The sequence below is a fragment of the Delphinus delphis genome, chromosome 21 (genome assembly GCF_949987515.2).
Source record: "Delphinus delphis chromosome 21, mDelDel1.2, whole genome shotgun sequence".
Lineage (NCBI taxonomy): Eukaryota > Metazoa > Chordata > Mammalia > Artiodactyla > Delphinidae > Delphinus > Delphinus delphis.
In genome coordinates this window covers 5,257,448-5,834,163 of record NC_082703.1, presented here as the reverse complement: position 1 = coordinate 5,834,163, position 576,716 = coordinate 5,257,448, and the positions used below count along the sequence as shown (strand labels likewise).

Below are 576,716 nucleotides of genomic sequence, written 5' to 3'. Positions count from 1 at the left end.
GGGATTGCGGATCATGTGGTAACTCTATTTTTAGTTTTTAAAGGAACCTCCATACTGCTCTCCATAGTGGCTGCACCAATTTACGTTCCCACCAACGGTGTAGGAGGGTTCCCTTCTCCACTAGATATTGCACTCTTGAAACAGCAGGACGCACTACACAAGGGACGTCCTGAAAACGGGACACCTTCGAAATTTAACAGAAGATAAAAAATTTAACAGAAGAGTTGGAAGCAGCAATGAAGAAGTCACCTAGAATGCAGGACAAAAAGACAAAGAATTAGAAAATAGTAGAGAAAAATATAAGAAATTTGGAGGGCAAATCCTTGGGGTTCAATATTCGAACAAGACAAGGTCCAAAATGAGAGAACAGAGTAAACGGAAGGAGGAAATTATTAATGAAAAAATTCAATTTCTCAGACTCTAGGGCTTGTGTTTCTTGATTGAAAGGGCTCTCTGAGTACCTGGCACAGTGGATGACAATAGAGCTGCCCCAAGTACATCCTCATGGAATTTCAGAACTTTAGGATCAAGGAGAAGATCCAACAAGTTTTCAGAGAGAGAGAGAGAGAGAGGAAGTTTCATATAAATGATCAAGAATCAAGATGGCACTGGATTTCTCAATAGCAACCCAGAAAGGTAGAAGCCAACAGAGCAATGCCTTAGAAATTCTGAGGCAAAATTATTTCCAGCCTAAAATTCTATCTCCAGGCAAACTCCATGAGAGAATAGTGAATTTTCAGACAGTCAAGATCTCAAAACCTTTACTCCCATGTACTCTCTCCCCAGAAGCTCCCAGAGGATAAAATCCACAAAAGAAGGAAAAAAACAAAAAAGAAGACAAGGGATCCAACACGAGAAAGGGTGACATCCCCGGGCTGATGGTGGGAGGGTCACTCTGCAGCAGCCCGAAGAGGGGCCGGTCCAGATGGGAGGTCCCCGGGCAGTGAGAGAGATTTCCTCAAGAGATTTCAACCGAGTGCGAGGAGAGCACTTTGGGAAGAGCTGGGGGTTGAATTAATGATGAGTACAGAGAAAACTCAGGAAACAGAGAAGAGAGACATAATCTGAATATCGATGTAACCAAATGATAACGGTATTGGGATGATGTGAGGGCCGGGCCGTGTGACTTTTGGAGGTGTAGGTGGTGGTGGTGGAGGAGAACTGAATCATATTTTCCGTGGTGGGAAGTCAATAGATGATTAAAGCCAAAAAAATCAAGAAGTAGCAATATAATCATGGAATTTAGAAATATGAGGGTAACGACAATATGAATCAGCTCAGATAGTTGAATTTGTTGTTTCTGGAGGATGGAAAATAAGTGGGGACAGGAAAGGCTTGGGGATATTGCTGTTTGGTTTGGTCTGGTTTTAAATATGTCTTGTAAGATTATCTCCCTCAAATCTATGTTGATGGCTGACATCCAGGCTGCATCACTTGGGGCTCTTCAGAATCCCCAGGACCTGGGCCATACCTCCAATAGCGTTTTACTTAGCTGGCCTGGAGTGAAGTCTAGGCTTCAGGATTTTAAAACATTTTCCCAGAGGAGTCTGAATTTCAGCCATGTCTGAGAACCACTGAAAAAAAAGGTGCATGTATAACTTTGATAGAAATTAAAACTAACTTTAAAAGAGATTAATATATAAATAAAGCACATAGGAGAGTTCTGGGCACTCTACCCTTCGATATATTAATACTCCCAATGGGGGTCATGGAAAGTTCCAGAAAAGGGTGGCCTGAGATGCTCAAGGCAGGTGTCACTCAAAACTTCCAGAATTTGGTTCTTACCAGTCCCCCAAAAAGACACTCATCTCAACCTGAAATTCCTTTAACAGAGGAGAGCTTTTCAGATGGGGTTATGGCTAAGACAGAATACTGGGGAAATGCCAGAGGATTAACTTTACACAGAGGTGTGAATGGCATGCATCTGATCCTTCCTTGGAAGGGTCAAAGGGCAGAGGTCATGAGAGTAATGAGAGCCTGAGATGGAGATGAAGGGGAGGGGGAGAAAAGGGAGGCTGAAACAAAGAAGTCAACTCCAACTACTTTTTATCTAATTCCAGACGAATAGCCTCTCCCTCTGCTCTCTGAAGAGACTCTCTAAGAAGCCAATTTGAGTCTGCACGTTAATTAATGGCCCGGGCTGGTGGCTTTTGGAAGGGAGAGTCTCTGTCCCCTATTCTCTTTTCTGGTCCCTGGGTCAAGGAGAGCTGTGTTCCAGCTCCTGAAGGAGGGCGGCTGCCGGCCGCTTTGGGTCACTTTGGAAGAAAGGCGTTATTATGCCGGGCCGTCATCACTATCTTCCCCGACACATCTACAGGTGTACCCTTTCTTACTGTGCCTCTCACAGGTTTCTTTTTCCCTCTGCTGTTGGCCTCTTAGGGATATAAGAGCCTGCCTGTTATTCACCACGCGGTGTATTGTTACCCCCTTTGATTTGCTGCTGTTTGAACCAGATGCTGTCTGTCTTGTAGCATTTAATCCCTTGAAAGGTTGAAGGATGCAATTTATATGAATGATGGCTCTTTCTAAGAAGGCAAAGTCATATTGCACTTCATGCTTATCTTGAGCAGATTTCCCGGTCTCCACTCCCACCCTAACTAAGAGATTAATGAATCGAGAAGCACATTTTGGTGGCTTGAAACTGACTGCCTCTTGGGAAATGCCGGCACGTTCCAGTGATCACTAGGCATCTAGAAGTTTCCGTTACTGCTTTCTCCTTTCTGCATGGAGCCACCTCAGCTCTGTCCTGAATCATAAATCGAGAGGAGGGGCTTCCCTGGTGGTGCAGTGGTTGAGAGTCCGCCTGCCGATGCAGGGGACATGGGTTCGTACCCCAGTCCGGGAAGATCCCACATGCCGCGGAGCAGCTGGGCCCGTGAGCCATGGCCGCTGAGCCTGCGCGTCCGGAGCCTGTGCTCCGCAACGGGAGAGGCCACAACAGTGAGAGGCCCAAGTACAGCAAAAAATAAAAAATAAAAAAAAATAAATCGAGGGGAGCGTGAAGCCTCTGTCTAGAGAAATGGTCCTCCTCCTTGCGGCATCTCAAATGTCTGGACAGGAACAGACAGTCAGGAGAGCTGCTTTTAAAATAAATGTCTGTATGTTGAATCATTTGTATATTTTGAATCATTTTTTTCCCCCATTGACTTTTATTCAAATTTTTAGACATACTGTGGATGGAATTGATGTAATAAATAAAATCACCCTTCAAATTATTCAACTAGCATCTTTTTAAGCCTACAAGAAAAAGAAAACAAGGAAAAAATGTCCCGCTGGGATGAATGAATCAGAGATGCTCAGCATAGAAGTGGAACCCTCAGATCAATGGGAGACAATGGCCTTTATTGATTCTTGTAGATGCTACAGTTAAAAGTTAAGTTGCTCCCTCTGAAACCTAAGACATTACACTATACAGACATGAGGTCACCCTAATTACCAACATTAGAGAAAACCATATTTTATACAAATAAGCTTAACAGGAAAAAAGCACTTAAAACGGTGCCTGGCACATAGGAGACACAATAAACATTTGCACTCATATGCTATTTTAGCTCAGGACCACCATGTAAAAATGGCCACAGTCCTTTGTCCAGGAAAGTGTTGGATTAGGGCTCCACCCTCAGCCTCCACTGTGTGGGCCCAGACCCCATGCAGGCTCTAAAGATTCATGGCTCCCGATTCACTAGGGAGAGAAGGCATAGCCCCAAAAGAAGGAGCAATTCTTTCCTGGGGGGTGTTGGAAGAGGCTGGGATGTTTCCTGAAGGAAGGAACCTTCCTTCAAACTTTGTCCTGAAAACTGAGTAAGTGTTCACAGATGGGCCCAAAGGGAGGGCTTTTCCAGGCAAAGGGAGCCGAGTTTGCCTGAGCACGAAGGTGTGAAAGTAGCTGGAAAATCGTGGTGAGGAGGAAGGGTAGGTTTCAGAGAAGGAAATGAAACTGGAAGGCAAGCAGTAGATACTGGAGAGTCTTAAGTGCTACTTGAAGGAGTCTGGACTTGACGCTCTAGAAGGGTTTTCAGTAGAATGTGTGTTTGTCTGTGTATCTGGTGTGTGTGGACTGCCTTAAATCACCACAGACATTAAGGCTTTCTAGAGATTAAGGGACAGTTCAGGAAAGGACGAGAGGTTAGATGAGCAGGTTGAAAATTAGGATCATGATCAAGAGGAAGCCGATAATCTAGGGACAAGGTAGATAGCAACGATAAAGAAGGAAGGAATTAAGGAAAGGGGAAACCCTCCAGGAAGGGCGGGATCTGGGTGTGATGGGGGTAGAACCTTGGAAACAACGGATGCTACTTCCTCAGTGGGGGAGACTGAGAGAGCTCCCCTTACACAATATTGATCAAAGTGCAGTTGGTCCCCCAGATCCCCTGGGTGGGTGGAGGGGAGGGAGAGGAGGAGAGCAAGCCTTGTGAAAATGCAGACTCCTGGGCCCTGCCCCAGGTCTGAGAATCGGCACGTACAATTCGTTCTACAGAGGATTCTTGGGCATCCTGAGGTTTGAGGACAAGAGTACTACTCATTTACATCTGGGGTAGAAAAAGGAAGAGGGGCATGGGCAGAGAACACACATCGCATGCGAGGCAGGGGTGGCCCCACATGAGAAGCAGCCTGGAATCTGAAGCCTGCCCACCGTCTAACCTGGACAAAGGTGGGCTCCTGGCATCTGCTCCTGTGGCCTCCATGTGGTCTGCCTCCTGGTCTGCTCTCATTCCAGTAGCGCATAGGTCTGCACTCTTCTGGGAGCCCAGGAGGAGGAAAGAGAGCCCAGAGCTGGGTTCCAGCCACTGAACATCCCTTACTGGCTGTGTGGCCAGGAGCTAATCGCTTGACCTCTCTGAGCTTCAAGTTTTAAAAAGGAGGCATAGGAATCTGCTGCAGCTGCCTTACCCCGCTGTGGGGCAAGAAGCTCCAAATGAGAAGAGAGCTTGATCACATGACTTCCTGTGATGACTTCAAATGTTCAATAGCAGGATGGGCGCCAGAAGAGTTCCTGGGGCCTTGGAGAAGGTCTATGTGCTTGATTTGGGTGGCGGTTAAATGGAGACTATTTTGATCAATATATGTGTGCATTTTACTGTATGTCAATTATACCTCCAATTAAAAAAAAAAAAAAAACAAGAAGAAGATAAAACATCCTAGTGGAGAGTGACTGGCCCTGTTTTCACCTGTGGTGCGGCAGCCAGCAGGGCCACCAGGAGAAGTCTCTGGGCAGAGCCCAGCCTGGGCCCAGGGAGTCCTGGGCTGCAGCTCCCATGTCCCCAGACATGCAGAACCCGCCGTCTCAACACATTTGGGGGAAAGCGTTTGACTCTTAGAGACCAACAGGGTGGCCTGAGCTGAAGCGGGTGGAGACTCAGAACCAGGGCTGAAGTAATGATGGAAATCGCAGCCACAAGTAAACACAAACGGGACTTCCCTGGTGGTGCAGTGGTTAAGAATCCGCCTGCCAATGCAGGGCACACGGGTTCGAGCCCTGGTCTGGGAAGATCCCGCATGCCGCGGAGTAACTAAGCCCGTGCGCCACAACTACTGAGCCTGTGCTCTAGAGCCCGGGCGCCACAACTACTGAAGCCCACACACCTAGAGCCCGTGCTCGGCAGCAAGAGAAGCCACCGCAGTGAGAAGCCCATGCACCGCAAAGAAGAGTAGCCCCCGCTCGCCGCAGCTAGAAAAAGCCCACGCACTGCAACGAAGACCCAACGCAGCCAAAAATAATTAATTTTTTAAAAAACAATAAGTGAACACAAGGAGAACCAAAGCCCTGGAACACTCTGGTCTAGGGGCCTGAGAATTCCAGACAGTCTTTCTTCGCCAGTCGGGTATCCGTTCACGGACTGTGCCTTTTGAAAAGGGGCGTTTCTGCAGGGAAGTTTTGGAAAAGGGCACGTGTCACAGGCCCAGTGCCCAGAGCTTTTGCGGCCCAGTGGTTTGCACTTGACCGGGAGTGTCATTTCCCCTTGGCTTCCTGAACAGTGGCCTCTGTTCAGAGCGGGGTTTCTGTCGGCGTGGCCGCCTGGCCGTGGCTCAATGTCCTCAGATACCCACAAGAAAAACACATCTTTTCCCTCTAAGCCACGTGACCTCCCCTGGTGGAAGAGAACAGTTACCTAAGAGTTTACAGGACAAACATTACAAACCATCTCCCTGAGGGGGTGTCAGAGGCATCCCTGGTCCAGGCAGGAAGCGTGGAATCTGAACAGGCTCTCTCTCTGCAGAGAAGCTGGGAGCAGAGGCCCCAGGCCCACGCTGTCTCTGGAGGCCAGAACCCTGTGGAGAGAGAGAGAAAGAGGTGGGGGAAACCCAGGTCCCTCCAGGAGACAGGAACACAGGAAGAGGGGCCCACCGCTGCTTCTCCTGGGAGCGGCTGCAGGGGTGATTTCAAATTCCCCTTTAGGGCTGCTCTAATTAAGACAAGAACTCAAAAGTCATAGCAAGGCAGCCAACATGAGAATTCAAGGACCTTAGCCATCCCAATGTTCGCTGTACCTTCCCACATGTTCTGAAAGAGGGGACTTTTTAAATAAAGCAGCAGAGGAGATACTGGATGTGAATGAAAAGCAGGGATGTGGGTGATGGAGCTAGACAGTGGCGGAGAGCCAGCTAGCCACGCCCCCCCACCGCCCCCGCACCGAAGCATCCATTGAGCATTCCAACCTTTTTCCTCCAAGCTTTCCATCAAATACAGCAAACGCTCTCCTTTAAATTAGCCCAGAACCGCTACCTCCCTCTCCGTTCTTCTGGGACCTCTGAGGGTCCAGAGGTTTCTTCTGGGTCATCAGGGGCTCCCACCTTTCTCTGACCAGTTAGAGGGCTGAGCTCTTCTTTTATTACTGGAATGTGAATCCCGTAATCACTTTGCTCCCGCTGTGGAGTTGGCCGACCCCTGTGAAATGATGGTTTTCATCAGAGACATACCGTGAGCTGCAATGGTATTCAGAAGAATGTGATTTCAAACCGAGGGCAAAAAAATAGTTCAGAGACAGTTTACTGATATAAAACCGTCTGGGCCTTCTGGGAACGACGGACAAGTTCCTGGTTCCCCACCCAGAGATGGCCGGTAGTACAGGCTGCAGGCATGTCGCGGGATGGTGCATGTGATTCTCCCCGCTTCCTTCCTCCCCTTGCAGCCTCCACTGGCTCCATTTCTGGACCTCAAACAACACTTTCAGCTTCTTCGCACACATGCCCACACAGACACACACAGAGACACAGACACAGACCGACACGCACACACACATGCCTTCCATCCCTGGAAGCCGTGGGGTTGCACTTAACCATCATGAAGTGGCGGCAAGTGGATTTTACAAAGATTAGCGCCAAACTGACAGTGTGATGCCTGGAAACGTTACCTACTATGTGTTCCTGCAACATTTTCAGTTCACCCTATTATGGTGATTATAGATGAATGTGTCTTACCGCAATGTCCTGCTTTCCTTCCTGCGTTGGTAACAGTCTAAGGGCTGGTTTTAAGACCTTTGGGATAGGATTGATGCCAAAGTACCCAGTTTTTCCATTCATCCAAGGAGGTGGCTGCCTGCAAAACATGTCTAAAATTATCCCTAATTCCAAGTCCTCTCTAAACAATCAACCTCTCCAATATAATAATTCCAAAACCTTTCTTGATTCCTGCTTTTAATAAAGTACATTTACAGAGGATATGAATTCCAGATTTGATTTCAGACTCTGGGGATATATATTCCTCTTCTGGAACTTGTATATCCGGTCCTGGGATTAAAAAAGAAAAAAAGGAAAGACAGAAAGAAAAAGAGAGGGGGAGAGAGTCCAGAGCGTTACAAGCATTCTTTGTATTTCTTCTGTCTTTTGCCCACTGAGCATGGAGGGGAGAGACAGGCATAGCATCTGGTTAAAGTCAGGTAAGTAACACTGGGGGAAAAGCCTGAAGTCAGTTGCCAACCTCTTTCTCTTTCTAATGTGTTTCTGCAGATGGATGAAAACTGCAGCCAATATAGAGGTTTCAATTTTAGGCGATCCTTGGGAGAAAAGAGAGAAAAAGAAACATTTTGTTCCATCACTGTCCTATCAGCTCTGTGCGGTTCCAAACATTTGGCATCATGAACAGACGTAGAATCATGCCACTGCCACGCCACCACCAGGTGCAAATATGCCAAAGGTACATCTTCAGCCGTAACATTCCCCCGAATGAAGACTGAAGATATGACTGGGGCCCAAAAGGGAAACCTAAGGCTGCTTCTGAGCATAAAGACTTTTCACCATTGTTCCCCGGGCTGGAGTAGGTGGGCATCTCCTGCCCGGTCACGAGAAGGGCTCTCAGCCCTGTGGGAGGAGCATGGAGCTGGGATCAGAAGGTCTAACTCCTGCTGTGGTTTTGCACCCAGTGCCTCTTGACCATGGACGAGACATTTCATCTCTGGACCTTGGCTTCTGCACATGTAAAATGAAGATGGTAACACCTGCTTCACCTGCTCCCACAGTCACTATAACATGAAGGAGAACGTCACGCTGGGGAGCAACGTCACCAAAGCACCCAGACTTGTGGAAATGCTGAGTTTTTCGGTGAGTCCCCATCCCACTGTGGTGTGGGAAACTAGGTTTCCTCCAGCCTCTAATCTCAGTCCAATCTCCTGCTCGGGAGCAGTTTTCTTTAGATAATTCAGTCTTTGCCTGGGTGTGTGAGGGGGGCTGACGGTCTTCTCAGGGGTGGAGGGGGGCAGGCTCACGTCCACATGGTATTTTCTGGATCCTCCCCGTGTCTGCTGTAGGGTGGTTGGTCTGGGCTGCTCTCTGGACTGTTGACCACTAATGTTCAGCTTGTCCCGTTCCTTGACTTCAGGCTGGTGTTTGTTGCTGCGTTGGGTAGCTTGTGGTTCATTTTCTGTCGTGGTTGAGTTGGAGCCCAGCTTCTTTTTTCCCTAGTTTGGCCGCCCCTGGGTCCCCCTTGGTGCTGGGCCTCTGGCTCTCCCTTGGCACCGTGGGCCCCTGGGTCCGCCTTGTTGTTGAGCCCCTGGGTCTGGTTGTGAGGTCAGGGTCCAGGAGGTTCATTTTGTAACCCTTGCCCACAGCGCCATCTTGTTCCCACTATGGTTATTCCTCTCTGGTATGTTCTCTAGCCAGATTCCAACAGGCATCTGTGCCTCACCCACTTCAGGGACACACAGGAGATTCTGAGTTCCTTCCACACCACACAGGAACTGAGGGTGGCTTGGGAAAGCTAAATGCTAGCCCTTCCGTTGTCTAATCACGCCGTACTGCTGACTTTACTCTGATGTGGCCACCCCCACATGGGTGTGGGGAGCCCGTGTTCCATGCAGTCTCAGATGAAGGGGAGGCGTTGCTTGTGTTGATTTTAACATCTAACACACCTCCCCCTCTGGGCCTCCCAGAGACAGAAAATCAAGCTGAATATCTCTCCAGCCTCTGTCTCTCTTCTCCTTCTCATGGTCTTTTGGGTCCAGAAATGGGCAGGTTGCCTGCCTCTACAATTCAAGCCTCCTGGCCCAGTTGTCATAGACAGAACCAGACCTTGCACACATGGAAGCAGTTCTATGATCCGAGTCCTACCTACAAGCTTGGCTGTTTAGCAAGTTATGCTAAATGGGAGCTAAATAAGTTCAGGAAATCCTATTTCTCTCCCACCAAAGCCTAGTTTTTACAGCTATTATGCCTACAAAATTCCCATTTTGGGTTGCGAGAACCTGCACATTAGATTATTTTTTTTTTTGCATTCATGCTGTAGAGATCTAAAGGTGGACATATGTCTGAGAAAATGGGAAAGTGAAGGGGTAGGTCGACCCATGAAATACAAAAGTGAAAAGTATGTTAATAGTATTCCAGACATGTTATACCTCTATCAACCATATAAACTTCAGAACTCCTTCCAACTCAAAAGGATTTAACTCCTAAGATGGTGCTTGAGAACACAATTTGGAAAGTATGACACGCTTTTCAAATGTGTCCATATATACTAACTCGATTACTTCTGCTATTAGATTTCCAAAGTGCTAGTCTCTCTGAAATCTGCCTGGGGCAACTTGAACAGTCTGATTCTGAAAAAGGCTTCGCAGGGTCCAACAACTTCTCTTGTGGTAAAAAACTGTTTCATGAATTATTCCGAAACATCTGCCCTGAGCTACTTTCCATTCTCTAATGTATTACTTTGGAGATTATAAATCAGTTTCTACTTGCGGTGGTCTTTCACTTGGACGACTCAGTTTACCCCCTCTCACCCCGCCCCATTATCATACCTCCTTAGAGAACAGCCACTGCGACCTGGGAAAGGAATCAGAAAAGATGGGTTCCTCAGATGCTTAAGAGGTAGGGAAAAGACAACTCTACTACAGAAAATAAATTGTCTGGTTTGTAATATCCTGACCTTCATTCGAATTTGTTGTTGGCATCAAGTATTAGAGAAGTAACCCTTGTGGAACAAGGTCACTGGATTGCTCATCAGAGCTACTGAATCAGCCAATGCTCATTTGCCTTCTGGTCTGATGCCAAGTCCCTCCACCAAGTGAAATCAGTCCACCAAACAAGCGCCTCCTCTGAGTCCAATACTCCATTATGCCCAGTGACGATCACGAAAAAAAATATGAGAGGGTCCTTGACCTAGGAAACTTACAGTCCAGCGGAGGAGATGAATAGTGAGACAATTAGAAAACAAAATTAAACACTCTAAACTCTGTGGCGCTTTCTGTAGGAACAATAGGAATCCAAGAAGGAAGAATATGAGAAGATTTCACAGACTGGAGGGATGTCTAGATTGAGATAAGCATGAAGGAAGAGAAATAACAGGACGGAGAAAATAACAATGAAGGCACGAGGTGAGGCGATGGGCTCATGGACATGTGCCGGGGACTGTGAGACCTACTTGACAAGAGAAGAAGGAAGGGGGACTTCCCTGGCGGTCCAGTGGTTAAGACTCTGCGCTTCCGCTGCAAAGGGCGCAGGTTTGATCCCCGGTCAGGGAACAGGATCCTGGATGCCACGTGGTGCAGCCAAAAAGAAAAAAGAAAGGAGAAGCCAGAGACAATGGATTGGTAGGAAAATGGGCAGAAAACGGAAGAGCTAGGCAATGGAAGATGTAAACCACAGGGCTTGCGGCAGACAATGGGGTGCCACATGCAGGAGCGTAGCATGGGAAGAGGTGAGGACAGCTGTGTTTTTAGGATGCTTGGGGACAGCATTGACTACACTGTGGGAAGTGTCTGAAGCTGGAGAAGCTATTGTCTAGTTATTCAACTGGACTGTGGTCATGGCAGAAGGGGAGAAGAGGAAGAAGCAGGTTCTAGAGACGCACACAACCACGAAATAGGAATTCCTGATAGCTGACTGGATATGGGACCTGAGGGAGAAGGCACTTAGTGGTTTTTGGTATCAGAAATAGGAGTAATACTGGTGCCACTGTGGAGAAAAAACTGATTGGGAAGGAAGGCTATCGCGGGGTGGGAGAGTAGCAGGTGGAGGAACCCCATTCGCAACAGAGTGTCTGGTTTCCTTTGGTTATTTGGTTTACTTCTATTGCTTATTTCTTTTGATTCCAGCTTGGCCTCCTAGCTGGAACAATCAACAAGGGCCCAAACGATCCCAAACATTTTGGCAATGTCGACAGTTCTGCCTACCAGCAACTGGACCTATGGTTCTTCGATTATCAATTCGAGAAGTTGCAAACCTGCCTACCTCAGCAGACGGATGAGGCTGGGAGGCTCTGGAGTCATGCCGACTGTTTTCAAATCCTTGCTACTTACCTGCTGTGTGGTTTGGGCAAATTGCAAAAGCCTCTCTGTGCTCGGTTTCCTCATCTATAACAACAGGGATAATAACACCCACCCCATAAATGAGGAAGTTCACGTTGAGCACTTGATACTCTGTACGATGACTCGACTTAGTCATGACTCAACAAGTGTTAGCTGTATTTCATTTCCATCAAACAAAATTATAAGCACTTAAACAATTTATAAAATTCAAAGCTTTCCAGAGAAGGAAAGATTTCTTTGTAGAGACAGTGGGATGGCTTGGAAAAAGTATTGGACTTGGAGTCTGTCCTAATCCTACCACCAACGCCAATCATTTCTGTTACTCAAGGCAACCCTATTAACCTCCAGGAAGTCTCAGTTTCTTTATTCACTTAATGTCAATAATAATGCACGTCCTGCCTACGATATGGTTCTGAAAATAAAAGAGATGAGTCATGTGAAGATATTTGGTGGAAACTCTAAATGCTTTACAAAGGAAAGGCATTAATTAGTTGTTGTCAGTGTTAGTATGTTAAAGAACTATCCTTCATTTATGTACGATGATCACATCCCATCAATACATGTCGCTCTAGATGTATATGGAAGAGAAACAGCACACAATAAAGCAAATAGAGTAAAAAAAAAAAAATCTTACTTACACAGGTTCTGTGATTTAACTGTCACCTAGGATGTGCAGTAGCCCCTTGAAGAGAATTGAAATCTTGGGTTACTCTACATCGGCCTGGGCTTTAGAAATGGGTGGCAGTGACTCTGAATAGGCTGACTGTTGAGCTTTACACATTTATGATTTATTTTGGTTAGAGCAACCGTCAGGGTGGGGCGGGATTTGGTGGGGTGGTGGGGTAGGAGGGCCTGGTCAGTGGTTAAACTGGGAATTTCCAGCTTTCATTGATCCTTATAGGAAAAGCCCCAGCCCTCCACATAGCTAATGAATTTACAGCCTGAATGAGTCTCCTTGAAGGTGTCCACCCCCGGCTCTCCCAGGCCCAGCAATGCTGAGTCGTTAGTATGGATGGTTCATATAAAAACAAAGCTTTGAAAGGCAGGACAGAAACAAATTCTGACTTGACCTCAAGCTGCTCCTGAAGCCCAGTGTTCATGTTCCCAGTCTACACATCAATCTCAGCTGCCCGGGCTGGCAAGTTGGGAGCAGAGTTCACAGCGCCCTTCAATCAGGGATGGTGCTTCAGGCGTCAAGGATGAGCCGTTCATTATGTGAGCTAGTTAGGAGTCTGTTTCTTTAGTCTCTTTGTGTTCCTTTACAGAACTTAGTTTTATGATGGCCTTGGAAAGATTGAGGCAAAGATTCTGAGTCGACATCACCTTCATCTTGCATTTTAGAAAGATATCCCTTGCATTCAAACCACCTTTCTCCTTTCCTTCCACTGTTTATTTGTGCAGTTTCAATGTTTTAGAGATTACATTCATTTACTTAGAGGCTCAAATTAGGTGATGAAAATTCTAATTGTTGCTGGTGAAGAGGGCATAAACCTCCTAACTTTTGCTCTGAATATCCATTTGGTGTAGCCATAGTGCTACACCTCAGCCGTAAGACCAACCTGAAGTCAGGGGGATGCTTTCTATCCACAAGGTGCAACTTACAGCTCCACAAACCAAGTCCCACCCTTGGTCTCCTTCCCTGTGGCTTGTGGCTTCAATAGTGGATACATCTGACTCCAGTTTGGTTCAGGCCTTGGGGCTCTTAGCGCAGGGCTCTACCTGCCACTCTGGCTCCGAGGAATCCTTATATCAGCAACCTTTGGGAATAAAGCACTCTTAGAGCACCTGAAAAATACTAAGTAACTATGGTACATATCAGAATGTAGGGTTTTCTCTTTTACTTCACAGAGTATCAAGGTGAGATTTGGAAATCATAATTAAAGTACACTTTTTGTGCTGTCAATATGGATTAAAAGATAGGAACCACTAAGTAGGTTCTTGCCACTGTTTTTCAATTGACACTATTCGCTCTCAGCAAATCTTTTATTTAATCAGGGCTGTGGAGAGGTGGTTCAGAAATCTGCCTTCTATTCTAAAAGCATAGGCATTTTCTTCGTAAGTGTGTTACATTCAAAATAAAAATATATTTGCATTTGGAATTTATCTCTATTTAAATGGATTCATCACATTAACATTTGGTGTGATTACTGTCATTCTGTATACCTGGGAATGAAGCTGTGGTTTTCCCTTTACCAGCAGAGTGGATTTAGACAGAGGAAGCAGAGTGATCTGAGTAATGTATAACAAGATCTCATTTCTCTTGCATCAGGAGGTTTTCAGTAAGGGAACCTGCACCTTTTTGACTCTGAAAATAATTACCTTGTAAAAACTAAAAACCCTGAGAGACTTTAGCATTACAGCTCTGCTAAGTAGCAAAGTGGCAAAAACCAATTTGGTCCCAATGAACCCTTTCATCTCAATGCAGCCAGACCCCTGGCTCTGCATTCCCAGTGAATTCAGAAAAGTTGATTTCTGCAAAGACAATTTTATACAGAAATATCAGCTCTTCAGCAATTCCAGCCCAGGGAATCATGAGAGGACTAACCCATCATCCTTTCTTCTTTCTTCCAGTTCTAATAAGAAGGCAGTCTTGGGACTTCCCTGGTGGCACACTGGTTAAGAATCTGCCTGCCAAAGCAAGGGACACGGGTTCAATCTGTGGTCTGGGAAGATCCCACATGCCACGGAGCAACTAAGCCTGTGTGCCACAACTATTGAACCTGTGCTCTAGAGCCCACGAGCTACAACTACTGAGCCCATGCACTGCAACTACTGAAGCCTGCACGCCTAAAGCCCATGTTCCGCAACAAGAGAAGCCCCCGCAGTGAGAGGTCCATGCACCACAACGAAGAGTAGCCCGGCTCGCCACAACTAGAGAAAGCCCGCACACAGCAGCAAAGACCCAACCCAGCCAAAAATAAATAAATATATTTATTTTTTAAAAAAAGGCAGTTTGGCACCATGAAGAATGTGGTTATGTGCATCCTTCTGCTGCTGTCAGCTGAATACAACCTCATTCCAGGCTGGCCAAGCAGAAGATGGATGGTAACAATGACTTTCAGACACTATTAAACCATGTCATCAGTGATGACAAGAGGAAAGCTTCAGGAGATTGGTTCAAGATGGCAGAGTAGAAGGATATGTGTTCACTTCTTCTTGTGAGAGCACTGGAATCACAACTAACTGCTGAACAATCATCGACAGGAAGGGACTGGAACTCACCAGGAAAGATACCCCACATCCAAAGACAAAGGAGAAGCTTCAATGAGATGGTAGGAGGGGAGCAACCACAATAAAATCAAATCCCATAACCACTGGGTGGGTGACTCACAGACTGGAGAACACTTATACCACAGAAGTCCACCCACTGGAGAGAAGGTTCTGAGCCCCACGTCAGGCTTCCCAACCTGATGTCTAGCAATGGGAGGAGGAATTCCTAGAGAATCAGACATTGAAGGCTAGTGGGATTTGATTGCAGGACTTCAACAGGACTGGGGGAAACAGAGACTCCACTCTTGGAGGACACACACAAAGTAGTGTGTGCATCAGGACCTAGGGGAAGGAGCAGTGATCCCATAGGAGACTGAACCAGACCTACTTGCTAGTGTTGGAGGGTCTCCTGCAGAGGTGGGGGTTGCCTGTGTCTCACCGTGAGGACAAGGACATGGGCAGCAGAAGTTCTGGGAAGTACTCCTTGGCTTGAGCCCTCCCAGAGTCTGCCATTAGCCCCACCAAAGAGCCGGGGTAGGCCCCAGTGTTGGATTGCGTCAGGCCAAACAACCAACAGGGAGGGAACCCAGCCCCATCCATCAGCAGACAAGCGGATTAAAGTTTTACTGAGCTCTGCCCACCAGAGCAACAGCCAGCTCTACCCACCACCAGTCCCTCCCATCCGGAAGCTTGCACAAGCCTCTTAGATAGCCTCATCCACCAGAGGGCAGACAGCAGAAGCAAGAAGAACTACAATCCTGCAGCCTGTGGAACAAAAACCACATTCACAGAAAGATAGGCAAGATGAAAAGGCAGACGGCTATGTACCAGATGAAGGAACAAGATAAAACCCCAGAAAAGCAACTAAATGAAGTGGAGATAGGCAACCTTCCAGAAAAAGAATTCGGAATAATGATAGTGAAGATGATCCAGGACCTCAGAAAAAGAATGGAGGCAAAGATTGAGAAGATGCAAGAAATGTTTAACAAAGACCTAGAAGAATTAAAGAACAAACAAACAGAGATGAAGAATACAATAACTGAAATGAAAAATACAGTAGAAGGAATCAATAACAGAATAACTGAGGCAGAAGAATGGATAAGTGACCTGGAAGACAGAAAGGTGGAATTCACTGCCATGGAACAGAATAAAGAAAAAAGAATGAAAAGAAATGAAGACAGCCTAAGACACGTTTGAGACACATTAAATGCAACAACATTAACATTAAAGGGATCCCAGAAGGAGAAGAGAGAGAGAAAGGACCCGAGAAAATATTTGAAGAGATTATAGTCAAAAACTTCCCTAACATGGGAAAGGAATTAGACACCCAAGTCCAGGAAGTGCAGAGAGTCCCAGGCAGGATAAACCCAAGGAGAAATACGCCGAGACACATAGTAATCAAACTGAAAAAATTAAAGACAAAGAAAAATTAGTGAAAGCAACAAGGGAAAAAAGCCAAATAACATACAAGAGAACTCCCATAAGGTTAACAGCTGATTTCTCAGCAGAAACTCTACAAGCCAGAAGGGAGTGGCATGATATATTTAAAGTGATGAAAAGGAAGAACCTACAACCAAGATTACTTTACCCGGCAAGGATCTCATTCAGATTTGACAAATTAAAACCTTTACAGACAAGCAAAAGCTAAGAGAATTCAGCACCACCAAACCAGCTCTACAACAAATGCTAAAGGAACTTCTCTAAGTGGGAAACACAAGAGAAGAAAAGGACCTACAAAAACAAACCCATTACAATTAAGAAAATTGTAACAGGAACATACATATCAATAATTACCTTAAACATGAATGGATTAAATGCTCCAACCAAAAGAAACAGGCTCACTGAATGGATACATAAACAAGACCCATATATACGCTGTCTACAAGAGACCCACTTCAGACCTAGGGACACATACAGACTGAAAGTGAGGGGATGGAAAAAGATATTCCATACAAATGAAAGTCAAAAGAAAGCTGGAGTAGCAATACTCATATCAGAAAAAATAGACTTTAAAATAAAGAATGTTACAAGAGACAAGGAAGGACACTACATAATGATCAAGGGATCAATCCAAGAAGAAGATATAACAATTATAAATATACATGCACCCAACATAGGAGCATCTCAATACATAAGGCAACTGCTAACAGCTATAAAAGAGGAAATCGACAGTAACACAATAATAGTGGGGGACTTTAACACCTCACTTACACCAATGGACAGATCATCCAAACAGAAAATTAATAAGGAAACACAAACTTTAAGTGACACAATATATCAGGTAGATTTAATTGATATTTATAGGACATTCCATCCAAAAACAACAGATTACACTTTCTTCTCAAGGGCACACGGAACATTCTCCAGGAGAGATCACATCTTGGGTCACAAATCAAGCCTCAGTAAATTTAAGAAAATTGAAATCATATCAAGCAACTTTTCTGACCACAACATTATGAGATTAGAAATCAATTACAGGGAAAAAAATGTAAAAAACACAAACACATGGAGGGTAAACAATACGTTACTAAATAACCAAGAGATCCCCGAAGAAATAAAAAAATACCTAGAGACAAATTACAACGAAAACACGACGATCCCAAACCTATGGGATGCAGCAAAAGCAGTTCTAAGAGGGAAGTTTATAGCAATACAAGCCTACCTCAAGAAACAAGAAAAATCTCAAATAAACAATCTAAAGGAGCTAGAGAAAGAAGAACATACAAAATCCAAAGTTAGTAGAAGGAAAGAAGTCATAAAGATCAGAGCAGAAATAAATGAATTAGAAACAAAGAAAACAATAGCAAAGATCAATAAAACTAAGAGCTGGTTCTTTGAGAAGATAAACAAAATTGATAAACCATTACCCAGATTCATCAAGCAAAAGAGGGAGAGGACTCAAATCAATAAAATTAGAAATGAAAAAGGAGAAGTTACAACAGACACTGCAGAAATACAAAGCATCCTAAGAGACTACTACAAGCAACTCTATGCCATTGAAATGGACAACCTGGAAGAAATGGGCAAATTCTTAGAAAGGTATAACCTTCCAAGACTGAACCAGGAAGAAATAGAAAGTATGAACAGACCAATCACAAGTAATGAAATTGAAACTGTGATTAAAAATCTTCCAACAAACAAAAGTCCAGGACCAGATGACTTCACGGGTGAATTCTATCAAACATTTAGAGAAGAGCTAACATCCGTCTTTCTCAAACTCTTCCAAAAGATTGCGGAGGAAGGAACACTCCCAAACTCATTCTATGAGGCCACCATCACCCTGATATCAAAACCAGACAAAGACACTACAAAAACAGAAAATTACAGACCAATATCACTGATGAATATAGAAGCAAAAATCTTCAACAAAATACTAGCAAACAGAATCCAACAACACATTAAAAGGATCATACACCGTGATCAAGTGGGATTTATCCCAGAATGTAAGGATTCTTCAATATATGCAAATCAGTCAATGTGATACACCATATTAACAAACTGAAGAATAAAAACCATATGATCATCTCAATAGATATAGAAAAAGCTTTTGACAAAATTCAATACCCATTTATGATAAAAGCTCTCCAGAAAGTGGGCATAGAGGGAACCTACCTCAACATAATAAAGGCCATATATGAAAAACCCACAGCAAACATCGTTCTCAATGGTGAAAAACTGAAAGCATTTCCTCTGAGATCTGGAACAAGACAAGGATGTCCACTCTCACCACTATTATTCAACATAGTTTTGGAAGTCCTAGCCATGGCCATCAGAGAAGAAAAAGAAATAAAAGGAATACAAATTGGAAAGAAAAGTAAAACGGTCACTGTTTTCAGATGACATGATACTATACATAGAGAATCCTAAAGATGTCACCAGAAAACTACTAGAACTAATCAACGAATTTGGTAAAGTTGCAGGATACAAAATCAATGCACAGAAATCTCTTGCATTCCTATACACTAATGATGAAAAATCTGAAAGAGAAATTAAGGAAACACTCCCATTTACCATTGCAACAAAAAGAATAAAATACCTAAGAATAAACCTACCTAGGGAGACAAAAGACCTGTATGCAGAAAACTATAAGACACTGATGAAAGAAATTAAAGATGATACAAACAGACGGAGAGATATACCATGTTCTTGGATTGGAAGAATCAATATTGTGGAAATGACTATACTACCCAAAGCAATCTACAGATTCAATGCAATCCCTATCAAATTACCAATGGCATTTTTTACAGAACTAGGACAAAAAATCTTAAAATTTGTATGGAGACACAGAAGACCCCGAATAGCCAAAGCAGTCTTGAGGGGACAAAATGGAGATGGAGGAATCAGACTCCCTGACTTCAGACTATACTACAAAGCTACAGTAATCAAGATAATATGATACTGGCACAAAAACAGAAATATAGATCAATGGAATAGGATAGAAAGCCCAGAGATAAACCCACACACCTATGGTCAACTAATTTATGACAAAGGAGGCAAGGATATACAACGGAGAAAAGACAGCCTCTTCAATAAGTGGTGCTGGGAAAACTGGACAGCTACATGTAAAAGAATGAAATTAGAACACTCCCTAACACCATACACAAAAATAAACTCAAAATGGATTAGAGACCTAAATGTAAGATAGGACACTATAAAACTCTTAGAGGAAAACATAGGAAGAACATTGTTTGACATAAATCACAGCAAGATCCTTTTTGACCCACCTCCTAGAGAAAGGGAAATAAAAACAAAAATAAACAAATGGGACCTAATGAAACTTCAAAGCTTTTGCAAAGCAAGGAAACTACAAACAAGACGAAAAGACAACCCTCAGAATGGGAGAAAATATTTACAAACGAATCAACGGACAAAGGATTAATCTCCAATGTATATAAACAGCTCATGCAGCTCAATATTAAAAAAACAAACAACCCAATCCAAAAACGGGCAGAAGATCTAAATAGACATTTCTCCAAAGAAGACATACAGATGGCCAAGAAGCACATGAAAAGCTGCTCAACATCACTAATTACTAGAGAAATGCAAATCAAAACTACAATGAGGTATCACCTCACACCAGTTAGAATGGGCATCATCAGAAAATCTACAAACAACAAATGCTGGAGAGGGTGTGGAGAAAAGGGAATCCTCTTGCACTGTTGATGGGAATGTAAATTGATACAGCCCTATGGAGAACAGGATGGAGGTTCCTTAAAAAACTAAAACTAGAATTACGACCCAGCAACCCCACTACTGGGCATATACCCAGAGAAAACCGTAATTCAAAAAGACACATGCACCCCAATGTTCATTGCAGCACTATTTACAATAGCCAGGTCATGGAAGCAACCTAAATGCCCATCGACAGATGAATGGATAAAGAAGATGTGGTACATATATACAATGGAATATTGCTCAGCCATAAAAAGGAACGAAATTGGGCCATGTTTAGAGACATGGATGGATCTAGAGACTGTCATACAGAGTAAAGTAAGTCAGAAAGAGAACAACAAACATCGTATATTAACGCATATATGTGGAACCTAGAAAAATGGTACAGAAGAACCAGTTTGCAGGGCAGAAATAGAGACACAGATGTAAAGAACAAACGTATGGACACCAAGCGGGGAAAGTGGCAGGGAGGGTGGTGGTGTGCATAAATTGGGAGATTGAGATTGACATAAATACACTAATATGTATAAAATGGATAACTAATAAGAACCTGCTTTATAAAAAAATAAATAAAATAAAATTCAAAAATTAAAAAAAAAAACAAAAAAACATTTTTCCACCAGTGTCTCTGTTAAAAAAAAAAAAGTGTGTAGGGGGGGAAGCTTCCCCTCATTCACTTCCCAGGTCCCTCTCCATCCAGGTTACTGAAAAGTTCCTGACTTTCGATATGGCAGTTGGGTAATTTCAGGTTTAGAAATGGAAAGAGCAGCCACAGCCTCCTTTCACTGGGATTGTTAATCATTCACGTTGCATTTCCAAGAACCTCAGATGGGGTCTGTGCGAGTATGTCTTAACTCCCACTTGGATGGTTGGCCCTCAGGGGCCTATGCAAAGAAAACCAATACAGACCAGTAAATAAAATCTCATCACAGTCGAACATCTTGTGCATCTAAAGTGACCTATGAATGTTTTTTCACTTTCTGGGACCCTAAAGGCAGCCCGCCAACTAACACAGCTTCTGAACCAAGGAGGGCAGGGTAAGCAGTCTACTGGGAATGCTTCCTCTCTTTGGGGTTGGGATGCTCTGCTTGGCTGACCTTGGCCTGGAGTCTGGCCTGCCTAGGATGAGCACCTCCAGAGACTGAGTGTCACCTTTGCCTTCCTCCAGTCCTCCCAATATAGACTGCAGGTCCCCTGAACTTCATCATCTGGACTACTGCTCATCCTTGAAGGTGTTCCTTTAGTCCTCTACCTTTCACCATAGACAGCCTTGGCCAACTCCCAATGACAGGTCCAACAGGTGACCTGTATACCATTTTCTATGTTACTAATGTTTATGGGATAATTGTATTAGTTAGAATAGGCTACATTGTTCTGTGATAACAAATTAGCCCCCAGATCCAATGTTGAACACAAAAAGATTTATTTCTTGCATATGATACATGTCGGACGCCAAGTCAAGGGTGGTGGGTATGTGTATTGGGAAAATTCCACTCTATCAGTCACTCAAGAATCCAGGCTGATGGAGGCTCTACCATCTGTAGCTATAACATGTAGAACATGTGACTCCTTTGGTCTCCAGGGAAGAGAGAGGTTGGACGTCTCATCCGCTCTTCAATGCAGAGGAGTGACAGGTGTCACCTCAGCTCACACCCTGTTGGCCTAAACTGGTCACACTGCCCCACCAAACCCCAGAGGGCTGGGCAGTCTTGTCTTCCACGTGCCTGGAAGGTGAAGAGACCCAGATGGTGTGAGCGTGTCATGTCTAACAAGACCTGCGCTTTTGTTTCAAGCACGACTTATTTATTTACTTACTATAATGAATAAACACCAGGCATTTCAGGGCAGACCTCATCCAGAGCAGTGAAAAGTTTCGTGAAGCCCAGTAAGCTTGTCTCTGTAGCCTCAAGCAGGAACATGCAGGGTTCAGAGGGGTTTCTTTCTCCCAGCCAAGAGGTCAAAAACCAAAAATGCTTTGAGGAGCACGGTCTTAGATAGCCAAGCTACACAGCAGCAAGTAGGAAACCTTGAAGAGTGGGGCCTGCACTAAAACAGCCTCCAGATAATTAACCCCATGGCCTTTGTGGTCCCATCCACCCACAGGCATGCAGATTCAGCCTGAGTCTGCGTTCAGAATTCATCTGTAGCCGGGCAGGCTGCGCCAGTTCTGAGATGCCAGAGTTTAACTTACTGGAACAGAGACCACATCAAAAAGCCTGTCACATGACAGCACCAAGGGAGTCAAACCCCACATCAGAACGCTTTGGCTAGTGTAGAAGTCCTGAAATGTAATGTGTATTCTTCACTGGGAATTAAAACCATGTGGGCCCATCCTAAGTATAGCTTACTCTGAAAGTGTTTTTAATTAGGAGTTGAGACACTTGAGCATTAGTGGCCAGAAGTGACCTGGCTACAAGATGAAGGTCATAGGGATGGGGTCTAACATCTGAGAACTTAAATAACTTGCACATAGTAGGTGCTTCGTGATGATGATCTATTGCATGACTTATATGGTAGAGATAAAACTTGGTTGAATTTCTTCTGCTTGTTCATTAGACGATGATGCCACAAGGCCACGTGCTGCCTTAACTTCTTGGCAGTGAGTAGAAAGGCTGATCATTTGCAAGATTTGAGAACCATCAGCAAAGTTTACTTACCAAAAACAATAATAATTTGTACGATTTATCATATGCCTACTCAGTTCAAAGGCACCGTTTGAAGAACTTTACACGGATTATTTTATTTAATCCTCACAACTACCTATGAGTAGTTGTTATACGAATGAGGGAACTGAGGCTTTAAAAGTTCAAGGAACTTATCTAGAATCACAAATTCCAGAAGTAGTGGAGCTGGGGTCTAATATAAGCCTGTCAGATTGCAAAGCCCACGTGTGTTTCAAAATAACTTCCTCTACACAGCCCAACTCATAGAAAAATTTTAAAATACAAAAATGAAGAGGGAATGAAATAAATATCATTTGTAATCCACTATCCAGAGATAGTAACTGTCATAATTTGGTGCATGTATATATCTCAGACTTTTCCTATTCTGATGTTACTCACAAGTGACTTGAAATTCCTTAGGTTATTCTTGTTCTTGGTCTGGATCTGCCTTCAGTGCATGTCAACATCACCCCAAATTTTCCCCAAAGAATACAATCCAACACCCAAAAGAATTTCTATAGGTAATATAGACATTTTAATAATGTTCATTCTTCCAGTCCATGAGCACAGAATGTCTTTCCATTTATTTATGTCTTCAATTTCTTGAAGAACAATGTCCTACAGTTTTTGGTGTACAAGTCTTTGTACATAATGTCCTATAGTTTTTGGTGTACAAGTCTTTCACCTCCTTGGTTAAATTTATTCCTAGGTGTTTCATTCTTTTTGTTGCGATTGTAAATGGAATTGTTTTCTTAATTTCTCTTTCTGCTAGCTCATTTTTAGCATGCAGAAATGCAACAGAGTTTTATATATTGATTTTGTATCCTGCAACTTTTCTATATTTGTTTATTGTTCCGAATAGGGGTTTTTTTTGGTGGAGTCTTTGGGATTTTCTATTTATAAAATCATGTCATCTGCAAATAGTGACAGTTTTACTTCTTCCTTTCCAATTTGGATGCCTTTTATTTCTTTTTCTTTCATAATTGCTCCGTCAAGGACTTCTAATACTACATTGAATAAGAGTGGCAGGAATGGGCATCCTTGTTTTGTTCTTGATCTTAGAGGGATAGCTTTCAGTTTTTCACCATTGAGTATGATATTATTTGTGGGTTTGTCATATATGGCCTTTATTATCTTGAAGTACATTTATTCTATACCCACTTTATTGAGTTTTTTTATTGTAAATGGGTGTTGAATCTTGCCAAATGCTTTTTCTGCATATATTGAGATGATCTTATGGTTTTTATCCTTAATTTTGTTCATGTGGTGTATCATGTTGATTGATTTGTAGATGTTGAACCATCCTTAACCCATGGAATAAAATCCCACTTGATCATGATGTATGATCCTTTTAATGTATTGCTGTATTCAGTTTGCTAATATTTTGTTGAGAATTTTTGCATCTATGTTCATCAGAGATATTGGCCTGTAATTTTCTTTTTTTGTGTTGTCTTTGGTTTTGGCATCAGAGTGATGTTTGCCTCCTAATATGAGTTAAGAAGCATTCCCTCCTCTTCAATTTTTTGGAAAAGTTTTAGAAGGATAGGTATTAGATCTTCTTTAAGTGTTTCATAAAATTTACCTGTAAAGCCATCTGATCCTGGACTTTTGTTTTTCAGGAGCTTTTTGATTACTGTTTCAGTCTATGTACTAAAATGGGCAAAGAGGGCTTCCTTGGTGGCACAGTGGTTAAGAATCTGCCTGCCAATGCAGGGGACACGTGTTCAAGCCCTGGTCTGGGAAGATCCCACATGCCGCAGAGCAACTAAGCGTATGTGCCACAACTACTGTGCCTGTGCTCTAGAGTCCGTGAGCCATAACTACTGAGCCATGCGGCACACTACTGAAGCCCACATGCCTAGAGCCCATACTCTGCAACAAGAGAAGCCACTGCAATGAGAAGCCCATGCACTGCAATGAAGAGTAGCCCCCACTCACCGCAACTAGAGAAGGACCACGTGCAACAATGAAGACCCAACAGAGCCAAAAATAAATAAATAAAATAACTAAATTTGAAAGAAAAGAAATGGAAAATTTAAAAAAAAAGTGGGCAAAGAAGCTGAATAGATATTTTTCCAAAGAAGACATACAGGTGGCCAACAGGCACGTGAAAAGTTGTTCAACATCACTAACCATCAGGGAAATGCAAATCAAAATCACAATGAGATATCACTTCTTTCCTGTTAGATTGGCTATTATCAAAAAGACAAAAAAATAACAAGAGTTGCCAAGGATGTGGAGCAAAAGGAATCCTCATACACTGTTGGTGGGAATGTAAATTGGTGTAGCCACTATGGAGAGTCCTCAAAAAATTAAGAATAGAACAACCATATGATCCAACTTTCCCACTTCTGGCTATTTATCCAAAGAGTATTAAAACACTAATTCAAAAAGATATATGCACCTCTATGTTCATTGAAGCATTATTTACAATAGCTAAGATAAGGAAACAACCTAAGTGCCCATCAGTGGATGAATGGATAAAGAAGATGTGAGATACACACACACACACACACACACACACACACACACAGAAATATTACTCAGCCATTAAAAAATATGAAATCTTCCATTTGCAGCAACATGGTTGGACCTTGAGGGTATTATGCTAAGTGAAATAAGTCAGACAGAGAAAGACAAATACTGTATGATCTCATTCGTATATGAAATAGAAAAAAATGAATAAACAAACTAAAAATAACCAAACCAAACCAAACAAAAAGAAACACATAAATACAGAGGACAAAATAGTGGTTACCAAAGGGGAAGGGTGAAGGAGAGGGTGAAATGGGTGAAGGGGATCAACTTGTATGGTGACAGATAGAAACTAAATTTATGATGGTGAGCACACTGTACTGTATACAGAAGTCAAAATAGAATGTTGTACACATGAAGCTTATATGATATGGTAAATCAGTGTTACCTCAATAAAAATAAATTTTCAAAAAAGAGTTGCCAAATAACACAGGTTTTTCTGAAGGTTTTGTGGTGACCTGGAGGAGATTCCCTGCAGCCCACATAGGAAAATTATCCTCCACCCACAGCTTTGAACAAGTCATCCTCTCTGCTTTTGCCTCCTTCCAACATCTCTTCCTTTTCTCATGGGAAAAAAAAAAAAAAAAGCCTTCTTATTATCTCACTTTTACTAATTTGTACCCTCCCACATCACCCTGCTCAGAAAAGCAACAGATTCTTCTCAGGATCCGCTCTTCTTAGCGCCAGAATTTAGGATCATAAATAATGAAAAAAAATTTTATTCTTGACTCTCTCACACACATTTTCTTACGAAATGGGTTTATTCTGTTTAGTAAGCCACTTTATCTTCCTCAAGAGTATGTTATGTTATTTAGGGGAAATCTTAAAGTTCTATTTGCAATTGTTTTACTTGATTAATGAGAAAGGAAACCAGGTGTTAGCCTGTGCACTGGGGAATTTCTGGTAGAACACTGTTACAATTATAGCCCTTCAAGTCATAACGTCATTCTGACTATATTTAGCTTAATAGTCAATATAATTTGGTTTAAAGTATACTATTTTAAAAGAGAAATTTTTTACAAGTCACCAACACCTGACCAGATAACTGATGTATTTCTACTGTTAGTCAAACTCTTTCACTAAGCAAGATAAAGCAGTAGTGCCAATAAGAGTTGGTTCTATTTTTCCTTACATTATCCTGCATATATTCTTCTGACTATGCCTTTGGAGTAAATAAGCCATTCAGAGAAAAGCCTAATGAAACAGCTTTGGGGAGGTGCATCAGTAGGAACAGACCAGCTTCTGATGGCCAGGAATTTCTTATACAAGAGAGCTAAGCCCCAGTCTGGGGATAGAGCTGCTGGTACATACTCTATTTACATAAATTAGTGGTTTTCAGCCATTTGTGATTGCACACCATGTAATGGATTAAAGATGGGCACAAATGCTTTGCCAGATCACTCACTGAGAGATGGAGTCTGTACCTCCACCCCTTGAATCTTGGATGGACTCTTGGACTCCTTTGACCAATAGAATATAATGGATGTGACATGATGGTATTTTCTTGCTTCAGGCCTTAAAAGACAGACAACTTCTACTTCCTGTCTCTTGGAACATTCCCTCTCGGAATCCAGCCTCCATTTCATGAGGAAACCCAAGGAGCCCAACGGGAAAGCCATATGGCAAAGAACGGAGACATTCCCCTCCCCTACAGCCAACAGCCCTGGCTGAGCTCCCAACTTGCCAACCAAGTGAATAAACCATCATGGAAGTGGATCTTCTAGATCAAGTTGAGCTGCTCCAACGGGTGCTGTTTGGGGGAGGGATAAATTGCTCAGGTTGAGTCCTTCACAAATTTCTGATCTACAAGATTGTGAACAAAATTAAATTGTGTTTTAAGCCACTAACTTTCCGGTGTATTTGTTACACAGCAATAGATAACCAGAACACATCCTTATCATCAAAAATATTTTAACAATCTTTGTTTTCTTATTTGTTATGTACTATCCAGTTATATTATATACATTATAAAACATATCAGAAATAGAAAATAAAAAGGGATTAGCTATAAATAGAAATTCTAAATGTTTCTTCTTATAGCCCAGTGGTTTGTTTTGAGCATATATATATTTTGGCCATCATTGGTCTAGAATAGGTGATGCTTGAGACCCAACTCACTGACAATGAATAATCTCCCAATACTAGTCAAGTGTCTGAAAAATGGAGAGTGTGTAGATAGTACGTGGTCCAAGAGGGGATAATTAACCACACATCTCTGGAAAGCCGAATTTGACTCAAGCAAGAACACCCAAACTCTGAGAATAGAAGGACAATTTTTGCCATTTCTATATTTCTCCCTTTTTAATTACCCCAACCAATAAACAGGCTTTTGTTTGTTTGTTTGACTTTAAAACATAGGGTTAAGGGTGAACAATTATTTGAAACTTGCTGTGGCCTAGGGGGAATGTAGATGTGCTAGTCCAAAGTCACCCTATAATATATGAATATTATTCCAGGTCAGTAAATAAAAGTCCACATCATTATTCTAGCAAATACATGATATTCCAAGGGATGGACATAGTTTTCTTTTTTGACCCATAACTTATCACTGGATATTCAGGCTGTTTTCCAATTTTGGATGATAGTAACAATAATTCTTATAGCTAAATATTTGCATGCATTCTTTTTTATTTAATTATTTCCTTCTGATGCATTCTGATTATTGGTTATGGACAAGCACTGGATATGAATAAGCACTGTCAAATTTCTCTCCAGAAAGTTCGCACCAGTTTATCATTTTTCTATCATTAGTGTCCACTTCCCAGCACCCTCAACAATACTTGGTATTATAATTTTAAAAATAATTTTGTCAACTTCCTATAAAGATTGTGCTATACATACACATATGACATGTATTTTATGTATTAAACTTTCCCTTTTACTTATTTTGTCTAATCGCCTATTTTTCGTATTTATTTTTATAAACTGCTTCAGAATTTTTTTTGTGTGTGGGAAGGAATAAAGCATACTACAAATAAACAGTTTTAAAGAGGTAATTTCCTAATTCTGGGAAAGACAGAATCGACAGTTTTATTAGTCAATAACTCCTTTCATTTGCAAGTGTCATAAACACAACTCCAACTGGCTTAAGCAAAAAAGGAATTTATTGGCTCACTGAAGAGTTTCAGGCACAGTTGATGAATGGGTTAAATAATAACATAGGACTCTCTCCATCAGCTCTGGTTCCCTCTGCTTGCCTTCATTCCTAGTCAGACCCTTGCTTCATATCAGCAGGGATCCAGAGAAAGAGAGTACATCTTTCCCAAATGCTTTAACAAAAGACCCAGAGAAGACTGTGATTGGCCAGCTTAGGACATGTGCTCATACCTGAGCCAATCATAGTGGCTGGGGTAATAGAATACTCTGATTGGTCAGGCTTTAGCTCCATCTCTTCAGTGAGGGACATGGTGGGTTCTACCGCAGCCAAACCAAATGAACTGAGGGCGGGGTGATTCCCAAAGGAGGGGAAGCTGATACAGGAGAAATAGGATCTAGGAGTCAGGAAAACTGGAATTCATCCTACCTTTTCACCACTACCTGTGGGAGCTCTCTGAATTTCAGCTATCTCACTCAACCCAGGGAAAGATTGATCCCCACCATACCTACCTCAAATGACTCTGGTCGAATGAGATCATGAACATGAAAGTGCTTGCCGACAATAAAGTATCCTGCAAATAGACCCCGCCCACAACTAAAACAAAACCAGGAAATGCTGTGTGCTCCCAGTTGCAGTTCTGCATGAGCTCCCCCTTGAGAAATCGATGAAAAAATCAGTGCCTTGTGGCTCTAAGGCCCACCTCCGCTCCCACCCTTAATACTGGCTCTGTCTAAAACAGTTCATTCTAATTGTGCTGAAAATCAGGTTGAACTGTTGTCCTCAGGAAGCAGGAAAGCGTAGCGGCCATAATCACCGCTGAAAGTTGGAAATAGTACTGACGTCACACCATGCTGGTGTCTCTCTAGGAAAATTTGTATCCTGTCTGTCTTTGCTTTCCGTCTAATTAACAAGCCTGTGACCTGCCCTAGCATGGAATGCCCCACAGTCCAGCGTGAAGCAGCAGGAAGCACCAAAGTGCATCTGGGCAGCCATGGAATTGCGATCTCGCTGAATCCCAGTTCAGGGCAGGGCCAGAGACAGAAGCCAGACACGGGGCTGTCTGAGAAGCTGAGGTGTTCTGGCTGGGAAATATGTTTGGAAATAGCCACATGCAGGCAGGGAATTATACATGGGGCCTGTTTTTCCCCCAGTTACCCAGGGAAATCTGTACTAATTGCTCTCGGCCACCAATGTAGGCTCGGCCATGCTCTGTGCTGTACAGGAAAACAAGACTTTCACAGCTATTCCTGCTCACACCTGCCAGGATGTGGAAGGAGATGAGAGGTCCAGCCAAAGGAAGCTACAGCCAGCCTCAAGCCAGAACGGCCACGTGCAGGCGGCGAATGTCTGTGGAGTGGAGATTTGAGAAACGTATCAACTCTTAAAATGCAGCCCCTCTCTTCACCCCACCCGCCCAAGCCCGCCAGGTTACTGCCTAAAATTCCCACAATTCAGACAACTGTTTTAGAGGTATTTGTTGTTGTTGTTTTATTTGTTTTGGGTTTTTTTGGGCTGTGCCACAAAACATGTGGGATCTTATTTCCTGGACCAGGGATGGAACCTGTGCCCCCTGCAGTGGAAGCTCAGTGTCCTAGCTACTAGATCACCAGGGAATTCCCCTAGAGGTATTATTATCTCCAAAAAGACTTGTTAAAAGGCAAATATGGGGAAAAGGTAGGGTGGTTGAGGAAAAACACTAACAAATCCATTAAATCATTATCCTCCAAGAACTGTGATCTTGGGGGGCAGAGAGGGGAAGAGGGGGCCAGAGCAAGGATGTTAGGTACGTAAGTGGAATGAAGGGTCTTGAAGATACAGTCTGCCTGCCTCTGAGGCTGGTGTCTATGGGTTAAAAATTACTAAAAATGCATCAGCAGACTATCACATCTCCACACACTGGGTCACGTCTGACCTCATCTCTTGATTTAAATACAGAGAAGAAGACAACAGCCTGCGTCTGTCATTTTGACTGCGGATTTTGCTAAATGATTGTTTATAGCTGAGTGCCCTGTTGGAGCCTTCTGAGATTTGAGATTCCCTAGCTGGAACTGGTTTTCAGTTCAAATCTGTAAAAACAAAACCTGAGTTTTGTTGATTTCCAGATGGTATCTGTTCACATGAAGACTGCTGCTTCAGGAACACTTTCAAGCCTATTTTCTCTTCCTAAACAAAGTGAAGTTCTGGGCTCGAGGGCAGCCGTCCCTCCATTTTGTGCTGCTTCGATGCCTAACTCGCCTGTTCTTTTGCTCTTTCTTGGCAATTCTTCTTCTGCCTCTGATTAGTGATTAGAACTGTATTTGATGACTGTCAAGTCACTGCGTTCATTGGCAGCGACGCCCCCATTCAGAGGATCCGTATTACCTCATGACATATGCACACTTTGAAAGCTAAGAACTGGAAAGTTTCTCTTTTGCCAACGTTTCCCCCAGTCGCCCAGGCAATTTCCACATGCAACACTTTCCATCCTCATTGAGAGCAGAGTTGAGAGGGCTTGAAATAAAAGACCTCGCAGGTTTTCAGGATGGGCCAACAAAGCCATCTCCACCAGATGCCAGGACAACTGGTCAGTTCAAACGCTTTGGTCTGAAGCCTCAGTCAATGCAGAGGAATTTGGGGCCTCATTTCTCATTATTAAGGGTAGCCTTAAGAGAGGATTGTTTTCCCCAGGCTGACATTTAGCCCAGTTATAAAATCAAGCAATGAGACAGTCAGCTTTTGTAATGGCAGGGCTACTGAAAAGAAATTGCTGGGAGAGAGTCAAGAATTATCACCGGGAAGGGTGACTCTGTAGCCAGGGCTGCAGAGTGGAATCTGGGCACTGGGACCTAATAGCAGTCACAGACAGTCCTCTGAGGGATACACAGCAACAGGAGAGCCGGGTCAATTTTGGGATCAATGTGGGTCAGATTTGGAAGTGCTTTGAGCTCTGGTCAAGTCGAGAGAGGTCAGGTTGCATATTAAATAGTCTTTGATTCACCTGAGAAGGCCAGGAGGGCACGTAGCAACCAGGAAGACACAGGAAAGCTCACTGGACCTCCAAGGATGCTGAGGGCCTCCCTCGTGTAAGCCACACGTAGCTCTTCCTTTGCATCCCAGAGGCTACCTTCAGGTGAGAAGGAGGAGGAAGGATGTTTTTACCCCTGAAACACTGAACTCTACCCAAAGGGACTGTTTAAGTTACTGAAGCTTTAAATGATGTTGGACAGTTAGCTACTTTCCCTCTTCTAAGCAGTGGGTGAAGAGGGCTCAGGGGGAAGACCAGCAAAGTTATAAACAAAATAAATGAATTGCATCTTCTCTGCACAGCTCTGCTGCAGTGTGGCTTAGCTCTGCCATCTTGCTACAGGAAAAGTAGGACCTGCCCCCTTGCTCCTTGGCCCACATGGTTTCTTCACTGTCACCTACAAACAGAACCCTCTGAGCTTTTGGTCTTGCCCAGATCCTCTTGGTTGATGACAAGCTGTGATGTCCCTCAGTCCAGCCCCAAAGGCTTGGGCTCCTGGGTTCCTCTATCCCTTGCATTTGCTGCAAGTTGCTCACACATTGGGCACTTGGTTATTTCCCCTCTTCATGTTCTCTTCCCAAATCTCATCCCTTGGGGAGCTGTCCTTTGTTCTCTTCCACAGTTCCAAGGGGAAGGACCAGACCTAAGACTCAGACTGACCTCAAGGCTATGAACGAGTTGCAGAAAGAGATCCTTGAGAAGGGTCTCAAATCTACATGCAAACTGACAAAGTGCAGACTCCTTAGGATAGGACATCTTATATAGAAACAGTATATCTAGAATTAAGTCAACGATAGATCTAGAAAAAAGAAAAATAGCCTAGTATGTTTCTAAAGATTCCCTGGTAAGGATGTCACCCCCTCCTTAACCTCATCCCCTCCCTCTCCCCCTCCCCGGCCTTCTTTTCTTCCCTTTTGTTTGCATATCTTTTTTCCTAAGGGCTCATGATTAATAAAAATAATAACAATAGCCAACACTTATTGAGCACTTACTATGTGCCCGCTCTGTGTTAAGTGCTCATTATAGGAAGCCACATCTGTCCTCTGCGGTTGAAAAAATACTTGGGATTGAAAAATAAGCGGAGGAAACTGTGGCAGGGGATGTGGAGAGGTGGCCGGAAGATGCTGGGTTGGAATATGGACAAGACGCAAATTCACAAAATCATGCTGGATGCAACTCTGTTCTAGCTGATTTCCAGACTTTCCTGTTCATTTTGCTGCCAAAATCCTCCACACTGTGGCCACACTCACTGTCTCCATCTTCTCTGCCCTTAACCGCTGACTCCCCTGCCCTCAATTCTATGGAAATGTCTCATCAAGACCACTGTGACTTTCTTCTGGCCAAACACGATCTGGTATTTTTTTTTTTTTTTCCCTAGTCCTTGTCCTTTCTGACCTCAGGCAATACTTGACAATGTTAATTACCTGCCTCCCGGGCACGTCCCCTCATCTTCTCTCCCTGCCCACTTGCTTATTTGCTAGGTTCCTCGGGCGCCCCTGAGTGTGGGGATTTTGTGGGGGTCCCCTCCCACGCCCCACCCCCGTCTGCTGGTTGTAACCATCGGGTCTCTCTAGGGCTCCCAAACTTACCTCTTCATGCTCCTGCATGCTGTATGGCAGGGGTCCCCAACCCCCGGGCCATGGACCAGTCTGTGGAAAAATTGTCTTCCAAGAAACCAGTCCCTCGTGACAAAAATGTTGGGGACCGCTGCTCTACAGGTATGCCACACCCTCCGCGTCCAAAATTAAATGTGTCCTCTTCCCTCAAATTAGTTTCTCCTCCAAATATGCCCATTTCCAAAGGGCGTCTAAGGCAAAAGCAACCCCAAAGCCTTGGAGTCATCTGCTCCTGCGCCCCTTGGACTCTACAAACCCAGACTCTCAACGCTTCCCACTGCTGACAACCTCTCCACCCCACTGCTCTGCATGGGTCAGACCCTTCCCACTTCACCCCTCCTCCTTACACTGGTCTTCTAGCTAATCTTGGAGCCTCGACCTCTCCATGCCTCAGTATTTTCCTAAAACATTTCATTTGAAAGCAACTTTTGTGAATTAACACTTTTAAAATCATCTTTGATCTGGAGATTCTATGTACAGAAATCTAACCTAAGGAAATAATCGAATATGTGTGAAAACAAAGATTCATGAACGAGAATATTAAGCGATAACCAGTTCAATGGACAAAAGGGGGGGTTAGTAAATACACAGCAGTGAGTCCACTACAAGGGAACACGGTGCAGCTAATTAAAACTGTGCTTCAAAAGGATGTTCAGTGATACGGAGAAATGTTTATCCTATGTTGTTAAATGAAAAAAGCAGGCTACAACCCAGAACATACATGACCCCTGTCTCAACCCACTCTCTTGCTCATTACATTCCAGTAACATTCCTCTTCTTTCAGTTCTGCTAAGGTCTTTCCTTCCCCAGGGCATTTGCACATGTCAGCAAAAACTGCAAAATGCTTTGAAATGGTGTGCCTGTGTGAAGGGAGGGGGGGATTCATGGGTGTCCTGACTAGTTTACCATCCTGGTTATCTACATCTTTCCTTTTCTCTGAGCTAGTTTACAAGTCTATAAGTTGTAGATAACAGAAAAATGCAAATGATTACTTTCCATACACCAGTGAATTCTGTCCAAGGGAGAGACAGCGAATTTTCTTGCACCCAGTTTGACGTCTATTTGTATTTCATTTCAATATTCCTGATTGATAAGTGTGGTACTTTGAATTCTCCTTTGAACAAATTGTAACATCTTACTGGTTCCCTCATTACTTTATGAGTTAAATAAAACCTTTGGTACATGTTCATTTTATACTTCTATAGAGTCATAATTTACCTTTTAAAAAATATATATCCTTTAACCCTGACTGTTTCTCCCTCTCTTTCTCTCCTCACCTGTCTAAACCCTGCTCACCCTCAGGTCTCAGCTTAAATGTCACATCCTCAGAGAGACCTCCTCTATTCTAGATCAGGTCCTCCGTTATTTATTCCCTTATTTATCTGTTCCTTCATAGCACTCGTTACGGTTTATAATTATATATTCTGCCTGTGAATGTTGGGGAGTCAAATTACCTGTGATTTGCATTTTATTCTTTATTTTTTTATTACAAATTTTCTAGGATGGATATGTACACTTTTATACATTTCTTAATGTTATCTTTAATCACTACTCTTGAAAGGAAAAAAGAGAACCATAGCATGTCAGTTGCCTCCTGCATCTCCCGTGAAATCTCCCTCCAGCTGCCCCAGGCCACCCAGATTGCTCCCTTACACAAACTCCCTTTGCAATTATATTCTGTTCCACACGATTATACTTACTGGAGCATTCAGGACCAGCATAATGAGCACCTAATGTGTGTACATCACCGTGTGTGTGTGTGTGTGTGTGTGTGTGTGTGTGTGTGTGTGTGTGTGTGTGTGTGTGTGTGTGTGTGTGTGTGTGTGTGTGTGTGTGTGTGTGTGTGTGTGTGTGTGTGTGTGTGTGTGTGTGTGTGTGTGTGTGTGTGTGTGTGTGTGTGTGTGTGTGTGTGTGTGTGTGTGTGTGTGTGTGTGTGTGTGTGTGTGATGAGACCCTAAGAAGAGTAAGTTGTGCTTTCTACCCGGGAGGAGTTTATAACCTAATAGGACAGACTAAATAACAATGTGAGGTATTATTTAACAAAGTACCAAAGCTCTACGACACAAACGTTCGGGCCGGAGCTGACTGAGGGCCAGAACGATCAAGTGGCCTTATGTGGTCTCAGCCTTGCCGTTTGTTAGCTCTGTGAGTCGAACTAGGATGTAACCTCACGGAAGCCCGGACGGTGTTTTGGTTTCTTTGATATCCACAGTATTGAACACAGTCCAGACACATGGCAGAGGCTCTCATCCATTGATTCACTAATTAATTGTCCATGATGATTGGCTGGGTCAAGTCTTAACCCTTAGCTTATCTGGGAAATGGGAGTTTTGCTAAGAGGCCCTCCTCACTCCAGTAGAGTCTGTATCCGTGTTTACCCTACAGACATTCAAGTTACTGCAAAGTTATATATTCGTGATTGCCCGACTCCTGCTGGGACTGATTACAGGGAAGGCTGAGAATCATGCAGAGGCTAATAAAACCTCCCCCTTGGGGTCCCTCTGTGGGCAGTGTCGGAGGAGGGCAGCAATGGCTGCTTCCTGCAAGTGGTTCTGTCACAGCAGCCTAGGGCCCAGACAGCAAGAGTGTTTCCAGGAAGACGGGAAGCTTTGCTTAAGCAGAAGCTGGAGGCCAACCACCTTCCCATGCCCGGCAGGATCTCTACAATTCCATCTAGTCACAAAGGTGTCAACTCTTGGACAGCAACTCGCTTCAGACTCTAGCTCAGGAGGCCTGAGGTCAGACTCTGCCACCATCCTGTTGTCTGACATCCTGGGTGATATGAGTCTTCTCAGGGGCTTCCTTGAAAACTGGCCCCGCTCTCCGCAGTTCCACCTTTGCACGGTAACACAGCCTGGGCTACTTCCATGTTTGTATTTGCAGAAAAATCTGTGATAAAATAAACGGATCAAAGGAATTTTGACTGGAGAGGGAGTTACTTTATAATCACACTGTTCTACACGTTACATACCGTGCCTTCTCCAGGTAGCCTTAGAAACTGGTCTCAGAATATGGTTCTTACCCTTCCGACCACCTCCCATATCCTTTTTTTTAGAAAACTCCCTGTCTGCACAAGCTGGTGTCTCATTTCACAAGGAACTGTGTATCTCTCCGTCTCTCTTTTTCTTTCTCACTTTTGGGAGGCATCCTTTCCCTTTAGGAGTGACAGCAAAGCAGTCACTATATCATCCCCCAAATTCTGTAATGCTATTTTCAGGAAAGACTCCCGGGCCGGATGAACCAGGGTGTAAAGCAGCGTGGCAGTGATTCCCGTCCTAGAGTGGCACCGTGGGGTCAGGATACCGGGCACAGAAGCCGGGAGGGGCAGCCAGGGTCCCAAGAAATAGACTCCGGGGCACAGCTGGAATCCCAGTGCCCGCCCGTCTCGAGAACATTGTGGGTTGTCTCCTTCTGAATGTGAAATTCTAGCAGCCAGATGTGGAGCGGGAATGCCAGGGCGACTGTACCCTCCACTCACAGCGTGGCCTTTCATCTGCGTCCAGGGAAGGATAAAGAATGGTCATGTTAAAGTCTGCATCCTGGCTGTGATGACCTCCACACAGGCATGTGGGCGGCATTGTTCTGCCTCTCCTGGAAGATCTTGGGCGCTCGCGGCACTGGCGGGCTCCCAGCAGGTCTCCCTGCAGCTCTGCTCAGGGCCTGGATGGCTTGGCCTGATTATCGCAGCCCAGCTTTCCCCAAAGATGCCTGGGGGGATGTAAGTCGTTCTAGCAGCCTAATTGACGATCACTTTTATTTCTCCTTTGCTGTTGACTTCCTGTTTACCGCTCCTTCACCAAGCCGTTTGCGGCCACACGATGTTTTAAGATTCTTTTCATTCAGCGAGAGCCAAGAGACAAAACTGCAGTCTGCCTGAGAAAACAAAAGAAACAAGGGCTCTGAGGAACCATCTGATTCCCCTTTGCGTGGGTGGCTGCCTACCGCTTTGCCCTGCGATGTGATGATTGCAGTCATTAAGCCTGTCTGGTGAGGGGGAGGCCAAGTGAAGAAAAACAACAACGAAAGAGAGAGAAATGAGTCCCAGGGACGAAGAACTGTGCAGGCAAAAAAAAAAAAAAAAACCCAAAAAACAACCTTGCACTTCTTTTAGAGTTCACAGCCAGGAGGATAAACACCACTTAATTTGCAAAAGATTGCCATTTGGAGATGATAAAAAAAAAAAATTAAATGTCGCTGGAAGAAACACTTACATGAAAATCGCGAGATCCTGTGCTGAGAGCGTGTGTGAATTTCTCCTCAGCGGTCTCTGTTGGCAACTAGATTCCAGGACATCTATTCCAAGGGCAGTTTGGTTTTTGGTTCTTTACCAACCTGAAGCAGTGGTTCTCAGACCAGGGTGAGAGGGTGATTCCGCCTCTCCCTTCCTGGGGTCATTTGGCATGTCTGTAGACACTTTGGATTGTCACAACTGTGTGTGCGTGTGGAGCAGGGACTGAGTCGTGGGCACTACTGGCAACAAGTGTGGAGAGGCCAGGGACGCTGCTGAGAATCCTGCAATGCACAGAACAGGCCCTGCACAACAAAAAGTGTTCCAGCCCCAAATGTCAGTAGTACGGAGACTCAGAAATAAGGCATCCAAAAGCAGAAAGAAGCAGAGACCGATTGGCTTAAATTCGAACTTTCTACTTGGAAAAAGATGGGGTAAAGGCAAGGGGTCCATCTAGGAAGTTCCTGACTTTCTGGAAACATAGAGCTAATGAGATCTATGGAACTGGTATTATAGTCCAGATCTGGTGCGATCAGCATATCTGGAGGGTCTTCTAAAGTCTAGGCGAAGATGTGGCCACCCATCACTACCCTCTAGTGGACCAAATCCGTGAGATGTCTATGTGTGTGCAGTCACTGCCCTCTAGGGGAAGAAATGCATGGAGCTGCCCGTCGTGTGTACATTTCAAGGCAATGGGATAAACCTTGGAAGAAAGACCCTTCTTCACTTTAGTGGCATCCAAGAAAGAAGCCTAATTTTATGGTTAGGAGACTGGTTTCAAGCCCCAGCTCTATCACTGGCTCACACTGACAAACCTCTTAAGTAGCCTCTCTTAGCCCCAGTTACGCCCTTTTACTTGATGGGTCCTGGGCATCTCACCAGAGCCTGGATGAGCAGGCACTGCGGAGGCATGAATGCATCACGCAAATAAATGTACATGGTTATGGTAACTCTAGGATTATAAGGTCGGAGATGCTCAACTATTAACAAATAGTTATTCAGGACCTACCACGTACCACACTCTCTTGTAAGGGCCGAGAATGTAAAGTAGACGTGACAGAGTCCACAGGTGGGGGAGAAAGATAATAAGCTACTAACAAATGAGGTAGAATTGTATTATCAGGTGGTGTCCATGGCTATGAAGAAAAGCATCTAGGACAATGGGATAGAGTAAGACTTGGGTGGGGAGGGGACACCACTTCAGTTAATCCAGGTGCTCAGGAAAGGCCTTTCTATGTCTGGGACATAGAAGAAAGTGACCTTATGAGCAAAACTGCCCTTGGACCAAGGCACTTGGCACTTCCCTGGGCCCTGTGCAACCTCCCTCCCTAACACTGTCTGGACTCCAGGGAAATGCTTCTCCACTCTGCTGCTGGAACGCAAGGTAGCATGGAGAGGACTAGTATGGCGGGGGCACTTAGGGAAGAGGAAGGACAATTGACGAATGAGTTAATTGGTTAAACTCTTCTTCTCAGATTGCATCAGTGCAAAGAATATTGCATAGGAATTGTTTCCCAGAATTCCTAGCATCCATTTTTGTTGTTCTTAGTGTTCTGGAGACGCCCATGGATTAGAGGGGTATTGGCCACATTTGCACGTGGTGTGTGTGAGGAACATTTTGCAATGTTAAATAATTCATGTTTCTCTTGAAGTTGTATGTAGTTTGGTCTAGACGCAAGATGCCTGATGCATACCAATTATTTGCCTTGACAACGACATGGACATTCAAAGCTCATAATGAGAATTGTTTTTGTAATAAGAATATTTACTACAATTTAGATAAATTTCCATCCAAAGTTCTTCAGCTTTATTTAAATAATTCTAAGTTAAAATGATCATACCTACTAAGTTTAACATGCATTTATGTAATTTAAAATACTTTTGAATGTTTGAGAAAAATAACTTCTTTGAAAGCATATGTGAAAACATTTTAGTTGTTTATACTTACTTTCAGTTACATTTTTCATGATAATATATTCAAATTTTGTACATCTGAGGACAATAACATTTAAAAAAATCTTTTATGTCATTCATCTCAATAGAACACAAATTACTCGACAATGATTTTATTAGTGATTTCACTTAAATGAAAGCAAAAAATGAATTTTTGTGAAATAAACACATCAGTTGTGAATACCGTATGTCTGTTTTGTTGATCATTCAAATGCCACCCGCCAACCCGCAGAACCCTCAAATATGTGCAATAATAATTAAATTCCATTTTGTTTTGTATTTTACTAACATACAGTCATAAAAAACATACGTTTACACATATTTTTCAATTTTGCCATTATGAAGGCATTTGTCATGGTAAGAGGACAGAACATACCTTATGTAACAGTTTTTAGTGGTATGTGGGCCTCCATTTGTACCCTTGTCCTGGGCCCCTCTAACATTAGGGGTGAGCCTGTGGGGTGTTGGAGGGACAGAAAGCTGGTGTGGCTGCAGCCTGGTAGATGAGATCAGAGGGGCGGGCAGGGCCTCATGCCATGTTGAGGGGTTCGGATCTTCCTATACTGGCAGTGGGAAGCCGGGTGAGGGCTTTAAGCGTGAGAAGATGGGTCTGGCTGCTGTACAGAGAGTGATGTCTGGGGGAACGAGAGTAGAGGCAGGGCGATGATTGGCAGGCTGCTGCATTAGTCCTAGCAAATGAGAGTGCCTTTGACTTGGGTGTCAGCAGTGGAGTTGGTGAGAGTGGTCAGATTGGGGATACATTTGAAGGAATTCAAATATAGAATTTACTGATGGATCGAGTATTGGGGTGGAGAAAAGAGGGAATGATTTCTAGGGCTTTGGTTTGAGCAACTGGTGTGTGGTGGAGGGAAGCCTAGAAGGTAGGGGCAATTTTACTACTGTACCTTCTTTTTTTTTTTTGGCCACACCATGCAGCATATGAGATATTAGTTTCCCGACCAGGGATCGAACCTGTGCCCCCTGCATTGGGAGCACAGAGTCTTAGCCATTGGACCACCAGGGAAGTCCCACTACTGTTCCTTCTTACATTCCTATCAACAGCTTGCAGGTCTCACTGGGGCTTGTGACTGAGGTGCCAGTCAGAACCTGTCCCATCAACCTGTCCCAGGTTTTGATGGGATAACTGAGCCATTATCCACTAAACTCCTTTCCAACCTCGAAATTCTATGATTTTAAGGTGACTATGTAGGACCCCAAAGTATTCGAATTTTAAAAGGAGACTTTTCGAAGACAGAAGAAGAATCAATCTGTAAAGGTAGAGGTGTTTGCGGGGCAGACTTCCAACTGGCCACCACTCACACTAGCATCCTCACCCGCAAATCCTTGTCTCTGTACACCAAGGGGTTGCACATTCACCCAGACGTGCTATTTTTTTGAATTAACAAATCTGGTTAGATGTCACCACGTGTTTATGAACCCACGGTGCTACACACTCAAAATACAGCCATACACCATGAGTACAAGAAGGAACCTTTAGGGAGCAGCGGCTCTGACTCTGAGTCGCCCGCATAAGGGAAGCGGAGGGTAAGCTGCTATGTGATGGTCCATGACACGATCACACAGCTGGCTGGTGATGGATGTGGACCTCGAGCCCAGGCTCCGGGACTTCCGGCCCAGGGTGCTTCCCACAAGTAGGGTCTCTGCCCCTGGGATGAAGCAAGGGGTCATGCAGGGCGAGGACCTGACATCAAAATAGGTCTCAGATTTCTTTTTGCAGTGACTGCAGACTCACGCCATTGTCTGCTCTGTATGACCTTATCATACCTCCCAAGAGCTCAAAGCTCTTTTCATAAATACAGTAGCATCGATCTCCACTGCCATTCATTCAATCGACCAACATTCCAGCGGCCAGCTCAGCGGGTACCAAGGATACAAAGAAGAACGGGGGCGTGTCTTCATATGGTTGATTTACTTTGTTGTACAACAGAAACTGACACAGTATTGTGAAGCAATTAAACTCTAATAAAGATCTATTAAAAAATTAAAAAAATAAAGGTGCTGCCAGCATCTGTGTGTGGTAGGTGGCATGGGGGTGGAGGACATGCTGACATTGACAATTCCAATGCAGCGCGTTCGGTTAGGAGCTGTGATGACAGTGTGCCCAGGGTCCCGTGGGATGGCCCAACACTGACAGCAAAGAAGGGTAGGTATTGAGCCCTGGGCTGCACGGAGGAAGTAACAGGAGTTAAACAGGAGAGAAGGGAAGAGTGCTGAAGGTGGTTTCAGGAAAAGGGAACAGCGTGTGCAAAGGCCAAGAAGGAAGGCAGAACTTGGCATATTCGAAAAATTGCCAGTACTTGATACCGTGGAGCCCGGTGTCAGAGCGTGGAGGCAGAAGTGTGGACGGGATGGAGAAGTGGGCGGGGCCAGGGACTGTCACTCCACGATACTGGCGCTTGAATCTGAAGCGGAGTGAGATGCCCAGGTCTTCACGCTATTTGCTCCAGGGCCAAGAAATGTCTCCTCCTCCAGGGCGGAAGCTTAACCAGGAGAAGTCTTCGGAGTGAACAGCAAGGATAGTATTAAAAGTTTAGGGACTGGTGGAAAAGGCAGCCCCAGAGCGGGCTGAGTCGCGGAACAGGGTCTTCCTCTTCTCTCTTGGGAGCACCTGGGCCTCCACCTCCTTCTGTATCTTACCTTTGCCTCCCCCAGTGACTCTCTTTCCCACCAGCCTGAGTCATGCGTGGAGTCCAACCAAGACAACCCCTGTGGAAGGCATAGGCTCAGCAGAAGACCTTAAGCCCATTAATCACAAGGTATCTGGCACCTAGTAGGTGTTTAATTTCGTGTGTGTGTGTGTGTGTGTGTGTGTGTGTGTGTGTGTGTGTCATATGAGTGAATGAACGAATGCGTCAGTGGGATTCTTTGCTTTGTGCCTCTTCCCCTTCCTCTCACGTGCCAGACTCCAACTCTGATTGGCTGGGGTTGGAGAGAGAAGAGCCCTAGCGGGGTTTGTGTGCCAGATGCTCCAGACGAGTCACCAACCTTTATCCTCACCCTTGCGGTCAGTACTGCCAATCCACAATCTTTTACCCAAAAGCCAGGAGTGCTTCAGGATTCTGATTTTTTTTTCCTAAGATTTTGGAAAGGTACTACGACATAATATACGTTTTATGATAGCAAGCCCTCAGTGGGTGGGAGGGGCACCTTAGAATCAAACACATAAACCGTTTCTGCCGTGTCATATGAGAAAATTCACATTAAGTAGTAAAACACATAACCTCAGGTCAGCTTAGGTCAGGTCCTGCTGCCGAGTGAGTTGCAAAACGCTTCTGGTTTTCAGAATGTGGGAGTTTGGAAATGTGGACAAGAGAGTGTGGACCTGTGAAATCCTCACTTTTTGGATGAGGCAACTGAGATTCCCAGAGTCACTCTAAGCAGAAAGGGGAGTCGGGATTAGGGACACGACTGTGTCCAGCTCCAAAACCCACGTTCTTTCTATGCCACCTTCTGGGCTCCTTGCCTCCTCTGCCGCCCAATGCAAAAAGGAGTAAAGGGCAGACCCTGCGGATCCCCAGCAATTCGGAGACCAAGTTTGGAGAAAAGAGTTTTCTTTCTGGAACAGCAATGCCTCCATCTACTGGACGTATCTGAGAATGACATCTGACTCACCCAGAGAACGACGTTTACTGGGCTGGTGGTGGCCTCTATAAAGGGCAGTGGAATTGGCTTTCCCTCTGTAACCACGCATGCCATATTTCAGGGAGCAGAAAGCTGCTACTAAGTTACCTCTGTGTAATCCCTCTTTCAAAACAGAACAAAACAACCGCCACAGTAATAATAATGAAACCCGTTTCACCCAATTGCCAGAAATTCTGGACCGCTTTCACCGTTCTCAGTGTTTGCAGTACCTCTTCTAAAACAGGACATCCTCTTTCTTCAGACTTTTCGGTGGTCCCCATCAATTACAGAAGCGACTCCATAGGCCTCCTTTTAACCACACCTGCCTCTCCAGCCATTCCCCACGCCGTACACTCTCTGCTTTCGCTGGGCCCTTATCCTACTGTATCTTCTATTATAGCACCTGGAACTGCCCGCTACGTTGCTTTGTTTGCTTGTTTCCTCAGCCAGACTCACAGCTCCTGTACATTTCAGGCTCCCTGCAATATAGTAGGAGTTTGATCATTTTTGAGAGATGAAAAATGAGAGTGAATTTATTTCATTGACTTAAAACACCCCCAAATTTGTTCATCAATTAAATGCACATACAGGAATTGTTGTCAGGCTCCTAAATCTCAGGTAATTCTACTTTCAAAATTCTTTCTTGAATATGAAGTTTGGTAGAGGGCAGGATGGAGAGAGTTTGGGGATATTTATTTCCCTAAAGAAGGAAGATTATCAAAGAATATTCAGAATAAAGTGTTCCTCTAAGAAATGATTCCTTCCTTGAACTTCCCACAGCATCTTTTCTCAATGTCTTGAATTTCTCAAAATGAAACCTGAGAATGAGTTACCCAAGGAAACCAGAAACTGTACATAGACTGTGGCACTTTAGAAGTTGGGGTAGGTCACAAAACAAACAGAAATAGTTATCTTTTCAGGTACGTGTATTATTATTATTTTATTTTATTTTATTTTTTTGCGGTACGCGGGCCTCTCACTGTTGTGGCCTCTCGCGTTGCGGAGCACAGGCTCCGGACGCGCAGGCTCAGCGGCCATGGCTCACGGGCCCAGCCGCTCCGCGGCATGTGGGATCCTCCCGGACCGGGGCACGAACCCGTGTCCCCTGCATCGGCAGGTGGACTCTCAACCATGGCGCCACCAGGGAAGCCCACGTGTATTATTTTTGCAGCAGCTTTATTTATATATAATTTACATACCATAAAGTCACCTACTTAGAGTGTACAATTCAGTAAGTTTTAGTATATTTACAAAGTTGTGCAATCCTTGCCACAATCAATTTTAGAACATTTTCATCATCCCCCAAAGAAGCCCTGTACCCTGTAACTAACAACCTCCCATGCCCTGCTCCACCGTCACCCTTGGCAACCACTAATCTACTTCCTGTCTTTTAGGAGTTGCCCATTCTGGACCTTTAGGACAAATGGAATCATATAATACGTGGTGTATTGTGACCAGCTTCTTTCACTTAGCATGATGTATTCAAAGTTCATCCATGCTGTAGTATGCGTCGGTACTTCATTTCTCTTCATGGCTGAGTAACATTCTATTGTATGGTTTTATCACATTTTGTTTATACACTCATCAGTTAATGGGCCTTTGGTTGTTTTCACCAGCAGCTATAGTGCAGAGCGCTACTACAAACATTCCGGGTACAGGTTTTTGTAAGGACGTAGTTTTCAGTTCTCTTGCGTATATACCTAGGAGGGGAATTGCTGCATCAAATGATACGGGTATGTTTATTTCCATCCCCTACTAAATACAAACACCCCCAGGGCAGAGTTTGAGGCATTCGTCTCCTGGCCCAGTACTTTGTACATAAATGTTCAGTAAACGTTTATTGACTGGAATGAAGGAACGGATGATATTTGCAGTTCTAACATGGAACATAGTAGGGAGTTGGAGGAATAGACAGGCAGCATCAGGAAAATGAATCTTTCGAAAAAACTCAAATCATGAACAATCTTGACACTGCCGAGTAAAATTGCAAAACGTAGTTCTGAGAAACCAGCTCCCCTTCTGTACAATGAAAGTAACAACACCTTTCAGAGTTGTGTCAAATTGCTTTCTATCTGGGGAGGCTTCAGACAGGCCTGAGACACACCCTAGGCACTCAACTAACGCTGTGCCGCTACTTAAATTCAGGATGGACCCTCAACCACAAACCGTCTAAGCTTTGACCTTCTGTGAAATATTCACTAGATTTAACCTTGAAAAGACTGGGTTTTCATCTCACTTCAGCTCTGTCTTTTGCTGCCCAATGTGAGGTCATTATACCTGTATCTACATTCGTGATATCAATTTATTTTTAAAATTTTATTCTTTTAATTGAAGTATAATTGATTTACAATCTTATGCCCATCTCTGCTGTACAGCAAAGTGACTCAGTTATACACACATAGACATTCTTTTTTTTATATATTCTTTTCTGTTATGGTTCATCACAGGATATCGCATATAGTTCCCTGTGCTACGCAGTGGGACCCTGCTGTTTATCCATCCTATATATAATAGTTTACATCTGCTAATCCCAAACTCCCACTCCATCCCTGGCCCCCCTTGGCAACCACAAGTCTGTTCTCTGTGTCTGTGAGTCTGTTTCTGTTTTGTAGATAAGTTCATTTGTGCCATATTTTAGATTCCACACATAAGTGATATCATATGGTATTTGTCTTTCTCTTTCTGACTTACTTCACTTAGTATGATCATCTCTAGTTGCATCCATGTTGCTGCAAATGGCATGATTTCATTCTTTTTTATGGCTGAGTAGTATTCCATTGTATATATGTGCCACGCCTTCTTTATCCATTCCTCTGTAGGTGGACATTTAAGTTGTTTCCATGTTTTGGCTATTGTGGATAGTGCAAAGCAGCTAGTTGAAAAGCACGTGACTAATCTAGTGACTTTTGCTCTCAGGAAGAGCATCAGAAGTGCCATTCCCTCAGTCTTGCCTGGCAGCATCCGTACATCCCCATGGTGAGCTGTGCCTATCCGGCTTCACACTCTGCAAGTCCATGGAATTAGACTGTTGCCCTCAATTGGGGGCAGGATCGATCTTTCCAAAACACACTTTGTTTATTATTTAGATATGAAATAGACTCAATCTGTTGACCTTTTTTCAGAGTGTCATTCTTGAGATCGTTTGGGGATAAAAAACCAAGTGAAGGAGTTCTGTTTTTGTGATACTATGGTGCTTAAATATGTCTAAAAATAGAATAGGCATCTAATTAAATACTTTTAATGATGGGTTAGATTTTGTTATGATTATCTCCGCAGTAAAACATGTTTAAAGTGATACTCTCTAAATTTCAGGATATAAATGCATGTCAATTACTTTCAAGTTCAGGTACCAGCCTCAAGCTAGAACACAAAAATGTCACCTAGCTCAGTTTTGCTTCACTAACTAGATAAAAATAGTATGTAATCAGTACATCAACTCAATGATCTAAAAATTGGTAGCCTCAGCCTATTATGTGTATAGACCGTATAATTTCTGTAAACTGAAGGAGACTTCCAAAACATTTGAAACTTTCTAACCTAGTGAATCGGCCCAAAGTTTTTTTGTTATAATCTTGCTTACACTATTCGTTTGTTTCTTACCTATCCTCTTTCAATAAATAGAACAAAGGAGACGTTCTCATTTCCTGTTTGTGGAACAATGCCCCAATTAGTTCTTGTGAGAACCACCAAGTTTTATTGCAGGGGTCAACGAGGACCCCAAAGCTTCCCAATTTGTGGTGGCATTTGACAGTTCACAGACATGCTGCCCTCCAGGGGACCGCCAACAACTGAATCTCAGGATGCCTTCTCACCCCCATGCATTCCCTACCCAGCGCCTCCAAGAATCACAGCTGGGAATCTTCTCGCTTCATCCCTGGGGGGCTGAGGAGGCAGAGTTTGTAGTTGGAACCGGACCCCATTTGGGAAAGAGAACCCATTCCTGTGCTTCCGTCATAGAAGTACCTAGAACAAAGAGAGGGCCTGGAAGACGATCTCTACCCCTCTCTGCCACACAGCACACACATTGTCCTGTGGGCAGAGGTGTGCGCCCGGGGAAGGCTGACCCAGGCAGGACCCCATGAGCCCACAACCTAAGGACATTTTCTCTGCCATCTTTCACCAATTATTATTGTTACTTTTCAATTAGAAGGGGAGGGAAAAAAAGTCAAGGGGACTTCCCTGGTGGTCTAGTGGTTAAGATTCCACGCTCCCAATGCAGGGGGCCCAGGTTTGATCCCTGGACAGGGAACTAGATCCCACATGAATGCCGCAACTAAGGAACCCACGTGCTTCAACGAAGACCTGGCGCAACCAAAAAAAAAAAAAAAAATTAACCAAAAAAAGGTCAAGAGGGATGTGGGTGTGTATATTTCTTGGAATCCAGAGGTTCAGAGGAAAAACATCCATCAAAAATGTCCCTAGTACAAAAGTTGGCAAAACAAAGAGGACTCTCTGTCTCTCTTTTTTTCTTAAAGCTGAACTGTGTAACAGGAGAAATTCTCTCACAAGGGGAGAGTGTTCCTGAGCCAAGTTTAGGCCGAGGAAAACTTTTCCAGCATGTCAGGAATGAAGCCGACGTTCCATTAAGGAAAGAAAAAAAAAGTGCCGGAGGAAAGAGTAAGCGGGAAAAGGATTCAGACGGAGCTTTAAATTCCAGACGGGGCCGCAGTTGAGAGCCCTCGGGAAGCTCCCTCTGAAGGGAGACAGCAGCCAATTTCTCCCTGGGGCTCCCAGCCCTAGTGGACATTTCCTGTTCTGCCCCTGGACATTCAAGCCAGAACTTACAAAACATCCTTTTCCCTCGAACCAAGCGTTTGGTTCGGAGACCCACCCTTCCCCACGTCGGTGATCTCAGCCCGCCCTCCCCTTCCTTCCACGGAACCCCTCCCAGACCAGAGGCGCTCGGCTTCCTAAGCAAAGATGATGGATCCGCTGTAGCAGGTGACGCCGAAGGGAGAGAGGAGACCGGGGGACCACCACCGACGAGGTAGGAACGGGGGCTGGGTGTTCTGGGGTCATTTAGCATTTATTGAGCAAAGCGGGGCCCTTGAGCTTTAAGCCTTGGGCTGGGGACGTTTTCTGGTTGATGGGGGGTGTGTGGAGGGTGAGTGAACTCCAGGGAAGTTGGGCATTTCTTTTCCCGCTCCCTTTCCAAATTTTACTTTAATTCTTGGGTCTCTGGAAGCACGTGTTGTTTGTCTGGTGTGGAAAGTGTTAGGGCAGAATTCTGGGAATTCCCTGATTTCTTTTTTCTTTTGCTTTCTTTTCTTGGAAAGAGAGGTCGTGGGGAGGGAGTCTTGCAATGTCAAGGAGGAGCATTCATAAATACATTCCTCTCTGAATAGATTCAGAGAGGAATGACCCACGTGCCTGTGCAAGGAAAAGGTATTTTCACCTTGATGAGCTGGGGTCCCCCTGTTTCCCAGGACCTGGGTGGTGTGTCCTCCTGGTTCGCCATGCTTCCCCCTTCTCCCCCTCCCACTGTCAGGGGGACACACAACTTGAGCTGTTTCTCAGGTCGGGGGATGTGGCACATGGCCCCAGTGCTGTGCGTTTATGGGCAGAGCCCAGGTGTCCCTGGACACTTAGATGTCTGTGGCAGAGCTAACTGGTCTACCTGGAAGGCTGCATGTGGCTTGTTAGGGAATTGCCCCAGCAGCTGGTCACTGAGAAGTTAGCCTTGGCAACACGTGCTGACATTGGACTGACCCAGAGAACTCAGCATGGCTTCTGCACAAGGAGTGCTCAAAATTTTATGAAGCAGTCATAAATGAAGAATTTCAAATGCCCTTCCTCTGAATGCCTATGGTTTTTTACTTCTCTGTAGCACTCATTTTGCTCCTTATCCACATACTGCCTTGCACTGTTCTCTAACAAGATAAATAAATGAGAGAGTGAATTGGACAAATGAGTCATAACCTATTACTTGGTGATCCCAAGACAGTTACTAACTCCAGCTGAGCACTGGCTGTGTGCCAAGCACCATTGTAAAGGTGGCAGGTGTCATCATCATCATCATCCCCATTTTACAGATGAGGAAACTGAGGCTGGAGACACAACTAGTGAGTGCAGAGGAGGGATCTATACTGAGTCCAGGATGCGATGTTCTGAAACCAAGATTGGGGTTTGACCCTTGGTTCCCTCATTGCCTAGCTGGGTGATTTTGGACAAGTTAAATGTCCTCAGCCTCAGTTTCCTCATCTGCAAAGTGAGACAAGAATAACCACACCTCACAGAGGTGTTGTGAGAGATAGATTAATTCTAAAGATTATTTTACTGAAGCAGGTCAAAATGTAGGCATGCTCTTCCCAGACCCTACTGTGTGCGTTATAAATGTGGAGGGGTCTCTTGCAACTGAAAAGCCTCGGGGTTCTGTAGGAGGTAGCAATAGTGCCTTGTTAGGATTGTACCTTAACGATGGACATTGGGGTTCACTTGCCGGCCAGTACAAGCCTGTAGCCGCCAGTTCACTAGACTCTAAGCTCGCTAAGGGCAGGGTTCGTGTCGTATACACGTTCTGGATTCTGGATTCAACCAACCTCGAAACAAACACCCGCCCCCCCAAAAAAAATTCCAGAAAGTTCCCCAAAGCAAAACTTGAATTTGCACTGCAATTATTATTATTATCTTTTTTTGCGGTACGCGGCCTCTCACTGTTGTGGCCTCTCCCGTTAATGGAGCACAGGCTCTGTACGCACAGGCTCAGCGGCCATGGCTCACGGGCCCAGCCGCTCCGCGGCATGTGGGATCTTCCCGGACCGGGGCACAAGCCCGTGTCCCCTGCATCGGCAGGCGGACTCTCAACCACTGCGCCACCAGGGAAGCCCCTGCACTGCAATTATTTCCGTAGTATTTACATTGTATTTACAACTACTTGCATGGCACTTCCGTTGTATTAGGTTTTATAAGTAATTTAGAGATGATTTAAAGTATAAGGGAGGATGTGTGTAGCTTATATGCAAGTACTACGCCACTTTATAGAAGGGACTTGAGCATCAGTGGATTTTGGTGTCCGCAGGCATCCTGGAACCAATCCCGGGGGGAACCAAGGGACAACTATGTATTTGTCTCTCTTAGAAAATGTTTCTCAACCTGTGATTGAGGGACCTCATTGCCCTTCAGAAGGGTCGCAGGGTCCCCGCAGGGCAGGAGTTCAACAAAGCAGCTGTGGATGCCCCAGGAGCCTCCTCTTTCCACTCCTGACAGAGCAGCCCCATCTTTACCTGATTACGTGTTGGGGTGCCCATTTGAAAGAAAGTTTTGAAAACAATGTTCAGAACTGCTTACGTGGGACAGGTAATGTTGTGTCTAGGGAGAAACTGACTGCTTACGGAACGGAGTTGATTTATGGAGGGATTTCCAACTGGGCCCTGTCTGGGCTCTCACTTGGCCCTCCCCATCACCTTCTACTTAGTGACCATCTCCCACTCCGGGGAACCCACAGGAGGTGTGTGCCAAGCGGGCTCGGGAGGTGAGCCCTTCCGTCCCAGGCAGCCGGTCCTCAGGTGCAGGGACAGACAAGGGGCAGGGCCCCAGAGAGCTTATATTATTACAACCTGGCCTCTCTCTAAGTCTTCTCGGAATGTGTCCTTCTCAATTCTGCTCACAGTGATGGACTGCCTGATCCATACTCATAATAGCTATGATTCATCTACCTTAACAATGACAGCTTACTTTCTGAGCCTGGCGCTGTGCTGAGCACATTACGCAGATACGCTCAGGTAATCCCCACGAAAGCCCTGGAAGGCAGTTTCAGCCTGTTCCCCACTCTGCTGATGAGCAGCGTGAAGGTAAAGGCGTTACATCACTTGACCAAGGGCACCCAGCCAGTTAGTGATGAAGGTGAGATTGGAGCCCCTCCCCCAAGCCTGATCCACCCCACCTTGAATAGTTTTGCAGCCCCATTTGACAGAGGTAAGAGGGATGTTGTTGTGTGTTTCTTTCATATTTTTGGCAAAGGATGGTCCCTGAGCATAGGCTGGGAGGAACGGGGCCAGGACAGGACGTTCCATGGCGGAAGAGTGCTGCTGTGAAAAAGTAGAGTCGGAATTCTTGTCCAAGCTGTGGCCCTGGGAGCGTCACCTGTCCTATGAGAGGTGACATGGGTTTAGTGGGAAAGAGCCAGCTCTATTGCCAGACTCCCCGGGCTCAAATCCTTGCTCTGCCCCATATTAGCTAGATCATCTTCGGCGAATTTCCAAAATAAAGATATTCCGTGTAGAGGGATGATAATAACCGCACCTATATCATAACGATATTATGATGAAATAACTCAGTCCACATAAGGCATTTGGGGCTGTGTCTGGCACATAGTAAGCACTCAATAAATATGTTATTATGTGTAAAAGAGGTTGGGTGGCAGGCTGGAAATAAGAAGTAACTAGTGTTTGAGATTGAAAAATGGACACCAGCAATGTCACCTGTGAGCCAGGGATGGGACGGTTGTGCCTGGACCCCAGCCAGGAAGGATCCAGAGTCCCTGAGAGACAGCTTAAGACCTACGAGAAAAAGCTTAGATGTTCTCTTAGAAGTTTAATAAAACTGAAACAACTAGTCTTCAGGATTGGACTTGCCAAACTGGACCCTTGGATTAAATGAAGTTTAACTTATTTATCTTTGTAGTTATGGAAATCAGTCCCACTTCTGACCTATTGTTATTTCCAAAACAAAAAACAAACAAAAAAAGCTTGCTTGTAAATGCCATTGGCTGAACCACTTGTACTTTTGGAAGGATGACTTTAAGATTTCAAGCTGAGATATTAAATTTAAGAGCTAAATATAGCTGATAAAAAAAAAACAGGAAGGGCTCATGACTTATAAAAGAATTTTGTGGCTTTTTCAGAGAACAAATCCGTGAGCACCGCCTAAGTCTAGACTAAATTTGCAATGATTTTGAGAGGAGCATGCATCCATTTGCCGACTGTTACTGGAAGCAAAAGTATGCAAGAAATAAATGAGAGGTGGTTGTTTATTGAGCACTTACTATGAGTCAGGCATTGTGCTAAGTGCTTCATATGTACTATCTCACTTGTTTAACCCCCATGTCTGCCTATCAGGTGAGTACAGTTGATCCTTGAATAACATGGGTTTGAGCTGCATGTGTCTACTTATAAGAGGAATTTTTTTCAATAAATACCTACAGTATTTAAGTATCTATTGAAAAAACTACCCAACCTGGGGTTGGTTGAATCCACGGATGCGGAATCTCGGATACGGAGGGCTGACTTTGTGGAGGGTGGTGATCCCTAACCCCCTGTGTTGTTCCAGGGGCAACAGTACTACTATTATCCCCAGTTTGCAAATAAGGATAACAAGCCTTAGAGAAGGAAATAATATGCAAAAAAGCACACAGTTGCTAAGTGCCAGGGTAGGGAGTCTACCTCAGTATGTCTGGCTTGGGTATGGGCGCTTAACTCTTACCTTACGGTAAGTCTAATCCTCCCTGATTTAAGCCCTTTCTCTCTGTCTGAGGAGGGCTGGATTTGGAAGGGGGTGGAGTAACTCACAGCCCTCTTAGGCATTTAGAGAGCAGGGGTCAGAAGATGTAAAGGGCACCTGACAGCGGAGGCCCAGTGCGGCTGCGTCCAACCCAGCAGACTGGGTCAGGCGGCCAGGCGCGGGTTACCTCGTGAAGCAGGCTGTCTTCTTAACCTTCTCCGTGCACTCCGAGAGGCCCACTGTCTCCAGGGATGTGTCCCTCCTTTTCTGCAGGGATCTCAGCACCCAATCCCCTCTGTAGCCCATATTTAAAATGGATCCTCTTATTGGCTGTCCATCCAATGCTCCTTTGACCGGTGCTTGACTTTCAGCAGACCATTGAAAAGTGACTAATAAGAGAATTGATACACAGGTGCATCTCCAGTGGGAGACTTCACTGTCACTGTGGCAGCACATAGGTGAGCATTTTGGAGGAGGGACACTCCCCAAGTACCCGCTAGCCAGCTCCCCAGTTGTTTCCTGCTCCAGTCTGGAAAGACAAGCTCCTTTGTGAGTGTCTGGGGTCCAGATCACAAGGTTTTCATGTGTTACTGGATACAGAAGCTGCCTATCTGAATTCTCCAAATCTTTATAGCACCGACTCAACCGGGACAGCTCCAGGCAGCGGCATGAAGCATGATGTCTTTCCTTGGTGCCCAGAGCACTCTCTCTCTGTCTCTCTCTGTGTCTCTCTTTCATAGAGGCCCTTCTTCCACCCACGTTCTCAGCCTCTGACATCCAGACCCCTTCCTTCCCCATCTCTGGCAAGGCTTTCAGGCCCTTAATTCACTGAACAACCTTGAAGTACACATTGCCCACGTGTGGGTGTGTTTACAACAAGAATAATTTTTTTTTTTTTTTGCTGGAGACAAGATGACAATGGAATTTAGGAATCAATGAGCAGTTTGGGGAGGGTTTTTAAGGATATTGGAATATAGGTCCTTCATACACGATAAACTAGGACTCACGTGGGGCCTATCTGTAGTTATGGAGGGACGTAGTTTAATGGCTAAGGGTAGGGTTAGGGGAAAAGGAGGAATCCGTTGTATCTCCCAGGCCACCCAAGATACATGAGAATGGGGAGATTACACCTTCTGCACTTTCAGCCCTGGAGGGGCTCCTAGCTTCACCTCTATTTTCAAAAGGAGGTTCCATGGGACAGAAGCAGACAGAAGTCCCTAAAAAAGCAGACACAGTACCGAACAAAATGTCCCAAGGCTGCAGGGGAAGGCTCGGTGTATGTTCACTAGTCCATGTGGGGCTCTCCTGGACCCTTGGAACTTTCCATGGTTTGACTTTCTGGCTAATCATTAGCAGCTGCGTGGTGGCTGGCAGCCACCTCTGCGTTGGGCCTGCCAGCCCGAGTTCTGGGCCAGCCTGAGGGCTGCTCTAGCTGCCGTGGGGGGCTGGGGTCCCTGGAGTTTTCTTCAGGAACTAGCAGGCGTGCCCCGGGCTGCTGACCCCCCCGCTGGCTGAGGGACAGCTTCTCTGCTGCCTCATAGCCTCTCGCTGCTGGTGGTCCAGAGCCCCGTCTGGTTTTCCTGCCTCAGGTTTCCTTCTCCAGCATCCCTGAGCGAGCACGGGCCTGGCTCCTTTCCTGGGAGTGTCTCAGTGGCCCTCGCTGCCCATCCCTGCAGAGATGCTGGGTGGGCATCCAGAAAAGAGACGTTAGTAAACAAAGAGCTATTGGGGCTCCAGGCAGGGATCAGCCTTAGCCTGAAGGCATTCAGTCTGCTTCTGGAATAATGAGCGTAAGGCTTGAAAGGGATCTCAGAGGCTTTCCGGTCTAAACCCTTCATTTGACAGATGAGGGGACCGATACCTAGGGGAGTGGTGACTTGGCCAAGGTCATAAATCTTGGGTCCACAAAACCAGTCTGCTATGTGGGTGGCCTGGTAGGGGTAGTTACAATTTCTCGGGTGCTGGCTATGTCCATTGGCCCCTCAATCCCCTCCCCACCCTTCTCCACTCTCCTCTGTGTCCAGTAGGCTGACCTGAATAGTTACCTTGCATTTGGCTCCTATATAGTTTAGGTTCAGCCAATGGAGGCCTCAGGAAGGAGGTCAGAGGGAGGGGAGAGGGACACAAAGGTACTCATTCCCCTTGGTCCTTTCGTGCTGCATTGCCTGGGCTGGTGTCTCCCCTGACTGAAGGCCACACTCCTGTCAGACGGCCCTTCTGTCCCTCTGACCCTCAGGCCTAGGGCAGCAACAGTGTCTCCCTGACCGTACAGCTCTGGAGAACTGCACTTTCTCTTGTCCCCAACTCTACTCAGGCCTTTGTAAACCATCCCTTTATTAAACTCTCGAATTGGAGAGCGTTACGTGCCAGGGTCCTGACAGATACAAGAGGGTTTGTTTATTAGAGAGAGGAAAGTCTATATGACAGGAGGATGAAATTTAGCAAGAAAGTGTATTTGTTTCCTGAGGCTATTGTGAGAAATGACCATGAACTTGGAGGCCTAAAACAATAGGCATTTATTCTCTAACAGTTCTGGAGGCCGCCTGTCCTACCTCAGCATCACTGGGCAGAAATGAAGGTGTCGCCAGGGCCGTGCTCCCTCCAGCGCCTCTCAGAGAGGATGGCTGTGGTGGGCTGGAGTTGAGTCTTTCCCTTTCCAGGTCAGTTAGGCTTTGATGGTACCCCAGCAGGTTAGACTCTGGGTAACTAGTTTCCCCTGCAGACTCACAGACTTAGAAAACAAACTATGGTTAACAAAAGGGGAAGGTGGGGGAGGGATAAATTGGGAGTTTGGGATTAACATATACACACTGCTGTACTTAAGCCATTAAATATAGCAGTGTGTATACGTTAATCCCAAATATAGGACCAACAGTAGGACCAACAAGGACCTACTGTACAGCACAGGGAACTCTGCTCAATATTCTGTAACAACCTAAGTGGGAAGAGAATTTGAAAAAGAATAGATACATGTATACGTGTGACTGAATCACTTTGCTGTACACCTGAAACTAACACAACACTGTTAATCAACTAGACTCCAGTATGAAATAAAAATTTTAAAAAGAAGAAAAATGGAACGCTCTGGCATGTTTCAAATGGTTTCTTTCCCTCTCCCCTTGCCGAAAGCCCAAGGGGATTTTTCTCTGTGGGAATCTGGTCTAGCTCCTGGGGGTAAATCTCAAAATTCTGGGTCTCCCTGGAGTTTGAAACCTTCAGAGCCGTCCACACTGAGCCCCCAGCAATTCATCAATTGCAGTTTACCCCAGCATGGTTTCCACCTGGTTCTGGTTGTGAGTCTGCTCCGCTAAGCAGTGACTTCCTGCATTCGCCTGTATGCCGCTCCAATCTGGCGGCAGTGGTTTGCCCTCTTTCCTCCCCTCTCTTACGAATCCCAGAGGAGTTGTTGATTTTTCAGTCCGTTTATCTTTTTACTTGTTGGTAGGACAGAGCGGCAACCTCCAATCTCTCTCCACACAGAACTGGAAAACTCTACCCATTTATTGACATTCCCGTGCTTGACAGAAGCATTGCCCAGTCTTTGAGGGACATGTATTGCTGAAGATGCCTTTCAGCCCCCCAGACTCTCTAATTCTCTTATCCTTGGGCCTGGCAGCTGGCGGTCACTGTGGCATTCCCATTCTGAAGCCAACAGATTAGTCACCAGGCAAAACACTGTGGGAGACAAAATGGCAGCAGGGGTGATGGGGACACCAAAGTTGTGGAAGGGCCCAGCCTACCGACATTATGTATGTGGAGGTTTCTTGACTCAAGAGTTGAATCCTACAATTGGGAGTTTGGGATTAGCAGATGTAAACTGTTATATATAGGATGGATAAACAACAAGGTCCTACTGTATAGCACAGGGAACTATATTCAGTATCTTGTGATGAACCCTAATGGAAAAGAATATAAAAAAGAATGTGTATATATGTATAGCTGAATCACTTTGCTGTACAGCAGAAAGTAACACAACATTGTAAATCAATTATACTTCAATAAGAAGTATACCTGAGTATACACACACATTTATAAATATTTCTATATGTGACCACGTGAATCTATATTCAGCAGAACATGAATTCACACTGATGTCTCCAACTCCAAACCATGACCACATGGCTCTTTCTAGACCTCCCTTTGCTCACCTATTACTTCCCACTCCGACAGTGAGAAACCTGGCTCCCACCATCTGCCATCCACTTACTTCATTGTTCAATTGAGACATACGTGTATCGCGGTATTAGACGTGTTAACACGCACACCCATGGGAACAACTTTATCAGCTAGAGAACAGTCCTTGTGCACAATTTCCTTTGCCTTCAGCTTTACAGACTCCATTCATTTCCAAAGTTAGTTAGGTCAGCATCTTTCCCCCCACATCCCCTCCAGTGGACTTGTTTCATACATTTGCAATACAGTTAGGTCGTTTTGTCACAGTCTGCATTCCATCCTGGGATTCCCTGATCTCCTAAATATTTTTTCTTTAATTTGCACACATTAAATTTCACTTTTTTGTGCCGTAAAGTTCTATAGGTTTTGACAAATGTGTGGTGTCATGTCCCCACCATTACAGTATCATATGGAATAGTTTTATACCCTAAAAAAATCCCCTGCACTTCACGTATTAAGGCTGATTGAGGAGTAACACCTGGGAAAGGAAAAGAAGAGAAAGCAAGATTGGACACTACAGCCTTCAGACTGTGATACAGGTCAGATTAAGTCTGCCAGGCCAACGTGAAGCTCCAAAGCAAAAATTGCCTGAGAGAGGAGTCCCACATTGGGCAGCAATGGACAGGACGTTGTACCACCGCCTTGCTCAGCCATTGGCTGGGGGCTGCCAGAGGGGACTGATCTCAGCTCAAAAGCCCAGGCAGACTCTGAAGACACTAACAGCTTCGGGTTAGCAGCTAACCACATTCCTTGATGCTGGGTTGCTAAATCCGTCCTTGACAGGGGTCTGAGTGCCGCAACTCTGTGTCTGCCGGAAAGATCTTTGAAGTTTCCAAGCAGAGGCTGGCTAACCACTGATCAGGAATCTTGAGCGGAGGATCCCTGCATCAGGTGGGATTTCAAATCAGGGGATCCCAATGGCCTCTGTCAGCTGCTGGGCCCCATGACAGGCCTTCAGCCTGCTCTGATCCAGATGACCCAGCTATTCCATCTCTCACATTCATTCCACCTTGCTCAAGCCCCTGCTTCTCTTCTTACCCTGGCTAACGTATGCCCTGCTCTGTCCTAGAGGTAGGATCAGGGACCAAGATTATTCGTGCAGGTGCCAGGGAGCCAAAAGAGGGAAGCTCTGGTTCCCACTTATGCCCACACCTTCTTAGACCCCAGATGCTCAACAAAATGGTTACAGTATCAATAGCAACGTGGACCACAGATTAGAGCGTAGATAAAAAGCTTGTGAGTGCAAGCAAGGAAGTTGAAAAATTCAAAGCTAAGACTACGCAGACCAAATCCTGTTTGGAAATGTCCCCTCCCTTGAACACGGGAAAAACAAATCAACAGCACTCCCTACCGATCTGTGTATATACCATACCTGGCAAGGTACGACACTTTTATTTTCTTCAATCCTAACTCCTATGGGCGCCCCTGGGTTTTTATCTGCAGATGTGCAATTCTGCTCTTTCTCTGCAGGAAGGTGGAAAACTTCCAGAAGAAGGAGTGGCTCTGATGCTTTGTTCTACCTGTGCTTACTTTTGCTTTTATTTAACCTGTTGAAGGTTAAAAGCCTGTTTTATTCTTGTAACTTGGCAGCTCTGCCTGGCTCACAGATGTCCTAAGATAAACACGCGAGGTCTGTATATAACCTCTCAGGACAGTCATAGCTTCCAAGCCAAAAGAACTTTGAATATTTACTTTGACTCTCTTTGGAGACTTCCTCTGAATGTTTGCTTCTGCTTTGAAGCATTTTCAGACTCCATAGACCCTGCTTGTTTTGCCCAGCCAGAGAACAGTGGCATTTTTTTTTCTTATATTCACACTCCTATTTTTGTACAATGAGCCGTGCATACTGATTTTAATTCCAAAGGCTCACAAATTAAAGCGCTTCCTGGAACCCAGACCTCCAGTACTTTTGCCAGCCTTCTCATTCTCTTGTCCACTTTGCCGTTTCGTGGTGGAGTAATTAAAGTCAGAACCTGCTGGCTCAGAGTAGAAATAAACTATTGGTGGATAAACTCTCCTGACCCTCCCACCCCCAGGACCAGACAATGGGGTTGGAATCCATGTTTAGATACCCAATGGTTGCTCCAGGTCACTACCCCAAAGTTGTACGAGACCCACAAAAGTACTAAGAGTTACTATTCCAAGGAGACACTTGGCGGTTTCTGAATCCAGGACTTTTGAATTACAGGCAGGTTCTGTCTCTGAACATAAAGCCGGAGCACACATCAATAGCCTGCTTAAAAAAAAAAAAAAATCAATAAAAAGTCCACAAAGCGTGTACTGTCCCGGAAGCATTATGTAGGAATAGAAGTGACAAGTAAATGAAATAAAAAAACAAAAGGTTTTTTTTAAGTGCTTTCATTCCTCTCCCTGAGAATACAGACTGAAATTGTGAACCTGGCAGCTGTTTCCACAGGAGGAGACGAGGGTCACAGGTCTGAAGCGCGAGCTGTCTTCTAGAAACTGCCCTCTTACGATAGGTGACAGTTGCATCACCTTGAAATAGGAGAACACTTTTTTGTTTTTCTTTTCCCTCCAGAATTCAACTTTACTAGCACAGTGTGTTAAAGAGCAATCAGAGTGGCTGTTGGATTATAGAGGAATTTCTGAGAATTAGCCTTAGGCAAAAGGCATTTGGCTGGAAACTTGCACTGAAAACTTACCTTGCAAGTCAGCATGTGACTTCCACCTGACTTAATTTTCTTCGGTCCCAAGGGTTCCAAGGCCAAAGAAAAGGTTCTGGTCTGGGTTGCTGGCGTGTTTGCTCTTCAGAGTCAACTGGGAATAAATTCAAAGACAAATCAACAAAGGTAACTTCTCCCTTTGACACTGAGTATAACTGGGAGGGTTTCTTAAGTAAAATTTTTTGTTTTCTCATCAAAATAACAGATATGCAATCTTTGTATTTGGTTTAAGTGTGAATGAAAGAGATAAGGATTGAGGAAAACACAAAGGACCGGGCAGGGGTGGGGAAATCTGAGTCGTGGTTTTAGCTTCTGTCTCTTGACCTGGGACATGTTGCTGGGCTATCAGGGCCTTGGTTAACTTATATTAAAAGAAGAAGGTGGAATTAGATGGCCTCTAAAAGCCTTTCCAGGTCTGTTCTAGGAATCAGTCTCTTAGTTTTTATTTTTTGTTATCTTTAGGCCAAAACAATGATGCAAGGTAGAATTAGGGTATAGATTTGCAAGAGGGTCATCTTTTTTTTAAAATTTTCTTTTAATTAATTTTTATTGGAGTATAGTTGATTTACAATGTTGTGTTAGTTTCTGCTGTACAGCAAAGTGAATCAGTTACACATATACATATATCCACTCTTTTTTAGATTCTTTCCCCATATAGGTCATTACAGAGCACTGAGTAGAGTTCCCTGTGCTATACAGTAGGTCCTTATTAGTTATCTATTTTATATATAGTAGTATGTATATGTCACTTCCAATCTCCCAATTTATCCCTCCCCCTTCCCCCTTGGTAACCATAAGTTTGTTTTCTACATCTGTGACTCTATTTCTGTTTTGTAAATAAGTTCATTTGTACCATTTTTTTAAGATTCCACATATAAGCAATATCATATGATATTTGTCTTTCTTGCAAGAGGGTCATCTTGAGGCTGGTAGCAGGCTTCAGATGACTCTCACCTCATCCAATGTTTGCAAAGATGAACTGAGATCAAGATGGGCATCAGGGTAGGCGTTTATATATATCTGTCAAATGAATGAGTGAATCAATCAATCAGTCAGGATAGTATTGAGGGAGAAGGGAATGAAGTCATTCCACTGGTGGAAGTTTATTTGGGGTAGGGCATAGATTTGCTTAGCAGTGATGGCTGGGGAGAGGTTTTATGGACAGATTCAGCCAGAGCTGAACTTCAGGACTGGGAAATGTTAGGGTTAAGACTAGTTTACATAGCACTCTTTATAGAGTGATTGCTGGCAGGCTGCTAAGTACTACAGTTTTTCCAACTACAGGTGGTTTAACTACAAGATAATGGGACTCTTCTTCTCCCCAGTTTAATAACCAGAATATTGATTCGTATTTGCTTTGGCTGAGTCTTACAGAAATCCAAACTTATAGTGGCTAAACAACATGTACGTTTATTTTTCTTTCACATAAATGAAATCTGTAGGTAGGCAATTCAGGGCAGGCTTAGAGGTTCCAAGGTGTTATGGGTTAGCATCCTTCAACCTCAAGTTGAAGTATGGCTGCGTGAACTCAGCTATCCCATCAGCATTCCAGCCAGCAGGCAAAAGAAAGAGCCAATAAAGGGCTCACCTCCTGTCTTAGTCCGTTTGGGCTGCTATTACAAACTATCACAGACTGGGTCATTTATAGACAACAGAAATTTATTTCTCATAATTTTGGAGGCTGGAAGTCTGAGATCAGGGCGCCAGCATGGCTGCATTTCAGTGAGGGCCCTCTTCCTGGTCCATAGCTGGTGCCTTCTAGCTGTGTCCTCACGTGGTGGAAGGGGCAAGGGGTCTCTCTGGGGCCTCTTTTATAAGGGCACTGATCCCATTCATGAGGGCTCTACCTCCATGATTTAAGCATCTCCCAAAGTCTCCACCTCCTAATACCATCACCTTTGGGGGTTCGGGTTTTAACATATGAATTTTAGGGGGATACAAACATTCAGACCACAGTACCTCCCCACTTGCCATGAATGATACCCCTTGGAAGTTGAACTTGGCACTTCTGTTGTCATCCCATTGACCAAAACTTAATTACATGGCCACACCTAAGTGCAATGGAGACCGGGAAACATAACTTTTATTTATAATACGTAAAAATCAGCTTTTTTTGGTTTGTTTTAAGAGAGAGGGGGAGAACAGATATTAGGGAATATTAGTCTGTCACCCTTAGAGATTACACACTTATTCCAGTTATGCAGTGAAGCTCCTTTTGTTCAACTCCTTTGGTCCTTATCCCTTAAAACCATCTTCAGGGCCCATAGCAAATTATTTTCAGTATGCTAAATCTTTACCCTGTGGAGGTGAATCTGATTTTTGAAAGCAGGCCAGGGTCACTCAGGACAATGTAATGAGTAAGGTGGGTGATGAAGCTGAGAATGACCATTTCATAAGAATGAGATATGGGCTTGTATAGCTGGATATTATAGGCTATACTGGCCATTAGGATCATTCCTACAGAAAACAACTCTAGAACCCGAACATAATACATAAAGATTACCTGAAGGTACTGAAGAGGAAACAGAAGTAGGTAGATTCTGGTGTTGCACGTAGCTTGGAGAAGAGGAGATAAAGAGTCATACAAGTAGTCCCTCTGCCTCGGCTTTTAGTGCGGGGCTAAGTGTAGTCCACACAGTGGCTTGTGTAATGGAGACATACATGAAAAACTCCCGAGCCCTGCTGTTCTGGGGCATGAGAGAAGTGAAGCCAGGAGATGATGAATGCTGAAAAAGTGGGGGAACCCAGAAAGGAAAGAGCCAAAGAGGGGGTCCCTACACCAAATCATTGGCCAAGCCCTAAACCACACGTGCACAGAAAACACTCAAAGCAGCTCGGCTACACAGAAGGTCTGCACTCAGACTGGAGCTGCCACCCCAAGAAACAGGGTTTGGAGTTCAAGCCCAACAAGAAAATTCTCTGCTAAAACAAAGGAAAAACAACTCTCACCAGAGAAAAATAATGCAATCTGAAATCTCCACAGCTTAGTATTCATGATGTCCAAGATGCAGTCCAAAATTATCCGACCAATGGATACTAATAAACTAATATTAGTCTCTAACATCTGAAAAATCAACATAATTCAAAAAATTAATAGAATATAGGGGAAAACCAGTATGATTATTTTAATAAGTGCAGAAATAGCATTTGTCAAAATTCAACACCCATTTATCTTAAAAAATGTCTTAGTAAATTATGAATTAAAAAAAAAAAAACTTTCGGGACTTCCCTCGTAGTCCAGTGGCTAAGACTCCGTGCTCCCAATGCAGGGGGCCTGGGTTTGATCCCTGGTCAGGGAACTAGATCCCACATGCTGCAACTAAGAGTTCGCATGCTGCAATTAAGACCCAGCACAGTCAAATAAATACATAAATAAATTAAAACAAAAGAAAAACTTTCTCAACTGCATCTACAAAATCAGACAGCTAATGTACTACAATGTGAAGGATTTTATGCTTTCTATGTAGGATCAGGAACAAGGCGAGGATGTTGACTAACTAGTTTTATTTAACATTGTATAGAAGTGCCTAGTCAGTGCAGCAAGGCAAGGGGAAAAAAGTATACAGATTATAAAGGAAGAAGTAAAATTGTCTTTATTTGCAAGTGATATCATATAGAAAACCCTAAGGAATGCACAAAAAAAGCTGTTAGAAGTAATAAGTGAATTTAGCAAGGTTGCAGGATACAATATACAAAAGTCAATTGTATTTCTATATACTAGCAACTAACATTTAGAAAGTAAAATTATAAAACAACTCCATTTACAATACCATAAAAACACTTAGGAATAAATTTGGCAAAAGATATGTAAGACCTGTAGGCTAAAGGCTACAAAACATTATGGGAAATTCAAGAACATCTACATAAATAGAGAGCTGCACCATGTCCATGGATCAGAAGTCTCAAAATTGTTACACTGGCAATCCTCCTTGTGTTAGTCAATAGAATCAATATAATCCCTTTGGAAATCCAATCACTGGGATTTTAAATTTTTTTAATTTAATTAAATTTTTAAAAAGAAATTTATGTTTATTTTGAAATTTATACAGTAACACAAAGGACCTAGAATAGTCAAAACTATTTTGAAAATTGAGAACAATGTTGGAGCACTTACACTACCTGATTTCAAGAACCGTATGTGGCTCTTAAGTAGTAAATCCAGTTTTTTCGCGGTACGCGGGCCTCTCCCTGCTGTGGCCTCTCCCGTTGCGGAGCACAGGCTCTGGACGCGCAGGCTCAGCGGCCATGGCTCACGGGCCCAGCCGCTCCGCGGCACGTGGGATCCTCCCGGACCGGGGCACGAACCCGCGTCCCCTGCATCGGCAGGCGGACTCCCAACCACTGCGCCACCAGGGAAGCCCAGTAAATCCAGTTTTAATCTTTGGTTTATAAATTGGCATTTAAATAATTTCCAAAAAAAGGGAAGATGGTGCAGCTCTGAGATAAGCATGTAGCTTCCCAAGTTGGCTACTTTGAAGAGTAGTATTTATTTGGCATGATTGCTGGGGAAAAAAAAATCCACTTTGAGCATAAGCTTTGTAATAAAGACAGAACTGGGTTTAAATACTGAATATACCACTTTCCTTTCTACATCTCAGTTTCTTCATCTTAAAGTGGAGTGCACAGTGTAAAAATTAAGGAAATACAGCATAGAAACTAAGCTTTATGTTACAGCTCTGGAACGAGCCTACGTGGGTCAGAACCTGGCTCTGCTGTTTTCTAGCTGTGTGGCCTCAGGTGTGTTTAATCTTTCCATGCTTCGTTTTACTCTCTGGAAGTTGAGTATACTAAAAGTACCTACCTAAAATGTTGTGATGAACTAATGAGTTAATATATCTAAAGCATTTAGAACGGAGTTTGGCACATTAAAAAGTGCCCAACAAGTATTACCTACTATTATCCTTTCCCAGTGTTATGAGGACTGAATGTGGTTACTTCTGTCAACCACCAAGCAGGGTCCCTGGTATCCAATACATATTAGCTCCCATCCCTCCTTAGAGCATAAGTAGCATTCTGAGGGTAGGATTTGACACTGAAGGGTGTATTTTGCCATCTTGGGGACCATCTTGAATTTCAGTCTCTTAAATTTTCTTTCTTTACTCTTTTTTCAATGTTTAAAAATGCCTTACTGACAGAAGCACAATGCACAAAGGGAAACCTTAACACTGGATATCAAATACTACCCCCTTGGGACCCCATCAGGCATTTTCCTGGAAAAGCCTTCGTAAGTTTACTTCCCAAAGACAAGAATTCCCTTCACTGTCTTCACTCCTCTGGTTACCCCTGTCTCTGTACCAGAAGGGGCAGCAAAAGCAATAAACACAAGCATCTTAGTAGAGATGCCCTTTGGGCCCCCGTAGACCATCTTTCACATTGTTGTACAGACTCCTTTTCCCCCTCATTGTCTCAGTGTCTGTGCACCACAGAGAGCTTCACTCTCTTCCTCTTCTTTTAAACCATTTTAGTGATGCTATCCTGTGCCTTTACGCACAAATATTGGATTGGACAAAAAGTTCGTTCAGGTTTTTCTGAAAATCTTACGGAAAAACCCGAAGGAACTTTTTGGCCAACCCGGTAGTAATAAAACTCCTCCCACAACCCGTCTTGTCTACCCGGGAAAAAGAAAACTTTCCCATCCTCATTTCCCTCTCCCACTGCTTCCCCTCCCATTTTTCCCTTGGAATGACCCACCTTTCTCCCTAGGAAGGGCTGAATGTTCCTCTGGAGGGGACCACAGCTCTTGACAGGGTCGTGTTTGCATTCTCAATGACACTTCAATCACATTGCCAAAGTATTCCAGGTAGAATGTGGGGAGAATTTGAAATTTGAAATTATCTGCCAAGAGTCAACTTTTCTTCAGCTATTTGAAATCCTTCCCACAAAACCTCAATGCTCAGTCTCACTATACTGTTACTAATTAATGTTTATTTTCCCACCCTCAAATATTCTGCTTGTATATGTCTACAATGCAGCAGCATCCTGAATCCTGGGAACCTTCTGGCTATAGTAGAGTGAAGATAATGTATAAACAGGAAGTCAAAATTTGACCTAAAAAAGATCTGTTGTAAATATGTCTGTATTAGGGGTTTCCCGTCCTTTCTGGAAACATTAAAATGTAGCCATATACATCTTTACTGCCTGTAGCTTCCACTCAAGGGGGACGTTAACATTCCACGCCATTCTGTGTGCCTAACCACTGGCTCGTTCATTCATTCGGCAAATATTTATTACATATAAGCCAGGATACAGGCACTGCGCCAGGCACTAAGCCTGGATACAGAGATAAGGAAGCTTTCTTGCCCTTAAAAAGAACTCATATCCTAGTGGAAAGACAAGTAGGTGAAGAGATCATTACAAAATAAGATTGGTAAGTGCTATGTTAGAGGAATTAACACGTGCTATGGGAGCAGTGGGAAGGAAGGTGATAACGTGTGTACGATGAATGCACTTATCAACAATTATGAGTATGTACTAGGTATGTGCTAGGTATGTTGGGGGAACTGTGAAAATGAAACAATGAAATAAATTCCCTGTTTTCACGGAGTTTACATTCTAGTGAAGGAAACAGGCAATAACAAAAAAGTTGTAAGACCAGGATGCAGGACAGTGTTATGGAAGGGAGTATGAGTTGTGTCTGGAAGGATAAATGGGTATTAGGAGAAGAGATTGTTCTTCTTCCCACAAAAAAACGAAACGCCGAGGTGAAGGAGAGATGGCTGGAGGGGAGGGAAGTGGGAGGCGCGAGTGGATGAGAAACAGCATGAAGTATTCTGAAAAAGGAGTATGAGTAGGTGGATCACAGGTGTATGAATAGGTGGATCACAGGTGTAATGGGAGGGACAAGGTGCGTTCCCCCCCTCCCCCAAGACAGAGCTCGGAAGAGAATTCATTCATTGGTTGTCAGAACCGGAAGGGACATTTAAGAGGTAAAGAATGATCACACTCCCTTATTTTACAAATGAACAAAGCAAGACTCGGGTAGGGAGCAGTAACTTGTCCCAAGTCACCCGGCTAGTCGGGGACACGACCAGGATTCCCCCAGTTTTCTGCACAACTCCGCGGAGGCCTCTGTGCGGGACTAGCGGCCGGGGGAGGCCGCGCCGCGGGAAGGCAGCCCGGGTCAGGGATGCCTACACACACCGCCCCCTCCCGGGGCTTCTCCGCACGGCCGCCCGGCGGGCCTCCTCCCAGCCGCGCCCCTTCCAGCCTCGCGCCGGGGCGCGCCGGGCGGACAGGGAGGGCGACGGCCGCCGGGCCCCCAGCCCACTCCACCTGTCGCCCTCCGCCGCCCAGGGTCTCCCTGGCGCAGTGACCCGCGCGCTCAGCCTCTCCCGCGGGGTCCCCAGGAGGGGGTCACGAGCCGCCGCGCCGGCCGAGCCCTGCGATTGGCGGAGAAGTAGTAGCGTCTCCAGCAACGCCCTTTAGCCGGCTCTCCCGGCGTCCGGGACCCTGAGGCCGGGCTCCCCGGCACCTCCGCCCACCCGCGGCCCCACCCTTCCTCCTCCGCCCGCCGCCTCCTCCTGCCGGGGTCCCGGTCGGGCCGGCGCGCGGCAGAGCACGAGCGGGCGCAGCCGGGGCGCCGCGCTCCGAGCTATGGGAGGCGCCCACTCTCAGAGCCCGAGGGGCCGGGAGCCGGCCGCGGAGAGGCCCCCGAGACCCCGAGAGATCGCGTGAGTCCCAGAGCCCCCCGCCTCCCGCCCCCAGATCCCCGGGCCGCCGTTCGGGGCTTTGCATGCCGGCCGGGGATGGGAGCGCACGGCTCCCGTCCCACCAGGGCTGGGAAGGTGGGGCTCCCGCTGGCGCCCGCGGGGCGCAAGGGCACAGGGGTGGGCCTGGTGGGACATCCCGCCCCGAGCCTCGCCCTGCAGTGCCCCGGGGGCGCTGGGCCAGGACCCACAGCGACAGAATCGCGCCCAGGCGGGGCTGCTGTCCCGCGCCCCTTCGCGCTGCGCGGGTGGGACATGGGGACCCCGAGGTTTTCCAGACTCGTCCAAGCAGGAAGACGCACGTGTCCCTAAAGGGCTCAGAAACACTCCAGAGACAGATCTAGTTGCAGGGAGGAGTAGATATTAGAAGGGTTCTCGAGTCTCCAAGATAACGCGGCTCGTGTTGGCCTTCAGGGTCCAGGAATTTGATGCAGTGCTCGCTGTTCGCAAAAACTCCCTCTCTTGTTTGCTCCGAGGGCTTCACGATGATCTCAGAGAAAGGGCTGTATTGTAGCAGTAGCAATTAGGCTTTTGTTCTGGGACAGCAACAATTGGGGACACCAAGTACTGAAATGCTCCGAAGGGACATTTTTAGAGAACGTGATTTCGAGCAAGTTGCACGGTTTGGAAGATGGCCTTGCTTCTTACCACAGAGAGGATGCGTCGATAACTATTTATTTGAGAACCCAAACGATCTTTAAGCGTATAATTAAACATGTTTAAAGGGTGTGCGTGTCTTGGAAGTGAGGTAATGTCAAGGAATCCACACTCTATTTGAATTCAGCCAATGCCAAAGCTATTTAGTTTGAGAAAGGTACATTTAGCCATCCCATATAGGCAGCCTGGGCCATGGGAGGGCTTTTTTTGGATTATCTTTTCAAGGCAAAGTATCTTCTGGAATACCCGGATGCTAGACGTGTTAGTTGTTCCTTCTTATGTTTACATATGATCAGTAATCTAAACTTAGTTCAGGCATCTTATTAATCCTAAGAATAGCTGAGAATTATTGAGCACGTAAAATGTGCCAAACGCTGTTGTAAGCACTCTGTGTGTTATTTAATCCCCAAGAACACTGAGTTAGTTTCTATTATTGCCCTCATTTTATTGGTGAGGAAACTGAAGTAAAAGAGATGTGACTCGCCCAAGGTCACAGAGCTAAAACGTGGTGGACCCTGCTTTGTCTGACTCCAGAAATCCTGGTGCAGCCACTTCCCACAGGAGAGTTGGGACTGACTTAGGAAACAAACTGTTATCTCAGCTGGCAGAACACACCCCCACTTTCCCCTTTAATTCCTCCCGAATAAGGGAGGAATCTGAATTAGCAATGCTTATGCCTAATGAGCAAAAACTGCCAAAGTTGATTTAACTTATTAAAAAGTTAAGAGGCAGTGTAACACTGAGATGAAGTTTCAAGTTTTGGAGGCAGATTGCCCTGGGTTGAATTCTAGGCTCTGCTCCTTAACAGCTGGAGCTCTTTTATCTCTTCCTTAACCTCTCTGGGTCTGTTTCCTTGTATGTAAAATGGGAATGAAGACAGTGTCCACTTCACAGGCTGTTGTAAGGATGACATAAGATCATGTATATATGAATAACAAGTTATAGTTTTATCTCTGAGCAGTAAGTTGTTTTAGCCAGGGATGACAGCTGACTATTTAATCTTTGTGCGCACGTGGCTGGTGTAGCTCAAAAGTAAACACTTAAATCATTCTCTGAAAGGATGCTGAAGCAATGAACTCAGGGCTTTCTGTGTAGGATTCAGTTGTCAGGGTGAGGAACCGATTCTTAATTGTCAAATTATCCCGTGCTTTGGCACTAGGTAGAGGATCTCTCTCTCTCTCCAATGAGGTTCTGCATGTGCCTTATATATTTAGCTAAACTTGCCTAAAGATAAACATAAAAGCCATCCTTGGTCTAAACCTGGGAATACCGCCCAGGGATGCCCTATCCTACTGGAGTGAGTACATTTAGAAGGACGTAAACGCACGTAGGCAGTGTTGGGAGTTTTGGCCGCATCAGAGTGTGCAGGCTTAATGAGTCAGCCCTACAAGCCACTTGGTGCAGACCAGCTGAAAGACGAGAAATATGAGCTTCGATGCCTGTGATGTATATACGTGAAGAGCAGAAAGCCTGCTTTTAATCCAAATCCTGGCTCATTCGGATGTACAGCCACAAGGGTCTCCACGGTCATTGTTAATGTCACCCGGCTGCAGATTTCCTGCCGGACACATGGCTGCCATGGATAACCCTGACCTCAAGGAAGTTCCCCTAACTCAGGCCACTGCATTTTCAAAATCTATTGTTCCTTTTTTAAAAAATAAAAATAAATACATGAAAACCTCACAAACATTGCATGAATACTGGCATTTGTCTTTTGAGGGAGAAAATAATGTTTCAGAGTGTTCACAATTTATATTTCAGAATAACTTAATCAAGCATGAAAATTAACCAGACAAATCTGTCTTAACAGAACTCTACTGCGAAATATAAACAGGTATGGATGTGCATGAAGAGAAAGGTCTGATTTTAAGATAAAACACATTATTATTGAAAATTGTAGCAGTCTACCTTCCCCAAACCAGAGGAAACAAATGAGCCAGCCTTCATTTATACAAAGAGGCTGCTCACGTGGTGATTAAGAGCAGAAGCTGTGGAGTCAGGCTGACCTGGGCTGGAATTCCAGCAAGATCTCTCACTAGCTTAGGTCAGGAAGCTTTGGAAAATAATCACTTAGCTCTTCAGTTGGGCAGATATCTGCATCTTTAAAATGGCAATAATTATCGTATCTACCTTATGAAATGGTGTGTATTATTAGTGCAGGGCCTGGTACCTAAGATGTGCTTAATACCTGAGTTACCGGAATTCCCCTACATACAAACGAGTTCCATTCTGAGAGTGCGTTTGTAAATCCAATTTGTTCGTAAGTCCAACAAAGTTAGCCTAGGTACCCAACTAACACAATTGGCTATGTAGTACTGTACTGGAACAGGTTTATAATAGTTTTCACACAAATAATACATAAAAAGCAAACAAAAAATAAAGACAACATTTTTAATCTTACAGTATGGTACCTTGAAAATTACAGTAGTACAGTACAACAGCTGGCATATAGGGGCACGTTCACATCTTTGAAAGTTCGCAACTTGAAGGTTCGTATGTAGGGGACTTACTGTATTATTAGTACATTCACATGTGTACGTACCTATATATCAGGTGCTACGCTAGATTCTGTGGGATGTATATTTTTGAGTAAGGCTGGATCTCTTCTGAAGGGAGGGTTGACTTGTGTGCTGATTCAGCAAGGCCTCTTGGAGAAGCAAGACAATGGCTTTTTAGAGTTAACTTTTTCCGCAATTAATTTCCCTTTTCCAGAAAGAAGCACTATCCCGAGAATGGACCTGTGTTTGGGGATATGGTAGTTTGGTGAAATGTTTGTAAACGATGACTCCTTAGTTGATCATTTTCGGCAATGGGGTCAAAGTGGGTTTCCTAAGAGCAGTAAATAATTTGCAGAGAGGTTTGAAGAATGACATAAAGGAGAACCTATTTTTCAGTAGGGACTATGGCATGTAACTAATTCATCTAGAGCTTGTTGAGTTTGTCCACCTGGGATGAACGATAATGCACTTGTTGTCAATTCTTTCAGTTAAATTTCTAGGCCAGTCTTTGTTTGCATTTGGAATGTATCCTAATGGAATAGGTCGGTGGTGAAGTCCGGAGGAGTTTCTGAGGTCTCGAGTGTTTTTGCCATGAGGTTTTCTGATCATATGAATTACATGTAGGTTCTACCATGTTCTGGAGAACTGCAGGGTCAGCTGGGAACAGTTGAGCCTCTTGATGGACAGACATCCTGACATGAAGAGGGAGGTGCTGGCTTTGAAGTTTTAGACACAGGAAAACAGGACTCAAAACAAGTAAACTTAGGAAGCAGCGTTCTTGAAACCCACTGCTTTCAAATTCATATTGTTCACCACCTCCTCACCACACAATTTTTATTGTCATTAAAAACATTTAGGTCCCCAATTGCTGTAAAAAATTTTCAAACATCCATCTAAAATGTTTTGGTGTACAGTTAAGAGAAAGACTTACAGAAAGTTTGTGGAAAAGACCCAGAAAAACCAGCTAAATGAAGAAATGTTAAAAGAAGTATAGTATTTAGCTTGAAGGAGGGACTGGAGAGATGGTGGAAATATATAATTTTTAGGGGATGTTGGTGGCCTGTATCTCTGATGAAGCCAACCCAACAGGAAATGGTTTGAACTGCAGGACAAGGGAATTATTTGTGTGTGTATGTTGAGTTTAGATAGCACAACTTCTAGACTGTGAGGGTAGTTGATATACCAAAAAGAGTTAATAAGGGAAGAAAAATCCCTTTCTGCAAATTATTAAAAGGTAAGAGAGATAATCTAACAAGGATTGAGACTCCAAGGGGGTTTGGGTCTAGTTTTGCTCCACAATTTCTGCTCTCTTTTAGCTTCAGTGGCGCCCCACCCCTACCTCTACCCTACGGCTTCTCCTGGCTGGTACAAGTTTCCGTGTTAAAAATCAAGAAGAGAAAGGGTGGGGGGCACAGCAGCTGGTGTCCTGAGCTAGCGAAGTGGGTTATTTAATATCTGAGTTGGCTGGTAGCCAGAGTGGGCTGCAGGGTGTGTGAATTTGTTAACCCAAGGTCAGGAGATGAACTGGTAGCACCCTGAATGGCCATGGAACGTGGAGGTCCATCTTCTGAAGAAGCTCACTCTGGCTCCTATGGGGTGCTTTTGTTTTTGCAATTTTTTTTTATTGTCGTAAAATATACGTAAGATAAAATTCACCATTTAAATCATTTTTAAGTGTCCAGTTAAGTCCATTTACAATGTGGTATAACCGTCACAACTATCCATTTACACTTTTTCATCATCCCAAAGAGAAACTCTGCATCCATTAAAAAATCACTCCCCATACTTCCCTCCACCAGCCCCTGCTACCTCTATTCTACTTTCTGTCTCTATCTGCCTATTCCCCACATACGTGGAATCATATAATATTTGTCCTTTTGTGTCTGGCTTACTTAACTTAGAATCATGTCCTTAGGGTTCATTCATGTTGTAGCATGTGTCAGAGTTTCATTCCTTTTTATTGCTGAATAATATTCCCTTGTATGTATAGACCACATTCTGTTTATCCATTCCTCTGTTGATAGACACTTGGGTTGCCTCCACCTTTTGGCAACTGTGTATGATGCTGGTATGAACATTGGTGTACAAGTATCCGATTGAGTCCCTGCTTTTAATTCTTTGGGGGTATTTGCCTAGGAATAGAATTGCTGGGTCATGTGGTAACTCTATGGTTAACTTTTTGAGGAACCAGCAAACTGTGTTCCACAGGACTTTATTCCATTGACCTATAGCTCTATCTTTATGCCAGTACCACACTGTTTTGATTACTGTAGCTTTGTAATAGGTTTTATTTTTTAAAATAAATTTATTTATTTGTTTTTATTTTTGGCTGTGTTGGGTCTTCGTTGCTGTGTGCGGGCTTTCTCTAGTTGCAGCGAGCGGGGGCTACTCTTCGTTGCAGTGCATGGGCTTCTCATTGTGGTGGCTTCTCTTGTTGCGGAGCATGGGCTCCAGGCATGTGGGCTTCAGTAGTTGTGGCATGCAGGCTCAGTAGTTGTGGCACATGGGCTTAGTTGCTCCGCGGCATGTGGGATCTTCCCGGACCAGGGCTCGAACCTGTGTCCTTTGCATTGGCAGGCGGATTCTTAATCACTGCGCTACCAGGGAAGCCCCTATAGTAGATTTTAAAATTAGGAAGTTTTAGTCCTTCAGCTTTGTTCTTTTTCAAAATTATTTTAGCTCTTTGGGGTTTCTTGAGGTTTGTTTTTGGTTTTGTGTTTTAATCTCTCTCTCTCTCTCTCTCTCTCTCTCTCTCTTTTTCTCTCTGTCTCTGTCTCTCTGGATTTTTCTTCTTGGCTGGTGGCAGTCAGCAGCCTTCATGAGAGAATGCTGGACCACCTTCAGCTTGTGTGTGCTGCCCCAGAAATTCTCTTTCCCTGCCCTCCCCTCTACCCCCTCTCCAGCCAGACTTTTCACCCCAAGACATGAACCTGCTTGTGAGTCAGACACTCGGGGCACTGAGTATCCAAAGAGGACCCAGATGTGGGGAGGAGCCTGGGAGGGATGGGCAGGAGACTGGAGTCACTGTGCAGGTCAGAGGTACCAAGAGTTGAGCATCAGGGAACCCCCTGTTCCCAGGGGAGAAGCTGACCCTGGAAGGAGTCTTGAAGGATGAGTGAGTGGCCAGGGAAGGGGGGTCAGGGGAGGGCAGGCCAGGTGAGGAAAGCATGGCAGATCGTGGCCCGATGTGTCAGGATCCATCCTGTCTGGGCAGTGGGGAGGGTTTGGGGTAGGGTGGGTGTGGAATGGACGGGGGATTGGGAAACAGTGAGTCTGGAGAGGTGAAGAAGAGCTGCGTGCTGGGGGCTTTGTGGCTGGCTGGGAGTTTGGACTTAATTCCAGGAGCCATAGATGAGGGTTTGCCAAGCCCTGGACTGAACTGGGGAGAAATATTCTCACCGAGAGACTCAACCACATGTGGGGGTACCTGTGATTCTCCTCAGCACCTCATCACCCACCCAGGCATCACATCCAGGGCGCTAGATTTTCCTTTTTCAACCTCTTACTTCATCTTCATTTTTGTATATTAGCAATTCAGTAACACATATAAACGTTTTCTTCTTTTCATTTTTCTTGTTTTCCAAATTTTCTACAACAAACACATTTTCCTCTGATAGTCATAATGTACTTTAAAAAAAAAAAAAGCCTGAAAATTTAGAAAACCCAGAAAACTGAAGAAAATAAACCACTCATAATCTCATCACCCAGAGATGACTGTTAATATGTTGGTACATTTTATTAGTCTCTTTTTTTCCCAGTAAATATAATTTTCAACAGTAGGGTTATACTATATGTGTTTTGCATTCTGATTTTTTCACTTAACATTATAAACATTTCTCTGTATCATTATACTGAATTTTAAAATGTCATTTTATTGCTTGCTGAATGGTACACTATGTGCATATATTATAATTAATTTAATTTTCCCCAAATGGTTGACATTTAGGTTGGTTGCCGTTTTTGATCATGTAAGTAATACAGTTAATAAATATTCTTATAATTCTTTGTGCATCTCTGATTAATAATTAGGACACATTCCGTTAAGTTTAATTATAGGGTCAAAAACGCAAGTATTCGAAAAGTTATATTTTGTTATATATTACTATATATTGTCAGATTATTCCCTCCAAAGTCATCCCAAATTATACTCCCCCCCTTAGCAGTATAGCGTACTTTCCATATGCTCATAGCATCCTTCCCAAGCTAGGCACTATCATTTTCAATCTTTGCCAGTTTGGTAAGAGAAAAATGTGTAATCTTGGTTTGATTTCTTAAATTCTTCGTCAGTGAGAGTGAACTTTTTCCCCTATGTTTAGTAGCCATTTGTAATTTCTCATGTATTTCTCTTTGCCAGTTTTGTACTAAGGTACTAATTTTTCTATACTTATTTGTGAGAATTCTTTATATGATGAAGCCAGCTACTTATTGAGCACTTACTACATGCTAGGCACATGTTAGTCTCTCACATGCATTAACTCATATAATTCTCAAAATAACTCTATAAGCTAGGTGCAGTTTTACATTTCCACTTTACACATGATGAAACAGATATAGAGAGGTTAATTAACTTGTCCCAGGTATCACAGCTGGAGTGACAAAATTGAAATTTAAGTGGCCTCAATCCAGAGACCTACATGCCTAGCCATTTGTCTTATACAAATCTGCTAACCCTTGTCCTCCATTTTTGTTTTGTTTTGTTTTGAAGGGGAGGTATTTTAAAAAATTAACCTCTTAATTTAGAACAGTTTCAGATTTACAGAAAATTTCAGCAGATGTACAGAGAGTCCTCATAGATTCCACAAGCAGTTTCTCTTATTATTAGCATCTTATATTAATATGGTACTTCTGCTACAGTTAATGAAACCATCATTGATATATTATTATTAACTAAGGTCCATACTTTTTATATTTTATTTTTATTTTTTATTTTTTTTAACATCTTTATTATTATTTTTAACATCTTTAACATCTTTATTGGAGTATAATTGTGTAGTTTCTGCTTTATAGCAAAGTGAATCAGTTATACATATACATATGTTCCGGTACTTTGTTTAGATTTCCTTAGTTTTTACCTGATATCCTTTTTTCTGTTCCAGAATATATTACATTTAGTAGTCATGTTACTTTTTAATATAAATCAACCTATCACGTTTTCCTTTGGGGTTTCTTCCTCGGCCTTTCCTTGTCCCCAAATGAGATAACTCTTTTCTTCTATTTGTTTCATGATGTCCTTTTCTTTATAAGAAACCATTTACTCGATCTGAAATTTCTAGAATCACTAGTGTAAGATAAGACGCTAACAATTTTTTATAAGGCTCTAGCCTTTTTTTTTCGAAATAGCTAACCAGTTACTCCAGTACTGGTATTATTAAATAATCCTTTTTCTTCCCACCAATTTGTAATACCTTTTTTTTTTTGGCCGTGACATGTGGCTTTTGGGATCTTAGTTCCCTGACCAGGGGTTGAACCCGGGCCCACGGCACTGAAAGCACCGAGTCCTAACTACTGAACCTCCAGAGAATTCCCTGTAATACCATTTTTTAAAATTCAGTGCTATAACCTGTCTTTCCTTCTGTTTAACCCTCGATGGTTTTTCTCTTTCTGTTCTCATTCAGCAAATACGAATTGACTGTTTTCTTATGTTCAGGCACTGTGAATATCCTTTATTATTTATTTATATATATATATATATATATATTTTTTTTTTTTTTGCGGTACGCGGGCTTTTCACTGCTGTGGCCTCTCCCGTTGCGGAGCACAGGCTCCGGACGCGCAGGCTCAGCGGCCATGGCTCATGGGCCCAGCCGCTCCATGGCATGTGGGATCTTCCCGGACCGGGGCACGAACCCGTGTCCCCTGCATCGGCAGGTGGACTCTCAACCACTGCGTCACCAGGGAACCCCATCCTTTATTATTTATGTGGGAATTTACAGGGACAGAGGAAAGCATTTCTAAATGTATAAAATCTGAATATTCATTGATAGTGTTGGGGGCAGGACATTCGCCAGAGAGTTGGATGAGGGGGGGTGACCTGTAAAAGGAGCTTGGGAAAAAAAAGGACATTCATAATTGAGCTTTCCTCATAGGTTTTACACCACCCTAGGCCACTTTGCCATCCATGTGAAGGTTTCATTTTAAACAATGTAGCTTCCTGTGCAGAAACAGCTGTGCCTTCAGATGTCCTCAGGTCATCTGCATGCTTTGGCAGACTCACATTTTTCATGTACAGTCTAGACTTTATTTTTCGCAGTAACATGATATAAAGTCCTACAGATTTATATAAGGAATGAAGGATTTATATAAGGATAAACCACCTCTGCTTCTGATCTTCCACCTCTTGTGCCTGTGGAGACGTGGGAACCTTGGAAAGTGCAAGAATCCCTCACTTTGACATTCCTTCATTCTCAGGATTCTTACTGTGCAGGACACTTTGGATATCGTTTTTTGTGGGGGTTTTTTGCCTGTACCTAGTACAAGTTCGCCTTAGCCAATCTTATGGTATGTCTGCTGTGAACGTTATGAATAACAGTTGTAGGCAAAAGAAATTATATTTGGCTTACTTACATTTAGGGGTATTCTGTAGCAACTTTAGAGTCATATCTATATTTTGGAGGCAGGATAGTTCTGTTTTTAATATAACCCATACATCTGTCTCACACTGCATGTCCCCATAAAAGCCTGACAGCATAAGATATCATTGGTCAGGATGAGAGCTCCCAGGAATCTGGCAAAGACCCTTCACTTTAGAGCAATAGCTCTGAAAACTTTATTGGGTCAGAGATCCTGTGATAACATAAAACTTTTATAGACTTTTTCCAAATGAAAATACACATATACACAGTACAGAAAAGTTACAAGAGTCAGAGATCCTGAGACATAGGCATTAGCTCGTTTAATCCTTTCATGGCCCCTATAAAGTAGATGTTAATAGCTCCATTTTACAGATGAGTAAACTGAGGCCTGGAAAAGTTGAGAAACTAAGGCTGCAGAGCTAGTAAATGGTCGAGCAGGGATTCAAGTGAACCTGGCTGAGGGAAAACAATTACTGGTCATTTCCAGAGTGGGTCAGCCACCGAACAACTTATTAACCAGCAGAGGCTTCTGTTTATCTGCTAGAAGATAAGGTTTTATGGCTCCCTCCCTACTGGACAGGGACAGTAAACGCCCATTCTGTAGACAAATACCCGTACACTGTGTTGCCTTTACACAGAGCAGATAGAATGCCTCTCCCGGGTTTCTTTGCTGAATTATTTTTGTCTGTGAGTCTTGTTTTCCTAACAACTGCAAAATGTTATGTTTCCATGGCTACCTCAAAAGTGTTCTTAAATAGGGGTTTGAGAAAACAAAACTAGGAAGGCTTGGGCAAGACATAATGGTAGGAAGATGACATGTTTTACCTGCCAGGCATCACCTTCTCAGCATTTCTGTGAGTCCAATGGTGTCTTGTCTCTGTCCCTTCCCCAATTGCCTCCTTTGCCTTTTAAGACCTGTGATCCACTGGTTCCACCACGTGTGAAGCCATGGTTCCTGTGACGTCTCCAGTGGCCTGGAATGATGGCATCTGGGAAGACAACTCAAGTTCTGAATAACATGGGCCACCTTTACAGTTGATACCCGAAGTGCGGGTTGGCAGGTTCCACTGAGGACAAGAGTAGAACTGAGAGATGTGCCCACGTTTCAGGAGCGGCTGTTGCCGGCGGCGAGGAGGAGACAGAGGTGTCTGCAGTGGACCTCACCTGTCGTCCACCTCCGTCCCGCTTCTGGCCGGGTAGAGGGTGCTGTTCTCCAGTCGTCCCACCAGGGGGCGCCAGCCACCATCTGCTTAGTTTCTGGCCTTGGTTGGCCTGGGGTGACCAGGACGGACGGTCTTCAGCCCGCTCCTTTGCTGGGTGGGAGAAAACAAGAGAGTCTTCGGATGCTAACTTACAGTGCATGTAGGAGGAAAGGAAACAGATTAGGGAGCGAGGGAGGATGAGGCCGAGGGTTTTGGTATTTCCATTTCCTTCTGCTGGCTGGGATCCTGCGTCCCCCGGGTGTCTTGTTTCTCTTCACTCCTCCGAATCTGTGGTTCAGGGCATATTTTTTGTGGCTTCTGAGGAGTTGGAACTCTTCCGCGCGCCTTTGCGTTGTTCACTGGTGTTCGCTGGTTGAACTGCAGTATAAACACCCAGGACTGGACGCAGATGGGGCTCACTGTGACCTTCTGATTGATAGAAATGCAAAGCTGGAAGAAAGTCTCTTCAAAAACATTTGGGGGTTGAAGGTGTGACAGAAGTTTGTGGTGCCCCCTGGTGGCCGCTGTTCAGTACTTCATCCACAGAGAGAAAGGAGGAGCCCCGCATCCCCGCCCCCGCCGGCCGCTGGGTCTCCCGTGACACGGCCGGGGTATCGCCGCTCCGAGGAGTCTTCTGCAGACACCAAGACCAGACAGCTCTAGTGCTTGACCGGCTCCTCCGACATCCCTTTTTCTCAGTTTCTGTTGCCCTAGGCCCACACTTTTAAATTCCTCTTGTGTTTCTCATTCGGCAGTCTTTTCCCAGTTCAAGGCCTTTTTCTTTTAAGTAAAAGTTGTTTTTATGTCCCTGATAATAGACTGTTTTGTTTGGTTGATTCCATACCCCTGTTTGAATGGTCAGTGGGTCTGGGGAGGGTCTTGTGTTTGGGACTGAAAATGCTTGAAGGGCGTGTGTGTGTGTGTGTGTGTGTGTGTGTGTGTGTGTGTGTGAGGTGTGTGAGGTGTGACTGTGTGGAAGGTGTGTGTATGTATATGTGGGTGTGCAACGGTGTATGTGGTGTATGTGTGATTATGTGTGGGAGGTGTGTGTATGTGTACGTGTGTGTGTGACTGTGTATGCGTGTGTATGTGGGAGGTATGAGTGTGTATATGTGGTGTGTACATGTGACTGTGAGGTTTGTGTGAGACTGTGGGTGTGTATGTATATGTGGTGTGTGTGTGTGACTGTATGTATATGTGGTGTGGGTGTGTATGTATATGTGTGTGGGGGTGTGTGTGACTGTGTGTGGGTGTGTCTGTATATGTGGTGTGTGTGTGTGGTGTGTGAGTGTGAAGGAACCCCGGTGCTGCCAGCCCCAACTTGCCCACAAGTCCTTCGTCACAAAGCAGGGACATTTCGCACATAGAGACGTCAGGAGACTGGTTTCCCCGCTTGGCTGAAGAGCTGTCTCGTGTCTGGTGCAGGGTGTGAATACTCTACTGAGAGCATCAAATCCCAGGTTCTCCGCCCTCTTTACAAAGCACAGAGGGTTTTTGACGTTTCCTTGTTTATCAGCGTGAAACTACCTCCAAGGGAGCAGTGGCGTCCTGGCCTTCTGGGTCATCTGGAAGGGAGCGGGGCCTCGGGCTCCCGTTTCTCTTTGCATCAGTGCCGTTGCCACCCTCGGGTCGCCCCTCCTCTCTCCCTCTCCCCACACGTCTTCCCTTGCACGTTTGAAAACCCTCTATGGAAGCTGAATCATGTCGCTTCCTTTTTTGGTCATCCTGGAGCTTTCCTCCACTTGCATCACTCGGATGTGTGAAACAAATCAGTTCCTCACGTTCTGTGTTGTATGTTCAGAGTTCAGAGAGAATAAGCAGTGCCCTGGGCGTAGGGTGCCCCACTGAACCACTCCGTAGATGTTCTTGAACAAGTCAGTTTAATTAAAGGGTGGGTGCTGAGATAAAACCACTCCGAATATCTTATTTGAGAACAAAAATAAAATCAACAGCTAAAGGGAGAAGAGAAAGAAAGATCCCAGCACAAGGACATGTTAATATCTCTGAGTTGGGGAATTTCTGTGCGTTTGGTCCTTGATGGTGTTGTCAGGGGAGAGAGTTCTGGGAACATCTGAGGCTGCGTTTTCCCCGACAGATGTACCAGGAGCCCTGGAATGAGGCTGAGGAATGTTGCCACATAATCTGCACGTATCCATCCCGGCATCTGCCAGCCTGGGAAATGTGTCTGCCAGCTGTCACTGCTGGAGGCTTACCGGGTGTCTCAAATAGAGGGATTAGGGAACCAAAAGGCCAGTGACTAATGGAAATGCCCATCCTGGTGGCTGATCCCGGTGCAGGGTCACATTTCTGCATGTCCTGTCCCCTGATACGGCTGAAGTGGGCTCATCCTGTCCCCAGGGACGCCTCCTGGTCGTACCTCCTACAGGTGGCCCCTCTGGGCAGCGTTCGGCATGCCTCCCTCCCTTTGGAATGCTGCCAAAGGGCACCAGATTTGCTGCAGGAAGTAGGAGGGGTAGTGATGGAAGAGTTGAGAGAGGTTGTCGGGAGACATGAATCATCGACGGCCTCGGGTCCCGCAACCTTGCCTGAGCCGAGCTGTGCGGAGCTCGCGCGCAGGGCTCGCGGTGTGTGCTGGGTATGGTGTGGGTCATGCTGAGTCAGACCTGAGTCACTTTCCCACCCCTGCGCCAGGAGCCGGGGGGTCCAAGCCACAGGCCTTGAGAGTGAGGGGGGCAATATGGATTGTGGCTCAAAGAAGGGGACCGATGTTGGTCGGACGAGAATCGGGAGTCCCCTGTGCAGCGGTAATTCGGCTGTTCTGAGTTAGGTGAGTTTTGTTACGGTAATTCAGAATCTTTTCTTAAAAAATTTTTTATTAGAGTAGAGTTGATTTTCAATGTTGTGTTAGTTTCTGCTGTACAGCAACGTGAATCAGTTATACGTATAGCATATCCACTCTTTTTTAGATTCTTTTCCCAGATAGGCCATTACACAGTATTGAGAAGAGTTCCCTGTGCTATACAGTAGATTCTTATTAGTAGCTACAGAATCTTTTGGAGGAAAGGAAATGGTAAATGGTATTCAGTCCACAAATGCGGTTTTGAGGAGGAAATATTGAACCTGCTATTGATCAAAAAGCTTTTCGTCTCCAGTTTAGAGGTTAGAGACATGTTTTCTGTATAGAAAGTGAGAATCTACGGTGTGACCGAAATCCCAATGATTTAAGGCATTTCAGCATCTGTGCAGAGTGGCCATCACCTGGACAGCCCACGCCCAGAGTTTCTGATTCGATAAGTCCAGGCTGGGGATAGGGAATTTGCATGTCTAATTCTCAGGGGATGCTGATACTGCTGGGCCAGGGACCCTACATTTACTGATTTAAGGCAAAGGACTGAAACATTCCATTTACCAAAAAAGAAAGAAAGAAGGAAAGAAAGGGAGAATGGAGGGGAGGGCGGGAAGGAAGGAAGTCCGCCAGTGTTTCAGTAAATACATTACAAGATATTCAGACTTCAGTAGTAATCCGATGTGTTAGGTAAAACCAACAGTGGCATAGCATTCCTACCCACTTGCCAAAGTTTTTGAAGATTGCCTGACTCGGTGTTGGTTCGGATTTAGGGAAGAGGCTGTCTCCTGTGCTGCCGTTTAAAACGGAATTAGTACAACCTTTCTGGAGGGCAGTCTGGCTATGCGTCTCCAGACACAAAATGTGCTCCAGAGTTTTAACTCTAGGAAATAATCCTGTACGTGTGAGAAGATGCTTGTATAGGGTTATTCATCCCGGTTTCGTTTATAATGAGGAACAATGCGCCCCCTAAATATCCCTCCACGGGGGGCAAATTATGTAAACCATGGAGACACACAAAGGCTTGTTATGCAGCTGAGAGGAGCTGGGAACAGGGGCTCTGCAGGGGTCAGGAAGGGTCTTGACTCCACAGCCTGGTTTCCACTCCCTCCCCTGGGGAGCAGAGCTTATGATGAAAACAAGAGAAGTTGGGAATAAGCCCTGGCCTCTAAATGAGGACAATATGCATATTTAAATCTCATTTGTTTGAAAATATCTATCTGTCCATCTGTTTATCTGTCTGTCTGTCTGTCTATCCGTGCTCATAAGTACGTGCTGTGTGTATGTAACAGGGCGATTTGGGAGGTTTTTGTCTATTCATTCAAGTCACCAAATATTATGGAGCAGACAGAACAAGACAGACAAGATGCTTTGTGTTCACAGAGCACACTTCTAGTCAGGAAAGACAGATACTAAGTGGAAAAGTAGAAATAATTTCATTCCAGGTGTAAAAAGTGCTTTGAAAAAAGATAAAAACAGAGTGTGTTGCTCACCAACATTTTAACAGTTGGCTGTTTAGCAAAAACACGACTCTGGGTAAGTTTTCCTTTCTTCTTTGTACTTTTCTGTGCCATCCGAAATTCACCGTTTCAAAGACCGTGATCCTTGACGTTCGAGGATTCTTCCCCTCACTCGCTTGGCTTAAGTCACACTTGCTGCCAGGCTGCCGTCTGCACAGCTCGCAGGCTCCTCCCTCAAGCCTCAGCTACTCACTTCCTCAGAGCAGCCTCCCCGGCGGCCTGATTCATCATTTGCACTTGTCCTCCCCACCCCACCCTCCCTGGCCTTCCTAGGAGCCCCTGCACTTTTCTTATACGTCATTCATGACGGCTCGTAAGTTCCATATTTTCCTTGCTTACTGAACTCACCAGTATGCAAGCTCCGTGAGGGCAAGAACGGGGTCTGTCTTGTCATCTGTGAAAGGTGTGGGGTGATTGAATGAAAGAATTCTTACCGAACCCAGGTTCGGCTGCTTGCCGCTCAAAAGCCAATAGTTCAAGAGGCACGTGTCAATAGAAAGGAAAGGTGCTTTAAGTCAGAAGAGCCAGCAATCTGGGGAGAAGGTGGACTTGTGTCCTGAGACCAGCTCCAACGAGTCTGCTCAGCCATGACAGGTTTTTTTTTTTTTTTTGCGGTACGCGGGCCTCTCACTGTTGTGGCCTCCCCGTTGCGGAGCACAGGCTCCGGACGCGCAGGCTCAAAGGCCATGGCTCACGGGCCCACCCGCTCCGCGGCATGTGGGATCTTCCCGGACCGGGGCACGAACCCGTGTCCCCTGCATCGGCAGGCGGTCTCTCAACCACTGCGCCACCCGGGGAAGCCCCATGACAGTTTTGAAAGGGGAAAAAAGCGGAAGGATCTCAGTGAATCATCGAGGCAGGAGGTTGGATTCTGCAACATTCTCTGTTGTGTCGCAGACTGGCTGACTCTTTCTTCGGATGTTCTCTTGCCCAAGTGATCTGCGTGCAGGATCGCTAAGGGGGCTGTTGCGGAGCAGAGAGCTAGTCATTTTAACTGCTTAAGTCTTCATTTTTACTGCTTTTTATCTAGGAAAAGAATCAACAGGTTAGACAAGGCATGGTGTGCTTTCAGAAGAGCATAAGTCAGGAGTTACGTTAAATTGCCTAGTGATCTCATTCCTACAATTAGGTTCTTTTAAAGTTAGAGGGGAGGGCTTCCCTGGTGGCGCAGTGGTTGAGAGTCCGCCTGCCGATGCAGGAGAAACGGGTTCGTGCCCTGGTCTGGGAAGATCCCACATGCCGCGGAGCGGCTGGGCCCCGTGAGCCATGGCCGCTGAGCCTGCGCGTCCGGAGCCTGTGCTCCGCAGCGTACCGCAAAAAAAAAGTTAGATGGGAACAGAAATAGGCAAACAGGAAAGGGGCAAAGGAGCTGCTTTCAGAATGAGCATGTGTATTATTTTGCCTTAAACAATAAAGGTATTTATTTAAAATACCTATAAAAACAAAGCACAATATTATTTGTATATGAAAGAATCCTTTTCTTGATTAAACAGTTCACGTTGCCTTCTAAAATGAGGTGAATTTGGGGAGGGATGTTGTATCTCTGTTACACATACCAACTGTGCATATTGTTGGGGAGGAATACATTTCCCTCTACCCTTCTAGATTCTTCTGGCTGGTCTAGGAATTAAATGGACATAAGACAGATTAACAAGAGAAAATCAAACAAAAGTTGAATAACATGTGTACATGGGAGAGACCCAGGATAACTGAGTAACTCCTCCAATGGCGGAAACCCTCACCTTATATACCATCTTCAGCTGAAGACGAAAGAGGATGCTGGGGGGAGTGGCTGGGACTTCGAAGGGATGGAAGCAAATTCACATGAAGATGGAAAAGCAAATGTTTGGTACACAGCTGTTTGCTGGGCTCTGCAGAGACGATGGGACCCAGTGTGGACTCTGGTCACTAGGTCCTGTGCCCGCTGCACTGAGCCCATACTCTCTGCAGATGTCTCCGGGGACAGCTCTATCCCGGGAACAGGCCCTCTAGCTGAATTTTTTTAGTCAGTTGGGAGAAGGTCAGAATTTCTTCCTGAGTTTTGGTGCCTTGATTGTTTTCACCTTGATATAATCCACATGCCAAAGAGACGTTTGGAGGTGGCGAAGTTTGCTCCCCTATAATATCCTTCACAGTTGAGGAGAAAGCCTAGAATTCAGACGTCCCACCCGAGAGGACTGAGTCCTAGTCATGCAAACTTTGGTGTCTGGTACTCCTCAGGAAATCCTTAATGCAGAGACTCATCTGCTTGTCTGGAAGCAGGATACTGGGCCCAGGGATCTTTGACAAAGGGCCTTCCAGGTAAAAATTCCTGTGTTTCTGTGAGATCTGGGGTGGAGGCTTAGGCTTGGAGTCAATGACTTCTTAGTTCAGAAAAGAATTGAGAACAAATACATTCTACTCAGTAGCTAGCTGTGCCTTGGCCGAAGGAAATAGAAAATACATATGATCTTCCTATATCATGTGTGGTAAGGTGCCGAAAAGAGCAGTAAGGATAACCTTGCTTATGCTAGTTCTGTAAGATAATAATCACACAGAATATCTTGGGAATTCCCTGGCAGTCCAGTGGTTAGGACTCCGAGCTTTCACTGCCGAGGGCCTGGGTTCAGTCCCTGGTCGGGGAACTAATATCCCACAAGCCGCGTGGTGTGGCCTATATATATGTAAATGTGTGTGTGTGTGTGTGTGTGTGTGTGTATGTATGTATGTGTATATATATATATATATATATATATATATATATATATCTTGACTAATTATGAGTCCATAAGAAAACAGTTTCCAAGAAAATACTTTTTGGGTGAGTGCTGGAAATCGTCACTAACACCAGTTAGTGTTACAGCCAAAGGACAACAATGGTTAAGTCATTTATAGAGTGTTGGTCAGTTATTATTTTAGCCTTTGAATTGGAAAAAGACTCATTTATTATATAGTTTTTGTGGATTTATAAAATCCTATTATTTTCAAGGAAATCTCCCCAAAGAAGGTAATATCCTCGTCCAATATCCAGCCTTCCTTTCCTTCAATGTATCAATATTTTCACTTACCCGATTGAATTTACCCTGAAGCTAATGAAGCTTAAACTTCAGGACCTCTCACTGTGCAGCCCTTCCTAGGTCTCCAGAGGGGCTCTGGCATTGTGTTCACAAGGTTCATTTGTAATTTTCTTAAAGAGAGCTCCCCAAATTCTTAAGCTTCCTGCTCCACAGAATTGGGCCTGGCAGCCTCCTCCATGCCTCGTTCCTCCACTGAGCCCCACCACGGTTCCTGCTTTTTCCCAGGTGGGAAGAAAGGCTCCCGGTAGTGCCATCTGCGTCATCAACATGGTGTCCTGGAAGAAACCACCCTAAAGGGAATGTTAGAAAACAATTCAACCCAGTAAACTGAAAAGTCAAATTGGCTTTATTCTGTGATCCAAGAATCAAACAGCATCCCATGGAGCCAATAGGAGGGAGCTCCCCAGAGCTGCACAAAGTGAAAGGCTTTTATGGACAGAAGGGGCAGGGAAAGGGCAACTAGCAAAGAGTGCATTGTTTCAGGCAAGGTCACCTCCCTTTGGGAGCCAGCAGTGGGCTATGAGGTGTTTACCTCCCTAGGGCTGCCCAGGGAATTCCAGACTGTCTGGTCAAGATCACATTCCTAGGAGGCGCTGACTCTGCAGTCAGGTTAGGTATTAAGTCTCGGTTTGGTGCCGTGGGCTTAGCACAAGTGACTCCATTTGGGGCCTGTTGTCTCTTTTTGAACAATTCCCCCCTTTTGATCAGACTCAAGCTTAACTGAGAAATATGATCCAAATTAAGGCGTTGGCACCACTCCCAGCTACGGCTCTGAAGCTCTCAGTGTTTGTTGATCCTCTGTGTGGTGTTCACAGGTTGTGACATCAGGTTCACAATTTTTCAGCTGGCCATTTTCTTCATTCCTCTTCTGGCCTTCCAGTCTTAGGGAGATCATGTGCTTGGCGGTTAGCGGCTGCAGACACGCATTTAAACCTTTTTAGAAAATGCAGGGACTTCCCTGGCGGTCCAGTGGTTAAGACTCCACACTTCCACTGCAGTGGTCGTGGGTTCAATCCCTGGTCAGGGAACTAGGATCCCTTATGCCACGTGGCATGGCCAAGAAATTAAAAAAAAAAAAAAAGAAAGAAAATACAGTGTGCCAGGATTATAATGATTGTTACAACAAGCTAATTCCCAGTGTTTGGAGTGCACTTTGGAGCCATGGTCCCCAAGATCCAAACCAGTCAAAACCAAGTAAGTCAAAGAAGGACCCAAATGAAGGAGTCACCGTCTTAAGCCACGTGGCTTGTTTGGTCATCTTCTGTAACGGAGTTTCAACTTCCCCAGAAGAGTTAATTCGGGTGCAGCAGGTGGTGTTGACCACAGGACAGACCCTTCCTTGCTCCGCTAGAGGATAATCAGGGACTTTCCTGTTACCAAGAACAACTTCGGCCAGAAAGTCTGAGGATTTTGGTTCGGCAGCTGTCACCTTAGCAGTGGATTCTGCAGTGTTTTCAGGAGTTGAGGAGAGGTTCCTGGTCATAGCTTCATGTACATTTACTCCAAACCAGGGAAGTAGGGCACTGCCAAGGGAAGTGAATCCTAAATCATGAGAGACTCCTGTTAAGGCTTTTCTAACTGGACAAGGCAAATTCAGGGGAGTTGACCAATGATGTGTCTTTGTTTGTTGGTGAACAGTTCGGGGCACAGTTAGAGAACCTAAGAGGCACCGCCTGGCCGTGCACCAGCCGTCTAGGCATCCATAGGCCCAAGGAGAATGATAACCACCACAGACGAAGGTAAATCCTGCCAGAGCGCCAACCACTTTCACTAAGGTGGTTAATGAGCTCATTCTCAGGAATTGTTGCATTTGCCCATTCAAGCTAGGGGTTCGTCAGGTTTTGTAGTGCATTCAGGAAGTACATCTCCTACCCTGAAATTAAAAGTTACTCTAAATTCCAGAGGTCACCTGTCTTAACAGTGGCCTGGGAGATATGGACGATGGCATTATCTTTCCAGGCCAATGTCACCATAAAGGAAGGAAAACGAGAAGAAAGGGTTGCATGTTTAGTTGAAGTGTGAAGTCTTGATCCTGTGTCTTGGGAGGACGCAAGTCCTCAATGTTGGCTAAGTCTCTTCCTAGTCAATTTGATTTTGAGGTCTCTGGCCTGTGTAGAGGACCAGGTATCAGTGGAGACTTCTTCAGCTGTGAGATATATACCTTTGGTTCAAGTCATCTGGGTAGTGAAGAGGACCTGGTATAGTCCCTTCCAGGGAGATTCAAGGGCAATCTTTGTTCTTAGTGATTCCAAATCAGAAGGGTGGGAGGAAATTGGACAACTTAGTTAGGAGAGTCGTAGCCAGCTATTGGAGGAAACTAGAAGAATTCAGGGCACAGTCCATAACAAAACCTCAAAAACAATTAGCCGAACTAGCATCTAATATCTAGGAAGGTGCAAATATAATTTTTCTCTCTTCAATTACCCCATTTCTTTTAACCAAAGATAATCACAGTAAAACTAACTTGCTTCCATTAATCTTGGCCTTATTATTTACGTAAGTGCAGCAAGAATAGTGATTGACCATATAAGCTCTTTTAAAGACTGCTTTGCTGGAACTTTTCATAAGGAATCTCAGATTGACCTTTTAAAAGCTTCTGAGGCCAGGAAGCCAAGCCACGGACTTACCATTAGAGTTTACCTGCAATACCTATAGTTTGGGTGAATTCCTCTCTTCTCAAGGTCCCCCCCAAATATCCTGAGGTTCCTGAGCCATCAGGCAGTGACCTTTCTTACTCACCTAGAAGTAAGTCCTCCAGGAACCTTATAAGCAAGGTACCAGGCTGATTTTTCCAAGCAGTTTTTAAAGCTATACAATTTGATATGTGTGTGTGTGTGTGTGTGTGTGTGTGTGTGTGTGTGTGTGTATACATCCTCAGAGCTATGTGTGAATTTATACACATCTCTCTCAGATATAAGACTTGGTAATATAGTCAACGTTTCCAGTTGTGTCCTCTTACAAGGAGAAAATATTCTTATTGAACTTATGCAAATAATGAATTACATTGCCATGAAAAGAATACCCAAGATTTTGCAAATTCTGGAAGGATCAGGTAAGGAGAAAAAGTAAACGTTTCACCTTTGTTTACAAAGATATACTTTACAAAATTGCTGTAAGTCATAGAGAGCTTAAGAGGAAAGATTTCCTCAAATCTGGAAAAACTAAACATTAAGGAACCAGCAGTGCTTCAAACAAAAATATTATTAAGAATTATGATCATCCTCAGTTCATTCAGTGCCATGTAATTATACTCGTTCTGCTTGAATTCTGTTCAGTTTTATGATCTTAGAGTTATTAGAAACCTGTACTTGTCAAAGTCCTTTCCCTGAATCTCCTTGAAGATGAAGTACTATTGTAGGAACACTTTTGCAAAAACATCTAAGACAAAACTCGGTAAATGACAAAGACTTTTAAAATACCCATTGTTAAAGATCTGATAAGAGTTCATTTGATAAGGAAATGTAGTTATCTCTGTGATATACAACAGTTTAAGAGAATAACTAGACTTATGACTGATAACATTATACTCCTTGAAGTACTCCTTGAAGATGAAGTACTATTGTAGGAACACTTTTGCAAAAACATCTAAGACAAAACTCTGTAAATGACAAAGACTTTTAAAATACCCATTGTTAAAGATCTGATAAGAGTTCATTTGATAAGGAAATGTAGTTATCTCTGTGATATACAACAGTTTAAGAGAATAACTAGACTTATGACTGATAACATTATACCACAACATATCAGATTTCCAGGAATTGCACAGTTTCTAGAACACTTACAAAATATACCTATACAAATACAACATCAAGAGGGCTTAGTATTACTTTCTTATTTGACAATGCCCATGTAATTTAACATATCAAATAAGCCTAATTAGTTTAACTTCTCCTTTTTTATAAGGAGAGAGAGAACAGATCTTTTGAGATGTTCCAGGGGCCCTCTGGAAAATTTCGAAGTTGGTTCAAGATCAAAAAAACTTTATTATAATTTAATTTTTTGGCATTTGCCAAAAACATCAAAGGTTTCAAAACACTTGGTCAAATAGGATCATAGGTAACTGTGAAACAATACTTAGTTATTCATTTAACCAAACTGACAATTGAAGACTTTGCAGGCAAATATAGAAAGTTAAGTAGTTGTCACAGACAATTATTTTGGCAAAACACAGAATCTTCACTTTCTAGGCAGATTACTTAAAATGTAAAGAAACTTTCACGACTGTTCTCAAAGCAGACCAAAATCTAAAAAAAAAAAAAAAATTAGTCTTTTTAACAGAGAAAAAACCAGTTTTCATTTTGCACCAAAATTCATTTCATTTTTTTAAACTTAAATAAATTAATTCCAATATTAGCCATCTTGATCACACATAAAATTCCTTTACCAAGATTCCTTTTCCACAATCCGTCTACAGTTTTGTCCTATGTTTTTCCTCTTTCCCGTTCTGAAATAACCAGTCTCACTGTAGGACAAACTTTCTTTTCCTTAACAAAAATGCATCTCCATTCCTCATACCTTCTTTCATCAAAAACACACATCCGGGGCTTCCCTGGTGGCGCAGTGGTTGAGAGTCCGCCTGCCGATGCAGGGGACACAGGTTTGTGCCCCAGTCCGGGAAGATCCCACATGCTGCGGAGTGGCTGGGTCCGTGAGCCATGGCCGCTGAGCCTGCGCGTCCGGAGCCTGTGCTCTGCAATGGGAGAGGCCACAACAGTGAGAGGCACGCATACCGCAAAAAAAAACCCTCCAAAACAAAAAACAACAAAAAACACACATCCTGCTCTCCTTTCACACAGAGATGTTTCTTTTATTATTTCTAGTAGCTCTAATTTTACTATATATATTAGAATTTTTAACTCTAAAAAAACCTTAATTTTTAGTGAAAATAAAGAGGTAAACAACTGTGAACTATCTTTTATATTAGCATTCTGTGGCTTGACAACTTTGTAAATACTTTTTATAATCTGTAGAAACAATTGCTTTCTCATAGTAAATTTTTCAGTGTAGCACAAAACATATTTACTAATAAACCCAAGTATCTTTAGTTCCTCTGTAAAAGGAAGCCCCAAATGGACAAACCTGTGTTCAGTAATTATTTAATCTTATCTGGAAATGATCTAGATATTTAATAACTATCTGTCATCTAATTTAACTTAGTGAAACTTTAAGGTTTCAGGTTACCGAAAAGATTTGGGGAAACAATTTCAAAAGTTCACATAAAAACTTTTATTCCACTGTATCTATTTAATTCACTTGTTCTTGATAATTATGTTTAGACTAACCACAAAAACTTCATAAGACATTAAACAAAGTCAACCGTCATCCCAAGCTATTTTTCTTGTTGACATATTTCTTTTATTTTTATTTTTTTTTGCGGTACGCGGGCCTCTCACTGTTGTGGCCTCTCCCGTTGTGGGGCACAGGCTCCGGACGCGCAGGCTCAGCGGCCATGGCTCACGGGCCCAGCCGCTCTGCGGCACGTGGGATCTTCCCGGACCGGGGCACGAACCTGTGTCCCCTGCATCGGCAGGCGGACTCTCAACCACTGCGCCACTGGGGAAGCCCCTATTGCTGACATATTTCATGACAGAGATAACATGAACTTCTTTGACCAATAAACCCAAGTTGTATGTCGGCATTATTTTAATACTGATCATTCTAAAGACATACCTATTTTAATTAATCCAAAAAACTTAAACTACCTTTTATTTGCCAAAGATTATCTCAGATCACGTGAACTTGCAAAACATTTGGGTTAGCTTCTATTATATTTCTGAGAGTTTTAAGAATCCTTTATACATACAAGTGCTTAATTCTCTTCAAGCCAGTTAAATAGGGCTCTTTTACAAATTAATTTAGTAATACCATCTGAAGGTGGAAAAAGCATGTCTCTACAACACATGTACAGAGACATACATACACACGCAGACAGATGCAAACAGAGACCTTATAGCTTCTGTTTAAAAATGTAGCCATGAATCAGGTAGTTATAAAAGAGAATGGATCCAAATTACATTTCTAGCAGAAGGAATAATCTAAGGTTGCCTGCTCAGATGGCTAAAGCTTTTTATTAATATTTGTGGAGAAGACGTTTAGGATTTTTCAGTTGCCTAAGTTTCAAGTTTTCAGTTGCCTTTACCCCTTTTGTTTTCCTTCTGATAAGAAGTACCTCCCTTAAGTTGGTATTTTAAAGAGGTGACCTAAATAAGCGTTCCTGGAGCCAGAGTTCTGATTTTGCAAAGATATGTGAGATAAAGACACTTGCTTTTAATTCCTCAAGGAATTGGGCTGCAACTTAAATGACATCATAGGCTGGTCCACCCATAAATCCTTTTACAGGGGCTTTAGAAGGTTTTTCTTTCCCTCTGGATACATAGTTTTATTTTAGCTTAGGGAAGAAGGCCTAAAAAAAATTTGTACCAGGCTCTGCAGTTTTCTGACCACAGAGCTACTTTGTAGCTGTCAGGCGGGACAAACAGTAAATATTTCTGGCAGTATTGAACAACCACTTGGACTCAAGAGGCATCTCCAAAGAGGGTACTGAAACCGAGCAGGACCCTGTGAGGCTCTTGGGCAAGGAAGCCTTTCTGTGTCCCCTATTTCTTGTTTGTAGGGAATAGACTCCAGCCCCCATAACCTTCCCTGAGTTCCAAAGGGCAGGTTCGAATAGTTCTTAATCAGGGAAGGGAGGGGATGCAGAGAAAGGGGAGGAGAGCACCTAAGGCCAGACTGAAGGAGTGCAGGCCCTGCACACACCCTGCTCCTTATCAGCAACGCTGTCCTTGAAACATTGCCATAAAACTCCTCACCAGATCCTCTCGGGTTGGGACACACAGTGTCTGAGGCATGAGCCCCCTGTGTCCCCCTTTGCCTGGCAAAGCAGTAAAGCTGTTCTTTTCTACTTCACCCAAAACTTTGTCTCCAAGATTCAGTTGAGCACCAGTGCACCGAGGCTGAGTTTTCGGCATCAGTACAAAAGATATTTTATTTTCCTCTCTCTACCGGGTACTAGAGACAGCTCTGGAAGAGCTGTCTCTGATAAGAATTCTCACCCTTAGGTGGTTTCTGCCACTTTCTCCAGGATCCCATCTATAGGTTCCACGTGGAGTTTACATAGAGAGTGTAGCACCCGTATCTACCAGAATTTGGCCAGGTTTCTCATTCATTTCAATTTTAGTTTTCCTTGGCTGTTTAAGTGGTTTACCAGAAAATTCTTCAGAGACTCATCAACTCTGGGAAGGGCCCATAAGAGGGTCCTCCTTTGAGAGCAGTAGATATGGGGGTGTCTGCACGGCCACTAAATTGGTGGACTTTTGTTTACGGTGTTGTGGTCTCTTCAGAATGGAAAGACTTTCAGACAGAGGATTACTAGAAGAAAGTGAGGGCTGCAAAGAGAATAGAGGGGAGCAGTACGAGTGATGTTGGTCTCACACTTCTGTTTCAGGTACGTCTTGTGTTTAGCTTTCCATTATCTGTTTTGCAATGAATCTTTCCGTGGAGCTATTTTGGAATTGTGAAGCCTTTCGGAGGCTTCTGCATGCTAATGGACATAGGTATCCCATTCTGTTTTTGATTTGGGAGCCTTTGCTTTTAAGTGCACTTTTTTTTTTTAAGTGCACTTCTTAAATGATCTTATCTACATGGACCTTTTGTCATAGTGGTCATTGTAATTCTAGGTTGTCTTTAGTAAGATTTTGCCATTTTTGTAGACGTTTATAGCTTCCAAAGCCATAGTTCTTAGACATAAGATAAGCAGCTGTGCTGAAAGGTAGCACGCTGGACTCTTTGGAGCGTAAAGATCCCATTCCTTTTTTCTGTTTGTTTCTTCCTTCTGCTAAGCCTTTGGGTCTCTTGGAGCCACACTCATAACTAAAAGGGTTGCGCTGCTGGGTTGGGGACTGTGCAGTGCCTTACAGTGTACCTCACTGCCTGGAAACTTTCTTGAGCTTGGTAGGTGACCTAGTGTCAGGACCTAACCTGTCCTGTGACCACCTTATCCTAACACAGAGTCTTTGAGTTAGGTGGCGGGTGCCCTAATGGCCTGTAAGTGTTTGATCCATGCCCACCAATTCTGGCAGCTTTTCTGGCTTCTGAGATTCCCACTAGCAGTAGCCTTTATATACCCAAAATGAGACAAATGCGCACCTTAACAAACCAGCCGTAACCAAGAGACGTTACTGCGGACTGGCCACACCACCAGCAATTCCCAACCCGGAACTGGGGACTGGGGAGGGCACTGAACCACAAGTGAGGACGGCGGACTGGAAGGGGTTTCCAGAAGGGGGAATCGCAGACGGGAATGCCAACTAGTTGGGAGCTCAATGCAAAGAGAGCCGAGCTCAGAACCGAGAAGCATTTACACGCAGCCTTTGGAAATGGTGGGAAAGACTGGGAACTCAGAGGGCTCTCCAGGCAGCAGGCCTGTGTTTCTCATTGTCCCCGAAACTGTCAGAAGTTCACTTGGGATCCCATCACTGACACCAAATCTGTTAAAAAACAAAATTCAGTTGAGTACACTGAAAGGTCAAATTGGCTCCTTTCCATGATCCATGAATCGGGCAGCACCCCATGGAGCCAATAGGAGGGAGCTCCCCAGAGCTGCACAAAGTGAAAGGCTTTTATGGACAGAAGGGGCAGGAAAGGGCAACTAGCAAAGAGTGGATTGTTTCAGGCAAGGTCACCTCCCTTTGGGAGGCAGCAGGGGGCTATGAGGTGTTTACCTCTCTAGGGCTGCCCAGGGAATTCCAGACTGTCTGATTAAGATCACATTCCTGGGAGGGACTGACTCTGCCGTCAGGTTAGGTATTAAGTCTCGGTTTGGTGCCATGAGCTTAGCACATGTGACTCCATCTGGGGCTTATTGTCTCTTTTTTTAACCGGAAGTACACCAAAAAGAGAGAGCATCCCCAAAAGAAAAATGTTACAATTATTCTTTTGCCTCCCCCTCATGAAGTGCACCTTTTACATCCTGGCCCAAGTCTGTATGTCTCTGAGGAGGCTCCTGTGTATCAGTAGGGATCCCTGGGAAAATCTCCCTTTTTTACGGCATCTTTGCTGCTGGTACGAGGATGTCACACTTTGGTCACCAGTCACTTACATTAGACCCACGGGCTGCCCACTGGGTCTTCCTCTCCTCTCCTTTCCACCTGTGGCGTGTCATCCAAGCTCATTGCTTCTTGTATTAATCTCTGGGAGGTCTGGATTCTCTGAGTATGGGCCTCCTGGGTTAAAACTTCCTTGTAACTGATGGGGGAAGAGAATCTTTTATTGGTACCTCTTTCAGGTTTGAAAATTCATCTGTAATCAGCCTAAAGCATTGTTCCCGGAGTGGAGCTTGACTGTACCTGGGGAAGAGGAGGGGGAGAGATGGGTGCAAACGCACAGGGATAATTTCTCATGTAACTTCAAGGAAGTCATGATCTTCTCAAGTCCTTCCTTACTAAGCCCAGATCAAGAGCCCCTGCTCTAGAGGTTGAAAATGTAGCCAACTTGTCCTGCTTTTTTTTTTAAGCCGGAATAATACCTTCCTCATGAGATTGTGGGGCAAGGGGGCGGGGACTAAGATGAGATAGTGCTTGCAAAGCGCTCATGATGGTGTCGACACATAGGATGCAGTTATAACTGCTCACGTCTCTGCTGGGTTTGGATGATCTTACTGGTTTCCACGAGTTCCTTAGGTAATAACAGTGTGAGCTTTGGGTTGCCACTATTTTCCTCAGCCTGTCTGTTCGCCTTTTAATTTGAAGGCAGACGTTCAGGAGCTTTCGTCTTCCTATGGTGGATTGTTTCAGGCAAGGTCACCTCCCTTTGGGAGGCAGCAGGGGGCTATGAGGTGTTTACCTCCCTAGGGCTGCCCTGGGAATTCCAGACTGTCTGGTTCAAAATCTGCGATCTTTATTTGGTGTGTGATTTCGTGAATTGCTCCAAAGTTTGGACAGTCATCCTTCTGACAGAGCTTTGACAGATTCTGTTGCTTCTAGATTGTTTTCTCCCCATGGTTTGACTTGTATTATTTAGCCATCTAATCCATCTGGAATTTATGTTGGTATATGCTCTGAGGTAAGTGTTGAATTTGGGCTTTTTCCCATTGCCAACCAATTATTCTTCAACCATTAAGTAATCTTCCCTTCCCCACTGTATCGTAACCTCTTCTCTATCATATAACAACTTCCTATATCTTACAGGGTTTTTTTCTGGGCTTTCTGTTCTGTTTCACAGAACAAAGATATGCCTATTTTTGCATAAACGTGTCTTAATATCTTGCATAACTAATCCCCTTCTTGACATTTTTTAAAAGAATCTAAAGTATGCTTACCAGTTTATTTTTCCAGATAAATTTTTGAAAACTATTGAGAAATCCTCAGAAAAATCCCCTAAGAATTTTGATGGACATCGCATTACACCTATAAATTAATTGAGTAGGACTGCCCTCTCTACGATATTTAATTTGACCAACTTGGAACATTGTTATGTCTTCCTATCCAGCTAGTCATTTAGCTTATATTTATTAGCAGTGTGTTAATATTTGACACTTTTACAAATTTTAACACCCACAAAAAGGACAGGTTTCCCCTCTCCCTGCTTTGTACTATAACAGAGATGTAAAAGAATGTATTTTCCTTAAATTTTCACACACATGTAGTTTCAGAACCAAATTATGGCAGTTAAACTTTTAGCATAAAAAGATAAAAGCTGGAAGTAACAGTAGGCTGCATATCATGTCATGGAATTTGCTTCTTAGTTTCTGATCTTTTTCTTTTCTTTTTATTTTTTTTTGCTGTACGCGGGCTCTCACTCTTGTGGCCTCTCCCGTTGCGGAGCACAGGCACCGGACGCACAAGCTCAGCGGCCATGGCTCACGGGCCCAGCCGCTCCGCGGCATGTGGGATCTTCCCGGACCGGGGCACGAACCTGTGTCGCCTGCATCGGCAGGCGGACTCTCAACCACTGCGCCACCAGGGAAGCCCTGATCTTTTTCTTTTAGAAACACAAGAAGATTTTTGGTCACAAACACACAAGGTCCTGTGATGAAATTTCCCCCACGTGCCCAGAGTGAGGATTTCAGTGGAGTGGGTTTCCCAGTTACTTTGGAAATCTTCTTGCGGTTTTATTCTTTCTTCTGAGAGGATACCTCTCTCCACATCCTCCTACCAGTGACTCTCTGCTGCCCTTTCCAAGTGCCCTCCCAATCTGTACCTTCTAACTACTTGGTGACAGTGTTTTGTAAATGAAAATGGGGACAAGTCTTTATGTGGCCACTGGGTAGAATATTTGATATCAGGACGATCTCAGAAAATCTGGGCCATGTGATCAGTGTTCTTCCCATCCAGCAGATGGGGAGGTTGATTGGGGGGGATTTATTTTATTTTGGACCAGCACCGGTCCACGGCCCAGGGGTTGGGGACCCCGACCTAGGTGGAATGACATACTTTCTGAGGAAGTCAAACTTTGTTTTTGTGATACAGAAAAAAATAGATGAGAGAGAGGATCTGACGAGAGCTGTTCACCAGAGCAAAATCTGGAGCAGGTCTCCTAGGTGGGGAGCTTGGCCAACTCTTTAATGGATGCAATCTGAATCCCTTTTAATCTTCTTGGAGCTCTGAAAGAGTTTAGCTATGGACATAAATCCAACTTTTCTGTTTTAAAAAAATGAGAAAGGAGGTTCTCTTCAGGATGTAATTTTCAGTGTAAACGCATTCTACAAATTCCCTGATTTGGGCGTGTTTGGGTGGTGGAGGGAAGATTGTGATTCTCTAGGTGATGATAGCCTCCAGGTAAAGGATAACATCGGATCTTGCAAGGTTAAGACTGTAACCTGAACTTACTTGAATACCTCAGATGCCGTTGTTGGCAGAGGCAGCTCTTCACTGGTGGAGTGAGGTATTCCTAGTTGTGACTTTGCAGCCCGTGCAAGGTAAGCAGGAAGTCAGGACTGCAGCAGCAGCAAGAAATTGAGAGGGCCGTCCAGCTGATGGAACCACAAGCTACCAAGGGGCTCCAAGGGCTTTCTGCTTTCTTCCGATTTGATACAAAGCAAAGGAAAGGGTACTGAAAGGTAGGGGACTAGGGTTCAGTTCTGTGGCGCAGTTTCAGGCAGGTGGCTGCCCTTTCTGCTTCAGTTACCTCATCGGCAAACTGAGAATGAGAAAACCTGCCCCACTACCAGAGAATGATTGTAGAGATCGGATGAAACTTTATTATGTAAGATACTCCTATCATTGCATCTTAGAGATCTTCATCACTTAAATATTCGAGTAGAAAAAGGTTAAGGATTGAGGGTGTTTAGCTCAGTGATCGGGCTGATGGAGTGAGCACACGCCCAGAGTGCCCCACCGCGTCTTGGAAGCTCAGTCCGTGGACAGGGTGGCTCTCGAAAAGCAGGGTGGGGAGGGGACATGGTCTGTCGAGGTTCCGCTGAGGCACCTAAACCTAGTTGCCATTGGCCGTTTCAAGTCGCTATGGGCCCATGCTTTTTCTCAGGCCTTCAGAGATGCCCTGCCCCTTTGGTGACATCATCAATCTGACATTTCATGTTAATTGAATTAGGTGTATCTTATGCTCAACGAATTCGTCAATTGTTAGGAAATACAGATGAGTTGATCATCAACAGATGAGTTGATGGGTCTGCCTGCCTGACCTTTAAAGTCACCAGCGGTGACTTTATCTCTGTGATTCCCTAGTGCCACCCTGGTCCCACCCTCATCCTCTCCGGAACATCATCTGGTACACACGGGCGGTCAGAAATTCACCGACTGTCTCATTTCACTGGCTGTCGGAAATGGTTTTCTTCACAATAGCAGTTTTCTCTTCCTTCTGTTGTAAATTGTGCTTGGATTGCTCACAGCTCCAATTCTTCTTCTTTATTCATTTATTTATTTAAATAAAAAAAAATTTTTTTGGCCGCACTACGCAGCTTGTGGGATTTTAGTTCCCGGACCAGGGACGGAGTGAAAGATAAGGATGCTAATTCCAGTTCTGCTTCTTTACCCTCTGGAGGAGAAGCCGTCTGCCTTCTTCAGGCGGCTTGGGGCAGGGAAAACAGCACTTTCAGGCGTCTCCCAGTCTTCACTCCTTCCATCCCAGCCCGCAGGTTGTTACCAGAATGATCTTTCTAAATGGAAGTGTTTTTTACTGGCTCCAAAGCGTGATGACTGCCCTCGGCCCATCCGGGGTCCGTGGGCCACGCAGGCGCACAAAGTGGCTTTTGTTTGTCCTGCGCCGCAATGGCCTCCACAAGGTTTAAAACAATTGAAATTAGTAAGAACACGAACGCTTAGGGACTTCCCCGGCGGTCCAGTGGTTAGGACTCTGCGCTTCCACCGCAGGGGACACGGATTCGATTCCTGGTCGGGGAACTAAGATTCCTCATGCCACACGGCCAAACAAACAAACATGGAAGCTTGGAAGATGTCTTATAAAAGCCAGGATTTGGGTTTCTCTTGGGAGATTGTTAGATGGGCACCAGGAACTGGGTCGGGCCGCCCCTTAGCCTCCTCAGGGTTCTCCAGCTGCCACCCAGGCCTCGTCGCTCCCTCACACTATCTAGGTAGGGACTTGTGTTTGCTCCCCCTACTGCAAGATCCAGTTCAATCTGAGTTAGGATCTACTCCTGAACAGTAGAAGGATCCTTCCCGGTCAGGCCCCACCCTGCCTCCGCCCTCCCCTCCTGCCACATTCCCCCAGACATTCGCACAGTAGCTGCGCCACTGAAGGGATAGCTGTTTGCCTGTGTGAATTTGCTTACTCATATATTTTATCTTATTTTATTTTATTTTACTTTTTACCAAAGAGACCCATTTCACAGACCCCTCTGGAGCATCCCTTAGCGGCGAGGTATGTGCCTGGCCGGGCCACCTGTGTGGAGTGTTTCAGGGAGTTTCATTTTAGATTTTCATGGTGTATTGATCCAAAGCTTCTGTGAAGGCCAAGGAGCAGAGGAAGGAAGAGAACGGACGGGCCGTTCCTGTGCTTACGGTCACTTCCAAAACAAAGACATTCCATTTGCAGACGTTCTGCTCCTTGAAGCTAAGGGCTTAGCAGCAAAATGATGGTTTTCCTTGGTTGTCAAACATTGCCCAATCTTTACCAGAGTTACCAGAAAATTGACATATCAGCCTCATTATTTGTTCTAGACAATAAAAATAATTCAGGCTATAGAGTAATTACTTTATTGCTGTTCACGTTAAGTCCAGGAGTTTGCAGAGATTTTCAGAAATCTGGGCATTTACCTCTTTAATTTCAAGAAATTGCTGTGTAGCCGGGGCTTTGTCTTGCTGGGGCCATCACTCGTCTGGCTTCTGTGCTACGCTGGTTCAAAACCTTGATTCCCCGGAAGTCAGGCTTTAGGAGTTTAGGTCACCCTGGCCAAGCTTAGAAGGTCCGCTGTAAACTGGAATATTCATTTTCTGCACATTTACACAACACCCTACCGGGTGTGTGGCCCTGTCCTGATTTCTGGGGAAACAAAAATAAATCATGAATATGACGTGGTCCCTGCCGTTTAAAAGCTTATGGTCCAGAAGTGGGAGAGACATGTAAACAAATATGTTATATGTAGTGCACTAAGTGTAGGGTGACCTTGTGTCCTGGGACGTCCTGGTTTATGCCTGTTGTCCTGGTGTAGCTATTAATGGTACCCTATTTCAAAACTACCTAGGGGCCACAGTCGAAGTCCCTCTGAATGTTCGGGGTGTAGAGATGGTAGAAAGCAGGGAGAAATCAGTCTGTTTTCCCAGGGTAGACACCTGCGCTGGGTGAGGAAGGAAGTTTGGGCAGTCAAGGCCTGGGGGCTTGACATGGGGATGGAGGCCAGGGCGGGGGGTGGGGGGGTTGGGGAAGAGGGTGCAAAACTGCAGGCAAAAGGGAGATTGTTGCTGATGCAGCAGTTAGTTGGCTCAAGCTGGTCATTGTTTCCCAAATTTATCCTGTGGAAGAAATTCCCCAGGACACTTGGTCAAAATACAGATTTCCAGAATCTGCTGGCAATTTGGATTTGGACTTTTAAAGAGGGGCCCCAGATGATTCTTGGACATATTAAAGTTCAGAACCAATTCTGTAGAGATTATGGCTACCACTACAAAGGGTCGGAGGAGAGCGGAGCAGGAATAGCGAGACTAGAGCGCAAGTCACAGATCAGCCAGGCAAGGGTGACCCCAGCCGAGACGACCCTCAGAGGTAGAACCAATTGGACACATTTACAGTAGATCTATGAAAACTAGGGAGTGTGGGAATTATGTCAGTCACAGTGGGGATGCAGAGGAGGGAAAAGTTTCGAGAACCGCTCAGGAGGAAGAACGAACAGGACCTACTATACGCCAGCTACAGATTTACATGGGCAACAAAACACGTGTCAGATCCAGGAACTTGGGGGGAACCTTACAATCTGAAGGTTTGTGTGGTGAGCCATAAACCAAAAAATATGACCAGTTGGATAGTATTGTGGCGTATTTCATGCAGACCCGAAAAAAAAACGACTCCTGCTTATTTCTCATCTTTGTAGTCTCCAGTACGGTCAAGACAGTTGTATTTATCTCTGGGAAGGAGCTGGATGAATTCTAAAGCATCCAGACACCCCAGCCCTCTAGTCTAGAGTGCAGGCGAACCCCCATCCGTCTGTTATGGTGAGACTACCTGCCACGCCTGATCTTGCGTTATTTTTGCTTTTGTTTTTGTTATCAAATGTGTAAGACAGTCATGATTCATCAACAGTTTGCTGTGCCAACCCCTTTCAGTGGAGACGTCTGTGTGGCAGTTTCAGCCTGACTTTGTTCTAAATTCTGGAGCTGCTGTCTCTGTGGGAACGTGCAACTCTGGAAATTACAGTAGTACAAGAAACGCCTTATCCAGGCAAGGAGATCATGAAGCCTGGTTGTTTGAGGCAGGTTCGCTTGGTGCCTTGGTGATTCTGAGAGGCGCAATCCCTAAGTAGAATCCCTTGATAGAAAATGAAGAAAATCGGAGGAGAGCTCTGCTACTTCCCTGCCTCTCCCTTCAAACACAGAGGGTTTTTATTTTGAAGGTTGAAATCATTAGGCCTGTTGGCAGACTTCGGAAGCAGCAAACGGAGTCAGAGACCAAACACTTAGAAGTCATGCCTCAAAAAGGAGAATGGGAAACGGATCAAGCTCTAATTTCACAGGGTAATTTAGCACCCTTTACCCAAGACCTCGCCACGGCAGTTCCACCAGTGAGGACTGAGGAGCCACAAAGCATCTAAAATCCCAGCCCTTGGCTACTCTTGCAGCGTTGCTGAGGGATCTGAAGGTTGAAGGTGAACAGGCTGAAATCTTCCACGCCGTCCTATTAGGGAGGGGAAAACACAGTCAACAGCGGCCTCAGAGTTTTTTATAATAAGGGGCTGAACTTCTCTGCGATCCAGTACCACTAACGCCATTAAGTCGCAGTAGCAAGATGAGAAAATAAAAATAAAAAGGGAAGGAGGCACAGTCCAGCGTGCACGTACACGGAAAACGGATCTTCCCGGCGCCCGGGTGCTCGGCCAGCGGCCAGGGTCTTAGCAGAGAAGCCCCTTCCCGCAGGGAGGGCGCGACCACTGTGGCGCGAAGCCGGGGGGATCCGGCGGGCGCGCGCGCTTCAAAGTGCCGCCGCCGCGGGCGCCCCCGTCCGCGGGCGAGAGTAGTACGGTCCGAGGGGGCGGCTCCTGGGGCGCGGCTCCGCCGCAGCTGATGCGCGCCCAGCCGGCCGAGAGGCGGGAGCCGGGAGACGGGAGCCGGGAGACGGGAGCCGGGCCGCAGGGACCGGGAGCAGCTGAGCCGCCGTGCAGCCAAGGCCGAGCCGCCGGGGGTCGTGGGCCCGGGCCCCGAGGAGGCCCCAGGAGAGGCATCTCCCCCGCGGGAGTCGCCGGGCGCGGGGGCGCCGTGGCCGCACGTTCAGGAAAGAGGACGCGGAGGAAGCGGCGCTGCCAGCCGGAGGAGAGGAAGCGCTCCACCCGGGCCCCCGACGGCGCTCGTTTAACCACATCCGCGCCTCTGCTGGAAACGTGTCCGGGCGCCTGTCACCGGTTCCCTCCATTTTGAAAGGGAAAAAGGGCTCTCCCCTTTCCCATCCTCCTAGGAGCCGGAGCCGGAGGAGCCGCGCTCATGGCGTTCAGCCCCTGGCAGATCCTGTCCCCAGTGCAGTGGGCGAAATGGACGTGGTCCGCGGTGCGCGGCGGGGTCGCCGGAGAGGACGAGGCCGGAGGGCCCGAGGGCGACCCCGAGGAGGAGGACTCGCAAGCCGAGACCAAATCCTTGAGTTTCAGGCAAGTACACGCGTTCCTGCCAAAATGCAAACGCGCTGCTATCCATCCATCCATCTGCGGCTCAGTCTGTGTGCGTGTGTGTGGTCGCCACCCGCGTAACCGTGTTCATGGCAATGCTGCGTCCCTGTCTGTAACCAGGTCCCCGCTGTGCCTTCGAAGGTTCAGGATGTTCTGTCCTCCCGGGTATTTTTCTTCCCCCCGTTTCAGTATGATCTTTCTGAACCTAACCCAGAATCTGCAGTGTCTCTGCATCCCCGTCTGCCTCGGTCACTTTCTCTAAGCTTCGAGCCCCCAGCCCCCCGCCCCTACACACACACACACACACACACACACACACACACACACAGTCGTGGGTCACACCCGGTGGAACTTGGGGCCTTCCCTGTGGGGAAGAAGTCGCTCCCAGGCCCTCCTGGGGGTTCCCCTGTGTCCCAAAAATGCAGCCTTAGTAAAGAAGGTCGCGTGATGACAGGCTCCTGGCAGCTGGTGAGAAATGGTGGTGTCTGCTGAGCTGTCACCCGTGTGATTGCGGAAGGCAGGTGACAGCATCCTCGGCCTCTGGCCGGGTGAGTTCCAGACAGGTAGAGGCCTACCAAAGAAAAAGGCATCATGGCGAATATTGGCTTAATTTTTTTAGAACGAGGGGGCAATTTAATTTTTCAACCTCCAGGAAAGGGCTCTTGTGAGAAAAGGAGTCTGTTGAAGGGGCTTTTTTGGGGTATCAGAGGGAAGGATGACCTCAAAAAAAATGGTGCTGGAAAAAGTCTCCTGAGGATGGAGGAGATTTCAGGGAGACAGGAGGCCAGACAGAAGCCCGAGGAGGGCGCGGCAGCAGCTCCCACAGGCCAGCCCATGCTGAGGACGCGCAGGTTGTAAAATTAGGCAAAAATACTGGACTTTGCGGATATGTAGACTATAAAGGGTGTCGGAAATACCGTTGAAAGTGGTAATTCCTCATTTTTCCCCCTTGGCAGCTCGGATTCTGAAGGTAATTTTGAGACACCTGAAGCCGAAACGCCCATCAGATCACCTTGCAAGGAATCCTGTGATTCACACCTAGGACTGGCAGGCCCTGGGGCCAAAACCCAAGGTAAAGAAAGACTTTCCTTTTTGGCCTTATTTTGTTTAAAGGTTTGAAAATGTTAATGAGGGAAGGAAAAGTGTTAATTTAGGGCCATTTGCAAAGGTTGGGATTATCTCCTTACTAAGCCGGAGCTGTTTGAAAGCTCTTGGCTCATTTGAAACGGTTTTCTTGTTTATTTGTTTATTTTTTTTTTACGAATGTGGTGGTCAGAGGCTTTCTTCCCGAAGTAGGCTGTACATTTGCAGTATGAGATGATCATTATCAGAACATTCCTGCTGGGCCCTTCCCCTCGGCCCCTAAACAACAAAACTGTGTGTGGTGATGCCCTGGTGGAGGCATGTTTAGCGTTGGCTTCACACGTTTCTCAGGCCAACTCACTTTCTACAGGGTGTGGCTGGAGACAAGAATTATAGGTAAGAGTTGACTTTTTTAGATGAGGAGGACGCTTAAGAGGCTGTTTCAAAGTTGTTTACTGCTCCCTCTTCCATCAGGGGTGGTAGTGAGACCCTGAGTCCACCCGAGATGGGAGATTCTCCCCCGGCCCCTCAGAGCCCAGCCTGGAGCCTGCCCTTCATCTGCAGAAGCTATTGCTGTTCCGCTTCATTAGTAGAAACCCTTTTTGTCACACAGCCAGTTTTGAGTAAAATTTCACCTGTCCTGATCGAATGCATTTAGCTATCCAGTAAACAGAGTGGGCTGGGCTTCAGCAGTGAAACAGTCCCGATCTCCGCAAGCCAGTGTTACAGAGGGAGACGGGCCTCTTAGAGGTTAAGCAAAATGTATATGTCAGCTTGTCCTAAGGATTTTGGAGAAAAATAAAGCAGAGGAAGGGGGAACAGAGCGGGGGTGGATAGGAGGCTCCCGATGGGGGAGCCCAAATGATCAGGGGACTTGAGCAGAGCCCTGAAGGAGGATTGAGGGGAACAGCTGTGCAGGTTCCCGAGAAATCTTCCAGCAGAGGGTGGCACCTGCGAAGGTCTGAGACAGCAGCAGCCTGCGCGTGGGCCGGCGCGTGGTGGCAGGGTGGCAGCATGTTCGAGGACCAGGGAAGAGGCCAGGGTGGCTGCAGCGACCTGCTGGGCAGGGAGCTCTGGGAGCCACAGTCAGCCGGGTCGGGGGAGGCCTGGGTCACCTCGTAACGAGGCACTGATTTTCCTCCTGAGTGAGACAGGAAGGGGCTGCCTTTCAAAAGTGCCACAAACAAACGGGGTGGCTTGAAGCAACAGAAATTGATTCTCTCACAGCTCTGGAGGCCAGAAGTCCGAAATCAAGGTGTTGGCAGGGCCACGCTCCCTCCAAAGGCTCTAGGCAAGGATTCTTCCTTGTTTCTTCTAGCTTCTGGTGGTTGCCAGCAGTTCTCGGTGTTCCTTGGCCTGTGGCAGCAAAACTTCCCTCTCTGCCTCCTTCATTCCATGGCCAGCTCCTCCCTGTGTGTCTCTGTGTCTTCCATGTGGCTTACTTATAAGGACACCAGTCATTGGGTTTAGGGGCCACCCTAATCCAGGTTGACCTCCTCTTAACTGGATTACTGCAAAGATACCACAGTGGAGCCCTGAGCCACGTGGGTTTGAGCTGTGCGGGTCCACTCACACAGGTTTTTTTCAGTAAGTATGTTCTAGAGTACTACACGATCCACGGTTGGTTGAATCTGAGGGTGCAGCACCGCTGATGTGGAGGGTTTTCAGCGGTGCTGGGTGGTCGGGGGTCGGAACCCCTAACCGCCACGTTGTTCAAGGCTCAGCTGTACTTCCGGATGAGGCCACATTCCAAGGTGTGGGGAGTTAGGGCTTGAGCTTGTCTTTTGGAGGAGCACAGTCCAGCCCACAGCAGAGGGCTCTGAGCAGAGGGATGATGCCTTGACTCCTTTGTCAAAGGCTGGCGGGCTGCTGCCTGGAGACGGGCGTCTAGGAGGGATGTCCTTTTCACATGCTTTTTCTATTCCAGTGTCTGTCACTGCCACCTGCAGTGACAAAGTAGAGCCAGCTTTCAGTTATCCAGTTACCTAGTTTTTGATCTGATCATGAATTTATTCTCCCAACAGTGATTCTGTTTTCTTGCTTATTAGCAGCTTCCTCATGGGTCGCCACGGGAGGTCAGGTTCCCTGTGCTGGACTTCGTGACGGAGCTGGAATTACTGGGGAAGTGATATCAGCTTTTTGTGATGTGGTTTTGCTTTAATGGTGAGCTCCATACCGTGCTGCCCTGCTGAGAACTCCCCCGACTGTCCCCGGGCTGCTTTGTACCATGGATTCAGGCAGAGACCGTGTGGGAACAGGCAGGTTTGCGTGTGGGAGGACTTGTGTGTGGCACTTTGCTGTGTAGCCATCTCAGTGACAGAGATGCCGCTTCATAGCTTCCCTTTTTCTTCTCTCAGGATTGGCAGATCAGAATGGAGATTTGAAAGCCTGAGAGAACTATTCTGTGACCTTCCCCTCAAATTCAAATAAAGCTCACAAGACACGTTAAGTAGCTGTTTGAAAGCCTCTTTGAATTGCTCAGCCTGGGCCGCCCCCTTCCTCACCATCCTGTCAGCTGGTAGTCTGATTCATCCTGACAGATTCTTTGCTAATTGAATGGAGGCCAGTATGGCGCAGGCCCCCAGAACCACACAGACCCAATTGTTTGGTCCTTCCTGTGCCACTGACTCATTTTTACAAGTTTTAGTAACTTGTAGCTCATACTCTCTTTTTCACTCTTTCTAGAAGTTTTCCTTTTGTGTCTTTTGTTTGTTTGTTTCTGGCCACACCGTGCGGCTTGCAGGATCTTAGTTCCCCAACCAGGGATTGAACCCGTGACCCCTGCAGTGGAAGCGCAGAGTCCTAACTACTGGAGCCCCAGGGAATTCCTGAAGTTTTCCTTTTAGAGAGTTTATGAACCAAGAAAGCTCAGTGGAGGAGATCATGATTGCGGACCATGAATATGGCAGGGGTACATCCTAGGAAACAGCCACTACATATTATGAAATCTTTCAATTTAGGGTCTTTAGATAATAGCATGATTCCTCATCAGCCTGGCAGTATCCTGCCTTCTAGGGTTTCTTCTCCCGAACACCCAGTCCTTGTCCAGAGCCCTGTTGATGGCCTTGTCATGCATACACAGTACGTGTAAAAATACAGCCAAAGCACAAGGCTGACCAGGAAAGAGATCAGTGGACAAAAGTTTCTGGAGTCTAATGTTTAAGTCTAATTTCTGGGCCTGGATGGTTCTCTTTCTCCAAAAATTGTGGATTATTTGGCTCCTGATAAGGTTAGTCTTTCATGTTTCTGTGGTTCAGGACATGGGGCAACAGCAGGTATAGATCATGTAAGACTCTGTCTTCTCTGGGGATGATCTATGAGTTGTTAGCTGGTCAGGGTTGGAATTAACATATGTAGGAGATCCTGGCTTCCTGGTGTGGAAGGGCCCTCAAATGTGTGGCTGCATCCCATGTACTGTACCCACGGGCTGCATCCCAACCTCCATCTAATTCTTTGAACTTGGGGAAACATCTACATCTACTTTGAACTAATTTTCTTTTTATTGGAAGCTTTTTAGGGACCTAAAGTGTCTGAACTCTATACAGACGTATCTCATGGTACTACACTTCCCAGATACAACATTTTTTACAGGTCAAAGGTTTGTGGCAACCCCTGCATTGTCAGATGATGTTTAGCATTTTTTAGTAATAAAGTGCTTTTTACTTAAAGTATATATATTGTCTTTTTAGACATAATGCTATTGCATACTTAATTACAGTATAGTGTAAACATAACTTTTTTTATGCACTGGGAAAACAACAACAGAATGCATGTGCCTCACTTTATATGCAATACTTGCTTTATTTCAGTGGTCTGGAACCAAACCCGCAGTATCACTGAGATGGGCCTGTAATAACTCTTCTTAAGGCAGGATTGTCTGCCATACTAGGAATTAGACAGTGGATGAGGTTGTACGGTTTTTTTTAAGCCACAGATAGAAGCCGGTTTCAGACTAACTGTTAAAATAAAACTGTAGGCCGAGAAGTTTCTTGAATGTACCAGAATGTGGCTATAGTGCTTGGGCTGATAGCTCTGTGTTTGCTGTCTGTCTGCCTTCCTCCGCAAAGGGTGTTTAAATTGCTGGTGTTAACTCTTTCTCTTTGCTGGGAGATGTATCAGTAAGGAGACATCACCTAGGAAAGGACTTTTGAAAGGCACAATCTCAAGTTCATCTGTTTTTTGTTGTTTGGGTTTTTTTGGTGCTATGGACTGTGGTTTTGTCCAGTGTTTCGGGTCATAAAAGCGAAAGCTGCAGTGGCTGTCCTCTGTTAATTGACACCTCCCCTCAACACACACACACACATCCCTTTATTTACAGGTTGTTACCTTTCTTTGAGAGAGGGAATTTTAATTCACGCTGAAGCTCTCTATGCCCTTGGAACAAAACTACCCTGTTTGATGTGTTGATTAGATGGCTAGATATTCCAGACACACACTGTGGTCCTCCAGAACAGAAGGAGAGAGATAAACAGGGTCAGTGCATAGGCATCTACTGCTGGAGGCCTGTGGGGACTGCAGACTTGTTTGTCGACACAGTTTGGGTTAGTCTAAATCAGGCATCAGCCAATGGTGGCTCATAGGCCAAATCTGGCCTGCTGTTGCCTTTTGCTGTTCTGCCTGAGAGCTGAGAATGGTTTCTGCATTTTTAAATGGTGGAGAAACATATTTTGTTTGAAAAATATATGGAAGTTCAGATTTCAGGGCCCATAAATGAGGTTTCGTCGGCACGCAGCCACACTTGTGCATTTCGCTGTTGTCTGGCTGCTTTTGCACTAAGATAGCAGGTTGAGTACTCGGAATAGAGACTGAAAGAAAGATGGGCAAAAGGCTCAAATATTTACTGTTTGGCTCTTTACAGAAGAGTTTGCCGACTGAGATCCACACTTACGACAATTTTGGTAAAATTATAAAGTTTAAGTAATTAAACTTCATTTAAAAAAAGCTACAAGGCTGTAGCTGATTAACAGATGAACTGTGGGCGCTGGGTGCCCTTCCTGTAGGCCTGAATGGTCAGGTAAGGCGTCACGGAGAGACTAGTTTGGGCTGGCTGTTGGTCTCCCTTGCAAAACAATGTTTTGGTCTGTCAATATACCTAATTTTCAATTGACTAAAAGATCTGAGAAAAAAGGAAATTAGGGAAGAATGGGGAGAATTTTGGAATCATTTAAGTACAAGTACAATCATAGAGGCTTTTCACTTTTGCCCATTAAGTGTATTTAATGTAACTTTGGGTGTTTGTGCGTTTGTAATTTGACTGTTGCTGTGGTGTATTGTTGGTATAGGTTGTGTGGTTGATATGATGTCTTTATTGGATTGTTTTAGACTATCTATATAAGACCTAGAAGGGAGATCTTATTAAAATCTGAGCCTTAGATTTTTGATTCTAAGGCTTTGGGCTACATGTATAAGCAAACATTATGCAAACATTTTTCATGAGGTACTTCTTGAAATGTTCTAGTCGAAACTATGAGTGTGGTTCTCCTAGGGATTTAGTTTGACGTCCTTTCCCTGCTCCTACCGCAGGGATTGCTTTATTAGAATGTCCTAGAAGTAATGGGACTAATAAGGACCCTTAATGTTACCTAGTCCGACAGTTCAACCCATGTGGCTCCTTTGACAGCATTCCAGGTTAATGCTCTTTTTATTTTTATTTTCAGTTTTTTTATGTGATAGGCTTTTTCACAATTTAAATTTTTATATTGCACTATTTTAGATTATTGTAAGAGAAAACATCTCAACGATAGGCTTGAAAACCTCAGCTACATGATACAATTCCTTCCCCGCCCCCCCCCCCGGTTTAATGTTTGTAGCTATCAGCTTGGAGGTTCTCACTAGTTAGTAAATGGGATCAGGCCATGTTTCTCTGTTGCTTTATTTATAACAATGTAAAGGAGCCATGTAGGGAGCATCTCTACCTCTATATGGTGCTCGACCCAGGGACAATGTACTCTTGGGGGAAAAGTATCATTTTTCCAGCAGAGACTCAGAGAGTGTTGAATAAAACACTTGGGGGCAGGGGCAGAGTGTGCCTGCCGGAAGTGAAGATTTTAGTAACTGTCAAAGCAGTATTATTCTTTTAAGGTGAATAGCAAATTCAAGACCTTCTTAAATATTGTAATGATTGAACTCACCTCAGACTTGCATTTCCCGATTTGGGGCTTACCTGAGCATCAAATAAAGCAGTATAACTTTCTTTGATAGCTTCTGGTGGTGGAAGCATTTTCTCTGGTGTATGGGCAGGGGGTGTCAGCAGCCCTGCTAAAATTACGTTGCTACCACTTAATGTTCCACATAAAAAATGGATGTGGTCTAAAGCCATTTAAACATTTAAAGAGCAGTCATAGTACCTTTTCCAAGTGATCAATAATACTGTTCATAGGAAGCCCTAGCAGTATATGCCATTTCGTCACGGTCTTCTAAACTCAGATTAGTGACTTAGTGATGGGAGATCATGGTTGATCCACCCAAAACAGCTGTCTCTGTGGGGATTTGATAACTGTTAACCTTGGGCCTAGGAGGGGATTGCCGTTTCTGAGTTCAAGGTCTCACCCTCACCTTGGGGTGGACATGAACCTAATTTTATGGCCTCTCAACAAACATGATTAGATCCCCAGAGCCTAGATTGATGATGGCCAAACTCACAAGAGGATAGTAGCCAAACGGAGTATTTCATTAATTCACAAATGGAAAATGTATTCTGGCAGTTCTGCTTGGCAGACGCAGACATTGTCCTAGCCAGTCCCTCTGCCCTATGTCATTGCTGGAAATACGACAGCAAATTCTTGATCTCCAGCTTTCCCACTGCAAGATTCTGACCTAACAGACCCCCAACTTTCTGTTTCAGCTGTATTTATCGTATGTATTGAAAGCAATTTTTTTTTCCAGCATCTTATTTGATTTTATAACAGTGATGCTGTGAGATAGGACACATGTGATTTCCGGTCTAAAAACTGGGAAATCGAGGCCACAGCTTTTACAGCAGTGGGGTCGTAAGTTCAGCTTTGAAGATCACACATACAGCTCACAGGGAAGGTATGAATCTCCCTCTCTTCGCTGACTTAAGAGAAGACCTATCAGAGGAAATAAAAGTTCTTAAAACGTTGCCAGGACAGAGTGTGTGATGGGGGAAAGCATCTTCTTTAGTATCTTATTAAATGATAGTAATTTTTAAAAAAATCATCAGGGGATTACATCTTTTTTTTTGTTTTTTTTCTTTGTTGTTTTTTTGCGGTACGCGGGCCTCTCACTGTTATGGCCTCTCCTGTTGCGGAGCACAGGCTCCGGACGCGCAGGCTCAGCGGTCATGGCTCACGGGCCCAGCCGCTCCGCGGCATGTGGGATCCTCCCGGACCGGGGCACGAACCCGTGTCCCCTGCATCGGCAGGCGGACTCTCAACCGCTGCGCCACCAGGGAAGCCCAGATTACATCTTCCACATGTGTTAACTTAGCATATATAACATATGAAGTATAAAATGTATTTTAAGAGTTTTGAACATCAGAAGTTTACACACAAGTTAGACATCGAGTCAGAAGGGAAAAAAGAAAAAGCATCATAGGGTAAGCAGTGCTGTTGGATTGAAAACGTTTTGCTTCCTTAATGCTCAGCTTCTGCTCATCCATGAGAAATAAGCAGGGAATGGACACACTCGTCATAGCTCTTGCTTCCCTCTCCACCTGTGAGTCATGTGTGGGTGAGGAAAGGCAGGTGCGTGGAGACGTGTGCAGTCTCCTGGGACTCTGCCCCTATTTTGGTGTAGAAAGAAGAATTTCCCAGAGTCTGGTATTGTTTATGTATTGCTGCATAACATAACTCCAAAGCTGATTAGCAGCTTAAACCACTGGACGTTTATCATCTCACGTTGTTTTCATAGGTCTGGAACTTGGGAGCAGCCTAGCGGGGTGATCTGGCTTGGGGTTGCTTGTGAGAATGCATTCCTAGCTTTGGCTGGGACTGTAGTCATCTGGAGGCTTGACTGGGGCTGGAGCCCCTCGTCGGGCAGCTCACTCACGGCTGGCACCTCGGCCTGGCTGTTGGTGGGAGGCCTCAGTTCTTTACCCCTCGGGTGGACCTCTCTCCGTGAGGTTGCTTTAGTGTTCTTGCAGCACGGCAGCTGCAGCATCTCTTATGACAGCCTCAGAAGTCACACTCTGTTATTTCCACAGTATCCTTCTGGTTACACGGGTCCAAGGGCGTGAACACCAGGAGGTGGGGGCTCACTGGGGGCTGCCTTGGAGGCTGCCTGCCACGAAGCCCATTACGCCTTCCTTTGGGGCCTCTTCCCTGCATCCCCACCTCTCCTTCTGCCCCTCTTCTTAGGGTGCAGGAGCAGAGGAGGCGGGAGCCGTGGCGTGGGCTTCAGCCAGGGTCCCCGTCCTACTGCGGAGGCATCTGCCTGCTCTGGAGGCTCCCCTCTCCCTCTTGCCCAACATTCTCCCTCTTTTTCTTTATCCTGCATCTGCTTCCCAGCTGTGTGGGTGGTTGCTGCTTCGTGAGAGAGGCAGTTGGTGTTTTGAATGCTCTAGTAATGATTTCTAAAGAGATGCGTATTATGGTGGTTTGGCAGCAGTAGAGTGAAGTTCAGGTCTCTGCTAGCTCTGTTAGCATGCGCCCTTTCTCCTCTGCTCCTGCTGCCTGCTGGGGCTGGAGCAGAAGGCTCTGGGGAGGGCTTCTGTCTGTGCAAGGGGTCTCTGCTCTACTGGAAATGTAGCCTCAGACGAATCCAGGTGGTTCCAAACCCAGGGGCACCTCCTGAGTGAGAAGAGAAGACGCATCTGTCATTGGCTCAGCTTCTGGGCAAGGCTGGGGCTCCTGGGGGTGGACTCCTCTGGATGAGTGAGCCCCACCCTCTTACCTTACGGTCACCTTGGCCTTCAGAGGGTAGGGTTTGGGTCTCTTTTTAAATAAAATAGCATGGGACGCTGGTTTGGAAATTTGAAGTACTTTCGTCATCCTTAGTACAAACTTTTCCAGTTTATCGAGTGGCTTTCCAGATTATTCTTTACCTGCGGAGTCTTGAATATTAGAGTGAGCCTCTCTCAGGAGTTAGAAGCTTCCAGCACCTGGCCCCATCTCTTAACAAAAAGCAAATAAATTACCACCTCCCAAGCTCCTGGGTAATGTTTTTGTTTTTGTTTTTGTTTTTGTTTTTTAGACGGTGGGGAAGAGGAGGTTTAGACCATCAGTTTGTTGTCTGGGCTCAGGCAAGTGTGTGCGCGTGTGTGTTGGTGCTGTTTTTCCGCTGTAAGTGGGGACATCTTAACATTGCAGCATACTTAAAAGGCTGTTGTGCTTTTCCCCACCTTGACTCACCCACTTGGAACCCCCTCGTCACTCCCAGGCTCTGCGTGATGTGGGGCCCCAGCGGTTGTCAGGGGAACGTGAGTCCTGCGGCCACCACCCTTAGGGTCTACCCAGCAGTCCTGGAAAAGGCCTCCTTGTCCCGTTATCCTGTTGTCCTGCCCCTGGACAGTGCACTTCTCCATTTTAAGGCTGATGTCCTTGGCTGAGTGGCTGAGAACGTACGTATATGAAGTATGTCTCAACTTGGGGGCAATTAGAGGGACTGGGAACTCAGAGATGTGAAACTCTAAAAAATGTTCACATTTTGGACACTTCCCTAAATGCTAATACGTACCTTTTTAACAGTCTTCTCAGGTCAGACCCGTTGTGTTTCCCTCCTGAAGCCCTCCATTGGTTCAGACTTGAGAGCAAAGGTGGGAGGGAAGACACAGAAAGGAGGGGGGTCTTCGAAGGGACAGGGTCAAGTGAAGAGCAAGCGTTGCTCCTGCGGATAGAGCTGAACGGCTTTATCACTGCTGTTCTGTGTACTTTTGTTCTGTACGAAAGATGATCAGGTGGGAAGGGGGTCCTGTATGTATCAGACATCAGCTCAGCAGTGACCGTGAGCATCAGCTCTGTCTTGAGTGCTCAGTTTCTGCTTTGGGGACACAAAAGGGACCAGGGTATAAGGCCCTGCAGAGCTCAGAGTCTGGAAGGAGCTGGCCGCCTCCTGTTCCCCAGGCCCCTTGGTCTCCTTGGCTTCCCCAGACGTTTAGCAGCAGACAGGTAGTTTTAGCAAGGGAATGTGTGAGGGAGGTCTCGGAAGAGGTCCAATGTTAAAAATAAATACATAAAAGACTTTTAAAAAGCACACAACTCCCCCTACCCCCAAAACAAAAACAAAAGCCTTTTGAGCATGCCAATTGTCATGTCTCTAAGATGGTTCATATACTTGGCTACATCTGTTGTAGAAGAGAAGAGTGATGTCATTTTTTCTCCTCTTTCTGTAAATAGAACTTCTCTAGCATGTTGTGGGCTTCCTTAAGAAAAATTTAAAATCCCAGATTGATGTGATGGTGAGACCTACCACCTCTCTCAAGTATGTGTTCCTACAGGTGACACATAAAGAGACTATTTAAAGCATTTTCTGAAATGTAAGTCTGTGATATAGTAGAACATTTTGTAGGAATTGCAGGACATGCTTCTGCTCTGTTACCCTCTGAGTCTCTTTGTTCTCTCTCCTTTTTTAAAAACAGTTTTATTGAGATATAATTCACACACACACAGTTCAGCCATTTAAAGGGTATATACAATTCAATGGTTTTTAATATATGAACAGAGTTGTGCAGCTGTCACCTCAGTCTAATTTTAAGAACATTTTATCACCTCCCCCCAAAGAAATCCTGTACCCATTAGCACTCATCCCCCATTTTTCTCTCACCCCCAGTCCTAGGCAACTGATAATCTACTCTGTGTCTCACTAGCTTTGCTTATTCTGGACATTTCATATAGATGGAATTAATACAATATGTAGTCTTTTCTGACTGGTTCTGTTCACTTACCATAATGTTTTCAAGGTTCATCCATGTTGTAGCATCTGTCAGTACTTCATTCTTTTTTTATTGTTGATTAATATTCCACTCTATGGATAAACCGTATTTTATGTATCCATTCATCAGTTGATGGACATTCGGGTTATTTTCACGTTTGGGCCATTACGAATAGTGCTGCTATGAACACTCATGTTCAGCTTTTTGTGTGGGTGTATGTTTTCATTTCTCTTGGGTGTATACCTAAAAGTGGAATTCCTAGGTCATAGGGTAACTGTTTCTAATTTTGAGGAGCTGTCAAACTGTTTTCCAAAGTGGCTGCACCATTTTACATTCCTACCAGCAGTATATGGGGGTTTTCAGTTTCTCTGCATCCTAGCCAACACTTGTTAATCTGTTTGATTGTAGCCATCTTTATAGGTGTGAAGGGGTATCTCATGGTGGTTTTGATTTGTATTTCCCTAATGACTAACGATGTTGAGCATTTTTCCATGTACTCTTTGGCTGCTTGTATATCTTCTTTAGCAAAATGTTTATTCAGATTCTTTGCCTATTTTTAAATTAGGTTACTTATCTTAGAGTTGTAAGAATACTTTATGTAGTCTAGATACAAGTCCCTTATCAGATATCCGATTGTAAATATTTTCTTCCATTCTGTGGGATGTCTTTTCACTCTTTTGGTTATATCGTTTGAAGTGTAAGAGTTTTTACTTTTCATGAAGTTCAGTTTATGTATTTTTTTCTTTTGTCCCTCGTGCTTTTGGTGTCATATCTAAGAAGGCTTTGCCTAACCCATGGTCACAGAGATTTACTACTGTGCTTTCTTCTAAGAGTTTTATAGTTTGAGCTCTTACATTTAGGTCTTTGATCAATTTTGAGTTAATTTTTGTACATGTTGTGAGGAAGTGGTGCAGCTTCAGTATTTTGCATGTGGATATCCAGTGCCCCAGCACCATTTGTTGAAAAGACTGTTTTTTTCCCTTTTTAATTAACTTTGCACCTTTGTCAAAAATCAGTTGACCAGAGGTGTAAGGGTTGAGCTTTTGATTTTGTTTCATTGAGCTATATGTCTCTCCTTATGCACACTGTCTTGATTACGGTAGCTTTGTGGTGAGTTTAGAAATCAGGAAGTGTGAGTCTTCCAACTTTGTTCTTTTTTCTCAAGGTTGTTATAGCTATTCTAGGTCCATTACATTTCCATATGAATTTTAGGATCAGCTTGTTAATTTTGCAAAGAAGCCAGCTAGAATTTTGATAGAGATTGTGTTCAATCTATAGATAAATTTGAGGAGGATTGTCATCTTAACAATATTAAATCTTCCAATCCATGAACATAGGATGCCTTTCCATTTATTTAGATCTCTTTAATTTCTTCAAATACTGCTTTGTAGTTTTTAGAGTACACATCTTGCACTTCTTTTGTTAAATTTACTTCTAAGTATTTTATTCTTTTTGATACTACTATAAATGGACTTGTTCTCATAATTTTGTTTTTGGACTTTTCATTGCAAGTGTATAGAAATACAATTGACATTTGCATATTGATCTTGTACCCTGCAACCTTGCTGAATTCACTTATTAGTTATAATAATTTTTGGTGGATTCCTCAGAACTTTCTGTACAAAAAATTGGGTCATCTGCAAATACAGATAGTTTTACTTTTCCTTTTCAATCTGGATGCATTTTTGTTCTTTCTCTTGCCTAATTGACCTGGCTAGAATTTCTAGTACAATTTTGAATAGAAGTGGTGAGAGCTGACATTCCTGTCTTTTTCTTGATCTTAGGGTAAAAACATTCAGTCTTTTACCATTAAATATGACATTAGCTCTGGATTTTTCAGAGATGTATTTTGTCAAGTTGAGGAAGTTCCTTTTTATTCCCAGTTTGTTGAGTTTTGTTTTTTTTTTAAATCATGAAAGGATGTTGGATTTTGTCAGTTTTTTTCCTGTGTATATTGAGATGATCATGTGGGTTTTGTCTTCCATTCTATTGCTGTGGTATATTACACTAAATGATTTTCAGATGTTCAACCAACCTTGCATTTCTGGGGTAAATCACGCCTTTTTATATGTTGGTGGACTTGGTTTGCTAGTATTTTGAGGATTTTCGCATTGATTTTCAAAAAGAAATATTGGTCTGTAGTTTTTCGGTTTGGTATTTTTGGTGATATCTTTGTTTGGTTTTGGCATCAGGGTCATATTGACCTTATAGAATGAATTGGGAAGTGTTTCCTCCTTCTATAGCTTTTTGAAGTTTGGGAACAATTGATGTTAATTCTTCTTTAAATGCTTGGTGGAATTCACCAGTCTGGTCCCGGTCTTTTTGTGTGTGTGTGGGTGGGGGGAGTTTTTAATTTACCAGTTCAATCTCTTTACTTGTCCTAGATCTATTCAGATTTTCTATTTCCTCTTTTTTTTTTTTTTTGCGGTACGCGGGCCTCTCACTGCTGTGGCCCCTCCCGCTGCGGAGCACAGGCTCCGGACGCGCAGGCTCAGCGGCCATGGCTCACGGGCCCAGCCGCTCCGCGGCATGTGGGATCTTCCCAGACCCAGGCACGATCCCGTGTCCCCTGCATCGGCAGGTGGACGCCCAACCACTGCGCCACCAGGGAAGCCCTCTATTTCCTCTTGAGTCAGTTTCAGTCGCTTGTGTCTTTTTAGGAATTTGTGTATTTTATCTAAGTTATCAAATTTGTTACCATACAGTTATTCATAGTATCATTTTCTTGATTTTAAATGGAATTAATAAGCCCTGCTATGCCTTTTTCACAGGGTTGATTTGAAGATCAAGTTAGGTAATATGTATGGAAGTGCTTTGAAGATCATATGACTGCAAAGTATCTTATTTGTTCTAAATTCTTAGTTCTAGGAAAACATACCCAGGGTACCACTGTCTGCAGTTTAACGTTTGTACTACATTTCCCCTTTGTGAGTTGCATTTCAAGGGAGAGATTGTGTCCCTTGTTACCAAAGGAATATGAGCTAAGATGGGTTGGAGGGGGAAGTGGTTTGGGGGCCTGTCTACCTGTTTCTTGAGGGGTAGCAGAACATAGGTCGTACACTTTCAGGGTCAGAGGGCATCAGTGCCGCATTAGGACATCAGCGTCAGGCTCCTGCCTAGACCCGAGAGCAGCTGTTTCCTTTCCTCTGTGAGGAAGAATGCTGAGTCTGGTCTAGTCACTGATGTCTTCACCTCTCCTGTAGCCCATACCTTAGATGCACTACATTCATTCTTCTTACCTCCTCCCAACTTGCTTTTTTTTTTTTTAATTAATTAATTTTTTAAATTAACTTTTGTTGGAGTATAGTTGATTTACAATGTTGTGTTAGTTTCAGGTGTACAGCAAAGTGAATCAGTTATACATATACATATATCCATTCTCTTTTAGATTCTTTTCCCATATAGGTCATTACAGAGTATTGAGTAGATTTCCCTGTGCTATACAGCAGGTCCTTGTTAGTTATCTGTTTTGTACATAGTAGTATGTATATGTCGATCCCAGTCTCCCAATATATCACCCCTTTGACCCCATTGGTAAGCATAAGTTTGTTTTCTACATCTGTGACTCTATTTCTGTTTTGTAAATAGGTTCATTTGTGCCATTTTTTTTTTAGATTCCGTGTATAAGCGATATCATATGATATTTGTCTTTCTCTGTCTGACTGACTTCACTCAGTATGACAATCTATAGGTCCCTCCTTGTCGCTGCCCAGCTTGCTTCTAAGTCAACAATAAAGGTCCTTTTAAAATACAACTGGGACTTCCCTGGTGGTGCAGTGGTTAAGACTCCGCACTCCCAATGCAGGGGGCCTGGGTTCGATCCCTGGTCGGAGAACTAAATCCTACGTGCCCCGACTTAAGATCCCACATGCCGCAGCTAAAGATCTCGCATGCTGCAACTAAGACCCGGTGCAGCCAAATAACTAAATAAATATTTTTTTAAAAATACAACCTACCTGGCTTTCAAAAATAAAGAATTACTTTAGTGCTTTTAGAAAGTTCTCTTGCTAAATATGGAGGCACATTCAAAGAGGAAGTAACCCATTTAGAAAGGGAAGAGAAGTTGGTGATGCAGGAAGACCAGAGGTCAAGCAGTGGTGGTTTTCTCTGTAAGAACACGTGAGGTGGCTGTCACGTGAGAAGGTGGTAGTAACTTCCTCACGATTCAACCCTTGAGTGTCTCCGTAGGGTCTTGGAATGTGGCTCTCCTCTCCTTCACTGGATTATAAGCCCCATGTGCTGATTTTGTGGCCCCTTCATGTCCAGCACAGCGTATGCTGCAGGTCATAGGGCCTGTGGTTGGTCGGTTAGATGATTATCTTAGACATAACTTTTTATGATTGGACTTTTGGGCTTCAAGTCCTGATGAAGCTGAGGGTTTAAACTGATTAGGGAGTGCGGACATGGAGTGTCAGGTTTGGGTCTGCACGTAGGATTTCTTAGTACTGTGGCTGGCAGTCAGCTTGGCTCACAGCAGTACATTTGTAAAACTTTGGTCATCGCTGGACCCTCCGCGTTTGTGGCTCACTGTGAGATCAGGCGCCCCCACCATGAGGACAGAAGGGAGCAGTGCGGGAGGTACGGTCCCATCGGTTTGTTTTGTCTTTTGGCTGCGCCACGTGGCTTAGTTCCCGAACCAGGGATCGAACCCGGGCCCTCGACAGTGAGAGCACCGGAGTCCTAACCACTGGACCGCCAGGGAACTCCCTAGTCCCACCTGTTTGGATGTCTAGCCCAGCTTGGTCATGTGGGTTCTGTACCTCACCTGTCAGCTCTCAGAAGCATGGCACGGGTGGTTTGTTCCTAGACACGGACTGTCCCCTGCTTCCATCCTGACTCAGATGCCCACCCCTCCATGGATGTAGCAATGTAGAGCGATATACTTGATTGTGTCCTACCATAGCATTGAACCTCCAGCCCAGAACCCCTCTTCCTGGGCTTGTGACCCCATTTGGGTTTTCTCAGGGTCATCCCAGGAGCGAAGAGAAATGAGGTGAATGCAGGTGGCTCTAGAATTAACTGGGGGACTGTGTAGCATGGTTGAGCCATGACCTTCCTGTGCCCCAGACCAGACTCCACGCCCCCTCCTCCCTCCTGCTCCCTCGCTCCATCTGTTCTAACCTCTCTGGGCCATGGTTCCTTCATCTGTAACATGGGCTTAAGGAACACCTTAAAGTGATATATCTGGAGCACCAAGCACAGTTACAACAGTAGTGTAATTGCGAAGAATTTTTCAGGAGGGAGGCCCTTTAAAAACAGCCCTTAACAAAAAATAAATTCCACCCTTGTGTCTTGGGAAGAGAAGGAGAGGTGGGGCTGGGTGGGCTTGGAGCCGCCGTCCTGTGTTGAAATGGAGACAGAGGAGAAATGGGTAAGAGGGAATTAGGTTTGGGTAAGAAGAGATCTTTATGCTTAGTAAGAAGGATTCTGGGCCTCGAGATGGGAGAATTGGCTTAATATTAGTCATTTGTTTATATATCTGTAACACTGGGGGATAATGTAATGCTTGTCTAAGGTTTATTGCACGAAAATCATTGCACAATAAACAGTCTCTGGGTAAGTTATTCTGGAAGTGAGGTCAAGGCTCTGGGTCCCAGTGTTTTCTAGAAATTGGTTTCTCTAATAATATATAGCCAACATCTTTCAATGTCACTAACTACTTCAAACACAATTTTTAACATGGTACCACAATATGTTGTTTTTATTTTAATCATTGAACTGGAGTCAGACAGCTAGTAACCAGGAAGTTAAACAGTACCATGGGGAAACTTTTTCTCTGTTTTCTTTTCTGGAGGATGCGGGCCTGGGTACCCCTGCTGGACATCTTGCAGCATCTGGTTTTGTGCGAATTTGCCCCGTTTCCCTTGTGAAGGTCATCAGCCTTGGGTAATTGTGAATCTAGCTGCTTCTTCCATCACACGGAGGCAGAACCTTTATCTTGCTATTAGATAAGACTGTATTTATCTACTGTCCGTGGTCAACCTGTAGCTTATTAGGATACATGAAAACGTGACAATGTAAATAGCACTTGTCGTTGAGAGGGTTTGGGGGTTTTTTGGACACCAAATATGTGGTGTCTCTTCAAATACCAGTTCTGTGTGTGGTTGATACAACAACTGAGTGTCCTACTGTTCAATCTTAGTCTGGCAGTAACTACCCAGAGTTAGCGTCAGACTCCAGAGATTTAAGGGCTCAGTCCCTCCAGGCTGCCCTCACCTGAGGCAACAGGTGCATCCCAGGTCCCACACTTCTGTCCAGCTTGGCTACAGATTTGGGGGATCCTACGACCCCTCTCAGCTTCTCTACTACAGTGACTCACAGAACTCAGGAAAATACGTTTACTGCTTTATTGTAAAGGATGCAACTCAGGAACAGCCGAATGGAAGAGATGCAGGGGACCGGGTACGTCTCGTCCAGGCCTGTCACCCCTGCAGCACCTCTGTGGGTCCACCAACCTGGGAGCCCCGTGAATCTCACTGTTCAAGATTTTTTATAACCCGACTGATCTCCAGCCCCTGAACGTTGCCACCCTCTAACCACGAGTTGGGTCTTTCTGGTGACCAGCCCCATCTGGACGCTATCTGGGACCCGCACCCTGAGACACCTCATTAAACGCAGGTGTGATCAAAGGGGCTTATTGTCAATAACAGGACACTCGTGTCACCCAGGAAAATTCTGGGGCTTTTAGGAGCTCTGTGCCAGGGACCTTGGACAAAGGCCATTTTTATTGTGTCACATCTTGTAGTATGAAGATACGTACACGAAAATCTTCACCCAGCAATAATTATAATGACAAAGAAATTTGAAAACCCTCAAAAATTACGTGACATGTAGCGTGACTTCAGTGCTTCTGTCATTAGTTTAACCAGTGAATGGATCTTTTAGGCTGGAAGGTGGGGGAGGGGTGCTGCTAAGTGTGAAGGAGAAACACGAAGGAGGAGAGGTGAGTGCAGGTGCCCACGCGCATGCTCCGAGCTGTCCCAGGTTTGCTGTTTGCATTCGCTTCATTTTTGAAGTTGCTGTTCTCAGGACACCAGAAGGCTTAACGACACTGAGACTTCTCTCCAGGGGGAAACGGTTAAGTGTGTACGGCTGTGGAGTTGTGTGATTCAGGTGTTTCATGGCATCCCCTAGAAACCTGCTTTGTCCAGTAAGGTAGCCTGTCGCCACCCGTGCCTGTTGAACCAAAATCGAATGAAATTGAACGTTCAGTTCCTCCGTCACGCTGTCACATTGCAAGTTCTCAGTGGCCGCAAAGAACTGGTGGCTGTCCTATCACACAGCTCAGATAATAGGATGTTCTCATCCTGATAGAAAGTTCCGTTGGACAGCACTGCCCTCAGTCCCACTCTGCATGTTAGAATCATCTTTTTTTTTTTTTTTTTTTTTTGCGGTATGCGGGCCTCTCACTGCTGTGGCCTCTCCTGCTGTGGAGCACAGGCTCCGGACGCGCAGGCTCAGCGGCCATGACTCACGGGCCCAGCTGCTCCGTGGCATGTGGGATCTTCCCGGACCGGGGCACGAACCCGTGTCCCCTGCATCGGCAGGTGGACTCCCAACCACTGCGCCACCAGGGAAGCCCTAGAATCATCTTTGTAAAAGTGCCTGGGCCCCTCACTGGACCAACTAAATGAGGGGGCTCTGGGCTAACACCCAAGGATCTGTTTGTTTCAGAGCTCCCTGAGTGATTTGATTCAGGGGCATTTTCAAATCACTGCACTGGATGCATCCGTTTCCACCACGGGAATATCTGCCCTTCCATCTTTCTGTCAGGCACTCGTGCATCCTCCACCACTGCACAGCCAGCATACCTCATGCTCTTTTCCTACAGCCTGTGTTGTTCCATTTCTGTCTTAAACCGTCTGCCGTTTGCTAGCCAATTTTACACTTGCTGATGCAGCCAGACTTTGCTTACGCTTTCTGCTTCGCTTCTTGGAGAAACGTTTCGTCTGGTTGCGTCGTGCACCGGCATTGTGTTAAGTTACCTCTTACCCTTCTGTGACAGGCTGTGTCCGTAGGTCATTTTCTGAAACCAAGTTTGGAAAGTGGTCAAGTGCCTCAAGGTACTGGCTTTGGTGGAATCAAAGGGGATCGGGGCTTCTGTTCCTCTGCATTGTGCTTGGGGGCGGGAGGCCAAGGGTGCCTGGGAAGAAAGGGAACTTGTCTTGAACTCCCTAAAATAGGTATCGTTGTACGTAGCTTTGGAAAATCATCGAAATAATATTCATTGTAGATGGAAAGTAGAAAATCTAGATAAGCAAATAAGAGAAGAAGAAAACAGACATAGTCCCAGTTCAAGGGATGAGGTGTTAAAAAAATTCATGTACATCATTCCAGAGTTTTTTCTAGATATTGTTTTTTTATTCTTATGAAAAGTCTAGGCATACAGTAATAGAAGAGTGTAATGACTCTGCATATGCATGTCACCCAGTTATAGCAGTCAACATTTTGGCATGTTTGCTTCTTGTTTTTGAAGTATTTATGAGACGTGTTCCCTAAATATTTAAGTGTGCATCTCTAAAACATAAGGACATTTTTCCTGTTAACCATAAGACCAACATCATAACTAATAAAATTAACCTAATTAATGTTATCTAACCCGGGCCGTGTTTAATCAGGCTTCCCCAGTTCTCCTCAGAACGTCTTTAACATTGGATCCAAGCAGAATCACGTACTGCATTTGGTAGAACAGTCTTTTTGGTCTGTTTTAGTGTATTCATCGATTCCCTCCATTCCCACACCACTTTTTTTTCCTACCGCATTCTGTTTGACAAGAGGGCCATTTTCTGTATGCTTGTCCCATCTTTTGGATTTATCTATTCCCTCATTTCCTGCAAACCGGACATTAGGTCTAAAAACCTGATTCAGGTTATGTATTTATTCTTTTTGAAAAAAAGTTTAAAGAGAATGAAGAGGGCCCATCCTTCCACTGTATGTGTGCCCACCACCCTCCTTTCCCCTTTTCTTTGTTAGAAAATTCTAACGGCACAGAAAGCTTCTTTCCACTTTCCCCCAAGGCAGTCGGTCAGCGGTAATTTCCCCTTCCATCTGTAAGGTTTTTGTCTTTATATGTCTAAACTGAAGAGGGTCTCATACCTTGTGCACCCTTCTTCCCCTTGCTCTTTCCACCTGACGTGTCTTGGAAACCCTCCCATTTCGGCACATACAAGTCTGCGTGTTTTTTGATACCCAGATATCAGTAGTATTCCCGTGTCAGTGTCGCACATTAAATGATCTGTCAGTCCCCTCCGGTGCTCTATAATAGCCCCCAGAGTGGGTGGGAACATCCTCACCCTTGTACATATGTGTGCTTGGCCCTCTTTGTGAGCATAATTAAAATAAACGCCTAGCCGAGGAAATCATGGGATGAGCACTTCCTGAAGGATCCCCCGTACGCTTTCCCACACGTGTGAGACGGCCGACTAGCCCGCTTGCCTGGCCGCTGTTAACTGAGCACCATCAGTATTTTAATTTTTACAAATCTGATGGGTTAAAAACGGTATCCGGTTTATTAACTGTGTGAAAGCGAGTCTGTTTCAAATGTGTTTTCGCCATTTTCTTTTTTTCTTTTTTTTTTTTTTTTTTTGCGGTACGCGGGCCTCTCACTGTTGTGGCCGCTCCCGTTGCGGAGCACAGGCTCCGGACGCGCAGGCTCAGCGGCCATGGCTCACGGGCCCAGCCGCTCCGCGGCACGTGGGATCTTCCCGGACCGGGGCACGAACCCGCATCCCCTGCATCGGCAGGCGGACTCTCAACCACTGCGCCACCAGGGAAGCCCCATTTTCTTTTTCAAATTAATTTATTTATTTTTGGCTGCGTTGGGTGTTCGTTGCTGTGCGCGGGCTTTCTCCAGTTGCCGTGAGTGGGGACTATTCATTGCAGTGGCTTCTCTTGTTGTGGAGCACGGGCTCTAGGCACGTGGGCTTCAGTAGTTGTGGCACGTGAGCTCAGTAGTTGTGGCTCACGGGCTCTAGAGCACAGGCTCAGTAGTTGTGGCGCAGGGACTTAGTTGCTCTGCAGCATGTGGGATCTTCCCAGACAAGGGCTCGAACCCTTGTCCCCTGCGTTGGCAGGTGGATTCTTAACCACTGCGCCAGCAGGGAAGCCCCTTGGCCATTTTTAAAAATTGCTTGCTTTTTATGAATGAACTGTAGAATTCATTCCTGACTTCAGTTGTTCAGTGACAGGCACCAGGGACGGTGTTGTTTTAAGTGGGAAACAGGGAGGAGGTTCATGGTCTGGTGGAGGCTCCACCACCTCTGATTCGTGAAGCCCCGGAGACGTGAGGTTCTCTGTGTACGTTTTCCTTAATTCTCCTTTGATTACATGGGTTTTGTTACACGCTCCCTCCGAGGGAAGGTCGTTCCAGCATCTGGCCGTTACCAGAGGCCAGGGACCCCTTTAAGCAGAGCTCCATGTGGAGCAGAGCGTGGAGAAGGGTCTGCGGGCTCAGGCCAGGTGTTGGCTGCCTCTTCACCTTATGCTGCCCTCTGCCCAGCAGAGCCCAGGCCACCCTCCAGAGAAGGAAAGCATCCTCCCAGGTCTGATTTCCCACGGGGTGGTCTGTCCAAGCGTCCCTCCCTTCCACACCAGTGCCCCGCCGGGACCACGCCACCAGCTTTCACTGGACGTTTGGGGCCCCTTAGGGCCTGGCCATCCACCACCCTTCAGTCCCATCTCAGTGTCAACGGATACGGAGCCCGTGACTGAATCCTGTTTAAACAGACGATTTAAATTTGTGTTTTGGTGCGTGTTCCCTGTCAGACGTTCAGTCCACACTTAAAATTGCTTAAAACAGCACTTGCAGCATTCCCTTGGAATGTTCTCGGAGGTGGTGAGCTTCATTTTTTGATGTTAGGATTTTTTTCCCGCAGTAGCGTAAGAGTTTTTAAACCGCGGTGTGGTGATTGAGGGGAATTGAAGTTGTAACTATCAAGTGATGAGAGGAGCCCTTTGAGGACCCTAAACGTGGTCCCAAAATACAGTCTTCCGCCCGGTGGTTTCTTTTCCTTTCTTTTTTTTTTTAAACAGCTATTTTTTAAAAATGTATTTTAAAAATGTATTTATTTATTTTTGGTTGCGTTGTGGTGGCTCCTCTTGTTGTGGAGCACGGGCTCCAGGCGTGCGGGCTTCGGTAGCTGTGGCACGCAGGCTCTTGAGTGCGGGCTCAGTAGTTGTGGCATGTGGGCCCCGTTGCTCTGTGGAACGTGGGATCTTCCCAGACCGGGGCTCGAACCCGTGTCTCCTGCATTGGCAGGCGGACTCTCAACCACTGAGCCACCAGGGAAGTCCCTGCCCGGTGGTTTCTAAGGCCAGACTTTGGAGAAGGCCATGGATTTTCTCCCCTGGAGAAGGCTCTAATGTAATTTTTCATTGAGTTTCTGGGGCTTCATGGACCCTCTGAAATTTTACCTTAGAACCCTTCTTCCTGAATTATTGCAAAGACATTCATTTTCATGTATTGGTTCAGAGATTTTTGTTTTAGCCTCAGAGTCAGGCCTTGCATCTCAGACTTGGTTGTGAGATATATTGTTCAGATTTTGAGGTTAGAAGGAGGCCGGGGTTTGTGTGTGTGTGAGAGAGAGATACAGGAGGCCTGTTCAAATATTGGCAGCTTTGTCACTTTACAGGTCCAGTGTTTATTTGTGTGGTTTTTTGTTTTTTGTTGTTTTGTTTTTTTTTGTTGTTTGGCTGCACCGCAAGGCATGCAGGATCTTAGTTCCCTGACCAGGGATCGAACCCGCACCCCCTGCAGTGGAAGCACAGAGTCTTGACCACTGGACCACCAGGGAAGTCCCACATGTCCAGTATTTTAAAACCCATAAAAGAGGCCTCTTGTAGCTGAAGGAGAGAAAGTGATGGGCAGGTCTAAAAGGAGCTTGCAGACAACGTTTCGCCAAAAAGTTAAAATCTGAGGGGGGGAAATGTCAAGCATATTTGAGAAAAATGCCAAATCTGCAGTGTTAATATACAATGTTTCCAAGTGGTTGCTGCTTTATCTCCTCTCCAATGAGGTTATCCATGTGGAAACAGCCAGCTGAGCAGGTTCTCAGTATATGTGAGCTGAATACATTTCTGAGTTTCAGAAATATTTTGTGTTCATGGCATTTCCCTTCTGCTAAGGTTTTTTATACACTTGTATTTTAACCCAGTATATTTTCAACATACCAGAGTACAAAGCAGAAGGTCAAGCTGTTACCTCAGTCTTCAGAATTTTGGTGTTCTGTGCCTTTTCTTTTACAAATATTATAAAGAAGGAGGGAAAAATCTCTTTTTACAGGAGAATAGTCTAAAAAAAGCATATAAGGTATCTGTGTTAGAGCACCCATGCGTGCGTCACACAGCGTTTTAGATCTAGCAGAGGCTGCTCGTTGAAAGGCAGAGTTTCATTAACAGCAACAGACGTGGCAGAAGTGGAAATGTTGGTCTGTTTTTGGATTTCCTCTGTGTTTGCTTTGAATTCATCTGCTGATCACCTCTCTGTCTGTGTTCACCAAGCCGCCTGGCAGTGCTGTGCTTGTCAGAATCATCCAAACTCAATAGACTCAATCCAGGGAGCGAGCCTGTCAGCGCGCCGGAGGAAGGTTCTGATGGAATGCAGGATTTGTGTCAAAGTGGAAGGATGGCTTAGAGGGAGGTTAGTTACATAACAGCGCTCTCAGACGGGGACCGAGGTTAGAGCTCTTAACCAGAGCTTGCAGACGTTCTGGGTGTTTTACTTCTTCCTGCAAGTTACCTGTAGTGCCATGCTTGCCTTTAGCGTCTGTTGTAGGGCAGCCCTGGGTATGTGGGGTCGCCTGGTATTGGCACACTTGCTGACGGAGGGTGTAAATGCAAATAAAATCTTACTCTGAGGTACCTTTTCCAGTTAGGTGAGGAGTTTGGTTTTTTCCTTGTTTTACATTTTCACAAACTCCCCAGACTGGTTTATTTTTATTTTTTTTGTTTTTTGTTTTTTTTGGCCACGCCACGCGGCTTGCGGGATCTTAGTTCCCTGACCAGGGATCGAACCCAGGCCACAGCAGTGAAAGCGCCAAGCCCTAACCACTGGACCGCCAGGGAATTCCCCCAAACTGGTTTAAGTCAATGAGAAGCCCTCCCCACACTCCTACCCGTCAGTGCTTTCTCCTGGTGACTGAAGATGCTAGACCAGGGTAGGGCCTGCAGGGAGTGGGCGTAGGACTGGGCAGGTTTACTGACCTGGTACCTGGCCAGAGCTGGCCAAGAAATGCCTGGGCAGGGGTCTTCTGCTCAGGCTGGGGGGCCGAATTCAGGTGAAGGGTGCTCGTTTTCCTTCCCCCTCCCACTTGCTGGGTGGCATGCTTTAGGGTACAGCAGAGCTGCAGGTGTCCCCAGGTTGCCGGGCGGCCTCCTTTTCCATCCCTTGCTCCTCTGCAGCCAGTAGAGATGGGGAAGGAGGAGGGTCTAGAGGAATGGGTGGAGGTGGAGGAAGGTGGGAAGGCCCTGCCCTTTTCTAATGGAGGCGATGAGGGCAGAAATTGAAAGCTAGGGAGAGAGTAAGCGAAGGGCGACTCCATAGGTCTCCCCTCGGTCTCTGGGAGGTGTGGGATTGTTGGTGAAGGAATCAGGAAAGGGAGACAAAAGTCCCAAGAGGGAAAGGGCCGCTGGGCTGGACACACTGTCCTCGCCTCACCCTTTCCCCTTAACTTATCACAAGCCTCTGGGGGAAGAACACAGAGGACTCGGGTATCAGTGCCCAGGGCTCCCACGTGGGAGACTGGCAGTAAATGTTTAGAAGTCAATGGCAAGGAGGGGTTGGGAGAGCAATTATGTAACAAAAGACAGTTTTTCTTTGATTGTCATCAGCTTCCGATGTCCTGCGGTAGAACCTGTGTGTGCCCACTGCCCAGGTTAAATCATTGCCCCCATTTGCCCAGGTTTGTCCCCACTATGAACTTCTTTTTCTTTTGTTTTGCTGCTTTTCTTTTTTTTTTTTTTTTTTGCGGTACGCGGGGCCTCTCACTGTTGTGGCCTCTCCTGTTGCGGAGCACAGGCTCCGGACGCGCAGGCTCAGCGGCCATGGCTCAGGGGCCCAGCCGCTCCGCGGCACGTGGGATCTTCCCGGACCGGGGCACGAACCCGTGTCCCCTGCATCGGCAGGCGGACTCTCAACCACTGCGCCACCAGGGAAGCCCAATAATACTCTTTTAATTTACAAAGATGGTTAAACTTCAACTTTCATTTTAAATTAATCCTTTTTAGGTAACTTCTTTTTAGAAAGAAAGATAATCAACCTCTCTTTAAAATTTTAGAATAAAATATGCTAAGGCTCAAAGATGCAATGTAGGAGGGAGATACCTTACAGTTAAGTAGTATCCAGTGTGACTTCGAAGGTAGTCAGTCTCACGTACATCGTGGCTTCAGTTAGGTCAAGTACTAGTTGCAGCCCAGATCTGTCTGCGCTACTTACTTCCTACTCAGCATCTCTGCTTCAGAGTTCCAGACAGCTCTCGGTGTCCAGGGCCAACCTCCCCGCCCCAGCCCGACAGCCCCGAGCTCTTCGGCTGGTACCCCTGAATCTCGTTGAACAGTAAAACCATCCTCTCATTCCATGAGCTGAAAACGTACGAGTCATCTTTGATGCCTCCTTCTCCTTCAGTCCTACATCCAGCCTATCACCAAGCCTTATCAAATTTCACCTCATTTTCTCAGTTACTGTGCACTTCTCTTCCTGTCCATTAGCACCACCCTAGTCGAAGCCCCAGAATAACATGCTAGCGGTTCTGTTTGTTCCATTTTGACCTCCTTCCACATTTCAACTGGAGAGAGCTGTTGAGAATGTAAATCTGATTTCGATCCAGCCCTGCTTCAGCGCTCTCTGTGGCTCATAAGCGGTAACTGTCTGTACTTTGGTATAATCAAGATTAGATTGTATTCAACCAGCTGATGCTAGGGTGTGAGCAGGTGTGCCCAGACCCAGCCTGGCTTCTAACTGAGCCTGTTGCATGTAGATTTTTGCAGCCCTGGGGTTTTGATGCTGTGCTTTCACTGTTGCTTGTCTACCTTCCCGCCCGCCATCAGCACAGAGAAACAGTCAGTAACACCTGCATCACAGCTCAAATATATGGAGAGAGAATAGAGAGTCTGTACACACACAAGTGAATCTGTCAGTAGACTTTAAAACGTTCTCGTTAAAATTCTGTGTGAAATGCAGTTGTTTTAAATTTTTTTATTTTGAAAGGTTTCAAGAGTATATGATAGAGAAAATAGTACAATGGAAACTCCTATATACCCATCCCTGGATTCAACAGTTATCAAGATTTTGCCACATTTGCTTTCTCTTTTTAAAAAAATATCCTTTTGAAGTAGGTTAAATCCCAGGTATCATGTGTTGAGAGCTTTTTAAAAAATTACAGTATTAGGGCTTCCCTGGTGGTGCAGTGGTTGGGAGTCCGCCTGCCGGTGCAGGGGACACGGGTTCGTGCCCTGGTCCGGGAGGATCCCACATGCCGCGGAGCGGCTGGGCCCGTGAGCCATGGCTGCTGAGCCTGCGCGTCCGGAGCCTGTGCTCCGCAACGGGAGAGGCCACAACAGTGAGAGGCCTGCATACCAAAAAAAAAAAAAAAAAATTACAGTATTAGTAATAGTTAAATATATCTTTAAGAGCAAGACATATTGGACATTGGTTAGAATATCTGAAGCATCTGTGCAGAATAGTTTGTAAACCGCTGCTCAATTCCAGCCAATAAAGGAATCGTGTAAAAAGATGTGTGAGTGCTTTAAAAAAACTCTCCCAGTGATGCTTAGTTCTTTGATCCTGGATTAGGATTACGGTCAGGAAGTAGGATTAGATGGTCATCTCTGAGTTTCCCTTAAATCATGAGATACTATGAAAATAACCACCTTACTCAGTTTTTGCTGCTACTCTATTATCGTTTCAGATATATGTCAGGAAAGCACTATCTTAGTTTGTGCTTTAAAGAAATACCTTCATTTACACCTTCCTGATTGCAGAGTTTCTCCTTATAAAACCCCAATTAAAAAGAATCTTTCATTTTCACAAATGATTTGAGAAGATTCCGGGCCAGCTTAGAGACGAAACTTCTAAAGAAGAAGTAACTTTATTGTTTTATGATTTGTGTTTTAGTAAAATAAGGGCTGTTTGTTCATAAAGCCACTTTGCTACCTCTGCTTTTTCTAATTAGTTTTTTTATTTGGCTCTTTCCGTTTTTAAGTGTACAGAGAAGTTATTCTGAGAAGGCCGTGATGACTTTTTCATTTAATTTTAAACCAGTTCAGTTATTTAAACTCTATTCTGGGGAAGAGGGAGTACTTCACATCCAGAGATTAAAACCCGCTTACTGCATAAAATCCGGACCCTGAAACTCTCAGGCAGTGCCTGAGAACCGTGTCCATGCCAGGTGAGATCCCTGTTACCTGAGTTGTCTGCATCCAAAGTTTCTTCCAGACCAGTTGTTTTAACCTGCGGAATTTTAACATCATATTAATATGCTTTGCAGAGGGCCCACGATCTATTTAGCCATTTCCTGAATAGCTCTGTTTGGTATAATTGTTATTTGTGTGACTTGGATAGCACACACACAGCGTTTGGGCCGGGAAGACTCGCTTTAGAGTGTAGTACCAGCCGTCCGCCGTCAGGCCACGCCGCCGTCGTTGCGGAACCTTAGGGATGCTTCGTACAAGCAAAGAGGGCAGAGCTTGCCGTTTGTGCGGCTTCAGCTGGTGGAGAATAGTCACCGATGCTGAAAAGGTAATTTGTTAACAGACGGCTTTTGTGTTTTGTTTTAGACTCACAAGAAGTGGACGAACAGCTGGTAGCAGAAGTGGTTGAAAAATGGTCGCCCGAGGCTGGTTCTAGACCCTCAGAAAACGAGGCAGCTCAGCACACTACTGAGTCTTACTCAGTCAAGGGTTTCAGAGAAGAACCTGAACACGATGTGAGCAAAATCTCTGTCGTGAGGCCATTTTCCGTAGAAACCAAGAATTCCACGGCGACCCGGGGGCCGCCTGGCCCAGCAGCGGCTCATGGCTGCGTGGCCGCGGCCCTAGGCCAGGCCGGGCCCTGCCCCCGCGCGCCGGGCGCCGCCCAGGACCAGGCAATGACCGAGGGCGCCATGGGGTCCACGCTGGAGGCCTCGGCGGAAGCCGACCCGGAGGCGGGAAGCCCGTGTCCGGAGCCCGGGGCCAGCAGAAGCAGGCTGCGGAAGCCCAGGCCCGTCCCCCCGAGGAAGAAGGCGGCAGGCGGCGGGGTCTCCGAAGCCCACCCCGCCCCGGAGGGCGCGCGTCTTCCCCGGGTGGACCGCCAGTCCGGTTCCGACGGAGAGGCTGGGAACGCCGCCACCCCTGCCCTGCTAGGAGGTGACAGGAGCCAGAAGTGTCCCCCCGACGTGAGGGAGACACCGTGTGCCCCCGGCGGAGACACCCGCGACTCAGGGGCTGAGCTGCCGGAGGCCGTGAGGGGCTCCCCTCTGAAACTGGAGTTTGACTTCACGGAAGACGTGGAGACTGTGGAGTCCAGGAAAGCCCTCCCGAGGAAACCCGGCCGGAAACCGGGCAGCAGGGTGACACCCAAGGTTCAGAAAGACGGCACCGGGGAGCCAGCAGGCGCCCCAGGGGCAGGGGCGTCCTCAGAGCCGGGTCCCCGCCCCTGTCCCGGGGAGAGCCCCGACTTCGGGCCCTTTGGGGGCCACTCCCCGCTGCAGCGCTCGCCCCTGCTCTCAGCTCAGGGCTCCTACCGCTTTGACCCAGATCACTTTGACGAATCCATGGATCCCTTTAAACCCGCTATGACTTTAACGAGCAGTGACTTTGGTTCTCCCGCCGGTAGTCATATTAGTGAAATCTTAGAATCACCCAAGAAGGCAAAGTCGCGTTTGATAACGTGAGTGAGACGGGCGTGGGCCTTGTGTTCTGGGTCCTCTTTGTGGGTTTGGCGGCCACTGCTTTTGGTTTGGGTGAAGGTGCCCCGGGGCAGACGCAAAGCTCGTAACCTCGGACTGCAGTCTTCACTGTTTTGCCTAACTCTGGTGTGGAATCAGAGATACCTGAGGTTTCCTTTTTAGATGTCTGCTTTGCTTCTGAATCCTCAGTTTATTCAGCTGAGTTCTTTTTCCCCCCACCTTGGGTACTTTTTTCCTATTAAAAAAAAAAAAAAAAGAATGTCATGGGCTAGGCAGGTAGAGATTTGATGGTTTTCAGAAATCCTATCTGAGCTGTCGGGAATCGTTTTATATACAGAATTCAGGTGTCAGTGCTAGCCACCTTCTTCAGCTTCTCTGTGGATGAAACAAGAATTCCAGGGCTGCAGGTAAACTGTGTAGTATCAGTAACACGTGGGAAGGGGTCTTACAGAAGTCTTTTCACTTGAACAGAAAGCTGTGATTTTTGTTGGAAACAAACCTACCACTAAAAGTTAGAATTCTTATGTCTCCTGGTAAAGCTTCTGGCTCTTTCAGAAAGGAGGTGAGTTTCCAAAAAGAATCAAGACTATTTTAAACAATTGCGTAAATCTGACTAAATTAGGCTGTTAGTCTTCGTCGTGTGAGATCCCTCTCCCCACCAACCCCCCTCCTCCTGGGAAATCTGGAGCCACTTTTGCAAGGTCCTCGGAGTTCTCTCGGAGTGGTCACCCCCAGGCCATAATTCCACGTCACATTTCAGGTTAAACTTGTCACAGGGTGATCTTATCACAAAACTTGAGTCAATGACAATCTATTGGTATCTTCACGACCCTGTGACATTTTACTAAGAATTAGATATAAAGAAGGGCCAGTGGGGAATTCCCTGGCGGTCCAGTGGTTAGGACTTGGCGCTTTCACACTTTCACTGCCGTGGCCCAGGTTTGATCCCTGGTCAGGGAACTGAGATCCCACAAGACGTGTGGTGTGGCCAAATTAAATAAATAAAGTATTTTTTTTAAAAAAAGGGCCAGTGACATGGTGGTTGAAATATGAAAAGGGAGGGTGAGAAGAAGTACCATGTTTCTCATTGTCACCACAGTTGTATTGGCGAAATGCTTTTCAGCGTTAATGTGATGTAAAGAAAAATACTAGATGGTGTGGTGATTGACACCAGAGAAAAAGGGTTAAAGAGCAGAAAGTATGAGGACCAAGAAGCTTGAGCACTGCAGGAATGGATTCTTCAGCATCCCCAGAATATTCCCCAGGACGTCTAAAGGGAATAAAATGTCATCAATAGTTCTTGATCTGTTCTTTGATTATAGACACACAGTTAAATGGTTGCTGAAAAATATTATTGATCAGGTGACCTCAAGGTGCTTTTCTGTGGTTCAGGTTAGTTACCTGTGTCTAGACGATGCCCGGGGGACACGACGGCCAGGTCTTTGCCTGGGTTCTTCCTAACCTGGGGTCCCCTAATTGTGGGCAGCCCTGCCTATCAGGGTTGATAAGGGGTCATTGGGAGCCTCCCTTTCAGTTGCTATTGAAGGTGTGTAGCCAGTGCATTCATGTTACATGAGACTAAAGTGACTAAAGTGGGGCCAAAGGGAGGGAAGTTTATCCTACATCTTGTTTTCAGTAGTAAGAAGCACCCTCTCCCAGTCCTACCACCCTTACCTGCTAGCATTTTCCTCCTGTTCTGTTTTTTTGTTTTTTTTTTTTGTTTTTTTTTTCCGGTACGCGGGCCTCTCACTGTTGTGGCCTCTCCCGTTGCGGAGCACAGGCTCCAGACGCGCAGACTCAGCGGCCATGGCCCACGGGCCCAACCGCTCCGCGGCATGTGGGATCTTCCCAGACCCGGGGCACGAACCCGTGTCCCCTGCATCGGCAGGCGGACTCTCAACCACTGCACCACCAGGGAAGCCCTTGTGTGACTTCTTAAAAGATGACGTAATTGGCATCTCAGATCCTTCTTCTGTAAACTAGAGACATCATCCTATGATTGGGATTTTTGTGGGTCAAATAAGATAAATTATGTAAAATCGCTTGGAGTTTCTCAGTAATATACACCTACCGGAGATATAAGCAGATACATTTTCGATTATATTTTCATTCATGCATTGATTGCCTTTAATCTAGATGACTAGACATTTAAGAGTAAACATACTCGGCAGTAATGCCGTTTTTTTACATTTATAAATATTTGAAAATTTACTTTTCATCCATAAATTTGACCGTGTGACATTTCCGAGTGTTTCTATCACTCTCTTACTTCTGAGAATCGTTCACTCACCAGTGATAGCATTCATGAGTATGACATTTTTAATTCACATCTCACCTCATAGAAAGAACTTTGCAACCTTTATGTCTGCCAGACTAGAGATAAATATTCCAGGCTTTACATGATTTTTTTCTCCATCTGTCTGTCTCTTTCCCGTCTCTAATTTTGTTGGTGCATCAGGACTACTGAACAAGTGAAATTTCTCTGTTTTCTGTTGTAAGTACTCCTGTTTCTGGCTCTCCCTGGGGCCCTTGGCAGTTCCTCCCCTACCCTCCCTGGACCATCTCTCCATAGCATGTTGGCTTCCCTTTCTGAGTTGGATCTTCTGATGATTTTTTTGCATTTCATTTGCCACTTCCTGAGCCAGCTTATTAGCCTTGCCGTCTGTACCCAAAGGCTTGGAGATGGGGCCCTCCCGCCTCAGGTGCGAGAGCTTGCGTCCCCGGCTTGACACACGCCTCGTGCGGCGCTGTGATGCTGCGTGCTGGCTTGGCCCTACTCTCATCCCCGCAGCGGCTTGAGGAACTGCTCTGCTGTTTCATGTCAGGAACGACTGACTTTTTTGATAAGATGAGGCTGCCGCCTTGGAGCAGGGAATACATTTTACCGAGTCAGCTCAACCTGAGTTTGGTGGCAGGGGTGACACTCAGGCGTTAGGGAAGACAAGCAGACACTACCGAGGTGGTGGTCCCTCTTCTGGTAGCCATGCTGGTCTTTGTTTTTGCCCCGCAAAACGAGAAGAACTTGCAGTTTTGGTTGGGGGTTGGGTGTGGTCAGAGCGGCGGTGCTGTAAATTCTAAGTTCATTACAACAGAACAGAATCTGGATAGTCTTCAGATCACAAATTACGTGCTAGTTTAAACAAAGCGGGCGGTTTGAGCTTCCCCAGTTCCGGCCGTGACGTTCGTTTTCCATCTCGCTACTTAAGAGGAATGGTAACAGTTTGCTCAGACATTTTTATTTTCATCCTTTCTGTTGCCCACAGTCCTCCTCTGTGAGCACGCAGGTCTGGAGCTGTCTTCCCAGACTTCTGTGGCTTTTAGCGCAATAAAGAATTTTTAAAGAATGTGGTCCGGCGTGGTAATTTTTCTGGTGACTTATCAAAGCCAAGTGAGCGCGGATCAGATGACCCGACCGTCTCCAGGTACTGGGGCTGCTCTCGGAAGAGCTGTTGGTGGCTGCTGGCGCAGAGTTACAAACCGTAGGGGCCCGAGTGCTGGTGTTTAGCTACCTGCAGAAGCAAGTGAGGAGGTCACTGAGTTACAGTTCTTTGCTTGCCCTGCCTCTCGGGAGAGGATTCAGAGGCGGGAAGGTGTTTGTTCCCATCTCTGATGCGTGGACGTGTGACTCGCGTGGGGCTGTGCGCTTTGGCTTGTGTCTGCACACACCGCTGTCTGCACCATCTCACAGCTTGGAGGTTGTCAGTGTGATTCCAAACCGGCCCGGTGTTCTGTTTGTTTTTTTCCCAGGAGTGGCTGTAAGGTGAAGAAATACGAAGCCCAGTCTCTTGCTTTGGATGGGTGTTCTCAGGTAAGTCTGTGTTCCTCATCAGAGTGGTGATGAATGAAGATTTTCCAGTGGGGATCTGAGGACTCAGCTTTAAGGAAACCAGTTCCCAAATCCTTGCCTTGCTAAGCTGATCTGAGAAAGGGCTCTGAAGATAAGGGAACCGTTCCTTCACAGGTACCCTTTTCGCACTTTTTTGTGATAAAGTTCCCTCTCACCCGTTCTCAAACTTACTAGGGTGCATCACCACTGGGTGTGAAACCTCTGGGCACCAAAGAGGGGATTTGAAATACTGGTGTAAGTTATAAGAAGGTGATTGACTCCAGTGACTGGATAATATATTTTTAAAGTCAGATGGTTTTCCAGTTCATTGCTTTTAGCAAGTTAGGAGAACCTGAATTGTCAGCTGATTATTAAAAATAATTTTTGACACCGTGATATGTCAGTTATATCTCAATTAAAAAGATAATTATTTGGACTTCCCCGGTGGTCCAGTGGTTAGGACTCCACGCTTCCACTGCAGGGGGCTCGGGCTTGATCCCTGGTTGGGGAATTAAGGTCCCCCATGCAGCACGACATGGCCCAAGAGGAAAAAAAAAAGATAATTATTGATGATAGAATTTTTTGGAACATAATTTGGAAAGGAGTTCAAAGAACTGAGACATTTCTATTACAAACTTCGTTCTGTTTCACCTATTTATTTGTATTAGTAAGGCTTCTGGCTTCTTGATTATAATTATAAAAATGGAAAACAGGAATCAAATTGATGCTGACCTTTGTTTCATTCCAGCAATAAATATTTGTCCATGACTATATAATTAATTGGGAAACAAACACACACACACACAAGCAAACAAAAGAAAACCCGGACCCATTTGATTGCAATGAAGTCCTTTTTTTTCTTCCTTTTTAAAACTTTATTCCAGCCTAACCATGATTACAGAAATACAGTCATTGCATTTTAAGTTTAACTTATCTTACGCGATTTGGACCAAAAACTTGGTACGTGGTTTAAGATTTAAAAAAAAAAAAAGATTTGTAATTTGATTTATTCTTCATCTGTTACAAATGTATGAAGTTTCCACCTTCAAATGCTGCTAAAGCAGAGGCAGCAAGAACTATGAAAAATTTACGTTTGATTTTTGCTCCAGAAAAATAACACGTATTACCTTGTAAAAGCTTTTTAAAATTGGTGCAACAAAATATTGTCATCGATTTCCATTTTTTAAAAATTTTACTTCTGTGTTTGATTGTACTTACCAAACATTGTAAAACTTTTAGAGTAAATAGTGCCTTTGTAATTGTAGTGATAACCCCCCAGAAGAAAAAATGTTAACACTTAGAGACTTATGGTTGTAAAAAAAGATTAAAAAAATTTTTTTAAACAAATGTAATAGGAGAACTTTAAAAAACTTGAAACCAAATGCATTTCTTTGGGATAATTTCTTGATGGAAGTAGCAAGGAAATACAAATTCAGAGAGGAAAAGGAATGATGTAAATTTCTGACTATTAAAGGGCTTATTCATGTTCGATTTTAAACAGATGGTAAAGTATCAAATCACTAGAGTAACTAAATTGAATTAATAAGCCAAGTCAGTATTTAAAATATAATAAAATTTTTTTCTTTTCTTTTGTATCTGTGTGAGAGGATGGATGGTCTCCAAACTTACTGTGATAATTTCATGATGTACGTAAGTCATATCATTATGCTGTACCTCTTAAAGTTACACAGCGCTGTTACGTCAATTATATCTCAGTAAAACTGGAAGGAGAGATAAGTAAACAAGCAAACAAATAAATAATATGTAGCAGATATTATAGCATTTGTGACTACTTAAGCTCGTAGTGAAAGGTTTTTAGATATCACCTGAAAATACAGTGGGGTGCATAAATTTTCCAGAAAAGTCTAGGATCTATCTATATGAGCAAAATGTATGAAAACTCTTTTCTTCAGCCACTTCAACTTGTTGCTTATAAATTTAGGCTAGAAAAGCTTAATTTTTTAAACCTCAGGTGTGAATTACAGAAGGTAGGCCCTAGAAAATACAACCTTCCATGGTTGAGGGGCTGCAGCTTCTTCTTGGTTGGTACCCAGATTCGTGGAGAACATCCGTATGGAATGGCGGCTGCTTTGCTCTTCCTGAGATGTCGCTTTCCCCACTGCTTGCCCTCCTAAACGGTAGCATCTCATCTGTTGCCTTTCCCAGGATGAAGGAGCAGTGATCTCCCAGATTTCAGACATTTCTAACAGGGATGGCCATGCTACCGACGAGGAGAAGCTGGCGTCCACGTCATCTGGTCAGAAACCCATTGGGGCCGAGGGGAAAGGTGAGCCAGAGGACGACCTGGAGTACTTTGAATGTTCCAATGTTCCCGTGTCTGCCATAAATCATGCGTTTTCATCCTCAGAAGCAGGTATGGAAGCAAATCTTCATCTCTTTTACGTACATAAGCATAGAAATGCCTGGAAGCCCAGGGCAGGAGACACTTTAAAGAGATTAGAGAGCGGGTCCCTTGATGGATAGGTTTAGGCTGCTGGTCTGTGCTTTGCTTCTTTGCCTGGAGAAGAGACACAAAAGGGTGTCAGTGGAGCGCCAGGGACGTATGGATCTGAGTGGCAGGATGTACGGAGACACTGATGTATCAGACTGCTTGAATTCTTTCCTCATTATTTCAGTCTGGCCACATCTTCACGTGTAGCGACCTGGAACCATGTTGGGATTATTGGGCTCCTGGTTTCCCTTCTAGAAATAATAACGACTAACAGGTATAGTTGCTTCCACATGCAGGCACTGTTTTAAGTGTTTTACGTGTAGTAACTCATGTCTCCTCACTAGGTAGCGTTTGTTTTTTTGGTTTTTTTTTTTGTTTCTTTTTAAATTGAAGTACAGTTGATTTACAATGTTGTCTTAGTTTCAGGTGTACAGCAAACTGATTGAGTTACATATGTTTTTTCAGATTCTTTTCCATTATAGGTTATTACAAGATATTGAACATAGCTCCCTGTGCCATACAGTAGCTCCTTGTTTTTTATCTATTTCATATTAGGCAGCATTCTTTTCCCCATTATCAGAGGGGGAAAGTGAGACAGAAGTTAAGGATCTCGGCCACGGTCTCCTGTCTAGTAAGTGGTGGACTAGGGTCCGAGTTCCCAGCAGTCTTGGCTTCACGGTCTTTTAACCACAAGGCTAACGTGTGAAGAAATGGTTTTCATTACCTTCAACTATTGTAAGTTTTCCTGCGTGCAGACATGGTGGATTGAAAAAGACTGATGCTTCTTCATGTTCTCACAAGGGCCTAGACCAACCTGTGCTGAAGCTTAGTGCTGGTTTCCTCTTTAGAATATTCTAAATCTGAGGCCCTTTTCCAGGTCCCAGGTTGTATCTGCGGCCTTAACCTTCATTGTGAAGCACTTGGCACCGTGTTCCCAACTCCATTAAACATTATTAGAAACTCAGGTCTTTGGCAACATAGTTCGGTGTGGAGCTTTTATACTTAGAATTTCAAAAATAATGATCTATCCTCAAACCAGAGAAGCAGGTGGAAATCTGGACTTTGTGAGTTATCTCCCCACCTACCCAGGTCTGTTTCCCGTCTGTAAAATAAACATTCCAGGCACTGTTCCACATTTCCTCCCAGGCCTCTTTTCTGCTCTGATGTTTTCTCCGAAGACCCCGTCTGCCATTTCCTTTTGTGCCCCTTTACCCATTGCACAGGCTTACCCTTAGGACTCTCATACCTACACTTACTTCTTGTATATGAAATGCCTTTCTTCACCATTGTCCTGTAGAGATTCTGCCCATCCTTGGCGGTCTGTCTCAAAAAGGACACTTGGCTCCCACAGCATTTCTTCGTACGTTCCATGTATTAGTTATGGAAGGTTATATTTGATGGAAGGTTATCTTTGATAAACTTCTTGAGGTTAAGGACTATGAGTGATTCATCTTCGATTTTCCTCTAGTGCAGGTGCGTGGTCCATGTTTGTTGAATTATATCCTTCCTCACTAGGAGGAAATTCCTTTGGCAGAAACTTCATGAGCTGGGGTTCTGCTAACAGAACAGCTCCCGTTAACACTGTTTGTAACTGATTAGCCACATCGTGGGAGCGAGCAGGGGCCCTGGTCATGTGGGGTGGGTGAACTGTGTCCTGGGATATCACCTTCAGCCTGGGTCTTGATAGATAAATACGAAGATGCACCCCAAGGGGTCTCTCACAGGGATGGGAAGGAACCTGCCACACAGGTAAAATGCCCAGTAGCCGTCCGTGAGTACAGGGCACGTGGGAACCCGGGGTTGTCCTGAGGACTTGGGGCTTTATCAATATAGAGGAGCCACTGAAGGTTTTTAAGCGAAGTAGTGATGGTCACATTTGTGTTCTCAATAATTCACTCTCGACAGTGCACTAAAGGAGTCATTTGCGATTGCAGGTGGAGGATTGTAGCTTTAGCATTTTATGTGTTTTTACATATTTAAAAATTTTCTTCAACGAGTGCATGTTCCTTTAATCAGAAAAAGCATCGTGGTGGTTTTTTGTACGCGTTGACTCTGGTGGTAGAGCGGAGCCGAGAAAACCAGCTTGAAGGGTGTGGGGAGGATAATGAATTTAGTGTTCAGGCATTGAAATTTAGGTTTTTGTTTTATCTGCTACATTAATTCCACTGACGTACCCTTCAGGGCTGGAATTCAGATTCACTCCAACTTGGTAATAAAATAGCTTTCAGCGTTAACAGTTTCTCCTCTTTCTGAAATGACCCTGTGGTTAGTCCAACTCACTTGCAAAACTTTTCATGGACACAAGGGGGCAGCCTTGCCGTTCTCTCCACCTGAGGACGTGCTTCCGTCTGAGGCCGACGGACCGTAAGCTCCTCTGTCCTCTGGATGTTTTGGACCCTGAACACAGACAGCGCAGTGGTCAGCAGAATGTAGCGCGTCTTCCGAGATCTTGAGATGCTGTTCAGGGGCCCTTAGATGTCCTTACGGGCCTGCGCTGGGGTCTCCCAGAGTCTCTTGGTGGGAAGGAAAGGCACAACCTCTTGGGATGACTCTAAAAATGACTCTCTGTGTTTTAGGCACTGAGAAGGAGACGTGCCAACAGATGGAGAAGGATGGACCCGCCGTGCCCGTGAGTCCCCAGGCTCGTGGGGGAGGGGTGTGAGCACGGGGGGTTCAGTGTTTGTTTTGAAGCCCATGTTAACTCTAATTAAATTCTAGTCTGTGTCTGGTGACGGGCATAAGACAAAAATAAAGCACAGCTCCTTCACTTGAGGCGTCTCGGAGGGTGACCACTAGTACTTGGACCTGTAGCTGGACGTCCTGAGATGTCCTCCAAGTGTAAAGTGCAACCAGCATTTGACGACTTAGCGCCGAAAAGAAGGGAAAATAAAATGTCTCTAACTTTTTATACTGATAACATGTTGATGTTTTGGATCTATTGAGTTAACGAAACTATATTATTAAAATTAATTTCACCTGTTTTTTTTCACCCTTTAAATGTGGCTACTGAGAATTTTTAAATTACATATGGCTTACATTGTATTTCTTTCGAGCAGCCCCGGTTGTAGATTACAAAATGGAAACCAGGGTTACCCTGTGGTGAATGTTACACCAGGATGTGTCCCCAGGACTGGGCTGACCCACCGCGCGGCATGTGCCAGGAAGGCTGGATTTGAGCTAATTAAAAACAATTTTTTTTCTTTTTAACTTTCAGGCTTACAAAAATAGTACAAAGAATTCCTATAACTCTTGCACCCATGCTCCTGAAACTTTAACCTCTCCTGTAATCAGAATCAGTACACGCTGGTACGGTATTATTGTCTGCTCTGTAAACCGTATCCAGGTCTTACCAGCTACCCCACTAGTGTCCTTTCTCTGGCACAGGATCCAGGGCAGGACACCACAAGGCATTCAGTGCCCATGTTCTCAATCTCCTTTAATCTGTGACAGTTCCTCAGTCTGTCTGTGTCCTTCCGGACCTTGGCTCTTTTCAAGAGCGCTGGTTAGTTGTTTTGTAGAATACCTTCCAATTTGGTCTCGTCGAGTGTTTCCTCATGATTAAATTCAGTTTACACATTTTGGGCACGAATGCATCAGAAGGGACCTCATGGGTATCAGTGCATCCCATTATTGGTGGAATTAACTGATCACGTGGTTAAGGTGGGGTCTTCTGGGTTCCTCACTTGAACTAAGTTTTAAAGGAAGAATGGGGTTTGCCAGGTAGATAAGGCAATGACGGGTGTTCTGGGCAGGAGAGTTGTACTGTGCAAAGACAGGGAGTGAGAAGAAGCGTGGGCTTTATAAGGAGTTGTAGGGACGAATAATCTCACGTGATCGGAGGATACTGTGCGTGTGGTAGGTGAGAGCCAGGCCACTGGGGCCCTAGACATCGTGCCGGGAGCCTTGGAATTCATGGAAACGCAGCAGAGGACTCTCCTGGGGGTTGAAGTAGGGAGCATCATGATCGGTAGTCAATCAGAGGATGGGACAGAGGCTGGGACTTAGCAGGTAGAACCGTCACTACTTGGTGGCTTCCGGGGTGTACGTGGTGGCTGAGGTGGAGGTTGCAGAAAGTCGCTGAAGGCCATCGAGGTTTCCGCCTTGAACATCTGAGTGGTCGGCGTTGCTGATGACCAAGCCCAGAGGGGCCTCGTCTCGACAGGTGGCACCGCTGTCCACCTCGTCGTCTAAGCCACAACCCCGGGGTCCTCTTGGACTCCCCCGTCCTCTGTATTCCCACACGTAGGGTCTGTGGTTTCCACGTCCAGAAAGCAGATGTTGTAAATCTGTCACTTTTGTCCAGCCCGTGGCCACCACCGGTCTTTTTAAGCATGGTGGCAGTTTCCTAATGAATCTCCCTGTTCCCGAGGCTATTCTGTCCTCCTCTTCCATCAGCCAGAGTTGTTCCTCTTTGCTTAAACCCTTCCGTTGGCTTCCCTTGTCTGTAGGCTGAGCTCAGACTCTGCTGTGGCCTCCGCGGCTTTCTACGCCGCCCCTGCCTCCTTCCCACGCCAGACCCTTGCCCAGCCAAACGGGCTTTGGTTCACTGCTGTGGGCCCGCCCCTTGGAGGTACTTTCTCTTCTCCCCGCCTGCCCCACGGGTTGGAACCGTGACTGTGTGCTGGCCCCTGTACCCCAGCACCGACCACAGTGAACACGGCTGGAGCCAGTACATCAGGAGTACAGAGGAGGTGCAGAATCGTAGAAGTTCAGTTTTAGACGTGTGGCTTTGAGACATCTGTGAGACCAGCTTCTCGGTTCACATTTCCCGTAGGCAGTGAGAAGCACACAGCGTGAGCTCAGGAAAGGTCAAGGTTGGCTTCAGTAGATCTGAGCGCCCTTAGGACACAGAGCATAGTTGAAGCTGAAGGATTAGGTGAAGTTGTGACAGAAACGTTCTGAACCTGGAGCCACAGTAAGAATACACTTTGCATCCTGGCTCGTAGGTACGTGTGGCACATCTCAACACACGCGTTTGTATTGTTACCAAACAAATTGCACAGAACAGTATCTGCCTCTCTTCCTGTGGCTCACTCTGATTTCTTCTATTCTATTCCATTTATTTTAATGCACGTTGCTTGTCCGAGTAACCGTTCTCGTGACTCACCGTTGGACTGCGACCCACGGTGTCTCCCTGGAGGACACAGAGTAAGGGACGTAAGGGTGGGCGAGGGAGCCGTGGGCGCCGGGCAGAAGGAGGACATGCACCCAGGGGTCAGGGACTTGGAGCGTGGTCCCCTGTCAGGAGCATTACACAGCAGTGACGGTGGTCTCTGGGAGCCGGGTCTTGTAGTCATTCCCAGCACAGCCACCGTGGCTGATGACACAGTCACTTTGAGGAGCCATTGAGGCCACCATTCTGCAAGTAGTGAAGTGTCCCCCACATCTGTGGGAGGGGGTCCTCCCCACAAAAGGATGAGACTCCACCCTCCGCTCCCCAAACTGCCTGGTCATGCCCTTAGGGAAACCAATTTCCTGTGACGTTTTCCAGGTACTGTGGGAGCGTCGTCTAGTCTTTTCTGTGTGTAAAAATGGCAAAGGGATGGTCGAAGTCTGTGTTGAGGGGCCCAGGCACTGGTCTGCAGATTGGGGAGGTTTACCCACATTCTTGAAACGCCCCGGTTACGCTTGCACATTCCCCAGTTATTCATCCACAGAGTTAGCCCCACCTCCCTGCCTCGGCAGGGGGGTTGTGAAGATGCGGGGAAGGGGTAATGTGCAAGGCGGAGCCAGAAAGCCCTGAGCTGCTGTGTGGTGGCGTGACGTTGGCGGGAAAGCTGGGGGAGAGCGGGAGAGAGAAGATGGGGGAAGCCTTGTCTCCAGAGCCCCCTGCAAAGACCACGTCCTGGGTTGTCATCTTTGAACGGTAACTCCAGTTGAACTTGCAGAAGTAAATTAATTTCTACTTCCTACTTCCTTAGAACGCTGAATCAGCATTGCATAAAGAACTTGCAATATTCAAAACACTGACTAAGAAGTCTGTTTAGGGCTTCCCTGGTGGCGCAGTGGTTGAGAGTCCGCCTGCCGATTCAGGGGACACGGATTTGTGTCCTGGTCCAGGAAGATCCCGCATGCTGTGGGGCGGCTGGGCCTGTGAGCCATGGCCGCTGAGCCTGCGTGTCCAGAGCCTGTGCTCTGCAGCGGGAGGGGCCCCAACAGTGAGGGGCCCGCGAACCGCAAAAAAAAAAGAAGTCTGTTTAGTCTAGCCTCTGCCTCTGTATGCCTCTGGGTGTTGCTCTGAAGGGCATTCCTGTTGCAGTCTCTGCCCAGCACCAGGGGGCGGCCAGGGCCAAGTAACTAAGAGCGGAGGGTGGTCATCTCTCCTTTCAGCTGCTGGTCTACAGCATCTAGCAGGAGTCAATCTGCTATTTTTTCAAAGAAATCTTAAACTTCTTAAAAGTTGAGTTCACTTGGCTTTTCCAGTGTGTCTCCGTTAGAAGTGGCAGGGGGGACGCTGCTCTAACAGGTTCAAGGACAAATGGGATGAGCCTGACAGATTAGGGATCCTGATTTCTCTCATCGCAAGGACGTGAGCAGAGAATTACTTTGTGCCATCTGCGCTCACTGTGAACTTACAGCCAAGACTCCCCTGGGTCCCACTGTCTGTAGACAGGTCTTTGTGGGTCCTCAAGGGTGAATGCTTTGTGGGACAGGGAGAAAGACCAGGGGATGTGAAGCAGGACCCTTTTGGAAGGATGTGATTGATCTGATTGGTTTAGCATCTTTATTAAACACGTACTAGATTGCCCAGCCCAGGAAGAGATGGTCAGGCCAGTTGTTGGTGATGGTAGATTCTGTAGGCTTTCTGTGCTGTTTGATAAACAGTATAAAGGACTGCGGAATGTAAAAAGCTAAATAAATCCTAGAGGACTGGAAAAGGCAGCTAAAATAGGCCACAGCTATAAATTCCTCGTAAGAGCTGTTGCATTTTGAGCCATGGGGCTTGTGGCGTCCGGCCAGGCAGAGGGAGTGGCCGGGAGAGCTGCCGGCTGCAGAGCCACTCGTCCAGGTGTATTTGTCCCCATCTAAGGCCTGATCTTCCAGCTCGGAACGCTGCTGCTTCCAGGCACCTCATTTGTTAGAGCGAAGTTGTTAAACAAGTGGGCAGACTGAATTCATTTATCCCCTCGAGGATGAGTGAGATGCAGACCTCCAGAACAGACAATATTTCCCTTACTAAGAAAACTTGGCTTATTTCCCAAACTCTTGCTAACGTGAGGGTCACGGAAGGCACAGGGGACCAGCTTCCCAGAGTTGACTTGTCTTAGGGATTCTGATTTAGAATAATAAAAACAAAAGACTGATTTAAAATGTAATAATTTAGAATCGGAAATGTGATGAGATGAAGCAAATGTGTGGGCTGGACCTAGTAGGCAGGTTACACAGGAAGCGGGGTGGTTGGGAGGAGTCTTGATGGGCATTGTGGCAGGGAAGGTGGGGGGATGAGTCAGATGTCCAGTGTGTCAGCGACCGACAGCAAACGATCACGATCTCATCCTTTCTGGGTTGGGAGTCCTGGGGCAGCTTCAGTGAGTGCCTCTGACTCGGGGTCTCTCCCCAGCCGCTCTCAGGGTACTGACCAGGGCTGGAGTCACCTCCAGGCTCAACTTGGGTGGATCTGTTTCCAAGCTGTCTCACTTGGCCGTTGGCAGAGACGGCCGTTCCTTGCCACGTGGCCTCTCCACAGAGCTTCTCACAGCCGGCGCCTCTTTGTCAACGAGTGACACCGCATGACTTTACCACTTTCTGTGCTTTAGACGAGGGTCACTGGGTCCAGCCTAACTCAAGGGGAGGAGGCTACCCAAAAGGACTCGTACAGGGGGTGGGGTCATTGGGGGCCATGTTAGGGCTGCCGGCCCCTAGTAGCTTCTGGCTCTGGTGATGGAGCTCCCCCAGGATAGAAGGTGTTTCTGGGGGGCCTCGGGCTTCTGTCAGCATGGTGGGCTGGCCTCCCCCAGATGGTGCTGGAACGGGCACTGCCGGCTCGTGGCTTTTGCGTTTTCCCTTTCCTGTGGCCTCAGCCAGGGGTTGGTCTATTGGACCCTTGGCTGCGGGCAATGAAGATCGAGGTGAAATTTATGTGCGTGTTCTTGAGCATTTTCTAGAGAGAGGGTGAGTCCATAATGACCCTGCAAAGTTTAAAAACCACTGGTCTACATTGACCTTGGACTTCCTGTTCAAGCTCGATTCAAACAAGTTACCAGAGCCCAATTGATTGCAGTCAGTAACTAATCAGTTATGCTGACATTGAAGATTATTAAGATTATTCCCTAATCCTAACCCTAACTCTAATAATTTTTTTAAAAAAAGATTCCCAGGTCACCTTGGCGGGCATTTTGGGTGTTATTAGATCAGCTTTTTCCCCCATTTATACAGAAAGTTAACATAGGTGGGAAGGAAATAACCCCCAAAAATGCTTTTTAGGGAAAAAAATGGTACAAAGCCCACGTTCTTGTGAAAAACAAAATCGCAACTGAATGTGGCTCCCGGGAACCCAGGTTTATGGCAAAAATCAATCTGGCACCTCAGAAGGTGACATGTTGACGGAAGGGAACTGAAAACTCAGTGTCGGGAAGACCCAGGACATGGAAATGCAGCCCAGACCCTGGCGTCTGTGCACGTGACAACATCTCCACGTGCCAGCCCTCGGGGCCACTGAAATTCCCTGTGATCCTGAACCATCCCGGGGTGGGGTCAGAGTTCACATATATTTGCCATTTCTACCTGCTTAGGCCTGAAAGTCATTTTAGAAACATTTCCATCCAAAGTGGCCAAATAATAGTACACACAAAGCATCTATATGTGAAAAGGTTGACACTTTTCTGGGAATTTATTTACATGGAACTCATCATCCCCAGAGATCCACAGGTTCACGAGACATTAACCACAGATGGTTTTCTCTTTTATGCACATGACTCTCTGGTGACTGACCTCTATAATTACACTGTCTCCTTTTTGGATGAGAAGAAAACTTCTCTAGGCCGTCCGTTAAAACAGAAGCTAAGGCCTCCCTGATATTCATTAGAACGGGTTTTCCTTCAGATCGTGCTGTAACTAGGTGCTTTCTTTTTAAGCCTCCCCTGCTGTTTTTTCCCCTTGAAACGTGTTTTTTAAAGGGTGTGATCGGTTTCTTCAGGAGGAAGTTATCAGAGGATATTTGGGGTTAAGAAGCTGAAGAGCGGACGTCTTACGTGTGCCCTCTCCCCCAACAGGCACTGCTGGAGTCCCTGGGGGAGAAGGGCCCTGTGTCCGTGGCCTGTGGAGGGGAGAGCCCGCTGGACGGCATCTGCCTCAGTGAATCAGACAAGACTGCCGTGCTCACCCTGATACGAGAAGAGGTAAAGGCTTCCTCGCTGCGTCCACTTCTGGCTCCGTTTCTTTGTAAAGCCCGTGTGCCAGTGGGTAGCTTCCATCTCTGCTGGCTTGAGTTCTTTCTCCCCGGCTGGAAGTCCCTGTTTCCTCCACCTGTAGCTCGTATCAAGGGCTACCTGTAAAATGCCTCACTGGAGCTGGATTCCTGGCCTCCTGGTATCCAGAGGGCAAAGCTGACGCTTGGAAACATCCTTGAGAACTTTTGTGCACTTCTTTATCTTTTAGCCCTGAAGTTGTACATACCGCATTTTGCCAACTTTACCCACGTATGTAACTAAATCAGCACCTTCATTTCACAGAGGATATATGCTCCTGCCTAAAAGTTTCTTAAATTCTAGACTTGCAGGAATGTAACATTGTTTCCTACCTTCATCCATTCTTTTTTTTCTTGTTTTTTTTCCTTTCAGAGTTATTTTATTCAGAAACAAGCAATTATAAATACACGTGTCTTTTCTTCCCTCTTTTAGACAAATGGTAGAATACTGCATATACCATTCTGTACCTTGCTTTTCTCACTTAAAAATACATCATGGTGATCATTCCATATTAGTATTTAATGCATGCCTACTTCTTTGTCTTTTTATAAATTTATTTATTTATTATTATTTTTTTTATTTATTTATTTTATCGATTTAGTTTTTTGGCTGCATTGGGTCTTCGTTGCTGCGTGCGGGCTTTCTCTAGTTACGGCGAGCGGGGGCTACTCTTCATTGCGGTGCGTGGGCTTCTCATTGCAGTGGCTTCTCTTGTTGCAGAGTATGGGCTCTAGGCGCACGGGCTTCAGTAGTTGCCGCACGCAGGCTCAGTCGTTGTGGCGCATGGGCTTAGTTGCTCCACAGCATATGGGATCTTCCCAGACTAGGGTTCGAACCCGTGTCCCCTGCATTGGCAGGCAGATTCTTAACCACTGCACCACCAGGGAAGCCCGCATGCCTACTTCTTTTTCACATCTGTATAGTGTCCCACAGCCAAATTGGGTCATCAGGGACTTAAGTTCTTGCCATTTCATCCTCAGTGTACTGGCCTGTCCCCTTCAATGTCATAGGTCAGCTCCCCTCATGGTCCTAAGATGGCTGCTGCAGCTCCGTGCTTCACCCTGCAGACATCAATGCCTAGCATTAGAAAACGTCTAATTCTCGCCATTCACCTCTCTTTAGGAGCAAAGTCCTCTTTTTCAGGACTTTCTCAAAAGTCCCCAGCAGACTTCCTCTCACATCTTAATGCCTATAATCCCTTCATCCATTCTTTAATTAAAGAACTCAACTCTCGAATCTCTGTATCGTGTTTATTGAACATCTTCTGTTCAAAATAGATCTCTGCTAGGCCTTTCCTGGGTGATCTGGAAAATATGAAAGACACTGTTAGCTACCATTAGTTACCTCCCTCCTCTGTTGTGTTTCTCTGCTGTAGTTTATGTGTTTGGTTTGTGTGTTTCTTGATGATTCCACCTTTTTTTTTAAGAAGGTAATTCCCTCAGTGTAGTGACTTATATAATTTTTATAATATAATGAGAGTGGTTAAGTACCTCTGACCTAGGTCTTTCGAACTGTTAAAACATAGCAATAAGTTAGTGATTAGGGGTGTCAGCTAGTCCTGTTGTCAAAACAGGCGCTGTGGTAAGGAGGCCCCTACAAAATCCTGTAAATGAGAAAAATGACTTTTTCTTTCTCCTGAGAGTTAAAACTCTAAGAGGACCACCAGATGCATCGAAGATGTGCCTGATCCCCTGAAGCAGACAGGTTGGCTTCTAGTTCTTGAGATCCTGATAGATGGCACCAAAATAAAGATTGTACCAACTAGAAAGAAGCACAGAGAAGTGTAATCACAGGAGAACGATAGGTGCCCATCTGAGCTCTGTGCAGGGCAAATGGCATTTGAGGCCATGAATTTAGAGTGTTTCTCTCTGGTTAGCATGAGCCTCCCAAACGCAGCAATATGGGTTCTGGTCCGGCGAGTAAGATCTTGCCAACGGTGAGATGGATGCCTCTGCCCGGAGGAACGTCGGGGCCCTATTCTGACCCAATCCGAAATCTCTGCAGAATGAGACTGTCCGGCCGAGCCAACGTCCCCCGCTCTGATTTGGTGGCAGTTTCATTTCTCAGCCTAGTTAAATTGGTGCTGTGGCGTCGCCCTTGGTTAAGATGAGTCTCTGCCAGACAGATGGCTCAGCTGTTGGCGTCCTGACCCAGCAGGGTTCTGGGCCGATAGCCAGATCCCGGACCGAGCTGGAGATGGTAATAACCACTTGCAGCTTTCCTGGGAGAGGTTCTGGTCACCTTCGTCCCGGTGACCACGTTCCAGCATCCTCTGCAGCCGAGAGCATCTCCCCAGTGTCGTGAGCATTAGACACAGATGGTGAGGGTTTTTTTATTCCTAATGTAGATTGACTGCCTTCAGATGGACCTGGTTGTGTGTTGTTTTCAGGCTCTAGTCTTAAATTCAAGACATTGAGTAGGTGAAACCAAGCTTTATCTCCACTATAATCTAGATAATCACTAAAGAGATGGAGGCAAGCGAATGGAAGACAAAATACGAAGAAACACGACAAGAAGTCTTGGAGATGAGGTTAGACTGGAGGTCTGGGGGAGGGGTGGGTACCTTTATGCATTTTTAGATTTAATACAAAGGAAGTGATGACAGTATTTGCTTACACAGAACCAGCTGTTGAGAACTCCAGGGCTTTGCTCTTTGCACCTTGATTTGTGACTGATGGTGTCATTTCCTGAGGATTGCCGACCAGTTATTGTATTCAAATGCTGTAGCTCATTTTGGGTTGTTCAGAACATTGCAAATAAGCAGAACCCACATAATTCTTGTCTTTTGAAAAGACCAATTTGTGCAAAAATATCCATTTGATATTTGATATAATAACAGAAATACAGAGATTTATTGACCTACTCAATTATGGAAACACTATAATTTCTAAAACGAATTATACGTGGTAGCTTCAGATTTCACAACCGCGGAATAGATTATAAAAAGCATGTTAACAGGAAACAAAACTGACTTTACGCTGAAATCTTTTTATTTTTGCTGCTCACTCCCTAGAGTTAGGAGCTGTGAAATAACCAAAGATGGCATCAAAGACTGGGGAGCATAACTAATTTATAAACTGTGCAGTCGGCACTTGAATGACTAAGAAACATTTTAAATATGTCCACTCTAATTTGTGGCTCTTGTATTATTTGGTTTTTTGAGCATTTACCGGGTGTAAGTCCCTGTGCTGGCATGGTGGGGAGGACGGCACGGCCCCTGACCTTGGGGAGCTTACAGCAGCCATCGTAAGAACTTGGATGCCGGGTCAGCGTGATGGGCGCCACCCGTGAGGGGCAGGGGAGTGGTCACTTCTCACGATGGGGGATGAGGTCACAGGGAGGGGCACCCGTCACAGGGCAGGATCAGGAAAGCACTGCACTTCCCTAAAAGAAAGGTTAACACGACATGGCAATCTTTAAATCTCTTTGGATAACTAAAGTACTTCTGGAATTAGGACAATCAAATAAAACCCGGATCTGAATCAGAGGGGACCCACTACCTGTAAGAGTGGTTTGGGGCCAGGGGAAGCCTGAACTCAGGTCAGGTGTCTCAGGAAGAGCCCCAAGAATGTCATTAACTTATTTTGTAAAAGATTCCCTTCTCTAAGCAGAATTCACGTACTGCCTTGGGGTCATTCACGCAAGTGCAAAGAAAAGGTGGAGGCAGTTGTTTCTGTAAATAGAACAAAAACCTGGTTAAACAAAATCTCAAGAAAAACCTTTCTGAACATTAACAAATCTTAGTTTAAGCGTCAAAAAAGGAGAGCCCCAAAGCAGGTAACTGGGTTATGTAAGTTTGTCAGTACATGTTAACGTGTTTAATTGTTTGGGGCAGCGTTTCTCCAACTTCCATTGTTAATGAAATTCTCTTCTGATAAGAGTTTGTTTGTTTGTTTAAGGAAAATTGTGGCTGAGTATGAGAAGACCATTGCCCAAATGATCGGTAAGGAAGTTTTTTTCTAGGGTACGAGCCATGGGATCCAAAGGTGATCTTCAAATCAGAATATAAGCGTCAGTTTGTCCATCCCGGAGATACAAGCGATTCTTGTTATTTGCAGTAGTTGATGAAGTTGCCCAAACACTGAATTAGCCGATACTGAATCACTGATCCTCAGGAAAGCTTGCCTTATGGGTGTTTCTGTCTGAAGACACCTTATTTAAGGTATACTGTTGACGCATTAACATTGAGCTTACGGCCAGTTCATGCCAGTTCATGCCAGGACAGAGCTCATCTCACACGTGTTTTCCCCCTAAGACACCTCCAGCCCTGTGGCTCTTAGGACACGAGACAGCCCTGCGGTCTAGGCTTGGGGCCCATTTCAAAATCCCCAACAGGAAGCACAAAAATGCCAAAAACGTGGCCCTAAGTAGACTGAAAAGGACACTTGTTTGCAGCATGAAACGAGGCAGAGCGTCGCCTTGTCCGGCTTCAGCCGAGAACGTGCCCGGCAGGTGACTCCAGTTCTCTGCCGTTCCACGCGTGTCCCCGAACGGCCGGGGGCGCACCACACATACTGATCTGGGGGCTACACGTAGAAATAGCGAGCAGGGAACCTGCAAATAATGGGAATCACTGTCGTTAGGTTCCTTTTAGAGGACAGCAGACACTCGAGTTCCAGCACCAGGGTGGGCGGCCTCACCTCGTCCTTCGTACCCCCGGGGGGACGTCCCTGCTCTATGCGGCGGCCCCACTCCGCTGCAGGTGGTGCTTTCCCTGCGCCAGACCCATCGATGCCTTTAGAAAAGGACAGCGCTTCACCCTCCTGCACTGCATTTAGAATCTCTTGTAGCCTCTGTTGTAAGGACCGACTCCCTAAGTCAGTCAGGTCTTCCTGCATTAACTTAGGCGGCGAGATGATATTTTCTGCCATCCGCGTCACCTGACGCCTGGGTAGACACACGGCTCACGCCCTCAGCTCCTCTGGGTCTCCACTCCCATCTGTCCTCTGGCAGAGACTGCTCACCCGGGGGGTGAGCCCGCCCCTACCTGTCACCATGTCTCCCCCGCCAGAAAGTCAGTCCTTGAGGGTGGAACCTTTGTTACCTTGCCTGCTGGGTTCCCCGACCCAGCGTACTGCCTGGTGGCTCGGGAGGGCGGCTGTGCGCTGTGTGTTGAGAGAACGTGCGTTGCTTCTGATCATGACTCACAGAAGATGAACAGAGGACGAGTATGACCTCTCAGAAGAGCTTCCAGCAGCTGACCATGGAGAAGGAGCAGGCCCTGGCCGACCTAAACTCGGTGGAAAGGTCCCTCTCCGACCTGTTCAGGAGATACGAGAACCTGAAAGGCGTCCTGGAAGGGTTCAAGAAGGTAGCCCGTCCTTTGCCTTCTGCCTCCCTGGTGGTGTGTCTTCTTGATAATGGGTCTTCAAACGCACCTGCCAGAGGTGCAGGTGGCCTAGAAACAGGGAATCGGGGCCCCTGGGTGGCGTGTCTTGGTCATTCCTCCCCTGGGTCAGGTCAGGAAGCCTTGGACACCACCAGAGTGTGGCACGGAGTGTAAGAACCGTGGGACCCCCCGACTTAGGAGAATTCTAGAAATGTTCTTTTTGATTATTCACCAATTTAATGTTAGTAAAAGTAAAAGGGAGTCAAGCCATAGCACTGAAAAATACAGGCTGCATATTCTGGAAGAAAGTAGGTGTAAAGTTTCAAATTTAGTGTAAGTGGGCATATTGATTTGATCTGGTTGTACACCATCACTAAGACACATTTATAGCAGTGAACACTCTTTTTTTTTTTCTCATATTAACCATAAAAATGACTGTCCGGTTTGTCTAAAATGGGGATCAGATTGCCCTTCAGTTTTGAATATCTGCCCTTCCTAAAGCAGGTGTGTCAGTGTAACTTACTGTATGACTTGAAAGTTAATACATGAAGTTATCTACAGTTTCTTCAGTGAGAATTATTTGTGCCTGTTTCAAACTACCATGGAGTCTTATTTGGAGGCATCTGAATGTATTAGGTTTTTTCTTTTTTTTTTTTTTAATGAAAACCCTGATATGTGGCATGTTACTAGTAGAAGGAAAACAAAATGACTTGTGTCTTTCATTTTAAATTGTCACTTGGGAACAGAATGAAGAAGCCTTGAAAAAATGTGCTCAGGATTACTTAGCCAGAGTTAAACAAGAGGAGCAGCGGTACCAGGCCCTGAAAGTCCACGCGGAGGAAAAACTGGACAAGTAAGAGCTTGTGCATGAGAATTTCACTTTTCGTGATGTTGTGGGAAGATGGACAGATGAGAAAAAAAAAATCACTACTTTGCAATTCCAGGTTGCACTTGTGTGTACCTGGGTGTCTTATTTAGTTTTTTGAATAGGTGGACTCTTCACAAGGTTCAGACATTAAAAAGAATAAAAAAATACAGTTTCTCCCTCCCACTCTCTCCCCCTCCCAATGGGTTCGCACCTCTTTCCTCACCCCAGGAAATCATTCTTTTATCCTTCCAGACATCCTTTTCCCCCTTCTTTCCCCCCCACCCCAGCTGTATTGAGCTATAGTTGACATGAGACATTGTGTAAGTTTAAGGTGTACAACACTGATTTGATACATTTACATACGTATCACCATAGAGGTAGCTAATGCGCCATCATGTCACATAATTACCATTTTTTTAATGTGAGAATCTCCTTTTTTAATGGAGATTTTTAATTAATAAAGTTGCTTGTAGGTCTGTGTTTCATAGATGCCAGTGGTTAGTATCCTGACTCATTGGCTGTGTTAATCCACAGAGATCCTACCCGTTGTTGTACTGGGTTAAAAAAAATCTAAGATTGTTGTAGAAACTGTCACGTGATTCTGTTTTCTGGTGGCATGTGAATGTTGAAGGGTTCCCGTGTGCCTTTAAGGCCGATTCTGCCATTGGTTTGCATCATGGAAATCTCCTTAGCAGTTGTGTGTAAATTGAATTTTTATAAATTAAAATTGAATTATATAGCTCACCAATTCCTCTTTTTCCTCTATGGTGGAGTCAGTTCTCCTAGGTGTCAGCGGTTAGCATCCCGATGATCGTGAGCCGCGACTGATGACAAACCATGTGCTTTTTGTCCCTTCGTTCCATAAACAGAGCCAATGAGGAGATTGCTCAGGTTCGAACAAAAGCAAAGGCTGAGAGCGCCGCTCTCCACGCGGGGCTCCGGAAAGAGCAGATGAAGGTGGAGTCCCTGGAAAGGGCCCTTCAGCAGAAGGTAAGAGGGGACCCACCGAGACCTTTGTTTTTCCTCCTCGGCTGCAGCTCCCGTGTCGTCTGGATGAAAGGGGCTTATCTCTGCGCAGACGCTTCAATCCAGCTCCTTTGGGAAGTGACTCAGGTGGCAACAGATACTCCCAGGTGTATTAGTGGGACCTGGCCACAGGCAGGGTACAGAGAGGAGGTTGCATTAACTGAAGCTCAGAGGACCAAACGCTGAGGCTCCGAAGCTACCTATTTTCTCTTTCCGTTTTGTTTTTTTCTGTAATATAATATGTGAAGCCATCTTCCCCCTTCATCGCAATTTTCCCCTCCAGGGGGACATTTGGCAACGTCTGGGGGTATATTTGGTTGTCACGACTGGGAGGTGTTACAGGCATCTAGTGGGTAGAGGCCAGAGATGCTGCTAAACACCCTGTGGTGCACAGGATGCGCCCCACACCAAGACTGGCCCTGCCCAGATGTGGTCGAGAAACTCTGCTACGGAAGTAAAAATCAGTGGTGATGACGATCCCCATTCTTTTGCTAATTAGTGACTCTTAGACTTCATTTTCTGTGCCTCTAGTGTTTTTCTTACTGTGCCCCCAATCATGTTGTCAGGCCGGTGGCATCCATTCAGCCAGGGCAGGGGTTTTTATCATGGAGTCTGATAACCCCTAAGACAGTGGCCCCTGAGATACTTAGACTCTGGAATCCCAGGTCCCTGGGGATGCTCATGGACCAAGTGAGGCCCAGATACTTTTTTTTTCTTTTTTTTTTTTTTTTACAAATACCCCCAAGTAATTCCTATGATAGCAAGGAAGTTTGACAAACTTCAAGGACAGACTTCAGAGGGCCAGTAATTACCCTTACCCCCTACTCAATATAAGAATAACTTTGTGAACACAAGACCATTTCTCAGGGGAGAAGGTATAGAGCTTTCCTTTCTTTAAAGGGTTTCTGGTGTAGAAAAGTTAAGAACCACTGAGTTGGGATGCCTAGGGAGGAGTACAGCCAGTCTGGGGACTATTTCACTGTGATCCGTTATCTCGGGACACAGACTGCATCATCACATCATTTATCTTTCAGAACCAAGAAATTGAAGAACTGACGAAAATCTGTGACGAGCTGATTGCAAAGCTGGGAAAGACGGACTGAGTTTCCCCTGTTAGCTCAGCAGATCTGCATTTGGCTGCTTCTCTCGTGACCACGATTATCTTGCCTTATCCAGGAATAATTGCCCCTTTGCAGAGAAAAAAAAAAAAAACCACGGAACTTTACAAAAGCACATACCTACCGCTGCCTGTCTCGCTTTGCTGCCGACGCACCCGCCCGGGAGGCGCCGCTGGAGGATTTACTGCGCAGCCGCTGAACGAGTGGCCTGACCGACCCGTCGGGCTCAGTGAGTCGGGCTCAGTGAGACGGGCTGCCCAGTCTGGGCGGGATTCTCTATCTTTGGTTTGTTTTAAAGTCATCTTTACTTTCCCCAGGTGCGTTCAGTGTATGATTTTATGGCTACTATTTGGGACCATATCCTGTCCACCACCTGTCTGGTTTTTTTAAAAATTTATTTCATCGTTTACATTTAATTTTCAATATTAGTGGTTTTATTTGAGGAGATGATTTGGCCTATTGTTACTTCCAGTTGAGTACCCATTTATACACACGCACTCTCTCTCACACACACGCATGCATGCACACATGCACGCATATTTATATATGCTGCTGGGTTTTGTTTTAGTTTTTTTCCCTGAAGCATAATCAAATAAGAACTTCTCTACAGAAGGGCATATTTCCATAAATGTAAAACCCTATTTTGAAACAGAGTCCTTTCTCAGAATGCCAACTTCAGAATTTGGGGAGTTGGGGAGGTGAAGCCCCCAGACTCCATGTCTGGCGTGACTCATAACCTCAGACTCAGGTGTCACATAAGGGAGACTGTCGGCCGTAGTGTCCTGTTGCCCCGTATTTCGATGCTCCTCAGCCTGGATGCAGGCGGCCCCTCTGGAGTTAGTCCTCAGGCCCAGGGCATCTACTTTGTGGGATCCCTCACAGCTGGGGTTCGGCAAGTCTGTCCTAGCGCCATCAGTCTCCTCCGCTTCCATTTGTTGCTCCAAGATGACATTTGCTCTCTATTATCTATTTGGAATATGCAAAGGAAGTCTGCTTGTCAAAGGTTTAGATGACCTTATTTAATTAACCCCATTAGCAATCGTAAGGTGAAGCAAAAGTTGGATTTTTCCAAGTGTGATGCATTGTTCTTCAGACTTCTTTTCCCCAAAGGCAAAAAAAAAAAAACCTTGCAAACTTAAAGATAGTAGAATTTTCAACCAAATGGGCAGGAAAAATCGTGCAAGCACTCCAAAACTCAGTGCGTTTTGAATATTTTTAAACCAAGGCCATTCGAAGACTGGAGGAGGGGCGTGCAGGGAGCAGATCCCACTCACAAAACCAAATTCCTCAGGCCGTTCCTGGGCTCCATTCAGAGTGGCGGGGCCCTTAACCCCCAACTGGAAATTTCCCGTGTGAACCCCTCCCACTTGATAGGCGAAACCAAATCCACGCAGGTGTTTTAAAGCACTCTTTTGTCTTAATCTGAACACCCTGAGCGTCTTCACGGTGATAACGCATTATCTCCAGTACACGTAAGTTTTCGTACTTTTCTTGTAAAACTACTGCATGACCCAACTTCAGCAATGAATTGTGCCTCGTGGAGACCCGCTCTAGCTCTTTCGAGATGACTTTTTCTTTAGCCGTGTACTGTTCACACGGTTGCAATCTTTAGCTCCAGGGAGGTCAGTAATGTCTTTTAAAGGCAGAAGTCCTGTTTAACCAATATGCATTTCTCACAATTGGTGCTTAGGCTGTATTTTAAAGCCTACCGTCTTAACATTTTGTACAAAGAAAACCAACAACAACAGAAATGATCTGTGTTTGGAGAAGTGATGTGACAATCATTTGGGCCCTGAAAGCAGTCACGGGTTTGACGTGAGTGCCCTGCTACAGCCCTGTCCCTGGAGGAGCAGGTGTCTCCAGGCAGTGTGATTGCGGCCTCTTCCAATCCTCCATGACTAGAGAAACTCATTTTGCGTTTTGCAGAAAGAAACGTTGCTAAACCTTTTTGCTGCTGTGTTTTGGTGACATATCCATGTTTACCTGTTTTGTATTGCTCTGTTTGACGCATGAAAGGCTTAGTATAGGAGTCTCTGTTATAAACCTACAGTCCTCTCTTTTAGGCTTCTTGTGTATAAAAAGGGAAAGTAGTTGTGTGTTGAAACAGAGGTGACGACAGTCTTTCCCAAGCACACTGGTGAGAAGAGACTCCTTAAAACTAGACCCTAGGGAGTAAAGTTGCTGCACAAGGAAAACGAAAGGGTCCTTATTCAGTAATAGTTGCCACTGGCCTCTCAGCTATGACCATTACAGGGAAATGGTCTTCCTTCTAATTGAACAGATGGATTTTCTCCAACAAGAAGAAACATGGAGCTTGTCCAGCTGGCAGATCAAGAGAATATACTGGGCAGAAAGAAGTATGTTTGTTTATTTTTTTTAAAACATAAGGGGGAGAAAGAAACTTGTAGTAATCTGGAGAGTAAGAATGTGGCCTAGAATTTTGCTTCAAAACATGGGCGGGGCCAAGTTACTCGTAAGCTAGACAGTAATACTCCCCGTGACAAACATGAAGGGAAAATGAGAGGAAGCCACTGGCCTGGACGGTGGTTTGGGAACACGAGTGGTCTTGTTGAGGCTCTGGATCCAGAGCCATATCCTGAGTTTTTCATTTTGCCAAAGTATAGATGGATAGTCTTTACCTAAAAGTGTTTTAATTGGAGGATCTATTGGAAGACAGACTGCACAGTTTGTCACTTGGTTGGCTAGTCATTTACAGTCAGACCTCCCCAAATTTACTTTATTTGGAGACACTCCTGGAAGCCAGCGACCTGCCCAGACCTTCTGTGAAACCGTCCTGGAAACACCGAGAAGCCCAGTTTGCTTGCGTGGCTTCTAGCATCTTCAGACCTAGTCCAGATTAGGAAGTGTAGAAGCTCGTGATGGTGAAGAACTCTGAGGACCTGGCAGCCTTCCAAGCTGATCTGGAGTCCAAGGGAAGATTTACCTTTCGTTTTGGAGGATGGCTCAAGTTGAATCTTCTTTCCAGCCAGTTACCTTTTTTTACCTGTCCCACACTTTCTGCAACTCTCACACAAATACTTAGATACTTTAGTACCGGGCCTTGGATTCTTACTGACTGATTATAATCCAGCAGAGTAAACTGCCCCAAATGTCCCTGGGCTGACTCAGTGCAGCCAGAGTGAAGCATTTTACTGAATGTTACTTTATGCAAGCATGTTACTTTCATTTTACTGAAAGGTAACAGAGGACTTGATGGCTCTAAAGCTCAAAATGGAGTTGTGATGAGCAGGCAATGGTGAGTCTGCGTGCACTAAATGGAAATGACTCAGCACGTCCTTTTTTAGTGGAGTAAAATCCCTAAAGCTCCCTTTTGTTTTCCTTTTGGTTTTTTGCTGCAGTTGGTAGCCATCTCATGAATTGTCCACGACCGGTGTCTCTCTTTGTAGTTTTGTGACCATGCAGGCTTGCTCTCGGACTTGGGTGGTTTCTTACTTTATCCTCTTGTTGGAAAGAGAGAAACTAGGTGTTTGAAGGACTAAATGATTCAAGCAAAGTGTTTTAGAGTAAAGATGTATATATTCTGAAGAATTTAAAAGATAGATTATTATTTGCTTGTTAAAGAACAAATAACAGTCTGGGAATCCCAGAATGTCAAGCCAAAAGTCTATAGGGTCATCTTCTTCAAAGATTTTCATAAAGAAGTATTTTAAGGAGACTTCTGTCTAAAAAGGTTTGACTGGCCTCCAGATTCCAGTGATTTGAAGAAAGTATCTTATCACTCAAACCTTGAGTCTCCCATGTAGTAAAGGCAAAGGAATGGTCATGATAGATCCTTCTGTCTAAGGATCTCCTCTGGAAGATTGTATGAACAACAATTTCCAGCGAAGACCCACCCCCTAGTGCCCAGAGCTAGCATTCTGGAGACTAAAGATTGCACTTTCCATAGTTTTTTCATCCAAATGCAATCCCATTTCTGTGCCTCTTAGCATGCAGTTAGATTTGGACAAGCAAGATTCCTAAGGAATGACTTTATTAACTATAATATGGTTACAGCTACTACATATATATACACACATATATATACACACTCTCGTTATAGTTGTACTATGGAGATGTCGCGTGCAATGCTGGCCTGTGACGGTCAGTCTAGCGCCCTGACTCAGCCGGCGGAGACCAGGCCTGGTGCTGAGGTGTGGTCTGAACCTTCCCCGTATCCATTCATCACTTTAGAACCTTGAAGATGCCACTTTCTGTCCCTCTGCCTTTTAGCGGCATCTGAAATCTGCTCCACAGAGAATCTCCCAGTCACGTTGTTAACTGATGCTCTGTGAATAATTTCCAAGGGGACATATAAAAATACGAGCTCCAAAGCCAGCCCCCGACCCGGTGCAGGAAGGTCTGCAGATTTCACACGCTCAGCCTCAGGCTTGGTCCTTCCCACCCAGCGAGCCAGGATCCAGGCATTTCTTTGAAACCTCAGAGGTAGCAGCAACCTTTTCAGTGTCGCTTTTAGCAAGTGTGTGTTTGCCAATAGATACCCCTGTGTACTAACGTGCCAACAAGTAAATGTTAATTAATTGCACATCTGCTTCCACTGTGTCCCCACGGGTGCCACAAAGTGTGTGAGGAGCCTCGTCCAGAGGAATCTAACGCTGCATTGACTACTGCTGTCAGGATTGTGTTGTGTGGAATAAATCATCTACATAAATTTTATATGCACAAGTAATTTCCCTTTTATATGTCAGGTAAATATTTGTAAAAGTTATACTCACACAAATGAAATTATTATAATGATTACTAATATATTTTTTCCATGTTTCATTGCCTGAATAAAAACTGTTTATCACTGTTAGATGTGGCTGTGTGGAGACATTTTTTTTCCTGGTTATAAGTCACAATCCCCAATTGTGAAAATTCATGACAGCCTCACTTTCATGGGCTCCATATTTCAGTCTAAAAATACAAAAGATGACATTTTCGCTACATTCATTTTGTGGGATTTTATGCATTTGGTTAGGTGTGTAATTGAAAACAAAACAAACTTTGGAATTCAGACCTTGCCACATAAATTTCCATGCCTTTGCATCTGTGCAAACAAAGTATTTAATTGGGTGCATCTTGGTTTTGCTTAACAGACTGCCTGTCTGCCTTGGCATATTTCAAGTCGTAAGAACCTCAGTCACCCCAAACTTTCCGACTCTTGAAGGACACATGATTAGCCAGAACTGTGTAAACATCGCAGCGCGGCCACAAAACATAGTTGACGTTTTATGTTTCTTCTAGGTTAATACCAGGAAAAATTTTTTCAGTACTAACCAGGCCAACTCTCCACTTAAGGGATAGGAGACTGGTCAGGAAATGTCATGCGTTTTATTACAGGAAAAGATGAATTAAGAGGCCAGTTAAGGCTCTATTTACAACTTAGGTGAGGATCCATTAAGGAAAATAAGAGCACTGTTAACTTTCTTACTGTTTCCTACATCGTAAGACATGGCAGCCTCTAAAGTTCTTAAAAAGAGTGTTTCCCGGGGCTTCCCTGGTGGCGCAGTGGTTGAGAGTCCGCCTGCCGTTGCGGGGGACACGGGTTCGTGCCCCGGTCCGGGAAGATCCCACATGATGCGGAGCGGCTGGGCCCTTGAGCCATGGCCACTGAGCCTGCGCGTCCGGAGCCTGTGCTTCGCAGCGGGAGAGGCCACAGCGGTGAGAGGCACGCATACCGCAAAAAAAAAAAAAAAAAGTGTTTCCCACTAGTGAGCCCACTGAACTGCCTGGAGGGAATCCTGCAAAATGACCAAAGGAGGCGGCACAGCATTTAATAAATTAATAAATACATAATAAATGTAAATTAAGAGAAAATACAGCAGGAAATAGAGTGCATTGCACAAATGAAGGATAAGTATTGCTTCATGAAGTTTGTTTTGGATATAAGTGAATGTGAGCTAGGTGATGAAGAAAAATTAATTTCTTGCTGTGGCTAGTGGTCAAAGCAAGAAAAACTTGGTCTAGTCAACAGAAGTCACTTTGCAATGGAAGACACTGGGGCCCAGAGAGAGCAGTGGTGTGGCCAAGATCACAGAGCTCGAATATTAGTAACATTGTTGCCCTCACTCAAAATGGGCAACAGAACTAATTGCCTCTTAGTAGTCCTTTTGGAACTCTTCAAATCCAAATTCTCCCAGGTTTGGGTAGTATATTTATATCACTTTCTAAGTCTGTAGGCATTTAAGGACCAAAACCAAAGACCTTTTTTCTACATTGATTCATTCATTCATTTACCAAATACTGCATTTGCAGAGTTAAAGTGAACATACAAAAGTTTCTGAGGCTAGTTATATAAAGAGAAATGTTTTGAAGTTTCACTGAAACTTCATTTCAATATAAACAATATGCTAATTAAAACTATGCATGTGAACCCAGGTCTCTTTGATCTCAAATCCCACTCTTCTTAAGGCCAGTATGTGCTGGGCATACATTGGAAAATCGTCCTCAACAGGGCCAAGGATGAACAACTTTTTATTCACTAAATGAATTTTCATGCTCTTTTCTCATCTCAAGTGGGAATATTTAAGTGGATGTCAGAGAAGCCATTGCATAATCATGTCACCAAAGTTTAACAGTGTTAGGAACAGGAAACCTAGTCAAAGATGCATAATTTGTTACTGTACTGGAAAGGCACAGGAAGGGAAATCAAAGCTCCAGTTCTCATTTTTTCCATCCTTGTTTGCGGAACAAGCTTTGGCATGAAGGCTGAGATGCGGTTTCTAGTCCCAGCTTTTGTCAACTGCCTTGGACAGGCCTTTAACACCCTCATTTGGACTGAGGATGCTAGAAGGCCCTTTCCTGTGATTTGCGATTTCACAAGTCTGCCTAAAGTGCTAACTATAAGGCAACAGTCCCCGAGTTTTTCTTTCAAAATCATTCTGAGAACGCCTGTTGTGAGATGTTCTGACAGTAGTGGACTTGCCACAAGATGGTGGGTCCACAGGACTTTTTGCTGCGTCCACTGTGGCTACAGCATTTAGAAAAGTGAACGCCAGCCCACGTTACCCAGGAAGGGAAGAGGCCTGGGCCCAAGCCCTACACCCACATCCAAGTCCATGCTCTCCTTTTCTCTGACGACTGCAGCTCTCTGGACCTCAGTCTTGTCCTCAGGATGGAGAAGCTGGGTTTATCCTGAGGCCTCTCCCAAGAAGTGAGAGTGTCATGTTCCTGGGCCCTTTCCAGATACTTGGACAGCAATACCATAGACATGAATTTCGCTTCCGCAAGACTTAAGGCAAGCTGTTAAAAGAGATAGCTTGTGTGCAAGGGAGAAGAGGGTCGGGGGGAATGCCAGCTCCTGGAGTAGAAGGGGAAGTTGCTTCTAAAAGGGAGGGTTTGGGGGCTTCCCTAGTGGCACAGTGGTTAAGAATTGACTGCCAATGCAGGGGACACGGGTTAGATCCCTGGTCCGGGAAGATCCCACATGCTGTAGAGCAACTACGCCCGTGTGCCACAACTACTGAGCCTGTGCTCTAGAGCCCGTGAGCCGCAACTACTGAAGCCCACGCGCCTAGATCCCATGCTCCGCAACAAGAGAAGCCACGGCAGTGAGAAGCCTGTGCGCTGCAACGAAGACCCAACGCAGCCAAAAATAAATAATAAGTAAAATAATTCAAAAATAAATAAGTAAATTTTTAAAAAAATAAAGGCGGGTTTGTCTCATGATCACTGATCATTTCTATTGATAGAAATCGTCAGACTTCTTTAATCAGCTTCAGGTGTCTCCGTGGTGGCTGTCAGGAATAGGGACGACTTCTGTAAGGGGAAAGAAACGCAATGAGAATTTTCTGCAAGAAAGCACCAGAACAGATAAGGTTAAAATTTATAGTTGAGTTTCTTGTCTTGCGGCAACTAGGTATACTCGTGGGTGTACCAGAGATAAAGTTAATCTTTTATTCCTGTGAGCCTGGTTTTTGTCTCTGGGACTCGGGCCCCCAGGACCTTTGTTCTTTAGCTTCCAAAGCCTGTCTTGCCCAAGGCCGTTCCCTGGTCCTTTTCCAAAATGGCTGTGCTCTTGTCCTCCTGTCTCAATTACAGCTGCTGTACCCACCACTCAACATTTCCCCACTAATGTGCCCGCAGACCCTGTAGCTCAGTTGCACGCCCCATGAAGCTGGCCACCCTGCATTGCCTGCATGCCTGAGAATAAGCTGACAAAACATGTCGAAGTCTTAAGATGTGCGAACTCATAATCACAGATATTCCGGAATTCCCTGGATGTCCAGTGGGACTCTATGCTTCCACTGCAGGGGGCACTGGTTTGATCCCTGGTTGGGGAACTGAGATCCTGCATGCTGTGCAGCATGGCCAAAAAAATAAAAAATTTAAAAAAGCAAATATTCAAACATAAGACACTCTGTGGATTCAAAAAGGCATTTTTGTTCTAGGCACCAAAAATGACAGCACAATGAGTGACTCTGATGCATTCAGGCATAATCACAATATTTTACTAAAATCTTTGAGTCCAGACAGAGCAGTCCAGACCTCGTGGTGATGTGTTATGATGTGCCTTCTATTGCACTGAAAAACTGGCACTGAAAATTCGTCTCTTATGAAATCCTGATTTTTTTCCTGACAAATTTTTTTTTCTTTCTCCCTTTCAATTGATCTTTGTAACATCAACAATTTTTGGCAAAAATAAGATGTCTAAATTACAGTTTTGGGAATTCCCTGGCAGTCCAGTCGTTAAGACTCTGTGCTCTCACTGCTGTGGGCCCAGTTTCAATCCCTGGTCAGGGAACTAAGATCCCACAAGCCTCGAGGTGGGGCAAAACAAAAAAGAAGGAAAGAAAATAATAAAATAAAATACGGTTTTATTTCCTGCATCAGTTTCCAGTGCAAATGTGTGTGAATGGTCACTGGGGGGCCCCAATCCCACAGGCTTACAGTCAGCCTTTTGGACCATGGTTTTCAAACTGCAGGTCAAAACCCACTTTAGGGGGCTTCCCTGGTGGTGCAGTGGTTGAGAGTCCGCCTGCCGATGCAGGGGACACGGGTTCGTGCCCCGGTCCGGGAAGATCCCACATGCCGCGGGGCGGCTGCGCCCGGGAGCCATGGCCGCTGAGCCTGCGCTCCGCAACGGGAGAGGCCACAACAGTGAGAGGCCCGTGTACCGCAAAAAAAAAAAACCACACACAAAAAAACCCCCACTTTAGAGAATGTGGATGCGAAGAGAACAGAAAAGAGCATTTGTAAGAGTAAATAGTAACGGAAAGTATTGTTTTGTGGAAATTTCATTTCACTTACATGCATATGTGTATACCGGGTTGCAATTTTAAATGTATTAGGTTGGGGGCCTGAAAAGTGCCCCCAGAAAATGTTTTTTAAGTTTGAAAGCCACTAACTTTAGGTTATGGGGACAAGAGGGGTTGCTGAATCAGTAGAGGGTTTTATGGGAGGAAAAAATAACTTCCGTTTGCAGTATCCATCTTTTTTATAGTATGCTAGAGTTCCAACATTTAGTAACCGGCAGCCACAGTTTATTAACTTAAAGAAACGAAAACTTCAGCACATGAAGCTGCATTCAGGAAATAGGACATAATAAACATTCCTTTCTAATGCTCAGTTGAGAGGGAAAGAAAAAAAGAGGAAGTCAGCGGGGGAGCATATGAAGAATAAAATCCTCTGAACCTAAAACTGCTCTAAAAAATAAAGTGTTTTCAAAAATAAATAAAAGCGTAAGTCTTCTTTCCTTCCCCAAACTCTTCCCCTCTGTGGCAGCAGAGGGCGAGCTACTTGGGTTCACAAGCCCCATTTCTGTTTTGTGACAGCTGCTTAAAAAAACGAACCTGACTTACATCTGAAAAAATGAAGCCTCCTCTGTTAGAAGCAAGAATTCTCCTTGATTGTACTTAACTCTCTTTGCACCGTTCAGTTCTAAATGATGAATGTTTGTATCTGCAGCCACCAAGATCTCATGAAAACCTTCACTAGATGGGGGCGATTTTCTATGGCCACATATGCCATTCTTCAGCTCAGTAACCACAAGCCGTTCATCCTCGTGTATGAGGTAAGTGACTAAGTCCCCAGGTGACCTCGAATTTGCAGAAGGGTGATAAAAGTTTGAAGTTGAATCCGAGCGTTTGAATCAAGGACATAAACGTAAGGAGAAAACAGGAAGGTTCACCACAAGGTCACTCGGGTAGAAATCAGAGAATTCCAGAGGTCTGGGAAAATAATCAGTCAGTCGGAATATTTGTTGAAATAACCACAGGCTTCTCTAAACATTTTAAACTTATTTTGGAATAATTGCAGATGTACAGGAAAGTGGCAAGTCAGCACTCCCCCCCCACCCCTTTTACAAGCATCATTGTACGTGTGTGGTAAGTTGCACAAAGGGAAAAGAAAGGACCGTGAGCTCCTCACCCCATCTTAGAAACAAGCATCACCGTGGTTAACACTAAGCAGTGGTATCATGGGTGATCTCTTTCCCAGTAAGATGTAGCACTCTAAATTCCTTTTTTTTTTTTTGGCGGTATGCGGGCCTCTCACTGCTGTGGCCTATCCCGCTGCGGAGCACAGGCTCTGGACGCGCAGGCTCAGCGGCCATGGCTCACGGGCCCAGCCGCTCCGCGGCATGTGGGATCTTCCCGGACCCGGGGCACGAACCCGTGTCCCCTGCATCGGCAGGTGGACTCTCAACCACTGCGCCACCAGGGAAAACCATCACTCTAAATTCTTTAAAGCTGCAAATAGATATGTGATCATTCATCTTAGATGAAAGAAAGGCCCCCTTCCTTTCCCTGCCTGCATCTTCTATGCAAAGAGCCAGAGTCAAGTGGAAGAAGAGAGCTTGGCTGAAGGCCTGGCCTGACAACGGGGCTCTGGACAGTCACTGTGATGCGTGGACCTCCTTCCTCACCAGAACTTGGGACTTGCTCTATGACTCTCTGCTCTTTTAAAAACCGTATAGGTCTTTAGCCATCCTATCATTTTCTTTTATTTTTTCAAAATAAATTTATTTATTTATTTATTTTTGGCCGCACAGACTTTCTCTAGTTGCAGCGACCGGGGGCTACTCTTCGTTGCGGTGTGTGGGCTTCTCGTTGCAGTGGCTTCTCTTGTCGCAGAGCACGGGCTCTAGGCACGTGGGCTTCAGTAGTTGTGGCACACGGGCTTCAGTAGTTGTGACTCGCTGGCTCTAGAGCGCAGGCTCAGTAGTTGTGGCGCACGGGCTTTGTTGCTCTGTGGCACGTGGGATCTTCCTGGACCAGGGTTCGAACCCGTGTCCCCTCATTGGCAGACGGATTCTTAGCGACTGTGCCACCGCCACCAGGGAAGCCCTATTCTATCATTTTTAATGTGTCTTTACAGAGGAAGACAAATATCATGTGATATCACTTATATGTGGAATCTAAAAATATGATACAAATGAACTTATTTACAAAACAGAAACAGGCTCACAGACATAGAAAACAAACTTATGGTTACTAAAGGGGAAGGGGGGAGGGATAAATTGGGAATTTGGGATTAACATATACACACTACTGTATAAAATTAACATATACACACTACTGTATAAAATTAACATATACACACTACTGTATATAAAGGATCTACTGTAAAGTACAGGGAAGTATATTCAATATCTTGTAGTAACCTATAATGGAAAAGAATCTGAAAAAGGATACACACACACACACACACACACACACACACACACACATATATAAAAAACTGAATTGGGCTTCCCTGGTGCCCGCAGTGGTTGAGAGTCCGTCTGCCGATGCAGGGGACACAGGTTCGTGCCCCGGTCCGGGAGGATCCCACATGCCGCGGAGCGGCTGGGCCCGTGAGCCATGGCCGCTGAGCCTGCGCGTCCGAAGCCTGTGCTCCGCAACGGGAGAGGCCACAACAGTGAGAGGCCCGCGTACCACAAAAAACAAACAAGCAAAAAAACCTGAATCACTTTGCTGTACACCTGAAACACTGTAAATCAACTATACTTCAGTTTTTAAATTTTTTAAAATTTACTTTTAAACAATAAATTTAAAATTTAAGAACGTTTTAATTAATTAATTTTAAAATTAATTAATTAAAAAAATAAATGTACCTTTAAAACGAGCTCTCTTCCAATTTCTGTTCAGTCTTCCCTTCGTATTCCAGAGCTGTTCTCCTAATGCATTTGGTCATAGCCCTGCATTGAGAAACGCTGCTCTTTATGGGATTCCTATTTGAAAGTTCACCCTCCACATTAACAACTGTCTGAGCCCTGAATGAAATCAGAGGCACAAGAAAAGAAATAGAATTATGAACCCTAAGCAAAAATACAGCCGTACCTTTGTGCGGGTAACTTCGGTAACTGTGTTCAGGAGGAGAGGGTTCACTGGGCTGGGGGCAAATGCCTTTGCTGGTCTGGGAGACAGTACACGGGGGCATTGGGGGTGCACACCAGGAGGCCAAGCCGGCAGCATCTGGAGGCTGCAGCTGGAGCCTATTCAGTTTCGTAGGTGGATCCAATTCTGGGCCTCTGTGTTTTTGGACACTGTTATGCCAGTTTCCTAACTCTGGAGAATTCCTAAATCTGGTCTATGAAATTGACCAGTGGTGATATAATATAGTCCGACAAGTTCTAGCTTGCCTGGCGGAGGTATTTGTAATATGATTCAGGTCACGTTTTCTGATCAGCGTAGGCTATTTAGACTTATTCATAATTCCATTTTGTCCTGAAAAGGATTTTAAGGCAGACTATAAAATCGTGAGTGTCACTGAAGATTTCAGTTAAGAATGACTATAGGGGACTTCCCTGGTGGCGCAGTGGATAAGAATCCGCCTGCCAATGCAGGGGACACGGGTTCAACCCCTGGTCCAGGAAGATCCCACATGCCGCGGAGCAACTAAGCCCGTGCACCACAACTACTGAGCCTATGCTCTAGAGCCTGTGAGCCACAACTACTGAAGCCCGTGTACCTAGAGCCCGTGCTCCACAACAAGAGAAGCCACCGCAATAAGAAGCCTGCGCACCGCAATGAAGAGTAGACCCTGCTCGCCACAACTAGAGAAAGTCCATGTGCAGCAATGAAGACCCAATGCAGCCAAAAATAAATAAATAAATTTATTTATTTAAAAAAAGAATGATTATGACACAGACGTGGCTGATGCATTTGGGACCAGTCCCTCCCACTCCACCCACAGGACAGCCCTGGCCAGGCCCACCATCCTCCTGTCAAACTACTGATTGAATCTTTCTGAAGCAATTCAGCAGGTTGCTCTCCTAAAATATCTCCCTTTTGCCTTTATGCACGAGCTACTTAATTCCACAAACATTTGAACATCTATTCCACAAGAAGTACTAGATTAAAGCTTATATGAAGAAGACAAAATTCTTGCTCTTAATGGACCCAGCATCCAATTCAAGGGTCAGCAAATCATGGCCTGGGGCCAAATCCGGCCTGTTGCCTGTTTTTGTATGGCCCTCAAGCTAAGAATGGTTTTTACATGTTTAAATGGTTGGAAAAAATCAAAAGGCGATTAATATTTCATGTCGTGTGAAAATTATATTAAACTCAAATTTCAGTGCCGGTAAAGTTTCCCTGTAACACCACCCCCATTCATTTATGTAATGTCTGTGCTGCTTCCCCACCAGCACAGCTGAGTTAAGTGGTTGGACAGAGACCTTTTGACTGGCAAAGTCTACATTACTAACCATCTAGTCCTTTACGAAAAAAATTTGCCAAACTCTGTTACACTATTCAACTAATCTATTGACTGCCTACCACGTTCCTTCTTGGCTTTTGGTTTTACTGTTCTCCGTGTTGCAGTTCCTATCCTAATGGACCTTACACTGCAGAAGCAGATGGACATTAACAATTATATCACAGGGTACTGAGTACTGTGGCCTAATAATTAAAATAATCACTAACGCTTAGTGCTTCCGACGTGCCAAGCACTACTCTGAGGGTCGTGTACCTATTAGCCCACTTCATCTTCACAATAACCCTATGAAGTGTTAAGACAATTTTTAGTAAAGCCGCCCAAGAGGCAGCTTCATTTTTTTTTCTAACACATTAAAAACTATTCAGTTTTGTTAATTAACGTATGTTAAGTACACACATAGTCTAAATAAAACCTTTCAGAATCCACTGTATGATCCTCAATCAAAATACAGATTACAAGCATTCAAAAACATTATTGTTGGGCTTCCCTGGTGGCGCAGTGGTTGGGAGTCCGCCTGCCGATGCAGGGGACGTGGGTTCGTGCCCCGGTCCGGGAAGATCCCACATGCCGCAGAGCGGCTGGGCCCGTGAGCCATGGCCGCTGAGCCTGCGCGTCCGGAGCCTGTGCTCCGCAGCGGGAGAGGCCACAGCAGTGAGAGGCTGCGTACCACAAAAAAACAAACATACAAAAAGCACATTATTGTTTTTCTGATATAAGGATCTGAGAATCGTGATTTCTATGGTTTACAAAACTGAGGCTAATCGTTTAGTAAACGGTTACCTATACTTTTCTTGGATAACTATGACTTTTGTACAGATATATTAAATGAACACATATCAAAGAATGTATTAAACTTATTAATTAATGAGGGAACCAGTAAAATGTTACAAGTGATTCCAAGGAGAACTCAAAGAGCCTAGACTTAGAGAGAGTATAAGGATTTCTGAAATAAAATTAGGAATAGTTGCAAAATAGCTGTAGCCTCAAGGCAATAATTAATTGCATTCTATCTGACACAGACACACTTCTAGGGACAGGGATGATTTTCATCACCATCAGTTTTCTACAATTTACAGAGTTGAAAGGAACTGGAAGGTGAAAGACGCAAATAACAGAGGTGAGGGAGCTGACCTGAGCACTCATGGAACTTTTTTCTGTCTCTCTCTCTCTCTTTCACAATCTTTTTCTGACAGAAATTAGTACTACAGTGTGTCCATAAAATATATTTTTTATAGATTGAAGATGCCTTGATGACATCATATATATTTACTTATGTTTCCAGACTTCATGGATTATTATTATCCCCCTTTTATAGATGAGGAATCTAGAGAAAGTTATCCTGCCCAAGGACCCACGCTAGCACGTGGCAGAGTCAGGATTACAATCTAGACAGGCTGGCGCAGCGTCTGTGCTCCACACGTGTCAAGAACGATGCTGGTCTGCACCACCTACTCCCTCAGGCAGATCACCTGGGATCTGCACAGTCCCCACAGGGCACTTCCTTCTCTCCCACTGAAGAGACGACTTTATGCCTGGCTTAGTTATCACCTGGGGGTCTCCCTGACACTGCACGATACTATGGACAGGATTGACTTGAATCTCTGTTCCCTGGTTTGTGGAAAGTCCAGCGTCCTCCCCAGATCACCGAGAATTGTACAGAAGTTTCCTTTCTTATGGTGAGCTTGGATCCAGCTTCCTTCCTCCAATGAATTCTGTTTTGTTTGTTTGTTTTAATTGAAGTACAGCTGGTTTACAATGTTGTGTTAATTACTGCTGTACAGCAAAGTAATTCAGTTTTACATATATATACATTCTTTTTTTTAATATTCTTTTCCATTATGGTTTATCATAGTATATTGAATATAGTTCTCTGTGCCATATAGTAGGACCTTGTTGTTTATCCATTCTATGTATAAAAGCTTACATCTGCTAATCCCAACCTCCCACTCCATCCCTCCCCCAACCCCCTCCCCCTTGGAAACCACCAGTCCTTCCTCCAGCGATTTCTTATTTTCACTGTGAATCTAATAGCTGTTTCTATGTCTCTATACTTGCATTGACTCAAATATGTACCTTAACATCTTTTTTTGTTGGGGGGCTGCGCTGCACAGCATGTAGGATCTTAATTCCCTGACCAGGAATCAAGCCCATGTCCCCTGCAGTGGAAGCGCAGAGTCTTAACCACGGGACCGCCAGGGAAGTCCCCCTTAGCATCTTTTAAAAGAAATCTTCACCAAAGAAGTAATAGTAATATAATAATAATGTTATAGAAATCCTGTGTCTGTAGAACAAGTTAACATCACAGGAATGCAATAGCTTGAATTTGAATATTAGACATGCCTGGTAATATCTAGTACCTATTGAGTGCTTATGTGCTAGAGACTACCTATGTATTTATATACACGGTAAACCCCTCCATAGGAAACGCATGGAATCCAAAATTTTCAGTCCCCCAAAATTCAGGATTGGTTAATGAAATGACTGGGGCGAGCTAGCGCCACCTGCTGGCCAGGTGTTCCAGAGGTCCATCTGTGCCCTCTGATTCTATCCTACAGTTGGGTACCATTCACTCAGTCGTGACTGATCACTCTGGCTTAACCTGTCGATGGGGTCAATAACCCATCCTGGGGTTAGCTGGCCCTCCAGCATGGTAGCAGCAACTTCTGAATCTTCCTAGTTAGATGGTGCCAGGGAGATGGGCAGGGAGAACACAGGGGATGAAAGTGTCTTTCTGTCTTCTGAGATTGTGTCGCCCCTGCCCCCAGAGAAAATAAGAACCTGAGCGCTGCACAACGTGGATGTACTTAACACTACTGAACTGTACACTTAAAAATGTTTAAAATAGTAAATTTTATGTTACATATATTTTACCACAATTAAAAAAAAGAAACTTAGCCCAACCCTGGTTGAGAATGGGAGTTGGGCAGAGGATGGACACTAAGTACCAATTCTCTTATATCTAAATTTGCTTTATTACAAAGTGCATCATGGTGGGTTTCATAGACGGGAGCCTCGGTGACCTAACTCTGGACTCCCCACTTAGAGCCACATTGCACAGACCACACTACCATTCCACCACTTGCTTTACCTATTTCCAACAACAATAACAAACTAAAAAAATATATTTCTTCCTCTTTACTCCGCCCAACTATTCAATAATTCCTCCACTGGATCTGTCTTTTCAGGCTCTGTCCCATCTTTTAAAACCTAAATATTGGGCTTCCCTGGTGGCACAGTGGTTAAGAATCCGCCTGCCAATGCAAGGGACACGGGTTCGAGCCCTGGTCCGGGAAGATCCCACATGCCGTGGAACAACTAAGCCCGTGTGCCACAACTGCTGAGCCTGCACTCTAGAGCCCACGAGCCACAACTACTGAGCCCATGTGCCACAACCACCGAAGCCCGCACGCCTAGAGCCCATGCTCCGCAAGAGAAGCCACCGCAGTGAGAAGCCTGCGCACCCCAACAAAGAGTAGCCCCCGCTCACCACAACTAGAGAAAGTCCACGTGCAGCAATGAAGACCCAATGCAGCCCAAAATAAATAAATAAATGTATTAAAAAAACCCAAATCTTAAATGTCCCCTCAAAGTATTTTCCTAAACAAAAACAACTGCCTCCTTCAGAGGGATTCTTGCAGAGGACTTTAAAAAATATTCTCAGTATTGAAAGATGACCTCGAATCCACTCTAATCTGTATTTTCAAAGCGATCACTTTCAAACTTGAGTGCTCTAAGTATTAATCAGAAATAAATTACTTACGATATTATGCTCCCACCTCCCACCCCTGCTCTAGTGGTTGAGAAGGACTGTTTTTAATTTTCTAATTCTGCACATGTGTTAGATTACAAATCTTTCCTGAGGTTCAGGAGTACTGTTTACGAGCTGTCTCCTCACATCCGGAGCTCCTGACGAATGCTTGCCTGTTGGATGCAGCCAACCAAAGAGACTTCTCTCCCGAGCCTCCTTCCTGGGACTTGGGATGGCAGAGCTTCTCTGGGATTGGCCAAGTGTCTCTTCCTCTGTCCTCCATGGCACTGGTTTATGACCCTTGGCCGAAAATGTTGGCCAAGTTGTGATTTGATAGGAAACAAAACCCAGGAGGAGCCATGATTCAGCCCCCACTGCCCCAAACTTAGAACAGAATGCTTTGTTTCCTAAACCTCCAAACTTATCTGGTCAACCTTCTTGCCTCTTTTTTTTTCTTTTCTTTTCTTTGCAAAAGTGAGACCCAGAAGGGTTACAGCTGCTATTGAACCTCAGGGGACCACCTCAGTTAATTCCTCAGATTAGTACCTCTGGTTTTAATGGTGCAGAAATATCCAAGCTCAGAAAATCAAAGAAGAAAATTGGCCTGGTGAGTCCACATTCACCGGACTTCAAAATCCATAGCCTTGCAAGGGGAGTGTTGAAGTCAGACCTGGGCTGAACAGCTTGAGATGCCAGAGAGGCAAAGGAGGAAAATGACTAAGCAAAAGCTACTCATCATGGAACTTAATGATCAAAGACATCTCACTTTCTGCTGATCAGAAAACATCATAGCCAGAGCGCAGGATCCTTAGAGATGATCTAGTCCCATTTCCTTACTTTGCAGATGTGAGACGTGGGTAGCAAGGGGACCTGTTCAAGGCCACGTGGTAATTCTGTGGCAATGATGGGACCATTAGCAATGATAGGTATTCTTTCCACCCAACCAGCTTACCTTTCCTAACGTATAGAAGAAAAATAAAAGATGTCACTAAGATTTAAAGACAAGTTGCTTGGTTGTTTTTTGTTTGTTTAATTGAAATATAGTTGATTTACAGTATTGTGCTAGTTGAGGAGAAGTGTCTTATTTTGATGAATACATTGTAGTCTACATGAATGGCGCCACTGGAGTTGTGACCAGTCCCTGGGGCTATTCATGGTACCCTGATAAAGAGACGTGTTTTAAAACTGAGAGATAGAGTCTGTATAAGGAAAATTGCACCAAATTAGACAAAGCATTCAACAGTGATGTTGGAAGAAAAGACAGGAGGAGAGGTTACTCTTGTGGGCCTGTTACAAAGAATGATCACATTTGTGGCTGAAGAAGAGGATGTAATTTGCCTGCCTTTCTGGTTGTGACTGCAAGGCTCCCGTCCGTCTCATAATTAGAAAGCTGCTCCCCCTTTGCTTAGACCTGGAGCTAGTCCTCCGGCCTCACGCTAAGCCTGTCTTGTGGGTCCTGAGGCCCCTTCTCAGGGCAGCCCTGGCCTCCACTGGCCACACCTGCATGCACAGTGATGGTTCCCCTTTTTTGACCTGGGCTGGCTTCACTCATCCTAGTGGGTGCAGCTTTGGCTGCGGCCCAGGGGAGGTAACCCTGAGAAATGGAAATTCCAGAAAGTTGGGGAAATATTTTCATAAACAGTAGAATTAGTTTGAATTTGAGAAATGGGGAAGTGGGTGAGTGAGAGCGAGTTGAACTGCGGGTAGTAAAGGGAACAGAAGAGGAATCAGTCTGACTGGCCGCTTGAAAGAAGCTGCCTCAAGATGTGAAAATAATTTGCAGGGGAATGTTTACACAAAAACTAATCTAAAGAAAAAACAACTTACACAACAAAATCGAAATGTCACTTGTTCCCAGAGGGAATGAGCTCAGAAGTTAAAAGGAGGGGGAGCCTCTCCAACAGTTAAATGTATCTTTTTAAAGGCTCCTTTGGGTTTAAATTGGTTCCAGGGAGAACACAGACTCTCATCCCGGGGGAGGTATCTCTGCAGATGCTAAGAGGAGCTGAGAAGCTCTGGGTTCCAAACCCGGGTGGCTGGTGCAAAGGGCAGAGAGGTCAGCCAGAAATATTCTGTCAATGGTGGTTTCAGCCGATAAATTCAGCCAGATTTTGAGATCAAACATTTGGAGCTTAAGAAACTCCCTCCGGGGCTGCTTTTGTTTATCATACTTTCCTGGCCACTGGAGTTCACAGAGAGTGATATCAGAGAGAGAACTTACAAAGTAGGTCCAAGTTTGCAAAGGCACAATCTTAGGAATGGAAAACAGCTATGGGGTCGGTTTCAAAGGGTCACACATAAACCAGGGCGGGCATTCTTACTAAGCGCTGCCTGAACAGCGAGGGAAGTTGAAAATACAGCTGCCCCAATGCAGACGACTAGCTGGGCACCGGAGGAGAGACAGGAACCATGCCTCCTAGTCTAGTTCTTTCATTATAAACTTCATCCTATGGTATAGAAGTCAGCCTCGTAAGTATAAAAGTGCTTCCAAAATGAAGTTGATTCATGTACTAAGTGCAGAAAGAGACAACCGATGTCCTCAGACACTACACAGAATCCAGACCTGGAAGCAACTTGTCACCATCTAAGGCCGTCAAATCAAAAGGGAATCAGGAAGACACTGTCCCCCAACCCAAGAGAAGGGGAGCTTGATCCCCAGGAGGCGTGAACTAAGGGCCTGGGGAGGCCTCTCTTACCGGTGCTGTAATTTCAGGAGGCTCCAACTTCCCCTTTTGCAAAACCTCCGACTTCCTCCCCACTCTACAGGCCAGGGCCTAAAGTTCTACCTCTAGAGCTTCACTTGTTTGCTTCTGAACCCACCTTTGTCACTGTGCTTTAGGTAGACAAAGACTGGAGGAATTAATTTTACTGCAGGTGACTTGAAGGGAGTACGGGTAATTCCACCCTCCCCTCTCTCTAGGTCTCTCCTCAGCTTTACCTGGGAATGCACTCCCCTCCCCACCTCCCCCTTCTTTTGTTGTTTTTCTTCCCCTCCATTGTTCTGTATCAAAAAGTATCCAAAGTAATCACTGAGATCAGTGTGTGGTCTGCTACCCGCTGAGTCTTCAACAATTTCCATTCACTCAACAAATCTTCCCCAAGCGCCTTCTTCAATCCAGGTGGTGTGCGGGAAGTATTAGGGACTCAAAGGCCAGTCCTGGTCGCTCCATAGCCTGGGGGTTGGGGGCCAGACACAGAGTCAAGTACTAAGGACAACTTGTAATGAGGACCCTGTGCCCAGGGGAGGGGGGCTAGGCAGGAGGCTTGCTTTGCTTGGAGATCTAGCAGGGGACAGCCCTGCGGGTAGGATGCAGGGAAAGGGCACCAGAAAGTTCACTCTGGGAGTTTGGAGTTAGCAGATGTAAGCTTTTATGTAGAGAATGGGTAAACAACAAGGTCCTACTGTGTAGCCCAGAGAACTACATTCAATATCCTATGATAAACCATAATGGAAAAGAATATTAAAAAAAAAGGATGTATAAATATGTATAACTGAACCATTTTGCTGTACAGCAGTAATTATTATTAATTTTTTAAATAAATGATTTAGGTGTTTTTTTTTTAATCTTTTTTGGCCACACCACGTGACATGTGGGATCCTGGTTCCCCGACCAGGGATCGAACCTGCACCCCCTGCATTGGAAGTCCCAACCACTGGACCACCAGGGGAGTCCCTGTATAGCAGTAATTAACACAACATTGTAAATCAGGAAGAGAAAAACAAATATCGTATGTTAACGTATATATGTGGAATCTAGAAAAATGTTACAGATGGACCTATTTGCAGGGCAGGAATAGAAACGCAGACATGGAGAAAGGACTTGTGGACTTGTGGACACAGCGGGGGAGGGGGAGGGGGGGTGAATTAGGAGATTAGGTTTGACATAAATATACTGCCATGTGTAAAATAGATGGCTAGTGGGAACCTGCTGTATAGCACAGGGGGCTCAGCTTGGTGCTCTGTGATGACCTAGATGGGTGGGATGGGGGATGGGAAGGAGGTCCAAGAGGGAGGGGATATAGGTATAGCTACAGCTGATTCACTTCACTGTACAGCAGAAGCTAACAGAACATTGTAAAGCAATTATACTCCAATAAAAAATAAATAAATAAAATAATAATAATAATTAAAGGAAGTTCACTCTGAACCAGGGGAAGCTTGTGCAGAGGAACGGGGTGAGAGAGGTCATTTCTGGGGACCATGGTAGTCGGGGAGTGGCAGGATCCCACGTTGAATGCAAAGGCAAGGGTCAAATCATGAAGTGTTTGCCAACCAGGCTAAGGCATCCCACAGTCTGGGCTTTAAGCTGGAAGGAACGGGAAGCCACTGAAGGTTTTTAAGCAGGAAACAGAGGTAACCAGATTTCTGATTGAGACAGTCACCTGGGCTGGAGTGAGGAGAATAGACTGGGGAGAGGTGAGCCTGCAGGCAAATTAGATTGGGATCCCCAAGTGGGTTCTTGGCAACCTTTGTCCCGCTTTGGCAAGTTCTAAATTCTAGAGAAAGTGGTCCCTGTGCAGAGATGAGCAATGATCCCTCAGAGAAGGATTCTACTGAGGCCTCTCCACAGACAGCTGTGGCCCATTTCCTAAGACTCTTCTTCAATCCTCAAGTTCCAGGTAAGAGAACCTGAGACATTTCTAACACACCCGTACAGCAGTGGTTCCCAGAGTGTGGTCCCTAGACCAGCAGCAGCCACCATGAGAACTCTAGAAAAGCAGGTTCTTGAGCCCCACCCCCTACCTACTGATCAGAAACACAAGCCTGGGCTTCCCTGGTGGCGCAGTGGTTAAGAATCCGCCTGCCAATTCAGGGGACACGGGTTCGAGCCCTGGTCCGGGAAGATCCCACATGCCGCAGAGCCACTCAGCCCGTGCGCCACAACAGCTGAGCCTGTGCCCTAGAGCCCGCGAGCCACAACTACCAAGCCCGCGTGCTGTAACTACTGAAGCCCACGCACCTAGAGCCCATGGTCCGCAACAAGAGAAGCCACCGCAATGAGAAGCCGGCGCGCCCCAACTAAGAGTAGCCCCCGCTCGCTGCAACTAGAGAAAACCCGCGCGCAGCAAGGAAGAATCAAAGCAGCCAACCCGCAGCTGCAGCCAGTTAAAAAAAAAAAAAAAGAAAGAAACACAAGCCTCAGAGGTGGCTCTGATGCAAGGCTAACGTTTGAGGACCACCCCCTGCGGTATTACACACGAGAAGGGGCTACAGGAGAAAACTGAACACAGGCTCAGAAGATTCTTTTTTTTTTTTTTTAAGAGAGAGAAAAGCATCTACTAAGCAGGGTAGAAGCTCCCAGACATGGAACTATTATAATCATCATTTATTTAATACAAATCTAGCAAATGATTTTGAAAGCCTACTAAGTGCAGGGTACTCGCTGGGCAGAGGGAGGAGAGAGATTTTAAAAGCACAGGGTTCCTGCCTACAGTACTATCCAGCCATCATCAACATCAATATCATCATCTTCGAAAAACCCTTCTTAATGCTAATAATAGTCACTCATAATCCACGTATGAGAGCTCGCAAGGCTTACTGAGCATGACTGCGGCACCCAGCTCTGTGCCCTAAGGTTCCCGCCCCCACGTGATTTACTGTCAAGCTGGGTCAGAACTTGAACACAAGAAGCAGCCATGGTCACCCAAGGTGTCGCATTATCATGAGCTAAATTGTGACAAGGCTACACAGGTCTTGTCAACTGGAGTCCTCCTCCAGCTGTAATCAAGTGGCCTTCATTCTCACTTTTTCCCCAAAGTCTTGGTTTTTTGTTTTGGTTTGGTTTGGTTTTTTGGCGTGGCATCTTAGTTCCCCCACCAGGGACAGAACCCACGCCCCTGGCAGTGGAAGCATGGAGTCTTAACCACTGGACCGCCAAGGAAGTCTGTCCAGGGTTTTTTTTTTCCTTAATCTACATGGTGGCAATTCCGTTCTCCAAGACATGCAAAGTCAGGCCCCTTTCCATCTTTCTTCTCTCTTATTCTGTCAGCAATTTTCTCGTCTGCTTTTCAAAGACCCCGAAGAGTTGGTCAGGTCAACCTCAGATGCTCAGATGCTGCCAGAGTTTCCCAGGAACTTGAGGCGCGCTCTCTGAGGCCACTGAGCCCAGAGTCCCCAGGCAGGAGCATCTGGCCGCACCTCCGGGGCTGTGAGGAAGGAAGTTGTAGCGCTCAGTGGTCAACCAGCCCTGGGAACTTGGGCCTCCTTGGGTTTGCCCATGGAGGTGGGGAGAGCGGTTCTTTGGCGCTCTGACCCTGAGAACTCTGGCCTTTACCCCTGAAGTCCTGGGCCCACCTCCTCCAATCTCTCATCTGTCTCTCAGAGGGGGTGTTGAGGATACGGCAACAGACACTGGGAAGGAGAGGAAAAGGCCGGTTCTGTAAACAAACGGGCTGCTCCCGGATGAGGCACCGTCCTTCCCACTCCCATCCCCTCACCCTTGTGACAGGCAGAGCAGAGAGCAGCCTTACGCCAGGGATTAGTGCGATCACAAGGTCATGGTGCCAGGGATTAGTGCGATCACAAGGTCACGGTAGATACCCAGGTCTGTAAATACTCCTGGAGAGCTTTAGTCATTGAATAGGAGCCAGGAGGGGAAAGACCGAGGGAGGAGGGAGAGCTGGATGCCGGCTAGAGCTAGCTTGAAAATCTACAGTAAAAGCAACAAAAAAGAAAGAAGCCTGGCTTTCCTCCAGAATGTGAAAATCTATAGAGGGAGTGGAGAAGGGAGGGGAAACGGGCAATTCCCACAAAAGTACTCATTTTTCAGGGTGGTTAGCCTGAACCTCAGAACACTGATCTGTTCCCCAAATGTTGTAAAAAGAAACACAAGAGCTAGTACCACCAGAAGTTTCAGGATCTCCGGGAATACAGTCAGCATCAGAATTGCTGAAAGTTCAAAGAAGATGAATTTTTGGCACCTTTGCTGGGGAGAATCTCAGAGAAGCAGGAAGAGAGAGCAGGGCTCCTGGGCTGATAGGGCTGGGGAAGAGGTTATACACAGTCTCCTTGGATAAGCAAGGACCACAGAGCAAGGAGATCACTTGTCGGAGGGGCCGCTCTGTGGGTTCTGGGGACCCTCAGGATCCTTAGGTCCTCACCCTCTTTAGGGTCGCAATCTGGGTGGTGCAGGCAGATAGAAGTGGTGGAGAAACGTGATCGGGAGATGAAAAGCTCCACGTGGGAGCAACTTGCCTAAGTGCATGGTACCTAAATAAAGAAAGCCATGGGGCGCTGGTGACAGAGCCACGCAACTGATATTCCACATTTTCACCAGATGAGGGGAGGGCAGACGAGGGTGGCTCAGCTGCAGTGTCACCAGCAGAGACAAATTCCAGAGCAGCTTGGATGAATCATCTTGGCACACGTACACTCACAAATGTTAAATGTGGAAGGTGGGGAGATGCAAACCCCGTTAGCAAAAGCTAGATTCGGGGTACATAATTTTTGGACCTGGTGTGTCTAATTCTGTTTCCAATGATTGAGTTGTTTGGCTGCTTTTAAGCGAAACTTGGAGCGACTTATCTAAAGACAGACCACCGTGAAGCTTCTGTCGTCAGAAGGCGAAGACCTAAGTGACTTAGGGTGACTTGGTGAATGCAAGTAGCTAATCAGAAAAGAAATGAGCTAATTGGGACACGGTCACACACTTATTAACATCAAATGCTATTCATATCTTTGTTTTCCTTTCAAAACCAAGGTTCCTAGTTCCAGAGTGAGTTTGTGTTTACAGCTGATGCTCAGAGGAAAGAGCTGGAACACAGCCTGCCCTTCCCACATCTCCCTTGGAACCTGCGTTGGAGACAGGGCATTGCCTCGGGCACACAGCAGATCTGACGCACTGGGCCAGTTCTTATCCACAGAGAAGAGCCTTGAAATTAAAGTCCTCCTTTGCCTTTGAGGACATGGGTTCTACCTCTGCAGAAAATAAAGATGAAGGAAGATTGTGATCAAGCAACTGGGAGTATAAGAAACTCTCTTAAGAGGTTCAGAGGTTAAAAGCTAGCCAACAATAGCTCTTGGAGCTATGAGAATGTGGACTCTGTTAGGTGATATTTAATCAATATGACATGTCTTGCTGTCATCTAAAAAGTGAAAACTCGAGGTATCAATCAAGCAACAGATATTTAGTACGAGTTTGTTGTGTGCAATGAACTGCACAGGCCCCTGCTCCGAAGACATCATGTCGCGTATCAAATTAGATTGGTGAGTCAAGAAATGTATGGAAAGCCACACACAAAAAAATCCACTGAAATTTTTTTTTTTTTTTTTTTGCGTACTCGGGCCTCTCACTGTTGTGGCCTCTCCCGTTGTGGAGCACAGGCTCCGGACGCGCAGGCTCAGCAGCCATGGCTCACGGGCCCAGCCGCTCCACGGCATGTGGGATCTTCCCAGACCGGGGCACGAACCCGTGTCCCCTGCATCGGCAGGCGGACTCTCAACCGCTGCGCCACCAGGGAAGCCCTCCACTGAAATTTTGTACCATTAAATGAGGAGATACACGGACTTAAACTCCACCGAGGAGCTGCGCATCGCTTGTTGCTTGAGACCAAGTGAAGTCACCACAGTTAGGGTTAATGGAAGGATGAGCCATCATAATCTGTAATTTGATTTAAAGTTTCGAGTCTTTCGTCAGAAATCGTTAATGATCCCATCTCATCTGAGCTCCAGCCAGCCACCCTCCCCTCAGCGCGGCTCCGTGTGAAGTCTGTGCAGGCATCTATGCCTTCTTGGCAAAGCCCCTGGGTGAACGGCTACAGCTGCAGCTGTTCGGAGAGCGGGAGAATTTACGAGCTTCACAAGGAGCACATTTGCCTTTGGAGTCCAATTATGACTTTTTTCAGTGAGAACTCGTAAAAAAGTCATCAGCGACAACAGAGTGCTACTGACCCCGGTCAGCAGAGCGCACGGACAACACACGTCCCGTGTATATACTTTCCAGGACTCAGCAAACCTGGCCGCCTCTGAGCTGAGCTCCTCCAGGTCAGTTTTGCCTCCCCTTCTGCTGAGATGCAGCTGCCGAACAGGCAGGGTACATTCCGAATGCATTTCTCAGCACCCGCCAGCACTATTGAATAAACAGCAGAGACACCGCTCCGAGCACGGGGCAGACTTATTTCCTGATTCTCCTTTGGTTCATCCCCATTCGGGTCCCACCCATGACAAGCAGATACAAGCTGGTAGAAGCCACACATTGACCTTCAACATCAAGGTCAAGAGACCCTGAAAAAAAATCTACAGCAGTTACTGCCTAGAACACGCCGTCCAGCACTTGATTATATAGTCCTGGGTTATTTTGTAATTATGTCTCACCTATCAATGTGTCAGGTGATAAATACCAATTAGTGTCTTCTATAGATATCATGATCTCCCATCCCCAAATAGAGGGAACAAGTTACTTCTTTATTCTCCCCAGCCTACACTCCGCAGTGCTGGACACTTAGCAGGAAATGATAAACTGATAAGTTCAGTCTCCAACTGTCCTGCACCAACCAGCTAACCGATGTCCTAGCGTCGTTAGTCATGGGGTGAGCGCTGCAGGGACAGTGGATGACACGGACACGGCAGAATGCGGAGAGGTGCCTGACAAGCAAAGCGGTTTCCAAACCCATGCCCCATAGATGTTTGTAGCTGGCCAAACTCTTTCCCAATCTCAGCCTTACCAATGAGGATCAATGCACTGATGTAGCTAGTGGTGGGGACCCTATTAGCTCAGAAACCGGTACATCCGCTATAAGTCTCATCTGACGTCATTACAATTTTTCCTGAGCTTCAGTAGTTCTGGCAGAATTATCCTATGTAATCTTAATATGCAAAACAGAGAAAACTACTTCTCTTCATACAGTAAGGTATTCCAAGATCTATGCTAAGTGGTAGGGAATACAGAGGAGTAAGAGAGGGGTTACGAGGGTTACGCGTGAACAGGGAAAGGTGCACGTAAACTGAGAAGGGCCATGAAGTGTTAACAAGGTCATGCTAGAAGGTCATCCAGGGCACATCGAGGACGGACACAAAGGAAGGAATGGTCCATTCTACTGGGGGGCAGTGACAGGAAAGATTACCTAGGTGAGGGGACATTTGATCTTAGTCTTGAAAGGTGAGTAGGTTTCTGTTGATGATGGGGGGGGGGAACACAGTACTCAGAAGAGAGGAATCGTGAGTAAAGACTCGGCAGTGAAATCGCAGCTACAGGGACTTCCCTGGCGGTTCAGTGGTTAGGACTCTGTGGTCCCCTTGCAGGGGGCACGGGTTCGATCTCTGGTCGGAAAACTAAGATCCCACGTGCTGCTTGGTGTGGCCGAAATTTAAAAAAAAACAAAAAACAAAAGCAGACCCATCAGGGGATTTGGAAGTCGCTTCTCACGGCCAAGCAAAGGGGTTAAGGAGGCACAGGGAGAAATAAGGGCAGGAGAAATGTGGGGCGAGGTTATGAAGGGACTTGTAAAGCCAGGCTAAGGGGTTTGGGTGTCATTCTGCAGGCAAACAGGAGCCACTGAAAGTTTTTAAAACCACAGAGACACATAATCAGATCTCTGGTACAGAGGGATCAGCCTTGACGCTGTATTGAAGAAGGATTGGAGGGGTAGACCCAGGAAGACATCTCACTCTCCTGCTTGAAATATTCCAAGGGATTAAAATAGATCCAGGCTTCTCATCGTTGCTCAGAAGGGCCCCGCCCACTCCTCCACTGCCTTCTCAGGGATCTACAGCCACGGGCCCTTTGTCAGCACTTCTCACACGTGGCCAGTCTTTCTGCCTGAGGACCCTTGCACTTACTCACGGTTTCTCTTGACTGGAGTGTTGACCTTGGGCTCTCCCCAGGACTCCTTCTCAACCAGGAGGCCTCCGCTGTAATCTCAGACCATTTTAATGTACTGTATACATGTGATTCTTTAGCTTTTTAAATTACTATCTTCTGGGCTTCCCTGGTGGTGCAGTGGTTGAGAGTCCGCCTGCCGATGCAGGGGACACGGGTCCAGGAAGATCCCACATACCGCGGAGCGGCTGGGCCCGTGAGCCATGGCCGCTGAGCCCGCGCGTCCGGAGCCTGTGCTCCGCAACGGGAGAGGCCACAACAGTGAGAGGCCCGCGTACCGCAAAAAAAAAAAAAATAAATAAAATAAAAATAAAATAAAATAAATTACTATCTTCTGCCCCCTCAAAGAGCCTTCACGAGGGAAGGGGTCGTTCTTGTCTTATTTGCCAACCTTAGACGGCTGAATGAATGAATGGAATTAAAGTGTGAAGCAGCGAGAATTCGTCCGTCTTGGTGACTAAATGGACATGGGTGGGGAGAGAGGTGGGGGAGGAAGACCGAGATTTAGGTTTCCGGATTGGGTGACCGAGCAGTTGGTTATCCTTGACAGAGACGGCGAATGCAGGGGCGAGAGATTTTTTTTTTTTTTTTTTTGGCCACACCTGCGGGGCTTCTGGGATCTTAGTTCCCGGAGCAGGGATCCAAGCTGGCCGTCCGGGCAGTCCTAACCACTGGACCGCCAGGGAAATCCCGGGAGAGACTTCTGAGGCAAACTGCGTGAGCTCAGTGTTAGGTAAATTCACTTTGGGACATTCCGGGGTAGGAGACCAGGAAGCAACTGGATATGGGAATCTAGAGCGAAGGACAAAGGTCCAAACCAAAAACACAGATTTAGGAGCTGTCAGCACATTCGGCAGCTGGAGACCAAGAAAAGACATCAGCTAAACCGGAGAAGGAGAGGGTGTGGCTGTGAGGGGGAGAAACAGGAGGCGAGCACTGGGCCTGAGAACACGCCTCCCACGTGGGGAAGAAAGCAGGTCCGTGCATCCCAGGCTTCCCCAGGACTCCTGGGATGGTGGTCCCACTGCTGGCTGGGCAGATGCCACGATGCTGGGACTCAAGAAGGGTTTATAGAGCCTTCCAGGGCTTGGCCTCGGAGAAAAGAACAAAAGGGTTCAGTCCCCCAGAGACCTACCAAGGAATGAATGGCGTTTAACCAGCTGCTTTGGACCCGTGCGCAGGAATTTGATCGATACAGTGTGTGCACGAATCTTCAATCTAAACAACAGAAATAGTTTCCTTTCTGAAAAAGAGACATTCTGGGAGAGTGTATAAGCCCACTTTTACAATTCCCCGTTGTACCTGTTTATTTGAATGAGGTACACTTCAAAGAACAATAGTCTAAATGCATTAACAAAGAAAGGAGAATGTAAGTTATAATCTTCTAAAAATAACACTACAAGTGTTTTCTTTTTCTTGTTTTTTTTTTCCTCCACGGGCTTTGCAAAGCCTAGTTAAAATCATATATATCATCATATATGTATATGTATATATGTGTGTATACATGTATTCACTTCCTTTGGATGTAGTCAGTCGTCCCTTGGTGTCTGCAGGGGGGATTGGTTCCATTGGATACCAAAATCCGTGGATGCTCAAGTCGCGTACACAAAATGATGTAGTATTTGCATCTAAGCTACACACATCATCCCATCTACTTTAAATCATCTCTAGTTATAATACTTAATACAATGTAAGTGCTATGTAAATTGTTGCCAGCGCTCGTCAAATTCAAGTTCTCCTTTTCGGAAGTTTCTGCGTTTTTTTCCTGAATATTTTTGATCTGCAGTTGCTTGAATCTGCAGATGTGGAACCCATGGACACAGAGGGCTGACTACATCCCTATCTATCTGTCTATCTATCATCTATCTATCTATCTATCTGAATCATTGTATCTTGCTTTTTCTTCCAAACATCATCTTGTATTTTTTTCCATGAAGCCTCAACATTTTGATGACTGCATAATATTCTTTCCTTATTATTGAACTTTTAGACTATTTCTAATTTTTCTCTATTTAAAATATATAATGATCTTTAGAAATTGTTGGGGATTCCCTGGCAGTCCAGTGGTTAGGACTCCACGCTTCCACCGCAGGAGGCCCAGGTTTGATCCCTGGTCGAGGAACTAAGATCCCTCATGCCTCTCGGCATGGCCAAAAGTTAAAAATAAATAAATAAATAAAAATAAAAATTGTTGTATGTTAGTTTGCTCAGGCTGCCATAGCAAAATACCACAGACTGGCTTAAACAACAAATTTATTTTCTCACAGTTCTGGAGGCTAGAACTCTGAGATTAAGGTGTGGGTAGGGTTGGTCTCTCCTGAGGCCTCTCTCCTCACCTTGCAATTGGTCCCCTTCTCGCTGTGTCCTCATGTGGTTTTCCCTGGGTATGTCCTAATCTCCTCTTCTTACAGGACACTAGTCATATTGGATTAAGACCCACCCTAAGAGCCTCATTTTAACTTAGATCTTTAAAGACCGCCTGTCCAAATACAGCCACCTTCTGAAGGCATTAGGACTTCAACATGGCAGTTTCAGGGGGGACACGATTCAGCTTACAGCACATTGTGTATAATTTTTTTCTCACCTGCATTTCAGATTGTTTCCTTTGGATAGATTCTTAGAGTGCAAATCACTGGGCTAAAAAATAAAAAATACTTTAAGGCTTTTGAAAATTGCTTTCCCAAAAGGATGTAACAATCGGTACTATAGCAATCCACTTTAAAAAATATTTTTAAAATAAGAGAATGAATCAACGAAGGATTTCGTTCTGCTGCATCTAACAGAAACTCACCTCCAGTAACTTAACTCAACAGGGGTTTGTTCTGGGACTTACATCGCAGCCCGGAAGCAGTCTAGAATTTGTGCAGGGGCTCCAGGGCAGCACCAATGTCGATGTCACTGGTCCACCTTAGTTTCTGCCTCCCACCTTTCCCATCTTTACCACGTGGCTTTCAGGTCTGCGGCCTTTGCACTGTGCTCTCTCTGCCTCTCGCCCCCACATCATCCCTGGCTGCTGCCTCATGTCCTTCAGATTTTTATTCCAAAGTCACCTTCTCAACAGCACATTTGCTGGCCTCTACGTCCAAACTTCACCTCCCCTTTATTTCCAAGCCTTCTTTCCTGCTTCATTCTTTTCTTCTTAGCACTTACTGTTATTTAATATATATTTTTAAATTATTTCTATATTTTGTGGGGTTTTTTTCCTCCTCTAGGATGTAAACATCATGAAGGCACAGGATTTGTCCCTTTTGTTCATTATCGCACGTTTGCATACACACATGCGCACACACGCGCGCGCGCACACACACACACACACACACACACACACACACACACATCCACTCTTAGGAAAGACTAAGCCCAAACTGATCCTTCCTTCCTCCCTCCTTCCCTCCCTTCTTTCAGTTTCTGAGGTGGCTTATCCAAGGTCACACACAAAGTTAGTGACAAGCCAGAAGAACCTGAACCCTAGTTTCCTGAGTTTTCTGCTCTTTCCAGCATTCCTAAACAAGAAGTCATGGTCCCTGAAGAAAGAGCCTGATGGGTTTATAAATATAGATTGCTGGTTGAATTTAGATTTCAGAAAGCTTTTTTTTTTAAATTTTTATTGGCATATAGTTGATTTACAACGTCGTGTTAGTTTCAGGTGTACAGCAAAGTGAATCATTTATACATATATCCACTCTTTTTTAGATTCTTTTCCCATATAGGTCATTACAGAGTATTGAATAAAGTTCCCTGTGCAGGTTCATAATAGTTATCTATTTTATGTGTAGTAGTGTGTATATGTCAATCTCAATCTCCCAGTTTATCCCTCCCTCCCCCCCTCATCCTCTGGTAAACATAAGTTTATTTTCTACATCTGTAACTCTATTTCTGTTTTGTAAATAAGTTCATTTGTACCATTTTTTTAGATTCCACATATACACGATATCATAGGATATTTGTCTTTCTCTGTCTGACTTACTTCACTCAGCATGACAATCTCTAGGTCCATCCATGTTGCTGCACAAAGCTTTTGAAACACAGCACTAAGGCCATTATTTTAAAGTCGCTAGTACAGTATTTCCAATTACTGACATTTCTGGGGAAGTAGGAGGGAGAGGCTAAACTATGGGTTTGTTCTGCCATCTTTATTCAATTCCTGATTAATCCTTAGCCCACTTTTCCAAAATTCCTTATAAAATAGAGAACACTGTAAATAATATGTTAATATTTGTGTAAAACAGGAGGTTAAAAATGTATTAGAATGTTCTTACAGATGCACAGAATATCTCTGGAAAGACACACGAGAAGCTGTCAAAGATGATTGTGGGGAGGGGCAATGGGCGGCTGGGGGCACAGGTGGGAGAGGTGACTGGCCACCATGGGACCCAAGGCTACCTTTGAATATGGTTACAAAAAAATAAAACAGGCAAAAGACCCAAACTCTTCAGTCAATGCATTGCCCCAGGAGCAGCCTGCTCATCATGTCAGATGTGAACGCTACCAGCTTTCCATGTAATGTGGCCCCGCGCATGTCTCTGACCTCATCTCCTAGACATTCCCCTTGTATGGGGGATACACTCGCTCCTGCAGCAGGGGCCTTCTTGCTGTTCCTTGAACAAGCGGAACTCGGCGCCACACGGGGCCTTTGACCTATGTTGCCGTGGCCTGGATCCCTCCTCTCCATCCTTGAATGGCTCACTCCTTCACTTCTGCAGGTCTCTGCTCTGCTGTCACCTCCTGGGGGAACCCTTCCCTCACCACCTCGGATCCCCACTGCTCGCCGCTCCTCCCATGCCACTTCCTCTGCCTGTCACTTACTCATAGGTTTCCTTGCTCATACGAGCGCCGGGAGCCTGGGACTCTTTTCCCAAGCACCTAGAATAGGGCCCACCCCAAAGACAGCACTCCATACATGTTTTCTTTTCTTTTTTAAAATATTTATTTATTTATTTATTTAATTTATTTATTTTTGGCTGCGTTGGGTCTTCAATGCAGTGCGCAGGTTTCTCATTGCGGTGGTTTCTCTTGTTGCGGAGCACAGGCTCTAGGTGCCCTGGCTTCAGTAGTTGTGGCTCGTGGGCTCTAGAGCACAGGCTCAGTAGTTGTGGCGCATAGGCTTAGTAGTTGTGGCGCACAGGCTTAATTGCTCCCCGGCATGTGGGATCTTCCCGGACCAGGGCTCAAACCTGTGTCCCCTGCATTGGCAGGCGGATTCTTCTTTTTTTTTTTTTGATTTAATAAAGTTTTATTTTTCAAAATATACAGTTGGTGGGACCTGTTCATGCATCTTCACTAGCAGCTGGAGCATCTCCACCCTTGGTATTTCTGGTATACATTACTTGAGCTCTGTGCTTTGAAACCAGTTTAATAAGTCCTTTACTAAGGAGCTCCTGCAGGGCTGCCCTGGCCAGGGAACCACGAATCCTCAGTCTCTCAGAGACGACAGCTGGACTTATAAGCTTATAGTTGGGAACTTCTTTACAGAGTTTGTCATATGTTGCTTTGTCCAACAAGACTAGGTTATTGAGCTTGTCCCGAACTTTGCCTTTGGACCACTTCTTCTTTTTGGCCTTGCCCCCAGATTTGTTCACTGGGTCTTTGTCTTTGTTGGCTGACTTTCCAGCATCTTTCTTTTTCTTGTTGTCCTTGGGCGGCCTAGCGAAGCCGGGAGAGCAACTGCTACCACTGCGCCTCGCTAAGGTGTCGGACAAAAAGGGCAGGTGGATTCTTAACCCCTGAGCCACCAGGGGAAATCCAGCCCCTGCAACTCTTAATATTCTGTTTTTTCTTAACCTGGGGGCTTCATTTTCTCAGAGCAACTTTCTTCACCAGCCATAAGTAATCTCACACCCAGCTTCGACACACCCAAGAGGACCTGGATGTTTAAATTCAGCTCTAGGCTCTCTCGGCCTTAGCGCCATCTTCTGAGAAACCTCCGAGCCATGAGAGCCAAGTGGAGGAAGAAGAAAATGTGCAGGCTGATATGCAAGAGAAGAAAGATGAGGCAGAGGTCCAAGTAAACTTGTACACCCGTGGAAGCCGCAGGAGCAGAAACAAGGGCAGCCAGGGGCCAGGGACGCTGGTACAAATTGTTGGACTGCATGCCCACTGTCTAGAACTTGTCTCAATGGACCTAAAGCATCTATGGCCATTCTGATCGCCTCAGCCACCTTGGAGAGACCCACCTTGCTTGTATCAAAGTGGTCCCTTTAGGTCCTTGGCCCTGGACGTGGACAGACGTGGGTCACAGACCCACCCCTGGACCAATCAACTAAGCCATGTAGGTGGGACAGGGTGATGGGCTCAAATTAAAGCAGGGATCCATTGGTGACCAAGTGACGGTACCAGGGAGAACACAGAGACTCCCCTCTGGAACCAGAGTTGGGCGGGAGAATGGGCATTCTCAAGAGAGCCGGGGTGTAGGGAGGGGCATTCTCCAAAGCTGAGGTACGTGAACAAGTGCACTGGGCCGCTGAGCACGGGAGCCAGTCCCCCATGACTGGTAATTATAATATAATCTGCTTCCCAGCTCTCCCCTCAAGCCCTCCCAACCCTCGCACCAGATGCTCATTGGCTTTTTGCCCCACCTAGTTACCAGCGATCCTCTTCCAAATCAGTGGCTTTGATGGGAATTGTATCGTTACTGTTTTCTAGAATTACTGAGGTTCGCCACGGGCACAGGCTGCAGACCAACGGCTCCTCTTACCAAAGTCACCTGAAGTGATGTGGGCGGAGGTGCTCTTTTCCTCATGAATTATTCCACCTGCAGTTGACTCGTGCTTTATTTTACTTCCCTTTTCACATCTGTCGCCCAGCTCGGCCCTCTGCCACCTGGTGTGACTATTATTCCTCCTTCCTTCCATATTGAGCAACGCAGCTCTCTCCTCCGAGGGCGGCACAGGGCCCCAGCAACCCCGGCAAGTGTGCCCACTTACTCGTAAACAGTTGTGACATCTGCAATCTTAGCACGAGAAGGGCCCATGGCAGTCAGCTGGTCCAACCCTGTATCTTACCGGGGAGAAAATGAAGCTAAACTATTATATCTGAGTTTCTCAAGGTCACCCAGGACAGCAGGGGCACAGGATAGCTGAGGTCTTGGTGCTTTCTGGTTCCTAACACAGTGATGTCGTCAGGAACAGGACAAAACGACCAGCAAAAAATAGAAACGGGGGTGGTGCAGAGAATCGGGTCCTGTGACCAAAATTCCCCACTGTCATCCTGCTCTTTGTGTTCTCTCTTAAAATAAATCCGTTCCCCTTATGAACACATGCACTGCAGGACCCCTCACCAAGACAGGACGAGACTCCTGTCCTACTCAGCAGTTGGTTATCAAGCCACTATCATGCTCTGTGGGGAATGGAAAAAAACAAACAAACAAAACACTCCAAACCAAACACCCCAGCCAAGAAAACAAACAAAAAACACATAAGTTATGGTCCCTAACCATAGGAAAGCTTTCAACCGGTTTGGGGGGAAAGGCCCAAAATATTTGATCAAGTTTAGGATACAAGGACTGTCAGAGCGCAGGGGGGGATGTTACTGAACACGTGGTGGAGACCAGCTTCCCAATACTGCCCTTGCTGTGCCTCTTGTCATCGTCCTATGTAAAAGAAAATGTAACAAAAACTTGCCCAACCTCCATTAGGATGCCCCCAAGTCTCCTCCAGTTGACTTTAGAGGTTGAATAAACATAATTATTGTGGAAAAGGGATAAACATCAAGTGCCAGGAGCTCAGGGGACGAGAAGCGTGTTCGGGGAAACCCCTCCCGAGGGCTCTGATTACCGCCCCTCTTCTGGTTTATGCACCAGCTCCTCATTTGATGTCTGAGAAACTGAAATCCTATAGCAGAGGAGGGGAGAATAGGACCAGAACTCAGATTGCCTGGTTTGTCAACTTTCAAACGATCATATGCTGCAGCAGATGCACACAGGTTTTAAAAATATCAAATAGTGCTACAAGGCTTATCACAAAAAAATAGCTCCTTTCTTCAACTGCCACCCTTACCTGAGAGGCGGTCCCTTTCAGCTTTACCTTCTTAGTTTCATATATCATGCTTACGCTGCTAGTTCTTGATTTTTCCTTCTATGGACATCTTACTATGAAATATGAGATTTTAGCTCCTTTACTACTCTCCCTTCCAGTTACATAACGATTTTAAAAAATTATTTATTTATTATTTATTTATTTTTGGCTGCGCTGTGTCTTCGTTGCTGCACGCGGGCTTTCTCTAGTTGCGGCGAGCGGGGGCTACTCTTCGTTGTGGCGTGCAGGCTTCTCACTGCGGTGGCTTCTTTTGTTGCGGAGCACAGGCTCTAGGCGCGCAGGCTTCAGTAGTTGTGGCTCACGGACTCTAGAGCACAGGCTCAGTAGTTGTGGCGCACGGGCTTAATTGTTCCCCGGCATGTGGGATCTTCCCGGACCAGGGCTCAAACCCGTGCCCCCTGCGTTGGCAGGAGGATTCTTAACCACTGTGCCACCAGGGAAGTCCCACATAACAAGTTTATCAAATCAATGTTCCATGTTTACATTAGTATTAAATATTTATGTAAACATTGTTCAGAGAGGAGCCATGTAGCACATGGTGATTACCTTTTCTTTCCTATATAACTTTTTGTTTTTCCTGGAATTAATAACTGCCTCTTTGTTGTTATTGTTGTTTAATTGGTTTTTTATGTGTCTTTAATTCATCTTCTAACTTTATGAGTTATAAACTTATAATTTAAGAGTTATAAAATTCTTAATTTTATAAATTAGAATATAATGTATTAGAATGTATTGAATATAATGTAATGTATTAGAATATAATGTATAAGAACTATACAATTCTTCCTAATACATCCAAACGCATCAGGTGATCTTCCAATTTCTTATTTTTTTCTTTTGAATGTCTCTGAGATTCCACAATCCTGAATTTCTCTGACCTCCAGCTCAGATATGGACTGCTTTTTCGTAGGTCTGATGCACAGCTGTGATTCTGAAATTTCCCTTCATCTTCATCCTGGGAATTCCCTCCACCTCTCTCCTGTGTTAGGCCTATTTTCCAGGGATCTTAGTTTGTCTCTCCCTTTGTTTGGGAGGAATGCATCTTCCAGTAGCTTTTTGGGAATGGGGGAAAGGGAAGTGAATTTTTTGAGACAATGGATGCCTGAAAAATATCTTTATTCTGTCCACATGTTTGTTTTACACTTTTTTGGGGGTACAGAAGTCTAGGTTAGAAACCGTTTTTCCCTCTTGAGGCCTTTTGAAGGTCTTGATCCTTTTGTCCTGCTGTTCAGAAGGCTGATGCCATTCTGACTCCTTGACTTCTCTGAGTGTGACCTGTTTCCAGAAGCTTTAGGGATCTTCTCTTTATCCCTGAAGTTCTGAAGTCTCACAGTAATGTGAGAGGTTTGTGAGGGTTTGTGTTCATTCACTGTGTTGGATACTCGTTGGCCCTTTTAATTGGGAAACTGATGTATGTCAGTTCCAGGATTCTATCTTGATTTAGTTTCTCTGTTTTCTCTTTTTGTAACTGTTACTTAGCAGGTATTGAGACTCCTGAACTTATATCAATGTTTTTCATCTTTCATACTTTCCACCTTTTTGTCTTTCTGTTTTACTTTCTGGTAGAGTCCCTCAACTTTATCTTTCAACCCTCCTATTGAATTTTTTTCTATCATATTTCTAACCTCCATGACGTCTTTCTTGTTTTCTGTATGCTCTCTCTCTCCCTCTTTAAAGGGCATCCTGATATTTTTTTAAAAGGTATTATCATTTAAAAAATAAACACAGTATCTTTTTAATCTCAATATTATAGTATTTTTTTCTCTCCCTGCATTGCCTCTGTTTCTTCAAAGTTCCCCCTACTCCCTCCATTTGTTTTAGTCTACCTTTTATGTTGGAGGATTCCCTCAAATATTTGATGTTTCTTTTTTTTTTTGGCCGCGCCATGCAGCTTGTGGGATTTTAGTTCCCCAAACAGGGATCAAACCCAGGGCTTCAGCCATGAGAGCTCAGAGTCCTAACCACTGGACTGCCAGGGAAGTCACTATTCAATGGCTCTTGGTGGTGGTTCACAGTTATGAGCGAGGCACTAACATCTATTTGAAAATGTTGAGCATAAGTGAGCAGCCTGAAGACAGGTGGGTGCACCAAAGCCATTGTACCAGGAGACAAATACCTGATTCTGTAGCCTTTGTCCCTTGAGCTGCAATGTTTTCCAATGAGATTATACCCCACGTTCCTGCCTAGGGTTGGGAGTGAGAATTGGGGAGGTATAAGCCTTCTTCAGCATTTTTCCAGCCAAATTGGGCAAGGGAGATGGGGGGTGAGTGGTGGCATTCTGTTCATTATGCGGGCTGTCACTCCACTGTCTTATTTCTGTCCTTGGTGGAGCCTGGACCCTAAGCCCTGAGCCCTCCTTGTTCAACCTCAGTCTTCTTCCTCCTCACGCAAGGTTTCAACCCATCTTCCTGTTTCCAGCCCCACCCAAACCATACCTCCCTCCCCACTCCTTTCAGAGGCTCCTGGTCCTTGAATCCCCCAGCCTGTCTGGGGCTTGGAGATGCCGAACAGCTGGTTTCTTGCTGCTTCTAATTTGCACAGGTCTAGGTTTTTCTGGTATAGTAGGTAGGTTAGTTTCCACTGATCATAGCTTTTGTGTTTCTAAGGTTTAACATTTATTGTTGGTTGTGGCTGTTTTCACATTCTTTGTCCTTGAGCATGTATGCTCCTCTCCTCCCTTACTGCCATTTTAGTGGAGGTTTGCAAAGCAGCAGAGATAAAATTATGTGTTCAGTAGACCACGCTTGACTCAGATTTCCACACGCCTATTTGAAAATTCACTGTTCCAGCTTTCTTTCTTTCCTCTGTTTCTCTCCTTCCCTTCCTCCCTCCCTCCCTCCTCCCTTCTCTCCTTCTTTCCTTCTTTTTCTTCCTTCCTCAATCCCTCCTCTGTCTTTCTCTCTTCTAGAACGCTGTTCCTCCCTCCTTGACTGCGTTGGGGAGGCTGATGTCCTCTGCTTTTTAAAATACTTTGAATATAAGTAGTACCTTGGACTCTGGTTTTAATTTAAACACATCACGGTTCTGCAATGGACTTAGAAATACCAACAATCCACAGTCTGCCCTTCCTAATCTCTTGCCTTCCTTGTGCTTGCTGGGAAAACTCTTTGGTATTTCTGGGAAGTAGAGTACTGGCACTTCATCCATTGCAGGTCCAACAAATTTTGTTCAGAGTTTGAGTTCCAGAACCTTGATCCAGGGAGCATAGTGAGAGAGGGCAAAGAGCTCTTGACCAGGAAGGAAAATGGGGCCAGATGAGGGTGGGACAGGGTATTAATTAACTGATGAATTAATTCAAAAATATGTATTGAGTGTCTACTATATTGCAGGCATTGTCATAGGTACAGGGGTTATGGAAATGAGTAAGACATTCAGAGTCTGGGGGATAAGACAAACAGATAAGCAAACACAACATAAGTGTAAGTGCCCTTCATGTTCAACAAAATTAATTTAGCATCTACTGTATGTCAGGCTCTGTACTACCGGGCATTTTAATTTTATTTATTCCTTATAATAACATTGTATGTTAGACATTATTATACCTATTTTTAAAATTAAAAATAATTTTTAATTATTTACTGTTTTTAAGAATTTTTTATTGATACGTTTCTTTTCTTAAATTTTTATTGGAGTATAGTTGCTTTACAATATTGTGTTAGTTTCTACCGTACAGCAAAGTGAGTCAGCTACACATATACATATATTCCCTCTTTTTTGGAATTCCTTTCCATTTAGGTCACCACAGAGCACCGAGTAGAGTTCCCTGTGCTATACAGTAGGTCCTCATTAGTTATCTATTTTATACATAGTATCAATAGTGTATATACGTCAATCCCCATCTCCCAATTCATCCCACCTCACCCCTTTCCCCCTTGGTATCCATACATTTTTCCTCTATGTCTGTGTCTCTATACCCATTTTAATATAAGGAAGCTGTCAAAATAGAGGAATATACAAATTTATCCTCCCTCTCTCTCCCCCTCTCCTTCTTTTTCTTCCTTCCTTCCTTCTTTTTATTTCTTTCTTCCTCAGTCCCTCCCGCTCCCACCCCGTCTCTTTCCACAGGAGAGGTGAGCCCCCCACTCTGGTGCCCCTGCTGGGCTCAGTGTCCATCTGCAGAACTGAAGGCAGGGGCTCTGCTTATCACAGAAGATCCCGTCTGAAACGGGCTCTTCATCCTTGGACATCACCCGTGCCATCTCCTCCCTCCCACCTCCAAATCTAGGGAGAGCATCTTGTGTTGGATCAGAAGGAGAATACACGTCCCACTGGTAACCAGCAGTGTTACTGAGCGCCGTCTTCAGCATGGAAAGGACCAGGAGAAATCAAGTCCCGAAAACCTTGCACTAAAACTGTCCAAAACCACAAAAAACTCCGATGTGCCATCCTTTTTCTCTTCCTCATTTTTTTTCCCTTTCCTTTTTCTTGTCAAGAACAAAAATGTACCAGAGTATTGAGACACCAGCTAAGGAACGGCCATGAGGACGGAGGGGCAGGGAGGGACAGGGTTAGGTCTAGAGAGGTTCTTTAGAAAAGCAGACCAGCTGTCCCCCGGGGGAAGATCAAGGGGGTCATGTGGGTGATTTGGGGAGAGGCAAGTACACACACCCCTCTCTGAACTTGATCAGTTTGTAAAGCTGTCTCTGAAACAGGAACTTGCCTTGGGTCTCCTGAACCGAGGGGCTCAGGTCTAGCCTTCCTCCTTGTCACTGTCACCTTGTCCTTGGTAGCACTTGGCTGGCCGAGCTGGGTCCCTTGGCCAAGAGCTTTGCTCTTCCCAAACCTGGGTGGGTAAGTGGAGGCTGGGCATTCCTGGGGGGCTCTTCTCACTAAGGATGAGGTAGAGGAAGTTTGGGGGTGGAGGCATCCGAATGTCCCATGCATTAAGAACGGGAGGTGGGGGGCTTCCCTGGTGGCGCAGTGGTTTAGAGTCCGCCTGCCGATGCAGGGGACGCGGGTTCGTGCCCTGGTCCAGGAGGATCCCACATGCCGTGGAGCGGCTGGGCCCGTGAGCCGTGGCCGCTGGGCCTGCGTGTCCGGAGCCTGTGCTCCTCAACGGGAGAGGCCACAACGGTGAGAGGCCCGCGTACCGAGAAAAAAAAAAAAAAAAAAAAAAAAACGGGAGGTGGTGGTGGGGTACGACAGAGATTCTGTCAAATTACGGATGTAGCCGACTAGATCCTGAACAATTCTCAAGGGAGGTCCTCCCACACCCACAGGGAGGCCAAAAAAAGGCTTGAAATTCAAATGACTTTTGGTGTTTGGGAGTGCGAGAGAGGGCACTGGTAGTAAACAGAACAGAAGGGGAAAGAGAAAACAAAAGGCCTGCTTGGTGTCTTTCCTAAGAAGCAGCTCAGGATGGCGGCAAAGGTGATCCGATATGCGGCTGGACTTGAATAATATTTTCTCTTATGTATCCACGGGCTAGCCTGCAAAGGGGACTATTCACACATTTTATATAAATTTGGTGTCTGCCCTGATTGCAGCAGCTGCTGTTCCCTCTCCTTTTTTTTAGCCGCTGTTTTCAAGGCGACAGGGCAGAGATGCTTTGCCCACACTGTACCCACACGCTCTCTCTGCTTCTCTCAAACCAATTCCTGGCCCTGGTTTCCTCCAAAACTTGGCCCTTTCAGGAATACCATCATATTTTGTTATTGTTGTTGTTTTTGCTTTGGGTGAGAAGGATGGGAACACTGTAGGAGGACAGATAAAGATGGGCCCCATGATGAGAGGTGAGAAAACAGTAATAATTACATTTGAGAATCAGGTAGACGGAGAAATAAAAGTCCCTTGGTCCAGTACTTTGTTCTGTCCAGGTCTCAGTTTTTCTCATCTCTTAAAAAGAATGATGAGGATTAGAAAGGGTTGCCAGATAGACTGTAGATACTGGACTCCCAGTTAAATTTGAATTTCAGATAAACAGCGAATTCATTATTAAAAATCTGACCTTATAATTCTGCGTATTTGAGGTAGCTCTTAAATCGCCACCCTCAGGTGATGTTTAAAGGATGGGCACCCACGGGGCACACAGTTTTAGAGAATCAGTTTCTCCATCTGCCTGAGATGGAGAGAGAGTGGGGTTTCATGCCCGTCTTCTCTGCTCCCGCCTGACCTTTCACACCGGCCCTCTCTCTCTTCTAAAAAAGGAAAGAAATGCATTGCCCTTTGTTGTAAGAACCTCCAGGGCCAAGACAAGGGATGATTAGAAATATCTGTGTTTTTGTTGAGAAAGCAAAAGCCTTTTGTAACTGAGGTACAAATCATTTCACAAGGTAGGTGGCTTCCAATTGATGGCTTTCCATAAAACTTGGAGGAAAAAAGCCTAATTGAGTTGACCACTGATAGATCATTACAACAGTTTTTTAAAAAATAGGCTTTATTTTTTAGAACAGTTTTAGGTTCACAGCAGAATTGAGCAGAAAGTACAGAATGTTCCCATATGCTCCCTGCCCTCCAACCTCCCCCATAGAGTAATTTTTGACGTGATGTCTGACCTATAGCTCGAAGGAGTTCAAAAAATTGAATGACACTGCCAAATTCGGCTCTGCTGAAAAACAGATTTTTAGCTCCCTGACAAAGGTGGACTCGCTAGAAATCTTCACACGGGCTTTGTGTTCATTGAGTCATTCCAGACCCCGCTCTGAAGCCGTGAGCCCAGAAGTATGTCCCAATTTTCCTTCCTTCTCATCAGCCCTAAGCACTGTCATAACAGCCTCACCAATTTGTTCATGTGAACAAGGTTTCTCAGTGCCTACGTTCATAAAAATGAGAAATAGATGGGTCTCTAAAGCTAGAATTGGACCTTGAGGAATAGAAATCTTCCAGTTCTCAAATTACATTGTGATTGCCATATAGCCCAGGTATGTGGCTGTGGCTGTCTTTACATGACTTCCGGTTCTGTTGCTGTTACTTAGTTCCCATGAGGCCTTAGACACTTCTTTTCCTTACTCTTTTTCCATGTGTTAAAAAAAAAAAAAAAAAGAGTAAGAGGGATAATACTGGTGCTAAACCAGCTCATTCTTCCCTAAGTAATATTAATTAATGGATATTTAAACTAATTACATATGTATGTAAATATATAAAAGTACATATATTTATGTATTAAGGGAATAATTTCCAATAACATTTTACTGCTCTATGTTTAGTGATCAATAACATATATATTTACCTTGTTACAAATAATTGTAATGATGACTTAGTTTCCAAAAAATGTTTTAACACTCGGAGCCTGAAGGTCATGGGATAGTTTTAAAATTTTAAATTGGAAATCTATTTACATAGGCATTTTTGCTTCAGAAAGTGTGAGGGGGTAATCAATAAGAGATGTTCAAATAATAAAAGATGTCATAAAAATATGACATTTGGATACACTTGTTTAGAAGAAGTGGAATGAATGTAGAGTTCCAGGAAGAAAGGAAAGGATTTAACATTTCTGACTGTTAAAGAACTGCTTGTTCATTTTGAAAAAGGAATGATGGTAAGTGTCAAGTTACTGTGGTATTAGATTCTGTTGGATACATTTTAAAAGAGTGTTATGGGAATTCCCTGGTGGACCACTGGTTAGGACTCCACACTTTCACTGCCGGTTCCCACAAGCCCTGCGGCACGGCCAAAAAAAAAAAAAAAAAAGCTATATGACAGTTTTATTTTAAAATATACCATGCTAACAGAATACATCCTTTGAACCACTCAAACCTGTGATTAAAAGTTACACATGTCAATTTAAAAATGTTTGCAGAGATATGTAGTTTTCTAGCATTTTTTAGGGGGTGTTGGTAAAGAAAAGTTTGAAGACCACCACTTCATATCATTGTCTTCCCAACATTTCTGCTCATAATCCTTATATTTCTAGATACTTTACAACTTTGAACAATAAAAAATGTAGGCATCATTTTACCTACAATTTCAGAGGATTCATAGTCCCCAGTTCTTTGTACCTCATCATGTTGCCCATCTACTCTGAACTGGGTGGTAGTTCCACGGTCATGATACAAGGGCTTAAATTGGAGAAACCAGAAATAAATCAGCCCCTAGACCTCAAGGCTGAACTATTTCAAGAACATGCAGTTACATTTCAGTGACCATGATTTGACTCATGGTGTACTCAGTAACATGTAATTACAAGCTGCGTTCTAACGGACTTGACTTCTACTGTAATGCTTGCTTGTCACCTTCTGAGTATAGGGGAGCTACCTCAGGGTTGGATGGTAACTAATTGAAATGATCTAACCGACCCTGATGTGCACCCCTCTGGAGAACGACTTTCTCGCATACCAGCCAAGGTTCTGGTGGACTTTCTTTTCAAGGAAGGCAAAAAAACGAATGCAAGCAACCATATGCCCAAATGGCAAAGGAAATCCACATCCACGTGGGGGGAAGCTCGGTCACAGGGATTGTAGCAGTTGAAATAGGAGAGTAAAGAAGCACCGTTCTTCACATCAGAACTGAAGAGTAAATGACAGTTCTTTTCTGTCATGTGCACTTCTGAGATCTCCTCTCTTATCAACTTTCAAATATACTATATGGTATTGTTAACTATAGTTACCATGCATCCATCCCCAGAACTTATTTATCTTATAACTGGAAGTTTGCACTTTTGACCACCTTCATACATTCCCCTCACCCCACACTAACCTCTGGCAACCACCAATCTGTTCTCTGTTTCTATAAGTTCAATGTTTTGTTTTGTTTTGTTTTTTTAATAGATCTTTATTGGAGTATAATTGCTTCACAATACTGTGTTAGTTTCTGCTGTACACCAAAGTGAATCAGCCATATGCATACACATGTCCCCATATCCCCTCCCTCTTGCATCTCCCTCCCACCCTCCCTATCCCAGCCCTCTAGGTGGTCACAAAGCACGGAGCTGATCTCCCTGTGCTATGCGGCTGCTTCCCACTAGCTAAGTATTTTACATTTGGTAGTGTATATATGTCGATTCTACTCTCACTTCACCCCAGCTTCTCCCTCCCACCTCGTGTCCTCAAGTCCATTCTCTATGTCTACATCTTTATTCCTGCCCTGCAACTAGGTTCATCAGTACCATTTTTTTTTTAGATTCCATCTAGGTCCATCCACCTCACTACAAATAACTCAATTTCGTTTCTTTTTATGGCTGAGTAATATTCCATTGTACATATGTGCCACATCTTCTTTATCCATTCATCTGTTGATGGACATTTAGGTTGGTTCCATGTCCTGGCTATTGTAAATAGAGCTGCAATGAACATTGTGGTTCATGTCTCTTTTTGAATTATGGTTTTCTCAGGGTATATGCCCAGTAGTGGGATTGCTGGGTCATATGGTAGTTCTATTTGTAGTTTTTTAAGCAACCTCCATATTGTTTTCCACAGTGGTTTTTTAGGTTCCACATATAAGTGAGATCATACAGCATTTGTTTTTCTCTGTCTCACGTTACTTAGCATAATGCCTTCAAGGTCCATCCATGTTGCTGCAAATGGCAGGATTTCCTTCTTTTTTATGGTTGCATATATTTCATTGCATATATATATGTGTGTCTATATATATATGTGTGTCTATATATATGTGTGTGTCTATATATATATGTGTCTATATATATATGTGTCTATATATATATACATATATATATATATATATATATATATATATATATATATATATATACACACACACCACATTTTCTTTATCTATTCATCTGTCAGTGGACACACTTTGTTTCTATGTCCTGGCTATTGTAACTAATGCTGCAGTGAACATGGGAGTGCAGATATCTTTTTGAGATAGTGATTTTGTTTCCTTCTGATATATACACAGAAGTGGAACTGCTGGATCACATGGTAGTTCTATTTTTAATGTTTTGAGGAACCTCCATACTGTTTTCCATAGTGGCTATACCAATTTGCATTCCAACGGTGCCTGAGGGTTCCCTTTTCTCCACATCCTTGCCAACTTGTCATTTGCTGTCTTTTTGATGATAGCCATTCTGATACGTGTGAGGTGACATCTCATTGTGGTCGTGATTTGCATTTCCCTGATGATTAGTGATGTTGAGCATCGTTTCATGTACCTGTTGACTATCTGTATATCTTCTTTGGAAAAATGTCTATTCAGTTCTTCTGCCCATTTAAAAAATCAGATTGTTTGTTTTTTTGTTGTTGAGTTGTATGAGTTCTTTACATATTTTGGATATTAATCCCTTATCAGATACTGCAAGTATTTTCTCCCATTCCGTAGGTTGCCTTTTCATCTTGTTGACGGTTTCCTTTGCTGTGCAGAAGCTTTTTGGTTTGGTGTAGCCCCACCTGTTTATTTTTGCTTTTGTTGCCTTTTGTTGCTTTTGGTGTTAAATCCAAAGAAATCATTGCCAAGGCCAATGTCAAGGAGCTCACCCAGTATGTTTTCTTCTAGAGTTTTATGGTTTCAGGTCTCCAATATTTTAATTTATACACTTTTCTTTTATGTACTTTTTATTTGTAAAGTCTTTTGTGGGGGCATTAAATAATTTTTTAAAAATTTATTTTTAAGCAAAAGAAATATAATGCACATAATATAATATCTGAAAAATATACAAGAGCATGAATGAGTCCTGTCTCCTCTTACCACCTCAGAAGTGATCTCCTCCCCAGAGGTCACCACTCTTACCAGCAAAACTATATGAAAATTTCTGATCACAGTTCAAACACATTTTCCTACCCCAAGGTCATCACTGGGAATGAAGAAGATTGTCTGGGGCACATATAACCTCTGGGAATGCTTGTTAACTTTTCTTTCCCTCCTTTGTTGTTGTCAGCTAATCCACTTACAGAGAGGAATGAACTGAATAAAGTCATTTTCTCCTCCCCCTCCCTCCTCCGTCTCCAAAAGCTTTTTTATTTTCTTGGTTTCTAATCCACTGAGGACTGGGAAACCACATAACTGGACCTTCTGAAATTAGATCTTCAGCCAGAATCAAAGAGCAAGCCTAAGAAAGGCATCTCCATGAAGATGCAGGGACTTGGCTACGCAGAGGCTCTTCCCCTCTTACCTTCCGGTTCAGAGTTCTGTTCCAGGGATTGAAGTTACCAGAAAGTGACCTCCAGGTCAGGACCATGTTCCTGATATGTCTTTGCAGCAAACCAGGACTGTGACATCTTCTGACATTATATGCTGGAGGGAGTATTTGGCCACTTATCCAATTAGAACATCCAAACCATCATTATGCATTAGGTGTAAGGATAAATCTAGCTTGTTATTGTTTAATTCCTAAATGAAGGAGTTAAGCTGGACTGGGCTAAAACCTCCAGCCTAGTGTTGCACTTAGTTTTAACAACATTTGACAGACATGTGGAGTCATCATACAAATTATGATGAAATTTGAAAGAAGATTCCTTAGCAAATTACCTGTCTCCAGTGACTCATACTGAGTTTCACCAGTTCTCGGGGTTCAAACTGCCAGTCAGTTTTGTATATCTTTTCCAGTGGCAGGAATTTTAACATGAATGGATATAAAGTTGGCTAAAATTTCTTGAAAAATATATCAAAGACACAATTATTTTTAAGTTGAAGATAAAGTTAGTGGTATGTTGTTGCTTTTTTTTTAAATCACAAAGCAGCTGTGAGATCTCTGAGGTACTTTTAAATTAAAAACTAGTTATTTGCTTATAAAGCTAACTTTTTTCCTATAATCATAAAATAATACATGCTTATTGAAGAATACTTGGAAAATTCAGAAATAGAAAGGATTCTTTCTATACATTTATTTATTTTATTTTTGGCTGCATTGGGTCTTCACTGCAGTGCTTGGGCTTTCTCTAGTTGTGGTGAGCGGGGACTACTCTTCGTTGCAGAGCACGGGCTTCTCATTGCGGTGGCTTCTCTTGTTGCGGAGCATGGGCTCTAGGCGCGTAGGCTTCAGTAGTTGTGGCACGCAGGCTCAGTAGTTGTGGCACACGGGCTTAGTTGCTCTGCAGCATGTGGGATCTTCCCGGACCAGGGCTCGAACCCATGTCCCCTGCATTGGCAGGTGGATTCTTAACCACTGCACCACCAGGGAAGCCCCTAGAAAGAATTTTTAAAAATAAAATATTTGTTCACTCTTCCTCTTTTGTACCTTTTGAACTTTGTATAGTGTGCATATATTTCCTATTGACAAAATAATGGAAGGACATAAATCCATCTGTTCAAATACCCTGTTTGATTTTCTTTGTTTTGTAATCACCAGCTTGTGTTGTGAACCACTGAAGTAACAGCCAACTCGCTTCACTGACCACCATAGGCATCTCTTGGAATAAACCAGATAGTTTATTCCAGTTGCCAACTTTAACTATATTCACCCCCAGTATTTTCTAATCGTAGCCCCTATGTAGGCTCGGTGCTGAGGAAATGAATTATGAAACTAGTCTAAGCAAAAATAAAGTTTAGTACGAAAGCAAGGTCAAAAATAAAATTTAGTACGAAAGCAAGGTCAAGGATCCAAACCTAAGGTATCTATCTATTCATTCTCTCTCTCTGATTCCACAGGCCCAGTTCTTCCCTTGTAATCACAGGGCATCACTGGGGATGCAGGATTCCAAGCCATGCACTGCCCTTGTTCAAACTGACGGAAAAACAATATCATCAGCATGAATCAATAGGAATGGTGCATTTAGCCAGGAGACTCTTATTTCTGGGGACTGGATGGGCACTTCATTTTGAAGTTTATATTAGTATCAGATTTAGCAGTATGGCAATGTTTTCCAAACTTTGTCACAGGGAAGTAATTTTGGCATGTGTACATATGTAATGTCTATATATATGTATGAGTATAAAAAGTACTATAGAGTGGGTGGCTTAAACAACAGAAATTTATTTTCTCACAGTCTGGAGGCTGGAGTCCGGGATGGGGTTGCCAGCATGGTTGCGCTCTGGTGAGAGCTCTCTTCTAGGACTGCAGACGGCTGCCTTCTTGCTGTGTGTTCACACGGCTTTTTCTTGGTGCTGTGGAGACAGGGAGAGAGATCTCTTCCTCTTCTTATATGGCCATCAATCCTATCGGATTAGGACCTCACCCTTATAAACTCATTCAACCTTAATTACCTCCTAAAAGCTCTACCTCCAAATGCAGTCAGATTGGAAGTTAGGTCTTCAACATATGACTTTTATTTTGGAAGTAGCATAATTCACCAGATATATATACATATATATATATGTATATATATATATTATAAATTTGATTTTATATACACACTTCCAGGTATTTCACCAAAGTTTTCTCGTTTTTGATTTTATTTTATTACTGTCCCTTACTGCTGTTTCCCTTATCCTATAAACAGAAATTGTCAATGTTTTTCTATTTTTCCTATTCTCAAGGCTCTGAGAATTGGAGCTAAGCGATAACCTTGGGTGTTGGGCAGGGATCACTGAACCAGGACTCACAACTCATGTCTTGCTATGTGATTCTGAGACTGTATCTCTCCTTAAAAACCTAAAGTCCTCCACCTGTAAAATGGGATTAATAATCTATAAACCTGTGAAAGTGTGAAGAAAGAATAGTTAATAATTTGTCATGTAATGTTAGCTCTTTGTAATAGAAGTTTCAAAATGAAATGCAAAGATTTTAATTCAAAGGTATGAAGCTGATTGTTAAAGTTTAACAGACATTCTCAGCAATTACCATGTGCCCTAAAAACATTAACTCAGTCTCAACAACAATGGTATGAGATAAGTTATCTGTTATCACCACCTTCTCCATTTTATAGAAATACAGAGAAGCAGAGTAACTGGTCCATGGCTACAGAGTTAATTAGGAACAGAGTCAGGAGTCACATCCCGGTGGCAGCTTGGTGTTAAGAGACCAGTTACCATGCAGTCATGAACTACGAAATTGCTGCTTATTTACTTCTAATAGTGTCACTTCCTTGTTCAAAAACCTCCAGTGGCTCTTAAAGCCTAAAGTAATAAAGTAAAACTCATTTGCTTAGCAATAAAGACCCTCCAGCAACCTTTCTTCCCTGTTTTGGTCCCCATGAAAATCCTTTCTTCATCCTCCCTGCTTCCACCATGCTCCAGCTGCACAGAACCAGTCACTTTATCTGGAACCCATTTATTCTCATGCCCCTCTCCACCTTCCACATTTTACACTATCTACACCTTCAAGGTTCTTCCAAAGTGCTATCTCCTTCATACATTTTCTCCTGCACCTCTCAACCCCAGCTGGTTGTTTTTTTCCCACAAAATTTTCTCTTTCCTCTTGTCCCTGCTTGTATCAGTTTCTGGCTTTTCTTTCTTTTTGTTACATTCCCTCCCAACTAAATGATGGGATTCTTGAGGGGTGCAATATGCTTGCTCATAGAACTTTAAAATCTTTCACTATAATTTTAAATCATTATTGTTCTTCTTTGATAAGCAAATGTATGCAGGCTTATTGCAAAAAATAACACATTACAGAAATACATCTCTTAGAAAGTGAGATTCGTCATTATAGTCCCTCTTCCCATGCCCTAAGAGAACTGTGGCTAACAGCTTGGAATATAGTCTTTTAGACTTTTTTTCATGTAATAAATATGTACGGTTTTTATTTACAGAAATGGGATTGTATTATACAGGCACCTTTGTACCTTTTTTAGTCCTACTTATTTAGTATTTTTTCATATAGAAAAAAATTCATATAGTATTTTTCATTCTTTTTTAACAGCTGCATAGTATAAGATTATATGGCATTAATGGTATTTACCTGGTCAATCCCTTGCTGATGAGAATGACAGTGATTTCCAAATTTCACTATTATGCTGCAGCAAATGTGTATATATATTCCAGATATACACTTCGTATATACACAGAAACATACACTCCATCTATACTATATATATCTCTGGATGACTTTCTGTAGGACAAATCTTTGGACATGAAATTGCTAGCTGAAAAGGAAAGGAGATTCTAAATGATGATAATTATCGAAAATGTGGAGGGAAAGAGTCTTGTTTTAGGTCTTCCTGAATCCTTCACAAACTTGGTGGTTAAGAGGGGGCCAGCTCTGGCGTCAGACTGCACAGGCTTGTAACTAGGCTTGGTCTCCATGTTTTAGTCATCTCATCTATAAAATGGGGAAATGGTAGCACCTTACTCCCAGTGTTGTAAGACTTAAATGAGACAATACAGGTAAAGCAATTAACATTTAGTAAGTACCTGGAAAATAAGTAAGTACAAGATATATGGGAGGAAAAATAGTTACTAGGTTCAGATCATTGTTTGCTGAATGAATAGGACTGAATAGAACAATAGTAGTTTGAGTAATCTTTCTAGAAATGGATGGTACTTTGCTATTGAAACCAACAACAACTCTTTATAAAATGACCAGCTAGCACTAGAAGTGCGATGGCCTTGGAGCAATTCATCTTTGTGCGAAATTAACTGGCCTGAACCAGGATCAACCACTGACCTTGGCCTCTTCAGTCCCACACTTCCCCCAACGGAACTACCCGGCCCCAGCTTCAGCCTGGTACCTTCCATAATGGGTGTCTCTAAGGACAGAGCACAATGTGGTTCCCCAGAGGGTGCCCTGGCTCACCACTGAAGGTCGTTAGGGCATCTAGTTACCCAGCCGTGAACACTGAAAATGAATAGAAAAGTGCATAAATGGGTATAGAGTATAAGGCTCTCTGTTTAAATTCTTAGGTTCTGGACCAGTAGTCTCCATCTTCATGGAAAGGTTCCCACATCAATACTAGAAGATTCTGGGGGTAGTCAACCCTGGGTTCCAGAAACACCTCTGCCACTAACCAGCTGCAAAACCTTCAGCAAATTGTTGAACCTCATCTTGCACTGATACAACAGGGGACTGAGATAGCTGATGTGAAAGGCCTTTTTTGACATTCCTTTCCCAATAGGCGGAGTCACATTTTCAGACATCCGGGCTGTTTATTGCACTGAAAAAAATGAATGCATAAAATCAGTCAATGTAAATACTTTCAAAATGTGTCGAGGATGGCAAAAGGACCACAGCAGGGCTCAGACTCAATTGACACTCTGTGCCACTATGGGAGGGGGTGGCAGGAGACCTCTGAGGAAACAGTGGAAATACAGGAGTCAGAGAAGAAACTGTAATCTAACTGGGGCCAGGTCCTGGCTAGCGATAAATGTGGCAGTAAACGGGGATCCCAGTGAAGTACAAGCATCATCCAAAGTGCACCGATGACCCCCACCCCCACCCCAGCCCAACACTGGAGTCAAATTGTCCCCATCTTCTCAGGCCCATTTCAAAATTCACTACTTCTTTCTCGAGGACCCCTCCCAAACATATGCGCATGCGCGCGCACACACGTCTTGTTCCTCTAAAAGTTGGTAGTACTTTGTCACTCTGTGCCATTTTCATGGCATTTCCAGGAGGGATACAAGGCTGCGTCAACCTCCTAGTAACACTTGCATCCTCTCGCCGAGCTTTGCCTCCCAGGCATCCAATACAGTAGTGCTCAGGAAATAGTTGTGGCTCTGTGACTGAGTAACTCAGGCAGGCCCCACAGGGACTAGAGTTTTATGGGTTTTAATATGAACCGTACCATGGAATCTGAGACTTTTTACCTCATGGCTCATACTGGAAACCATCCGTTCCAGTCGGATTTACTGGGAGCTGGATGGAATTTTGTTCCATTTCACCCTGAAAACCATAATCTAATTTTTAAATTCAAAAACATTTACATAGCACCTACTTCACGTTTGGCAGTAATCCAAACACTCTACAAATGTTAGCTCATTCACTCTTTGTAAGCATCCAGATGTAGAAAATAAGGCACAGAAAAGTTGTCACTTGCTCTGGGATCAAAGCTAATAAGCACCACAGCTGGGATTCAAACCCAGGCCATCTGGTTCCAGAGTATATGCTCTGCCTGAAATTTATGTGAGTGGCAAAAATCTTCATGAGCAGATAGAAAAAAAAAATTGACGTTGATGTATTTATTTCAAAGGAAATGCTTTTTTTCTTGTGTCCCCCTTTCCTTCCTCATTCAAAGCAAAATGTTCTAAAGCAAACAGTCTTTTTTCACACCTGAGAGAGCAGGTCGGTTCATTTTTGCTTTGGCAATCAAAATGGAAGAGGAAACGTGTGGTTTCATCACTAGTGCTTTCGGGGTGTGTGCTGAGCGTGGTCCTACCTTCCTCCCAGCTCGTCTGGCTGGGGCCCCCCTTCCCCCAGGCTTTGCTGCCTCAGGTCCTGGAGACTTTTTAACAGTCTGCCTTTCCCCTTCCAACACTGGGACGTGGACCCGCCTTTCCCGCAATCCCGCCCATCTAGCCTCAAGGGTCTTCTTCGGCCCTCCCCTGCGTCAAAGCCTTGTAACTAGGACTCGACCTTATCAACTATATTTGCACCAAAATCCCCAGGAATCGCAGCTCCCGGTCGGTCCTCCATCCCAGGGTCAATCCACTACGTTTCTGTGTTTCGAATGTTATGTGCCTGGCTGCATGTACATTGAAATATCTATCTCCTCACGTGCGAGGCCGGCATCAGAACCTGACAGACGAGCCATTGATAACTGTGGGACCCAGGGCAAATTCCTTAACGTCTCAGAGTCTCGGTTTCCTCATCGTGAAGGGGATTGATACCCATTGGGTTGCAGCGTGGATCAAATGCGGTAACGCAGAGGCTGCACCGGCACCCGACAGTTCTCTTCGGTTCCTCTTGGCAATATTACTTAATACCTGCTGCTTGTCTGTTTCCCATTTTCCCCCAGAGCCCCCTCCCGCTCCGAGGGCTGGAAAGGCGTCTTTGCGCCACGCTCTGAAAAAGTCCCTATACAGCCGTTAGAACTTACGACCCCCTTGGACTCCTGGGGCACATGCATGACAACCCGGGAGAATCTGAGATGCTTCCTTCGACGCTAACCCTAAACCCCGATGGCTGAAGGCTCTGGGTCCGGGGAAGGCCCGGCTGAAGTCGCTGGAGCGGGCTGGGGGAGGAGGTGGGTGCTTTGGGAAGAATACACGGGGTTAAGAGTGAGCCCGCGGGCCGGCTCGTCTCTCTGTTTCTAGGATGCCCTCATCCCCGGGCCCTTTTCCCACTCGGACACCTGCTGCCCGGGGCCGGCGTCGGAAGCAGGGCCTCCCCCTGCGCGGCCGAGGTGGTCGCGGCGCGCAGCCTCTGGGGCCGCCTCCGGGCGCCCCGCCCCCGCCGAGTCCGCGCAGCCCGCGCGCCCGGCCGCGCCCCCTCCCAGCCCGCGGCGCCCCGGCACCCCTCTCCGCCCCCGGCGGGCTCGGCGGAGCATTGTACTCACATCCGGGGCTGGGTTTTGCTTTAATGCGAAACGTAATTAACCCGGAAAAAAGAGCCGAAGGACAAGAGAGAAGGAGGGAGGGAGGAGGGGAGGGAGGAGGGGAGGGGAGGGGGAGAGGAGCGAGAGGCGCGAGAGACCCCGAGAGTTTGGCGGCGACAGACATCCCCCGAGAGCGACGGCCCGCGGGGCCCCAGAGGCGCTTCCCAGCCCGATGTAACCCACGCACCCTGCCCGAGCCCCGGCCCTGCGCGGCGGGGTAAGTGGGGCGCCCGCGCGGGCCCGGGAGCGGCGCGGCGCCGAGGGGCGGGCGGGCGGGCGGGGGGGGGAGCGCCCCCCTGCGGGCCGAGGGGAGGTCGCCGCCGTCCCCCGGCCGCCTCCGGTGGCCCCCGGCGAGCCCGCAGGGCAGCCCCTCCTCCGGCCCTCGGGAGCGCCCGGGGTGTCCAAGGTCGCCGCCGCCAGGGATCGGGCTGCGGGGTGGGGCCGCGGGCAGGGTGGGGGCGGGTGTTCTGCGGAGCTGCGTTTTCTCACGTTTGCAGCGGCGAAACTTCTCCGCGGGTTCTGGCGCTGGGGCCCCGGCTTGGCCACGACTTCCCGGGCAGCGGGTAGGGGAGACGAGCAGAGAACGTGCAGGCAAGTCCCTGGGGGCACGGATGGGGCCGTGGAGACTCATCTTTCTCTTCCCCTATTACCTTATTCCGTGGCAGGCCTAGAAGCCTCCCGAGGGAGAGACCCCCCCTTCCCTCTGGGTCCAGCCCGGGCCCCTCGGGCTTCTGGAACTACGGACTCTGGGGTGACTTAAAGGAAACTGTACTAAAATGCAGATTTGGTGTCAGGTCGGGAAAGCACTCGAGGGGAGCTGTCTGTCTGTCTCACGAACTTCTTCCTCACCTTACCCGCTTCCCTCTTCTGCTCCAGTTCTGAAGACTGCTGTTTCATCGAATTAAAAAAAAAAAAAAAAAGAGGAAAGGGAAAAGAGAGGCCTTGTAGGAACGAAAAGTGTGAGAGGAGGCGCGGCAGGGCCACCTCACTGGGGGCGGACCCATCTCCTCCCCAGGCCAGCCCTGAACCCCCAGCCTCTCGCTGTAAGGTTTCCTTGCTACTTGGTGGATCTTCCCCTTCTAACTCCTTCTCCCGCCACCCGCCCCGTCTTTCTTTAGGACTCCAGATGGGGATTTTCAGAGGAGAGTAAGGGACGGGGAGAGAAGGGGAGGGGACAGGCATTCTACCGGGACGCCAGCGGTGACACCCCCGAGGCATCTCGGTCCGCTGAGTGGTGGTTGCACTTGGGCTGAAGTTCCAAAATTGTACTTCTGTTTTCTTTTCTTTTTTTTTTTTTTTCAATTTTCTTTTTGCGGTACGCGGGCCTCTCACTGCTGTGGCCTCTCCCGTTGCGGAGCACAGGCTCCGGACGCACAGGCTCAGCGGCCATGGCTCACGGGCCCAGACGCTCCGCGGCACGTGGGATCTTCCCGGACCGGGGCACGAACCCGTGTCCCCTGCATCGGCAGGCGGACTCCCAACCACTGCGCCACCAGGGAAGCCCCTGTTTTCTTAATATATCTAAGTCAATCCCCTTTTTCCTCCTTTCTGGAGCTTCATCATTTTTCTGTTTGGTGGCAAAGCCTTCAGAAACAGTAAAGCCAAAGATCTTGAAAGAATCGAAGTGTTTTCTATTTCAGTTGCATTCAGCTGACATTTATTGGGTAATTAAGACACGAAAGGCAGTGATGAACAAAATGTAGCCTCTGTCTTCAGGGATTTTACCATCTGATGCAGGACACAGGCGGTACACCAGGGCCTAGGACACAATGCAGTTGCTAAAATAGAGATCCAGCATGCTTTGAGGAGCCAGAGGAAACTTTAACAGCCTTCTCATCCTTTCATATATTAGCCTTCACCATCGTGTGCCACTTGAACGCAGGTGACTTTTGCCATAGCTTGCAGTCTAGACTCTGTGGCCAGCCTGGTGTGTGACATCTACTAGGTGCTAAGTAAACGTTTCTTGAATGAATGAGTGAGTGACTGCAAGCGCATGAATTGTTTGCCCCTATCCAAATGGAAGAGAAGAGAGCAATGTGGTGGTGCCACAAGCTCGTCTGAGCTGGTTCATGAGGGCTTCCCTTGGGTGTTGCCTTTGGACCTAAGTATCCTTCGCCTTCCTTGTAAGCCCCGCTTTTGACAAAGTGCCTGTGGCACTCCTGCTGATGGGAGCCTCGCTCACTTCACAGATGGGTAATCACCTAGGTACGGATTGGGGAACCACCTGCCCTTTGGTGGAGCGTTTGCAGTGCTGCTTTTCCCTCGTCGTTGGTGCTTGCTTCTCTCTTCTGTATAAGGAAGTAGGGCCTGCAAATCCCATCGTGTCATCGTAGTGTGCTGAACCGTAATTCAGCTTGGTGTTTTCCCCCGAGGTTAAAATAAATCCTGGAGACATGCAGATTTTGGTCGGTGCCTACTTATGGAGAGATTCTGCAAAAATGGGAAGGGAGAGTCATCAGCCCCATCAGCCAGCCACGCCCCTCCGAGCAGCCCTCCTGCTGGCTTGCCTGGTATTTGCTGAAAGTGCCGGATCACTAGGGAGCCGGGAGCAGCAGGGCCTCGATCTCCGGATGTGCATCCAGCTGGCGCTTCATTGATCTCCGGTCTTCTTCATGGGGCAGGTGGGCAGGTGGGTGATGCCCCTGTTAAAAGGCTGGAACGCCTCAAATTAGATCTTGCTGTGGCCCCAGTGCAGTAAATATCTCTTCTGTTTCCCTGAAACTGTAGTAAGTAGTTATTTTGGCCGAGATAGTCGTGGAGCTTGGAAAAGATGATCTGGGTGCTGGGGCGTTGCACGGCTCGGCCTCTTCCCTCTTCCCACCGCTGCCTTACTTTCAGTTTTCCACGTGTCTTAGTGAGCTGGAGAGGACTCCGGCAATCCAATCTGTTAGGCTTTGGAAAGGAAGGAAGCAGAGCAAATAGTATAGTGTGACAGTCTATGGCAAGAGCAGAATCCTAGCCCTGCCTGATATAAGCCCATCATTGAGCCAGGGAATTGGCCAGGGCAGGGAGATAGGGCGGCTGGGGGGTGGGAGGGATGGGGTCCCTTGCTTCCCGTTCTGCACAGGTCTGTGGTTGCTGTAGTGGGACAGTAATTGGAAGGCCCCGTTGACCTTTACTCCGAACCTTGGGCTGCCTTTCTGCCCGGCCAGCTGAGATAAAAAGGGAGGTCCCCTTCTCCCTGAGAAACACTGGGGTTAAAGTGCAAAGGCAAGGGCTCGCCCTCCCATCAGCTGGGACTCCCTTTTGGCCATCCATTTGCGCAGCGGATCTCTGCTGCTGTGATTCTCCCACGGGCCAAGCAGGAGGTGGCTCCAGAGACCCTTCCTTGGCTTCTGATCGCAGGCCTGGTTCTGTTAACTTTCAGGGTGGCCTGGCCGAGATGGAGTCGGTGGATCTCTTGGACTGTTTTTTTTTTAACCTTTTGGAGAATTTTTGAGAAATATGATGGTTCTTGGAGTAGACGGAAGAGTGAGGGCAGCTTGTGCCTTTCCTTGTGAGGGATTCCAGCATCACTGCCTTCCCAGTGGGATTTACTTATTGATATTTGAGGGGTGGAGACGGCCTGGCAGCTGCCTGCCCTGTTTTACCTAGCGGTGGGGGTCATGTACTACTTGTTAGGCACTACACACGCACACATCTTAACAACAACAGTTACACAGTGCTTAGTCTTTGCCAGACCTCCTCTTAAGCACTTTTCACACATTATTTCGTTTAATGCACACAGCAGCCTTTGAAGTAGGTACAGCGATTCTCTCCATTTCGCAAATGAGGAAATAGGCCCTGAAGAGTTTAGTAGAGTCTGTCTGACTCTAAAACCCATGCTCTTTCACTTCACTCCAGCACAGCGGTGGGTCACTGAAATCAGCTCGCCCTCTTCAATGGTCACGTTCTTGCAAGAGTTTTGTCAGATGCTCTCAGACCCATCCTTGTCACCTGCACGTGCTCTGTGCCACACCTGGCCCCTCCTCCATCCCTACATCCAGAGATGGGAGCACAGTGCCTTTAGACAGGCAGGCTTAGGCCCTTTAGACTTTCCCCCAGCACTTTGCAAGAGGCTAGTACATAGGAGAAATAAGGATGCTTTCTTTTCCTTCTCCTACTGCCCAGGTTTTAGTGGGTGAGAAGGTCCAACTTTTAAATGAGGACCAAGCTGCTGTGCTGCTACCAGTAAGAAGGCCTACAGTGAAACTGAATCGCAGAGCCTAGTAACTGGATTCTGAAAGTGGGAGATCTCAGTTTTTATAGGCTATTTATAACCCCTGGGGCTGGTCCCTGTGCTGGTGAACTCTCTGGGGGGAGGTGGTCTCAGGAGCCTTGAGTCAAGGGCAGGCCTTTGTTTCGTACCAGCTCTAACAACCACATTTTCTCTGAACATAGATGAGGCTGCTGTTCAGAGAGGTCATGAGAGTTTAAAACATTTTGCTGTTTTTGGCATCTTTGTTGGAGTGGTATCAGTAGTCAGTCGTTCCTGCCGTTTCCCCAGTATTTTTTTCCCTTAAAAAATTCCTCGAGTGTCTCTTGCCCTCCATTGAGAGTTCTTGGGTCCAGGGGACGTCGGGCACCTTCTCTTACCCTCCCCATTCCTGTGGATGTCTGCATTCCTCAGCCTGCTCTTCCGCTGGGAATGTGTTCTCAGTACATTCTCTTCTCTCTCACATTATTCTCCGGCCTCAGACTATTTGGAATGTGCTCTTATGACAGCTTCAGAATGCAATGATGTTATAACGGTAGGAAATAGATGTTCCCACATTTTGGAAGTTAGAGTCTTTGGCCCAGTCTCAGAGCTGTGTTCTGAAACAGCCACGCTTGCGTTTTGTTGTTGTCATTCTTGTGTTTTTACTGGGCCCTGGGCATTCGTGGGCCCTCTGCAATGCACCCTTATGTAGGTGGGAGATGGAAACATAGGCGAACTCTCTGTTCGCATGGCCCATACGTTTTCTAACCTCCACACCCCAGTTCCTGTCTGCTTATTACAGTCCTCTCTGAGACCTCTGATGTCATTTCCCGATTAACTTTCTCCTGTAGAAATTTAGCAATTTCCCGTTGGTATCTCTCTCACTTACCACTGATGCTACTGTCCCCAGCTTCTACCCTCGAGGATGACAAGATAGCAGATGTATTCACTGCATCCCTGCCCGCCCCCCTATGTTAAGAAATGCCTTCCTGACTTTTTTCTGGAGCAAAATCCCTGAAATTCCCTTTCCTACCAACGCCAAGTAACATGAAAGAAAAATAACCAAATTTAAAAATGGATTCATTTTTTTTGAGTTTTGAACTACCGGAGATTATAGTGGATTATTTCATCCTGGGGCCAATACCATTTAAGGCTTTATCTCTGTTACCACTTTCTTTCGTTTGTATTTACCTCAGAAGTATCAGGACGATCAGGCAGATGAATCTCCCTTATTTCACTCTATTTTTTCCTGTATCTTCAAGCCACATTAGAGATCTTACAAATAAGACGTCCAGTACAGTAAGCCAGAGCTTTCATGACTTAATAGCTCTTCAGCTTTTCTTTAAAAAAACAAACAAACCTATTTATCCATCTTTTCATTCATCTATCTAGACATTTAACTTAAAGACGTCAGTCCCATCGCCCAAGTTTCAAGAAGGAAAATTCCACTGGGGGCGGTCTTTGTCGGGATCCCTGCTTCTGGGCGTGCTGTGCTGCAGGCTCTGTGACAGCAGAGGGAAAGAGGCACTGACTTGCGTGTGAATCTTCAGTTGACCCCCAGGACAGGGGCTCCTCTTATGAAGACCAGAGAGCAAGCAACCAAACCCACAGAGGAAAGAAAGAGCCTCTCTTAGGGGAGGCTGCAGTAGGAAGTAAGAAACCCAACTAGATTGGAGGGTGCCAAAGCCCTCTGGGTAGGTACCTAGCTTTTGGGCAACTGTGATGGGTGGAACATGGCTTTATTAGATTTAAGACTTTGAAACACTAAGAAGTCCCAAGAGCGCTATAATTTAGGCAAGGTTTTGCTTGTTTATGGACTCTGGAGAATTGAGAAATTTATTCTCAGCTTCAAAACTTGTACGCTGGGGATGGGGGTGTGTGTGGAGTTAAATAGCTTTCCCTCCTGCTAAATAAAGTAACATACATTTCCTGTAGAAAATTTGGAAAATATGGAAAAAAATATAGATGTAGATAAAATTCGCCTGTGACCCATAGATAATAACTGCTAATATTTTGGTGCCTGGATGTCAGTCTTTTTCTATCCAAATATAGAAATATAAAAATAACACCTAGAGGACTGGGATCATATTCTAAATCATATTATTGTATCTTTAAAAAACTTTGGGGGAGTTTTTCCCTAATTCATTTAAGTACTTGAAAACATAGCTATTTAAAGGTTGTGCAACATTTCCTTATGTGAATGTCCTATCATTTATTTATTATTCCCTAATCATTTGGACATTCAGGGCATTTCCAACTTTGTGTCATTATAAATTCTGTTGCAGTTGCCATCGTTTTATTTTAATCTGTATTTGCATCTTTGTTTATTTACTTGGATGGAATTCTAGAAGTAGAATTTCTGGGTCAAAGGATAGGAACATTTTTAGCTCTCTAGTTCCATACCGCCAAACTGCTTTCCGGAAAGCTTCATACTACTGTCCCGGGTGTATAAGAATCCTAAGAAGTGTCTTCAGGAGACAGCCTTCTTACTTTTCTTCCCTGCTAATGCCTCAGTCTCCCATTGGGACCTGTTTTATTTTCTTAGGGTCTTGGTCCCAAGTTGTCTCTTGTATATTAATGAGCCTGATAAAGATGTCCGTTGTCTCAATTCCTAGGGGAGAATTTTATTGTTGGCTTGAATCTCCTCCAATGATGGAGGCTAAGGCACTGGAATGGGCAGTAGAGGAGATATTTGGGACGGGGATGTTGCCCTGTGCCCTCATCTCATTCGATGGTGGGCAGCCATTGATTCTTTTCTCATGAGCTTCATCTCGTCAGCTGGCAAGCGTTGGCCAGGAATCTCAGGTTAGTTGACATTTAACCCATTTTCTGCTGCTGATCAATGGGTAACTCCATGCAAAGTCCCTTTCTTTCTAAAAGTTTCACTTTTGGGAATTCCCTGGGGGTCCAGTGGTTAGGACTCTGTGCTTCCACTGCAGGGGGCCCGGGTTTGATCCCTCCCTGGTGGTGGACCTAAGGTCCTGCAAGCCTCGTGGCCAAAAAAGAAAGTTTCACTTTTACCATCAATTAAATATTTAACATATTTTCATTTGCAGCACATACTTAGCAACTTATGTACTAAGGAAATCTAGATGGTGTAAAACTTGCTGCTTTTCTATTTTACTTTTCATTAAGGTACATTATTTACTTATTTGAATTATTGAGGCTATGTTTTGGTTTTGTTTGGGGTGTGTGTGTTTGTGAGAGAGAGAGAGAGAGAGAGAGAGAGAAAGGGAGAGAGGGAGGGAGGGAGACGGAGAGAGAGAGAGAGAGAGAAATTGATTGTGTGCAGACATAATTTTTTTTTTGCTGTACGCGGGCCTCTCACTGTTGTGGCCTCTCCCGTCGCGGAGCACAGGCTCCGGACGCGCAGGCCTAGCGGCCATGGCTCACAGGCCCAGCCGCTCTGCGGCATGTGGGATCTTCCCGGACCGGGGCACGAACCCGTGTCCCCTGCATCGGCAGGCGGACTCTCAACCACTGCGCCACCAGGGAAGCCCCACACATAATTTTGATTTGCATTTAACAAAGTCTAGGAAGGAATGTGAAGCAGGAAAGAAACATGAAGAAATGTTCTGCCTCACTGGGTGTCATTATATATTTAAACTAGCCACAGTTTAAAATAATGAGAACATTCAATGTATGTAAGATTATAGCAATGGTAACAATATATTGCTGGCTGCAGTGTAAACAGATGAAATACTTTTAGAAAGCAATTTTGTAATAAGTCTCAAGAGTTATAAAGGTTCATAACCTATGGTCTAGTCTTATTACTACTTGGAATTTATGCTGTATCCATGTGTAAAAGAAGAAGAAAGTATAAAAAGATGAATTTTAGCATTAGAAAAATTGGATATCATCTAACTGTCTAATCATGGAGAAATGGTTTAAGTAAATTATAGTAAATCCAGTCCAGTGATGTTATGCAACCATTAAAAACACTGATTATAAAGACTGTGTAGCAACATGGAACATGTTTACGGTATAATTTAAAGTTTTAAGAAGGTTGATTATGTGGACAGAAGCATGAAAAAGCATGCAAAAGTGAAAACAGTTGGCTAGAGTGATTTTTTTTTTTTTTTTAGCGGTACGCGGGCCTCTCACTGCCGTGGCCTCTCCCGTTGCGGAGCACAGGCTCCGGACGCGCAGGCTCAGCGGCCATGGCTCACGGGCCCAGCAGCTCCGTGGCATGTGGGATCCTCCCGGACCGGGGCACGAACCCGTGTCCCCTGCATCGGCAGGCGGACTCTCAACCACTGCGCCACCAGGGAAACCCTAGAGTGATTTTTTTTTTAATGCTAGCATTGTTATATTGTGAATTTTGCACTAGAAATGGAAGACACTGGGGAGATTGGCGTGCTTTGGAAAGACAGGATGCTGAGTGCGGTGGGCCGAGGTCCCTTGCTGGGCACAGAGTCTGTGCTCTTTCTTGTCCGTGTGTTGTGATGGTCTAGGAGCTCCTCGCTGGGTGGTCTCGTTACGGAATCAGAGCGAAGGTGGAGGGGCTGGCCTGAGAGAGTACTGTCCGGTGCTCTGACACAGCCAGAACACTTTGCACGCTGCCCCAGGAGATGGGCTGAGAGTCATTGTCCAGTTGAGGGACCCAGGATACAGCGGGGGTGGGCATGGGGCAACTCCTGGGGCGCATCACCCAGTGTCACCCTCCCCCCAGTATTTTTACACTGGGGAACTCGGTTAAAATGAAATTTAAGATAACAAGTGATTTTAAAGTTTAAAAGACAGGCTAGAACTGTATAACCGAGGAGTGTCATGCAAGTTGGAAGGGACATTTCGAAGAGGTGATAGACAGTATGTGTATGTGCATCAGGGTGTCCTCCCCCTTATGGATCGGCTGCTGGTACTTCCTTTTCTCCCCTCCCTGCCTGGTTTTCGGGGCTGGGGGGGTGGTGGCAGAGTTAATCCCATCCGAGGAGCCTCTCTGGGAAAAAGGGGAGGAGCCAGCGGAGACTTGGACGATGCTGGGGGGCAGGTTGAAGAAGCAGGGAGAGGGGATTGGGGGCCGGTGGCGGCTGGCTCTCTGTACCAGCAGCTGCTGGGACAAGGGATGCACCCACGGGATGAGGATGCACTGTCAGAGGACGGGGCTCGGGACCTCAGGTTTGTGTGTCTGCGCCATCTTTAGGTTTGTCGCTTCTGTGTGGGTGGGCTTGTTCGTTCTAACCACACTTCCCGTGTGATGCTTGGTTCTCCTGCCGCCCATCCTGCCCCCACCCACCTCCCACATGCTGATGAGCCCTGTGACTCAGCTGCTTCTCAGGACATCAGAGCAGCTTTTTTTTTTCTGGGCTAGAACCACAGTCAGGAGATGTGTAACCAGATTTCTTCTTTTTATCATCTTTCCTTTTGGTCCCTGAGGGTCCTCTCCCACCATGCAAGTGGGAAGCCCCCTCTACAAGAGTAGACTGTTGGAGGATTGTGGAAACAGTGGCTTCTCTGGCCTCTGACTTGAGAAAAAGACAGGCCCCTTGGGCTGAAGAGGGGACATTGGAAAGGCAGCGTGAAGTCGGGTGCTGTGCTTGCTGGCTGCACCCAGAGACAGTTGGCTTTGTCATCCACTGCAGTTTATACCCTTCCCCTTCGGGATGTCCCGGGTGGCGACAGCGCTGAATCCCCCGGAACGTCTGTCTCTGTGGCTGCGCTGGCATCAGGGGAATTTGCTGAGTTTTCTTGGGGGTTGGGTGCACCCTCACTGCAGGGCTGACCCAGCCTTTCTGCCTGGGACTCCTGATTTCCCCTGATTCCCTGGGGGAAGCTGCATCCTTTCTCAGGGATCCGCTTCCTCCCCAACCAGCGCTGGGCCTCTCCCTCCCCATTTTTGACCCTACCCCTTGGCTTGAACCCATCTCTCTCCCTTTCCTGAACTCACTTTGGCCAGTGGTGAGACGGGAGCTGGGATGGAGGCTTAGTTTGGGGAGGTACCGAGGAGCTGGGGATCTGGCCACAGGGACCTCTGACCACGTGATGCACTGCGTGCAGGGGTGTCTCCCCCCTGGCCCTCACCCTCGGGGTCCTCCTCTCCCACTGTGCTGCTACTTCGTTCTCCTCTGCCCTCTTTCTAAACCTCCTCTTCACACTTTTTCTCCTTTTCTCTCCTCCTCTTTTACTCCCTTCTAGCTGTGCTGTTTCATCTGTGTCCTGTTTCCCTGCCTGCTTTCCTTTTTGTCTCCCATCATTGCCCAGCGAGTCGCCGCGGGATCCCCTGACCCGCCTCCCTCCTGACTGAGTCATCTGCCCCGTTGGGATTCTGCCTGACCTTACCTGGAATCAAGGGATTCACTGTTTCCTGGCATCCTGGTGTGTGAGCAGGGTATTTTTTTCTTGGGGCAGCGTCTCAGCACCGCAAGGCCCCGCCACCATCCACATCCTTAGAATTCGCCTCGTCTTGTGGGCATGTGTGTCTCTGCATGTGGACTTTCCTCCTGGCCAGGAAGCCTGCGGGCGTGGCATCTTGGTAGCTCAGGGGCTTACCCAGGGTCATGGTGCAGGGCACGGCCCGAAGCCAGCCGTCTCTCAGCTGTGCTTAGTCATAGGCTCAGGGCCATGGCGGGCTTGGGTCACAGTGAATTTTTGCTTTGTTGGAGCCAAGCAGGACCAGGGGTGGGTGGGGTGGGTGGCGTCTGTCCTTGAAGTTCTGACTGTCACGTGGGGTTTTCTAACCCTTGGGCACCGTGTCGCACTTCTGCAGTGCATTGTGCGTCCAGGTGGGGTGTAGCTGCCTGTTGGAGGGTGCTTTTCCTCTTGGGGAGGAGAACAGAGCTCCTGCCTTTTCCTTTGGCTCTTCAGACAGACGGAAGGGAGCCAGGAGAGGGGAGGCCTGTCTGAGGGTGCGGAATGTCTCAAATCGCCGGACCCTCTTCTGCAATCAGGAAAGTGTTCAGGTTTGGGCTTTCTTCTGCTCCCTCATTCCTTCGATTACAAGTGGCTTCTGGGAAATGGCAAAGTGAAGGAAGTGGTCCTGGGGCTGAGGGGTGTGGCCCTGCCCCAGGAACCCCTCGGATTTGATTCCTTGGTACCTTCATGGAGCTGGAGGGGCTGCTCTTCACACCTGAATTCTCAGCAGAGTTTATCCAGGTGTTTGCACGGGAGCTCAAATCCTTTCTGCAATAGTTTCTTTACGTATAAATTGGGTTATAACCTACTTCACAAGGCTTTTCTGAAGAGTGATAACAATACCTAGTGTTTATGAATGCTTTGTCTGTCACGTACTTAATTCTCGCCAAAATCTGGTGTAGGTCCTATTATTATCCCCATTTTACAGATGCAGAAACTGAGGCATGGAAAGATTAAACAGTTTGTGGTCACACAAACATCAGTAAGTGACAAGAACTGGGATTTGAACCCAGGCCCCTGACCCAGGGGCTAGACTCACATCTTCCACGCGTGTAAAGTTGCCTAGCGCTCTGCTTGGCACATAGTGGAGCCTCAGGAAAGTTAGTTGAATTCATGGATTTTGGTGACTGTTCATGGAACAGAGTTGACAGAAGTTTCCAGGGTCTGGTTGGGGTGGGACATCTGGGGCCCTGGGGAAGGACACCCGTGGGAGAGGGTGGCAGCCTCCCTTCTGCAGAGGGGAGTCAGGCCGGAGTGAGGCACCCGCTGTACTCTCCTTCTCACGGCCCCTCCCTCCCTCCTGCCACACAGGGTAATGTGAACAGAGCCCAGGAATGCCTTATGTGGATCGGCAGAACCGCATCTGTGGGTTTCTGGACATCGAGGAGAATGAGAACAGCGGCAAGTTTCTGCGGAGGTACTTTATTCTGGACACGCAGGCCAACTGCCTTCTCTGGTACATGGACAACCCCCAGGTGAGAGGTGGTATGGGAAGGGGCAGGGTGGCCGGCCGCCCATCATTGCTGGGGCGATGCACACAGGGTTAGCCTCAGGGGCTCCCTCTGTCATGGGCAGCACAACCTGCTGGTCAGGAGGGAGGGAAAAACCCCACAAAGGCGCGCGCGTACACACACACACACACACACATGCATACACACACGCATGCACGCATACACACATGCACAGGAAACCATCCCAGACCTTAGCTGGAGGAGGAGGAAGCTCATCTCTCTCCTGCCCCTGGGGATCTGGTGCCTTTTCTCAGGCCTAGGAATTTAACCCTTGCACAAGTCTGGCAGAGGCCGGCTGGGCTGGATGCAGGCTCTGAGGCATGGCTTCCTTCCTCTTACCTGTGTCAGGAGTGCAGCCTCGTGGCCACTCCTGTTCTTCCAGTCTGGGGCTCCTGCCCAGCAGAGAATTGACCTGGTTCCCTGAACTGGACAAAGGTTGGACCTGTTTGGTCTCCTGCCCAGGGAGTCATAGGATCCTGGGTGGGAGGTGACTTTGGGGGCCACCCAGTTTGTGACAGATGAGAAACTGAGGCTCACATTGGAGTTGACTTTGGCAAGGACGCGGCAGAATGGGGTGACTTGCTTAGCGTTCTGGGGCATCAGGCACGAAGACAGCCCCCGAGGCTTTACTGCTGTGCCCGGGAATCCCTTGAGTCATCACCAGTCTGGGAAAAAGTTGCTCTGCTCCTGATTTGGGATCTCAGGTCTTCTTTTCTGGCGCTCTGAGTGTTGTTCAGTCTTCCCTTCCTGCTGCCCTGGAGCAGTCTGGTGGGTCCCACACCCCTTCCCGCCCCAAGGCCTGGCATGGCCTGTGGACCCAGCAAGGTCGTGGGTCACGGCCCTGTTGGGGCGGGAAGGGGTGTGGGCTGAGAGCTGGCTCTCGTTCAGAGACTTGGGCAGAGGAGAGTCTGAATGTTAGGGGAGGGGTTTTGCTTTAAGAGGTGAAGTGGAAAAAATCCGGGTACTCATCCTCTAGAGGCCCTTGGCATTTGTCCTCTGGATTTGATGGCTGAGAGAAAATGCTATAAATACAGACCACGTACTCAAGTCACTGCCACTAATCACCTTCTCTGGGAAAGACTTAACCCTAAATAGAAGCCCCATGTTTCACCCCACATCCCTGGTAAACCCTTCTGTGGGCTACTTTCATTTAACGTGCTGAGCGTGCAGAGTGAAACCTACACACAGACCCTCCCATCCTTGACGTACCTGGAATGCTCGCCTCTTACCATGTTTTGGTCTTGGGTTTGTTTGCCTTTGGGCTCTGCTACATCATTTTCCCTCCATTGCTCTGCACGGGTGCCCACAGCTGGGCCAACACATCTACTATGAAAGGAAGTAGCATTTAAGGTGCTGCCTTCCCACCGTTGGAGGGATTGGACTCGTCTTTGTTGCCAGTACACTTGGCTTCTGATGGGCCAGGGCTGAGCCCCAGGCTGGGGTCTCTGGGTCTACTCTTTTCCCTTTTCTCCCTTTGTGTACCTTCTCCTGCTCACCTGCCTTATTAGCTCAGGTGTTTCGAATGGATTTTTGTCCTGATTTACCTGCTTAGTGCCATGCTCCCTGCCTGGACCGTTGTTATCGGAAATTCACATGCTTGGGGAATCCTGCCCAGCTGTTGCCAGCTCCCTCCCCTGAGACTGGACCCTCCTTCACGCCCTGGGCCACAGGCTGAGGGCCTTGCTGTTGGCGACGGATCACCCAGGACCATACTGCCACCGTCTCGAGTCTCAACTGTTGGCAGTGCTCGGGATTTCCCTCGCTGTGTCCTGCCCTCTGATTTGACTGTTCCTTGGTTCCAGAACCTGCACTTCCCTCGGGCGCTGTGCCTCGGGCCGCCTTGCAGGGGTCTCTGGGGTCAGTCTCTGCGGCAGGTCGCACCCTGCCCAGGGCAGCCTCCTGCACCTCTCTGCCCCCTGAGCTGTCAGGATGCTCTTTCCTCCAGAGCCTTCTTCGAGTTTGAGTTACAAATAGAACTTGTGGTCCCTGCTCGAGATTCTTTACATTTTCCCTGGAAGCAGAGGTTTTAGCTGGCTTGGCAGATGCCTGGAAAAGGGGAGTCTTGCTGTGACATAGCAACAGTTCAGAACATTTTACTGCTTCTTCGTCAGTGGTTAGCTTAGCACTTTGTTGTGTTAACGCCAAACAGCCGTTCCAACTAAGGGGTAGATCTTTTTTGTAAGCTGTAAAATGGTATCAGTGAGCATTTATTAATATGTGCCACGCGCTGTTCTAAAGACTTCATTGGTTTTTTTTTTTGAGTATATAAATGATTTTATTGCATAACAGTTAGTAGGCATTTTGGATACAGTTACTCTAATTTGGGACTTCCCTGGTGGCACAGTGGTTAAGAATCCACCTGCCAATGCAGGGGACACGGGTTCGATCCCTGGTCCGGGAAGATCCCACATGCTGCGGAGCAGCTAAGCCCGTGCGCCACAACTACTGAGCCTGCGCTCTAGAGCCCGCGAGCCACAACTACTGAGCCCCCGTGCCACAACCACTGAAGCCCATGAGCCTAGAGCCCGTGCTCTGAAACAAGAGAAGCCACCGCAGTGAGAAGTCCATGCACCGAAACGAAGAGTGGTCCCCGTTCACCACAACCAGGGGAAGCCCACGTGCAGCAACGAGGACCCAACGCAGCCAAAATTAAATAAATAAATAAATTTATTTAAAAAAAGGCAATTAGTCTAACTTTAAGACTTTTTCACTTTTTCTAAATAAAACATTTAGAAAAATGTTTTTATTATCTCACTCTCTTATATTTTTATTTATTTATTTATTTATATTGGAGTATAGTTGATTTACAATGTTGTGTTAGTTTCAGGTGTACAGCGAAGTGAATCAGTTATACATATGCATATATCCACTCTTGTTTTAGGTTCTTATCCCATATAGGCTCATTGGGTTTTCATTTCATTCCGACAGGTCTAGTTGGTAGGCATCATTATCCTCATTCTAAAGGTGAGGTGGGTGAAGCAGAGAGGGAAAGAAATTTGCCCATGGTTTTGTCATAAGAACGTGACTGAGCCGGTATTCTAACCCTGGCCGTCTGAATCCAGCTCGCCTGCTCTTATTGCTGAGAATGAGACAGTCATCCTAATGCTGCTTGGGAGGAAGGAGAGCTCTCAAAGGTGAGTCTGTGATTAAGAAAGAGAAGCTGGGGGACTCTCAGGGCTGGGAGGTCCTCTAGAGGGCAGGTGGTCGTCTGGCTTTTGATCCAAGTGTCCAGCATTTGATAAATGTGCGCTCATTGAATGAACGAATGAGGCTGTCGGAAGGGACGCCTTTGTGAAATGCAAAGTGTCCAGCACTGTTCTCCCGGGACTGGGGATGGAGTCTACACCCAATGCAAGCTCTGCAGAGTGGGGCGAAGCAGGGAGCCAGGAGTCAGGAGGAGGTGGATGGGAGGTGACCCAGAAAAGCAAACTTGGGGGGAGGAGGGTTGGCCTTTCCCTGTGGAGAAGGACATTGGGGACTGTGTGTAGTTAACTGAACATCTTAAGTTTATAAGGAAAAGGAGACACCTGATATAATAGTTTAGGTATTTAATAGGCATTAATAAGCAGGATTTTTTCTGAACTCAGGTCTTTGATCTTTGCCTGTTTAAACCACTTGGAAGTCGGTGTTTGGGAGCCTGTTTTTACTACCACTGCTACTAGTATTACTAACTGCGGGTTATACTTACTGAGCGGTTGCCATATACCAGCCATTGTGCCGAATGCTTGGCATGTGTTATCTCATTAGGTCCTCCCAGTAATCCTGGGGCGCGGGGACTCTCTCACTTTCTCTGCAAGGTGCAGAGATGGTCAGCGGCTTTGTTCAAGGCCATGCAGGTGGTAAATGCCGAGCGGGCCCTGGAGCCAGGTCTGTCTGGCTTCAGCGTCTGCACGCCTCATCTTTGTCTGCCTCTTTCCTCCAGCGGATATGTGTGGTCCGTCCTGTGCAGGGTCCTGGAGATGGTGTGGAGGGGAATTCACCAGGAAGCTTCAGGTTTAGTTGGGGAGGTGAAAACAGCACACATAAAACAACAGTGCTAGTGGTTGCTGAGGGGGCAGGGGGGCAGGGGAGGGACGGAGTGGGACTTTGGGACTAGCAGATGAAAGCTTTTATATAGAGAATGGATAAACAACAAGGTCCTACTGTGTAGCCCAGAGAACTGTATTCAGTATCCTGTGATAAACCACAATGGAAAAGAATATGTTAAAAAAAAGAATGTATATATATATATATATATACACGTATAACTGAATCACTTTGCTGTACAACAGAAATTAACACAACAGTGTAAATCAACTATACTTCAATAAAAAAATAAAATAAATTTACTGGTAAGCAGCAACAACAAAAACAAAAAACCCTACAGTGCTAAAAAATCCCAGTCCCTCTTTATTTATTATTTTAAAATAAATTTTAAAATTTTATTTATTTATGTTTGGCTGCGTTGGGTCTTCGTTGCTGCACACGGGCTTTTTCTAGTTGCAGCGAGCAGGGGCTACTCTTCGTTGCAGAGCACGGGCTCTAGGCGCACGGGCTTCAGTAGTTGTGGTGCATGGGCTCAGTAGTTGTGGCTCACAAGCTCTAGAGCGCAGGCTCAGTAGTTGTGGAGCACGGGCTTAGCTGCTCCGCAGCATGTGGGATCTTCGCGGGCCAGGGAATCGAACCTGTGTCCCCTGCATTGGCAGGCGGATTCTTAACTACTGCGCCACCAAGGAAGTCACCCAGTCCGTCTTTATAACAAGGTGGCATATCATTAAAGTGAACAGCCCAGATGCCAATAGTTTGGGTGAAGGAGAAGGGGTTGCAGTTTTCCCCTGCGGTCCAGGGAAGATGTAGGGCCTGGAGGTGGAGTCTCAGATGGAACGGTCCCAGGCCTGGGAGACAAGAGATAAGGATGAGGTCCTGGCTCTGCCACTGAGTTGTTTTGTACGTTAGGCATGTCATCGTAGGCACTTTGGATGATCCTTAACGCGGCTTTTCGCCCTTCTGTTTCCCAAGGGGCTGAGACTAGAGCAAGACCTTTGAATTCAGCATCATTATTTAACACATATTTGCTAAATATGCCCCATGTGCCAGGCATCAGCCTAGATGCTGAGGCTGCGACAGTGCATTAGACAAAGTCTGGGCCTTCCTGGAGCCTGCACTGTAAGTGAGGATATAGAGGATTAGATAAAATTGCTGCAGGGGGAACTGCAGGGCACCCCTTCAAGGAGGGGTGGCTTAGATCCAGGTCTGCAAGGATGAGCCAGGTTAGAGTCATTATTGCTACTAGCGATTCAGGTTTGTAGCGCATTTTACAGGTCTGAAGTGTTCTCACTTACAGTATCTCACTTGACTGTTAGGCGCCTTGTCCTAAGCACAGCCTAGGGGGACAGGAGGGCACCTGTGAGGGAAGCAGCATCACTATGGGACAGAGGCAGCACCCAGGAGGGAAGGCGAGCTTGCCTGCTTGGAGGGTGTTCAGGCGTCAGTTCCCCAGAAGGAGACCCTGAGACCAGGACTCACCGAGACAAGGATTTGTGGAAAGTTCTTTTTTAAGGAGAGAACTGGGAAGCAGGACAGGGAAGGGGAGGGAGCCCGACGAGGGTCTGAGCTCAGGCCGAAGTCGGCAAAGGCTTAGCCAGATGCCCCGGGGGACCTGCTGTGAGTGGTCCCAAGGGAGCTGGCTTCGCACACCGCACTGTGGACGGTCATGGTCTTGGCTCTACGCAGGGGGACGGAATGGATACACTAACCTGAGGACAGCCCTTGGAAGCAGAGCTGCAGCAAAACGGCAGATTTAGGAGGCCAGCGGCATGTCCACTGGCGGGATGGTGGTGCGTGCGTGTGGGGGGTCGGCGTGCTGGACCAGGTACAGCCTTGAGTGCCTGATGGAATTTAGAATCCATATGATAAAGTATGAAATCAAGGCTTTTTTTTTTTTTTTTTTTTTTTTGCGGTACGCGGGCCTCTCACTGTTGTGACCTCTCCCGTTGCGGAGCACACGCTCCAGACGCGCAGGCTCAGCAGCCATGGCTCACGGGCCCAGCCGCTCTGTGGCATGTGGAATCTTCCCGGACCAGGGCACGAACCTGCGTCCCCTGCATCGGCAGGCGGACTCTCAACCACTGCGCCACCAGGGAAGCCCAAATCAAGGCTTTTTTAATCCAGGCAGTGGTGGCACCAAACAGGTAGAGGATGAAACCCATTAGCTAAAAAGGACCCTATAAATGGAAAGTTTCAATACTATTGATTATGGCCCCTGATTTGGTTCATGCATTTAAAAATCAACCTGCTGACAATATCGAGCACACAGATAATTCCTGAATAGAGACAAACATTGGCTGGATTTCCTGCCAAACATTACAATGATATTATGGCCCCAGCACATGTATTTAATTTAATGTTGGTCCCTGTCATGACAGAAAAGGTGAAATTTCTTAATTGGCCTGCTCCACTTTATTACCGACCGAGTAACCCACTATGTTTTAGTTGCACGGCGATGCTTACGTACAACTCTTGTGATGCCCACGTGGATAGGTAATTGCGAGACTAAATTATATTGTCCCGAACGAAGGATAAACAGAAGCATGAAAACAATATTGCACTAGATAGTTGTCCTTGTCAGATTTACTCTGTAGATTGTATTTTCTCTCTTTTGCCAGTAAATACTCAGATGCTTTTACTTTACAAAGGCCATAATGTGAATTATGAATCATCGTAATATCCAAAAAGATAGCATTTCTCCTCGTAACTCTGGGGCCCCGATAAAAGCCCTTTGCTTTTTGCTTTTTTTTTTTTTTTTTTTTTAAAAGCTGAAAGCCGTTCTTTCCACTGAAAGGTGCAAAGAGCTTCAGCAGTATTACAAAAAGATGGATATTTGGCTATTAGTAGAAAGAATACAGAAGAGTGGTAGAAAATGATATTAACATATAACATGGAATGGACAATAGTTTTGCCTTAAAGCCTGGGTGAAAATTGCTATTTTTTAAAAAAATTGCATTTTCTGTATCAAAAACCTCTTTGAGCAAAATTTGGCTGAAATCCAACAATGTTTAAAAGATTTTTGCATCATATGCTAAACCTGCCAAGAAAGTCAAAAATGCCAAGAAGCAGGATGATAACTTTCTTTAAAAAATGGCCAAGGGCTTCCCTGGTGGCGCAGTGGTTGAGAGTCCGCCTGCCGACGCAGGGCACACGGGTTCGTGCCCCGGTCCGGGAGGATCCCACATGCCGCGGAGCGGCTGGGTCCGTGAGCCATGGCCGCTGAGCCTGCACGTCCGGAGCCTGTGCTCCGCAACGGGAGAGGCCACAACGGTGAGAGGCCCGCGCACCGCAAAAAAAAAAAAAAAAAAAAAAGGCCAATACATACACATGGTATAAAATTCTAAATGTGGGAAAGCTGATTTAGTGACATGTGTCTCCCTTCCACTCCTGGCCCCCAGTCACAGGTCCCCTAACTAGAGGCAGCCAGGGTTTCCAGGTTCTTGTGTGTCTGTCCCGAGATATATATTCTCAGCACATATAACCATCATGATAACTTTCAGGTCTTTATCAGTTTGGGGGGCAAAGTGTTGTTAATTCATGGATTTTATGTCATTGGTGTATTAACTATCCACGGAGACACATGATTTCAAGGGTTAAGTGGCATTTCTGGCCTGTTTTTGTCCATGCTGGGTTAGCGTAGAATGCAGAATGCTTTTGGGGAAAAAAACTCCAAAAAGAAGATTTCGAGCAACAGATCTTTTTTTTTTTTTTTCCATCAAAATGCAAATTCTGCTTAGGGTAAATTATTATTAAATTAATGGTTTTAGCATTAAAATGTTGTATGGACTTTTCGAGAGTTAATATAAAATACTGTAAGTGTAATTTTGTTTTATGCGCTTTCTATAGGAATCTTACTCTTTAGGGCGATTCTCGTTTTTATAACAAGATGTACTTTGTTTAAATTAAAAAGAAGTAAAAATTAAGAAGCACTTTGGGGCAATCATGTTAATAGCTAGCACTACTGGGTATTAAAGTTCAAGCAGAGGTTTTACTAATGCAGAACCATGGGGATGACTGTTCTAAGTTTTCTTAAAATTTGTCTTCGGTTATATTGTTAAGTTTTGCTTTAGATTGTAACCTTCAGCATTTGTTTAGTGTATCTATTATATACATCTCTTTTTATATAGTTATATATGTATTTATATACAAAAGAATGCCATTTTATTATTTTAAAAAATGTCTCTAAGGCAAAGCAGGCAACTGTGTGTTTGCGAGAAGGGCTGCATATCAGATTTTGCTTCAGAATCCATCCTGTTTAGTTACGTCAGCCAAGCACAGGACAACTTGATGAACACGTTAATTGGGAAACACCCCTGTTTTTGAGCCTCTGTTGTCTCTACCTCTGACATCGTTGCTGTGAAGATTAAATAAAGTAATGAATGGGAGAGTGCTCTGATAAACTCTAAAGCACTACAGAGGTGCTATTTGTTCACGTTTGTTCTGGCAGTGACATCAGGATGGGCGGGGAAATGGGAGGGCCTGGAATCGGGGAAGACAGTGAGGAATTTGTCCTGGATTTTCCTGGGGTGTCTGCACGGTGGTGGTGCAGTGGGAACAGAGAGGAAGGGACAGATAGATCTAAAGGCCGATTGAAGGAAGACGGTGGCAGGCTTGGTGACTGACCGAAGGGCGAAGTTCAGTGGTCAAAGGCGTGGTAACCTGGTTGACTGTGGGAGAATATGGAGCGGCTGATGGACGTGGGGAGGTTGGGGAGGGAATCATTTAGAGCTTGGAGGGGACGTGATGATTGAGTTTGAGGCAAATGTGTTGGAGACTGAGTTGAGGAAAGGTGTGAGGAGTGGGCTTACTGAGTTTAAGGTCCTGACTGACTGCCAGGCACCCAGGAGACACATAGGAGAAGGCCAGAAGGCCCAGCATCTCTCCTTCCCCCTGTTCGCTCTCTGAATCCTGGTCTTTTGGAGTTTGGCACCCAAGAGCCAGTTTGACTAGTTCTTGCCCTGCCCAGTTTGGGCAACTGTTTAGGGCGTCTTGGTGTAACCCTGCTGGTCCGGCTCTTGTATTTACCTTTCGGTGATAATCAACTCTTAGATAATGAGCAGGTCCTGGTAGATGTGAAGGACTGTCTCACAGGAGGTGGCCTGGTATAAAGGAAAGTGCGTGGTATTTGAGAATCAACAAGGGCTGGGTTCAAATCCTCGCCTGACTACCCAGTACCCATGTGACCCGGAGCACTTGCTTCTCCTGCTCCATCCCGACATTCCTCATCTGTGAAATGGGTTGTTAGGGTGAACTGACAGTGTGCAGCAGGCTTGGTGCAAAACAGACTCTAAACATCTGTCAGTTTCCGCCTTCCTTTATCGGGCTGTGCTTTGCCAAAGCAGCCGATTGACTCTGGGAGTTAGGACGTCTGTCTGTCTTCACCCGGCTGCTTGAGGAAGTCATTTCCTCAAGGTGAGGCTTAGAGGACTCGTGGTGAATGATGGGACAGCCGTAGAACCCTCTGGCGCTGACATTCCATGAATTTAGGAATCTGTAGATAGGTCTTCTGGTCATTTCTGTGTTCTTGTTACTCTCACTAGAAGATGGGGACATTTTTCTCTTTCAAGAAACAATGTTGCTTCTAGCAAAAAGGCTCCCCCTGGGAGGTGTGTCACATCTCTGTGGGCACCTCAGCTCCTTCCTTGGTGATGGGAAAGAATCAACCCCCTGCTTCCCAGTTAAGGGAGTGGGAGCTCCCTTGAGGCCCTTGGTGGCAGGAGAACCCTTGAGCAGAAAGCAAGGGTTGGCCGCACCTTCCTAAAGCCATCCGCCATTAAATAGGAATGTGCCTTATGCCCTACGTTGTTCCAGAAAATTTAGAAGCCCCAGAAACGGACAGGCTGCTCCTGACTCACAGACACCCAGCGTGGGGCTGGGATCTCCTTTCCCCCTCTCTGCCCACTGCCCTGGCGTCTTCCGCTTCCCTCTTGGTGATGGTGCAACGACGGGGTGACTGGCCTTTCTCACCCGCTGCTGGGTCTCCAGTGCAGAGTCAGCAGGCCCAGCCAGAGTCTGCAACTGGGGGCCTGAGACCTGGCCGTGGGGTGGAATCACCTTCGAGCTTTAAAAACATACAGGTGCCTGGGCCCTACCCTTTATGTTAAAACCCTGGAACGAAGCATGGGCATTCTTTGTATGAAAACGTCCCCAGGTGATCCGTACAGGCAGCCTCCCCACCAACCTCTGTCTCCACTCCCCGGCTGCTGGCCCCTCCCTAACCCCTTCCTCAACTCCCTCCCCCAGGTCCTTGACTCCCTTCTACTGGGGACCCTTTCCTTTCGCTCCCCCCTGCACCCAGTTCCTGTCCCACAGGAACCCTGCCCCAGGACAGGGGAACTGCAGACTCAAGTGACACCCAAGTTCGAACTTGAACGGGTCTTCCCGAAGGCACAATGTTTGCCAGTGGTAGAGAGAAGCTGTCCTGGTTGTCCAGTATCCTGTGAGGGTAGCAGGCTCTTAAGGACTGGTTTGGGAACTTAACCACCATGCAAATTGTGTTTTCATTTAAAAATTGAGTTGTCTCCTGGGTAGAGGAATAAGATGCTACTCGTGTCCTCAGAGTGCTTAAAATCTAGCAAGAAGAGACTTAAACTCACAGTAAAATACACTCCAATACAAAACTCAGGGCTGGGGGCTTCCCTGGCGGTCCAGTGGTTAGGACTCCGCACTTCTACGGCAGGGGGGCACGGTTTCGATCCCCGGTCGTGGAACTAAAATCCCGCAAGCCGCACGGTGTGGCCAGAAACAACAAACAATCCAGGGCTAGGCTTTGTCATGTAGACCGGTGTTCTCAAACTTGGGCCTATTTAGGGGATGCTTGAAAAATGAATGTGCACTTTCTGACCATATTCCACTTGATTCTGATTCAGTGTTTTTCCGGGTGAGGCTTGAGCCTGGGCCTTTTAAAACAGGCTGCCCAGGAGAGGCTGATGTGCACCAAAGTTGGAGGATGGCGTGCACGAATTCAGGCGGGGGTGGGAGGGCAGGGCAGGCTGCCGCGGTAGACAACAAGGCTTTGTGAAGGCAGGGCCTCCCATCCTTTCCCCGGAGGACGTGGTGCTTGCCTGGGCTCTGACACCTGGCCCTCCCCAGGCGCTGGGCCCTGGTGATCCTGCCCTGACATCTGGCTGCGAAGCCCTCTGCTCAGGCAGCTGGCACATTCTTCCTGGCCCGGGAAGTGTCTGCCCGGGGCCGCCATCCTGGCAGCGAGCTGTTGTCATTCATCTCCGAGGTCCAGCAATCGGAGCGGACACTGAGCCATCCGTCTGGATCAAGCCTCTGTGATCTTGGCGCTATTTTCTCCTGTCACTCACTTCCCCCTGGGTGGGGAGGAAGGTGGGGGGAAGCTGCATTTTCAGACATGCGTCAGATTTTCCTGGCTCCTCATGGAGGAGGGAGGTGCCTGTGAGCCTAGGAGCAGGCAGGCCGAGGGTGGGCCGTGGTGAGGGGCCTGGGGACACCCCCGTCCCAGGGTAGCTGGGCCGGGAAACTGATGTGGCCTTGTCTCTGAAGCGGGAGAGTTCAGGGGGGCAGGGGCTGAGGGTGGAGCTGCCCTCCCTCTGGAGGGTAGGGGGGAGAAGTCGTTGGAAGGGGATCAGCTCATATCTGGCAGGACGCACAGGTTAGTGTCTGAGTGGCTCCCCAAATCCCACTTCATCGCTTGTAATTCAGGCTAAGGCTCTGGAGGCCTTCAGGCTGCGGTTTGGGGTGAGGAAAGCAAGTTGAGCAAGAGTGGCTCTGAGACTTGGCATCTGCATCTTGTAATTAGCGCTCTGGGCCGGGGATGGGAGCTGCCCTTTGCTGGGCTTGCGCTGTTTATTCTTATGTAACTCTCACAACAAGCCTAGGGAACGGGGCGGATGAGCCCCATTTTATAGGTAGAGAAACTTGCCTGAGGTCCTAGGGCGATAATGTCTCAGGTGGAATTCCAGACGCTCAAGGGTTTGAAATGACAGTGTGCTGCGTCTAGGGTATCAGTGTGGAAGTCAGGAGACCCGAGCCAGTTATGTGACCTTGAGCAAATCCCCTCACTCATGAGTCACTTTCCTCAAGTGCAGAACAGGGGCTGGGGGAGGGCCAGGCGCCCAGTATCCAGCAGAGGCCTAGGGTGGTTCACGGCCTCCTCCGGGGCAGTGTCAGCTGCTCACTGGCCTTTTGGGGTGCTGTGGCTCCTTTATGGACTCTGATTTAGGGATACAAGGCCTATCTGTCATTACCCAATAGAGATTTTTCTTTTCTTTTTTTTTTTTTTGCGGTACGCGGGCCTCTCACTGCTGTGGCCTCTCCTGTCACGGAGCACAGGCTCCGGACGCGCAGGCTCAGTGGCCATGGCTCACGGGCCCAGCCGCTCTGTGGCATGTGGGATCTTCCCGGACTGGGACACGAACCCGTGTCCCCTGCATCGGCAGGTGGACTCTCAACCCCTGCGCCACCAGGGAAGCCCCCAATAGAGATTTTTCTAAAAAAACCCCCAAAAACAAATGCAATCACTATGTAGTTAAAACAAATGTGTAAATCTAATCGTCCATATTCAGAATGCTAAATCAGCTACTCAAAAGCAGCTTTTAGACTTATGGCCTCATTTGCAAAAGGGGGGAGATGACCTTTCTAGAGTTCTCTCTAAATTTCTTGAGCTCTGAGAATCCTTTTGTTGTGGTTTTATCCCCATCCATTTTCTTGTGAATAGGAAACTTCACACATTGCCTTTGCTTCAAGTGACGCATGTTAATTTAGGTAATTGGGCCTAGAAGGACACTTCCCTGCCACCTAAGGTATTTCTTAAGGGCAGTCTCCTGGAATGATGGGTCATTTCACCATTGACCCTTTAGGAAGTTTACTAAATCCCCATCGTCCTAGGTTTGCCTCTGTTTATTGCTTTGAGAAGACCCCAGGTCTTCAAAATGAGGGCTTCCAGGTTATTCTTTGAGGCCTACGGCAGCAGTTTAAGAGGCCACCAGGAGCTATGGACACCTCAGGTCCCTGTGGGATTGGATTTGCCAAGTTATAAATGAGAAACTCCACAGCTGTGATTTCTCATCTTGGCCATTTTTTTGGTACGCTACCGCCCGTGTGTCTTCATCACTTCATTTCTGACAGTGGAGAAGTTAGAAAGCCGAAGAGATTGTGCCAGGGTGGAATATTGCCAGACAAGGTGCCTGTGAGTTTCTTGATGTTTTAATAGTGCACTGACTTAGTGTTTTATAGTGTATGGACATCATTCCGTTTGGTACTCATAAGCGTCCTTTGAAATAGACTGAACAGCTATGTTTTTTTCTTTTCTTTTTTTCCTATATTGTGTGAACCTGTACCCTATTTGTTAAGAAAAGAATTTGAATTTGAAGAATTTTATATATATGTATATAAATATATGAAATAGCTAACACTTGTTCAGGGTCATCTATATACCAGGGACACTTCCAGGTGGTGTAAATCTATTAACTCATCCTTAGAACTGTCTGGTGAGGTAGGTACTATCATTATCCCTCTTTTTACAAAGGGAAAACTGAGGCTTAGCAGTGAAGGAACTTAGTCACAGTCAAATGGTGGAGCCCCCAATTTTAACCACTGTACTAGAATACCTCTCTATAATAAATGAGGCCAAGGGAAATGTTAAGTCCACATACCCACAGCAAGAATTATCACATTTTACAGACGAGGAAAGTGAGCTGAAGAATAGGTAAGTCACTAGAGAATGAACTTATGGTTACTAGGGGGGAAGGGTAGGGGAAAGGGATAGTTAGGGAGTCTGGGACTGACAGGAACACACTGCTATATTTGAAAAGGATAACCAACAGGGACCTACTGTGTAGCACAGGGAACTCTGCTCGATACTCTGTAACAACCTAATTGGGAAAAGAATTTGAAAAAGAAGAGATACATGTATATGTGTAACTGAATCACTTTGCTGTACACCTGAAACGAACACAACATTATTAATCAACTGTAGTCCAATATAAAATAAAAAATCAAAAAAGCAATAGGTAGGTGACTTGCTCAAGGTTGCAAAGCCAGAAAATGGCGTCAACGGAACCAGAATCTTGGTCTTCTGACTCTCAGTCGTGCTTCACTGCCTCAGATAGCATCCTTCTTAAAACGCAAAACATGTGTCTTTCAGAACCTGGCAGTTGGGGCAGGAGCCGTCGGATCTTTGCAGCTGACCTACATCTCGAAGGTAACGTTGGCCTGGAGCTCTGGGGATTCATGGTCCGTGAGTAGGTTGAGGATGTAAACCAGAGGAAGCGTCACACGTCGGGCATTGGCATCTGGGGATGTTGCCTGGCCATAAAGTGCTCCCCTTCCGCGGTGGCCCGTGGAAGCTTGTGGCTGACTGGGGCGGGGTGGCGTGTGGTCAGCAGGTTCTTGGAGGGTGGCCTGCGGCCTCTCACTCCTGGCACCCAGCAGTCAGTGATGCTGCCAGCTCCCGCAAAGGAGGGATGGGGGGTGGAGGGAAGAGTGGGACGTGACTTTGTTTTTGCAATCGGGACAAAAAGGAACACAACAACAAAAAACCTGGTGACTGAAAAGGATTCTCCCGAATGGCGTGGTTCCACTGGCGTGGCTCACGAGGAGTGAGGGCTGCACTGGAATTATATGCATTTCATTGAAGGGCCAAAAGTTAAATTATAATTAAATCACTGTGTTTTCAGAATGATATTTAATGTTGAACAACAACAGACACATGGTCAAACCAAAAGCGTGGGTTGAAGTATATTTTTCATCTTCCAGTGCATTGGCAATTGCAAAAAAAAATTAATAAAGGAAAAAAGGAATTTAATATAAGGATATAGAGGTGAATTCAGTGTCTAACATTTTTATTTATTTAAATAGTTATTGACCTGTGATGACTTCCTAGTCTTACCATTTTGTGTCTTTTTATTGTTATTCTTCTTCTTTTCACACACTTGGTTCTTGGTAGGTTTGCACAGCAGAGGCACTTCATGTTGGCCCAGTACCCAAGTAGCCTTAATCCCTTGGGCCTGTGTCATAAAATGCATGGATCATTAACAACTAAATGTCCCTGACACCTTTCAGCTACAGGGCTGGGCTTAGTAACTGGCCAACTTGGGGGGAGTGTTGAGGGGGTCTCTAGAACATGGTCACTGGATCACTGTGGCAGGGAGGCTACGAGCGCCCCGAGGACGTTCCCAGATGAGCCAGGAAGCCATTCAGCGGCCAGATAAGGGCTGGAGGGTCCGGCGGGCAGGCCGACAGTCCGTCCCCTGGTCCTGTTTGCACAGACAGGGCGAGAGCAGCCCCTCTTCCGTGCCGAGACCTGGGTGGGGCCTGGGGCTGCTTGCTGATGCCCAGACGGAGCTGCTGAATTCAGCTTTGTTCAGGGGCCCCTCCCTGGAGCAGGCACCAGCGCTGAACTGTGGTGCAGCAGTGATAAAAAAAAAAAAAAAAAAAAAAAAGGCCGGGAGATTTAGAGCCTCGTTAGAAAGAGGAGCTCTGTCCAGTGAGGAGAGCCAGGTGGCGCCCAGCCAGGACCGAGGTTCCGGAAGGCCCGCTCTCCCCACACACCCCTCACGTCAAGTCTCTTGGGGACCTCGGCTTCCTTGTCCACGTTCTCCCATCCTCAGGGGGGATGAGGCCCTGATCTGAGTGGCCCCTGGCTCCTTTTTGTAACAGGCTTCGGGAGTCCTTGGGCAGCCCTCCATCTCAGCTGGGCCGGAGGTGGGAGCAGCTGCAGGGGCTGCAGGCCAGAGTCTGGCAGACACAGCCGGGTGCCAAGGCAGAAGCTGCAGGCAGTGTCTGAGCGCCTTAGAGGGAGCAGGGAAGGACCTGCGGAGGGGGAAGGGCCTGTGGAAGCAGGCAATTTGCATGCCTTGTGGTTAGAATGTGGCCGCCTCCCGGCCCAGAGGTCGGAGGCCTGGGCCCTCCCGTCTTCTGTCCTGTCTTGCTGAGAGCCCATTAGGTCATTTCGTTAGGAGGGTCAAAGAAAGAGGATTCAGAGAGCGGGGAGCAGAGAACCTCAATGTTAACGAAACTCCAAACCCTCTCCTGTTTGAGAGGGTTTTGTCGTTGTTGTTTTTCCTGATGGGAGAAGAGTGAATACAGTCTCCTGCAGAATCGTGATGTATAAACGTAGCTCAGATGAGGGTTTCTAGATTTCTCAGCTTGGGAGGCTGCCGTCATTTAGCAGGGATGTTCCTGCCTTTCACCCTTCATGGACAGGAGAGGCAGGACTGGATGGGTTTTGCAAAACCCACAGCTGCCACTGGGTCAGGTTTCACAGAGAGGAGAGCCTTTAACTGCTGCCTGACCCAATGTCAGAAAGCAGGGGTTTTCCCAGAAAAACATTCAGCCGGGCGCTGGTATCACATTCAGCGTTCCGGGTTACTTCTTGTTAACCCCTAGGTGTTCCCGCCCCGAGGAAAGCGTTTACCCGGCAGTGGCAGCCTGGCCGGAGCGTCTGTGTGGCCTCTTCGTCCAGGCGTGCTCCTTCTTGCAGGCTGGTGTTGGGAAGATGGGGTCCTTCAGAGAGGCCAGCAGAGATAAAGGTTCTTGACTTGACAGAGGCAGGACCAATTCTTGGGCAAACCAGAAAAAAATGGATGCTGGCCTCTGGTGCTCCCCACCTCCCCGCTTTGCCTGGGGGCCCTTCTCTTCCACACAGCCAGGCCCACCGTCCCACCTCCAGCTCGCGTTCCATTTTGTCAGGGCCTGGCCCTTCCTTAACTGTAATGAAGACCCTCCTGGAACAGTGTTCCTGGCTTTTGCAGGGGCGGGGTGTCAGGGATCCTTTCTAAAGTCTGGTGAAAAGCGTGGTCTCGTTTCCCAGGTAAATCACACACATGTGCACACACCCTGATTTCGCCTGTGGCTTCAGGGCCCCTTGACTCCCTGAAGCTGGTCCAGGGACCCCAGCTTAGAGCCCCTCCGGCTGCTCCGGGTAGGTGGCTGCCCCTTCCCCTGCTCTGGATGCCACTGCGTGGGGCAGGGTCTCCATGGACACGGAGGCCGCGAGCTGCACCGGAGCTCCGAGACCGTGGCCTGCTGCTGCTGCTTCTGCCAGAGGGGCCCCAGCTCCACTTCCGGCCGAGGGCAGACAGGGTGGGGCGGGCTAGCAGTGCCCCGGCGTCCCACGACTTTGCTGCTCCTGTGGTCTGTGCGCGATCTGATAAGAGCAAGTTCCTGAGAGTCTGTCGAGCTGTGGGGCGGCCTCGCTTGCGTCACCCTGCGGGTGACCCATGCCCGTCCCTCCCTCACGTCCCCACCGCCTCTCGCTGCCTTCTCACCGAGGATCCATCGGTCAACACCGTTGTGCAGCTACTTAACTGCAGCCAGCGTCAGCCTGTCAGCCACGCTGCTTCTTCAAGAGCCTCTGTTCCTTCACTTCTTGTGAAGGAGGCTGCACGGCCTGTCCTGGTTACCAACAGACGGTAGGGGTGGGAGGAGTGGGGTTATGCCTCCCAGGTGGCAGGGATTCTGCTGGCGGGAGGCCAGAGCTATACCTGGAGCTACGTATATTCATGGTAAGTGAGACCCCCCCCCCCGCCCCCGCAACCCTGGCCCTTCTCTTGGAGGGCACAGCAACCAGTAGCTATGACTTTGTTTTCTTCTTTTGTCATTCCGGGACTCTAAGAAGGGGACAAGTCATTCCGCTCTGGCTTTGCCAATCGGGAAGCTGATCAGAGATGTTGAGGGTCTTACCCTTGCTCAACAGCCCATCGGGGCTGACCTGGAACTGACGTCCTGTTAATTCAGCAAGAGCTGCTTTGCCAAATAATCCTTCTGTGGTCACCATGAGGCAAATTATAGACGTGCATGCATTATTAGACGTGTAATCGGCATACCCCCAACTGAACGCTGGATAAACATACAAAAACAAATGAAAAACCAGGCCATCTCTTTGAAAGCTTGGGTTCCAGTAATAAGCACATTCTCCCCGGATAGGCTGGTAATAAGTTGTGGTCAGAGTGGGCCTGTTTGTCACCCAGCCAGGGCGAAAGGGCCCACAGCAGTGCTGTCTTCTTGTTGATGATAAATTGTCAGTGTCGGGGAGAAAGAACGAGTCCCCTAATAAGCCAGAGAAAAGTCTCGAAGCACCCAGCTTTTCACTGCCATTTGAAAGCCAAAGGTAGAAGGGCAGCCGTGAGATAGGTGGATACTGAGGACCGGGATGGCCGAGGCAGTTCTGTGACGGTCAAGGTTATACAGGAACCAAGGGCAGGACGCACAGGAGCTGTGGGCTCAAGGACCTGCAGGAACACGGATGCTGAAGGAGGAAGCACATGAGTCACTGACAGATCAGAGCATCAGAGGCAAACAGGATAAAGGCACACAGCGTGGCTCAGGTTGAATTCTGGGGTCTGAATCGCAGGAGAACAAGATGGCACGGGGGCCAGGACTCAACGTCCTGAGGCTCCAGCGCACGCCTCCTGGGAGCGCTGAAGATGTAACGGAATTTGCATTGTGTGTGTCTGTGCTCAGGATATGGGGGCTTACCTTTGCATACATCTTCATGTTTTTCGGGACTATTTAAACACTTTCTTAGGCCCTCTGTCCTCCACCTCACGTCATGGTAAACGTATCAAAATACACTCACATCCCTCGTTGACCCTAATTGTCCGGCTGTAAGATATTTGAAAGGATTTAAATCATTTTACTTTTGGAATGATTTGGCTGTAACTCATTTAATTTATGATTGGCTCTAATTTCTCGGCTGTCGTCTTGCACATCCAAGGATTCTCATGAACCAAGAAAATCGAAGCTACTAATTATTTTCGAATGTAGTGTGATTTTTGTGAATGTTTAATTGAAACGTGAATGAAGTTGACTTAATGTGTGACATCTTGTAGGCATTTATTTAAATACTTGTCAGTGAGGTTGATATAATGTTATACAGACATTTAATTAAATATTTATTAATGTTGCATTGTTTTAGGCCCCGGAGAAGCTCGCAAGGCCCTCAGCATTTTGCCCATTGTGCCAAGCACGGCACGGTATGTGGAGTGGGTGTAAACAGCCCCTCCTTGGTTGAGCAGCTCCTGTATGACAGGATGGCTCAAGTGCTTCACCTGCACGGTCACATTTAATCCTCACCATAGCCCTATGAGAATGTGATTTACTAACCCTATTTGATAGAACAGGAAATGGGGGTCTGACAACGGGGCCTCCTGGGTTTGGGGGCCAGGTGCTCTGGCACCAAGCCCAGGCTGTACCGCCTGTCCTTCCTTTGATCTTTTATAGGCTGCCACCTTGGTGCCCGTCTTGAGTACGCCGGGCAGTATTAAGGTTAATTCTCAGGTACCGTGGTGGATGCCGGCTCCAGCGAGGTCCAGCCCCCATCAAGGGCAGTCACCTAACTCCATGGGATGGAATCTGCTTTCCTTAATTTGTTCAGTGTATTTGAACCTGAATGAGGTGGGCTCACAACATGCACATACTCAGGAATATACATGTAAGAGGCAGGCTTGAAAAAGCAAGATAACACAGCAGGAGATAGAAAAACCCTTCTGCTTCAATACAGGTATGCTCTCTGATTCCATCGGCCCCTCTCCGGGCAAGTGCTTATTTTCATGGTGAAACAGTCAGGGTAGAGATAAGGGAGGCTGGTCAGTTGTCCCAGTGCAGTGAGTGACGGGCTGCCTCACCTTTCTGCGAACTCTGATTGGAATCTATGTATTTGTGACAGTTCCACCTTTAATTCGAAGAGCTGTTTAGGGAGCAGGTTGGTGGTTGGGAGAGGAGTGGAATCTTGCTCGTGTGAATGGGGCCAGTGTATGTTTGTGGTCCAAAGAGAAGTTTTTCAGGACTCAGTGGATTTTAAGAGTTTTTGCAAGGATGACGATTCGACACAGATAAGAGGATAATGATTATCTCCGAGGGGTGAAGACGGGATTCCATTAGGGAGGGGCACACAAAGGGCTTCTAAGAAATAGGACCGATAGTGGCTTATTTCTTGATCTGAATGATGAGTGCAGGGTTTCCACTTAATTATTAGTTCTTAAAATGTTCAAATATGTTTTATTTACTCTTCTTTTTGTATAAAGTTTTCCCAATTTAAAAACTTTGAGGAAAATATTCCCCCCACAACTTTACAACACTGTTGGAAACATATTCATGTTTCTTTTATTTTTCATTTGATTTAGGTGAGCATAGCCACCTCAAAGCAGAAACCCAAGACTCCGTTTTGCTTTGGTAAGTACTGAGCCCAGGATGGGTTTTCTGAACACTCCTGCAGCAGCTTCCTCTTTTGAGTGGAGACAGTCCTGTGACCACATGTGACTTACACCCTGTGTGTGTGAGTGACTGCTGTCCCAGCCATGTCCGTGGGTCTCAAGTGATACTCCTTTCCTTGGTCTCCCTGCAAAGATTGTTAACAACATGAGACAGAGGCACGGGGGCCAGTGATGTCTCAGTTTTCCCGGCTCCGCAGGGCGGGGTGCCGGGTATCTACCTGAAGTTTTCGGGAACCTTCATCTCAGAGCAGAGTAACGGTGTGCTTAGGAAACGTGGAGACTTGAAGGAGTTGGGGGATCATAGAAAAGGAGGAACGTTCTGTTGAGTGTCTTGTTGCCAAATGAGTGACCGGTGAGAGTGACACAGGAAGCAGAGCTGCTCAGTGGAGGCAGGTCATTGAATCATCAGTATTTAACTGCGTTCCACTGCCTTCTCAGTGCTGTGCTGAGTGCTACGAGCAGATGCTAACAGATAGCTTCTGTTGTCTCTCTGGTTCTGAGTGTGAGCTCCACGAAGGCAGGGATGCTCCTCTGCTTTGTCTTTGCTGTATCCCCGGCACTTAGAGTGTGGTTCCTGGCACACAGCGGGTACTCACTAAATATTTGCTGAATGAATAAATGAATGAACTAAAGGACTCTCTGTCTACCCCACAATGCTCACCTCCTCCAGTTCCGGCTTATTTATGCCTGGAAAGTAAAATAGTCCTTTGATCTGTCCCCTTTCCCAACTTCAGGTTGCTTCAAACTTCTTTTGTGCTCTTTCACCCACTCCCTTTAAATATCATGACCAAGCTCCAACATGACTCTCAGATCTTGTGGTCAGCGGATCTTAAAAAAAAAAACAAAAAACAATGAATCCAGAAGTAAACTGTTGACTTTATGGAGTGCTCAGAGGAAAGACCAGGTTGAAAATGAGGTCCAGGTCACAGACTTGATCGCAGGCAAGCTTCGTTACATTTCTCAACCACAGACAAGACCCCTAACCTGGGTCAGTTGTGCCAGTGGAAACTAGGGACACTGGGGCCAAAATTATATATGTATCATCACGACGGTCAATCTCTCGGTGCCTCTGAAAAGCTGTCCAGGCGTGTGTCTTAGGGATGGTGGATGAGCTGCCTCCCAGCAGCACACTAAGGCTATTGTTGTTGTCTTGTGGCCAATGGAATAATCCACACCTTTTAAAAATGAGAGCCCACTGCTTCCCAGATATTCACGCGGGTGACTTTGCACCGTGGGAAGCATCTTCGTCTGCGCGGCGGGGATCCTCCGCCCTGCTAGTTGAAGCGCCTTGGTTTTGTGGAGTCTCTGTGTTGTGTGTGTTCTGACCCGGGTTCTTCTCTCTTCGTCCCCGTGCTTTTGCAGTCATCAACGCCCTCTCGCAGAGGTATTTTCTTCAAGCCAATGACCAGAAGGATCTGAAGGACTGGGTCGAAGCCCTGAACCAAGCCAGCAAAATCACTGTATGTACGATCTTTCTCCTTTCTGGAGGGGGTCAGGGCCTCTTCCCCGCACAGGAACGACCCAGATGGCGGCAGGGACTTTCCCAGGACCCTGTTCCAGACTAGTTCCCCTACCTCTTCTCACACCTTGGCTGACTGACCACAAGTTGAACTGAGAGTCTGAGTTTGAATCAAGCTCAAGGGGAAGTTTATGGAGTGTCCCCTTTATGCTTCCTGGGAGGGGAGGGCTCCTGGTCAGTCGTGGTTTGGGTCATTCTGGGATGCTGATTCAGAACGTGGCGGGATTGGAAAATGGATTGCTGAATCCGAGAAACAGAGTAAAGGAAACTCACATGAGGAGGGAAGTCGGAACTTGGTCCTGGCTTGGGGGAGACTCTTCTGACTTTAGGAAGCCACCTGGGGACCAGTCCAGGCCATGCACCGACCTGTTCTGGGAAAGCCTTCCGTTTATAAGCACCAGTTTACTGGCTGTTCTGTGAAGACTCTTGTTTTCCTTGACTCGGCTAACGAAGAACTCCTTTCTTAGAAATACAGAAAAAGAAAGGGAGACGGGTAGGGAGGAAGAGAGGGGGAAACTATGTTTGGAAAAAACTGGACCTTTAACCGATAATATAGGCAGGCTTCGGGCGTGCAATCCATGCTTTGCTGAAAAGCTTGATTTTCTGTATCGTACAGTCAGAAATGCTTACATTCTAGTGACTTCCGGTAACAACCCTTCTGTGCTGGGGCAGATCATCTTCCCCGGTATCTCAGGGTTCCCGTGAATAAAGTAATGGAAGAAACCTGTACACTCTACCCAGCCCTTGTGATACCGCACCCAAGCAGAGTACAAAGCGGATTTGCTTGTGGGCCCGTTATTCTGATAAACGTTGGTGAACCTGTGAAAAGAGAGAGAAATGCCGGGGTGGCATGGGGGAGGGAGCCGCTCACTCCCTTCTGCTACCCACATGTTTGTGTGTGCGGCTCTAGAACGCTGACTTTAGTAAAGGTTTTCTTCATTCAGGTTGAGGTCTTCACCCTTCTGTGTCTTCCACAATCTGGGGAGTTTCTTTCAATGTCTAATACCTTCTTCTCGTTAAGTGTTTCCTCCCTTGGTCCTGCCTGGTGAGCTGGGCTACACAGCCTGCAAGGCAGCGGTGGCCTCTTTGCCTTGCTGTTGTGCCTTGAGTGTAGAGTTGCTCTAAGCAGCTAGCTCCCCGTCCTCTTTCCTGGCCCCACTGGACAGAAGTGATTGGCGACAGGAGTGGGAGGGAGCGAGGTGGTACCGAGAGGCCGGGAGTCCAGAGGCCTGCGGGGGTGGCGCAGCCTCTGCAGGGGCTCCGTAACCTCCAGGGTCTTCCTGACTTTCCTTTGCTCCGTTTATACATCCCTTCACTCCTCCTGCCAGAGGTCCTGTGCGACAGAAGGAAGAGGAGGGGTACCCTCCTGCCTGATTACCTGCATTTTTATCTTAGGGCACCTTGTGTGCGAAGTGAAGCATCCCAGGGGAGATGCAGAGATGAAAGACACAGACAGCGTATCCAGTGAACCAAGCTTTCTCACGGGCCACGTTCATCACCCCTCATGTCACTCCTGTGAGACAGGTGCATTCACTGCCATTTTTAAGATGAGGAAAACGGACACGAGAGTCTTGCCCCAAATCTAGAGTTTAGTAAATGGCAGAGCTGGGATTCAAACCCAGGACCTTCTGCCTTCCAAGATCTCAAAGAGTTCATAAATATATGAAAAATGAGCAGCAGTTGTAAAAAGAGGTTAGATTACACACCACTTTTATATCTATGGCTTCTTGTAGCCTTGTGAAAACCTTAGGTAGGGAGGGCAGGTGTGATTATCTCTGTTTATAAACGAGGCAGTGGAAGTGCCTGGAGATCAGCGACCCTCCCAGGGTCAGGAGCCAGTTTTTCTGCCCGCAGATCACTGGTCATTTAGTGCTGGGTCATTGAGTTCTTATGACTGAAGATAATGGCCGACGTAGTGGTATTTAAAGAATTGAGTTCGCTCGGAGTATCAGTATTCCTGTGTTAGTTTTCTTGGGCTGTCGTAACAAACTGCGTGGCTTAAAGCAACAGAAGTGTGTTCTCGCCTAGTCCTGAGAAGCCTGAAATCAGGGTGTCGGCAGGGCCCTCCATGTGCCCCCTGAAGGCTCAAGCGGAGAATCCTTGCTTGCCTCCTCCAGCTCCCAGTGGCCCCGGGCCGTCCTTGGCGTTGCCCGGCTAATAGCTGGATCCCTCCATCTCTGTCTCCACCACTGTCTGGGCTGTGTGTCTGTGTGACCTCTCCTTTTAGGAGGGCATCAGTCATTGGTCTTAGGGCCCAGCCTAAACCAGCATGAATTCATCTTAATTTAATTATATCTGCGAAGACCTTATTTCCAAATAAAGTCATGTTCTGAGGTTACGGGTGGACAATTTTGGGAGACATTATTCAACTCACTAAAGTTTTTCAAAAGGGTTGAAGTTTGAGCAGTAAAAGTAAAGCACAGCTTTCTCCCCTTCCCTCCCAAGTTGGATTATTCCTTGTAGCAACCTAGCCACGCCTGGTGGGAAGAAAGATGAGTCCTTGCAAATTTCGTTTCACGTTGCAAATGGGAACCCTGTGGGCCTCCCCCATCAGAGGACCCTCCACAGTGGGTGAAAGGGGTCCCACCTTTCACTGGGATTCTGGGAGATACACAAACCAAGAGGATGAACTTGTTTTCGAGATCTGGAGTGTAGTTATTGGTGAGTTTGCCCTCCGCAGGCTGATTCAGAGTCTCAGAAATGGAAACAGCTTTGCAGAGGCTCCAGGCGGTTGGCCAGAGGCAGCCCACGATGCAGGGACGTGAGTGGTGACAACCAGCGGTTCTCCGGGTGGGCTGACGGGTTGAGAGGCAACACAACAGCCAAGTCACCAGGAGTCCTCTTCTGGCCACCGTGAGCGCTGAAAGGCCACTTCCCTCCTTCTTTGCTGGGTTTCAGGAATTCATTTGGGTCATTTGGAGGCAGTCGTGTTGTTCCACGGTGATTGTATCTCTGGACACCCCAGCACTAATCCACATCCCTAAAGAATTCTATCTTATCAGAGCAAAACACAGAGAAATCGGAAAGGGTGGTCCAGGTAGGTAGGTAGTGGTGTTTAGCAGTGGGGCAGTTACTTCATTTCAGTGAGCTTTAGTTTACTTCATCTATGAAATGGAGAAAATAAGGCCTACCTGATAAGATCGTCTGAGATGAGAGATAATGCAGTAAAGAGATGGGTACTTTGCCTGGCACTGAACAGAGGCCCAAAGCAATGGGAGCTGCGGTTGTCCCTCAGCCAGAAGGGAAGGACAGGGTGGATTTCTGGCCCAATCTGGAGAGTTGGTGGGCAGAGGTCACCGTGGTGTAAGCTGAGTGCACAGGCCAGGAAGAGGGGCCCTGTCTCCTTTCTGGGGCCCCAGCGTAATCATGATGGTCTTAGTCGTTTCGATAGATGCCAGGGGGTGTGGCCTTTGGTCCCTGTCCTTGGCAGGCAGAGTTCTCCTATGGCCCTGAGCTGAGAGCTCTTTTTTTCTCCCCGTGGCTTGCAATAGTTTATTTTTTTTAATTAAAAAAAAAAGTATTTATTTATTTATTTTTGGCTGTATCAGGTCTTAGTTGTAGCACGTGGGATCCTCTGCTGCGGTGTGTGGCCTCCTCGGTGCGGCGCGCGGGCTTCTCTCTAGTTGTGGCGCACAGGCTCCAGGGCGCATGGGTGCTGTGGTTGCGGCTCGCGGGCTTAGTTGCCCCACGGCATGGGGGATCTTAGTTCCCTGACCAGGGGTTGAACCTGCGTCCCCTGCATTGGCAGGCGGATTCTTAACCACTGGACCACCAGGGAAGTCCCTTAATTTTTAATTTTTATGTGGTTTTTAAAGGTTCCTTTCCATTTGAAATTATCACAAAATATTGGCTATATTCCCTGCATTATACAATATATCCTTGGGCCGTGAGCTTCTGAACAGTCTGGATTCTTAGGTCTTTCTAGCTCCCAGGGCTGTAGAAGAAGTGGAAGAGGATGTTAGTTTTTCTCGTGGTGTCTGCAGTTACGTTCCTGGCAGATCCACATGGGGCGTTGAGTCCTTGTGAAGAACAAGCTTTTTTTTTTTTTTTTTGAATTTTCAAAATTCAAATTTTTTTTTGAATTTTTATTTTATTTTATTTTTTATACAGCAGGTTCTTATTGGTTATCTATCTTATACATATTGGTGTATACATGTCAATCCCAGTCTCTCAATTCATCCCACCATCTCCGCTCCCCACCCTTCCGCCCCTGCTTTCCCCCGTTGGCGTCCGTACGTTTGTTCTCCACATCTGTGGAAGGACAGGCTTTGTGATGCTGTGGGTACTGCCTCGGCAGCATCAGGGTCTGGTCTCTGTCTAGGTATTAATCGGCTTTGGGCAGAGAACTGGACTACTCTGGGCCTCTCTTGTGATGAAAAATTTTCCAGTATAAATGAGAAATGGACAAGGTGGAGGAGAAGCGAATGAGGATCGATGACCTCGGGTTGGGAGGGTGTTCAGGACTGTGGCGAACTGAAGAATCCGTTCCCCATCCGAAGAGTGGACAGCTGCTTCACTGGAAATCAAGAGTTTTACGCGAAATATCCCAGATTTTAACAGTGGATTGAAAAACACACTGGATAGGACAAATGAAACACAGTTGGGGCAAGTCTCCCTTGGGGCCACCAGTTTGCAACCTGTGGTCTCAAGCTCGCCCTAAAAATTCCGTGATTCTTGCACCAGCAGTGGTGCTCGAACTCCGTCATGGAGAGGAGCAAAGATAACTCATTCCACAGAAAGGGCTGCATTTGTAAACGTTAGCACCGTTGATAAAAAGTTACTTAGAATATTTTGACAATTAAAATACTTTTGTAGTTTTATTCATATTTCTAACGTGTTGAAATTTATATCCTCTATCATTTGATGGCCGTGACACCTGTATGACTGCGTCACTCAGTTAGTGACAGGTCAGGAGTTACACCCCAGGCCCTGGGGCTCCAGAGCTCATGCTCCCCGAGTCCTGTACCGTATACCACAGGCATCTTACCCACTGCTGAGCGTGCTTTCTCCCGTCTTCATGTTCCTGGCTCCTTTTCGTCCACCGGATTACTGTTTCGGCATCTCTCCCCTTGGAGACCTCCACCACGCACACCAGCCGCGCCAGGCATTCCATCCCAAGCCGTTCCCCTGCTGCTGTCAGTCCCAGCTCCTGTTTATCGTCCTCACGGCACTCACCACGATTTGTAATCACTCTGATTGCTAGCCTTGCTCTGTAGTTTCGCTCAGTCTCCCTGATCAGCACGTATGTGGTGTGAGGGCAGGACACGTGTCAGTGTCTGCTGTTTTACCTTTGGTCTCTAGCCAGGCAAGGGCTGACTCATAGCGGGTGCTCCGTACATTTGTTGAGTGGGTGTGTGTGTGGGTGTGCGTGTGCGCGGGGTGGGCGTGGCTTGCTGAATTCCTCATATACAGGTTTGGATGGATGGAAGGGTAGCGGGAGAGAGGCGTCGTGCTCTAATTTCGTACATTAGCTTTCCTCCCCTCCCCCTTCCTGCTGTTGCCTCCCCAACTTTTCCTAGGCCTTCTGTTCCCTCTTAACTGTTCCGTCATTCTTCCCAGGTACCCAAAGTTGGGAACCTGCCCCTGACGACCGAAGTTGTCAAGAGCCTAGCAACTCCTCTGGCCCTGGAGAAGAAGCCCCAGGTGGCCTACAAGACAGAGATCATCGGAGGCGTGGTGGTACACACGCCCATCAACCAGGTGCTGGGGCCTGGCGCTGCCAGAGGGTGGAGGGGTTCGGGGGTGTCCGTGGTGTGTCAGTGACATGACAGAAGGGCTGGACCGAGGAAGGGGTGAGGGTAGCGGGGCCAGTGCACATGGGGTGGTCAAGAAGATATCGGCAGTGCAGAAATTGAGGCCACCGCCTCTGAAGCTCTGTGGCAGTACGGCTTTGCGTCACCCACGGGGACCGGCACTGTGAAGCCCGTGAGAAGTGGGGTCGAGGATGGCTGGAAACAAGCCCCGCTGTCCCTAGGCCTCGTCCAGTTTGCTTCAGAGTCTTCCCTTTCTCCCGGGTCTGCCCAACCTCCCCAGCCTTGGTCTGTGAACGCACCCCGTACAGTGCCTTCCCGGGGCAAAGCCAAAGGGTTTTTTTTATGGTTTCTTTCTCTCTCTCTCTTTTTTTTTTAACATCTTTATTGGAGTATAATTGCTTTACAATCGTGTGTTAGTTTCTGCTGTATAACAAAGTGAATCAGCTATACATATACATACACCCCCATATCCCCTCCCTCTTGCATATCCCTCCTACCCTCCCTATCCCACCCCTCTAGGTAGACACAAAGCACCGAACTGATCTCCCTGTGCTATGCGGCAGCTCCCCACTAGCTACCTGTTTTACAGTTGGTAGTGTATATAAGGGCATGCCACTCTCTCACTTCGTCCCAGCTTACCCACCTGGTTTATTTCTCACTTGACTGCCATCGTGGCCCAAGAGGAAGAGATGATTGGCCGGAGAGGGTGGGGTCAGGGGTGTGGCTGCGTCAGGAGGGGGCGGTGCTAATCCTGCAGCTGTTTCCTTGTAGAACGGTGGGGATGGGCAGGAAGGGAGTGAGCCCGGCTCCCACGCCATCCTTCGAAGGTCTCAGAGTTACATCCCCACGACAGGCTGCCGTGTCCCCACCGGGCCCCCCCTCATTAAGAGCGGCTATTGTGTGAAGCAAGGGAATGTGGTGAGTGTCCATGCGGGGGCTGGGAGGGGTTCTGGGGACCCCGGGAGCCAGTGGGTGTGGGCGAGGCAGAGGGGAGGGCAGTTTGCAAGGAGGAGCGTGGAGCCAGCCACGCCCAAACCGCCCAAACCAGGGAGAGGCTGGGGTGGGGAGAGCTCCCGCCCCGCAGCTCGAGGTGATCCGAGGAGTCGCCCCATGAGAAGAAGTCCTTGCCCCTGACCCCCAACGTGGGAGCCTGGCTTCGGTGGGGCGGGGTCCCCAGGAGCTTAGAACCCGAACGCACCCCCGGGAATGCTGGGAACTCTTCTAACGTCCTGCTCTTTACCCTTTATTTCAGCGCAAGAGCTGGAAACGGCGCTTCTTTGCGCTGGACGACTTTACCATCTGCTACTTCAAGTGTGAGCAGGTTTGTAGTCACTCTGGGGCCCGCCTGAGAGGCCGTGGAGGGCAGAGGCACAGGAGTCACACCCACGTGTGTGTGTCCGAGCAGAGATGTGGGCACACAGACTCCGGGGGTGCTTGTGTCTGACCTCCGTCCTTCTGGTGTGCGCATCTTCATGGTGATGTAAAGTGGCCTTAACTCCCTGCCTTCGTGGTCAGGGCCACAGAGCATCATCTTAGATTTCTTTCCTCTCTTGATTATTTTGAGACCTTGTCTTGTTTGCCACCTGGTCTCAGCCAGTCATCTCTGATGATGATGGCTGCCCGGTCTGGGCGTTGGGCTGACAGCCTCATGCACTCTCTCTCTGTTTCCCCCCAGGACCGAGAACCTCTGCGTACCATATTCCTCAAGGATGTTCTCAAGACCCACGAGTGTTTGGTCAAGTCTGGGTAATTGTCTCTGCTTATTCTTCTCTGGTCAGAACTCCGTGTGCCCTCTTAACTCTTCTTTATTTTTTTAACATCTTCATTGGAGTATAATTGCTTTACAGTGGTGTGTTAGTTTCTGCTGTATAACAAAGTGAATCAGCTATACGTATACATATATCCCCATATCTCCTCCCTCTTGCGTCTCCCTCCCACCCTCCCTATCCCACCCCTCTAGGTGGTCACAAAGAACCAAGCTGATCTCCCTGTGCTATGCGGCTGCTTCCCACTAGCTATCTCTTTTACGGTAGTATATGTAAGTCCGTGTCACTCTCTCACTTCGTCTCAGCCTTAACTCTTCTGTTACTCCCCTTCTGAGGCTCTATAGCAGAAACTTCTTCCAAGAGCAGGAAGATGTTGTCTCCTTGACATCTGTGGCTGATTCTCCACATCCAAGCTGCCGCAGCTGTGAAATGGCGCTGGGCAAACCTATCCTCTTCCCGTCCCCTTACTCTCGCTCCTGAAATGGGCCTATGTGATACTTTTCTGATGGAGAAAAAGAAAGGATATAGAACAAAGGAGAGGTGCTTCTCAGGTGTCAGCTGCTCATCTCACCGGAGGACTGGGCTCAGAGGTGGAGGGGGACTGTGCCCTTAGTCACTTGCTTTTCAGTGCATCTGCTCAGACCCCTGTTTATGCCATGCCTCTGCCCTGAACTTGTTATGCCTTTCTCCTCTCCTCATTTTGACAAAGTCCCTGATGTCTTCTTAATATGGGGATGAGTCACAGCAATGCTCTCGGGCAGGACGAGGAAGTATTTTTAATGTGTTCCTCTTTCAACTAGGAAATGGTCACCTTTCCAGTGCCACAGAGCGTAGGACGAGTTTGGGACCTGGGGCCTCTTCGAGTGCGCTCCCATATCCAACACCCATACAGGTGGCCCTGGAACCAAACTTTAGAGACCCGAGGGCGTCCGGGCATCTAGCAGTCCTCATTTGGCCCTCAGTCTGCAGTCTGTAGGGGTGCTATATGGAATCTCCGTCCCACGGACTGTGCATGCAGAGCCTGCGTCCCCAGGGAAGCTGTTAGCAGCAGACTGACTGTTCTCACATGAAGGCATGGGAGGGTCTTGCATGAAAACGAGGTGTCTTGTGGCCCAAGGAAGCAGGCACTGTTGTGAGCCTTGCAAACGGCAGTTGCAGAGTGTGGAAGATTAGGGAAGTTCCCACCGACAGATTATCATGCGTGAAAGGTGCTACAGATGGAAGCTGCAGAAGTGTGGCCCCAGCGGTGACAGTGGGTGGAGGAGAGATGAGGCTTGCTCCTGACCCTGGAGGCCCGTGCAGGTTGATGGGTGTATTGGGGCAGCTTAGGAAACCCAGATAATGTTCGTCCCTAAGAGCGCTTTGCACTTTGCCTGAGCCAGAGTCAGACTGAACTCCGAGGAAAACAATTGAGGGAGTTGAAGATCCTCGGGGACGGAAGTTGCCGAGGCCCTGCAGGTTCCAGGCCTGTGAGACTGGGGTCTCCCAAACCCAGTCACGGGGGTTAGGGCCTCTGAGTAGTCAGTTAATGTTTTGTTGACTTGAGTTGAATTGAAAGGCCACATGTAGCCTGAGAAGTAGATATGAAAAGGGTGGGGATTTCCTCCCTGTTTGCGTTGACCTCCCCTGTAGTAGATTACATGATTGTGCTGCATGTGCATGAATAGTTGAAAAGGTTAAACCATCTTATCCAGAAAGAAGAGCCATCTCCACTCGGATACTCAGAAAGTGATTATAATAGCTAATGAAATGCATTTCAAATGACCACTCTGTGACATTCATTGTACCAGGTGCCTCATATAACTTATGAGATGCCTTATATAACTTATAACTGATCTTTGCGGTAAGAAGCTTGGTAGAGGAGTGCTTCTGGTTTCCATTTTACAGTTGGGGTAGAGAGGCTCACAAAGTTTTAGAAATATTCCTAAAGTACCTTTTCCCAGTGGAGTCAGGATTGGGCCCCAGGTCTGTCTGACCCCTGATTGCCGTCCCCGCCCATGTGGGGCTCTAGTCTCGTGCTCCTCCTTTGCCCAGGTGCCCATGTCACTGGCAGCGCACCTGCCATTTCCTTCCAAGTCCTGATTCCTGAAGCCAGCCCTGCCTGTGATCAGTCCTTTCTTTCTTTTTCTTTCTTTCTTTCTTTTTTTTTTTTTAAATTTTTTGACCACACCACATGGCATGTAGGATCTTAGTTCCTCAACCAGGAATCAAACCCGGGCCCCCCTGCAGTGGAAGTGCAGAGGCTTAACCACTGGACCACCGGGGAAGTCCCCCTGTGATTAGTCCTTTCTTGGAATTATTCTAACTCTTGGCATATAACACGCAGTCTAACATCTGACTGTAAAGTTTTGCTCTTTTATGTTCTTTCATGGGGAAGGAATTAGATCTTTCACTCCTTACATGTTCCCCGTAGTGACTGGATGCACAGAGCAGGCATTTCACCCTGTAAATAATTTCGGGATGGGAGGTTTGTGGCTGAGCACCAGCTACCTCTCGCCTTCCTCCTTGCGGAAGTAGGGTCCCTCTTCCAAACCTCACACCCAATTTGAAGCATCTTCCAGTGGTCTACTCTCTCCTTCCCTTTTTCCTCTTGAGCATCCAGTCCCCTTTTGAGAGCAGGGATTTAGGGAAGCTGATGCAGTTGCTGTGTGGGTGGAGAAAGGCTTTGGAAATAAGAGATTCAGGTCCCTTAGGAGAGGCACCTGGTAGTGGAGTAACTAAGAGCGTAGACTCTGGAGTTGGACCCAGTTTCAAATCCTGGCTCTGCCGGTTCCTTACTCCGGTGCCGTGGACAAGTCATGGAACCTCTCTGAGCCTGGGTTTCCCCATCCATAAAGTAGGGAAAGTCTTACTGCCTCATTGGATTGTTGGGAAGATTGGATGAAATAACACATTAAAAAACACAAAGAAGGGCTTCCCTGGTGGCGTAGTGGTTGAGAGTCCACCTGCCGATGCAGGGGACACGGGTTCGTGCCCCGGTCTGGGAAGATCCCACATGCCGTGGAGCGGCTAGGCCCCTGAGCCATGGCTGCTGAGCCTGCGTGTCCGGAGCCTGTGCTCCACAACGGGAGAGGCCACAACAGTGAGAGGCCCGCGTACTGCAAAAAAAACAAATAAACAAACAAAAAAATAACACAACAGATTGGTGGTTGTCAGAGGCGGAGGGTGGGGAGTGGCCGAAATGGGTGAAGGGGGTCGAAAGATACAAACCTCCAGTTATCAAATCAGTAAGTCCTGGGGATGCCATGTGCAGCACGGTGACTGTGGTTGATAGCACTGTATTCTATATTTGAAAGTTGCTAAGAGAGTAGAGCTTAAAAGCTATAATCTCATCACGAGAAATAAAATTTGAGTGTTACGTACGAGACAGTGATCATTTGCAGTGTATACAAATATCAAATCATGTTGTACACCTGAAATGAATATACTGTTTTTTGTCTTACAAATATACTGTTCTATGTCCATCTCTTAATAATATATATGTATATAAAATATATATTTAATGGAGCATAATGGACAGAACAGTGTGTGCTTGTGTATATATATAAAACCAATAAAATTTTCATCTACTTGACCCTCAGATAAAAACACTTGAAACAGTGCTTCTCACCAAGCACTTTTTATCAGTATATCTGAGCCACTGAAGAAACACACAGTCCTAGACGGTGTGGGGTGTGGTGCATGTGAGGCAAGAGGTTTTGGAGGCCAAGGAGCTTTGTCCTGTTAGAACTGGTGGTGGTGTGTACTGGGGAGGGGGATCCATGGGGATGGTTAAACCACTTGAGACCCTCCAGGAAGTGAAGCTGTAGGAAACCCTGTAATGCCTTCTGAGGCAGGGCAGCAGGAGGAATGGCCTGTGGATCCCCTTTTTAGGGTAGGGGGCACGGGTACCTGCCTCAGGGTGAATCAAGTCCTCAGTGGGTGACCAGCATGCCTGGTAACTTTCAGGGTGGGGGCACGGGTACCTGCCTCAGGGTGAATCAGGTCCTCAGTGGGTGACCAGCATGCCTGGTAACTTTCAGGGTGGGGGCACGGGTACCTGCCTCAGGGTGAATCAGGTCCTCAGTGGGTGACCAGCATGCCTGGTAACTTTCTATCTCTTTCTCTGTCTAGCGATCTGCTGATGAGGGACAACCTGTTTGAAATAATAACCAGCTCCAGGACCTTCTACGTGCAGGTAAAAAGCTCGCTGCCAGAAGACGCTGACGTTCCTTCTCTGTGGGTGGTGTGCTTGTAGGCCTGCCTTTCCCTTTGCTTTCTCTTTTATTTTGTTCGAAGTTTCTAGGTGGTAAATTTAGCCCCCGATAGTCAGTCCGACTCCCATTTTATTCTAAACAGGATGTTTGCCAAAAGCTTCCCAACCGTAAAATAATAAGAACGGGTTGAGCCGCTACACTGGGGAATGTGAGTTTGTACCAGCTGCTCGTAGCTGCTGGGCGCCAGCTCAGCAGAGAAAAGGGGAACTGGTCAGTGGTTTCACTTCTCCCTTGGAGGGTGTTTATAAGCCCCGTCTATGTGTGGACAGCACTGTGTGCGGAAGGACAAAAGCACAGAGGGCCCTGTGCGGGTACCAGGTGCACAGCCAGCTGCACAGAGAAAGCGATTGTTTGGACTCCGACGGTTCAGCTCTCAGAAGCATCTCCCCTCCACCCACAGCCTTGGAGTTCTCCCAACTCCTTCTCAAATCATAGGAGCTAGAAAGGCAGATTTCTAGCCTCTAGCCTGGCCTAGACTTTCAAGGCCAAGTCCTCGCTGCAGCCTGCCTAGCCGTCCACAGAGCGTGCCTTGATTCCTGCAGCCTCACGGTGCTGGTGCCCGTCGAGCGCCAAGGCTGCCATGGAGTGTGTTGGTTGAAATGCGGGGCTCCCCGACCAAAGCTTCTCAGGGTTCCCCGCGCGCTCCCCACTCAACACCTTCCCTTTCGTGAGGTCGACCCTCACCCATTTCGTGAGCAGCAGGTCCTTTTGAGCGGGTCCCCTTTCCTGAGCCCAGCAGACATGCTAGCAGCCTGAGGCATCTGTGTGTTCCATTCATTTAGACAAGCATCTGGGAAGAGCTGTGGAAAAGTGCTGCTGGGGCCCTAGAGCAGCCTCCACGGCCATTCAGGGACATGTTTGAGCTGTCGGTGCACCAAAAGAGTTTCCAGTTCTTGGACTAGACAGATGGGGCGTTGCCTCATCTTGGGGACCCCGCATTCAACAGAGCGGATCCTGAACCCGAGAGGGAGATAGTCAGGTAAACAGGCAGTTAGAACAGTGTGCAGAGGTGGGGAGGGCGTGTTGGAGAGATGAACGCAGGGGAGCTTTCGGGGCAGTGGAACTGTCCTGTGTGATACTGCAGTGGCAGATGTGTGAAATCGAATTTCACAGCACAGAGCATAAACCTTTAATATATGCAAATTTAAAAAATCATTTAGGAGATCAGGTGATCCTAGCATGGCATGCAGAATATGACCAAAGAACCTAAATGTGTTACAAGTATGAAACAACCTCACTCGTGGGAGTGGGGGAATAAAACAACAAAAAACAAAACAAGAAAACTGTGAGAAGGGCTACCCTTAGAGTGAGTAGTCGTTGCCATGGGAACTCCCAAGAAGGGTACCTCCCCCAGTCTCAGGGAGTCAAGGGAGGTTTCCTGAAGGAAGATACACCGAAGCCAAACCCTTGGCGGAAGAGTGGCCCAGGCAGAGGGAACAGCAAACAACAGGGGTTAAAAAAGCTTGGAGATGAAAGGGGCACAGGTGCTGGGAAGCTGATATGGAGGGCCTGTGGCCTGTGGGCCTTGTTCAGGAGCTTGTATTTTATCCTGGGAGTTAGGGTCCTTGGAGGTTAAGCTAGGGGAGTGACCCAATCAGATCTGCCTCCTAAAAATCCCACTTGGGCAAGTGACCTAAGAGCCTTGTTTTCCTCATCTGTAAAGTGGAGATGAGAGCCCTCGGTCCTGGTCCTGTTGATGGGATGCTGGCGGTGAATGTCCTGTTTGGTGCAGTGTAGGGGACAGGTAAGAAAAGGGTTAGACAGGAGCCAGGGAGAGCAGTTGGAAGGCTGTTGTAATGGTTTCAGTGAGAGATAAAGGTAGCCTGAACTTGGATGGATGGAGAAAAGTGGAAACATTTGAAGCTATTGATAAGTCCTTTCCAGGACTTGAGAGTTGATTGGATGTGGGGTGAAGGGAGCGATTATGCTGGGGTTAAGAGTCTAGAACAGAGCCTTGGACTGGAGATAGTGATTTGGGAAACATGAACGTCAACCAAAAAAAAAAAAAAAGTTCAGAAGACACTGCATCCATCATTGGCACGAGTGTCTGCACATTGACCAGGACCTTATCATCATTTCTGTCCTACTTTGCCATCTGCTCCCACATTTCTAGGATACAAGAACACTCACATCCCCCTGAATAAATAAATGAGCAAATGGACAAATCTGTGTATAGCACCAAAACTCAGAATAGAAGGTTGGAGAAGAGTAGAGATTAAAACTCTTTAAGAATATGTATTTATTCATTTAAAAACAACAACTATAAACTCGTTTATGTTAATACAAGTAACATTTAATGAAAAATAACGCTTTCTAAAACAAAAAAGCAACAGGAGTAGCATTTTGTAAATATATTTTTGCAAATCTCTTTAATGGCTGGTTTATTAGAAGACAGCAGGATTCTCATATCTGCTTCTGCACTCAGTCTGTGGCCATATGTTGTTTTGATGGAAGAGTATGAAGAAAATCTGGCCCCGCAGAGACATGTATTTGGAATAAAGGGATATTTTAATAGCTCTTTCAGATAATTGTGGATCTTCTTTGATTCTATACCGAAACTTGACAAATCGTAGTTTCTTAATGTTTAGGTGCTGTGTGGAATCAGAAGCTGGTATCAATAAACTTTCATACTCTTACATTAAAATCCATTGGTCAGTTTTGCTCTCTGAATGGATCATATGTGGCAGGGCTGTATCTAAAGGTGGGATTGGTTCTTGGGGAGAGGTAGGGGTTCTTAGCTTGTTGGAAAGGGAGGGCTGCAGAGGTTGGGAGTAAGATTGAGAAGGAGATGCCTAAAGCTTTTGGACAGCTGCAATGGAAGTAACCAGAGGTGCATATGGGAAGCCTTTTATTGATGGCCCGTTAGAACTCAGTGCTTGAAACCATTGCAAATGTTATGATACCGGTCTCATACCAGGTAATCAGAGCTCATCGGACTGCAGTGAAACCACAGACTGCAGTGACGCATTTAATACCCTTCGTTCCTCTCACCTCAAAAAGTGCCCTCACGGACGGAAACCCTACTTTTCCTTTTGAACCAAGCACCAGAGACACGTACACACTTAAGCAGACCAGGAAGAGAGGAAGGTATAAGCTTGGCACTTCCCTTCTCGTTCTGTTGAGTTTCAAGGCTTTTTTTCTAGTCGCTTAGTAATTCACCACAGGGTGGGTGGATTTCAGCTCTGTGTTTTACTGGTTCATGGAGCTACCTGTGTGATGTGGTTTTAAGATAGTTCTGAGTGTTTGATGAAAGCTAAGCACAGGCTTTCCATAAAAGATAGGTATACACATACACTGTAATTTTTGCATATAATTTTTGAGGTTTCACTTAATTTCTGTTGCCAGTGGAGTCCAGTTCTTAAAACTACTAATAGAGATTTAAACTGTGATCTCAGTAATGTAATATCCTATTTCTTCTCGTGTGGGATCAGTATCTGCTTTTCTCTTTGAATAGTATATATATATATTTTTTTTTCTTTTTTAATAAATTTATTTATTTTTGGCCGCGTTTGGTGTTCATTGCTGTGCATGGGCTTTCTCTAGTTGCGGCGAGCGGGGGCCACTCTTCATTGCGGTGCGCGGGCTTCTCGTTGCGGCGGCTTCTCTTGTTGCGGAACGCGGTCTCTAGGCGTGCAGGCTTCAGTAGTTGTGGCACGTGGGCTCAGTAGTTGTGGCTCGAGGGCTCTGGAGAGCAGGCTTAGTAGTTGTGGTGCAGGGGCTTAGTTGCTCCACCGCATGTGGGATCTTCCCAGACCGGGGCTCGAACCCGTGTCCCTTGCATTGGCAGGCGGATTCTTAACCACTGCGCCACCAGGGAAGCCCCTTGAATAATGTTTTAAACATTAGTGAACATTAAAATAATGTTTACTACTGTTTATTATCCTCATGGCTGGGTTCATTACCTAGGTTATCTGACAGAAAAATGTCCTTAAACGGAATTAGTGCATTAGGGAAGAAATGTAATTAGCAAACAATTTCCGTCTCAAATACTAAATGTTTTAAGAAAGAGATTTAAATGTTTTTCCCATCATATTAGCAAAGATTTTTTAAAAATTGTAATATTTAAAACAAAAAAAAAGTAAAAAATAAAAGGGAATTCCCTGTCAGTCCAGTGGTTAGGACTCCACGCTTTCACTGCCGTGGGCCCAGGTTCCCTCCCTGGTTGGGGAACTAGGATCCTGCAAGCTCGTACTGTGGCCAAAAAATAAAAAAAAGTTTTTTAACTGTAATATTTAATTCTAACAAGGGTGCATGTAATATACATACATACATATATATGTTTAAATGAAATCTATATTATTGACTAGACATCACTCTGGCCATATATAAGAAGAGCCTTAAAAGCGTGGATACTCTGGGACTTTTCCCGGCGATCCAGTGGTTAAGACTCTGCACTTCCACTGCAGGGGGTGTGGGTTCGATCCCAGGAACTAAGATCCCACATGCCATGTGCTGTGGGCCCCCCCCCGCCCCGCAAAAACATGCATACTCTTTAGCAACTTCCCTGGGAGCTGAAGAATCTTAAGTATGAAAAAAGCTTTATACACGAAGATGTGAATAGCAGTATTGTTTATATTAGAGAATTGGAAATGATCTGAACGAATTCTAGAGGATCTGGATTCTTGTGTTTGAGTTTCCAGCTGTTAAGTCAGGTGATTCCCAGTGTTCTCTGATTCAGGATTCCTTGCTAAGTGGAGCTGGGGTGAGCACACCTAGGTTGGTTGAGTGATTGCTCCTAGAGAAGGAGTGAGTGTTTGTTGACTGTCTCAAAGGACAGTCAGATAGGTGGTCTGTGGCTTGTGGGTGGGGCGTTTTTTGCTCTGGTGATAAAAGGACTAAAAGTAGCTTAAAAAGCCCTGGAAACTGACTATTGGACTGTCATCATGGGGGTCTTGCAATCTGGTTAATGGGAACGTTCCATCTCCTGTGTGATGCGGGAGACCTTTGTCTCTCCCTTAGCTCCCATCCCCATCTTTCCCTCTGTCTTCTCACATTTCCCCACCAAATCAACTTCTGTTCCCCTAGAAGGAAAATCTGTAAGAAATGCTATTCTGCTGATGGACAATTTAATTGCCACCATCTCATTCCAAGTCAAAATAGCCTTTCTTCTCCCCCAAATATGTTATCTTATTATTATTATTTTTTTTACAGAAGTTGCCTTTAATTATCTTTTGCTCATATTATTTTAATTTACTTGACAATGATGATAATTTACATGCAGAGGCTCTTTCCATATAACGCACCCCCCAGAGTTGCAACTTGTTGTCTTCTACATTACTTTTTGTTTCCAGGGTCATCTCTATAATGTAATTGACTAGTGAAGTAATTAAGAATTTGAATATGACTTTCTACATAAATTAAGAAGCATGCTGGGGCTTCCCTGGTGGTGCAGTGGTTGAGGGTCTGCCTGCCAATGCAGGGGACGCGGGTTCGTGCCCCAGTCCGGGAGGATCCCGCATGCCGCAGAGCGGCTGGGCCCGTGGGCCATGGCCGCTGAGCCTGCGCGTCCGGAGCCTGTGCTCCGCAGCAGGAGAGGCTGCAACAGTGAGAGGCCCGTGTACCGCAAAAAAAAAAAAAAAAGCATGCTGTAATATTATTCTGCTTACAGTTGAAAACTTTTTTAATTAGCAAAGTATTCTTTTGAAACTGAGATTGGAAAATGCAATGTATAATTGGTCACTTTATCCAGAGAAAAGCAATACAACTAAGGTGAATTGAGATATAATACAGTTTTACTTTAAATTTCCTAGCTGTAGAAATAGACATTAGCATTTATGGATAATGTTATTTATAATAGAAATAATTATTAATATCTTTTCAAACAACCCAAGGAATCTGAGAGACTTCAAGAAATATAGACATGTGTACAGAAATCCTTAAGAAGGCTGAAAAGAATACAATAGAAAACAGGTAGGCAGTGAAGACCTGGTCACCCTCCCGTCTGTAAACCATTTTATGGGGCTGATAAACAAGCATATTAAGAAAAAGTATGTTACCTTCCTTGATCCCAACAATTTGATCCTTTAGGTAAGAATTATCCACAGTTTGAGTATGAAGAAAATGAAATTAAAAAGTTGTAGGGAGAAGGCAGCAAACATATTTATAATACTGGAATTTAAGGCTTCATCTGTGTCCCTCATACAATAATAACAACAACAACGATAATGACTAATATGAAGCCCTTTCTGTGTATTAGGCTCTTTCAAACTGCCTTACCTAAATGAGTTCATTTAATTTTTCCCAATAGTTCTACTTGTGGAACAGGTTAGCTAGCCCTGCTATCAGTAAAATACCTTCTGGAAGAATCTTGGAGACCGTGTCCTGGTTATCTTTTTAGACTAGGGATGGATTTCTCTTTCTGGGAAACCACCAGGTTGTCAGGTAACTGGGAAAAGAAAAGTCCAGGGAAGAGAGAGGGCAGGTGAATTTGCAGCTATGGTGCGTGAGAGGGGTCTTCTCCAGGGGCACCGTTGCTGCCTCTCTTTGGCCCAGCGTGCCAGGGTGTGAAACTGTTCCCCTTGTAAGTGTCCTGCACACACCTAACCAGGGAGGGTTGGTTTGGGGACAGGATGGGGTAAGCATGCAAATTTGAGGGTTTTAAAAAGACTGGTCAAGTATTACCTTGATATAATGCAAAGGGAAAGCATCATTCTAGGGATGGGGAGAGTGACGGGTATATGTGGAGAATTTTTCAGGCCAGTGTGTGTGATGTTTGCATTCATGTATGCACGGGCATGCAAATGCACGCTGGTAATTTTGGGTGGCTCTATTGGGGAAGGTGCAGGGCGACAGAGAGAGGTTAACTAATAAAACGTTTCTGGAGGTCAAGGTTTCATTCAGTCTTGGTCCCATCTGTGTGCCTGGTACCTGATGTCACGTGTCACCCTGAGTAAGGCCTCAGTAAATGTTTGCCAGGTTCACTTGGATTCAGCTCCTGTAAAGCTGGAAAGCACTGAGAATTCCCAGGGCTCTACCTACTGTGGCTTGGCTTCTGATTTTCCTCTTTCTTCACAGAGCCGCTGCTGCCCCCTTCTGGGGTTGCTCGGTATTTCTGAGGGAGGAACTTTCTAAGGCCTCGGCTGTGCCCTCCCTGCATGTTGGTGAGCTTGGTGCTGCAAGTCTAGCAACTCTTGAGGCCTGGATGGGACTCAGGACAGACCCAGATCACTTGTGCTTTGAGAGAAGCCCTATTCCTGGAGAAACCACCTGTCTGGGAGGATTTGGTTTTAATGGGACTGGAGCTGAAAGTGGGATCATTTGTTGGGATAGCTGTGGTAGAAGGATGACTGCACTGGGTGTCAGAAGAACTGGAATCTAGACCAGCCCTAAACCTTGGGCTCTGGCTTTCTGGGCTTCATTTTCCTTTTCTGTAAAACAGGGGTGAGGCCAGGCCGATTGTGTTCCAGAGGGGATGAGGGACTTCAGTAGGGATGGGCCTCTAAGCTCTCCCTCTGTCACGATCTCTGCCCCACTTTGAGCCCTTTTATTTATGGGGTGACAAATATGATTTTTCTGGGGAAAAAGATGTCCTCAGAAGTCCGAAAGCCACCGGCCTGGATGGTCTCTGAGATCCCTTCCAGCTCTAATGGTGTGATTTTACGAACTTAGAATTGAGTCACAGGCGTGAAAGCTGAAATCACAGCGCCAGACGTGTCTCTGTAAGTGTGGTGGGTGTTTTGCAGGCAGACAGTCCAGAAGACATGCACAGCTGGATTAAGGAGATCGGGGCAGCTGTCCAGGCCCTCAAGTGCCACCCCAGAGTAAGTCACTTCCTTCCTGTTCACAGTCACTGTTCAAGCTCGTGAGGAGTTGTCCCGAGTGGGTGGGTTTTATTTGGTGATGTAGGGAAGCAGCCCGGTGCCCAGATGCAGTTGAAGCCCCGGGCTGTCTTGCTTGTTTTTCTCTTTTGACTGGTTTGGGTACAGATTTTTATTTTTTGTTTTTTTCAGTAGTTGGAGGAAGTGAGGTAGGGTTGGATAGAGAACCAGAGCTTCCGATGTGTCCTGCACATCTCCCTGCCAGGCAGACCTTGACACTTCTGGGGTGAATGCCGCTGGCCATATTTAATTTCTGTAGACGCGTGTCTCTGGGCCTGTGAGGGTGGTGATCCTGGAGGGGGTCCTCTTCCTGGGACCTTGGGATAAACATTGTCAGGAAAACGCTTACTTTCCTCTTTTTCCCGCCTTTTATTTTTGTAGGAAATGTCCTTTTCTCGATCCATTTCTCTGACCCGCTCTGGAAGCTCCAGCCTCTCAGGGGGGCCCAACTCTGTCTTGTGCAGAGGGCGGCCGCCTCTGGAGGAGAGAAGGGCCCTCTGCAAAGCCCCCTCCGTGGCTTCCTCCTGGCAGCCCTGGACACCTGTCCCCCAGGCTGGGGAAAAGCTGCTGCCCACTGAAGAGACTCCTGAGGACTCTTTCTTCATGCCTCGACTTGGGGAGAGCAGTACTTCTGGGGTGCTGCCCAGCTCCCGGATAAGGCACAGATCGGAGCCCCAGCACCCCAAGGAGAAGCCATTTGTGTTCAACCTCGATGATGAAAACATACGGACCTCTGATGTGTGATGAGGCGCAGTGCCCAGGAGGGAAGGGGAGGACTCAGATGTCCAAGGGGCCGTGACTCAGTTTCTCCACCTGCTGGAGGACAGTCGGAGGCCTTCCTGGCACTCACATCCCTGTGGAGCTCTCTTGGGGGAGGGGAGCATCCAGCTGTTTTTTTTTTTTTTTTTAAATCAATGCAGTGTTTTTAATTCGGGAAAGTCACCAGGTTAGACCTGTAGGCTTGCTCAGTGGAGAGCAGGGTGCCTCTTACCTTGACTCTTCCATGGTCCACCTGGTGAGCGGAGGTTGGAAATCCAATTTCATCCCTAACCAAGTTTTTGTTCCTTGTCCTTGTCTTATTAGTTTCTTCCCTTTGTTTTCAGGCCGGGTGCAGAACCTTGAGGCCAGTCATCTGGTTTTATCCTATTGCTGTTCATTGGCTGAAGTTTGACTGTGAAGTAGGAGGGTGGGAACTCACCCAACTGAAACTGGGGGAAGCAGTGGGGGACACCCAGGCTCCAGCTTGGCCGGGATACATTCTGAGGGGAGGTGTTAAAATCTGGGCGCTGGTCGTGGGGGGGCCCTGAATGTCGACCAGGGCAGATTCCCCCAACCTCCAGGGGACCTCCATAGGGGAAGAAATAGGGACTTCTTGTAAGGAATGGGAGAATGCACTCCCAACCCCAGTGCATCAGCCAGTTTCGGGAATTACTCTGTTCTCTTTGAGATGTTCTTTCACCCCAAATACTGTTGCTGTGAGAGACAGACCTGCCCACCCTGTTGCTGTGTCAGGCCCTTAGGATGGGTTTATCAGTGTTCAGTGCTGAGAACAGAACAGACATTGCCCTTGATACGGCGTTACTTGGAATGTGTGGAGGGTTGATGAGTGTATGATAATTCACTTGTGTGATACATCACATCTGTATTTTAGAGTTTGAGAGTTGCTTTAAAGCAGGTGCTGGGAAGAGATGGAGTTGAGTTCATCCAGCTAAAAATTTTTGATCCATGTTTTCCAGACAGAAGAAAAGGTCTCTTTTCGCAAAGACAGATGATTTGGGTTCTTGCCTCTCAGCTCTTCTTTCGTGGGCCGACAGTAGTCTGATTTGAAGTGCTGTATATTGTATACCTTGGCAGGTTTGCTTTCTTTCCGTTCTTTGTGTTGCCCTTTGGGTGATGCCTCGTGTCTGTACTTGCATGATGAAATCTTGTCGTCTGACGAGGTTCTACGTTCATAACAGTGAGGAGATAACAAAGATAACCTTGAGAGATATTTATATCTTTAATAAAATAGAAACTGTGCAGAGAAACATTGATTTACAGCCTATGCATTGCTGGTTAGAGATTTCCCAGGTAGAAGAGCATAGATTGTATTTCCCATCCCGTATTTTAGGATGTACCTTCTTCCATTTGACAAGAGATCCTGTTTCCAGGGTCCCTGGGAGAAATTATCTGTCCAGCTTATGTGGTGAACTGCTACCAAGGTTCCCTAAAGGGAGAGAGCTTAACTCAGTTCTACCTAGAACTCTTTATCAGCTAGATCAGTTAATTTTGTCTTTAAATTAAGAATTAACGAGTAGAGGAGGAGACTGTGATCAGAAAATCCTTAGTGGCTTGAGGGAAATCTTCTGTTTGTTTCGGGCAGTGTAGTTTCCTTGAAGACTGTGTCAGGTTGAGAACTTTTCTTGACCGTACTTCTTTGGAGATAACTTTCACTTAAATTGTTTGCCCTAGTGGTCCTGGTATAAAAAAGGAAATCTACTCTAGATTTCTCTCTCTCTCTCTTTTTCCCCTCTTTTCTGCAGCCTCCTGTATACTTTTGTCCTTAGAAATCCCTGGTTTGGAGATGATTTATTTATGAGTGATCAAGGTGACAACATACTTCAAGTAGCCTGGTTTCAAGAAGCCATTACGAATTCTTAAAGTTCTTTGTCTCAGGTTTCATCTTCAGATTTTCCTCAAGAAAATTCTTTGGCTAGGTGAAAGAAAGTGCACAGAGATATGGAACTAACAAAGATAAATTAGGACCTTTTGAGATCTCTGTAAACATTCCCTGACTCATGGAAAGATGTCATCTCCTGGTGTTTAACTTGTGAAAATCTACCCATTTCTTCCTCTTTTAAATCAACTCTCTGCTCGATTACTACTGCTAAATTAATTGGCCATTATGGTAAGCTGATCTGTTTCTTATTCAGTAAGGTTTATTTTGAGAATGTATTAAATTAAACATACTTATAAATCCAGATTATATTATAATAGAGGGGAAACAAGGATTCTAGTTGGCAGATACTTGGGAATTCCAAGTTAGAGTGTTGTTAATGTAGTTCCAACACCAGATAAATATAATTATCTTCAGTGAAGCTTAGAGGCATTCTCATTGCCAAATCTTATTTCAGAATTCCTTTCGTGTTCATATTTCTTAGCTTCTGGTTAATTTCACATCACACCTTTTAATGTCACTACACATGTGAGCCAAAGATGGTGCATATACGACCAAAGCATTTGGTTTCAAATGTGAAAAATGGAACCAAATGGAAAAAACAAGGAGGGGATGCAATATCGATGAGTAGTTAAGTGCATAGGCTCTGGAATAAATCTGTTTTTTTTTTTAAAAACAGGAACCAAAAAAGGTACTGCATTTTTTTGTGTGTGTGGAATAAAAACGTTCTCTGAGTTGTGCTGTCTTCATAAGACTTTTGACATGGTCTTGACCCACTGTGTGTAACAGCTTCAGGTGTCTCCCCATAGGTGAACTATTATTGTCCACTGTTCTTGAAAGTTAAGGAATTGCTTGCTCAGGGTCAGCTGATGGCTGGTGAACGTAGTTTGGCCTTTTGCATTCTGTGAGATGACAGTTCGTACTAAGGTGTCCATCAGGTAAAGCGATCTCAGGTGAAAATTGCAGAGTTACACATCTGTTTCTGAATAGAATGCTGAGCTCCCATGAGAAAGAGTCCAACTTCATAGTTCACTTGAAGCAGAAGGTGGTTTGTTGTTTTATTTTTTTCCCCTGAATGTAACTGTGCTCTGATATGGTCTGAAAGGATCCAATAAATAAGTGGCAGATTCAGTAGTTGGGCAGTGGGATTTGATATGTTTGTTTTCACTGTTAACCAGATAAATAGGCATAAGGAAGTAGCAGAGTTTTGGAAACTGAGTTTCCCAAATCAGCTTTGTTTATAAAGTTTGAACATGTCAGAAACGGACAGATTTATTACATCTTTTCTACCAATGTCACTTTTTTCCCTTAGTCCCTTCTTCTCTCTGTTACTGCCTGCAGTAGTGAATTACAGTCACTCATGCTTGGTAGAGTTTCAATAAAGAGATTATTTGGCCCCAAAACATATTGTTTGACCCCTTCCCCCGCTGCTCCCCAAGATGTAGCATGATTCTGTGTTTTGAACCAGTATGTTTCAGCTGTGAAATGCACTTGTAGGCTGAGCTGAGTGCATGGAAACTCTTACGCTTCTCATTTTAAGCGATCTCCTACTTGGTATGTAGCAAAAAATAATTTTCTAAAACTGTTTTGTCGCTTGTTTTGTAATAAAAACCATGTGAAATACTGAAGTAGGTTGTGTGTTTTCCTAACTCTGATCGTCTGTCCCTGGGTGGGTGAGTTGTCAGTCTGCCCCTGTTCTTGGTGTTCTGAATTCCACGAGGTGGGGGAAGGGCCGGGACGCGGGGCGGGGTGGGGAACCGGTGTGTGTGGAGAGGGCTGCCAGGTTCTGCCCCTTAAAGTCGGGGGCTGAAGGAGGCGGCATCCCAGTCCGGAGAAAGCGTTGCTCGTCTGAGAGCAGCTGCGGGTCCAGAGGAGAGTCCGCGGGAAAGTGGGAAGGAAGGAGGAAGGGAGCGGGATGACGAGACCCCTGCTGCGGCCCGCCGGGCTCGGACCGTTCGTCCTGACGTGGCTGCCGCTGCCCGCGTCTCCGGGGAAAGGAGTCCAGGCCAGGAGGGCCGGGCCCGCGCCGCCGTGCCCGCCACTGCGCCCCCTGCTCGGCGGGGGACGGCCCCGGGGCTCGACCGCTGCGGGGGCTGCCGCGTCTGCGCCGCGGCCGAGGGCGAGGCCTGCGGCGGGGCGCTCGGCCGGCCGTGCGCCGCCCGCGCCCCGGCTCCTCGGCGGCGGGGGACGGCCGCGTCCTGCGGCGACGGCCGCACCTACCCCAGCCTGTGCGCGCTCCGCGCCGAGAACAGCGCCGCGCGCCTCCGTGGCGCGCTCCCGGCAGCGGCGGTGCAGAAGCGGGGGACTGTGGAGCCCCAGGTGAGCGGAGGGCCGTGCGCTCTCCGCGCCCTCTTCAGGAGCGAGTTCCGTTCGCGCGGTTCTCCCTGCTGCATCGCCAGAGCGATTCAACGCCTCCTAGGTACCGATTTTCTTCCCTCCTTAGGTGTCCGGTTACCGGTTCCCATGTGGTTGCTCCCCAATTTCCTCCCTATAGCTGGTGGCCGCCGTCTTCCCTTTTATTTTCAAATCGGGGTGACAGGTCTGGTCTCATGCGACCGCAGTGAATACACAGTGGGAGACCGAAGAGAGGAGAGGGAGGGAGAGCGGAGAGAGAAGGAGGAGAGAGGGGATGCCTGATGCGGTCAGGCAGCGAGGGTCGTCCCCCACCCCCACCCCCGCCCAAAGAATGGAGCATCTCTTGGCGGGGACCAGAAGCGCAGGCTGGCTCAGGAGCAAGTACAACTTCATCGCCGCCGTGGTGGAGACGGTGGCCCCGTCCGTGGTCCACTTACAGCTGTTCCGCGGGTAAAGGAGGTCGGAGGAGGACGTAAGCTCCCCGGGCTAACTGTTCCCGAGCGCCTCCCTGCTCCTGGCCCCGCGCAACCACTCTCGCAGCACAATTTAGTTGTAAAAACCACGGTGAGGAAATCAAACGGCTCAAAGAGGTTGCCTAGCCTGTTGGTCGTTTAGCCAAAGAGCAGAGACACAAGGATTCTGACTTCCAAATCTGGGCTACTCCTCTCTCTCAGACAAGTTCAAGGTCAGAGGTAAGAGCCAGAAGGCACCTTGATGGTGATCTTTGCCCGGCCCCTTCTTTTGCATGGAAGGAATCCCAAACCCAGAGAGCAAGAGAAACTTGTCCTATGTCACAAGGCCAGTTAGTAGTGGAACCTAAGCCGGGACCAGACTTCTCTGACTCCCTCCCTGCCTGGGTGCTGGATAATGTAGCACTAGGTCCACTTTTGCCCCCAGTATTACGATTAGGTTAGTCGTCTTTGAAGCAGAGGGGTGCTGCTTTTCCTGGAAAAGCAGAGTTGGAATCAGCTCTCAGTCCTGTTTCCAAGAGACGGCCAGGACATTGAACACAGAGTCTAATTCCATGTGGAGAGAATGAAAACAGGCAGGGAAAAGTCAAATGTCGGAGGACACTGGTGGAAGAATGTTTCATAAATGCCAGGTTCCCATGCTTCCGGACTATGGCGGATGCCCTGATTTGCCCGCCTTCTGCTTATGCTGTTGTCTTGCTGAGACAGGTCGCCTCTCAGCAGTGAGCGTATTCCTGCATCCAGTGGCTCTGGGTTCATAGTATCTGAGGATGGGCTTATTGTTACCAATGCCCACGTCCTCACGAACCAGCAGCGGATCCAGGTGGAGCTCCAGAGCGGGGTCCAGTATGAAGCCACTGTCAAGGACATTGACCATAAATTGGATCTTGCCCTGATTAAAACTGAGCCAAATGTGAGTCTGCGATCCGAGGATTTTCATCAACTTGCTGATATTTTCTTCCCCACCCCACCACATGTCTTTTCTCCCTGGCATATATATATTTTTTTTTTCCTAGTTTGCTTTTTTTCTATTCTTCACTCCTTCTTTTGTTTATTTTCTTCCATGCCTGTCTGTATGTCTGTAACAATTTTTATTAACTACCCAGCTGTCTTTTTTTCTCCTTCAGTTCCTTCTTCAACAGATGCTGCTTCTGGGAAACTTATTTCTCTGCTTGTCTCAGAACACCGGAAATGATTGTAACGGATTCAAAGCTGCTAAGGAGTGCTTTGAGTTCCTTGCTATACGAAGTGTGGTCTGCACCCCAGCAGCATTGACATCATCTGAGAATTTTTTAGAAATACAGAAACTCAGACCCTACCCAGTTCTACTGATCACTGGGAGATTCATATGCACATTAAGGAGAAGCACTGCTTTGGGTGACCTCCTTTCTGTTCGTGGCTTATTAACTTTGTAAACTTCTGAGCTGGAATGGTGCTAAGTAAGTAGCTAATGTCAGTTTATGTTCATCAGTTACTTCACTGGCAGTTTACTTACTGTAATTTCTACAAGCAATAATTTTAGATTTTTAGAGATGATCCCTATCATCTTAACAAGTGAGAGTTTAGTGGTAGTTGGAGTGTAAGGAGGAAGACTCAGGCAGTTGTAGAAACTAGGTGGGTGGGTGATTCTTGCATTATAAATGCTGAAATGGTGGAGACCATGTCATATATGGATTGTATACAAATGCTGATTGATTCCAGTTTTAATTTGTCCATCTGGTCCCTCCTCACCCACGTGCAGACTGAACTTCCTGTATTGCTGCTGGGAAAGTCATCTGACCTGTGAGCTGGCGAGTTCCTGGTGGCCTTGGGTAGCCTGTTTTCACTGCAGAACACAGGGACGGCAGGCATTGTCAGCGCCACACGGCGAGAGGGCAAAGAGCTGGGGCTGAAGGATTCAGGCATGGACTATATCCAGACGGATGCCATAATTAATGTAAGTCACAGGGGTAGGCTGTGCTCAGCCCATAAGATACTGGCAATGCGGTGAGAAGAACACTTCAGGGGGCCTTCTTTTCCCTTTGGCCTTTCGGGGATGTCCAGAGATCAGGTCTATCCTCATGAGAGGTACGGAATGCCACGCTGTTAGAGGTGAGCCTGTTTGATGTGATAACTGGATGGTCTCCTAGGGTCTGTCGCAGAGATCACTGCTTCCGTAGGAGGTGGCGGTCCTCTTGCTGTTGTTCTTTACCTGCACCGACTTAGGAGATGATCATGATGGGGCCCAATTTCGCCTGCCCTGGGGAAACAGGGGCTCACTAGGGCAGGCTGTTTTTGGGAAACCTCTTTGGGAACTATATATAGATGACTGGGAGAAAAGTACTGATGGCTTTTTCAAATTCTGTCTTCAGCATGGGAATTCTGGGGGGCCTCTGGTGAATTTGGTAAGTGACCACTTTCCTCGCTGCTTCACGCTTCTTCTGAACTTTCAAAAACTTGACAAATTTCATGATGCAGACTGGGATGTCGCTCTTGTGTGGAGATGTGTGGTACGATGCTTTTCTATTATTGCATCTTAAGTAAAGGGCTAGGAAAAATGTAAGATCTGTGATGGATTTGTCATCTTGGCATGTGAGCTCCTCCAGCCGAGGGGGTCAGGGTTTCCTTAACACCTACTTACATCTCTTCAGTGTGCTTTCTGCTTTCATTGGGTACTTAAAAAAGTCCTGGGTACTAAACCCAAATTGTGTCAAATGACAACTGTACTATGTAATGTATATCCTTGAAGACCCCCTGCTTCTGCATGTGAAGAACTAAGTCTCATTCCAAAATGCTAATTTAGTATTGACCTGCTTAGAGACGACAAAAAAGCCACAACAACAATCCGTTGCTCTGTCATGTATTTAATTCTTAAATTTTATTTAACGTCCCTAATGGAAATGCCAGGGTTTCTAGTTGCTCAGATACAACAAGAGAGCAGTGCTGTTTGACACATGGCCTGTGATCATGCTCTCTGAGTCCCTTGAGCTGATTGTTTCTGGTTTCTCTTCACATATTACATTTGCTTGTCGGAGGAGGAATTGTGTGTGAAATCACTGAGCGCTTTTTATTCCTAACATTTTTTTTTTCACATCTTCATTGGAGTTTCAATGCTTTACAATGATGTGTTAGTTTCTGCTGTATAACAAAGTGAATCAGCTATATGTATACATATATCCCCAAATCCCCTCCTTCTTGCGTCTCCCTCCCACCCTCCCTATCCCACCCCTCTAGGTCATCACAAAGCACCGAGCTGATCTCCCTGTGCTCTGCAGCAGTTTCCCACTAGCCATCCGTTTTACATTTGGTAGTGTATATATGTCCATGCCACTCTCTCACTTAATTCCAGCTTCCCCTTCCCCACCGTGCCCTCAAGTCTGTTCTCTACATCTGCGTCTGTATTCCTGCCCTGCCACTAGGTTCATTAGTACTGCTTTTTTAAATTCCATATTTTTTGGATTCCATATATACATGTTAGCATATGGTATTTGTTTTTCTTCTTTCTGACTTACTTCACTCTGTATGACAGATTCTTGGTCAATCCACCTCACTACAAATAACTCAGTTTTGTTTCTTCTTATGGCTGAGTAATACTCCATTGTATATATGTGCCACATCTTCTTTATCCAGTCATCTGTTGATGGACATTTAGGTTGCTTCCATGTCCTGGCTATTGTAAATAGAGCTGCAATGAACATTGTGGTACATGTCTCTTTTTGAATTATGGTTTTCTCAGGGTATATGCCCAGTAGTGGGATTGCTGGGTCATATGGTAGTTCTATTTTTAGTTTTTAAAGGAATCTCCATACTGTTCTCTATAGTGGCTGTATCAATTTACATTCCCACCAAAAGTGCAGAAGGGTTCCCTTTTCTCCACACCCTCTCCAGCATTTATTGTTTGTAGATTTTTTGATGATGGCCATTCTGACCGGTGTGAGGTGATACCTCATTATAGTTTTGATTTCCATTTCTCTAATGATTAGTGATGTTGAGCCTCTTTTCATGCATTTGTTGGCCATCTGTATGTCTCCTTTGGAGAAATGTCTATTTAGGTTTTCTGCTCATTTTTGGATTGGGTTGTTTGTTTTTGTGATATTGAGCTGCATGAGCTGCTTGTATATTTTGGAGATTAATGCTCTGTCAGTTGCTTCATTTGCAAATATTTTCTCCCATTCTGAGGGTTGTCTTTTCGTCTTGTTTATGGTTTCCTTTGCTGTACAAATTTCATTAGGTCCCATTTGTTTATTTTTGTTTTTATTTCCCTTATTCTAGGAGGTGGGTCAGAAAGGATCTTGCTGTGATTTATTTCATAGAGTGTTCTGCCTGTGTTTTCCTCTAACAGTTTTATAGTGTCTGGCCTTACATTTAGGTGTTTAATCCATTTTGAGTTTATTTTTGTGTATGGTGTTAGGGTGTGTTCTAATTTCATTCTTTTACATGTAGCTGTCCAGTTTTCCCAGCACCACTTATTGAAGAGGCTGTCTTTTCTTCATGGTATATTCTTGCCTCCTTTGTCAGAGATAAGGTGACCATATGTGCGTGGGTTTATCTCTGGGCTTTCTATCTTGTTCCATTGATCTATATTTCTGTTTTTGTGCCAGTACCATACTGTCTTGATTACTGTAGCTTTGTAGTATAGTCTGAAGTCAGGGAGCCTGATTCCTCCAGCTCTGTTTATCTTTCTCAAGATTGCTTTGGCTATTCGGGGTCTTTTGTGTTTCCATACAAATTGTAAAATTTCTTGTTCTAGTTCTGTGAAAAATGCCATTGGTAATTTGATAGGGATTTCATTGAACCTGTAGATTGCTTTGGGAGTGTAGGCATTTTCACAATATTGATTCTTCCAATCCAGGAGGATGGTATCTCTCCATCTGTTTATGTTATCTTTGATTTCTTTCATCAGTGTTTTATAGTTTTCTGAGTACTGGTCTTTTGCCTCCTTAGGTAGGTTTATTCCTAGGTATTTTATTCTTTTTGTTGCAGTGGTAAATAGGATTGTTTCCTTAATTTCTCTTTCTGATCTTTCGTTGTTAGTGCATAGGAATGCAAGAGATTTCTGTGCATTAATTTTGTATCCTGCAACCTTACCAAATTCATTGATTAGTTCTAGTAGTTTTTTGGTGGCATCTTTAGGATTTTCTATGTTTAGCATCATATCATCAGCAGACAGTGACAGTTTTACTTCTTCTTTCCCAATTTGTATTCCTTTTATTTCTTTTTCTTCTCTGATTGCTGTGGCTAGGACTTCCAACACTATGCTGAGTAACAGTGGTGAGAGTGGGCAGCCTTGTCTTGTTCCTGATCTTAAAGGAAATGCTTTCAGTTTTTTACCATTGAGAATGATGTTGGCTGTGGGTTTGTCATATATGGCTTTTATTATGTTGAGGTAGGTTCCTTCTATGCCCACTTTCTGGAGAGTTTTTTTTTCTTTTTTAATAAATTTATTTATTTATTTATGTTTTGGCTGCAATGGGCCTTCCTTGCTGTGCATGGGCTTTCTCTAGTTGCGGTGAGCGGGGGCTACTCTTTGTTGCAGTGCATGGGCTTCTCATTGCGGTGGCTTCTCTTGTTGCAGAGCACGGGCTCTAGGTGCGCAGGCTTCAGTAGTTGTGGCATGTGGGCTCAGTAGTTGTGGCTCGCTGGCTCTAGAGCGCAGGCTCAGTAGCTGTGGTGCACGGACTTAGTTGCTCTGTGGCATGTGGGATCTTCCCAGACCAGGGCTCGAACCCGTGTCCCCTGCATTGGCAGGCGGATTCTTAACCACTGCACCACCAGGGAAGCCCTGGAGAGTTTTTATCATAAATGGGTGTTGAATTTTGTCAAAAGCTTTTTCTGCATCTATTGAGGTGATCATATGGTTTTTCTCCTTCAATTTGTTAATATGGTGTATCATGTTGATTGATTTGCGTATATTGAAGTATCCTTCCTGGGATAAACCCCACTTGATCATGGTGTATGATCCTTTTAGTGTTCTGTTGGATTCTGTTCGTTAGTATTTTGTTGAGGATTTTTGCATCTATGTTCCTCAGTGATATTGGCGTGTAGTATTCTTTCTTTGTGACATCTTTGTCTGGTTTTGGTATCAGGGTGATGGTGGCCTCGTAGAATGAGTTGGGGAGTGATCCTCCCTCTGTTATATTTTGGAAGAGTTTGAGAAGGATAGGTGTTAGCTCTTCTCTAAATGTTTGATAGAATTTGCCTGTGAAGCCGTCTGGTCCTGGGCTTTTGTTTGTTGGAAGATTTTTAATCACAGTCTCATTTTCAGTGCTTGTGATTGGTCTGTTTATATTTTCTATTTCTTCCTGGTTCAGTCTCAGAAGGTTGTGCTTTTCTAACAATTTGTCCATTTCTTCCAGGTTGTCCATTTTATTGGCATATAGTTGTTTGTAGTAATCTCTCATGATCCTTTGTATTTCTGCAGTGTCAGTTGTTACTTCTCCTTTTTCATTTCTAATTCTGTTGATTTGAGTCTTCTCCCTTTTTTCTTGATGAGTCTGGCTAATGGTTTATCAATTTTGCTTATCTTCTCAAAGAATTAGTTATTGATCTTTGCTATTGTTTCCTTCACTTCTTTTTTATTTATTTCTGATCTTATCTTTATGATTTCTTTCCTTTTGCTGACTTTGGCTTTTTTTTGTTCTTCTTTCTCTCATTGCTTTAGGTGTAAGGTTAGGTTGTTTATTTGAGATGTTTCTTGTTTCCTGAGGTAGGATTGTATTGCTATAAACTTCCCTCTTGGAACTGCTTTTGCTGCATCCCATGGGTTTTGGGTCATCGTGTTTTCATTGTCATTTGTTTCTAGGTATTTTTTGATTTCCTCTTTGATGTCTTCAGTAATCTCTTGGTTATTTAGCAGCACACTGTTCAGCCCTCATGTATTTGTGTATTTTACTGTTTTTTTCCTGTAATTGATTTCTAATCTCATAGCATTGTGTTCAGAAGAGATGCGCTATATGATTTACATTTTCTTAAATTTTCCAAGGTTTGACTTGTGACCCAAAATGTGATGGGAGAAGGTTCCATGTGCACTTGAGAAGAAACTGTATTCTTCCTCTTTTGAGTGGAATGTCCTAAAAATATCAATTAAGTCTTTCTGTTCTGTTGTGTCATTTAAAGCTTGTGTTTCCTTATTTATTTTCTGTTTGGATGATCTGTCTATTGGTGTAAGTGGGGTGTTAAAGTCCCCCACTATTATTGTGTTACTGTCGATTTCTCCTTTTATGGCTGTTAGCATTTGCCTTATGTATTGAGATGCTCCTATGTTGGGTGCATAAATATTTATAATTGTTACGTTTTCTTCTTGGATTGATCTCTTGATCATTATATAGTGTCCTTCCTTATCTCTTGTAACAGTCTTTATTTTAAAGCCTATTTACTCTAATATGAGTATTGCTACTCCAGCTTTCTTGTGATTTCCATTTGCATGGAATATCTTTTTCCATCCCCTCATTTTCAGTCTGTATGTGTCCCTAGGTCTGAAGTGGGTCTCTTGTAGACAGCATTTATAAGGGTCTTGTTTTTGTATCCATTCAGCCAGTCTATGTTTTTTGGTTGGAGCATTTAATCCATTTACATTCAAAGTGATTATCGATATGTATGTTCCTATTACCATTTTCTTAATTGATTTGCGTTTGTTTTTGTGGGTCTTTTTCTTCTCATGTGTTTCCCGCTTAGAGAAGTTCCTTTAGCATTTGTTTTAAAGCTGGTTTGGTGGTGCTGAATTCTCTGAACTTTTGATTTTCTGTAAAGCTTTTTGATTTCTCCATCAAATCTGAATGAGATCCTTGCTGGGTAGAGTAATCTTGGTTGTAGGTTTTCCCTTTCATCACTTTAAATATGTCCTGCCACTACCTTCTGGCTTGCAGAGTTTTTGCTGAAAGATCAGTTGTTAACCTTATGGGGATTCCCTTGTATGTTATTTGTTGCTTTTCCCTTGCTGCTCTTAATAGTTTTTCTTTGTATTTAATTTTTGATAGTTTGATTAATATGTGTATCGGTGTGTTTCTCTTTGGGTTTATCCTGTATGGGACTCTCTGTGCTTCCTGGACTTGACTATTTCCTTTCCCATATTAGGGAAGTTTTTGACTATAATCTCTTCAAATATTTTCTCAGACCCCTTCTTTTTCTCTTCTTCTTCTGGGACCCCTATAATTCAAATGTTGGTGCGTTTAATGTCTCAGAGGCCTCTGAGACTCTCCTCAATTCTTTTCATTCCTTTTTCTTTATTCTGCTCCCTGGCAGTTATTTCCAACATTTTATCTTCCAGCTCAGTTATGTGTTCTTCTGCCCCAGTTATTCTGCTATTGATTCCTTCTAGAGTATTTTTAATTTCATTTATTGTGTTGTTCTCACTGTTTGTTTGCACTTTAGTTCTTCTAGATCCTTGTGAGATGTTTCTTGTATTTTCTCCATTCTGTTTCTGAGATTTTGTATCATTTTTCCTATCATTACTCTGAATTCTTTTTCAGGTAGGTTACCTATTTTGTCTTCATTTATTTGGTCTTATAGGTTTTTACCTTGCTCCTTCGTCTGTAATATATTTTTTTGTCGTTTCATTTTTTTTTTTTTTTTTTTGATGGGTGGAGCTGTATTCCTGTTTTACTGGTTGTTTGGCCTGAGGTGTCCAGCATTGGGGTTTGCAGGCAGTTGGATAGAGCCGGGTCTCAGTGCTGAGATGAGGACCTCCAGGAGGACTCACTCCGATTAATATTCCCTGGGGTCTGAAGTTCTCTGTTAGTCCAGCGGTTTGGACTCAGAGTGACCCCCAGCCTGGGAACCAAGATCCCACAAGACGTGTGGCATGGGAGAAAAAAAAAAAGAAAAAAGGAGCAATACAATAACAAAGAATAAAAAAGAAATAAAATTAGAATGACAAAAAATATATTAGGAAAAATAAAACTATAATTGAAACAGCTGCAACAAGGTAAAATAAAGCCACAACAGAAAAAAGGAAAGAAAAAAAAGGGAACAAGCAAAAAGGAGAACAATAACAAAGTATAAAGAATAAAATTAGAAAACTAAAAGATTTATTAGAAAAAATAAAAATATAAATGAATCAAGGTAAAACAGAACCCCAATCTAAAAGAGGAAAAAAGAAAGAAAGAAAAACAAAAAGCCTTGGCTATGGGGGAGTGGAGTTTAGGTAGGGGTGGAACTTCAGCAGGGGCAGGGTTTAGGGTGGGGTGGGAGCTAGGCGGGTGGGAGGTGATGTTTGAGCGTGGGGCCGGGCCTAGGCGGTCGATGTTCAAGCGTGGAGCGGGGCTTCTGCTTAGGGCCTGCAGGGAAGGGGAGCACATGGAAAGGAGGGCCTCTGGAGTGTGGGGTTCGGGAGTTTGGAGGTAGGGCCCTGGGTGAGGGTGTGTGGGTGGGGTTTAGGCCCAGCACGTTGGAGGGGGTCTCCGAGTGTAGAGGCAGGGCCCCGGGTGGGTGTGCAGGGGCGGGCCTTGGGCTCTGCCCGGCAGGAGGGAGGCTCCGAGGGCAGAGGATTAGGCCCGGGAGCCCAACAGGTTCCCCGGTGCCTAAGAGGACAGGGAAAGTGCTGGCTGCGTTCCCTACCGTTCCTCCGCGCCCCTCCCCCACCATCTCCCCCAGCTGGACCCCTAACCGTGGGTGGGTCCCGCTGGGTGTAGGAACTCCTTCCTTCCCCCAGTCGCCCCTCAGGGGCGCCAGTCCTGTCCCCCCTCCACTTCTCCTCCCCCTTCACTCCCCGCGAGCCCCACATCTTACCTGGTCACTGGGGGTTCCTCCCGTCCCCTTAGGTGTCCATGGTCCCCCTCCAGTGCCTGGTAGGTGCCCTAGTTGTGAGGAGACGCGAATTCTGCATCTTCCTAGTCTGCCATCTTGACTCCGCCCCCTTTACTCCTAACATTGCATGTGATTTTTTTTTTTTTTTTTTTTTTGCATGTGATTTTTGTGCCTGCTTTTTCTCCAGTAAACAATGAGTTTACTAGAGCAGGGATGAAATGCAGAATTTCAAGCCACACTCCAGACCTATTGAATTATAATCTGTATTTTAATGTGATCGGAAGTCTCTTTTCTATCCTTCCCGTTACCTAACAAAGGCTAAGGGAAGATGAAATGCACAAAAAGGAAAGTATTTCCCACTTCATAAATTTAGTTTCGTAGAGCTTTGTTCCTAAGGTCAATTTACTGAATCTTCTGAATAGTTTCATTGAAGTGTGGCTGGAAGTCAACAGATTTTTGCCTTTTCCGTGTTTATTTTTAGTCTCATTTAAGGAATGGAAAGGCATATACTCCTTACTCTCATATCTGTGTCAAAATACAAACTGTGGTTAACTTTGAAAAGCAATGTAATTTGGCCAAGAAAAAAAAGAGCTCAAGATTAAAACCCAGAATTCCTCAGCAGGATTTTGCACATCTTGGTCCGCTAAGATGCTACCTGTTGCTCGACCGTAAGTGACCCTAAGCTTCTCTCCTTCCTTTGCTTGTCAGTCTGCAGAACTGGGCTGCTGAATTGATGTCTCCTCCCTTGTCAGGATGGTGATGTGATTGGCATAAACACACTGAAGGTGACCACAGGAATCTCCTTTGCAATTCCCTTGGATTGCATTCGACAGAAAGGTAAGGGGAATTAGGAATTTTTCTTCCCCTCCCGTGCTTTTCAGGAGCCCTCAAAGGGCTCCACTGTGGTGGAGACAATCCCTTTTTCTGGTCACGCTGCGTGGCTTGTGGGATCCTAGTTCTGCAACCAGGGATTGAATCCGTGCCCCCTGCAGTGGAAGTGTGGAGCCCTAACCACTGGGAAGTCCCTGAGACAATCCTTTGAGTTCTGTAGAAAACAGTCACTGGTACTGAGCTCTGATCACAGTGATCCAGGCAGCAGTACCAGCGGACTAGGTGCAAAGCCCAGCCTGAGCTGTACCCAGAGATAGTTGGATGGACTATTGTGGAAAGGAAAGCCCTGGGCTGGATGTGGGGAGGTGGGCCTGTGCGAGCGACAAAGGTTCTCTGAGGCATGTTTGTCTTGGCTGGCAGCCTGAAAGGGCAGCTAACATTGGAAGGGTATTCTGTGACTCGGTCTGCCAAAAGGAAAGAAGGCTTTGTTAGTAACGCGTTATAATTCTCCTTTCCAGGAAAGGCTGTTTCACAGAAGAAATAGTTGGTTCTGCGCATGCTGCCCCTCACTATGAAGCAAGCATGGGTGTGACCATGCCTGGGTTGTTTTTCAGAAGCACAAGCTATGGGTAGAGAGCCTGAACGGGGAAGGTAAAGCATTTGGACAGCGGCTGGCTCCTCTCGTGACTGCAGGCCCTACTTGTCACAGGGTAGGTGACTGCATCTGCTGGCACCAGCACACACTGTACTTTTCAGTGGTTTCTTTCACTGTGTCCAATGGTTCTAGGCTTCGGCACAGGGAATCAGACCACCCCTGGGGAAGAATGATGGTGACCAGCTAGACGGCATCCTTGCCCCATGTGTGTGAGCCCTGAGCAGAGCAGATAGAGTCCCCACTGACAGTTGGAGGGTTGTCCAGGGCTCAGGAGACTAATTCATTGTGCTTCCTAACCTCATGGGAAAACTCTTCTGTCTCTTCTTAGCCTGCTTCAGGAAATGAAAAGGCCAGATCCACATTTCCATGATGTGACCTCTGGAGTTTTTGTATATGAGGTGATTCGAGGAACAGCTGCTGAAAGGTAAGAGCAGCTCGGGCCTCTGACCATCCTTCTCTGTTCTCACTAGATGTGCCCCGTGGTAAATGTGTGTAGGATCTAGACTTGCCCTATCTGATAACGGTGGGCCCTGCCTGCTGTGAGGCTACTGAACACCTACCTGAGGGGTGGCTGGTGTGACTGAGGAACTGCATTTTTAATTTTATTTAACTTTAATTGATTTAAATACAAAAACCCAGAAGCAATGTAAAATATTCTCCCCTGAAACACACTTTTTTTGTTTTGGGGAGACTGCGTTTCACTTTAATAACTGCATTGTGTAAGAGATTATCATCGTATAGCAGCATATTGGGTGTGTGCTGTTTCTAGAGGATTTCAAAGACTTAGAACAGAGCGTAAAATATGTATTAATAATTATTAAACTATGATATGTTAAATGATATTTTAGATATAGAGTTAAGATATTAAAATATATTTTTATATTATATATTAGTTTCATCTGTTTAAAAATTTTTAAAAGTTTAAAAATTTTTTGAATGTGGCTACCAGAAAATTTTAAATTATATATGTGGCTTGCCTTACATTTCTGTTGGACAGTGCTGAGTGTACTAGTAAGGGCCCCCCTACCCCCGGCTTTTCTTTTTTTGGAAGGGATGGTTCTCTGCAGCCCAAGAATTCATGATATGAGTTCATGACATAAGTTTAATTTGGAATTCCCAAATCTACTCTTTTGCTACCTTACTTATTAAGAATCAGAAGAATCCAGGGAGATAGGAGTTTAAGAACCTATTTTAGGTACTTTAAAACACTTTTTCTCTTTGAATTTCGGATGACAGTATCAGAGGCCAGCACTAAGGGCTTCCCTGGTGGCGCAGTGGTTGAGAGTCCGCCTGCCGACGCAGGGGACACGGGTTCGTTCCCCGGTCTGGGAAGATCCCACATGCCGCGGAGCGGCTGGGCCTGTGAGCCATGGCCGCTGAGCCTGCGCATCCCGAGCCTGTGCTCTGCAGCGGGAGAGGCCACAACAGTGAGAGGCCCGCGTACCGCAAAAAAAAAAAACCAAAACCAAAACAAACAACAAACAAACAAACAAGTACATACAGTAAATAAAGCAAAGGCAAGAGACGTTTTGAGACATTTACAGTCACTACTGCAAGACAGGGTGACTTGGCCTACAAATATTCTCCTGGTCTCTCTCTTATACTTCTTCCATATCCCTCCCTCACTGTTTTTGTTTTTTAAGAGCTCAACAATCTGCTTAGATTATGGCAACTCTTTTCATGGGGAAGAATCTATAGGGTACTAACTGTTCAGAAGAGTTAAGTGTTAGGCCTCCTGTTACTAAATTTGACTCGTCACAGGCTTTTCTAGACGTTCTTGGTCCCTGCCCACCCCCTCCCCCCCACTTATTTTTAACTTCTGGCTCAAGGCCAAAGCTATCTCTTTCAGCTCTTCAAGTCCTTGCTCCTCAAAATGTGGTCTGTAGACCAGCAGCAATAGCATCAGCTGGAGCTTTTTAGAAATTCAGTGACAGGAGCACCACTGAAAAAGGACTTGAAAAAGAACTGGTATATGTATAGGTATAACTGAATCACTTTGCCGTATACCTGAAACTAACACAACCTACTCCAATATAAAATAAAAAGTTAAAAAAAAATCAGAATCTGCTTTTTAAACAAGATCTTCAGGGGATTCAGATGCACATTAAAATGTGGGTATTACTGCTTGCTTGAAGTCCCTGATAAACTGCAAATCATTCTGCCGTCACCCACTTATATCTAAGAATAATGACAATAATTCCAGTAATAACAGCTGGCATTTATCAACCACTTATTATGTCAGGCATCATTTAAAGTGTCTTACGTACTTGTTCGAGCCCCCAATAATTGTGGGATACAGGTGTTATTTTACGGAAGCAGCAGCTGTGGTGCAGAGAGGTGAATGACCTTGAGAGTTACACTGCAAGTCAGAGGGCAGGGATGTGCAACCTAGCTTAGCCCCCGTATTATCCTGCTCTTGCGTCTACTTTTGTTTCTGAGAGGCAGAGTGATTGGCAAGAAAATGGGTTTTCAAGTCTGAGAGATCCAGGATGAAACCCTATTTTAGCCTCTTACAAGCTGTGGGACACGGAAAAGGTCTGTCATCCTGCCTGAGCCCCACTTCCTCATACTTGGTGCATAGCTTGCATTCAGTAATACTTTGCAGGTTTCTTTCTCACAGAACTATCATGAATTCAGTTCTTTCTTTATGCACTGTCCCAGGCATTCCCCTGAGCTGTCCTGGTTCTCAGGCTTTCCCTGCTTTTAGTTCTATGCTCAAACTTCACATCCTCTTCCTTTAAATTTTTTTAAAAGATAAACTCTACATACCTTGGTAATCATCCCACATTACCATTCTTCCCTGGGCTTCCCAGCTTCCAGTTTCTCTCTCTCTCTCTCTCTTTTTTTGGCTGCACCTCACGGCTTGTGAGATCTTAGTTCCCTGACCAGGGATCGAACTCGGGACCCTGGTAATGGGAGCACTGAGTCCTAACCACTGGACCACCAGAGAATTCCCCCCATTTCTCATAAATGGTGTCTCCTGCAGTCATTTAATTTGATTTCCAGGCTATTTTTGACTTTAAGACAGATCATCAGCATGGCTATATATTTATTCTAGTGTTTTGTATTTGGAGCTGGTTTTTGTTTCTAAAATATATATTCTACGTGAAGCAAATATGTTGGAGGCTGAGTATAATCACAACTTTGAGGAAAAGGAGCCTAGAACCAGAGTCTTAAATATTTAGACCTTGGTGACTGGTTTTTGACTTACTGGAAGCTGCTACTGTAGTGCAGCTCAGCATACCCTCCAGGTCCATAAACTATGGGTGAAGATGGGGCAAGTAAGTGGGCTGTCAACATCAAACTGATTAGAGTGTAACTGTCTGGAAAAATATATATTGCTTGGGCTTTTCACGTTTGTTGGTAAGGCCGAATGTATGCTTCAGGTTAAGTGAGGTCAGGGATTAATAGAAATGAAAAGCTGAACCCCCTATTGCAAACCAAATCTCATATATGGGAGGAGCAAACTTCTTATACATTATTCTGGTAGAATATTAATTTTGGAAAGGCAAATAGGGTTGTTGTCCTCCAGTGATCTTGCAGAATACATTAGAGCAGGCCTTACATTCGGAAGGATGGAGGCTACTTCTGGTTTCCTGGTCTGTATGATTTTTTTTTTTTTTTTTTTTGCTGTACACGGGCCTCTCACTGTTGTGGCCTCTCCCGCTGTGGAGCACAGGCTCCGGATGCGCAGGCTTAGCGGCCATGGCTTATGGGCCCAGCTGCCCCGCGGCATGTGGGATCTTCCCGGACCGGGGCACGAACCCGTGTCCCCTGCATTGGCAGGCGGACTCTCAACCACTGCGCCACCAGGGAAGCCCATGGTCTGTATGTTTAATGCCAGCAAAATGGTAGTGTCCTAAGAGACAGACATTAAATTCTAGATGCGGATAAGTAAAACTTTTACAGTTTCATGGTCCTTTCTTCTCCCCTCCCAGCTCTGGGTTGAGAGACCATGATGTAATAGCATAAACGGACAACCTGTCACACGACAACCGACGTGATTGAAGCTGTTAAGGCCAATGATTCCCTTTCTATCCTGGTTCGTTGGAGAAGTCAAACGTTGATCCTGACAGACACACCTGAAATAATCAATTAAGTGTCTTGCTTTAAAAAGAAATGATCTAACAAAACCAAAGCTTTATTACCTGGTTTGTATTGAAGATGTGCCAAAGATGGCAAGGGGTTTTAGGATCTGTTTCTTAATAAAGGAAAATGAATGCTTTAAAACACAAATACACACACTCTGGAACCATTAGGTTGGGGGTGTTATAACTGCTGCTGAGAAGCATTCCTAAGGCAAGTGGAAGAAGGACATGGTGCCAGGAAGTCTGGGGAGCTGATAAAATTTTATTTAAAGACAGGAAACAACTGAAAACAGGCAGAGTTTCTAGTTTAACCTTGACAAAAAGGACGCTTCAGTATTTAAAAACTTCTCTATAGCCACAAACTGGATATAACACAAATATACACAAACAAATAGATCTATCTACCAAATATTAAGAAAAAAACTGAATCCAGAGTATAAAGGAAATCACATTTTTCAAAATATTCCTTTATTCAAATAGTTTTTCAGGTTGTGTCACATTTGGCCAGGGTTTGTGAATACAGAGGATGGGCATCACCTAGAAGCCACACTGAAACTGACAAATGTGCATCGTCACAGAGGAAGGTAAAGATTCTCAGGCTGTCACCTAGCAGTAGAAACAACTTTGATCCCCATCACCTTTTCTGTGAGAAGGGCTTCTTCTTTAAAATACAAAATTTAATAACTTACAGACTTTTACCTCTTTACTCAAGCTCTTCCTCCTGGAAACATTAATGATTAATGATTTTGAGTCTGAAAGCTGCCACAGTTTATTTTTAAAGGAAAATAGCTTTGGATGGGGTTTGTGAATATCCTTAAGATTTTTTTTTTTGTGTGAGATGAAGCAGGATTTGTGGTTTTAAAGTAGTATATTATTTGGGGTAAGATTTCAATTTTAGTTTGTTTTCCAGATTTTTCTTAGAAGTTTTTTTTTCTTTTTCTTTTTAAAAGGGGGCATCCTTGAACCCTCTTAAGTTCTATGCAAAATTTTATGTTTCTGTGCATTTTTCTGGGGAGAAGGTCCAGTTTCTTCATGACCCACAACAATTTAAAATGTACTGCCTTAGAGTGTAGAGATTATAAATAAGAATCTATCAATTATTACTGTTATAAAGAAGGTTAAGGTCAACGTGGTACAGAACTTTCAGGACAAAATAGAATAATCTGTTTTAACTTTTACATAATTGCCACCATTTAATACCGTAAGAACAGTGGTCATATTAATCAGAGATAATAAAGCTGAAACTCTTAGGAAAACTTCATAATGATAGAGCATATTCAGAGTTATTTTAACTGGGATTCTTGGTCTTTATGTCAATTATTATGAGACTAAACTTTGAGCAGTTCTACCTTGATTGTTTCTAGAATTTATAAGTTGCCCAAATACCAGGCTCTTACTTTGATTTACCTTACAAACCCCATTTTTACCTTATATTCTTTTCAACTCAGATTGCAAGGGATGGGAACTAAGTTTTAAAAACCACTTATAATTCAGAACATTTTCTTTTATTCCCAGTGATTTGGGAACTCGAAACCTTGGCTGTCTCTTTCCCTATGACTGATTGCTATAGCCCGCACTGAGAGATTCTGGTACCATGCTTATTTTGACAGAATGTGTTCAGTTTCTCTTTGCCCCCCAGATCACATCCTAACTGTACCCTGCACTCAGTAGTAATATCCTTTAAGGAAGAGTCTGCTTTTCTTTCCAGGGGCCTGAGGCCCCTCATATTATCTTACCTAATCATGAAGAACAGATTTACAGTTACTTGTATGAAATCTTTTTTTTTTTTTTTTTTTTACTAGTCTACAACATGGGCTCTCTAAACTGGTAAATACTACTTTTTTGATAGGAGAAGTCTGCCAAGAGGATGGCTGAACTCAGCCATGTTCAGCTATCCAAAACATAACTGGAATGAGGAAATTACTGTACTGGATATATTCCCTCTCAGGCATAATAATGATGAAACAATAGGGTTTATTATCAGGCTCAGTTCAAATGCTTAGCTTTAAGCACAACAAATATAATTTTGAGTTTCATTCTACCTACTGAAAACACCCAAACGAGCATTCCAGGTTGGCAACATTTATTCTGCAATTTAAACTCAGAAAGTCAGAATTTCAGTGTAATTAAAATCCATCGTCATTTCTACTTCTGAAGATTTTCATTGGTTCAGCTTCCGATCTCCACCGCATGAGGACTCAGGGTCACAAAAGGCACAAGGCTAAAAATATTCACTTTGCTTATCCTGTTGGGTCCACTTGCTCCAAAGGATTGATTATACAGCAACGCACAGAAATAAAGTGTATGGAAACCCTCCTGCAGCTTATAAGTTAATCACTATCCTTTATATTTTTTGTATATGAGGAAAGGTGCAAACTTGATACCCACAATACTGTTTGCTTGTCATTTCTAGTCTGCAAGGTGAAGTTTGGGTTGAAAATCCACAGTCCAAAGAAACCTTCCTAACCAAAGCCATTCCCTCCAAAGAGGAAGGCAATGGTCAGGTCTGATAATAAGGAAGAGTTCTGAGCCTGTAGAGATGAATTCAGGAGACTTACCTCTCTGGGCCAGGGTAGCTGCTCTTTTTAGTAAACAGTGCACCAATTGCTGCCATCACTTGGCATCAGCCCTCCAGTAATAAGCAAAATAAGGTCAACAAACCACCAAATCCCAAGTCCTCCAAGTGTCAAGAGCTTCCCTACTGCTGTGCCAGTGTGTCCCAGACAGAAACGATCTACTCCAAAACATCCCAGGAAGAAGGAGTAGAGCAAAGTGGTTATGAAGTAGTGTCCGGTATACCTACACAAAGGGAATTAAGAGGAAGATGATTACCACGTGAAAATGAAAACACTTAACGATTAGTGAATTTCACGTAAGTGAAAAGATGGTGAGGCAGTCCCTCTGTGACCTCTTAACTGCCCCCCATCCCGCCCCCAAAAAGGAAAATCTCTAGTTTGTCTAGACCCTCAAAAGAGTACTTGCTAAGGTATGGAGGACCTTTAGGAATCAATACAGAGCTGGACTGAACAAGAAACTATCAAGCACATTTGCAAGATAGGTTTGCTGGTAGGTGTGGAGTCTGGGCCCCCATCCCTCCTACACAGGCTCCTTTCCGGAGGGAGGCTGCAGTTCTGAAAGTAGTTCTCTAATGAGGTGTTACCTTCCCTTAAATGAACACTGATCTCCATATTCCTTTTCTGCTGTTTTGTGGCACCTAACAACAGGACTTCTTTGTAAGGTCTTATGTACTGTGCATAAGACTGTACACAGTCTTATGTACAGTGATAACAGTCAATTGCAGATGCTCTAACAGCATCACTTAACACAGTCACAGACTCTCCATTAGCAAATGGTACATGTAAGTTCTGTGCCTTCAAGCGGAGTTCACGGAAATAACCCTAATTCTTTAAGGTAATACCTGATTTTCAGGGAGAAGCGTCCATACTTTTCATAATAAAATCTTTATTCCTGAAAATCTAAGGCTGTCTGCAAAGGATTTATGCCTATCCTAGGACTTTGGGAACTACATCATCTGGTCCAACTCCTTCATTTTTCAGATGAGAGGACAGAGACTCTGGGTGGCCAAAGGTCCTTAGCTGGTTGGTGAAAGAGACATTTAGAATTCACAGCCTCTGGTCTCCTGTCCAGTGTCCCCTCTGTTATAACTACATTGTTGGTGTCCATGGAGGATGCACAGTAGTAATCATGCTGCCCCTTTAACACTTAACGGTAAAAGAAAAAGTCACATCAAGAAATGACAAAACAGCTCTACCATCATCCAAGTAACAGCTACTCCATTCAGAGTAACACTTACTTTATACAAGGTTTATTCTCTCGTAGGAAGGTCCTAGGACTGGCACATTCGATTCCGTCCAGGGCGCGGCACTGTACGGAGGTGTGTTCCACATCACTGTAGGCCTGACCACCGAACTGGGGAAGAACGACCAAAACAAAACAACCAACCAAACTCACCAGAGCAAGTAACACAAAATATATCTTTATATTAGTAAAAGCTGACTCAGGACAATAATTATTCTAACAAAGGTGAGGTAAAGCTCTGCTAAAGAGCAAGGAGTGCAGCGACGTGCTTCAAGTGATTTTACATTCGTCCATCCCAAATGTACATTGTTTTAAATAAACTCTTTTTTTTCTTTCCTTATGACTGCCTTCTTTAATAATATAATAAAAAAGTTTATAATCAGTTTCATTAAATGCCATTGAGAATAAACACAACACTTTATCCTGTATTTACAGGAAAAAAGAGCACATTACTGAACATTTGGGAATGGGTATTTAAAAAGTCAACGTGTAGTTGAGGTCTGTTTTATACATATTATAAACGAACATCATTAGGAAAGAACTCAGAATATCAGCTGACTCAGGACTTTACTTCGGTCACAAAACTGTGATTTTCAGATGCCTGTAATACATCTATAGTATAAGTTTAGATTCCAGAAAAAAATTTCAGAACAGGACCTCTGACCCTTTGTGTAACTGAATGCTTGCAGAGAAAGCACAGCTGTACATTCTCCACTGGCACCTTATTAAGTGCTTCACTACTGTTTTTGCTGAAACATTCCTCAAATGGAAGGGGTGGGTCCTCCCCCAAGACACGGGTGCCTGAATGTTGACAGTCCTCCAGGACTTTTGGGGGAAGTGACAGTCCGAGAACCTTGACAGGATCAACCCAGTGTTTAATGAAAATGGGTAAACGTAAGTGATCTCTATACAACACTCACTCAAACTTTTATCAGTAATTACCCATAGAACAAAATCTCATTGTATTGAAAATATTTCTTTACACATGACTGATAGTAAGAGTGGCCTTTTTGGCCTTACTACTTTCAGGTTTATTCCTCTGTGTCTAATTTAGCACAAAAAATATTTTCCATAATTCTCTTATAGCTGACTCTGGCTTGACTTGCATTATGTAGCATAATATATATAATGGTGAGTCCACAGTGGGGAGGAAGTATGTGAACTTCACTGGTTTTGGGGAGACTGACTAGGAAGCATGCATCCAGCTTTAGGGATACTATTAATGGAACTGAATGGCTTCTTTCCATTCCAAGAGGCCACTGTTATCAAAGGCTTCTCCTGAATGCTGTAACCTCCTACAAAGACATACACTGATAGACCCTACCTATTTCCTAAGGACACAGTGGAAACTGCTTGTGTGGTGAAAAGAAAGGTCACTGGCAAGAGGATCTTTGCTCCAAATGCATGTGTAACAAAGATACTGCTCAATCCATCATCAGTTTTAGAAACTGCCTAAACCTTTCTTTTGCTCTTTCGGGAAAGTACATACCTTGAAGGACTGTCAGGGGTGATATTTGAGTTCCAAATCTGTCAATCTCAATGGCCAAAGGAACCAAAGACAGGTTGGTCTTTGCACCTGGGTAGTTTTGGCACAGAGACTGCTTCTTCCTGAGGAAGCTAAATGTCTTGTTCAGCCACTGACCCTAGCCATGCTGAAAATTTCCAGTAATAGTCATTCCAATGAATTTTACAAAAAGGTAACTTAATGCCCCTTATACTTTTCTGTAACAGCATTTAGCCAGTACTATTTCTCTATGGAAGAGTTTGCTCATAAAACAAAACAAAAACCCACCTTGAGACAACCATAACCAAGTTCCTGGGATGCCGTTGCATTTCCAACATGATCCACTGGGTCTTCACATTCTATAAATTCATCGGGTCTGTAAATCACCAGTAAAAGCATCACTGTCATCATCATTAAGGTTTTGAAAATGGCTGTTTACATGTATATAATCAAAACAGGCAAGAGAAATTTCTTTAAGTTTTCTGGGGGTTAATTTCATTCTGACTCTTCCCCAAGACAAGAAATGCTGTCAGTTAGGCTGAAGCACAGCCAAACAGCCATCCAAATGACCTTTGGTTGTGCCAGGGGCGTGTTTCTGGTCCTATTTCTACACGGATTCTACCTCTGCCATGGCTTCATCTCTTCCCTAGGCAAACAGCCACAAGGTATGAGGGCAAAATTGAAGCCAAAGGATTCCCAGCCCTCTTTGCATTTCCCAAACGCCTTATTTGACTTAAAAGAGAGGTTAAAAATTTTGACTTGGCTCTGCAACAGTAAGGATATTCTTTTTTTTCTTTTTGGTAAGGAAGTGCCTTGTAGGTACAAATAACTTACTCCAATTGTGCCCCACTCAGTAGCAGCACCTACGATGGTTTCTCCTTAAGTTAAAGGGAGCAGGACAGAGAAGGCACAACACGTATACTTCTTCCGGAGGCTATATGATGTCACTCCTCCCTAGTTCTCCTCTTTGGGGATCCCAAAGGATCTGCCATCGACACACAGGGTTTTCCCCTGCATGAGTGAGACGAGTGAGAAACCTGTCACGATATTTACTTCCCGCGTTTTGACTTATCAGGTCCTCAGGTGGAGAGAGGCTGGGGGAAAAAAGCAGCCTGCCTCCCTCCCTTCCTCTCCCCTGCATAACACCCATATGTCCCAGGCCCCATCTCCATCTACACCCGCCTCGACGACTGCGTAGCTTACAGGTAAGAGCAAAGGATGACTGGAGAGTGGGGGTCGCCATATTCCCAGCTCGCGGAGCCGGTGGAGCTCTCCGGGTGGGCGGCGCCAGCGGATGTGGGCTCGGGCTCGGCGGTAGTGTTGTGCGAGTGGCTCCGAGAGACACAATGCAGCAGCAGGAGATTCCCCATCAGCAAAGCCGCCTGGCCGCAGAGGAGTAAGTAACTCACCGGGCAACCACCCAGCACCATCTTCCCGGGCCCAGTGGCGAAGACCCGGACTCAACCTCAAACCCCGGCCGGCACCGCCGACCCAAGCCCTGCCTGGTCAGGCCTCTCCGCGTAGCCCCGCTCCTCGCCGCCAAACAGCCAATGGGAGAGCAGCTCGACGCTCCGCCCGACCCCCGACAGCTAATAAGAAGAGGCTGCGCAGGAGGCGGGGCTGCGCTTCACTTGTGCCTGTCAATTCCGCTTCTGGGTCTCACGCTCCGCCTTCTTTTGCCTCGATTGCTTCTTCCAATGGGCTCCCTCGACCCCCGAGGTAGGCGGGCCTTGGAGGGAGGAGGCGGGGCGGATAGTGATGGGCGGGGCAGACTAGTGAGGGTCTTAGGGGCCCGATAGAAAGTCCGTTCTCCCGCCGGGGACGGATCGCTCTCTACGTCAGTGTAGCCAGCGCCGCGTCGGGAGCGAGCTCGGACCAGAGCCGACTTGCGTCAGTGCCGAGCGCGCGCATCGCTGCCAGCTCTGGGGCCCCGGCAGGGCTGGGAAATGGTGGAGCGGGCGGAGGCAGGGGCGACCGAGTGTTGAGGGGAACCTGCGGACTCGGCCGAGATGGGATCGGGCGCGGGCTCGCCCTCTGGGACCCTCTGCTTCCTGTGGCTGCTCTTGTTCGGCTTGGTGAGCCCAGCCCTCGGTGGGGCTCGGTCAGGTGGGTGTCCGCCCCCAGGACCCTTTGGGATTCGCGTTTCTTAGGGCTGGGATGCTCGGAGTTACCCTGTAGTGACTGGGAGTGGAGGGGCCTGGCCTGGGGACTGAACCCGGAGTCGGAGGCGGAGCCGCTCAGCTGTGTGTGGACAGTGCTCGGACCCGAAGCTCGGGGTCTGGCGCCCCAAATTCTTCTCGGCACTGTTCTCGGGTCTGGTTCCTCGTCCTCGGTCTCATGCTGGGCAGAGCCTTTTGCGGCGCGCCCCACCCCCATCTCGCGAAAGGCTGGGGCCCCCAGACCCCCTCGGGGCGACTCTGGGTCCGACCCTGACCTCGGGGGCTCGGCTGAGAGCCTTGGAGGCTGGGTGCGCGTGGAGGTTTTGAGAAGTGCTTTGAGAAATGGAGCTTGCTCTTGCTTGTACAGTCAATGTCACTGGGAAGCAGACCGGGAGATGGAACTTTTGCTCCAGGTTATCATGATTTGAAATTTTGATGTTCATTTTATTAGCGGAGTCACCACTAGGTACACAGAGCTAAATTTAGCGATGGAATGGGGGGGGTTCTTATATTTTTCTTGGGCCATTTTGTTGTAGTAAGAATACTTTTTTGGAAACGAAGTGCTACATTTCTATAGCCAAACGGTCTTTTATCTTCTTTTTTATTGGGTTGGTAATATCTCAAATACGGACGAATAATCCCTGCTCTGCTTAACTCACAGGATTACAGTGAGAATTAGATCATTTATGTAAAATCGCTTTTGACTTGTGAAACTAACCTTGAATATATAAGATATTTGTATTGGAGATACCCAAACATAGTGGAAACAAACCGCCAACACACTAGCTTCTTTCTGGAAACACCTTCTTTCTTTATTTTGGCTCGTGTTAAATTATTGTTTGCACGGTTGTGTTTTCTTTATCAGCCATAGAGTATGATGGAGAGTGGGGGTTTCTACTAAATCTTTATCTTGAGAGTTGTTCAAAGGTGAAGATTTCAGTGCAGGACTAAATTTAAGTTTTTTCTTATGTTTGGTTTATTCTTTTTCAATTAGGTAAGTTTGCCCCATGGCAGGAATTTTGAAGCTCTAAATACTGAAACTTTATTGATGGGAAGCTACCAAATCTTTTATGGTTGAGACGGTTTTTGCTGTGGTATTCTATATGGTTAACATTTACCAACATTTAAGGGGAAGTAGGTTAAACATCTGGAGTTTTAGTAATCCATGATTCTGTTTATTGCATACCCGTATATAGATGGATGGAATATCCTTATGTTTTTTAACAGCAGCTTTAACAGTTTATGGCCAGTCCCTCACTGAAGCATGTGTACGCTTTCAAAATTTAGTCAGCGTTTATCAAACGCCTATAAACACCAAGCTCAATGCTTGTGGAGGGGCAGAAGGTGACCAAATGTGCTGGGTCTATCTGAGGGATATAGGGGAAGGTTTTATTGACAAAGTGATATTTGAACTGATCTATATAGGTGAATGTTCAAGGAAAGGAATAGGAATTCTTTCTAAGCAGAAGGGTTTTTGCAAGAGTATGGAGAGGTATGAGGATAGTTAGGGAATGATGAGAATGTCACCAGGCAGTCTACATGAAAGGGAGGCACGGAAAAAACCAAGGTAGGTTGCTACCAGCTGGGGAGAGTCTTCTTGTGATGTGCTGTGGGGTTTGGACTTTACCCTGGAGGAAGTTCTTTGGGCAGGATGGTTTTTAAGTAGGGATGTGGCATAACTAGATTTGCGGTTAATATAACTGGCTACACAGTCGAGGACAGAATATAGGAGGGAGGGACTGGAGGCTGGGAGAGAGCAGTTAAGAGGCTTTTGTACTAGTGTGCAGTGAGTCAACTCATGTTTCCCTACGGGAATGTTCTTCCAAAATCAGCTGACCGAATTTTTGCAATACAGGATGTTTAAAGCAGCATTGAAACCTTTTCTGCTAATGAAAGAGGAATTTGCGTACTCAGTAAGTACCACCTACACATCCGGTTACATTAGGAGTTAAATAGGTTTTGTAGGATTTTTTTTTTTTTTTTTTTTTTACCATTTATAACATTGTGTCGATGAGGAAATGTAGTATAAATTCTCAAAAGCTGACACAGTAAACGTTATATATTTTTTTAAACTGGGGCTGACAAAGGTAACTTTGTATCATTGTGAACAATAACAAAGGGAATCAGGCAGGTATGAAACCTCATCTGATTTCTTCTTTTAAGATAGTGATTATGATGTGCAGACCTAGAATTTTTTTTGTTTTTCAAGACTAGAATTCTAGAAGAAATGAGATTTAAGGCTTACTCATGATGAATCATAAGATGAACTACATGGTAAGAACTTAGGTCTGTACTAATTTTGTTTTTAGGTGCCTGTGAATTATTTGGATTTGGTATGTTTGTGCCGAATAGGAGAATGTAGTCTTTTAAATATAAAGATAATTTGAGTTTCACTTTTATGTAAAAAAATAAAACATTTATAATTAAAATATGCACAGAACAAGTTGCTGGGTTCCAAGACAGTTTTCCAAACACATTTTAAATTTTACCTTACCGGGAATTCCTTGGTGGTCCAGTGGTTAGGACTCCGTGCTTTCACGGCCGGGGGTGCAGGTTCGATCTCTGGTGGGGGAACTAAGATCCTATAAGCTGAGTGGCGAGGCCAAATTTAAATAAATAAATAAATAATTTTTACCTTACCAAAGTTGACTTTGTGTGTGTGTGTGTGTGTGTGTGTATGTATATATATATATATATATATATATATATTTTTTTTTTTAATCCTAGTTTGTGGTAGAATCCCCCCAAAGATGCAAGCTTTAAGTAACCGGAAGCATTTTCTTGGAATAGCCACAAGCTCAAATATATGACATAGATAGCCTCATGATATTTCTTTTTTTTCTTTAATGCCTAGTATATAGCAGAGTCTTGGAGTTATGCCACCTTTGTGTTAGAACTATGGGACTGCCGCATAAGTAAATCTGGTCCTCTAGGTATCTCAGTAACTAACCTCCCAACCACCCTGCCTTTGAATGGGGCCAACATGGACCCAATTAAAGTTGAATTGCACTTTGAATTGTGTAGTCTTGTTCATATATTACTGTAGTTTATTTTTCATTTTGTGAAAGTGTTATTTCAAATCGTTTTCCCCAAAGTGATCATGTGTCGGGTACTGCTTGAATCACACCCTTCAAGAATGAGTTAGGGAACCTGAGAAGTTCACTTATAAATACTTTGGTCAGTTATTAAATATGCAGTTGTTTTTGTATCGGTTTATGTTGATTTTAACGTAAGAATTAGAGTATTTCAGCTTATAATAAGTAAAAATGATGTCACTGCCAAACATTTGCATACTGTAGGATAAAACCCATTCCCATCCATGGGAAATGCTTCTTTCCTTTTGACACATTTTCCTTTTAATGAGATTTTTTTATGGCTTAACTCATTTTTGGAAGGTTCCCCCTACCCCTTCCTTTAGTAGCCCCTAAGAACTCTCATACAAGTAGAGCCTGGGAGAGCCTGTTCCACATCCATTGACACATTGGCTGCTTCCGAGGGGAGGGTAAGCAGTCAATGATAGAGTCATACAGTGAAATGTGGCATTGCATTAACATGACAAATTGTGGGCCGTGAGGATTTGTGGAAAATTGATATGAAAGGTGCTAATCATAAAAAATAAAGCTTATTTTAGGTTGTACAGAATCATTTGCAATTATGAGATCTATGTATGTATAGCTGTAAAGATCAAAAGAGGTCATTTACTCAATACATTTGTTGAATATCTACTGTACCAGTGCAGGAAATAGGGGATGAGTAAGGTACCATCCTTGGTTTCAAGAAACTTAAATTCCTTGGTAGAGGAATTTAAATTCTTTAGGGCATTAAATCTTATAAATGGTGAGTGTTTTTCCCAAAGGGCCACTTACAAACAAACAATAGCAAAAGCCCTATTTCTTTTTAAATGTAAAACTGAGTAAATGTAAAAACAAATTATAACGCAAAAAATGTCAGAATGTAGGACGTAACAGTGGAAATTATAATTATGTTTGAAGATAGCTATTAATATATAATATATGTTTACTGGGCACTGACCTTGTGAATGGAATGGAAAGATATGGCCCAAAATACAGCAATTTATGGATCTAATTGCAATTTCTCTTCAAGAAATAACTCAGACAACAGAATTATCTTCTTCATCTTGTATGTGAAACCCAGGTTTATTTTCTATAGTGAAAGTACTTAAGGGTGGTTCTCTGTTTACACAATAGGTGGGAAGGAAAGGAGAAAAACCCTTGGCTGAGGGTTTACATTTGTTTGCTTTGCAATTAGGTAGAATTCTTTTAACTTATATCCGTCTACAGTTGTAACCGAGGAAGGGCTTCTGTGTCCAGGGCACAGAAAGTCAAACTCTGACAGCGGGTGTTTGCAGCAAAGTAAGGGTATGTTGCAGGGCGCCAAGCAAGAGAGTGGAAGATAAGTCTCAGATCCACTCCAGCTTGGCTTTTTGAGTGAAGTGTTTTGTTTTGTTTTTTTTAGAGGGGAAGAACAAAGATGCTGGGATTAATCATCATCTTCTGACATTTCTTAATCCTGGTTTTGGGAGTCAGAATGCCTCTGGTTTACATTCTCTGGCCAGGTGGTCCATGGCTGGGGGTCTATGAGGGCATCTTGCTCCGGAGAAGCAACCTGAGTTTGTACGTGAATGATAGTAGTATCTACAATAGCAGTTTTAGGCACATAATGATGTTATCAATGACAGCAATCTCAGTCATCTAACTCTGGTTGATTAGTGTTCAGTTAGCACAGGATTGAGGTCAGAGAGGGCAAGAAAGGGGATAAAGTTTTGAATAGAGAGATTAATCATAAACTAAGTAAGGGGATTCATTTTTAGGGGGACTCAGTTTTTCAGATGCTATTACAAAACATGTATTTAGGCTTCCTCCAAAACACAGTACGTAAAAATATCTAAGGAGTTAAAGGAAGAAAGAAGTGCAACTAACACCTTTTTCTTTCTTTTACTAAATTTAAGACACTTTAAGTTTCATGTTTCAACTCTTATTTTTTAATACATTTATTTATTATTTTATTTATTTATTTTTGGCTGTGTTGGGTCTTCGTTGCTGTGCACGGGCTTTCTCTAGTTGTGGCGAGCGGGAGCTATTCTTCGTTGCGGTGTGCAGGCTTCTCATTGCGGTGGCTTCTCTTGTGGAGCACGGGCTGTACGTGCGTGCGCTTCAGTAGTTGTGGTGCGCGGGCTTGGTAGTTGTGGCTCGCAGGCTCTAGAGCTCAGGCTCAGAAGTTGTGGCACACGGGCTTAGGTGCTCCGTGGCGTGTGGGATCTTCCCGGACTAGGGCTGGAACCCATGTCTCCTGCGTTGGCAGGCGGATTCTTAACCACTGCACCACCAGGGAAGCCCTCAACTCTTACTTTTATCTCCAGCCCATGTTTTCTAGTAATGTGACTTTTGATGGTGTGCATCAAATTCTGATAAAATAGTTTGTATTTTCCATGGAGCTGATTGTATTAAGATTTTAGTTTTCATTGTGAACTCTATACCAGTGGTTTTCAGGGGGGGTGATTTTGCCCCCAGAAGGCATCTGGAAGATAGTTTTAGTTGTCACACTGGTGGTGCTTCTGGCCAGTGGTGGGTAGAGGTCAGGGATGCTCCTAACTATCCTACATTGCACAGAAAAACACCCACAGCAAAGAATTTTCTGGCCTCAAATGTCAATAGTGCTGAGGCTGAAGCTTTATAGTACAAATACTGTTGATGCACGTCCTCTATAGTGACATGGGAAACTTGATCTCTAGATTCCCACGAGCAAGTGCTACTATTTGGAATTAAAAACAAAAAATAAAAGGAATTTGGGGAAAATCTATGCAAGGTATGAACGGGAAAAAGAATAAAAGTAAGCCAGGACTAGGGATGAAGGAATGTTGAAAAAATACAGGAAGAAGGGGTTTCATACAACCAGTGTATATTGTTTTTCAATGACATAACCAAAATATGTGCATTTCTTATGATGTTTTGGAACTCCTATGGCATTCAGAAAGTGGATCCTTGGATTTTAAAACCAAGAAGTCAGTATCAGAATAACAGCTCTTATATGTAAATAGAAGTTATTTTGGGGCGGTATAATTTTGAAAGCCTTTAAAAAATAAAAGGTTCATTTTAATTTTTTTTTCAAAACAAGAATTGTGCATTAAAATGGGAGAAAGGGTAGAATGTGTCTTATATTCCTTTATTGGACTTTCATTCTTCTCTAACCATCTTCGTAAAAGATCCATAGCTTCAGTCCTGGCCTGAAACTAGCTATGTGACCTTATAAAGTCACTTAACATGTTTCAAAATGAGAGCTCTTTAAATATGTGCCTGCTCATTTGTAGTTGTCGTTTCTGACGCATTTCTTTTTCTCTGTGATGTTTGCTTCTGAGTTGTGATGAAAAGATTTCAGTTTAGTTGCATATTGTTTAGCTTCTAGTATAAGAGTTGCCTGAGCCTATTAACATTTTAATCCCTGCCTGTAAGGATTTACTTAAGAAATCTTTTATTTTGAAATAATTATAGAATCATAGGAAGTTGCATATAAATGCACAGGATGATTGACTTTTTTTTATCACACAGAGCTTCTCCTCTGTAACTCACTGAAAGCATTTATTCCTGCCATCTGTTCCTGCCATTACTTCTAGAGTGACTGTCTTAGTAGTTGAACAAATTACCATGATCTAAAAGAAAAATATTAAGGATAATATTGAAATTTGTGTTTTTAGGAATTTGAGAAAACTGAAGGTCCTTGAAAGGTTTATTCTGGGTGAGGAAATAGTCCTGTACCTCAGTTAATTTAGGATGAAGGATATTTCTACTTAGTGATTTGAAGCCTGCTTCTATCAAGCCCACAGATTTCTTTTGACACGGCTCCCATTTGGCAACTCCAAATATCTGAAGGATATTTTATCATAGTATGTCGTAAGTATGCCTTAGATCAGCCAGCCCCTGGTTGCTTTTGTGAGTATTGGAGTCTATTTCTGGTATTTTTATGTAATGACGTGAAGCCCCATTTAGATGGTATGTTATGCCTAATAAGATTTAAGGGGTTGATGGGTAAAGAATTTGCAGAGTGTTAGTATGACATGTTGTACTGAATGAGATTTAATTTATATTTTCCTGTTTACATTGTATCTTTAAAAATTCCAAACTAGACAAGGTTATAGACATTTTTATGTACAGTGTTAGCTTGTGGAAGGTTAGGTGAAGATGCTTCATTTTAATCTGCATCTGAGAAATCTGAGAGGCATAAGGCAATTAAGGAGTGAATGAACTTGGATCCAAAGGAGAGGAGAGAGCGGGAGTGAGAAGGTATCATAGTCTGGATGCGAGGTTAATGAGGCTGATGGGAAGACAGGAGGTGTTGAGATAGTAGATAATCAGTACTTTAAATAGTTTGTGCTTTTCTTTTTTAATTGAAGAAACACTCCTTTTTCCCCCTTTTAATTTCAGTGGTAATTTGGGGTTTCAAAATACTCATTATAAAAACAAATTCAAACAATATGGACGTGCATGAGTACAGGAAGTAAAGTCTGAGTCCTTATCTCATTACTCTCTGGTTCTATTCCACCGTGGTAGCTGCTTTAAACAAGTTTGGTACATTTACTTATGATACTTACATGTTTGTTATGACACATCTTATAGTCTCATATATATATGTTATAATTGTAATGTTTCATAGACACTATAAATAATACAGAGCTTATAAAGTGAAAAGTCTCTCCTCTCATCCCACTCCCTATAGATAACTACTTAAAAAATAATTATTTTACTATTGAAAATTTTAAACATACAAAACAGTAGAGCGAAGAGTAATGAACTCCTCTGTACCCATTACCCAGTTTTAATATAGTTTCATATATATCTCATCCCTCAAACGCACACTGGATTATTTTGATGCGAATCCTGGATGTCATATCATGTTGCCCTTGAATATTCAGAATGAATCTCTATGACATAAGGACTTTTAAAGAAAACATTACCCACAATATGCTTATTACACTTTAAAAAATTAATACTAATTCCTCAAGATCATCACATATCTATACAGATCACATATCTATAAAATTTCCCTGGTTGTCTCAGAATTTTTTTTTTTCTGTTGATTTATTTTAACTAGGATCCAGATAGGTCCAGATATTGCATTTGGTTATATGGCTCTTTTAATTTATAATGGTCCCCTCTTCCTCCTTTTCATGACATTTATTTGTTCAAGAAATTCTACTTAATGAATTTATTTCCTGAATTGATTCCCACTGAGTAGAAGCTGTGAATCTGTTCTTCCCTCAGTGTTTCTGTTTGTGTATGCCATTCTCAAGCCTCCTCATAACAAATGTGGTTTTGGTATATGGAGATATATAGAGATAGAGGTTTTTCATCCGTGGTCCTTAGATGGTGACCATCTACTTCGTCAAGTTCTCTGAACAAACTGACATGCCATCATTGGCAGTTATGCTGGAGGAAGAAGAGATGTGTTGGATGTATTGAGAGACTGTATCAGATGCCAACATGGGGTGTGCCTTCCTAAGGGATTTGAATGGGCCATTTTAATTATACCCAAATTTTGCTTAAGTGATGACTTTACTTTTTTTCTAGTTATCTTATTTTTTAAATAATATATGATTATTTAATACCTTTGATAATTTCAAAAATACAAAATGGAAACCTAACAATAAAACTTTGTATTTATACATAAATCCTGCTTGACTGCTTCAATGCAATGAATCAACATGGCTTTCTGCTCATTGTTTTATTTACTTATTTATTTTCATTTTAATTTTTTTAGGTAGATTTACTTATTTTTTTTCATTGAGGTATAGTTGATTTACAATATTGTATTGGTTTCAAGTGTACAGCAAAGTGATTCAGTTTTTTATATATATATATATATATTTTTTTTTTTTAAAGATTATTTTCCAGTATAGATTATTATAAGATATTGAATATAGTTCCCTGTGCTATATGGTAGGTCCTTGGTTTTTTTTTTTTTTAATTTTATTGGATTATAGTTGATCTACAATGTTGTGTTAGTTTCAGGTGTACAGCAAAGTGATTCAGTTATACATATACATATATTCATTCTTTTTCAGGTTCTTTTCAGTAGGTCCCTGTTGTTTATCTGTTTTACATATAGTGGTGTGTATCTGTGAATCCCACACTCCTGGTTTATCCCTCTCCCCTCTCAAGTGATGAGTTTAGAACCCAGGCCCCACTCAGACGTGACTCCACTGTGTAATGAGCTATACAAGATTGGAATTGGGAGGAAGTCTTGCATGATGGTTCTGAGTACTTTATTTTTAATACATTTTATCTATTCAACTTTTTAGGACAGATTAGTGGCAGTAATTTCATTGGAGATAATTGCTACATTGTTAGGTATGTATTTATTAGAGTTAATCCATCAGGCATTAAAAGTAACTTTTCCCTCTTATTGTCCTTGACCGTATTGTAAGTATCCCCGTACCATCTCAGGGTATCATTCATGTTGGGTGAGGGTGGGAAAAGAGACAGTAGTAAACGGTGCCAGGTTCTAGATGCCTTCCCTCCATTTCCCCACCGGAGCAGTTTTTTCCTTGTGTTTATGCCTTAAGATTTCTTTTAAGACAAGGGATTAGGGTTTATAGCTAAAAATTGTTTGAAAATGATTGCTGTGTATATACTGTTTGGATAAAGGCCGACATCCTTTTTTAAGAAATACATTTCTTCCCCCTCATACTTATCTAGTATATTGCTATTTTCCTATAAAACTTTGTATAAAACTATATATATTTTAGTGTTGGAACGTCAGATGATTTTTCTATGAATTGAACATTCAGCTTTTGATTTCCATTGTATTTTAGGATATGTAGTTTTTCAGGTTCAGTTGTTATATAATGTTTGTTATTCCCTTTTCTGTAGGCTTTCAACAGACCTCCCATCTCTCTTCTTATGAAATAATAACTCCTTGGAGATTAACTAGAGAAAGAAGAGAAGCCCCTAGGCCCTACTCAGAGCAGGTAAGTTATCTCTTGAGAAATATATATGTATTTAAATTTCACTTTTTTTAAGACAAGGGTGTTATTTTCAGGAGTGATTGGTTCAGTGAGTAATGTCAGCCAGTGATTACGGCACTGATGTCCATTGGACATTATTCTAGTAAAGTGACATACTGATCCTTAGTAGCTTTTTTTTTTTTAAAGACAAAATAATCAACTTGAAACGTAAGAGGATGAAATAGTCAGTTAAGTAAAATTCTATGACCAGGGTAGGATGCTGGTTACATAGATTTCTGACCCTTACCTGACTGGTGATGGTTACAGTGGTCTTGTTATAAGAATAAGAATTCACCTCTCTCTCAGTGTGTGACAGGTAGAGTACTACATGCTGTATCTTTACTGACACTGGAGAATAGTAGTGTGTTATATGCATGTATTTCATATCTGGGAATGTTTGCTCAAAAATGAGTTTTATCTCCATATCAGAAGAAACATAATATGCTAACAGGGTAACCTATGCACAAAAATTAATTTTTATACTATTTTTCTCTTACTGTAAAGCTCAGAAATAATATATTTGGATATCAACTGACTTTGCAAACCCTTCAACTTTATAGAAGTATAATTTAACTTTATTATAGTTTAACAGTAACAGGTGATGAAGGATAGAGAGTTTAGCTTATTACCTCTGAATTGCCGATATATTTCTAACGATAAGGCAGCTTGTCCATTGTTTAGGGACTAGGCATAGTGAAGAGAACATTGGAGTTAGCGTCAGGAGCTTTTAGCTTTAGCCCTCCCTCTGGGTGCTACCACGAATTGGGTAGATCATTCGTCTTCATTTACTTCTTTATAAGTAAGGAATAAATGACTCTAAGATCTCCTTCCAGTGGAACAGTTTGTAATTTTTCCTTGTTTTGAACCGGACATTCTACTCTTTGATTTTTGTTTTGCCTTTAGAGTAGAATTAATTTGTGTTTTCATTGTTATTTTTCCCCTTTTCTTCACTTAGCAGCACAGGGACGATGTTTTCTACTTTATCGTGTCTCTGATGACCTTTATCAACACTGCACACATAGATACTTGGGATTGTAGTAAATGTCCTGCATGCACCCTGATAAATATTTGGGGAAGACGTGGAAGCACTGTTTAAGCACTGGGGATATGGCAGTGAACAAAACAAACTCCATGCCCCTGTGGAGCTTCCATTCTCGTGGGAGGAGAGGAGGAGACAAATAAGCAATATAGATTAATAATAGAGATTACTTAAGATGGTAAGAAGTGCTATGGGGAAAATTAAAGCAGGGAGGGGGTTGGGAATGTTGGAATTGGGGGTGGGGGTGAGGGGGTAGGACGGTTTGTGTTTTTTAATAGGACAGCCCGGGAAGACTTTACTAAGAAGGTAACCCTGGAGCAGAGCAAAGACCAGAAGGAAGGGAATGAGCAACCCAGGCAGCTGTTTGGGGGAAGAATGTAATATCACAAAACAATTCTCAGATTATCAGAATTCTTCTCAGAGGAGATGACAGTGATGTTTTTACGTCCTGTGTTTGTCCAAGAGCAGAAAGGATAGAAACACACACTCTAAAACTGTGGCATTGGAAGGAGCTTGGTATTTTTGATGCCTCAGTGGAGAAAGAGGTAGATGGCAGAGTCCTGAGGTCCCCACACAGGATGTGGAAGCAGAACCCCAGGACCTGGATCTCAGTCTTGGCCTTAGAAGTCAGATGTTGAAGTGCCCTAGGAAAGGAGATCCTGCTGTTTCTTGGCAAAACATTCACTTAGAGTCCAGAAACAGTAGGGAGAATAAGAGGACACTCCTGATACTATTATTGTTTGTTGAGTCCCTCCATGACTGTCTTTTTTATTAGAATTATGGCAAAGTTGAATCCCCTGGTTCTAGAGATCACATTAAAGTGCTTCTTGCTAATGAAACAGTGAGTCACTGGGCAAGTTATTTTAGCGTTTGAGGTAGAGAAGAGGATCCCACAAGCTGCGGATGTGTAAGTGTAAGTTGCCTCATCACACTGTTATTTAATGTACCACTAATTAAGAAAGGAACAGAGTGCTACCAGTTAGACTGCTCTGCCTCTGTACAATGTATCCGGATTTCAAAGATGTTCACGTGAGGGGGGAAAGTCTGTTTAGAAGCGATGAAATGTGTTGAGCCATGTGAAGATATAAAATCATAAAAGGCTATTAATTTCGTCTAACCAGAACGAGGGAATATCTTTTGAAACTAAGAGGTTCATTTCATTTAAAACGAAAGGAAGAACTACTTTATACTATAGGTAATACAGGGATGGACTTAGTAAAAATAATCCCTTAAGTTATAGCTCAATTTTAAATGAATTTAAGAAGAGTTTAGATAAACATGCAGGTTGTTTTCCACAGTAGTTTATTAAAGGAAGGTAGGGATGATCAGAGTATATTTTTATGATTTACGAGTATATTTAAGGTTCTTTCATAAAATAGTTCTGGTCAGTACCAAGTTATTTTCATTCAGGATGGAATTTCTGTTGTTGAAAAGTTATTTAGAAGATAGTGTTTTATTGTTCTTTTCTCCTTTGTGCATTTAGGTATCTTATGTCATTCAAGCTGAAGGAAAAGAGCATATTATTCACTTGGAAAGGAATAAGTAAGAAATTTAATTTACTTTGGCTTTTCAGTAATTTTTTTTTCAGTGCTATATGGGTATCTTTTCTAGTTAGATATTGCTTAGTAGATTGATAGAAAGGTGAGAAAATAAGAGTAGATGTATGGAAAAAGCCATACTATTTTGCATTTCCATTGACATTAGAGCAAAGGAAAATAAATCTAAATTAAAGGAAGAGAAAGTTGTATTTAAGAAAACTTTAAAATCATGATCGGCCCAAGAAACAGCTGAGCAGGGGGTAAAGAAGTCTTTAGTAGTTTTATCAGTCTGCTAGAGCTGCCACAGCAAAGTACTACAGATGTAAACAACAGACATGTATTTTCTCACAGGACTGGAAGTCCAAGATCAAGGTGCCAGCAGGGTTAGTGTCTGGTGAGGGCTCTCTTCTTGGGTTGCAGATGGCCACCTTCTGGCCAGTGCTCATATGACCTCTCCTTGGCCTGTGTGCACAGGAAGCGGGGTAGATGGATGAGCGAGCTCTCTGGCTTCTCTTCTTGTGAGGACGCTAATCCTGTTGGCTCAGGGGTCCGCCTTATGACCTCATTTAACCATAACTTCCTTAGGTGGCCACATCTCCAAATACAGCAACTCTGGGGGTTAGGGCTTCAACATAAGGATTTTGGGAGGGGGACAAAACATTCAGTCCATAGCAGTGGTCTCTCACCCCCCTTTTTAATCTCTTCTCATTTTGTCATGTTTTCACCTGATCCCACCTCAGTAAGGCTAGTGATGTATATACATGTGCGATGTCTGGTCTGCATTCCTATGCTCTTTTTTTCTTTTCTTTTCTTTTTTGTAACATCTTTGTTAGAGTATAATTGCTTTACAATGTTGTGTTTGTTTCTGCTGTATAACAAAGTGAATCAGCTATATGTATACATATATCCCCATAAACCCTCCCTCTTGCATGTCCCTCCCACCATCTAGGTGGCCACAGAGCACCGAGCTGAACTCCCTGTGCTATGCAGCTGCTTCCCACTAGCTATCTGTTTTACATTTGGTAGTATATATAAGTCCATGCCACTCTCACACTTCGTCCCAGCTTACCCTTCCCACACCCCATGTCCTCAAGTCCATTCTCTACGTCTGTGTCTTTATTCCTGTCCTGCCCCTAGGTTCATCAGAACCATTTTTTTTTTTTTAGATTCCATATATATATGTATTAGCATACGGCATTTGTTTTTCTCTTTCTGACTTATTTCACTCTGTATAACAGACTCTAGGTCCATCCACCTCACTACAAATAACTCAGTTTCATTTCTTTGTATGGCTGAGTAATATTCCATTGTGTATATGTGCCACATCTTCTTTATCCATTCATCTGTCGATGGACACTTAGGTTGCTTCCATGTCCTGGCTATTGTAAATAGAGCTGCAATGAACATTGTGGTACATGACTCTTTTTGAATTATGGATTTCTCAGGGTATATGCCCAGTAGTGGGATTGCTGGATCATATGGTAATTCTATTTTTAGTTTTTTAAGGAACCTCCATACTGTTCTCCATAGTGGCTCTATCAATTTACATTCCCACCAACAGTGCAAGAGGGTTCCCTTTTCTCCACACCCTCTCCAGCATTTATTGTTTGTAGATATTTTTGATGATGGCCATTCTGACTGGTGTGAGGTGATACCTCATTGTAGTTTTGATTTGCATTTCTCTAATGATTAGTGATGTTGAGCATCCTTTCATGTGTTTGTTGGCAGTCTGTATACCTTCTTTGGAGAAATGTCTATTTAGGTCTGCCCATTTTTAGATTGAGTTGTTTGTTTGTTTGTTTGTGGTAAGCGGGCCTCTCACTGTTGTGGCCTCTCCTGTTGCGGAGGACAGACTCTGGACGCGCAGGCTCAGTGGCCATGGCTCACGGGCCCAGCTGCTCTGTGGCATGTGGGATCTTCCCGGACCGGGGCATGAAAGCTTGTCCCCTGCATCGGCAGGCGATCTCTCAACCACTGCGCCACCAGGGAAGCCCAGGTTGTTTGTTTTTTTGATTGAGCTGCATGAGCTACTTGTAAATTTTGGAGATTAATCCTTAGTCAGTTGCTTCATTTGCAAATATTTTCTCCCATTCTGAGGGTTGTCTTTTCGTCTTGTTTATGGTTTCCTTTGCTATGCAAAAGCTTTTAAGTTTCATTTGGTCCCATTTGTTTATTTTTGTTTTATTTCCATTTCTGTAGGTCAAAAAGGATCTTGCTGTGATTTATGTCATAGAGTGTTCTGCCTATGTTTTCCTCTAAGAGTTTTATAGTGTCTGGCCTTACATTTAGGTCTTTAATCCATTTTGAATTTATTTTTGTGTATGGTGTTAAGAAGTGTTCTAATTTCATTCTTTTACATGTAGCTGTCCATTTTACCCAGCACCACTTATTGAAGAGGCTGTCTTCTCTCCATTGTATATTCTTGCCTCCTTTATCAAAAATAAGGTGACCATATGGGCGTGGGTTTATCTCTGGGCTTTCTTTCCTGTTCCATTAATCTATATTTCTGTTTTTGTGCCAGTACCATACTGTCTTGAGTACTGTAGCTTTGTAGTATTGTCTGAAGTCAGGGAGCCTGATTCCTCCAGCTCTGCTTTTCTTTCTCAAGATTGCTTTGGCTATTCGGGGTCTTTTGTGTTTCCATACAAATTGTGAAATTTTTAGTTCTAGTTCTGTGAAAAAATGCCATTGGTAGTTTGATAGGGATTGCATTGAATCTGTAGATTGCTTTGGGTAGTAGAGTCATTTTCACAATGTTGATTCTTCCAATCCAAGAACATGGTATATCTCTCCATCTGTTGGTATCGTCTTTAATTTCTTTCATCAGTATCTTATAGTTTTCTGCATACTGGTCTTTTGTCTCCTTAGGTAGGTTTATTCCTAGGTTTATTATTCTTTTTGTTGCAATGGTAAATGGGAGTGTTTCTTTAATTTCTCTTTCAGATTTTTCATCATTAGTGTATAGGAATGCAAGATATTTCTGTGCATCAATTTTGTATCCTGCTATTTTACCAAATTCATTGATTAGCTCTAGTAGTTTTCTGGTAGCATCTTTAGGATTCTCTATGTATAGTATCATGTCGTCTGCAAACAGTGATAGCTTTACATCTTCTTTTCCAACTTGGATTCCTTTTATTTCTTTTTCGTCTCTGATTGCTGTGGCTAAAACTTCCAAAACTGTGTTGAATAACGATGGTGAGAGTGGACAACCTTGTCTTGTCCCTGTTCTTAGAGGAAATGGTTTCAGTTTTTCACCATTGAGAACGATGTTGGCTGTGGGTTTGTCATATATGGCCTTTATTATATTGAGGTAAGTTCCCTCTATGCCTACCTTCTGGAGGGTTTTTATCATAAATAGGTGTTCAATTTTGTCGAAAGTTTTTTCTGCATCTATTAAGATGATCATATGGTTTTTCTCCTTCAGTTTGTTAATATGGTTTGTCACATTGATTGATTTGCGTATATTGAAGTATCCTTCCTGGGATAAACCCCACTTGATCATGGTGTATGATCCTTTTAGTGTTCTGTTGGATTCTGTTTGTTAGTATTTTGTTGAGGATTTTTGCATCTATGTTCCTCAGTGATATTGGCCTGTAGTTTTCTTTCTTTGTGACATCTTTGTCTGGTTTTGGTATCAGGGTGATGGTGGCCTCGTAGAATGAGTTGGGGAGTGTTCCTCCCTCTGGCATATTTTGGAAGAGTTTGAGAAGGATGGGTGTTAGCTCTTCTCTAAATATTTGATAGAATTCACCTGTGGAGCCATCTGGTCCTGGGCTCTTGTTTGTTGGAAAATTTCTAATCACAGTTTCAATTTCAGTGCTTGTGATTGTTCTGTTTATATTTTCTATTTCTTCCCTGTTCAGTCTCAGAAGGTTGTGCTTTTCTAACAATTTGTCCATTTTTTCCAGGTTGTCACCTTATTGGCATATAGTTGCTTGCAGTAATCTCTCATGATCCTTTGTATTTCTGCAGTGTCTGTTGTTACTTCTCCTTTTTTATTTCTAATTCTGTTGATTTGAGTCTTGTCCCTTTTTTTCTTGGAGAGTGTGTCTAGTGATTTATCAATTTTGTTTCTCTTCTCAAAGAACCAGCTTTGAGTTTTATTGATCTTTGCTATCATTTCCTTCATTGCTTTTTCATTTATTTCTCATCTGATCTTTATGATTTCTTCCCTTCTGCTAACTTAGGGATTTTTTTTGTTCTTCTTTCTCTAATTGCTTTAGGTGCAAGGTTAGGTTGTTTATTTGAGATTTTTCTTGTTTCTTGAGGTAGGATTGTATTGCCATAAACTTCCCTCTTAGAACTGCTTTTGCTGCATCCCATAGGTTTTGGGTCGTCGTGTTTTCATTGTCATTTTTGTCTAGGTAGTTGTTGATTTCCTCTTTGATTTCTTCAGTGATCTCTTGGTTATTTAGTAATGTATTGTTTAGCCTCCATGTGTTTGGTATTTTTTTACAGATTTTTTCCTGTAATTGATATCTAGTCTCATAGCATTGTGCTTGCAAAAGATACTTCATATGATTTCAATATTCTTAAATTTACCAAGGGTTGATCTGTGACCCAAGATATGATTTATCCTGGAGAATGTTCCATGAGCACTTGAGAAGAAAGTGTATTCTGATTTTTCTGGATGAAATGTCCTATAAATATCAATTAAGTCCATCTTGTTTAATGTGTCATTTAAAGTTTGTGTTTCCTTAATTTATTTTCATTTTGGATAATCTGTCCATTGGTGAAAGTGGGGTGTTAAAGTCCCCTACTATTATTGTGTTACTGTTGATTTCCTCTTTTATGGCCATTAGCATTTGCCATATCTTCCAGGTCACGTATCCGTTCTTCTGCCTCAGTTATTCTGCTATTGATTCCTTGCAGAGAATTTTTAATTTCATTTATTGTGTTGCTCATCATTGTTTGTTTGCTCTTTAGTTCTTCTAAGTCCTTGTTAAACGTTTCTTGTATTTTCTCCATTCTATTTCCAAGATTTTGGATCACCTTTACTATCATTACTCTGAATTATTTTTCCCGTAGACTGCCTATTTCCTCTTCATGTGTTTGGTCTGGTGGGGTTTTAGCTTGCTCCTCCTTCTGCTGCTCCTTTCTATGTCTTATGTTGTTTAATTTACTGTGTTTGGGGTCTCCTTTTTTCAGGCTCCAGGCTCATAATTCCTGTTGCTTTTGTTTCCTGCCCCCAGTGGGTGAGGTTGGTTCAGTGGGTTGTGTAGGCTTCCTGGTGGAGGGGACTGGTGCCTGTGTTCTGGTGGGTTGGGCTGTATCTTGTCTTTCTGGTGGGCAGCACCTCGTCCGGTGGCGTGTTTTGGGGTGTCTGTGAACTTAGTAGGATTTTAGGCAGCCTCTCTGCTAATGGGTGGGGTTGTGTTCCTGTCTTGCTAGTTGTTTGGCATGGGGTGTCCAGCACTGGAGTTTACTGGCTGTTGGGTGGAGCTGGGTCATAGCATTGAGACGGAGATCTCTGGGAGAGCTCTCGCCATTTGATATGATGTGGGGCTGGGAGGTCTCTTGTGGTTCAGTGTCCTGAATTTGCCTCTCCCACCCAGAGGCTCAGGCCTGACATCAGGCTGGAGCACCAAGACCCTGTCAGCCACACGGCTCAGAAGAAAAGGGAGAAAAAATAAAAATTAAATAAATAATAATTTAAAAAAATTATTGTAAAAAATAATAATAGTTTAAAAAAAAAAGAAAAGAGCAACCAAACAAACAGATTCACCAATGATAACAAATGCTAAACAGTAAGCTGAGATAAACATAAAAATCGGAAAGAAGTCAATCGCAGACAGCAAACCCCAAGTCTACAGTTGCTCCCAAAGTGCACCGCCACAATTTTGGGATGATCGTTGTCTATTCAGGTATTCCACAGATGCAGGGTATATCAAGTTGATTGTGGGGATTTAATCTGCTGTTCCTGAGGCTGCACAAAGAAATTTCCTTTTCTCTTCTTTGTTCACACAGCTCATGGGTTCAGCTTTGGTTTTGGCCCCGCCTCTGTGTGTAGGTTGCTCCCAGGCATCTGTTCCCACCCAGACAGGAGGGGGTTAAAGCAGCGGCTGTTTAGGGGGCTCTTGCTCATTCAGGTGGGGGGGTGGGAGGGGTACAGTAGTTATAATTGGAATGGGGGGCGAGCCTGTGGTGGCAGAGGCCGACGTGACGTTGCAACAGCCTGGGGCATGCCGTGTGTTCTCCTGGGGAAGTTGTCCCTGGATCACGGGACCCTGGCAGTGGCGGGCTGCACAGGCTCCTTGGGGGCATGTGGATAGTGACCTGTGCTCGCACACAGGCTTCTTGGTGGCTGCAGCAGCAGCGTTAGCGTTTCATGCCCATCTCTGGGGTCCAAGCTGATAGCCGCGGCTCGCGCCCATCTCTGGAGCTCGTTTAGGCAGTGCTCTGAATCCCCTCTCCTCGCACACCCCGAAACAATGGTCTCTTGCCTCTTAGGCAGGTCCAGACCTTTTCCCGGACTCCCTCCCGGCTAGCTGTGGCACACTAGCCCCCTTCAGGCTGTGTTCAGGCAGCCAACCCCAGTCCTCTCCCTGGGATCTGACCTCTGAAGCCCGAGCCTCAGCTCCCAGCCGCCACCTGCCCCGGCAGGCGAGCAGAAAAGCCTCTCGGCCTGGTGAGTGCCGGTTGGCACTGATCCTCTGTGCGTGAATCTCTCCGCTTTGCCCTCTGCACCCCTGTTGCTGCGCTCTCCTCCATAGCTCTGAAGCTTCATCTCTACCAGTGAAGAGGCTTCCTAGTGTGTGGAAACTTTTCCTCCTTCACAGCGCCCTCCCAGAGGTGCAGGTCCCGTCCCTATTCTTTTGCCTCTGTTTTTTCTTTTTTCTTTTGCCCTACCCAGGTACGTGGGGAGTTTCTTGCCTTTTGGGAAGTCTGAGATCTTCTGCCAGCGTTCAGTACGTGTTCTGTAGGAGTTGTTCCACATGTAGATGTATTTCTGATGTATTTGTGGGGAGGAAGGTGATCTCCACGTCTTACTCCTCCACCATCTTGAAGGTCCCCCCTATGCTTCTTGAATTAGTGGGCAAATGTACTTTTCCAGGCATTTGTTAAGAGGAGCCAGGTCTTTGAATATCTTTGAAAGGCAGTCATCAAAGCTAATGATCACTAGCGAAAAAGAGTTAGGGTAGATAGCCTATTATTATGGCTATCAATGAACGGGGGACTCTGTTTGAGTGAGCGCTTATTTTTTTCCTCCCAGGGCTTCTGCAATGGCAGTCTTAACCTTTTTTGGTCATGAATCCCTTGCTGAAAGACATGAAGCCTCCTTGCAGAGGGATGGACATAATTACTTCTGTTGGGTTATTGGGCAGGGACTGTGGGTTGTGGGGCCACCTTTTCTCTGCCTGTGCTCAACAACTTTAAACATAAACTAAAAGGGTGAGTTAGATAGGAGGTCAAAATACCACTTTTATTATTGATGAGGGCTGGGTTAGAGGATTTACCATAGAATGAGAGCCTGATGGACCTGCCAGTCCTGAACCCTGGATTAGGCAGATTCATCCACTCACGTCAGCCTGCACGGTGGCAGGCCTGCTCCTGGAGGAGCGTGGCAAAATCTGTGCTCCCACTGGCAGGCAGTGACTTCCAAGGAAGAGGAAGGGCAGAGCAAAGCCAAGTACCATCTCCAGTTTATTCTTTTTAAATTCACCACCAGAGGGAGCAAAGAGTGTGTATGTGTTGGGGAGAGAGGGGACAGACAGGGCGGTGACTGAACAGGGTTGGATAATGGAAAGGACTCAAAACTCCACGGGCTACTCCGAAGCTCACTCAAGGAAACTTTCATAAAGGTAAAGGGTACAGGACATCAGGACAAAGAAAGCAGAGGAGATCATCAAGGAGTTTGAACACTTCCAGACGGACCCCCCCAGGGTCCTTTTTCAGTTGCACAGATGTGCTTTGTCTTCAGATTACAAACCACTGAGATATGACTGAAGCATCATCTTTTCAGGGTAGCCCTTTTCACATGTTTACCGAAGGGGTCTTTTATACTATATTGGTCACGTGGCTAAAGTCAGGCTGTGTAACTGATTAAACTGCACGTAAACCATCGATCTCTCCATCTCTTAAACAGTCTAGACAGTCTGAGCCTGGAGTTTAGAAGGTTAAGGGTTACTTCATAAACCACTAGCTGGCACCCTGCATCCATGCCTTGTCCATAAGCCTTGGAGATGAGTATACTGCTCCTCCATTGCTGCTGCAAATGACACAGGTCCTTTGCTTGACCAGACTTTGGTCAGGCTACTGAACTTTCCCCTGGGTGCATGTCTACACTTCCTTGGAAAATCCAGTTTTAGCAAGAACCCTGCTAAGTGAGTTTAGCAAGAACCCCCCACCCTCAACATCTGATCAAATTCCTCATCTTCTGCCATCCCCTCGGGTGATGTCTGGTCACCGTGGCCTGTCTTCAGTAAGAATCCGTGAGTCTGTTTAGCCAGAGCTTCCTTCACCGTGGTGTTTCATCTTAGTAATTTTCCATCCACTGACCCCCACCCTGCTCATTGGGTACAAATTCCCACCTGCCCATGCTGTGCTTGGAGTTGAGTCTGATCTCTATCCCTCACTGTAAAATGCCATTGCAGTGGTCCTGAATAAGGTTAGCCTCACCATCTTTAACACGTGTCACTGAATATTTTTTTCTCTGACAGTCATGGCGCCATGACTCGTATAGGATCAGATTCATCACTGGACCCCCCGACCTCTCACTCTGGACCCTAAGTATGCACCTTGACTGACTGATCGGGGATCCATTGGTGACTCTGACTCCTGAACCATTGCTCCAGACAAACATCTGTTGAAGCTGACTTGATTTTTACAGTTTTGAGTATACCCTCCGAAGCTGGGTTAGAGTCCCAGGCTTCTTTCGACAGGTACCTCCTGGGCTGGAAGGTCTTCCTGGCTCCGTGTTCTGAATGGGGATTACTCCCTGATGTCCTGGGCTGCAGCTTCTTCCTTCCTGACTCTGTGTGAAGTCTCTCTGTTCTCTCTTTTGGATCTGGCTTCTCCCTTTGGAACTTCTCAGCCAACTAAACCACCTCTTCTCACATCCTGCTGACTCTCTGCTATGCCAGCTCTGTCTGCTTCTGTTCTTGTTGGCATGTTTTGCTGAGGATAATTTGGAACTTTGTTGGCGTCTTTTGGAAACTTGAGATCTCCCCAGATTGACTGCTCTAATACTGCTCCCTCCCTGTTGCTTCTGCTCCTCCGTCCTCCTCTTACCACCATCAATCTTTCCCCCAGTTCCCTTGGATCCTTTGATATGTCCCACTTCAGACCGCCACCTCCTCCATCCCTCTGTGCACACCCGTCAGACTTTCCTCTCCCACTGCAGCCCCTCAGCTCCGCACAGCCACTTCCATTTTTGGTCCCTTGCCATCCATCGGGGGCTCTCAAGAAACTCAGGTAGCCTTGAAAGCAGCTACCTGAGTCTGAAAAGAAGAACAAAAGGCTATTTGGAAATAGAACTGAATGATTTGTCCACTCACATGGGCTTTGGAAACATCCAGACAGCAGTTAGATGTCTCTTCAGTCTGTTGCCTAAAATTTAGACCACAGCAAAGGAAGATTACGTATCACGGCAAGAGAAAATCTTAAAAGTCTCCTCCAGAAGTATTGGTAGGCAGGTGACCTTAACTTGTTTTATTTGCCAGAGACAATTCAGATGAAAATACGAAGTGGAGATAAACAAATAAGATTGTATTGCTGTTTTACTGACTCACGGCTAAAATTTTAAAATGAAAACTCTTAAGTTCTCTATTTGTGTCTGTATGTTTATGTATTTCTATATATATGTATGTTATAGGTGTGTGATAGTTTCCTACCTCTGGATGGTATTATCACATTAATTTATAAAATCCCTTAAAGAGTTCTATTCAAATTGGTTTAGAGATAAATGAGCACTTAGATAAATTATGTTCTTAAAACTCTCAGGAATACAGAAACTAACCCAAGTTTTTTTAAGTTCACATGATCTTGAATAATCTTTTTGCTAGTTCTTATATTGTTGATACAGTTGTTGATAAATTGACAACTTCAGTGGTGTCGGCTTTAAATATGTAATGCAGATATGCAATTTTTTCCACCTATGTTTACTATTCAAATAAGCTTATGTTATCTCTACCAGATATTTAAGATTATAAATTATAAATCAACCCTTAGGACAAAATGTATAATAAAAAGGAATTGCTTGATGTCAAGCATGGCAGTTAAAAAAAAAGAGACAAGAACCATAAATATATAATTTTTTGTTCTTCGCTTTTGTGATTTTTTTTTTGATACTTGCGTGACTTGTCAACAAGAAAAACAACTTAAGAATGGATGGCTAGCTTTGTTTAATTAATGGCTCATGAAATTTTCATGAGTAATTCAAGTATAATTGTTCAGAACAAGTAAATTAAATAGATGTAAGTGGACTAAAAGTTTATAAATGAACTTTTCAATGGTAATTATGTTTTATGCCTCCTGAAAAATAGTTTCAAACATTTTTTTCATAACTTGAAACCTTAAAGCTATATGAAGTTAAGTCAAAGATGGGTAATCATTGACTACATAATTTCCAAATAAGATAAAATATTGAAATATTAATTGCCGAAGAGAAATTTAATTTTATTTACTTTTGGCGTCTTGTTTTCATATGGTATAGAGAAGCTAAATATATTTAGGTCTGTTAGTAAGCATGAGGAATTGTACTGTGAAAAAGACACATCTCTAGAAATTATGAAATAATGTATTCATTGTTACAGAATGATAGTATGTAGCAGACAGTTTGCAATTGCCTGCTTCCTAGTTTTTACTGAAAATTAGAGTTACTAATGATTAAAAAATCTAATCAATATAAATAAATGAAACCACTAGGAATAATAAGGGTAAAGAAAACAAACTGTATACAGGAAAATATAAGGTGTATTTTTGATAAGGAAGGGTATGAAAGGTATGTTTTGCTAAGGGTAAGAGAGGATAATTTTGTCCCAAAGTAGAATGAATGGTTGTTCCAGAATGAGAAAGAAGAAAAATGTAGGACAAAAACTGAGTGATGTAAGAAAATTTCTAAAGAAAGTTTGTGGAAAAGGGACCTTGGAAAAGGAATCTTTCCTTGTGTGGTCAAAACTGGCTACTATTGGATGGATTTATTTGTAAGGTTTTTTGGTTTGTTTGTTTGTTTAATTTGCCTTAGTATTAATAGTACACTGATACAAAACCAGAATTTGGTTTTCTTTCTCTGTTAAAACACAAGGTTTTCTTAGATTATTGGTTTCCTCTTAATAGGAAATGGTAAAAAAGGTTGTTTTCTTTACATTTAAGTAATCAGCTTGGGAGGATAAGATTTTGTGTTTTAAGATAATTTCCAGTGTGTCTTGTGTTTATCAGGTCTTTGATTATTTCAGAAAACCAGATCTTCTCAATATTAAGAAAGCTAAGAGTTTTTTGTTTTTTTTTTTAATAACTGGGTAACTTTCTGTATGTGCCTTTGAAATCTTTTAATTGTGACTTTGGTTAAATGGACAGCTAAGTGTTGTTTCACAGTGACACCTGTGATCCAATTTAGTCAAGTGTTCAAACCTTTTGGCATTTTTGACAATTTCCCCAAATCAAATTCTAAGTGGAGTCTCTTTGACCCCAAACTAACTTTGATATTTCCAAAATGGCCCTTGGAAAATCTCAAAGGATTTGTCTCCTTATGAAAAGAGAGATGTTGAACTAATCAGGTTTATTTGATGTGTTAACGCATCTTATATTCACGGCAGTATAGTTATTTGCATAAGTTCAGTCAAAATCTATCCTCCTTGTAACACAAAGCAATTGGAAACCTTTCTTATATTACCAAGACTTTGATTGTAATGTCATATTTGGGAATGATGTGTACTGAATCAGATATGACCAGATAGCTCTAAGGATCTAAGGTTGACTTTAAGAAGGCAATGTTTATACAGCTCCCCTTGGAAGAACCATCCTGTTCCTGGCTTACAGGGTTTCCTGCCTTACAGGTGAGTAAGGAAGGTCACTTCTGGCAGGCCCAGGAACCTCAGGATGTTTGGGGAACCTTCAGAAGAGAGGAATTCACCCAAATCTATAGGTATTGCAGTCAGATCTGGTGGCAAGTTTTTGACTTGGCTTCTTAGCCTTGAGAGGGAATGCTCCAGCAAAGCAAACTCAAACAAGGTACTATGTGGTCAATCACTGTTTTTGCTGTACTTATGTAAATAACCAGGCCAAATTTAATGAGACCAAACTTCCTTGCAAACAAATTAGTCTTACTTTATCTTTCACAGAAATGGGTGTGACTGTAGAGAGAATGTGCTTTTTTGTTTGTTTCAATGGAAAACTATAGTGAACTGTTGCTGCTTTCATCTTGCACATTTTGCCAGCTTTACCAAATCCTGAATTCTTCTAGTTTCCTCCTGTATCTGGCTACAACTCTCTAAGTTCACATTTCCAAATTTTGTCCTTTCTGACTTGGAATCATTGACAACTAAAACTGCCCTTTTCCTGAAACTCTGTAAGCTGCAGCTGGAAGACTTGATAGAAACTTCAAAAAAAAATGATTACAATAGATCATGTATGGGCGAGCTTCATGCCTCCTGCTGTGTGGACCTCTCAGGAAATTCATCAGAATACCTGATGCTATCACCAGTGACATTGAAACTGCAAACTAGGAAAATGTGTCAGGTGGCCAGTGCCAACCTCAGTCTAACACCTGAAGATGCTCTAAGCTCAAGTCTAAAAAATCTTGATGGCTTCCTCCTGGACTTAGAAACTGGGTTTCTAACTACTAATCTTTGTTTTTCTTTTATTTTTCATAGCAACTCCCCTCATTAAATGCCTGACTGCCAGCACCACCCAGCAAATATCCTCTACTATCAGGTTCCAATAGATGATTCAGCTGGTCTGTAATGAACAAAAGACAACTGAATGAGGAAATGGACTTGTATTATTCAGAGGAAAGAAGAATGTCTTTTCTTTCCTTGAACAAGCAGGGAGACTAACAAAGATTCTTTACTTGACCAAACTTTAGTCAGGTTCCTGAACCTTCTCCTAGGTCCAGCAGTGTAGTTTGTTGTAAAATCTAGTTTTAGCAAGAACTTCCCCCTGCCCCCCATATCTGATCATTCTGGATGTCTGATCAGGTTCTTTATCTTCCACTCCCCTTCCCCGCCCAGTGATGTCTGATCACCCTGGCCTGTCCTCAGCAAGAATCTGTTAGGTTAGTTTAGCCAGAATGTCCCTCACCCCTGTTGTTTCCTCATAGTAATTTTCCATCCACTGACCCTCACCATGCTCCTTGGTTATAAATTCCCACTTCCCCGTGCTGTATTTGGAGTTGAGCCTGGTCTTTCTCCCCACCGCCCTGTAAAATCCCTTTGCAGTGGTTCCTATACTTATGTCGATAATAAAGTCTGCCTTACCATCTTCAACAAGCATCACTGGATATCTTTTCATTGACAAAGCTAACCCTATTTTGCACGTGTGGTTTCCACTATCAGTCTACCTTAACATGGAAGGAAGCTTCAGGAATCAGCAATGATTGGTTCCTCTAACAGCTGACACAGATTTTGCCCCCGTACTTAGGAGGTCAAGGAGCGCTGCTTCTTTATATAGGACATTTAAAAGAGGGTAAAATCATTTATTTTCTTCCAGAAATATGGTGTACTATATAACCTAATTTATACTTTTCCTGTGAGATGTATCAGAAAACTTTAAGGATGTTACGTATGTTTTATGCAACCAGCATTTTGTGACCGTGAGGACAACGCATGATTTCAGATGCAGGTCCCTTCATGAGCTTTTAGTTTTATAGTAGCTCCTTCTTTGAATAACAATTTATCAGGTGAAAGTTTTTATTTCTGCTCATCTCTTCTGGGATAATGCCTTATAAGTTGTGTCCTTAGTTGCAAATAGATAAAATAATTTTAAATGGTGTGTTTTATTCCTCTTGCAGGGACCTTTTACCCAAAGATTTTGTAGTTTATACCTACAACAAGGAAGGGGCTCTGATCTCTGACTACCCTGATATACAGGTAATATATTTTCCTCCTGACCCTATAGCAGAATTTAAAACAATTATAATTTTAAAGTGCGTTCTCTTCAGGTACTCAGGACTGTTACCTTGTGCTTCCCCAAGGACCTCTTTTGATATTATTATATATGGCATTGTCCTGGGGTGGGAGTGTGAGTGCATTGACATAAATTAAACATAAATTAAACAATTAAACATAAATTAAACAGTATTTATTGACATAAAATTACCTTACGGCTCTCCTGGTTCTCCATGGTCAAGTGATTTTTAAAAGAGCAGGAAAATAATCTTCTATTGAATGATAATCCTTAGAGATTATGAAGGGGAAAAGTCTGATTTATTTTTTTATTTTTTATTTTATTTATTTTGCTGAAAATGGATACCTCTTAAAGTACATCTTACTTCCTTATTAAACCATTTGACTTGCCATTAGTACGTAGTAAAGAACAAACACTTGTTTCCTATTATACGTTCTGATTTTTTGCTGAAAACAATTATTTTCTTAAGAATTGTGGTCCTTTTTGCATCAGAGAACAGAGTTTTCCTGAGGACAGAACTGGCCAGGAATACTTGAAATAATTGGCAGATGTCAACTTTGCTTTATGTGTTATTTAATTAGAGCATAAATATTTCGAATTTTAGTTGGTAAGAGTGTCTTAAAGTCCCTTTTGGCAGTTAGGTATTATATATTATTATTTTTTGCTATAGTTTTCATGAGAAATCTTTGTTACCATTAAACATGTATTATTTTTCCCCTGAGCTTTGTTATGTTTTGCTAGGTGGAATTGTTTATGTTAGTTTTGCACTTTTGCAGCTCTCTTCAAATAAATAGAAGGCAAAACCTTTATTTTATTTTATTTATTTATTTTTAACATCTTTATTGGAGTATAATTGCTTTACAATGTTGTGTTAGTTTCTGCTGTATAACAAAGTGAATCAGCTATACATATACAAATGTCCCCATATCCCCTCCCTCTTGTGTCTCCCTCTCACCCTCCCTATCCCACCCCTCTAGGTGGTCACAAAGCACTGAGCTGAACTCCCTGTGCTATGCGGCTGCTTCCCACTAGCTAGTTATTTTACATTTGGTAGTGTATATATGTCAATGCCACTCTCTCACTTCGTCCCAGCTTACCTTTCCCCCTACCTGTGTCCTCAAGTCCATTCTCTATGTCTGTGACTTTATTCCTGTCCTGCCCCTAGGTTCATCAGAACCATTTGTTTTTTAGACTCCATATATATGTGTTAGCATACGGTATTTGTTTTTCTGTTTCTGACTTACTTCACTCTGTATGACAGACTCTAGGTCCATCCACCTCACTACAAATAACTCAATTTCATTTCTTTTTCTGGCTGAGTAATATTCCATTGTATATATGTGCTACATCTTCTTTATCCACTCATCTGTCAATGGACATTTAGGTTGCTTCCATGTGCTGGCTATTGTAAATAGAGCTGCAATGAACATTGTGTACATGGCTCTTTTTGAATTATGAAAACCTTTATTTTAGATTAATTATTAGTACTTAAAAAAGGCAGTGCTGACTTAGATCCATCCTTTGCTGGCCTTTGCTGACTTTGCTGACTCCTTTATCTCAATGTTGTGTTTGTCCATTGTTTTATTTTATTTTATTTGTTTTGTTTTGTTTTATTGTTTTTCCATTGTTTAATAGCAAAATAGTAGAGGAGTTTAAATGTATGTGATAGCATAAACCAGAACACAGATAATCCATTCAGCCGTTCATCCATCCATCCAGTCATCCATCCGAAGATTACTACAGCATGAGACCAAAGACCACATAATTTATGCCACTCAACAAAAGCAGTGATTTTAAAAAGGCATTTTTTCTCTTGGAGCGGTTTCTTGACCTGGATTTTGGTAACACACACTGCTTGGACTTGATTCCTGGCTCTATTATTTATTTGCTGGTCAAGTTTCTTAAACCTGTTTGTGCCTTAGAATCCTCACCTTAAAATGGGAATAATAATTATAACTTCATGGAGTTATTGGGAAGCTTAAATGAGTTAATACTTGTAAGATACTACTTAGAACAGTCAGTCCAACAACTGTGAACTCAATATTATTTTTTACTATTGAAAGTTTATATGCTTAAAAGTGCTAAAAATAGATTTCAGTTTTATAGAAATTTATTCAACTCTTATCATAAAGAATTACAATTTAATTATGTTTTCCTGGGTGTTTGAAAAATATAAACTAAGACAGATGGAGCCTTTCACTTATTGGTTATTGAATATTGTTCAAATAGATAAAAGTGTGACTATAGATTTGAGATAGTAATTAAAACTTTGGTACTGGGATTTTTGTGTGTGTGGCAACATCGTCAGATATCATCATGGAATATACTTTTGTTCATAAAATGCAGTTAAGTTACACTGAGAAAATGTAAATGCTTTCCCTTGTGATTCTGTTATTTAAATTAATTTGTAAAGCTCTTATGTGGCTTTCATCATCAGCATCTTTCACAAGGCCATTTTTCACAAAGAAACACAGTTTTAATAACCACTTGATATGAGTTGCTGTGTGAAATAAAACTCCAAATTAGTATTAGTCTTTGAACTTTGGGGTACCTTGCAAATGCATTAGAAAGTCTCTCAACTAACTCCCTCAGTTAATTAATGCTCCTTCTTTCCTCTGAAAAATTTGTTGACTGCCCCAAGCTCGCTGGCCCTTGTGGCTGGTAGGCTCTTCTCAGATACTTCTGAGTACTTCTACTCCCAGTAGTTGAGTTTTTTGCTTACAGTTTTTGTGTTTCCAAAACTGTTTATGCCATTTATACCTTTACTCTAATCATGCGATTCAATTGGATGTTTTGTAAACTTGCGAAATAGGATTTGTTGTTTTTTTAAAAAACTAAATTGAAGGCTTTGGAAAGATTTAATAAAACCAAGTTATTAAAGAAATACCATGAAGTTGGTAGATTGAGTGATCAAGTGCTGGATTTCAGTCATGTCAAATGAGAGCTTCTATTATAGTGGAAGTAGAAGCATTTAATTTTTGAGCGCTGTGAGTTACTGTATTACTATCTCATAAGTGCTACCTCATCTGTAATAGAAGAGGTGTCTCTTTTCCTCTAGTGAGAAGAAGGCAGTATCAAAGCTAGACTTTAACTACAAAGCACTAGAAAGAAAACAGTGGTTGTAAGTAGCCTCACACTGGAAAAAGTTGTAAAATGTTGAAATTTCACCTGTGTTGTTTAGTGCATAATTGTTTAATTTTTAAAAAAATGTTCACAGTTTTAGACTTATAGGAAAAGTTGCAGGAATGATAGAAAACATTCGTGCATACCCTTTACCTAGATTCTCCAAATGTTAGCATTTATCACATATACTTTATCCCTTCTTCTCTCTCTTTTTTTTCTTTCCTGAAGAGTATGTTGTACACCTGGTGTCCCTTTACTCTTAAATACTTCAGCGTAAATTTCCTAAAAACAAGAACTTCTTTTATGTCACCATAGTATAGTTCTCAAAATTAAGAAGTTAATATTGAAGCAATACTGTTATTCAGTTACATACCTTATTGATATTTGTTTTGGTCCATTATCCTAATAATGTACTTTATAGTGAAAGGAAATCCAATTTCACGTGTTATGCTCAGCAGTCTCCCGTTTCCTTTAATCCAGAAATCCATAGTCTTCCCTTGTATTTCACAACATTGGCATTTTTGAGAAGTACAGGCCGACTTTTTGTAGAACGTCCTGCAATTTGGGTTTGTGTGATGTTTACTCATGATTGGATTCAGGTTATGCACTTTTGGCAGGAATCCACCCTGAAGGGACATTGAGCCGTTCTCTGTATCATATCATGAGCATGTGCTGCAATTAGTTTATCACTGACAGTGTTAACATTGATGATTAAGGAGTTGTCTGCTGGGTTTCTTCTCTGTAAAGTTACTGTGTTTTGCCTTTTTTGGTTAGATACTTTGAAGCTTAGTAACTATCCCAATGCTTCTCAAATTTTTACCCCCTAGTTTTAGTATTTAGTATTTGCCTGAATCAGTTGTTATGATGGTTGTCAGAATGGTGATTTCCTAATTTCATCAGTGCTTCTGTATTCACTGGTGGTTTCTACTGTAAGGAAGAGTTTTTCCTTCTTACTTGTTTATATCAGCATAGACTCATGGGTTCTTACTGTATCATTAGTGAAATTGAAAATCTTTTCATTTATATAAGGGCATTTTTATATCTTCTTTTGTGAATTGTCGTTCAACTCTTTTGCTCCATCTTCTATTAGGTTTAATCTTTCCCCTTTAATGTTTCAGAGTTCTTTGTATTATATATAATATAGTATAGTTTTATCTATGATAAAAGTTACAGATACTTCTCACCAGTCTCTGAGTTGTCTTTTGACTTTTTTTTTTTGGTGTTTCTTTTAATGTAGAAGTTAAAAAAATTTTTTTAATACAGTGAAAATTATCAGCCTTTTCTTCTGTTGACTCTAGATTTTGAGTGGTAGGAAGTCTTTCTCTACACCAGCTTAAAGAGGAATTCACCCCTGTTTTCTTTCAGTTCTTGCATGAGTTCATTTTTTTAAATGTTTGGAGTCTTGATCCATTTGGAGCTTATTCTTATGTATGGTGTGAGGTACCCTTTTTTGAATGTCTAACCGGTTGGCTGAGCTCCACTTGTTAAAAAGTGCATCTTTGCCTCAGTGACTTGAGATGCCACTTTTATCATATAAGGTTCCACATGTATTTCAGTCTATTTTGAGACTTCGTATTCTGCTCCACTAGTTGGTCTCTCAGTTAATGCACCACCAGGACCCTACTGTTTTAATTATTAAGGCCCGATGATATGTCATAAGGTCTGGCAGGGCTGGTCCTCCTCCTCCTCCTCCCACTCCCCTTGGCTTTTCTTTTTTAGTGCTTTACAGTTGTTTTAAAGATGAAAAAATCTCATTGTGTACTAAAAAATTCTGATATTAGTAAGTGATATGCTTGCATTTCCACTGGTCAGTTTCTTGCTCAAGATTAAGGATAAAGTCTCTTTAATTTTTAAAGATGGTTAAATGTATAACTAATAATAATAATAGTATAATCAGTATGCTTATATGAAGAAAAGAAAATCATCGGATCAAAGTCACTGTTTTTGCCGTGTACTGAATTTTTTCCCCCTTGGTGTCACTAGCCTGTCACAAGGTCCTCTTCTGTATTGGATTTCAGTTGGCTGCTGTGGCATCTTCTTGCCTGTGATTAAAAATGTTAAACATGACGTTATGCTTCCTTGTTCTGCTTCTAGGTTTAAAGGTTATAGGAGTAGAGTTGTTTGTACTTAGTGTCCTCTGGAATTCTGCCTAAACATTTGTGTAGCTGTAGGGTGATAGTAGACAGTCTGAAGATAGTACAAAGAATGCCATGTGATAATGATGGGATGCCAATAATAAAAATTTTTAGTTTATGGGCCTTAAGTAATTTTGTTAGTTCTGCAGTTTCTATGATGATTTTCAGCAATGTAACAGTATTTGAAGATAATACAGTTTTTATCATTTAGAATCATTGTCATTATCGGGGATACGTGGAGGGCGTTTATAATTCATCGATTGCTCTTAGCAACTGTTTTGGACTCAGGTAAGGAATTTTCTTTATCAATTTTTTGGGGTTTTTTCATTCCCTTATTTCTTTCCTCTTTACCTATCTCTGTCTCCAGATCAAGTCGCTTTAGGGGACTTACATTTAGATTTTACTTTGATGTTGCTGAAGGTCTTTATAGCTGTGTTTCAGATGTCATTTTCAGCATGTTTATTTAGGACAATCTTGCAGTTGATGAATTTTAATAACTAAAGAAAAAATTCCATTTTTTTGAGTCCACTAAATAAACTTTGCTATTTAAAATAACGTATACTTTAAATTTCTGTCACCCTTCAGGTTTATAAAATTTTCACCTATATTCTTTCATCTAAGGTGCATAATGACTGTGAAAAGGGGCTGATTATTTCCATATTTAGGTGAGCAAGCTGAGGTTCAGAGAAATCATATCATGTATCAAGTGAAGTGATAATAATATTAAAATTAAATTTATTAAGGGCCAGGCAGCATGACACTGGGCTGGTTGATTGTTTGCATGATTGATTGAACTAAGAAATATTACTTTAAATTCTCAAACCAACTATATAAGATGGCTATGACTATCTCCATTTAAGTAATGATACTCGTAGAACAGTTACTGTGTACCAGGCAACGTTCTAAGTATTTTGTGTGTATTAAATAATTTAGTTTTCAGAACAACTCTATGGAGAATGTAAACTAAGGCTAGTAGGAAACATTTGGGATTCAAACTCTGGTCTTCTGACTCCAGACTTCACACTTTTAGCCACTGTTCTGAATTGCCTTTCCTTATACAGCAAACCCTCAGAGAGGTTAGGTAACTTTCAGGCAGTCATGCTAGTGAGTAGTCGTCTTGTGCTTTAAGTTTAGGTCTGCCTGCCTGTAAAGCCTCTCTGTTTTTCTCTATACCATTCTACCCCTTCTTACATATGTTAGGAAGTAGGACTTTTATTCAGGTTTCTTAATTCCTTTTCCTGTGTATTTTTTTTTTCATTCTAAAACCTTGTGTATGTGTAATACAACACTTAAGAGGCTTGCTGCATATAGAGAATGTGAGTTATGGGATTGAACCCCTGCAAAACAGCTCTCATTTTGAGCACATCTTTTATCGAATGGATGATGTCCACAAAGAGCCTGTGAAATGTGGGGTTTCCAACAAGGATACAGAGGAAGAAACCACAAAGGATGAAGAGGAAGAGCCTCCCAGCGTCACTCAGCTACTTCGAGTAAGGACATAATGTATTTCTTCATGGCTGAGACTCAAGTTAAAAAAAAATGTTGTGTTTGTGCCTTAAACCAATACCTGTTATTACTGTGTTTTTGCCAACTGTATGCCAGACATTGTGATGGGTACTAAGGGGATAAAAAGACGAGCAATACGCAGTTCCAGCCAGCAAGATGAGTACAATCAGGCTTCTGTGTTTTGGACACTAGGGCTTAAGTCTTAAACAGTAACTGTATTTCTTTTTGTCATTGCTACCTAATAGCCCTTTACAGTGACTTTGAGAGGGCTTTTTAAAAAATATTAATTAATTAATTTACTTTTGGCTGCATTGGGTCTTCATTGCTGCACGCGGGCTTTCTCTAGTTGTGGCGAGCCGGGGCTACTCTTCGTTGCGGTGCGCGGGCTTCTCATTGCGGTGGCTTCTCTTGTTGTGGAGCACGGGCTCTAGGTGCGTGGGCTTCAGTAGTTGTGGCTCGAGGGCTCTAGAGCGCAGGCTCAGTAGTTGTGCTGCACGGGCTTAGTTGCTCCGCGGTATGTGGGATCTTCCCGGACTGGGGCTTGAACCCGTGTCTCCTGCATTGGCAGGCGGACTCTCAACCACTGCGCCACCAGGGAAGCCCTTGACAGGAGTCTCTTAACCTGAACTGTTTCTAGGACCAGAGGAACCTCAGTTGCAGAGAAGCCAGCTTTCTACATAATGAGATGATGTCGCTGTGGTAGAAGAGGCTTGTGCCTCTTCTTCTGGTGTATTTTAATTAACTCATACTAGTTTATGGCATTATTTTCATTGCCTCTCCTGCCATTCATTCTTTTGACTTTTGTACTGTTCTTTTTAATCATTGGAAAACATTAAATTTTAGCTCATGCTATACTTTATCTAAATTTCTGTAAAATCACAAAACTAATTTTTTTTTAAAGTGGCACCTTGTATGTCAGAGTCAATTGTATCTCAATGAAACTGGAAGGAAAAAAATAAAGGACAACAATAACAAAATAAAATGACAACCTTGTCCTTCCTTCTGCTCTGGGTTATTGGCAGATATTCTTTCTTCTACTCCCAGCAAAGTGATGGAGTTTCCTATTAACGTGTGTGTGTGTGTGGGTGTGTGTGTGGGGGGGTGTGTGTGTAGTTTAGATATTAGAAGATCAGTTATTCTGCTTTGGAAACTTGAATAACTCATATTGTCTTTAACTAGATAGACTATTTCTCAGATCAGTACAGATGGCAGATATCACTTTTTTAAAAAAAGTGTTGTTTTGGCTTTATTGATCTAGGATGTGTTAAAATCATTTTATGAAGTTCTTAACAGACATGAAATAAGTGACTAGAGGTTAGGGTAAGATCATTATGTATGAAAAACGTGTAGCCTTATACCTTTTTTTTTTTTTTGCCTTTATGATGTTTGTGTGTTTGACAGAGAAGAAGAGCTGTCCTGCCACAGACCCGCTATGTGGAGCTGTTCATTGTCGTAGACAAGGAAAGGGTAGGATTGGTGACAGTTTTTCTTCTTTTTCATGAAAAGCAGATGAGAAGTGAGCATCCCATGAAGGAAATATTAAATATAACGTATTTGTATTGATTTCTGTTAAATGTAATTTAAAAACTAAAATGACTTTTTTTCTTGATACTCATACATGATATGCCTAATACCTCCAGAACTGAATGTAGCAAATGAGATTACCTCTACCTTTATTTTTTACTGGTGATTTTCTTCCCCCGTTCTTTTGGGTGATTTGCATATGCTAAATTTCTTAAGTGAAACTGTTCTGCCTCTCAGTTAAGCTCTTGAGACTTTTTCAGAGACATTTAAAGGACTGTGGTGATAAACTCAGTTAATCAGATATTGCTTTGTTGCCTAATAAAATTGCTTTTCTTTCTAGAATTTCAGCTAACCTATTTAAGAGACAGAAAACTATCTATCTAAGAGAAAGATATCTCTAAGAGATATCTATCTATCTATCCTATTTAAGAGTTAGAAAACTTCCAGGTTCTTGGCATGCTTTAGAAGGGAGCAGAGGAGAATAGGTCAGCTTAGCATTTACTATTTATTTTATTGTACAGGATAACACCAGGGCATTTTCCTTATTCATACTTAAGAATTGTGCTTTACTCAACTAAAAAAAGTTATGTGTCTATTTCAGCATTTACAGCATTACCAATTTTAGATACAGGTGCTATATAATTTAACCTATAGATTATTTGAAATGTTTTGTCTGACTTGTACTTCCAACTTTGTTGTTTGTGCAAATAAGCTGTTTGCAGAAACTTAACACAGTTGACAAGTCCTTTCTTGTAACCTGCAGAGACAGTTTTGAGGATTTTTACGTTTTTTTAAAAAAAATCCCTTATTGTATGTAGACTGGAAAAAAAAACAAGCCATATTTTTAAGAGATAGAAATATATTCAGATTTGTTCATTATAGGTTCATTATCCTCAAGTGTAGAAGGAAGAAGCATAAAGGAGTATGAACAAGCATGAACTTTGTCCCAGATAATGTGTAAAATGTTCCTGTAGAATGTTGTGGACAAGTGACAAAAATAGAGATTTGAAAAGTTTTTCTTTATTACTCTCTCCACATAGGTATAAAATGGTTCAAAATAAAAATGGTTCTATTTTAATCAAACCTTGTCAAGTGTATTAAAAAAATTTTTTTTTATTTAGGAGAATCATGATAAAATGTCTAATTAATAAAATCTGATATATTCTGGTATTAATGCCCTTATAATAGAGCAAAACCACATAATCTTTTAAAAGTGTTCTTTTAATTAGTTATTAAATTACTTATATTAAAATAATATTAAAATAGACATTTGGATTTAGCTAGATCTCAAAGAAGTGAATCAGTCATAATCAACTGGCTTAATATGGTTAAACTTTTATATATCTCTATATTTCTATCTACATATAATGTTTTCACTAGTGAACGTTGGTTAATTTCTGATAATTAATTTAGCCCAGAGTTTAGAAATTGGTTATTGGTAATGTCGTTAGCCTAAGAGGTGAAAGGATCAGGAAGTCTTTCAGATTGTCTTTCATTCCTTTATCTATGTATTTTGATTGTTTTAAACTCTACCTTTGTGAAATGCTTGAAAATATTTTTGCATTAAAATGAATTAAAGACTGTTAAGCATGAAACTCATTTTAAAGTTGTACTGCTTTGGAGAAGATTAAGATTTCAGTGCTTTTTCATTATACATTTCACCCGCGTATCTGCTTTTCTTTTTTATTCCTATTTATCACTAAAATGTATCCTTTAGACTTATTAGTTTGAAATGCAGGAGAATGTCTAAGTGCCTCAGTTTTTGGTTCAGAGGAAATATTTGGATTCTTATCTTCATTGTAAGAGATTATAGAAATTTTATTCTTAAATTGCTTTGGTGATAATGATTTCCCTTCTTTGCTTTTCAGTATGACATGATGGGAAGAAACCAGACTGCAGTGCGAGAAGAGATGATTCTTTTAGCAAACTACTTGGATAGCGTGAGTTGTATTTTCTATCAGCTGGGATTATTCTGTCCTCTCCTCTCACAGTCTCCGAATGGAATTTTAAAATTGTCTCATTTTGAGCTCTGATTATTCTAGAGCCTAAGTAAGTAACTCAGTCTTTCAGGGGTCTGCTCTCTAATTTGTTTTGTAACTGTTTTATGTTTAAAAGTAAAGTATAATTGTAGAGAGAGAGACTCTGAGACAAGCAAGAGATTTCGAATTAGCATCTACTTTATCTTTAATGTCAACGAAAAATTCATCAGCTGATCTAAGAAAGAAATGGAAAATTTTATTTAACCAAATTTGAGGATTATAACCCAGGAAGAGCATCTCAGAAAGCTCTGAGAACTGTTCCCCTCGTTAGAAGTCAAGGTACAGTTATATAAGTTTTTTGAGACAGAGAGCTGTACATTCAATGAGGCATTATTGACAGTTTACACAATCGAGATTTAATTATCATCGTGGCCCCTAACAGGTCAAGAAGGAATGTTATCTTTTAAGGAGTTGTCTTACTGATGCTAGGAGAATGCTGCTCTTTATGGTTGAGCAGGTATTTCTGCCAATGGGGGAGGTTTGGTCGATGCCTAATGCAGATACACAGTGCACAGTGCGGGGAGAGAGGAGGCCAAAGGGCAGAGAAAAATGTATTTGTTTAAATTTTTCTCATCTTGCCATAAAATATGACTTTTATTTCATAGCAGATAGGCTAAGGTACTTTGGTATTTATAGAAAGATCTTTGAATTTTTACTGAGAGAATCTTATTTTAAATAAGGCTGCCTCCTCTGAAACTATGACACTGTGTGTGTGTGTGTGTGTGTGTGTGTGTGTGTGTGTGTGTGTGTGTGTCTATGTGAGAGAGAGAGAGAGAAGGAGGGATTTGGTTTGAGATTTTGGAGTTTATTCATCCAGTGGGAGATACTGGAGAATTAGCTACATGTTCTTATAAGATAATTTCATCTCTAAGTTGTTCCCCTAATACAAATACCAAGCATAATAATGATGATGATGATAATGATAACATTCTATTGGATATTTATAACATTCTAGAAACTGAGTCAATTGCCTTACATTTATTAACTCACTTATTCCTCACAGTATCTTTGTGAAATAGATATGAGTTCCATAATTCTTTATCTGAAACCTTTGAGGTGCATGTCATTAGAATTTTAGATAAGAGTTTAGGTAGGTAATATAGTTCACTTTGCATACATTTATAACATATAGTTCACTATGTATTACATTACACCTCCAACAGGGTCCTGGGGTAGCACCTTGTAATCAACCTCATTGACATTTCTGTAGTGAAATATATGAATATTTACATTAAGTGAGCTAAATATGGAGTATAAATAGGCTTGCATTAGTTTAGGGAAAGTTTTGGAATCAAAATACCCCAAACTTTAAATATCCAGAGTTTGTCAGATTTTGGAATGGAAGATAAAAAGGATTTTGAATCTTTACTTTTGTTTTATGGATGAGGAAACTGAGACCCTTGAGAAGTTAGAGTCTCATTATATTGAAGGGAATTTTTTTGGAGGGGAGGACTCCTGTTTTTAATTTAAGTAGTTGTGTTACTTAAAAGATATTCTCATGTTGTTTATTTTATTGTATTATTTTTTATTGAAGCATAGTTGATGTACAATATTATATATGTTACAGGTGTACAGTATGCTGTTTCACAATTTTTAAAGGTTATACTCCATTTATAGTTATTATAAAATATTGGCTACTGTTCCTTGTGTTGTACAATATATCCTTGTAACTTATTTTATATATAATAGTTTGTACCTCTTAATCCCCTATCCCTGTATTGCCCCCTCCCTTCCTACTCCCCACTGGTAACCGCTAGTTTGTTCTCTATATCTGTGAGTCTGTTTCTTTTTTGTTATATTCACTAGTTTGTTGTATGTTTTTAGATTCCACATGTAAGTGATACTGTACTATACTTGTCTTTCTCTTTCTGACTTATTTCACTTAGCATAATACTGTCCAAGTCCATGCATGCTGCTGCAAATGGCAAAAATTTCATTCTTTTTATGGTTGAATAATATTCCATTGTATGTATGTGTATATATATACCTCACCTTCTTACCCATTCATCTGTTGATGGACACTTAGATTGCTTCCGTATCCTGGCTATTGTAAATAATGCTGCTGTGAACATTGGGGTGAACATATCTTTTCGAATTAGTGTTTTTTCTTTTTTCGGATATATAACCAGGAATTATTCTCATATTCTTTAATAAATTTTATATATTTTTATTTGTTTTCTTTCCAGATGTACATCATGTTAAATATTCGAATTGTGCTAGTGGGGCTGGAGATTTGGACAAATGGAAATCTGATCAACATAATCGGAGGTGCAGGTGATGTGTTGGGGAACTTTGTACAGTGGCGGGAAAAGTTTCTTATAACACGTCGGAGACATGACAGTGCACAGCTAGTTCTGTAAGTGATTTTTTTTTAAAGGTACTATTAATGGCATGATCAGAATAATAATTTTTGCTTTTTTTCTTTTATTAGAATCATATTCTGTTAAGGTTTTTGAGCATTCATTTAAATGAGGAAAATTTTTGCTACTATAGGACAAGTGACAGTATGATAATAAGACCTGTCTTTTGTTTTGGAGCCTCTGTGACCTTTATCCCATGTCCTTCTTCCTCTTTCTTGGGTTTACTTCCTCATTTTGGGATGGCATGTTTTCTAGTTTCTTCTTGTGTAAGGATATATTGAAAGAAAAAATTTTGACCTCTTGCATGTTGGAAAATGTGTTTCATGGCCTCGAAACAGAATTTAAAAATTATCTCCTGTACACCAGAAAGTAGCAAAACATTGTAAATCAACTGTACTTCAATTAGTAAAAAAATTATCTCAATTTGAACTCTGATTATCCTAGGGCTTAAGTAACTCAGTTTTTCAGAGGTGTGCTTTCTAGTTTGTTTTGTAAATTTCAGGTTATTTTGCTGAGTATAAAATTCTAGGCACGAAATTTTTTCCTTCGGAATTTTGAAGGCATGGCCATTGTCTTTTGACTTCCAGAATTACTATTGAGAAGCTTTAATTCACTTTGGTTCCTGATCTTTTGTATGTGGCCTTTTTTTTTTTTTCTTCTTTGGAAACTTGTAGGATCTTCTCTTGGTTCCCAGGCTTCTAAATTTTCCTGATGCTATGCTTTGGTGTAGGTCTTTTATCACTCACTGTGTTGTGTTCTTAGTGGGTAATTTCAATCTTGAAACTGCAGTTCTAGGAATTTTTCTCAAACTATTTTGGAGATGATTTCATCCTCTTTATTTTTATTCTTCATTCCTTCTGGGATTCCTTTTACTCAGCTATTGAGTTTCCGGTGCTTGTCCTCTAATTTTATTATTTTTTGTCTCCTTCTCTTTGTCTTTTTGTTCTGCTTTCTGGATATTTCTTTAAATTTACCTTCTAAGGTTTTTATTAGTTTTTCATTTCAGCTATCTTATTTTTAATGTTTAATATTTAGCTCTTTTTTGTCCCCCTTAAAATTTTTATATGGTCAAATTCTTTTTTTTTTTTATCCCAACAAAAGGTTCCACATATTTACTACTGAGCCAAAGCATTAGTGCAGAAACACTGACACAAAGAGAAAAATCACTTTCCTAATAAAACTCATCCAGCTGTTTGGGTAGTAGTGATGTTCTCAGAGTGATATGGTAAGATGCAAGTGTCCTTGACCCAGCAAAAATGTGCGCCACCTCATATGCGAGGCTCCTTACAGACCTAGCTTGGTTCTTCTCCAGTGTCTTGTCTTGGAGTTGTACCTGATTTTATTACCAGTCTTCATTTGAATCCACTGGGGAATGGGACGATTCCCTGCTTTTGTTTCTTGGCCAGGGATCGCTTGATCCTGAAAGTCTTGTGAGAAGACATGGCGAGGAGCAAATTTAACCGTACGTAGGATGGCAGAGAAGAGAAGAGAAGAGAGCTGGTCAAATTCTTATTTCATGTATATAATAATTTTTTAAACTCTCTTTGAGATATTTCTGATATATTTTTTAAAATTTTCTTCTTTCTACATAGTGTTTTCATGGAACCATAATAAAACTTAAGCTTATGTAATCACTTAATACAAATATATTCCAAAAGTTAATACAAAACCCTCACTTAAAAATACTAAAAAAATTTCTTGCTTCTTAAAAATCTTCTGGTTGGTGGGCTGACTTTTTGCCAAAAAATGTTTTATGTAATAATTTTTGCCTTCCTTAATGCTGATGGTACCTAAAACTCAAAATTTTTTCTGAGGAGAAATTTCCCTTGATTTAATTAATTAATTTATTTACTTATTTATTTAGTCATACCAGTTAATTTAAAGCAAGGCACTGAGAATGCCTAAATGGATTTTTATGGCCCCATAACCACAAAAGCTTGATCCTGACATTTTAATTAATTTTTAGTAAAATTGTACCTGGAAGTGTCCTCATACCCTGGCAGTGAGCATGCCTTCTCATTCACAGAAGGAACAGGCACCAGGCACACTCCCTGTGCTTTGCCCAACCACACCTACCAAGCTGTCTCCTCTGTTTGGTCTCCATCTGCCATGTTAGAGGCGTTTCCCAGATGTCTAATAATCCCTGGTTGTTTGTGGTTAGGAATGGGGTACTAAAATTCCTTTCGGAAGCATTGAGGACATAAGTGGGGCTTGGGGACTGTGGGGTTCACTACAGGGTGATCTGGCTAAAATGTTTTCTTGGTAATCCCCTTATGTCAATATCTCTAGGCCTCTTGTCCTGGCTGTTCAGATGCCCGAGAGAAGGGTTTATTCATTCATTTAAAAGATATTTATTAGATGTATTCCTAGGCTCTGGGGTATAGCAGTGAACAAAACAGACAAAAATTCTTGCTCTCATGGAGTTCACATTGTGGTGGAGGAGATTTACCTCATAAGTGAGATAAATAAGTGTATATAATATGCTAAATAGTGATAAGTAGTAAGGAGGAAAAATAAAGCAGGGAGGGTAGAGATAGAAGAATTGGGGGGAGTGAGGTTGAAAATTTAGGTAACTTGGCGAGGGAAGACCTCAATGAGAAGATGACCTTTGTGTAAAGACCTGAAGCAGGTGAGGGAGTGAGTTAGGGCTGTATATTGGGGAGGAGAGTTCCAGGCAGAGGGACCAGGTCCTTAGATACAGGTGTGTCCGCGATGATTGAGCAGCCATACGGAGACCATCGTGTCTCTTCTGTTTCCTGTGCTCCCTGCCTGCAGCCTCCTGTGTGAATATGTCATTTTGTTACCTGATCTCAATAGAGTTTTAGAATAAATAGATATACTGCATTTTAGGAAGGTTTTTTCATCTAGAAGGTACAAAACAAATTGGTTTGATATCAAAAATGTATCTTCATTTGTCTGAAAAATGAATTTGTAATATTAATCTCCACTCTGATAATAAAAAAGAGATGTCTTTAATTGAATTGTGATTTTTAAAATGTTATTTACCTTTGCCATTTTTCTCCCAGTTTTCATAGGGTCTACCAATCAGTTTAAGATTACCCAAAGAAATAGGAGCAATGTGTACCTTTTCCTCCCCAAGTACATTTTATAACTTTTACCTGTTCTCTTCATTTAGGAAGAAAGGTTTTGGTGGGACCGCGGGAATGGCGTTTGTGGGAACAGTGTGTTCAAGGAGCCACGCGGGCGGGATTAACGTGGTATGTTTTGTTCTTGATGTTCATCTTTGGAATCTGCATTAGGAAATGTCCAGCATTCAGTGACTCTGTACTTCCTCTCCTAGTCCTTACAGCGATATTTTGGCTATTATGAGGGACATGGTAGAAGTGGCAGATGTGTTCTTTCCCTGGAGACTGAATTAAGTTTTCTAATATTTATTGTGTGTTTATTAGCGCCTCACTTTTTATGGATGAGGAAACAGAGGTTCCATTTGAGAAAATTAAGTCAGAACCATGAACTTGTTTTCCCATCAACCACCATGAATAATCTGTTGGTGCTAAAGGAATTGATCTGTTGCTTAAAGAGTCTATCTCTATCATCAGTATGTTAAGTCACACCAGTTTCCTACTAGACTGCAGTGTCTACACACTGATGTTGGATGCTTGCTTTATTACGTAGGCTATCAGTATTGTGATGAATTTCCTTTTGTGAAAAAGTAATCTGAGAAACAAAAAGCATATCCTTTTTGTTCAGAAACCTAATGAATACCTTCCTGTGTTTGGGCAGTTTGGGCAAATCACAGTGGAGACATTTGCATCCATTGTTGCTCATGAGTTGGGTCATAACCTTGGAATGAATCATGATGATGGGAGAGATTGTTATTGTGGAGCAAAGAGCTGCATCATGAATTCAGGAGCATCGTGAGTAACTGAATTCTTTCTTTTTATTCTTTTTCCTTTTGCTTTTTTAAAACTATTGAACATTTGTTTAACGCTAAAAATAAACAATGAATTGTTTGGATTGGAGTAATGTGTATCTTTTTGAATTAGAGTTTTCCCCAGGTGTATGCCCAGGAATGGGATTGCAGGATCATATGGTAGCTATATTTTTAGTTTTTTAAGGAACCTTCACATTGTTTTCCATAGTGGCTGCATCAATTTGCATTCCCACCAAGAGTATAGGAGGGTTCCTTTTTCTCCACACCCTCTCCAGCGTTTATTATTTGTAGACTTTTTAGTGATTGCCATTCTGACTGGTGTGAGGTGATAACTCATTGAGTTTTGATTTGCATTTCTCTAATAATAGCGATATTAAGCATCTTTTCATGTGCCTGTTGGTGATCTGTATGTCTTCTTTGGAGAAATGTCTATTTAAATCTTCTGCCCATTTTTTTGATTGGGAAGTTTGTTTTTTTGATGTTAAGCAGTATGAGCTGTTTGTATATTTTGGAAATTAATCCCTTGTTGGTTGCATCGTTTGCTAATATTATCTCCCAGTCTGTAGGTTGTCTTTTCGTTTTGTTTATGGTTTCCTTTGCTGTGCAAAAACTTTTAAGTTTAATTAGGTCCCATTTGTTTATTTTTTGTTTTTATTTCTGTTACTCATTTTTTAGAGAGGGATCCAAAAAATATTGCTGCAATTTATGTCAACAAGTGTTCTGCCTGTGTTTTCCTCTAAGAGTTTTATAGTATCTGGTCTTATAGTTAGGTCTTTAATCCATTATGACTTTATTTCTGTATATAGTGTTAGAGAATGTTCTAATTTCATTCTTTTATATGTAGCTGTCCAGTTTTCCCAACACCACTAATTGAAGAAGCTGTCTTTTCTCCATTGTATATTCTTGCCTCCTTTGTCATAGATTAATTGACCATAAGTGCATGGGCTTATTTCTGTGGCTTTCTATCCTGTTCCATTGATCTATATTTCTGTTTTTGTGTCAGTACCATACTGTTTTGATGACTGTAGCTTTGTAATATAGTCTGAAGTTAGGAAGTGTGATTCCTTCAGCTCCATTCTTCTTTCTCAAGATTGTTTTGGCTATTCAGGGTCTTTGTGTTTCCATGCAAGTTTTAAAATTTTTTGTCTATTGGTAATTTGATAGGGATTGCATTGAATCTGTAGATTGCCTTGAATAGTATGGTCATTTTAACAATATTGATTCTTCCAATCCAAGAACACGGTATATCTTTCTATCTGTTTGTGTCATCTTCAACTTCTTTCATCAGTGTCTTATAGTTTTTGGAATACAGGTCTTTTGCCTCCTTAAGTTGGTTTATTCCTGGGTATTTTATTCTTTGATGTGATGGTAAATGGGATTGTTTCCTTAATTTTACTTTCTGATATTTTGTTGTTAGTGTATAGAAATGCAATAGATTTCTGTGCATTCATTTTGTATCCTGCAACTTTACCGAATTCATTGATGAGCTCTAGTAGTTTTCTGGTAGGGTCTTTAGGATTTTCTGTGTATAGCATCATGTCGTCTTCAGACAGTGACAGTTTTACTTCTTCTCTTTCAATTTGAATTCCTTTTATTTCTTTTTCTTCTCTGACTGCTGTGGCTAGGACTTCCAAAGCTATGTTGAATAAAAGTTGCAGGAGTGGGCATACTTGTTTTATTCCTGATCTTAGAGGAAATGCTTTCAGCTTTTCACCATTGAGAATGATGTTAGCTGTGGATTTGTCCTATATGGCCTTTATTATGTTGAGGTATGTTCCTTCTCTGCCTACTTTCTGAAGAGTTTTTGTCCTAAACAGATATTGAATTTTATCAAAAGCTTTTTCTGCATCTATAGAGATGATCGTATGGTTTTTATTCTTCAATTTGTTAATGTGGTGTACGGCCTGTTTTTTAAAGTGCGTTATTTGTATTTTCATGGGAGAGCTGGATTTGACATGAACACAAGTCATGTCTTTCCTCAACGTGTGCTGGAAGCTATCACCTTAGCAGGGGTTGGGATGGGGAATGGAGGGGCTGGAGCTGGAGCTGGGTTTGTGACGGGACTTCCCCTCTGCTCAGTGGCAACACTGCCCTATTGGGCCTGGGGTTTGGTCCCCAGTTGCTGGAGCACGAGCGCTGAGGGTTGGGTCTGAGCCCGCTCTGTTCCCTTTAAGTGTGTGCTGTCCCCTTTCCCAGCACCAGCACCCTCTCCCTGGGGTTGGGGGGAGCAGTGCTGGGACAAGAGGGGCTGGTGTGGGCACTCAGCGTGGGTCTGGGCACAAGCTGCAGCAGTCCAGCAGCAGGCAGAGATCTGCAAACAAAGACAGTTTTGTTTCTTTCTTCCCAATTTGTATGTCTTTCATTTCCTTTTTTATTGCATTAGCTAGAGTGGTCAGTTTTGTCTGATATTAATTTAGCTGTCCCAGATTTGTTTTTTTTTTTGGTAATGTTGACAGTATATGTTTTCTATTCCTTTACTTTGAACTTTTCTTTATTCTTGTGTTTTAGATATATGTTTCTAAACAACCTATATTTAGGTTTTATTTTCTTAATCCAGCCTGGCAATATTTGTCTCTTAATTGAATCATTTAATCTACTTACATTTAATATGATCACTAATACACTGTATTTATGCAAATGTAGGTGACACTGATTATAAGATACCATTATTAACATACCACTTAGAATGAAAAAAATGGTGACTATCAAGTTAATTCAAATTTTAAGATGAATCTCAATTTCAGGGTATTTTAAATGTGTAAAGAATGTGTTTTAGAAAAACACATCAAATCTGCTGTATTACAACTGTGGATTTTAGTTCCCTGCTAAAATTTTCAAGCTTCTCATTTTTCTCTCTGACCATAGGAAGCACAGATTTTCTCTTCCTGGGTTATTGTTTGATAATTCTAGTATCTAGAGACTTTATGGGACTATATCTGTTTTTTTTTTCCCCTTATAGTGTCTTTTAATTTTTTTATAGTTCTTCTCACAGTATCTTGTGTCTTCATGTTATGTTTTGATAAAGTATTGGGTATTATATTTGAACAAGTTTTGGTAAGAAATAATTTGAGAAGTAGGATTATGTTATCTTTGGCATATTAAATCTTCTTTTTGAGGACAGATTTCCCACCTACTACTTCATATGCTATTTCATGAACATTAGTTGACTGTTATAAGTTAGGCTTTTTTTTTAGATGCAAGTGATATAGATGCTAGTGTTTTTACAGATAATCAGTTGGATCCAGTTCTGTTTAAAAAGTGGATAATTAACTTTGTAATATAATTTTTTATCATTATTTAAGATATTTGAGGGACCTGGTAGTATTCCCCTCACACACTGCTCTTGGATTCCTGGGCGTGTGAGGGGTGCTTTTCCTGGGAGGTACCTTTCTAGAGAAATGGCTTTCTTAACTCTGTCCCTCAATGCCACCTACATCAGAAAGCCTCCATAATCGGAGGCTTTTAAAAGAGTGCTCTTTTTTAAAAAAATTGATCTGATTAAGTGCCATCACTTAGAGTTCTTTCTTAGGACTTCCTGTTCCTAGGCTGTGGGGTTAGGATGGTAGTGGTGGAAGTGTGTTTTGGTTATTTCCAGGTTAGTCATAGAGAGAATGTTTTAAATGATAGTTGGGTTTTTTTTGGTCATATCCTGGTGGACCATTTCCATCACTGTTAGTCCCATGTATCTCCTTTTGAATCAGTTTTATAAAACTCACCTAGATGTGACAGAAGAGATTCGGAGATGCTTTAGATTCATATCTTAGTTCCCAGAAGTGATAGAGAGTAGGGGTATTTTAGTTGCTATTATTCAAGCCGAGTGTCAGGAGAAAGATCATCCTTCTTATTACTGTAGGTGACATCCAAGGATGACTAGGGAGAGAATATCTTCATTTTATTATCCACAGTGTTAGTGAAGGCCAACGTGGGGATGTTTGTTATTATCTCCACATACTAAACAGCAGAAGAAGCGGTTATGATTTTGTTATCCTTTTCAGTATGATAGTCAACTTCATTGTGGGTGAAACAGATTTTTTTTTTTTTGTAGATTGCTTTAGGATCACACATATAAAACATTGTTTCTATGAGAAAATGTGTTCCAAGGACTGTATAACAAGCTTATTTCAAAAATAATCTGTTCAGAAGTGGTGAACTTTGTAGATTAAAATTAGGAGCTCAAGTGTAGGAAATATACACATATGTCTGTACAACTCCTGTGACTATCAGCTGATTAATATATTCTTACAGAAAACATTATTGAATATGTACTGTGTGGTAGGCAATGTACTGGCCATATAAAGAACAATAATAGGAAATAAAAAAACAATTGTTTAAATTGAAGTCTCCTTGTTTATCAGATAATTATCACATGCTCTAGTTTGACATTTCTACTTGAGGTCCTTAGACTCAATCTCTTGTTGTCCTTCCTAAAACCTGCTCTGCCCCCATCTTCCCGTGATAGTTAATGATAGCGCCTTCCTTCTAGTAGCTCAGGACAAAAATCTCAGTCACCCTTGACTTCTCTTTTCTCACATTCTTTGCCTTAATGCCTATTTCTTTAAACCATATAAATAATCCAAACCCTTCTTACTGCTTTCACCACTGCCAGTTGGTCCGTCATCATCTGTTGAGTGGACTTCTTCCTGCCTAACATAGCAAACATGCTGATTTTATTAAAACGTAAATCAGATCACATCATTCCTGCTTCACGCTTTCCATTGTGTCATTTCGCTCCTTATTTCACTCATCATAAAAAGTCAGATTCTTGCAATGGCCTCTTCACACCTTGCTGTCTGTATCCCTCACTGTCTCACTCCACTCCAGCCACGCTGGCTTCCTTATCTGTTCCTTGAACAGGCAGGCCTCTCCCTTCAGGCTTTTGCACTTACTGTTTCTTCTGCCGGTAATGTTCTTCCCCTAGAAATCCAGTTTTGATTCAGTTGTCTCAGTATTTGAAGTGCCTGTCCTGACAGCTCTTTGAAAAACTGTAGTCGCTCCTCCCCCTGCAGAGGCCGTCCTCTTCACCTCCTCATCTTTTTCCCCAACGTGACTTGTCTTCTAATGTACTATTGAATTTATTTCTTCATTATGTTTATAGTCTGTTTCACTCAGTAGAATGTTGCCTTCACAGGGGCAGGGATTTTTGTCTGCCTTGTTTACTGTTTTCTCCCCTGCACGAAGAAGAGTGCCTTGTACATGATAGATGTTCCACAAATATTTGTTGAAGGAACAGTGTTGTACAAAAGGACTCCTCCTTACAATATTCCTAAGCAGAGAGTAGCAAGAAAAAGAAGAATGTGGAAAACGAGTGTTTTTGTCATTGTCGGAAATCTTGTGCTAGGTCTTTACTTTCTGTGTGACTGCTTTCCAGTCCGAAGAGCCAGGAGCCAGGACTGTCTACTTCCTGGGAGACTCTGGGCCGGTTAGCAAAGAAGAGTTTACCCAGGGGACAAAGTCTCCCAGAAAGGATCTGTTTCTTAGATTCCTTGGATGTACAGAAGACACGGAATCAATAGGAATGCTTTCTCAATCACTGGAACGTAACATGGTTCTCATTCCCACTGTTACTTTTGGTACCATTGCTCAAACTGATGAAAAAGATTCTTTCAGGGCACCAAACGCCCCCAATAAAATTTTAACGTGACTTGGATTTCTCAAAGGTTCTTGTTTTATAGATGAGTGTGTCTCCCACTAGTCTTCAAAAGTGAACCTAGCCAGTGGGACTATCTTATTGAGTTAAAGAGTAAAACAATAACTAAAAACAACCCAGCAACACATAGAAACACATAAAATTGTGTTCGTATAAATACCACATAGACAGTTCAAGTTGGACCGTTTCTAGAAGCCCATCTAGCCTTCGGAGTATTAACTACAGTTCTTAGAAATTACCATCAGAGGCATTTGAACCTCAGACTGTAGCTGAAATTCTGCCCTGTGCAGGCTGCTCCTTGGTAGCTACAGTGCGTGCATCATCGCTGGATTCACGTTATTGTCACATAGCTCCTCGTAAGTGTTAGTGAGGGGAGCGCAGGAACGTAATTTCAACAGAGTGAAAAGAGGTTGGGGAAACAGAGCTCGCTTCACATATTTGGAGAACCTTTACTATGGAAGACAAATAAAACTTAATTCTAGAGAGGACTAGATAATTTTTGAGGTCTCTTCTGATGCTGAGATTTATGATTCTGTGAATATTTTCTGTATCTTCTGCCATTTTATTTTTTGCCATTTTATTTTATTTTATTTTATTTTTTTGTGTGTGGTACGCGGGCCTCTCACTGTTGTGGCCTCTCCCGTTGCGGAGCACAGGCTCCGGACACGCAGGCTCAGTGGCCATGGCTCACAGGCCCAGCCGCTCTGCGGCATGTGGGATCTTCCCAGACGGTGGCACGAACCCGTGTCCCCTGCATCGGCAGCCAGACTCTCAACCACTGTGCCACCAGGGAAACCCCTGCCGTTTTTTTTTCCCCCGCCATGTCTCGCGGTTTGCAGGATCTTTGTTCCCCAACCAGAGACTGAACCTGGACCCTTGGTAGGGAAAGCGTGGAGTCTTAACCACTGGACAGCCAGGGAACTTCCTCTGCCATTTTATTTTATTTTATTTTATTTATTTATTTATTTATTGTTATGCGGGCCTCTCACTGTTGTGGCCTCTCCCATTGCGGAGCACAGGCTCCGGACGCACAGGCTCAGCGGCCATGGCTCACGGGCCTAGCCGCTCCGCGGCATGTGGGATCTTCCCGGACCGGGGCACGAACCCGTGTCCCCTGCATCGGCAGGCGGACTCCCAACCACTGCGCCACCAGGGAAGCCCCCTCTGCCATTTTAAATGTTCACTTCTTGATGGTTGAAGACATGACTTAAGATTTTCAAAATGAGTAATTGCTATGACTTAAGATCTTTTTCTTCATGTTTATTACAGAGGTTCCAGAAACTTCAGCACCTGCAGTGCAGAAGACTTTGAGAAGTTAACTTTAAATAAAGGTGGAAACTGCCTTCTTAATATTCCAAAGCCTGACGAAGCTTACAGCGCTCCTTTCTGTGGTAATAAATTGGTGGACCCTGGGGAAGAGTGTGACTGCGGTACTCCAAAGGTCAGTTTAATGTGTGATGTTTGCTTTGCGAAGTTACCTTGGGATTTGCAAAAGAATAAAATAGCTCGCTTTGGGCAACTCTAGCATAGGAGCTAAAGTAAAATATAGTGGCAAAATGAGGAGTGGTATTTTGCTTGTGGGCATAATGTTCCTGGGATTGATCATCCCCTCCTTCCTAGAACATAACCAATGGTGTCATCTGTTTTGGTGTCCAGGAAAGCACCATGTTTATTCTTCTGTTTTTTGGTACCTTCTACCATTTCTGTTATGGTTACTGAGTCATTTATTTATTTTAAAGAACGAATCAGTTTTTCTCTTGGCTCTTTACTTAGAAGCTTTTACTATTCTGGCACTGCCATTGCAGAAACATTTATTCAGTTGACCTCATTTTAATAATAAATTGAAGCTGGCCCATTGTCCAGAGTTCTTCATTAACAAAGTTCTTGCAACTCAAATTAACATTCTCCCTTTAGTAAGCTTCAGTTCACCTACCGCTCTCTGGCTTTCTCACACCTGTTACCCACACTTATTGCCATAAGTCTGTGCCCGTCTTTATTCTTCTTCTTCTATATCTTAGCCATTCTCCTCTCAAAATGGCCTACTTAAGACTACCTAGACAAGGCTTAGGAGGAAAAAAAGTTTTAATTAAATTTCAAAAATTAAAAAAATTTAAATTTTGAAGAAATTGGTTCAATTGTATGTAAACTTTACTATATTCTCAATCTTTTCCACAAGTGCTGCTTCTTCTCCCTTACCTGACCACACATCCCTGGCTTTTGTCAGAAGGCTTTACATTCTAGAAAGGCAGTACGTTTTTTTGGTTTTGATTTCTGCGGGGGAGGGGCGCGCCACTTGGCTTGTGAGATCTTAGTTTCCCAACCAGGGGTCTAACCTGGGCCCTCGGCAGTGAGAGCACAGAGTCCTAACCACTGGACCACTAGGGAATTGCCAGGCAGTATGTATTTTATGACGAAATTGTCATGGGCCTTCATTGCACTATTGCTGCATGTCAGCAGCCTCTGCTAAATGTTTTCCATGGTATGATCCTCACACTAACTCTAGGAGGTTGATATTTCTTTATATTCTCATTTTCAAGTGAGGAAAATAAAGCCTAATGAGGTTATGTTTAGTCTCTAAATTAATGTTATACTGTTAGGATGACCAAGCTCTTCTTTCCAGGCATTCTCCTAAAATATTATATATGTTTTGATTTCTCCTGACTATTTACTTCATTATCGAACTAATTGAAATAGTCTATATTTGCTTCTCGAGCTTTTGCACTACAAATTACTCTTGAAAAAAGTACCTCTTCCCCCCAAATATCACAGGTGTTTTTCTTGGTATAAAAGTTTCAAATAGCAAGCACAAGCAAAATTTCCCTTTATTTCTCCCATACATTTTTTCCCTTCCTTCTGCAGTGGTAACCATTCTTATAAGTTCAGTGTGTCTCTTTATAGATTTTATTCTATGCATTTATATACCTGTATACAGTATGAACATTTGTACCATAGTTGGGTTTGTTTTAGGATTTTATTTTTTTACATAAATGAAATCCAACTTAATACATTGCACGCAGAGGTTTTTTTTCTATTAATATATCCTACAGATTTTTCCACGTCATTATGTTATTTACACATAATCCTTTAATCTGCTGATTAGTATTTCAGTATAAGGATATACTGTGATTTATTTCACCATACTCTCATTAAAGGACATTTACTCACTGTAGTTAGTATTTTTCTGTTGCAAACAGTGCATCCTTGTATATGCTCCGTGTGTGTGTGTGTGTGTGTGTGCATACATACATATACAAGTATTTCTCTAAGATAATTACATAAAGGTAGAATTATTGAATTGCAAAGTATGCATGTTTTTAATTTTATTAGAGACTACCAAATTTCCTACAAAAAGGCTGTGTCAGTTTGCACTTTTACCAACAATATGTCATGGCATTTAGTGTCCCCCATAGTTTTGTTAACTGAGCAAGGTACAAGTTTTACTCGTGTTTCAAGATTATCATCATATAGCCCCTCTATAATTTTTTCTAGCATTTTTGTAATTACGGTTTTTTGTATTAGCTCTATAATTGGTGTGGGGGGGTCATGTGGAGTGAGCTAGAGAATTAACTTTTACCCATTAATTGTCAGTTGTTGCAAAACCATTTAAAATGGTACTTTCACCATAAACAAAATTCCTGTATACATAGTCTATTTCCGGATTCTCTTTTCTTTTATGAAGCCATCTGTCTGTCTTGCACAGTAGTTGTGAAAAAAAATTAACAGCTGTATTGAAGTATAATTGAATACAGTGTCAAAAAAAACCCACCCCAAATTCAGACTTAGATAAGAAAAGGCTTTATCCAGAAGAAAGACTATTGTAGTAGGGAGAACACACTGACCTCAGACATCTGGAAGCGTCTCAAAATCAAACAAAAACGTTTTTCTTTTATAGGGTAAATGTGGGAGCAAACAGAGATAAGCAGAATCTTTTATGGGGAAGCTGGATAAGCAGGGGAGAAAAGCCAGTGAGGTCTGATGGGAAGTTGTCTTTTGGTCAGCTGATTGCCAGGAGAAGCTGGGAAGGGGTGGGGATACTTGTTCCCTTTTTTTTTGTGGAGACAAACAGGGTTCAAGGGCCTATATAGGAAAGAGAGAAGGCTCACTAAAGTTTGGTCAAGACAAAGCAAAGGGTAAGAAACAGGCAATTATAAACACTTGTCAACAATGAACTGCACCCATTTAACACATACAAGTTAGGTTTTGATACCTGTTTGCCTATGTGAAACATATGTTTTTGTGCTTTTGGTGTTACATCTAAGAAATCTTTGCCTAGTCCAAGATTTCAATTGTTTTCTCCTAGAAGCTTTATCATTTTAGGTTTTCTTAAAAAATAAATTTATTTCGATTTTATTTATTTATTTTTGGTTGCATTAGGTCTTTGTTGCTGCACACAGGCTTTCTCTAGTTGTGGCGAGGGGGGGCTACTCTTCGTTGCGGTGCACAGTCTTCTCATTGCAGTGTCTTCTCTTGTTGCGGAGCACAGGCTCCAGGCGCGCGGGCTTTGCTAGTTGTGGCACGTGGGCTCAGTAGTTGTGGCTCACGGGCTCTAGAGCACAGGCTCAGTAGTTGTGGCGCATGGGCTTAGTTGCTCCACGGCATGTGGGATCTTCCCGGACCAGGGCTCGAACCTCTGTCCCCTGCATTGGCAGGTGGACTCTTAACCACTGTGCCACCAGGGAAGTCCATTGTTTTAGGTTTTACATTTAGGTTTATGATACATTTTGACTTAATATTTTGTATGGTGCAAGGTATAGATCATTTTTCAAATTTTCAAATTTTTATTATGAAATTATTATAAACTGACAGACCATTGGAAAAACAGTCCAAAGAGTCCTATGTATTTTTTGCTCAGTTTCCCCCAAAGGGTGACAAATTATATAGTTATAGTGCAGTATAAAAACCAGGACACTGACATTGGTATGTTAACTAGATTACAGACTTTATTCAGCTTTTACCATTTTAACCTGCATTGGTGTGTGTGTGTGTGTGAACTTTTATGCAGTTTTATTCCATATATAGATTTATGTAACCACCACCTCAATTAAAATACAGAACTGTTCCATCACCACAAAAGAACACCCTCCTGCTACCTTGTTGTAATTACACCCATCCTGACTCCAGCCCTTATCCCTGCCCCTGGCTTCCATCTGTGGTTTTGCCATTTCAATAATGTTTGCCATTTCAATAATAAATAGAGGGACTTCCCTGGTGGTCCAGTGGTTAGGACTTTGCCTGCCAATGAAGGGGGTGTGGGTTCAATCCCTGGTCAGGGAGTTAAGATTCCACATGCCTCAGGCCAAAAAACCAAAGCATAAAACAGAAGCAATGTTGTAACAAATTCAATAAAGACTTAAAAGAAATAATAATAAATGGAGGGACTTCCCTGGTGGTCCAGTGGTAAAGAATCCACCTTACAATGCAGGGGACGCAGGTTCGATCCCTGGTCAGGGAACTAAGATCCCACATGCCTTGGGGCAACTAAGTCCGCGCGCCACAAACAATGAGCTCACGCGCCTCAAACAAGCTCACGCGCCTCAACTAGAGAGCCCGCATGCTGCAAACTACAGAGCCCAAGTTGCTGGAGCCACAACTAGAGAAGAGAAAACCCACATGCCACAACTAGAGAGAAGCTCGAGAGCTGCACTGAAGAGCCTGCACGCCGCAACAAAAGATCCCGCACGCCTCAATGAAGATCCCACATGCTGCAACTAAGACCCGACACAGCCAAAAATAAATAAATAAATCTTTAAAAATAATAATAATAAATGGAATCATACAACATATAACCTTTTGAGACTGACTTTTTTTCACTAAGCGTAATGCCTTTGAGGTCAGTCTAGGTTGTTGCATGTGTTAATATTTTTTAATTTTTTATTAGTGAGTAACAGTCCATTGTATGGATATTACTTCAGAGATTTGGAATAATGTTTAGGGTGGTATTTCCACCAGCTCAAAGGGCCTATCTGAAATTTGTTTAACCATTCACCCATTAAAGGATATCTAGGTTGTTTCTAACATTTTCCTATTATGAATAAAGCTGCCATGAATTATAGTCCACTCTTTATCATCAGAGAATTAAAGAAAAATATGGTCTTCATGAGTAAACATACGAAGAATCTCAGCAGAGAAATGTATAATAAAGAACCAAATGGAAATTATAGAACTAAAAAGTCTAATAAATGAAAGATTCACTGGGTAGAATTAATAGCAGATTAAGATGGCATAAAAAGAGTCAATGAACATGAAGTAGAACAAAAGAAATAATCCAATCTAAAGAAAAAAGAAGAAAGATTAAAGAAAAATGAACAGAGCATCAGGGACATGTAGGCAATATCAAAGAGCCTAATGTAATTATAAGTGAAATCCTAAGAGGAGAGTGAGAACGAGATGGGAAAAGTATTCAAAGAAATAATGGCTGAAAATTTCCCATATTTAACAGAAAATGTTAAGTTACAATTCTAAAACACTAAGTAAAGCCAAATCAGAATCATTACTAAGAACGATTGTAGGCACATTGTAATCAAAGTGCTGAGATAAGCAGAAAATAATGCAAGAAGTCAAAAGAAAATGGGGAACAAATGTATACATGGCAGCTGATTTTGGGAGCAGAAGACAGTAGAACAGCAGATTTATGGTTCTGAAAGGAAGAAACCGTCAGCCTAGAATTCTGCAACATAGGAAAATAAATATTCTTCAAAAATTAAAGCTTATAGCCCCTGCCCCCTTCTCTCCTCCTCCTCCTTTCTCCTGTCTTCTTCTTTCCCCCTCTCCTTTCTCCTTCCCTTCTCAAACAATTCATACCTGAAGACATTAGTTGGAACATAGGAGAGTAGATGTCACTGGGTGGAAGGTTCGGAGCAGGGGTAGGGAGCCATGGTGGGCCAAAGTGGGGTGAGAGAAGCCAAGCAAGATAAAAAGAATGTCCACATGGGTGGAAATTCACCCAACAGAGAAGTCAGACCTTGAGCATGAAGAGAAGTGCATTTATGGATGCTTAATTTCCTGTGATCATTAAACACACTGTTATAAACTGAATGTTTGTGTCCCCCAAATTCATATGTTGAAGCCCTAACCCCCAAGTATGTCTGTATTTGGAGAAGGGATCTCTAGGAAAGTAATTAAGGTTAAATGAGGTCATAAGGGTGGGCCTTGATCTGATAGGATTAGAGTCCTTATAAAAAAGAGACACTGGAGAGTTTGCTTGCTTTCTCTCTGAACACATGCACTGAAGAAAGGCCATGTGAGCACACAGCAAGAAGGCAGCTGTCTGCAAGCCAAGGAAGAGAGTCTGCGCCAGAAACTGAATTGGTTGGAATTTTGATCTTGGCCCTCTAGCCTTCAGAGCTGACGTAATAAATTTCTTTTGTTTAAGTCATTAGTCTATGGTACCTTGTTCTGACAATCCCAGCAGACTAAGACACATACTCTCTGTGATTTCAGTCCTTTGAAATACGTTGAGACCTAGATAATAGCTAAAGAGTCACTGATAAATCCAGAAGGATAGTAAGGGACTGTTTCCAGAGAGTAACTGTTACAGTCAGGTTAGAAGGAAGCATAGGTCTAAGATAAGAATTTTATTAATGAATATTGATGACAATAATTTATTTCTTTATTGACAGTCATTTTCTCTTCACAGGAATGTGAATTGGACCCTTGTTGTGAAGGAAGTACTTGTAAACTTAAATCATCTGCTGAATGTGCATATGGCGACTGTTGTCAAGACTGTTGGGTAGGGAATTCCTCTGTATTTGGAAAAAATAGAAAAAGGAAAAATATGCATATATCAAAATTGGTTTTCTCTGATCTGTAAGAGAGCACTATTTTTATTACATGATTACATGAACAGTTTTATGACACTTGTTTGCAGTTTTGTGTCATGTTCTTTTATGACAAATGGTCTAAAGAGAATTTTTTTCTTAAGTAAAAACATTTTTTTTTTCTGATTTAAGAGTGATCCATGTTTTTCATTAAAAATTCAACAATAGAAAGTAGACACTGAAAGACCCTCTATCATTTTACCCTCTTCAGGTAGCCATTGTTTGATAATTTGTTGTTAGTCACTTTTTCCTATGTAAATGTGAGTATGAGTGTGCGTGTAGGTGTGTGTCTGTGTGAAAGTGGGTAAACATGGGTATACATATTTTTACTATGTACTTTTTTCAGTAAGATGCCATGGATTTTCTTCCATTCATGTAGTTCTACAAGGTTATATAGTTAGTATTCCTTTGTATGGCTGTACCATAATTTCTTTATCTGGTCTACCAATGATGGACATTTAGATAGCTTCCAATATTTGCTTATAAGTGGAATTGTTGGGACAGAGTATGCATATGAAAATTTTTGACACGCATTTTATATACCTTCTACAAATGTGCCAGTCTGTAATTGCCAGTCTAATCAATACACTGATTACTGTACAGTGTACAGTATAGATTACATCCGCACTATTTTTGTTTCCTCGTACTAACATTGGTTGCTAGCCAGTGTTACGATCCAGGTTAGTTTGATAGTTGTAAAGTGCTTTTATATCTTAGTTTAATTTGCATTTCTTTTGGTTATCAATGAGGCTATGCTTTTTCATTTTCCATGCTTCATGACTTTTATGAATAGCCTATTACGGGCCTTTGTTCATTTTTCTATTGGGTTGTTTAATCTTTTGTTTTTGTTAGAACTTTTTATAGATATAAATATTGTGGTTTCCAATTTGATTAATTTGTGGGAATTTTCCTGATATTCCTTTTCAATTTCAATCCCATTACCCTAGTTCCTTCCAGGAGGTACTTTGTGCCGAGGAAAAACCAATGAATGTGATGTTCCAGAATATTGCAACGGTTCTTCTCAGTTCTGTCAGCCAGATGTTTTTATTCAGAATGGATACCCTTGCCAGAATAACAGAGCCTATTGTTACAATGGCATGTGCCAATATTATGATGCTCAGTGTCAAGTCATCTTTGGCTCAAGTAAGATATGTTATTTATATTGATTGCTGTGATTTTATTTTTTTGTTTTAGTTTTTGTTAAAAATGGAAAGCAAACGTTATTGCTAAAATTGAAATTCTCCCGTTTCCTCTCTCCTATCATGTTCCCCTCTTTCCTTCTCTGTAGGCAATCATGGTCATTAATTTGATGTGTCCAAGTTCAGTTGGTGATTTTTGTTTTTATCATACTTTCTCACCTCTCTATCCTGTGTATATTAACATTATGTGTATACATATATATATACACAGTATTGTATTCTAGCTTTAATAAATTCATGTAAATAGTATGGGGACATACAGATGGGTCTTCTGTTTTCATTGTTCACTCAAAATGTTTTTGCAATCCATCTGTATTGCTATATTTAGATCACAGAGCATTAGAGTGTTCTATTATATAAATGGAATCCATTCTTTTCCTAGTAGTATTTAATATATTTTTTATTGTGTCTCTTTTTAAATATTTCATTTTTATCAAAGTTATACATACAGTAGATTAAAGAGCCAAATCATTCACAAGATTTTATGAAAAAGTAAAGTGTGCCTCCCCATAATAGCCCCATCCCTTAAGGCAACCATTTCTACCTTTTCTTGCTGATTTCTAGCCGATTACTTTGTTACTTACTTGCTCCAGGTCTTTAGATAATTTCTTGGTAATGCTACTTTTGGATTTTTCCATTCTAGGTATTAACTGTTAATTTTTCACTGCAGAGGATGAGAATTTAATTTCTTACCTTCTCTTCTCTCAACACTTGTCAACTCTCATCCTACTCATGCTCATTTTTCATTCTCCATCCTCTTAATGTGGATTAATTATAATTTTAGGTAGAGCAGTGTTGACTGTTGTGATTTATAACAAACCAAAAAAAATTGGTCTTTGTCCAGTTCCTGGCATGAGCTCCTAAAACCCTTGGAATTTCCCAAGTGATGAGAGCTGTAAAAGTGTCTTTTGTTATGTCAAGGAAGTGACTTTTGGAAAGTCCCTCAGTGACATAAGGGTGGGGCTGGTTGCCAGGGAACTAACCCTGTGATTAGCGGTTGGAACTTTCAGTTCCCCCGCCTCTGTGACTGGAGATTGCCGTACTCACAAGTGGCCAATGATTTAATCAATCATGTCTATGTAATGAAGCCTCCATGAAAACCCCAAAGGACAGGGTTTGGAGAGCTTCTGGCTTGGTGAACAAGTGGAGATGCAGGGAGTGTCACACTTGGCGGGGCCTGGAACCTCCAAGCCCCTTTCTCTATATCTTGCGTATGCATCTCTTCCATCTGGCTGTTCCTGAGTTATATTCTTTGATAATACACCAGTAATCTAGTGAGTAAAATGTTTCTCTGAGTTCTGTGAGCCACTCTAGCAAATTAATCAAACCCAAGGAGGGGGTGGGTCATGGGAACCTTGATTAGATAGGGTCGGAGGAGAGAAGACTAAGCATGAAATGGGACGTCCTTTATGTTAGGTCATGAGACACAGTGGTAGAGATCTGTGAACTTCTGATATATTTTGCAGGAATGGACAGGTTACTGCAGACCAAAAAAGTACTTACAGATAGGCATTTTAGAGAAGCAAATGCTATTATTTAGCAAGTATATTATCTTTGTAGAGGCCTGCAAAAAAGTCTAGGACGACCGAAGGAACAACATTATTGGGGGGGGGGCTTGTTATTAATTTAGTCACTTTTTCCTGATATAAATGTGAGGGTGAGCATGTGCTTTGCTAGAGTTACTGCCATGTGACGTTTATCCTGTGCAAGTATTCTGCATCCATTTTCAGATTACTTGATCCTCCACTTCTTTTTTCTTCCAACTCCTTTCACCTCATATCCATTTTCTTGTAAACTGAACAACGTAGTATCAGATGTGTAAGACAGACACATGAATTTCCATTATTAGATAGAATGTACTGCCATTTTGGCTTCAAAATATTTACAAATAAAATATTTTTAGGAATATGTAATTAAGTGGAAAAATCAAACATTAAGTGGTACATATATAAAATATAAGAAAACAAGAATGGATTGATACTTTATTAGCTGTCATGGCTATTTGTCAATGTAATTAATACCTAAATTAAGCATCCATATATGGTAAGTTAAAAAAAATAATACCTGGAAGTGTTTTCACCAACCCTCCCAGCCTGATCTAACCAGGGGTGCAGTAGACCTGTGTTTGAGAGCAGTGAGAATTAATATGCTGAAAGTGCTACCATGCTGTGCATGGTTTTTAATTTCATCATGGTTAATATAAATTTATTTATTTATTTCTGGCTGCGTTGGGTCTTTGTTGCTGCACGCGGGCTTTCTCTAGTTGCAGCGAGTGGGGGCTACTCTTCACTGCGTGTGCAGACTTCTCCTTGTGGTGGCTTCTCTTGTTGTGGAGCACGGGCTCTAGGCACTTGGGCTTCAGTAGTTGTGGCTCGTGGGCTTAGTTGCTCCGCAGCATGTGGGATCTTCCCAGACCAGGGCTTGAACCCATGTCCCCTGCATTGGCAGGCAGATTCTTAACCACTGCACCACCAGCGAAGTCCCATCATGGTTAATAATTTCATCTTGTTTAATGACACTTCTTTGAGGACTTGAGTGCTTGAGTCCAGGCTAACTTTTAAGTACCATCTAAGCTTTATTTTCACATTTTGTTGTCAATTATAAAATGTGGAACAAAATGTTTTATATGTAGGCCCTGAAACCTTTTCAGAGGTGTTGAGGCAGTTTATCCAGGCGTATGGACTGTCGTAGGGAATACTTTTATTTCTGAATTAAATTGCCATAACATAAAAATATTTTTTTTTAATTTTAATCTTATTGGGATATAGTTGATTTACAATGTTGTGTTAGTTTCAGGTGTACAAAAAAATTTTTTTTGCTGTTCCAGAAGCCAAGGCTGCTCCAAGGGATTGTTTCATTGATGTCAATTCCAAAGGTGACAGATTTGGCAATTGTGGTTTCTCTGGCAATGAATACAAGAAGTGTGCCACTGGGTAAGTGGAGGCAAGAGTGTAAAAGAATATGAAAGGTTGTAAGATCAACCATCTTTAGCATCTTTTACAGCTCCTTGTGACTGCCGACTTTCTCCCCCTTAAACATCTAACTTTTCAAATTTAACAATTTTGTAAAACATGACTTCAGAGAGATTCTGAATAGGAAGGGTAAAATTATTCATACCTTTTGACATTACCTGTCTAAAATATAATGATTTTTAGAATGTTACTTTTGTTTATCCTGTTCTACAATAAGAAGCCCAAATAAACACTCTTCTCCCTCTTCCTTTCATTAAAAGATTATGCTGCTAAATCCATACGTAGAGGTATCTGCAGAATTAATTCTGGACTTTATCATTTTCTTCTGGCTCTATATAATTTGAAAGTGACAAATTAAAAGCTTTTTTGTTTCTATAACATTTGCACATTGTAAAAAAATTAATATTATTACAAAAATATAAACAAAAGTTATCCATAATCTCTCTGTATGTATTCAGTAATTTCAGTGTATGTCTTCCTTTTTTTTGTTGTTTCTGTGCACTATACATACACACACTAACATTTTGTATAGTTGGAATTATTCTATAATACTGTGCTTCTCTTCTACTCACTTCACCTCCTACTCTGCCAATTAAGCTAAGCAACTGAGGTAAAACAATGCTTACTAAGAAGAAATAACAACCGTGACCTCCGTGTTCCAAAATCCAATAGACATCTTTAGGTCTTCATGCTTCTGGACCTTTCAGTAGCATTCAACTATGTTGACCATTTTCTCCTTGAAGAAACCCCTTTCCTTGGCTTTTGTGTAGAATATTCTTCTAGTATTTTTTTTTCTGTTTCCAGATGCTCCTTTAATGTATTTATTTGTAGGCTCATCTTTCTCTACTGAGCCATTAAATGTGAAATACTTCAGCTCTACTGGTCTACATGTCGTCCTCTGCCACAGGGCCTTGGCACGTGCTGTTCCTTCTGCCTGACATGCTCTCCTCTCTCTGCCATTTTAAGTACAACTTATCTGAGAAAGACTTCCTCAACTTCCTTAACAGGGTCAGATGTCCCTCTTATAGATGTTCTTAATGCTGTGTGCTTTTATTTTTTTTAACATTAGCCAAATTATGTTGTTCTAATTCTTTACAAATTAGTTATCCACATAAAGTATACTTCACAGAATATTTAGAATATACATTTCTTGATATATAAAACAGAGTAGGTTGAAGGAAGTTAGAAAAACAAGAAAGTATTTCAAAAGAGGGTATGAACATAACTGTTTTGACTACCTTGTATAGTCTCAAAACTAGTTGTAGATATAAGTTCTCTTGCATTTATATAGCACTCTTTTTCTGGGGAAGTCAAACTATTATTCTTAATAAATTTTTAGTATATTTAAATTGCACGGGAAGGTTTTATGTCCAAACCATTGCTTTAGCAAGAATAATCACTTAAAAGTGATACTGCCTTAGAAAAGATATTGGGTCGGCCAAAAAGTTTGTTCGGTTTTAAGTACAAATAAAAGACACATTTTAAATTTTCACAAAGAACTTTATTGAACAACATATTCACTGACAGAATGAACTTTTTGTCCAATCCAATAGGTAGTGTAATAGGTAATTTTCCAGATAAAGGGAAGGTCAGATACAAAACCAGTTATAGGCACAGCATTTTTAAGATTTTTTTATGGTGTTTTGAAAAGACCAAGGAGGGCTCTGTCCTGCACTTGGAGGAATTGGACCCATCTTGGCTAACATAATTAGGCTAAATCAAAATGAGAAAAGTAGAAATTTGAAAGTTGAAGGAAGGATGAACTGGTTAAAAAGTTTTATGTTTCTCTTTCATTGAATTTGATGTGTTGTATTTTCCTTATTGTTCAGTTCATAATATTTTCTAAGTTATACTGTGATTTCTCCTTTGACTCATGTGTTATTAAAAGTGTATTGCTAATTTCCAAATATTTGGGAATATTCTGGTTATCTGTTTTTGATTTCTAGTTTAATTCCATTGAGAACATACTCTCTATGATTTCAGTTCTTTTCAATTTATTGAGATGTGAATTAGTGTCCAGCATATAGTCTGTTTTGGTGAATGTTCCATGTTCAATTAAAAAGAAAAGTGTATCTTGCAGTTGTTGGATATATTATTCCATAAATGTCAAGTTAATTAATGGTCTTGTTCAAATCTTGTATATTTTGGGTGTGTGTGTGTTTATCTGTTTACCCTTCAGTTTCTGAGACAGGTGTGTTAAAATCCCCAGCTGTGATTATGACGTTGTCTATTTCTCCTTTTAGTTCTATAAATTTTTGCTGTATGTGTTTTGAAGTGTGTTCTTCAGTGCTTATGTTATTAGGTGCATACACGTTTAGGATTGTTATGTCTTCTGGAGAACTGATCCTTTCATTACTACCAAATTTAATACTTCAGATTTTTTTTTTGTAGTATTTGTCTCATAAGACATCTCATTTGTTTAAGTGACCATCTGGTTACCACCCTTGTCACTACACTGTAAAGTCCATTCTGTGTTTAACATAGTGCCTGGCACATTGTCATAGTAAGTGCCTATTAACTGTTTGTTGAACGAATGAAGGAACAGATGATATATCTAATGGGTGGAATTAGTGTGACTAATTGAATGAGCTGAGCTAAACCTTGGGATAAGTGGATTGATGCAGACCTGGAAGGGGCTTGCTACATATGCCTTATCCTTGTCTTTAGCCTGGTCCCGTTTCCATATTTTTATGAATATCTTGATGAAAATATAGCACCTACATTTACAAAACTTAAATTACTGGGTAGCTGATTTGAAAAGCATTTTATAATAGTAATATAAGAATAATGTAATATAGTCATTAGGAATACTCATTTGAAGTTAGACTCTGGGTTTGAATACTGCTTTAACCACTTAAGATCTCTGAGACTTTGGACACGTTACTTCGCTTACATACTTCATTTTTCTCTTCTGTAAAATGGAAATAATAATGGTACCTATTTCTAAGTATTGTTTTAAAGACTGAATGAGTTGGTGGATGTTAATACTAAGAAGAGTACCCGGTTCATTGTAGGACTTATCATCATCATCATCATCACACTCCTTATAATCATCCCCATCATAGAAAATGCATAAAATCTAGAAAAGTCTCAAGAAACTGGTCACATATGGTCCTGTCATCCAGAGATACTCTGTTAAAGTTTTATTGTTATTTCCTTCTCATGTGTATTCATAAGCATATAAATATGTATCATACACATATATACATACACATATGTGTACTCAGAGACCCATATCTGTGTGTATAAACAAAATTGCATAGTATGATTTATACTGTTTTATAAGTTGATGTATTTACTTTCCACTCTATTAAGGCATTTATAGGATATACCCAGCTTCTTTTAACCATTTCCTTATGTTAGAAATGTATGTTGTTTCCAGTAATTTGTTTTTTTAAACAAGGCTGTGATAAATACAATTTAAGTATTTATGTCTCCGATTGTTTCTTTAGTAGATTTTTCTCAAAAGAAAATGGAACATAGTTTTAAAGGCTCTTCATAGATGCTTCTAAATTGACCTTCAAAACGTTTGACTGATTTATACTTCCACTACCCCCTCATCAATGTCAGAGTATTGTCTTAAGAAATACTTTTCCAATTTGTTACATCAAATAGATATTTCATTCTTGCTTTGAATGAATTTGTAAATACTTATTTAATTTCTTGTTGTTGTTTTTCAAAAATGTTTAAAGGGGTATAGAGAAAATGTGGTTTCCACTCTTACTCTCTTTCTCCCTCTTCCCACCCTGCTCTTCAGGTGTGTCTTTGAGCTTTTTGTCTGCCTCTCCAGGGTTTCTTATGCACATATACACTCCTACTCCCCACCGACTCCCACCCCCTGCTGTGCACATTGTCTTGTTCCATTTCACCAAAAGAGCTGTCCTCTCTTGCAGAACAAGATGGTGTCGTCCTTTTAAACTATTTATTTACATTTTTTATATTTTTATACAATTTTTAAGGGTTCCTTTCCATTTACATTTATTACAGAATATTGGCTATATTCCCCATGTTGTATTGTACAAATACATCCTTGAGCCATTCTTTTTTTTTTTTTTTTTGCGGTACGCGGGCCTCTCACTGTTGTGGCCTCTCCCTTTGCGCAGCACAGGCTCCGGACGCGCAGGCTCAGCGGCCATGGCTCCCGGGCGCAGCCGCTCTGTGGCATGTGGGATCCTCCCGGACCGGGGCACGAACCTGCGTCCCCTGCATCGGCAGGCGGACTCTCAACCACTGCGCCACCAGGGAAGCCCCCTTGAGCCATTCTTAACATTCAATAGTTTGTTAAACTTTTTAAATGAAAAGTTTTAAATACACAGAGGAGTAGAAAGAATAGTATGATGAACACCCATATATCCTAGATTAAAACACTGTTAATATTTTATCATATTTACCTTGTCTAGATTTTGCTGAACCATTTTTAAGTAAATTATCAGCATTATGATGCATCACTCCTAAATTCTTGAGTATTCATCTCCAACATATAAGCCCGTTCTCAATACTGTTATCATACCTAACAAAATTCAGAGTTTCCTAATGTAATGTAATCCCTGGTCAATATTCACATTTCTCCAATTGTCCATGTCCTCAAATTGTCTTTCATAGCTGTTTTTTTTTTTCCACATCAGGACTCAAACAAGGTTCACACATTGCATTTAGTTGTCATGTCACTTAAGGCACTTTAAAAAAAAATAATAATTACTTTTATTTTTGGCTGCATTGGGTCTTCGTTGCTGCGAGCGGGCTTTCTCTAGTTGCGGTGAGCCGGGGCTACTCTTCGTTGTGGTGCGCAGGCTTCTCATTGCGGTGGCTTCTCTTGTTGCAGAGCACGGGCTCTAGGCACGCGGGCTTCAGTAGTTGTGGCTCGTGGGCTCTAGAGCGCAGGCTCAGTAGTTGTGGTGCACCAACTTAGTTGCTCCGTGGCATGTGGGATCTTCCTGGACCAGGGCTCAAACCTGTGTTCCCTGCGTTGGCAGGCAGATTCTTAACCACTGTGCCACCAGGGAAGCCCCACTTAAGTCACTTTTAATCTAAAATATTCTTCTTCAGTTTATTTATTTTTTTCTTTTCAATGACAGTGACCTGAGGAAATGACTGGGCCAGTGGTCTTTTAGGGTGGCCCACGTTCTGGATTTGTTTGGTAGTTCCTTCTCAACGTTGCTTAACTTGCGTCTTTATTCCCTGAATTTTCTATACATCAGAAGTTAAATCTAAAGTCTTAATTAGATTCAGGTTAAACATTTTGAATACTTCGTAAGTATTTGACTACTTTGTAGGTGGTAGATGATGTCAAGGAGGCACATAATTCTGGATTGTCTTATTATTACTGTTACTAAGTGGCAATGACCAGATCTTGCTCTTGTAAAGTTAGGTCTTTCCCACTGCAACTATCAAGTAATATGTGGAGTGATGATTTTGTACCATATAAATATCCAGTTCCCCACCAGTGTTTCACCTCATGGTTTAAGCGTGCATTGATTATCCTTGCCTGAAGCAGTTATTCTGTTGGTGCTTGCAATATAATTTTTATTACTATAACAATGAGCATCTCTTGGCTTTGTAGCCTGTTTGCATTTCTTATTTTGTGAATTGCCTATTTGCATCTTTGCTAATTTTTTTCTGTTGAAGTGACTATCCTTTTAATGATTTGTGACAGTTTTCTTTTAATATGTTAAGAGTATTTTCCTTTTACTTCTTAATATGTCACTAAGACGATACATGAGACATTAAGTATATCATAGCAGCATGAATTTTGGTAGGTTCCAGTAGATGCTAACTGAGATCTGCTTTCTTCTATGCTTTGTTTTAGAGGTTTTCATATCTAATTTCAACTAATTATGTGAGATAGGCATCATTATTTAGGTCTTGTTTTTCAGATGAAGAAACTGAACTTAAGAAAGTTTAAGCACTTTACTCAGGTTACCTTGTGAATAAATGGTGACATAAGAATAAATGTAAAGATGGGACAAAATAACTAACTCTTAAGTGAAGGATGGAAGGAAGAGGAGGCTTAATAGCAGCATGTGCAAAAAGTAAATAGGGGTGTTAGCTGAGGATAAATTCAAGGACGTCAATAATGTAATGTAGTTATCATAAGAGCTACTGTCATCCTGGGCTTCATAGAAGTACAGTATCTAGAATAAAGGAAATGGCAGTTCATCTTGTTCTTTGCTTGTCAGGCTGTAACTGAAACTTCATATTTTACTCCGAGCACTGTGCTTCAAGAGGGAGTGGGACAAACTAGAACATATTTAGAGGGGAGCTTCCTTGTTGCATGAGAAATGATTGTAGACTATTGTCCTGTGAAGTAAGTAATTAGGACCTATGTGATAATTGTCCTAAAAAGCTGCCATGTGGAGGAAAGAAAAGACATCATCTGTGTGGTCTCATGTTGAAGATCTGGGACCAATGAGGAAAAGTTATAGGGAGAAAGATTTTAACTCAAGAAGTAAAAGATACGATAGCTGGTATGAGAATATTTAGGAGGTGATGAATTAGAGGAATTGGAAAACAATATCCTATAATGACTTGGCAGTGATAGCATAGGGGAGATTTAAGAATAGGGTAGGTGCTTGGATCAAAAGACAATCAATTAGGACTTCCCTCATGGCACAGTGGTTAAGAATCCGCCTGCTAATGCAGGGGACATGGGTTTGAGCCCTGGTCCGGGAAGATCCCACATGCCGCAGAGCAACTAAGCCCGTGCGCCACAACTACTGAGCCCGCGTGCCACAACTACTGAAGCCGTGCGCCTAGAGCCCGTGCTCCGCAACAAGAGAAGCCACCGCAGTGAGAAGCCCTTGCACTGCAACGAAGAGTAGCCCCCGCTCGCCACACCTAGAGAAAGCCTGCGTGCAACAACGAAGACCCAACGCAGCCAAAAAAAAAAAAAAAAAAGACAAAGGCAATCAATTTAATAGGAAATTTCAATACAGCATCATAAGAGTTGATGTTAGGGATACTTATTGTATCCTGAAAGGCTATAGGAAGGACATTTAACTTACACAGCCTTGTAATAGGAATTGTAGTCAGGGAAGTCTTCATAGCGTTGTTACTGAATTAGTGAATTGAATTAGTGAATTAATGAGTTAATGAATTGAGTCTTTAAGTAAGAGTGAGCCAAGTGAAGAAAGGTGGAGTCCTGTCATACTTATTTAACATTACAAAATCTAGGTTTCTCTTTACTATAACTCTGTAAGAAGACACAATTGAATTTTGGTATAGTTCTATTATTTTCTGTGTAAAAGCATTTATAAAATTATATCACATTTAAAAACAACTTTATTAGTTAGACTTTTTTGAGCCCTAGGCAGGTAGTGAAGAGAGATTATTACGTGTCAGCATCCACACCCCCTGGTACCCTACTAATTTGCATCTTTGCATCCACTTACCTCTTCTCTGCTATATTTAAAGAGAGCTACTTTGATCTCTGTTTCTCTCACACACTTTTTCTGTTGAGATTCCCTTTAGCTAAACAGCAATAAACTCCCTGCCTATATACAAAAAATATATAATTTTTCTTTTGTATCTACACTGGATGCATTGTAGTTTGCATTATTTATCTTTCCAGGAATGCTTTGTGTGGAAAGCTTCAATGTGAGAATGTACAAGAAATGCCTGTATTTGGAATTGTGCCTGCTATTATTCAGACTCCTGGGAGAGGCACCAAATGTTGGGGTGTGGATTTCCAGCTTGGGTCAGATGTTCCCGATCCTGGCATGGTGAATGAAGGCACCCGATGTGGCGTTGGAAAGGTAATCATAATGTTTTCTAAAACAAAGTAAAATTTTAAAAATTAAAAAAATCATTATATAAAGCTAGTGGTTCTTTTCTGGGTATAAAAGAAATCTCTGTTTATTGTAGAGATTTGGGAAAATAGAAAGCTACCAAGAATAAAAATAAGAACAACTATACCTCCTGATGATTTATAGCCATATAATGCTTTCTTTTTTAAAAAAATTTTTATTGCAGTATAGTTGATTTACAATGCTGTGTTAGTTTCATATAATGCTTTTTTTAACTTCAGAAATGATCAGTTTTCATCATGGTCACTGGATCTGCTTAGATTAGAGTATTCATTATCTGCATCTCATTGGATAATTTCCACAATTTCATTAAAGAAACTTCTGCATCCATTAAAAAAAAAACAACTATAATTCTATTATCCCAATTTCTTCATTGGGGTCATATATTATAACCTGTGTTTTCTATGTTGTAATATACTGGGCATATCCCCCCCTCCCCATCAATGTGCTGTAACTTATTAGCCAGGCTGCTATTACTGGGATTTCCAGGATTGTGTGTGTGTGTGTGTGTGTGTGTGTGTGTGTGTGTGTGTGTGTGTGTGTGTATGCATGTATGTGTGCATGCATCCGTGTCTTTGTACTAGAAATGTCATAGCGCTTGTCCTGCCCATGCATCCTGCTACCCTGGCCACAGCTGTTTTGATCCAGTGTTAGCCAAGAGTTAGCTGCTGACTTACTACCAGCGGTCCCGGATGAGAGGAGCTAGGCCTAATTCCTTTTTTGGGGGGGAATATATAAGTAAAGAAAGGTAGTTAAGAGTAGCGCTGAAACTACGAATTCTTTGAGAGATAGCATGATGTAGGAGGAGGGCTAGAAGGGTTATGGTGAGCTTCAGCTATGTACAAGAGACAGAGGGAGCAGGATTGTTGAACAAGTTGAAGAAACCAACTCATGGGAGAATAGAGGAGGGGAGAGCGAACACAATCAATTGATTATGTGGGACACATGAAAAAGACAGAGGGACCCGCAAGTTACCTCAGTTTCTACCAAGTTTTCAGGTCCAATTCTGTTGCCCCTCACTTCTTACCAAAAAGACCCTGGTATTCTTGTGCCTGCCCTTGCCACGCCATAAACTCAACTGCTGCAGTTACTATAAACAATGCTGAGGTAAATGGCTTTCTAAAAAATTTCACAAAATCCTGATTATTTTCTGAGGTTAAATTACTGTAAGGGGGTGTGTACTTTTAAGGTTTTAGATATAGTTTTGCCAAATTTCTCTTTAGAAAAGTATTTATTCGTTTATCTTCCAAGCAGTTTTCAATAATAAATGTTTTAACTCTATATCCTAGTCAGGATTAGGTGCTATTGTTTTTAAACTTTCATTTGGTAATTTTCTTTTTACTCTTTCTCGATTATTAGTGATGTTGAATTTTTTTGTCTCCATGTATTTATTCCTTCTTTTGTGATTTGCTTGTCGATGTTATTTGTTCATTTAAAAATTGATGTGTTTTTCTTATTGATTTTAAAGAACTTTAACTTATGTCATATAAGATGTAATACGTGTAATATATTTGCCCAGTTATTACTTGCCTCTTCCTTTTGTTTTTAGTATTTTTTGCCATGTTTACATTTTTATGTAAACAAATCTATTATTCCTTTCCTTTATGGTTTCCAACTTTACTTACATGTTTTACAAGACTTTCTTAGTATAGTATCAGAGCATTATTTTCCCGTAGATTTTTAATTTTTTTTCATACTTAACTCTTTAATCCAGGGGAATATGGAGTGTATAGTATGAGGTTGGCCTTCTTCTTTTTTTCCTTTTTCATTGTATTCATTCAGAGGTGATGACTATATGCTGATTTCTAATGTTACGTTTTTTCAGAATGGTTTGTTATTTGCCATCACCTCAATTATAATCTCTCTTTTAATCTGAAATCTTATTTAAATTACTTATTAAATTTTCACATATACTTGGACTTGATTTCTGCTTTTTCTCTTAATGTCCACTGATTGGTCTGATACTCATGTGTCAGTATTGCCTTCTTTTAGTTTTTGTCAGTTTTATAATATATTTTTATTATCTGGTCATACAAATGCCCCCTCATTCTTTTTTCATAGTTTTCTTGGCTATTAATATTCATTTATTATTCCAGATGAACTTGAGATCATTTTGTCAAGGTGCAAAAAAAAAGTTTTTAAATAAAAGCGCATTGGAATTTTGGTTGGGATCAAATCAAATTTATAAATTTGTAATGGGGAAAAGTGACATCTTTACATTATTCAGTCTTCCCATAGAAGAACATGGTATGTCTCTTGATTTTTTGGGGGGTCTTATTTTAAAGATTTAATTATAAAGGTCCTTTTTATTTTTTGTTAGTTTTATTCCTAGGTATTTTATATTTTTATTGTTATTATGAATAGCCTCTTATTATGTTTTCTAATTTGTTATGTTACATTTTCTAATTGGTGTTTATTGATAAGAGAAACTGTTTTGTTTATATTTTTACTGGCTATTATTGATGTTCAGAAAAATATATTCACTTGTATATATTTATTTTGTTACCAGCCATATACTTAGTGTCACATATTTTTATTGTTGATTGTATTAAAATTTTCTAGGTAAACAATCATCTGTAAATGATAGAAAGTTGATTTCCTTTCTGATACTTACAATTTGGATTTATTTTCTTGTGTAATTGCAATGATAGAGCTTTCAGGATAATTTTAAATAATAATGATAATAGTGTACTTCTTTGTCTTCTCCCTAACTTGACTGGGAATGCATCTAGCCTTCCAAGGTTATATATGATTTTGGCTATTGGCTTGGGGTAGGTAGTATTTTTCATTTAATGGAGAATTGTTTTAGTTGTGATTAATAAGAATAAAAGAACAAATAGATTAAAAATTTTATAAGTAGTTTTTTCAACAGCTATTTTAATAATCACTACATCTTTTCCTTTGACTTATTAATGTGCTGGGTTATACTGATAAATTCCTCAACATTGAATTGTCTTTACATTCCGGGAGCAAATACTGGTAATGTAGATTTATTCCTGGATTCTGTGTGCTGGTGAATATACTTTTATATTTCTGAAGCTGTATACTTAGGCTTTTTTAATTTATGAAATTTTACTCTGTGGATTATAGTCAGTACTCTTAAATCTCACAGAAACTCAGCTAAAACTGAATTAAAGCATAGCAGGAAATTTACTGATTCAAACCACAGAATCAAATAAAGAGCTTTGGAACCCAGAATCTGAGATAATGTCCCTGTAGTTCTTTTCCTGTATCTTTCATTTCTTCTTCTCCCTTGTTGATCCCCTCTCCGCCCACCCCCGCCAAGCCCAGCTTTATTGAGATACAATCAATATGTAACATTGTGTAAGTTTAAGGTACACAATGTGATGATTTGATACACATATATATTGTGAAATAATTACTGCAATAAGGTTAGTTAACACATCTGTCACCTCACATAAATAGAACTTTTTTTGTGGTGAGAACATTTAAGATTTATTCTCTTATTACCAACTTTCAAGTATATAATACAGTATTGTTCACTATAATCACCATGCTGAATATTAGCTCCCCAGGACTTGTTCATCTTATAACTGGAAGTTTGTACCCTTTGACCAGTGACTCCCCATTTCTCCCCTTCCCTGGCCCCTGGCAACCACCCTTCCACTCTCTGTTTCTGAGTTCAGCTTTTTAAAAGATTCCACATATAAGTGAGATCATATGGTATTTTTCTTTCTCTATCAGACTTATTTCTCTTAGTCTGAATGCCCTGAAGGGTCCATCCATGTTGTTGCAAATGGCAGGATTGGTTGTTCGGGAATGTGTTGTTTAATTTCCATATTTTTGTGAATTTTCCAGTTTTCTTTCTGTTACTGATTTCTAATTATACCACTGTGGTCAAGATAGAGACCAGATGGGATTTCAATCTTCTTAAGTCTTGCTCTGTGGCCCAGCATATGATTTATCTTGTGGAATGGATACATACAGAATACCAAATATGTATTCTGCTGCTGTTGCATGGAATGTTCTGTCTATGTCTTTTGGTCCATTTTGGTCTGTAGTGTTCTTCAGGTCTGTTTCCTTAATTACATTTCTGTCTGGATCATCCATCCAATGTTAAAACTGAAGTCCCCTATACTATTATTATATTGTTGTCTATTTCTCCCTTTAGTCCTGTTATTTGCATTAAATATTAGATGCTCCAATGTAGGGTGTATATATACTTATAATTGTTATATCCTCTTGATGAATTGACCCCTTTATCACTATGCAATGACCTTCTTTGTCTCTTGTGATTGATTTTGACTGAAAGTCTATTATATGTGATGTAAGTGTAGCTACTTCTGCTCTCTCTTGGTTACCATTTGCATAGAATACCATTTTCCATCTCTTTACTTTCAACCTATGTATGTCCTTAAAGCTAAAGTGAGTCTCTTGTTGGCAACATATTGTTAGATCTTGATTTTTTAATCCATTCAACCACTTTGTGTCTTTTGATATGGGAATTTAGTTCATTTATGTTTAAAGTATTTAATTATTGATAGGTGAAGACCTAGTGCCTGTCAGTTTGTTAAGTGTTTGTTGACTGTTTTTTAGTTCTTTTGCCCCTCTCTGTCTTCTTTTGTGATTAATTTTTTTGTAGTGCATGTTTTAATTCCTTTCTCTTTATCTTTTGTGTTTAAGTTTTTTCCCTTTGTGGTTACCATGAGGCTTACATAAAATATTTTATAGCTATAACAGTCTATTTTAAGCTGATAACAACTTACCTTCAATTATATACACAGCTCTACACTTTTACTTCTCCTTTCCTTGTATTTTATGCTATTGATATCATACTTTACATCTTTTTATATTGTGCATCCATTAACAAATTATTGTACCTATAGTTATTTTTTTCATCATTTTTTCTTCCATTTTTATTGAGATATAATTGACGTACAGCACTGTATATGTTTAGGGTGTACAGCATAATGGTTTGACTTACATACATCATAAAATGATTATCACAGTAAGTTTAGTGAACATCCATCATCTCATATAGATACAAAATTAAAGAAATACTTTCTTCTTGTGGTGAGAACTCTTAGGATTTACTCTTGTAACAACTTTCATATGTAACACACAGCAGTGTTCATTACATTAATCGTGTTGTACATTCATTCCTAGTTACTTACTTATCTTATAACTAGAATTTGTACCTTTTGACCCCTTTCATCCAGTTCTCTCTCCCCCGAACCCCACCTCTGGTAACCACAAATCTGATCTCTTTTTCTATGAGTTTGTCTGTTTGTGTTTTGAAGTATAGTTGACCTACAAAACTATGTTAGTTCCTAGCGCACAACAGGGTGATGCAGTATTTTCAATTGTTACGAAATTATCAGCATGATAGCTCTGGTTACCGTCACCATACAAATATATTATGTTATTATTGACTATATTTCCCTTGCTGTACATTTCATTCCCATGCCTCATTTGGAGTTTGTGTCTCTTAATTTCCCTCACGTATTTCACTCATTCCCCCACCTTCTTCCCCTCTGGCAACCACCTATTTGTTCTCTTTATCAGTGACTCTGTTTCTACTTTGTTATGTTTGTTCATTTGTTTTGGTTTTTAGATTACACATATAAGTAAAATCATATGGTATTTGTCTTTCTCTGTCTGAGTTATTCCACTTCGCATAATACCCTCTGGGTCCATCCGCGTTGTTGCAACATTCTTACTATGGCTGAGTAATATTTCATTGTATGCATGTGTATGTGTGCGCGTGTGTGCATATGAACATAGGGGTGCATATATCTTTTTAAATTAGTGTTTTTGTTTTATTTGTAAAACTACCCAGAAGTGAAACTTCTGGGTCATATAATAGTTCTATTTTTAATTTTTTGAGGGACCTCCATATTGTTTTCCATAGCAGCTGCACCAATTTATATTCTCACCAACAGTGACCAGGAGTTCCTTTTTCTCCACATCCTTGGCAACACTTGTCATTTATTGTCTTTTCGATAATAGCTATTCTGACAGGTGTGAGGTAATATCTCATTGTGGTTTTGATTTGCCCGTTTCCCTGATTATTAGTGATGTTGAGCATCTTTTTATGTGATGCCTGTTGGCCATCTGAATGTCTTCTTTGGAAAAATGTCTATTCAGATTCTCTTCTCATTTTTAAATCAGGTGGTTTGTTTTTTGGATGTTGAGTTATACGAGTTTTGTGTGTGTGTGTGTGTGTGTGTGTGTGTGTGTGTGTATTTTGGATAATTTACCCCTTATCAGATATATCATTTGCAAATATCTCTCCCATTCAGTAGATGACCTTTTCATTTTGTTGATGGTTTCCTTTGCTATGCAAAAGCTTTTTAGTTTGCTGTAGTTCCATTTGTTTTCCTTCCCTGAGGAGACATATCCAAAACAACATTATACCTTTAGTTATTTTTGATTTTTTTTTAAAACTTTTATACTCGACATAAAGTGATTTACACACCATCATTACAGTATTAGAATATTCTGATTTTGACTATATATTTATCTTTACCAATGAGTTTTATAGTTTTTTATGTTTTCATATTGTTACTTAGTGTCCTTTCATTTCAACTTGAAGAAGTCTCTTTATCATTTCTTGTAAGGCAGGTCTAGTGGTGATGAAATCCCCTAGCTTTGTTTGTCTGGGAATGTCTTTAACTTTGCATTTCAGAAGGACAGGTTAGTACTGTGGTTGGCAATTTTTTTCACTCAGTACATTGAATATATCATCTCAATCTCTCTTGGCTTGCAAGGTTTCTTTAGAAAAATCCACTGATAGCCATACTGGGCTGCTGGTGGATTTCCCTAATATGGGATGAGTCATTTTTCTCTTGCTACTTTTAAAATTCTCTCCTTGTCTTTAACTTTTAACATTTTGATTATTGATTATAATGTGTCTCAGAGCAATCTTCTTTGGGTTGACCTTGCTAGGGGTCCTGTGAGCTTCCTGTACCTGAATGTCCATATTCTCCCAAGGTTTCAGAAGTTTTTTGCTATTAATTCTTTTTTTTTTTTTTTTTTAATTTTTGGCTGCATTGGGTCTTCGTTGCTGTGTGCAGGCTTTCTCTAGTTGCGGCGAGTGGGGGCTACTCTTCATTGCAGTGTGCGGGCTTCTCATTGCGGTGGCTTGCTGTGGAGCATGGGCTCTAGGCACGCGGGCTTCAATAGTTGTGGTGAGTGGGCTCAGTAGTTGTGGCTCATGGGCTCTAGAGTGCAGGCTCAGTAGTTGTGGCTCACGGGCTCTAGAGTGCAAACTCAGTAGTTGTGGCACACGGGCTTAGTTGCTTCGCAGCATGTGGGATCTTCCCGGACCAGGGATTGAACCTGCGTCCCCTGCATTGGCAGGCGGATTCTTAATCCCTGCACCACCAGGAAGTCCCTGCTATTAATTCTTTAAATTTTCTTTCTGCCCCTTTCTTCCTTCTCTTTCTGGGACTCCCATGATGCAAATGTTTGTTTCCTTGATGGTGTCCCGTAATTCACATTGGCTTTCTTCACTCTTTTTTATTCTTTTTTTCTTTTTGTTTCTCTAATGGGCTAATTTCAAGTGATCTGTCTTTGAGTTCACTGATTCTTTCTCCTGGGTGATTAAGTTGGTTGTTGAAGCTCTCTGCTGAATTTTTCATTTCTGTCATTGTATTCTTCTGTAGGGTTTCTTTTTGGTTACTTTTACTGGTTCCTATTTCTTTATTAAACTTCTCATTATGTTCATTCATTGTTTTCCTGATTTTGCTGGGTTGGCTACCTGTGTTCTCTCACATTTCATTCAGTTCCTTAATGATGATTATTTTGAGTTCTTTATCAGGCAAACTATAGATCTTCATTCTTTGGGGTCATTTATTGGAACTTTATTAGTTTCTTTTGGTGTTGTCATATTTGCTTGGTTCTTCCATGTAACCTTGCACTGGTGCCTGTGCATTTGAAGGAGCACCAGTCTTTACAGACTGGTTTCAGCTGGTAAACACCTCCTGTCTGTGCTGTGTGCTGATGGGATTACCTCTGGGATCTCAGTCTGCCTGGTTTGGAGCTGGTTACAAAGCTGTTTCTGGATGTGCAGCAGGGCCTGCAGTTGGTGAACTTTTTATCACAGACTTGGTAGGGCATGGGTGCTAACTGGTCCCTGGGTGGACTGAACTTTCTCCAGTACCTTTTTCAGGAGGTGGCCCCAGGACAGGGGTCTGCCTCAGGGTCCACAGTTGGGTCCTTAAACAGCAGGTCTATTACCAGTTGCATAGATGGGTGGGGCTCTCATCAGGTACCTAAGAGGGCTGCTGTCTGTTCATTAATCGGGTCCCTGGATGGGCAGGACTACCCCGGGACTGTGACTGAGATTGACTGGAATGAAATCTCAGAGCTGTTTCAGATTCCACAGCCAAAACTGAAGTCTGTAGGCCTAGTTCTTGAGGCATGGATGTGCATGTCCCCAGCCAGGTCCTTGGACGTGCTGCGCTGCTTCCTGACTGTGGCTTGAGGGTCTGGAGCTGAGTGTAGCACCAGTTCAGGATCTCATTAGGCACAAACATGAGTATCTCCTTTCTAGTGTCTCTACATATAAGGGCACTAATCCCACTGGACCAAGGCTTCACCATCATGACTTCAACAAACCTTAATTACACATCTTCAGATACCATCACATGTGGATTAGGGCCTCAACATATGAATTTTGAGGGGAACACAATCACTGAGTCTGTAACAGACAGCCACTAGAATGGACTTTAGTTAATTGAAGTTGGATAGTCATTCCTGCCTCATTGCCCACGTAGCTTTTGCTGTTGAGTCGTGCATTGTACTCGGTGTGCTAAAGTCTGGTTTACCTCAATATTGGTACATTTCAGTTGTTTTGGGTTGCTTATTCTTGGTTTGGGCATAAGGAAGAAATATTGGTCAGGGTTCTCCAGAGAAACAGAACCAAAAGGGCGTGTGTGTGTGTGTGTGTGTGTGTGTTTATATATATAAGGCTTTTTATGAGGAATTAGCTTACACAATTATGGAAGATAAGAAATCCCAAGATCTCAGTGGGCAAGTTGGAGACCCAGAAGAGCTGATGGTGTAGTTCCAGTTCAAAGGCTAGCGGGTTTGAGTCCCAGAAAGAGTTATGATTCGGTTTGAGTCCAGAGGCAGGAAAAAAACCAATGCCCACCTAGAGGGCAGGCAGGTAGGAGAAATTCTCTCTTATTTGGAGGAGGGTCAGCCTTTTCATTTTATTCAGACCATTAACTGATTGGACGAGACCAACATACGGACAATCTGCTTTACTCATTTGATCAACTTATGTATTAAGCACATCCAAAAACATCCCACAGAAACATCTAGAATAATATTAGATCAAATATCTAGGCACTCTGTGGCCCAGTCAAGTTGATACATGAAATTAACCATCACAGGTCCACACCTTGTCAGCTTGGTGTCCATATGCATCTCCTTAAACCATACATAATCTCCAAGACAAAAACAATCTTCAAAACAATCTTGAAGACAATAGCACAGTCATAATTCTGCCTAACATGGTAGAAAAACTGTGTACAACGATTGTATCCTGCTTACAACCAAAAATGAACTACTTTGAAGAGGAGATAAAATCTTTGGCCATTGTTTACTTTTCTTAATATCCTGTAACTTAAATCCTGTGATGTAAAGTTAACAATACTTAAAGTCAATACATTGTGAGTTACCTAAGGAACTAAGAGAGAGAAGAAAAAGATATTTGATACACATATACACACAAGCATATCATAACAAAATAAGGAGGAAATACTCATGATAATTACAGTTTTTGTTTCTGTAATATAGTTATAGCTGCTATTTTTAACTACCTTCTTCCCTACTAATTCTGTATTCTCTTTGCCTTCAGCAAGGACCTCAGCTGATTATGGTTCTTTACTTGGCAGGATGCCCTAAACCTTCATTCCCGAAGGCTCTGGGCTATTAGTAGTCCTGCCAGGATTGGGTTGTTGTAGTTTTCTATTGGTCTTTATCACAGGGTATGATAATATTAAGAAATGCCCTAAGGGATCTCCTGTATTCCAGACATACTCTTCCTTATTACCATTGTGGAGTAGCAGTCCAATTTCCCCTTGGGAGTCAGGATCAGTCACCCCAGCCTACAATAACTCCCTTCTTTGTTTATTCAGAGGCATGAACTTAACTGGAAGTCTTAACTTCCAGTTCAGTGGCGTCACTGTTGTGTCTCCTGATGGAAGCATAACTCCCTCTAGAGCTAAGACTTCTAGGCCAACAGAGCATAAGGTCCTGGGAGCAGTAAGCAAACATTTTGCTAGTGGGTCACAAGGAGAAATAGTAAATGGTGCCACTGCACTTCCACCCCTTCATTCCTGGACCCGTGGCTCCTGGCGCCCTCTGTCTCATATAGGTGGACACATAAAAGTAATCATCACAGTCAGTTATTACAAGTTATGAAGTTCAGAGTGAAAATGTGAATTGGAAAAAAAATCTGTAAAAGATGGTGGATTGTAATATTCATTTATCCTGTTTGCCTTGCCAATATCTCTCAAAATATAAAGAAACAAATTAGGGAATAGATTCCAAAGTTTGAAGTATATGAGATTTCATCAGTAGATAAAAACTTCAACACGTTTTGAAACTGAAAGAGGAGAGAAAGTATTGATAGTTTGACTGAGTAGTGGGACCTACAACTTACAGTGCAGACTGATAGGGTGTGAACAAAGAGCCTGTATCTTGGTCTGGCAGAACCCTAAACAGATTGGTGATTTGGAAACAGTGGTTATAGCTGAGAGGGGTTGGTGGAGGGAGGCATGGTATTGAAAATGGACTTAAATTTATTCTGCCAATGGAGAGGCTAGCTCTTCTGTCTGTCTGCTTCTCCTATCTTGTCAACAAAGCATCAGCAACCAGTTGCCTGTTCCCCTGGGAACAGGTTGGAGATGAGAAGATAAGATTTTTGATATTATTTGGTCCTCCTGCTAGGAGATATCTGTCTCCCTGTCCTAACCCTAGTATACTGTTCTCCTTCATGCATGTATAACTGGACTATAGATGGATTGTTACATAAACTTGGACAATTCTATGAGGAAGCTGAACAAAAAGACTGAAACAGAAAAATGAGAGAGAAGCTAAAAGCCTGCAAGGATCAACTAAAGATTTTAAAATCCAACTAATTTAAATCTCTAATTTAGAGAAAGAAAACAATGAAGCGAACTTGTGTCAGAGTACTTGTGAAGAATAGCTTCCAGAGACAAACCCCTGGCCCCCCCAAAACAAACAAAGGTCACATATAAAGGGATGAGATTGAGAATTGAAATCTGGGAACCAAGGGAGCAACACATTCATGTTTCTGAAAGATTCTCAACCTAGAATTCTATACACAGCCAAAGTAGCAATGAAGTGAGAGAGCACAATAAAAACATTTTAGACAATGTATCGTTTCAAATTTCTTTTCAGAAAATTTATCTTTATTTATCCTGTCTTAGGAAATCATCTAACACAATGTTCTAACAAATGAGGAAGTACACCAAAAAGAGAATTATAGTCTAGGACACAGAAAAATGTCAAAGAGAAATTCTAAAATTGCAGCTATGTACCAGGCCAGTAGAGAAATCAATTTAGATTGGAGCAAGTGGAGCAGGGAGGTTTCTAGAGAAAGAGGGAACTTGAAAGAGGAAAGGACATGAGAACTTTCTTTTTTTCTTTCTTTCTTTTTTTTTTTGTGAAGAGATTGAATACTGATATGACAAAGGCCAGTTGTATAAGAAGAAAGACAAGTATTAGCTGTAGTAAAAACAAAAGCTATATAAGAAGGAAAATACACTCTTAGTAACTCGCTTTGAAATCAACAGTGTTTTGTCCTAATTGTTGGCAAGGGATATTTATTCCCTTCTTTATTGTTTCCTTCTGGAGGAACTTCCATGATAATAACATTCCCAGGCTTTTAAGTGACTGGGAGGTGAGAAGAGGCTGGGAGAGTGGCACTTAAGACTCTCAGAGGATATTAAAGGAATGCAGATCCTACTGTGAGGTGGACTCCATCAAGAAGCCCACCCATGAGCGTCTGGGGATGCTTTGCCTGCAGATCCCCCCAAGTGGCCAACAGGCACCTCCAGCTTGCTGCATGCCTTACCCAGACACCCTTCACCCTGTGGCCAGCACTCTACATGCCCTCCCAACAGTGGTGCAAGAGTGAGCTTTTGCAGACAGCTAGTGAGCATGTGCAGAGAGCCAGCTAGAATCTGCTGGCCAGAGAGGGAACGCAGATTTGAGCTCCAGCTTTGGAAAGGGTTGTCAGCACTTGGTTTGTATGTTGCAGGATTGAGAGAAGAGAATAGGCTTAAGAATTCTTCCCTAAGAGGGAGCAAGAAGTATGGAGCAGGCATGTCCTAGAGAATCTGAGAAAGCCTCAGAATCCCTAGCAGGACTGAAAGAAGGTATTTCTCTCATAAAGGTAGTTAGTAAAGACTGGAGGAGTTGACTGCTACTTCAGATGTGAAGAGAGTAATGCAGAACTTCCAGGAACATGAAAAGTCAAGCAAAGATGACAACACCAAAGGATCACAGTAATCTTCCAGTAACTGATCCCAAAGACATGATGACCTGTAATGTACCAATAAAGAATTCAAAGAGCTGTTTGAAGGATGCTCAATGAACATAGAAAAGACAATTTAATGAGATCAGGAAAGCAATGCATGAACAAAATGACAAGTTTAACAAAGAGATAGAAATCATAAAAAAAGAACCAAACAAATTCTGGAGCTGAAGAATATAATGGATGAAATGAAAAAAAATATAATAGCATCAACCTTAGAATGCATGAAGCAGAAGAAAGAATCTGTGAGCTGGAAGATAGGAACTTTGAAATGATCCATTCAGAGGAAAAGAATAACAGAAGAATGAAAAAGCATGAAGGAAGCTGATGTGATCTATGGCATAACACCAAAGGAAGCAATTTGTGAATGATTGAGTTCCAGAGTAAACTAGGGAGAAAGGGGCAGAAAGCTCATTTAACAGAATGATGGCTGAGAACTTCCCAAAGCTGAGGAGAGAATTGGATATCCAAGTTCGCGAAGCAAATGGGTCATCAGACAAGTTCAACTGAGAGATCTTCTTCAAGACACATTATAATAAATCTGTCAAAAATTAAAGAAAAAGAATTAAAGAAAATGCAGCAAGAAAACGCAAACTTGCAACTTACAAAGGAAACTGCACAAGGCTATCAGTGGATTTCTCAGCAGAAATCTTACAGGCCATATTCATATTCATATTCATTTATTCTGCTTAGTCCATATTCATATCTTTCTGTTTTTCTGTTGGGTTATCTTTGTTATTGTTTTTACAGGCTCCTCATATATAAAGAATATTAACTGATAGTTATGTCTATTGTAAATTTTTTTTTCCAGTTTGTCATTTGTTTTGCCATAAAAAATTAAAATATCATGGAATCATTTCAATTTTGTCTCTTAAAAAGAATGTCTGTATATGAATTAGTTTCATAATTAGTCATGATATTGGAAGACAGGTTTTGTCTTGTCACAAAGTATCCTTTTATTCTTATTTTGGAAAGAATTTTAAAAATTAACGTGAGTGTCAAATTTTATCAAATGCTTTTTTTTTTTTTTTTGCGGTACACGGGCCTCTCACTGCTGTGGCCTCTCCCGTTGTGGAGCACAGGCTCCGGATGCGCAGGCTCAGCGGCCATGTCTCACGGGCCCAGCCGCTCCACGGCATGTGGGATACTCCCGGACCGGGGCACGAACCCGTGTCCCCTGCATCAGCAGGCAGACTCTCAACCACTGCGCCACCAGGGAAGCCCTCAAATGCTTTTTTGGTATTTATTTTAATAATGACAATTTATGTAAGGTATTATAGTAACAGATTTCCTATCATTGATCCTTTTCTGTAGTAGTGGGATCATCTCTGACTTGAAAAAAATCCATTTGTGAATGTTTTACTTTGAATTTCACATCTATATATGTATGGAAGGAAAGATTATAGTTTTATCTTTGTTTTTGGCCTTTGTGTCATCTTTGATCATTAGTTCTATCTAAATTAGTTAATTTCACTTATTTTTCTAAATTTTCAAATATGTGATATGAGAATTAACTATTCCTGAAAAGTGTGAAAGAATTCACCTATGAAATAATCTACACCCAGGTCTGTTTTTTTCTGGCTAGTTTATTAATGTGTTCAAGTTTTCTTTACTCATTACTTCTTTTTTTTTCAGATCTGTAGAAATTTCCAATGTGTAAATGCGTCTGTTCTGAATTATGACTGTGATATTCAGAAAAAGTGTCATGGACATGGGGTAGGTAATAGCGTCTTTTGGTTTGTTCATGAAAGTAATGCTGAATAATGAGAATTCTTAGGATTCTCTGTAAGACTTCTTAGATTTTTAGATATTGGGGAATTTAGATACCTGATAAATTGTTCATTCTTAAAAAGTGTCTATGGATTTGCATGAATTTAGTCTTTTCTCTTGGTTTCTATTCTTGAGTTCATCATGTAGAGCAACATTCACAATTAACAAAAGTGGTGTTTTGTTTTGAAGGTATGTAACAGCAATAAGAATTGTCACTGTGACAGCGGCTGGGCTCCCCCCTATTGTGAGGCTACAGGGTACGGAGGAAGTGTGGATAGTGGACCTGCATACAATGGCAAGTAATGTGGAGGGAAGTTAGTGTGGTCTCTCAGTGGCCCATGTCAAAAGTGGGGCATCCTTGTCCCTTGCCCTCGCTTCCACATCCGTTAATCTATTTGTGTCTTTATATTTAAAGTTGGTTTCCTGTAGGTGGCCTAGAGCTGGGTCTAATCCATTCTGCCCATCTCTGCCTTTTTTTTTTTTTTTTTTTGCGGTACGCAGGCCTCTCACTGTTGTGTCCTCTCCCGTTGCGGAGCACAGGCTCCGGACGCGAAGGCTCAGCGGCCATGGCTCACGGGCCCAGCCGCTCCGCGGCATGTGGGGTCTTCCCGGACCTGGGCATGAACCCGTGTCCGCTGCATCAGCAGGTGGACTCTCAACCACTGTGCCACCAGGGAAGCCCATCTCTGCCTTTTAATTGAGTTGTTTTGGCCAATTATATTTAATTTGATTATTGATATGTTTGGCTTTAAATCTACCACATTGATATTTTTCTATCACAGTCTCCCTTCATGTGATACTGTGCCATTTCAGGATCCTTCCATGTCTCTCCTCTCAGCTTTTGTGCTATTGTCGTCATACTACATATGTTATAAACCTGTAATACATTGTGATTATTTTTGCTTTAAACAGTTGATTATTTTTAAAAGAAATTTAAATAATAGAAAAGGTCTTTATATTTACCCACATAGTTACCATTTCTGGTGCTCTTCATTTTTTTGTGTAAAGTCAGATTTCCATCTGGCATCATTCAATTTCTGCTTGAAGGTCTTTTTTTCACATTTCTGCTGGTGACAAATACTTTTACCTTTGTATATCTGAAAAAGTATTTTGCCTTCTTCTGGAATGATGACTGGGTAAAGAATTCTAAGGTGACAGTTTTTTCCCCCCCCTTTTACTTCTTCACAGATGTTCCTATGTTGTCTTTTGACTTGCACTGTTTTTCCTGAGAAATCTGCCATCATCTTTTTTTTTGTTTGTTTTCTGTTTATAGTGTGTCTCTTTTTTACCCTCTGGTTGCTCATAAGATTATCTCTTTATCTCTCATTTTTAGTATTTGATTATAATGTACCTTGGTGTGCTTGGGATTTCTTAAACTTTTTGGATTTGTGCTGTTATAGTTTTCTTCAAATTTGGAAAAATTTTGGTCATTATTTCCTCAAATATTTTTTCTTCCTTTTTCCTTCTTTTTCCTCTCCCTCAGGGACTCCCATTACATGTATATTTGGCTACTTGGAGTTCTTTCACATCTCAGTGATTTGCCTTGATTTTTAAAAATTCTTTATTCTTTGTGTTTAACTTTGAATAGTTTCTATTGTTATTCTTCAAGTTCACTCTTCTTCTGTGATGTCTGATCTGCCATTAATTCCATCCAGTGTATTGTTTATCTTAGACATTGAAGTTTTTATCGCTGTAAGTTCTATTTCTCCCTCCCTTTTCCTTTCGTTTTCTTTCTCTCTCTCTCCTTCTTTCTTCCCCTCTCTCTTTTTCTTTGCCTGCTTTCCTTCCTTCCTTCCTCCCTCCCTCCATCCCTCCTTCCCTCCCTCCCTCTCTCTCTCCCTCCCTTCTACTCTCTCTTTCTCCGTTCCTCCCTCCCTCCCTTCCTTCTTTCCTTCCTTATGTCTCTACACAGCATGTTCAATCTTTACTTATCTTCTTGAACATGTAGAATACATTTATAATAATTTCTAATGTCCTTGTCTACTAATTCTATCATCTGTATCATTTCTTAGTTTTGATTGATTGATTTTCTCCTCATTTTGGGTCATATTTTTCTGCTTCTTTGCATGCCTTCTAACGTTTTTACTGAATGCCAGAAATTGTGAATTTTGCCTGCTGTATATTAGGTGTTTTTGAATTTCTATTGCTGAACTTTGGGCTTAAGCTTAAGTGGGCTTAAGCTACATGGATGTAGTACGGTTCTTTTGAATCTTTTTTTAAAGCTCTATTGGGGGGACCTGAGCAGCATTTAGCCTAGGGCTGATTTTGCCCCATTACTGAGGCAAACCCCTTCTGTTTATTCTACTCAATGCCATTAACTATGGAGTTTTCCACTGGAAATGGCAGGAACAGGTATTCTTTCCAGTCCTGTGTGAGTTCTTGGGTTTATTCCCACTAATCCTTTCAGGAGATTCTTTCTCTGGCTTCAGGTGGTTTCCTTACATGCATACACTGATCAGTACTCAACTGAGTATTTGAGGGGAACCCTTTGCAGATCTTTCAAGTTCTATCTGTGCAGCTGCCTCCCTTCTGGTACTTTGCCTGTGAACTCTAGTTGTCTTGGCTTCTTCCTCAGACAACTAGCGTGCATTCCTCAACTCGAGGAGACCACTTGGTTTTGCTTGGATTCCCACACCCCTCATCACAGTCTGTTAACTTTCTCTAGGCAGCAAACTGGGATTGTTGTAAAGCTCACCTTATTTGCTTTCTGTCTCTCAGGGATCGTTGTTCTTTATTGCCTTATGTCCAATGCCATGAAAACCATTGCTTCATGTATTTTGCCTGGTTTTCTGGTTGTTATAGCCGACAGGATAAATCTGGTCCCTATTACTGCATCTTGTCTAGAAGCGGAAGTCAGAACTATGGATATTAATGGCTGTGTATCATTCCATTGATGGATGTGCCATAACTTGACTTAGCTGTTGTCTAATTATTTGACATTAGGTTGTTTCTAAGTTTTCGATACACATTGATAACATTGTAGTGTACATCTTAATACTCATGCATTTTTCCCAATTGAAGTATAAATTGCCAGTTATGGTATTATTAGATTGAAAGGTATAATCCTTTTCATGATTCTTTATTTTTAATTAATTTAATTTATTTTATTTTTTAATTTCTTAAAATTTTTGGCTACATTGGGTCTTCATTGCTGCCTGCGGGCTTTCTCTAGTTGTGGTGAGTGGGGGCTACTCTTTGTTGCGGTGCGCAGGCTTCTCACTGCGGTGGCTTCTCTTATTGTGGAGCACAGGCTCAAGGCGCATGGGCTTCAGTAGTTGTGGCACATGGACTCAGTAGTTGTGGCTCATGGGCTCTAGAGCACAGGCTCAGTAGTTGTGGTGCACGGGCTTAGTTGCTCTGTGGCATGTGGGATCTTCCCGGACCAGGGCTCGAACCTGTGTCCCCTGCATTGGCAGGCAGATTCTTAACCACCACTGTGCCACCAGGGAAGCCCTAGATATGACTTTTTTATGCAGGGAAGCCTACAGGTTTTTTTTTTTTTATGATTCTTGATAAAAATTCCAAATGAAGTTGTGTAATGCCACTGACAGTATGAAGGTACCAATTTTAACATAACCTGGCCAGTGTTGGATGCTTTAATTTAAATTTTGTCTACTTATTAGTGAGTATAAACTGATACATCAAGCTTGCTTTAATTTTTCATATTTTTATTTTTAATTGGGTTGAGTGTTTCATATAACTTTTGGAACAGAAAGTTTTGGTACTTTTACAAATTTAAAACTATGAGGATAATTTCACTGTTTACCACTCGTGTTCATATTTACTATATTCTTTCACTAAAGAACATGAAACAGACAAAATTAATGTTAATTAATGAATTTTTAAAATTATAATAAGACTTTAAATCCATAAGCCATAAAAAATAAGATTGATAAATTCAGCTACCTCAGAACAATAAACTTATGCATGGAGAAAAGCATTGTACCATAAGACAAATGACAAAATGGGGAAAATATTTCCAACTCACATACAGATAAAACTATTCTCCCTAACATATAAAGGCTTTTAGAAACTGAGAAGAAAAAAACCAATAGACCAACAGAAAAACAGTCAAAGGACTGAGAAGAAAAAGAAATACAATGTTTCCTTAAACATGAAAAGTTGCTCAAATCATAGTATAAAAAGAGAAATGCAAATTAAAATCATAAAAGATATAGTTTTTCACCTTCCAGGTTGGCAAACATGCAGAAGTTTGACTCTATAGGTGAGGCTGTGAGGAATTCTTGTATATTGCTGGCTGGCCTTCTAACTTCTAAAAGAAATTTATTTTATTGAAGTATAGTTGATTTACAATGTTGTGTTAATTTCTGCTGTACAGCAAAGTGATTCAGTGATACATGTATACACATTCTTTTCCATGTTCTTTTCCATTATGGTTGATCACAGGATATTGAATATAGTTTCCTGTGCTATATAGTAGTAGGACCTTGTTGTTTATCCATTCTATATATAATAGTTTGCATCTGCTAATCCCAAACTCCCAATCCATCCCCCTCCCTCCCCCCATTCCTCTTGGCAACTACAAGTCTGTTCTCTATGTCTGTAAGTCTGTTTCTGTTTCGTAGGTAAGTTCATTTGTGTCATATTTTAGATTCTGCATATAAGTGATACCATATGGTATTTGTCTTTCTCTATCTGACTTACTTTAATTGGTAGGGTAATCTCTAGGTCCATCCATGTGGCTGTAAATGGCATTATTTCATTCTTTTTTATGGCTGAGTAGTATTCCATTATATATATATGTACCACATCTTCTTTATCCATTCATCTGTCGATGGACATTTAGGTTGTTTCCATGTCTTGGGTATTGTGAATAGTGCTGTTATGAATATAGGGGTGCATGTACCTTTTTGAATTATAGTCTGAATATATGGCATGCTAACTTGTAACCATCACTGTGGTAGACAGGTTTATAGTGCCTTAAAAAAAATGATGAATGCATTCACCTTCTGATACAGCAATTCTACTTTTGGGAAATTATTCTACAGATATACCTGCACCAAAATGATATGACATATGTACAAGTTTATTCATTGTAACATTTTTTTTTGTAACAGCGAAGATTGGAAAAATAAAAGTATTAGTAGGGTACTTACTGACTGAATAAACTACGGGACATCCTTGCAATGGAGTTTTGTATAGCTGTATAGAAAATGAGGTGGTGCTGTATGTATAGTTTGGGAAGATATGTAGTATAGCTAAGTGATAAAAGTAATGTGTAGAATAGCATTTATGCCATGCTACCTTTTGTGTAAGAAAGGGTTAACAATAGAACATATTTTGTTCTTGCTTATATTTACATGAAGAAATACTGTAAGATTATATAAGAAATTAATAAAAGTGGTTATCTTCAGGGAGGCAAAAATGAAGTGGGTAAGCATGAGGAGTGAACAAGACTTCTCAATATATTTCAGTTTATATCAGTGTGACTTTTGAACAATGTGGAAATTAATGTAAAACGTATCATCACCTAGTATGTTCTAGTTAATATGAGTTAACTTCTAATTTAATGATCATTAATGTAAAATCCTTCTCTGTAGAAAAGAATACCGCCTTGAGGGACGGACTTCTGGTGTTCTTCTTCGTCATTGTTCCTCTTACTGCATTGGCTGCTTTTGTCTTCATTAAGAGAGACCAGCTACAGAAAAGCTACTGCAGAAGGAAGAGATCACAAACATATGAGTACTTAGATTATTTTTCTTTTAAATTCATATTAAAAATTTTAAAGTATAATAATTATTAATGATGATAGTCATACCATAGAAGCTGGTTTAAAAATAGGGTTCTAAGTTATCTCTCCATTCTTTTGACATGATTAGCAGGAGTTAAAGGGCAGTGGTGACTCAGCCACCTATTATAATGGTGAGGGGAAAGGATTATGGTGACCAGCCTGTATGCTACTGAAAATGGCTGCTAGGATTCATTTTACTTGACTCTGATTTCTGATAGTGGAGTAATTGGACTACAACTTCTGATTTGGGCTTCGTTAAAAAATTTTCATCCATGTCTATTTCAAGTATCAGTTCTCATAGGAAAAGAGTTCTTCAAGTCTGTTTTGAAAACAGATTTTGTGAATCATCAGCTTTTAAGAAATAAGCTTTGATGGAAGAAAGGGCTGTCATAATTCAGACAGCTGATATTTCTAGTCTGTGTGTTGGACTCTTATACAACTGTCTCTCAGCGATCACTTCTAACATGTTGGCATTGGAATGTAGCATATATTAGCCTGGGCCTTGTAGTCAGATCTAAGTTCAAGTTCCAGTTTGTCCTTTGCTAGAATTATGAACTGGAATAATAAAAAAAGTTTCTGAGCATTGGTTTACTTCCTTTAAAATGGGAATAATGATATTGCCTATCTCTTCGGGTTGATGTGAGGATTAAATGAGGAAATACTAACAAATAAAACCCATAGCACAATGTAATTACTTAATAACTAATCTTTCTTATGATAATGGTCCAAAATGTTCAAATCTTGCCTCGATTGCTCACTTTACTTCATTGCCCTATTTCTAACTTACCTCACTTACTGTATAATGTTTTCCTAGAGTATCCTGATGTTAGCTTTATTTTTCTTAATGTATTCTAAAACAGATTTATATTTCTTTTTTTAAAAAATATAATTTATTGAGGTGTAGCACCCTCGCCCACCCTTTTCTTTGGCCACACTGCACTTGGCCAAGCACTTGGCTTGGCGGGATCTTAGTTCCCTGAATAGGGGTTGAACCCAGGCCACAGCAGTAGAAGCGCCAAGTCCTAACCACTGGACTGCCAGAGACTTCCCCAGATTTATGTTTCTACCCTTTTTCTTAACTTCAGACTGACCAATCCCTATAGATAATTCCCCAGTCTGCATCTCTGAAATTTTAGTTCCATAGCAATAGCTATCTCCTATACACTTCTACCTAGCTGACTTACTGTCATTTCAGCATGTCTAAATCTTAGCTGACATCTTTCCAGCCAGCTTGTTTGCTCCTCTTGGACTTCCTAATATTCAGAGTGACTACTTCAAACCTAGGAATATGCTTTTACTCCTCTCTGATTTCAGGAAGACTTGAGGAGAGAAGTTGGAGAACACTGGCCCAATTGACCAAACTACATAATTTCTTAGAATTTCAGTTTATTTAATTGTAAAATGAGGTTAATAAAACTTTCTAGTACTCTAAGGATTAAAACTGGGTGAAAGCTAATAAAAATGCTGTAAAAATTTTAGTTGTCTTCATGATCATCATCACCACCACTACCAACAACATTGTTCTGTACTTGGGAAAATGCAAGGTCTATGTAATATATCATGTAGAAATGTTTTAATCTTAATTTAGCTCAAAAGTAATTGTATCTTTCAGGTCAGATGGCAAAAATCAAGCAAAAGTTTCTAGACAGCCAGTGAGTGTTCCTGGACATGCTTCTTCAGTGGCTCCTCCCAGAGAAGTTGTAAGTTTAAATGAAAAATTCTTTTTCTTTACTATATTATGATATCAAAGTTTTAAAGATTAAAAAAATTGTTACATCATATAGGAATAAACATAGATAATTTCCAAAGAATTTAGGAGTGTGGTCTATAGGTAGTCTCTGGGTTAGTTAATGGAATACCAGCAGGGTCCGTGGCTCAGAGGAGATGGGAGAAAACATCTAGTCATTGAGAATGTCTTGCCTTGAAACCAAGCTTGGGAAATGACGTGGGATTTATGCTGTCACTGTTTTCTCCTATGTCTGCTATCCTTCTGTTTTTAATGCCTGGCTTCCCCAGGGCATGTTACTGAAGATCTGGTGCTGAGCTCCTGGAATAATAGGCCTAGTTGTCTCAGCAGTGGGACCAGTAATCACTGTCCTTGGGAGTGTATTAGGGAATACTGGGATAATGATATACTTTTTCTAATATGCATATATCCCTAAGAAATATATAATATTACTTTATCTGCTTTTAAACATTATATGTTTTGCTTGCTATCTTACACATATATCTACAACTTGCTTTTTCCTTTAACATTGCTTTGTGATTTGTCCCTAGCAATACGTGTAGCTCTAATGCATTCATTTTCACTATTGATATTATGTTACATAAATACCACACAGTTTAAAAATCCATTTTTCTATTACTAGTTTCCAATTGTTCATTACTATGAACAAAGCTAAGGTAAACATTCTATATGTTTCTCATGCACATCTGTGAGTTCTAGGACTGTACTAGTACAGTGGTTACTATCCACATGTGGCTATTTAAATTTCATTTTAAATTAAATAAAATTAAGAATTCCATTCCTCATTGACATTTTAAACGCTCGATAGATCATATGTGGCCACTATTGTAGGGACACCACAGACATAGATTGTTTCCATCATTGTAGAAAATTTTGTTAGAGAGCTCTGATCTAGGGGCATACAGGAATTAAATTGCTGGGTTGAAAGGTATGTGAATATTTACTGGAAAATGCCAAATTGTTTTCCAAAAAGGTTACACCATTGGGTGTTGTACTGTCACTGGTGTATGAGCATTCCTGTCAAACTACATCTTTGCCAACACTTGGTACTGTCAGACTTTTAAAGTCTTTCCAGTTATGTGGAGGTAAGATGATTAGATATCCTTCTAATATGGAAGGATACATATGGAATCTCCCAGTTCTTCTCCCTTTTCCTTTATAAAAAAGAAACAAAACTTGTTATGCCCTTTTTCCCCCTTAACCATATATCTCAGAGATTTTTCCATATCACTACATATATAGGACGATCACACAGTCCCTACATATCCAAGTTAGAAATTATATATGTGTTCTTTTTCGTCTTTGACATATTTTTTTCCTTTTTTATTGTGGTAAAATATACATGCCATAAAGGTTGCCATTTTGACCATTTTTAAGTTTACAATTCAGCGGCATTAATTACATTCACAATGTTGTGCAATCATCGCTGCTACCTATTTCTAAAACTTTTTCATTACCCCGAACAGAAACTCTGTACCCATGAAGCAATAAGTCCCCATCCCCCACACCCTAGCAACCACTATTCTACGTTTTAAAAAATTGAGATATGGGCTTCCCTAGTGGTTAAGAATCCGCCTGCCAATGCAGGGGACACGGGTTCGAGCCCTGGTCCGGGAAGATCCCACATGCCTCGCAGCAACTAAGCCTGTGTGCCACAACTACTGAGCACGCATGCCACAACTACTGAAGCCTGCACACCTAGACCCTGTGCTTCGCAACAGGAGAAGCCCCACTTGCTGCAACTAGAGAAAGCCCACGCACAGCGATGAAGATCCAACCCAGCCAAAAATAATACATAAATTAAATAAATAAATTTATTAAAAAAATAGTGCGGCCTTGGGGCAGGGTCCTGGTTCCCCCTCAAGGGATATACATAACAAGATCTAGGAAAAAAAAAATTGAGATATAATAGACATAACATATAAGTTTCAGGTATACAACATGATTCAATATTTGTGTATGGTATGAAATGAGCACCACAATAAGTCTAGTTAACATCCATCACCACACATAGTTACAAATTTTTTTTCTTGTGATGAGAATTTTTAAAGTTTGCTCTCTTAGCAGCTTTCAAATATGCAATGCAGTGTTATTAACTACAGTCACCATGCTGTACATTATATCCCCAGGACTTATTCATCTTATGACTGGAAACTAGTACCTTCTGACCACCTTCATCTGTTTTCACCCATCTCCCTCTCCTGCCTATGTCATTCTGCAATCTGTTCTCTGTATCTAAGAGTTTGGTATTTTTTGTTTGTTTGTTTTTAGATTCCACATATAAGTGAGATCATACAGTATTTGTCTTTTCCTGTCTGACTTATTTCACTTAGCCTGAATGCCCTCTAGTCCATCCATGTTGTCACAAATGGCAAGATTTCCTTTTGTTTGGTGGCTGAATAGTATTCTTTTATATATATATATATATATATATATACGCCACAGATGGACACTTAGGCTCTTCCACATGTTGGCTGTTATAAATAATGCTGCAATGAACATGGGGGTGCAGATATTTTTACAAGTTAGTGTTCTCGTTTTCTTTGGATAAATACCAAGAAATAGAATTGCTGGATCATATGGTAGTTGTGTTTTTAATATTTTGAGGAACCTCCATACTGTTTTCCATGGTGGCTGTACCAATTTATTATACATTTGCATCAGCAGTGCACAGAAGTTCCCTGTTTTCCACATCAAAATCAAGGGTTGTAAATTAGTGGTATTTATAGTACCAGTTAGGTACTGTATAGGTTTGGCAATACATTTTTGAAAGATTTTATTTAAAATACATGGACATAGGAAATATGTTACCTTTTAACTAATGGAGTTGATTAGGGCCAAGATAATACTTCATTATTTTTGAATTTAAAAAAATATAATTTTGATTAGGGCCCAGGGAGCCTGCTGAGCTCCCAGGCCGGTCCCATGCCCTCCAAGGCCCCCACTTCCCTCCCCGGCCACATTGGTCCTGGGGACATAAGAGGGTAGGCCAGGGAGATCAGGAGAAGCAGATGGGAGGGGCCCTCCCAGACCCCAGACCAGAGGAAAAGGAGAGGAGGGGAGGGCGTTTGCCCTGCCCACACGAGCCCAGAAAGCCTGCTGGGCTCCCAGGTGAGGTCCCTTGCCCTCTGAGACCAGGGGTGGGGGGCACGCCTGGGCCCCTTCTGTTCCATTGAGCCTAAGCCCCACCCCCTTACCCCCATCTTTTACAGCCCTGTGGGTGCTAAGCATAGGCCCCGCCCACCACTCAAATCTCACCCTTGCTTAGGCCCCGCTCTCCACAGCCAAGGCCTTCCCCCCCGCCCCTTTTTTCTTTTTTTCTTTTTTCCTTTTCCCTCCTCCTCTTTTTTACTATTGTGATACTGATGTACCTTCTGGTTGTGGATTCATCTATATTTTTATTTTTACATTCTTTCTAACATAACTGTTAGTTTCCTAGCCTAATTTTATTTTTTGCTTTGTTATTGTTCTTTTTCTCTTTTTCTCCACCCCATGTGGCTTGAGGGATCCTGGTTTGCAAGCCTGGGGTTGGGCAGAAGCTCCTGCGGTGGGAGCTCTGAGTCTGCACCACTGGACTAACGGGAACCTCAGACCCCAGGGAATATTCACTGGAGTGAGGTCTCACAGAGTTCCTCATCTCATCACTAAGACCCAGCTCTATCCAATAGCCTACAGACTCCAGTATTGGGAGCCTCAGGCCAAACAACCAATAAAACAGGAACACAATCCCACTCATAAAAAAAAAGAGAGACAGCAAAAAAATATGTCATAGATGAAGGAGCAAGGTAAAAACCTACAAGACCAAATAAATGAGGAGGAAATAAGTAATCTACCTGAAAAAGAATTAAGAGTAATGATAGTAAAGATGATCCAGAATCTCAGAAACAGAATGGAAGCACAGATTGAGGTAATACAAGAAATGTTTAACAAGGACCTAGAAGAAGTACAGAACAAACAGAGATGAACAGCACAATATCTGAAATGAAAAATACATTAGAAGGACTCAATAACAGAATAACTGAGGCAGAAGAATGAATAAGTGAACTGGAAGACAAAATGGTGGAAATACTGCCCTGGAGCAGAATAAAGAAAAAAGAATGAAAAGAATTGAAGACAATCTCAGAGACCTCTGGGACAACACTAAACACACCAACATTCGAATTATAGGGGCTCCAGAAGAAGAGAAAAGAAAGGGTCTGAGAAAATATTTGAAGAGATTATAGTGGAAAACTTCCCTAACATGGGAAAGGAAATAGTCACCCAAGTCCAGGAAGCACAGAGAGTCCCACACAGGATAAACCCTAGGAAAAATACACCAAGACACATATTAATCAAACTAACAAAAATTAAATTCAAAGAAAAAACATTAAAAGCAGCAAGGAAAAACAAAAAATAACATACAAAGGAATCCCCATAAGGTTATCAGCTGATTTTTCAGTGGAAAGTGCAGGCCAGAAGGGAGTGGCAGGATATACTTAAAGTGATGAAAGAGAAAAAGCTACAACCAAGACTACTCTACCCAGCAAGGATCTCATTCAGATTCAATGAAGTCAAAAGCTTTTCAGACAAGCAAAAGCTAAGAGAATTCAGCACCACGAAACCAGCTTTACAACAAATGCTAAAGAAACTTCTCTAAGCGAGAAACACAAGAGAAGAAAAAGACCCACAAAAAAAAAAACCCGAAAACAATTAAGAAAATGGCAATAGGAACATACATATCAATAATAACCTTGAATGTAAATGGATTAAATGCCCCAACCAAAAGACACAGACTGGCTGAATGGATACAAAAACAAGACCTGTATATATGCTGTCTACAAGAAACCCACTTCAGACCTAGGGACACATACAGACCGAAAGTGAGGGGATGGAAAACGGTATTCCATGCAAATGGAAATCAAAAGAAAGCTGGAGTAGCAATACTCATATCAGATAAAATAGACTTTAAAATAAAGACTGTTACAAGAGATAAGGAGGGACACTACATAATGATCAAGAGATCAATCCAAGAATAAGACACAACAATTATAAATGTTTATGCACCCAAATAGAAGCACCTCAATACATAAGGCAAATGCTAACAACCATGAAAGGAGAAATCGATAGTAATACAATAATAGTAGGGGACTTTAACACCCCACTTACACCAATAGACAGATCATCCAAACAGAAAATAAATAAGGAAACACAAGCTTTAAATGACACAATAGACCGAATAGATTTAATTGATATTTTTAGGACATTCCACCCAAAAGTGGTAGAATACAGTTTCTTCCCAAGTGCACATGGAACATTCTACAGGATAGATCACATCCTGGGTCACAAAGAAGCCTCAGAAAATTTAAGAAAATTGAAATCATATCAAGCATCTTTTCTGACCACAACACTATGAGATTGGAAATCAGTTATAGGAAAAAAACTGTAAAAAACACAAATACGTGGAGGCTAAACAATACGTTACTAAGGAACCAAGAGATCATGAAGAAATCAAAGAAGAAATAAAAAAAATACACAGAAACAAATGACAATGAAAACATGACGACCCAAAATCTATGGGATGCAGCAAAAGCAGTTCTAAGAGGGAAGTTTATAGCAATTCAATCTCACCCCAAGAAACAAGAAAAATCTCAAATAAACAATACACTTTTAAAACAACTAGGGAAAGAAGAACAAAGAAAACCCAAAGTCAGTAGAAGGAAAGGTGTGGTGAAAACGGAACCCTCCTACACTGTTAGTGGGAATGTAAATTGATACAACCACTATGGAAAACAGTATGGAGGTTCCTTAAAAAACTAAAAATAGAACTACCATATGACCCAGCAATCCCACTGCTGGGCATATACCCTGAGAAAACCATAATTCAAAAAGAGTCATGTACCACAATGTTCATTGCAGCACTATTTACAATAGCTAGGACATGGAACCAACCTAAATGTCCATCAACAGATGAATGGATAAAGAAGATGTGGCACATGATATACAACAGAATATTACTTAGCCAGAAAAAGAAACGAAATTGAGTTATTTGTAGTTAGGTGGATGGACCTATAGTCTGTCATAGAGTGATGTAAGTCAGAAAGAGAAAACAAATACCATATGCTAATGCATATATATGGAATCCAAAAAAAAAAAAAAAAGGTACTGATGAACCTAGTTGCAGGGCAGGAATAAAGAGGTAGACATAGAGAATGGACTTGATGACATGGCGTGGGAGAGCGAAGCTGGGGCAAAGTGAGAGTAGCATCGACATATATACACTACCGAATGTAAAATAGTTGGCTGGTGGGAAGCAGCAGCATAGCACAGGGAGATCAGCTCGGTGCTTTGCGATGACCTAGAGGGGTGGGATAGGGAGGGTGGGAGGGACACGCAAGAGGGAGGGGATGTGGGGACATAGGTGTGCATATGGCTGATTCGCTTTGTTGTGCAACAGAAACTAACACGGTATTGTGAAGCAATTATACGCCAATAAAGATCTATTAAAAATATATACAATCTTAAAAATTAAATATTCTACACTCAGTAGCAAAGACATGTTGAATAAGCGAAGTATTTTAAAATGTCAACATTAATAGTCATCTATTCATAGATTTTTAAATAGATTGATTACTTTTATATGGAAAATAAACTTTATAGAAAATATATTTATGAGTGCACTGTGGTAATAACTTTTTTTTTCCTTTTTAGCCTATATATGCAAACAGATTTCCAGTACCAACTTATGCAGCCAAGCAGCCTCAGCAGTTCCCATCAAGGTCTGAAGTGAATTTGCTTAGATTACTTGACCAGAATAAAACCCAGGGTTAATGTCTAAATAGTTCTCTTGTATTTTTAATTTAATTTAGGACAAGGTATTTGTTGCTAACAGTTTAGATAGAACACAATTTGCAGAAAAACTTTTAAGAGCTTTTATATAAGTTTTGTCATATTAATGCAGTGTCGGAATGAAATTTTAAAGAAGCCCAAACGAGACATTCAACAGCTGCTGTAGCCTTTGGTGTCTGTAAGATTCAGAAGCAACGACCTTTAAAATAACCAGCAATGGGAAATCAGATAGGCTGGACCAGCCTTCTTATTAGGAACAGCTAGAAAAAAGCTAGACAATATAAGAAAATATGTATTTCAAGGCATCAGAAAACTACCAAGGAAGTGAGAGATTATGGGACTATGGTCCAGGAGAGGAAGGCAGTCCAGAGATAATCTCAGCTTTTGGGACCATTTTTCATCCTAGACTGTAAATATCTACCTATTCTGAACGTGAGAGGATAGGAAGCTGAGGAGAGCTTTCAACAAACTCATAGGGATGAGGGGACAAAGACTGGAGCCCTGTCAAGGAGGTGGTACCCTGGCAAATATCCCAGTCTTTGTGTTGGGACCCCGGGGTAAGGGTGAATCAGACCCTCAACTTATTTCCTGCAGTTTTATTATTATTTTTTTAATGTTTGGCCCCCAGTTTAAAAAGCTAGACATATAAGAAAAGAAAATATGACTAAAACCAAGAAAAGCAGACTCAGAGGGTATGCAATTAATATCAGAGATGGACTTTAAAGTAACTATGACAATTACATCAGTGAATTAATAGTCAAGATTGAGAATTTCAGCACAAAACTAGATGTGCTGGACTTAAAAACCTAAAAAAAGAATTAAATGGAAATTCTAGAACTGAAAACCACAAGAAAAATAAAAGACTCAGTGGATGGGCGTAACATCAGCAAGAAAGGAGAAAATTTATTATAACATTTTGCATCACATAAAATACATCTCACCCTCCCCACCCCGCAAAAGTCCTTCAAATTACAGTTGAATTGCACACTGGGTAGTATCCTCAAGTATAAACTTTATTATGCAGTGAGAGTGTACTGAAATCCACCCGAACCTCAGGAGCAGATTATATAAATAGTGAGACACATACTCACCATGTAAAGTTCTAGTATGTTATTGGAATAGAGGTATACTAGAATTGGATGAAGAAGTTAGGGAAGAGTATCCACAGGTTAAAGCATGAGAACTGAGAAGGACTGGTATAGAAGTCATAGCAGGTTTAATTATATTTGAGAGAGCTGGAATTTCAGTTCTATGTATGTATGTAAGGTTTATACTTAGTTGTGATTTGCTCCCCTTAAATCCTAACAGTACAGGAGGTAATTCACATAGTATCTTCAGTTGTCTTTTACAATTTGTCTTTTCTATTTCATGTACTGTCCTTTTTTTTTTTTGCGGTACGCGGGCCTCTCACTGTTGTGGCCTCTCTTCGTTGTGGAGCACAGGCTCCGGACGCGCAGGCTCAGCGGCCATGGCTCACGGGCCCAGCCGCTCCGCGTCATGTGGGATATTCCAGGACCGGGGCATGAACCCGCGTCCCCTGCATCGGCAGGCAGACTCTCAACCACTGCGCCACCAGGGAAGCCCCTCATGTACTGTCCTTTTTAAACACATATACACCAGCACCTTTGTACATTATTGGTTATATACTAGCATGACTTTAAGGTAGTTACTCCATTTTAGACTCCGATTGGAGACTTTTAACCATTACATATCCGATTCATAATGATCTCAGAATATAAGGTACCCTTAAGAATTGTCAGTGATGTCAAGAATGGTGTTATGTTGGGCTTGTAATGAAGGTAGAATTATTTCATATGGTTGAAACATACGATTAACTGTCTTTCTTCCCCCTCACAGGCCGCCTCCACCACAACCGAAAGTATCATCTCAGGGAAATTTAATTCCTGCTCGTCCTGCTCCTCCACCTCCGTTATATAGTTCCCTCACTTGATTGGTTTTTTTTTTTTTAACCTTTCATTTTGCAGACATCTTCAGGGAACTGAGCTAATACTTTTTTTTTCCTGATATTTTCTTGAAAAACCTTTCTTCCTGCTGCAATTATGAATGAAAACAAAATACCACCAAACAAACTTTGTTAATACAGAAAAACAGAACTTGAGTAGTGGGAAATGAGAAACAGAAGAAATGCAGTAAAGCCAGGGAATTTAGAATACATTTTCATTTCCATTACTGAATACATTTTATTCGGTCATCTGTGAGGTTAATGCACGTGACATGGATTATGTTATTTGAACATGTTACTGTAGTGATTTTCAAATTAACTGTATTGGTTTAAGTTTTGTCATTATGTGCTTAAATGTAATTCTGAATTTTGACCTTAGTTATCATTAATGTAGTTTCTGATTGAACATGTAATAATCTAATACCTGTGAAAACTAATTAGCTGTCAATTAATATCTAATATTTTTAATCTTGCACAGACTAATAATCATCACACACTAGAATTTTGTGTATCTCATTCACTACATGAATAAAGGAATACTCTGTCTTCAGAAGAATGCACAAAATACAGAATTAAGATACCATAATATAAATTTAAAAGTGCAAAAACACACTAAAAGTGTGTATGTGTATACTTACACACAGTTATTATCTTCCATTTTAATGAACATTCTATGGATATATGATTCTGTGGATTCTATGGCTAATAGATTCTGTGGGTCTATCAATGGATAATGAATATTAGAAAAGTTAATTTAATAATAGAATTTCTATTATGAATCATGTTAAAGCATAGCATCCTTTTACAATAGCATTATTTTAAATTAATTATAAACTTTAAGGTACGAAGTATTTAATAGAACTAATCAGATACGCTGTTGATTCTTGGCTGTAATAAAAAGCAGGAACAATTATAATATCTTCAATCAATTGAGCTATCATAAAACCACTTGAGAATTTCATAAGCACTTTAATTTTAAGTCCAAAATCTGAAACTTCAAAGATTGCTATTAATATAATTTAGAATGTTTACATTTACTAAGGTGTGCTTGATAATGTCTCTGTTGACACTAATATTTTTAAAGAAATTAGGCTGGAGAAAGGAAGGAAGAAAAAGTTTTCTTAGATAAGTGCAAAAAAGTTAGTGGTATCTGTGAGTTATTGTCCCAGCTATGATAAAAAAATGAATTTTTACTGTGGAAGAAATGGTATGAATGATAAAAATTTAAGCACCTAAATTTTTTTGGTAATTTTTCATAATAAAGTTTATTAATAAGTTTATTAACTGAATTTCTTTAGTTTTTAAAAAATTTTTGGTTTGTGTATACATACATATACAAACATAAGATTTACAATAAATAAAATACTTGAAATTCTGATTTGTGTTGCCCAGTAATTTCTTAAATACTCAGCTATTTATAACCTTATTAATTAAAACATTATACTAATTTTCCAGACTTCTGCCAAATTGTGAACAGTGGCTTTTTGTTAAAAAGAAAAACAGATTGGTTTTGAAGAAGACATATATCTGTCTTCTGAAGATGGTACATTAGTTTAACAATCAGGTACCTATTAAAAATTGTAAACAGTCCCAAATAAAGATTCTTCATTTCAATTTAAATCTCTGAATGAATTAATATACAACCAAAAATGTTTGTGTTTGTCACTGAGATAGTCCCACAGTTTTTGCACAGCTTTGCAATTGTCATTCATATCACTGAAATTTCACAGTTGGTAATATATTAACTATGCAACTTAAAACTTTTTTCAGAATTAGATAATTCCTTGGATCTTTGAATATTTAGAAAGTTTTTCTAAAAGACTGTTGATCAGTCTGAACTTCTTTTGCTTTTATATATATTTTTACATATTTTATATTCTTTTCACTTAGGTTTGTCCTTGATTTATCTTGGATTGTTATTAAAAATTGTAAAATTTCTTGGTCATAGATGCCACTTAAAAATTTGAAAATATTAAAGGTAGTCTTTGCCATCTGCTAAAGATGTTTTAATAATCAAGGATAAATTGTATGTAACTTTGGTGTTGCTGTGTGACTGTGTTCACAAGCTTATTACCTTGTTCGAGGTATCGCATTTTCCCTTTCTATCAGGCAGCTGCCTGGGTCTCTAACCATCTAGTAAAACATGATCTAGGTTTTCTAAGCACAGATCAGATTTTATTAAATTCTATAAATGTTTACTGAAACTCTACCATGTTGCAGGTACCACAGTACATCATTAGGTCCTGTGATATATAAGTTCTGGATGAGACATGCCTCCCATTATAGAGAGAGCCATACACACAAGTAAGAATGACATAAAGTCTGCTTTTTAAAAAATTTAAACAGGAAAGGTTGCGGAGAAGGAAATAACAAAGAAGTGAAATAACTGGAAATCCATTCAAAGTACTTACCACTAATTAACAAGTCTAAGCCTTTACTGTAACGGTTCTAATGCTGTGAAGCAAGATGAAACCAGCTTTTGGCTCAACTACCCCCTAAAAGAAGTGTTAGTCTAGCATTTGTTGTTCCTGTTGAGATGCAAGCTATGTGTATACAGTTGACCCTTGAACCACGTGGGTTTGAACTGCACAGATCCACTTACAAGCTTTTTTGTTTTCCAATAAAAATACAGTGGCACTCCATATCTGCAGGTTCACATCCGTGGATTCAACCAACCGCAAGTGGTAAATAGTTCAGTATCCATGGTTGGTTGAATCTGCAGGTACGGAAATCGGAGGGCCAACATCGGGACTTGAGCATCTGGGGATTTTGGTATCCACAGTGGGTCCTGGAATCAATCTCCCCGTGGATACCGAGAGGCCAGTTGTATTTTTGTTGCCGTGTTTATGCTCATGATATTCTTTTGCAGACTTAGATTACCCTGTTGAAATCCTATGCATCCATAAAATTACATCTCAACTGTGAGTTTAGATGTGGTGATTCCCCAAACGAACTTTTCTGTGTTACCACGGGACCTTTTAGTTTGTGTATCTGCCGTTCTGTTAATTGGTGTGAGAGATTAACTCATTCTTGGGGATTTGAAAAGAATTGAAGGATAGTGCATATACGTAGAGACTGGGAGGTGAGTCTGGGAGGGAGGAGGCATTGCAGTCCAAGGTAATAAGGCAATTTTCATTCAGGAAAGACAGGAAGTCATAAGTAGTCATAGCACTGGGGATAGAAGAAAAGAGGCAGCAGCCTGGGCTCCGAATTTAGAAATTTTTGAATACTATGTTGAGGAATTCGGCCAGAATTTTCTACTGGAACATATGTACTGTAATTATGGGCAAAAATCTTGTCCATTTCATTCATTACATGAATGAATGAATATTTATTGTACTGAGAAGTTACTGAACAAGAGCAGGCCATCACATGAATTTTAGCCAACGGTTTGGGGAGAACCTTTTTGATTGGAAAAAAGTAGACAGCCTGGTTACAAAGTGTATTTGGACAGTGGGTATGGAAAAAAACCATAGCAGGTACTTTCCGAAGATACCAAAATCTACTCACTTTTCCCTTTCTTGGAATCGTTTTAAAATCTATCTGGATTTTTGTTGTTGTTGTTGTTTTAATTAAAAGACCTCAGCTTTAGGAAATATGAATGTATAATTCGTGTGTGTGTGTGCGCGCGCGCGCGTGTGCGTATGCGCATAGTGTTAAATTCACCAAGTAGTGTCTGATACAAAACAGCGCACAATAAATGTTAGTTCTTTTAGGTCCATCCACACGAAGCAAAACGTTTGTGGGGGACGATGACCGCGACGGAGAGGGCTGGGGTGGTCGGGGACCTCCAGATAACTGGCCATCGGGTAGAGCGGACTGCTGGGAAAAGAACTTCCTGCGGATCCGGACGCGCGACTATAAAGGGAGGCGTGCCCTACAGGCGATTGGTGGACTGGGCGCTGAGTACCGGGCGCTCCGGTAGGTGCCGCAGCTTCGCGAGAACGGCGCTCACGAACGGCCAACGCAGTAGGGTTGAAGTCTCCGCTGGAAGACGGGAGTCACGAAATGTTCCGCCTAATGATGTTGCTAGCGGGGCTCCGTGGCTTGCTGACGTCAAGACCCGGTAAGCCCGAGGATGCCCTGTTTGTTACTCCGGTAGGGGGAGGAGGAAGATTTTTCTTTTCCTTCTTTAAACGCGTACCTGCTTGGGTCAAACGGCGCCTCGACTCGATTGAGAACTCGGCGCCCTTCCCTGCTTTTAGGTTTCTTTTGCCAGTCAGGAAACCGGGCAGTTTTTAGGCGCTCCGTAGGGATACAGAACTGACTCACGAGAGAGGAAGATACTTTTAATAAGCTTAAGGACTAAATCTCTGACGCCCTGACTCTCTGAATCTGGGTTTGGGGCAGCCGTTTATGGAGGTCTGTTACGCACTCACAAAACTACCTCACAATTTCTTGCGCTCAGAAGCACCCCAGAAACTTCATGAACTCTACTCAAACTCCAGAAAACTGTGTCTCCTCAGATATCATCTGTTCCAGTATAATTTGTCCTGCATTCAGTAACTTGTCCTGCAATACCAAAAAAATATTCTATTGCTGACATTGTGACAATACGGGGAACAGTTACAGAGAGTCCTCAAAATTTTAAAATATATTAGGGGGGGATTTAGATGCAAGTAAAATTTTAAGATATGTTCTTATTTTCCTTCCCTTTTTATACACTGTTCTGAATCTTCCCATTCTGTGTCAGTACATGGAATATCTTGTCTTCTCCTCCCCCATCTGCATAGTGTTCTGTGGCTTGGGGGTACCACAATTTAGCAGCCAGTTCTCTTATTAAAGGACTGTTGGATTGTTTCCAGTCATTTTGCTGTTACATGCTACACTGCTGAACTCGGACGCACCCCCCGTTCCCCCCACAAAATACCCTAGACCGGGTGGCTTAAACAACAGAGATTTATTTTCTCACAGTTCTGGAGGCAGGAAGCCTGAAATCAGGGTGCTCTCATAGTGGGGATCTGGTGAGGTCTCTCTTCCTGGCCAGTAGACCGTTCCCTTCTTGCTGTGTACTCACGTGACCTCTTCTTTGTGAGCAGAGAGAAGGAGCAAACTCACTTGTCTCTTCTTACAAAGGCGTGAAACCCATCATGAGAGATCCATCTTCATGATCTCATCTAACCCTGATTACCTCCCAAAGATCCCATTGCTGAATACCATCACATTGGGGGTTAGGACTTCCAATAGGAAAGCTGGGGCCTGGGGACACATCTTCACCATAACACCTGCAACATTTAAATACAGTGTTTCTGAAACTTTTCGGAATGTTTCTTTCAGTAAAGAAATGAACAAAAATGTAACAATTATCGAAGTTCTCAGAGAGCTTTTATGTTCTGCTTATATTCGTCAGTATTTGTCATATTAGAAATTAATGTAGAAATTTAAGAATTTTAATTAATTCATTAAAAAATAACAGTAATGTTACTGAACTCAGGTTTGGCTGCTCACGGCTCGAAAGCCAGTACTCGAGAGACAGGTATTGGTAGGAAAGGAAAGGTTGCTTCATTCAGGAGGCTGGCAACCTGGGGAGAAGGTAGACTTGTGTCCAAACACCAGCTTGGTTGTTGATCAGGGGGCAAGAGCTTTGAAAGGGGAGTTTCAGGGATGTATAGGCAGAGGGAGGGGGCTACGACTTGCAGAACAGCACAATCAGCTCCCGCAGTCATGAAATTGGTCATGTGGTGGTCTGATCAGCGTCATCTTGATTGTTTTAAGTTCAGTTAATCTTCAGTTCCAGGGTTGGTTCCCATTTCCTTGAGGCCAGTTCTTGGAATTGTGCAAGATGGAGCACCTTATGTCTTGGCTGCAGTCTGGTCATCACGTAGTTAACTTCTCCCACCTGGTGAGGGTTTCAGTGTCTGCAAAACAGCTCAAAGGACATGGCTCAGAATATTATCTATAGCTCTTGAAGAGGAACTAAAGGTCCTTGACTTTGTTTAATGGCTAAACTATTATTATTTTGTCTTGTTTGACTGCTTTCCTTTGGTTCTGCATTTTTTTTTCACTTCTCTGAATTTATTCTTTGACTAAAGTTTTTCTACAGACAAGAGGCAGGCAGAGGACATTGGATGTGTGTGGGGGGCTGTCCTGGGAAAGCCCCATAGGGTTCCACTCAATTACAGTAATAGACCTATTATATGTTAATGTAAGTAACACATTTAAAAAATAAAAACTATATTTTCCAAAACAAAGAATTTAGAGTGGCATTGTTTTACATTTTGTGAATCTCTTTAAGGTTTGGTTTAATAGATGACAGCTAGATTCTCATATCTACTTCTGCATTCAGTCTGTTGCGGAATGTTTTGTTTGAAGTATATGAAAAAATTCCAGCTTATGTAGTTGGAAAAGGGAGTAGTTTAGGAGCCTTTTCAGGTAATTACCAGTGTTCCTCTTTGGATGCTGCACCAAATACACACTTGATAAATGGTAAAGTTTAGTTGCAGTGTGGAATCTAAAACATATCAATGAATTTTTCTTAATATGTTATGTTAAAATCCATTGGTCTATTTTGAACTTTAATGGATATTTTACCCATTTGTTTTTTTTTTAATACATTACCTTTGTTTTTTTCTTTTTTAACATCTTTACTGGAGTATAATTGCTTTACAAAGGTGTGTTAGTTTCTGCTTTATAACAAAGTGAATCAGCTATATGTATACATATATCCCCATAGCTCCTCCCTCTTGTGTTTCCGTCCCACTCTCCCTATCCCACCCCTCTAGGTGGTCACAAAGCACTGAGCTGATCTTCCTGTTTTACATTTGGTAGTGTATATATGTCCATGCCACTCTCTCACTTCGTCCCAGCTTACCCTTCCCCACCCCTGTGTCCTAAGTCCATTTTCTACGTCTGTGTCTTTATTCCTGTCCTGCCTCTAGGTTCTTCAGAACCTATATATATATATATATATATATATATATTTTAGATTCCATACATATGTGTTAGCATGTGGTATTTGTTTTTCTCTTTCTGACTTACTTCACTCTGTATGACAGATGCTAGGTCCATCCACCTCACTACAAATAATTCAGTTTTGTTTCTTTTTATGGCTGAGTAATATTCCATTGTATATATGTGCTACATCTTCTTTATACCTTTGTTTTAAAATTATTTTAAATTGTGGTAAAATATACAAAACATAAAATTTACCATCTTCAACCATTTTAAAAATGAATAAACTTTATTTTTTAGAGTGTTTCAGGTTCATAGCAAAACTGAGAGAAAGGTACAGAGATTTCTCACATACCCCTGTCCCCACACCTGTACAATCTCTGCTCTAGGCGTCCTGCTCCACAGTGGTATGTTTGTTAGAATTGATGATCCCACACTGGTACATCATTATCACCCCAAATCTATAGTTTACCTTAGGATTCACTCTTGCTGTTTTACATTCTGTGGAATTTGACAAATGTATAATGACATGTATCCCCCAGAGTAGTTTTGCAGCCCTAAAAATCGTCTGTGCTTCACCTGTTCATCTCTCCCTTTCCCCTAAGTCCTGGCAACCACTGATCTTTTTGCTGTCTCCATAGTTTTGCCTTTTCCAGAATGTCATATAGTTGGAATCTTAGAGTATGTTGCCTTTTTCAGATTGGCTTCTTTCACTTAGTAATATGCATTTATGGTTCTTCCGTGTCTTTCCAGGGCTGCATAGCTTATTTCTTTTTAGCAGTGAGTGATATTCCATTGTCTGTATATACCAGTTTACTTATCCATTTACCTACTAAAAGACATCTTGGTTGCTTTCAAGTTTTGACGGGTATGAGCAAAGCTACCATAAATATCTGTGTGCAAGTTTTTGTGTGGACATAAGTTTTCAACTCCTTTGGGTAAATACCAAGGAGTGCTATTGCTGGATCATATGGTAAGGATATGTTTAGTTTTTAAAGTTAGTGTCTTTTTGCTTCAGTACGAAGAACTCTCTTTAACATTTCTTGTGAGGCCATTGTAGTGGTGATGGACTCTAACTTTTTTAAGGAAATTCTTTATCTCTCCTTCAATTCTGAAGGACATCTTTCCTGGGTATGGTATCCTTAGGTGGAATTTTCTTTCTTTCAGTACTTTGAATATACTATCCCACTCCATTCTGGCCTGCAAGGTTTCTGCTGAAAAATTCACTGATAGTCTTATGGGAGTTCCTTTGTACAAAACAAATTATGTTTCTCTTGCTGCTTTTTTTTTTTTTTTTTTTTGCGGTATGCAGACCTCTCACTGCTGTGGCCTCTCCCATTGCGGACCACAGGCTCTGGATGCGCAGGCCCAGCGGCCACGGCCCACGGGCCCAGCCACTCCGCGGCATGTGGGATCCCCCCAGACCGGGGCACGAACCCGCGTCCCCTGCATTGGCAGGCGGACTCCCAACCACTGCGCCACCGGGGAAGCCCCTCTCTTGCTGCTTTTCTTTTTTTAAATTTCTATTTTATTTTATTTTATTTATTTCTTTTAACATCTTTATTGGGGTATAATTGCTTTACAATGGTGTGTTAGTTTCTGCTTTATAACAAAGTGAATCAGTTATACATATACATATGTTCCCATATCTCTTCCCTCTTGTGTCTCCCTCCCTCCCACCCTCCCTATCCCACCCCTCCAGGCGGTCACAAAGCACCGAGCCGATAGCCCTGTGCCATGCGGCTGCTTCCCACTAGCTGTCTACCTTACATTTGTTAGTGTATTTATGTCCATGCCTCTCTCTCGCCCTGTCACAGCTCACCCTTCCCCCTCCCCATATCCTCAAGTCTGTTCTCCAGTAGGTCTGTGTCTTTATTCCTGTCTTACCCCTAGGTTCTTCATGACATTTTCTTTTAATCAGAACTACAATGAGATATCATCTCACACCAGTCAGAATGGCCATCATCAAAAAATCTAGAAACAATAAATGCTGGAGAGGGTGTGGAGAAAAGGGAACACTCTTGCACTGCTGGTGGGAATGTGAATTGGTTCAGCCACTATGGAGAACAGTATGGAGGTTCCTTAAAAAACTACAAATAGAACTACCATATGACCCAGCAATCCCACTCCTGGGCATATACCCTGAGAAAACCATAATTCAAAAAGAGTCATGTACCAAAATGTTCATTGCAGCTCTATTTACAATAGCCCGGAGATGGAAACAACCTAAGTGCCCATCATCGGATGAATGGATAAAGAAGATGTGGCATATATATACAATGGAATATTACTCAGCCATAAAAAGAAATGAAATTGAGCTATTTGTAATGAGGTGGATAGACATAGAGTCTGTCATACAGAGTGAAGTAAGTCAGAAAGAGAAAGACAAATACCGTATGCTAACACATATATATGGAATTTAAGAAAAAAAAATCTCTTGCTGCTTTTTAAGAGTTTCTCTTTGTCTTTAATTTTTGGCAGTTTAATTATAACCTGTCTCAGTGTAGTTCTCTTTAATTTTTTTTTTTTTTTGGTTTTCTTTGAGCTTCCTAGATTAGGATGTCTATTTTTCTTTTCTGTTTTTGCCAGGTGAGAGAAGTTTTTAGCCATTATTTCTTTAAATAAGCTTTCTGCCCTCTACCCCCACTCCTTCTCCTTCTGGGACTTCTATAATGTGGATACTGGTCTGCTTGATGGTGTCCCATAAATCCTTTAATCTGTCTTCACTCTTTTTCATTCTTTTTGTTAATTTTAATTTTTTGCTCCTCTGATTGAATGAATTCTATTGCTCTGTCTTCAAGTTTGCTGATCCTTTCTTTCACTTAATCTAGTCTGATGTTGAAACCCTCTATTGAAAGTTTCAGTTCAGTTATTGTATTCAGCTCTATGATTTCTATTTTGTACTCATTCTAACCATTTTTAAGTGTACAGTTCAGTGGCATTAAATACATTCACTTTGTTTTGCCATCACCATCGTCCATCTCCAGAATATTTTTTTTTATTCTTCCCAGACTGAAACTCAGTACCCATTTAACACTAATTCCTCATTCTTCCCTTCCCCCAGCTCTTGGCAACCACCATTGTACTTTCTGTCTCCATGGATCTGACTGCTCTAGTTTCCTCATGTAAGTGGAGTTATGCAGTATTTTTCTTTGTGACTGACTTCTTTCACTTAGCATAATGCCCTCGATGTTTATCCATGTTGTAGCATGTGTCAGAATTTTCTCCTTTTATTCTGACACATGAATAGCATTCCATTGTGTGAAATACATATGGGAAAATACATATTTCATTTTGTTTATCCATTCATCTGTTGATGGATACTTAGGTTGCTTCTACCTTTTGGATATTATGAATAATGCTGCCATGAACATGTATGTACCTGTACTTGTTTGAGTCCCTGCTTTTAATTCTTTTGGGTATATGTACAGAAGTGGAGTTGCTGGATCATACGGTGATTCTATTTTTAATTTTTTAAGGAACTGTTACATTGTTTTCCGTACTGGCTGTGCAATTTTACATTTCTACCAGCAGTGCACAAGGGTTACAGTTTCTCCACGTTCTTCCTAATACATGTTATTTTACTTTTATATTTTAATGATTATAGTCTTCCTAATGGTTATGACAGGGTATCTCATTGTGGCTTTGATTTGTATTCCCCTGATAGTTAGTGATGTTGAGCATCTTTTCATATGCTTATTGGCCATTTGTATATCTTTTTTGGAGAAATGAGTATTGAAGTCCTTTGCCCATTTTAAAGATTAGGTTGTTCATTTTGTTGAGTTACAAGAGTTCCTTTTATATTCTGGATACTAGACTTTCAGACAAATGATTTGCAAATATTTTTTTTCATGCTGTAGGTTGTCTTCACTTTCTTGGGAGTGTCCTTTGACTCACAAAAGTTTTAAATTATGATGGAATCTAATTTTGTTGCTCATGGTTTTAGTGTCATATCTAAGAACCCATTGCCAAATCTAAGGTCATGTATATTTACTCCTATCTTTTCTTCTAAGAATTTTATTGTTTTAGCTCTTATGTTTATGTCATTGATCCATTTTGAGTTAATTTTCGTACACAGTGTGAGGTAGGGTTCCAACTTTATTTATTTACATTCATTCTGGTTTCTTTTTATTAACTATATCCTGCCCCTGTTTATTCCTAATAATGCTTTTTTCCTCCTTTGAGTCTATTCATGCTAATGTTAACATAGGTATGTCAGCTTTCCTTTGGCTAATATTTGCTGTGAACATATTTTTTCCATCCTTTTATGTGGCAAAGTCCCCAGTGCTCACTAAGTATCCATCTTCTTGCCTACATTTCTGAGCCTTTTTCCATTTAGTGTGGGGCAGTTTAAATACTATTGCTCGTGGGGTTGAGAAGAAGTGATTTGCATCACTTTAGATCAAGGCAATTGAGAGCTGGTATTTCTCTTCTATATTTCTTTTCTGACGCCAGATTTACCTTAGAAGCTATGAGCTGAGTTTATGGTGTTACCACTTGGAGGGAGCTTGGATCTCTGAGTTACTATTTGAATGAGAGCTCCTGGTGACTCCCATCATATTTTGCATGAAAAACAAAGAAACTTTTATTGTGTTAAGCCACCAAGATTTCAAGGTTTATTTATTGCCATTCCATAGCCTGGTCAGCCTCAGTTGACTAATACAGAGATTGGAGCTTTGAAGTGGTGTGCTGCCATGATAAACCTAAAATATATGCCTTTGACTTTGCTGCTGGGTATTGATGGGTAGCAGGTGACAAGAAATGGAAACCACCTGGAGAAAATGGAAATCAATGACAAGAAGTGACAGAACATTTGGTAAAAACTGTAGGACAGACTACATTCTGTAGAAGTTAGATAAGAGATTGTTAGCCGTGGAAGTTGGTTTCATTACTCAATTTTGTCAAAGTGTTAAGAGAAAGAGATAATCTCAGGAAACAGTTGACCAGTTTGCAAATCGAATTAATAGGGAATAAATCCAGAAATTTGGGGCCTTTCAGGACTTTAAAGGGTGACCAGTTCCAGATTTCAAATAGTAAGAAATGGAATTTTAAAAGGTTTGAGCAGTGAAACGTCAGTAAAAACTCTCAGTTAGAGAAAATTACTCAGGTTAGCACTGCAATCAAGGGTGTGGCCTTACATTATATTTTTTTAGACTGACTTATGGTTGCCATCACTTAGTTGAGAGAGAGAGGTGAGAGAGGAGGGAAGGAGAAATAGGAGTTAGGCCAAGAAAGTACAGGATGAGAGAAAATATTTGTAAATGAATTGTCTGAAAAGGGTCTAGTATCCAGAAAATAAAGGGCAAAGAAATAAAGCAGATTTGAAAATTATGACTTTAAAAAGTTTTATATGTGTTTTAATTGCATGACAAAGTTACTGAAGACAACTAGATGAGAAACTTCTACGTTTTTGATGGTAGTGTACTGCCAAAGGAACTTCAAACTAGATTATACAAGCTTTTGACTATTTGAGAATTAACACAACTCTTGAGCCCTTTACTTCCAGGAAGTAAACTGGAAAAGCCATGCTACTTTCAAGGAGAGTATATTTGTATTTAAGTCTTTTATAATATTTTATGCTTTCTGTTTACTATACTTTTTATTTGATATCATTAAAAATCTTATTTCCTGTCTTATGTGTTTTTCTGATTTTAATGTAACATGTATAATTGACTTAGAGTCTACAATTAAGCAACATGTCTTCTTCTAAAAACGACAATGACCTTAGAAAGTTGTCAGACACTGCCTTTATCATCCTACATGTTACTGTTATTTAGTATTTACTGCCACTTTTATGTATTGTTTCCCAAATGAATCATCATCTTTATTGTTACTTAGATTTATCCACAAGTTTATAGCTTGACTTGCTTACCTTCTTTCTAGCACCCTACTCTTTCCTTCTTAGTATCTTTTTCGTCAAGAGTTTGAGTGGTAAATCGTCTGTTTACTTGAAAATGTCTTTATGTCTCCCTCACTGTTGAATGACAATTTAGTTTGATATCCAATTTCAGACTGACAGTTGTTTTTCCAGTAGCACTTTGAGAATGTTACTCCATTGCTATTTGGCCTGCATGTTATTAACTTTTTTTTTTAATTATGAGGATTTCAAATAAATGCAAAAATAGAAGAATAAAGAACTCAGGTTCAACAGTTATAAACTCGTGGTTAATTCTGTTTCTTTTCTACGTTCCCTACCACTTCCTCTATTCTCATATTATTTGGAGCAAATTATAGACTTTATATCATTTCGTGTCTAAGCATTTCAATATATATTGCTAAATGGCCAGAAAATATAACCACAGTATCATGATCATGGCTTAGAAATTAACGATTTCTTCTATCACCCAATATTCAGTCTGTGTTCAAATTTTCAATTGTTTCATGAGTGTAATAAGTTTCCTTACAGTTTGTAATCACCTAGAAAATAATGTCCACGCATTGTTTGAATCAGCATACAAAAGATCTGCTCATTGAATTGGCTCCTTCCCTACTCGATTTTATTTAGTCTATGGCTTTCAGTACCATGTTGATACTGATAACTCCAAATTTATATTTCTTCTCTTGCACTCTCTTAGGCAGCCTGTGAGATGGCTACCAATGTTTCCCACATCCTGGTAATCACGCCCTTGTGTAATCCCCTCCTCTTAAATGTGAGCTGTGTGTTTTTTGTTTTTTGGTTTTCTTGGGGGGGTACGCGGGCCTCTCACTGTTGTGGCCTCTCCCGTTGCAGAGCACAGGCTCCGGACACGCAGGCTCAGTGGCCATGGCTCACGGCCCTAGCCGCTCCGCAGCATGTGGGATCTTCCCGGACCAGGGCACGAACCCGTGTCCCCTGCATCGGCAGGCGGAGTGAGCTGTGTTTTATGGTTTGTTTTTAGTGAATAAAATGTGGTCAGGATCATGGGATGTCTCTTGTGAGATTAGGATACAGAAAAACTGTGTCTTTTGTCCTGGGTGCCCGCTTTCAGTCTCTCTTTTTCTGAGCCCTTGTTCTGAGGGAAGCAAGTTGTCATATTGTGAGGAGCCTTTTGGAGAGGCCTGTGTGGCATGGAGCTGAGCTTTCTCATTAACAGCCTGGAAAGCCCCAATGCCTGCCAACAGCTAAGTGCATGAGCCTTGAAGTGGATCCTATGCTAGTCAAGCCTTGAAATGGTCGCAGCCCTGGCCTACACTTTGACTGTCGCTTTGTGAGAGTCTGAGCCAGAGGCATTCGGTTAAGCTGTGCCCAGATACCTGACCTAAGGACACTAGTGATTAATAAATGTTCCCTATTTTAAGCTGCTCAATTTTGGGATAATTTGTTATGCAGCAATAGATAGCTAACACACCATCCTTCAGCCTATTCTCAACATAAAGTTTTCTTGTTAAAATCTAAGTCAGCTCATGTCCGCCCTCTGCTCAGAATCTTTCAGTGGTTTCTTATCTCACCAAGAATAAAAATTAAAGTGCTAACTCTGACCTGTAATGCCCTACAGGATCTCAGCAGCTTGTCTCCTCTCTGGCCTCACCCCTTACCCTCTTCCTCACTGCTCATGCTACTCCAACCACAGTAGCTCCCTTGCTGCTTTTCAGACATGCCAGGCAGTTCCTCCCAAAGACCTTTGCGCTTGATCCTTTTTCTTCCTGGGATGATCTGCCAGAGATATTCATTTGTTCCCCTCTTCACCTTCTTCAGTTCTGTGCCCAGATGCCATCTTCTCAGTGAGCCCTATTTAAGACTGAGCTTCACCTTCATCAGCCTCTGTTCTAGCACATGATTCTATGGGCTGGTGGGGCTGTTGCTCTGGTTTGGACTGGCTTAGGTAGTCTGTGGCGCATCGGTGCTCTTTCCTGGATCTGTCATCCGCTCCTGAGTTGGTTGGCAGCTGGATGATCCAGATGGTCTCACGCACTGGTCTGTCTGTTGGACTGTGTTCAGCTAGGGTGCCTTGGCTCCCTTTCACATAGTCTCTCACCCTCCTGCAGGACAGCTCAGGCTTGTTTACATGTGGTTTCAGGATTCCAAGGCAGTGAGAGGGCAAGCCACAGTGCACAGGCACTTTTCAGGTTTGCTTCTGTTACATTTGCTATTGTCTAATTGACCAAAGTAAGTTACATGGCTAAGTCTGGAGTTAGTTCCTAAGAAGTATACCAATGGGAAAGAATACTTTCTATTGTATCTATCACATCTGATTTCTGTTTTAGAGTTTTTCTAGAATCTCTCAACAGTGATCACACTTCCATCGTTAGCTTATCTTCCAGAAAATTGTTTGAGACCTCTTAGCTGATGGTAGCACCTTTCCTTTGTCTACTTTTAGAGGGTTTTCACTGAGAGAAGAGGTAAACATGTAGTGAATTAGCCACCTTTAATCATAAATCATATTATGGATGTTAATCCTTCGGCTTTTATACTTTGTATTTTCTTACAATCTTTCCTGCATCTTTAAAGATTTTAAAAAGATTTCTATGTATGCAAATATATTTATCTTTTCCTTTAAGACTTCTGGGCTTTGAATCTTAATCGATTTTGAATATATATGTATTTATGTACATATTATATATAGAAACATATAAATACATTTTATTTACTCTTTATATATATACATATGTATGAACCCAACTTAATTACTTTTCAAATGGATGTTCAGTCTTCCTGCCGCTATCCATTGGCTAGATTTCCCCCAGTGATTTGAAAGCCTGCCTCTTCATATATCCTATTTCATTAATTTTTTTGATGATGCCTATTTCAGTTGATTTAATTATAGTAGTTTAGAGTTTTTCTATTGATTCTCTAAGTACTTTTAAGGAGATAGTTATATCGTTTGCAAATAATGACATACTGTTTTTTACTTTCTAACATTTATGCCCTTCTTTCTTGTTATCATTTTATCATATTAACGAGGGCATTCAGAACATTTTTGAAAATGGCAGTGATAATAGACTTTGTTACCTCGTTTTATTTGAATTTCTCTGTAGTATTTCATAATTTACAATTTTTAATGTTTGCTTTCTGATACTTTTTCTAGTTAAGGCAATTTCCTTCTATTTCTAGCTTACGTCCCTCTAATTTTCTTTGTCAGAAAATTTTGGTCAATTTGTATTTTTTTTTTTTGTGCATGTGAGCTTTAGAATCATCTTATGTTGTTTCAAAAAACTCCTGTGGACTTTTCCCTTGGATTTCATAAAATTTATAAATTAATTTAAAGAAAATTGCTATCTTTATATTCCAAGAACTGGATATAGCTTTCAATTTATTTGACTTTTTTTATGAACCATTTTAGAATTTAAAGTTTTTTTTAAAATTTAAATTATATATATTCCTTTAGGAATTTATTTACATGGGTATTACACATTTTGTTGTTATTGTAAATGGTTACTTCCTAACTATTTTATTTGTGTATAGGGAAATGATTGGTTTATATATTAATTTTGTTTCTAGTCACATTACTAAATCCTCTTTTTAAAATAATATTTATGATGATTCTTTTGGGTTTTCCAGATATATAATATCACATACAAAAGAATGTTAGGATCACAAAACCTTAGACAGTACCAAAGAGGCAGGTTTAGATGCTACATAGATGCTACAATGTGACTAGGGTCACAACGCAGGGAAGAATATCTAGTGATACCGTGGGAACTATACCGGAAGAGTATTCTATTGAAAATACCACTGTGGTGTTTGGGCTAGGCAGCAGAATGTCTGTCCCAGTAGTCCAAAAGGACCAGATAATTCTATTACTACAAATGTCAGAAGGACCAGATATTCACACGTGGCTGCCATCTGACAATGCTCACTTCTGCAACTAAGTCTTTTTTGGGTGTATGAATAGCAGGAACTAGTAACATGCCAGCACCTTAATTGCAGTGGAGTCTGGTATAGAGTTGTTAGGTTTCCAACGTCTAATAGCACAGGGAGACAAGGTAGAAATAGTTTGAATGATTGAACCTCTCTACAGTATCCCACAGTTCACCTCTAGGTGGGATACTTAACATCCATATTCACCCTTCTTAAGGTTGGTAACATTCTTAAACTTTCAAGAAACAACATAATAACTTGCTTCTGCCTCATTTAATGTAATCAGTTCGTATACAGGAAAACTAGACATGTAAGTGTACCATGTGAAATTCTAGTTACCGGGAGAATTTACTTTGCTCTATTCTCTTTTAGGGCCAACTGTCTATGAGTTTTTAAGATTATACCCGTGGACTTACTTCTGTGTACTATTGGCATATCATACATCTACTTTCCCTCCTTCAGTTAGCTGGTCACAGGATACCATAAAAGTGGGTTTTAGGAAATGATGGAAACGTGATAGGAGTAGGCCTACTGGAGTATTAATCACCTGGTTATGCAACTTAAAGCTTTTAGGACCTGTTCAGACCCAACCATATATATATATAACACTTCCATTTGATTAGTACTCCTGTGAATGCCTGATGACGTCAGTCTGTGAAGCGCGGTTCAGGTTGCAAGATCATATAGTCTGAATATCCCATGGTCTGAATTTTAGGCTCTATCAGAGCCCAGTAGTGAGCTAAAAGCTTTCATAAAAGAAACATACTTACATACTATTTTAGATTCCTGTGGCTGCCATAACAAAGTACCACAAACTGGGTGGCTTAAAACAACAGAATTTTTTCCCCCTTCTGTTTCTGGAGGCCAGAAGTCCAAAATCAAGGTATTGACAGTGTTGATTGCTTTTGGAGGCTGTGAGGGAGAATCTGTTCCATGCTTCTCTCCTAGCTTCTGATGGCTGCCAGCAATCCTATGCATTCCTTGGCTTGGAGACATGTTACTCCAGCCTCTGCCTCTGTCTTTATATTGATGTCTCCTCTGTGTGTCTTTTCCCCTTCTCTTACTTATAGGATATTAGTCATTGGATTTAGGGTCCAGTCTAATCTGGAATGGTCTCATCTTGAGATCCTTAACTTAATTACACCTTGCAAAGACCCTTTTTTCTTTGCAAGGTTATAAGGTTATAGCCACAGGTTCTGAGTGGACATATCTTTTGGGGCACCGTCACTCAATCCACAGCATATACCAATGAGGGCGTGTCTTTGCTTACAAACCTCAGGAGCCTCTGCTGTGATTCTCCTAGAGGGGCTTAACACAGGCTCTGCCACAGACCCTAAGTCATAAAGGAAAAATAGTAGAGCTCCTTGCCCAGTAGACTCAGGTAGCTGAGGAGTCTTGTACTCTGGCATCTTACAAATCTGGCAGCCTATGTTTTGTTCAATAAAAATGGTCAAAGCAACATAGCTATATATGATATATATTGCCTCCAAAATCCAAAATGGTCTACCAAGTGTTCTGCCTCTTACTATTTATTATGGAGGACATTTTCAAGTGTGGTTTAGACCACTAGACCATTACAGGTGGATGTGTGTGTGTGTGTGTGTGTGTGTGTGTGTGTGTGTGTGTGTTAAGACTCTGGCACACCTGCTTCTTCAAGGCATCTAATGTACCTGCTACTTCAGGTCTTTCTCTTAGATGATATGTTAGTTTCCTATTGTTGCTGTAACAAGTTATCACAAACTTAATAGCTTAAACAACACAAATTCATTATCTTACAGTTCTGTAAAATGGGTCTCATTGGGTAAAATCAAGGTGTTAGCAGTGCCTGTTCCTTCTGGAAGCTGCAGGAGACAATCTGTTTCCTTGTCTTTTCCAGATTCTAATGGCTGTTGGCATTTTTTGGCTCATGGCCCCCTTCCTCCATCTTCAAAGTCAGTGGTATTGGGCTGAGGTCTTTACACATGGCCATCTCTTTGGTTTTCTTTTCTGGCTCTTTCTTCTACTGTTAAGAACCCTTGTGATTAAAGTAAGACCACAGATAACCCAGGATAATTTTCATATTTTAAGGTCAGTTGATTAGCAACCTTAATTCTGTTTTGCCATGTAACCTAACAGGTTCTGGGGATTAGGATATGGACATCTTTGGGGGCATTATTCTATCTACCACAGACAGTGAGATTTTTAGGGTCCAGGTAGAAGAAGAACCAGATGATAAAGATCTGAGGCATCTGAGGCAATATGATTAGTGAAGGTATGCTGGCATCACTACTAAGCAAAAATGGAAACTTGCTCCTGGCATCTCCTGCTTATTGGGATAGAGAAAACAGCACCTTTTTCTATTAATGGCTACATACAGGTGCCAATGCCTGTGTTGATTTAGTTCAGTAAAGAGACCATATTTGGAACAATATTAGTTATTGCAATCATTACCTGATTACACTTAAGACAACTCACTGTCATTCTCTATTGCTTATCTATCATGTGCACAGATCAAACAAGTAAAATAACAGAAATCATTGCCCTTGTATATACTTTCTTGGTATAGAAAGGTTTTTGGTTTAATGTTTTGGTGATGGTGCAGGTGATATTCAGAGGTTTCCATTTGGCCCTCCCTACCATAACAATCCTCATTCTATGGGTCAGGGAGACAAGATGGACATTCCACCAGTTACTGATTATATCTGTTTTGACACACTGTTCCATAATTGGGCAGATTATGATAGGATGAACTTGTAGACCCATGAGTGTGTTCATAGATGTGAACCTAATAACTTCCATTCATCACCTGACGACTTCTGCTAATCATATATCTTTTCCTGAAGTGGACCACAGTCTTACTTTAGGTACTCAGAAATCATCATTAGGAGACTTCTTCAGTGGTCCAGTGGTAAAGAATCCAGCTTCCAATGCGGCTGACGTGGGTTCGATCCCTGGTTGGGGAACTAAGATCCCACATGTCGTGGGGCAACTAAGCCCATGAGCCACAACTACTGAGCCCTCATGCCTCAACTAGAGAGCCCACGTGCTGTAAACTACAGAGCCCATGCACTCTGGAGCCCGAGTGCCACAACTAGAGATAGAAAATCCATATGCCACAACTAGAGAGAAGCCTGCACGCTGCAACTAAGAGCCCGAGCATCACAATGAAAGATCCTGCATGCTGCAACCCGATACAGCCAAAAAAAAAAAATATATATATATCATTATTAGTTTAAAGCCAGTGTTTAATATTCCACCAAAGGTCTGAGTAATTGGGTTTTGATTTTGTGGATCCAATCTGAGAATTTTTCTTTTTTTTGATAACAGAAAAATAGCTTATTAATGCATACAGCATGCATCATGGGAGAAACTTAAACCAAAAGTAACTCAAAATGGCAACTTTGAGTTCCAGCTTATCTTCAACAAAAAACATTAAATTTGCAGAGAAGTGACAGACACAGGAAGGCAGTTTTAGGCTTCCAAGGGCAGCAAACTGGAAAGGTAAATATATGGGTGAAAACTAATGAGGTAAATTTGTTCATAGATTACTCTGGTCCCGCCTCTGGGCTGATAAGAGTCTGTCTCCAGTATGAGTTTTTCTTTAGGTTGGTCACTTCATCCTACTCACATTTACTGATATGACTGAGATGTTTAATCTTAGTGCTTCTTATTTATATCATACTTTTCTGATTTCCTGCCTTTTTTTGATAAATGTTTTTCACCATAAAAATCTGTGACTTTTTCATTTATTTTCTGGATGCCTTGTGTTTGTATGCTCTTTTTTTTTCTTAATTTGGAATATTTATAATCTGTTTTATATAATAGATTTAATTTTTAATTTAGGTAGTAACTAGTGATTCCTCACTGTAAGTGTAAGGAAATTTATTTCTTACTACTTCTTTCCACCTCGTGCTCTCCTCTTTATTATATGACTATAGCTTTAAAAAATCTTAGTTCTTTTATACCATTAAACAATATGTTTCTACTTTTACCACTTAATTTTCAGCTTTTTAACATTTTTTGGAACCACACTGCAATAAATTTAAGGAAAACAGTATTCACATATGGTAATTCTCTTCTTCTGCTACCCTTCCTGACATTATTGAATATGTTGTTATGTCTTTATCATCATAGTTTATAACACTTGCATCCTATTAAATAGTGATGATTCCCACCATTGTTTTGGCCTATATTCTATATTTAAGTTTATTTTAATGCTCACAGCTAGGCCTTTTACCTCAACTCTATTGATGCCTTTATTGGGAGAAGTTTGTCTGCCTTTTGTGACAGGAACTTGTGAACTATTTTCCTTGATTTTTTGCTTGTAAATAGCTGTCCCTTGCCTGTATATTTGAATGACAGTTTTGCTGGGTATAAAATTCTTGGGTCCACACTTTCTTTTCCTGAATATTTTTTTAAAGACATAGTTCTTCAGTTTTTTAACATTGAATAATGTTTTTAAAGAATCTCAAGCCAACCTGCTTTTCTCTTCTTATGCCCAATATGATTTTCACTTTTCCTTTTTGCTCATATGCCCATAGGATTCTTTCTTTATCTTCGACATCCAATAAGTTTAGTAGAATATGTCTCAGTTTTAATTAATTGTTATCAGTTATTCCTGAAATGCAGTGTACTTTCTAGTCTATTGTTTCAAATCTTTTATTTCAGGAAAGTCTTCTTGAAGTATATATTTGATATTTTTTAATTCATTTGTTCGCTTTTCTTCAGGAACAGCAAATTTTGTATAAGTTGAATACCTCTCTGTGCCCCCTTTTAGTCTTTCATAGCTATCTTGTCTGTTTTTAAACAAAGTGTTTTCAAGATTTCTATAGGAGTACACAGTGATGACTCATGTTTGCATAAGCAAGTCTTATAAAAGAACCTGAACAAATATTTAGTCAAGTTTAAAACACAGTTATTAACTGTTTTTTTTTATTTTTTCAGGTTTTCAAAATTCATTTCTACAAATTATATTTCCAGAGAAAATCCAAGCAAATACAAGTGATAATTCAAAAGTAGAAAATGTAAGAGATTTTCCATAATGTTGTTATATGAAATTTCTTATTTTTATTACATAGCAGTGAAATACATCAATTCCATTATAGTATGACTATAACTAACCAATATTACTATTGATAAGGAATGTAAAGTTTTGATGGTAAAAGCAAACATATAAATCAGAATGTTTAATTTGTCTAACATTTGTCATTTCCTCATGGTAAAACCATTTTTTAAAGTTCAAAGAGAGAATATAATGTAAAAGAATTAGGGTATTATCTGAATGGTATCTAGATGATTCAAATGAAAGAATAATTTTCTCCAAAATGGTTAGGGAGAATCTGTTTTAACTAAAACCTGGTTCCTCAATCTCTACCCTTGTACCTACCAGTTCTCAGAGAGTATAAACCCTTTCTTCTGTTATTTTTGTTAGAAAGGGCAATATTTCATCCTATTCATTGATTTATTTAACAGATATTTCTCTGGACTTGTGTGCATAGCTACATGCTAAGATCCTTAGGAGATAAAAAAAGAAATACAAGAAAGCAAGCCTTGCTTATAAGTGGCCAATCTTTTGATAACACTTTATTTTTACCAGTTTTAATGAAGTATAATGTATACACCACAGAATTCACCCATTGTAAGTGTACAACTCAATGATCATTAGTACATGAATAGAATTATGTAAACATTACCACAAATCCAGCTTTACAACGTTTTGATTAAGTTCCTTCCTGCCTATGTGCAGTTTTTCTCTGCTTCCATCCCCAGCCCTTGGCAACTGCTGATCTGTTTTGTGTTTCTATAATTTTGCATTTTCTAGACATTTCATAAAAATGAAATATGTGATATGCAGGACTTTGCATTGAGCTTCTTTCACTTAAGATTATCCATCTTGCAACATTTATCAATACTGCATAAATTTTTTATTTCTTAATACATGTAGATAACACATTTTGTTTATCCATTTACCAGTTAAATTCAAGATTTTTTTCAGATATTGACTATTTTGAGTCATTCTGCTATGAGTATTTATGTATGGACATATAGTTTTCTTTCTCTTGGGTAGATTCTTGGAAGTGAAATTGCTGTGTCGTACGGTAGGTTTATGCTTATCATAGTAATAAACTGCCAAACTATTTTCCGTAGTGACTTATTAGTTTACATTTCCCATCAGCAATATATGATGATTCAGTTTTTCCACATACTTGTCAACACCTGATGTTGTCTCTTTTGATTAAATTTATTCTAACAGGTGTGTACTGATATCTCATTTTAGCTTATATTTGCATTTCTCTAATGAAAAATGCTGTAGAGCATCTTTCATGACCTACTAGCTATCTAAATACCTTTTTGGTGAAATGTCTATTAAATTATTTGCCCATTTTAATTTTTTAACCTATTATTATTTTTAACATATTTATTGGGCTATAATTAGTGTATAATATTATATTAGTTTCAGGTGTACTATGCAGTGATTCAGTATTTTTTTACCAGTATTTTCGGATTACCACAATAAGTCCAGTTACCATCTGTCACCCTACAAAGTTGGTATACAATTATAATTATTTTTTAAAATTTATTCATCCTGGTATATATGTATATACTTATTTACTGAAGTATAGTTGTTTTACAGTATTGTATTAGTTTCAGATGTACAGCATAGTGATTCAGTATTTTTACAGATTGTCCTCCATTATAGGTTATTAAAAGATAATGGCTATAATTTCCTATGCTATATAGTATATCCTGTTGCTTATCTATTTTACATATAGGAGTTTGTATCTGTTAATCCCATATCCCTAATTTGTCCCTACCTGTTTCCCTGTCCCCTAGGTAACCACAGGTTTGTTTTCTATATCTGTGAGTCTATTTCTGTTTTGCATATACATTCATTTGTATATTTTAGATTCCACATATAAGTGATATCATAAGTATTTGTCTTTCTGTGACTTATTTCATAAGCATAATACTCTCTAGGTTCATCCTTATGGCTAGAAATGGCAGAATTTCATTCTTTTTTATGGCTGAGTTATATTCCATTGTATATATATATATATATATATATATATATATATATATACTACATCTTCTTAATCCAGTCATCAGTTGATGGGCATTTGGGTTGCTTCCACGTCTTGGCTATTGTAAATGGTGCTGCTATGAACATTGGGGTACATGTATCCTTTCAAATTAGTGTTTTGTTTTTTCCAGATATATACCTGAAGTGGAATTGCTGGATCTTACAGTAGTTCTACTTTTAGTTTTTTTGAGGAACCTCCAACTGTGTTCCACAATGTCTGCACCAAGTTACATTCCCACCAACAGTATACAAGTATTCCCTTTTCTCCATATCCTTGCCAACATTTGTTATTTGTAGACTTTTTGATGATAGCCATTCTGACAAGAATGAGGTGATATCTCAATTTTGTTTGTTACAGTATTATTGACTAGATTCCCTATGTGTACCTTATATCCCCTGCTTGATTGATTGACTGATTTTTAAATTGTAGTATAGTTGATTTATAATATATTAGTTTCAGGTGTACAACATAGTGATTCAATATTTTTATAGATTATACTCCATTTAAAGTTATTACAAAATAATGGTCACATATCCCTGTGTTGATATAACCTTGTTGCTTACTTATTTTATACATAGTAATTTGTACTTTTTAATTCCATACCCTTATCCTGCCCCTCCCCACTTCCTTCTCCCCACTGGTAACCACTAATTTGTTCTCTATATCTGTGAGTCTGTTTCTGTTTGTATACATGGTACAATTACCATGGAATACAGTTGGAGATTCCTCAGAAAAACTGAAAATAGAACTACCATATAATTAAGCAATTCCAGTTCTGTATACATATACAAAAAAAAACCCCTGAAAACACTAATTCGAAAAGTTACATGCACCCCAATGTTCTTAGCAGCATTATTTACAATAGCCAAGATATGGAAGCAACCTAAGTGTCCATCAACAGATGAAGGGATAAAGATATACACACACACACATACATATACATACAATGGAATATTATTCAACCATAAAAAAGAATGAAGTTCTGACATTTGCAACAAAGCAGATGGACTTAGAGGGTATTATGCTTAGAGAAATAAGTCAGTAAGGTAAAGACAAATTCTCTGTGTTATCACTTACATGTGTAATATAAAAAGTAAAACAAATGAATAACTATAACATTGAGTGTATAACAATGATATCTCATTGTGGTTTTGAGTTGCATTTTTCTGATGATTAGTGATGTTGAACATTTTTTCATGTGCCTGTTGGCCATCTGTAGGCCATTTTTGGAAAATGTCTGTTCAGGTCTTCTGCCCGTTTTTTGATTGGGTTGTTTGGGGGTTTTTTTGCTATTGGGTTGTATGAGCTGTTTATATATGTTGGATATTAATCCCTTATCGCTTGTATCATTTGCAAATATTTTCTCCCATTTACTAGTTTTTTTTCCATTTTGTTGATGGTTTCCATTGCTGTGCAAAAGCTTTTAAGTTTAATTAGGGTCCATTTGTTTATTTTTGCTTTTGTTTCTTTTGCTTTAGGAGACAGATTTGAAAAATATTGCTATAATTTATGTCAAAGAGTGTTCTGCCTATGTTCTCTTCTAAAAGTTTTATGGTTTCCGGTCTTACATTGAGATCTTTAATCCATTTTGAGTTTACCTTTTCTATATGGTATAAGGAAATATTCTAATTTCATTCTTTTACATGTAGCTGTCCAGTTTTCCCAACACCACTTATTGAAGAGACTGTCTTTTCTCCATTGTTTCTTGCCTCCTTTGTTGTAACTAACTGGAAGTTCATGGGTTTATTTCTGGGCTGCTCTCATGCATTGATCTATGTGTCTGTTTTTGTGCCAGTACCATGCTGTTTTGATTAATGTAGGTTTGCAGTACAGCTTGAAGTCAGGGAGCATGATACTTCCCGCTCTGTTCTTCTTTCTCAAGGTTGCTTTGGCTATTTGGTGTCTTTTGTGGTTCCATATAAATTTTAGGATTATTTGTTCTAGTTCTGTGAAAAATGTCATGGGTATTTTGATAAGGATTACATTAAATCTCTGGATTACTTTGAGTAGTATGGACATTTTAATAATATTAATTCTTCTAACCCAAGAACACAGGATAACTTTCCATTTCTTCATATTGTCTTCAGTTTCCTTCAACAATCTTTTATAATTTTCAGAGCATTTTCACCTCCTTGGTTATGTTTATTCTTAGGCATTTTATTCTTTTTGATGCAATTTTAAACACAATTGTTTTCTTGCTTTCTCTTTATGAGTTTATTATTAGTGTGTAGAAAAGCAACAGATTTCTGTATGTTAATTTTGTGTCCTGCAACTTTACTGAATTCATGTATTAGTTCTAATAGTTTTTTGGGGGAGACTTAAAGGTTTCTTTATATAGTATCATGTCATCTGCAAATAGTGACAGCTTTACTTCCTCCCTTCCAATTTGGATGCCTTTTATTTCTTTGTCTTGTCTGACTGTTGTGGCTAGAACTTCCAATACTATGTTGAATAGGAGCGGTGAGAGTGGGCATTCTTGTCTGGTTCCTGATTTTAGAGGAAAAGCTTTCTGCTTTTCACCATTGAGTAGATGTAAGATGTGGGTTTGTCATAAATGGCCTTTATTATGTTGAGATATGTTCTCTCTATATCAACTTTGCTGAGAGTTTTTATCATGAATATATGTTGAATTTTGTCAGATGAATTTTATGCATTAATTGAGGTGAATATGTGATTTTTATGCTTACTTTTGTTAATGTGGTGTATCAGATTGATTGATTTTCAAATATTGAACCATCCTTGCATTCCTGGACTAAACCTTACTTGATCTTGGTGTTTGATCCTTTCTGTATATTGTGTTTGGTTTGTTTATATTTTGTTGAGGATTTTTGCATCTATGTTCATCAGCAGCATTGGGGTGTAATTTTCTTTTTGGTAGTGTCTTTGGTTTTGGTATCAGGGTGATGATGGTCTTGTAGAATTAATTTGTGAGTGTTCCATCCTTTTCAATTTTTTGGAATAGTTTGAGAAGGTTAGGTATTAACTCTTCTCTGTATGTTTGGTAGAATTCCCCTGTGAAGCCATCTGATCCTAGATTTCTGCTTGCTGGAAGTTCTTTAAAATTACAAATCCAATTTCACCAATAGTGATCTGTCTGTTCACATTGTCTGTTTCTTCCTGACTCAGTCTCGGAAGCTTGTATGTTTCTAGAAATTTGTCCATTTCTTCTAGATTGTTGAGTTTGTTAGCATATAACTGTAGTATTCCCTCTCTCTTATGATTTTTTGTATCTCTGTGATATTGATTGTTATTTCACCTCTTTCATGCCTGATTTTGTTTATTTGGGTCTCCTCTTGTTTTCTTGATGAGCCTGGCTAAAAGTTCATCAATTTTTTATCTTTACAAACACCAGCTCTTGGTTCCTTGATCCTTTCTTTTTTTTTTTTTTGATCTCTATTTATTCCCTCTATGATCTTTATTATTTCATTCCTTCTGCTAACTTTGGTCTTTATTTGTCCTTCTTTTTCTGATTCCTTTAGATGGTAGGTTAGGTTGTTTGTTTGATGTTTTTCATATTTTTTGAGGTCGGCCTGTATTTCTATAAACTTCCTTTTTAGAACTGCTTTTGCCACATCCCATAGATTTTGGAAAGTTATGTTTTTATTTTCATTTGTATTGAGGTATTTTCCGATTTCTCTTTGATTTCTCCATTGACCCATTGGTTTTTTAGTAGCATATTGTTTAGTCTCCTTGCGTTTGTTCTTTTCTCATTTTTCTTCCTGTAATTGATTTCTAATTTCATAATGTTGTGGTCAGAAAATATGCTTGATATAATTTTTATCCTTAAATTGTTGAAATTTGTTTTATGGCCTAGTGTGTGATCTGTCCTGGAGAACGTTCCATCTGTGCTTGAAAAGAATGTGTATTCTGATGATTTTGGATAGAATTTCCTGTAGATATATATTAAGTCCAACTGGTTATTATGCCATTTAAGGCCACTGTTCCCTTATTTTTTCTGTCTGGATGATCTGTTCATTGATGTAAGTAAGGTGTTAAAGTCCCCTACTATTATTATATTATTGTTAATTTCTCCCTTTGTGTCTGTTAATGTTTGCTTTGTATATTTATATAAATATAAAATAATAAAATATATAAAATTTATATAAAAACATATGCACCCAATACAGGTATTGGGTGCATATATGTCAATCAGTGTAATATCCTCTTCTTGTATTGATCCCTTTATCATTATATAATGCCCTTCTTTGTCTTTTGTTTTAGACTTTGTTTTAAGGTCTATTTTGTCTGATATGAGAATTGCTACCCCCCACTTTCTTGTTGTCACTATGTGCATGAAATATCTATTTCCATCCCTTCACTTTCAGTCTGTGTGTGTCTTTAGCTCTGAGGCAATTCTCTTGTAAGTAGCATGTAGATGGGTCTTGTTTTTTTTTTAATATAGTTAGCCACCTTATGTCTTTTGATTGGACCATTTACTCCATTGACATTTAAAGTAATTATTGATAGATATGTACTTATTGTCCTTTTGTTACTTGTTTTCTGGTTCTTTTTGTAGTTGTTCTCTGTATTTCTACTTTTTTTTGTTTCTTCCCATGTGGTTTGATGATTTTCTGTAGTGTTATGTTTGTGTTCCTTTTGCTGTAGTTTTTGTGTATCTGTTGTAGGTTTTTGATTTGTTGTGACCATGGGGTTCATATATGTTGACCTATAACTCTACCTACTTGCTTTAAACAGGTAGTCCTTTAAGTTCAAACACATTCTTAAAGAGCTACATTTTTTTACTCCCTCCCCCACATTTTTTATTATTGTTGTCATATTTTATATCTTCATGTTTATCCCATTACTGATTATTGTAGTTATGTTTGATTTTACAGTTTTGTCTTTCAGTCTTCATGCTAGCTTATTTAAGTTGTTGATCCTCAGCCTTTACTGTATATTTGCCTTTACTAGTGGGATTTTTCCTTTCCTGTAGATTCTTACTTCTTATTACAGCCTTTCTTTTTCACTTAGAGAAGACCCTTTAACATTTCTCTTATGTTATGTTTAATATTGATGAACTCTTAATTTTTGCTTGTCTAAGAAGTTCTTTATCTCTCCTCCAATTCTAAATGATAATTTTGCTCTGTAGAGTATCCTAGTTTGCAGGTTTTCCTTTTCAGGACTTTGAATATATCATGTCACTGCCTTTTGGCTCACAAGGTTTCCACAGAATAATCAGCTGATAGCCTTATGGGAGTTCCCTTGTGTATGACTCTACCTTTCTCTCTCTTTTTTTAAATTAGTTATGCATTTCATACATATTAGTGTATATATATCAATCCCAACCTCCCAGTTATCTTTCTCTTGCTGCCTTTCAAATTCTCCTTTTATCTTAACCTTTTGCCATTTTAATTATCATATATGTCTTGATGTAGTCTCTTTGGGTTCATCTTGTTTGGGGTCCTCTGTGCTTCCTGCATCCGAATTTCTGTTTCTTTTTCAGGTTTGGGAACTTTTCAGCTATAATTTCCAACCCCCAGTCCCTGGCCATAATCCCTTTATAATTTCAGTTTGGGTTGTTGGTTCCCTGGCTCTTGAGATACTACTGCAAGAGTTAGTAACCTTCTCTGGAGAATTGCCTTTCAGTTATTGAGCTGCCTGGGAGTTACTCGACCCCATCCCCCAGGGTAACCCTTCAGCCAGTGCCTAATTGTTACATGGGTCTAAAAGCCCAGCTCCACTGTCTCAGGTGGGAAAGACTCTGAGGCACAAGTTTTACTCTAGAGTTTCCCCGAAGTATCAGGCTAAGGCTAGAATTTACCTGAAATCATATTTTCTTTCTTTCTTTTTTTTTTTTTTTTGTGGTACGCGGGCCTCTCACTGTTGTGACCTCTCCTGTTGCGGAGCACAGGCTCCGGACGCGCAGGCCCAGCCGCTCCATGGCATGCGGGATCCTCCCGGACTGGGGCACGAACCCGTGTCCCCTGAATCGGCAGGTGGACTCTCAACCACTGTGCTACTAGGGAAGCCCTGAAATCATATTTTCTTTAGCTTTATCTTCCTCCCTATTTTGCTTCTCTTACTTCCTTGCAGGTTCCTCCAGAGAGTGCTCCCTAAATAAAGCACTGACAAAAGTATCCTCATTTCAGACCCTGCTTCTAGGAAACCTGACACTAACTGACTAGTCCATAGTTTTTATTAAACAGAAAGATAAATTCTCAATGTAGGTCACTGTAAATTCAGATAAATCTACTTCTTCTGAGACCCCCAATGCTTAAAGGTCTACAGGGTTTCCAGACCTTTACTAAAATATGTTTTGTGAAGATGAGTGATATTTTTTTTCCTGGAATCCTATGATTGTTTTTTGAAAATTAATTTTTATTGGAGTATAGTTGATTTAAAATGTGTTATTTTCTGCTGTACAGCAAAGTGAATCAGTTATACATATATCCTCTCTTTTTTTAGATTCTTTTCCCGTATAGGTCATTACAGAGTATTGAGTAACATTCCCTGTGCTATATAGTAGGTTCTTATTAGTTATCTATTTTATATATAGTAGTTTGTATACGTCAACCCCAAGCTCCCAATTTATCCCCCCCTTCCTCCTTGGTAACCATAAGTTTGTCTTCTATATTTGTGACTCTCTGTTTTATAAATAAGTGCATTTGTACCATTTTTTTAGATTCCACATATAAGCAATATCATGTGATATTTGTCTTTCAAGTATTTGTCTGATTTACTTCACTCAGTATGACAGTCTCTAGGTCCATCCGTGTCACTGCAAATGGCATTATTTCGTTCTTTTTTATGGCTGAGTAATATTCCATTGTATATATGTACCACATCTTTATCCATTCATCATCCATTGGTGGATATTTAGGTTGCCTCCATGTCCTGGCTGCAATGAACATTGGGGTGCATGTCTCTTTTTGAATTATGATTTTCTCTGGATATATGCCCAGGACTGGGATTGCTGGGTCATATGGTAGCTCTATTTTTAGTTTTTTAAGGAACCTCCATGCTGTTCTCCATAGTGGCTGTACCAATTTACATTCCCACCAACAGTGTAGGAGGGTTCCCTTTTCTCCACACCCTCTCCAGCATTTATTGTTTGTAGATTTTTTGATGATGGCCATTCTGACTGGTGTGAGGTGATACCTCATTGTAGTTTTGATTTGCATTTCTCTAATAATTAGTGTTGTTAAGCATCTTTTCATGTGTCTCTTTGCCATCTGTATGTATTCTTTGGAGAAAGGTCTATTTAGATCTTCCACCCATTAGATTGGGTCGTTTGTTGTTTTGATATAAAGCTGCATGAGCTGTTCGTATATTTTGGCAATTAATCCCTTGTTGGTTGCTTTGTTTGCAAATATTTTCTCCCATTCTGTGGTTGTCTTTTTGTTTCATTTATGGTTTCCTTTGCTGTGCAAAAGCTTTAAAGTTTAATTAGGTCCCATTTAGTTTTTTTTGTTTTTATTTTCATTACTCTAGGAGGTGGATCAAAAAGATCTTGCTGCGATTTATGTTGAAGAGTGTTCTGCCTCTATTTTCCTCTAAGAGTTTTATAGTGTCCGGTCTTACATTTAGGTTTTTAATCCATTTTGATTTTATTTTTGTGTATGGTGTTAGAGAATGTCCTAATTGCATTCTTTTACATGTAGCTGTCCAGTTTTCCCAGCACCACTTATTGAAGAGACTGTCTTTTCTCCATTGTCCATCCACTTTGTCATAGATTAGGTGACTACAGGTGTGTGGCTTTATCTCTGGACTTTCTATCCTGTTCCATTGAAGAGGAGTGATTTTGGAACCATATGAGTGAGTGAACAGGAAAAGTGTTTTCTGAAAGTGTTGAAATTATTGTAACACTTTACAAATAAAAGTTCCAGAAGGGATCGAATTTCTTAATCATTGAAAGTCTGTTATTAAAAATTAAAACACATATTTGCTGGTATTATTCAATAAATTCTCTTATGGCCTCCATTGACCAACCCCTCTACATTCTTTAAAGATCTAGCTCATTTTCTGTACATAGTCTGCAGAGAGAATGCGTGTCATGCTAGCTCTCACAGTATAGTTAGAGGGAGTATATCTGGTATACTAATATCTTAATAATTATTATGTTTTCATTTTGAGAAAAATATTCATCCCAGAACTACTTTGGGTGACTTGTGCATCAGGTCCACTTTAGAAAGAGATAAAAATTCTCCAGCATCTCTGTTCAGTTATTGCATTCAGATCTCTAAGGGGAATTTTTTTTCACTCATGTAAATTTTACAGCTAGGACATGTTGCTGCTTCAGTATCAGTATCCTATGTTTGGTATTTCTGCCTTATATCTGACATATACCTGTTTTGCTTCTTTCTTCAATTTATTTCTGGTTTTACTTAAAAAACCTTTAAAATTTTTAGAATGATTTTAGATTTATGAAGAATTCGCAAAGATGCTACCTTGAGCTCCCATATATGTTCACTCAGTTTTCCCTAAAGTTAACATCTTATATAACCATGTTGATACATTACATTTATCAAAACTAAAAAATTAACATTGATACCTTACTATTAACAAACTGTAGGATTTATTTGGATTTCACCAGTTTTTCCACTAATGTTCTTTTCCTGTTCCAGGATCTAATTCAGGATACTACATTGCTGTTAGTTGTTATGTCTCCCCAGTCTCCTTTGCTCTGTTTTTCTGTTTCATGACCGTGTCATTTTTAAAGAATATCGGTCAGATATTTTGTAGAACGTCCCTCAGTTTGGATTTCTCTGATGTTTTATCATGATTAGACTGAGGTTATGAGTTTTAGGGAAGATTACCGTAGAGGTAAAGTGCTCTTCTCATTACATCATAGCAGCAGGTACATGGTATCCACTTGACTTCATAACACCAGTGATGTTGACCTTTCTGTTTCATTTTTGATCATGTACTAGACCTTTTAACAACTTGCCTTATTATCTCTTGATTTGTATTGTCTCCTTGTTGCTTCTTATTTTCACAGATCTGGAAAGGCTTATCTTTTCTTGTGTTGTGCTATTTGTGTCTTTTTGGTTTTTATATGCTTTAACTAAGTTTTCTTTTTAATGATGATCTAACTCTGGCTTTTCACATGTTCTCTTTTGCAAGATGAAATCTCATCACTTAGGTTCACTGACCAACTGCTATTGCAACTCATTGCCATCCACGTTTTAACCTGAGAATAATTGGGATGGAGTAAAAAAACTATGCCAAATTTTGTTCAAGTGTCTTCTGTTTAAAAGTACAGGAAGCAAGCCATACATTTCAGGAAAATGGTTAAAATAAATAATTTTTGTGCCTAATGGATTAAGTTAAGCTTCACTGGTGTGTAGAGTACCTTATTATCCCAGTGATGCTACCTGAGTAGGCATTACAGCGTGGCATATCGCCTCTTCTTTTAGAAGAGTTTAAAATTCAGTCACATATGCTTTCTAGTGCTGTACAGCTCCTTAGATTGGGCTTCTTTTTGTGGATATAGTAAGAATGGATAATATAATAAATAAATATTATCATTTTTGATATATTATTGCAGATTTTAAATCACACATAGTCTGAGACATTTTAAGCATTATATGGAAGGATTAGTTGATGTAAAATTGTTGTTTCACTTCTTCTATTACATTTGTCTTCACTCTCAGTTGTTCTGGATTCTCTAGGAACAGGTATCCTATATTATTCCAATAGATGAGAAACCGTATACCGTGCACCTTAGGCAAAGGTAATTTTTTATTCTTTACTTTTAGATTTAATTTTATTTATATGAATTTATTTACTTATAATAAAAATAGAGTGTTAAAAATAATGTACTTGTTTATTAAAAATTTTAGTTGTCTCAGATGAACAGACAGATGCTCTCCTGTGAATTAATTTTTTGGTCTTAATGCCTCATAGTCTTTTGTGAATAGGGGGGTTAGGAACAGGAAAAATAGGGACTTGTCTCCTGAAGATTAATCTATATGATCTTAAGTTGGCAGAACCAGCAGGACCTGTATAATCAGGGCAGGATGTGATAAGAAAGAAATAAGTCTGTAACTGTATCAGTTAGGGTTTGATCAGGGAGGCAGGCTCACCACCAGGAAAATGAAATAAGGGATTTAATATAGAAATTAGATCATACAGTGTTCTGGAAACTGGTGAATAATTTATGGAAAATAGTACCAGCTATATACCATGCCTAAGAGAATTATGAACATATTTTAAATAACTTTCTGTAGGGTTTAATTCTCTCTTGGAAACCCAGTAGAGAAAGGCTGGCTTGGAAGCAATTTGTAACTTTCAAGAAGTAGATTTCAGTTAAATTTTGGGTGTAGAACTAGACTACATGGTATTAAGGAGAGGTGAATTGTGAGAAACTGAAAGTATTAAGTGAAAATGACTTTTTCAGAAATGTTCAGCAGAGAAAAAAAGAAGAATATGAATGCTTTTTAAGGAAGAAAAAGCGAAGTATTTTGGTTGAGAGGAAGTTTCTTAAAGAGAGAAGTACAAACAAGTGATTCATTGTGTTGTTAGATGCCACAAAACGGCACTGAGTAAAAGAAGTGTTAACCTACCTACTCCTTTAGACAGAAGGGAAGAATAGTAAATGACCACTCAAAGAACTTTTCAAGTGCATAAGAGGGAAAGAGAGAACTCATATTATATTTGAGTATCTTATTGAAACTATAAGCAGTCGTAAGAAATAGAGAGACTGGAGCTTGGGAGATGGATAGAGCATGTATATACTCTGTTTTTGGAAATCACCTGTATAATAATTAGGACACCATGACTATAGGAAGTCATAGGAAGCTATTGCAAGAAACTTATATGGGAAATAATGAGAAGTATAATTATGACCATGTAGGATTTATTTATTTTTTTTAAGACATAACTGAGGTGGCAGAAAAAAAGATTAGATAACAGATTGGACATAGTGGTAGCACAGATTTGGTGGGGCAGTGAAGGAGAAGGAGAGCACATCTGCGTCAGGGGATATCCAGGAGAAATGTCCAGTGGCAGTTTGATTGATAGATAGATAGATTGATTGATTGAAGTATAGTTGTCTTACAATATCATATTATTTTCAGGTGTATGATATAGTGATTCTATATTTTTATACATTACAAACCATATAATTACGTTATATTGACTGTATTACCTGTGTTGTACATTGCATCCCTATGACTTACTTATTTTATAACTGGTAGTTCATACCTCTTAATCCCCTTCACTTATATATTAAAGGCCATTTATGACAAACCCACAGCTAACATCATACTCAATGATGAAAAGCTGAAAGCTTTTCCTCTAAGGCCAGGAATAAGACAAGGATGCCCCCTCTCACCACTTTTATTCAACACAGTATTGGAAGTCCTAACCATAGCAATTAAAAAGAAATAATATGCATCCACATTGGAAGGGGAGAACTAAAATGGTCACTATTTACAGATGGTAGGGTAACATAGAAAACCCTACAGACTCCACCAAAAAGCTATTAGAACTAATAAATGAATTCAGTAAAGCTGCAGGATACAAAATTAATATACAGAAGTCTGTTGCATTTCTATACACTAATAATAAAATATCAGAAAAAGAAATCAAGAAAACAATCCCATTTACGATTGCATCAAAAAGAAAAAATACCTGGGAATAAATTTAACGAAGGGAGATGAAAGACCTGTACTCTGAAAGCTGTAAGACATTGATAAAGAAATTGAAGAGAACACCAATAAATGGAAAGATATACCATGCTTATGCATTGGAAGAATTAATATTGTTAAAATGTCCATACCACTAACCAAGGCAATGTACAGATTCAGTCCAATCCCTATCAAAATACTCATGCATTTTTCACAGGAGTAGAACAAATAATCCTAAAATTTGTATGAAACCACAGAAGACCCCAAATAACCAGTTGTATTTAGTTCAGGTCATGTGAGAGAGGTGTGGGTTTCAGAGCCATCTTTTTAATATAGGTACAAATGAGGCACCAGAAATGAACAAGATACAGAGGTGGGGGTGAATATTAATGATGAGAAGGAAAAAACCAGAATTGAAGGCCATGGAAGCATTTAAGTGAAGAAGTAAGGATCCAGATGAAGGGACTTATAAAAGTAGACAAAAAGATATGAGGGAAACCAGAGGTAAATGGTATGATTGAAGTTGAAGAGTAGATGTTTTAAAGAAGGGGAGTGTGGTCAACAGTGTGTTAGAGTAGCTTTACGTGACTCAAACTGCTTTTTGGATTTAACAACAAGCGGGTCATTAGTAATCTCTATGGCAACTGTTTTAATGGAGGATTCCCAGCAGAAGCTAGACTGGGTGGTCTAGTTACATTACATTGGATTGAGGAGTGAGCACCAGGTGAGAAAGCATAAGTAAAATAGCATAATAAGGACAGGGAATGATACCAGAGAAGGTTGAACTTAGACTTGTAGTTTCAACACCTATGTTCTGGTTAGTATGACTTTTACAGAATACTCTTCCACTTCATTATAGTAATATATATTTAATAGTAAAATTGAGAGAGAATGAAAGAATAGGGAATTCCCTGGTGACACAGTGGTTAAGGAACCGCTTGCCAGTGCAGGGAACACGGGTTCGAGCCCTGGTCCGGGAAGATCCCACATACTGCGGAGCAACTAAGCCCGGGCACCACAACTACTGAGCCTGCACTCTAGAGCCCGTGAGTCACAACTACTGAGCCTGCATGCCACAACTACTGAAGCCCACACACTTAGAGCCCGTGCTCCGCAACAAGAGAAGCCACCACAATGAGAAGCCCATGCGCCGCAACGAAGAGTAGTCCCCGTTCGCTGCAACTAGAGAAAGCCCATGCATAGCAACGAAGACCCAACACAGCCCCAAAAAATAAATAAATGAAGAAAAGTTTAAAAGAAACGAATGAAAGAATAGAAAACTCTCATAATCCTACACCCATTTCGTATCTTTGTAAATTTTTTTTTCTTTGTAAATTTTAAAATGCTTTTCTCTTGTCTTGTAGTCTCTTATTTTTTAAAGGAGTATAAGATAGGAAAATTATTTTGAGTAAATGCTTATTGCTTTGAATAAAGATTACATACAGGTCAAAAGAAGATACTACCTTTGTCAGGGATTGGCAAACTTTTTCTTTAAAGGCCCAGATAGTAAATATTTTAGGCTCTGAGGATGAAAATATCTTTGTCAAAATGACTCAGCTCTGCTGTTGTAGTGTGAAAGCTGCTGTAAACCATATATAAGTGAATGGGTATGGCTGTGTTCAAATAGAATTTTATTTACAAATGCAGAAGGTAGGTCAGATTTGGCTTGAGGGATTTAAGTTTGCTGACTACTGCTTTACATGTTTCAAAAAGAACAACTTAAAATTCTCTCATTCTTTTTTTATATTCAGATTTTTTTTAGCAGATAATTTCATGGTTTATTTGTATAATCAAGGATCTGTGAATTCTCATTCTTCAAATATTCAGGTAAGATTTAAATTTTGTATTTCAAAGATTTTTAAAACCCTTTTTACATTGAATACTTTCCTAATACAGAAGACTGTATTCACAGGGGATGTATTTAAGTGATCCACTTATGCCTCATTTCACCCATTATTAGGCTTTATTGAAGTCTTGGTAAATTAAAGACAAACTAGATTGACTTACCTTCTACTCTGCCTAGAACATAGGCACAATTAAATTAATTAATTTATATTTTGTTGAATAAATGAATATACATTAATAATAAAACAAGTACAAATCTTACTGAATCTGAAATCATAGATTGAAATCCTTTCCTTCTTTTTTAGTCCCTGTCTCATCCATCAGTGAATCATATTGACTCTACCTTTCAAGTTATGTACTAAGAATCCACCCTCTTCCTCTGTCTCTATCTGCTGGTACCACTGTAAACATCATATCTAGTTTGGATTATTGCTGTAACTTCCGGAATAATCTCCCTGCTTCCACACCTTGCTCACCTCCTCAGTTCCCAACATGACAACCAGATCAATCCTGTTAAAACCTGGTCAGATCATATCACTTCTCTGTTCAGAAGCCTCCATGGGATGATTTATCGTTCACAAAGTGAAAACCAAAGTCATTTTAGTATCCTACAGGCTTTACACAGTCTGGTTCTCTTTACTTCTATGACCTCATTTCCAGTTATTCTCTACCTTGCTTATTCTGTTCCAGTCGCCTTGGTTTCCTTGCTATTCTTCAAACATACCAGACATGTCCTCCTTTCAAGAAATTTTCACTTTCTATTTCTTCTGATCCAGATGTTTGCTCTTTCCCAAGATACAATGTTTCTCTCCCTCATTTCCTTCAGGTCTTTGCTCAAAACCATCCTGTTAGTCCTTGACTAACCCCTATTTTAAATGGCACTCTTAACCTTATTACTCTCTTAACTTACCTGTTTTGTTTTTCTCCATAGTGGTTATCAATACATGATGTACCATATATTTTATCGATTTATTTTCTGTTTTTTCAGTGCAGTATAATCTTCATTTCACCAGAGCTTTTGGTCTGTTTTTTATTCAATGATGCATCCCTAGTGCCTAGAAAAATGCCTGGCACATAGCATATAATAAAAATTTGTTGAATTATTGAAATATGTTACTTCACTTCTATTGGAAAGGACCATTACTTTCCTTTTATTGCTCCTTCCTTCTCCACATAGTTCTAACATAAAGGCATGTGTTAATAAGAAAACATACATTGATTTATACCAAAATTCATAGCACTATCTTGGAAATTATAAAATTTTCCTATTTTGTCTGTGATGATGTTTGCTGTGTCTCTGTGTTAATTGTACTGTGGTCAGAGACTGAACTTGGTGTGATTTCAGTCCTTTACAATTTGTTTTTGTGTTTCATGGCCCAGAATATGGTTTCATTTTGGTAAATGTTACATGTTCTTTAAAAAGAAAGTGTATTGGGCTTCCCTGGTGGCACAGTGGTTGAGAGTCCGCCTGCTGATGCAGGGGACACGGGTTCGTGCCCTGGTCCGGGAGGATCCCAGATGCCGCGGAGCGGCTGGGCCCGTGAGCCATGGCCGCTGAGCCTGCACGTCCGGAGCCTGTGCTCCGCAACGGGAGAGGCCACAACAGTGAGAGGCCCGCATACCGCAAAAAAAAAAAAAAAAAAAAAAAGTGTATTCAATGGAATATTACTTAACTATAAAAAAAGATGAAATAATGCCATTTGCAGCAACATAGATGGACCTAGAGATTATCATGTTAAGTGAAGTAAGACAAAGACTAATATCACATGATATCACTTATATGTGGAATCTAAAATAATTACATAAATGAACTTATTTATAAAATGGAGGTAGACTCAGAGACAGAAAACAAACTTATGGTTACCAGAAAGGATAGCGGCAGCTGGAGGGGGAGATAAATTAGGAGTTAGGGATTAACATATACACAAGACTACATATAAACTAGATAAACGACAGGGACCTACTGTACAACACAGTATATTCAGTGTCTTGTGATAACCTATAATGGAAAAGAATCTGAAAAAGGTTACATATATAGGTGTATGTATGTATGTATAACTGAATCACTTTGATGTACACGTGAAGCTAACACAACATTGTAAATTAACTACACTTCAATAAAAAAATGGTTAAAGAAAAGAACTCTGTGCAAAAAAAAGTATATTATATATAGTTTTTTTGTTTTTTTTTTTTTTTTTTTTTTTGCGGTACGCGGGCCTCTCACCGTTGTGGCCTCTCCCGTTGCGGAGCACAGGCTCGGGACGCGCAGGCACAGCGGCCATGGCTCACGGGCCCAGCCACTCCGCGGCATGTGGGATCCTCCCAGACCGGGGCACAAACCTGTGTCCCCTGCATCGGCAGGCAGACTCTCAACCACTGCGCCACCAGGGAAGTCCTATATATAGTTTTTAAGTAGGGTTTTACCTATATTAGGTTAACATTCTGTTCAACTCTTCTATAGACTCTGAATGCTAGATTTATCAGTTACTGACAGAAATGTATGTGCTTAAAAATCTTTTAGTATGATTATGCATTTATTTTTCTTTGTTTTGGCTTTTTGTAATTTGAAGCTATGTTATTAAATAAATACAAACTTGGAATATTTATATCTTCCTGGTGAATTGAAACTCATTATGAAATGTCCCTCTTTATCTCTAGTAATGCTTCTTGCCTTAAAGTCTACATTTTCTGTATTAGTATCGCTTCAGAATCATCCGTTTGGTTTGTGTTGGTGTGGTCTTTTTCTAGCTCTTCAATCTTTTTGTGCCCTTAAATTTTAGATGTTTCTTTTTAGCAGAATATCAGAATTTAAAGGAAATCCATGCTCACAATCTTTGTCTTTTAATCGATGACCTAAATTTATATATTGGAAAATAATTTTACCTAAAATATGGGATAAAACTTTGGAAGCAGGATGTAAAATAATAATCCCAAGTATTGATCTGAAAAGAGTAGTTAATATAGTGAAAGTGGCAAATATGGGGAGACTTTTTTTCTGAATGTTACTTTATCGATACTGATATAAACTGTATATAGCCTGTGAAAAATATTCAGAAAGTTCTATTAAGTATAAAAAGTTAAGAAATCATTAGAAAGTTTTGTCAACTCCTAGGTAACCACTTTATATTTCGCCCCCAGACTCAGTGCTACTACCAAGGATATATTGAAGGATATCTGAATTCTGTTGCCACACTTAGCACGTGCTCTGGACTGAGGTTATGTATTTTTTTGTCATTAATATGCAAACACCATGGTTATGATATTTGTCTGCAGAGAATTTGTTAGTTTATACTAAGTGTGGAGCTGGCAGAGGATTCCCATGTGGAGGTTATTCAGTGAATAATGATAATAATAATAATAATCTCTTCCTCTGAATATGTTTCTTCTCTGATTTCCCTTTACTTTCCCCACTGACCAGAGACATGTCTAACTTCTTGAAGGTTTAGATTTCCTGGTTTCTTTGCTCTGTATCTTGTTTCTTCTTTAGTACAGAAATGACAGTTGAACGTGTCTGACTATAGCAAGTTGGAAGAGCTGAGTTTTGGGTAGCTTATTTTTTCAGCACATAGAGTATTCTTGATACCTACCGTGTACCAGCTACTGGCCTAGTGTTTGGAGATGTAAAAATAAATAAACAAAGCATGCTGTTTCACAAAGGGAAATCATCTTCAGAGAGAGGAAGCCCTTCTATATAAACAAATAAGTATTATTATGGTACTCGTTTTTCTAGTAATATCACTATCTTAATCTCTCTAAGAACTGTAGGGTTTCCTCTTTAGTGCTTGGAGAGTTTTCCATTCAGTCAGGATATTCTTCACCTTCATTTTGTAGTGTAGGAGCCTTGTTTCCACAAACGAATTTTACTCAGTGCTTTTTACATGGAATTCTGAAATGTGTTTTTTAGAGAGTAGTCACTTGAACTGTTACCTGTATTCAAGAAAGAATACTTATAAAAGTTGTTTACTCTTTAAAATTTAGCTTTTAATTTCTTATTCAGACTAGGTACATAAACAAAATTCATAAGTGCCTTCTAATTACTGCTGAATTTTATTTTTATGAATAAAATTACTGATTATGTATCCTTTTTTTATGCAAGCAATGTAATCATTGCAGTGCAAAACAGAAAGAAATTTATACAGATTTCTATTTGCTATTGCTTTCATTAAATTACTGACTTCGGGAACAGGAGAATGACTTGATCACAGTAATGCTGTGTACTTGCTAGCAACTGATTACATAATTTGTGCTGCGTTTATAACTGTAAAGTAAATTAAATGGAACGTTACTTTTTTGGATTGGGGAAGACCTTTTTTTATCTCTTCAGAGTCATCTCCAAAACATAAAGAGTTTGGGTCAAAATACTGAGCTCAAAAACATTCTGTATCTTTCTTCTCACTCTCCTCCTCCCCCTCCTTCTCCTCCTTCTCCTCCTCCTCCTCCTTTTTTTAGGAGTTCTGTCAGAGTTTTATGATATAGAATTAATTAAAAGCACTTAAATTTTTAACCTTAATTTTACAGAGGAATATTGCAGTTTGAAAATCTTTCTTATGGAATTGAGCCTCTGGAATCTGCAGTTGAATTTCAGCATCTTCTTTATAAATTAGGAAATGAAAACAATGAATTTGCAGTTCTTACTGAAAATAACCAAGACACAGAACAAAACCCAATGGACTATAATATTTTTATAAGTGAAAAAGTGAGTTATGTATGCTTTATTACTCTTTCAAGGCAGTTATTGCTTTTATTTACTTATTAATTTAATTTATTTTTTAACATCTTTATTGGAGTATAATTTTTTCACAATGGTGTGTTAGTTTCTGCTGCATAACAAAGTGAATCAGCTATATGTATACATATATCCCCATATCTCTTCCCTCTTGCGTCTGCCTCCCTCCCACCCTCCCTATCCCATCCCTCTGGGTGGTCACAAAGCACCGAGCTGATCTCCCTGTGCTATGTGGCTGCTTCCCACTAGCTATCTATTTTACATCAGGGAGTGTATATATGTCCGTGCCACTTTCTCACTTTGTCCCAGCTTACCCTTTCCCCTCCCCACATCCTCAAGTCCATTCTCTACATCTGCATCTTTATTCCTGTCCTGCCCTTAGGTTCTTCAGAACCTTTTTTTTTCTTTAGATTCCATATATATGTGTTAGCATACAGTATTTGTTTTTATCTTTCTGACTTACTTCACTCTGTATGACAGACTCTAAGTCTATCCACCTCACTACAAATAACTCAAATTCGTTTCTTTTTCTGGCTGAGTAATATTCCACTGTATATATGTGCCATATCTTCTTTATCCAGTAATCTGTTGATGGACACTTAGGTTGCCTCCATGTCCTGGCTATTGTAAATAGAGCTGCAATGAACATTTTGGTACATGAGTCTTTTTGAATTATGGTTTTCTCAGGGTATATGCCCAGTAGTGGGATTGCTGGGTTATATGGTAGTTCTGTTTTTAGTTTTTAAAGGAACCTCCATAGTGTTCTCCATAGTGGCTGTATCAATTTACACTCCCACTAACAGTGCAAGAGGGTTCCCTTTTCTCCACACCCTCTCCAGCATTTATTGTTTGTAGATTTTTTGATGATGGCCATTCTGACTGGTGTTAGGTGATATACCTCATTGTAGTTTTGATTTGCGTTTCTCTAATGATCAGTGATGTTGAGCATCCTTTCATGTGTTTGTTGACAATCTGTATATCTTCTTTGGAGAAATGTCTGTTTAGGTCTTCTGCCCATTTTTGGATTGGGTTGTTCATTTTTTTGATATTGAGCTGCATGAGCCGCTGGTAAATTTTGGAGATTAATCTTTGGCAGTTGCTTCATTTGCAAATATTTTCTCCCATTCTGAGGGTTGTCTTTTCATCTTGTTTATGGTTTGCTTTGCTGTGCAAAAGCTTTTAAGTTTCATTAGGTCCCATTTGTTTAGTTTTGTTTTTATTTCCATTCCTCTAGGAGGTGGGTCAAAAAGGATCTTGCTGTGATTTATGTCATAGATTGTTCTGCCTATGTTTTCCTCTAAGAGTTTTATAGTGTCTGGCCTTGCATTTAGATCTTTAATCAATTTCGAGTTTATTTTTGTGTATGGTGTTACGGAGTGTTCTAATGTCATTCTTTTACCTGGAGCTGTCCATTTTTCCCAGCACCACTTTTTTTTTTTTTGTGGTATGCGGGCCTCTCACTGTTGTGGCCTCTCCCGTTGCGGAGCACAGGCTCCGGACGCACAGGCTAAGGGGCCATGGCTCACAGGCCCAGCCGCTCTGCGGCATGTGGGATCCTCCTGGACCGGGGCACGAACCTGCGTCCCCTGCATCGGCAGGCGGACTCTCAACCACTGCGCCACCAGGGAAGCCCCCAGCACCACTTATTGAAGGGGCTGTCTTTTCTCCATTATATATTCTTGCCTCCTTTATCAAAAATAAGGTGATCATATGTGCGTGGGTTTATCTCTGGACTTTCTATCCTGTTTCATTGATCTGTATTTCTGTTTTTGTGCCAGTACCATACTATCTTGATTACTGTAGCTTTGTAGTATAGTCTGAAGTCAGGGAGCATGATTCCTCCAGCTCCATTTTTCTTTCTCAAGACTACTTTGGCTATTCTGGGTCTTTTGTGTTTCCATACAAATTGTGAAGTTTTTAGTTCTAGTTCTGTGAAAAATGCCATTGGTAGTTTGATAGGGATTGCATTGAATCTGTAGATTGCTTTGGGTAGTAGAGTCATTTTCACAGTGTTGATTCTTCCAATCCAAGAACATGGTATATCTCTCTATCTGTTGGTATCATTTTTAATTTCTTTCAACAGTCTCTTATAGTTTTCTGCATACAAGTCTTTTGTCTCCTTAGGTAGGTTTATTCCTAGATATTTTATTATTTTTGTTGCAATGCTAAATGGTAATGTTTCCTTAATTTCTCTTTCAGATTTTTCATCACCAGTGTACAGGAATGCAAGAGAATTCTGTGCATTGATTTTCTATCCCGCTACATTACCAAATTCATTGATCAGCTCTAGTAGTTTTCTGGTAGCATCTTTAGGATTCTCTACGTATAGTATCATGTCATCTGCAAACAGTGATAGCTTTACTTCTTCTTTTCCAACTTGGATTCCTTTTATTTCGTTTTCTTCTCTGATTGCTGTGGCTAAAACTTCCAAAACTATGTTAAATAATAGCGGTGAGAGTGGGCAACCTTGTCTTGTTCCTGATCTTAGAGGAAATTGTTTCAATTTTTCACCATTGAGAACAATGTTGGCTGTGAGTTTGTCATATATGGCCTTTACTATGTGGAGGTAAGTTGCCTGTATGCCTACTTTCTGGAGGGTTTTTATCATAAATGGGTGTTGAATTTTGTCAAAAGCTTTTTCTGCATCTATTGAGATGATTATATGGTTTGACTCCTTCAATTTGTTAATATGGTTTATCACATTGATTGATTTGTGTATATTGAAGAATCCTTGCATTCCTGGAATAAACCCCACTTGATCATGGTATATGATCCTTTTAATGTGCTGTTGGATTCTGTTAGCTAGTATTTTGTTGAGGATTTTTGCATCTGTGTTCATCAGTGATATTGGCCTGTAGTTTTCTTTCTTTGTGACATCTTTGTCTGGTTTTGGTATCAGGGTGATGGTGGCCTCGTAGAATGAGTTTGGGAGTGTTCCTCCCTCTGCTATATTTTGGAAGAGTTTGAGAAGGGTAGGTGTTAGCTCTTCTCTAAATGTTTGATAGAATTCGCCTGTGAAGCTATCTAGTCCTGGGCTTTTGTTTGTTGGAAGATTTTTAATCACAGTCTCAATTTCAGTGCTTGTGATTGGTCTGTTTATATTTTCTATTTCTTCCTGGTTCAGTCTCAGAAGGTTGTGCTTTTTAAATATTTGTCCATTTTTTCCAGGTTGTCCATTTTATCGGCATATAGTTGCTTGTAGTAATCTTCATGATCCTTTGTATTTCTGCAGTGTCAGTTTTTACTTCTCCTTTTTCATTTCTAGTTCTATTGATTTGAGTCTTTCTCTTTTTTTCTTGATGAGTCTGGCCAATGGTTTATCAATTTTGTTTATCTTCTCAAAGAACCAGCTTTTAGTTTTATTGACCTTTGCTATTGTTTCCTTCATTTCTTTTTCATTTATTTCTGATCTGATCTTTATGATTTCTTTCCTTCTGCTAACTTTAGGTTTTTTTTGTTCTTCGTTCTCTAATTGATTTAGATGTAAGGTTAAGTCGTTTATTTGAGATGTTTCTTGTTTCTTGAGGTAGGATTGTATTGCTATAAACGTCCATCTTAGAACTGCTTTTGCTGCATTCCATAGGTTTTGGGTCATCGTGTCTTCATTGTCATTTGGTTCTAGGTATTTTTTGATTTCCTCAGTGATCTCTTGGTTATTTAGTAGTGTATTGTTTAGCCTCCATCTGTTTGTATTTTTTACAGATTTTTCCCTGTAATTGATATCTCATCTTATAGCATTGTGGTTGGAAAAGATAGTTGATATGATTTCAATTTTCTTAAATTTCCCAAAGCTTGATTTGTGACCCAGGATATGATCTATCATGGAAAATGTTCCATGAGCACTTGAGAAGAAAGGGTATTCTGTTGTTTTGGGGTAGAATGTCCTATAAATATCAATTAAGTCCATCTTGTTTAATGTATCATTTAAAGCTTGTGTTTCCTTATTTATTTTCATTTTGGACGATCTGTCCATTGGTGAAAGTGGGGTGTTAAAGTCCCCTACTATGGTTGTATTACTGTCTATTTCTCTTTTTATGGCTGTTAGCATTTGCCTTATGTATTGAGGTGGCAGCTTGCCAAGAACCATCTCTTCAGTTGCTTCAAGTCCTGTGGGTCTCATAAATGCAAGACCCCTAGCCACCAGAGCCAGGCATTGAAGGAGCATTCCCTAGGTGGTAGCTGCAAAAACTGGGGCACTTGTTTTAAAAACTAGGGCATCAATTGCATGTAAAATTCCCTTGCAGGAAAAACTGGATCTCTGGAGGGTAGCAGAGGGAGTTCTTGAAGATAGCACTCACCCTCTGAGGTGTCTGGAAAGCATGACACTTAGCCCATAGATGTGTGTTTAATTAGAAGTCTGCCTCTCAGGCTGCAGCCATGATGATTAGCTAATAGGCCTCTGTAACAGAAAGACTGAGGTCTTGGATCTTTTGCCTTTTGCTGGCTGGGGCCTGGTAGCTGTTTAAGAACTCTTTCTCTGTTAGCTACTGTCCTATGGGACCCACAAGTGTAAGCCCCACTGGCTGCCAGAGCCAGGTGATGTAGAGGTATTCCTGGGTAGCTGCCATAAAAATTGGAGTGCCTAACAGGGGTATGAGCTCCTTTATGATTATTACAATCCCATGGGGTTAGGAATGCAAGCTCCTTTGGCTTCCAGAGTCAGGCAGTCAAGTAATGTCCCCAGGGAGTCAGCTGCAACGATCGGTGCACCGGATGCATGTAAAAGCTCTCTTCTGGGAGATATAGTGCTCTGGAGCATGGACAAGGGAAAGCACGAAGATGGTACCTGCAGGTCTTCATCACTGGATGTGTGTGCTAATTAGATGCCTGCCTCTCAGGCTGACACCTTAATATAAGCAAGGGAATTTCCTTTACTTTAAGTCTGGGCATGACTAGCTCCCTCTGAGCTGGGCCCTACAGAAGGTAAGTCCAAGTGCCTGGGCCCTTGTTGACCTGGTTCCCAGAATGACACAATCTTGTGAGTCTGGGGACTCAAGCCCCATTGGTTTCCAAAGTTCCATATTTTGGGGGCTTGTCTCTCAGGTGCAGGTCCTAAAAGTTGTGGTGCCCAATGTGAGGTTCAAACCCTTCACTCCTCAGACAGAAGCTCCAGGTTTAGAATTTTCTCCAGGTTGTGGGTCATAGCACTGAGGGTGGCATTTACGGTAAGAGTGTGTCTCAGTACATCCTACCTGATTCACCATGCTTTTCTTCTCATTTTCCTGATGTATAGTTACCACTCAGCCAGACTTTAGGTTTTTTAAAAGAGGAAATTGTTCTGTATGTAGTTGTAGACTCAATAGGTCTTTGGGAGGAGTTGATTTCAGGATCTTCATATTTTGCCATCTTGAACTGGAACTCACATTAAATTTTTCCAAGAAAACATGAAATAATAACGGTCATCAGAAAGATAAATATATAGCAAAGGGAGTGGATTAATCAGTTACAAAGCTACTATGAAGGTTAAAAGACGAAAGTAGTAAAAATAGTAATAACTGTGATTATAATAATTAGTTAAGGTATACACAAGATAAAAGAGATAAAATATGACATAAAAAACATAAAATGTGGCAGGGAGTAAAAATGTTGAGCTTTTTCAAAAAACTTAAGTTGTTGTCAACTTACAATAGACATATATAAGTTATTTGTAAGCTTCATGGCTTACAAATAGCAAAAACCTATAGTAAATACACAAACAATAAAAAGAAAGTAATATATTACTAAAGAAAGTCATGAAACCACAAAGGAAGAGAGCAAGAGAAGAAGAAACAAACAGCCAGTAAACAATTAATAAAATGGCAATAATTACTTTTAAATTTTATTTGAGTTCTCTCATTTCTCTACCTATCAGTAATTACTTTAAATGTAAATTGACTGAGTTCTCCAGTCAACAGACATAGAGTGGCTATGTGGATTAAAAAAATAAGACCCATCTGTATGCTACATACAAGAGACTTTTGATATAAGGACACACAGAGACTGAGAGTGAAGTGATGGAAAAAGATTTCCAAGCTAATGGAAACCAAAAGAAAGCTGGAGTAGCTATAATTATATCAGACAAAATAGGTGTAAAAAAAAAAAAGATTGTAATAAGAGACATGGATGGGTGTCACATAATGATATAGGGGTCAATTTAACAAGAAGATATAACATTTGTAAGTATTTATGTACCCAACATAGGATAACCTAAATATATAAAGCAAATATTAACTGACCTAAAGGGAGAAATAGACAGCAATATAATAATAGTAGGGAATTTTAATATCCCACTTAAATCAATGGATAGATCATCCAGACAGAAAATCAATAAGGAAACATTGGCCTTAAATGACACATTGGAATGATGGACTTAACAGATATATACAGAATACTCCATGTAAAAGCAACAGAATACACATTCTTCTGAAGTTCTCATGGAACATTTTCCACGAGAGATCATGTTAGGCCACAAAACAATCTTAATAAATTTAAGAGGATTGATAACATACGAAGCATGTTTACTGACCACAGTGGTATGAAACTGGAAATTATTTACGTGAAGAAATCTGGATAATTCACAAATATGTGAAGTTTAAACAGTATGCTACTGAACAACAAATGGGCCAAAGAAAAATCAAAGGAGAAATTTTTAAAAATACCTTGAGACAAAAGAAATTGGAAATAGCATATACCAAAAATTTGTGGGATGCAGCAAAAGTAGTTCTACGATGGAAGTTCTTAGCGATAAATGGCCTACCTCAAGAAACAAGAAAAGTCACTAATAACCTAACTTTATACCTCAAGGAACTAGAAAAAGAACAAATGAAACCCAGGATTAGCAGAAGGGAGGACATAACAAATGTAGGGCAGAAATAAATGAAACAGATTCCAAAAGGACAATAGAGAAGGTCAGTGCAGCTGAGAGCTGGTTCTTTGAAAAAATAAAATTGACAAACCTTTAGCTAGGCTCACCCAGAGAAAAAGAGAAATCATAAAATAAAAAATGAAGGAGATGTTACAACTGATCCCACAGAAATATAGACTACTAGGAAGAATTATATGTTAACAAATTAGGCAACCTGGGGAGGGAAAACTTGGGAGCTTGGGGTTAACATATATACACAACAATATATGAAATAGATAACCAACAAGAACCTACTATATAGCACAGGGAACTATACTCAATATTTTGTAATAACCTATAAGGGAAAAGAATCTGAAAAGGAATACATATATATTATATGTCATATATATTAAATATATATATATATATATATATATATATATATGAATCACTTTGCTGTACACCTAAAAGTGACACAACATTGTCAATCAACTATACTTCAATTTAAAAAAATTAGGCAACCCAGAAGAGATGGATAAATTTCTAGAAACACCTAACCTACAAAGACTGAATTATGGTGAAATAGATAATCTGAATAGACCAATTACTGGTAAGCGCATTTAATCAGTAGTCAAAAATATGCTAACAAACAAAAGTCCAAGACCAGACTTATACAATTCACTGGTGAATTGTACCAAACATTTAAAGAATAATTAATACCAATCCTCAAACTCCTTTTCCAAAGAATAGATGAAGGGGGAACACTTCCAAATTCATTTTACAAGGCCAGCATACCCTGATACCAAACCCCAGACAAAGATACCACAAAAAAGAAAAGAAAAGAAAAGAAAATTACTGGCTAATATCCCTGATGAACATAGATGCAAAAATCTTTAAAAAGATAATAGCAAACCAAATTCAACATTAAAAGGAAGAAAACATTAAAAGAATCATACACCATGCTGAAGTGGGGTTTATTGCAAGGATGAAAAAATGGTTCAACATCAGCAAATCAATCAATGTGATATATACCACATTAACAAAATGAAGGATAAAAATCATGATCATCTAAATAGATGCAGAAAAAGCGTTTGAAAACATTCAGCATCCATGTATAATAAAAACTCAACAAAGTGGATACAGAGGGAACATACTTCAACATAATAAAGACCATATATGGCATGCCCACAGCTAACATTGTACTCAACGGTGAAAAGCTGAAAGCGTTTCCTCTAAGATCAGGAACATGTCAAGGATGCCTACTTTCGCCACTTTTATTCAACAAAGAATTGGAAGTTCTCACCACAGTAATTGGGTAATAAAACGAAATGACATGCATTCAAATTGAAAGGAAGAAGTAAAACTGTCACTACTTGCAGATGACATGATATTATATATAGAACACCCTAACTACTCCATAAAAAACTTATGGAGTACACACACACAAGATAAAAGAAAATGGTAACTGTGTGAGAGTGGATATGTTAATTAGCTTGAATGTGGCCGTTATTTCACATTGTGTATGTATATCAAAGCATCAAGTCTTATAGCTTAAGTATATGTATATATTTCAACTATGACTCAGTAAAGGTGGAAAACTATTTTAAAAGTTCAGAATAAACAATTTGTGAAAGTTTTTAAATACTGCTATTCTTTCTTTCTAGCCAGAATCAGCTGTTCCAGATTTAATTCCTCTTTATCTAGAAATGCATATCGTGGTGGACAAAGTTTTGGTATGTGTTTTGCTTTTTCTTTGCTTTTGAATATTTGATATGAATGTATGATTATCCCTAACTAGAAAGGAACTTAAAGATTCCAATCTTCTTACTTCCATGTCACTCCTAGAGAACAGTGAAGACATCTTCTATTTGAAGAATCGAATATTCAAAATTACATTAGTTCTATCAGAAATGTTTTATTTGAAATCTTTACATAACAAACCTGCATAACAAAATGATTTTTTTTTTTTTTTGCTGGTACTTCACATCTTTAGGGCCTTTCTCAATCCACAAAAATTTTTAACGGTGATTTTTTAAAGTGAAATTCTCTAAGCTTTAATTCTTGTTTTAGGGTACTTGAAGAGCAGCATGTAGTCTAGAGAATCTTTTTCCCTATAAGATATTTATTGGCACAGCAATGATGATAGTATAACTACTTATGATAACTGCTTACATTAAAATGTCAAGATTTTTTTAGTGGTTTTTAATGGTGCAACTGTTTGAGTCTGTTGACTCAAGTCTGATTGAGTCTAGTGTAAAGGCACCTCTAGATTCCTTATTCCCATAAACAATTTGAGGATCTCTGAACTTCAGACCCTTGAGGTGATAACTCAGTTTGTACTCAGTTGGGTGTGGTTTTATTTCTCCTATATTTCAAAGATTTCAGAAAACAGGGATAAAGTATACTTTCCAGGTTTTGTTTTGAAGATAAGTATTTGATTGTCACATCTATGGAATACTACAGAGAATGTGAATTTCCCTTTCTATTCATAGGATTGTAGAGCTTGTCAGGAAGCCAGAGTTGAGGGTCAGAGACAGGAGATATTTGGAGAAAGATATTAAAATACTTGACTTAGTAGAGTATTAGGAAAAAGGGCAAACGGAACATTTAAGAGAAAGTTGAGATATTTCTAGTAAAGATGACTAGATTTCCAGGGAATATTTGGGTTTATGAAAATTATTTTGTTTCAGGATTACGTTACAAATTTTGAGAGTTGTTTTAAAAGCGTCTTGTCCAAATTGCCAGGTTTGTCAGCCATATAATGCTCATTAAACATCTCTTTTTTATGTTCTTACAAATATTTATGTTTATGTATTCTTTAATAAAACAAACATTGAGCCAGTATGACATCTGTGTTACTAGATATTGGGCATATAAAGAAGAATAGTGATGTCTTCAATCACTTCACAAATTTTAAATCCACAGTTGTAGCCTAGTGAATTCAGTGCCAGATTGAGGGAAGATTATGGTACTATGAAAACACAGTACATTAATAGAGAAAGACATGGAGACACACAGCTGTAACCTGAGGTATTGTAAGAGCGTGTAAGTAGGTGTTTTAACATGTAGGTTTTATTATTATTCAGGTATGCTGATGCCAACAGATCAGGAGATGATTACTATTGGAAAGTTAGTTTGTTATTCACAGTTCCCAGGAGGAAAGGGCATACCACATCATGCCACATGGAGAAGCACCACAGTAGGTCAGGAGACAGAGGGAGCAATAGGAAAACACGGCAGGAGCCTTTATTGTGATTTCTGTGGGAGGGAACAGCAAAACAAGGTAAACAGGTTTAGCATTGGCTAACTTGAAAAATTGCAGTGGGTTCGGGAGAATAGAGGTTGTTTCACAATTTTTGGTACCATGCCCTTGGATGATTAGGGCAGGGGAATTGGAGTGTGAGAACCTGGTAAAGGAGATGGTTGCAGGCTGGGTTCTGGCTTGGTTGGTTTGGGCAATGGGGGGAGGATGGGGCCAGGGAAGACTCAGTGCGAAACCTTTCTTTGCAAGGGTGCATAAATATGAGAGATTGTTCTTTTCAGATCATTTTAAGAAGTTTAGTATGATTAATATACAGTGCTGAAGAAGGGAAAGGGAAAGAGATGAATTGAAGAATTGACATGATATTTGGATTTTATCCTAAAGGTAATAGAGAGTCAATGAAAGATTTTAAGCAGGGTAATGATGTGTTCATATTTACATTTAGAATCATTTCTGCAATAGCATAGGGACAGGAATGCTGGTGTAAAAATTGGAGTAAGATAAAGCATTTAAGAGACTATTCCAGTAATCAAGGTGAAGTTTTACAAATTAATAGTGTTAGGAATAGACAGGAAAGGACAATTTTAAATGTTACTAATGAGGGTGAATTAGAAGAGCTTGTAAATTGACTTGATTTATTCATTCATTTAATAATATATTAAGCATCACCTAGATGCCAGTTACTATTCTATTTATTGAGGATAGAGCAGTGAACAAAACAGAAAAAGTTTTGCTGTCACTGAACATATAGTATAATGAATGTGGGAGGTCATAAATGATAATAGCATTCACTAAAGAAGTAGAAATCTAAGTGGGAGCATATTTTTGAGGGAGGATAATGAGTGTAGTTTTGGATATGTTTAACTTGAGGGTCCTGTGTAATATCCAAGGGATAATGTACTTTAGAGAGTTTTTTTATAGATAAGGAATTTAACATTGACACATTCTTCAGAGCTGATTCAGATTTCAGCCATTATATATACACTCATTTGTGTGTATGTATGTGTGTGTGGTTTTATGTGGTAGTATCACATATGTAGCCGTTCATAACTACCACCACCACGACCAATACACTGAACAAGTACCATCACAAGACTCTCTGTGTTATCCCTTTGGAGTCACACACATCTCTCCCCACTTCCTCACTTCTCGACCTCTGGTAATCACTCATCTATTCTCCATCTGTGATTTCAGGAATATTGCATAAATGTTATCATATAGTATGTATCCTTTTGAGATTTGTTTATACTTAGCATAATTTTCATGAGGTTTACCCAGGCTGTTTCATATATCAGCAGTTCAGTTACTTTTTATTACTGAATCGTATTCCGTGTTATGAATGTACCACAGTTTGTTTAATCTTTGAACGACTGAATGACTTAGGAGTTGTTTCCACTCATGTATGGGTTTTTCTGAGCACCAGTTTTTACTTCTTTAGGATAAATGTCCAGGAGTACAACTTCTAGGTCCATTATTTGTTTTGAAAGAAGTTGCCAAGCTATCTTTCAGAGTGGCTATACAATGTTACATACTAGCATGTGTGAGTGATCCAATTTATATTCCTATTTTAATTGTTACTGTCTTATTTTGAAGTGTTCTAACCCCAAAGCAGCCTCAACCTGAGAGAGTAGATGGAGAGTAAATCTCAAACATATTACATAACAAATGATATTTAAATTTTAAATTAATTCTGTTTTTCAGTATGATTACCTGGGCTCTGATAGCATGATGGTAACAAATAAAGTCATTGAAATTATTGGCCTTGTAAATTCGGTAAGTATTTTCCTTTTCATACTAGTTAGGAAAATTCATACTAGTTTTGAAATTATAATTTGCATTGCCTTGACATGGCATTTCTTTTTTTAAAAAATTTATTTATTTTATTTATTTATTTTTGGCTGCGTTGGGTCTTTGTTGCTGTGCGTGGGCTTTCTCTAGTTGTGGTGAGTGGGGGCTACTCTTCGTTGCGGTGCGCGGGCTTCTCATTGCAGTGGCTTCTCTTGTTGCGGAGCATGGGCTCTAGGCGTGCAGGCTTCAGTAGTTGTGGCGCATGGACTGAGTTGCTCCGCAGCTGACGTGGCATTTCTGAATAAAGTTATCCATATAAATTGAGGGTGGATTTGTCAAAAGATTGAATTAATTTCTTGGTTATTATAAAATAACATAAAAATTATTTTTTTCATGTATTTATCTCTTCTGTTTTTAGATGTTTACGCCATTTAAAATTACTATTGTGCTGTCATCTTTGGAATTGTGGTCAGATAAAAATAAGATCTCTACTGTTGGTGAGGCAGATGAATTATTGCATGCATTTTTAGAATGGAAAAAGTCTTATCTTACCCTAAGACCTCATGATATTGCATATCTATTCATGTAAGTATAATGTTTCAGTCTTCTTAGAAATCAAAGATTTGTGATATTGATGTAGCTTAAATTAGGGAATTGTTGTTCATTTCTGACTATTCATACTTTGATTATCATGCACTCAGTCAGACCTCATGCTGTCTTTCTGGTTGTCAGACAATAAAAGAAGATTGCTAAAATTTATTTCTGTGCTTATCAACATTTACTATTGAGGAGACTGATATTTCAGGAAGTTAAACCAACTAAGGACTCTTGATGGTGTGTCTAGGTTTTGAATCCACAGTTTGTAACTCCAGAGCCCATAATCTTAATCATTACATAAAGAGATGGCATTTATCTTGTGAAGTTTATATCTTTGTTATGAGTTTTGATCAAAGCCTTGGTAAAGTAGGTTAAAATATTTTATCCTACTGAATTTTCTGCATTATTTTTAAATGTTAGTTTTCTAAACAATCAATTATAACTGTATACTTATAATTTTATTCATATAAAATTTACCAGCAATTATGATCAGCATGTCTTTCAATAAATCTGCATATACATATTTTTAAGTTGGCATGATAATATCAATATTTCCAGTTTATAATAGGGTCTAAAAGTTGTGTGTAGTTTATTTAACTAGTTCTTTAATAATTGGTACTTGGCTTGATTCCAATATTTTATTATTTTAAAACATCTTACAGTGAAAAAAACCTTATGTGTGTCATTTATATATGTGCATGTGTATCTACAAGGCAGATTCCCAGGAGTAATATTTCTAGGTAGTATAATTCTAATTTTGATAGCTAATACCAGATTTTGGCACTGATTTTAGTGCTTTGCACACTTATCAATAACGTATGAGAAGGGTCTGTTTCCCCACAGTCTAGCCACCAAAGTGTATGGTCAAGTTTTTCTTCACCTTTGGTACCTGAGAAATGATATATTGGTATAGTTTTAATTTTCATTTCTTTTTCATGAGCCTGATGGTAGATAGCTAGATATCTAGATAGATAGGGATAGATGCATTTAGATACCAATTTCAACACAGATATAGATAAAAAGATAAATTTCTTTGCCTTGCGATGAGAAGTAGTTTTCTTTCTTAATTTGTCTTTTGACTTGGCTTCTTGTGTGTGTGTATTTTTTAACTGCCATACAAAATACTTTTATTTTTAAGGCAGGATTCATGAGGTTTTTATTTGATGGTTTCTAGAGTTTGAGTCATAATTAGAAAGGCCTTCCCACTTCATGGGTGTGAGGGAAGTTTTAAATTTATTTTCCATGGAAATTTTAGAATCAACCTGTCTAGCTCCTATTTTTTAAGACTGTTGAATTTATAAATTGAGCTATAGAGAACTGTTTAGTCTTCACATCTCACATTTTGTCTTTCCAGTTTTTGGTCATTCAGAAGTTAATTTCTCATAGGTTTTATACATTTATTGATAACTTTTCTTAGGTATATTGTCTTTCTGGTTGCTGTTGTAAATGTGTCTTCTGTCTGCTAAATATATATTGTTTTGTTTGTAAGATTACCTTAATTTCATATTGATTTTATATCCTATTGCCTTACTAAATTTCTTTGTTTTTAATCATTCTTAAGTCTATTACATTGGTTTTTTCACTCATATAATTATACCATCTGCAAATACAGGTAGTTTTATCTCTTGCTATTTAATTTTATATTTTCAGTTTCTTTCTCTGTTCTTATTGCTTTGGCTAGTTTAATACAGTTTAAACTAGTAGTAGTAATAATGGTAACATGGGTCATGTCTGTTTTATTCTTTACTTTAGGGAATGTTACCTCATTGAGTAATACTTTTTAGCTTTGGGGGCTAAAATGTAGGTTTGGCTCTGTGTGTGTGCACAGGCATGTTTTAGAATTTGAATAATAGTAGGGCAATATTCATAGATTCATACTATACCAACAATTTGAAAAATAATCTTTCAGGGACTTCCCTGGCAGTCCAGTGATTAATACTTCTCCTTCCAATGCAGGGGTTGTGGGTTTGATCCCTGGTCAGGGAGCTAAGATCCCACATGCCTCAGGGCCAAAACACCAAAACATAAAGCAGAAGCAATATTTTAACGAATTCAATAAAGACTTTAAAAATGGTCCACATCAAAAAAATCTTAAAAAAAAGAACGAAAAATAATCTTTCAGCTTTTATAGGGATGACATAAGATACTCTTATTGGCATTCAATAGAAATAATTATAGTGATATATTTCCTAATCTTGAACCATCTTGCATTCCTAGAATAAATCTCAATTTTGACATGATGTATTATCCTTTTAATAGGATGTTGAAGTTTGATACAGTAATAAGTGAAATTGGTGAGAGCATTTATCCCATTAGAAATGTAGAAATTATGGTACAGTCAGTCTCCTTGAACTTGAATAATACCCCTTCTTGATCCCTTGATGTTATTTTAATGCATCAACATACTTTGCATATGAGTAATGTCCTAGAATAAATACTATAAAATTACGATAAATAACAGTAATTATCTATTATTTTCTGGTCTTTGTACTCCAGAAATTTGTACTCCAGAAATTTATAATCTGGTTTAGGCCCTACAGTAGGAACAATGAACATAGCAAGCTTAATTTTTTAACCGTTTACAATCTGTCCTTTATTCAACAAATGTTTATTGAGATAATATTGCATAGTGATTCAAATTTAAACTCTGGAGGCCAACTGCCTGCATTTAACTTCAGCCCTGTCACCTAGGGCAATTGATGCTCTCTGCCTCAGTTTCCCTATATTTGCTTTTATTAGTTTTATTCATTTACAGCTTTATTGAGGTATAATTGACAAATAAAAATTATACATATTTAAGGAGTACAATGTGATATTTGATATATGTATACATTGTGAAATCATAAGCTAATTAACATATACACCACCTTACATAGTTAACATTCTTTGGTGTGTGGTGAGAAATCTTAAGATCTTCTCTAGCAAATTTCACATATACAATGCAGTATTATTAACTATAATCATCATGCTGTACATTAGAACTCCAGGACTTATTCAGCCTACATAACTGAAACCTTGTATCTTTGACCATCTCCCCATTTCCTCCATCTCCCAACCCCTGGCAACCACTATTCAACTCGCTGCTTTTATGAGTTGGATTATTTTAGATTCCACACATAAGTGTGATCATACAGTGCTTGCCTTTTTATGTCTGGCTTATTTCACTTAACATAATGTCCTTCAGGTTTATCCATGTTGTAAATGTCAGGATTTCCTTCTTTCTTGAGGCTGAATTATATTCCACTGTATATATACATCACATTTTCTTTATCCATTCATCTCTCAATGGACGTTTAAAAAGTGGGCCTCTTTGGCATCATCTTGCATGGCTGGCAGTATTCACTGTACTCTCACCTTCCCTTGTGGGAGAAATCATGGCTGGAGGCAGCTCTTTTGGCACTGAGCTGTGCTGCCTTGGGGGAATGGTGACATGGGTAAAGTGAAACTGTTTTTACCTTCTTCAATGTGTCTCTTCTTGGATTTTTTGCTCCGGTGTGGCATGGGGCCTTTCCTTGGGTCTTGGGCCACATCTGTGGTTGTTTGTCAAAATTGTTGTTTCTGTGGAGAGATGAGGGCTAAAAAACTCCTATTCTGCCATCTTGCTGATGTCACTCCAGAAGATTAATGTTGGTACATTATCTCTACTTGTTTAGTTTACAGGAGGAAGAAACAATGAGAGTGAGAGCAAGAGCAAGAGTGAGAGAGAGACTCAAAGTAACATATAACAAAAGGGCCAAGTTAAAGACGTGCTAATCAAATTAGAAGTGAGAAGGCAGATTGAGGAATTTTAAAAAAATATTTATTGTTTTTACTTAATATAATTAATTTTTAAAAAATTTTTGGCTGTGACGGGTCTTAGTTGCAGCACTTGGGATGTTCGTTGCAGTGTGCAGACTTCTCTCTAGTTGTGGTGTGCTGACTTACTTGCCCCATGACATGTGTGATCTTAGTTCCCCAACCAGGGATCGAACCCTCATGCCCTGCATTGGAAGCAGATTCTTTACCACTGGACCACCAGGAAGTCCCAGGAATGTTTAAATTCAGTGAAAGGAGGTGGAAAGCATTCCAGGTTATGGAAACAATATGCCTAGAGACATGGGACTAAATAATAGTTCTTTTCAAAGAGTATGGAATTCATAGTTATAACTGGAGCTGAACCTCTGGAGGAGGGGAGGGATACAAGAAAAGTTGAAGGAGTAAAACAGTAAATCTTGATAACTGATTTGATGTGGAGACTGGGTGGCCGTATTAAGTAAAAAATAGCTATTATTGAATCCAGCTCATCAGGAGTATGCATAGAGTTAGGGGGAAAGTCTTATCTATTGGGAGAACTATCTTGAATGAAGAAAGAGTGTAAACAATATTTTCATATTGGAATGTAAAGCCAAAGTTGGGTGTTAAAGGCAAATACTTGGAAACAAGTGCTTATGTATAAGCAATATCAGTGAGGCAGAATAAGGGAGCAGTGGAGAGACAGTGCAATTGTGAAGTGCAGTGCAGTTGAGACTGAGGAGGCATTTCAAACTGAGAATTGCGTACCAAGCTTTTTTACACACGTCTTGGAATGTTCGTTTTGGCTGGGGCTCTAAAGATGGCAGAATATGTTTGGAGCATCTGTATCTTAGTGGTTGAGAGTATGGCTCTGCATTCAAACTGTCCAAGTTCATATCCTTCAGCAGCACTTACCTGTGCTGCCCTGAGCAAGTTACTTGTACTTCCCATCTGATGTTTGATTTGTTCAGTGGGGAAAAAATAGTATCTAATTCACTGGCTGGATTTGAGGATTAAATAGAATCGTTTATGTAAATCCATGAGAATAGTGCTATTATTATATGGCAGTTTATACGGACTCTTCTTCTCAAAGCAGAAAAAAATAATGGTAAGTTGTAGAACAATAAAATCATTCCAGTGAGAAAATGGTGAGCTTTTCTACATTTGAGTGAAAACTTTTAATCCATACATTAAAACTATTTGTCATTGTAATTCAGCAAAATGCTTTTGATTGAAGTGTTTGATCAAGGCTTTAGTAACCCTAACCACACGTCACAAGAACAGTAAAGTCATCAATAACTTGGATCCATTGGATACGTTTTAGGAACCCAGATTGCTTAATCTCATTTAATGAAGACTATTTTACAAATTTGAAGCAGTTAACTACATACGGAAAGATTGTACTTCAATTTGCTTCAGACTAGAAATTTATGAACTACAGACAAATTACTAGCAGGAGTTATCACATGTGAATTGTTGTCAAAATTAACTATAATTATATACTTATTTATTTAGCTATAGAGAGTATCCAGATTATGTGGGAGCAGCATTTCCTGGAAAGATGTGTGTTACCAGTTATTCTGCAGGAATTGCTTTGGTATGTAATTATTTAATCTTATTATTTGAAAAAAATACATTTAAAAATTACCCAGTATTACAGCATATATTTTATACACTTCACATTTATATCTACATTTAGAGATTGCATTTATATTCCATCACTCTTAGAACTTTGAAGTATGTAGAAGGAATAGTATTCTGAAGTACAAGTGTCTTATTGCAATTATTTGGAAGTTAAAGTGGAATAAAAATATAATAAATACACACGTATCCCTTATTATATAGAAGAGTGTATTATGAAAAATTATCTGTAAAGATATTTCTATAACCAAAATAGATTTTTTTCTTGTAGGTATAAAATTGGAAAAATAGTCTTATGATAAATTAACTTCAAAATCAAAGCAAATGATGAACCAAAACGTATGATAAAAATCTGTTAAAATGTTTCAAATTCTTCTACATAATATTTAAAAGAAACTTTTATGTCTATTTTAAATATTTATAGTTCTGATAAATATTTTATATTTAAATAAATTATTGGTGTAATTAGATGCATCACTGAAAGAGAAGTAATTCATTGAGCCTTTCCCCCACCTATTCATCCTTTTTAAAAATAAGTTTAAGTACTATATAGTATTTTTAAATTACAGAGTAATTTATGTTATGCATGTCCATTTTTAAAAGAACATATAGAAATATAAAAGGAAACATATAATCTGGCGTCTTCCCAGGGATGAAGCAATAATCACTGTTAACATTTTGATTAATATGTATCTCGTACTTTGAGTTTTTATCTGTTACTGTGGCTCCCCATTATATGTTTTTGCAAAAATGGGATTTTGCATACATATTTTTATTTCTGATACTCTTCCAATTATTTTTATTACAGAATTTATGCATGCATGCATGTATATGTAAAATTGTTTAAATTGTAGTTATACAAAGCAAAGTTTGTTAACAAAACTCTCTTCTTTATCCCCTTCATGAAGTCCTGTAAGAATTTATAATTTCTATTTAAATTCTCTGGTAGTTAAGTTTATTTATTTAAAAAATATATACTTTGACACCTACTTTGATTAATAAACTTTAGACAACATTGGTAATATTATCTTTGACATATTTAATCCACTCTATTTGTCATATATATTATGACGTTTTTATTACTTTATTAATACTTATAATAGTAATCTATATTAAACACATTCTTAAATATTATATGTATATGCATAATATATGTAATTATATATTATAGATGTTATACAATATATAATACAATAATATATAATATATTAAATATTATTGCATAATATATTACCATCTTAATGTATTTATGTTTTTATTTATATTATTTTAAAAATTCTTTTTACCTTATGCAAAGTCCATTGATTATTTGCTATGAAAAATGAGACATGTAAAATAGTACACTTCTCATAACCATTGTTAAGAGTTATAAAATTTATAATTTATTTTATAGAACTTTTGTGCTTTGTCTACAGGTTGATTTTTAAGTTAAATCAATAAATATTTTATGGTATTATGAATATAAAAATGATATTAACTCTGAATCAAGAAGTAAATATGTTGCTATTCTGGTAAAGCTTTGATGGCCAAAAGAGGTCTTGTCAATTTTTTTCTAACTTATTTTACTTCTGTGGGCGGAACCAACTGCCACAGAAAATTAAACTTCATCTTCCTTTTCTTGGAATTCTTTGCTCTTTTTCTGGAATAACTCAAGTTTAAAAAATTTTAGACACAGTGTATATAAGTGGCAAACACTGTTATTTTATTAATGAAAACACTTTTGCTTTCCCTCCACATTTGATTGGTAATTTGGCTAGGCTTAGAATCCTAGTTCTAACATCCTTCTCTCTCAGCATTCTGAAGATTGATGTATTGTGTTTTTGTCAACTCATTATGAAGTGAAAGGATGGCAAGGAAATTGAGGGTGTTTGTAAGAGAATCTGAACTGCTTAAAGGAGGAGAGAAGTCAGTAAGGAGGTTAGGAACAGTGAAAATGTAGGAACCATGGTTTGGTTGTGCTGATGGGTATGCAGATTGTTGTAGTTGAGGTGCTATTGGAGTTATCAGGGGAGACAGCAGGTGGTCAGGATGTGGGATGCACAGAGATGACGGAGGGCTTGCAGTTATTGATAAAAATCTGTTGACAGGGTCTAGTGTGTGAACCATAGGAATGAGTGGGTGAGGCAGGATGTAGGATAGAATTATTAGAGGAGTTGAATTCAAGGAATGATGCTTTTACAAAGCTTTCGTACTTATATTTTTATAAACCTTTATATTTCTTTGTTTAAAAGCTCTTATACTTTTACCACAATTGAATATGTCTCTGAACAAGAATTGTTTTTTATGCTTTAAACATAATATAAATTGTATCCTGCTGTATCATTCTGCAAATAGATTTTTTTGGTTTCCACTTAAAATTTTGAGATTTAATGGAATTACAGTTAATTTTTAAAAGGCTTTGTTTTTTAAGAGAAATTTTAGGTTCATAGCAAAATTAAGAGGGAAGTACAGAGATATCCCATGTAGTCCCTGCCCACCCCCACACATAACCTCCCTCACTGTTAACGTCCACACCAGAGAGGTGCATTTGTTACAGATGATGGACCTACACTGACACATTACAACCACCAAAAGTTCACAGCTTACATTAAGGTTCATTTTGGTGGTATACATTGTGTGAGTTTTGACAAATATATAATGACATATATCTAGCATTATAGTGTCATAGAGAGTAGCTTCACTGTCCTCAAAATCCTTTGTGCCTAGTAAATTTTTTGCATTGGTGCTTGATACTTTATTATATTAATGCCACACTGTATCCTTTATGATTTTCATGGGAATTTTGGTTGTTTCTATTTTTGCCATTACGAACAATATTTAATAAACATCTCTATACATAACTCTTCCAATTTCCATTTGATCTTTTTGTAAATTGAAATGTACTTGACGTACAACATTATGTTAGTTTCAGGTGTACTACACAGTGATTTGACATTTGCATACCTTACAAAAAGTCATGACAAGTCTAGTAATTGTCTGTCCCCATACAAAGTTAATATTATTGACCTTATTTTATATGCTGTATATTATACCCCCATGGCTTATTTATTTTATAACTGGAGGTTTGTACTTCTTAATCCACTTTACCTATTTCACCCCCACCCTACCCCCTCCCCTCTGGCGGCCACCCATCTGTCTTCACTACCTGAGTTTGTTTTCATTTTCTTTTGTTTGTTTGTTTTGTTTTTAGATTTCAAATACAAGTGAGAGCATACATATTTGTCTTTCTCTGTCTGACTTATTTCACTCTGTGTAATACTCTCCAGATAGACCTTCCATGTTTTTGCAAATGGCAAGATTTTTATTGGGGGGTGTATAGTTGTTTTACAATGTCTTGTTAGTTTCTGCTGTACAGTGAAGTGAATCAGCTGTATGTATACATATATCTTCTCTTTTGTGGACTTCCTTCCCATTTAGGTCACCACAGAGCACTGAGTAGAGTTCCCTGTGCTATACAGCAAGTTCTCATTAGTTACCTATTTTATACATATTAGTGTATATATGTCAGTCCCAATCTCCCAGTTCATCCCACCCCCCCACCCCCTTTCCCCCCTTGGTGTCCATACATTTGTTCACTATGTCTCTATTTCTGCCTTGTAAACAGGTTCATCTGTACAACAAATGGCAAGATTTTTAAAAATTTATTTTATTTATTTATTTATTTATTTATTTGTAGTACGCGGGCCTCTCACTGTTGTGGCCTCTCCCGTTGTGGAGCACAGGCCCCTGCCGTGCAGGCTCAGCAGCCATGGCTTATGGGCCTAGCCGCTCTGCAGTATGTGGGATCTTCCTGGACCGGGGCACAAACCTGCGTCCCCTGCATCGGCAGGCGGACTCTCAACCACTGTGCCACCAGGGAAGCCCTAAAATTTATTTTTTATGTTTTTTGACTTTTTATTTTATATTGGCATATAGGTGATTAACAATGTTGTGTTAGTTTCAGGTTTACAGCAAAGTGATTCAGTTATACATATGCATGTATTTATTCTTTTTCAAATTCTTTTCCCATTTGTGTTGTTACATAATATTGAGCAGAGTTCCCTGTGCTATACAGTAGGTGCAAATGGCAAGATTTTATTGGCTGAGTATGAATCTACTGTGTGTGTGTGTGTATACATACATGCATATATACATATATATGCATGTATGTATATGTATACACACACATGTCATATCTTCTTTATCCGCTCATCTAACAATGGATACTTAGGTTGTTTCCGTATCATGGCTATGGTAAATAATGCTGCAATGAACATTGGGGTACATATCATTTAGTATTAGTGTTTTTGTTTTCTTTGGAAAAATACCCACAAGTGAAATTGTTGGATTATATGCAGTCCAATTTTTAATTTTAAGAGGAACCTCCATACTGTTTTCCATAGTGGCTGCACCAATTTACAGTCCCATCAACAGTGCACAGGGGCTCCCTTTTCTCCACATCATTGCCACCACTTGTTTTTGTCTTTCTGATGACAGCCATTCTGACAGGTGTGAGGTGGTTTCTCATTGTGGTTTTGATTTTAATTTCCGTGATGATTAGTGTTTTGAGCATCTTTTCATGTGTCTGTTGGCCATCTGTTTGTCTTCTTTCGGAAAATGTCTATTCACGTCCTCTGCCCATTTTTAAATCAGGTTTTTTGGGGTTTTTTTGATGTTGAGATGTGTGAGTTCTTTGTATATTTTGAATATTAACCCCTTATTATATATATTGTTTGCAAATATTTTCTCCCATTTAGTAGTTTACCTTTTAATTTTGTGGTTGGTTTTCTTCACTATGCAAAAACTTTTTAGTTTGATGTAGTACCATTTGTTTATTGTTACTTTTATTTTCCTTGCTTGAGGAGACAGGTACAAAAAATCAGGGAACATGATAACTTCAACTTTGTTCTTTATCAAGATTGCTTTGACTGTTCTGGGACTTTTGTGTTTCCATACAAATTTTAGAAGTATTTGTTCCAACTCTGTGAAAAACGCCATTGGTGTTTTGTTTTTTTTTCCGATACGCGGGCCTCTCACTGTTGTGGCCTCTCCCATTGTGGAGCACAGGCTCCGGACGCGCAGGCTCAGCAGCCATGGCTCACGGGCCCAGCCGCTCTGCGGCATGTGGGATCTTCCCGGACCGGGGCACAAACCCGTGTCCCCTGCATCGGCAGGCGGACTCTCAACCACTGCGCCACCGGGGAAGCCCCCTCAGCTTTTATTCGTTTGGGAATCATGGTCTCTTCTTCATTTCTGAAGCACAGTTTTGCTGGGCATAGAATTCTTGGTTGACAGGTTTTTTTCTTTCAGTATTTTGAATATATAATCCCATTCTTTCCTCACCTGAAATATTTCTGTTGAGAAACCTGCTGATAGTCTTATGGGGGTTCCCTTGTATGTAACTTGGTTTTTTTTTCCTCTCTTCTTTCAAAATTCTTTCTTTGTCTTTACTTTTGACACTTTAATTGTAATGTGTCCTGGTGTAGCCCTATTCAAGTTCAACCTATTTGGGGTCCTTTGTGCCTCATATACTTGGATGTCCATTTCTTTCCCAGTTTTTGGAAAATTTCAGCCATTATTGCTTTAAATATACTTTCTGTCCCTTTTTCTTTTCCTTCTGGAATTCCCATGATATGGTTATTGGGGGGGGTGTGTGTCTCTGTGTGTGTGTGTGTGTTTGTCCCATAGTCCTGTAGGCTTGCTTTCTTTTTCATTCTTTTTTTATTTTTGCTCCTCTGACTGGATAATTTAAAATATTCCTGCCTTCTAGATCACTGATTCTTTATTTTGCCTGGTTGAGTCTACTGTTGAAGCTCTCTATTGAATGCTTCAGTCGTGTTTTTCAGCTCTAGGATATCTCTTTTTAATGGTTTCTGTTCCTTTGTTGAACCTATTTTGTTCATTCATTGTTTTACTACTTTCATTTGGTCATCTGTGTGTTCTTGTAATTCACTAAACTTCTTTAAGGAGATTATTCTAAATTATTTCTCTGACACTTCATAGATCTCCATTTATTTTGGGTTAGTTATTTTGCAGCATTTTTAGTTTGATTTGATGGTGTCACATCCACCTGATTTTTCTTGCTCCTTCATTCCTCACTTTGGTACCTGTGCATTTGAGTTATTGGTCTCCTCTTCCAGACTTTACAGGCTCACTTTGGCAGAGACAGTTCTTCACTAGTCAGCTCAGTTTAGGTTTCTGGACATGTCCTTGGACAGGCAGGATCTATTTTTGGGCAAGGCCACTGCCCAACCTCTGAGGTCAGGGGAGGGGGTACCACTGGCTATTAACTGTTGGATAGGACTGATAGTGAGGTTCCCTGCCCAAGAGAGGCAGTAGGATATACTCTGCGGTTGTTTAGATTCACTGGTCAGGCTTCCTAGAAGGTCAGGACAGGGAACTTTACTCAGCAGTAGCTGGGAGGTGAATTAGCTTCCGTGCCCTGACAGGGAGCACATGACCTGCATGGCTCATTGTTTGTGGACCCACATTAAGCAGACTGTGCCCTTAATTCCTTGGACACATGGGGCCACTGGGTTTTGCTCTGAAGATGGGGAAAACCATGGGCTGTGCTCTCTGTTCAAGTGCCACTGTAAGCAGGGTTGTTGGATGGGCAGCACAGCTTCCTGTGTGCTCTGGCTAGATTCGTTGGTTGGGCTTTCTGAAGGCTATATGTAGCAGTGGGAAGGGCTATGAATTTGTGTCCTTGTCCAGGTGTAGTGGGAAAACCAGCTTAGCTCTTTGTTTGTGGTCTTGACTCAATCTAACTGGCACTCCAGGTTTCCTGGCCAAACAGTGCCACAGGCTTTGCTCTGTGAACAATCAGTTCTGCCTGCCATACTCTCTGCTCAAGTGTTGCTGCACTATGCAGCTACCAGGTGTTCTGACCAGGCTTCTGGTCAGGGGGAGCCGGGAGCTATACTAGGCATTAGGCAGGGCTATGAACAACTCCCCTGACTGGGTGGAGGTGGGTAGTGGACCAGGTTCCAGGACTGGCAAAGCTTTTCATCTGAGGACTCAAATCAGGCATTCCCATACCTCATTGACTTCCCTTGTCATACTGTTCCACTGTCCTGGCTCTGCAGATGAGCACAGCTGCTAGTTGGCACCTACAGGTGCTATAGATGGGAACTCGGCCTGCCAAGATGCAAGCAGTGATTGCTGCAAGCCCTTCCTGCCTTCTCTGTCATGATCAGATTCCCAGGGGTCAAATCTCACTCATCCTTTGTGATTCTTATGAGGTAAGATCAGAGTAGGGGCTCCCAGAAGTGATCCACAATACTAGGGGATCTGGATGTCCACTCTAGGCTCTTTTCCCACTTGAGGGACCGTAGGCTCTGGGAAGACCTCTTGGTGTGGTGCTGCACCAGTCTTGGGGAGGGGCAATGCATTCAGTGTATATCTGCTCCTCCTAACCTTCTAATGAGGTTTGTCTTGGTCTCTGGTACAGGGGCTACTTCAGCCTCACCTCCATGTTCTAGAATTTTCTCAGTGACGTCCATGAGTAGTTGCTAGTTGTTCTTCTTGTGAGGGGGAGTGAAGTTGGGAAAGACCTATGTTGCCATCTTGGTGATATCACTCCTGTTGCAATTTAATTCTTACTATGGACCTGGAGACAATGAGGGGTGATGAGACAAATGTCCCAGGTATTGTCATTAAGTGTCATTTTTTTAAATGTAGGGGCTCTTTCATTGTTTTTTTTTAATTAATTAATTTATTTTTGGCTGCGTTGGGTCTTTGCTACTATGCATGGGCTTTCTCTAGTTGCGGCGAGTGGGGGCTACTCTTCGTTGTGGTGCATGGGCTTCTCATTGTGGAGCACGGGCTATAGGCACGCGGGCTTCAGCAGTTGTGGCACGTAGGCTTCAGTAGTTGTGGCTCGCGGGCTCTAGAGCTCAGGCTCAGTAGTTGTGGTGCACAGGCTTAGTTGCTTCACGGCATGTGGGGTTTTCCCGGACTGTGGCTTGAACCCATGTCCCCTGCATTGGTAGGTGGATTCTTAACCACTGCTCCACCAGTGAAGCCCTCTTTCATTGTTTAGAGGGAGGCTTACTCTACGGGCAAGGGACGTCCAGGGATATTTGTTCATGTCACTCCAGTTGTTCCCACCCCAAGTTTCAGATTCTGACCCCTTCCACACCAAACCTGGTAGGTTTGATAGTTAAATTGGAGCTGGAACCCTACAGTACTTATAGCTAGGCCCTGAGTTTGGTCCTCAGCTGTATCAAACCAACAAGTGCAGGAGGTGATAGTCACTACAGTGCTGCTGCAGAGGCTTTCTGATTGCCTATTTGCATTATCAGTTGTTCATTTACAGTTTTTCCTTTCTGCTTTTCATAATGTGCTTCCTCTAGCACTGCCATAAGAAGCCAGTTGACCCCAAAATATTTATTATGCTTGTCTTTATAACAGTGAAGTGCCTTGATGTTCCTCACAACTTGGCCTCTACCTACACCTTAACTTATGCCACATTTGGCAAAATTTGAGAAATTATGATGTCATTGCATATCATGAATTACCAGTGTCCCATTTCTCCTTGGCAAGGAAGATATTTATGCACTCATTAAATATGTGACAGCCTAATCACAAGAATGCTTTCCTGAGGGTCTGTTTTCCGTGGTTTCTCCTGATGCTAGTTACTGTGTCGTTGAAAATCTTGGTAGGAAGCAGATAGTGTACTTACAACTGAGGAATTTGGTTATGTGGCCACTTTGTGAGCTGAGGGGTGGAGTATCATGTGGACTCTCCTGAATGAACATGAGAGCTGTCCTAAGAAATTAGGTGAATGGAAGATCATGGTCCATATAGCCAAAAATCTAATGTAAAAATAGCTCTTTTATATAGTTAGGACAGTTATTTAAGAATTATCTTAAAAGCATTCAATTATTAAATCATGGCAAAGCTAGACATAGGCTCAATATGCTTATATCTCAATAAAATTTCATAAGAAGATCTTCAGCTTCTTACTTGTCCAATGAACTGCATTTCCATAATCTTAAGTATTTGATAAATCAATAAAATGTTCATAATTAGAAAAATATTACTTTTACCACCCTTCAGTGAATTGTCTTTTATTTGAATTTTCTTTGTTGTTAATGTAGTATCCCAAGGGGATAACTTTGGAGGCATTTTCAATTATTGTCACCCAGATGCTGGGACTCAGTCTGGGCATATCATATGATGACCCAAGGAAATGTCGATGTTCAGGAGCCATCTGCATAATGAGTCCAAAAGCCATGTAAGTTTTTAAAGAATAAGATTTATTTATTTGTTGTATTTATTTTGTTTTAAATAACTGAAGTGAAAAATTTTAGTACTTGCTTATAGCATGAATTAACTATAAATGGACCAAGGACCACAAAATATAAATATGAGATTTTAAGCCTAAGAATAGTATGGTGGGAGATTAGCATTAAGAACAGTCAAAGATAGCAAATCCAGTCTGCAAGATACATTAGCAAAGGAATTCTCCATAGGCTGTGTATTTTAAGAAATCACTTAATAAGGATCTTTAAAAATATGTCATAGGCCAAAACAAGTGACCTTTGTTTTTAGACAAAATTTTCTGTTTTGCTTTTAGAGTATATTAATGTTGTGGAAAAACTATGATCTAAAGAATATAATATTTGTGTGACTTTGGATAAATTACTAGGCCTTGCTTAGATTTATTTTTGTCATCTTTAAAATGGGAATGATTATGCCTGTTCTCCTACTTCACAGAGTGATATAAGAATAAAATGAGAAAATAAAATGGGAAGGTGTTTTTTAAATTGTAAAATCCTACAAGTGTGTGATGGATTAGTTACAGTGATTTCTAAATTTGCCAGTGTTCCCCACATAGTGTATCGTACAAGGGCTACAGCAGATGTCATTAGTGTTCTACAGTTTTTATTTGTAAAAAGGGCCTATGTTAAGTATGACCTATTCATAACTGAAGAACAATCAAAAGTCAAAAGTGAAAAGAAGCCATTAATTTCTGAAAACATGCTCTTTTTATAGTTACTTCTAAGCACCACCTAAGGTTAACACTTACTTTCTAAAAATAGCTCAAACACAAACATATATATTTTTATATACACACATTTTATTACAATTTAGTTCTCCATGGATTATATATAAAAACAATATTTTATATGTATAAAATATATAATTTCATTAAATTAAATGTATAATAAATTAAATATAACATTTATTAAATCAAATATAAAATTTATATAGCTATATAAGCAATATGAAAATTACCATTCTGGGCCTATTGTCCATTTGGCCAACTGTTCTCAAGTATGCTATGACAAGATGTTTTGTGTAGGTCACCCAGAGTCTGGGATTAATGATAATAAAAATAACAAATATTTACGTTGTGCTTGCTATGTGCCAGAGACTATTTCAAACACTTTACATATGTTAAGTCATTTGATCCTCACATCTCTTTAGGGTAGGTCCTGTTATTCTCATCTTTACAGATAAGAAACTGAATTATAAAAGGATAACTATCTGTGGTCAGAGAGCTGGTTGTGGTAGTCCTGAGTTTTGAACCCAGGCATTCCGGCTTTAGAATCTGTGTTAATAAGCCTTTGGATTTGTATGGTGCTGTATGACATTTAAACTGCTTTCATACATATTGTCCAGTTTCTTAAAAAACTTTTGTGATGTGTGTAGAGCAAGTATTATCTTAATTTTTACAAAATCTAACAATTTTATATGCATATATATGTAAGATATATAAATGAACATATAAGATCTATCTATCTATAAATGTAGATAGATATATCTTTTGCATTTCTAGAGTACATCTCATTCATTATTTTATGTAATTTTCAAAGAAGACATGTGAGTAAGTAAGGCAACTATGATTATTTCCATTTGTCTTTTTCCATGTGTTTTTTTTTTTTAAAGCCCTGGAGTACAGAGAGCCTAAGTGACTCTACATTGGATATACAGATAATAAGTGGCCAACTTCAGCTGATATCAGTAATGTCACCAATGATTTATTGGGTACTCACTATAAGCCAAAGAGTTGAATTAGGTACTTTACTTGTTTATTAACATTTAATCCTCATAACAACCCTAAGAAGTGGATGGGTACTATCCGTATCTTGTAGATGAGAAAACTGAAACTTGGAGAGTTTGATCACTTTGCTTAAAATCTCATAAGTCACAAGATTGGTACTAGTCAACAGGTTTATCTGACTCAAAGCTTTTGTTATTTTCTCTACTCCATATTGACTTCATATAGAGGACAGTTAATATATTGGAATTAATTTAAACCAAGTAGCAAAAGAACATTAAAATATATTCGTACAAACTTCATTCTTTAGTTCAATAATCCTTCTAGTATATTATTTTGATGATGCAATTTATATCTACTTTTTAAAAGTGGATAACTTTTAACATAGTCTGAACAAACAAATAGTTCAGAAGTGGAGGGAGGAAAGAGCATAGGAAGTGGCAAAAGCTATGAATGTAGGAACTTAGGGAAAACTCATGGTGAAGGTTTGCTTACCTATCCAGTTGCATCATTTTACAAAAAGGCAAAAACATTTAGAAGGAGTATGGAGTTATCAGTTATCCAAAGAAATTGAATTATTTTATTCTTATTGCTTTCTCTTAATTTCTTACTAAGACCAATTTTATTAAGCTATGGGAATTTGATTGGGGAAGAGGAGGTACCATCTTGGAGTAAGGAATACATTGAGGGGAATGTGGGCTTTGGAATCTTTCACTTGTTTGCTATTTTCCCTAACCCTTATTTTTCTCATCTGAAAAATGAAGATCATGATAGGTACATCTCACAGTTGTTGTGAGGATGCAATTAATCAAGTAAGTTACTTATCAGTGTGCTGGTATCTCTTCTTATTTGAGGAATAGAAAGACCTAGGAGGTATTAAAATGGTGGTGTAGGGATACACAAGAACAGTGAGAATATGGAATGTTGGGAAAGAAGTGTAGACAAGAGACAGACCCTGAAAGAAAAATGAAATACTGTAAAATGCTGTCAAGTGCTAACTCCAACTTCAGAAAAATGGTAGAGAGTACAACATTTTTTTTGCATAATTTCCTTCTGTCACATAATTTCTCTGTTCTTTGAATACAGAACTTAGGCTAGTTATATCATAGTTTCAATAAGCCTTTATAAAATAATTTGGGAGCAAAATAACATAGCATTAGAATTTAGAGTGCAAAATCGCAACCAAATGAACGTTAGGAAAAACTTCAGATAATTGATTCAAGTAAACTTTGGGAACACACATTCTTAGTTAAGAACTGCCATATGGGCAGCGAAAAGGTGAATAATTAGGGATTTTATACAGTTAGCTATAAATAGTTCCCAGATCAAAAATATTATACAGTTTTTTTATTTAAAAGTTTTCTTCACCGTTCAGTTTTGGTGCTAAGATCATCAAAATTTATGGTTTATAGTAAAATATCTATTAATATTTAATAGTAAATATTTTATTGAATTATTTACTGTTCAAAGATGAAATTTTGAGTAAAAAGTACCTGAATTTGGAGTCTTAGATAACTGTGTGTGAATACTGATCCTGCTAATGTACAAACTATCTGAGTTTGAAGAGGTTTCTAGCTTCTCTAAACTTTAATTCAGTTTCTATAAAATGTTGATGACAATACCAACCTCTCTGGTTTGTTGTGAGGATTAAATAATCAAGTGAATAAACTATCTGGCTGATAATAGGCACTCAATAAATGTCAGTTACCTCCTTACCTTACAAAGTTGTACTGCGTATGCAGAGTGACCCATCTTATGGAAATATTGTCTGAAGTTATTTTTATTAGTGGTATGTGGACATAATTATGTTAAATTTTGATTAATATACAATTTCTGTGAAATCTTTGAGAAAGCTCAGGACTAAGCACAGTACAGTCTGTTTAACGAAAGTTTGTTGTTATTAGGAAGAATCAACAGACAGTTGGTTCTATGTTTGCTTAGAACTGTGCAGGTAATAAGTGATACCAACCATAAAGATGACAAAATTCCTGCTTCAAACAACTTACAATTCAATGAATTATCTATCATATTATATATGTAGTACAAACCTATGAATAAACATTGAAAAACCATTGAAATAGAAGAGATTCAAACTTTCAAAGAGTTTGATTCTTAATTTGGTCAAGGGAAAGATAGAGGAAGTAGAAGTTTGAAGAGTTGTTGATATACATCTGGGAATTTACATAAATGGATATTTGGTTGTCTCCGTGCCATTATTTCAGTTGTATTTCACCTAGGCAGAGGTATCATACACATACATAACCATATTTTTTCTGTATATGCAAGAATTTACATACAACCACACCCATTAGCTCAAAACTTTCTCTTAGGTAGATTTAGTTTGTAATGCATATAAAAAATAAAATTTATCTATTCTGTCTTTTCTTCCAGTTTTACTGAAATATAACTGACATATAGCGCTGTATAAATTTAGGGTGTACAGCATAATGATTTGATTTACATCCATCATGAAATGATTATCACAATAAGTTTAGTGAACATCCATCATCTCATATAGATAAATAATTAAAGAAGTAGAAAAATTTTTTTCATGTGATGAGAACTTTTAGGATTTACTCTCAACAAATTTCATATATAACATAGAGCAATGTTAATTATATTTATAATATTGTACATTACGTCCCTAGTACTTACTTATAACTGGGAGTTTGTGACTTTGACTGCCTTCATGCAGTTCCCCTTCCCCCCACACATCTGATTTCTTTTTCTATGAGTTTTTTGTTTGTTTTGTTAGTCCTGTTATACAACATAGTGATTTGATATTTCTATACATTTCAAAATGATCACCATGATGTCTAGTTATATGTCACCATACAAAGATAATACATAGTTACTGTGTTCCCCATTTTATTTTAAATATTTTACTTGTATTTTTTTATTTTAAATATTTTATTTTATTTATTTATTTTGGCCGTGCTGGGAGGCATGTGGGATCTTAGTTCCCCGACCAGGGATCGAACTGGCACCCCCTGCAGTGGAAGTGCAGAGTCTTAACCACTGGACCGCCAGGGAAGTCCCCACAGTACATTTTATACCTGCGATTCATTTATTTTGCAGCTAGAAGTTTGCACCTTTTAATCTCCCTCACCTATGTCTTCCCCCCTCCCCCCCGGAAACCACCTCTTTGTTCTCTGATTCTATAACTGTTTCTGTTTTGCTCTGTTAGTTCATTTGTTTTGTTTTTTAGATTCCACATATAAGTGAAATCATACAGTATTTATCTTTCTCTGCCTGACTTATTTCACTTAGCATAATGCCCCCTAGTTCCATCCATGTTATCACAAATGGCAAGCTTTCATTGTTTTTTATGGCTGAGTAATTTCCACTGTGTGTGTATATGTGTGTGTGTGTGTGTGTGTGTGTGTGTGTGTGTGTATACACACACACACACACACACACACACACCACATCTTCTATTCCCATTAATCTATTGATGGGCACTTAGGTTGTGTCCATACCTTAACTATTGTAAATAATGCTCTAATGAACATAGGGATGCATGTATCTTTTCTAATTTGCATTTTTGTTTCTTCAGATAAATACACAGGAGTGGAATTGACAAATCATATGGTAGTTCTGTTTTGAAATTTTGAAGAATCTCCGTACTGTTTTTCATAGTGACTGCACCAATTTACATTCCCACCAACAGTGCATGAGGGTTTCCTTTTCTCCACATTCTCGCCAACACTCGCTATTTGTTTTCTTTTTTGATAATAACCCTTCTGACAGGTGTGAGATAGTATCTTCTTGTGATTCAGTTTCCATAATGACTAGTGATGTTGAGCATATTTCCATGTGCCTGTTGGCCATCTGTATGTCTTCTTTGGAAAAGGTCTGTTCAGGTCCTCTACACACTTTTTCAGTTGGGTTGTTTTATTGATGTTGAATTGTATGAGTTCCTTGTATATTTTAAATATCAACCTGTTATTAGCTATGTCATTTGCAAGTATCTTCTCCCATTCAATACGCCACCATTTCATTTTGTTGATAGTTTCCTTCACTGTACAAGAGCTTTTCAGTTTGATGTAGTCCCATTTATTTATTTTTGCTTTTGTTTCCCTTGCCTGAAGAGACAGATACAAAAAAATATTACTAAGATCAATGTCTAAAGAGCTTACTGCCTGTTTACTTCTAGAAGTTTTATGGTTTAAGTCTTACATTTAAGTCTTTAATCCGTTTTGAATTTATTTTTCTCCATAGTGTGAGAGAGTAGTCTAGTTTGTTTCTTTTGTATGTAGCTGTTCAGCACAATTTATTGAACAGGCCGTCTTTTCTCCATTTTATATTCTTGCCTTCTTTGTCATAGATTAATTGACCATAAGTGCGTGAGTTTATTTCTGGGCTTTCTGTTCTGTTCCACTTATCCATGTGTCTGTTTTTGTGCCAGTACCATACTTGTTTGTTGACTGGCACTTTGTACCATAGTTTGAAATCAGGGAGTGTGATACCTCCAACTCTGTTCTTTTTCAAGATTTCTGTGGCTATTTGGAGTCTGTTGTGCTTCCATACAAATTTTATAATTATTTGTTCTAGCTCTGTGAAAACTGCCATTAATATTTTGATAGAAATTGCATTGAATCTATAGATTTCCTTGGGTAGTATGATCATTTTAACAGCAATTGATAATGGGATTGTTTTCTTAATTTCTCTTTCTCATAGTTTGTTGTTAATGTATAGAAATGTATCACATTGTATCCTGCACATTTACTGAATTCATTGATCAGTTCTAGTAGTTTTTTGGTGGTGTCGTTAGGATTTTCTATATATAGTATCATGTCATCTGCAGAAAGTGACAGTTTTCTTTCTTTGTTTCCAATTTGGATTCCTTTTATTTCTTTTTCTAGTCTGATTGCTGCGGCTAGGACTTCCAATACTATGTTGAATAAAATTGGTGAGAGTGGAAATCCTTGTCTTATTCCTGATCTTGGAGGAAATGCTTTCAGCTTTTCACATTTGAGTATGATATTAGCTGTGGATTTGTCATATGTTTAGATCTGAAGTGAGTCTCTTGTAGGAAGCATATGTATGGATGTTGTTTTTGTATCCATTCAGCCACTCTGTGCCTTTGATTGGAGCATTTAGTCCATTTACATTTAAATTAATTATTGATATGTATGTACTTATTCCCACTTTGTTAATTGTTTTGGAGTTGTTTTTGTAGTTCTTTTTTGTTGAGGTCCTCTTCCTTTTTTCTCTTTTCTTATGATTTGATGCCTACATTTGGTGTTATGTTTGGATGCTTTTCTCTTTTTTGTGTGTATATCTACTATAGATTTTTGGTTTGTCGTTACCATGAGGTTTGTGTATAGCAATATATATATATGCTTGTTTTAAGTTGCTGATCTCTTAAGTTCAAACACGTTTTAACAACCCTGCATTTTTACTTCCCACCCCCAATGTTTACGGTTTTTGACATCACCTTTTTGTTTGTGTATCCCTTAACTACTTATTGTAGATGTAGATGATTTTACTACTTTTTTTTTTTTTTTTTTGCGGTACGCGGGCCTCTCACTGCTGTGGCCTCTCCCGTTGCGGAGCACAGGCTCCGGATGCACAGGCTCAACGGCCATGGTTCACGGGCCCAGCCACTCTGCGCCATGTGGGATCCTCCCGGACCGGGGCACGAACCCGTGTCCCCTGCATCGGCAGGCGGACTCTCAACCACTGCACCACCAGGGAAGCCCTGATTTTACTACTTTTGTCTTTTAACCTTCCTACTAGATTTATAAGCTGTTGATTTATTACCTTTGTTGTATATTTGCATTTCCCTATAAGATTTTTTCTTTTGTAATTTTCATGTTTCTAGTTTTGGCCTTTTCTTTTTCACATAGAGAAGCTCCTTTAACATTTCTTGTAAAGCTGGTTTGGTGGTACCCATTTATTAGCATTTGCTTGTCTGTAAAACTTTTGACCTTGCCATCAAATCTGAATGAAAGCCTTGCCAGCTAGACTATTCTTGGCTGTAGTTTTTCTTCCTTTCATCACTTTAAATATACGGTGCCACTCTCTTCTGACCTGCAGAGTTTCTGCTAAAAAGTCAGATGATAGCCTTACGGGAGTTCCCTTGTATGTAACTTGTTGCTTTTTCCTTGCTGCTTTTAATATTCTGTCTTTATCTTCAATTTTTGTCATTTTCACTACAGCGTGTCTTGGTGTGTTCCTCTTTGGGTTGATCCTCTTTGGGACTCTCTGTAACTCCTGTACCTGGATGTCTGTTTCCTTTCCCACCTTAGGGAAGTCTTCAGCTATTATGTCTTCAAATACAGTATGTCCTCTGCCCCATTTTCTCTCTATCTTCTCCTTCTGGGGCTACTATAATGTGACTGTTAGTATGTTTGATATCGTCCCAGAGGTCTCTTAAGCTGTCCTCATTTCTTCTTATACATGTTTCTTTTTCCTGTTCAGCTTTAGTGATTTTTCACTGCTCTATTCTAGCTCACTGATTTGTTCCTCTGTATCATCTAACCTATTGTTGATTCGTTGTGGTAGATTTCTTATTTCAAGTATTGTATTCTTCATCTCTCTTTGTTTCTTCTTTGAATTTTCTAACTCTTTGTTCATGGCTCGCTCTGTTCATCCATTCTTCTCCCGAATTTTTTGAGCATCTTTATGATTGTTACCTTGAACTCTGTATCAGGTAGATTGCTTGTCTCCACTTCACTCAGTTCTTCTTTTGGGGTTTTATCTTTTTCTTTCATTTGGAACATATTCCTCTGTTGCCTCATATTGCCTAATTTGCTGTTTTTATTTCTATGTATCTGGTATTTGGTTGTTTCCCAAACTTGGAGAAATGACCTTTTATAGATGTCCTATGCGTCACAGCAGCACATTCCTCTCTGGTCCCAGACCTATATGCTCTAGCGGTCCCCCTAAGAGGACTGTGAGGGTCCTTCTATTGTGATGGGCTGACTACTGTGGGTGGTCTGGTAGACTTGGCTGGACTGGCCCCCTGTCCAGTTGGTTGCCAGTCCCTGCCTTGTTCAGAGGCTGCCGGCCACTGGTGGGTAGAGCTGTGTCACAGGTGGCTGACTGTGGAAACTCATGGGGTCCTGGGGCTAGTGCTGGCCCAGTGGTGGGTGGATCTGGGGTTGGGGTGAGTGGCTATGGGCCCAGGGGTCCTGGATCTAATATCAGTCTGCTGGTGGGTGGGACCAGTTCCTGACATGGCTTACTGCATGGTCCAGTGTGTCCAAAGCTGTTGACAGCCTGCTAGTAAGCAGGGCTGGATCCCAGGTTGGCTGATGAAGGGGTCCGAGGTGTCCCAGAGCTGGTGTTAATCTACTCGTGTAGCTCAGAGGGTCCTGGGGCTGGTGTTGGCCTGCTGGTGGGTCAGCTGGGTCCTGACATGGCAGGCTGCAGGGCTCTGATGGTCCTGGTGGGACTGGTGTCTGCCCACTGGTTGGTGGGGCTAGAATCCAGGGGATACCAGGGTTGGTGGTATCCCCTGGTGGGAGAGGTTGTGCGAGTGTTGAGCTGGCTGCTGGGGGGAGGCTGGTCTCAGGGAGGCTAGAACTGGCTCACTGGTGGGTCACCCAGCCAGGGGTATGGGTCTTGCCTTTACTACGTCTCCACCCTTCCCACCCATCTACTTGTGGTTCCTTCTTCATATCTTTAGTTGTAGAAGATCTTTTCTGCTACTCTTCTAGTCTTTCTCATCAATAATTGCTCTTTAAATAGTTATAAATTTGATGTGACTATGGGAGGAGGTGAGCTTAGAGTCTTCCTACTCCAACATCTTGGTCATTCTCTTATCTGTTCTTAATTTTTTTTATTGTAGTTGAAATACTCAACAGGAATTGTCTTAACCAATTTTAAATTTATTACTTAACTATAGGCACTATGCTGAACAGCAGATCTCTATAATTTATTCATCTTGTATAACTGAAACTTTACACCCATTTTACAACTCCCCATTTGCCCCTCCTCCTAGCCCCTTGTCAACTCTGCATCTGTGAGTTTGACTGTTTTAAATATCTCATATAAGTGAAAGCATGAAGTATTTCACTTTCTGTGACTAGCTTATTTCACTTAGCATAATGTCCTCGAGGCTTTTCTGTGTTGTTGCGTATGTCAGGACTTGCTTCTTTTTTTTTTAAGGCTGAATAATATTCCATTGCAGATATGAACCACATTTTCTTTATCCGTTCATCTTTCAGTGGACATTTAGGTTGACTCCATATCTTTGCTATCGTAAATATTGCTGCAATAAATATGGGAGTGCAGATATAACTTATATATCCTGATTTCAGTAGTTTTAGATATATACCCAGAAGTAGGATTGCTGGATCATATGATAGTTCTAGTTTTAATTTTTTGAGGAACCTCACACCTGTTTTCAAAAGAGCCTGGACCAATTTACATTTCCATAAACAATATACTAGGGTTCCAATTTCTATCCATCCTCGACAGCACTGTTTATCTATTTTTTAAAGAATCATAGCCATCTTAACAGGTGTGAGGTCTTTTGTTTTATTTTTGCGTTTCCCTGATGATTAGTTATACTGATAACCTTTTAACATACCTGTTGGTTATTTATATGTGTCTTCTTTGGGGAAATGTCTATCCAAATCTTTGCCCATTTTCTAGTTGGGTTGTTTAGTTTTGCCTATTGAACTTAATTTTGTTTTGAGAAGATATGTATTCCAGTGAATGAAATCACATGACCTCCTGCAGAATGACTTTGGCCTCTGAGCACTTGTTATGAACATTTATCATTACCTCTTGAATTTAACATTTTGAAATTAACTTATGTAATATAGAGTTGTGTTTTCAGAAGTATACTGCCATGACATTATACGGATTCATCTTTAGGCAATCCAGCGGTGTGAAGACTTTTAGCAATTGCAGTTTGAGTGACTTTGAAAATTTCATTTCAAATATGGGTGCCCGGTGTCTTCAGAATAAGCCACAAATGCAGAGGGCTCCGGCATCAATCTGTGGAAATGGCAGAGTGGAGGGAAATGAAATCTGTGACTGTGGTACTGAGGAAGTAAGTCTGATAATTGGAAAATTGATAAATTTATTGTTTTAGTTCAACTCTTTGTCATATATGTTATATATCTCAAATATGACTGAGTACTGTGCAACATATTGGCAGTAATAAAATCAAGGTTGAAATACACACAAGAATATACCATCTAGATTTAATAGGTTGAAGAGTTTTGGACAAATATAAGAATATTCCCAAAAAATTACTGCTGACAGGAAAAAAGGGAAGTCTACAATGAGCTTTTGGTTCCAGACTAAATATGTAAAATCTTTCAAACCTGTGCTTAACCTTTGGACATTTGATAAGTGTCTTATTGAAGATCAATGTGGGAGCAGACCATCAAGTATCCTTTGGGGTATTGCCTCACAATGGAATCAGCAGTATGGGGAGGGAAGACTGTTAAAGTTACAGTCTGAACATTGTGTGAGTTTGATTACTCACTTGATAGAGAAGCCCTAGAGAAAATATAATGAATGCAAAAAGTCCAGGGTGTAATGCTTCTAGACAGTTCAGTTTTTGCAGCAGTACTGCAAATATGATAAATGTTCACGATCATAAGATAGAAATGATATTAGGATTGGATACATGCATGGGTCAGAACAAACTTGTACTCATATCACATTGTTTTAATACTGTGCCTTTATATTATGTTTCACCATTTGGTAGAACAAGTCCTCCCTTTTCATCTATTTTTAAATCAATTTTCTTGGAGGCATCATCTGCATACAATAGAATACAACAAATATAAGTATACAGGTGGATGAATGTTTGCAAATGTACACAAGCATTGGTACAATTCAGGTAGAGATTTTTTTTCATTTTTTAAATTGACCTACAACACTGTGTTAATTCCTATTACACAACATAGTGAATCAATATTCTATACATTTCAAAATGATCATCTTGATAAGTCTAGTTATGATATGTCACCATATAAAGATATTACATAGTTATTGACTATGTTCCCCACACTGTACATATTATACTCCTGACTCATTTATTTTGCAGCTAGAATTTTGTACCTCTTAATCTCCCTCACCTAGTTCTTTCCTCCCCCCAAACCCCTTCCCTCTGGCAACCACCGGTTTGTTCTTTGTATCTATAACTCTGTTTCTGTCTTGCTATGTTTGTTCATTTGTTATATTTTTAGATTCCATATAAAAGTGAAATCATAAGGTATTTGTCTTTCTCTGTCTGACTTATTTCACCTAACATAATACCCTCTAGGTCCATCCGTGCTTTTACAAATGGTAAAATTTCATTCTTTTTTTTATGGCTGAGTAATATTCCATTGTATATATGTACCACATCTTCTTTATGCATTTATCTATTGATAGGCACTTAGTTTACTTCCATATCTTAGTTATTGTAAATAATGCTGCAGTGAACATATGGGTGCATATATCTTTTTCCTTTATTGAGTATCAATGATTTTAAATATTTTGTTAATTTTAGGCATACAACATAGTGATTAAATATTTTTATAGACTGTACTTCATTTAAAGTTGTTATTTTAAAAAGGGCTATATTTCCCTGTGCTGTACAATGTATTTTTGGAGCTTATTTATTTTATGCATAGTAGTTTGTACCTCTTAATTCCCTACCCCATCTTCCCCTTCTTCCCTTTCCCCACTGGTAACCAGTAGTTTGACCTCTATATCTGGGAATCTGTTTCTGCTTTGTCATATTCATTCATTTGTTTTATTTTTTATATTCCACATATAAGTGATAACATAGAGTACTTGTCTTTGTCTGTCTGACTTATTTCACTAAGCATAATACCCTCTAGGGCCATCTATGTAGTTGCAAATGGAAAACTTTTATTCTTTTTTATGGTCGAGTAATATTCTATTGTATATGTGTACCACGTCTTCTTTATCCATTCATCTGTTGATGGACACTTATGTTGCTTCCACATCTTGGCAATTGTAAGTAATGCTGCTATGAACATTGGGGTGCATGTGTATTTTTGAATTAATGTTTTTGTTTTCTTTGGATATATATTCAGGAGTGGAATTGCTGGATCATATGGTAGCTTGATTTTTAGGGGTTTTTTTGAGGAACCTCCATACTGTTTTCCATAGTGGGAAACAGTGTACAAGAGTTCTCTTTTCTCCACTTACTTGCCAACATTTGTTATTTGTGATCTTTTTGATGATAGTGATTCTGACACGTGTGAGTTGATATCTCATTGTGGTTTTGATTTGCATTTCCCTAATGATTAGTGTTGTTAGCATCTTTTCATGTGCCTATTGGCCATCTGTATGTTTTCTTTGGAAAAATGTGTATTCAGGTCTCCTGCCCATTTTTAAATCAGGTTATTTGTTTTTTGGATATTGAGTTGTATGAGCTGTTTATATATTTTGGATATTAACTCCTTATCAGGCATATTATTTGCAAACATTTTCTCACATTCAATAAGTTGTTTTTTGCTTTGGTCAGTGGTTTCATGTGCTGCACAAAAGCTTTTAAGTTTAATTAGGTCCCATCTGTTTATTTTTGTTTCCTTTGCCTTAAGAGACAGATCCAAAAAATATTGTTGCAGTTCATGTCAGAGTGTTCTGCCTATGTTTTCTTCTAGGAGTTTTATGTTTTCTGGTCTTATATTTATGTCTTTAATCCATTTTGAGTTTATTTTAATATATGGTTTAAGAAAATGTTTCAGTTTTATTCTTTTAATGTAGCTGTCCAGATTTCCAGCACTACTTATTAAAGAGATTGTCTTTCCCCCATTGTATATCCTTGCCTCCTTTGTTGAAGATTAATTGACCATAAGTGCGTGGGTTTATTTCTGGACTCTCTACTCTGTTCCATTGATCTATGTGCTGTTTTTGTGCCTGTATCATACTGTTTTGATGACTGTCTCTTTATACTATAGTTTGAAATCAAGGAGTATGGTACCTCCAGCTCTGTTCTTCTTTCTTCAGATTGCTTTGGCTATTTGGACTCTTTTATGTTTCCATACAAATGTTAGAATTATTTGTTACAGCTCTGTGAAAAATGCCATTAATATTTTGATAGGAATTGCATTGAATGTATAGATTGCCTTGGGTACTATGGCCATTTTAGCAATATTAATTCTGCCAGTCTATGAACACTGTATATCTTTCCATCTGTGTCATCTTCAATTTCTTTCATCAGTGGCTTATGGTTTTCCAAATACAGGTCTTTTACCTCCTTAGTTAGATTTCTTCCTAGATATTTTATTCTTTTTGATGTAATTCTAAATGGGATTGTTTTCTTAATTTCTCTTTTATTAATTCATTGTTAGTGTAAAGAAATGCAACAAATTTCTGTATATTGATTTTGTATCCTGCACTTAACAAAATGGCAGTAAGTACATACCTACCAATAATTACTTTAAATATAATTGTACTAAATGCTGCAATCAAAAGAAACAGAATGGCTGAATGGATAAAACAACAAGACCCATATATATATATATATACTGCCTACAAGAGACTTACTTCAGATCTAAAGACACATGCAGACTGAAAGTGAGGGAATCAGAAAAGGTATTCCATGCAAATGGAAATCAAAAGAAAGCTGAGGTAGCAATACTTATGTCAGACAAGAGAGACTTCAAAACAAAGACTGTAAGACAAAGGACATTATATAATGATTAAGGGATCAATCCAAGAAGATGCAACATTTGTAAATATATATGCATTTAACATAGGAACAACTAAATACATAAAGCAAATATTAACAGACATAAGGGGAGAAATGGACAGTAACACAATAATAGTAGGAGACTTTAACACCTCACTTACATCAATGGACTTACCATCCAGACAGAAAATCATTAAGGAAAGACTGATCTTAAGTGACACATAGGACCAGATGGAATTAATAGAAGTAAATATAGAACATTCCACACCAAAACAACAGAATACACATTGTTTCAGGTGCCCTGTAACATCTCCAGGGTAGATCACATGGTAGGCCACCAAACAAATCTCAGTAAATTTAAGAAAATTGAAATCATATCCAACATCTTTTCTGACTAGAATGCTATGAGACTAGGAATCAACTACAAGAAAAAAAGTACAGAAAACAGAAATATGTCAAGGCTAAACAATATACTGCTAAACAACCAATGGATCACTGAAGAAATAAATTAGGAAATTAAAAAAATACCTGTAGGCAAATGAAAGCAAAATGCAATGAACCAAAATCAATGAGACAAAGCAAAAGCAGTACTATGAGGGAAGTTTTTTAGTGATACAAGCTTACCTCAGGAAACAAGAAAAATCTCAAATAAACAACCTAATCTTACACCTAAAGTAACTAAAAAAAGAAAAAACAAAACCTAAAGTTAGTAGAAGCAAAGAAATAATGAAGATCAGAGCAGAAATAAATGAAATAGAGACTAAAAAGGTAGATTAATGAAGATAAGAGGTAGTTCTTTGAGAAAGATAAAGAAAATTGATAAACCTTTAGCCAGACTCATCAAGAAAAAGAGAGAACCCAAATCAATAAAATCAGAAATGGAAAAGAAGCTACAACTAACACCACAGAAATTCAAAGGATCATAAGATTACTGCAAACTATATGCCAGTAAAATGGACAACGTGGAAGAAATGTACAAATTCCTAGAAATGTGCACTCTCCTAAGACTGAACCAGGAAGAAACAGAAAACATGAACAGACCAATTGCCAGTAATGATATTGAATCAGTAATAATATTTTTAAAAACTACCAACAAAAAATGTCCAGGACCAGATGGCTTCACAGGTAAATTCACCAAACATTTAGAGAACAGTTAACACCTGTTCCTATGATAATAAATGACCATATATATGCATCTTTCCCTGAATTCTTTTCTGTTTATTTGTCTGTCCTTATGCCTATTCCACACTGTCTTAACTAATGCACTTTTCAGTAAGTCTTGAAAACATTGTGTGTAAATCAGCCAACTTTGGTCCTCTTTTCCAAAATAGCTTTACTATTCTGGGACCATTTTATTTCCATGTAAATTGGAGAACAGGCATGTGAATGTAGGGACTTTGATTCGAATTGTGTTGTATTCATACATCAATTTGGGGGGAATTACTTTTCTCACCAATATTAAGTCTGCCAATCTGTGCACATTGTGTATCTCTCCACTTATTCAGATCTTCTTTAGTTCTTCTATAGATTTCTTGTTTTGATAGTGTTTAAAAATTTTATTTAACAATTGTATCATTTATTTAACAATTGTATACAATTGTATCACAATTGTATTAACAATTGTATAACAATTAACAAATAAAATTTAACAAATTTTATTTAACAATTTCATACTAACAATAGTATAAAAATTACAGTGGACTTTTCTGAATTCTAGTGCTGATTAGAAGTGCTGAGAGTGGCCTTCTTTGCTTTGTTCTTATTTTTAGGGGGATAGTTTTCTGACTTTCACCATTAAATATGATATTAGATAATAAGCTTTTTTCAAAAATAGATGCCCTTTACCATATTGAGGAAATTTCCTTCTATTTCTAGTTAACTAAGAGTTTTTTTAAATTGAATAAATTTAAGTGTAATATTGTAAGCTTAAGTTGTACAGTGTGTTACTGTGATACATTTATATATTGTTATATGATTGCTGATGTAGTGATATTTATTACATTACATAATTACAGTACAATATTAGTATCTATATTCATTATATTGTGCATTAGATCTCTATGGCTTATTTATTGCTCGATACAAGTGTGTACCCTTAAATACCATCACTCTTACTCCTCTGCCTCCACAACCTCTGGTAACGAGTACTTTACTCTGTTTTTCACAGGTTTAAACATTCCACATGTAAGTGATATCACACAGTTCTTGTCTTTCTCTGTTTGACTTATCTCGCTAGCATAATGTGCTCAAGATTCACATATGTTGTTGAAAATGGGAGGATAGCTTCCATTTTCATGGCAGAATAACATTCCATTGTGTATGTGTACCAAATTTTTTTATCCATTAATCCATTGATGGGCATTTGGGTTGTTTCCATATCTTGGTTTTTATAAATAGCCAAGATTTATTGTGATAAATGCATATATCTCTTTGAAATTCTGTTTTCATTTCCTTTGGGTATATACCCAGAACTGGAATTGCTGGATCATATGGTAGGTCTATTTTTAATTTTTTGAGGAACCTCCATATTGTTTTCCATAGTGGACCAATTGGTTGGACCTATTTACGTTCCCACCAACAGTGTATAAGGCTTCCTTTTTCACCACATCCTTGCCAGCACCTGTTGTCTCTTGTCTTCTTCGTGATAGCCATTCTGACAGGTGTGAAGTGGTATCTCATAGTGGTTTTGATTACCATTTCTTGATGATTAGTGATGTTGAGCATCTTTTCATGTGCCTGTTGGCCATCTGTATGTCTTTAGAAAAAATGTGTATTTAGTTCTTCTGCCCCTTTTTAAATTGGAGTGTTTTTTTGTTGTTGTTAACAAATTGAGTAAGTTCTTTATATAGTTTGAATATTAACCCCTTATCTGATATATGGTTTGCAAAAATTTTCTCCCATCATGTAGGGGTTTTTTTCTATTTTGATAATTGTTTCTTTTGAGGTGCAGAAGTTTTTGAGTTTGATGTCCCATTTGTTGTTTTTTCTTTTGTTGTTTGTCCATTTGGCATCACACTCCAAAATTTATACCCAAGACTAGTATCAATGAGGTTTTTCCCTACATTTTTTTCTAGGAGTTTCATGGTATCAGACCTTATGTTTAAGTCTTTGATCCACTTTGAGTTAATTTTTCTGGGTAATGTGGGATAGTAGTCATTGTCATTGTTTTGCATGTGTTTCTCTAGTTTTCCCAGTTGTTGAAGAGAGTATCCTTTCCTCATTGGTTATTCCTGACTCGCTTGTCGAATACTAGTTGACCATATATGCCGTGGTTTAGTTTTGGGCTTTCTATTCTGTTTAATTGGTTTACATGTCTATTTTTGTCCCAGTACCATACTGGTGTTTGTTTGTTTGTTTTATTATATAAGTTTCAGGTGTACAGCACTATAATTCAACATCTGTATACACTACATAGTGATCAGCACCACAAGTCTACTTACCATCCATCACCATATAGTTGACTCCCTTCACCTGTTTCTCTTACCTCCGAACCCCCTTCCCTTCTGGTAACCACTAATCTGATTTCTGCATCTATGAGGTTTTTTGGTTTTATTTTGTTGGCTTTTTTGTGTGTGTGGTTTTTTGTTTGTTTGTTCATTTGTTTGTTTTGTTTTTAGATTTCAGATATGAATGAAATCGTATGGTATCTGTCTTCCTTCATTTGACTTATTTCACTTAGCATAATACCTTCAAGGTCCATCCATGTCGCAAAAGGCAAGATTTCATTATTTTTATGGATGAGTAAGTATTCCACTGTGTATGTATACTAGGTCTTCTTTGTCCATTCATCCATCAGTGGACACTTAGGTTGTTTCCACATCTTGGCTGTTATAAATAATGCTGCAATAAGCATAGGAGGGCATATATTTTTCCTAACTAGTGTTTTTGTATTTTTTGGATGAATACCCAGAAGTGGAATAGCTAGGTTGTACGGCAATTCTTAATCTTTTGAGTAATCACCATTGTTTTTCATAGTGGCTGTATTGATTTACAGTCCCACTAACAGTGTACTAGGGTTCCCTTTTTCCATATCCTCTCCAACGTTTGTTATTTTTTCTTTTTTATAATAGTTATTCTAACAGGTGTGAGGTGATATCTCATTGTTGTTTGATTTGCATTTCCCTAATAATTAGTTATGTTGATTATCTTTTCATGTGCCTGTTGGCCATCTATATGTTTTCTTTGGAAAAATGTCTGTTCAGTTTCTGTGCCCGGTTTTTAGTCAGGTTGTTATTACTTTGTTATTGAGTTGTATAAGCTCTTTATGTATTTTGGATATTAAGCCCTTATCAGTTATATGATTTGCAAATATATTTTCATTCAGTAAGTTGCTTTTTCATTTTGAGATGGTTTTCTTTGCTGTGAAGAAGAATTTTAGCTTGATATAGTCCCGTTTGTTTATTTTGCTTTTGTTTCTCTTGCCTTTGGAGTGGGTTCCACAAAAACCTTACTGAGACTGATATCAGTGAGATTATTGCCTATTTTTTCTTCTAGGAATTTTATGGATTCATGTTTTATATTCAGATTAATCCATTTTGTGTTCATTTTTGTGTATGGTGTAAGGTATTGGTCTAGTTTCTTTCTTTTGCATGTGACTGTACAGCTTTCCCAACAGCAGTTGTTGAAGAGACTCTCCTTTCTCTATTGTATATTCTTTGTTCCCTCATTGTAAGTTTATTGTCTGCGTATGTATGGGTTTACTTTTGTACTCTCAGTTCTGGTCCATTGATCTGTGAGTCTGTTTCTGTGCTAGTACCATCCTGTTTTGCTTATTGTGGCTTTGTAGGAAACAAAATATACTGTTTTGATTACTGTAGCTTTGTAGGAAACAGTCATCCCTTGATATCTACAGGGGATTGGTTCTAGGACCCTTAAGGTATACCAAAATCCATGGATGTTCAAATCCCTTTTATAAAATGCCATATAACCTACCCACATACTCCCATATACTTTAAATCATCTCTAGATTACTTATAATACCTAATACAATGTAAATGATATGTAAATAGTTGTAAATAAAATGTAAATGCTATGTAAATAGTTGCCAGAATGCAGCAAATTTAAGTTTTGCTTTTTGGAACTTTCTGGATTTTTTTCTGAATATGTTCAATCTAAGGTTGGTCGAATGCATGGATTGAGCACCCACAGATATGGAGGACCAGCTGTAATTTGAAATCAAGGAGTATGATACTTTCAGCTTTGTTCTTCTTTCTCAAAATTGATTTGACTGTTGGGGATCTTTTGTGCTTTCACACACACTTAGTTTTTATTACTATGGCTTTGTCAGAAGCATGATACCCCCAGTTTTTTTTTTTTTTTTTTTCTTCTCAGAATCACAATTTGGAGTCTTGAGTTTCCACACAGATTTTAGGATTGTTTTCTCTATTACTGTGAGAAATACCTTTGGCATTTTTACAGGGATTATGTTGAATCTGTAGGTGGCTTTGGGTACTATAGCCATTTTAACAATATTAATTCTTCCAATCCATGAACATGGGGTATCTTTCCATTTCTTCATGTCTTCTTTGATTTCCTTCAGCAGAGTTTTGTGGTTTTCATTATGCAGATCTTTCGCTTTCTTGGTTAAAATTATTCCTAAATATTTTATTGTTTTTCATGCTATTGTGAATGGGATGGTTTTTTTTTTTTTAATTTCTCTGTCAGACGCTTCATTATTAATGTAAAGGAATGTGATTGATTTCTGTATGTTGATTTCGTATCTTGCCACTTTACTGAAATCATTGGTTAATTCAAAGTTTTTTGACTGGTTCTTTGAGATTTTCTGTATGTAGGATCATATCATTAGCAAATAACCACAGTTTTACTTCTTCTCTTTTTATTTGGATGACTTTAATTTTTTTTTTGTCTTGACCAGTTGCTCTAGCTAGGTCTTCCAGTACTAAACTGAATAGGCATATTGAGAGAGGACGTTATTGCCGTGTTCTTGATCTTAGGGGAAATGCTTTCAATTTCTCTCCATTAAGTATAATCTTAGCTGAGAATTCTTAATGAAGAATTAATGTTGAATATTGCCAAGTATTTCTGTGTCTATTGAGCTGATCATAAGAATTTTCTGTTTTTATTCTATTATTATTATTATTTTTGTGTGTGTGTGGTACGTGGGCCTCTCACTGTTGTGGCCTCTCCCATTGTGGAGCACAGGCTCCGGATGTGCAGGCTCAGTGGCTGTGGCTCACGGGCCCAGCCTCTCCGCGGCATGTGGGATCTTCCCAGACCGGGGCATGAATCCGTGTCCCGTGCATCGGCAGGCGGACTCTCAACCACTGCGCCACCAGGGAAGCACTTATTCTATTATTAATATGATACGTTTCATTCATTGGTTTTTGAGTGCTAACCCAGCCATCATGCAGTCCTGAAATTAGCCTCACTTGGGTTATTTAATATATATAAATTTATATGTATATATATAAATTTAAAATTTGCCAATGTTTTGTTCAGGATTACGGCACTTATTTTAACAAGGGAATTGTCTGTAGTTTTATCTTTTCTTGCAATCTTTTCTTCTGGTTTTGGTGTCAGGGTAATTCTGGACTCATAAAATGAGTTGGAAGGTGCTCCCTTACCCCTACTTTCTGAAAGAATTTGTTTAATATTGGTATTATTCCTATTTATTTATTGTGGAAGAGCACTTAAGAGGAGATTTACCCCTGTAAATCTAAGCCCCTAGAAGTTTTATAGTTTGGATTTTAGTTTTAGGCTTATGACCCATTTGAGTTATTACTTTTTTGTGTGTGTGTGAGAAAGGTGTAGGGTCAGTGTCTAGAGTCATTATTTTCCTTGTGAATGCCCAAGTTGTTCCAACACCATTTATTGATAATTCTCCATTGAGTTGCATTTACTCCATTAACAAAGGTTTTGTTATCTCTATGTAGTTCTGTTTCTGGGGTCTCCATTTTGTTCTAAGCTCGTTGTCTATTCTTTTGTGCATACTACACTGCCACTATTATAGTTTTTATTAAGTTTTGAAGCTGGGTATTTTTGGTCCTTCAATTTTCCTCCTCTTCCTCCTCCTCTTCCTCTTCTGCCTCTTCTTTTTCTTCTTCCTTCTCTTCCTCAGCATTAGGTTGTCTACTCTGAGTCTTTTGCCTTTCCATATAAACTTTAGAATCAGTTTGACTATGTCCACAAAATAATTGCTGGGTTTTTTTAATTGTAATTGCACTGAATCTCTACATCAAGTTGTGAGGAACTGACATTTTAACAATATTTAGTCTTCTTATCCATGAACATGGACTATCTCTCCATTTATTTATACCTTCTCTGATTTTCTTCATCAAGTTTTGTAGTTTTTCTCATATTGATCCTGTAAAATTTTGTTAGGACTATTCCCAAGTACTTCATTGTTTTGGTGCTAATGCAAATGGTATTGTGTTTTTTATTTCAAATTTTTATTTTTCATTGTTGGTATAAAGGAAAACAATTTCCAGCAACCTCACTATAATTGTTTATTAGTCACAGGAGGCTTTTACTGTTATTGTTCTTTGGCTAATTATTTGGTATTTTCTTTACATAGGCAGTCATGTAATCTATGGATAAAAATAGTTTTTGTTTCTTTCCCACCTGTATATTTTCACTTCATTTTCTAGTCTTATTGCATTAGCTAGGACTTCCAGTAAGATGCTGAAGGGAGTGGTGAGAGGGGGCATCCTTGCCTTGTTTCTTTTTTAGGAGGAAAGCTTATAGTTTCTCACCATAACTGTGATATTAGCCACAGATTTTTTTCTAGATGTTACCAAATTGAAGAAGTTCTCTCTATTCCTAGTTTGCTAACATTTTGTATAAGTGCGTTTGGATTTCGTCAAGTGCTTTTTCTACAGCAATTTTTATGGTCACTGATTTTTATTCTTCAGCCTGTCAGAATGATGGATTATATTAATGGATGTTTGCATAATAAACCAGCCTTGCATACTTGTGATAAATCCCATTTGGTTGTAGTATATAATTATTTTTGCACATTGTTGGATTCAATTTCCTAATTTTTTGTTGAGGATTTTTGCATCTATGTTTATGAGATCTATTTATTGATTGATTGATCTGTAGATTTATTGATGAGGTCTACAGATTTATTGATATGTAATGTTACTTTGTCTGGGCTTGATATTAGGCTAATACTGACCTCATAGAATGAGTTAGGAAGCATCACATATCAGTGCTGGGAGAGTAATATGGCTGCGATTCCATGGCACAAAAGCAGTAGAAGCTCCATGTTTAATGCTTCTCCTGGATTCTGTCCTCAGTGCTTTTTCTCTTGACTGATTTTAGTTTGTATCCTTTCCATATAATAAACCATAACTGTGAGTATAACAGCTTTCAGTGAGTTCTGTGAGTTCTTCCAGTAAATTTTATAAAACCTGAGGGTGGTTTTGGGAATCCACTGAACTTGAGATTGGTGAAAGAAATGAGGACAGTCTTGGGGACTGTTCTCTCTAACTGTGCAGTGGGTCTAAACTCTACCCACCCTTTTTTCCCCCAGCTTTACTGAGGTATGATTAACAAATAAAAACTGCATATATTTAAGGTGTACAGGTATACAATGTGATGTTTTCGTATATGTACACATTGTGAGATGATTCCTGCATCAAACCAGTTTACATATACATCATCTCACACAGTTATCATTTTTTGGTTTGGTGAAAATACTTCTACTTCTTAGCAAATTTCAAGTATGCAATACAGTATTGTTAACTGTAGTCATCAAGCTGTACATTAGATCCTGAGAAATAACTCATCTCATAAATGAAAGTTTGTACCCTTTTTTTTTTTTTTTTTTGGCGGTACGCGGGCCTCTCACTGTTGTGGCCTCTCCCGCTGCGGAGCACAGGCTCCGGACGCACAGGCTCAGCGGCCATGGCTCACGGGCCCAGCCGCTCCGCGGCACGTGGGATCTTCCCGGACCGGGGCACGAACCCTCATCCCCTGCATCGGCAGGTGGACTCTCAACCACTGCGCCACCAGGGAAGCCCTGAAAGTTTGTACCCTTTGATCAGTGTCTCCCCTTTCCTCTCACCTTTCAGGCACTGGTAACTACCATTCTACACTCTGTTCTATTATTCAGTTTCTTTAAAAAGTTGTTTTATATGTTTTGCCCAGTTTTCTAGTTGAATAAGAATTAGTAAGGTACCAGTTACTCTGTTGTGACCTGAAGTAAAAATGGCACCTTAGTATTGTAATTGTTTAGAGATGCAAAAATCTGTAAATGTTGACAGCATGCTTATTTTTACCCCACAAATAAAAAAATAAGCACAGCTCCTGACAAAGTTTATATTACTTCCATGATGTATTTTTACTTGTGCCTTCCACTCATTTATAGCAATGTGGACCTGATAGCTGTTGTAATCCTCGAACTTGTGTGCTGAAACCAAATACACAGTGTGATAGAGGCTCATGCTGCAACAACTGTCAAGTAAGATTTTAGTTTATTACTATCTTCTAAGTATATAATGAATTATGTCTTGGATACTTTAGAATACATAGACACTTAGCTGTTAAGTCAAAGTAAATGACCTTTCATGTAAAGAAAAAAATACTAAATTCAGCATGATGTTTCTGATTTTATGAGTTATAGTTGGATGTTGAGGCCTCCTTATAATGCCATTATTCTCCCTAATGATGCTATTGTTTTTAAGTCTTTTTTTCTTTTACTCTAGTTCAACAGAATTCCTTTATTCTATTTTTAAAATGTCCTACTGTTTTTAAGTCTTGACTGAGAGCTATTACAGAATTTTTTGATACAGAAGATCACCACTAAAAAGGACTGTTTTCATTTATTTTATCCTTTTTTTTTTTTTTTTTTTTTTAATGGTACGCGGGCCTCTCACTGTTGTGGCCTCTCCCGTTGCGGAGCACAGGCTCCGGACGCGCAGGCCCAGCGGCCATGGCTCACGGGCCTAGCCGCTCCGCGGCATGTGGGATCTTCCCGGAATGGGACACGAACCCTCATCCCCTGCATCGGCAGGTGGACTCTCAACCACTGCACCACCAGGGAAGCCCCCAATATTTATATTTTTGTGAATAAAAGTTATATTTTAGGTTGTAATGGGTATCTGTAAGTATGTAACTGAAAGATACAGCAATTTTCCATAAATGCATAAATAATGAAACTCACTAGATGTAACACTTTCCAAATGCTACGTGTTAGCACAAAATTTAAACTATGAATTTGTTATACAAAGATCATTTGACTTAAATGTCACATTTTAGCTTATATGGTGAAGATGTTGATTCCTGTCCCCTGTTTTACTTTTCAGCTCTTCCAACATATGTGTGACAGATTCGTCACATGAGAACCCCTCTATTGAACAATCTGCCAGTGTTCTGTGTTCTTCACTATCCTTTGACTGATGTGGTTTTATGTTATTTTTCTCCTAGAATCTTATCGTGGTTAATTCTTACCTCCATAATCTTTTTAGTGTGAACTGGAAGTCATCAATTAAGAAGTATGAGATAAATGCCCAGTTAAGATTCTTTATATAAAATTTCAGAATAGTATACATGAAAGTGTTAATTAACCATAGGATAATTCAGGAGAAAAATTACAATTGGGTTCCTTTTTTTCTGAGACTTCAGTAGTTGACCTGCCTCTTTTAATCACTCTTTGGTTTCCCACTGTTCATTCTCAGTTATTTAGGTTTCACATTTTCATAGAATTACAGATATTCCATACTTAAAAACTATGGTTTGAATAAGTATATTTTATTTGGAAATTATCTAAATTTCATAATTTTTGCCCCAAAGGAATAATTATCCCAAGCTAAAAGCTACTTTTTCTCCCTTCTACCAAAGCACAAACAAAACTTGGGCTCTCATTATATCATATTTGTGTTATCCTTTTCCTTGTACATATGTCTTATCTCCTGTTTTGGTTGATAACATTCAATTTTTTTCAATATGATTATCATAAGACTTTATAACAAGAAGATAGAGACATTAATGAATAAGTACATCATCAAATTATAAATAGAATTAGAGCAATTTTAAAATAAATATTGATGAACACAACAACCTTATATATAATGCTTTAATTTTTATGTTTTAATTTCTATTAGCTTATGCAAGCAGGTGCTGTATGTAGGCCCATTGCGCATCCTGAATGTGATGTTCCTGAGGTTTGTAATGGAAGCTCAGGAAGCTGTCCGGCTGATATAACTATACACAATGGACACAAATGTAAAGGAGGAAAAGCTTTTTGTTTTGATGGAGGCTGCCAAGATCTTGATGCACGTTGTGAGAGCATATATGGAAAAGGTATTGTATTGTAACATCTATGTAGTTGGCGCTCAGTATTTTTATTAACATTACCAAGACAATGGACAATTATATATATTTAAATTCTTTATTCTGTTTAACTCTCTATTTTTAGTTTTTTGAGCTTATTAAGGTATAAATGAGAAAAATATGTTTAAGGTGTACAACGTAATGTTTTGATATACATATACGTTGTGAAGTAATTGCCACAGTCATCTACTTAACATACTCATTGCATATGTATACCCAGGAATAGGCTTACTGGATCATAAGGTAGTGCATTTAAATTTTTGAGAAGGCTGTCTACTGTTTTCCATAATGGCTGTACCAATTTTCATTCCCACCAACAGTATATAAAAGTTTCCTTTTCTCCACATCCTTGTTAATACTTATTATCTTTTTCTTTTTGATAACAACTATCCTAAAAGCTGTGAGTTGTGGTTTTGATTTTCATTTCCCTGATGATTAGTGATGTTGAGCTCCTTTTCACGTATCTGATGGTCATTTGTACGTCTTTTATTTCAAGAAATGTCCATTTAGGTCCTGTGCTATTTTTATTTTTATTTATTTATTTATTTATTTATTTATTTATTTATTTGCGGTACGCAGGCCTCTCACCGCTGTGGCCTCTCCCGTTGCGGAGCACAGGCTCCGGACGCGCAGGCTCAGCGGCCATGGCTCACAGGCCTAGCCGCTCCGCGGCACGTGGGATCTTCCCGGACCGGGGCACGAACCTGTGTCCCGTGCATCGGCAGGCGGACTCTCAACCACTGCACCACCAGGGAAGCCCCTCCTGTGCTATATTTAGATCTCATTATTTGTCTTTTTTATTGAGCTGTATGAGTAACATATATTTTGGAGATTAATCCCCTATCAGATATATGGTTTACTAATATTTTCTCCCATTCTGTAGGTTTCATTTTTGCTTTGTTGATTGTTTCCTTTGCCGAGAAGTTTTTTAGTTTTATGCGTCCCACTTACTATTTTTGTCCAGTTTAGTTTCCAAGAGCTTTCTCCCTATGTTTTCTTCTAGTAGATTTGTAGTTTCAGGTAAGTTTAAGTCTCCTCAACCACCTGCTTTATTGAGATACAATTGGCATATAACATTGTGTAAGTTTTAGTTGTACAGCGTATTGATTTGGTACTTTTATATATTTCAGGATCATTACCTCCATAGTGTTAGCTAAACATCCGTTATGTCACATAATTACCATTTCTTTTTCATGGTGAGAACATTTAAGATCTACTGTCTTAGCAACTTGGCTAATTCTTGTCAAATATTAGTTTGAGAACCCCTCTATTGAATAATCTGAGAGTCTTAATGCATTTCTATGGCTTTATGGGAAGTTTACTATAACTAGTTGCTGGAGGAAGAAAAAATTAAGGCCTGGTACAGATGAGTCTGCTCAGTATTTGACACCATTTGGAAGTGGATTCCCTCCGCATAATTATAACCTCTCTCAGAGGTGTTTTTGAAAAATGATGTAGGAAAATTCTCTTATTGTGTAGAATCCTAGCAGTGTATGTGGTTTCCTACTTTGTCCGAAAGAGAGAAATTCAGAGGCAGTATTGATATTTGACAGTGACTAATCATGTGCAATTAATTAGGACTTGAAAAAAATAATATTAAAAAATTAATAACAAGAAGTTCTAGAGAAGGTGTATGTGGTTGTGCCTGTCAGGTAAAGCAGGGAATGTGAAGATTTTGTGTTGCATGTAAAGTTCAACACAGGGCATGCCACATAGAGGAGGCTATGTATGATCAGATAAATAACATTATCTGTCCTGTGAATGCTAGCATTTTTTCCCAGGTACCCTAGTACTTTCATAGCGAATCCACGTACAAAGAGTTTATGGCTGCAGGGATGGAGACCATGTGTGGGTTCAAAAATAGAATTTCCCTCCGCAAGATGATCTGATTACTTTTGTTGCTTGGTTAACAACCATGGGCTAAGTCAACAGCAATGGGCCAAAATTCAGATTCTGATATAGCACAATGCTGTGACAGACTGGCCAGCCACTGTGCCAACTTGATGACGTTAGATCTCTCCCAACATATAAAGGGCAGCAGTTTCCTCTCATTGGAATAGAGACATAACGTGGATATGGATTTACCTTTCAGGTATCATATTTCTACTAGCAGCATTAACCACGAACTTTTAAAAATTGGGATATAATTATGTAAAGTGAACTTCATAGATCTGAAGTGTATATTTTGATGTAATCCTCACTTCAATTAAAGAGTAGAAAATTTTCATCAGCTCAGTAAGTTCTTTTCTATCTCTTTTCAGTCAGTTCCTTTAAGGCAATAATGGTTATCTTTCCTATTATCATATGTTAATTTTACCTGTTCTTGAACTTCATATAAATGAAGTATTTTATCATATGAGTATTCTACAGATAGTTTTTACATTCTCATATTTATGGACACTTGGATTGTTTCTAGGTTTCTTTTCTATTATGAATAGAGGTGTTATGAGGCTTCATATATAAGTCTTTTTGTAAATATATGTTTCTGTTTCTCCTGAGTAAAGATTTTGGAGTGGAACTGCTGTCTTAAGAGTAGCTGTATGCTTAATTTTATGAGAAACCTGCTCACTGTTTTCTAAAGACATTATACTACTTCTTATCTCTACCAGCAACATGAGAACTTCAGTTGCTCCATGTTCTTGGTGACATTTGATGTTGTGAGTCTTTTTAATTTTAGTAAAATGTAAATGTAAATGTAAATGTAAAATGGTAGTTGATTCTGGCTTTAATTTGCATTTCTATCATGATTGATATCAAAGATGTTGAGCACATTATTTGCTGCTTATTGACTACATATATGATATATGGAATATATATATTTTCCGTTTGTAGTGTTCGTTCACATCTTTGCCCATTTTTAATTGGGTTTTTGCCTTTTTATTATTTATATGTGTAATTTATACGTTCTATATTCAAATGCATTTTAAGATATAAGTATTGTATTTTTTCCCAATATGCAGTTTCCCATGTACATTTTTAATGGTGATTTTTGATAAGAAAACTTTAATTTTGAGGAAGTTTAGTTCATCAAATTTTTTCTATAGTTTTTCTAAGAAGTATTTGCCTACTCCAAAGTCATCCACATATTTTCCTGTTTTTCTCTGAGGTTTTGATTTAACTTTTATTTTTATTTATTTAAACTTTTCAAAAATTTTTATTGGAGTGTAGTTGATTTACAGCATTCTGTTAGTTTCACGTGTACTGTAGAGTGAATCTGTTATACGTATATGTATATCTACTCTTTTTTAGATTCTTTTCCCATATGTGCTATTACAGAGTATGGAGTAGAGTTCCTTGTGCTATTCAGTAGGTCCTTATTCGTTATCTACTTTATATATAGTAGTGTGTATATGTCTGTTCCAATCTTCCAGTTTATCCCTCCCCTGCCCCTTACCCCCTGGAAACCATAAGTTTATTTTCTACATCTGTAACTCTATTTCTGTTTTGTAGATAAATTCATTTGTAACCTCTTCCATATATAAGTGATATCATATGACATTTGTCTTTCTGTGTCTGACCCACTTCACTCAGTATGACAATCTCTAGGTCCATTTTTGTTGCTGGAAATGACATTATTTTGTTCTTTTTTATGGCTGAGTAATATTCCATTGTATATATGTGCCACATCTTCTTTATCCATTCCTCTGTTGATGGACATTTAGGTTGCTTCCATGTCCTGGCTATTGGCTATTGTGAATAGTATGCTGCAGTGAACATTGGGGTGCATGTATCTTTTTGAATTATGGTTTTCTCCAGATATATGCCCAGGACTGGTATTGCTGGATCATATGGTAGCTCTATTTTCAGTTTTTTAAGGAACCTCCATACTGTTCTCCGTAGTGGCTGTACCAGTTTTCATTCCCGCCAACAGTGTAGGAGGGTTCCCTTTTCTCCAGACCCTCTCCAGCACTTATTGTTTGTAGATTTTTGATGATGGCCATTTTGACCTGTGTGTGGTGATACCTCATTGTAGTTTTGATTTGTATATCTATAATAATTACTGATATTGAGCATCTTTTCATGTGCTTTTTAACCATCTGTATGTCTTCTTTGGAGAAATGTCTATTTAGATCTTCCACCCATTTTTTGATTGGTTTTTTTTTTTTTCTGATATTGAGCTGCCTGAGCTGTTTGTATATTTTAGAGATTAATCCCTTGTTGGTGGCTTCATTTGCAAATATTTTCTCCCATTCTGAGGGTTGTCTTTTACTTTTGTTTACCATTTCCTTTGCTGTGCAAAAGCTTTTAAGTTTAATTAGGTCCCATTTGTTTATTTTTGTTTTTATTTCCATTACTCTAGGAGGTGGATTGAAAAAGATCTTTCTGCGATTTATGTCAGAGAGTGTTCTCCCTATGTTTTTCTCAAAAGTTTTATAGTATCCGGCCTTACGTTTAGGTCTTTAATACATTTTGAGTTTATTTTTGTGTATGGTGTTCGGGTGTGTTCTAATTTCATTCTTTTACATGTAGCTGTCCAGCTTTCTCAGCACCACTTATTGAAGAGACTGTCTTTTCTCCACTGTATATTCTTGCCTCGTTTGTTGTAGATTAGGTGAACATAAGTGTGTGGATTTATTTCTGGACTTTCTATCCTGTTCTATTGATCTATATATCTGTTCTTGTACCAGTACCACACTGTTTTGATGACTGTAGCTTTGTAGTATAGTCTGAAGTCAGGGAGTCTGATTCCTCCAGCTTTGTTTTTCTTTCTCAAGATTGCTTTGGCCATTCAGGGTCTTTCCTGTTTCCATACAAATTGTAAAATGTTTTGTTCTAATTCTGTGAAAAATGCCATCGGCAATTTGATAGGGATTGCATTGAACCTGTAGCTTGCTTTGGGTAGTATAGTCATTTTCACAATATTGATTCTTCCAATCCAAGAACATGGTATATCTCTCCATCTGTTTGTGTTGTATTCTATTTCTTTCATCAGTATCTTATAGTTTTTGGAGTACAGGTCTCTTGCCTCCTTAGGTAGGTTTATACCTAGGCAATTTGTTCTTTTTGATGCAATAGTAAATGGGATTGTTTCCTTGATTTCTCTTTCTGATCTTTCGTTGTTAGTGTATAGGTGTGCAACAGATTTCTTTATATTAATTTTGTATCCTGCAACTTTACCTAATTCATTGATGAGCTCTAGTAATTTTCTGGTAACATCTTTAGGGTTTTCTGTGTATACTATCATGTCATCTGCAAACAGTGAGAGTTTTACTTCTTTTCCAAGTTGTGTTCCTTTTATTTCTTTTTCTTCTCTGATTGCTGTGGCTAGGACTTCCAAAACTATGTGGAATAAAAGTGGCGAGAGTGGACATCCTTGACTTGTTCCTGATCTTAGAGGAAATGCTTTCTGCTTTTCACCATGGAGGATGACGTTTGCTGTGGGTTTGTCATATATGGTCTTTATTATGTTGAGGTAGGTCCTCTCTCTCCCCATATTCTGGAGTATTTTTTTTTTATCATAAATCACTGTTGAATTTTGTCAAAAGTTCTTTCTGCATCTATTGAGATGATCATATGGTTTTTATTCTTCAATTTGTTGATGTGGTGTATCACATTGATTGATTTGCGGATATTGAAAAATCCTTTCATCCTTAGGGTAAATTCCACTTGATCATGGTGTATGATCCTTTTAATGTGTTGTTGGATTCTGTTTGCTAGTATTTTGTTGAGGATTTTTGTGTCTATGTTCATCAGTGATATGGGTCTGTAATTTTCTTTTTTTGTGATATCTTTGTCTGGTTTTGGTATCAGGATGATAGTGGCCTCGTACAATGAGCTTGGCAGTGTTCCTTCCTATGCAATTTTTTGGAAGAGTTTCAGAAGGGTAGGTGTTAACTCTTCTCTAAATGTTTGATAGAATTTGCCTGTGAAGTCATCTGGTCCTTGCCTTTTTTTTGTCGGAAGATTTTTTTTTTCCAACAAAAGGTTTCACATATTTATTACTGAGCTACACAGTGAGCAGTGATGAGGAAAGATCAAGAAAAGAGGAGAGAGCCATTCCATTTTTCCCATCAAACACAGGCAGCTGTTCCAGACACTAGTGATGTTCTGATACGTTAAGATGCAATTGACCTTGATCACATAAATGTGTGACACTTCACGTGCGGTTCCTTATAGACCCAGCTTAGTTCTTCTCCAGTGTCTTCTCTTGGAGTTGTATCTGATTTTATTACCAGTTTTTATTCGAATTCATTGGGGAATGGGACGATTCTGCTTTCATTTTTGGCCAGGAATCGCTTGATCCTGAAAGTCTTGTGAGAAGACATGGCGAGGAGCAAATTCAACCACACATAGGATGGCAGACAAGAGAAAAGAGGAGGAAGTGAGTGGAAGGACATATTTAGAAGGCCTGTTGGAAGATTTTTAATCACAGTTTCAATTTCAGTACTTGTGGTTAGTCTGTTCATATTTTTTATTTCTTCCTGGTTCAATCTTGGAAGGTTGTATCTTTCTAAGAATTTGTCCATTTCTTCTAGGTTGTCCATTTTATTGGGCTATGGTTAGTTGCTTGTAGTAGCCTCTTACGATCCTTTGTATTCTGTGGTGTACGACTTCTCCTTTTTCATTTTTAATTTTATTGACTTGAGTCCTCTCCCCTTTTTCTTTATGAGTCTGGCTAAAGGCTTATCAATTTTGCTTATCTTTTCAAAGAACCAGCTTTCAGTTTCATTGGTCTTTGCTATTGTTTTTTTTTGTCTCTATTTCATTTATTTCTGCTCTGATATTTATGATTTCTTTCCTTCTACTAACTTTGGGTTTTGTTTCTTCTTCTTTATCTAGTTGCTTTAGGTATAAGGTTAGGTTGTTTATTTGAGATTTTTCTTATTTCTTGAGGTGAGATTGTATTGCTGTAAACTTCCTTCTTAGAAGTGCTTTTGCTGCCTTCCATAGGTTTTGGATGGTCGTGTTTTTGTTGTCTCTAGGTATTTTTAGATTTCCTCTTTGATTTCTTCAGTGGTCCATCGATTGCTTAGTAACATTGTTTAGCCTCCATGTGTTTGTGGTTTTTATAATTTCTTTTCCTGTATTTAATCTCTAATCTCATAGCATTGTGGTCAGGAAGCATACTTGATATTATTTCAATTTTCTTAAATTTACCAAGGCTTGATTTGTGACTCAAGATCTGATTATCCTGGAGAATGTTCCATGTGCACTTGAGAAGAAAGTGTATACTGCTGCTTTCAGATGGAATGTCCTGTAAATATCAGTTAATCTCTCTGAACTAATGTTTCATTTAACACTTGTGTTTTCTTATTAATATTCTGTCTGGATGATCTGTCCTTCGGTGTAAGTGCGATGTTAAAGTCCCCCATAATTATTGTGTTACTGTCGATTTTCCCTTTTATGGCTTAACATTTGCGTTATATATTGAGGTGCATGTTAGGTGCATCTGTATTTACAACTGTTACATCTTCTTCAATTGATACCTTGATCATTATGTAGTGTCCTTCCTTGTCTCTTGTAACAGTCTTTATTTTAAAGTCTATTTTGTCTGATATGAGTACTGCTACTCCAGCTTTCTTTTTATTTCCATTTGCCCCTCACTTTCAGTCTGTGTGTGTCCCTAGGTCTGAAATGGCTCTCTGGTAGACAGCATATATATGGGTCTTGTTTTTGTATTTATTCAGCCAGTCTGTGTCTTTTGGTTGTAGCGTTTAATTCATTTACATTTAAGGTAATTATCAATATGTATCTTTTTATTGCTATTTTCTTAATTGTTTTGTGTTTGTTTTTGTCGGTCTCTTTTCTTCCCTTCCTCTTTTGTTCTCTTTTCTTGTGTTCCCACTTAGAGAAGTTCCTTTAGCATTTGTTGTAAAGCTGGTTTGATGGTGCTGAATTCTCTTAGCTTTTGCTTGTCTGCAAAGCTTTTGATTTCTCCATCAAATCTAATGAGAGCCTTGCTACATAGAGTATTCTTGGTTGTAAGGTTTTTCCCTTTCATCACTTTAAAGATATCATGCCACTCCCTTTTGGCCTGCAGGTTATCAGCTGAAAAATCAGCTGATAACCTTATGGAGATTCCCTTGTGTGCTATCTGTTGCTTTTCCCTTGCTGCTTTTAATATTTTTTTCTTTGTATTTAATTTTTGTTAGTTTGATTAATATGTGTCTTGATGTGTTTCTCCTTGGGTTTATCCTGTGTGGGACTCTGCACTTCCTGGACTTGGGTGACTATTTCCTTTCCCACGTTAGGGAAGTTTTCAACTGTAATCTCTTCAAATATTTTGTCAGTCCCTTTCTCTTTCTCCTCTTCTTCGGGGACCCCTATAATTTGAATGTTCTTGCAATTAATGTTGTCCCAGAGGTCTCTGAGACTGTCCTTCTTTTAATTGTTTTTTCTTTATTCTGTTCTGCAGCAGTGATTTCCACCATTCTGTCTTCCAGCTCACTTATCTGTACTTCTGCCTCAGTAATTTTGCTATTGATTCCTTCTAGTGTATTTTTCATTTCAGTTATTGTATTGTTCACCACTGTTTGTTTGTTCTTTAGTTCTTCTAGGTCCTTGTTAAGCATTTCTTGTATCTTCTTGACCCGTGCCTCCATTCTTTTTCCGAGATCTTGGATCATCTTTACTATCATTATTCTGAATTCTTTTTCTGCTAGATTGCCTATTTCCTCTTCATTTAGGAGAGGCCTTTACCTTACTTCTTCATCTGCAACATATTTCTCTGTCATCTCATTTTATCTAACTTACTGTGTTCGAAGTCTCCTTTCTACAGGCTGCAGGATCGTAGCTCCTCTTGCTTCTGGTGTCTGCCCCCTGGTGGTGGAGGTTGGTCCAGGGGCTTGTGTAGGCTTCCTGATGGGAGGGGCTGGTGCCTGTTCTCTGGTGGGTGGAGCTGGGTCTTGTCCCTCTGGTGGGCAGGTCCTTGTCCAGGGGTGTGTTTTGGGGTGTCCAGGAGCTTAGTATGACTTTAGACAGCCTGTCTGCTGATGGGGGGGCTGTATTCCTGTCTTGCTGGTTGTTTGGCCTGAGTAGTTCTAGCACTGGAGCTTGCAGGTTGTTGGGTGGGGCTGGGTCTTGGTGCCAAGATGGGGATCTCCAGGAGAGGTCATGCCAATTAATATTCCTGGGCGGTCCTGCAGCCATAAGTCAGTGCTTCCCCCCTGGGGGCTTGGGTTTGACCCCTGTTTGGAGAACTAAAGTCCTGAAAGCTGTGCTGTGCAACCAAATAAACAAAATAAAACAGAGAAACTAAAACCAAGAAAAACCATAAAAACAATCCAAAAAAAATCCCCAATGAAAACAAAAAAAAACCAATTAAACAACCAAACAAAAAACCAAAACAAACAATAAATAATAAACTAAGAAAACAAACAACAACAACAAAAAAAAACCCCCCAAAACAAAAAATACCCCAGAAAATTTTTAAAAAAAGAAATAAAACAACAACAACAAAATTCTCTGGGGCCTCTGATACCAGTGTCCTTGCCCACATGGTGAGCTACAGCCAACCTCCACCTCCCCAGGAGACACTCCAAGACCTCTAGGTAGGTCTTTGGACCCGCTGTGGGCACTGTGGAGGCAGCTCAGACTTTGACCTGGCCCAGCTCCTGCATGTACGTGCCCACAAAGTCCACAGCTGCTAAAGCTGGATCCGTCTCAGCCGTGGGAGCGCTCATTGTCCCTTCAGATGTTCTATAGGTGCTGGGTTTACCAAGCTGATCGTGGTGGTTAATCCGTGGCTTGTGCAGCTGCAAGGAGAGATTTCAGTTCTTCTTAGCTGCACAGCCCCTGGGGCTCAGCTTTGGTTTCGGCCCCACCTCTGCATGTGGGCTACCTCAGGCATCTGCTCACTGCCCAGGCGAGTGGGAGCGAAGGCAGCAACTGGGGGCATGCTGGCCTGTTTCGGCGGGAGGGGGTGGGGCAGCGACTGACTGTGGCGTGCGTGCTCACTCAGGTGGGAGGGGGATAAGGTGGAAACAACTGGGGCACGCATGCTCACTCTGGTTGGAGCCCCTCCTAGTGCCTGTGGTGGCATGGGCTGGCGTGTGGGGAGAGAGGCTGTGATGGCAGACCCGCCCTTCATGCATCACTCAACAGTGGCTCCTCACTTCTGTGGTGTTCCAGGCTTCTTCCAAGAGCATTCCCAGTTGCAGAGCTCCTCACTTCTGTCCCCTCAGGCTGTCTCCGAGCAGCCAACAGCCCTCCTCTCCCTGGGTCTGCTCTCCAAACCCCATGTTCTGGCACTGGCAGACACCCGTTTCACCCTGGGGCTTGCAGGCTGTGGCATGGACCATCTGTGTAAATCTCGCTCTGTCTTGCCTGCCACAGACTGGTTGCTGCACTTTCCTCTGATAGCCCTCGCAGCTCCCCTTCTATCTCAGCTAATTGCCCTGCCAGTGAGGGGGCTTCTCCAGTTGCGGGAACCTCTCCTCTCCTTCAACTCCTCCCAGGAGAGCAGGTCCCATCCCGTTTCCTCTTTTCTTTTTCTTCCTTCTCTCTCTTTCATCCTACCTGGTTATGCGGGGATCTTTTCTTGTCCTTTTAGGCGTCTGAGGTCCTCTGCTAGTGTTCAGCAGGTGCTTTGTGTGAATTGTTCCATTTGTAGATGTATTCTTGATATATTTGTGAGGAGAGCTGAGCTCCAGTTCCTCCTATTCCACCATCTTCACCTTGAACCTAACTTTTCTTTTAAATCATTATTTCTTGGAAAGATTATTATTTTTTCATTCCATTGATTTGCTATCTCTGTTTAAAATGAGTTGATAATATAATATAGTTCCATTTCTAGATTTCTTCTACATCAATCTGTTTATCCTTATGCTATTAATTACTGTAGTTTATAGTAAACCTTTATATATTAGGTAATATAAGTCATTCAACTTCATTTATTCTTTTTCAATACTGCTTTGGATTTTCTGAGTCCTTTTCATCTCCATATAAATTTTAACATCAGCTTGCCAATTTCTAAAAAAAAAAATTGCCTCCTAGAATTTTGATTGAGGTTGTGTCAGATTTATAGATGAATTCTGGATTATTAATATCTTAACAATATTGTGTTTTGCAACCCATGATGCTTTAAGTAGCATTTTGTAGTTTAATGAACATATTTTTAATATCTTTATTTTATATTAATCCTAACTACATTTTAGGTTTTGGTACTATTGTAAAAAGTGTTGTTTTTATGAAGATTGGTTTTCCAGTTGTTTGTTGCTAATATGTAGAAATACAATCGATTTTTGTATCTTGACCCCTTATCTGTGATCTGATATAGTAAGTCATAATGATGCCTACTAAATATAGAGAAATCTTATTCTAACTGGTCATCACAGAATAGAGAATTATACCATGATGTAGATGAACAATTGTTAAATGGAAAAAATATTCTATAATAAGAATTCAGAGTACTTGCTCAGAGTGAATCATCATAAGAAAAAAAATTTACATTTTGTATATTGCCTGGTAACTAATCAAACATCTAGCGCTTTCCGAGTTATTTCTTCCTATACAAATGCTGACAAAGATGATATGAAATTTACTGCTAGAAGCAAACTGACTGTATACTTTTTTGTCTAAAAAGCTATATTTCGCAGAGATCACTGGAATTTGATAATGACCCACAATACCTACCACACTGGCTCTACTAGTATTTTTTGTTGACTTTCTTGGATTTTCTACACACACACACACACAATCATGTCTTCTGAGAATAAAGAATGTTTTACTTTTTATTTTCCAGTTTGTATGTTATTTACTTCTTTTTATTTCCTTACTGCACTGTATAGGGTCAACATTGAATGAAAGTAGTAAGAAATTAGTAAAACATTGTTGTGATTTAGCGATGTTCTCTTAGATGGAGAACGCTTAATATTACACTTAGTTAGATAAGTATAGTATTAGCTGTGTGATAGTACCTGTAGGCTTTTCCTGCTGTCTCAGGCATGGGCCCACGTGGAGCATCCGTGGAGGCAAGGCCTGGAAAGCATGTGCTTGCTGAGCAACAGTGGATCCAGGGTCTAAGGCTCTGGGCAGCACACAGGACTGGTGACTGGGTGCCCATGGAGCAGCTCTGGCTCTGGGGTCTGGGGCATATGCAGCGTTTGGGGTGGAGGGGCAGCCCTGGTCTTTGGCCAGAACACTAGCAGCTCTTTCTGGGTGGGGTGCAGCAGCATCTTCTTATTTGGGTGGAGATGGCTCTTGATAGCCTCATGGAGAAAGCTGCCAGTGTCCTCTGTGGAGCGGGCTGCTGGGGTCCTCCTGTGGTGAGCCCTGTGGGGTCCTCGACTGTGAAAGCTGTGGGGTGTCCATGGCTGTTGTGGAGGCCCTCCTGGCAAACTCTGCCGTGTCCTCTGGAGAGCAGGCCACTGGGGACGGTGGTGGCATCCACTGCATGACAGATGCTGATAGTCCCCACCCTTCTGTGTTCCTGCCGCTCTCCAAGTATGTCCCCTAAGTCATCTACCCAGTGGTCCTTTCTGTCCAGTTAGTCTCCTTTTTTGCTCCGCTGTGTTGCTATAGGTTCTTCTTTTTTTTTTTTTGCGGTACGCAGGCCTCTCACTGTTGTGGCCTCTCCCGTTGCGGAGCACAGGCTCCAGATGCGCAGGCTCAGCGGCCATGGCTCATGGGACCAGCCGCCCCGCGGCATGTGGGATCTTCCCGGACCGGGGCACGAACCCGTGTCCCCTGCATTGGCAGGCGGACTCAACCACTGCGCCGCCAGGGAAGCCCACTATAGGTTCTTAATCGTACCCTTGAGCCCCTCCCAGGGCTATTTTCGTTTGTAGAGAGCTAACTGTTGTTTTTGTGTGTTGCGGGGGAGGGAACGAAGGCTGGAGAGATCTCTTACTCTGCCATCTTGCTGATCTCTTCCTTAATGAGAGTTTTTTAAATGTCAGAGAAGTAGATGTGTGTCCTAGTCTAGTTCTTGATAAAATGTCCAGGATAATTTTACCAAGAGAGATCAAGGCCTCAAAAATTCTTTACCAATAAATTACCAATAAATTATTTTCTTTACCAATAAATTACCAGTTAATTACCAATAAATTATTACCAATAAATTATTTTCTGAAAGTTAGTATCCCCAGGGAGTCAATTCATTTAATTAATATTTGGCCCCAAACACCTAGACTTAAAGTCTGTCGCACATTTCTAATTCTGGTATAGAGGATGGCCCACTGTCTTTGGCCCCTAGAAAATTTTTTATAGGTAGTGCATTTATTGGTATGACAGATATAAGGGAGATAGGGAGATAGGAACTGTGGCTCTCTGAATATAGTGCTTGTACCTTTATCTGAGGAAAAAATAAAGTGTCTTAGAACTCAGAAGAAGTAGTGCTATGATAGAATCTCACAGAAGTGAGACCAAGATAAATAGGAAGTTTCAGGAATTATGTAATGGAAACTACAAGTATTCAAAGTGGTCATTCAACTGAGCTTAATTTGTTTGATCTCATGAATGGTAATAATTGCTTCTAAAGTGTCTAGGATTGCCTATGTTAACAGCTGATCCCACTGGACTCAGTACTGCAAACTCTTCAATGACTGCAGTGCAGATATTGGGTAGAGCTGACCACCTGTGCTCCCACTGGTCCTCTGAACACTGTGGATCAGTTTGGAGCTCAGTCTGGATCAATCTGGTCTCCCTGTTACTAGTGAACCGTGGCACCTGGTGTAATACATTTTATATGGGACACCCATTCCTAAAGCATTTGGTTTACTATAATGGCAATCCTCGTTATTAGTTAGAGAATAAACTTATAATACAGATACCTAAAAATACAATGGTTCAGAAGAGATAGACTTTATTTTCTCTCTCATATAGTATTCCAGAGATAGGCAATTCATCAAAGATGGTTCAGCAGCTTTGCTCTGTGACATTTTTCAGGAACCTGTCGCCTTTCTTTTTGCTCCGTCATCCCTTGTGTCTCTGGTAGAAGGTAGTTTTCCAGCACAAAACGTGTATACTAGCCCATGGAATGGAGAAAAGAAGAAATGGAAGTGTAACCAGCTTGCGCTTAATGCCATTAACTGGATGTTTTGCATATAATTTCTACTCATAATCCACTGATCAGAACCTAGTCACGTACCATATCTAGTTGCAAGGGAGTCTGAAAAATGTTTTCTCTAGCTTGGTGTCTATGTGCCCTGCTAATAACAAGAAAGTTCTATTACCGAATGGAAGAAAGAAGGAATGGATATTGGGGGACAGTTGCCCCCCAATTGCCCACAGTTAGCCAAAGTTGAGGTTATGGGAACAGTTTATGCTTTCTAGTAGTCATGTTTTTCTGGAGTACCAAAGTTTATATAGAGAAGGCAGAGGTTAGTATAGATCAGAGTATCATAAACTGTTTTATTGATGGTAAGAGGCAAGATTTCACAGTAGGCTTCTAGATTCATCTTTTTCTGCAGAGGCCTCGGGTAGGATTTTCCTCTTAATACCACTTTCTAAGAACTGCTTAATATCCACATGGTTACTGTGGGAAATATGTTCTTAATATAGTTTGGTCTTATACCCCTGTTTATACTTGGTTGGACAGTAGCGGGTACCTAACCAGACCCAGTCTAACTGCAGTACTCTTCAACCTTGCTACATTTGGTGGGTTTTGAGCTGAATGTCTAAGTCATGCTAAGGGAGTTGGGGAGGTTCTGAGTTTCTTTTCTGGGACTTTTAGACAGTTAAACAAGAGAGTTTTCCCTCTAAGGACTCAAAATTATCATAAATAAAGCTCCAGAGTTTTGGACAGCTATGTTTTTGACCATGTGGAAAAGGATGGGCCTCAGTGAGACAGAAGAATGAAGCTGGAGTGTAAACATAAATGAAAACAAGAGATAGAGAGATAATCTTCACTTACATTTCTTCCTTGAGTGCCAATATAATAAATATTTCATTTAATCTGTCTCTTGTTATTCTCATAATTAGTGATGAATTTCCTGGACTTCTTTGAAAATAGTTATTTCTCCATTATTTCAGCTGGTGTTACAGTAATAATCTATAGTTTATTGGAGATGGAAAAGAATTATATAGCTCAAGTGGCTTCAGATTGTATAAGTAAGTTTATGCTTATTTATCTTAAATATCTCTTAGGACTGTTTTAGGAGCCATGAGGAAAAAATTTCAACTCTTACTTCGTATCATGAATTTGTGGAAATTTTAAATTGGTTCTATCTACAAGTTATTTGAAAAATGTAGAATCGATATTGCCTCTTTCAATAAAAAATATTTAGAAGGCCACAGAACAGAAACTAATGAAATTAGTGAGGTGACATTGGAAACATAATTTGGGAGAGATCACTAAGGAGTTTGTTTCAAATGTTAATCTTTAAAAATCTCTATTGCTTCAAATAGAATAGGTATAATTCCTATTGGAGGTTTTGATTTTGGATGTCAAACTCCATAAGAAAGACAGATCATGGAATATGTTCCCCAAGGTGTTGATTTTTTTCATTCATTCAATAAATATTTATTTATCACCTTAATTGGGTGAGGCATTCTTCTAGGACTGGAAACCCAGGGATGGGAAAGACAAAAAAAAAAGATTCCTATTCTTATGGAGGTTATATTCCAGTGAAGGGTTCAGGCATAAACAATAAAAAATTAGTAAATAAGTAAATAAATATAATCATTTCCATTAGTGGTGAATGGTATGATAACAACAGCAAAAAAATCCCCCAAACAAAGCAACAGCAAACAGAGTGATAGGAAAAAGACTGATGATGAAGGTGAGGCTGTTCAGACAGGGTGTTCAGAGATGGTTTCTGTGTGGAAGTGAAATGTGAGTAGAAACTTTAATATTAAGAAGAAGTCAGCCAGAAGATGATCTTAGGAAAGAGCATTTTGGGCAGAGAAATGCAGCAAATGTTATGGTTCTGAGTTAGGAATGAATTTGGTGAGTTCAAGGATGAAAAGAAGGGCAGTGTGGCTGAAAGGTAGTGAACCAGGCTGAGTAAGGACCATGGCAAGAAAATTGGATTTTATTCTTAATGTAATGGGAAACCACTAGAGATATTTAAGTAAGAGGCTGATGTATTTTTATTTTTTAAAAAGATCACTCTGACTTACGATATGGAGAATGTACTATGGAGAGTGAAAGTGGGGAGTCGTTTAGAAGCTATGGTAGCATATTAGAAGAGAACTGATGATAGCACAGGCTAGAGTGGTGACTGCGCAGCAGATGAGAAGTGGTCATGCTCAGGCTGTATTTAGGGGCAGTGTCCATAATACATGGATTAGATGGTGGAGGCAGGTAGTGAGGGGGGGAAAAAGAAATCAAGAATTCTTCCTAAGTTTTCGCCTGAACATTGGTTGACTAATGGTCCTATAAAGAAGCCTAGGGTGTAAAACAATTTGGTTTTAGGATATGTTAAGTTGCAAATGCCTGTTAGTCATGAGATGAGGTGAGAAAGATGTCAGGTTATAAAAGATAAAACTTTAGCTAACGTTTCAATGGCTCCCTTTATTACAGTTGAGATGGGGTGGCCTTCTAGTCCATCTAACTGGAAACGTAAACTAGTCGTCTCTAATAGTGGTCAAGGGAGTAAAACCTCAGACTCCCTACTCTGCAGTGCTATTTATGAGTCTTGCCTAAACTACTTGTAGTAGTTTTCCAGCGCCCACATTTACTGACCTAGTACCAGCCATGCACATCTGTCTATGAAAGTCCATCTACTATTTTGTGGTACCTCATAGCATTTGATAATAGGTTAGAGGGAATCTAAATACACTATTTGGACTATAGAAGAGAAAATTCTCTTACTTTGTAGACTTCATCAGTATACTGGGTTTAAGGAAATATTTGACATGTGATTTCACATTTTCAAAGTGTTGCCCTTTTGGTGTTTCCATATCACCTTGGAAAACCCAGACTGAGCTGAAAGAAAGTCCCTAACACTAATGAGAGAAGGTATTCAAGGGAGAAATTAAATACAGGGCTCATTGGTACCTTTAGAAGCACTATTTGAATGAGTAAAAATTGGCCTGGATGAAGAGCATTCCTAACCTGGTATTCTCAGATTCACAACTGAGCTAATAAACATTGTGAATACTCAGAAATACCATTACCTGTCCTCACGGTACATATACAAGCACCTTTGATGGACCAATGTTTAAAAATGGTGGAAAGAGATAGAATTAGGAGAAGGTAAAAAATTAAAGGGAATAGTGGGAAAAATGTAAATCATAGAAGGAGCTGGTAAATAGGAGAAACCTTCTTAATCTCAAAAGAAAATGGAGAAGGATTAGATGGGAATTAAGAGTGACTAAATATGGGACTTCCCTGGTGGCGCAGTGGTTGAAAATCCGCCTGCCAATGCAGGGGGCACAGGTTCGAGCCCTGGTCCGGGAAAATCCCACATGCTGTTCAGCAACTAAGCCCATGGCGCCACAATTACTGAGCCTGCGCTCTAGAGTCTGTGAGCCTAGAGCCCGTGCTCTGCAACAAGAGAAGCCACTGCAATGAGAAGCCCGTGCACCGCAGTGAAGTGTAGCCCCCGCTCGCTGCAACTAGAGAAAGCCCATGCACAGCAACGAAGACCCAATGCAACCAAAAATAAATTAATAAATTAATAAAAAAAAAGAGTGACTAAATAAGCATCATCTTAATTAAGTTTCATAACAATCCACTGAGGTAGATATTATTACCTACTTTTATATTTTATAGATGGGCAGTTAGACTTAGCAAGGTTCATTTTGGAGACGGTGACTGTGCTAGGTGGAATTCTAAGATGGCCCCCAATATTCTTCTGGTGTACATTTCTTGGATAATCCCCTCTCTGAGTTGGGGGAGAACCCGTGAATATATGATGGAATATCATTCCTATGATTAGATTACATAGTAAATATGAAGGAATTTTAAAGATGTAATTAAGGTCCATAATTAGTCAACTTTGAATTAATCAAAAGGGAGATCATTCTGAGTGGGGCCTCACCTAATAATGTGAGCCTTTAGAAGAAGGAAGATGTCAGAAGATTCTCTTGCTGGCTTGGCAGAAATAAGCTGCCATTGTTGTGAGAGGGCCGTGTGACTAGGACCCGAGGGGCCAAGAGCAACCCCTGGCAGATAGTAAGACAATGGAGCAATGGGTGCAAAAAAATGAATTCTTCCAACGACCAGTGAGATTGGAAGAGGACTCCAGCCTCAAATGAGACTGTAACCCCAGCTAAGAACTTTATTTCAGCCTAGTGAGACCCTGAACCGAAAACCTGCTTGTGCTTTGCCAGGCTCCTGACTTACAGAAACTGTGACGTGGGTATTGTTTTAAGGTGCCAGTATATTGGTAATTTTTTATACAATGATAAAAAAACTAATATAGGAATGAAGGAAAAACAGGTAAATTTATAGTTTGGCAATTTTGGTCCCTTCACTTCAGACTTTCTGAAGATACGAGGTTTCTTTAATGAGATTTTTTTATACACCTGGCTTTTTATAAATTCCTACTCAGAATCTAGGAGAACAAGTATAGTTTTCTCTCTCTTGTCTTCTTTCACAGAGCCCTCTCAAGGTTTACACTTCTGTAGCTCTCCCCATCCTCATATCTTTTGTGATGGAAATGACTGAAAATGAAGTAAAAGGAGAAATAACCATGAGCGTTACTTTTCACTTTAATCATTTCTTTTTTCTTACAACGTCACTAGGAAACTTTTGAATAGATGATAATAATAGAGAAAAAAACATAAGAAACATAAATATATGAGGAAATTGAGGAAGATGGAAAAAAAGGAAGTTTTAATCCAAATATATTTCTAACTTTGACAGGTTCAAAAAATGCTCCATTTGCCTGCTATGAAGAAATACAGTCTCAAACTGATAAGTTTGGGAACTGTGGTAGAGAAAGAAGCAAATATAAATTTTGTGCATGGAGGTATGCTATGCAAATATTAAAGATAACCTCTCGTGTTCTGTAAGATTCTGTTTTTAGTTTTTCTCTATATATGTCATTCATTCCAGTGGTTTCAAGTATCACATGTGTATGGGAGTAAATCTGAAATCAAAATCTCTAGCCTTGGCATCTTTCTTGTGCTACAGGCTTATTAAGCCTGTATCAATGGCTTTACTTTTTACTTTAAATGTTAGCATTAAAGTGTTACATTTTCCTTAGATATATTGCCATAAATGGAGAACCATTGTTTATTTTTTACTTTTTTGTCAAAGAAACCAATCTGATGCATTCCTAATAAATGCCTAATGCATAATAATCGTATAATTTATTATGTTTGCAGGAATCTTATATGTGGCAGATTAATTTGCACCTACCCCTTTCAAACTCCTTTCCTTCGAGACGGTGCTTCTGTGATTTATGCTTTTGTACGAAATACTGTATGTATAACTATGCACTACACAACGAAAGGTGGAGAAGATCCAATGGTGGTCAAAAATGGCTCTATTTGTGATACTGGGAGGGTAAATGACTTAAAATCTATTTTTAAAAATCTAGTTTTATTAATTCCTTTAATAAATAGTACAGTTAATTACTAGTGCTTTGTAAACTTAAATATTTGGTTAAGGAGAAAATGAATAAGCTTCAATTGGTATCTGAGGGAAATGAGAATTGTTTGATCCCCATTAGAATTTCAGTGTTGTGAGCAAGGAAAATCCAAGTGTTCTGGGGCTGGAGTGGGGAAGAGAGAAATCTTGGGAATACTTGTACTTGTAGTTAAATATTCCATAACATGGAAATTCACTTTTCTTCTTGGAGAAGAAAGAAGAAATCCCACATAGTAATATATGTCTCTTTGCGGCCCAGTAGATAAAAGCACAACTTAGATGGGGCTGCTAAGAATCAGTCTTTACCTCTTAGTTTTTGACATTTTGCAAGTTACCTAACCAGTCTGAGATATCACAACTGTATGTAAAGTGGGGATAATAATAACATTTACTCTATGGAGTTATTGCAAAGATTAAATGAGATAATAGTATAAAGTGCTTAGCACAATGCCCAGCACATAGTAAGAGCTAAATATAGGTTGGCTGTTATTTATTGTTATTATAATTTGTTATCTATGAGACCAACCAACCAAATCTGGAGAAAACATAGAGGAAATAAATTTACTTCAAAATCTCTACATTCTAAAAGGAGTTGTTAGACACACCACGGAGGCCAAGAACTAATGAGAAGACGGAACACATTAAAGGCTTAAAAGGGTTAGGGTGTTGGGGTTTAGAAAGGGTTTTGTGAGGCCATTTCTCTGAAGAGTGTTGTGATTTCATGTGTGAAAGGAAATCATTTTCACATACATTATTTCATTTTACCTTGAAACAAATCTCAAATAGTTCAGAAAAAGTATTATTGTACTCATTTAAGAAAACTGCAACTTAGGGAAGTTGATATTGCTAGAAATAAGGGAGTTGGGAATGTATCCTTAATCCTCTGATTATTATACTTTATACTTAAAAGAATTAATATTTGGATGTTTAATACATTCCATAATAGAATGTTAGATATCTGTAGTATATTTTAATGAAAACTTCTAATATATTTTCTTAGGAACTCGAATAATAGCGCATATTTAGTGAAAACTCCTGATTATTGAATTGATTTTCTTTCTATGCAAACTTTCAATATGTGCAGTAATACAGATTACTATTTAAACTGTGCTCTTAGGGATGGTTTTGTTAGATTTCAGGCTATTGTAATTAAAAGTGATTTTTTGATTCTGATTTTTTTTTATGTCAGTCTTGTTTTATTTGTTTCTCCCATTTCCCTGCCCTGAATCATTTTTTTGGACTGTTTTTAAAGAACAATTTTAGAATCACAATAAAATGGAAAGGATGTTAGAGAGATTTCCTACACGCCCTCTTGGCCCCACACAGGCATGTCTTCCCTGTTACTAACATCGCCCACCAGTGTGGTACGGTTGTTACAATTGATCAACCTACATTGACACATGCTTATCACACAAAGAAAATAGTTTACGTAAAGCTATTGTACATCCTGTTAGTTTCTGACCTATGTTATTTTCCTTCTCTCTTAAGAACTTCTTTTAACATGTCTTGCAAGACAGCTCTCTTAGCGAAAAATTCCCTCCATTTTTGTGTGTCTGAAAAAGTCTTTATCTCTCTTTCACTTTTGAAGGATAATTTTGCAAGTATATAGAATTCTATATTCTAGGTTAGGGATTTTTTTCTGTCAATACTTTAAATATTTTACTCTACTCTTCTGACTGCCTGGTTTCTGAGGAGAAGTCAGATGTAATTCTTATCTTTGTTCCTCTATAGGTACGGTTTTAAAAAAAATTTTTGCTTTTTTCAGGATTTATTCTTTGATTTTCTGTTTGAACACAATATGCCTAAGTGTAGGGGTTTGTTAGTTTGTTTGTTTGGCATTTATCCTGCTTATTGTTTTCTGAGATTCCTGGAACTGTGGTTTGGTGTCTGACATTAATTTGGAGGAAATCCTTAGTCATTATTGTTTCAAATATTTCTTCTGCTCCTTTTTCTTTTTCTTCTGGCATTTCCATTACATATATGTTACACCTTTTATAGTTGTCGCGTAGTCCTTGGATATTCTGTGTTATGTTTTTGTCTTTGTTCTTTTTGCTTTTTCATTTTCAACGATTCTATTGATATCCTCTAGCTCAGAGATTCTTCCCCCAGCTATTTCCAGTGTACTAATAAGCCCGTTAAAGGCATTTATTCATTTTTGTTACAGTGGTTTTTTTTTTCATTCCAGCATTTATTTTTATTTTTTTCTTAGGATTGCTGTCCCTCTGCTTCCATCTCCCGTCTGTTCTTGCATACTGTCTACTTCATCTATTAGAGCCCTTAGCATATTAATCATAGTTGTTTTAAACTCCTGGTCTGATAATTTCAGTATCCATGACATGTATGGTTCTGATACTGTCTCCGTTTTTCCAATTGTGTTTTTTAGCTTTTAGTATATAACCTTATCTGTTTTCTTGAGAGCTGGACATGATGAACCAGATAAAAGAACTGCTGTAAATAGATCTTTAGAAATGTGGTGGTGAGGTGTTGTGGGAAGGGGAAGTGTTCTTTAGTCTTATGAACAGGTCTGAGTCTTTCAGTGAACCTGTGCCTCTGGACTGTGAACTTCACAAGTGTTTCTCATGTTTTTTCTCCTCCCTTAGATGGGACAGGATGGCTGGAGTGGGCTGGAGTTGGGTATTTCTCTTCTTACACATGGAAGGTTAGAGCTGACTGAAATTGGGTATTTCCCTTCCCTCAGACCAGTTAGGCTCTGATAAGACATCACCAGATTAGGCTCTAGTTAACTGGTTTCTCCTGAGGGCAAGTCTTGTTAAGAACAGAGTGCTCTGGCTACTTCAAAATGGTTCCTTTTCCCCTCCTCCTGCCAGAATACAAGAAATGTTTTTCTCTAATATTTACTGTGAGAACGTTGGCTGAGCTCCTGGATGTACATCTCACAAAATTGTGGGGCTCTCCTGGAGTTCCTGACTCTCAGAGGTGTCTGTATTGCGCCTCCAGCAATTCATCAATTACAGTTCAGGCTTTCCGACGCTGGGATGGGTACCTGAGGAGGTTTCCGCTTGTGAATCTTTTCTCTGGTAAGCTGTGACTCCCTGTGTTAGCTCGTCTGTCTCTCCAATTTGGGGGCAGTGGTTTGCCCCCAAGTCACTTCTTTTATGGATCCTAAAAGAGTTGTTGCTTCTTCAGTCTGCTCAACTTTTTACTTGTTGTTAGGATGGAGTGTCAACTTCCAAACTCCTTAAATGGGGAACCGAATACCAGAAGCCTGAATCATTTCTTTAAAATTTATTTTAAAAAATAAACTTTATTTTTTAGGGAAGTTTTAGGTTCACATCAAAAGTTGCAGAAAGTACAGGGAGTTCCCATAACCACTTACCCCACAGAAGTGCAGACACCTACACTATCCACAATCCTACACTATTACATCATCCTCACCCAAAGTCCATAGTTTACATAAGACTTATTGGAAAAATCCCCAAATATTTGTAGCTTACACTACACATTTCTAAATAACACTTATGCCAAAGGAGAAATCTCAAGAGAAATTGAAAAATATTTTTAATTAAATGAAGATGAAAATACAACATATAAAAATTTGTGGGTTACAGCAAAAGCAGTACTTAATGGAAATTACTGCATTGAATGTCTGTGGTCTTATGCTATAAAATTACTGATGGTAATGTTACAATAACTGGACTGCTCTAACTCAGAAAAAAAAATTTGTATGTGTTTTTCTTTAGATTTGTGTAAATCGTGAATGTGTAGAATCAAGGATACTTGCAGACAGATCATATGAGTGTTCACTAAAGTGCAATGGACATGGAGTAAGTAAGCACATGATTCGTGTTTTCCCAAATCACCTCTCTTGGACACTTTTCAGCATCATTCGTTAATTTATTCAATGTTTATTGGGTTCCTACTGTGTGCTAGGACATGTATCTACTTAAAATGTGGGGCTGAATTGGGTTACTAAATTTGTAGCCATATGTTTTAGAGGACATTGTACAGAATTAAATTGCTGATGACTCTAACAAATTTATTATTACAGTTGGGCACTTTTCAGAGGTATTAAATATTCCAATAAATACATTAACCTGTTCGTTACGGGAAGATAATTAAGCTAAAGTTTGTGTGTCTATGAATATATAGGGTGAGGGAAAACTATTGGTTTTATCCCTCATTTTGTAATAGACTTTTTTTTTTTTGCCCAATGAGGCCAATTTACTTCCCATACCAAACAAGTAAAAGTGCAGTGGATAGAAGGTTGGATTGTCAATCTCAAGTGATAGTAGAACACCCCTATTTTTTTTTTCATTTTTTTTAAATTGGAGTATAGTTGATTTACAATGTTGTGTTAGTTTCAGGTGTACAGCAAAGTGGATCAGTTATACATATATCTGTTATTTTTAGATTTTTTTCCCATATAGGTTATTATAGAATACTGAGCAGAGTTCCCTGTGCTATACAGTAGGTCCTTCTTAGTTATCTGTTTTATATACAGTAGTGTGTATATGTTAATCCCAAACAATTTATCCCTCCCCCACCTCCTTTCACCTTTGGTAACCATAAGTTTGTTTTCTACATCTGTGACTCTTTCTGTTTTGTAAATAAGTTCATTTGTACCATTTTTCAGATTCCACACATAGGCAATATCATATGATATTTGTCTTTCTCTCTCTGAGTTACTTCACTTAGTATGATAATCCCTAGGTCCACCCATGTTGCTGAAAATGGCATTATTTCATTCTTTATTATGGCTGAGGAATGTTCCGTTGTATATATGTACCACATCTTCTTTATCCACTCCGCTGTTGATGGACATTTAGGTTGCTTCCATGTCTTTGCTATTGTAAATAGTGCTGCAGTGAATATTGGGCTGCATGTATTTTTTCTTTCTTTTTAAAACTTTTAATTTTATATTGGAATATAGTTGATTAACAATGTTGTGTTACTTTCAGATGTACAGCAAAGTGATTCAGTCACACATATACATGTATCTATTCTTTTTCAAATTATTTTCCCATTTAGGTTGTTACATAATATTGAGCAGAGTTCCCTGTGCTATACAGTAGGTCCTTGTTGGTTATCCATTTAAAATATAATAGTGTGTACATGTCAATCCCCAACTGCCTAACTATCCCTTCCCCCCACCCTTCCCCACCGGTAACCATAAGTTCATTTTCTAAGTCTGTGAGTGTCTCTGTTTTATAAATAAGTTCATTTGTATCATTTCTTTTAGATTCTGCCTATAAGCAATATCATATTTCTCTTTCTCTGTCTGACTAACTTCACTCAGCATGACAGTCTCTAGGTCCATCCATGTTGCTGCAAGTGGCATTATTTCATTCCTTTTAATGGCTGAGTAATATTCCATTGTATATATGTACCACATCTTCTTTACTCCTCTTTTGATAGACATTTAGGTTGCTTCCATGTCTTGGCTATTGTAAATAGTGCTGCAGTGAACACTGGGGTGCATGTATCCTTTTGGACCATGTTTTTCTCCAGATATATGTCCAGGAGTGGGATTGCAGGATTGTATGGTAGCTCTATTTTTAGTTTTTTAAGGAACCTCCATACTGTTCTCCATAGTGGCTGCACCAATTTACATTGACACCAACAGTGTAGGAGGGTTCCCTTCTCTCCACACCGTCTGCAGCAGCATTTATTATTTGTGGATTTTTTTGATCATAGCCATTTTGCCTGGTTTGAGGTGATGTCTCTTTGTAGTTTTGATTTGCATTTCTCTAATAATTAGCGATGTTGAGCTTCTTTTCATGTGCCTCTTGGCCATCTGTATGTTGTCTTTGGAGAAATGTCTATTTAGGTCTTCTGCCCATGTTTTGATTGGGTTGTTTTCTTTTGATGATATTAAGTCGCACGAGCTGTTTATAAATTTTGGAGACATCCCCTGTTGGTCACATCATTGGCAAATATTTGCTCCCATTCTATGGGTTGTCTTTTTGTTTTTTTTATGGTGTCCTTTGCTGTGCAAAAGCTTTTGAGCTTAATTAGGTCCCATTTGTTTATTTTTGTTTTTGTTTCCATTACTCTGGGAGACAGATCAAAAAAGATATTGCTTTGATTTATGTCAGAGACTATTCCACCTATGTTTTCTTTTAAGAGTTTTACAGTGTCCTCTCTCACATTTAGGTCTAATCCATTTTGAGCTTATTTTTGTGTATGGTCTTAAAGAATATTCTAATTTCATTTTTTTACACATAGCTGTCCAGTTTTCACAGCACCATTTATTGAAGCGATTGTTTTTCCTCTATTGTATAGTCTTGCCTCCTTTATTGCAAATTAATTGACCATAGGTGCATGGGTTTATTTCTGGGCTTTCTGTCCTGTTCCATTGATCTATAAGTCTGTCTTTGTGCCAGTACCATACTGTTTTGATGACTGTAGCTTTATAATATAGTCTGAAGTCAGGGAGCTGATTCCTCCAGCTTTGTTTTTCTTTCTCAAGCTTGCTTTGGCTCTCCAGGGTCTTTGTGTTTCCATACAGATTTTAAGATTTTTTTGTGTGTTCTAGGTCTGCAAAACATGCCATTGGTATTTTGATAGGGATTGCATTGAGTCTGTAGATCACCTTGGGTAGTATAGTCATTTTGACAATCAAAGAACATGGTATATCTTTCCAACTGTTTGTGTCATATTCGATATCATGACTCAGCATCTTACCGTTTTTGGTACAGGTCTTTTGCCTCCTTAGGTAGGTTTACTCCCAGGTATTTTATTCTTTTTGATGTGATGGTTAATGGAATTGTTTCCTTATTTTCTCTTTCTGGTCTTTTGTTGTTAGTGTATAGAAATGCAACAGATTTCTATGAATTACTTTTGTATCCTGCAGCTTTACTGAATTCATTGATGAACTCTAGTAGTTTTCTGGTAGGATTTTCTATGTATGGTACCATATCATCTGCAAATAGTGACAGTTTTACTTCTTCTCTTCCAATTTGTATTCCTTTTATTTCATTTTCTTCTCTGATTGCTATGGTTAGGACTTCCAAAACTATGTTGAATAATAGTGGTGAGACTGGACATCCTTGTCTTGTTCCTGATCTTAGAGGAAATGCTTTCAGCTTTTCACCATTGAGTATGATGTTAGCTGTGGGCTTGTCATATATTGCCTTTATTATGTTCAGGTATATTCCCTCTATGCCCACATCCTGAAGAATTTTTATCATAAATGGGTGTTGAATTTTGTCAAAGGCTTTTTCTAGATCTATTGAGATGATCATATAGTTTTTATTCTTCAATTTGCTAATGTGGTGTATCACACTGATTGATTTGTGGATACTGAAAAATCCTTGCATCCCTGGGATATATCCCACTTGATCATGGTATATGATTCTTTGAATGTTTTGTTGGATTCGATTTACTAGTATTTTATGAGGATTTTTGCATCTATGTTCATCAGTGATATTGGCCTGTAACTTTCTTTTTATGTGATGTCTTTGTCTGGTTTTGCTATTGGGGTGATGGTGCCCTCACAGAATGAGTTTGGGAGTCTTCCTTCCTCTGCAGTTTTCTGGAAGAGTTTCAGAGAGTATGTGTTGACTCTTCTCTAAATGTTTGGTAGAATTTGCCTGTGAAGCCATCTGGTCCTGGACTTCTGTTTTTTGGGAGTTTTTTACTTACAGTTTCAATTTTAGAATTTGTGATTGGTCTGTTCATATTTTCTATTTCTTCCTGGTACAGTCTTGTCCATTTCTTCTAGGTTTTCCATTTTATTGGCCTGTATACTCTCTTATGATCCTTTGTATTTCTGTGGTGTCAGTTGTAACTTCTTTTTCTTTTCTAGTTTTATTGATTTGAGACCTCTCCTTTTTTTTTTTACTTTTCCTTGATGAGTCTGGCTAAAGGTTTATCAATTTTGTTTATCTTTTCAAAGAACCAGCTTTTAGTTTCATAGATATTTTCTGTTGTCTCTTTGTTCTGATTTCATTTATTTCTGCTCTGATCTTTATGATTTATTTCTTTCTACTAACTTTGGGTTTTGTTTCTTCTCCTTCCTCTAGTTGCTTTAGGTGTAAGGTTAGGTTGCTTATTACTTGAGATTTTTTTTTCCCTGCTATATGACTGTATTGCTATAAACTTTCAATATTTAGTTTTATGAGCTGTTTGTATATTTTGGAAATTAAGCCCTGTTGGTCACATGGTTTGCAGATATTTTCTCCCATTCTGTAGGTTTTCTTTTCATTTTGTTGATGGTTTCTTTTGCTGTGCAAAAGCTTGTAAGTGATTAGGTTTCATTTGTTTATTTTGTTTCTATTTCTATTGTCTTGGGAGATTGACCTAAGAAAACATTGGTATGCTTTATGTCAGAGAATGTTTTGCCTGTTATCTCTTCTAGGCTTATGATTAAGTGTTTAAGGCATTTCAAGTTTAATTTTTTTATGGTTTGAGGCTGTGTTCTAACTTCATTCATTACATGAAGCTGTCCAACTTTCCCAGCACCACTTGCTGAAGAGACTGTCTTTTTTCCCATGGTATATAGTCTTGCCTCCTTTGTCAAAGATTAATTGACTGTAACTGTGTGGGTTTATTTCTGGGCTCTCTATTCTGTTGCATTGATATATCTGTTTTTGTGCCAATTCCACACTGTTTTGATTACTGTGGCTTGGTAATATTGTCTGAAGTCTGGGAGGATTATGCCTTCCGCTTTGTTCTTTTTCCTTAGGGTTGCTTTGGCAATTCTGGGTCTTTTATGGTTCCATATAAATTTTAGGATTATTTGTATTTTCTTAATATATGCATTTACTGCTATAAACTTCTAAGAGCTGCTTTTACAGAACCCCAGTTTTTGTCTGTGTTGTTTCCATTTTTATTTGTTTTAAGATTTTAAAATGTCCTTTCTAATTTCTTTCTTGACCTATTGTTTGTTCAGGAGTGTGTTGTTTAATTTCTACATGTGTGTGAATTTTCTAGCTTTCCTGCTGTTGATTTCTAGTTTCATATCGTGTTGGTCAAGTAGATACTTCGTATGTTTTCAATTTTCTTAAATTTGCTAACATTTGTATTGTGGCTTATATGACCTATCCTTGGTAATGTTCCATGTACACTTGAGAAGAATATGTATTCTGCTGCTCTTGGGTGGAATGTTCTATATATATCTGTTAGGTCAATTTGGTATAAAGTATAGCTCAGGTCCAGCATTTCTTTGTGATTTTTTGTCTGGATTATCTTTCCATTGTTGAAAGTGGAGTATTGAAGTGTCTTACTATTATTGTCTTGTTGTCAATTTCTCCTTTCAGTATTTGCTTAGTATATTAGGTGCTCTGTTGTTGGGTGTGTATATTCACAATTGTTATATCTTGCAGAGTTGACCACTTTATAATTATATAATGATCTTCCTTTTGTCTTGTTACCATTTTTTGGCTTAAAGCCTTTTTTTGTCTGATATAAGTATAGCTACCCCCTCTTTCTTTTGGGTTCCATTTACATGGGATATTTTTACATCTCTTTGAGGCTATGTGATTCTCTTGAAGGCAGACTTAGTTGGGTCTTGTTTTTTCATCCATTCAGCCACTCTGACCTTTGACTGATTAATTAATTTCATGTATTAGGGTAACTATTGATATGTAAGTGCTTAGTAATGCCATCTCTTTCATTACTTTTTGGCTGTTTTTTTGTTGTTTGTTTCAGCTCCCTTATTCTTTTTGTCCTTCTCTTTTTGCCTCTTTATGAATTCATGATTTTCCATGGTGGTATGCTATGATTGCCCTCTGTTTATCCTTTGTGAATCTACTATAGGTTTTTGCTACATGGTTACCATGAGGTTTACATAAAGGTTTACATAAAGCATCTTATAGATAAAACAGTCCATTTTAAGCTGATTGTAACTTAACTTGGATCACATACAAAAGCTCTACCCTACTATCTCCCCCTTTTTTGTTTTTGATGTCAAAATTTACCTCTTTTCATATAGTGCATGCATTAGCAAATTATAGTAAGTATAGTTATTTTAATACTTTTTCCCTTTAACCTGTATACTGTTGTTCAGTAGTTAACACACCATTCCCTTACAGATTTAGTTTTTAAAATCTGTGTATTTACCTTTATGAGTGTGTTGTATGTTTTCATGTTACTAATTATCATGTTTTTATTTCAGGTGGAAGAAATTCTTTCAGCATTTCTTGTAAGGCAGGTATAGTGGTGATGAATTTCCTCAGTTCTTGTTTGTCTCGGAGAGTTTTTATTTCTCTTTTACTTTTGAAGGATATGTTTGCCAGTTAAAGTATTCTTGACTGACTTTTTTATTCTTTCAACACACTGAATATATCATTTTTTTCTGTCCTGGCCTGTACCTACTGGGTTTCTATTTGTAGGTTACAATCATTTTTTTTCTCTTGCTTTATTTTACGATTCTCTCTTTGTCTTTGATTTTTGTCAATGTAATTATAATACATCTTGGAGAAGGTCATTTTGCATTGAGATAATGGAGTGATCTATTTGCTTTGTGACTGGATGTTTCAGTCTCTCCCAAGTTTGGGAAGTGCTCAGCTATTATTTTTTTAAATAGACTTTCTGCCCCCTATCCTCTCTTTTTTCCTTTTGGAACTCCAGTTATTCTAATACCTGTATGTTTGATGGTTTCCCATAGATCACATATGATTTGTTTTCTCTTTTTCAGTATTTTTTCTTTGGCTACACTGACTGGGTTATTTAAAAATTCCTGTCCTTTAGATCACCAGTTCCATCTTCTGTTTGGTCTATTCTGCTGTAGATGACCTATTGCATTTTTCTTTTTATTTATTTCATACTTCATCTCTAGAATTTCTTTTTGGTCCTTTTTTATCATTTCTACCTCTTTGTTAAATTTCTCATTTTATCCACGTGTTTATCCTGATTTTATTGACTTGTATGTCTGTTGATTCTTGTAGGCAGTTGCGTTTGTAAAAACAGCTAGTTCGAATTCTTTATTAGCTAAATTGATAAATTCAGTATCTTTGTGTTCAGTTACTGGAGTATTACTATTACCTTTTGGTAATGACATACTTCCTTGATTCTTTATATTCCTTACAGTTTTGCATTGCTTTTTTTATATTTGAAATAGTAGTCACTTCCTTAAATCTTTACTAGTGGTCTTCAGGTGGGAGATTTTATTACTGGTCTTGCTTATGTCTAGGTCTTTCTCCAACTTTATGGATATCTCTGCTCCACATTTCTTGTTCCATTTTGTGGCAGAATTTTAAGTTTGTGTGTCTTCTATGATTCTTAAAAACTCACTAAACCAGCTACTGGAAACCTCTCTTTTGTTTTCCAGAAGGTGTGCTACAGCTCATGTTTGTGCTTTCTCCTTTGCCCAAGGACACTGGCCCGATTTTCTGAGGGCACCCCATGTCTACCAGACCTTGCTCTTGCCACTGAACTCAAATTTGCATACAAAGAGCAGGCCAAAAAGTGGGGGGAGTTGTTGGTTTAGCACTTGGGGCATTGGAGGTGCCTGTGGGTCAGGTGGTGGTGGGATCCTTGGGTGAAGTTCTCACAGCACCTCATGGGCAGGCTTTCTGCCAGAGTACTGAAAGCATTCATCAGGAACCATGTCCCTTTAATGCCCTTTGATATTCTTATCTGCCTGTTTCCTGATATCTGTCCCCCAGTCATAGAGGTGCTGTCTCGGTACTCTGGGTGCTATGGGAAAGAAATAGATTTCTCCAGCTATGTCCTGTATAGCTGGGTTAGCTTTGCACTCACTCACTGCTTTCCCTTTCCCCTGAGAGGTCACTGCTGGCTAGTTCAGCCCCATGCTGTGTCACATTGAGGGAGGGGTGGTGCTGGCAAAGTTGCTCTTACCCTTTCCAATGTTTCCAAACTTATTTATTTATATATTTGCTCCAAAGGAATTCAGGCATCTATTACCAGGAAGGTCAGACTTCTGCAAGGCTCTCTTGTCCATGAGTGTCTGCCCAAGTCAGCACTCTCCAAGTTTTCCCTGACTACAACCAAGAGAGGCTGAGCCCTATTCACTGGCTCCTGCTTCTTCCACAGCCTATACTGAGGTCTATGTGCCTATTACCTGATGCACAGGTGGGAAAGACTCTTCCTGGGTCCCTTGGTGTATGGTGCTTGATCCTACAACTTCCACAGAGGTGCTTTTGTTCATAGATGGATGCCAAAATTTAGTTGTTGAACAGAGGAGCCAAAAAGAGAGACATATTATGCAATCATGATGCTATCATTATGTCAGTTTTATTTCTTCCTTTCCAATCTATGTACTTTTTATTTTCTCATCGTTTCTTCCAATATGATGTTAAAAAGGAATGGTGAGAGGGGACTTCCTTGCTTGGTTCCCGATCTTAGCAAGAAGGCTTCTAATCTTACCATTAAGCATAATGTTATTGTAGGTTTTTTTTTTAAAGATACTCTTTATCAGGTTGAGGAAGTTTTATTTTATTAACAGCTTTCTAATGGTCTTTTATCATAAATGGCTATTCAATTTTGTCATATAATTTTCTGTAACTGTGGTATGATCATATGATTTTTATTCTTTAGCCTGTTGGTTTATGATGGATTACATTAATTGATTTTCCGAATGTTGAACAACTCCTCCATAGTTGAGACAAAATTCACTTGGTTGTGGTGTATATTTCTTATATGTTTTTGGAATTGATCTGCTAATACTTTGTTGAAGATTTTTGCATCTTCATTCATGAGAAATATTGGTCTGTAGTTTTCTTTTCTTGTAATGTCTTTGTGTTTTGTATTAGTGTAATGCTGGCCTATAAAATGTGTTAAGAAGTATTCACTCTACTTCTAACTTCTGAAAGAAATTGTAGAGAATTAGTATGATTTCTTTCTTAAATGTTTGGTAGAATTCACCAGAAAATCCAGCTGGACCAATGCTTTTTGTTATGGAAGGTTACTAATTATTGATGCAATTTATTTAATAAATATAGGCTATTCATATTGTTTATTTTTGTGTGAATTTTGTCGTATTTTGTCTTTCAAGGACTTGGTTTATTGCATCAGTGTTATCAAATTTGTTGGCATAGAGTTTTTGATATTATCCCTTTATTATCTTTTTAATGTCCATGGGATCTGTAGTGATGTCCCCTCTTTCATGTCTGATATTAGTAATTTGTGTCTTCTCTCTTTTTTCTTAGCCCAGTTAGAATCTTCTCCATTTTATTGATCTTTTCAGAGAATCCACATTTGGTTTTGTTGATTTTCTCTATTGATTTTCTGTTTTCAAGTTCATTGATTTCTGCTCTGTTAATTATTTTTTCTTTTCATATTGATATTAATTTACTGTTCATTTTCTAGTTTCATAAGGTAGAAGTTTATATGATTGATTTTAGATCTTTCTTGTTTTCTTATGTATGCATTCAATGCTAGAAATTTTCCTTTAAGGACCTCTTTTGCTGCATCACATAGATTTGATAAACTGTATTTCCTCTTTCATTTAATTCAACATATTTTAAAACTTCTCTTGATATTTCTTCTTTGACTCATGTGTTATGTAGAAGTGTGTTGTTTAATTTTCAAGTATTGGGGAAGCTTCCAGCTATTTTGCTAGTGCTGATTTCTAGTTTAAAGGCATTGTGATCTGAGAGCAGACATTGTATGATTTCTCTTCCTTTAAATATTGGTAAGGTGTGTTTTATGGCCCAGAATGTGGTCTATCTGGGTTCCAGGTGAGGAGAGAAGAATGTATATTCTCCTGTTGTTAAATGAAGTAGTGAGTAGATGTTAATTATATCCAGTTGATGGTGTTGTGGATTTCAACTGTGTCCTTACTGATTTTCTTCTTCCAGCTGGATCTGTCCATTCCTGACAGTGGGGTGTTGAAGTCTCCAACTATCACAGTAGATTCATCTGTTTCTCCTTGTAGTTTTATTGGTTTTTGCCTCATGTAGTTTGGGGCTCTTTTGTTAGGCTGCCCCTCAGGGTGAAGCTTCAAGAAAAGCAAATAAGCCTGTTCTATAGAAAGGCCTGTGGTATATTTCAGTCTTCTGTCTTGGTGCTATGCCCTGGGGGTGGTTGCCAGCTCAAAACTGTCTTTCTGTTTATTACAGCCCCCTGGGAATCATGAATGCAAGTCCCACTGGCCTCCAGAGGCAAGAGATCAAGGGGTATCCCCTACGCGGGAATTTCAGAATCCTGGGTGCTACATGCTTGCACAAGCTCCTTCCTGGGAGATCCCAGTGACCTGTAAAGAGGCAGGGATAGGACAAAGTAGGTGTCCACTGGCCTCTGTCTTTGGAGAGTATTTCAGTAGGCCCCTAGATGTATTAAATTATATGCCTGCCCCTTAGGCCAGAGCTTTAAGATAAGCAAATATGCCTCTTTACTGAGCATTTCAGCTTGCTGCCTCTGAAGTAGGCCCTGGAGAATACCGAGGTGAGTCTGCACAATCCCTTTAAACTGTTTCTTACTTCACTATACCTTTGTAATTTTCTTTTTGTGTACATGTGTTGCCAGTTTTTCTGGTTTTGGTATCAGGGTGATGTTCGCTTTGTAAAATGAGTTAGGAAGCATTCCCTCCTCTTCAGTTTTTTGGAAGAGTTTGAGAAGGATGGGTTTTAAATCTTCTTTGAATGTTTGATAGAAATCACTTGTGGAGCCATATGGTCCTGGATTTTTGTCTTGGGGAGCTTTTTGATTACTGTTTCAATTTCTGTACTAGTGATCGGCCTTGCAGATTTTCAGTTTTTTCATAAATCAGTCTTGAAATATTGCATGATTCTAATATGTCCATTTATTTTATTTTTATTTATTTTTTAACATCTTTATTGGAGTATAATTGCTTTACAATGGTGTGTTAGTTTCTGCTGTATCACACAGTGAATCAGCTATATGTATACATATATCTCCATCTCCCTTCCCTCTTGCATCTCCCCACCACCCTCCCTATCCCACCCCTCTAGGTGGGAACAAAGTACCAAGCTGATCTCTCTGTGCTATGCGGCTGCTTCCCACTAGCTATCTGTTTTACATTTGGTAGTGTATATATGTCCATGCCACTCTCTCATTTTGTCCCAGCTTACCCTTCCCCTCCCCATGTCCTCAAGTCCATTCTCTACATCTGTGTCTTTACTCCTGTCCTTCCCCTAGGTTCTTCAGAACCTTTTCTTTATTTTTAGATTCCATATATATGTGTTAGCATACGGTATTTGTTTTTCTCTTTCTGACTTACTTCACTCTGTATGACTGACTCTAGGTCCATCCACCTCACTACAAATAACTCAATTTCATTTCTTTTTATGGCTGGGTAATATTCCATTGTATATATGTCCCACATCTTCTTTATCCATCCATCTGTCAATGGACACTTAGGTTGCTTCCATGTCCTGACTATTATAAATAGTGCTGCAATGAATGTTGTGGTGTTTTTTGAATTATGGTTTTCTCAGGGTATATGCTCAGTAGTGGGATTGCTGGGTCATATGGTATTTCTATTTTTAGTTTTTTTTTTTTTTTTTACATCTTTATTGGAGTATAATTGCTTTACAATGGTGTTAGTTTCTGCTTTATAACAAAGTGAATCAGTTATACATATGTTCCCATCTCTCTTCCCTCTTGCGTCTCCCTCCCTCCCACCCTCCCTATCCCACCCCTCTAGGTGGTCACAAAGCACCGAGCTGATCTCCCTGTGCTATGTGGCTGCTTACCACTAGCTATCTATTTTACGTATGGTAGTGTATATATGTCCATGCCACTCTCTCGCTTTGTCACAGCTTACCCTTCGCCCTGCCCATATCCTCAAGTCCATTCTCTAGTAGGTCTGTGTCTTTATCCCTGTCTTACCCCTAGGTTCTTCATGACATTTTTTTTTCTTAAATTCCATATATGTGTGTTAGCATACGGTATTTGTCTTTCTCCTTCTGACTTACTTCATTCTGTATGACAGACTCTAGGTCCATCCACCTCATTACAAATAGCTCAATTTCATTTCTTTTTATGGCTGAGTAATATTCCATTGTATATATGTGCCACATCTTCTTTATCCATTCATCCATTGATGGACACTTAGGTTGTTTCCATCTCCAGGCTATTGTAAATAGAGCTGCAATGAACATTTTGGTACATGAGTCTTTTTGAATTATGGTTTTCTCAGGGTATATGCCCAGCAGTGGGATTGCTGGGTCATATGGTAGTTCTATTTGTAGTTTTTTAAGGAACTTCCATACTGTTCTCCATAGTGGCTGTACCAATTCACATTCCCACCAACAGTGCAAGAGTGTTCCCTTTTCTCCACACCCTCTCCAGCATTTACTGTTTCTAGATTTTTTGATGATGACCATTCTGACTGGTGTGAGTTGATATCTCATTGTAGTTTTGATTTGCATTTATCTAATGATTAATGATGTTGAGCATTCTTTCATGTGTTTGTTGGCAGTCTGTATATCTTCTTTGGAGAAATGTCTATTTAGGTCTTCTGCCCATTTTTGGATTGGGTTGTTTGTTTTCTTGTTATTGAGCTGCATGAGCTGCTTGTAAATTTTGGAGATTAATCCTTTGTCAGTTACTTCATTTGCAAATATTTTCTCCCATTCTGAGGGTTGTATTTAAGTCTTGTTTATGGTTTCCTTTGCTGTGCAAAAGCTTTGAAGTTTCATTAGGTCCCATTTGTTTACTTTTGTTTTTATTTCCATTTCTCTGGGAGGTGGGTCAAAAAGGATCTTGCTGTGATTTATGTCATAGAGTGTTCTGCCTATGTTTTCCTCTAAGAGTTTGATAGTTTCTGGCCTTACATTTAGGTCTTTAATCCATTTTGAGCTTATTTTTGTGTATGGTGTTAGGGAGTGATCTAATCTCATACTTTTACATGTACCTGTCCTGTTTTCCCAGCACCACTTATTGAAGAGGCTGTCCTTTCTCCACTGTACATTCCTGCCTCCTTTATCAAAGATAAGGTGACCATATGTGCGTGGGTTTATCTCTGGGCTTTCTATCCTGTTCCATTGATCTTTCTGTTTTTGTGCCAGTACCATACTGTCTTGATTACTGTAGCTTTGTAGTATAGTCTGAAGTCAGGGAGCCTGATTCCTCCAGCTCTGTTTTTCGTTCTCAAGATTGCTTTGGCTATTCGGGGTCTTTTGTGTTTCCATACAAATTGTGAAATTTTTTCTAGTTCTGTGAAAAATGCCAGTGGTAGTTTGATAGGGATTGCATTGAATCTGTAGATTGCTTTGTGTAGTAGAGTCATTTTCACAATGTTGATTCTTCCAATCCAAGAACATGGTATATCTCTCCATCTATTTGTATCATCTTTAATTTCTTTCATCAGTGTCTTATAATTTTCTGCATACAGGTCTTTTGTCTCCTTAGGTAGGTTTATTCCTAGATATTTTATTCTTTTTGTTGCAGTGGTGAATGGGAGTGTTTTCTTGATTTCACTTTCAGATTTTTCATCATTAGTGTATAGGAATGCCAGAGATTTCTGTGCATTACTTTTGTATCCTGCTACTTTACCAAATTTATTGATTAGCTCTAGTAGTTTTCTGGTAGCATCTTTAGGATTCTCTATGCATAGTATCATGTCATCTGCAAACAGTGACAGCTTTACTTATTTTCCAATTTGGATTCCTTTTATTTGCTTTTCTTCTCTGATTGCTGTGGCTAAAACTTCCAAAACTATGTTGAATAAGAGTGGTGAGAGTGGGCAACCTTGTCTTGTTCCTGATCTTATTGGAAATGCTTTCAGTTTTTCACCATTGAGGATGATGTTGGCTGTGGGTTTGTCACATATGGCCTTTATTATGTTGAGGTAGGTTCCCTCTATGCCTACTTTCTGCAGGGTTTTTATCATAAATGGGTGTTGAATTTTGTCGAAAGCTTTCTCTGCATCTGTTGAGATGATCATATGGTTTTTCTCCTTCAGTTTGTTAATATGGTGTATCACGTTGATTGATTTGCATATATTGAAGAATCCTTGCATTCCTGGAATAAACCCCACTTGATCATGGTGTATGATCCTTTTAATGTGCCGTTGTATTCTGTTTGCTAGTATTTTGTTGAGGATTTTTGCATCTATGTTCATTAGTGATATTGGCCTGTAGTTTTCTTTCTTTGTGACATCCTTGTCTGGTTTTGGTATGAGGGTGATGGTGGCCTTGTAGAATGAGTTTGGGAGTGTTCCTCCCTCTGCTATATTTTGGAAGAGTTTGAGAAGGATAGGTGTTGGCTCGTCTCTAAATGTTTGATAGAATTTGCCTGTGAAGCCATCTGGTCCTGGGCTTTTGTTTATTGGAAGATTTTTAATCAGAGTTTCAATTTCAGTGCTTGTGATTGGTCTGTTCATATTTTCTATTTCTTCCTGATTCAGTCTTGGCAGGTTGTGCCTTTCTAAGAATTTGTCCATTTTTTCCAGGTTGTCCATTTTATTGGCATAGAGTTGCTTGTAGTAATCTCTCATGATCTTTTGTATTTCTGCAGTGTCAGTTGTTACTTCTCCTTTTTCATTTCTAATTCTATTGATTTGAGTCTTCTCTCTTTTTTTCTTGATGAGTCTGGCTAATGGTTTATCAATTTTGTTTATCTTCTCAAAGAACTAGCTTGTAGTTTTATTGATCTTTGCTATCGTTTCCTTCATTTCTTTTTCATTTATTTCTGATCTGATTTTTATGATTTCTTTCCTTCTGCTAACTTTGGGGTATTTTTGTTCTTCATCTCTAATTGCTTTAGGTGCAAGGTTAGGTTGTTTATTTGAGATGTTTCCTGTTTCTTAAGGTAGGATTGTATTGCTATAAACTTCCCTCTTAGAACTGCTTTTGCTGCATCCCATAGGTTTTGGGTCATCGTGTCTCCATTGTCATTTGTTTCTAGGTATTTTTTTATTTCCTCTTTGATTTATTCAGTGATCACTTCGTTATTAAGTAGTGTATTGTTTAGCCTCCATGTGTTTGTATTTTTTACAGATTTTTTCCTGTAGCTGATATCTAGTCTCATAGCATTGTGGTCGGAAAAGATACTTGATACAATTTTAGTTTTCTTGAATTTACCAAGGCTTGATTTGTGACCCAAGATATGATCTATCCTGGAGAATGTTCCATGAGCACTTGAGAAAAATGTGTATTCTGTTGTTTTTGGATGGAATGTCCTATAAATATCAAGTAAGTCCATCTTGTTTAATGTATCATTTAAAGCTTGTGTTTCCTTATTTATTTTCATTTTGGATAATCTGTCCATTGGTGAAAATGGGGTGTTAAAGTCCCCTACTATGAATGTGTTACTGTTGATTTCCCCTTTTATGGCTGTTAATATTTGCCTTATGTATTGAGGTGCACCTATGTTGGGTGCATAAATATTTACAATTGTTATATCTTCTTTTTGGATTGATTCCTTTATCATTATGTAGTATCCTTCTTTGTCTCTTGTAATAGTCTTTATTTTAAAGTCCATTTTGTCTGATATGAGAATTGCTACTCCAGCTTTCTTTTGGTTTCCATTTGCATGGAATATCTTTTTCCATCCCCTTACTTTCAGTCTGTATGGGTCTCTAGGTCTGAAGTGGGTTTCTTATAGACAGCATATATATGGGTCTTGTTTTTGTATCCATTCAGCCAGTCTGTGTCTTTTGGTGGGAGCATTTAGTCCATTTACATTTAAGGTAATTATCGATATGTATGTTCCTATTCCCATTTTCTTAATTGTTTTGGGTTCGTTATTGTTAGTCTTTTCCTTCTCTTGTGTTTCTTGCCTTGAGAAGTTCCTTTAGCATTTGTTGTAAAGCTGGTTTGGTGGTGCTGAACTCTCTCAGGTTTTGCTTGTCTGTAAAGGTTTTAATTTCTCCATCAAATCTGAATGAGATCCTTGCTGGGTAGCGTAATCTTGGCTGCAGGTTTTTCTCCTTCATCACTTTAAATATGTCCTGCCAGTCCCTTCTGGCTTGCAGAGTTTCTGCTGAAAGATCAACTGTTAACCTTATGGGGATTCCCTTGTGTGTTATTTGTTGTTTTTCCCTTGCTGCTTTTAATGTGTTTTCGTTGTACTTAATTTTTGACAGTTTGATTAATATGTATCTTGGCATATTTCTCCTTGGATTTATCCTTTATGGGACTCTCTGTGCTTCCTGGACTTGATTAACTATTTCCTTTCCCATATTAGGGAAGTTTTCAACTATAATCTCTTCAAATATTTTCTCAGTCCCTTTCTTTTTCTCTTCTTCTTCTGGAACCCCTATAATTCGAATGTTGGTGCGTTTAATGTTGTCCCAGAGGTCTCTGAGACTGTCCTCAGTTCTTTTCATTCTTTTTTCTTTATTCTGCTCTGCAGTAGTTATTTCCACTCTTTTATCTTCCAGGTCACTTATCCGTTCCTCTGCCTCAGTTATTCTGCTATTGATCCCATCTAGAATATTTTTAATTTCATTTATTGTGTTGTTCACCATTGCTTGTTTCCTCTTTAGTTCTTCTAGGTCCTTGTTAAATGTTTCTTGCATTTTCTCTATTCTATTTTCAAGATTTTGGATCATCTTTATTATCATTACTCTGAATTCTTTTTCAGGTAGACTGCCTATTTCCTCTTCATTTGTTAGGTCTGGTGGGTTTTTATCTTGCTCCTTCATCTGCTGTGTGTTTTTCTGTCTTCTCATTTTGCTTATCTTACTCTGTTTGGGGTCTCCTTTTTGCAGGCTGCAGGTTTGTAGTTCCCGTTGTTTCTGGTGTCTGTCCCCAGTGGCTAAAGTTGGTTCAGTGGGTTGTGTAGGCTTCCTGGTAGAGGGGACTAGTGCCTGTGTTCTGGTGGATGAGGCTGGATCTTGTCTTTCTGGTGGCACCTGTATTTCTGTGGGAAGATTACCAGGAGTGTGACTACTTGGTTGAAGGGTATATATGTTTAAAATTCTAATATAAATCTGTTAAAGCCATATTTCTTTCCCAAAATGCCCAAACACTTTTAAATTTACTTGCAATGTAAACAAATACCTCCTCTACTTCATCTCTCTCCCTTACCCCCAATCTTCTTGAGCTTGAGATCTAGAAATATTCCTTTGAACACTCTGGGCATGTCAAATAAAACTTATCTGGAGCGTAAATTTGTCCAACAGGGCAATTGTTGACCTGCTAACAATCTTAAGTTCTCACTCCTTCAAATTCATGGCCATTGCTTATTCTTTTCTTCCCCATAAAATAACTAGTACTTACTCATCATTGAGGACTTTGAAAATTTAGAAATCTAAAGTAGAAAGCAAGAAATTAACCATATTTTTTTTACAATACAGAGTTAACTCTTCTCCTGCAAGCTTTGTTTCTTTGTCAATGTATGTACATGTGTACATATGTATAAATTCATTTATTCATTCATTCATCAAATGTGTTTGTTTGTGTGAGTATGCAAATTTTTCCATTGAGTCACTGATTCAACAAAGCAGACATGGTAATATATATAAAGGGAAATAGCTTGCTTTTTTAATCCCACGCATTTCTCTCTTAAGAACTTTTCCATGTTTTAAGTATTGCCTAAAAATCGTTATAAGAAACAATATTATTTACAATTGGCCCTCCATATCCATGGATGTGGAACCTGCAGATATGGAGGGCCAACTGTACTATGCAGTTTATATAAAGAACTTTGATATCTACAGGGGTCCTGGAACCAATCCCCATTGGATACTGAGAGATGACTGTAACTTTTTTATTTTAACCATTCTGTTATGTTAAATGTCATATGATATTTGATTCTTCATTATTACCAAAATTTGCTTTGATGAACAAACTTGTACATAAATATTTGTAAGCATTCTTGCTATTTCTATAGGATAGATTCCCAAAACTAGAATTATAGAGTATAAGGGGGTTAATCCTCTTTAAGATATTAACCTACAATTTTTAAATGCTTTCCAATAAGTTTTATAAATTTATTCTATGGGAATAGGCATATGAGAATGCCTCTTTCATTTCTTCCTCTCAAGTCTAAGTACTATTTTATTTTTGATATTTGCCAACTTGATACACAAGAGAAAGTTCTTCACTATGGTTTTAATTGTCTCCTCTGTTAGTGAGATTGAACACATATTCATATGTTTAATAACCATGTGTTGATCAGTAAATTATCTATTCCTACCTTTTGCCCATTGGTGTCTAAGATGTGGTTCCATGTATATTATTCATTTGTCAAATATGTATAATGGCTGTTTTATTTTCTTTACCTATCTATTCTCATACCAGTATAATACTTTTTTACATTTATAGCTATTGGTAAAAATCAAATATTTATATTGATATGGCAAATTTTCTAATTATCCCGTTTTTGGATTATTTATTCAAGACTTTGTTATTTTCAGGATAGTTTTATGTTTTCGTCACATGATGTTGCATATTCCTTGTTAAAATTATTTCTACGTATCACATAGTTTTGTTACTGGTGTGATTAGGGATCTTTCCTCATTGCATTTACTGTAAGAAAGTTAATGATATTTGCATATTCATTTCTATTCAGGCAACTTACTAAACTATAGAAAATTTTTGAGGTTTTTGGTAGACAGTCATCTCTTGAAAATAACAGTAAAATTACCCATTTATTTCTAGTGGCTGTACTTTCAGTTCTTTCTATTGCTTTATTATATTGACTGGATCTTAAAGGAAAATTGAAAATAATAGTGGTTATTTCCTATAGGTACCTTGGAAGTCAACCTTGCCCTCTGATGCAATGTGTCTCAGATTCTTCTTGAGTTATCCAGCCCTATTTATGTAATCAATCACTCTGAGAAGCTCTGGTACTTTTGAAAAGGGGATGATATTCAAGGCCATAATTAGATCCCTAGGGGTACACACTGTATTTTTTTTCACATGAGGAGAGAGACAGTGGAGAAACAGTGAGGCTACTATCTGCTGTTTTTAAAAGAATTACCCTTTTCTCAGAAGTTCATGGATTTTTTGGAGTATGGAAGAATACATGGATCTTTAATCACAGTTTTGCCATAAACAAGTAGAAAGCTGGAAAGAAATGTATGAAACAACAGTTTTCAAATATTAGACAATAGGCAGCATAGGGCTTTATTCCTTGAGAGAAGGGAAACAAAAGAGATGTGATTTCCCTGGCTCTCCTCCTATTGTCAGGTTTTGGACTGCAGCGCCTTGGGTGGGATCTGGACTGAGTGCAGGCTCAGTAGCTTGAGGAGAAGGAGACTGGCATTATGAGATATTAAAGTGGTTGGAATCTGTGAGGCAGTGTTCCAGGGAAGAAGCATTGATATGCAGGAAGAGGTTCAGAAATTTGCGTAGAGGTCCTTATGGGTCTATCGATGAAGATCAAACCACACAAGACCAGGGAAAGAATGACAGAACTGTTAAGCTGAACAATTATCAATGTTTACAGAAAGCTGAGAGTTAATGTGAGTTACAATTAGTCAGAGTGAAGAGGTGTTTTTGAAAACCTGGGACATTCACTAGAGATCCCAGAAGAGTCATGCTTTACTAGTAGCACTAAATTAGCCTTAGAGAAAAGAATATTCTAAATCTGCCCTATCAAAGTTTAAAAACAAGCCTTAATTATACCCCAATAAAGACGTTAATAAAAAAACAAGCCTTGATCAAGCTGTTCTGCAAGTAACTTAACTGCCTGCCAGCACCAATGTGGCAATCTTTAAAGGAAAACAACACATTCTACAATATGATATTCACAGTATCCATCATAGCATTTTAGAAAGTAACAAACATACGAAGAAGGAGAATTATGTGAACTATACCAGGAGAAAAATTTAGTCAATAGAAATAGACCCGGAAGTGTTAAAAATGATGTAATTAGTTGACAGGGATTTTAAAAAGCTATTACAAATATTCTCATGGATTTAAAGTAAAACATTAACACGGTAAGAAGAGAACTGGGAGATATAAAAAAGCACATGGAATTTATAGAAATAGGAAAACACCATAACTGAAATGAAAAATTCTTTGGATGGTATTAACAGCACAACTGACACAGCAGAAGAAAATGTCAGTGAACCTAAAGATAAGGCAATAGAAACTATTCAAACTGAAACAAAAAACGTAAAAAAGACTGAAAAAAAAATGAATCAGTGACCCATTAGATGCTGTCAAATGGTTCAGCATACGTGTAATTAGTGTTGCAGAAGAAGAGAAAGAGGGGAGGCTAGAAAAAATTTTAAGGAATTTTCAAAATTTGATAAAGCATGAACTCAAAGTTCCAGGAAGTTCAATAAATCTCAAGCCAGAAAAACACAGATATATACCAAGACACCTTATAATCAAATTACTGAAATCAACAGTAAAAGTAGTTTTTTTTTTAGGCTGAAGAACAACTTTTATTTATTAAGAATGAATAATGATATATAATAATGAAAATAATAATCAAGAACTAATAATGTATCAAGAAGAAGGATTATTACTGACTGATACACATAACTGAAAAGCCCAAGCATGGCTAGATTCCAAGACTCAGATGATGCTGTCAGGATTCTGCCTCCCTCCATCCCTCGATTTGGCTCCCTTCCCTCTAGGATTCACTTTCATGCAGACTTCTCCACACGTGGTAATACAAGTGGCATTCAGCAGCTCTAAGTTTAAATCCTACCAGCAGTAACTCTGAGACAAATAGCTTCTCTTTCTAAAGCGTTCCAATACATTGACTAATTGGCCTGATCCGGTTCATGCACCAACCTCTGGGCATGGAAAGTGTGATGCATGGAAGCGGGGCAGGGTCATGTCCCACAGTAACCACTCTGCCGATTTATAAAGAATTCATTTCCCCCAAGAAAATTTCAGATACTGTTGCCAGCTGAATAGTGTAGATTCTGGGAAGAAAAAAATAGCAGATGTGTTCATTACTATTATCTTAAGACCATAACCACTTAACCATATTTCTCAGATAAAGAGGTTTACTGAAATAGCTATGTGTGTGATGGTTAAACTATTACATTGAAAAGGGACATTGAGTGATTAAGTCTACACCAATGTATTCATGAAGGTAGTCTCAAATGCCCACAAACAATACTGAACACAAGAACAAATGCTCAACTTTGGCTTGTCACAATAATAAATGACAAAAAATATACAAAGGACCAAAAGCAGAGATTTGAGGCCTAAAATCCATATCTATACTATGATTTCTACTCACCCAAGGTTGATTGAAACAGGTAGCTTCCAATTAATAAAAGAGGTGGTTGCTTTAGTTATGAAAAGATAAATTATTAGTGTTCAGTCAGTCCTATTCAATCCGAAACAAACATGAAAGCAAAATATGTTCTTTTGTCCCCATTTTTTCCCCTAACAATTTCAAAGCTACAGAAACACTGAAGACTATTCCAATGAACATCCACATACCCTTCACTTAGATTTACCAGTGATTAACATTTTGCTGTACTTGCTTTCCCTAATAAAGGGAATATTTTAAATGTAGTCGGAGGAGAAAGATACATTGCATCTGGAGGAACAATGATAAGAATGACTCCAGGCTTCTTATCAGAAAATATGTAAGACAAAGAGATCTAAATGACGTCATTTAAGTGTGAGAAAAAACCTGTCATTTAGTGTTCTATATCCAATGAAAATATTTCAAAAATTAAGGATATAAAAGAATTTTTTCAGATATATACATCTGAGAGAATTTGTTGCTAGAAGATATGCACTAAAGGAAATATTAAACTGTGTTCAGATGGAAGGAAAATAATGTCACATGGAAATGTGGATCTACACAAAGCGATGAAGAGTGCTGGAAATGAAACAGATGGGGATAAATATAAAATAGTGTATCTCATTTAAACTTTTAAGAAGACAATTGACTTTTTAAAGTAAACACAATAATAATGTATTCTGGCATTTATAGCATATTTAGGCAAAGTTGTCTGTCGTTTCTATTGCTGGGATTTTCATTTGCATTTCTCTTACGGTTAATGGTGTTGAGCATCTGTTCATATTCTTGGTGGCCATTTGTATACCATCTCTGGAGAAATATCTACTCAAGTCCTTTGCCCATTTTAAAGTTAGGTTGTTTGATTTTTTTTTTGTTGACTTGTAGGATTTCGTTGTATATTCTGGATATTAACCCTTTATCAGATATATGGTTTGCAAGTTTTCTGTTCTATAGGTTGCCTTTTCACTCTGTTGATTGTTTCCTTTGATGCACAAACATTTTTAAGTTCGTTGTATAGCCATTTGTCTATTTTTACTTTTGTTGCTTGTGCTTTTAGTGTCATATCCAAGATATCATTGTGAAGTCCAATGTTACGAAGCTTTCCCCCTATGTTTTCTTCTTGGAGTTTTATAGTCTTAGGTCTTATATTTAGGTATTTAATCCATTTTGAGTTAATCTTCATATATGGTGTGAGATAAGGGTCCAACTTCATTCTTTTGCATTGGGTATCTAGTTTTCCGAGCACCATTTGCTGAAGTGATTCTCCTTTCCCCATTGAGTGGTCTTGGCACACTTGTCAAAGCTCCTTTGACTATATCAGTAATATGTTTACCAATAACAGTAACTGAATAGATAAATGGAGATATGGGAAAACTTTTTTTATAGTATAAACAATATAGAAGGAATAATGGAGTTAAGTAATTGTCAATGGATGCTAAAACTAGTGGGTGAAAGTTTTACGAGGACCCAGATACTTTCATAATCTCACAAGTATCTCCTCACAAATTGCTTATTAATTACAAATGGAGGCATGGTAACTTACAGTGGAAAAAACTTGGAAGACAGCACCTTAACCAAGTGATCCAAAGGTAACAACACAGTATTATGACAAAGTGACAACATGGTGTCTCCTGAGAAGGACGAAATATTTCTGTGAGGTATTTCACAGTAGACATACATATACACACACAACAACATGAAGGTGATGTGATAGAGCTAAGGCAATGGATAACCCAAACAGAATACTTTTTTCCTGTACATTTAAGCCATGAAATTAGATTCATGTTCTTAAATTGAGATCTTAGAAATTGAGAGATGTTTTATATGATTTTGAGAAGTAGCATAGCATAGTGGTCAAGGGCAGAGACTCTGAAACCAGATAGCTTCAGTTTAAATCCTGTCTCCATCACTTACTAGCCATGTGACCTTTGGCAAGTTAAACATCTATGCCTCAGTTTATTCATCTGTAAAGTAGGAATAATAATAGTCCCAACTTTATAGGGCTATTGTGAGGATTTGATGAGTGAATCTATATAAAGTGCTCAGAATAGAGACTCACACATAGCACCATAAAGTTGTTTGCTATTATTAATTAATTAATTACAGAAATTAATTATCTGATGCCCTCTTAGAATACAAAAAAACCTTTGCTTAAAAATCAAACAAACAAAAGCTAACAAACAAACCTGATGCTGGTCAAGGGCAGTATTATGCTAGTAAATGTTTACCAACTAGTGTGAGGAAGGGTAAAGTCCTCATTTGTAAGTACAAATACTTCAAACTACCCCATGATGTCACTGAACTTGAAGATGGGAAGAGATGTTACACACTCAGCCCTGGGAGCTGATACTGGCTGGCTCTAACACACCACTGGAATGGTCTCATTTTCATTAGAATTTATGTAGGTGTTTCTGAAATTGCACACTAAATTTTCTGGTGAACATTTGAAGGTGTTAAATTTTCCAGGTGCAAATATTGTGAGTCTCACGTTACAGCGGCTTTTTAGCGTGTGTGTGTGTGCGTGTGTGCACTTTAGGCTAAAAAGCCAAGCATTCAATTTGTAGAATTCTCTTTCTAAATAAATCAAATAAAATTACACTAGATGAAAATAAAAAAGTAAGCTTGATGATCCATCTGATAATTTTACTTTCTATGAGAAAATATTTTTAAATGATCATTTGAATTAAAAAAATGATTCTAGGTGTGCACTTCTGAGATGACGTGCAACTGTTCTAGTGGCTACAGACCTCCAGATTGCCGAGCACTCTCCGGAATACCTTCCAGATTGCCTGAGGGACAGGGCAAGTATCTCTCTCTTCTTGTATCCAGTTAATAAAATTCTCAAATTGCTTACCTTCGCAAAGACAAAGTTCGATTTTTGACACTTTGAAAGAAACCAGTATTTGTAATTAAAAGGTAAATAGGCTGCCTCAAGAACTAGATGCCAAATATGCTTCTTAATCCTGCTTTTTGTCCTAATATTAATTTTGAATATGATTGAAGCTGAGGGTATCTCTTAAAATTTTTATTTACTTATGTCTGACTTTCTCCTTTAAACTGTCTTTCAAACTTTTCCCCCTTTTATGCCTGATCCTGTGGTCTCAGCTCTATACAAACAACACACCCTGTGTCCAGCACTGTTAATGTGTCTGTTATAGAAGAAATAAAGGAAATAGAAGATAAGTTTTTAGTCTGGCGTTTATAGTTTAAATGATAAAAATCTATTAATTGCTGCTAAAGAGATGACAGAAGGGGCTAAAACAATATTCTGTTTGTTCACCATGACTTTAGTTTTCGTCATTCATTCATTGATTTAGCAAATATTTATTGAATTCCTAATATATACCAGGTGCTCATCATACGGCACTAGGCATGTACAGTAAGCAAAACAAAGTCCCACTCCTCATGGAATTTAAAGAATACCCGGTGCTAACTAGCTGCAGAATTAGGATTAGGAATCAAGTCTCCTATTTTTTATGGCAGTGACGTTTTAGTAGCACTGCAGTGACTCCGCATGTAAAAACAGATCCCTAAATGTCAAAGAGCCAACAATCTAATAAAGAAAAACAGGATATGCACAGATATAGTGGAATTCTGTGATAATGCACCTTGTAACAATGCAAGTTTGTTGGATAACCTTACAAGCAGATTATATATCACTGAAGTTTTGGGGTCCCACTTATAGTGGGATTTTGCTGTAGCTACTGTATAATGTAGAACACATTGGAACTTTCTGGAACTTAGTTTCTGTTCTTTTAGAATGAGAGTTTATAGAGATAGTCTCAAGTATTATGATTCTATTATTATTTTTCCATGTTCCTTGAATAACAATAAAAATTAAGAACATTGTAATTAGTTTGCTGTAACTTGAAAGTAAAAGTAGGCAGCTTAATTTTTTTACTCTGATTTTTTAATGTATTTTTATTTTTAGGTTTAATCAAGGAAAGAGGTTTTGAGAAGGCTGGGGAGAAGCAGTGGCTTTTGGGTACCTACATTGCTTTACCTGTTCTCGTCGTAGCAACCATAGTAGCTGTTTCATGGAAGCCTTTGAAAAAGTGGTTCAGCAAGAAAGAGGAACCCCAAAGTAGCGAGTAAATTGAATTTGTGTTCTGAAGTTAAACTTTAGTACCATTTAAATCTAGTCACATATAAGGAAATATTATGAGCAGCCATAATACTTTACATTTTACAAGAATTTTGTATGCTACATCAGTATCTCATTTAATTATTTGAGATAGTTTTGAATATCCTTATTTTAAAGATGCAAAAATTTTGGAATGTGGTTTCAATGACTTGCCAATGTCATCGCCTTGGTAATTGAGAGAGGAAGAACTAAAATGTATCCATATCTATTGCTTTCAAATGCCCAGTGATCTGTGTCACCTACAGGAGAAGTACCAGAAGTATTTATTTGTAATGCAGATTTATGAGCCATATCACAAATGAAATGTTTCAATTTGCATTGCTGCCTCATGTAAGAAATAATTTTAAAAATATTCTCTGGGAAAAGTCTTCAGAAAGCAAATTTATAATTTAGTATGTAAAATATTTTTATTTAAAAATATAGTTCAAAAGCAAAGACAGAACAAGGTGACAAACAACCATTTGCCCACCCCTGGAAATAAACATGAATATTTTGTTTCTCTTATGAAATAAACCACTGTATATACAGCTGCAATCCCCATCTCCCTCTCTGTGGAGAACAACCTCTGCACTGAAAGCTGGTGTGTATCACATATTTTTACTACACATGGCTACATCCCTGTGCCATATCTAGAATTATATATAATTTTAAATATTTATACTTTATACATATGTTTACCCATCTAATTCTAAGTTTGTTTTTCCTTTTTTATGAGCAGTCTTCTCAGAGGTTTTCTATTTTATTAGTAATTTAAAAATATAATTTGTCGTTCTGTTGAGATCCATATATTTCCTTGTGTTTATAATCCTTAACTTACGGTCTGTTCCTCTTTGCTACTCTCTTCACCTTTGCTATGTGTTTGTTAATTCTACCTTTGTGGAGTCTAATGCTTTGTTTATTAATTTTCAATTTTTCTTATTTTCCTAATATGCTTTTAAAGTGAAAACTTTCTCCCTTATATATCATTTCATCTACATTCTCCAGTTTTTAAGATACAGCTGATATTCAGTTTAAAAAATTAGAAACTTCCAGCACGATTTCTTATTTAAATCATGAAAAACCATGGTCTTTAGTTTTCAGTTATATGATTTATTTTTGTTGCTGTAAAAGTTATTTTCCAATTTTATTACCTTATTGGGAAAGCTTTGTCTCTGATTTAGACTCTTAAATGTTGGAACCAGAAAGGAAGTCAGTTTTTTGTAAAAATATATGCTTGATATGCATGCTTCAATTAATGTGATACAGTATGTTTTTTTCTTTGTTTTTAGAACAAACTTTTTAATTGTGCTGTTTCAAGTCATCTTTATACTTACTGGGTTTTTAAATTTTTTCTCTACTTGATAATTCATTTTCTATGAGAGGCAAATAAGGTTTACCAATATGTCACGGCTTTCTCTTCGATTGTTGAGACTTCTGCTTTATATACTCTGAGGCAGTGGCTAAATGGATAATGTTCAACATAGTTATATATTCTTGGTGTATTTTCTTTTTATCATTAATAATTGTATCTTAAATTCTATTCTCACTCTTACATTGCTATATGTCAACTTGCTCTTTGAAATTTAGACTTACCTATTACATATTTTTCATCCCTTATTTTCAACCATTCTTTGATTTTAGTTGGTACATTATAAACAGCCTTTATATGAAATGCAGTAGTGGAGTTTGTTACATTTATATGCTTAATATATGATGATATATATTCACATTGAAATTTACCATCTTATTTTCTTCCTACTTACTATCCTCTCTTTTTTTTTTTTGCATTTTTTCCTTCTCTCAAAATCCATTTTCTTGGGCTTCCCTGGTGGCGCAGTGGTTGAGAGTCCGCCTGCCGATGCAGGGGACGCGGGTTCGTGCCCCGTTCCGGGAGGATCCCACATGCCATGGAGCGGCTGGGCCCGTGAGCCATGGCTATTGAGCGTGCGCGTCTGGAGCCTGTGCTCCACAACGGGAGAGGCCACAACAGTGAGAGGCCTGAGTACCGCAAAAAAAAAAAAAAAAAAAAAAATCCATTTTCTTGATTGTGCTTTTTCTTCTTTTCTTTTTCTCTTCTACTATTTTGTACATTTTTATATTCTGTTTTTATTGTTTTAATGATTTTTGTTAACTTTTAGCATTTGTAGCTAATGTTGTATAATGTCTTAATTTAATCATTGTATATAATCTTCTGAATAACTCAAGGATCTTAGCCCTTTAACACTAACCTATCTTTTTCAATCTGTTTGTCATTTGGCTTTTCAGTTCCCTCCAAATAAGTTTTGTGTTATTGTGTTCTTATCATTATTATGTTTAGTTAATACTTATTAGGATTTCCTAATATATTTTCCAGATTCTTTATGATTCCCTTTTTTTTTTTTTTTTTTTTTGGCGGTACGCGGGCCTCCTACTGCTGTGGCCTCTCCCGTTGTGGAGCACAGGCTCCAGACACACAGGCCCAGGGGTCATGGCTCACGGGCCCAGCCGCTCCGCAGCATGTGGGATCCTCCCAGACCGGGGCACGAACCCGCGTCCCCTTCATCGGAAGGCGGACTCTCAACCACTGAGCCACCAGGGAAGCCCTATGATTCCCTTTTTTTAAACTTAGTTTTGAAATAATTTAAGAAATATAAAAAGTTGCAAAAATAGCACAGAATTCCATTGTACTCATCACTTAGGTTTTCTCAATAATAACATCTTACATTAACATAGCACATTTTCACAGCCAGAGAATTGGTATTGGTACAATATTATCAATTAAACTATAGACCTTATTCATATTCACCAGTGTTTACATACATACACTCATTTTTGAGTATGTGTGTGTATATATTATGAAATTTTGTCACATGGTTTGTGTACCAATGCCATAATTATCGCCATTCTTTTTGGAATCCTGCTTTTTTCATTCTAGGTTCAATCTTCTTGGAGAAGTACTTGCTTTGGTAGTTATTACAGTGATGGTCTATGTGTAATCACTTGTTTGCCTTATATGCCTGGAAATGGTTTTATTTCACTTTCACTCTTGAAATTCTATATGGGTATAGAATTTTAGGTGGACAGTTATTTCTGTCAGCCCTTTTATGATGCCATTGAATTCTGGCATTTACTGTTGTTGAGATGTCTGCTGTCAGATTAATTAATTCATTTTTACCTTTATACTTGCACTTTTTTTCTAAGTTAGCTTCTCAAGTTTTCTTTTGTCCAAGGTATTATGTTACTGAATTATTACTTGTTCTGATATGAGTTTGTTTTTATTTTTCCAGCTCTGAATTCACAATCATCTTCAATTATCATGTCTTTCTTCAGTTCTGGAAGGTTCTCAGTCATTATCTCTTTAATGATTGACTCTTCCCCATTCTATCCCTTTTATTTTTCTGAAATCCCTATATTTTAGGGTCTTCCATTCTAGCCTCCATGGTAGATGTGATGGTTGTTCTCTTCCTCATCTTTATACTTCTCCTCCTTTTGCTTCTTTTCTTTTGACACTAAGAATGAAGCTTTTAAAAGCTGAGATACAATTTACATGTAGTAAAACTAATCTCTTTGGTTTATGTAATTCTATGAGTTTAACAAATGTGTACACTTACTACAACCTCAATAAATCATAGAACAATTTCATCACCTCAGAATTCCCTCTCACCCCACCTTCAGCTCCTGGCACTGACAGATGTCTTCTTTGCTTATAGTTTTGCCAATTCCAGAACTTTGTATAAATGGAATCGTATACTGTAGTACGTAATCTTTTGAGTCTGTCTTCTTTCCCTTGGCATAATGCATTTGACATTCATCTGTGATGTTATGTGTATCAATAGCTTGTTCTTTTTCTAATGTATAGTTCTATCGTGGTATAATTGACACACAGTAAATTACATATATTTTAAGTGTATAATTTTGTATGTTTTGATAATCTGAAAAGTAACACTGATGAAACCATCATCATGATCAAGATTATGAAGGTATCTGTCATGCCCCAAATTTCCTCGAGCCCCTTCGTAAGCCCCACTCCTGCCTCTTCCACCTGCTCTATCCCCATACTGCTGCTGATCTGCTTTCTTAGTTTGCATTTCCTAGAATTTTATGTAAATGGAATCATACAGTATGTACTCTTCTTTTTGTTTGATTTATTTCACTCACCATGATTATTTTGCAATCCATCCGTGTTCTTGTGTGATCATTTTTTTTCCTTTTATTGCTGATAAGTATTCAGTTGTATGATTATACCATAATTTGTTCATCCATTCCATCTATTGATAGTTATTTGGATGCGTTCCAGTTTTGGGCTGTTATAAATAAAGCCATTATGAACATTTACATACAAATTTCTATGTGAACATATGCGTTCTTTTTCTTAGTTAATACCCAGGACTGGAACAACGGGGTAATATGGTAGGTATATGTTTCACTTCTAAAGAAAGAGCTAAACTGTTTTGCAAAGCAGTTCTTCTATCTTATATTCCAACCACTAGTATGTGAGAGTTCTAGTTCCTCCACATTCTCAACAACACTTATATGGTCATATATTTTTTTAATTTTAGCAATTCCGATAGTGTGCAGTGGCATCTCATTATGGTTTTAATTTGCATTTCTCTAATGACTAATGATGCTGACAGTTTCATGTGGTTATTTGTCAGATGTACATCTTCTTTGGAGAAGTGTGTATTCAAATATTTTACCCATTTTAAATTAATTAATTAAAATTACAATCCGGAGGTCTTTTATTCATTTATTTTTACACCTATTATGGCATGATTTCATAGGGAATGGGTTCCAACTCACTGGTTCTCACAAAGTGTGCTTCTCTGGATGGAGCAGGCTGGTGCTTCAGTCAAACCCATGTTCCTTTCCCTTTGGCTTCCTTCTTTTTCTGATCATATTTCCTTCATTTCAGGGAGCTATCTTGGTTCTTAGAGTGCTTAATATCCTCAATAAGTACATTAATTCTCTTGGCAAGAATCTTGCCCTTAATTCGTTTGTTTTCAACAATGCCAACAGCATGCTGGGTAACATTGTAGACTCCCAGTTTTTGTAACATTTGTGGGACATTTCTTTTTTAAATAGTGCCAGTTCCCTTGCTGTCTACAATATCACTTTTTTGTAAATTCCCATGTATGTGACCAAAGGAACAACCCCATGTTTTCTAAAAGTGTAGCAGGTGCCTCTTCTCTTTTCATTTGTGTTGGTCTTTTTGACAAATTACTGGAAGATGGCGGTTTCAGCTGAAAGACCCCATTTTTTGATTGGGTTGTCTTTTTATTATTGAGTCAGTCAGAACTTTTTGATCATTTAAAAAATGGATTGTTTGTTTTCTTATTATTGTATTTTGAGTGTTCATTATAAATGCTGGATACAAGTGCTTTATTATATATGTGATTTGCAAATATGTTCTTCTACTCTAAGGCTTTTCTTTTCACTCTTTTAAAGAGCAAAAGTTTAAAATTTTGATGAAATCCAGTGTATCAGTATCTTCTTTTATAGATCATGATTTTGATGTTGTAGCTAGGAAATATTTGCCTAACCAAAATTCATGAAGGTTTTCTCTCATGTTTTCTTTTAAAAGTTTTATAGTTTTAGGTTTTGCATTTAGGCTTATATCTAATTTGAACTAAGTTTTGTATGGGTATGAATTGAGTGTTTTTCTTCTCCTGCATAAGAATATTCAGTTTTTCTAACACCATTGCTTTTAAGCTTCGTTAAGTAGGATCAGAATGGTTAGCACTACGGAGGCAGTACCCTTCCATGTAACTCTACCAAACTCACTGTGAATTATGAGATTTTTCAACTCAGATGGTGGGAACACAAACTATTCCTGTTCCTATATGAGCACAAGAGATTGCTTCCTTTATTAGTTTCTAATCATTTTTCTCTGGCTCAGGGAGTTTCTTCACTTGCGTTCAGTGATTGGTACTCTGCAGAACACTCAAAGAGGACCCTCCACAGACATCAGGAGCTCTCTGTGCACCTCCTTTCTTCTCTGGTGTTCTGCCCTGAGAAGTGTAGCTGCCTTGGCATCCGCAGACCCTGTTACCTCAATTCAGGGAGCCTTCTGGCTTTGCCTGGGTTTCCCTTGCTGTGCTACAGGATGGCAACTCTCCTCAGGCAGTAACAAGGGGCAGTCACAGGTCTCACCTTTCTTCCCTTCTCTCATATATCACTATCCTGCCTAATATTCAGTGTCTGAAAACCAGCATTTAATGTATTTTGTCCAGATATTCATTTGTTTCAGGCAGGAGGGTAAATCCAGTCTGTTGCTCCATCTTGACCGGAATTGGAAGTGTGTCTTTATGGTTTGTAACTGCACTTTCATAGCTCTCTCTCCATCTCACATTCTGTTTGATTTCCTGAGATCACTCTCATTTCACCAATTCTTCCTTCTCTGTCCTGTTCTAGACTTATGGATTCTATTCTTGCAGAAATCTCTATGGAGATTCTAAATATTCTCCAAGTTTTTTCATCATTTGTATTTCTTGGTGTGTGAACTCATTGTTTTGCTCTGGCTGTTGACATTATCTATTAGGGGTTTGTAATCGTACAAACCTCTTTTCTCTTCAGTGTCTTTTCCTTTCAGTGTCTATGCTTTTCCCATGAGAATTCTGCATGCCCTGTGTTGAAGACATAAACATGTGGGTGGTTTCATTTTTGCTTCTTTTAAAGCAAAAATATTTGGAACAACTGCTATGCATGGTGTTCAAGAATTTGTAGGCCTGTGACTGGGGCCCTGAAAGTACATTTTTTGTAGGCTTGGGACTCTGCAGTGATGCATTTTCCCCCGTCTATTCCTGTTGCGTATCCCCTTTTCCCTGCTGCATTCCAAAGGCCACTGGTCAGAATTTTTACTATCCCTGTGTAATGGGTGGTATGGACATTCATGGCTCCCAGGTTAAATGGCTCCAGTTAAGGAGCTCACTTAGTTTCCTTGCATGCAAAGGCCTCATAACTTCTAAGGAATGGGTATTAAATCTCTAGTCCCAAAGTCATATCGCTGGTTTAGACACCCCTGCAATCATTCACTTTTATCTCCTGTTTACCCTTTGAACTCAGTTTCTTCATTTTTTACTAGCACCGGGAGAATTCTTTTCTTGTTGTTAACCTCAGTTATGTATTAACTGTTTGTCTTATTTTTTTTCAGCACTCCTCTTTGAGGAATGGAAAGGGGAATTGTCCCACCAGCTCATTCTGTCAGATTGTCTAGAAGTCAATATGGGTTTTAACTTATAAAATGTAGCATTTCTTTATCAATGAATAAAAAATTAAAAGTTGGAGTATAAAGGTCAGAATCAGGAATTCAGGGTCAAACCTATATTCTGTGTTTAGAAGTGATAAGGGAAAAGAAAATTTGTGCCTTCTTGATAATTTCTTTAGTACAAGTTTGAAATGCACTCTTTGTGGATGAGGTATATAAGTAAATAAGAATGTTATTTATTTGCATCTTTGTTCAGTGACCTTGGACATGATTTTCTTTTTTGGTAACTTACCTTATAAAAGAGATAATACTGCTTATAAAATGGCCTGACTTTTATTTATGCAGTTGGCAAGCGCTCTTAAGACTAACTTTGGACACTATTTTCCTTTTTTTTTTAATATCCAGATCAGAAGGCAGCACTCACAGAAATGCTAGCAGGTAGGTAAATTGGAAGGCATCTTAAGATACATGTTGAAAATTAAGAATGAATAATTCACAATGTCTAGATACTGTTCGAACAGCTAAGTTTGGTAAAGTAATCCACTGAAAACCAGGCTACTAGTATATAGTAATTTAGTTTCTAGTAAATTAGTCTTTTATTCATTTAATAAATACTTATTGGAAGTCTACTCTGAGGAAACAAGGAATAAAATGGCTGACTCTAATAAAAGATAGGATATGTATAATTAGTAAAGAAAAAGGATGTATAGTGCCTGGAAATTACCCAGCTTGGGTTATATTTATGTACTGCTTGGGTAAACAAACAAGCAAATGCTTGACATTTGATAGATTGTCCATGACAGAACTCATGTATAAATTTCTATAATAATTTTGGGTTGATGAGAACTAATTACACTGACTTAGCTGTGCTTTTCTTTTAACATTAATAAATAGCATATTGTCCCCGTTAATATTTCTTAACCATAAATTCTGTCCTTACTGTTTTATAACTGCTATACCAACATTCTATTCTATTACATTATCTAATGTAACTTTTCATCCCCTTACTTTCAACCTTTTATTTAATTTGGTCTCCTGAAAACAGCATGCCAATGGAATTTTAAAATATGTAACCTCAAGAGTTTCTCAATAGTTGAATTGAATATGTTTATATATTTATATGTGTGCTGATATGTTTAGACTAAATTCTACCATTTTGTTTTTTTTCTATTTATCATGCGTTTTCAGTATTTTCTCTTTCTACTTTCATGTATTCCATCATATTGATTGTGCTTTCATTGTTTTTTCTTTCCTTCTATCAATTTGGTCATTATATGTTCTAGTTATATTCTTTAATTCTTTAATTATTATATTATGGTTTATTAAATTATTAAAATTAAATGTAGATGAAGTTACAATTTTAGATATAAAAGTACTTATAATCTTCTAACAATTTATGGATCTTAGACCATTAAACCTTATACTCTTTTCTTCACTCTTCCATAGCATTATCATTTGGCTTTCAGTTACTCCTGAATTTTAACCTGATACAAATAAGTCATCATTATCATTATTATATTTAATCAAAACATACTAGGATTTCACTACATATTTGTAACTGATTTACTCACTATTCTTTTTTGAATTTAATTCCATTTTTTTAATGTTCAATCTCCCTTTTGGTGAAGTACCTCTCTTAGAATTTCCATCATTGAGTCTATGTGTAGTAAACTATCTTATCAACCTAAAATTATCTTTATTTTCACTCTTGAGTATGAGTTTATGTAGTATAGACTTCTATGCTGAGTTATTTTGCCTTCGCTATTTGAAGATATGTCAGTGTAATGTGGCATTTACTATTGATGATGATAAATCTTCTGTTAGTGTGTTGATTCATTTATTCCTTTATGATTAATAGGAGTTTTACCTAGTCATTGCATTCTTATTGCTGCATAACAAATTACCACACACTCAGTGACTTAAACAACATTCATTTACTATGAGCAAGTTCTGTAAGTCAGAAATCCAGGTGGATTTGGCTGGGTTGTCACAAGTCTGACCTGAAGGCCTGAAGGCCAGGCTGGGATCATAGCTCATTTGGGTTGTAAGAAAAATCCAATTTCTTGCAGCTGTAGGTCTGAGGTATCTCTTTCCTTGTTGCCTGTCTGCTTGGAGCCCCTCCGTCTCCCAGAGGCCACCTGCATTGCTACTCATGTACCTCCCTTCACCTTTAAAGAAACAAGAGTAATATAAGTATTCCTAAGGCTTTGACTCTCTCTTAATTTCTTTCCTCTACCAGCAGGAGAAAACTCTACTTGTAAAGGGCTGACCTGATTGGGTCAGGCCCACCAAAATAATCTCTGTATTTTAAGGCCAACAGATTTGGAGGTTTAATTACATTTGCAAAATCTTTTCAGAGCAGTACTTTGAAAAGTGTTTGAATAACCAAGGAATGGGAATCTTAGAATTCTGCCTAACATAGCCATTGTTAGAATTCTGCCTAACATAGCCTGTACATGTATTCCTTGTCCTTAGAGTTGTTATTTTGTTATAATGTATTCTGGTAGAGATTTTTTTAAAAATCATGAGCTGGACCCAATATTTTCTTTCAGTGTGAAGACTCATACCTTTCTTCAATTTTGGAAAAGTTCTAGACTTTTTCTCTTCAAATACTGACTCTCCCCCATTCTAAATATTCTGTGTCTAAATTGTTCCATGTTTCTTAACTGGACTTTTATGTATATTTTATATTCTGTTTAGTGTTCTAGGTGATTTCCCTAAACAATTCAAAATCAACAATTCTTTTTTTTTCAGTTCTGTCATGTGTTTTTTAATTGAGGTATAGTTGATTTATAAAATTATATGTTTCAGGTATACAACATAGTGATTAATAATTTTTATAAGGATTATGCTACATTTATTGTTATTATAAAATATTGGCAATATTCCCTGTGCTGCACAATATACCCATGTAGCTTATATATTTTATACATAGTAGTTGATACCTCTTAATTGCCTATCCCTCTCTTGTCCCTCGCCCCCTTGCTATCTCCACTGGTAACCACTAGTTTGTTCTCTACATATGTGACTCTACTTTTGTTATATTCACTAGTTCATTTCACTTTTTATATTATACAAGTAAGTGATAACATGCAGTATTTGTCTTTTCCTGACTTATTTCATTAAGCATAATACCTTCCAAGTCCATCCATATTGTTGCAAATGGCAAAATTTCTTTCTTTTTAATAGATGAGTAATATTCTATTGTGTGTAAATATACCACATCCTCTATCCATTCATCTGTTGATGAACACAACTTTGCTTCCATATCTTGGCTATTGTAAATAATGCTGCTACAAGCATTGGGGTATGTGTATCTTTTCGAAGTAGTATTTTCATTTCTTCAATATATACTCAGGAGTGAAATCACTAGATCATGTGGTAGTTCTATTTTTAGTTTTTTGACGAACCTCGTACTGTATTCCACAGTGTTTGCACCAATTTACATTCCCACCAACAGTGTATGAGGGTTCCCTTTACTTCACATCCTCACTAACATTTGTTATTTGTGGTCTTTTTTTTTTTTTTAAGATGTTGAGGGTAGGAGTTTATTAAATAATTAATTTATTTTTGCCGTGTTGGGTCTTAGTTTCTGTGCGAGGGCCTTCTCTAATTGTGGCAAGCGGGGACCACTCTTCATCGCAGTGCGTGGGCCTCTCACTATCGCGGCCTCTCTTATTATGGAGCACAGGCTCCAGACGCGCAGGCTCAGTAGTTGTGGCTCACGGGCCCAGTTGCTCCGTGGCATGTGGGATCCTCCCAGACCAGGGCTCGAACCCATGTCCCCTGCATTAGCAGGCAGACTCTCAACCACTGCGCCACCAGGGAAGCCCCTTTGTGGTCTTTTTGATGATAGCCATTCTCACAGATGTGAGATGATAGCTTGTTGTAGTTTTGATTTGCATTTCTCTGATGATTAGTGATGTTTAGCATCTTTCCATGTGTCTGTTAGCTTATGTATATCTTCTTTGAAAAAATGTCCATTCAAGTCTTCTGCACATTTTTTTAATCAGTTGTTTGGTTTTTTGATTTTGAGTTGGATGTGCTATATATTTTGTATATTAACCTCTTTTCGGTCATATTACTTGCAAATATTTTCTCCCATTAAGTAGGTTGTCTTTTTGTTTTCTCATTGGTTTTCTTTGCTCTGCAAAACCTTTTAAGTTTACTTGGGTCCCATTTGTTTACTTTTGCTTTTGTTTCCTTTGCCTTAGGAGACAGATCCAAAAAGCTATTGCTACAATTTATGTCAGAGTGTTCTGTCTACATTCTCTTCTAGGAGTTTTATGATTTCTGGTTTTAATTCATTTTGACTTTATTTTTGTATATGGTGTAATACAATGTTCTATCTCATTCTTTTAGATACAGATGTACAGTTTTCCCAGCACCACTTACTGACAAGACTGTCTTTTCTCCACTGTATATTCTTGCCTCCTTTTTTGTAGATTAATTGACCATAAGTGTGTGGGTTTATTTCTGAGCTCTCTATTCTGTTCCAATGATCTACATGTCTGTTTTGCTGCCAGTACCAAACTATTTTGATTACTGTAGCTTTGTAATATAGTCTGAAATTAGGGAGTGTGATACCTCCAGTTCTGTCCTTCCTTCTCAAGATTGTATTGGCTATCAGTGGTCTTTTGTGTTTCCATACAAATTCTAGAATTATTTGTTCTAGTTCTGTGAAAAATGCCATTGGTATTTTGATAGGGATTGCATTGAATCTGTACATTGCCTTAGGTAATAGGATCATTTTAACAATATTAATTCTTCCAATCCAAGAACATAGTATATCTTTCCATCTGTTGTGTCATCATCTGTTTCTTTTATTAGTGCCATAGTTTTCTGAGTACAGGTCTTTTGCCTCCTTAGGTAGGTTTCTTCCCAGGTATTTTCTTCTTTTTGATGGAATGGTAAATGGGATTGTTTCCTTAATTTCTCTTTATGATAGTTTGTTGCTAGTGTATAGAAATGCAACAGATTTCTGTATATTAATTTTGTATCCTGCAACTTTACTGAATTCATTGATGAGAATTTTCTATGTATAGTATCACTTCATCTGCAAAAAAGTGACAGTTTTACTTCTTCCTTTCCAACTTGGATTCCTTTTATTTCTTTTTCTTGTCTGATTGCTATGGCTAGGAATGCTGTTACTGTGTTGAACAAAAGTGGTGACAGTGAACATCTTTGTCTTCTTCCTTTTCTTAAAGGAAATGCTTTCAGATTTTCACCATTGAGTATGATGTTAGCTGTGGGCTTATCACATGTGGCCTTTATTTTGTTGAGGTGTGTTCCCCCTATGCCCACTTTCTGGAGAGTTTTTATCAGAAATGAAAGTTGAATTTTGTACCCAGAATCTTTTTCTGCACCTATTGATATGATTATATGATTTTTATTCTTCAACTTGTTCACGTAGCATATCATATTTTGATATCATGAGGATGCTGGCCTTGTAGAATGAGTTTGGAAGCATTCCTTACTCTGCAATTTTTTAAAATAGTTTGAGAAGAATGGGTGTTAACTTTTCTCTAAATGTTTGGTCCAATTCACCTGTAAAACCATCTGGTCCTGGACTTTTGTTTGCTGGGAGTTTTAAAATCACAGTTTCAATTTCATTACTGATTATTGATCCATTCACATTTTCTATTTCTTCCTGGTTCAGTCTTGGGACATTGTACATTTCTAGGAGTTTGTCCATTTCTTCTAGATTGTTGATTTTATTGACATATAGTTTCTCTTAGTAGTCTCTTATGATCCTTGTATTTCTGTGATGTCAGTTGTAACTTCTCTTTTATTTCTGATTTTATTGATTTGGATTCTCTCTTTTTTTCTTGATGAGTCTGGCTAAAGTTTTTATCAATTTGGTGTATATTTTCAAAGAGCCAGCTCTTAGTTTCATTGATCTTTTCTATTTTTTTTTCTCTCTCTATTACATATATTTCTACTCTGATCTTTATGGTTCCTTTCCTTCTACTATTTGGGGTTTTGTTTGTTCGTCTTTTTCTAGTTCCTTTAAGTATAAGGTTAGGTTGTTATTTGAGATTTTTCTTGTTTCCCTAGGTAAGCTTGTATAATTATGAACTGCCTTCTTAGAACTGCTTTTGTTGCATCTCATAGATTTTGGATGGTTGTGTTTTCATTTTCATTTGTTTCCAGGTATTTTTTTTTAATCTTCTCTTTGATTTCTTCAGTGATCCATTGGATATTTAGTAGAATATTGTTTAGCCTCCACGCGTTTGTGCTTTCTGCAGTTTTTTTTTCTTATAGTTGATTTCTAGTCTCGTAGTGTTGTGGTCGGAAAAGATGCTTGATATGATTTCAATGTTTCTTAAATTCACCGAGGCTTGTTTTGTGGCTTAGCATGAACTCTGTCCTGGAGAATTTTCCTTGCACACCTGAAAAGAATGTGTATTCTTCAGCTTTTGGATGGAATGTTCTATATATATCTATTAAGTTGATCTGTTGTAATATGTCATTTAATATTTCCTTATTGATTTTCTGTCTAGATGATCTGTTTGTTGATCTAAGTTGGGTGTTAAAATTCCCTACTATTATTGTGTTATTCTCGATTTCTCCATTTATTTTTGTTGAAATTTGCTTCAATTATTTGGGTGCTCCTATGTTGGGTGCATATATATTTACAATTGTTATATCTTCTTGGATTGAACCCTTGATTGTTATATCATATTCTTCTTTGTCTCTTCTAACAGCCTTTGCTTTAAAGTCTATTTTATCTACTATAAGTAATGCTACCCAAACTTTCTTTTAATTTTTCTTTTACATGGAATACCTTTTCCATCCCCTCACTTCCAGTCTGTGTGTTTCTTTAGCACTGAATGAGTCTCTTGTAGGCAGCATATATACAGGTTTATTTTTGTATCCATTCAGCCACTCTGTGTATTTTGGTTGGAACATTTAGTCCATTTTCATTTAAGTAATTATTAATATGTGCATACTTATTAATAAATATGTACTTATTAATATGTATGTACATACAAGGGAGTTCCCTTGCATGTACCTTGTTGCTTTTCCCATACTGCTTTTTATACTCTCTCTTTATCTTTAATTTTTGCCATTTTAATTATAATGTGTCTTGTGTTGCTCTTTGGGTTGATCCTTTTGGAGACACTCTGATTCCTGGATTTGTATTTCTGTTTCCTTATAGTCATCTATTAGGACATATTGTACAATACAGGGGGAAAATCCAATATTTTATAATAACTATAAATAGAGTATAACCTTTAAAAATTATGAATCACTATACTGTACACCTGTAACTTACAAAATATTGTATACCGACTGTACCTAAATTAAAAAAAAATTTTAGAGCTTCCCTGGTGGCGCAGTGGTTAAGAATCCACCTGCCAATGCAGGGGACACATATTCGAGCCCTGGTCCAGGAAGATCCCACATGCCACGAAGCAACTAAGCCCATGCACCACAACTACTGAGCCTGCGCTCTAGAGCTCACGAGCCACAACTACTGAAGCCTGTGCGCCACAACTACTGAGCCTGCGCTCTAGAGCTCACTAGCCACAACTACTGAAGCCCATGCGCCTAGAGCCCATGCTCCACAACAAGAGAAGCCACAGCAATGAGAAGCCCGTGCACCACAATGAAGAGTAGCCTCCACTCGCCACAACTAGAGAAAACCTGCGCACAGCAACAGACCCAATGCAGCCAAAAAAATTAATTAATTTTTAAAAATTTTTTAAAAGGAGAAAGGAAAGAAAAAGCAACCACTTGCAACCCAATGATTAAGACTACAGTTATCTATCCTGGTTGTGGGGTTAATGAATTAATGTTTTGTTAACCTTTAAGGACTGATGTTTTATTTCAAATAAAAATTTTTAATGAGTTTTTTTTTTTTTTTTTTTTTTTTGCGGTACGCGGGCCTCTCACTGTTGTGGCCTCTCCCGTTGCGGAGCACAGGCTCTGGACGCACAGGCTCAGCGGCCATGGCTCATGGGCCCAGCCACTCCACGGCATGTGGGATCTTCCCGGACTGGGGCACAAACCCGTGTCCCCTGCATCGGCAGGCGAACTCTCAACCACTGTGCCACCAGGGAAGCCCTGAGGTTCTTTTTGACGTAACTGAACAGCATCAGGGAAAGAGTATGCCAAAACAACTTATTCCTTTTTTTCTTCCCTTTGAACTTATTTATTTTTAGACTATTAAAATGACCAAACCAGGATGAGATACCCAATAAATCTTTATATCATTATGACTTGGTTTTGATTGCCATTCTCATAAAGCTGTACATAACTGTGACATTTATTTCTTTTTAAGAGAACTTGTAGTCTAGCCAGAATGATCCTTGAAAAATGCAAATTTAAACTCTTGATGAATTACTTTATCTAGATGTTTGATCATCAATGGATGTTATCATAAAAAGACAAACAACCAGGTATTACGTCCCTTCCACTGGAAGTGCACAATACCACCTAAGAAATATTCTTACCAAAAGAAGTAGTTGAATCTCTTTATGATTCTGTATGTAATCACCAATGTATAACTAATATAGAGGTCATGTAACTGTCACCTGGGCCTTTTGGAATGCTTGCTGTTGCATTCCTCTATCTTGGAACCCACCTGCCATGCTGCAAGATGCTCCAGTACGTGGAGAAGCCACATGCAGGCACTTTGGGTGACAACTCCAGCTGAGCTCCCAGCTGATAGTTGTCATTAGTTGACAGCGTGTGAACATCCACCTATCTTAGATATCCATCTGACACATGACTGCAACTGCATGAGAGGCCCCAAATGAGAACTACTCAGCTGATCCCAGTGAACTCACTGAACCAAGAGAGTTAATAATAAATGTTTTGAGGTACTAAGTTTTGGAATGATTTTTTAAGTAGTCTTATGGACTGAATGTCTCCTCTTCCCGAATTCACATGTTAAAACCCTATCCCCCTATATGATGGTATTAGGAGTTGGGGCGTTTGGGCTGAAATTAGGTTTAGATGAGGTCATGAAAGTGGGGTCCCCATGACGGGATTAGTGTTCTCATAAGGCAAGGAAGAGAGACTAGAGCTCCTTCTCTCTCTGCACCACGTGAAGACACAGCAAGAAAGCAGCCACCTGCAAGCCAGGAAATAGGTTCTCGCCAGGAACCAAATTTGCTGACACCTTGATCTTGGACTTCCCAGCCTCCAGAATTTTAAGAAACAGATGTCTGCTGTTTAAGCACCCAGTCTGTAATTCCTGTACCTGGATGTCTACTACTTTTCCCAGGTTAGGGAAGTTTTCAGCTACTGTGTCTTCAAATATGTTCTCTGCCCCTTTCTCTCTGTCTTCTCCTTCTGGGACTTCTATCATGTGAATGTCAATATGCTTGATGTTGTCCTGAAGGTCTCTTAAACTGTTCTCATTTCTTTTTTTTTTATGTTCAGCATCAGTGATTTCCAGTACTCTTTCTTCCAGTTCCCTGATCTATTCCTCTGTATCATTTAGTCTACTATTGATTCCTTCTAGTGTATTTTTCATTTCAGTTATTATATTCTTCATCTCTGTTTGGTTGTTCTTTAACTTCTTACTCTGTTCATCCATTCTTCTCCTGAGTTCTTTGATCCTCTTTTTGATCATTACCTTAAATTCTTTCCTGGGTAGATTGCCTGTATCCATTTCACTTAGTTCTTACGAGTTTTATCTTTGTCCTTTGTTTGGAACTTGCTCCTCTGTTGCCTCATTTCACCTAACTTTCTAGTTTGATTTCCATGTATCTGGTATGTTGATTATGTTTCCCAATCTTGAAGAAGTGACCTTTTGTAGGAGATTTCCTATGTATCCCAGCAGCACACTCCCTGTTCATTACCAGAGCTATATGCTCTAGGGTTGCTCCCTATGTGGGCTGTGTGGGTCCTTCTGTTGTGGCAGGCTGGCTACAGTAAGTGGTTTTATAGGCTTGGCTGGTCCCTGGTCTGGTTGGTTGCCAGGCCTTGCCTTGTGTGGAAGCTGTGGGCTCCTGGTTGGCAGGGCTGGGTCGCAAGACAGCTGGATGTGAAACCCTGCAGGGGTCCGAGGCTAGTGCTGGCTCACTGGTGGGTGGAGTTGGGGTCTAGGAGATCCTGGAGATGTTGCTAACTGCCCCGTGAGTGAAGCCAGTTCCTGGGGCTATTGTTGACCCACTGACAAAGCTAATCCTGGGGTCTGCCCACAGTGCCCAGGGGTCCCAGAGCTGGTGTCAGACCACTGGTGGGTGGGGCTAGATCCTGACACAGCTGGCTGCAGGGCCCAGTGTGTCCTGAAGCTTGTATTGGCGTTCTAGTTGGGGGGGGGGGGAACAGGCTATGGGGCTGCCCTTGTCCTGGGCCTGGTGTCCACCTGCTGGTGGGTGAGCCTGGTCCTGAGTCTAGAGCAGGCTCTCTAGTGGGTGGGATTATGGATTCTGGGGCTGGTGCCCGCCTACTTAGGAGTCGAGCTGGGTCCCAGGGTCTCTGGCTGCAGAACCATGGGGGTCCTGGGTCTAGTGCCTGTGCACTGCTGTTCGGGGCCTGGCCCTGCATGCTCTGGTGGGCCGGGCCATAACCAGGGGCAGCCGTGGGCTCAGGGAGTCTTAAGGCAGCCTGTCTGCTAGTGGGTGAGGCTGTGTCCCTGCCCAATTATTTCCTTGCCCTGAGCTGTCCCAGTACTGGTGCCTGTAGGATGTTGGGCGGGCATGGGACTAGTCCTGGGGCTAATAGGCTAGAAAGAGGATTCCAGAATGGTACTTGCCAGTACTGGTGTCCACGAGGTAGAATGAGCTCCCCAAAATGTCTGCCGTCAGTGTCTGTGTCACCAGGGTGAACTCTGGTTGCCTCCTGCCTCTCCGGGGGACTCTCCAAGATCAGCAGGTGGGTCTGACCCAGGCTCCATTCAACTCACCGCTTCTGCCCTGCGTCCTGGAGCGTGTGAGATTCTGTGTGTGCCCTTTAAGAATGGAGTCTATTTTCCACAGCTCTCTGGTCTCCCGAAAGTGAGCCCCATTAGCCTTCAGCAAATGTTCTGGGCACTCATCTTCCCAACACAGGACTCCTGGGCTGGGCATCCTGATGTGGGGCACCTCACACCTTGGGGAGGACCCCTTCAATTGTAATTATTTTCCTATTGTGGATCACCCATCCAGGACGTATGGGTCTTGACTGTATTATGACTCTGCCACTCCTACCCATTTCGTATGGTTCCTTCTTTATATCTTTAGCTGTAGATCTTTTCATGTAGGTTCTGGTCTTTTTCATCTATGGTTGTTCTGCAAATAGTTGTGATTTTGGTGTGAGAGAAGGTGAGCTCAATATCTTTATTCTGCCGTCTTGGCCGGTCTCATTCTGTCATTACTTGTTTAATGAATTCTGTTCCTTTATTGATCTCTATGGAAGTCCTAAGCATTCTTTTTTTTTGAAGTTTTTCCTGTTACCTATAATTGTTAGTGTATGAATTCATTAGTTTACTCCGCGAGAGGTGGACATTACCTCTTACTGGCTTTTTTATTTGATTGTAAGTCCATCTTAAGCAGCAATGATTGTCTCATGAGAATTCTGCATATCCTGCTTTGTAGAATCCTCCTTGTCAAGATTATTTTGTTTTACCCTCCTAAGTCATAAACTTTTTTTAAAAGCTTTTAATTTTTTGTTGGAGTATAGCCGATTAACAATGTTGTGATAGTATCAGGTGCACAGCAAAGCGACTCAGCCGTACGTATACATGTATCCGTTCTCCCCCAGACTCCCCTCCCAGTCATAAACTTTTGAGGTGTTTAGTACACATGGAATTCATAGATGTTACACATCTAGAATTCATAGGAAACATGAATTAGTATCCTGAACCTGTACAGTAAAGGCTTAAGATTCCTCTTTCTGTATTTGATGTTTTATCCCATCCATATCCCTAAAGCATTTTAAGCACCTAAGATTCCTGTGTCTCTAGGTGATCCTTTTCCGCCTATACTTCTGAAGCAATCTCCCTGCAGCATCTCTAAGACTCATGATAATACTATCTCCACTTAGTGGGTGGTATGGCCTTTCATGGCTTCCAAGGTTAGAGGAGGTGGTCAGCTCCAGTTTTCCAGGTGGGCTCCACTCCCTAACTGATTCCCCGACCTCTAGGGTCATTCAGCTTTAGTTCCTATTTACCTTTCGTGCTTTCTATATCCTCTTTTTTTTTCAGACTATCATTAGAAATGTCGCTTCCTTCCCTTAAATTTTCATTAGCATTTTTTGTTATTTTTTTCACTATTACTCTGTGTGTTAAATAGGAGGTGGAAATTACCCTGTCAGCCCAGTCTGCCTGATTGTTTAGAAGTCAGTGAGGGTTTTAAATCACCTCCTGCAGTAATTTGTTTACTAGTGGGTAAAACATTAGGTTAGAACCTAAAGGCCAGAATCAGGCATTCAAAATCAAGCATATATTCTGAGCTGGGAAGTGACAAATCTGTTTTCCTTCTCCTCTGTTTGAGAACTTGACATTTATATTCTCTATGGACATGATATATTGGTAAATAAGAATGTTACTTATTTGCATACTGTAACTTAGTAATCTTTTGAAATGATGCATTAGTGGTAGTTAGTGGTATAAAAGTGTTAATACAGGTTACAAAATGGTCTGACATTCATTTGTTATGAAGGCACACTTTTTTTAAAGTATTAACTTAGAAGCATTATTTTCACTTGCATTTTAGGTCCACATCAGAAAGTAGTAGCCAAACAGATACTGTCAGGTAAGTAAATTAGAAAGAATTTCTTAAAATAAGTATGTGTTAAAAAATAAGATGAACAAATGGAATCAACAAGTAATTGCTAAGTATTAATTGAGCAGCAACAATTGATAAGGTACTACACACAAAAAAATTCCTCTTAGTATTTGCCAACTTAGTTAAGTAGTGAGTATTTGTCTAAATAAATCAATGTCTTCTTTTCTTCAGTTTGTTAATGTATGTTGGGAGTTTATTCTGGAGAAACAGAGGAATAAGTGATTGGTGAAATGTTTATGGTGCTAACTCATAAATGGGGAAGTTTACTTCTTTAATTGGAGACTCTAGAAATCCAATATGTATGCTCATGAACAACTGAATGAGGGCTTACCCTGGTCACATAGGAAAAATTTGCTGAAGAAAAAGATTGTAAAGGAATAACAATTCTGTGTGTTCCATAGCCTTTCAAGATTACCAAGTAGTTTTAATTAGGTCTCCTTCCATTTCCTGAAAGGTGGATATGTCTGTATAATAATACAATAATTGTTTAGTTTCCTACATCCAACAATTTTGGATGGTGTTATTCTACCTAGGTCTCTCCAAAGTACACTTAGCAGACACACCCAAATCTACAGAGTAAGCTGTCTAGGCTGCACAACAGGGTTGTTTAATTTCTTTTATTCCAGGAGAGGTCTTCCTCTTCCATTACAATGCCTGCTTTTCTTATCCTTTATCTCTCTTTTGACATTATGGTCTTCTCCTTTTACTGACACTTATGGAGTCATAAGTTACTCTCACCAAACTAAAAGAATTGATTTTCATTATTATGTCCTCTCAGTATCAGGGAGTTAACTTATGGTCCTGAAACACAGTTACTTTTTCCTCACCTTGGACGTATGTCTTATTATACTCTGTTATCGTAGAGGATAGCACTGTATAGCCAGCATGTAGCAGAGTTGTTGGTTTATGGTAAGTGCTCAATAAATATTTGTTGAATGAATGCATGATTACTTAATCTTTTCCACACACAGGCAACCAGACCAAAAAAAAATCCACAAACACAAAGGTACATAGACAAATACACACACACACACACACACACACAAACTATGTATCTATAATGTTATAACTGCCCCCTTTTCTCCCTCTCTTATTATATTATCTCTCATCCTGAAACCTTGTCAACATAATTCATCTCTCCTAGGATATTAATTCACCTACATTGGGTAAGGGATGATAGAATTACCCATAGGTAAATGCACATTTCAACTAGAGTAGTATAATTTGGAATGTTAATCCACTGTTCTAGCCTTCAGGCTTGGTATATACCAGGGAAACATTTTTAGGATAATTTTATTCATTTATATTTAAAGAATGTCACTTGACTCTACTGCTATGTTTTACTAACATAACATCCACTATAGTTTTCAGGTCATTTATTTTTGGAATAATCTTTTTCTGGTAGAAAGTCAGTGGGAAAGACTGTTGAGGTCAAAGAATGCAGGGAGGTGGGATGAATCCCAGTATATGTTATATTAGTACCACTTTAGGTCTAATTAATTTTTTAAATACCTAAAATTCAATATTTTCATTCTTCTTCTAAACAACAGAAGGATATTAGATCACCTACACAACTCCCCCTCCATTTGTCAGTTATTATTATTACTATCATTTTATATTAAATGAATACTTACTAGGGCTTAACAACATATTTACCAATTGCTTTGGTCACCATTCATTCTTTTTTTTTAATGGTATTTAACCCTGGATTTTATTTTGTTTATTTATTTTAGATTTTTGGCCGCACTGCGTGGCTTGCGGGGTCTTAGATCTCCATCCAGGGACTGTACCTGGGCCACAGCAGTGAAAACACTGAGTCCCGACCACTGGACTGCCAGGGAACTCCCACTATTCATTCCTGAGTCCGTTTTTTTTTTTTTTCATTTTAATTTCAATTTCTTTCTTCCTGAAGTACAACGCTTTTAATTTTAGTTAGTTTCTGTGGTTATAAGCATTTGATGTTAAATGTCTGAACATGTCTTTTTCACACTCATCTTTGAAAGGCAACTTAGATGGTTACAGACTTGTGGTTGGGAGTCACTTTCCACAGCTCTTTTAAAGTATTGTGTTGCTGTAATGTGACATTTACTGGCATTGATGAGACCTCAGTTGACAGTCTGATTAACTTATTTATTCCCTTTCAATTAATGTGTTTACTCTAAGTGACTTCTAAGATTTCCTCTTTGTCCTGAACGTTTTGTTATTTTATTATGATATGTTCTGATAGAATTTGTTTTTATTTACGCTGCTCTGGATTCCATATAGTATTTAGATACCAGCATTCAGGTCATTAATTCTGGGAAAACAATCAGTCATTTCTTTAATTATCACATCTTTTCCATTCTTTGTCTTTTCTGCATCTGAAATGACTATATTTGGGAGAGTCTTCTCACTTTCTCCTCCATAGTTGTTAACCGGGCTGTTCATATGCTATGCTTTTTCATGTCTCTCTCTGCCACTGATTTCCTCATATTAGTTTCCAAATCACTCCTTCTCTTAACAGCTATCCTTTTCTTGCCTTACTTCTGCCTGAATCTCTGTGGAGATTCTAAATGTTTCTATTAAAGGTTTTTTATATTATCCATCTATCTCAATATGTGAATTTTTTGTTCTGCTGTGCTGTGCCTGTGGGCACTTAACACACAGTTGTTTGTAATTTAGACTTGTAAGCTCATCCTCAGGGGCAATGATTGTTCTCATGGGAACTCTGCACACCCCGAGTTGTAGAGGCGTACTTTAGGAAGAGGGAAATGTTTCAGCTTTCCCTGTCTTGGGGCATGAATGTTTTAATATTTTCTATGCTTGCTAGTTCAAATTTGTGGGTAATGAAATTGAGGAATTGTGGTCCTGCCTCTATAGATGGTAGAGGTCTGGGGTCCTGCATCTCTAGGTGATCCTTTTCCATCCACATGGCTGAGACAATTTGCCTATTGCATTCCCAGTGGCCATACCTTTTGTTAACTCCATTCAAGACTACCAGGCTTGGGCTTCACTCTAGCTTTCTAACATTTAAATATCTGTACCCTAAACTCCTACCAAGCTAGGGTTATTAAAATCATATCCCTTAGGGTACACGTAATTCAGAGTCCCTTGTAGTCATTCAGATTTTGCTCCTGTTTTCTCTCTGAATTTCTAGTTTCTTCATTTTTTACTGACAGACAAAGAGCCTTTTCTGGCTGTCAGTCTCAGTTCGGTATTAAATTTTTGCGCTATTATCTTCAGCTTTTCTGCAGAGTAGAAACGGGAAACTTTCCTTGTGGAATAGAAAGGGGAACTTATTCTGTCAGTTAAGTCTGATAGTTTGCCCAGAAGTAAATGTGAATGTTAATTTGCAAAATGTGGCAATTTACTTGTCAACAAATGAAAAGCTAACTTGTAGCTGGAAGGCCAAATTTAGGCAGAATCAAACTTATATACTGTGCTTAGAGGTGATAAAGAAGCAAATGCATCTCTGCTGTCTTGATACGTTTCCCCACTGGAGGATTTAAATTTTGCACTATGTGTTGCACTTGGTGTTGGGTAAATAAGATTGCTACTTATTTTCCTGCCCCAGGTGTTAAAAGAGTTAGTTTTGGTATGAAATGGCTTGATCTTCATTCTTAAAGTAGGCAGGTTTCTTAGTATTAACTTTCAGACATTTTTATTTTTATTTAGATCAAGTTCGGAAAGTAGTGGCCAAACAAATACCAGCAGGTAAGTGACATAAGAAATGTTTCTTATAAGTATATGTTGAAAATAAGAATGAACAAAAGATTGTTTAATATTTTTTGAGCAGCCACAATTGATAAAGTACTACACTAAAAACAACTTATTAATATTTTCCATTCTGGGAATGAGTATTAATTAACTCAGTCTTTTCTTCAGTTTATTAAATTTTTATTGATTGCCTCCTCTTTTGATGCCTAGGGAAAAACTAGTTGTCTAATGAGAGACAAGATATTTATAATTATTTTGTGAAACTAACTCATAGAGCATTTTTGAATGTTTTATGATGAAATACAAAGGGAAATATTACTTTTTTGTTTAGATTATATTTATACTCACAAACTCAATATGAACAATTGAGTGAATTATTACCCCAATCAGGAGGAGTTTATCTAAGAGACAGTTATCATAAACACACTAAAATTCTACGTTTTCCACATTCCCCATCTCAGTCCAACAGCCCTCAATTGTGTTAATAAGGGTTCTCTGAGTTTTCAGTTTCCCATGTGGCCTTGTGATCCTTCTGAAGTCATCTAATATATACTGATTTGCTAATCTTCTTTTCTCCCTTGTAGAGTTTTAGTTTTCTTGTCCTGCCTGGTGTTTTTCCTTAAAGTGTCTTCTTTTAGTTACATTCAATCCACTGATATTCCAGAATATCCTTCATACCCACAGGTTAAGTTTTCAGGCTACACTGCACCACATTATATAGTTTCTGTCGTCCCTGATGAAGTCACCCCCTCCATTTGGGAGCTATTGGCATTTCTCTATCCTTTATTCTGTTGTTTTTGTATGTTTCCTAACATAATTACCTTTTTATAGATATTATTTTCTCCAAACAAAGTATGAAGAAAAAAGCCGATTTTCTTTATTGCCTCCACTCTGTCACCATTACCAGGGGATTTGTGATATAGTGCTCAAACACTCTAATACTTCCAAACTTCTGCTTACCTAAATAAAGCATTACTTTGCCGATACACTCTGAAATTGCTTGAGGATAATGGCCACGTGTATTTTGCGAACTAATTTGTAGTTAGCACCTAGCAGAGTAAATGCTCAATAAATACTTGCTTAGTGAATGAACATCACATCCATCTTGAACTTCATATACACACATAATTGACGTTATAACTACTCCAGTTGTCCCCTCACATTCTCTCTCATTATAGAGTATGTCATTTGCACAGTCATCCTCTTCTAGAAGTGGTGTTCAAGATTGAGGGATAGTCATCATCCGTGGGACAATATATATTGCATTTGAAGAGTGTAATCTGGAGTGTTAACCCATAAGTCTAGCTTGTGTTTAGCATATACCAGAAAAAGCATTCTTGGATTATTATTTCTTTTAAATTTAATAAGCTAGGCAGACGTAGTTGCTCTGCTGTACTGTTATAGCCCCCATTATATTTTCCTTTTTTCCCTGTTTTAAAAATTTTGAAAGCCAGTGGGAGGTGTTGGTAGAACCAACTCCTTGGGTAAACACTACCACGACAAAAAAAATTTTAAAGCCAGAAATACGACAGGTTATGTATCCAGTAGACTCACAAATCTATATATATAAATCCCTTTATTGGTTTGGGGAGAACTAACTATATTAAATAGGGGAGTTTCATGGTCAGAATAGTAGGAAAAATCTAGTATAAGTTTTGAAGATACAAAATAGCAGAGGTAGGGAAGGGATAGGAGGGGTAAAATTATGCCACTCCTAGCACTGAATTCTCTCCCTAATCTTACTACCTATATTATCTTCTTTGTCAATTAAACTCAATTAGTTTGTCTTCAATGTATTCTTTTTCATTCTTTTGGTTGGGGGATCAGAAATAAGAAATCTGTGGATATAAAAATGGAAAAGAGGCTTTAGAATTTGATTTTGGCTTCTGGTAATAATGAGTATAAAAATAGAAATGTGGCAGATACTTCTTTATTACCACAATTTTGAAGGGAAAGAGGAAGAAACCGCCATAAAAATATATCTTTGTCAGACTGTATTATATCATGATAAAAGCATTATTTCCTTATTTATTTAGTTCCAAGTCACAGAAAAGCAGTGAAACACTTAACAGTAGGCAAGTACATTAGGAAATATCTCTTAAAATAACTTGCTTTAAATTAAAATGAAATTTATAATCCACAACTAATTCCTAAATATTTATTGCTTAGATGAATTCATAAAGTACTGCACCAAAAATAATGTTTTAATCTTTACTAATCTTGTTATTAATGAGTATTTAAATCAGTTTTTAAAGACTTTTAGTCTTTTTTCCTCAGTTTAGTAAAATTCTCTTAAGTTTGTTGGGAACTTGCTCTTGTGGACAGAATGGAATTAGAGTTGACTCTAATAAGATATATGATATGTAAATTAGTCTTTTAAATGAATTCATAATCAAGCCACTTTATCCAGTAGGCACTGTAGCCAAAATGCTTAAGGCCTATGAGTTTCCAAGTGCCCAAACCAAAACACTGTTTACCATATGAAACAATTTAAAAATGACTGGCTCCAAGATATGGAAAAAGTAAAATTGATATGTATTTAAATTTCTAAAAACATACAAAGATTTGACTTGTTATATTCAAGAACATTTCATTGCATGTGAAAAAAATATTAGATTTTCTCATTTGCAAGTACTTCTGATTAAATACGATGGTTTCCCAAAAATCACAATTGATAGTAAATAAGTTACTCACAGCTAAATAATTTCACAAGCAAAATTGTAAAAATTCTTCTAGAATTCTTTTTCTTTTTCCATATGAATTTTTCACTTGGCAGTATGCCAACTGTATGTTTTGCAGTGGAAGGTAATTTATTTGTTACACCTAAGTACCTAAGCACATGTGTCTTTGTTCTCTTCCACAGTAACTAATAATTCCTTCAGAAGGCAATGGATATTACTGGGGATCTCACTGAGAAATGAAAATGCAGCCTTTTCTCCCCTGGTCACAACTGAAGGAAGCAATAAACCAAGATGGACCAATCTGCAGGAGCGTCTGTTTTTATTTCCTTCTCCACCCCTGAGGCGCAGGTTTGCCATTTCAGGGCCCTTGACTGCAGATAGTCAGTCACAACTCCCACTGACTCCCTGAGCTCTTCTCCACAGCTCTCTCCACCACCCACTCGGATTTACTGCCTGGGGCCCCAGATGCTGGGGATCTGCATCAACTGCTCTCACTCAGGAAAGGGTCTGGGCACGGACTGTGTTCCTTCTCCGGGTCCTTCTCACTGGACTTGGCTGGCTGCATGCAGATCTCAGTTAATGCAGTCATTTGACCACCTCACCCTCCCCACAACCACAGAACCAGGGCTTCTCAGGGAAGCTGTGCTCCTTCTGGGGACTGTGCTTTACCTTCCAGGCCTCTCCCTCTGTTTACCACCTTTCTCTTGCCCCTCGGCTGGGTGACCTGCAGCGTGAATCCCAGAAGGCAGAAGGACCCAGAGAGCTTGGGCTTGGGTCTCAGGGGCAAAGATTAATCCCTTATCAGAGTTTGGTATGAAGATTGATAAATCGAGTTGGGAAAAATATCTCTCATTTTCCATTTTCTCAAAGAGTGTATAAAATTGCTCAGTTTTTCAATTAAATATTTGGCCAAATTCATCAATGAAGCTAGAGTTTTCTTTGTCGGAAGATTTTAAATTATGGATTCAATTTCTTTAACAGATAAAGAACTATTTAGATTTTCCATTCTTGTGATATTTTTTCACAAGTTGTATTTTTAAAGGGGTTTATTTCATTTAGTTTTAATTAATTTGGTAGTGTATATATGTCCATGCCATACTCTCACTTCGTCCCAGCATACACTTCCCCCTCCCCATGTCCTCAAGTCCATTCTCTACGTCTGTGTCTTTATTCCTGTCCTGCCCCTAGGCTCTTCAGAACCTTTTTTTTTTTTTAGATTCCATATATATGTATGGTATTTGCTTTTCTCTTTCTGACTGACTTCACTCTGTATGACAGACTCTAGGTCCATCCACCTCACTACAAATAACTCAATTTCGTTTCTTTTTATGGCCAGTGTTTTTTAAATTGGAGTGTTAAAATGATTTACATTTAATATAATTTCTGATACTGTTGGTTTTAAAAAGTCTGTCATTTTGTTACATGTTCTCTATTTGTCCCACATTTCTTTGTTCTTTTGGGGTTTTTTTTTCCCCTCTGTTTTTCTTTTAGGTTAATTGAGCAATAAACTACTTTTTCTTTTCTATGGTTTTTAGCTGTCCTTTTTTATATTAACCATTTTTGGTAGCTCTTCCAGAGGTTACAATGTGTATCCTTAATTCATCACAGTCTACCTTGAATTAGTATTTTCCTACTTAACAAACAACAAAAGAACTTTGCAACAGCATGGTTCCTGTTACCTCCTCCTGCCCTTGGTGCTACTACATTTAATTCTACATATTTTATAAATTCCATGTATACATTGCTGGGTTTTTTTCACCTGAAGCAGTCAATAGTGTTTTCAAAATTTTTATATGGCTTTTTATATTTACCCACATGTTTACCCTTTCTGTTGCTCTTCATTTCTTCTTATCATCTGTGCTTTCATATGGGATCACTTCCCTCAGCTTGGATAACCTTCTCTAGTATTGCAGTGTGCTTCTGATGGTGACAATTTCTTTCATCTTTTTTTTTTCTGCTTGAAAAGTTTTTTTATTTTCTTTTCAGTGAGATACAATTATTGCACACAGAATTCTAAATTGCCATTTTTTCCCTTTCAGCAGCATTTAATCTCTTATCTTCTGGGTTTCATTATTTTTGATGAGAATTCAGTTATTATTCTTTTTGGTATACTGGATTGTAATGTGTCTCCTCACACACCCAGGCACTCCTAAGATATTTTTCCATGTCTTTGGTTTTTGGAAGTTTGATCATGATATGCTTAAGGTGTTTTTCTTTGAATTTACCCTAACTTATATTCAAGTAACTTCTTGGATCTATTACTTAATGTCTTTCAGCAATTTTGGAAAATTCTCAGCCATTAAGTATGTCTTCATATCTTTCTTTTGACCCATTCTCTGTTTTCCCTTAGGGAACTCCAGTTACACATTTTCCTTATTAGATACTGTCTCATAATTCTTTGAAGTTCTGTTTTGTTTTTTAAATGATTTTTCCTATTTTAATTCAGTTTGGATAATTTCTGATGCCCTATCTCAAGCTCACTGATTCCTTCTGCTGTGTCCAATCTTCTGTAACCTCATCCAATGATTTTTTTAAGTCTTAGAATTTCCATTTGGTTCTTCTTTTAGTTTCCCTTCTTCTGTTGAAATTATTGATTTTAAATCCTTTTTGTCTATTTTGTTCTTCGCATGCTGTAACATGTTTATAACAGTTATTTTAAAGTTCTGATCTACCAAATCAAATACTCCCATTTTAATGTGCTTGATACATGCCCTTGGATATGTGTTGTTTGGTATGTGTTTTTATCATGATAATGTCCTATATATTTGATGCATTCTTTTTTACTATTTTCAATCAATACTAATGTTTGTAATATTTAATTCACGTGGGTATATACATATTAACATAAAATGCATTATTTATAATATTTATAAATATATATTTATAAAATATTTCATTCAAACTGCTACACAGTATTTCATATTGTACATCTATTAGAATTTTTCTCCATTTTCTTTAGTGATTAATAAGTAAGTTGCTTACAGCTCCCACTATCACAGATGATACTGCTGACAGCCTTGTACATGTTCCTGATAGTTCTTTGCAAGAGTTTCTCTGGAGTATTTTTTATGTACAGATGGATGTATGTTGGCTAATTATTCTGTCATGTGATCACCACTACATCCAATAAATAGCATGTTTCCATCACTCCACAGAAATTCCCTTGTTTTTGTTTGCAGTCAGTCCTTCCTCCACCTTTAGTCCCAAGGCAACCAATGATCTCTTTCTGTCAATATAGTCTTGCCTTTCACAGTATTTCATATACATGACATCATGTATATGAGGGCTTTAAGCTGTCTGCAGATCCATAGCTTTCAGAGTTCCCTTCTCCTTTAATTTCCAGTTTCTTTGACAGCCCCAAGTTTTGACCTTTGGGTTTTTTTTGTTTGTTTTTTGTGGTATGCGGGCCTCTCACTGTTGTGGCCTCTCCTGTTGCGGAGCACAGGCTCCAGACGCGCAGGCTCAACGGCCATGGCTCACGGGCCCAGCCGCTCTGCGGCATGTGGGATCCTCCCGGACCGGGGCACGAACCCGCGTCCCCTGCATCGGCAGGCGGACTCTCAACCACTGCGCCACCAGGGAAGCCCAAGTTTTGGCCTTTGAAACCTCAAGCCAGAAAGCTCCTACTTTCTGCTGCCTGAGCCTGTGTGAAGGCTGGGGAGTAAATTGAGTCAAAAGTGCAGAGCACTCACACATCCCACCAAGAGCAGTTCTGCCCTTTTTAAGAGTAGACCGCCATCTTTCTTCTTTTTTGTTTGCCTTTTTTTGTTTTGTTTTGTTTTTTGAGGCAAGGAATATGACTTTATTCGGAAAGCCCACAGACTGAGAAGATGGCAGACTAAAGTCTTAAAATAACCATCTTCAACCCCTATCCTTCTGTTTGCTTTTTTTGCCAGGCTTCCTGGGGTCTTTTGCATACAGACCTAGTTTAGTGGTCAGCCAGGGATTTAGATAAGTTTATTCTCAAATTTTGGATCTCAGCCTTTCTCTTGCTTCCAGAATTTCCTGCTTTATATTTTCTTTTTTTAAAATAAAAATTGTATATATTTAAGATATACAACATGATGATTTGATACACATATACACTTGACTATTACTGCAGTCAAGCTAACTAACATATCCATCTCCTCACATAGGTACCAATCTTTTTTGGGTGGTGAGAGCACCTGAAATCTAGTCTCTAAGCAAATTTCCAGTCTTTATTATAGAATTACTAACTTTGGTCATCATGTTGTATATTAGATTTCTAGATTTACTCCTCCAGCATAACTGCAACTTTGTACCTCTTGACCAACATTTCCCCATTTCCCACACCCTCCAACCCTGGTAACCACCAGTCTACTTTCTGCTTCTATATATTTTAGGTTTCACATATAAGTGAGATTATACAGTATTTATCTTTCTGTGTCTTATCTCACTGAGCAAATGTCCTCTAGGTTCATCCATGTTGTCACAAATAACAGGATTTCCATGTTTTTCATGGCTGAGTAATTCTATCACATTTTCTTTATCCATTCATCCTTTATGGACACAGGTTGTTTCCATATCTTGGCTATTGTGAACAATGCTGCAAAGAACATGGGTGTGCAGATATGTCTTTGAGATACTGGTTTCATTTACTTCTGATATATGCCCAGAGGTAGGATTGCTGGATCATATAGTGTTCTATTTTTAATTCTGAGGAACTGCCATATTGTTTTCCATAATGGCTGTACCAGTTTATATTCTCTCCCACAGTGTACCACAGTTCCAATGTCTCCACACACATACTGGATGATACTTGTTCTCTTTATCTTTTCAGTAATAGCCAACAAATTGGGTATACAGAAGGACCATACCTCATCATAATAAAGCCATATATGACAAGACTACAGCTAATATACTCAACAGTGAAAGGTTGAAAGTTTTCCTCTGTGATCAGGAACAAGACAAAGGCGTCCACTCTCACCACTCTTAAGTACTGGAAGTCCTAGCTAGAACAATCAGGAAATATGAAGTAATAAAAGGCATCCAAATCGGAAAGGAAGAAGTAAAATTGTCTTTATTTGTAGATATGCCCTTATACAAGAAAATTCTAAAGACTCAACCAAAGAACTGATCAACAAATCCAACAAAGTTGCAAGATATAAAATCAACATACAGAAATCAGTTGCATTTCTACATACTAAAAATGACATAGCTGAGAAAAAAGTAAACAATCTCATTCACAATGCATTAAAACAATAAAATAATTAGGAATAAATTTACTAAGGGAAGTGAAAGATCTGCACAAAGAAAACTGTAAGACTTTGATGAAAGCAATTGAAGAAGACATGAATAAATGGAAAGATATCCCATGTCTATGGATTGGAAGAATTAACATTGTTAAAATGTCCATACTACCCAAAGCTATCTATAGATTCAATACAATCTCTATCAAAATTCCAATGGCATTTTTCATAGGAACAGAAAAAAACTAAAATTTGTATGGAACCACAAAAGACCACAAGTAACCAAAGCAATCCTTAGAAAGAAGAACAAAGCTGGAGATATCACACTTCCTGATTTCAAGCTATATGACAAAGCTATAGTAATCAAACAGTGTAGTACAGGCATAAGAGTAGACACAGACCAATGGAACAGATCTAGAGCTCAGAAATAAATCTTTGTACATATGGTCCACTAATATTTGACAAAGGAGCCAAGAATACTCAATAGGGAAAGAATAGTCTTTTCAATCAATGGTTTTGGGAAAACTGGATAACCATATGCAGAACAATGAAATTGGTCTCTTGTCTTATACCACTCATAAAAATTAACATGAAATGGATTAAAGGATTAAATATAAGACCTAAAACTATAAACCTCCCAGGAGAAAACATAGGGGAAAATCTCCTTGACATTGGTCTTGGCAACAATTTTTTGGTTATGACACAAAAATAAGTGGGACTGCATCAAACTAAAAAGCTTCTGTACAGCAAAAGAAACAATCAATGAAATAAAAAGATAACTTAGGGAATGGGAGGAAATGTTAGCAAATCATATACCTGATTAAGGGGTTAATATTCAAAATGTATAAAGAATTCAAACAACTCAAAAACAAAATATAATATTTTAAAAATATTATAAGATGGCAGAGTAGAAAGACCCTGAGTTCTTTCACCTCCTCTCACGAGCACACCAAAATCACAACTATCTGCAGAATAACCATCGATGAAAAAGACCAGGACCTACCGGAAAAGATCTTCTACAACTAAAGACATGAAGAATGAACCACAACAAGACAGGTAGAAGGGGTGGACTCATGATATAGTCAAGTCCCGTACCCCCGGGTGGGTGACTCACAAACTGGAGAACAATTATATTGCAGAGTTTCTCCCACAGGAATGAGAGTTCTGAGCCCAACTTCAGGCTTGCTAGCCCAGGGGTCCAGCATCAGGAAGATGAGCCCCCAGAGCATTTAGCTTTGAAAGCCAGCAGGGATTAATTTTGGGAGTCTCACAGGACTTCACTCTCTATTTAAGGCTGCAAACTTGTTAAATTTTATAATCGTTGGCTTCTCCAAGTGAAACTCAGAAATACTTAAAAAATAGCTGTAATGTCTGCCTTAAGAGAGATGGTGTTTATTCCAGTTTGCCTTTTTATGGTGAAATAAAATCCTTTACCAATGAACTAATGTTTCCCATAATAAATTTTTTAAAAAAGGGACTTCCCTGGTGGTGCAGTAGTTAAGAATCTGCTTGCCAATGCAGGGGACATGGGTTCGAGTCCTGGTCTGGGAAGATCCCACATGCCGCAGAGCAGCTAAGCCCGTGTGCTACAACTACTGAGCCCACATGCCACAACTACTGATGCCTACATGCCTAAGAGCCCGTGATCCGTAACAAGAGAAGCCACTGTTGTGAGAGCCTGCACACCGCAACGAAGAGTGGCCCCTGCTCTCTGCAACTAGAGAAAGCCCACATGCAGCAATGAAGACCCAACGCAGCCAAAAATAAATAAATAGATAAATAAATAAATTTATTTTTTTAAAAAAAGGCTTAAAAGTCTCACACAAAATCTTTTGTGCACCAGGACCTAGGGCAAAAGAAGTAATTTGATAGAAGCCTGGGCCAAACCTACCTGCTGGTCTTGGAGAGTCTCCTAGAGAGGAAGCGGGCAGCTGCAGCTCATCCTGGGGACATAGACACGGGAGGCAGCCATTCTCAGGGGCTCCTTCTACCGCATGGATGCTGGTGCTGGCAGGTGCCATTGTTGAATCCTCCCTCTACCTCATTAATGCCAAGATCTGGCCCACCCGACAGCCTGTAGACACCAGTGCTGGGATCCCTCAGGCCAAGCAACTAATTGGGGGAGGGAGCATAGCTCTACCCATCAGCAGACAGGCTGCCTTAAGATCTCCTGAGCCCACAGCTCCCTCTAGACACAGCCCTTCCTACCAGAGGGCCCTGGACACAGCTCCACGAACCAGTGGGCAGGTACCAGTCCCAGAAACCCCTGGACCCTGGTCCCACCCTGCAGGGAACCTGTTCTAGCCTTTGGACCAGCCTCACCCACCAGAGGGCAGATACTAGATGCAAGAAAACCACAGTCCCACAGACGGGGGATCCAGCCCTCCAAAAGCAGGCCAGACCCTGCCCTGGGACTAGCTGGGCCCCAGCCCTGCCCACTAGCAGGCCAACACAAGCTTCAGGATACTCCAGACCCCACACTGAACTGTGTCAGGAACAACACCCCCGACCCCACCCCAAGGAATCTGACACTAGCTCTGGGATCCCTGGGCCCTGCAACCAGACTCCAGGATCTGGCTCTACCTGCCAGTAGACTGGCACTAACTACAGGACCTGGCTTCACCCACCAGTGAGCCAGCACTAGCCCTGGGGCCCTCTGTGGTTCTGCAGTCAGCTGCCTTGTGACCTGTCCACACCAACCAGCAGCTAACAGCCTCTGCACAAGGCAGGGCCTGACAACCAACTGGACCAGGGGCCAACAAAGCCAAACAGACCACCCACATAATCAGCCTGCCACAACAGAAGGACCCACGCAGCCCACATAGGGGAGAGCCCCTAGAGCTTGGGTGACGAGAAGGAAGTGTGCTTCTGGGACAAAGAGGACATCTCCTCAGAAGGCCATTTCTCCAAGGTCAGGAAGTGTACACTCTCCCAAGACTGAACCAGGAAGAAATAGAAAATATGAACAGATCAATTGCCAGTAATAAAATTGAATCTGTAATTTAAAAACTCCCAACAAACAAAATTCCAGGACCAGTTGGTTTCACAGGTGAATTCTGCCAAATATTTAGAGAAGAGTTAACACCTACCTTTCTGAAACTATTCCAAAAAATTACAGAGGAAGGAACAGTCCCAAACTCATTCTTTGAGGCTTCCATCACCCTGATACCAAACCAGACAATGATATCACAAAAAAGAAAATTATAGGTCAATATCACTGATGAAGATAGATTCAGAAATTCTCAACAAAATATTAGCAAACCAAATCCAACAATATATTAAAAGAATCATACACTGTGATCAAGTGGGATTTATCCCAGTGCAGTGATGCAAGGATTTTTCAATATTCGCAATTCAATCAATGTGATACACCACATTATTAAATCAAAGAATAAAAACTGTATGATCATTACAAGAGATGCAGAATAAGCTTTTGACAAAATGCAACATTCATTTACAATAAAAACTCTCCAAAAAGCATAGAGGGAACATACCTCAACATAATAAAGGTCATTTATGACAAACCCACAGCTAACAACATACTCACTGTGAAAAGCTGAAAGCATTTCCTCTAAGATCAGGAACAAAACAAGGATGCCCACTCTTGCCACTTTTATTCAATGTGGTATTGGAAGTTTTAGCCACAGCAATCAGAAGAGAAAAAGAAATAAAAGGAATCCAAATTGGAAAGGAAGAGGTAAAACTGTCACTGTTTGCGGATGACATGATACTATACATAGAAAACCCAGAAAACACCACCAGAAAACCACTATAGCTCATCAATGAATTAAGTAAAGTTGCAGGATATAAAATTAATATACAGAAATCTGTTGCATTTCTGTATACCAACAATGATCTATCATAAAGAGAAATTAAGGAAACAATCCCATTTACCATTGCATCAAAAAGAATAAAATACCTAGAAGAAATCTACCTAAGGATGTAAAAGACCTGTACTCAGAAAACTATAAGACACTGATGAAAGAAACTGAAGACAACACAAACATATGGAAAGATACACTATGTTCATGGATTGGAAGAATTAATGCTGTTAAAATGACCATACTATCAATGACTATCAAAACACCAATGGTATTTTTCACAGAACTAGAACAAATAATTTAAAAATTTGTAGGGAAACACCCAAGACCCCAGCAGCCAAAGTAATCTTGAGAACAAAGAACAGAGCTGCAAGAATCTGGCTCCCTGACTTCACACTATATTACAAAACTACAGTAATCAAAACAGTATGGTACTGGCACAAAAACGGAAATATAGTTCAATGGAACAGGATAGAAAGCCCAGAAATAAACTCACACAACTATGGTTAATTAATCTACAACAAATGAGGCAAGAATATACAATGGAGAAAAGACAATAAGCGGTGCTGGGAAAACTAGACAGCTACATGTAAAAGAATGAAATTAGAACATTCTCTACACCATATACTACAAAAAAAAAAAAGCAACCCTCAAAGTGGAGTAAAGATCTAAATATAAGAACAGAAACCATAAAACTCCTAGAGAAAAACATAGGCAGATCACTCTTGACATCAATCATAGCAATATTTTTTGGGGTCTGTCTCCTTAAGCAAAGGAAATAAAAGCAAAAAGAAACAAATGGGACCTAATTAAACTTAAATCTTTTGCACGGCAAAGGAAACCATCAACAAAATGAAAAGACAGCCTACTGAATGGGAGAAAATATTTGCAAATGATATGACTAATAAGGGGTTAATATCCAAAATATACAAACAGCTCATACAACTCAATATCAAAAACAAACAACTCAACTAAAAAATTGGCCAAAGACCTGAAGAGACATTTTTCAGAAGACATCCAAATGGCCAACAGCTATATGAAAAGATGCTTAACATAGCTAATCATCAGCGAATGCAAATTAGGGAACGCAAATTGAAGCTAAAGTGAGACTTCACACCTGTTAGATTGGCTATTATCAAAAAGAGAAGAGATAAGTGTTGGCACAGATGTGGAGAAAAGGAAACACTTGCGCACTGTTGGTTAGAATGTAAATTGGTACAGCCACTATGGAAAATGGTATTAAGTTTCTTCAGAATATTAAAAATAGAACTACCATATGATCCATCCGTCTACCTCTGGGTATATACCCATATAAAAGGGAAACAGGATCTGGAAAAAATATCTGCCCTCCCATGTTCATTGCAGCATTATTCACAATAGGCAAGATATGGAAACAAATTGTGTCAATCAATGGATGAATGGATAAAGAAGATGTGATTGAATGAATGTATACCACCCGCCCCCCACACCTTCAGGGAGGGGAGAGGAGCTGAAGATTGAGTTGAATCACCAGTGACCAATGATTTAATCAATTATGCTTATGTAATGAAGCCTCCATAATAACCCAAAAGGATGGGGTTCAGAGAGCTTCTGGGTTGGTGAACACCAGATACAATGGAGATACAATGAGAGTGGTGCACTTGGAGAAGGCAAGATGGCTTTTGACTTTTTCCCATACCTTGCCCTATTCATCTTTTCTAGCTGGCTGTTCCCGAGTTAAGTCCTTTCATAATAAATAGGTAATCTAATAAGTAATGTGTTATCTCTGAGTTCTGTTGAGCCACTGTAGCAAACTCAAGGAGGGCATCGTGGGAACCTGCAGTTGACAGCTGGTTTGTCAGAAGCACAGGTGGCAACGTGGATTTGGGATTGGTATCTGAAGTGTGAGGGGAGGGGGCAGTCTTTTGGGGTTGAACCCTTCATCTGTGGGGTCTGGCACTATCTCCACATAAACAGTGTTAGAATTGAGTTGAATAGTAGCACACGCAGTGGGTGTCAGAGAATTGCTTGCTGGTGTGGGTAAACTTCCCCCCTTCCCACATTGGAAATGGGTGCAGAAGCTTAGGTATCCAATTTTGTTTTAAAATGAAACCACCAAACGTATATGTAAATACACTAACCAGTTTTTAAGGAAGAGGAGAAAATTATTGTCAATCCATTTTCCTTAATTTCAGTGACGAAGAGTTTATCTTGGAGCTTGGCACGTTTGTAATATTCACTCTGAGGAGGGCTGCGTTCTTTTCAATTGGCAAAGACGGCCGTGATAATTTCTTAAATGTAATAAGTATTGTAGAAGGATTTGCTTATTGTTTTCAGATCGCTGGAGATCTAGTAAGCTTTATAACTTCATAATATCCAAGATCTTGTCTTCTTTTCAAAAGTTCAAGCAAGGGCTTCATGGGCTTTTGGGATGCTTATGAGCAGGCTGGAAAAAGGATCAGGATCCTTTCTAGTCTGTTTTCGGCTGGTCTCTCTAACCCCAGAAATGCTTTCTGTAAGAATCTGTCCAAGTATATATTTAAAAGATGAAAGTCTAAGGTAGGCTTTTTGAATCTTGGCCTGTTACATTTCTACCAGTTTTCTAATTATTTCTCTCTGTAATTAAACAGTGACAGAAAATTCTGCTTATAGGATCTGAGTATTTAACTAAGGTATCATGGAAGTAGCTTCTTCACAATCCTTAACTGAGTCATCATATTTGGTTTTAATTTTAACTTCTTTGGAGAAGTTCTGGAATATCCAATCGAATAGTTACGTGCATCTGTGTGAATGCGCAGGATGTGATATTTCACACAATACTCTTTCAAATGATTGAATCAGTTGAGTTCCATAGTCCTTAACCTGGCCATATTAGGTTACAGCACCGATGGCCTCTGTGAATCCTATAATTGGGAACACTACCACTTAATTACAAGGTGATTTTTAATTGAGGCTTTCTTTTAGCCAATCGGATGTAACAGTACCTTCTTGGGTTTTTGGTTCAGGGAATTGTTAAACACAAAAAATTCAATTAAATCCCTGTGCTCTTCTAGCTTCTCTGTGTCTTCTTTGGCCAAATATGCCAACAGGAAATTTGCTCCTATTCCAATATTGAAGCTCACGTACAGTGGTTTATATGTTCTCCTTGATAAATTATATTGGAATATCCTCCATAATTCTGGGCTTACTGAACTTTTCCAGGGTTTGGGGGTCATTTCTTTTATCTTTTTTTCTGTTTTCACCTGAAGTCTAGAAGAGATTTGGAGGCAGGAATGGTGCTTCTCCTATTTGGTTGCTCAAGGAAAAATTAATTTAAATTTCATGAAATAGGCCCACCACAAGTGTGATCTAAAAACTGTTTGGATACCTAGCCGACGTTTCCCAAGAAGCTGAGAGAAAAACTTTAACCTAGAAGGGAAAATTCTGACTACATAACTTTACTTCAAAGTTGAGAGAAACTTTGAGTACTGGGTGCAAGTTAGCATTTGGCTTTTGAGAGACACTTTTTCTCCTGTCTTGCCTGTGCCTACCAAGTCCCACCATTACAGAAAGCTTTATGTAGTTCTCTTTGTATCCAGAAATGTTATCATTAGGAGGTTACAGTTTTTTGTTAGAAGGTGTCTTCAGATGCCAAATCACGTGGTTTGGGATCATTTTTGCCAACTCAAATACTTTCTTTTGATGGCAGGTGACTAAATTTGTACTGTACATATTATTTTCATTCTCATCCATAGAGATGTTTAAATTGGGCCTTCTCTAAACAGTCTTGTACTACAGGTTGTTCTCTTTGAAAAATAGACTACTGAAAGCTTGACTGAGCAGAAATAACTTGTGTGATACCTGCATGTTTTTCTTTGATTGTTTTGGGTATTTGGGCTTCTTGAGATTCCGAATGAACTTTAGGATGGGTTTTTTAATTTCTGCAAAAAATGCCATTGGGATAATAACTGCATTTAGCTGGTAGAAAGCTTTGGGTAGTATTGATCTTAACAGTAATAAATCTTCCAATTCACGAAAATGGGATATTTCCACTTATTTATATCTTCTTTATTTTCTTGCATGTCGCTCTGTGGATCCTGATGAAAGGCTATTTCACAATCAATAATATAAGCGGCTAGTGCATGGCTAGAATACAACACATTTCAGCCAGAGTGACAACTACTTGCAGTAGGTCAGCTCCAGGAAGATTTGAAGAGAAGCGTTGTGGCTTTTCCAGCCATTACATTTGCAAATCTCCCTCTGCAGTTTATTGGCTTGTGGAATAGTTTCCTGAACCCAGCTGAGCTGCCTAGACCCTTGGTCCAGCCTTGCCAACCTCAGACATGGATATACCATGTGAAAGCTAGAGAGCAGGTGCAAAAACGTGTTTTCTGAACATGTACTATGGAATCAAGGATAATGTAGCTCCTGCAGAGTTGCCTGTAAATGGCAGAAATAGAGACACAGATGTAAAGAATAAACATATGGACACCAAGAGGGGGAGGGGGGGCAGTGGGATGAATTGGGAGATTGGGATTGACATATATACACTACTATGGATAAAACAGATAATTAATGAGAACCTGCTGTATAGCACAGGGAACTCCACTTCGGTGTACAGTAGAAACTAGCACAACATTGGGAAACAACTATACCCGCCCCCCAAAAAATAAGAATTAGCTCAAGTGAAAATTTACTTTTTCCTTAATGATTAGGTGAGTGAGTGACCCACTGCAATCTCTCTGCAAGTGACAGGCAGTGCCAATAGGAACAATAGGTACCTTGGGCAAGAGCTACTTTGTAGCTAACTCCACACTCATGAGTTTCTTAAAGATATTCTTACACTGCTTTAGCCCAGATCCATACAAAGGCAATATCCTTTATCTGTGTCCATTTTAAGCACACACTTATTTGTTTTCAGGGTGTTTGATGTGTCAGAGAGGCTATAGGCTTTGCATGCACACCAACAGCATTGTCCAGTGTTAATGTACACTAGAAATCTGGTCGGTATCCACAGAGGAAATTAGTTTTGCAATAGTGACAGAACTGTCAGAAACTCAAGTGTACAGAAATTTGACCAAATCAGTGGTCTGATTTTAGCTGTAGAGTCCAGGTAAATTCCAAGAGTACTGTCTTCAGTGATGCCCACTTGACTCAGTTCTTTGGCCCTCCTCTAAAAGTGTATGCAAGAGGCTGGCTTAGTGTGACTGCCATCCTTAGCTGTTTGGAAGTCAACACTTTAATAACCCACTGATTTCATGCACCTAGTATGGCTGTTAATGTCAATCTGACTCTTGTCCCTTGATAGGTGCTCTGTTCTTTTCCTCTGGAAGATTTCAGAATCTTTCCTGTCATTTAAAATTTCAAATTTGTTTTTCCTCCAAAGCCCAGTTTTTAACACTTGGGTCCTTTCTTAAGTCATTCTCTTATTTTTCAAGTTAAGAGAAACTTTCCCCATTATCCCTTTAAATATTTCCTCCTAATTATTTAAATTTTTCTCTTTCTGGAAAATGCTATTATTAACAGTTCTACTTCTATTCTCCTTACCTCTTAATTTTATTTTGGTATTTTCTATTTTTAAAAATCCTTTCTTGTTCCTTCCTGGGAGAGTTTGTCGATCGGATATTCCAAACTGCAAATCCACAAAGCAGTAAGTATCCATTCTACTATTTATTCCAACACTTGTGACTTTATTTCCTGCCACTTGATTCTTTTTAAAGATTGTTACTGTTCTATTCTGCTAATAACTTCTCTTGGTTTTTCAGGACTGCCAAGCAGTTTCAAAGTGAATTTATAGACATGATTTCAACATTTGTTAAAGCAAACTTAGAGTCAGGATCGAGTATGGCTGTATTTTAATGTATTTAATGTGATGTGGGCTAGGATCTGCGAAGGAAAGAACGCCTACAGACGTCAAGAAATCAAACTGTTCTTGGTCCTAATAGACGCAGAACGTACAAAGGGCTAGGTAAACACGTAAAAACTAGGGGCTGCAAGATTACAGAGTGTGGCAATAATAACTTAGGGTACTAAGGAAGATTTTTTGGAAGAGTCTATACTCGGACAAGGATCGTATATGGGGTCTTCTGCATTCCATGGCTGTCTAGCAATGGCATATCCAACCATGAAATGTAGAGAAGCCACCGTGTTCGCACCAGTCTTTGCAAATACACGCATTTTGCCGCCTCCTGCGGTAAGTAATGTACTAGGAGGAACCTTGTTTGCTGTCAGTAACTTGAGCATTTTCATCCTTGCTCCTTCTCTTCACTGGGATTAGAAATTACTTCAAAAACCGCCGGCCTGGGCTCCCCTGGTGGTGCAGTGGTTGAGAGTCCGCCTGCCGATGCACGGGACATGGGTTCGTGCCCCGGTCCGGGACGATCCCATATGCCGCGGAGCGGCTGGGCCCGTGAGCCATGGCCGTTGAGCCTGCGCGTCCAGAGCCTGTGCTCCGCAACGGGAGAGGCCACAACAGTGAGAGGCCCGCGTACCGCAAAAACAAAAACAAAAACTAAAACCGCCGGCCTAAGGAAAAGACGCAAACAAAACCAGGCACCCGCTTCATCTGAGAACTGGAACTC

At 41.3% G+C, this 576,716-nt stretch overlaps 7 protein-coding genes, 1 long non-coding RNA gene and 2 pseudogenes across 22 annotated transcripts; 5 read left to right on the top strand and 5 right to left on the bottom strand.

The window, feature by feature from the left end:
* The first annotated feature begins 65,890 nt into the window (after positions 1 to 65,890).
* Positions 65,891 to 161,080, top strand: TACC1 (transforming acidic coiled-coil containing protein 1). Of its 9 annotated transcripts, none has more exons than XM_060001451.1 (14): positions 100,859 to 102,427; positions 103,402 to 103,517; positions 131,130 to 132,222; positions 134,700 to 134,735; positions 135,989 to 136,049; positions 138,234 to 138,354; positions 141,096 to 141,148; positions 147,732 to 147,857; positions 150,380 to 150,456; positions 151,826 to 151,869; positions 153,077 to 153,237; positions 154,002 to 154,108; positions 154,993 to 155,113; positions 156,184 to 161,080. In XM_060001451.1, the coding sequence occupies exons 1-14, from the start codon at positions 102,267 to 102,269 to the stop codon at positions 156,250 to 156,252; spliced, it is 2,346 nt and encodes a 781-aa protein (XP_059857434.1). In that variant the 5' UTR covers positions 100,859 to 102,266; the 3' UTR covers positions 156,253 to 161,080. The 9 variants fall into 9 exon arrangements, with proteins under 9 accessions (XP_059857437.1, XP_059857435.1, XP_059857434.1 ...); XM_060001448.1 differs by having other exon boundaries at positions 138,234 to 138,441; XM_060001454.1 differs by lacking the exons at positions 100,859 to 102,427; positions 134,700 to 134,735 and adding an exon at positions 65,891 to 66,820.
* A 28,671-nt stretch (positions 161,081 to 189,751) lies between these two features.
* Positions 189,752 to 191,461, bottom strand: LOC132417718 (small ribosomal subunit protein eS25-like). The gene is made up of 2 exons (XM_060001495.1): positions 191,415 to 191,461; positions 189,752 to 190,134 (listed from the first exon to the last, which is right to left on the bottom strand). The coding sequence occupies exons 1-2, from the start codon at positions 191,459 to 191,461 to the stop codon at positions 189,759 to 189,761; spliced, it is 423 nt and encodes a 140-aa protein (XP_059857478.1). The 3' UTR covers positions 189,752 to 189,758.
* Positions 191,462 to 204,144: 12,683 nt separating this feature from the next.
* On the bottom strand, positions 204,145 to 211,973 carry LOC132417669 (uncharacterized). The gene is made up of 4 exons (XR_011246336.1): positions 211,621 to 211,973; positions 211,256 to 211,365; positions 205,341 to 205,460; positions 204,145 to 204,542 (listed from the first exon to the last, which is right to left on the bottom strand). It is a non-coding gene; the product is annotated as an uncharacterized lncRNA (long non-coding RNA).
* PLEKHA2 (pleckstrin homology domain containing A2) lies at positions 210,848 to 268,412 on the top strand. 3 transcript variants are annotated; one of them, XM_060001421.1, is made up of 12 exons: positions 210,848 to 210,983; positions 222,606 to 222,769; positions 236,946 to 237,002; positions 242,926 to 242,974; positions 244,378 to 244,475; positions 250,094 to 250,234; positions 251,059 to 251,205; positions 251,540 to 251,608; positions 251,963 to 252,033; positions 256,167 to 256,230; positions 263,992 to 264,069; positions 264,508 to 268,412. In XM_060001421.1, the coding sequence occupies exons 2-12, from the start codon at positions 222,629 to 222,631 to the stop codon at positions 264,868 to 264,870; spliced, it is 1,278 nt and encodes a 425-aa protein (XP_059857404.1). In that variant the 5' UTR covers positions 210,848 to 210,983; positions 222,606 to 222,628; the 3' UTR covers positions 264,871 to 268,412. The 3 variants fall into 3 exon arrangements, with proteins under 3 accessions (XP_059857404.1, XP_059857403.1, XP_059857405.1); XM_060001420.1 differs by lacking the exon at positions 210,848 to 210,983 and adding an exon at positions 216,542 to 216,637; XM_060001422.1 differs by lacking the exon at positions 210,848 to 210,983 and adding an exon at positions 219,996 to 220,061.
* Positions 268,413 to 268,697: 285 nt separating this feature from the next.
* Positions 268,698 to 285,041, top strand: HTRA4 (HtrA serine peptidase 4). Its single transcript, XM_060001110.1, is given in 11 exon segments — positions 268,698 to 268,818; positions 268,821 to 269,101; positions 269,475 to 269,587; positions 270,316 to 270,520; positions 271,349 to 271,543; positions 271,959 to 271,991; positions 280,083 to 280,167; positions 280,680 to 280,737; positions 281,145 to 281,240; positions 284,755 to 284,802; positions 284,804 to 285,041. Coding segments are annotated over 11 exon segments (1,347 nt in total). The 3' UTR covers positions 284,916 to 285,041.
* A 112-nt stretch (positions 285,042 to 285,153) lies between these two features.
* On the bottom strand, positions 285,154 to 291,751 carry TM2D2 (TM2 domain containing 2). The gene is made up of 4 exons (XM_060001062.1): positions 291,431 to 291,751; positions 290,516 to 290,603; positions 288,719 to 288,834; positions 285,154 to 287,703 (listed from the first exon to the last, which is right to left on the bottom strand). Exons 1-4 carry the CDS (start codon positions 291,655 to 291,657, stop codon positions 287,490 to 287,492), a joined length of 645 nt encoding a protein of 214 aa, XP_059857045.1. The 5' UTR covers positions 291,658 to 291,751; the 3' UTR covers positions 285,154 to 287,489.
* Positions 291,752 to 292,040: 289 nt separating this feature from the next.
* ADAM9 (ADAM metallopeptidase domain 9) lies at positions 292,041 to 393,425 on the top strand. The gene is made up of 22 exons (XM_060001458.1): positions 292,041 to 292,333; positions 302,271 to 302,368; positions 304,927 to 304,985; positions 318,930 to 319,008; positions 324,515 to 324,591; positions 325,598 to 325,793; positions 327,211 to 327,276; positions 329,202 to 329,273; positions 331,559 to 331,728; positions 334,869 to 334,950; positions 335,477 to 335,610; positions 342,544 to 342,715; positions 348,911 to 349,003; positions 350,039 to 350,234; positions 353,118 to 353,223; positions 360,830 to 361,013; positions 375,235 to 375,315; positions 375,559 to 375,664; positions 380,931 to 381,072; positions 382,734 to 382,821; positions 389,556 to 389,623; positions 391,551 to 393,425. The coding sequence occupies exons 1-22, from the start codon at positions 292,237 to 292,239 to the stop codon at positions 391,642 to 391,644; spliced, it is 2,460 nt and encodes an 819-aa protein (XP_059857441.1). The 5' UTR covers positions 292,041 to 292,236; the 3' UTR covers positions 391,645 to 393,425.
* LOC138413941 (large ribosomal subunit protein eL39-like) lies at positions 332,942 to 333,226 on the bottom strand (annotated as a pseudogene).
* A 2,202-nt stretch (positions 393,426 to 395,627) lies between the features above and the next one.
* Positions 395,628 to 562,717, top strand: ADAM32 (ADAM metallopeptidase domain 32). Of its 5 annotated transcripts, none has more exons than XM_060001105.1 (23): positions 395,628 to 395,722; positions 413,249 to 413,328; positions 424,998 to 425,059; positions 428,708 to 428,783; positions 431,940 to 432,016; positions 433,320 to 433,497; positions 442,015 to 442,083; positions 445,314 to 445,385; positions 445,819 to 445,985; positions 451,284 to 451,365; positions 460,490 to 460,626; positions 471,229 to 471,406; positions 484,350 to 484,442; positions 486,085 to 486,283; positions 505,008 to 505,113; positions 505,472 to 505,652; positions 509,438 to 509,521; positions 533,440 to 533,539; positions 534,670 to 534,829; positions 542,450 to 542,482; positions 554,698 to 554,736; positions 558,424 to 558,462; positions 561,329 to 561,459. In XM_060001105.1, the coding sequence occupies exons 1-23, from the start codon at positions 395,665 to 395,667 to the stop codon at positions 561,333 to 561,335; spliced, it is 2,277 nt and encodes a 758-aa protein (XP_059857088.1). In that variant the 5' UTR covers positions 395,628 to 395,664; the 3' UTR covers positions 561,336 to 561,459. The 5 variants fall into 5 exon arrangements, 4 of the variants coding, with proteins under 4 accessions (XP_059857088.1, XP_059857086.1, XP_059857087.1 ...); XM_060001104.1 differs by lacking the exon at positions 534,670 to 534,829 and adding an exon at positions 401,612 to 401,672 and having other exon boundaries at positions 395,661 to 395,722; positions 561,329 to 562,717; XM_060001103.1 differs by lacking the exon at positions 534,670 to 534,829 and having other exon boundaries at positions 561,329 to 562,717.
* LOC132417542 (large ribosomal subunit protein eL39-like) lies at positions 492,360 to 492,579 on the bottom strand (annotated as a pseudogene).
* Positions 562,718 to 576,716: the final 13,999 nt, after the last annotated feature.

Coding starts and splice junctions, on each gene's coding strand:
- ADAM32 (XM_060001103.1), top strand. CDS start 395,665: ATGTTCCGCCTAATGATGTTGCTAGCGGGGCTCCGTGGCTTGCTGACG. Junction 442,084..445,313: donor TCGTGGTGGACAAAGTTTTG/GTATGTGTTTTG, acceptor TCTGTTTTTCAG/TATGATTACCTGGGCTCTGA. Junction 471,407..484,349: donor GTGACTGTGGTACTGAGGAA/GTAAGTCTGATA, acceptor ACTCATTTATAG/CAATGTGGACCTGATAGCTG.
- LOC132417718 (XM_060001495.1), bottom strand. CDS start 191,461: ATGGGCCCTTCTCGTGCTAAGATTGCAGATGTCACAACTGTTTACGA. Junction 190,135..191,414: donor GATGTCACAACTGTTTACGA/GTAAGTGGGCAC, acceptor CGGCTTCGCTAG/GCCGCCCAAGGACAACAAGA.
- ADAM9 (XM_060001458.1), top strand. CDS start 292,237: ATGGGATCGGGCGCGGGCTCGCCCTCTGGGACCCTCTGCTTCCTGTGG. Junction 304,986..318,929: donor ATTCACTTGGAAAGGAATAA/GTAAGAAATTTA, acceptor TTCCTCTTGCAG/GGACCTTTTACCCAAAGATT. Junction 349,004..350,038: donor ACTGTTGTCAAGACTGTTGG/GTAGGGAATTCC, acceptor CCATTACCCTAG/TTCCTTCCAGGAGGTACTTT.
- TACC1 (XM_060001448.1), top strand. CDS start 102,267: ATGGCGTTCAGCCCCTGGCAGATCCTGTCCCCAGTGCAGTGGGCGAAA. Junction 103,518..131,129: donor CCCTGGGGCCAAAACCCAAG/GTAAAGAAAGAC, acceptor GTTTTGTTTTAG/ACTCACAAGAAGTGGACGAA. Junction 150,457..151,825: donor CAAGAAGTCTTGGAGATGAG/GTTAGACTGGAG, acceptor TGTTTGTTTAAG/GAAAATTGTGGCTGAGTATG.
- PLEKHA2 (XM_060001421.1), top strand. CDS start 222,629: ATGCCTTATGTGGATCGGCAGAACCGCATCTGTGGGTTTCTGGACATC. Junction 250,235..251,058: donor TACACACGCCCATCAACCAG/GTGCTGGGGCCT, acceptor GTTTCCTTGTAG/AACGGTGGGGATGGGCAGGA. Junction 251,206..251,539: donor GTGTGAAGCAAGGGAATGTG/GTGAGTGTCCAT, acceptor CCTTTATTTCAG/CGCAAGAGCTGGAAACGGCG.
- TM2D2 (XM_060001062.1), bottom strand. CDS start 291,657: ATGGTGCTGGGTGGTTGCCCGGTGAGTTACTTACTCCTCTGCGGCCAG. Junction 290,604..291,430: donor GTCATCCTTTGCTCTTACCT/GTAAGCTACGCA, acceptor GGTGATTTACAG/ACCCGATGAATTTATAGAAT. Junction 287,704..288,718: donor GAGAATAAACCTTGTATAAA/GTAAGTGTTACT, acceptor CCCTTTGTGTAG/GTATACCGGACACTACTTCA.